The sequence below is a fragment of the Zalophus californianus genome, chromosome 14 (assembly GCF_009762305.2).
Source record: "Zalophus californianus isolate mZalCal1 chromosome 14, mZalCal1.pri.v2, whole genome shotgun sequence".
NCBI classification, from domain to species: domain Eukaryota; kingdom Metazoa; phylum Chordata; class Mammalia; order Carnivora; family Otariidae; genus Zalophus; species Zalophus californianus.
Genome location: NC_045608.1, coordinates 1,742,940 through 2,308,532, shown reverse-complemented (window position 1 = coordinate 2,308,532; position 565,593 = coordinate 1,742,940). Strand labels below are relative to the sequence as shown.

At 52.2% G+C, this 565,593-nt stretch overlaps 5 protein-coding genes and 1 long non-coding RNA gene across 30 annotated transcripts; 3 read left to right on the top strand and 3 right to left on the bottom strand.

Annotated features, from left to right (window-relative positions):
• Positions 1-98,474: 98,474 nt before the first annotated feature.
• On the top strand, positions 98,475-100,220 carry FZD10 (frizzled class receptor 10). Its single transcript, XM_027577112.1, has one exon. It carries the CDS (start codon positions 98,475-98,477, stop codon positions 100,218-100,220), a length of 1,746 nt encoding a protein of 581 aa, XP_027432913.1.
• Positions 100,221-212,075: 111,855 nt separating this feature from the next.
• Positions 212,076-246,543, top strand: PIWIL1 (piwi like RNA-mediated gene silencing 1). 3 transcript variants are annotated; one of them, XM_027577541.2, is made up of 21 exons: positions 212,076-212,185; positions 215,104-215,189; positions 215,678-215,789; positions 219,642-219,767; positions 220,273-220,487; positions 220,838-220,959; positions 221,099-221,179; positions 221,816-222,013; positions 222,443-222,554; positions 228,449-228,575; positions 228,756-228,873; positions 229,382-229,496; positions 230,580-230,767; positions 231,138-231,210; positions 232,614-232,814; positions 232,930-233,033; positions 233,930-234,000; positions 234,158-234,311; positions 242,791-242,916; positions 245,051-245,198; positions 245,334-246,534. In XM_027577541.2, the coding sequence occupies exons 2-21, from the start codon at positions 215,112-215,114 to the stop codon at positions 245,448-245,450; spliced, it is 2,586 nt and encodes an 861-aa protein (XP_027433342.1). In that variant the 5' UTR covers positions 212,076-212,185; positions 215,104-215,111; the 3' UTR covers positions 245,451-246,534. The 3 variants fall into 3 exon arrangements, with proteins under 3 accessions (XP_027433342.1, XP_027433343.1, XP_027433344.1); XM_027577542.2 differs by lacking the exon at positions 242,791-242,916 and having other exon boundaries at positions 245,334-246,543; XM_027577543.2 differs by lacking the exon at positions 215,678-215,789 and having other exon boundaries at positions 212,131-212,185; positions 220,335-220,487; positions 245,334-246,540.
• Positions 246,544-257,430: 10,887 nt separating this feature from the next.
• Positions 257,431-336,892, bottom strand: RIMBP2 (RIMS binding protein 2). 12 transcript variants are annotated; one of them, XM_027575833.2, is made up of 20 exons: positions 336,774-336,892; positions 324,541-324,645; positions 316,494-316,544; positions 305,928-306,129; positions 302,011-302,156; positions 301,380-301,456; positions 297,654-297,763; positions 295,061-295,873; positions 286,295-286,446; positions 283,949-284,407; positions 282,133-282,276; positions 279,346-279,504; positions 276,096-276,767; positions 274,408-274,525; positions 271,078-271,262; positions 270,387-270,555; positions 266,054-266,154; positions 264,676-264,747; positions 260,909-261,043; positions 257,431-258,585 (listed from the first exon to the last, which is right to left on the bottom strand). In XM_027575833.2, exons 2-20 carry the CDS (start codon positions 324,640-324,642, stop codon positions 258,574-258,576), a joined length of 3,879 nt encoding a protein of 1,292 aa, XP_027431634.2. In that variant the 5' UTR covers positions 324,643-324,645; positions 336,774-336,892; the 3' UTR covers positions 257,431-258,573. The 12 variants fall into 12 exon arrangements, with proteins under 12 accessions (XP_027431634.2, XP_027431626.2, XP_027431628.2 ...); XM_027575825.2 differs by having other exon boundaries at positions 257,431-258,530; XM_027575827.2 differs by having other exon boundaries at positions 257,431-258,530; positions 271,078-271,229.
• STX2 (syntaxin 2) lies at positions 336,855-532,912 on the bottom strand. 10 transcript variants are annotated; one of them, XR_003516868.1, is made up of 12 exons: positions 532,740-532,910; positions 523,418-523,492; positions 520,524-520,623; positions 513,807-513,881; positions 512,486-512,559; positions 511,834-511,942; positions 510,148-510,221; positions 509,900-510,037; positions 507,780-507,890; positions 415,176-415,310; positions 345,195-345,284; positions 336,855-336,896 (listed from the first exon to the last, which is right to left on the bottom strand). XR_003516868.1 is itself a non-coding variant. In XM_027575838.1 (10 exons), the coding sequence occupies exons 1-10, from the start codon at positions 532,767-532,769 to the stop codon at positions 468,549-468,551; spliced, it is 1,056 nt and encodes a 351-aa protein (XP_027431639.1). In that variant the 5' UTR covers positions 532,770-532,911; the 3' UTR covers positions 468,544-468,548. The 10 variants fall into 10 exon arrangements, 5 of the variants coding, with proteins under 5 accessions (XP_027431639.1, XP_027431640.1, XP_027431643.1 ...); XR_003516871.1 differs by lacking the exons at positions 336,855-336,896; positions 345,195-345,284 and adding an exon at positions 440,865-440,980 and having other exon boundaries at positions 415,210-415,310; positions 532,740-532,909; XR_003516870.1 differs by lacking the exons at positions 336,855-336,896; positions 345,195-345,284 and adding an exon at positions 502,511-502,835 and having other exon boundaries at positions 415,238-415,310; positions 532,740-532,908.
• Positions 489,765-492,276, bottom strand: LOC113912545. The gene is made up of 3 exons (XR_003516872.2): positions 492,171-492,276; positions 491,705-491,917; positions 489,765-489,957 (listed from the first exon to the last, which is right to left on the bottom strand). It is a non-coding gene; the product is annotated as an uncharacterized LOC113912545 (long non-coding RNA).
• An 11,060-nt stretch (positions 532,913-543,972) lies between the features above and the next one.
• Positions 543,973-549,212, top strand: RAN (RAN, member RAS oncogene family). 3 transcript variants are annotated; one of them, XM_027576997.2, is made up of 7 exons: positions 544,931-545,043; positions 545,607-545,652; positions 545,735-545,819; positions 545,896-546,021; positions 546,804-546,991; positions 547,181-547,351; positions 547,448-549,212. In XM_027576997.2, the coding sequence occupies exons 2-7, from the start codon at positions 545,617-545,619 to the stop codon at positions 547,490-547,492; spliced, it is 651 nt and encodes a 216-aa protein (XP_027432798.1). In that variant the 5' UTR covers positions 544,931-545,043; positions 545,607-545,616; the 3' UTR covers positions 547,493-549,212. The 3 variants fall into 3 exon arrangements, with proteins under 3 accessions (XP_027432797.1, XP_027432798.1, XP_027432796.1); XM_027576996.1 differs by lacking the exons at positions 544,931-545,043; positions 547,448-549,212 and adding an exon at positions 543,973-543,992 and having other exon boundaries at positions 547,181-547,447; XM_027576995.1 differs by lacking the exon at positions 547,448-549,212 and having other exon boundaries at positions 547,181-547,447.
• Positions 549,213-565,593: the final 16,381 nt, after the last annotated feature.

Genomic DNA, 565,593 nt, shown 5'->3' with positions numbered 1-565,593 from the left:
CAAATGAAAGCCATTGGGAATGCTGAGTGAGGCAGGGGAGGCACAGGCTGACTTAGGACTGCATAATAAAAGCACTTGCCTGGTCTCTGGGTTCTAGGAGGTTCTCTCTGGAAAATCTGATCTGAAAATGAGATGAGAACATAGTAAGGAGAAAAAATTAGGTACAGGTGGAATAGGAGGCAGGGTGTTCACCCATTTGGTCTCAGCCCCATTCCCTCCCTTCTGTGCTCTGAGAGCCACCATCGGGGCTCAGGAATCCAAGCACTATGTTTCCAGGCTTCCATACCAGCCGCTCCCGTTAGGGTCTGTCCAGGAGGCAGACTGCCTGGGAGGAGGAGGAGCACAATGATTCTCCTCCTGCTTCTTTCCCGGCTGCATCCGGAGACGGTACAGTAGCACCAATCGTGTTGGTAGCAGCTACAGCCAGGTCCAGAGAACATCTCTTGGATGGGACCTTGAGAGGGGACTGATGGGCATTGCCCACATGCTCCCTTTAAATGCCACTTTAATAAATAGCTGAAACCACGCTCAAGGCAGAAAGGGACATATTCAGACCAATGATTGGAGAAAATCCAGTCCCCTGCCACCTGCCCTCTCCTACGCCTGGTCCAGTCTGTATGGTAAACAAGAGACATTTCCTGAAAGATATCTCAGAATGAAGAAAAACTGGGATGCATATGGACTGGAAGTAACAGATTTTCAAGGCTGAGCTGTTTGGATGGAGAAAAATTTGGAGACCGAAGACATAGAAGGACTCGACTTCTCTGAGCTCCATTCCCTCACGGACTGAGAGGGAAAATTAAACAACACACAATTAATGCTTGGATTCAACGTGATCATCCATGCGCAGAGCCAGGCACACAGCAGGTGTTCAATATGTAAGTTGAATTATAAATCTCTTTTTTAAAAAATGGAACCATTGCTAGAATTCCTGCAGTTACAATGACAAAAACAGCTCAAACTTCTTTAGAGGTCAATTGATTGAGAACTCAGTGGATACATGGGCATCAGGAGCCACTTGATCCAGGGGCTCCCACTGGGCTCCATCTTCCCACATCCTATAGTGCTCCTGTCCCCTGTGGGCACTATCCTAAGACCGCACGTGGCAGTGAGAGCACAGGCAGCAGCTCAAAGCCAAAGCCATACAGGGCGAGCCTGGAGGGAGCTGTGTGCGGCATGCTGAGGAGGGTGAGTGTACTTCTTTTGCAACAGTACCAGAAAAACCCCAAAATGAAAACAAAATAATTTCATTCGATGCCCTCGGTTCTAGATGATTACATGCTTGTCCCCAACCGAACACTACCCTTAGGGGAATGTGATGTTCTGATTGATGGGCCTGAGTCACGTGACCACCCCTGGACCAGGGCGTGGGGGCCCCTCTCCCTGAGGCACATGAACTGAGGGGAGGTGTTGGGGCAAGAGGTGGGTTCTAATCCCTGCCGCCTGGAGATGAGGAAGTGGATGCCGGGAAACCAGACAACTATTAATCAGTGCTCCACAAACACTCCACCTACAGAAGGGGCTGCATGGATATATTTCTGTCAACTTAACAATCCCCTTTGCCTAAGAACAGGGACCCCTTTTGGAAGGTAAACCCCTTTCTGGAAGCTTCCTGTGCCCTCCCTGCCGTTGAGTTTGGCTTCCATGGGAGCTGACGTGTTCGTACATGAACATGCATGGGCACCTGGGCATAGCTGTGCCAAATCATCTCCCACAAACTTTTATACTCAAAGGGAAGAAAATCCAGTATATTTGTCTTAGCATGACTAAAGTTTTAAGCTATTAGTCATCGACACAGTTGAAAACCATGTGGAGAAATTGGGAATGCAGAAAGGGTGACTAATAAAGCTGACACATAGCTCACAAAGCAAAGAGGGGGAAAAGCAACCGAAAAATAAATCTGCCCTATGGGATACAAGTCCTTGGTTTCTGTTTCTCTGAGACCCCGCTGCCTCCACTTCTGCACTGGGGGGTAGCCAGTTCCTGTAAACAATAACCCCCGTCCGCTGGCTGGCTGTCTTTCCAATCAAGACATTCCACAGGTAGCAATAAGGGATGGGGAGGATGGTGAGCACCAGCATTTCGTAGACTAAACACCTCTCCATTGTTGCTGGCTGACAGCGCGAGTGTGACTGGCCTCCGCCCTCCCATCAGTGTCCACAAAACAGCCGGTAGATGCAGATCACTGCAGGTCCTCGGTGCTGGCTCGATCCGTGTCTCGGCCTCGTGCTGATGACATGGCTCAAACGTGGACACCTTTCACTTAGTCTGTGGGAAAGCGTATTTAGCACATGGTGGAGCAGACAGAGATACATTCCCTAAATTTCTCTTTGTAACAATGTTCTCAATTCAGAAAATGGAAATATTTTTAATATATATTTTACATTGTATTCATTTTAAAATTTATAGATAGGAGAAATCGTACTTATGGTACATTTCTAAGAATGTGGCAAATGCGTATGTGCTCGCGTGGGGATCGGGGGGAGCCATACCTGGAGAGAGCACCCCCACCAGCCATGCTCCAGGGCTGGGCCATCGGAGGGAGGGGCGTAGGCTGCACCATTCAGACCAAGTGATGCCCCCGGGGCTGCTCAGCCCGCCACATTCAAATGCACGGGGACAAACAAGAACGCAGCAGAGTGAATCTGCTCTGTGAAAATCCCAGGCTGACACCGCACAGCCAGACCAGGGGACTGTTTTCAAAGACAATTAGGAACTGGAAACCAAGTCACTCGCCACACTGGGGCATCGTGTTTAGAGTCATCCTGGGACCGAAACTGCTCCCAGGCATGTAAGAATCCCGGAGAATTTGCTATTAGCCTCCTAATCTGTACTGGGGGCCGTCACGCGTGACCAGGCCTCCCTGGTGCCCACACCCCCACCTCGCCGGGCTCAGAAACCCAGAGCTCCTGCTCACACTGCTTTCAGAGCATTTTTGAGCACCTTCTGCATCCCATGCAATTTGCTAAACCCTCTCCGCAGACCATTACCTCAACCTTGGCAGCAATCTTGTGAATTCGGTGCAGTTGCTACATGCATTCCTCCTATTTGCCTGGATGACCCCCCTTTATCCTGTCGGCTCAGTGTCCTTATTGAGAGTGCCCCCTTTGCCTGTCAGAAGTGTTCCAGTTGGGATGATAAATTGTATGTTGTCCTAATCATCCCATTTTTCATATGAGAATAGAGCACCCCAGGTTCCCTGCAGGAAGCAATGCCCAAGCTCCTGGTATGAGCGGGCAAGAAGGTCCGGGCAGCAAGTATGGGAACCAGGCTTGCCCCTGGGCGTGTCCATCCTCCTGGCCACAGGGGTGGCCTCGGGACAGCGTGGCCCTGGACTGAAGCCGACAGAGGAACATGGAGCCCAGAGACTTCTGAACGCTCTGCACAGCCCAGCCTCGCCTCCAGCCCTGGACCTTTCCAGGTAGGTGTGCCCGGTACTGCCTCCCGCCTCCACCAGTTTGGGCTTCTGCCTTTGAATGATAGGAGGCAGGACACAGAGAGAACCAAGGGTGCACCCCCAGGGGGGCAGTGAGCAGGCTCTACCGCCGAGGCGGGGTCCTGGGCGCTGCCCCAAAGGGCCCGGGTCCCTTCTGGTGTCCGTTCAGCCCACCCCCATCCATGCAGCCACGGACGGTAGTGTTCATTTCCAGGGCAGGAGGGAGCCAGCGATGCCCCCTGGCAGAAAGCTGCCATCTGAAGAGCTCATCCTCACTCCCGGCTCCCGCGCACCGGGCTCTAGATAACTTGGCAGCAGCGAGCCCAATCAGATGCCTTTCTTGAGGTAATAATGCTTCATTTTCTCCCTTTTTGTGGAATGGAGATCATCTCCTACACGCTCCTTCCCAGCTAAGCACATCATCAAAATTTAACTTCCTGCATCTGTGTAAGATAAATAGGGCTTTGCAGAAATGGGCTGCAGACCAACATTCACCCTCCTCCCCCCCAAGCCCAGGACGCCAGCCCATCGCCGTTTCTGCTGGGAGAGGGGGAGAGATGCTGCGGGGGTGCCCGGGACCCTCAGGGTTGGCCCGCCCTGCTCCGGGTCACGGAACTGGGAGGAAGAGGAAGGACGGTGGGAGCGCAAAGGACCGAGTGCGGAGGGACATCTTGAGCATCGTTAAAAAAGAAGCGAGACGTCTCTGTAAAGTTCATACGGTTGCTCAGTAAGCTCCCGCGGCCACGGAGAGCCCCTTTGGCCACAGTTCCGTAAATAGACAACACCCCTGATTTGATCTTACTGCTTCTTGTTTAAGACAACTTATTTGGCAGGATTTAAAACATATCCACAAAGCATTGGTCCAAGATATGGAAGATGCTTCTCCCGAGTATTCAGAATTGGTTGCTCTTTCATTACTAGACAAACACCGGCAAAATTTTCCAACAATACAGAAACATAGAAAGAAAACGTTAGGGCCCCCCTCACCCTTCCGATGCCTTGGCCCACCTCCCGCACACACATTTTAGGGAACGGCTGGATTTTGAAGGGCTGTTCTGTTTGGAAGGCCGGCTCCCGCGGCAGGAAACACAGTGATGAGAGCCCCGTCCCAGGGCAGAGCTTCTGTGGTCAAGGGCAAAGAGGAAATGAGTAATGAAGAGAAATATGAAAGTCCTGGGAGATGCGGAGGCATAACCAGCCGGACGGCGCCCCGGCTCTCCTCCCAGACCAGCCCAGCCCCCTGCGGGGTCGGGTTCTTCCCCTGAAATAGGCGGTGGCATCCAGGGACCATCCTTACTTTTCCACCTTCTCTCGAGGGCCTGCTGTCCATGCACCTGCTGCTTCTGCTGATGTGAGCTGCACAGCGGGCTCTTCCAGGAGAAGCCCCAGAAACGCAGGGCCTGCTTGTTACAGCCGCCGCTTTGTCCACGACCAGTCCAGGCGCACCTCTCACTCATGCCGCACAGGAACGGCCCCTGCGCGAGAGACGTCCCCATCAGTCTCTAACCGCCCATGCACCATGTATATTAAAAAAAAAAAAAATCCCGAACTTCTGCAAAAATCTCGTACATGCAGGTTTTAAAGTGTATATCGTGTTTCAAAACTACAAGGGCATTCTGCCATCAGGAAACAAAGTGGCAAAGGGTGCCCGTTACAGTGTCCTCCAGCCTCAGGGTTCCTCGTGGGGGGCTGACAATATGCCAGCAGCAGTCAGGCTTCTCCAGAGAAACAGAGAATAGGATACATATATACTATATACATGTGTATCCATGGTATATGTAGGATACGTATGTGTGCTCCAGGTACATCAGATATAATGCACATATTATATATCAGATACAAAGAAATATATATATATAGAGAGAGAGAGAGAGGGAGGGAGAAAGGAATTGGTTCCTAGGATTACAGGGCTGACAGGTCCGTAATCTATAGGGCAGGCCAGCGGGCTGGAACGTCAGGGGGGATCTCTATGTTGCAGTCTTGAGTCAGGATTCTCTCTTCTTCGGAAAACCTCAGTTTTTGCTTGCAAGGCCTTCAAAGAACTTAGGTGAAGCCCACACACAGGATGGAGGGTGGCCTTCTTTACTTAAGAGTTAACTGATGATTGTAAATATTCCCCACATCTGCGAAATACATTCATGTCCAGGCTAGCATTCGACCAAACGTCTGGGCAGCAAAGCCCAGCGAGGTGGACACATCCAAGTCACCACTGCTGTAGGCCCCACAGCGAGGTCGGCCCTGTAGGAGGGGGCGTGGTGCGAACCACGGGAAAATTCATGAGCAGAGCAATCTGACAGCCTCGCCGTGTGGATCAGGGCTGAGGAGCGCCAGGCTGGGGTGTGATTACAGCCTCAGTAGCCCCCAACAGACGCATCCGTCTTCAGTCGCGTGGGATCAGGGGCTGCGTGGGTTCGGGCCCTAAGAAAATATCATCAGAGTGTTCTAGATTGACAAAGTGTCCTTGCGTCTTCTTCTTCAGGCCCTGCGATAAAGGGCTCTGGGCCAGCGCTTGGGCGCGGCAGGGTCGCAGAGAGATGAGGAGCGCAGGGGGAGGGCAGGGTCTAGGAGAGCTGGGGCCTGCTGGTGAGGCGTGGTGGGCGAGCAGGGGAAGGAGGCGAGGGGGCACCTGCGCAGGGCTGGGGTTCCCCCGCGCTTGGCGGCAGGGCGGCGGTACAATGCTGCCACCCGGTGTCCCTCCCGCGTACTGCCGGGGGACGCTTTCCTGAGGTTCCCGGTCCGCGCCGACCTTGCACGGGAATTGCTCTCGGGGTCGTAGGAAGACACATCACGGACTAAAACTGCGAGCACTCAGTAAGAGCCCGGGGCGGCGCGGGGCGCTGGCGTTCCGTCCTCTGCGTCGGGAAGTCGGCTAGCCTCGCTGAGGGCAGAGCCCCCCGGTTCCCGGCGCTCAGAAGGGGCGTCGCCCATCGGCACGGCCCCTGCGAGGCGCGCACGACCAGGGCCTTGCCCGGACCACAGGAGGAAAGCTCAGAGACTGCACAACGCGCCCCAGACCACGCGCTCACGCCACCGTGGGCGCAGGGCCTGGGTCCAGCCTTCTCTGTGCCGGCTCTCGGGTCTGCATCAGCCTCGACCAACACAAGTGTGACAGGACACACGTGCAGCTCAACGCTTCCCGGCGGCCTCCTCGAAGAAGATCAAGGGGCACAGGGGCAGGCCGTCATCAGTGTGGCTGTTTGCGTTCACATCCTCCGTCCCACGCGCGCCTCCGCGGCTTGGTCAGCACCTGCGCGGAGCCGCGAGGTCACCGCGTGTGGAGGCGGGTCAGCGGGAGGAGTCAGGAGGGGGTTTGCATCCCGTTGCAGAGCGACATTATAACCCCCCCCCCCCCGGCCTTGCACATCTCCGTTCCCCTTCCGCACGCGGGCCCTCTCCACACCCCGTTTGTTCTTTCAAAGTTACCTGCCGGCGTAAATGTGTTGCTCTGAGCCCCGTGCCCCACGCACTGGTGGCGCTTGGTAACTATTTGTGGGGCTAGTTAATTTCGTGGCCTGTGCCTGGAGCCTGAACTCGCCCTACAGGGAGGCAGGGTTGTACCGCAGCACCTCCAGACCTTTGATAATTTGTTCCGACCGGCTTGGCCTCTAGGTGTCATTGTGTCATTGGACCGCCAGAGAGCTGGAAATACAGCCCACATTAAATAAGCCATCTGAGAGAAAAATGAATAGGGAGTAATTTCGGGAGATTAAATGGGCAGGGCTGTGGACACTTATCATCGTTCCTGCAGTGCTTCATCTCTCGGACCAGGGGGAATGTCTAAGTTCAGAAATGTCAGGACAATTCATCAGCCCCCAACGTTGACGTGAAGTGAAATCAGGTCCTTAGCTTGTAAAATATAGGATTTTCTTTTCCCTATATCTGTCAATCTGTTTTATGGTTGGTTCAGCCCTGCAATAAAATGGGAAAGACTTAGAGTAACTATTGGCTTCACCGCTCCTTGAACACACTTTCCAAAATAATAGAGCCAGGGGTACGAATGTCCAGAACCAGGCAGGAACTTTTTATGCCGCTTGCACACTCCATGGCTTCCCGGTCCACGAGCCCGGCCAAGGGCTGCCTGGTCTGCCTTGCAGCACGTCTGCAATGAAAATTAACATGCAGCCTGCGAAGTCATACCCTCAGGCGACCCCACGGAAACGAGGCAGGTTACGACAAAGTTGGCTGCCTCGGTGGGGGGCCCTGGCTGGTGGTTCATGGAGTCCTTCTCAGTTGGGTGAGGGGTCCAAAGGTACAAACTTCCAGATATAAAATAAGTAAGCAATGGGGACGTAAGGTCCGGCAGGGTGACTATAGCTAGTAATATGGTATTGTGGGTTTGCAAGTTGCTAAGAGAATAAACCTTCAAAGTCTTCATCATAAGAAAAAACTTTTTGTAGTTATACGCGGTAATGGATGGTCACCAGGCTTATTGTGGGGATCATTCTGCAATATATACAAATATTGAATCATGATGTCACACACCCGAAGGTCGTATAATGTCTTAAGTCAATTATATCTCAAAAAACGGGGTATTTTTGGTGGAAAAAGCTTTGGATAGGCAGCCCTTAATTTTCCCAAAAATCAAGAATTGTAATACATTCCAAAAGTAAACAAACATGATATTTAATAATTACATGTAAAAATTTCAGATGCCTTTTATTACACAGCTTCTTTATAAGAGTAATGTTTCCTGGCCCATATCTTCAAAAATGATACCATTCCTTACATTTATTCCAGCAATGACAGCGGTGATTCTTCCCTGATTGTGACTCCATCATCAGCTGGAAATGGCCATTTATATGTATGATATAATGAAAAGTAAAATTTCAATATGCATACAGGAAGAAAAAGCATTGCTTCTCCTCTTCTCTTAACATCCCTGTAACCTGCGGTCTTGAAGGTCAGAAACCGACAGTCTGGCTTTTGCTGTGATGTCTTCCAGCAGCAAGGAAAGCACATCGCCTGACTGGAAGGAATCGGGAGGAACGGGAGAAAGTATGGGCAGCGCACCTGCTCAGGGCCATCGAGTACCCCCCTGCCCCCGCCTCCCTTAGAAGGCAGCTCTCAGTCAACGCTCACGCTGAGGGCCGGGGGCCAAGCCTTGGCACCGCAACTCACAAACCCACCACCCTGAGTAGGAGGGAAAACAAATACAACAACGCGGATGGGGTCCCGACGGGAATACCAAAATCTCCAAAGCCAACTCCTAATCCCGGCAGGAAACACGCCCGCGACCCTGTGTGTGGACCGGTAGGTAAGCGCTCCTTTGGTTCTTGGCTAAGGGCGTAAAGTGGCAGAGAGGAAAGATGGTCAGGAAGATGCCGACGAGGATGGCGTCTGCTCTGCAGCCCCAGGGGACGGGTGAGGTGGGGTGTGGTGTGTGCGGTTTTCGAGAGCCTTGGGGACCCTCGGGCGCTTGTCCCCCCATGTCCACTGCTGCCATCTTGCAGCCTTCCGTTCAATAGCAGAGTGATTGTTTCCGAGTTCATGCGATGTCATCACTTTCCCGCCTAAGATTCTTTGCTGGCTTCCCTTAGCACCTGGGACCAAGCCAGAACCCTTGTCTGCAGACCGTGACCCGGCCACGCCTCTCTCCCCTCTGTCCGCGGTGCTCGCTCCTCTCCAGACACCCTGGCTCCGTGACTCCTCCTGGAACAAGCCAGACCTTTTGCACCTCAGGGCCTTGGGACCTGCTGTCCTGATGGCCTGGAACGTTCTTCCGCCCAGTTCTTTGCAGGAGTACCCGCCGACTGTTCCCACGGTCTTCTCGGCAGAGCCAGCTCTCCAGAGACGCTTTCCCTGACCACCCCCCCGAAACAGTGCCGGCCCGCTACATGGTCACCGAGCGGCTCCGTTGTTCCTTGTAGCCCTACCCCTACCTGAAATGACACATGGATGCGTCTTCTGGGTACGGTCTGTCTCCCCGCCAAGAACATGAGCCCCATGGGGCAGAGACCTTGTCAGTTTGGGTGGCTTCTCTGTCTCTGGTGTCAGGGACGGGCCTCGCATGTGGTCGGCTGTCCACCAATATTTGTGGGTAAATGAATGAGTAAGTGAATAATGAAGAAAGGATATAGGGATGCTCTGAGGTCACTCAGAGCTTCCTGTGAAGTTGGGAAGCGGTTCTTTGTTCCATTTCTGAGCCCTGGAACTGGTCATGCACCCTCCTTGGAACCCTGAGCAGGGAGAAAGACCACAGGATCCTACCCGACACTGTTGCCCATCTCAGGACCCCTCCCAAGCCCCCTCCCGTCCGCCCACCTTGTAGCACGCCACCCGGCCTGGTGCCCTGGCCAGAGCCATCACGATGCCGCCATGCCTCCTGTGGGCGTCGGCACCCAGGGAGCGAGGGGCTGGATGGGCTTCCAAGGATGAGGAGTCCACAGCCCCATGTTGCACACACCACAAAGCCCCAGGCCTGATCGTCACGGAGCCCACAGCCCCCGGGTCTCCCCACTGGGCCAACCCCAGGGGGTTCCTGGGACACACTAAGACCTGAATGCCTGGAAATGGGACTCGGCTGCGGAAAGTCTGGAGAAGGGGATGCTAGCCTCAGAAGCTGGAGGAGGTACCACTGCTGGGTTGGGGGGGTGGGGATGCTGTGCGTGTCAATCACATCCAGAGGGATCAGAATGGGGGAACCAGAGCTGGCACTGGGTCCACTCTCCCTTTACCTCCTTGAATTTAGCATCGCATCAAAAGCTGAGGATGGAAAGAGACAGACTTCCTGGGCCACCTCAAATGAGCATTTGGGAGCTGGGGTAAGTTCCACTTGGACAGGTCCATCTGGAAAAGTCTGTCCAAGGGCTTAGGATGCAGAATGATTCAAGTATTCAGCATCTACCCATTGGAGTCTCCTATGTGCCATGCACTATTTTGATTGCTTGGGGTTTATAAATAAACCACTAAACATTTTTGACTTCGCTCACTGACCCCAAGAATGTGCAGACTTGCCATGACCTACAGCCATCCTGACCGATTAATCTGAGAGATGCTACCGCGTGGCTCATAAGGCACTTTACAAAACCTGCCTGGATCACATGAATACATGAATGAGTAAATAAATGACGATGGAGTCTATGGGAGGTTATTTGTTTGTAGCTTCTAAATTTCCTAATGTAGGATCCCTTGGAAGGAGAAGCAGAAACTGTCTGTTCTCTTCCTCAAAGAGGGGAATATTAGCACTTTGACCTTAGGATGTAGGCACCCAGGATTCTATGTAGTGGGTGAGGAACGATGGCACACAGACCAGCTGCGGGTTTCTGTAAATAAAGTTTTATGGGAACACGACCACAGCTGTTGAGCGAGCAGGTAGTCCGAGGTTACTTCCGTGCTGCAATGGCAGAGTTGGGTCATTGCAACAGAGATTTTAAGTCCCAGAGGCCTGAAATACGTATTATCTTGCTTTTTTTTTTAAGATTTTATTTATGTATTCGACAGAGAGAGACACAGCAAGAGAGGGAACACAAGCAGGGGGAGGGGCAGAGGGAGAAGCAGACTCCCCGCGGAGCAGGGAGCCCGATGCGGGGCTCGATCCCAGGACCCCGGGATCATGACCTGAGCCGAAGGCAGACGCTTAACGACTGAGCCACCCAGGCGCCCCGTATTATCTTGCTTTGTACAGAAAAAGTTTGCCGAGCTCCAATCTGTGCCTGTTTCAGGCAGGACTCGGTTGCTAGAAACAGAAACTGCCCTAGCTGTTCAGGCAGAAAGGATTTAATACAAGGAAGTGGATGCTTCTGAAAGCATGGCAAGGACAGACAGCAGCCAAGACTTCCAGAAATAGCTCCCCAAACAGCCCCACAGACCTGGCGCCCGAGGGGGCTCCCTCCCTCTGCCCTGTTCGCTAGAGCAGGGAGCCACAGCAGACTATAGTCAGGGGTCAGGAAGCCAGTCCTGCTGCCCCACGACTGCCTCGGGGCACCCAGGACGTCCGCGAGTGTGCACTGGCCGCCGAGGGGGGAAACATCCTTTCCTCTTCCCAACCATGTAGAAACAGCAGAAGCCTCAAGAGGATAACCTTTTCTCTCAAAAGCAGAATCCAGTGCTCGCCCAGACTCCTGCAGCAGGGAGCCCTGCAGTGTGGTTATGATGGGTACTGACGGTCCATCCCAAATACCTACCGTGATGCCAAAGGTAAAAATGAAAACTAACACTGGGACCTGCTACAAGGCGTTTCCGCCCGTCCCCCGTCTCCCCCCGCTCCCAAGAAGGTTTCCAACACTTTCTCTGTGCCCACGTTGCAATAGAAGGCTCAGAGCCCAAAAGGAAAAATAGCAGGTCCTATGTCTACCAAAGGTAGACAAAGGTCGTCAGCCACACAAAATATTCCAGCAAAGGTGCCGGCTTCCACATTTATCTTAACAAAGTTGACAAGCTATAGACCACACAACTCATCAGAGCCGGAGAGTAGGTGACACCCTAACATTTTCTATTGCAATTTACGACTGCCATAATGCATAGCTCACAAGCAACAGTGAGGGCCATTATGGCAAATGTGATGGTAGACTTTGAAAGAACAAGGTGATAGAATTATATTAAAGTCTGCTGCCAATCTGGACAATGAGGGACTTTTTCCCATCAGTGTCCCTGAGTCCAAAGCATCTTATCCTAGATGAAGGGTCAGGCACCTAGTTGGAGAACAGATGTTGCTGCCCCCACGGGGGTCCTCGGGACGTGAACTCTGAGAGTAAAGCAGAGTTTCTTATCAGTAGCATAAAAATAGATTATCCCATGCCGCAAATATCTTTGGTTTGGCCTCCATCGAGGTTAAGATTAAAATCAGTGGCCACACGTTTTACGTTTTTTAATCACTTGAGAGTATAAAAAGCAGTTCGCACAAGCACTTTGAAAATGCAAAGCCCCTTGTTTTAAAATAAAGAAGGAAGTTTAGTGAATTAGTTGCATACCAGTTAACCTAAAATTTAACTTGAGATGTGTCATCCAAAGTTGAGTTACTTAAGAGACAGAGAATTTTCTCTTTCTATCAAAGTGTTTGTTTTAACTGTTCCGTGAAGCATTGACAAGTGTCCTTGAGACTCAATGCCATGATTTTGCATGAGGCTAAAGGAAAAATGTATGTCCCATGTGCATGATTTTAGGTGTTTGTTAATGGCTATTTTCTTCCCCCAGACTATTAAAGTAGTTTTAAAATGGAAAACTGAGAGCAGGTACATTAAAACTTACTGCATTATTTTAAGCATACATATTTTATTTATACCCAAATAGAAGTCATTGTACTTTTGCTTCAGCTTAGTTTAATTAAAAACTATTTAAGATCATCACCTGATGGAGAGAAATGGTCAAGCATGGCCATTCCCTAGACTGAAAATGGGAAAAGGAAGAAGCTTTTGAAAATACTGTCTTAAGATTCTGCTTCCACATTTTCCTTCTGCATTAGGCTCCAATATGGCTCAGCACAGCATTGGTCTTGATGCACATTTTGGTGTTTTGTTCATTGTGGGTTTTTTTTTTTTTTTTGCATTTATTTAAAATTTTGTCCCCGAGGCAAGTGTCTCCTTCTCCTCACCATAGACCCCAAAGGAGGTAAGACTATTCTAGGAGACACTGCCCAGGAGTGTTGTAGGAAACAGCACTTGATCTTTAAACCTTCTAGGGTTGACACGTTTTTCATAAGAGATTGGTTTTCCTCGCCAGCCTTGTGATCATTAGCCTGAGAGTTATGAGCTCATTGATCTAACACTATTAAAATCAACCGACATCAAAACTGTGCTGTTACAGTTATAATTAGGAACATAGCTAAGGCATTCTTCCTGGAAAATAAACAGTTGCTTTTCAAGGAGAATTAAGAGGAGACCCTAACAGAATGCTTTGAAGCACAACAAACCATGGAGATTTTCCATGACAAGAGCTTTGTTGCTAAATAAACAACACTAATCAAACAAACAAAACGGGGCACGCAGCGGATCAAAGATGGACCCTGGATTATTTTATTAACGCCTTTGACTTAATCTTCCCATAATTTGGCCCTTGCAGAATTCACCGAAGCCAACATGTTTCTTTTTAGCTACGTGGTTGTGTCATCATTTCTTGGTGAGTTGACTGACTAGCAGATTACAGCAATATGCAACATTTCCTACTAAGTTATATGCTATGGAGGATGTCAACTTACAAAAATGTTTGCCGCTTGATCCACTTCAAAGTGACCCTCAATTATGTACAGTAAAGATGACTTGTATTTTTTCCCCTAAAAATGTTTCCTGTAACTTGGGACCCATCAGAAAAGGCCGGGTTTCTTATCGAATACACCAGATGGCCTCATGCCGCCCAAGGGCGTCTTGGATTGGTCCAGCGGCTGTGTTACGCTCACGGGGAGTGTGCCTCACGCAGACACGCAGCCTGTCTGCGGTGAACCACTCTCCGTTCACCTCCCTCCCTCACGGTTGGCTTTCTGAATCTGGGGAAGCTTTCTGTTATTTTTATTACATTTTTATCTCGCTAGCTCTGACCTCATGATTCAGGCCTCCAGGAGCTGCTGTATTGTAAGTATATTATCCAAATATCTGATTTTTCCGGGTCATCCCTAAATCTGATCAGCATGCCCCAAGTCTTTGATAAAATGGTTGAGCAGAATATGATTAAGACTGGATCTTGGTGGCCCTGCAGCAAAGACTGCTCTCCAGGTGAGTCTTAATCTAGTATTAGAGCAGAGAAGAATCCTCCTCCAGCTCTCCTGACTCAGTACATTTCCCTTGCTTGTCCTAAATGCACTCGCTTGTGCTAAATGCACTCTCTCATTTGCTAAAATTCAGATATATAGAGCCGAGGTATTCTCTAATCAAGAAATTCATCTCAGAAAGGAAGTAAAATTGGCTTCAATGCTGGGCTTGCTCTCAAGTAAATGTAAAAAATTTTCTCATTTTCCTTTCGAGGGCTTGCAAACCAGGTAATTAGTAAAGGGTATGTCAGTTACAAGGGACAGAAACCATATAAAATGGGTTTAAGGGAAAAAAAGGAAGTTATAGGATCACATCATTGAAAAGTCCAAGGGTAGTGCTAGCTAGCTTCAGGCATGGCTGGATCAAGGAGCTCAGAAATAGTCACCAGGATCCAGTCTCTCAAGCTTTCCTTTCTGCTTTCACACATATGTTGACTTCCTTCCTAGGCAGTATCAAACTACCTGGAAGAAAGATGGCACCTAGCATCTCCAGGCTTCATTATTTTAGCTGTAATTCCAGTGAGGAAAGATTTCTAAAAAAGGTAAGGTATAGACACCCCTTAGCCAGACCACCCAGCTTCCACCAAGAATCTACTCCGGGATCAATCACTGTTGCTACCCATTGCAATACTGCGATTGGCTAGGCCTGGGTCCCAAGCCAGAGCCACAGCTGCAGAGAAGGGGCTCAAAGCCTCTTAAATGGAATGAGAGGGGGTTTCCCGAAGAAAATCAGGGTTGCTGCTCACAGAGAGACTAGATTCTGGCAAATGCTCCCTCCCTCATCTGTTCAGATGCCGAGGCTGAGGGCGTGGGGTCAGGTTTAAAGGTTTCTGAGCTTCATGTGAGCTGGGGCAACGTGCGCTCACGGACCGTCCTACGGGACCCCTACTGTCCTTGGCCGTCGATCGCATACATGGTGTCCCACTTCCCTGTGGCCCAACCTCCAGCACCGTCTTCAGTTTCTGCTAAGTCATGTCCCGTCTACATTTTCCACTGGGAAGGCAGTCTGCCACCATGCTTGTGTATTATTTGCATGAACGTTTATATATTATAGTTCACATTCCTGTAATGCTCCTTTGTGAAAGAGTTCCTTTAGAAAAAACACAGAAAATGTTTAGCAACAGAACTCTTTAAAAATAACTTTTCTTTCCTACTTTAACCCCTTTCAATTGCATTGTAAAAGAAGGTCTGGGAGGACCGGTTACTTCTCAGTCCCTCCGGGGAAATAATTGCAAAATACTTGGTTTGTCCTCCCCAGGCACCCTCCTCACCTTCCTCCTGCCAGAATCACTCACCTGTGGGACGTCCGTTGGGTCCCAGCCCTGTGGGCCCTGAACCTCTCAACCAGAGCAGAGCCAAAAGCCGATCCAGGTAGGGTAGGGGTGGGCGGACCCGGGCTGATGGGACACATCCATGTGCTGCCTGGTTTGGTAAATCACGTTCTGTCTGATTTTACCCATTCGGGTCCCTGCGTTTGCAGCGGCTTCCCTGCCTAGCAGCAAAACGGAGCGTCTGCCACGGAGCCACGTGGCCCTGGGAGCCTGGAGTACACACTGTCACCGACAGGAGGTATTTGCGGACGCCCGGCCTGGAGCCTGACCCTTTCAGGGCCGCACCGTTGGGGAGGGATCCCGCCGTCTGGGGGCGTTTGTGCTCCCGGGGACCCACTGCCCCTTCCTGCCACATACGTGTGTGTTTTCAGTGTTCTGTTTCTATGATAGCACTTTTGCTTTTCTTATAGAAGACACATTTCCCTTGGCTCTTTATTTCTCAAAATGGTTAACAAAAGAGAAACCTTTTTACCAAAACAAATGGAATAAGCATCTAAACCTATTTCTTGGCAGAACCGAACAATGATCCTAAATGTTAACATGCAAAACGTGTCTGTGTACCAAGAATTCATCTTGAGAATATTTTGGGACGGCTCCACTTACCTGCAGTAGCGTTCTGTAGGAACTGAGGCTACTTCTCTCTCCCGATCCCCAGTCCTTGAACCTCCCTAAATTGATCTCCATTTATAAAATTATCCGGTGTTCTCTGAATTAGCCTCTCTGAACGACTTAAAGGACAGTCTCAGTCTATTGCTCAGAGGATACGCGGCCAAATGTTGATATTATCCGGAGAAATTCCTGGCCATGAGAGGGGCAGTGTCCGTGGCACTTCTCCCTTGAGACCCGTGTGGAGATCAGACGGGCCTCGCAGCCCTGAGGTTGGGGCTCGTCCCCCGTGAAGTGGCTGACACACGAGCAGAACCGCAGACGCAGGATGGCCTGGCTTCAATGTGAGCACAAGCGGTTCCTGAAGGACGGGCCGTTAGAGAGGAGAAAGCAGCCACATCGTGCACAAGCCTCGTCTCTGCTTCTTAGAGCCTCTCGAGAAGCGGGTGGAGGGTGTGTGCCATGAGTGAGGAGCTCTGGCCCCGGCCCCGGCCCTGGCCCCGGCAAGGGCCACCCCAATTGCCTGCCACACCAGCCAGTTAAGGGCCGTTTCCCTCCACATTCTGTGGCTGGCATCAATGCCCGCATCTCGGGGCAGCTTGGCTCAAAGGGCAATTGCTAAGGAAGGAGGGCTCTTGGGGTGCAGGATCCCCCACGCCGCCCCCTCCCGGACCCCTGGTCACAGAGCCAGGCCACTGGACACGCCTCGGGGCGACATACCATCAGCTCCGGTCCCACCTTCAAGGCCACATGAGAAAGCCAGCTTTGGGTACAACAGGGCTCAGGGCTTCTTGGGGGTGGGGGTGTTACTTTGTCTTTTTACTTTGCAAGACGCAACAATCTCCCCGGGCCCCGTTTCTCCGGCAGGACACCCAGATACGTGCCTTATCCAGTAGGCAACCTGGCAGAGTCTCCTTCAGGGACTCTCTCTGGAAAATGAAACATAGCTTCGCCCTTTCCTCTGGGCTTCGGTAAGAAATCCGGAGGGAAATCATTTGGGAGAGAGAAATGTGTTGGGGCACGTGGGGGCAAGGACAGGTGAGGGGCGGGAAGAGCAAAGTGGATCGTGAGCGCTTGTCCCGTTCCATCATCTTCACGTAACGGTATGTGAATTTTTAATAAATGTGTTCCACAGAAACACATTGGAATTTCAGGTCCAATTTCCTATGAACAAAGGAGGAAGAAGATAGAGTAACGACGTATAAAAGGGTCAGACTTCACACCCAGGAGAACAGTTGTGACAACAGCAAAGCCCCAGGGACTGGGGGTGCTTGCCGGGGCACAGACGCGGGGTAAGGTACAGAGGTGCAGCCACGGTGGAGAACGGGGTGGGGTGTCCTGGAAAATTAAACCCAAGTCACCATATGATCCAGCAATCCCCCTCTGAGTGGACATGCACAAAGCAGGGGACTTGAACCCCCAGCAGCGTTACTCACGCAGCCAAAATGCAGAAGCAGTGCAGGCGAACAGATAAACAGAATGAGGTCCATCCGCGCACTGGGATGTGATCAGCCCCGAAGAGAAGACGCTGACACCTGTACAACGTGGGGGGGCCTGGAGGACGTGAGCCTGCGTGACCGAAGCCAGGCCCAGAAGGACGGCTGCCCTGTGATTCCACTTCTGGGACGTTTCCAGGGGACTCACATTCATACAGACAGGAAGTAGAATGGTGGGCGCCAGGGGCCGGGGGGCTAGAGTTTCATGGGACAGAGTTCCAGTTTGGGAAGACAGAAAGTTCTGGAGACAGATCCCAACACTTCTAAACCAGACACTTAAAAATGGTTAAAGTAAAATTTGTGTTAGGTCTATTTTACCACAATAAAAATTCCTATTTGCAAAAATGTTTTAAGTGTCAGGGTCTGACGCCGATTTTGGAGTATTTACCATCCACTGGAATTTTTTTTTTTTTTTTTTTGGCCAATTCTATCTCAAGTGTGTAAGGAGAGAATCTTCTTTGTACACTCTCGCACACCCATCCACACACTCACGCTTGCACACAGCAGGTGCCTAATACACTTTTTCTTGTGTAGGGCCAACAGACGAGGGGGCAGAGACACAGGCACAGCACATGGTGCTGAGGAATGTGTGAGGTCAGCTCAGCAAGTGTGTCCGAAGCCACAACACCCAGCAGCACAGCCTCTTGGGAGGAACAGGATTCGGGTCTGAGGTATGACGACCTCCTCTGGTAGATCAGATCACCTCCCTCTCTTTGGGTGGAGTAGCTTCATACTGCTGGCCCTGTTCTTCTGGTCTAGGTCATGTGACTTGCTCCAGCCGATGGAAGCAAGCAGATGTGATGCATGCAGGGATTTCCACGAGCTTGCACACTTGCCTTGTGCTCTTGCATTCCAGCCGTGCACGGTAGGAAGAAAATGTCCAGGCTCATCCCAGATGGAGGCACAGGGATCGCCCGAACCCACAGCCTGCAGCCAGGCACTAAGCCCTGCCCAGCACAGTTGAGACCAGTCGACCCCCAATATCCTGCAGACTCAGGAGCAAGAAAAATAAGGTGTGTTGATGTAAAGCACAGAGACTTGGTGCTTGCTTGTTACGCAGCAAAAACGGACTGATACACCTCCAGTAGCCCTTATGGCAAAACTGTAACACCGCACCGACCTGAATGACGTCGCTGTTGCCCGACCGTCCACCTCCCTGTCCTGTGACCGCTTTGGCTTCTGCCTGTTACTCCAATCCCCTGAACTCATCCAGCCCCAGGATCTGCGCACCTGCTGTTCCATCTTCCTGGGAACACTTTTCTCCACAGACCCCCGTGTCCGGCTCCTTCTTATCATCCAGGTCTCGTCTCAAATGTCTTCTCTTCCACGGCTACTCTGCTGACGGTGCAGCCCTAAGCCCTCTCCCACTCCTGTGTCGAGTCCTGCACGGCACTCCTCATGCCCACTCCTGTGTTCATGGGCTTCTTTACCGTCTGCCTCCCGTCAGACTACACACATCATGAGAGCAGAACGCTCACCTGTCCTCCCACGCCCACTGTCTCCCGGGCTTGGCTCATGGCAGATGCTCCATGTTGTTTGCTGACATGCACCCAAGCGAATTTCCGTCTCAAACACAGAAGGAGAGGCAATGGCTGGTTATCACACCCACATATACATCCACAGATCAACCAAGAGCCTGGCATGCATGGTTTTTTAAGTCCACAGAGAGAAGACTGTAGGAATGAAAACAAGGAGAACGCTGGTGAGGAGTGCCACGGAGTCTCCCAGAGGCACTGGCCCCGTGAGGTGGGCTGGCGTGGAGCCCTGAGCTCCAGAGAGGAGCCTGCGCTCCTGGCCGCTGAAGGCCTCTAGTCTGTCTTCATGCAAACTGGTGAGTGACCTGCAGTGGGCTTCTCAGGTCTCACCAATCCTGTAGGGAGCATCAATGGTTTGGATCAGACAAGAAAAAAACCTTTCTGGGTGGGAACCAAAGAGACAAGGCAGCCTTGAGATTGGGCATGTCGCCGCACCTGCCCCATCAGAGAGAGGCATGAGAAAGTGTCCTGTCTCGAGAATTAATGATCCAGATAATGACATGCTTGCCTGACACCGCTCCTTTCATCTGAGCACCTCGGAGCACCTAGAAATAGTAACGATTTAACGAGAGCCGCTGGGACGTGAAGGCGTTCCGAAGCAGCCCGTATCTCGGATTCCCTGTCTGGGAATTGGGCTTAACACAGCCCATTATGATGAGAGCCTTGCCGGAAGGGTATCATTAGACAGTTTCACAATTTGGGGGAGGGAGAGACGCAGACGAGGTTAGTAACACCACCGCCGCTCTCTGCCCCCAGGAATGTCTGCAGACCAGCAGGGTCATGGGCTTCCCCAGATGGGACTCGGGCATCCGGGGCAAGCGGAAGGGACCGGGCACGTGAACACCCCAGGCTGGAGTCCTTCAGGGGCGCCCCGGACGGAGGCTGGTGCAGACGTGCAGCACGGAGGTAGCCCACTCACTTGGCGGGAGTGCCCTGGGCAGAAAGACGGACAACTCAAGCTACAAATGGGCAAATGACTTGAGCAGACATTTCTCCTGCAAGATGAACAGGCGCCCACAGGCACATGAGAAGATGCTGCACACCATGAAGCCATTAGGGAAATGATCAAGCCCCCCGTGAGACAGCACTCCACACCCACCAGCGTGAGCGTGACAGGGGAACGGCTCATGTTGGGGGGGGCGGTGTGGGGACAGGGAACCCGCCTGCATTCCTGGCGGGCCTGGGAAACGGTGCAGATGTGGTGGAGAACAGCTCGGTGCTTCCTTGAGAAGCTGAACACAGCATCATCATGCAACCCAGTAATTCCAGTCCTGGGTGTGATCCCCCCAACCTGGAAGCACGCACTCAAATAGTGTAGACACGCATTCATAGCAACACCGCTCACAGCAGCCGCGGGCCAGGAATCAGATGAGGAGTGGAAGGCGACAGTCGTGGTCAGCCCCACGGTGCATGCTATTCAGCCATGAAGGGGAAGGAGGGGCCGATGACGGGCCTCGTGGTGGGACACCGAGCAAACATGAGCTCGGTGAAAGGAGCCAGGCACCGAGGCCCCAGTGTGCGGTCTCGTCTCTTGGAGCGCTGCAGGGTGATGATGCACAGAGACAGCGCAGGCTGGTGGTTGCCGGGAGGGAACGGGGAGAGGCGGCTCGCGGGTCTGGGGGCACCTTTGGGGGTGACGATAGCGCTCTGGAGCCAGAAGGAGGTGGTGCTGAGACAACTGTGAATGTATTAGATGCTACTCGACCATTCACTGTAGAACCGTTCATTCTGTGTCACGTAGTCCAGTTCCGCTGATTTCTGAGAATGCATGGAGCGGCTTCACAATAAAAACAAGGAGTTGGCTGAGCACTGACCCCGCGCCTGCTCCTCTCTGAGCCTTCCCCCGGACTGGCTCACTTAGTGGGCACAGGCGCCCTGTGGGGAAGCCCCGCGTGCTCGTACAGAGGAGCGCCCTGCACACGGGACGTTCGCTGGCGGCAGACATTTCCAGAGTTAGTAGGGGGCAGAGGCAACCAGAACGGGCACCTAAACCCGCGGGGGTCCTGCCCTGAAGCCCTGTGAGGGTGGGGCTAGTGCGGAGACAGAGGGCACGGCAGGCACAAAGGTCCTGGGGTTGAAAGGAGCTTGGTATATCTGAGGAACGGAAGAGAAGAAAGAGAGTGGGACACGGGCCTGCCAGCCTGCAGGGGGCACGGAGGGAGCTGGGGAAGCTGGCATTGCTGGGCCTCTGACCCAGGCGAGCCAACAGTGGGATGGCAGAGCTCTCACTGGGGGCAGAGAGGGGGTCAGCTCCCTTCAGAGAATGTTTCTCAGCTGCCTTCCCGCCTGGGGGCTGAGTCTGTTCAGGCAGAAAGGGCATCTGCGGTCCCTCTGGTGCACCCAGGTCTCTTAACTGCATCCGTACCTCCAGACTGTGAGCAGGGGGCAGCTCCCCAAATTAGTCCCCAGCTCATTAACAGCATGGGAGGAGTGGGCAGGGTCTCCTTGGAAGGCGGGGAGGAGCAGAGAGGGTGGAAGGAGCCCGTGGGGTGGGCAGGGTAGGGGAGCCAAGCGGATACCTGGCGGCCAACCGGGGAGCGCCAGCATGGCACGGGTCCCCGACCCCCAGCCGGTGAGACCCCAGGAGCCTGGGGAGCACAAGGTGCCCTCCCCGCCCAGACCCGGTGTCCCACCCAGCCTGCAGCCCAGGAAGCATCCCCCTGGTCTACACCCCTCTCACTCACCAACATGCGTGCAAACACCGGTCACGGTTCATGTGGCAACCGCCACCAGAGACTGGCTAATATTTGAGGGTTTGGTGAAAATGAACGGAATTCTATGAGAATGTACTTTCTCTGGTGGAATTTGTGATAAATAGGATTGTAGGTCATATATTCTTTGTGCATCATGAGCTACACACCCTGGTATCAGCAGAGCTTATCACGTCCCGTGCCCGTGTGGACGTGTACGCGTGTGTATGATTGTGTGCGTGCGTGTGACCCAGCTACACTCACCCCCAGAGAGCCCGCTACTCCATGCTTGCCAGCAAATCTCCGGACCAGACCCCGCACCCTCCTGGAGTTTTCATTCTGGGGTCAAACCCCAGGGGCACAGCCCACGGACCAGGGAAGAAGTGCCTCTAAAGGAAAACATCTGGATGTGAGCCTGACGGGGTCAGAGAAATGCGTGGTGTGAGAGCTGGCGGCTTGTCCGACTCCGCCCGGTGACCTAACGCCGTGGGCTTGGGCCGTTCCCTTGAGCTCACTGAGACTCGGTTTCCCCATCTGTAAAACGGAGCCTGGGAGTAGCTGCTGAGCCTCACGAAGGCCACAGCTGCTGACTGCGCGGTCACTGCGGGCCCGAGCCCGAGCTAAGCACGGACCCCACCACCACTCTCCAAGCCGCCCAACCGGTTTGAAAGGGGAAACTGAGGCACGGAGGAGCGGACAGTCTGTCTCCAGGGCGCGCAGCCGCTCCAGCATGGGTCCAGGCCCCGGGCGGTGCCGAGCCAGCGCCCACGCGTACATGTGTGTGCACCTGCCGTGAGCTCCCCAGCCGCGGCTGCCCCAAGTTCACACCCATGCGTGTTCTTCTGAGCAGGCGCTCACTGCCTCCGGACTCTGCCGCCTGCCCCCAGCGTGCACGTCGGTGTGGCTCCTCAGCGTGCGGGAAGGTGCCTGGCCGGCCCGCCAAGTGGGAAAGGAGGGGGCAGGGAGAGGGCTTTCCCCCGGGACACGCCGGGCAGCGAGCGGCCTCGGCCTGCTGCAGTGTCCCCGCCGGCCAGCAGGTGGCGGCATCTGCACAGTACAGCAGGTGGCCACTGGACCTGAAGTTTTCTGCTAGGCTCCCTTTGTTCCTGCACTTGGGGAGACCCTGGCGCTCCGGGCCCACTCCGCCACCCCTCCAGCTCCTCTGGGCCTCTCGGGATCCCTTTGTGTCTACCCTCGGAGGTCTCTGCAGAGCTCACTCCGCCAGTGACCACCTCCACTGAAGCCCAGGCCGGCCATCCAGGGGAAGAACCCTGGACAGAAGCATCTGCCAGGGGCCAAATGAGGCCCCGAAAACAAGACGTGTAGGGGCAGCTGTAGGGCATAGATGAGATCATGCACACACGCATGCACACACACACGCAAATTCCCCATAAACAGTGGCCATCACCTAGTAGGGCTGAACAAATGTTTGTTGAATGAATGAAAATATGCGTGGGGATCGCGGAGGAAGCCCTCCCCTCCTCTGAACCTGCCGGTCCCTCTGCCTGTTGACTGCTCTCTCCCCTGGCCGGATTCTGCTTCGACCAGCTGTCCCAACGTGGGGCTTCAGGCCGCCCCTGGCCCACACATGTGTTTCGCTCGGTCCACTGGGCGTTAAAAAAAATTACTTGAGTTGGCAGCATTGAAAAACTGGGTGTTTTCAGACACACTCACGAAATCCCTGCACCCTGGGGCGATCGGGAGCCTGGTCAGATGCACGCACGCTCCACGCCACCACGGCGGGCCACGACTGAGTAGGGGCTGCCTGTCTCTGGCCCCCAGACCAGTATCTTGCACGTGGCACTCACCTAATAAAAGCATGGCTATTCGGGGTCTCCTGGGAGCATCCACTGTGAGCCCATGTGCCTCAGACCTCGCTCAGGAGCTCCGAGAGTGTTGTAGCAGGAAGGGACCCACAAAAATTATCTAATCCTGTAATTAAAAGAAAAAAATCTGCAAAAGTCCACGGGCACCACTGGATCTGCTGGAGAAAGTGACTTAGGCCCAGAGAGACCCCCACCACCCCCAGGCCATTCGGCTGTGATCAGCTTCCTGTGCTAGGGCTCTGGGCACACACGTGCATGCTTTTGCACACTCGGACCTACTCACGGCTCTGACTTGTCCAACAGCTGGGAAAATGTAAGTTTAGAGCTAGTCTGGAGCCCAGATTCTCATTTTCCCCATGAACATGGTCCCTGCTGCCCCCCAGCCCTGTCTCCCCTGCACCCCCGGACCGCCGGGTCCCTGAGTGCTGATGCTGCCCCATCCTCGCCTGAACTTCAGTGGCCTCCAGAGAGCACAGTTAATGGGAAATGCGTGGAAGTGAGGGGCGGTTTCCACTCACCTCCGCGGTGGGTGGTGTGCACAGTAGCGCATCTGGCGCTGCTGTGGACATAAGTGGCAGCAGAGGGGGTGGCGGGGGGCTGGGGAAGAGGAAGTGTTCACTGGAGGGGGCCAGTAAGACGCCCACGTCCGCTTTTCCAAGGAGCAGGGCTGTCCACAGAAGCGGGTGTCCAGGGCTGCGTCTTGCCCTGAAGTGGCCTGAGGCAGGCAAAGCAGGAAGGCGGACATTCCCGAGGCCCGATCCCAGGTCTGACCTGGAGCCGGGACGAGGCCGATTCAGGGGCAGGAGAGAAGCGCAGCCCACCGGCCACGTGTCGGGAGGGACTGAAGGCTGAGCTGTGCACTCAGGGTGGCCGTGAGGGGAGCAGGCCTGCTCCGGGAAGACTCCGTGGCTCCGTGGCTCTGGGTCCCCGCCATCCCCCTGCTCCCTGGAGGCTGAGCTAGAGGCTTCCAAGGGCTTCCTGAAAAGGCAGGAAGTTGGAGATCCTTTTAAGGAGTTTACTCAGCCTTTGGAATATCAAGTATTTGTTTTCCTAAGACTGGAAGGAAAGGGTCAACAGCCGGCCCCCTCCTGGGCAGCCCAGCTGGTTTGTCCTCAATTTGCTTGGGCCTCTAAAGAGCTCACGGTGTTCAAAGGCCTTTCGCACCTGAGGCCCCCCAGTTCCGAGTCTGCAACACGGGGCTTTGTAATCCCTCAAATCCCTAGGCCAAACACTGGCACCAAACAGCCCTTCCCAGCGTCGCTTTGAACTTCGGTCCCGGGGGGCATTTTGGTTTAAGCAGGATGGGCTTTGAAGAGGAAGTCGCTCTGTCCTCAGTGGGGACAGGGCAGAGGCCCCGGGCAGGCAGGGCTGAGGTGCATGGGGAGGTCGGTGACCAGCCCACCCTCTGCCTCGCACCCACGGGGGCCACAGGGCCTCGGCTTCCCTGGGGCTTGCAGACCCCGTGCAGGAGCCCACCCAGACTGCTTGCCGGGGGCAAAAGGAACCAGACCCGCCTATTCAGGATTTCTGCCATGTGTAATTCTGGCAAACTTTCAGACTTGTGGGAAAATACTGAGGCTAGTTCAGGAATTCCTGGGTAGACCCAACCTCAGGCACCCCCAGTGGTCACGTCCTAGCAACGTACTACGTTGCTGTCTCTCTCTCTATATATATACATGTTCACACATAGTCGTGTCTCTCTGTAACTTTCCCGTAAGCTTTTAAAAAGTTAATCTCTAATGACATAATTGAACCCCTTCTCCTTGTAAGCAGTGAACACGTTCCGGGCATGGACAGCACCTCTGACCGTCCCCTGTGCCCCTGGGGCCCCCTGCTCCTCCCTGCAGGACGCACCCTGGCCACCTCGCGGTGCGGGGAGGTGCCCCGAGCTGAGTCACCCCTCGTGACTCAGTCCCGCAACCCACTTCCATCCGTCGGTGGCATGCTCTTCTGTTCCCTGCAACTTGTCTCCTTCTCTCAACAATCATCTCCGAGACCTTGCCAAACTGGTACGTAAAGTCTACAGCTTTCTTTCTTAACTGGCGCCATATTTTCTTCTCATCAGATGGGCCCCAAATCAAAGTTTGATGTTATCACGCGTGAAGGAAGTGTTGGGGAAATTTCTCGTCGGCAGGAGTGTTGACGAGCAGAGGCCCGGGGGGCAGTTTGGCATTCCCATTAAAATTCAAAGTGTGTCTGCTGTCCGGCCCCCAAGTGCAGTCTCTGGATCCAGAGGAGAGACCCCCGACGTGGGTTTGGGCGTGCAGGGGCACATCACCGACGCGCACACCGCGCTTGCACACGGTTGGAAGCCGAGTAGCACTTCTGTGGGAATCGCTGTGACTGGGGCTCTCCACCCTGGCCACACACGAGAGCCCAGCCCACTGCACACCCCCAGGGAGTCAGTTTCCCTTGGTTTTCGGTGGGATGCAGGCATCAATCATCAAATCCCAGCGCCCTCACACGTGGCCTCCCTGCTGGCCGGCAGGGTCCCAGGGGCAGCCCAAATCCCGTGATCTCTCCAGGACCTGGGGCTGCAGCTGTACCGGGTGCTGTTCGGGTTCAGGGAACTTTGCAGAGCTCCTTGGTTTAGTGCAAATCCCCACTGACCACAGACCAATGCAGAGCCTCCTTGCAAGTCACCCTGTCCCCTTGAGCAGGTTGTGCACTGCACAAAGGCCCGTGATGGTGACGACGTGATCGTGGAGCACACGCTAGGGGCCAGGCCGCTGCTGACATCTTTAAATGTGTGATTTCACTTGTTCTACCTCAGAATCCTATGAGATGGGGACTCATATCCACCCCCTGTAGAGAGGACGGTGGAGTGTCAAGTGGTTAATCTGACTTCCTCCAGAACACAGGGCTAGTGAGTGCAGAGCCCGGACTGGAGGATCCTAGAGCCCTGGTTCCCAAAGTGTGTTTGCAAGGTACCCTGGGGACCCCCAGCGAGCTCAAAACAGCACCATGCAAATGTTCTGTGTTTTTTGGAGCCTTTTGGAATCACTTAATAAATATGAAGCTGTTAGGTCTTCCTCTGGGCCTGGGGTGGGCTGGAAATATTACTAAGACACGAAGGCCCTGGTGGGCTGAGAAAATCTGACTTGTGCACAGACAGCTGGTCCTACAGCCGGTGTCACCCCTGGTGGAGCACCTTCCGTGGCTACCTACTGCCACACAATTAAGCCCCAACTCCATATCTGGCCCTCCGGTGATGAAGGTTGGCTCGTCCAGACCTCCTGCCCCGAGGCCGGTGAACGGGGGACCCCGCCACACTCCCGGTGAGACGGTAGCTCCCCACAGCCCCCCGGCCCTCCTCTGCGGCAGCTGAGGAAGAAGCAGCCAGGGAAACATTCTGCTCTGTCTCCTTGATGAGGCCTTGGGCTGGCCCAGGATGAGTTTCCCCCTGAATTAGAAGCCGCCCCCCCCCTCCCGGAGCTCCTCTGTTCCATCGCCTGCTTCTGTGCGGCTCACCGGCAGCCTCCTCCCTGGCCCGAGAGCCCCACACCCGCGGCCAGGGGCTAACAACGCAGCAGCCCAGGGGAGGGTGGCCGTCGGGCTCGCGGCTGGGGTGCCGCCCTGAGTCGCTGGGCCCGGGGGCGCTCTCGGGATGGGGCGCCTTCTCAGGCCTGCTCCTGCTTACTGAGCATCTCCTGGGCCACAAAATAGGCTCCTGACGCCCTCCGACCTCTCCCGACCAACTAGCGCTCTTGGGGGAACGACGGGCTGATGAGCAAGAGCATCCCGTCCTCACACCACTCTGCGTCCACGGGGCTCCCCTGTATGTAGGGCTGTGTTCTGCCACAGAGTTGCCAGATAAAACACAGGACGTCTGGTTCCATTTGAATTTCAGATAAATGATGGAAAAAATCTTAGCATAAGTGTGTCCCAAATATTGCATAGGACATCCTTTACACTAAAACAGTATTCATTGTTAATCTGAAATTTGCATTTAACTGGGCATCCTATTTTTTTTTTTTATTTGCTATCTATGACAAGCCTACATAACCATGAGAGCCCCATGCTTGGGCGAGAGGCCTGGAAGCAGCTGCCTGGGTCTCAATCTCAGCTCAGCCTCTTACAAACTGTATGACCTTGAGCAAGTTACCTGACATCTCTGTGCCTGGATTTCTACACCTGTCTGTTGAGGGTAAGAGTGGTGCTTCCTCTGGAGCGTTGGAGGAGAAAGTGACCCTTGAGGTTTGTATGAGGGCGCCCGGTGCAGGCCAGCTCCTGATCGACGCTAGTCATCGCAACAGACACACCGAACATGCCAAGGCCCTCCCTGTTCTCCACCCTCATCCTCAGCGTTCGGCCTTCCCTGCTCCAGCCGCCGGGAGCGCCCTCAGGTCCCGGCCTGAGCTGCCTGCTTTCCCAGCACCTCCACCACTGCTTCTCTCCCCTTCACCCGGCGAACCCCTCCTATGGCTCACATCCTAGACCTAAAGTCACCTCATCCATCCGTTCACTCCTTCAGCTGATATTAATTGAGCACCTACTCTGGGTCACTCACTGATTCGGATCGGGGGTCAACAAACTAGACCCGTGGGCCATATCCAGTGCCCATCTGTTCCCACAGGGTCCACCGGCTAAGAATTATTTTTACATTTTTTAATAGTCAGAAAAAAAAGAATAATATTTCGTGACACGTGGAAATTATATGAAATTCAAAGGTCAGTGTCCCCAGATGAAGTTTTACTGACACACAGCCACCCTCCCTCATCAACAGACCATCAGTGGGTGCTTCTGAGCTACAGTTACAGCAGAATGGAATCGTAACAGCAGAGACCGTGTGGCCTGCAAAGCCTAAAATATTTATTATCTCACCATTGCACAGAATGCTTGCCAAGGCCTGACCTCAATGCTGGGGATCCAGCAGTCAGGGCAAACAATAAAATGCAGACCCAAATCTCTGGTCTTAGGGACGCGCCGTTCGGTGGGGGAACAGCCAGACAGCAAGGTGTCTCACTGAAGGGCATCACAGTGTGGTGGGAAGCGTTATGGGGAAATGAGCCTGGGAGCCAGTGGGGAATGCCCCACAGGCTTGCCATTTTAAATGCGTGGTCAGGGAAGTGAGATGTCAGTACAGATGTCCTGGGGGCGAGGGGTCCCCAAGAAGGCACTCAGAGGGGGAGTTCCAGCAAATGAAAGAGAAAGTTGGAGTCCAGAGGAGGGAGCACCCTGGTCTGAGGAGCCCTGAGGCCCCTGTGGCAGACGGGGCGTTGCTGGGCCAGGGACAGACCCTTGCAGAGGGAGGCGCAGCAGGACCTGGGTCAGAGCCTGTGAGCATGATGGGGCTTGAGTTTTTCTCTGAGATCAATGGGGAGCCATTGAGCGTTTGTACTGAGATGAGACTCAACGTGAACGATTCACTGGTAGTTAGCACATTCACGATGTTGTGCGGACACCACTTTATCTGGTTCCAAACACTTCCAGCATCCTAAAGGGAACCCCAGCATGCATGGAACGCTCTCTCCCGCCCCGTCCCCGGACTCGGAGCACCACCACCTGTGGCCTGTCGGATGGACTCGTCTGTCCCGGACGTGTCATACAAATGGAACCATGTAGCATGTGGCATGTGTCTGGCTGTGTTCATTAGCATAACAGGGAAGCCTGGACCCCAGTCAGGCCTGGGGGGCGCTGGGGAGGGACGCGGGTGGCGGCAGGAGCGGGAAGGTGGTGCGTGCTGGACAGAGCTGGAGGAGGTGACTTTGAGAATCAGGACTAGGTTGCATTGGTCCAAGACGGGGACAAGCCTGGACGAGCAGGTTCTGGGGAAGACGTTGCATTTGTTTGGGGACAGGTAAAGTCTGTGAGGCCTATTAGGATCTCAGGGAGGATATGAAAGAGGCAGCTGGGAATCCGAGTCTGAGAAATAGATCTGGAAAGGTCTGTGTGTAGATGGAATGGACCTTGGGCACCGGTACAGACAAAGAAAATCCTTTCCTGACCGCACAGGTCAAGTCAAGATGCCCTGGCATACAACTGGGGTGCACTCTGTGCTTCTTCGGGGTGCAGACCCCAGTTTTCAAGTAAATGCGTCAGAGCATGGGCTGTGTGCTCAACTGCCAGGGTATAACTCCAGCTTGACCCTCAAAAGCTGTGTGGCCTCGGACAAGTGACTCACCCTCTCTGTGCCTCCGTGTCCTCACCTGCAAAGTGAGAACAATGACGGCACCTGCCTCATGGGATGGTTTTGAGGGTTCAGGAAGCAGGTGTATGTGATGTGTCATGAGAGATACCTGAATACGTTCAGGTATCGAAGGTTCACTGCCAACGTAACGTGTCACGAGAGATACACGCTCACTAGGAAGTAAGCACCGTGTAAACGTGTTATCAACCGAGAACACTCTTTAGTGTGGCTCTGAGCTCCCTCATCACTGCGCCCTCCCCGTGCCCAGCACAGAGTCTGGGACTCAGGGCCCCTGGGTGCTCACTTTAATGGAGGCTTCAGGCAGAGGCTGTCCCTGAGCGTGAAAGGGGGGGAGTGCGGAGCCAGGAGGGGCCAGGGCTGAGCCGCAGTGTGGTCGGGAGACAGAAAGGAGAGGGGGCAGGCACAGAGGATCCTATGCAGCAAAACCCTGAGACTGCATGTTCTCCTGGGGAAGCAGGGAGCTACAGAAGATATGTAGGGAAGGGCAGGGCATCTTGGAGATTGAGAGAGGCTGGGACCAATTTAATTTGGAGAATTCCTAGTATTTTTTATTTTTAAGCATACAGATGCTAACAGGGGATTTGAAAACCTGAGGTACATTTAAACATTCGCGTTGCCTGGGTGTGACTCGGTTCCACACCCCCAAGAGGCAGGGGGGTAGCCACAAAGGGTGACCCATTTACACTTGCGAAATCACTTTAGACGCCAAACGCGGTTTCTTACCTGAACCCGGGAGCATGGAGAGGGATCTGAGTGGGTGCTTCTGGGTTCTCTCAAGTGTGGAGCAGAGTGAGTACCCATCCTGGTGCCTGTCCAAGTTCATCATTCCTGCACTGCGGTCAGGGCTTAATCCTCTGACTGCCCGGGTTGATGGGGGCAGAGCGGAAGGGATGAGAACAGGGTGGAATGAAGTTGGAAGGGGATAGAAAGTATCACCATCCACAACAGGTGTTCATAGAATAGATTGTGTCGAATGTGCTGGGAGGGGGTTGCACAGAGAACAGCACGGACAAACAGGAGGGAGAGGGTGGGTGGGGTGCGTGGGACAGAGCATGATACGGGGTCAGTGAAGACACGTCTGCGCGTTGCATGCGTGCGGGCTGAGCCGTAGAGCGAATCCCCTTCTCTGCTGGGATGGAGCCCGGTGGACGCGGAGTGGTGTGAGGACGGGATGCTCTTGCTCATCAGCCCGTCGTTCCCCCAAGAGCGCTAGCGGCGGGGAGAGGTCGGAGGGCGTCAGGAGCCTATTTCGTGGCCCAGGAGATGCTCAGTAAGCAGGAGCAGGCCTGAGAAGGCGCCCCATCCCGAGAGCGCCCCCGGGCCCAGCGACTCAGGGCGGCACCCCAGCCGCGAGCCCGACGGCCGCCCTCCCCTGGGCTGCTGCGTTGTTAGCCCCTGGCCGCGGGTGTGGGGCTCTCGGGCCAGGGAGGAGGCTGCCGGTGAGCCGCACAGAAGCAGGCGACGGAACAGAGGAGCTCCGGGAGGGGGGGGCGGCTTCTAATTCAGGGGGAAACTCATCCTGGGCCAGCCCAGGGCCTCATCAAGGAGACAGAGCAGAATGTTTCCCTGGCTGCTTCTTCCTCGGCTGCCGCAGAGGAGGGCCGGGGGGCTGTGGGGAGCTACCGTCTCACCGGGAGTGTGGTGGGGTCCCCCGTTCACCGGCCTCGGGGCCAGAGGTCTGGACCGAGCCGACCCTCATTGCTGGCCCTTCGAGGCCGACAGCCATCTCCTCCTGGAGCAGAGTACTTGCTAATGTTTATCACTACGGTCCCCAAACCTACCCTATTCCACCCCGTCATCCTTACTGATCATAAGAACAAGCTTTGCCCAAACTGAGAGTGATGACTACTCTGGGCGAAGAGTGTCAGGTGCTGCCTGGGGCGGCTCTGAGCTACCACCGTGGGTGCAGGTGTCCTCACCCAGTAAGGACCCCGGTGACAGATGCGGCCACTGCGTCCCTGCTGGGACCAAGACAACATTTATGCAGAGCAAAGTGGCTCAAACCTTGAAAAAGCTGGAAACCATTGTGTGTGTGTATTGGAGGCAGGCAGGGCCATGGTTCAGGTGGGCCTGGGGTGTGACAATGGGGAGCTGTGGGGACGGGAGCCAACTAGGGCTTGCTTGGCGCACCTGGAAGGGCAGCCCCACTTGGCTCCGGCCGACTGCTGCCATTGGCGGAAGTATGCCAGATCTGCCAATGTTTCAACTGAGGCTGGAAATCTAGATTTTTTTTAAAAAAAGTATTTGAGTATAGTAGACACACATGTTACATTAGTTTCAGGTGTGCCACATGGTGATTCACCCTCACTGGGGGTTACGCTGCGCTCCCAAGTGTAGCGACCACCTGTCACCTACAACATTATTACCATATTGTTGCCGAACCTCCCTCCCGCTGTGCCTTTTAGTCCTGGAAGCTCGTGCCTCCCTCTCCTTCCCCTTCTCTAGGTCTTTTTTTAAAATCTGAATTCTGAATTCTAAATGTTGTCAACCAAAGGTAAAAAGGAAGTGTGATATTATATGGGCAAAGAGGACACACCTGTGGGCCATGCTCGGCCCCGGGGCTGCTGGCTTGTGATTTCGGTTCTAATTGCACACGGCAGTCTGCGCGCGCAGCTAGAGCCAGACCTACACCTCGCGGGACGCAGGGAGCTGTGAGATGGAGCTGACGTGCACACACACAGACGCGCATCCTGAGAAAGTTCAGGTGGGCAAACTTTAAATTTCAGAATACGACAGCAGGCTAACTTATCACGAGCCCTTACGATGTGCCTGGACCTTGGAGGCTTGGCGCGTGTTGACCCATCTCCTCACGGTGATCCCGAGAGGCCAGCGCTATTACTCGGCCTCCTTTTGCAGATGGGGACACTGGTTTAGATTCCCCTTGGCCCGGGCATCTCCATCTCCCTCTTGGAAGTGGGAGGGAGGAGGCGGGGAGACTCGCACGGGGGACGGAAGAATGCTGCTCTCCGCCGAGAGAGGTCCGGACCCTGGCCCCTGGCGGCCGGATGCCGGGGCGCCCCACCCACGGCTCTCCTCCCACCGGAGCCCCAGAGATGCCTGTATACGTTCCTGAACCTGTTTATGCTAGTTGTATCTGCTGCTGTCAGCGTATGATTTAATGAAATATAATCCCGACCGGTGAAATATGAGGAGTCTAAAAATCGTTTCTGTGAGAAATACTTGGGATGCCTCAGAGGGGTTTAATAAAAGCCGGTTGCCAAAAAAACTGCCTTCAGAGTAAATGTGGGCAGACAACTGAAATATTTGAGCAATAAATCACAAAACGCATAAAAGCATCCTCAGCTTGGACTGTTTCACAGATGCCTTTATGTTCTCACCACACTTTAAAAAAACAGACTCGACGTCGCACAGTTGCGCTTTAGAGGGGGTTTTGCCACAAAGACAATGAAGCAGCTATCCGAAGGCACGCACTCGAAGAGCTTGTTCCTACATCCAACTGTCGGCAGATAAATGCACATCTCTACAGTTTTAACTTAGAAGAGGCCAGTCTCTGTGCATAACTCATCACGGCATCAGATGATTGGGCTTCTGGGTTCCTTGTGTCAACAGTTGCTCTCTGGAATTTCCACGGCTGGGATGACGCGATCTCACATGGCGGACGTCAGTTATGTTTGCAATCTACAGAATCTACACCTTAGCACAAAGGAGGCTCCCTGGGTTCCCGTGGACAGCGCTCCAGGAGAATTTACTGCATAAAGGGGTTTCCCTTGCCCTACTGCCTGGTGGCCCCTGGCTCGCCCCCCAGCTGGCCAGCTCACATGGGGAGCCACGGGGGACACGGGAGCAGCTGGGCTTGTAGTCAGGATATGGGGCATGTCTAGTGAATACGTACTGATTCGAAGAGCAGTCAGCCTGCAGGGAGATACCCTATGACCCCAGGTGAATCGCCTCCTTAAAATCACAGACGGGGGGCACGTGGGAAACGTTCTTCTCAGCTACCCTTTGGGGTGCACTGCCTCAAAGACCATTAACAAAACCCACAACTTTCTTTGGATAGTAGCCTGGGAATAGCTCACACGCAGGTCTCCTGGGGCAACCTGTCGACATCCATCCCCCAAACGTCAATCCAGTGGTGGCCTCCAATGGCACTTTGGACAATAGCGTTCAGACGCTCCGAGAAAACAATAATATTTTCTAGGAAAAGCTGGGAGAGGTCCCTTTCCGTCTGTTCTGCTGACCAAAGTTTCGGTGACCTTTTTCATCTGAACAAACTCCAAATGAATGTAGCTTAGGTGCCTCACATAATAATTTAAAGACTATCTTTAAAGAAACCAACGGATGAAAAGTTCATTACCCTCCACCCCGGACTTCGCAGAGATGAGATTTGAGACCATCCAAAGCAAAGGGGTACCAAAAATCAAGCAGAGGAGAGAAAAAGGCCCGTGATTTGGTTGGATATTTGCAGAAAGGCAGACTTTGATCTTTGCCACGGGCCTGTAGAATCATTACTTCCATGCCGGGCTGAAGAGTAGTCCTCAAATTCACGTCCACCCAGAGCCTGCCTGCGTGACCTTTCTTGGGAGTGGCGTCTCTGCAGACGTGATTAGTTATGGGTTTCTAGGTGAAATCACCCGGCTTTAGGGTGGGCACGAAATCCAAAGCCTGGTGTCTTCACGAGACCAAGGGGCGGGGTTTGGAGGCAGAGAGGCAGGGAGAGAGGGTCACGTGGGGTCGGAGGCAGAGACTGGAAGGACGCGCCACAGCCCGCGGGACGCGCCACAGCCCGTGGGACGCCTGGGCGAGGCAGGAGGCGCACACCCCACAGCCGCAGAGCGGCCCTGCCCACACCCTGGTTCCAGGCTTCTGGACGCAGAGCTGTGAGCGAACGCACTTCTGTTTTCTTAACCGCCCCCCCCCCCCCGTTTGTTGTAGCTTGTTCCCAGGGCCCCGGGGAAGATATACCGGACCCCCCCCCCCCCCATGGTAAGCATCACCACCGCCAAAATGTTTGATAACCCCGCCACCTCTTGTTTATCTTTCCCTCCCCTCTCTCCTCATACTTCTGTCTGTCTGTGCCTGCGGATACACTCTAGAATCCTCTCTTCCGTGGGCAGGAGCTCTGGGGTCAGACTGGGTCAAGTCCCGATCTCACCGCCCACCGGAGAGCTGCTCGGTCTTGCTCGGAACCTGATTTCTCACCTAGAAAGTGGGCATAAAAACGGTCCCAACTCAGGAGACAGTGGGTGCTGAGCGGAGGAAAAGCTCCGAGGATGATGAGCTGGTATTTATGGAGACGTCTGCCCGGGCCCCTCCCGTCTGTGCACGCAACCCCAGGTCACACAGTCCTGTTCCACGCCTCTTCTCTTCTGAGTAAGGAGGACAGCACCAGGCCCAGTCCCACGCAGGGATGGCTCTGAGCGGAGCAGGGAGGGGGCTCCTGGCTCGGCGCCCCCGCCCCCGGGCCCGGTGGGGAGGCTGGCCCCTGTGCGGGGAGGCCCGCTCGCTCGAGGTCTCCGACCCGGCAGGCCCGCCTTTCCCCCTCCGAGCTTCGGGGCTGCTATCAGCTGGGTGTGGAGTTCCACCTGGCCGTCGGGACCTGCCCAGATTTTCCAGCAGAGCCAGCACCAGCGCCAGACACAGATAAGCATCTGTGTTTGCAGACAAACCAGCCGAGGAGGTTAGCTCAGCCTGGCCGCCTCCCGGGTGTTACTGTGGCCCCAGAGGTGCTCAGAAGTGCTGCCAAGGCCTCCAGGAAACCGAGGGCCGAATGCCCTGGGCCACCTGCCGCAGCTGGGGCCTGGCCCACCGCTCGCCCCAGACAGCCCCGGTGGTCTCACGCAGTGGGCGGACAGCAGAGGTGGCTGGCAGGGAGGCAGGGAGCTCCAAGCTTGACCGGAAGGGAAGTCAGCAGGCCCAGCCCAAATGCAGGGTGATCCGGAACCTGACTACACCGGCAAAGACCTGTTCCCAAATAAAGTCACATTCCCGGGGCCCGAGGGTTAGAACGTGGGCCGATGTGGGGGACACTGTTCACCCTACTACGACCCCTATGAACAAGCTCCCGTGTTATTCACTGGGCCGGTCGTCAGCTGCTGGGTGATAAGCCGCCCCAAGTCCAGCACCATGAAACAGCAAGCGGCTTCTGGGGTCAGGGATTCTGTGGGTCGGCAACTCAGTGAGACAGGACGCGATGGCTTCTCTCTGTTCCATGATGTCCGGGGGGCCAGCCAGCAAGGCTCAAAGACTGGGGACACCTAAACAGCCAGGAGCGGAAACTTCTGGAGGCTTTTTGTCTCAGGACGTCCAGTCCTGGCTACAGTGACTCAGGCTGGCTCCGCCGGGCCTGTCGCCAGCACCACCATGCACCTCCTCTTGGGGCGTGGGCTTCCCACAACCTGGTGGCCATGTTCTAAGCAGGAGGCCCCTGGAAGAGAGCGTCCGGAGAGCTGAGGCCCTCAGACGGCCGGGTGGAATCCCCGTGGCCTCGGAATCAGGCAGAGACCCCACCGCGTTCCGTCAGTTATGAGCAAATCACTGTGGCCAGCCTAGATTCGAGGGGCGAGGAGTGGGGCCTGTCCCTTATTGGGAGGGGATCAAAGCACACCGCAGTAAAGCCTGTGGGATGGGAGATACTGTGTGTTTGTCTTCGGAAGAGATGATGAGACACAGAAAGCCCACGGCTGCCGAGTGGTGGGGTCAGGAGTCTACCTTCAGAGCCTGTGTTCTTCATGAATGTGATATATCCCGTGCCCCCTGTCCTTGCCTGGCCCGCCGTGTGAGTTCTGAGACAGACCTTAGGGCCCGAGACCCCCCTCCTGAAAGGCAGGGGTGGTTGGCCACCTGGGCTCATCCGTGAGGATGGGGACCACCGACACATCGGGGAGTCACAGATGGAGGGAGCCCCTGGTACCTAGGGGAGCTCGGAGAAGCAGACAGGGTCTTAATTCTTCAGGCAAAAGCAAAGTCGGGTACCCCAAACCTGTGCATCTCTGCCATCCTCCTCAGATGGTGCCATGGCACCATGACCCCTGCCAGAAAGGGTTAGCTCTATTTAGGCAAGAATGCATTCCCCATATGCCCAGCTTGATTCACCCGCCAGGTCCCCCCTCAAAGTGAGAAAGGAGAAGCGCTGTGGGTTATTTCTGTGGGGCGTTTGTCAAACTGGTAAAACACACCCCCTCTGTGCTGACTCAACCACTCTGAAACAAGGTTTGGCCAGCAAACGGTGGTTGTGTGTGGATTAGAAAGAAGCGCTCCTTCCTCCAGCCTCCTTGCCTGGTGCCTTGATGCAGTGTACAACCTGCTCAACAGTACATAGCAACGGGGAGTAATAAGAGTCGCAGCTTCCTCTCCCAGTTTCACAGGGTTTTGTGAAACCAGGGTCAGCTGAAAGTCCCTTCTTCCCTGGCTATTCCACACCCTCCCAGGCCCCTTAGAGGGATGGGAAGCCCAGCCCCGCCTGATCTGGTCAGGTTTCACATGAGAGCCAAGAGAAAAGAATTACAAACTGTCCTTTGCTCTGAATTCTCTTGTCTTTTATTTTCATTCTTCCTGGTTAAAATGTTCATAAGGAATCGGGTACAGGTTCAATTCACAATTTTATTTCGATCACCAAATTATTGATCAGAACAAAAAAGTCCGGCATAAAATAAAATAGGGTTCCGGTTTCACGTATGCCTTTCATTAATTCCGGGCAGCCCCATTCTTTAAATAGGAATAGAAATAATTGAGTCCGCCTGCAACACAGAATTACTGTCAGGAGCAAGTCAGAAGAGGTATTTAATTGAAGTCGTCTCTCTACCCAGCGTGGGGCTCGAACTCACAACCCTGAGATCAAGAGTTCACGCTCCACTGACTGAGCTGGCCAGGGGCTCCTGGAGGTTTTTCTTTTTAACCTAAAAGGTGTATAAAGAGGGCAGAGGATGTGTTTTAAAGAGGAGTCCCAGGAGGTCTGAGAGTGAGTCCCTGGGATCTGGAACAGCACACTCCTCAAAAAAATCTGATTTCTGTGGCGCAGACACAGCCTTGGTCCACCCGGTCCTGGAGGTCAGGGCGCTCCCCGTGAGCTGCTTGGGCACCTGAGCCTCCAGCCCTGTGGTGGGTGTCAGGGAGTGAGCGGGAAGACAGCAGGTGAGCAAAGCAAAGGCGTCTCCAGCGTCGGAAGCAGGGTCCAGAGGTGTCGGGAGCCCGGAGGGCCCAGGAGGGAGCATGGCCTCGGGGGCTCCTCAAACATGGGGTTCTGGGCACGGCTCAGCCTCCCGACCTGTTTCCTTAATCTTTCATCTTCAAAATGGGGAAAGATAGCAGTGTCAAGCTTGCTTGTCATCAAGAGTGGGTAGGAAGGGAGTGTGCACACGCCTGTCACAGCACGGGGCGTTGGGAGGGCTGCTCACACCCCAAAGCTTACGGCAACTGGGAGGGAGGTGCGGGGGGTCCCCATCATGGGATTCTGGGCTGCACCCCTACTCTGAGGATTACTGAACTCTGCGAAATCAGGTGGAGCGCGTGCACCTGTGCAGCCGGCGGCGCAGGGACAAAGGCGGCTGCCCCTGCCGAAGCTGAAGATAAGCTCTGTTTGAGGACATAGGACGTCCGCAGGGGTTTCCACCGCCACCCGAGTCACTGGCCACGGCACCGGTCAGACGCCTGTCTCCACGTTTCCCCTTTGGTTCCCGAGTCCCATGTTTTCGCTCAGGCCATGGAGACAGGTGGCTGAAGTCACAGGAAGCAGGACACTCACGAGTGGGGACCCCCCGGTTTCTCCTCTTTGCAGGAAGGGGAGGGGCGGCGGTTTGTGGATTGTCGCAGCCAATCGAGGGGCCGATGGGTGACCTCCCATTACTCCACCCTTGTTGGCGGGAAAGCCTAGAGCAAGTGCCATGAAAACCCCAGCCGCCAGCCACAGGAGGGATGTTCCGGAACGGTGAGAGTGTAATCGTGGAGGAAAGGAGATCTTTCTGGAAAGGCCGTTGGTGTGTGGCCGGCCCCACGGCGCTACCAGTGGGTGGAGGCTATGGTTTGGAAGGCGATGGGAGGCGCCGGTGCACGTGGACGGGACAACCGGGGCTGCTTGCTTCATTTCAGTTTTTATTACGAAGCTAAATTATGTTGAACATAAAACGGCATGTGGCTTCCCTACAAGGAGGAGAAGAGGCCCTTGCGGTCCGGGCCGTGCTGCCGGCAGATTCAAACCGCAGGCAACCATCCGTATCTACCCACACTGGTGACGAGCACAAAACCGAAAAACACAACCGGTTGTGTCCAGGCTTTACCGGCATGCTGCGAACGGTGCCGGGCACACCCGGCATGACCATAAAACACCAAAGGTCACGCCGAACCAAGTGCTTCTGCCGTCCCAAGCACCGGTAGCAATGGGTGCGAACTCACTCGCCGAATCCTCACGCCAGGACCCCCACCCGGCGCTGCTGTCCCGAGAAGTTCACAGATGGGGACACTGAGGCAACGTGGGCACGGGAAGCCAGCCACGCAGTCGGCTTAGTCCCCAGTGGAGCCAGGGTTCGAACGCCGCGGGCCTGGCTCGGGGCCATCCTTCCAACGCGGCGTCCAGACGTGCTGCCTGGGTTAACCATGTCCCCGTTTCATTAAACAGCCCTGTTTTCAATCAGAGTCACCACGCCGCGGAGCTAACGACCTGCAGGCATCCATCTGACACCTGGTTTCTGTGAGAAGTGACGGTTCCTCAGCAGGATCGGCCCGGTTGGCACAACACGTGCCACGTGTGAATCAGACACTCTGGGTTCAAACCCAGTTCTGCAACTCACAGGCCCAGTGACGTGGAAAAGCCACGTATGCTCTCCACCCCGTACCTTATTTTTCTCGTCTCTGGGATGAGCATAAACCCGGGGCGTGCCCCCCGACCCCAGAGTGCGGCCATGAGGATCCAGCGTGACGCTGTCCACAATCACACGGTGAGCTCAGGCCGGCTTTCCGGGGCCGGCCACGACAGTGACGAACGCTGGCCCACCTTCCAGGCAGGAGCAGACTCTGCCCCGGATGCGCGCTTGTTAGCGGAGCCGCCACGGAGAGAGCAGAGAGCCGGCGGGAGCGCGGCTCGGCGCTGGGCAGGGCGTGGACGCCAGGCAGCCTCCGCGCACTCCGTTCAGGAAGAGAATCCTAGTTTACTGAGTGTCCTTTTCCAACGCGATGGCAAATGTGCCGGGGAGGGAAAGGGAGGCTTGGGTTTTTCAAAATTAACTGAAGAAGAGTATCGGCTGGATATTCTGCTCAGCTGTGGACCTTCCTCCCAGAGCTCTTCCGGTCTTCCCAGCGCACACCTGTCCCCCGCGGGCACCGGGGCACGGCCAGCACTCAGATGTGTCTCGCACGCCTAGGAGAACCTCGGAGGGGAGGGAGGTGGCGTGACGTCCTTCTCAGAGTGGCCACGGGGACCGGTGTCTGGCCCTGGAGAGGCCGCTGTGGGTCGAAGCTGCAGGACATGCGGGGCCCAGGAGACACAGGGGGCCCTGGAGAGACGGCCCGGCCCACGGCTGCGTGGCAGAGCATGGCGCCTTTGCGGATTCGGGCGTGCGGCTCCGGCTTGGCCTGGTAGGGTGGCGGCCCCAGGGGTCTCTGTCATCGGCAGGGTCAGCGAGGTGACCAGCTCCATGGATGCCTGGCCTGGAATCGCAGGCTGCCGGTGCTTTTGCTCTGCGCCGGGTGTGGCGGATGCGTCATGTAATAGCTGTTCTTCACAACCCCCAAGCGGGTAACCGGACCCTCAAAGGGCAGAGACAGGGGGTGAGTGGGCACAAAGGACCGTCCAGGGGTGTCGAGCACTCGCTAGGTGGGGCAGGGGTGTCCTAGGAACGCAGACCCACTGCCGTGTAACAAACTCCCGCAACACGCGCGTGCTCCTCGAAGGTGCTCGGGGGCCACGTGCGCACCCCCTGTCCCACAGGGAGTCTGAGGACAAGCAGACTTCCAGAGTCTCCAGGAGCTAGGTCAACGGCAGTCATGTGTTCACCCCTGAAGCCGCCTGTGCCCCTCGGCTGAGGATAAGGAGGAAGGCTCTCACAGGAGGCGATGGTGCACGAAGCAAGGAGAAGCCAGGGCCGCGAGGATGTGCCATATCCTGTCGCAGCGAGAGAGAGAGGGGGGTGCTGGCCTGGGCGGGATGGCTGGGAGGCCCCACCGTGGAGGTTACAGGAGGTGACGTTTGCACAAAGGCCCCGCGCGCACAGAGCCTGAGGTGTAGAGACCGGGGGGAGGCGGCAGCAGGAGCAGACCCGGCCCTGGGTGCGACCGTAAGCGCAGTGGGAAAGGATGGGGGCAGGACAGACAGCGGGGAGGGCGGAGGATTGGGCCCTAGTTAGAGGGATAGTTTCTGGGATTTCCCAGAGCCGCGGATGAGGCGGGAAACTTCTGGAAGGCAGGCTGTTTCAGGGTGTTAACTCACGGGACATGAGCTGAAGTGTTGGGTGTCTCGGTCATGTCTCCGGGGGCCCTGTTACTGTCTCGGCTGTTGTACCCATGTCCCCGCGGAGGACACGGAGCCGTGGAGCTGGTGTAGGATTGCTATCCACGCGCGGGTCTCTTAGGGAACAGCACACAGGATTTTCAAGAAGCGTAAAGGATACACCATCGTTCTCTGTATTAACAAACTGCCCTTACAATCAGCAGTGTTCCTCCCCCGCCTGGTACAGCGAGAGTGTGGCCGGTTTGGAACAGCCCCCAGGGTCCGGCCAGCAAAGGGTCGAGGACCCGTCTGGACGCTCTGCCCCACTTTTCTGAGAATGACCTTGTTTCCCTCGAAATGCTTCACCCCGTGAAGCTGGCCTGCTAGACAAGCCCTCACGCGCTCTTTGTTTCTGGCCGTGAAAACGAACACGCAGAAGTGATCACAAGCAGCAGTTTGGGGTACCCGCCTCTCGTCTCTGCCCCGCACGCGTGCGTGTGCACCTGACGTTTGAGAGGCGCCCCACGCGGAAGTGGGGCACTGCCCCGGGAAATGGGAGGAGAAAGGCGGGTCAGGCCCCCCCGGGGGGAGGTCCAGCTGCTGGCCCCTCAGGTCTTCCCGGGGCATGGTGACAATTTCCTCTGCCTTTGACCAGGATGATGACATCACCCACCGTCCACTCGACTGTCTTTGTTTTTGTTTTGTTTTGTTTCAGACTCTGAAAGTCTCCCGACTTCCCGAGGCCTTGCTTGCTTTCCAAACTCTTGTTACCCCCTTGTCCTTCCCCTCGGTTACGTGGATGCCGGCCCGGCTCACCCTCGGCGGACCCCCTGCCTCCGGGGCTGTTCCGTGGGGAGCTGGGTCCATGCAAGGCAGCACGCAGACACGCGGGCCACTGTGTGGGTGACGGTGGGGACAGGCAGGGACCCTGTCACACACGAGCGCACGCCCGGAGCCGCGTCGCAGGGCTCGCGTGCACTCAGCCCTCCTGCGATGCCCATGTTTCAGACTGACCCCCCGGGGCCCGAATCCCTTGTCTGAGGCCACACAGTGGTGAGATCAGGCACTCGCCTCTTAAAACCCGTGTCCGTGATCGCTTACAAATATTGCCTCAGGAGGGGTCAAGGGAAAGGAGATAAAAGAAGACATAGGGACACAGAACCATCCAGACTCAAGACGGTGGCTCTCGGGGCAGGCGACCATAAAGCCAGGAGATTTCTTCTGGGCTCAAACGCTGACGGTATCGAAGGTCAGGGCATCCAGGCGTACAAACCCGCAAAATCGGGCAGAGTGGTGACGAGTGCCAAATGAATGTGTTGCCAAAGTTACCGGGAGGACAGAGGAGCAAGACGGCGGGCGGGGAGAAGAGGCTTCCTGGAAGAGATGGCTGGACTCAAGCTCGGGGGACGGAGTGGCTCAGAAGACTCAGCTTCCCCACCGAGAGGTGGGGTCACGGCCCCTCGCCTTGAACCTGCGCTGGCCTGGGACCGCGTCACCCACGCAGGACAACAGAAATGCTGCGCTGTGGTGCCCGAGGCCGGGTCCCAAAAGGCCGCGAGGCTCCTACGTCTCTGGAACGTTCGCCGTCAGAGCCCTGGCTCAGCCCTGGGACCACCCTATAGTGGAGAAGCCACACGTGGACGCTCGTGGACAGCCCCAGCCACGCCCAGCTCTGCGGAAGGTTTTGGAGGAGGAATGATTTGGAAGTCAGCAGCATGTTAACCCCAGCAAATCACGATGCGAAGAACAAGACGGCCATTTACAAAACAGCATTTCTGGCTTCCTTGTTCTTACAATCAGAGGTGGGTTATCTGAACTTATAAAAGGGACTGGAGTATTAGAAGTAATTATTACGAGCTAACTTACTAAGGAGTTTATGTTTCTAGTGTTAGGAGAATTCTGGAAGCAGGAATACCTGAGCTGCCCAGGGAACCAGGCTCCCTCTCTCCTTACTCCTCTGTATTTATTAGTGACTTTTGTCCTCGTGGTAGCAAGGTGACCGAGCAGGGCAACCATGAGCCAGAAGGTGAGGGTCAACCGGCACAGCAGATAGGGCCCCCCAGCCCTAGACGAGCACTCCCCTCACTAACACCTGCGTCCAACTCATTGGTCAGGACTGGTCAGCTGCAAGGGAGTCTGGGAAATTGAGTGCTTTGGGCACGTCGCTCCCAAACCAGTTGTGTCCCGGCTAGGGAGGAAGACTTCGAGACCCACCACTGTTAATGTGTCCCCTGCAATTAATCCACTAGATTATCCCCGTCTCCCCACGCAGGCGGGGGTCTCGTGCTCTCAGCTCTGCTGCCCAGTGAGTAGAAAGGTGCCTGGCACATAGCTCCACAGATATTTGCTGCCTTGTGTCAGGTGGATCCTCAGGAAGCTCTCGGTGGTCAGACCCAACGGCCAGGAGCTTGGGGAGAGCGGCACGAGGCCAGGAGGGGAGGCTGACCGTTGGTTCAAGCTCCCAGCTCTGAACACAAGCCCAGAAAGGACAAATGAGGGCCCAGCAGATGTTCTCAAGATGGTGAGACAGGAACGAGCTCAGGTGGAACATGCTGCAACGGATCTAGAGAAAGAAACATGTTTTGCTTCGAAAATTCATTTAAAGAAATTAGGAGGATGGGCTGGGGAGGCTCCAGGAGCCCCCCCAGCCCATCCTGGACTGGGGGCTTGCCTGTTCCTGCTTTCGGGCATCCCTCGCAGTTGGCTTTGAAGGGTATCGCTGCTGAGAAGCGAGTCTTCAGAGGCTAATTGATTTCGCTCTTGGGAAAATTATCCTGACAATCAGCCTAAAGTTTCCTTCCCTTTCATCCCCTGCCTTTAATAGCTCCTCCTTGGATCCGCATGAAAAACCAGCATCCCCCCCCTTGATGTTTATCCTGGTTGGGCTTATCAGCCCCGTCTTTGTCATCACTGCTTCCTGTGTAGGGCACCGACCTGCCCCAGAGGCTGTGGAACTGCATGGGTGGGTGGGAGATGGGAGGGGGCTGGGAAGCTTCCAAAAGCCATTAAAAATAATTTGGTTCCAGGTAACAATTATGCCCCAGCTGTGTGGCTCTCTTCCCAGCCACCCAGATGCTGTGGGTACTCCATCTGCGGCTCCAGGAGTGGGGTCTGGGGGGAGAGGCTGGTGCGATGGAGAGTGATAGCAGAAACCTAAAATGGGGCTGAAACACTGAACATGAGGTTTATGACTGTCTGGAGCACAGCAAGGAGACCAAGGTGTGAAGGGACACAGCCCCACAAAGGCAAGGGTTGCAGAGGTAAACACCTTGAGGGGCTGACCCGGTAACGTTAAAGAACGCGCAGGCTGGGCTGGGCGCCAAGGGTTGCCCTGTCTAAAGAGGGCGCTGTGACCCCACCCCTGCCGGGAGTCACCCACCACGACGTGATGAAGGTGAAAAGTGGCAGACTCTCAGGTTTTATAAGAAAAGCAAGAAATCGAAATGTTTACTTGAAATTTCCTGTTCTTTTAAAATCAGGGCTATTTAAAAAATTCAAACACCTTGCAAGTCAAGCAAATAGCTGGGGACAAATTTACTCCACGTGCCACTGGCAGATAGCCCCCACCCAAATCCATCCTGATTTAGGAGATATGTGCCCTGAGGCTGCTTTCTACCTTGAGGTGCGAATTTTCTTGGTTTGGGTTTAGTTTTGTTTTACTCTTTCAGATTCTGATTGACCCTCGTATTTGCTCCCTACTGGTTTTACTTTAGAGCAAAAACATCTTACATTTGTGCAAACTTGTGTTTGTGGGGTTTTTTTTAAGATTTTTATTCATTTATTTGAGAGGAAGTGATGGAGAGAGAGCACAAGCAGGGGGAGTGGGAGAGGGAGAAGCAGACTACCCGTTGAGCAGGGCGTCTGACGAGGGCTCCATCCCGGGACCCTGAGATCACGACCTGAGCTGAAGGCAGATGCTCAACCGACTGAGCCACCCAGGTGCCCACATTTGTGCTTTTTTGAAATGCCTTAATATCTTCTACCACATTTGGTCTCCACAAAATTGGAGGTGGACTGGTCATCTTACTGTTAAATAAAACATGATCAACTTAAGGGTTTGCACACACCTTGATAACTGCAAGATCTGCGTCGAATCCCAAGGATTCTGTATTCCTGAGAGCAGAATGCAATGACTTCCAGATACCTCGTCTCACGCTGGGTCCTTTCTACTCAACTACACCAAGTCCCCATTTCTACAATTTATTCTCTGACATAGAAGACTAGAGGCTCCTTGAGAATGACACACAGATATGGCGGGACTTCCCCAGGATGCTTTCTGCTCGCATGGCATGTTATCAAGTTGGGTTAACCCAAATTCCTCAGAGCTCAGCCCCCTCAATCAGTGGGCATTCTTTGCTTGTTGCCGGTAGCAACAGCTTTGTCTAATTAACAGAAAGGACTCTTTGATGGAACTCCAGGAGATGCTCCCAGAACCAGTGGGAAGGCAGGAGGACCAGTCTTGGGAAAAGAAACAGGAAGAGTTTGAAGGTCTCATCAACTGTCACAGGGATTAACCTGCTTAATTTCATTAAAAAAAAAAAAATCTGTCCCAGCAAATATCACTGAGGTTTAAAAGTCATGGGAAAAATAGTCCAGTTGGCCAAGTTTGGATCAGCTGCCCATGCCTTTGATGGGAAGGGGCAGGGCAACCTGATTTATAGACCCACCGAGTGTGCATACTGTGTGTGTGTGGGGGGGGGTTCCTTGAGAGATGGTGCTCCAAAATCCATCTTCCCCTCCTTCTTTCTGGGAGATGCCTATTCCTTGCTTCCCAGCCTCCTCTGAAGGTAGATGTGGCCACGTTCCTCAGGCCCAGCCACTGGAACATGGCAAAGTGAGGGGACCCACCCACAAGACCTCTCTCCACTTGAATGGTGGGTGCTGCCGGCTAGAGAAGGTTGGGGGGGTCTCACTCAGCCTGAGTCTCCAGATGACCACGTGGAGGAGAGTGCCCGCCTACCCCCCACTGCTTGTACTATGACATAAATAAGGCATGAACTTTACCAAGTTTGTGAGGTACGGACTCTGCGGCCTATTATTCAGAGCTTGGTCTACCTTAACCAAAAATGCTATTACCCAAACAGGGGTAAGGGGCCGTCCTGTGTCCAGGAAGCAACAGACATCCGTGATAGTCACAGAGACAGAACTAAAGTAAACCTTTAAACATGAAACTGCCTTCCTTTTCGTGATTCAACATGTTAGGACGAATATGGGGAATGAGAACATCCAGCTTCTTGAGGGCCATCCGCACCAGGTCCCGTGTGACCTGGACATTCCTCGCAGACCCCAAAAGGAGCCCCAGTGCAGATTTCCCTGGGTCGTCCCCCCTGCCCCAAGCTGACCTGTGCATTCTAATAAATCCTGATTAGCAGAGCTGTTACCACTGCTAAGGGTTCATTCTCCTCTTCCCCTCCGGCACGTTCTTTGCCCAACTCTGGGATATAGCAGAAGCTAAAGGATTTACACACCTTCCCTCTCATCCTGGAGGTTACTGGGAAAAACATAAGTCAGGAACCTGGCCCCACCAGGGAGCTGACTGACGCTCTGGCACGGAGACACAAGGTCTTTTGGAACACTTGTGGGAAAATCAGAAAGGGAAACGGCTGGCCCGTGCAAGCATTCCAACCCTAAATACAATAATGAATTTTGCACACATCAGTGGGTTCTGACTCTGTTGCCAATTAAACCCTCCGTGGGGGGTATGCAGTCCACTTAATCTTCGCTGCTGAAGACACAATCCCCCCAAATACCACAGGGATGGGGCGTGTGTGGAAACTATGTTATGAAGAGGACCCCAAATCCTACCCTACTTTTCTGGAGTTTTAAATAAGTATTTTTTCAGTCTTCTCATTTTTGACCTTGTCCATCTGTAAGGATTGACTAGAAGAATCTAGGGGAGCAAGCCCCCCACTGGCCCCTGTTGTCAGAAGTAGGAGTCTGTGTTTTTAAAATGCCTGAAAACGAGTAGTCCAGCACCCAACGGGCGTTTGGTGTGATATGCAGTCAAAAGGAGCTTCTGAATTTTAATGAAGGGGTTTGGAGAAAGCGTGGTATGAAATTTTGCCAATAATGTCATTCGGAATCAAAAGGTGGTTGAGTTTCCTTCTTTTTTATTTAAAATAAGGACAGCCAAAAAAAAAAAAAAAGAAAAGAAAAGAAAAAAGAAAAAGAAAGAAAGAACAGCCAAGAGATTATAAAGTCAAAATTATATTCAAAGTTGTCTTTAAAAACTCAGCTTGAAAAGAAGTCGGCCCCAAGTTTAGTTACTGAGTGGGAGGCAAGCTGATCAAAGGACGAAGCCCACACGTTGGAAACAGGGCCTCCCGGGTTCGAGCTCAATGCCACCCTGCACGCCGCTCCTTCTCCTGAGAACCGCCCCGGCCGCCCAGGAGCCTCAGGTGTGCAGTCCGTGGAATAAAGCCAATAATTGAAAGGTGCTGTAGAGTTTCTGGGGTGTCGTGGAGCTTATTAACTATTAGCCATTATTAAGAGCAAGGGTGTTTTCCTATAAGGACTTCATGAGATTCTTGGCCTTCAAAGACATTTTTCTGTTGGCCTGAAGTCTGGTAGGAAAGAAAGAAACGTGACTCAGCATCGGTAGAATATTGGTGTATATACACACTACATACTGTTCTTTTTTTTTTTTTAAAGGTTTTATTTATTTATTTGAGAGAGAGAGAGAGAGAGAAACAGCATGAGAGGGGAGAAGGTCAGAGGGAGAAGCAGGCTCCCTGCTGAGCCGGGAGCCCGATGCGGGACTCGATTCCGGGACTCTGGGATCACGACCTGAGCCGAAGGCAGTCGCTTAACCACCTGAGCCACCCAGGCGCCCCCACAGTACATACTGTTCTGTTTCTCGTTACAACCGCACCAGCCTCTGTTTGCTCTTCATCTTGCGGAGGAGAACTGGATACATATGATATATTTTGTATCTACGATGATGTGTTCTATGTGATACATGACTGGGTTCCTCCTCTGTAAAATAGAGTGTTGTGTGTACGTGTGAACCTGTGTGTGTTTATGTGCGAAGCGGCACGTGTGCCCATGCACCCGCATGTGTGCACACCTGCGCACCAAGCCCGCAGGGACGGGGCAGTTGGTGGGGACCATGTGTCCGTTCAGCAAGCGGAGTTTGAGCTGCCGTGTGACGCGTGAGCTAAGTTGGCCTACAGGAACGTGTTCATGCAGAAACAGAACACAGAATATGGAAAACGTGGTGCGACCAAATGTAAATTTCTGTGCAGCTCCAGGGACCACACTCGAAAGGGAAATGCAGACGGGAAGGAAGGGTCTGCAGGGGACCTGGCAGCCGAGGATTTGCATCCAGAGCCCCCCGGGGACTCCCGTGAGCCCAGGAGGAAGGAAAGCAGCCTCACACCAAAGGGGGCAAAGGATACGGAAAGGCAGAAGGAAGCGGAACCATGAACGTGCATCACCATGTGGAACGATGAGGAGCCCCTCACCCTCAGATGAGACGACCTGAGAGCCCGTTTCCCACCGTCCAGGCTGTTGACGGTTTCCTCGTCCGATGACAACAGGGGAATGTTGCTGTCCGGGAGCAATTGCCCCTCCCCCCCCACCACCCCGGACAGCTCTACAGACAACCCTCAAAGTGTCCGTGGGTCTGACTTGGAAACAGTCCCTTCCTTGTCTCCTGCGGAGGTGCACTCCACGAACAAGGCTTGGGCTTGGGTGCTGTGGACCTGCACCCACCAGAGAGCCCTGGAGGTGGGGTCTTGAAGACCAGATGGGAACTCTCGTGGCGACTGCTGCAGGTGATGTGGACACGTGAGGAACTGGGGGGGGGGTAGTTTCTGTCTCGTAGTAAAGGAACATACGGCACAGACCCCTGCAGTCGGGGACATGGAGACCCGACCCTCCCCGCTCTCCTGCGGTGGGAGCCACGTCCCAGGGCAATCACGCCGTGCACGCGGGTCTTCCACCTCCCTGTGCCGTGCAGACCCCATGCTGTGTAGACGCCGCTCCGCGGAGCCGATTAGGGCACTCCAGCCCCCTTGCTGGGTGCGTGAAGGACAGAAGCGAGGCTGGACACACTCAAATGTGTGGTTGGAGAAACCACGGTGGGAAAGATGGATGTGAGCAGTACTGGGCGTTTAAGAAGACAAGCATGCGGAGGGGGTGGTTTGGAGGCTCCTGGGGGCGAGATGGGGCCCGAGAGACCCAGGAGCGTGCTTTAGGGTGACAACCAGTTCGTGGTCAGTGGGGCGTCCCGGCTGCCAGGGGGGCGCTGGCCGATGAAGCGGCGGCTGTTTGTTGGAATGATGCTGAGCAGCTCGCGGAGTCCGAAGGCCTGTTGCAGAGCCGAGCTACTGAGGACCCCCACTCCGTGCCCCACCCCGCAGCGCCAGTGGACTCCTGCAGGCCCACTGAGGCTGGGATCTGTGCCCCCGGAAGCTCGCTGCCCCTGCTGCCATCTGACTGGCACACAGACTCAGCCAGGCCTCCGTCCTCTGACTGCCCACTTCCAAGTCATAGTCCCGTCCACACCCGGGGCTCCTGGGCCCGAAGATCGGGTGCCACCACCCAGAGGCCGCAGGGACAATGCTGCTGACCCGCTTCGCTAAATGCCCCAAAGAGCACGGACTCCTCTGGCACGGGAGGACAGGCCGGGAGCCCCGGGGCTCATCAGGCCCGAGCAGAGATTGGTGAGGGTTTCGTGGCTGCCAAAGTCAGATGTTCTTCCCAGTCCTCAGCTCTCCCAGGCGAGGGGGCAAAGCAGGGAAGGTCTCCGCCCCACCCAGCCCGGCCCCGACCTTCCCATTGTTCTCACGGCTCCCGCCCCCCCCTCCCCCCCCCCCCCCCCCCCGGCCCAGGACCAGAGTGGCCCCTTCCTCCCGTGAAGGGGCTGGGCGTGGGCCGCCACCCCATCGAGAGCCAAGGGTTTGCACATCTCTGTCTGAGGAAGGACAAAAAGGGAAAATCCTTGAGGCAGCTTGCTGGCCGCACGAGGCAGCCCGTTGCGGGAGCGCCGGCGTTCAAAGGCCGTGCGCTGGGTTTCCCTGGGTTTCCTGCGCCCTCCCATCCTCCTCCCTTTTGTCTTTCATGTCCGAACGGCAGAGATTCTCGGGGACGGATGATAACTTTCTTCCGAGGTGAGATCAAAGGGTCTGTGCGAGCCTGCTGGTCTGTTCCTGACAAAGCGAACTTCCCCACATCTGTTCTGGCCGCTCGCCTGCCAGCGAGGCCGGCAGGATACCACGGAAGTTGCTTGGACGACGTTCTGGACCAGCCCAGCTCTGCCCTGGGTGGGGCGGCTCAGCTCGAGAGCGGCCCGGCCCGCAGGTCTGGACGCTGTAGGCGAACCGAACGGGAGAGGCAGGGCCTTGCACTTAGCACACCTGTTAGCTTGAGGGAGGGAGGGAGAGCTCAGAATCCCACCAGGGGCCAGCCAGGGGAGGGAGGGCGTTTTTTGAGACTTTTGTTAACTTTTCACTCTGCCAGTAGGTTCTGATCCTACCTGTACCTCTTGGAGAATTTTCACAAGGGAACACACCCGTGTAACGGCGTTCAGATGATCTCTTTCCCCGGAAGCTGTTCTCGTGCCCGGCCTGTCTGCTGAGTTTAAGGGAAAGAGTCACTGGTTTATGACTTCAGGGCCGTGGGGCAGTAACAAAAACCACTGTGTTTTGTTATTTTAGAGATTGTTGAGTTCATCTCCAAGATTAGTTGTAGAGGCCCTAGGAAGGAGCGTGTGTGTCTGTGTGTGTGTGAGTGTGAGCATGTTTGTGTGTGCATGCATGTTTGCACACACGTGTTCGCGTGCACGTGTGTTTGCCCATGTGCATGAATGTGTGTCTGTGTGCATGGTGTGAGCGCGTGTTTGTGTGCATGTGTGTGCACATGTGTGCATGTGTGTCTCTGTGTGCGTGCGCATATTTGCATGTGGGTCCGTGCGTGCGTGTGCGTGTCCAAGAAAAAGGAAGAGTGCTTTCCCTCGCTCTGTTTTAGAGCTTGGGACACTCAGACACCAGAGAAGGCCGCTTGCTTTCTCATCACAAACCAAGCCCTTGGTGTCCAAACCAGCAGTAAATGCTCCTGCTCTGACTCTGTCCGCCCACCAGGCTGATCCCCACAGGAAAGGGGGAAAGAGGGAGCCTCCCCAGGCTCTAGTTAGCACCTCTTTCAACGACTTTGTCTGAGCCATTAGCTCGCTTGCATCCATCTGCAGCACCTTTGATCCGGGCCGTGGCTTCTCTTAGGGCCAGGAAAACAGCAGTGCCCCTGAGCTGAGCGGTGGAGGGCTCAGGGCCCCCGGGTGGGGCTTGCCTCCTCCCCTGCCGGTGGCCCAGTGACCCAGATCACAACCACTGCATCAAACCATGTCCACACAGGAGAAACCCTGCAGAGATCTTCCAGTGTTCCAGTGAGAGAATTCTGAGCTGGGCTGGGAATCCACAGCCAGCTGGCATCCACGAGCACCGTTCTGTATGCACAGCCCCGTTTGCCCTCCCTGCAACCTGCGGGGCAGGGGTGGTGATCCCGCGGTAAAGACGAGGAGAATCTTGAGGCTTAGTGAGGCAGCAGGGGGGGGGGCGGCAGGCCAAGGGGCACGCAAAGTGCACAGTGAGCATTTGGCTGGGGCCCGCGGGTCACCAGAGAACGGCCAGTGGACACCATGCTCAGGCAGTGCTCGCCAGTCCGCTGGCGGATGTGTGCAGGTGAGCCTGATGCGTCCACCCGCACATCGGCACATTATCCGGCCACGTCATGTGGATGAGCCTCGAGAACATGATGCCGAGGGAGAGGAGCCAGACGTGGAGAGCCACTCACGTGATTCCATGCACGGGAAGTGTCCGCAGAGGCACATCCAGAGACAGGGAGCCGGTGCTCAGCGGCTGGGGCTGGGGAGGGGCGCGGGGCCCCACTGCTTCACGAGGCCAGGTTTCCTTCAGGATGGCCCAAGTGTTTGGGCGTTAGATGGTCCCCACAGTGCAAAGGTGCTGAACGCCGCCCAGTTGTACACATTTGAGTGTTTAATTCTATTATGTTTATTTGATTCTATCACCCCAACCAAAGGCAATTGCGGATGAACCAACAGGTGATACCCCGAGCCGGCCCTGCGCACAGTAGGAGGGTTATGACGGGAGGCCCAAGAACCGCGGGCCGGTGAGGAGAGGGGCGGGGCCTCGTGCGTCCTCGATAAGACGGTGCGATGCGTGGCTACCGGATCAGGTTGCCGGGTCAGGTGTGACCCAGTGACCGATGGGGAGGGGCGGGCTTCAACCACAGACCCCAGTGTCTGCTGCGGTGGAGGCCAGAAGTGCGAGCTTGGCACTGGGTCCCTCGGAGGCCGGGCGGGAGGGATCTGTTCAGGCCTCTCTCCTTGGCCTTCATCCTGGGTCCTCACACGTCTTTCCTCCGCATCTGTCTGACTAGATTCCTTCTCGTTAAGGGACACGAGTCATACCAGGTCGGAGCCAGTGACCTCATTTCACCTTATTATCTTTGTTAAACGCTATCACCCAACAGTCACATTCCGAGGTCCTGGAGGATCGGATATCAGACGTCTGGGGGGCCCACTGCAGCCCCTGACAACTACTCTGAGGCAGTTTTGGTACGTTCTTAAAGAGTTCAACCCATACTTACGGTTCACTCTGCCAGGACGACGCTGCCCGCATCGCATTTCCGTTGAAACGCAACCTCCTCCATGCAGCCCTCCCGTCTCTGGGGCACAAGGGCAGCCCAGGGGCATTTCTGGCTCACAGATATGTCTCTCAGGCTCACATATGATTTTATTTTGAATCCAAACTGCTGGCCAACATTTTAAAAAGCAGGGGATTTCACATAAAAAAAACTCCAGATTTCCAGCTTCTGTTTAAAAATATGGACGATTTGGCAAGAGCAGGTCACATTTTATTGAACAAAGTCGTACATGGGTCTCACCGTGCACAAGGCACTGTTTTGAGAGCCTGAGCTTATAGCTCTCCTGACAACCCTATAACCAGGGGCGGCTACCCGCCCCCCACCCAGCCCGTTCCGTGGCTGAGGCCACGCAGAGAGGTTAAATGCCTCGCACACCCTCACAGCTCAGGCAGGAGTAGCAAGCAGACGTCTGAAGCCAGGCGGCCCCCAGGGCCCGTGCTCGGCAGGTAACCTGGACGCTCTGCCGCTGCTCCCCACTCCGCCGGCCACGGCTCCGTCCCCAGTGGGGCAGCGGTAAGACAGTGAGGCCGCAGTGGGAAACGGTACGGCGGCTCCTAAAAACATAAGCAGAATTACCGTGGAGTCCGGCAAGCCCGCCCCTGGGCAGATGCCCCACAGAACCGAACGCAGAGTCTCAAAGCGATGCTTGCACCCCTGTGTTCACGGCAGCATGATCCACAAGAGCAGCGAGAGAGAGCCGACCACGTGTCCATGGACGGATGATGGATACAGAAGGTGTGGTCCATCCACATGGTGGGACGTGATTCGGGCTGTAACAGGAAGGACATTCTGTGACCGCTACACTGAGGAGTGAACGAGTTACGCTGAGTGAACCGAGCCAGTCACAAAAGGACAGATGCTGTTCGAGCGGGCTTTAGGAGCGCCAAGAACGGACGGGCCCTCCGAGGCGTCTTGCTCACAATCCCTCTGCCGGCGCCTAATGCCTGAAGCACAGCAGATGCTCAAATTGGAACAAACGCCAGAGAAACGGGGCACGGCTGTGTCTTCCGGGCAGACGGGCAGAATGCTGTTTGTCATTCCTTTGACCCTTAGAACTGATTCAAGGGGTAGGAATTTCTGGTGCTTCCGAGGTCTAGAGATTTGAATTGAACGTTCACATTCGTGGTTCTCATGAGGACCTGGTGCGTTGTGCTGACCAAGGCCAGCCTTCCCGTACGGAGGCGGTGTGGTGGCACCAGGCAGGGGCTGCCCCTTGGTCAGAGCACGTGCCCTGCGGGTGCACCCGTCCTCGGCACCCCCGGCCGCCTGCCGTGAGCCCGCGTGGCATCCTCCGTGCTGCCTGGCGGAACCTGGGAGCATTTGAGCTCGCAACCGCCGACCTAAAAGGTGAGTTAGCGGTCCTAAAGAATGGACAGCAATGCCCCCAAAGACTACCTCATTTGAGTTGTGATGCAGCTTCACCTGGGGGCACGGCTGGGTTCTGCCTGGGGACAAGGGAGGCCGGGCCCTGGAAGCACAGCCATGGCAGGAGGCAAAGAGAAGAGGAGTCGGAGAGCCAAGTCTGCGACCTGCCCTCTGCTCTAAAGATGTCATGGTGGCAGGGGCCTCCGTGGGCTGTCTCCTGGCCCCTGTCCTACTGCGGGGCTCTTGTGACATGGAGGGGACAGGGCAGGGGGGAGGTCATACAGATAAGCGCACACTAGACAGGGTTTGATGGTAGCAGCTGAACCGGGGCAGAGAAGTCGGGCATGGTGGCACACATACAAAAGCTCCCAGACAAGCCTAGGCCATCAGACTCGAAGGCTTGGGTACTTCGTGATTTACAAGGTAATGAAAGACTCCTGCAAGAAACTGTCAGATTGCATAAAAGTCTGCAATTGGCTCTAATTGGCCCAGAACCTTGGCAGTGCCCAGCCTGGATTTTATTTGGGGGCTCTAACTCCCCCTGCCCTCCACCTCCACCCCATAAAACACCCACGTGCTTCCTGCATAAGAGTTGCCAAGCAGACCGAATCCAAGAAGGTGGGGATTTTTCAGGCCCCAGGTGGAAGCATCTCATGCACGCCTGGATGGAAACCCTCCTCTTCCCGGCTCGAGGGCCTCAGACAGTGAAGAGAGACTTTGCTGAGCATGTCCCGCCGTGTGTGGAAGGCGGGGGATCACACCTCACGAGGGTGTTACAACGCATCCCGGGAAATGTCAGGCAGGACAGGGACCGGCAGTGACTGGCCCCAGGAGGTGCTAGTGGGGTGCTCAAGTCAGGGAGCGGGAGACCGCGGGGCCCAGTCTCGGAAGTCTGCAGCTCCAGCCCCACCTCCAGCCTCCCCAAGGCGGGGGCAGGGGGGCTTTGTCTTCCAGTCCATGAAATGTAATAGCTGCACGCACTTCCCCACAGGCGGTGGGCATTAAGTGGGGTGCGAGGCTCATGATCATCCCGTCAGTGAGAACCACGGACAGAATGAGAATTCCTAATTCCTGAGCACCTCCTGCGTGCCCCGCCCCACGCAGCCTTCCTCACGACCCTCTGGAATGTAGGTGATCTTACACCGTGCGTGGATGCTGAGCCACGGAGAGGCCAAGTGGCCTGTGGAAGGCCGTCTGGATAGTTGGTGGCACCAGAATTCAAACCAGCCACGTCCACCACTGTACAGGTTACAGTGAGGTCTGAGGTGAAGGGAGACAGCAGTGTGGGCCGGAACTTCCAGAAAAGGTTTTGCAGGAATTCAGAAGCCCAGATCGTGTGGTTTGGGGTTATTAATTGTACCGTACTTCCCGGGAATCTTGTCTCTGCGGCCTGAAAACAAAAGGGTCGTTTGCCCCAAACCCATTTGTGTCTGGGCACCACTGTTGCAATAGACAAGGAAAGAAAACTCACCCTCAAAAGGAAATATTTAACACCAGAATAATTCCGCGTAGCTGCTCTGGGCACCATCACCCACCTCTCTAGGATTTTGCCCAGCCAGGATGGAGATCTTTCCCACTTCACCTCTAGGCAAATAATTCAGGTCGAAGGGACTTTTGGATGCACCGTCCCCACCTCCAACCTGCCCCTGCCATATGCACACCTCCCTGAAGACCCCTTCTCAGATCACCTTGCCCCCCATGATACAGCCCCACCGGCCTTTATGACTCTTAGACACGCCACCAAACACCGTGCCCATAGCAACACCCACGAGAGCAAGCTTTTAATTACGCCACATCCAAATGGAGAGCTCTTTGAGTCAGATCTGGTGCTTTCTTTTAGTGCAAATATGACTCCAGGTTCCATGCGCGGTCTTGAATTTTAGAAACTCCAGATGCTCAAAGGAAGATGATCATCACGTTTTATTTCTAACTGCCTTAATGGAAGTTTGCAGCGAGCATGTTTCAAAGTCCCCCAAAGAGAACCTTTCATATTCAAGAGCAAAGTAACTCAATTCAAAACTTTTATTAATAATGTAAAAGGCTTGTGTGACACACAGAAGGCAGAAAAATATGGGGAAATCAGAGGAGGCTTTGCTTTATCAAAGAGCAGCCAAAATAAAAGTTGGTCTTAATTGGGGGTGGCGGGCGGGGGGGGGGGGCATCTGCATGGAGGAGGAGGTCACTGCCTGTTTCGACACCAGAATGCGGGCTCTCCTCTGGCTTTGAGACTGAGGTTCACTGATGGAGTTCTGGGGATTTTACCAAAACCCTTGTGGGTACCGGTTTGCGGTCCAGCTCTGCTGTTACCCCTCTGGGGGCAGAGCGGCCATCTGAATGCCCTCCGTCCCTGCCCAAGCTCGATCCTGGACTTGTACCTCAGGGAAGCGCCATCATTTGCTTCCTGTTGTTAAAGCCGCGCTTGCCCACCTCGACTCCGGGCGCTCAGGGATCGCGCCCTCCGGGGGCCCACAGCGCCTTTCTCCAGGTCCTTAGTTTGGTTTTAGAGGATGTGGCACGCTTGACTTCACCTTGGATTTTCCCAAATAAAAGGTCAGTTTACTGACCTTGATTAAGGGTGACAAGTTATTGAGATTCAGGCAACAACTCTATTAACTTGCACCACTGTTCTCTTTTTCCCAGAGTAGCCTCCAAGTCCTGAAACTTTAAAGCTTTTTTCTTAAGTCTTTGCGAAACGGGGAAGAAAAGAGAATCATACTTAGTAGGTTGTTTATTTGGTTAGCTCACTTGTAGAAATTAAGATAAAGGCATGATTTGGTCTGACTTTTTATTTTTTTTGATTCTTTTTTTTTTAAAGATTTTATTTATTTATTTGAGAGAGAGAGAATGAGAGAGAGAGAGCGCGAGAGGGAAGAGGGTCAGAGGGAGGAGCAGACTCCCCGCCGAGCCGGGAGCCCGATGCGGGACTCGATCCCGGGACTCCAGGATCATGACCTGAGCCGAAGGCAGTCGCCCAACCGACTGAGCCACCCAGGTGCCCTGGTCTGACTTTTTAAATCTAGGAAGTACAGTATAATGACGAGGAATTCTCAGATTTGGAGCGGATTTTTCTGAAGCTCCTGTCTATGATGGGTGCCCTGGTACCATGCCTCCAGGGAGAGGCCCCCACCCCTGGGAGCTCCCCACCCCGCGTCCATCCTGAGCGTTTCCTGTGAAGGATGGGTATATGGAGTCTGCTCAAATCAAGGCACCTTTTCCCCTCAACTTTTCATTAAACCGGAACATGTAGAAAAGTGCAGAGATCATGGATGTGGTCCTCAAAGAATTTTCTCAAAGTGAACACGCCTGTGTCACCAACAGCACATTCCAGAGACTTGTAGTGGCTTCCCGGAAGTTCTTGGAGGGTCCCCGAGTCACTGCCCGCCCTGCTGGCCCCGAGCTGGCACTCGCCGAAGTCGCACCGCCCTCACACACCTTCGCCGGCGCGGGCTACAGACAAGCGTGTCCAGGGGACCCAAAGCGATATGCCAACATCATCTGCGTTTCGACTTCTAAATTATGAGTAAAGCGAAGCCTTTTCTTTCTTGTGTTTGCTGACTTTTTCTGTGACACGCCGGCGGTGTTGTTACAATAGTCAAAAACAAAGCCTGCTGGAGCACCTGCTGGGAGAGCGCCACGAATAAATTTTGGGAAGCTGCGGAGAGATGACCTGCAGACAGTTAAAAACAGGGAGGTGCAGGGCGCCTGGGTGGCTCAGTTGGTTAAGCGACTGCCTTCGGCTCAGGTCATGATCCTGGAGTCCCGGGATCGAGTCCCGCATCGGGCTCCCTGCTCGATGGGAGTCTGCTTCTGCCTCTGACCCTCTTTCCTCTCGTGCTATCTGTCTCATTCTCTCTCTCTCTCTCAAATAAATAAACAAAATCTTAAAAAACAAAACAAACAAACAAAAAAACAGGGAGGTACAGCCCTGCTGCTCCACAAGAACACCTCCCAGATACGGATTAAGCGAAAAAGGCAAGAAACCAAAAGCCTGTACTGTAGGATCCAAACTTGGTTTAAAAGAAGAAGAAGAAGAAAAATAAGACCTGTTTAGGTGCCACAGAATTCTGGAAGAATATTCTAGAAAGTGGTGACCACGCTTATCGCGGTGCACTGAGACCAGAGGGAGGATGCTGGAGGACTTTCACCTTTAATTTCATTCCAACCGAACATTTGGAAACATTTTGGTTTGCAGCCAATGTGAAAACATAGTCCAGGACAACGTAGTGCAGTCTGAACCTAAAACTGCTCCGGAAACCAAAGTGTGTTCATCGTTTAAAAAGATGTTGCGGGGCGTTCCTGTACTTCCCTCCGCCATTTCAGCTTCCCCGCGCTGTCACCCCAGGTCCCCGGGGGACATTTGTCACAGCCAAGACAGCAGCTCCTGTCTCCAGATGCCCCTAGCCTTCCGCGGATGTCCCTTCTGCCCCCACGTCCCATCTGGACCCTGCCACGTCTCCTGAGGCTCCTGGCACCTGTGGGCTTCTCCACCACCCCCCGTCTGCCACGACCTTAGCTGATGGTCAGCAGGAGGGACCGTGCTGGTCGGTGGTGTTACCCAGTGTCCCTCAGCCTGGGTTGGTCGGATGGCTTTTCTCAGGACTCCGGCCTGTGGGGGGAGGGGGACACAACAGAGGTGACATGACCTTCCCTTTGCATCCTGTAAGGGGTCACTTGAGCACTGGGCTGAGGCGGCACCTCCAGATGCCCCCAGTTCTAGGTACTGTCCGTCTCCGTCCTCCTGTGCCCTTACGAGCGACCGAGTACAGGCCCCCCTCGAGTGTGGGGAGGGGGCAGGGAAGCCCCTCCTGAGGGGGAAGGGCTGCATGCAGTATTGGGCATTTTTTTTTTTTTTTACCTTTAAGCTCTTGCGTGGTGTTTGCCTCTTCAACCTGTGCACGTATTTCTTCGGAAATTTAAAAATACAGTTCTCGAAACCGATGGGAGCTGCTGAGCAAAACTCAGGGGCAGGTTGCGTGATATTTTGTCCCCAGCAAGGCTTTCTGTTCTCCAGAGAAGAGCATACGTGCAGCCCACTTCCAGACCCAGGGCAGGGGAGGTGACGATGACTCCACCAGTCTATTTTGATGAGCGGCCGGTGTGTCCCGAGGAGGGCCGCTCAGCTGAGCCCCGAGGCCAGGCCGGGAGGGGAGCTGGCCGGATGGGCGGGGCCCCCGCAGCGACCCGGGAGGGGACCGGGGACAGGGGCCTTCTCAGGGGCACAGAAGAAACCAGAAACTCATTAGCTGCAACCCCCGCAGTGACCTTTGCCCCCCACGTGAGCTTGAAAAAGCCTCTAAGCTTCCAGGGCCACTTCCGTGGGGGTCAAGTGAGCATTCCGAGTCCTGCCTGCCTGCGTGGAAAATATCTTTTGATGATTGATTAGCTAATGCTTGGAAACAGCTCCGGTGCTGAAGCCAGCTCCCCAGAAAGTGCTAAGCAGTGTTATTAAGGGATCAAACAGGAGGGCTTTTGTGTGTGATGCCAAGATGGTTTTGTTAAATTATGAAACTCGCTTTGATAACCCTGCCTGGAGGTGCCATCTGTGACATGCTTAATGTTTTTTTTCCCCCCACTTCCCTGAGCTTATTGAATTATTTGTACACAATTTATTTTACTTTCATAGGGCATTAAATTACTCAGAGACCTTGAAATATCTTATAGCCAATTCAGGGGATCTGGGTGCTGTCAGGAGTGTGTGTGATGGATTTAGTCTTTAGGAGATGAAATGGGGGAGGGGTCCACCACGTGGTGGGGGGGGAACAGCACCTCTAAAAGTAGCTTTCGGTTCTGTTTAACACGGTCCCTTAAAATTGCCAACTGCTACTATTGTGGTTTTGAAATAGACAAAGAATTGAGGTACTTTCACTCATCTCCGTGTCTTAAGCAGAAGCAGTATTGCAACCTTTAATTAAGGGACATTTGAAAAATCTTGGTCGTGGAGAGAAGCCTGGGTGGCATCCGTGCACCCGGCGTCCAGCCTCAGCGCCCCGCCGACCGGGCCGGCCTTGTGCTACCCGCCTCCTCACACCATCAACCCCTTGGGTCTCTTTGAAGCCAATTCCAGACACAGAACATTTCATCTGCAAATAAGAAATGCATTTGTTAGCAGGATAAAAGAGTTGCAGCCACTTCCCCTGGACGTGTCCGCTGTGACATTGGAAAAGCTCCCGTCTGTCCCCGCTCGGCGGCCAAAGCTGCTATAAACCACAGATCTTGCTCCGGGGGCTCCGAAGGTGGCTCCGTGGCTGGGCCAGGCACTGAAGGTCCACCCTCCCGGGACTTCGAGTCCTGGACGCTCACCTTCGCGGGAGGATGTCCTGACTGGCAGTGATTCCCCGGGCACCCAGGTCGCTCCCACTCGCTGGGGGAAGCCAGCAGCCACGTTCCTCTTGGTGGATCGCACGTGACACCGTGGAGCCAGTCCTCCCAGCTCCCTGCAGAAGCTGCCCCCTCCAGGAGCCTGCCGTCCACTGGGGCGTTCAGACGCCCACAGCCGCACCCTGCTCCTGGTCGCGGCTCCCGGGCTTGGCTGCGTTGGAGTCTCCCGGCTGCTACTCAGAGCCTCGACCTCCCTCATGCACTACTGATGCAAACGTGCTTGGGTGCCAACTCTAGGCCGTGCAATTGGGCAGAAACTATCACAATTTTATTTTATTATTATTTTTTAGATTTTTATTTATTTGAGAGAGAGAGAGTATGCATGAGCATGGGGGATGGGCAGAGGCAGAGGGAGAAGCAGGCTCCCCGCTGAGCAGGGAGCCCAATGTGGGGCTCGATCCCAAGACCCCGGGATCATGACCTGAGCCGAAGGCAGACGCTTAACCAACTGAGCCCCCCAGGCGCCTGAAACTCCCACAATTTTAAAGTGCACATAGCATTCAGCCCTGAAATAACACTCTGTTAGACAGACTTGCCCGTGTGCGAATGATGTCCATGTGGCATTATTTATCATGGCCGAAGACCGGCCAGGGATAGAATAGCATAAATGGGGGCCCACCCATGCAATGTGGCATGTTGCGGGCACCAAAAGGGCAAGGAACCTTCGCCAAAATGTGTGGGCACATGGAAGCAGCAGCAAGGTGCACAACAGCGGAAACAGGAGCTGGCAGAGGGAGAGGTGGTGTGTGTGCATGTGTACGTCCGTGTACGTAGAGATGAGGACACGGAAACACCTATGTCCCCCGCTTTCATACGGAGTTTGAACGCATCTCCACGCACGGACATCTAGGCTCACCTGCACGTGTGTGTGTGCTTACACATGCACACATCCACCTGTATTTAAACTTGTGCGGGTGTGTGCCGAACCACGTTTGCAAAAATACCTGAGAAGTGCAAAGCAGCATCCAGTTCCTTCTGAGGAGGGGGCTCAGCGGCTGGGGTCAGAGGTGGGAAAGAGGAAATCCTACTATATATTCTTTGGTCCTGATGAATTTTGCCCCTTCTGAATATTCCCTTTCAAAAAGAAAAATAATTTGTTCAGTTTAGCTACCTGAACCCCTCTCCAGATCTACTGAAGGAAAATCTTCAACGGTGGGGGCCCGGGAATCCATGTTATTAACAAACCTGCTCTGGTTATCCGGGTGCACACCGGAGCTGAGAATCTCTGCCCCGGGCTCTGCCCTTTTGATCTGGATTAATCTGCACTTACAGTGTGTGCAACAAAAGATCTTTTCAAGGGGCTTTGCTTTGTCTCCCCAACTACCTAAACTTCTGAGGCCAAGCACTGATTTTTACATCTATGCTTGGAAGGTAGGAAGGTTTTGAAATGCACTGATTTGAATAAGTACCCAAAATAGAGCAAGGCTGTGGCCTATCGCTCAAATCATTTCCTAGACTATAGGTGGCAGAGAAGAACCGACTGCAGATCCTTTTCTGCTCCTCCCATCGAGAGGGGGAGTGACACTTGGTTTGCCTTGACCATCTGCTTGATCAATAGAACAAGGTAGAGGCAATGTTCTGAGACCCTGGGATTAGGAGCCTTGCAGCATTTACACTCGCTCTGAAAGAAGCCAGCTACCTTGTCCCGGTCAATCCCCCATGAGACCGCCGTGCTCTGAGGAAGCCCAAGGAGCTCTGCAGAGACGTCCCGGGGCAAGGAGCGGAGCCCCCACTGAGCTCCCAATCCATGGCCAAGACCAGCCAGCCTCCCACCCCCACTGAGCTGCCCCCACCCACGCTGCGTGGAGCCCGGGGAGCCAGCCCCCTGCACCTGCCCCCCAAACTGCCGATTCGTGAGCCGAGCAAATGACAGCTACCGTAAGCCCCCAAGCTCAGGGGCACTTGTCACGCAGCCGTGGCAACCGGAATACCCTGCGGGAGGGGGCTCTGTCGTGCTGTCTGGGCACACGTTCTCTCTGTCCTCACTGATGTGTAATGCTGCCACTTCCGAACATTTACCTTATGCCTGTCTCTGCCAAGGGCTCTCGTGAAAGACCGTAATTATTCTATTTTACAGATCTTTACAGATGGTATAAATGCAGTGGGTACGACTGGCGTGGACGTCTATCCAGCTGCCCCCTTTTCTTGAACCGGCTGCAGCAGTGCGCTACCAATACCCGGGTCTCGTCTGCAGGACCGCCGTCTGGACAGCAGTGGACCCAGAAGGGACGTTTTACCCAAGCCGAGCCCCTGGCTCCCTTCCTTGGAAGTCAGGAAGGGACCCTCAGGTGGTCAGCTCCATCGGCTTGAGCAGAGGACTGAAGACAGGAGGGATGCGGGCGGCATTGCTGAACTGCATCCTGGGGGTGCTGCGGGGCAGGTGTGCAGGCCCGGAGCGCGGCTCAGACAGCGCATACATCACCACCGCGGTCCCGGACACAGCTTTCCTCTTGGGGCCCCAAAGTCCGGTTTCCGTTCCCTGCGTGTGCGGCTCTCGCCGGTTCCTCCCGATTCTGATGAAAGCGAGCATGCTCAGATGCAGATGGCCACTGTCCGAGGTCCCCCAGCCAGCGAGGGCAGGGGCAGCGTGGAGCCCCGTCTGCACTCCCAGCCCCTCAGTCGCTGTGGGGCTGGCAGACCTCTCTCTGCTCCCCCCACCACGTAATGAAGTATTGGCAAGACCACAGCGCCCACAACCTTTGGCGCTGGACCTGGAGCCCTCCTGCCGCCCTGCCGGCTGATTTCGGGATACATTTTAGGGTAAGCTGCAGACATCAGCATCCTCCACCCCTCAGTGCTGCCCTTCACAGACCTCCTCTGATCTTCTGTCCAAGCGTACACTGCGAATCCTTATTACTTGGAGTTTACAAAGGGCGCTGATCTTTCCAGCCGTGTGAGTGGGAGGGTTTTGTGACCAGAAGAAAGAGAACCAGCCGTTACTGCACCTGACCCTCCTTACTCAGCATCTTGTTATAAAAATGTTATAACATCTGCAGACGTTGAAAGAATTACTCAGCAAATGCCCGTGGACCCACGAGCTACTTTTGACCATTACCATGCTCCTCCTCTGATTTTATCAGATTTCTCTGTCTATCCAGTTGCCAGCACATCTTCTCTTAAAATACGTTATCAAGCGACCCCAGGCTGCTCAGTCAGTGAGCACGCAACACTCAATCTCACGGTCGTGAGTTCAAGCCCCACGTTGGGCGTGGAGCCTACTTAAAAAAAAATTTTTTTTAAATACTTTAAAATACACGCAGACATTTCTCCAGCTGTGTTCTGTAGCCAAGGTGTTTCATGCACGTTTCCACCATCCCCTCGGCCACCAGTAATTAAAAAGGAGGAGTTAAAACCAACTTTGGGGTTAGAAATTTAGAGCCAACTGGGATGTTTATCCTCGGGGCAGGTAGGCTCACAGACTGGATCTATTTCTCAGCTAGATTTCCTCGAACCAAGTCTCCCTGTGCACGTGGACAATGACAGTAAAGGAAACAGTGGCTAGGCATGCCTCTCTGCCATGGAATTAAGGAGCAAATTTGAGTTTTTAAAATTTACTTGTATTTTATTTTTAAAGATTTTTACTTATTTATTTGAGAGAGAGAGCGAGAGAGCGAGAGCGCGAGTGAGCAGTGGGAGGTACAAGAGAGCAGGACAAGCAGACTCCGCCCCGAGCCCGACACATCCATCCCAAGACCCCGAGATCACGACCTGGGCTGAAATCAAGAGTCGGACACTCAACCAACTAAGCCACCCGGGCGCCCCTAGAATTTACTTGTATTTTAGAAGCTCCATATTATACAGGCAACCTACAAACGATCCTCCGCTCTTACCCTTTCCCCTCCAGGGAACACTTTTATGAGTTACCAGACCCTTAATAAGAAGCATGTGCGTAAGAGAAAACTGTCTCATGATTCCTGATGTCTGAAGTCTGCCTCTACAGACTGACAGAGATTAATGGGCAGTGGATCACGTGTGCTTTTGTCTCTGCGTCGTGCCCTGGACGTTTTATTTTTCCAAGCAAACCTTCAGAGATCAGATACGCCGGCGGATCCCAGCAGTACGGAGCCAGGAGAAGGTGGACGCCGGAGGAGGTGGCGCTCTTTAGGGGGCGAGGCTGCCCAAGCAAGCTGAGATGAACGTGAACACAGAACACGTTTCTGTTGGGTGCACAAACATCAAGTTCAGGGCGCTCTTAATAAAAATAAGCTCTCAGTGGTAGACCTAGCTTTGGAAAGAATAGTAATAGAATATTCCTTGCGCACTTGCTGCATCTGGGCCCCAGGCTGAGCGCAGAGCCTCGTGTGGTCTCGGCTAACCTTGCGCTGCTCTGGGGTAGGTCTGATGCCTGGGTATTTCTAGAGAGCAGATGCTTTAGGAGCGGGCTCTCTGCAGGTCAGCTTGATGCCGTGGCTAGGTCTGAAGAGGCCGGGAGGCACCGCGTGGCCGGGTAATCCCACACCCAGGTGTCTACCCAAGAGGAATGAGCGCGCATCCATGAGGTAGCTCGTACCTGGACGTTCACCGCAGCACTACCCACAACAGCCGAAACATGCAGAGAACCCACGGGTCCCTCGCCTGATGACCAGACACACAAAACGAGGCCTATCCCCCCAAGGGGACAATATTCAGCCATAAGAAGGGATCCCACACTCACAGAGTTGTCCAACCCTCAGGTTAGAATGTTCCCATCGTCCCAGAAAGAAGCCCCACAGCCATTAGCACTCAGTCTCCGCTCAGCCCTCCCATCACCGGCCCCTGGTGGCCACTGACTTTTTTCTGTGTCTATGGATTTGCCTATTCTTAGCGTTGCATATAAATGGACTACAGTAATGGCCTGTTGTCATGTGTGTGGTGGTTGTTGGACAATTCTGTGGACACAGTAAAAATCACCGAATTTTACATATCACAATGGTGATGGTATATGGCTCCTCTACGTAGATATAATAGTTTATACTTCCATGTATTCCGTGTTTTTGTGTGTTTATGTTAGTTGTGTATTTTACATTTGCATGTAGGTATGTGTTCTGTGTGTTCACAGAGAGAGCATACATATGGTACGTCTGTGAATTAAAGTCTCTAAAGGCCCCATGCAGGGACTAAAACCCTGACCGCCCCTCCCGTGCTATGTGGCTGGAAGATTCTCCGCCTCACTGGGCCTCCATTTGCTCATCTGCAAGGTGGGGGCAATACTGGGGCCAAGCACAGGGAGCGTGCCCATGCAGTGGCCGGGAGCGGGCAGTGCAGGGTGTGGTGGGCACGGGGCCTGGGGCCCGCACATGCTCGCTGTGCTCGCCGCTCAGCCCCGTCGTTGGTGCCCGGCCCCCTGCACGCACCTGCGGAGCACATCTTCCTGCTCCCATTCCAGCCTGGATGCTCTGTGCTCTGGGTGCCTGTCCACGTGGTCCTGCATGGCAACTTGGTGAGCTGGGGCGGAGGGGGGTGGGGAGGAGCACCAGCCCTGGCATCCGGGTCCCAGCTCTGCCACCTACCTACCCGCTGTGTGACCGAGAGCAAAGCCACCTTCTTCCCTGAGCCTGAATTTGCTCAGCCGTGCAATGGGAATAGTCACAAGGAAGACCCCATAAGGTCATCATCAACCTAATAAGCCAGCGCGTATGCAATAAACACGTAGCACGAGCGTGACATAAAGTAAGCATCGACCGTATTTCCATGGTTACTGCCGACCGTCTCCTCGCTTTTTCCTCTTCCTGGATGGGCTTGCTATCCACTTGGAAATGCAGCAGGCCTCACGGAGGATGTGGAGGTGCCCGGGACAACCTCTTCCCACTTTACCCTCCTGTAAGGCCGTGTCCGAGATAGGAGGGTGAGGCCCAGACAGGTTCGCTCACTGCTTCAGGGTCGTGCCAGGTGCGTCCGGCTCCGACGAGTGCTATTCTGCTGCATCACTGTTGTCTCGGAGCTGGATGGGGGCCACGTTGGTGCGCAAAGCGAATGCAGATGGAAAGACCACTCTACTTATTTATAATGTTAATGAGGAAAATACTTACCTTTACCACCAAGTGGTTACTTCACAGATATTCTTGCTCTCGCCCTGAGGCCAAGATAGGAAGGAAGTCTAATTTCAGTATTAATATCAGGTAAGTGATACTGTAGGGAGTAAGTGTGCCCCCCACAATTCTGAGGGCGTTTCTGTCCCTTTTTGCGTAAGCTGAGATCACAAAGCGGGTCTGAAGTCTCTGTCTGGGAGGGTTTCCTGCTCACAGCAGATGTCACACACGTGGCACGCTCCTCCGTGCAAAAGCATCGAGCCATCATGCAAACGATCGGAAGGAAATCCATCCGGGGAAAGAGAGAAGCCTGGCCTCCCCTCCAGAGCAAATGTGACATCGTGCATCAGCCGATGTTTGTAAAACTCAAACACAGAACCGGCTCGGAAAGACTCAGCCTTCTGTGAGTCACCTGGGAGAGCAGGAAGCAGCTCCCTGTTCTCCACCATTGCACAAGCTTCTCCAGCCCCCGCTTCCAGAATGTTCTGGCTCGCTCCCTGCTGTCCTTCCTCCAGGCCACCTTCCCAGCCCCTCCCATCACACCTGTGTGCGAGCGGGAGGAGACGTCACCCCAACAGTGTGTCCCCAGAACCCTGCCCCCGGCAAGCACAGGACGACTGCCCTGCAGGCCTCGCTTTCCCCCGACGCCCTCTGTGTTGGGGGAAGAGGCCTTGGAGCTCCCTGCGGCAGAGTGTGTTGAAGCCTTCCTGTTCCGTAAGCACCCTTGAAACACTGTCCTCTACGGAGCGGGCAGCTCCTGGGGGTGGCAACCGTGGGTGCAGTCACGTGCCCGGCACGAGGTAAGCGTTTTCCCACCTGCTCTCCCATCCCAGAAGCTAGGATGGAGGGAGGTCCCCACTGGGGGCTCGGCGGGGGGGGGGGGGGGAGGAGGAGCCCTGGAGGGCTCCCTGGATGCTCCAAGAGTGAGCCAGTGACCCGCACGACTCCTGGCCGTTAGTAAATGGGGAGCCAGAGACAGGGAGGGGGTGGTACCGTGCTCTCAGGGCCTGGCTCAGGTCCCTATGTGGCCGGCCACGGGCCCAGCGGCCGCAGGGGTGCAGCTGCTGTTTTACTCGCAGGGACCACCACCCAGCACAGCCCCTGTGGCCCCCGACCTGCCCCTCCCGGAGGGTGCCCGCCCCTTCTGCTTTGGGCTGAGGGGTGGCCAGCCCCGTACTGTTCACACCATCCCGCGGGTGCCTTTCTTGTGAGCAGCGGGGGTGAGCCAGTGATGAGAAGCTTGTGCCTTCAAAGAGCAGGCAGGCAGACGGGCTGCCCTTTCAGCGGCCCCCCAAGCCCCCCGCTCCCTGCGGGGCTGTCGTCATCTTGCTGGGGCAGACCCTCTAGCCCTGCGCCCCAGCCTGTGAGGGGAGCAGCCCTGGGGTCTGGGCCGGGGCCGTGCTTCTGCAAGATCTCAGGGTCGTGGGAGGAGGGGGAGGGGTGGGCTGGGGTCTGTCCCCTCCCCTGCCCCCCTGCAGGGGTCAGGTGCTTTTCTTTGTCTGAAGTTCACCGTAGTCTATTAAGCAATGAAGTTTGGGCCAAGCAGGGCCTCTAAACCCTGGTGTCTTTTGTTTCTCTGAACTCAAAGAGTGTGACCATTGAAGTAATCTCATCCAATCGAGAACATTAGGATTTTTTTCAGAAGAATAATGGCATTTTCTCAAGAAAATGTGCTGTTGGGCCTAATGCTAGCTATTTGCTGCTTACAATGCGGAGACTCCGTTCTGTGTCCATGCCACCTACCCCAGTCACATGCCGCAGCCCGATGCGACCGTGCTGTCGGGGGGGAAGCATCCGGTGCATCTGGGAGCGCCGACTCCCAAGAGGCACGGTGGTGGGGTGTGTGGGTGGTACAGCCCTGTGGGGAGACCCCGGCCTCTCTGGCCCCCGAGGCCTCGTCTGGACCCGAGGCCATCGGGGGAAACAGGAAGACACTGAAGAGGAGGATGAGGGGGTGGGGGGCTCCGCAACCCCACCCGCCAGGCCACCCACCATCTCCATGACTACAGAGAATGTTCTAGAAGGGTGAGGGGGATGTTCCCCTCTGGACGGAAGGCCTGGCAAATAGCCTCTCATATTTTCAGTTCAACCTGAGCAAGACTGGAAATGCTCAGGAGCCCTTCTGGGCCCTGAGACCCCCCAACACCACGGGAGGGCCAGGGCTGGGAAGTCCAGCGGAGGTGGCCCCGCCTGCCCGCCCCCTTGGCTACTGGGGTTTCTGTGCTTGTATTTTTTTTATCCTCAAGAAAACTGCTGTTTGCCAGGCAGCCTCAGTTAAAGCTGGGGCCCCTCACCTCCAGTAGTCACACCGCTTACATTTCAAAGGCCTGATCCTGACGTTGCTTCTTGTGGGACCCTTGATGAAAAGCATTTGTTCGGGATTATTCCCTAACAGCAGATGAGATTCCCCCAAGACGGTTAGACTCTGCAAGGACGGGCTCATGGCTCCAGTGGTGGCCGGGGGCAGCTGTGCGCAGAGGGCCAGGCCCGACCCACTCCCATCTGCTGCCCCAGGGCCTGGGTGCCCGGGGCTGGCCCACAGCCCGCCGGCCGCATCACGGTGGGCAGGAAAGCAGCACGTTAAGAGATGCAGGGAAATTCTCCCTTTCAACGGGGGGATTGGCTCTGGTTTTCAGTCTGAGGTCCATGTCCTAATGCCCAGAACCTGTGGGTCAGGGAAAGGGGATGCTGCTGGCGTGGTCAGGGAAGGGACTTGAGGTGGCTCGGATCGTGTGACCCCAGGGGCCTTAGGAGAGCAAGAAGCTCCCCGGAAGTAGATGTGACAAGGGACGCAGGAGGGAGGGGTGGGGAGCCAGGGGAGGCGGGTGGCCACAGGAGCCTGGAAAAGCTGTCGGCCTCCTCACAGCCTTCCAAGGGAACGCTGCCGGCTGCAGTTTGGTTTTGGCCCTGCCAACCGCACGCCAGATTTGGGGCCTCCAGAGCTGTGAGGGAATCGGGCTGCACTGCTGGAAGCCACCGAGTCTGTGGTGCGTGTTCACACAGCACCAGCGCTGCTGGGACAGAGCCCCTCCACCCAACTAGGACCCGGCGGGGACGTGGTGGCCTGCAGGCCCGGTCCCCTTCGCTAAGAGTCCCAGTCTGCAGACGCTGCCCCCGGCAGGCTGCACACACACAGGAGGTCTTTGTCCACCCCCGTGCCACCCCACACAGGTCTGGACCCCAAGGAAAACTCCAGGGTCGATGTGGCCTTCCGCGGGACCCCAAGCTCATCTCCGCCACCCCCCGGCACCCCCAGCTCCCGCTCACCACTGCCCCCGCCCCGCTCCAGTGGGCGCCGCGTTGACCTGCTGCCCTCCAGCAGAACTAATCAAGAAGATTATAGGGCGGGTGGTGGTGAGGAGTCGCGGCTCAGGGGAGAAACCCGAGGAAAATCCCCTGGCCCCGTTTCCCCAAACTTCCCTTTGATTTTTGATTTTTTTTTCCCGCAAAATTCCTTCATCGTGGATTTCCGGATGCGTCATCCCTGGCGGCTCACACAAGTTTTGGCAGAAGCCCTCGTCTTACTTCTGGTTTGGCGGGAGGAAGCAGTCCCCGCTGATGCGCAAGGAGCACGCTCCCCCAGCCCAGCTAAGGAGCCCGACGGGAAGGAAAGAATTTGAGCCGGCCCACAAACCGTAGTTCTCATTTTCATGCAGAAGTCACCAGACGGGACTGGCCGTCCAGCGGGCTTGCGGATCTGGGGCCGGGGTGGGCACATGGGTGGAGTCTCCCCTGGAGGCTGGAGGTCAGTGTCTGCCATCACCCCACGACCCCTGTCCGGGGCTCCCTGCCCTTCCCCACCTCAGCACCCCTGCAGGGCCCGGAGCAGGTGAAGGGGGCATGTCTGTCCGCGGAGCCTGTGCAGAAGCTGCCCCAAAAAGCAGCTATGTTGGGGCTACTTCCTCCCTGACACCCCCCCCACGGCGGAGTCCCCACCAGGAAAACCAGCCCGGCCGCACCCTCCTTGCTGGCGCACGGTCAGTGCTGGGGAGGGGCTGCTTGCTCCTGGCTTTGGCACAGCCTGTCCACTAAGGTTGCTTTGCCGTGGTGCTGGTTTCTGTGGCCTCTGATGGAGGGAGTGAGGGCCTGTTACATCCCACCTGCCGTGGAGGGCTGTGGGTCTGAGGCCGTGCCCCTCACACACACTCACTCACACGTACACACACTCACACACATACACACTCACACACACCCCCCAACTTCCCTGGAGCAGCGGCACTTGGGCCCTGGCCCGGGCGGGGTGGCCGGCCGTGCCCAGCTGGCTGCAGAGCGTGCCTCAGGGCAGAGGCCCCGGAGGGACAGGCTCCCTTTGCAGCTCTGTCGCTGGCTGCCTGACTCGGTGGGACACACCTTCGCAGACAGGGGGCTGCAAACACACTCGCTGTGCAGAGCTGGCCCCTGGACGCTGGATGCCTGGGTCTGGAAAGCCAGGAGCTGCCCACGGGCCTTCCACACCCAGCACCATCGGGTCTCCTGTGCCCCCTAAGGACCACGGGGTGGGCAGGAGGTCAAGTGCCGGCCTGGAGCCCACACCTCCCTACAGCCCTTCTCGTGGACACTGTTGAAAACCGCCCTCACGTGCTCGCGGGTGCCGCTGAGCGGGGTCCCCCGCCTTCCTGTCCACCCCAACTGCCCGTGGCTCCGGGGTGGTCTTGAGGCCGAGCCGGGAGGGGGCGCGCTCGGGCTCTGCCCTCGCTGCCGCCGCTGAGCCTGGGCGCCCAGGCCGGCAGCCACTGGAGGCTGACCTGGAGCGAACCCTGGAGCCTCGGGATGAGCTGCTTCCTCGAGGGCGGGGCCGCATTCTGCAGCTGCTGCTGAGGCCAGAAGCTGTCCCGAGGGTGGGGGCGGCCTGCCAGGCTCCATGCGCCGCAGATGCCCTCCCTGGAACCTCGCCCGAGGCCAGGGTCAGTTCCAGGAGGGTGGGGACCGGTTCCCTCTTCAGCCCCTATGGGACAAAACTTAGCAGCTTACAAAAACCATTTTATTTTATCATGCACACAGCTATGGGAAGGGCTGTGCCTGAGGCCCACGTGCCTTCACTCACACCTGGGCAGGGACAGCTTGGAGGCCGGCCCCGTAGGAGCCGTGAGCACCACACGTGGCCTTGGGTAGAAGGACTTCCGCCACAGTGGCTAGAAGCTCGGAAAGCTTGTGTTCCAAGACACCAAGGCAGAGCTGCAAGGCCTCCGGTGGGCTAGCCTCTGGAGACACGCGGAATCACTCCCAGGCTGCGTGTGGCCAGGACTCCACAAGGTCACTGATGTCAGGAGGCAGGGTTGGGAGGCACGTGGAGGCTGGCTTCTAATCCAGAGTGACTGTGGCCTCCTTCAGGATTCGTCCCGGCTTCAGGACATGGACACTTCCTGCCTCTGTCAGGCACTGTCCTCAGCCACAAATAAACAGATGCACAGTCCTGCCCTCTCGGCAGTTACACCCAGGGGGAAGGGGCGAAGGGGGCAGGCAAACAGCAAGTGAACGTCAACAGGATCGTTGCAGTAGGGATCATCGGTGTAAAGAAGCACCTGGGTAGAGGCTGGAAATGCTAAGAAAGGATGGTCTCGGAGGCCTCTCTGAGCTGCTCTGGGAAATCGGTCTGAATGATGAACAGGAACAGATTCTCCGGGAGAAGAGCACTTGGGGTGAAGGGCAGAGCATGTGCAAGGGCTGTGGGGTGGATTGGGGGACAGAGGACAGCCCCGTGAGGGCAGCGTGGAGGAGTTTAAGAGGGGGCCAGACCAGCAGGCGTTGGGGACTGTGGTAAATGGCATGGGTTTCACCGCAAGGACACTGAGAGTGACCCAAGGGTTTGCCCCGGGGCAGGGGTCATGGGGTAGGTGAGGTGTGTGTGGCTTGTGACCAGCTGGGTGGCTCTGAGGAGAGGTGGTTCAGCAGGACCAGCTTGCCCTCCGCACAACCACAGCGCAGGGGAGGCGTCTGCTGCACCCACTCGCCTCCTGGGCGAGCCGGCTGCTCAGGGGACTCCCTCCTGGGGCGTCTCCCTCTCACCCACACGTGGGTCACACCCACACCCGGAAACCACAAGCCTTTGCAGGGCGGGCAGAGGGGAGACCCAGGGGCTCGGCCAGCAGGTCAGCGACGACGGGGCTGGGGTGCTGCCTGAAATCAGCTACGAGAAAGCATCCCCCAAGGGACCCCCCCCAAAACTCAACTTGGAGAGGGCCCATCAGTCTGTCTGTGCTGTTTCCAAGGTGTCTTTCAAAAAACGAGCCCCAGGGGCGCCTGTCAGTACGAGGGAAGCAGTCAGTTACCCTCAGAATTCCGGAAACATCAAACCTTCAGTGGTGGGACCCTCTGAACCTGCCGTCCTTCCAATCTTTCTTGACTTTATTTTTCACTCGTTCACAGCTCCTTTAGCCTCCCCCGAAAGAGTGCAGTATATAATAGGTGCCTAATAAATGCTCGCTGCTTGTGGGACCGTGGTAGACAGAAGGACGCCCTCCCCTGCAACGTGCAGTCTGTGACTCTGTTACCTGCCTCGGCAAGAGGGTCTTCGCAGGTGTGGCTGAAGATAAGGACCCTGAGATGGAGAAGGTGCAGGTGGGCCCAGGCTGACCACGGAGAGCTTTTCCCGATGACATGACCACAAGGGTCAGGGAGGGGCTGCCTCAAAGACGGAGGGAGGGGCCCTGAGCCCGGGGAGCTGGGAAGCCAGCGAGCGGATTCTCCCGAGGGCCTGCAGAAGGAGCGTGGCCCTGCGGACACCCTGGCGTCAGTCCAACGAGACCCACTTTGGACTCTGAGCTCTGGGGGTTAAGAGGATCGATGCTGCAGCAGCCGCAGACTCTGGGGAGGTAACGCTAACCTACGCCTCTCCCTTCCGTCCCGGGGCGAGGGGCACATTCTCTTGGAAGAATACGCACTATTATTTTTGAGATGGGGTGGTTTCAGCCAGGACTTTCTCACTCGTGTCCCTAAGACCCAGCTCAACGTGGCTTAAGACACCAACACACAAATGGAGCGTGCAGATTCACGGGCATGGAGGTGGTTTGATTCGTGCGCTGTCGTGGACATCAGCTCCCAGGCCTGCTCCCTTCCACGTGCCCCCATTCCCACAGGTGCCCTCCCCCACCCGGCGGCCCCTGCAAGGCCCCAGCTCACATCCCCTCTGCTCAGGCCCAGGGGACACAGAACCTTCTCTTCTCTGGCACCTGTGTGAGCGGGGGCTCTCCGCCTGAGGCTTACTGGCCAGAACTGGCTCACGCGCCTCTCGCCGAACCAGTCCCGCGGCCAGAGAGACCTGGTGCTCCAGAGGACCAGCTCTGACCCGCGGCCAGCGACGCAGAGTGTGAGGGAGGGAAGGATGGGGCCTCAGAAAGCTTAGGATACTGCCACTCGAAGATGGACGGACGCTGAGCCCCAAAACAGACGTCTGCTCCGGGAATACCGGGAATTCGTTGGTTGACTAGAGGGCCAGCCTGAGACCCTCTGCCAGGAGAGGGCGGTGTCTCTGGGCACTGAAGCAGCAGACCCCCGAATGGCATTCCCAGGGAGCCCTGAGGTCACCCCAGCACGAGAAGTGGATGTGGTCGCCACCCCTTTATTCCCACGTGAAAGTCTCCCTCTGCCCATGCCCACGCCCAGGGCCCCCGGGGTCCTCCCCAGTCCTGGTGTCTCTGCAAGCAGCCCTCCGTCCTGCAGCTGTCCTCTTGGAGCACCTCCAGACTGTTTTCGGTCATGCTGGGACTGGGAGCATTCACTCCTGGGTTTGTTTTCACAGAGTGTGCAAGCTGAAGTCTTGGCCTTAAACCAGGGAAATGATCGACTTTTTCCATCTGCCCACTGCCATCCCCAACTGGCCTGCAGAGGAGCCCTGGGAACACTGGGCAGGACTCCCGATGAGCCGGAGAGGTGCTCTGGCCGAGCTCAGCTTGCCCGCCACCCCTTAGCTCCCACCCACCACCGCTGGGCTCCACAACGACTATCTAGGCTGGTCCCTTCCTTCCCATGAGTGGGAATTTAGCCTCTCCCAGCTCCCCAGGGACCTCGTTCAGATGCTCAGCAATGCTTCCAAAGGTGGAGGCACCGTTGGGACTCAGAGCCCCGGACCCAAGCCCGACATCTCTCTCGTAGGTCTCTGTGGTACCACCACCCTCAAGGTCAGCTACTACCAGACCGAAGGCCCGAACGGGTTCATCCCGGGATGTCAGCCCTTCGTGCTGCAAGACATCATGAGTCACCACGAATTCTGCTCAGGCTACACTCAGTTGGCACAGCCTGGCTAAAATACTTTGGGCTAATTCATTTGGCAAGAGCATCAAAGCCCAAAGAGGACCGAGTCCAAATTTTCTCCTCTTTTAAAAATAAAATAGAATAGAAACAAAAGCAAATCCTGGCATGAAGAGAAGCAAAATTGGGATTGGCTTTCATCATCTGCGTTTGCTAGGATGGACGTGATCCGTGTCTGGTTTCCTCACCATGACCTCCCCACACCTAACACAGTGCCGGGCACATATTAGGTGCTCAAGAAAGACTTGCTGGATGGTGCTCGTTTCTCCAGATGAGAAACTACCCTGGGCTTATTGACGTGAAACATTATCTTGGGATACTCATGGGTTCTGTGGGTTGAGGGTGGGGATAGGGCGTGAGCAGTGGCCTTGCTCTGCTCTGCAGCAGCAGAGAGCGGGGGAGGGGGCGACTGGGCAGCTGGAAGCTGGCATCACCTGGAGGTACCTTCACTCACCTGTCTGGGGTTGGATGCTGGCTGGCTGTCAGCGGGGACCTCGGCTGGCTTGTGGGCCACAAGAGCTACGTGGGACTGGTCCGGGTGCTCCCCCTGTAGCACGGTCTGGTACCAAGGTCACGGGACAGGCATCTTCCAAAGACCCAGGAGGAAGTTGCATCATCACTGGTGACTTACTCTCAGAAGTTATGTAACATCGCCTCCAAAGTCCGCAGCCCGCTGAAATTCAAGGGAAGGGCCCCTCCTCCTGATGGGAGGGCTGGGGTCCAAGGCATATTTCAAGTCAGGGACATGCAATCTGCCTCAGATGGTGAATGGTTCCAATCCAGATAGGATGGTAAGCTGAGGCATCTTTGCAGTGATTTGTTCAACCCCATTCAAGGTCTTCCCAAGTAGCCTGAAACAAAATAAAGTAGCCTTAAACACCACTAAAAAGTGGACAGATTGGCCTCAAATTCAGAATAGGATTGAAAGCATCTTCCTTGAGAAAGCTGCATATCAGCTGGGGTGGGAACACTGTGCTTGAGGAACGGTGAAGCCAGATCCGTGTCTGCATCTCGGCCAGGATATTGTGCTGCAGTTTTGCAAGACGCCAAAATGAGTAAAGATCAACAGGCTCCCTCTGTATTATTTTTATGACCCTCTAATTATTTCAATGAAAATTTCAGTTAGAAGAACGTGAAGCCAGTTGGGGTGCCTGGGTGGCTCAGTCAGTAAAGCATCCAACTCTTGATACTCAGCTCAGGTCTTGATCTTGCGGTTGCGAGTACAAGCCCTGAGTTGGGCTCCACGTAAAAAAGAAGAAGAAGGTGCAGCCAGGCTCCTGGGGTTCAAATCTGGATTTAAACAAAGCCAATGCCTGTGAAGGATTAGGAGTAACAACTCGTTCTCAAACAGCATCTCAGAATTTTGTGGCCCTCCTCAAGACAGGACAAAATGCCTTTCCTTGGGCCCACGGGCATGTGCCGGGACTCACATTCTGGACAACCAGAGGAGAAAGCTGGAGACCACCCTGGGAAGACCCCCAGGCTGGAGGCCTGTCTGCCCCAGAGACCCACCGGAAAGGTGTCCGTCGGCCAGAACATGCTGGCTGCAGAAGAGTCCTGTGACATCGGTGTGAGGAGCCAAGGTGGAAAGAGATAGCAAATGTTTGAAATACCTGGTCTGTGGCTGGGGGTGCAAACACAGGGGACCCACACGTCCGCCTGGCTGACAGCCTGTGAGCTGGCCCCTTTTCCAGCCGCTGAGAAGTCTGTGCGTGAAAAATGGAAGATACAAGTCTGTGATTTGGAGGAAGACACCATGTGCCAAGCTCTCCGGCTTGGTTCTCGTATTTAATACTCACAGCCACTTATAAGACTATCACGATTTTCCTCACTTGACAGATTAGTCCACAGAGGCTCAGAGAAGCTGCCTTTTGCCTAAGGCCACACAGCTCGCCTGCGCGGAGAAACGCAGTTTGCAGCCAACTGGCTGGGGTGGAAGTCCGTTTTCTTCTCCTGCTCCTCCCCCCCCACCTGCTCCTCCTCCACCTGCTCGTCCCCCACCTGCTCCTCCTCCACCTGCTCCTCCCCCACCTGCTCCTCCCCCACCTGCTCCTCCTCCACCTGCTCCTCCCCCACCTGCTCCTCCTCCCCCACCTGCTCCTCCCCCACCTGCTCCTCCTCCCCCACCTGCTCCTCCTCCCCCACATGCCCCTCCCCCACCTGCCGCTCCCCCCACCTGCCCCTCCCCCACCTGCTGCTCCCCCCACCTGCTCCTCCTCCACCTGCTCCTCCCCCACCTGCTCCTCCCCCACCTGCTCCTCCTCCACCTGCTCCTCCCCCACCTGCTCCTCCTCCCCCACCTGCTCCTCCCCCACCTGCTCCTCCTCCCCCACCTGCTCCTCCCCCACCTGCTCCTCCTCCCCCACCTGCCCCTCCTCCACCTGCTCCTCCCCCACCTGCCCCTCCCCCACCTGCTGCTCCCCCCAACCTGCTCCTCCCTGCTGCCAGTTCCTGTGTGGTTGGACCCCTCGCGTTTGCCTCGCTCCCCTGAGGAGCCTTGGGGCTAACCCTGGCAGGCGCTGACGGCTAGAGCTGTGGGGCCTGACCTCTGGTGTTGAGGGTGTTGTGACTGAGAGCCCTGCGGCCCCTCCCGCCCACACTTCGGAGCTCCGCTGGGGTCAGCTGTGCCTGCTGGCTGTCTCACACACACACACACACACACACACGCTGGTGAGGACAAGCCCGGAGAGGCACAAAGCGGGGCTCTTCAGCTAGGCCATGTGCATTTAAATCTCGGCGGGATGAGCTTGACGTCAGTTGCTTCATCTGTAAATTGGGCACCATCAGAATGCCGACATCATGGGGGCTCTTCTGAGGATTAAATGACGTGGTAGAAGAGCGTTGGGGTCCCCGGAGAGAAATCTAGATAATGTCAGGGGAGGTGATGCCTGGTGACCAGGAGTCATAAAGGCCAATAGCTCTTCCTTCCTACACCTGAGATGTGTGACGCCTCCTCCAGGAAGCCCCACTGTCCACTCACGACTGCCGCTTGTGTCCACCCTACAACCCTGTCCGTCTCATTCTAAAGCCTTTGCAAGAGCCCCCCAGACAAACCGGGAGCCGTGTGTTTACTCGCCCTCTCCGCCCTGCCTGGCATCCAAGGGAACTTCACTCCCGGGGCTCCCTTGCCTTCTGGTTCTAACAGAGGGGTCCCTGGCAGGCAGAAACCTGGAGGGTGGGGCAGGGGGAGCCAGCATCCTTCTCTCTCTCCCTGCTCCAGCAGAGGCAACCTTTCCTCCGTGGCTCCAGCCCCCACCTGGTGGGTCCTGCTCCCGTCCGGGAAGCCCCAACTCCGGTGTAACTCCAGCTGATGTCCCAGGTCAGGAAGCACCACCCCCTGTAGCCCAGGCCTCAGGTCTTGGACCAGAGCATCCCTGACCCATGGAGCCCCGTCCACACAAACCCGGATACTCTTTGTAGTGGGTCACTGTTTTGCCACGTGTCACGGCTGCCCTGGGAGACTCATGTGTTCTTCCTCTAGGGTCTGGTGTCACCGTCCTCCGGGGCCAGGACAGCGCCCAGGGAAGGGACACAGTTGCCCTTTATGATCCAGTGAAGGGTAGAAAATAAACCTGATGAACAAGGTAAGAATTCAAGTGGGTCTTGACCGACGGGGAGCAACAAGCTGAGACCCGGCCCAGGCACTCCCTACAACTCCACTCCATCTGCCCAGGGCTGAAAACACAGGAAGACAGACTGCTGCCCGGCGCTGCCTGGGGACTGCTCCTGCAGGGAGAGACCCCAGTGCCCCTCACGCTCCGCCCTGGACCAGCCGTCACTGACCCTTGTCAGCAAATTCGTGCTTCATCAAATGTGTGTCATGGAGACCAGTCGCCAGTGGAGGGTCTCTTGCACTCACCTGTCCTCGTGGGGCAGAAACCCAAGCTGAAGGGACAAGGCTGGGGTTTCCTTCGGCTAGAGCCCGAGGCACGCGGGCTGGGACCCTCTGTGGAGTGTTGGTCTTTCCCGCCCTCTGCCTCCATGCTCTTTGTCTGCCTGTGTTTCGTGGAATTAAGCACAGCTTGGCGCTGTAGGTTGAACCGTGTCCCCCAAACAGACGATGCTGAAGCCCTAATTTGGAAATATTGGGGATGTGGTTAGTGACAAAGAGGTCAGAGCGGGGTAGGCAGAGCCCCAAGCCCTTCGGGCAGGAGAGGGCCACAGCAGAATGAGGACGGGGCAGAGCCTGCGGTGACACAGCGTGAGGCCAAGGGCGCCGGGATGGCCAGCGCCCAACAGGGCAGGGAGAAGTAGGGAGGGGTTCGCCCTGGAGCCCGCTGGGGGAGCACGCCGGGTGGTGGGGGAGGGGCAGACACCTGGATTGCTGACTCCTGGCCTCCGAATTGCACAAGAATAAGTGTCTGTTGCTCCAAGCCACCCTGGTGGTGGCACCTTGTTTGGGCAGCCCTGAGGAACTAACACGTTTGGTAACTACAATTAGAGAAGTTTCTGCACTTGAGTGGACATGGCAGGTTGCTCTGAAGGGTGAGAGCAAACAGCATCCAAGGTGCAGGAAATACTGTCTTTTATTTCAGCTGAAGCCCGAGGGGCGGCTTTCCTAAGTTGCATGCACTAAATCTCTCTCACGTGCTGCCGGAGCCCGGCGCCGGCCCAGGCCGCGAGCTGTAGGCCGCGGTGTGCCAGGGAGGGCCTGCACACAGCCTCCTGGGTTGCCAGGGCCAGGTTCGGCCTCCTGGACCTGGCTCCTCACCGAGTGATGACAAGTGAGCGGAACAGGCAGGCCTGGCCTCCCAGATGTGCGTTTCAGCTTCAAAGCAAGACAGCCGTTTGCTTTCTGGGCCTGGCCTGCCATGGGCGCTCAGGGAGCCACTCTAGAGGCTTGCTGGCGCTCTCGCTGGGACAAACGGCGTAGGCCCGCCGTCGCCAGTCCCAGTGCAGAAAAGTGGGGGTAGGAGGTGCTTCTGCGGGGGACACTCCAGGTGCCCCCTCAGTGAGCTGTGTGGGGTGGAGGCAGGCAGCTTGCCGAGCACGAGTCGCTGGCAGGAACCCGCGGGCCCCCGAGCGGGGATGGACCCAGGTGGGAGAGGTCACCTGGCCTCGGGGTCTTCACGGAGCAGACGAGAATACGGCAGAGCGTTTGTCTGAAACTTTGTGCAGGCCTGGCTTGGGGGTGGGGCAGGAAGCTACCGCACGTGAAGAACACACAGGTGGCTCGGTCGCGCGTCCTGCCCCGGGGGTCACGCGGCCGGACCGTGAGCAGAACGCACCCTCGCACGCGCTCATGCGGTGTCTTCTGAAATCTTCCCACTCCCAGCCATGATTTCAGGATCCAATGGGATCATCAGAGGAAAAGACCCAGGCTTCCTATTCTACGTAAATGTCACCGCGGCAGACAGGAACCTCGCTCGACGGATTCCTGACCCAAGCACCCCCGTCTTCTGACGCCCGTACACTCCTAGGGAATGATTTTGTTAATCGTTTTCCAAGGTTCGTGTCACATTCATTCTCTATCGCTGTGTCTTAAATGGCCAGACGTTGTAGCCTTTTCCTACCTGGAAGGTGCGGCTTTAAGGCACGGCGAGTTGCAGGGGGTTCTGCCAGGGGCGGGGTCGAGCCAGGACAGAGCCGGGGCCATCATGGAAGTTGGTGTCCACACCCGCTTCAAGGGGGTGCTGGATCAAGCCCCAGGTGTGCCTGAGGCCCCGTACCTGGGGAATGAACTTGGCCCGGTGCTGTTTATCACTGTCATTTACCAAAGTCCCGTTGTGTCTGGTCACAGTGCCGAATGCTCACTGAATCCTAACCGCTAGCTCTGTGCATCCGCCAGGGTTCTCCAGAGAAACAGATCCAGTAGGAAGCGGACGGACGGACAGACGGACAGACAGGTAGGTAGGTAGGTAGATAGAGGAGTGATAAATAAAGAGATTTAAGGGACTGGCTCACAGCACTGGGGAGATGGCAAGTCTGAAACCACAGGCTGGAGACTCAGGCGGGATGTCTATGTCACAGTCTCTGGGCAGAATTTCTTCAGGAAACCTCAGCATTTGCTCTTAAGGCCTTCAGCTGATTGGTTAAGGACCACCCACATTATCGAGGATAATTTCTTTCACTTAAAGTCAACCAATAGCAGATGCTAAAAACATCCACAAAATGCCTTCATAGCAGCACCGGGTTAGGGTTTGATGAAATCACTGGAGAGCATCACCAAATCAACATGTAGAATGAACCACCATGCTCTGTGTTTCCTAGATGAGAGGTTCATTAGAGGCTCAAGAGAGATCACCCACCTCACCCAAGTGCACAGAGCTGGGCACGCGTGGGGCAGACTGCAACACAGGGGTCTCTGTCATGCCCTCAGCTGCCACTGACCTGAGTCCTGGCGCTGGGCACAAGTGTGACCCCAACACTGAGTGGGACTCAGGAAGGCAGAGCATCCCCCATCAAGCACACCCTGTTGCTCAGAGCTCTGTCGTCCCTCCTGAGAAGTTTCTCCATGTGAGGGGGTGGATGGGATGGAGCCCCTAGCACAGCCGAATGGCCCCTGAGCTGGGCCTCACTTTGCAGACCTCCCAGAAGATGCCCCACGCCTGCCCGAGTCCTTCACCACACCCGACCCCGCCGGCTGGCGGCTATACGCGGGAAGAGGGGTTTCCAGCAAAAAACTGTCACATTATCCTTCCTAGAGGGTCCCTGGAAAAGCAGGCATGCAGGAGGGCTTGGAAGGCCAGCACTGGTGTCCACGCTTCTCCGTGGACCCCCTACAGGTCCCAAAAGGCCATCAGATTGTTTTCAGTTGTGTTTAAGGTAAACTTGAGACCAAAAAACCCTTTTTCCTTCACAAAAGATAGAAGGCGTCTTAGGAGACAAATTTTCATCCCAGATCTTTTAGATGCATTTTTCAGGTGGTAGACTTATTTTTTTTTTTAAGATTTTATTTATTTATTTGTCAGAGAGAGAGAGAGCATGCGAGACAGCACAAGCAGGGGGAACAGCAGAGGGAGAAGCACACTCCCCACTGAACTGGGAGCCGGATGTGGGACTCAATCCCAGGACCCCAGGATCATGACCTGAACTGAAGCAGATGCTTAAGCCCCGGAGCCACCCAGGCGGTCCTCCGGGTGGTAGATTTACATGAAAAGCCTGAGGGGCTGAGTACAGAACTGTTTTTCCCTCTGAGCCAAAGGGTAAAAAGTAAAAAGCATCAGGTTAGGATGGAAAGGGAAGGAGGTATTTTGCAAATGCACAGCTCGTGGGGAATGGTTGGTCTTTAGTCCACAGGATGCTGAGAGTCTCCAAATGCTCCCTGCAGGACAGAGGGGCTGACACGTAGGTCACAGGCTGCAGAGAACAGGACGCAGACGTGGCTTCGAACTGTCCAGGTTGGTGGGGGGTCTGTCCAGGTTGGTGGGGGGTTTGTCCAGGTTGGTGGGGGGTCTGTCCCAGGCGAAGCCTCGTGGGTGTAGGCCCCGGCCCGGGGTGGCCGGCCTTGTGGTTCTGCTTCCTTTCTGGGCACTACATCGATGTGTGTCCTTGGGTCACTGTCGGCACCACTCTCCTTCTACCCCGTTTCACCTCTGCAAACCTGTCCATCCAGATGGGGGTGGGGGTGGCGTGTGGCTCTCCCCCACCCCACATTCTCAGCCCAACTGAGAACTGTATGAACAGCCAGCTGAAGCCAGGACTGAGCTTGCTCTGGGTACGCCACAAACCACAGCCAAAGACAACCTCTGGCTGCACAGCGGGGAGCCCAGACACCAAGCGTTTTAGGGAGAAAAACACCTAAGCCGGGGCAATCTTCTAAAATGTGATAAATATGATGCTGAAGATAAAAAGTTACATCCATGGGGCACCTGGGTGGCTCAGTCAGTAAAAGCATCTGCCTTCAGCTCAGGTCATGATCTCAGGGTCCTGGGATCGAGTCCCATGTCGGGCTCCCTGCTCAGCGGGGAGTCGGCTTCTCCCTCTCCCTCTGCCTCTCCCCCTGCTTGTGCTCACTCGCTCTCAAATAAATAAATAAAATCTTTAAAAAAAATTACATCCAGAATAAACTATTGGAAATTATCTAAATGTCCCATTATGGGGGGATTCATTCAAAACTATGACGCAGTGGGATACGGACCGACCATCACAATGATCTTTTTAAGGAAGGTTTCGTGATGGGGAAAGATTCTCATGATGTCTTACTAAGTGAAAAATAAAGCAGGTTATGGAAAGTATCTACAGTAAGGTTCTGCTTACAGAATCATGCATAACTATGGGAGACAGGCTTCCAGAAAAACCGAAGACAGGGAGGTTAGGCATCAGGGAACAAGAGCATGGGGCTCTGTGGGTGGGGCATTCCAGACGATCTGCACTTGGATCTCTTGGCCTGTATGTCATGCTTTCTACATTTTATGTATGAACCTGTATTAATTCTGTGATCATAAAATGTCAGTTGTGTTTTATTTTTAAGGCAACATTGTGGAAGGAATTTCTGGGAAGGTCCACTTCTCTTGGATGCCCCAGAACATCAGGGGACTGCCCACGGTCAGGGCCAGTTTCGCGAAAGCTCCTTCAGAACGTCTGGCCCCCTCCTGGGTGCACAGACACTGGGTACCCTCCGCCTGGATGACCACCAACATCCTCGGAGCCTCAGCTCCCCGAGGCTTGGTGCCCCTGGCACCTCCTTCCTGGTGGGTGAGCCGGCACCCACCAAGCAAGGTTTGAGTGACAGGGGAATGGACACATTTTTGTCAGGTCAGTACCAGTGGACCCCGCCCACAGCCCATCTGTCCACTAGTTCAGTACCTAACACTGGTCTGGGCAACACAGAGAAATGCAAAAAACAAAAACAAAAACACCCACAAAAAACCTAAGCAAACAAAAAAACAAAAACTCAAGGGAGAGAGTTCTTGTCTGCAAAGAGTTAACATCTTCAGAGTCCAAGTCACACAGAACACATCTCAGGCCACACTCAATGGCATGACCCTGATGACAGGGACAACAGAAGTTGGGAGGAAAGACGAGGAGGGCACAGTGAGCCCAGGATGGTTCCTGAGGGAGGGCGGGACTGGGCACTCAGGTATGAGTCCCCCTGAAGTCACAGCAGGGTCTCCTCCACGCGGGGGTCCCAGGACGGACTTGTACATCAAATGCAGTGGCTTTGATGACAGCATCCCTGCGCCCTGACAGGTGGTTTAATGAGTGACCTATTTTACAAGCTGCTCTGACAGTGCCGGTCTTTGGCCCGGGGACCAGCAGGGTGCTGCCCATGGGTCCCTAGGGCCAGCGGTGAGGCAGGAGGACCACCACGGCTTCCCATCCGTGGCACCTCCACTCCCCTCCCCACCGGGCCTCTCCCTGCTCAGCCCCCTGCAGCCCAGCCGCCCCGCCCCCGCCGCCAACAGTCGACTTTGCAGAAAGCAGGCAGTGCCCGCAGGAGAGCCCGCGTTCTGCCCAAGTGGCGCTCAGAAGAGAGAGTCCACGTCACCCTTCAAATGGAGTAGGATCCGGGGGCAGGACAGCAAATCCCACCTGCCCTCCTCTCCTTCACCTGGAGGCTCAATCTGGTTAGGGTGCCATTCCCTTCCGGAAGATGCCAGATGACCCTGGGGCTTGGTAGTGACCCTGTCTGGTCCCGAGGCCTCAGGACAGCAGCACTTGGAGTCAGGGTGTTAATTATGCCACTTTGGGTGAAATGCCCTGTGGCCGAGCATGCTGGAGGCGTCCAGGGGTAGAGACTACCTATGCGGCCGCACAGAGCCCTCCGTATGCACCGGCTGATGTCTGCTCGCAGGAGCCTGGTGACTCACCTTCCCTTCGCTTGGAGCGAGAAGCAAAGGCGAAATCCCGATGAGAGCCCTCCCTGCAGGTTTTAGACCAGCCACGCCATGGGGCTTCACGAACAGACAGACAGTAATTACACTTCCCAACCCCTGCTTTGCACATGTAATTAGGCTCACATCACACGCAGGGAAACTGAGGCAGGGACCTTCACGGTCCCAACCATGTAATGGGCTGTTTCCCAAGTGACCTTGGCCCACTGTCTAACCCAGAAGCAGGGGCATCGCACAAGAAGTGGGAAGTCTCCCCCAAGCCTGGGATCTGGGTCAGACACGGCCCAGAGGCCAGGCCCCACTAGAGGGACACGGCAGGGGAGGGGGGCATGTCCACGGAGAGCGGGGCTCCAGGGGGCGGGGCCCGTCGCCCCAGCCTGGTCTGCAGTGCATCCCAAGTTTTCTTGAGAAGTTGAAAGCTCCGTTTTTATGCGACAATATTCCAATGGCTTAAAGTTCCCTAATCAATTCAAATATCTTGAAAACACAGCACAGGCCTGACCGTGCACATGGATTCAGCCTTTAACAAACAAACGTGGCCTGTTTATCTAGATCAGCACAGTCCTGCAGAAACCTAATGCGAGCCATGTGTGGGTTTGAAGGACCCTACTAGCCACGTGTAAAAAGTAAAGGGAAACTGGTATAGTTGATCGTGATAACATACTTTACTTAACCCACAATCCAAAATAGCACCTTCATTTCAGGGGGTGATCAACACAGAGGTCATTAATGGGAGGGGGGCCTTTGGGACCCTGGGTGATGTTTCACGCAGAGATGCGTCCACGCGGGCGGGCTTCACTTCAGGCCAGGATAGGAGGACGAGCCCAGCGTGGGGCTTGGGGCCGCCCTTTGGGACAGCAGAGACCCCGTGGGACCGCAGTGTCTAGCCCCATCCCTGACGCACTCACCAACCCCCCTCGCGTACCAGCTGGACAGCGTTTAGGGCCCCTGGAACGTGTCTGTCTTCCTTCCTTCTTCACCCTCTTTGACCTAAACCTACTGGATGTCCCCACTTCTGTCTCTACCATCCACCCCCGTCCCTTCCCATGGTTGCCAGGGGCTCTTGGGAAGATGGCATCTGACCTCACGTCACACACTCCTCCCTAGGGACCCCGCTCCCTGCCCACACTGCCGTGACGCTTGCAGACCAGACACTGGCCTTGGCAATCGCTGCTTTCTCCCCTCCTTCCCTTCCTCCTTGCTCCGGCTGGAGAACTCCTATCCACCTTCCCAAGACGGCTTGAATGGTGCCTCTTCTGGGAATTCCTCCCGACACCCCTCTTCTACCCCACAAAGCAGAACAAGTCAGCCCTGTCTGTATACATCCAGTCCTCCGTTGGAACACTTGCCACGTGGTCCTGACTCTCGCGTGTCTTCTCTCCGCTGTGACTCATCAGGGCTGCTGGAGACCATGCTGGGCGGTGTTGCCATGTGCCCGCTGTGAGCGCTAAGAGGTGCACAAGCCGCGTACCGGGTGGGGTGCTCTTTGTATCAGGCGCTGCCTTTAGCCTTCACATCTTGCCACTGCCCGCTGAGCCCTACTATGATCATCCCCATTTTGCTGTTAAGAAAACCAGACTCAGAGAGGTTAAGCAACTTGCCCAGTGTCACACAGCACTTAAGTGGTGGAGCAGGATCCAAACCTAGAAATCTGGTCCAACTATGACATTAGGCCACTTGTGAACTCCTGAATGGTGACTGGGGTCATGATTTAGCAATATTCTGGCTCATGACTGGCAGCCGGAATGGGTCACGTGCTTATTGAGTAAGCACATCAACAAAGAACAATTGAGTGAAGGTGCACTCTGAGCCTCAGCTCCCAGGCCTCTGCCTGGTTCTCGGTGCACATCATGGGCACCTTCTCGAGGTAGGAAGGGACCCTCCCGTCTCTCCCCAACCCATTTCCCTCGTTTGCCATCTTCATGGCACGCAGAAGCTGCTGAGCTTATCTTAATGCCTTCTCTGTCTACCATGTGTCCCCTGCTTCAGTATGTGCCCCAGGGGGAGCAGGGGCCTTTTCTCCCTTGTCTGCGGCTGAGTCCACATGCCTACACTGTGCCCGGCACAGAGGAGCTGCCCATGTGGACCCGCTGAACCATCCAGTGAGTGGGGACTGAGTCTACGGCTCCCGCCCAGACGCTGCCTTCTTGCCAGGTTCCTGGCCGCTGCCAATCAGCCTGGACAGAGGCAGGTCAGACGGATGCGGTGTGGCATCCAGAGGGCACCAGAATGTTCTCAATGTTATGACAGCAAGTGACACGAGACTGGGAGTCTGCCCCAAAGGTGCAGACAAGTGGAATCATCTTCCGCTGTGATGCTCCACGAGTCCGCAAAGGTTTCCCGCGGAGATCCCGATCACAAATACGGGACACATTGCAGGCAGACGGTCTCTGTTGCAAACACTCAAACCTGCCAGAGTCCTCGGAAACCGGCCCTCTGCAAAATGCAAACGAACGGGGGTGGCTGAGTGCCAATAAAACTTTATTTACAAACACAGGCATGTGGCAGATCACAGGCCACGGCTGCCGACTGCCACCTTGTCTAATGAGACCGTTCTCGTGTGTATGGAGGAACTGAGCAACAGCTAACACGGTGTTTAAACATCCCCCCAAAGTAGAGGGCAGGGGCATTTTATGCAAAGGATTTGTTCCCAAAGATCCTACCCGTTTCAAATCCGCTGCATAATTCAAGCAGAGCTATGTGTCAAGAAGGAGTTGTTCGGCATTTCTAGCTCGAGCAGCCCTGGCCCGAGATGACAGAGTGTTTATGATTAACTTTGCCAGGTTTAAAATGATCTATTGCTTCGTTTTGTTTTGTTTTTCTAAGTTCTAAAACTGGGGAGTGGGTGGTCATTGTTTCCAATTTGACTATACTGAGACTCCGCTAATATCTGATAAGTGCCCACCCTCGTCCGAGACCGCACAGCGTGGACGTGAAGACGGCCACAGGGCTCCTGCCTCCCCACCGGCCGTCCGCTCCCCCAAAACCTCCTCTTCCTGAGCCCTCGGGGGCGGGGGGCATGCTGGGTGTGCGGGAGCCGCTCAGCACACGGGCGCCGAACTGATGTGAACTGAACTTGTTTTACTCCTGAGAGCAGGACAGGGGAGGACGCGGCGCCAAGGGCAGCCGTGGTGATTTCTGTGGGAGGTCAGCCCTTTCCAATGACGGAGAAGGTAGAACTCTGCCCAGCCCGTGGCCCCACAGTCTTTTTCTCTGGCAACCGTTCGTGCGTTCGTGTATTTCATGTCGGACGGCACACACCTGGTCCCACTGGAGGCAGGAGGAGGGAGCAAAAAATATTCCCCACATCCTTCCAAATGCAGGATCCAGGATCTGAGGTGCCCTGGTCTACAGAGTATGGCTCGTGGCTTTGTTCCCATGCATCGTGCCAAGCACCTACACTCCGCAAGACGTCGTGGCCGCGTAGCTTCAGAAACCACATCAAAAGCAGTTTGCTGTGATGCGTTTTGCTCTATGAAAACTGAAGCCGTAAATGAGCCTGCTGTGAGGCTAGTAATGAAGCCACTCTCTGGGCCCAGTGGGTGTGCATCAAGCTGCCAAAATATGGTGACGGGAGCGTCTTCCTTGGTGGGATCCCTGTGGCCAGACACACGTGCTCCCCCAGATACCTGTCCCAGCAGCTGTGTGCAAGCTGGGGATGGGCCGCCTGCGTGCCCTCGTGGGGGCACTGGCATGTGAAAAGCAGACCCCCTGCCCCGGTTTCAACCACAGATCTGCAAGCAGCCACTGGACCCCAGCGAGGAGCTCACCAAATAGCCGTGCGGTGACCAAAAGATGGCGTCTGGGTGCTGTCCCCGAGGAAAATGCATCCGCGGATTGCTGCCACCCTGAGTTGCCTTGAGAGCCTCTGGGGGACAGAAGCCCTCTGAGGAGCCAAAGTGGACCCTACGGACCCCCTTCCCTTCCTCTCTCACTGGCTGACACCCAGTTTCCCCAGATATCTGACCCCCTTCTGGGGCTCCAGGGGCACATCCTAGCTGATTGGCACCAGTCACCGTGCCTTATTCCCCAGCCTCAGTCTGAAGCTTCACCCTTTCTATCCCAGACGGAGGAACCTTTTTCGGTTTAAGCCCTTTGCAGCTGGGTTTTGTCACTTACTAACACGACTCCGAACGAACGAACGCAGTGAATAGCAAACACATCTACTAAGAGATACCACCATGTGCATGGGCCCTGCGCTGGAGGCTGTGATAACCTTTTTTTCATGAATCTTATCACTTAATTCCTTTCAATGACCTTTTGAGGACCCAACTCTCCTCTTACGGGTAAGGAGCAGGTGCTCAGAAAGGTTTAGTAAGACATCTAAAGCCATCCACAAGGTAGCCTCCCAGGGGCACACAATTCAGGGGGACCGGGTTTGGGGATCTGTGTGCAAATTGGAAGAGGGAGCCCTCACTCCAGAGAGGCCGGTGCCAGGACGCATTGTTTCAGGATGGGGGCATGGGCCGTCCTCTGCAGGTCGAATTTGCACATCCAGAGGGGGCCCCTGATTACCCCACTAATGCATCGTGCCACCAAGCCTGGAATCCCGTCCTTCTGGGCCGAGGGCCTTATGGCCACTGTATCAGTTAGGGGCCAGCAAGAAACGAGAACCTACGGGGGTCATATGTGGGAGTATATAAAGAGATGTACTGCAAGAAATGGGCTTACACGCCGGCTGCGGATGGGGGGAGGGGGGCTGTGCAAGTCTGAAATCCACTGGGCAGGCTGGGAACCTCGGGTGGGAGCCAAATGCCCTTCTCCTCCGGAAGCTTAGCTCTTAGGATCTCCCACTCTCCCACCCCGCCCTGGACGAAACCGACCCCATTGCTGAGGCTGGTGACCTCCGGACTGTGGCTGTCACCTGTGCAGGCACCTTCCCAGCGACATGCTGCCCACAGCACCACCACGGGGACTGCGTCCCACCCGGGGTGCGGGGCTCGAGGAGTCCCCAGTCAGCCCATCTGTTTCACCCCCGGCCCCAGCAGCTCCTGAGTTCACCCCCCATGTAGGACGGTGATCACTCCAAGCCCTGCTAGCTCTCTCCCTGAAGAACCTACACAGCCTGCCCTTCCCTTCCTGTGGCACCTCCAGTCTGTGGCATCCCCAGCTGCTTCTGTCAGATGCTGGAGGACAGGAGCGGGGAGCAGTGGGGAGCAGTGGGGAGCAGTGGGGAGGTGTGGGGAGCAATGGGGAGAATGAGCAGCAGGGAGGGGCGGGGAGCGGTGGGGAACGGCGGGGAGGGGCGGGGAGCGGTGAGGAACGGCGGGGAGGGGCGGGGAGCGGTGGGGAACGGCGGGGGGCGGTGGGGAGCGGTGGGGAGGGGCGGGGGGCGGTGGGGAGCGGTGGGGAGGGGCGGGGGGCGGTGGGGAGCGGTGGGGAGGGGCGGGGGGCGGTGGGGAGCGGTGGGGAGGGGCGGGGGGCGGTGGGGAGCGGTGGGGAGGGGCGGGGGGCGGTGGGGAGCGGTGGGGAGCGGTGGGGAGGCGCGGGGGCCGTGGGGAGGTGTGGGGAGCGGCGGGGAGCGGTGGGGAGCGGCGGGGAGGGGTGGGGAGCGGCGAGGGGCGGCGAGGAGGGGCGGGGAGCGGCGAAGAGGGGCGGGGGCAGCGGCGGGGAGGGGTTGGGAAGGGCGGGGGCGGGGGGGGGGGAGCGGTGAGGAGCGGTGGGAGGGGCGGGGAGCGGTCGGGGGGCAGTGGGGAGCAGAGGGGAGGCGCGGGGGCCGTGGGGAGCGGCGGGGAGCGGTGGGGAGCGGCGGGGAGGGGTGGGGAGCGGGGCCTGCTGTCCTCAGGCTGTGTGGTTTGCTGGGAACCCCACCGGGTTGCGGAAGGATGGAAAAACTGAACAGTTTCCTGGAGGGCTGAGGAGCGTGCCTGGCCGGTGGTCCGTGCTCCTCAAGCAGGAGGCGGCGTCAGGCTCCGGGTGCTGGTTCCGCTTCTCCCGCGTCCTCCTGGCCTCTGCCGCCACCGCACAGCGGGCTCTGTCCCCGCCCGGCCCACAGCTCCCGGGGCAAGGGAGATACTTCCACAGCCTGAAAGTATTTTTGACTTGTAATGACTACGTGGTCTCTCAAGGTAGTAGGGAAAATAAAAACTATCCAATACTCATCGATAGGGGGGCAAAAGGCTAAGGCTCCTCCTCGGGCTGGGACCTTGGGGCCAGTCCAGGGGCACCTGTCCCTCCCCTGCGTGTAAGTAGGTCGCCAGCACAGCCCGTGTCTCCGGCCATGGAGACAGCATGGCCTTTCCTGCAGGATGGCAGCGTAGAAAAAAGTCATTCGTTGAATTGTTGAGGAGACATGCATATTGGGCACTGTTCTCGATTCTGGGAAGGCACAGAGGATCCAGCTTGGAAATTCAGCTTCAAAACTGGAGTTCTTATAGGACTGGATTTTATATATAATATGTATCTATGGGGGAGGGAAGGAAAAAGAGAGGAGAGACTGACCGTTGTCGGAAGGAGGGCGAGCGTCCCTCCCCAAAGTCACGGATCTCAGCTCCAAGAGCAGGAGCAGAGACTCCAGTCTAACTGTAGGACGTGAAATGCAGGCGGGGCAGAAAGACTCTGCCCTCCCTCTTCTGGACCCGGAGAGGAATATGCTTTCTCACGTGAACTGCCATTTACAAGGAGGGGCACAGAGGGACAACAACTTGAATGTGACTTTCTTTCCTCGCAGTGAACTAGGAGGCCCAAACTTGAACTGTCTGCAAGGCCGCAGGTCTGTGTTTCCGGGCTTCGCTGGAGGGAGAAGGGAAAGGCCCAGGGAGGACCCAGGAGCACCTGCTGGAGCTCAGTGACCGTGGCCGCCTGGGCAGACCTGCAGGAGAGGCAGAGGGTGGGCGCCTGGAACGCAGTGTTTGCTCCAGGAGGCCCCCAACTCCACCAAGAGCCCCCCCACAGGCCCGCTGCCCCTCCAGCTCACGCTCGGGGAAGATGGGGCAGGGGTTCCACCAGAAAGGAGAAGACTTGCAGATGATGCTGTCAGTGTGCCTTCTAGCCGGCGAAGTTGCACTCAAGATCTGAACGAGGACAGCGCACTGGCCCCAGCGTCGAAAACCGACGAGCCCCACGTGGCTAGCGCTTAGCTGCCAGACACACGTCCCAGTGCTTTGTCTCACTCCATCCCAGCCCAGACCTCATGGAGGAGGTACTGGCATTACCCTCATTCTACAGCAGAGCTCAGGGAGGGTAAGTAACTTGCCTGAAGCCACACAGCCGAGGACAGGAATAACCTGACCCATGCCAGTACCTCCCCCCTCCTGTTTCTTCCACTTTTCCTCGCTGTTTGTGACCCTCAAGAATCCCTCTGAACCCGGGAAAGCGGAACATCGAGATGGTAAGACAGTGGCAGGCACGTCCCAGGCCAGGACGAAAGGGGAAAGGCCCGGCTGCCGGCAAGACTCCAGCACAGGGTCCCTGTTTGAACAGAAGGCTGTGGTTCACCTGCGGAGCCCACCGTGGACAGAGCTGGGAGCCTGCCGCCTGCGGCCACATCCTGACCCTGCCACTCGGCAGCCACGTGGCCTTGTTCATTTCCTTAGGCTCCAAAGGCTGACATTCCTCATCCCAAAAAGGGGCACCTCCCCAGGACTGGCTTTGCGGGGTGCCTGTAAACGAGTCGCCCCATAGGAGAGGCTCAGCTGGTGCCGGGCACTTGCAGATGCCCAGTCCGTCTCCCCCTTGCTGGCCTTTCCATTATTCACTTGGACGAAGGTCACCTTGTATCATTTTGGTCCGAACACTGTTCTCTCCCCAGACCTTCGCTCACAAGTGTTACACCCTGGTTGTCTCTTAATGTTGCTCTGACCTTCCACGGAAACGGGAGCGTGGCACCGAGACCCAGACACTTGCTGCACAGTGGCATTGTTACAAATGCTCCCCACGTGTAGTGACAGAATCGTCCCGTGCCCCGGGGAGCTGGAGCCTCACTGGTGCCCGCTTTTCAGCTGAGAAGACTGAGGCCCGACACCAGAGGACTGCTCCCTGGGGCCCGTGGTGGAAGGCGACGGAGGGGATGCCGCCCCAGAGCCCACACGCTTCCCCACCTCCGCTGAGGGCAGCCCCTGTGTTTGGCCACATGGTTCCAGACTCGGCCAACCAAAGTCCGACGTGGGAGCGTGGTCCCCTCTTGCTGCTTTTTGAGGCGGGACCGGGCTTGAGGGTGTCGCCACTCTGTCCCTCAAGGGATGGCTGTTGAATCTCCTTCTGTCACCTGTGTGGGGGCAGCCGGCCCGCGGGGGGCTGACCCCTTCCTTGGTCTCCATGTGGTGGCCCCGCTCCCTGGGACAGGCCATGAAAGCCTGCAGGGCTGGGGGGGTGAGGCAGGAAGGAAACAGATGGGAACGTGAGTAATTAAATCAATATATCCCAAACACAAGGCGGGGAGGGGGTGAGGGGCCAAACAACTGGGGCAAAAAATGAAGTTTCAGCTCATCATTGGGCCTTCATGTCCAATAGACTGTCCCTTAGATTGATGCATGCAACCTAAGTGCAACAGAAAATAAAAACACACGCATGCACTAGAATCTCTTTTGTTTCATTTTCCTGGAATTCTGTGATTTCTTTTTTCATATAATTCTGCTTCCAAAAAAAAAAAATGCAGTCCCATAGGAGAATAATAGGTTTAAGTACTTTTTCTGGGGGCCGGGTCAATTTGTTTGTGTTTTAGAGCAGGCATGTGCTAAGCCTTTCCTATATTTTAAACAGATAATGTCCTTGTAATTTGGGAGCACTTACATGAAGGCCGGCTTTGTCCCCTTTTCTCAGTATGTTTGCTGTTGTTGCCCGTTGTGTTGAAAAAGAAATACTGTACCTTTAAATTAGGAGGCTCCGAATAATCACCGTTGGGCAGTGAAAAGGCTAATGTGCTGTGGAGAACAAGGAGTTTAATCTAATTTAGTTGGAGGGTGTCTGTCTGCGGTGTTGTTTTTTGGAGTGTGGGAATAGCGGAGAGAGGCTGCCCCCTTGAATGGTCCCTCCTGAGCCAGAAACAGTGGGGAGCCCCGTAGACGCCAGTGATCCAAAGCCGGCCCTTGAAAGGGGGATTAGAAGCAGGCTCTGATTTGCAATTCACACTAATGCACCCCGTGGAACCTCTGGTAATATTTCAAGCCACATTTCAGGGGATGTGGCCTTAATATAGTTGCCGGCATCGTGTTGGAGCAAACGCACCCCACGCCAGTTACCCATTTTAGGACCTGCCTGCTTTTTTGGCCACACCCTCCTCCCACTCAAGCCGGCAATCTTTGCACAAAGGAGTGTTTCTGGGTGTCCTTCCACTTCGGCGCCTGTTGCATTTGCTGCATGGGTCCTCTGGTGGCACAGACCATGTGTTTTCCTAAGTGAGGATCACTTCAGAGGACCGGAGGTGTTTTCCTCGGAGAAAAACGGGGGCCAGGCTAACCGTGCCCCCGCTTGGTTAGAAATAGAATTTTCCCTGCCTTTTTTTTTTTTTTTTTTAATCTGATAATAAGTTTCTGCAAAAATGTACCGCAATATGAGGTCAGGGCAATGGTGCCTCTTGGTATCAGAGACCCCTCGGCGTGTCAGGCAATTATCAGCAAATAGATGGCATTTTCGTCTTACTTGAAAGCAGAACTGGAAAAGTTCCCGATGAAACACACATATTAACAACGTTGGAAGATAAAAGAGCACAACGCCCCCCCCCCCCACCCGCCCGGTTCACCGGATCACCAAACCTGAATGTGCCTGGAGAGATCATCCGAGCCAGAGCCCACCCCCCGCCCCGCGAGCAACTGGGATAGCCTGAGCCACGTTTTATGTGAAACTTTCCCCCAAATACGACCCTATTTCTTTCCACGAGCTTTGCTGATACTCTACAACTTTACTCTTGCAATTAGCCTGTAACGTGCAAAGTCTACACTTTAATTTCTTTCTAGCTGAAAGTGTCAGTACTTTTATCTTAAAGAGATTATGTGGGTTTTCTCTAATCTCATTTCAGAGAGCCGAACACCGTGCTTTATAATTTCCACTGACTATAACATAATAAGGAGAGAGAGAGACACAACTTTGATTTTTAGCAATACCCATGTCAAAGTATTTTATGCTTTGGCCTTTGCTAGAATGGGATGACATACACACTCCTCAAATTCCCTTCCATCCAAAAATATTTAGGTATCGTTCAAAATACTGCCTGACTTCAGAAATAGTTCCTCTCAAAAACCTTCTACTTTTCTGGGTGAACATTTGCAAGAATTTTAAGGTAGCTCGTGTTTAAGAGTAGCTCTCCCATATATATATATATATATATTTTTTTTTTAGGTGGTTGGGGTAAAAAAATATATATATATATATATAGTATTCCTTATCCCTGCATGTTATTTGAAATCATGTTTAATTATAAAGTTTCATTAAAAACCTTTGCTCAAAATTTTAGAGGCCTAATAAGATTTCCATTAATTTAAACATATCACTATTCCCACGACAGCCCCAAATGCTTTCTTTTGCCTCTTTCATCCATGGTTAAATATGTAAATAAAATGTCTAAAGTCATTCTTCAAAGAAGACAAAGGAAAAAAGAGCTGAGGGGAAAGACAGCCATAAAATTCCTCCCAATTCTCCATAACATTTGCCAGAGGGGGGCCGGTTGCCAGCCAGGGCCGAGCAGCAGGGGACCCCGCTGCTCCTTACAATCACACATCTCAAATCCCACACACAGGAAAAAAATAAAATAAAATATCTTTTCAGCTGGAGCCATCAAAAGGCCCTTTTCATTTATTAGTTACAGAGTTATCTTGCAGTTGCTCATTTCTCAGAGCCCTCGTTTTTCTATAATAATGTCTATTTGTTGGTTTCCGCCTCAGCTGGGCAGCGTGGAGCACTTCTGCAGACATTTTTATAAAAACGAGGGAAGAAAGCAATCTGAAGTGGTTATAGCTAAAATAATGGGTCTGAACATGGCTGAATTAAAACAGCACATAAAAGATCAATTAGGACGCACTTTCTCAAAAAGCTCACGCCCACTCCTGGCGTTTGGCGCTCTCCCTTGCGTCCACAGTTTCTGAGGGACAGAAACAAAAAGAAAAGAGACAAAATGGTGCCAATGGAGGACCTTAGCAAGGAAAATTCTGGAGAAGCCAAGTGATTTCCACTGAACCTTTTTTTAACTTGAAGGTTTTGAAAATAAGCCACTAAACAAAGCAAAACAAAATCATAAGTAAAATGGCAGTCTTTAAAAACATGATTTTTTTTTAACTTGGGAAATAATAACACGGTTGAAGGTCGTTGTTCTGATGGCATATTAGTGTCTACCTTCTTTCCCACTCTCTGCCTCCACTCCCACCTCCTCCAACAACCCACAGTGAGAGTCAGGGACAATGATTCAGGACAAAGCCGCCTATTAGTTCTGGGATCCTGGGCAAGCCCCAGCTTCAGTCTTCTGGGTGTTTACTGGATGGATGGGTGGGTGGTGGGTGGGCTGATGGTGATAGGCATGTATGGGTGGGTGGATGGATGGGTGGGTGGATGGATGGGTGGGTGGGTGGTTGGACAGGGGGATGGGTGGATGGATGGACAGGTGGGTGGTTGGACAGGGGGATGGGTGGATGGATGGACGGGTGGGTGGTTGGACAGGGGGATGGGTGGATGGATGGATGGGTGGGTGGATGGATGGGTGGGTGGATGGACAGGTGGGTGGTTGGACAGGGGGATGGGTGGATGGATGGATGGGTGGGTGGATGGATGGGTGGGTGGATGGATGGGTGGGTGGGTGGATGGACGGGTGGGTGGTTGGACAGGGGGATGGGTGGATGGATGGATGGTGGATAGGCAGTGGATGGTGGATAGGCGGTGGATGGGTGGACGGCAAATGAACAGATGAACGGTGGGTGGATGGCTAAGTGGATATGTACGATCCCCCAAGTTTCTTACAGATGTAAAATAGCACCACTTGTTTTAAATAAAAGCCAACCTTCCAAAAAGCCTGCTCAGAGGAAGTGCCCCACTTCTGCCACTGCTTACAAAAAGCTTCCCAGGGGAGGAGGAGTGCCTGGCAGGAGCCTCTCCTTTCTGAGCGCTCCTAGAGGTAGCTGGCGAAACCGACAGCTCTCCCCTTGCGGGATTCACCCAGCTCTGCCAAAGCGGGGTGCAGGGCAGCAAGACGGAGGGGGCTGCACCGATCCCCAGGGGTGTCTGTCCACATCGCACACCTCTCCACTGCTGACCTCAGAAAGGAAGGGGTAAAAAGAAGGCCGGCTCCTCCGACCTCTCCTCCCGGCCGGCAGTCCTCCTACTGCCCCCTCTATACGTGATCCTGGGAGTCTTAGGGGAACTTAAAAGGATCCTGACCTCGAGGGCGTCTAAGAGGAGAGAGACCCCGCCACCTCCTAGGGGAGCTGTTTATTTAAGGGTTACTATGGGATGCTAGGTGAAGCACTTTGCATGTTCTGTTGGAGGCAAGGAGTGGTGTGGGTGCCCACCCCTTAAGCCCAGTGCCACAGACCGGCGGGGGCGTTGTGTCCCAAGTGACTGTCACAAACTGGCTCCAGTATAAGGGGGTGGGGGTGGGATAGGAGCGTCCGGCCAGGACGCTCCCTCACTTCCCATCGAAACCGAGTGGTGTGCGCGCCCCCACCCCCAGGTCCCGAGGAGTTGGGGACCCTCCGCGCGACCTGACGCCGCGACCTCCCACGCCCAGCTCCGCATCGTCTTAATGGGTCTTCAGCCCAGGAGGGCGCAGGCCAGGCAGATCACTCGCCAAATAATATAAATACCCGACGAGCGAATGACTTCCCATAATAAATAAACTCAGCCGCCTAGAAGAAATCACCAGCCCTGCCTGGCTCGAGGCCCCTACACTCCGCGGCTTTGTCGGGGGCGGGGGTCATTACACAAGCCAAGCCCCCACTTCCCGAGACGCGGGGGGGGAAACCCAGGCGCCCCAGGAGGCTGCCCTCCCCTCCCCCTCCCCGCCTTCCCCGCGGAGACCTCGGAGGAGCGGCCCTAAAATCTGGCTTCCCCGAGCCCCTCCCCCTGCCCTGAGCTCTTCTCTTTGAAATTTCAAAGAGAACCCCTCCCTGAAGCCGGAGCCGGAGCGTAGGCCTGGTGACTCCGGGCCTCGGGAAGATGCGGGCAGGTCTACAAGCCGAGGGGCCACTTTATGGCCAGGGCTGTAAAACGCCAATCCCACCCCGCTTTGACAGCCCCCCCGCCCGGGGCCCACCGTCAGGGCGAGGGAAGATGCGCCCCCGGCCCCCCGCCGCGGACCCCCCGCCCGCTCCCCCGGCCCGTCTCCGAACTTCGGCAGTGCGGGTCCCTGGGCGCCGGGGACACCCGGGGCTTCCCCGCGCGGGGGCGGCGGCGGCGGGGCGCGCGGGGGTGGCGGGCCCGGCCGGCGGGGGGTCCGGCCCGCGGGGCGGCGGCGGCGGGAGCGGGCGCCCGGCCGGCTTTCTCATGCAAAGCGGCGGCGGGGGCGGGGCGCGCGCCCGGGGGCGGGGCCTGTCGCCGCCCGGCTGCGCTCCCCCTCGCCTTCTGCGCGTCTTCTCTGCCCGGGACGCGCGGCGCCGAGCAGCTGCGGCCGGGCCCGGCGAGGCCGGCGCGGGAGGGAGGAGCCGCCGCCAGCCGGCCCGCCACCGTGCGCCCGCGCCGCCGGCCTCCCGGACGCGCCACCTGGGCGTTCGCGGAAGAGCCCAAAGTTTGCTGCGGCCGGGAGTCGGCGCCCGCCGCCGGGAGCTCGGGGCCCGTCGCGCTTCCCGGTATTGTTGGCCAACTTTGCTCCCGCTCCCACGCGGCCCCCACCTCGGCGGAGGCCGGGGGCGCGGAGCGCAGCGCTCGGGCCGGCCGAGCGGGCATGGGCGGGGGCCGGAGCGGGGACGGGGAGCCGGGGCCCGCAGCCCGAGCTGGGCAGCGGCGGCGCTGAGGGGAGCGGACCTCCCCGCCGGGGCACCTCCGACGCCAGCATGCCGCGTCCGGGCCCCCGCCTGTGGCTGGTCCTGCAGGTGATGGGTTCGTGCGCCGCCATCAGCTCCATGGACATGGAGCGTCCGGGCGACGGCAAGTGCCAACCCATCGAGATCCCGATGTGCAAGGACATTGGCTACAACATGACCCGCATGCCCAACCTGATGGGCCACGAGAACCAGCGCGAGGCCGCCATCCAGCTACACGAGTTCGCGCCGCTGGTGGAGTACGGCTGCCACGGCCACCTCCGCTTCTTCCTGTGCTCGCTGTACGCGCCCATGTGCACCGAGCAAGTCTCCACCCCCATCCCCGCCTGCCGGGTCATGTGTGAGCAGGCCCGGCTCAAGTGCTCCCCGATCATGGAGCAGTTCAACTTCAAGTGGCCCGACTCGCTGGACTGCAGCAAGCTCCCCAACAAGAACGACCCCAACTACCTGTGCATGGAGGCGCCCAACAACGGCTCGGACGAGCCCTCCCGGGGCTCGGGCCTGTTCCCGCCGCTCTTCCGGCCGCAGCGGCCGCACGGCGCGCAGGAGCACTCGCTCAGGGACGCGGGCCCGGGGCGCGCCAGCTGCGACAACCCGGGCAAGTTCCACCACGTGGAGAAGAGTGCGGCGTGCGCGCCGCTGTGCACGCCCGGCGTGGACGTGTACTGGAGCCGCGGCGACAAGCGCTTCGCCGTGGTCTGGCTGGCCGTGTGGGCTGTGCTGTGCTTCTTCTCCAGCGCCTTCACCGTGCTCACCTTCCTCATCGACCCCGCGCGCTTCAGGTACCCCGAGCGCCCCATCATCTTCCTCTCCATGTGCTACTGTGTCTACTCAGTGGGCTTCATCATCCGCCTCTTTGCCGGCGCCGAGAGCATCGCGTGCGACCGGGACAGCGGGCAGCTCTATGTCATCCAGGAGGGGCTGGAGAGCACGGGCTGCACCCTCGTCTTCCTCGTCCTCTACTACTTCGGGATGGCCAGCTCGCTCTGGTGGGTGATTCTCACGCTCACCTGGTTCCTGGCTGCCGGCAAGAAGTGGGGCCACGAGGCCATCGAGGCCAACAGCAGCTACTTCCACCTGGCAGCCTGGGCCATCCCGGCCGTGAAGACCATCCTGATCCTGGTGATGCGCAGGGTGGCGGGCGACGAGCTCACGGGCGTGTGCTATGTGGGCAGCATGGACGTGAACGCCCTCACCGGCTTCGTGCTCATCCCGCTGACCTGCTACCTCGTCATCGGCACGTCCTTCATCCTCTCCGGCTTCGTGGCGCTCTTCCACATCCGGAGGGTGATGAAGACGGGCGGGGAGAACACCGACAAACTGGAGAAGCTCATGGTGAGGATCGGAGTCTTCTCTGTGCTCTACACCGTGCCGGCCACCTGTGTGATCGCCTGCTACTTTTACGAGCGCCTCAACATGGAGTACTGGAAAATCCTGGCCACTCAGCACAAGTGCAAAATGAACAACCAGACCAAAACTCTGGACTGCCTGATGGCCGCGTCCATCCCGGCCGTGGAGATCTTCATGGTGAAGATCTTCATGCTGCTGGTGGTGGGGATCACGGGTGGGATGTGGATCTGGACGTCCAAAACCCTGCAGTCCTGGCAGAACGTCTGCAGCCGCAGGTTCAAGAGGAAGAGCAGGAGGAAACCCGCCAGTGTGATCACCAACAGTGGGATTTACAAAAAAGCCCAGCATCCCCAAAAAACCCATCTTGGAAAATATGAAATCCCTGCCCAGTCTCCCACCTGTGTGTGAGCTGCCTTGGGGGGTGGGGGTGGGGGGGTGGGCAGGGAGGGAAGGCCAGAGTGGAAAACTTAAGACAGGATACCGTGGCAGTCAGAGCCAAAACATGGTGCTTTTCCTGCTTGGTTGGTTGGTTTTTGTTTGTTTGTTTGTTTGTTTTTTTAAATAAAAGTAAAAGAAAAAAGTTTTTACCCTGAAATTCAGGATGCTGTGATACACTGAAAGTAAAAATGTGCTTCCAGGTTACTTGTTTTGTTTTGTTTCCAGAAGGAGAGCTCCTCCCCTTAAGTAGCCTCTCATGTAACTAATTTGTGGTCAAGTAGTTGATTCAGCCCCCAGAAGAAAACTTCTGTTTAGAAGCTTCCATAAATACATAGCCGTGTGTTTGAGTTGGCTTTGCTACCCATTTACGAGTCAGAGGAGAGGTAACTTCTTTGGACATTAAAGAACTTCTGCTGGGAGCATGGGGGGGGGGGCGGGGAGAGGCCAAGTGGGTCTCCAGCGAGGATTCATCCTTGTGGCCCACCCCCAGGAAGGCTGTGTGTGGGACAGCAGCTTCTGTGTAGACAGGGAGAAAGGGGAGCCCTGACGATTTAACACACTCCAGTGGATTTGGAGTCACTTAAAATAGACTCCAGCCTCTAGCCTTCACAAATAGGTCTTTCTCCAAGACAGAAACTTCCAAACCTAACATTTGCAAATGCAAACAATGTGCAATACATTTCTTCCCTCTTTCCGTGGAAATGAAAAGAGAAACAAGTATTTTGCTGTACATAAAGACAACAAAAGAAATCTCAACAAAAGCACAGAGAGGCCCAGCCCTCAGAAACTCTCTAGTGTTAGATTTTGTGGCTTTTTAATGGAAACCAAGCCCATGTTATACACGTTTGGACTGATTTGTGGAAAGGAGGGGGGGAAAGGGGAAGAAGATCATTCAAAAGTATCCAAAGGGCTTATTGACTCTTTCTATTGTTAAACAAATGGTTTCCATGAATAGCTCAAGAAGCACTAGACAAGTCTAGTTCATTCTCCCCACCCCCCCAGGGGAGAGGGGTTCTGCTTATGTATATTTGTAATATATGATATTTTTCATGCTCCACTATTTTATTAAAAATAAAATATGTTCTTTAGTTTGGTGCTGGTCCCTTGTGCATTGTGAGGCTTCCCTTCCCTGAGTGTGGAGAGAGCAGAGCAAACTTTCTCCCTCTACTAGCTTTTCAAGCAAATCCTGAGTGTGCATCTCTATCTAGAGATTACTGGTTATCCGTGTGAAACGGCAGATGGGCGGATGGCAAGGTTGGCAGAATAATTGAATTTCGAGTTTCAGTGGAATGACATGCAGGAAATGGGGAGGGCTGGAGATCGTTGCTATGACTCTCGGTGGCTGGATGTGAGGGCCTGGTTGTAGACACACTTTCTCGGGGAGTGCCTGGGCTTCTAAGTGTGGCTGAATCTCGGGGAGCCTGGACCAGCCTCCGGTGGTATCTCCGGGGAGTGGGGCCAGCCCAGTCGGAGTATTAAATCCGAGTAGGCTTCGGTGGGCCTGCTGGGATCAAATTGTACCTAGACAGAGTTCTATGTGCGTCAGTCCAAAATGTGCTGGTTCTGTGGCAAGTCTAGGACATGTTTACAGAACAGATTATAGACCTGGGCAGGATAAAATACCTGCTCAGGGTGGCAGGTCGTTAAGGAGAAGTCTTATCAGCTTTGTACGTCTGTGAACTTGGTTCTTCTCCCGTGTTTGCTGCTGGAGCGGTAGAGACCTAAAGTGGGCCCAGGTTCAGCGGTCAGAGGCACAGCTGAACTCCAGTCCTAACGCGAAGGATCCAAGGGCATGGTCCAGACATCCTGCCGTGGGAAATCAGCAGAATAAACCAAGCTCTCCATGGGGTCGTGCTGATGTCAAGTTCCCAGTTGAACAAAGAGCCCTTAAGAATTTCGAACATGTATTAAGCACTTCCTAAGATGGACAGAAGCCTGGAGTCAGGGCAGCCTGTTTCCCAGAGAGGGGGTTTAGGAGTTAAGCCTGATGATCGTAGGACCACCTTCACATCAATATCAGCTGGGCAAAGGTGCGGGTCGGTTTGTGGGGGCCACCTCACCTAGACGTGTATGGCCATGGCCTGCCCGAGCAGGGCCCCTGGGTGGTTTGGGATCAAGTTCAAGAAACACCAACTAGGTAGGCAAAGTAATTTAAAATAAAATCCAGAATAGCCTAAAGTGCATTAAAAAAAAAAGGTTTAAAAAATGCCCACAAAGAAAAACCTGTTTGTTGATTGATCCCACCCAGTCCCCCCAAAGACGACCTAGGGATATTGATGTATGGGTGTATGTATGTACATGATGCTTCCTTTGGGTGACTTAGGAAAAATAAAAATGATGTGTTTGGAACCGAGTTTTGCAGAGTCTAGAAAGGTAACAGTATCAGCTGCTGTGAGCGTCAAAGCTGAATATGATTCCCCCAGATCCTCAGTTGTAAACTTACTGGACTTGTCAGCCACCCAGCATGTGCACGTGTGTGGGCTGCAAACCTCAGTCCCGGGGGGAACAGTGGGCTGGCCTACGTGAGCACCTCTGCTGTTTGTTGTCTGGAAGTGTTTCAGCGTGGACCCTCCCCCCAAACTACAGGGACCCTGTTCGTAAACGTCAAAGGATTTTGCACACGGTCGGGCAGGTGCACCGGGGCACCGACTCTGCCAGTGATACTCGCCCCTACTCGCCCTGGTTTCCAGTAGCTCCAGGAGGGATTGCTGAGCAAACTGCTCCTTGGGAGCCACAAACTGACCCAGGGTTACATGCAGATAATTTGTGAATTTTAGGAGAAGCATCAAGGCTCCAGAAGGGAGAAATCTGCGAACACCCCTGCTAGGCCTTGGGTCCTCTGTAGCTGGACTGGGGACTTGCAAAGGAATTGTTGATTGCCTTAATGTGGAGACTCCTCAGGCCCCGGCTTCAGCTCCAGGGAAACAGAAACCTGCTTCAGGTGACAGATCCCCGGGGGTGAGGTCAGAGAAGGTGACTGCCCCAAATCACACTGCAGGCCATCCCGGGCATTCCTTCCTTTGGAACCCAGCCACTCACCACCTCGTCCGTGCCAGGGCCCGGGAAACGGGGCAAGCGCACCTGGCCCTCGGCTCCGAGATCACCGCCTGGTGTGAGAGACTCGCACAGCGGGAAAGGGGCTTGTGCCAGGCGCACCTCCCGCACGTCTACTCTGAGTGGGGGAGGCCTCCCAAAGGGGGCTCAAAATGCACAGAAGGCAGAAGGTCCAACATGAACAATTTCATGGCGGGGTGACGTTGCCGGGACAGGCTAACGGCTAGAGCTGGAGTTAGGAACAGGGAATCAAGGCTTCCACGCGGACCCAGCCTGTGCGGGGACCTAGCCACAGGCCTCGGGGTGTGATGGCAGCTACAACAAGAGCAATGACAATTGGTCCAGCAGGCCCTTGGGAGCACTGCCTGCCTGCTGAGAGCATGACAGGCTTGTCAGCCCCACTTTACCCAGAGGGGTTCACTAAATTCCCAGGGTCACACAGCAAGTACGAGTTAGAGCCAGGACGGGAACCAGGCCGCCCGATCACAGATCCCAGACCACTGACTCCATAGGTAATTGCTGGATGAGGGAATGATAGCTAAGCACTTGGTGCCGGTTTCCAGGCTCGCTCAGTCTGCTGACACGCTTCGGCAGGACAATTCTCAGCCCCGTCTTACAGATGAGGACGATGGACCACAGAGAAGTCAAGACAGGAGCCCCAGGCCACGCGGGTAGTGAGCAGGGGCCGGGAACGTGAGTCCGGCTATGTGGCTCCAAACCCGCACTGCCGACTACTAGCCCACCCCCCACCCCAACCTGTGCGTTAAGTAAATGGGGCCTGACGGCGGCCGTCCCTGCCTGTGCTGCGAGCAGGGGGCACGGGGCGCACTGGCACAGAGTGCACAGGCCCTTGCGGGCTCCGGAGAGGAGAGGAGAGGGGGTGTGGCCAGCCGCCTTCTGCTGTGGTTGCAGGGGGAGCTGGAGAGGAGTGGGTACTCAGAAGCAGGGGCAGCAGGGCTGGGTTCATGCCCACACAGGCCAGAGGGGACGCGGGGTCAGGGATGGGGCCACGGTTCCTACTTGGGGGGTCAGGTGGCACTCACCGAGACAGGAGGAAGGAAACAGAGGTGGTGGTGGAGAATGGAAGATGGCTGCAGGGTGGACAGTGAGGGGCCTCCGATAGCTCCTGGTGGAGGTCCGTCTGCAGGCTGCGGAGGGGGAGGCACAGGTGGAGAGGTCAGCTGGGGGCAGAGGAAGGAGGTGGGGGAGGAGGGTAGAGGGAGGAGGGGCGGGGAGGAGGGAGGGAGGGAGGGAGGGAGGGAGAGCGAAGCGGGAGGAGGGAGGGGAGCACGGGTGAAGGGAGAGGAGGCTCGGGGGAGCTTGAGGAGAGCAGCCCCCTAGCTGGGGGCTGGGTTTCTCACCGTCAGTGGAGGACTGTCAGAGATTATGTAATGGTCTCATCTTGAGTCGGAATATGTGATCCAGATAGAGGTTAGGGGAGCCCGGAGGCGGGAGGCCCAAGCGTCCCTCCCCTCTACGCGGAGCCTGGGGCACGCACCTCTCTCTTTCATTTAACCCTTGGGCCACCCAAGCAAGATTAAAATGGTCTCCACAGGCTGATAGTCTGTAAGTCTCTACCAGAGCCTGCGGGGATGCTGCTTTGAGACCGAAATCAGACAACAAGTCAAGAAGTATTCCCCAAGGGCGCCCGGGTGGCTCCATCGGTTGGGCGACTGCCTTCGGCTCAGGTCATGGTCCCGGAGTCCCGGGATCGAGTCCCACGTCGGGCTCCCTGCTCGGCGAGGAGCCCGCTTCTCCCTCGGACCCTCCCCCCTCTCATGTGCTCTCTCTCTCTCTCTCATTCTCACTCTCTCAAATAAATAAATAAATCTTAAAAAAAAAAAAAAGTATTCCCCAAGTCGTAGATATTCTCCTATTTCCCACATTATTTCCTTGAAAGGAAGAGAGGACAGAGAGGAGCAGCAGATGGGGCACCCGTGCCCTTACAGGGCTGGGGATGTAGTATGGCTTGGGACTGAGCCCCATCTCGCCCCTACTCGCCCCGGTTTCGTCTGATTCGGCCCTTGGACGAGCTGCTGGACTTGGCTGCCTCCATTTCTCCATCTGTGAAATGGGGCTGTTGCTGGTGCCTCCCTCACTGGGCTGTCCCCCACTAGGTGCTCCGTGTCCTAAGCGACCTAATTCATTAGCCTGTGTTCCACACAACTGTCCAGAGATGGAATAAACTCCCATGGGCACAGCACTCAGTAGGCCAGTTGGCAGAGGGCAAGCAGTCCATGAACGCTGCTGGTATGATGCTTCTTGCCCCTCCCTCCCCCAGAAAGTTAAACCCAGCATGCTAATGAGTAATGATCTTTAAAAAGAACGAGGGATTTTTTTTTTTTTTTTTGAGAAACACTTTCCCAATGCCATGTTCGTGTTACACAGAATACCCACTGATCTTTCAAGTTGAAAAGGCAGGCGCGGTGTCTCTACAGTGGTGGAGAATATGCTCTGTCTTCCTCTTTGAACACAATAACATCACACTCACTTCGCAGGGAACCAGACCTCATGCGCGGACACCTCTGTACGCAAATGCTCGAAGATGGCTGTAATGTGCCGATGGAGGGAACACGGCCAGACTTCAGGGAAGCTCGTGGAACATGCTCCGGCAACATAGTGCGGAGTGTTTTTTAATGTTTTATTAAGAGTGTGAAGGCCAAGCTGGAGGGAGGAGGGGAGGAGGCGTTTGAAATCCGTACAGATTAAGCTTCCACTGCTGAGGTGAGCCGTGGTAACTGGGGACTCCAACAGTCCCGCCCCTGGGAAGGTGATGCTCCTAAGACCTCGCACGAGATCCACAGCCGAGGTGGACTTCTCCAAAGTCCTGGAGTTCAGATTTGTTATTAGAAGACATTTTATGCAGGGCGGAGGGCAGATACCAAGCTCGGATCCAGAGGGTTTGGAGTCGAAACACTCCCTTCCGTCTCCCACGAAGGGACTTCTGCCATCGGTGGCTTCAGGAGCACGGGATGATGGATGAAATGCTCTCAGGCACTCTCTGACGAGCGGGGTCTCTCCCAGCAGATGTCCTCCAAGGGAGGGGGCGCTTTATGGCGCGTGGGGGAATATTTGCACTAAAAAAAAAGAAGGAAAGAAAGAAACAAACCGGCTTAAAAACCTATCCTAACAATGTTTTAGTATTTTAGGCAGAACTACAAAGTTATCACCCCTGACAGATGATCAATCAGTGTGTGCTTTGAAAGGTGGGTGCCGGTGATTACGAGGTGCAGGTGCCGACTTTGATCAGAAGAGACAAGCGCCAGGTTGCTGCCGCTCTCCTCCCTGGCTCACCCCCAGGGCAGAGCAGCACCTGTTTACCTCCCAGGCCCGCCCTCTCATAAAACACTTGGATTTTGCTGGCTTTGAGCAAGATTTTTCATTTGCAAATGGCTTTTCTTCCTACCGCTCATCTGGAGCAATATTACCAACCTTGTGTCAATATCATCTAGGTGTCCTTGGATGTCAGGCCGTAGCAGAAGGCTTAGATTGAAAAACAGCTTAGGCCAGCTGAAACTTTTTTTCTTCTTAAAGGGACTTTCTCAAGTATTGGGAAAATAAATGCAACTTGTTCTTCCATGCATGGCCTAGGACACAGAGGACATGAGAGATTTACAAAGAATTCGTGATTCTCATTTGCTAGAAGTATAACACAGGTCTACACAGACAAAAAACAAACACAACAAGAATGAAAGGAAGAGGTCCATTATAAAACATACCATTCTAAGGGTGTCATGATTGTAGTCATTTTTTTTTTTCAATTAATAAAGCCCAATGCTGCAGCAATGTTCAGGGGAGTGAATCACATCTCTTGAGTAATAGAAGCATTAGGGAGAAAAACATAAGAGAGGAAGGGGCATCAGGCAAGGTTGGAAGTGTATTTTAATTTCCAGCCCAGCTCTGCCTTCTAAAGGTTTTATTCTTGTAAGTAAGATCACCCCATTGGGTTAGGGGTGTGCATTTTCGCTCAGTCTGGTCAGTGAGATGGGATAGAAGAACAGGTGTGTGTGGATGGAAGTCATGGAAGGTTCTAGGGAAGATTTTGCTTCATGATGAAAAGACAGATGGTGAGGAAGCCTGTCGTTTTCCTGCACATAAGTAGTGTGTGAAGTTGTACACGGAACTGTTGCAACTATTTTGTAACCATGAGGTTACATAAACTCAATATTCAAGCTAGCACTCTGAGCATGGAAAGAGCCAACTTCATTAAGCTCCTACACCTCCAGGTTTCTTGTTACTTGAGGTAATTAACTACCTGTATTCTCTAAGAGTCCACACGTTGGGTGTCCTATGACTGGTAGGAAAATTATTTGAGTCCAGGGCTTCTGAACTCTTAATGTGCATACAAATCACCTGGGGCTCTTGAGAAAACACAGATCCTAATTCTGTAGGTCTGAGTGGGACCCAAGAGTCTGCATTTGTAATAAACTTGCAGGTGGTGCTGATGTGCTGGTTCTCCTGACCTAGTTTGAGTGGCAACCCACCACCATCTGAAGTTTAAAGCTCCTGTGCATTATTCCTGGCTGTAATTATATGGATTTCTCTTGGGTACCACCACTTGTGTGTCCTATCTTGGATTAGCTCTCAGTCTTTTAAAAATGTCTTATTTTGAATTAAAATCTTCTTCCTTATGACTACTTCCTCCTGGCTCTACTTCAGCCACATGGTCTGCTCTACTTCCTTTAATACATTTTCCACTTGAAAGCCCCGGTATCCTTAAAGTTGAGTATTACGTGCTCCCTGCGTCTATTTTGATTCTTAAAACTGTTGCCCAAACAACTTGGTTTCACCTTGCTGACTGTCCTCATGGTATACTTACCTTGGTCTAGAGTCTTGTTCAGGATGGGTGCACACAAGTGGATACAACTCCCCAGGAGCCATCTAATAAGGACGCAATACAGTGGGATCACTGGACATCTACAGCAAACATTACACATAATAATGGGACACTAGAGGCACTTTTATGAAAGTCGGAATAGAACAAGGCTCTTGACAATTATCCAACATTACCCTGGACACAGTTGACCATGGAGTAAGGCAAGAGGAGAAGACAGAATTTAAGACCATTGGAAACTGTCATTATTTTCAGATGATGTGACTGAAAAGATAATTAGTTTAAAATAGAATCTGTGAGAATGGAATAGAATTGATAAGGAGACTAAGAGAAAACAAGTCTACAGAATCAGCAGCTTCCTTATAAACCAGTTGAAAATATAAAGGAAATAAAGACCACCTTTGCAGAACCTACAAAACGCCTGGGTAAACTATCAAGAAGCAAACTTAAGAAGTGCAAGCCCTTTTGAAGAAAATGCCACTATGTTTCTGAAGAGTATAAATAATTGGCTGGAATATTTGCAGAATTAAGTACCCGGTCAACATGTCCATCATCCCCAAATTAATTCCTAAATATAATGCAACTCCTATGTAAAAATCTATATTTTGGGGGGGGCTCTCCAAAATGATATAAAGCCATCAAATTTGAGCAAATACCCGAGGCAGGGAAAAAAAAAAACTGAAACCATGGTAAGAAAGATCTTAATTCTATCACTAGTCAATGTCGTTTAAAGCTGTAGTAATGAAAACAGTATTGGAAAATAGCATTAAAATATGCAGATTGATGGGGCAAAATATAAGGTCCAGAAAGAGTCCTAAATACATTTGGAACTTTATTTCAAACCAAAATAAGAAAGAATGGCTTATTCAACCAATAATGTTGAGGCTTGTTTTGGATTTGGGGACATTTTTATATCAAATCTCTACCTCATCCCTTTTACCAAAATCCATTTGGGGCTGACAAAAAAAATGAAAAGTAAAATTAATACTACCATCAGAGGGAAAAGGTTATTTAAAATTTTAACTCCATGGAAAGAAAATGCTGGTGAATACCGTATATCACTTATCAGGAGACTTCTTAGCATGACACCAAAGCCAAGCTATTTTTTTAAAAATCATGATTTGAAAAAAAAAATAAAAATAAAAAATAAAAAATAAATAAATAAAAATCATGATTTGACTACATTGAAATTTAAAATTCGTTATGGCAAAAAAAAAATTAATCAAAAATAAAAATTCTCCATAAACAAAATTAAAAAGCAAAAACTATAGTTTCCTGCCTGGGCCTATAAATAGGCAGTTCAGATGAGAAGAAAAACCTGCAGAAAGATCGTTAAACTCACTGGTGGTAATCAAAGGTACATGTGTGAAAAAAGCCATTATTTGTGCCTAAGAGATGGGCCCTTTCTTTTTAAGGCTGATAATACCTAGATTTGGCTTGGGTGTAGAGAAATGGGCTCCCCATGCCACCCGGGTGGGACTATAAAGTAGATCGCCCTCACTAGAGCAAATGCAATGTGTATCCGAGACCGTTTAAAATACGCATATCCTGTGAGCCAGCAATTCTACTCACATTAAATGTATTGAAAATTGGGAACAACCTATGTGTATACCAGCAGGCTGACTGTTCGATTCAACTGTGGCAAATCCTTAGAATATCATGTAGTCATTGGAGTAATTATGTAGAAACATGTTATTAACATGGGCGCGTGGCCAACCATATTACTAAGCCGGCAGCCGGCCGCCGGCAGCCAGGGTGGACCAGCAGGGCCCACTGGCTGTTTATGATCAACCCGTGTTCTGATTGGTCTGTACCTATGCCACATCAGTTGTTAGACATCTTGAATATTAATCCACTGTTAATTGAACAAGGCAGGTTATAGAATACATTCTGTGTCATACCACTTCCTTTTTTGTAAAATGGGCATGTGTACCTGGGAAGACATGATGTTTACAGTGGTTATCTATGCTTGGCAGGATTCATGGATAATCTTCACCTTCTTTATACTTTCTCAATTTCAGTTTTTGGTGATAAATATGTATTATGTAGGTAGGTAGATAGATAGATAGATAGATAGATAGATAGATAGATAGATGAAAGATGGATGGGTGGATGGATGGCTGAGAGAGAGTTTGCAAACTGTAAAAACAATAGGATAATTGTCTACTTCCTTGTAGATCAGAGGTTGCAAATCCAAATGCCTTAGTGGCTCGGAAAACAAGGAGTGAAGTAGTTAGTGTGAGAAAATCAACAAGAAGTGTTACAGGGTCTGTAGGATCTGTGTGTCCTGTCTGAAAGAGTACCTATAGCTAAGTTCCAAACCCTTTTGCTGCATTGCAGATTTGGGAGCTTGGTGTTAACAGAAATTCTGATTTTTCAAGATCAACCAGAAAGCTTGATTTTTTTTTTTTTTTTGAAGGCGGGGTCAAGTCTCTTTCTTTTAAGTGTGGACAATGAATCAAAACTTGTAAAAACACTGTGCAGGACAAACAAGCCATGTCTGCTGGCCTAGCATGTGCATCCCCTGTTGTGGACCCCCAGACTTTTGTTAATGTAAATGAGAATTACACCAACTTTCCAATGGGCACCTGGTACAAATGATTTAAATTGGGCTCTTTCTCTGCTGTCTTCCACAAGTATGGAGCGTCTCAACCCCACTCTGTTCCAGAAGAGTGCACATCCCCCGACCCAAATACAAGGATTACGTTTACCTTGCGCTTGGTTTCGAGGTCTTTCTGACCTCGTCAGAGGTCTGTCATTCAACCTGTGTTGTTCTTTCCAAGTCTCTGTCGTCCAAAATTTGACCCGTTTTTTTTTTCTGGGGCCTTCTGGCTTCACAAAATCATGTGTCCCCTCATTGTGGGGGGTGAGTGGGTCTTCCAGTTCCTCAAGTTTGCCTTTTGGAAATGATCGGGTACCGGCTGGTCAACGGCAGGTGGTTCTTTGTAAGCCTCGCTTTATTTCCACCTGACAGCACAGGCTTTGGCTGCAGTGACCCTGGAAGATTTTCTGCAGCGGCCTGTTCCTCAGCGCTGACGTTCTTGGGGGAATGATGCAGAAGCGCAGGAGCTGGTTTGCGAGCACCAGTTTGAGCCCCTTCCCAGCTCCACGTGCTGTCGGCAGCTTGAACTCTGACGGCGGGACATTTACACCACAGAAATCGGCGAGTGCCCCAGAGAAGGCTGTGCGTCCCTTTGGGGAGCTGCCTGCTAAGCTTCTCCAGCACGTGCCCTGGCCCACCTTTGTCTTTATTCTCAGATAGAAACCGAGGCAGCCTAGTCCTAAATGCATGAACAGAAGTGTGTGTTAAAGACAAATTTCTCACACCCCCCAGATTCTCATAGTTGCTATGTATGTCCTATTCTTGTAGTAATTACAACAAAGAGCAGATGATCGCCTATCGCAGGGAAAGTGTCCCCGGGGTGGGCAGGTGCTGGTTGCCCCCACAAACCCACCAAGATTCATTTGCCCCTTTTTATTCTGTGTGGGGCTCCGTGTGGTTAGGGGGTGCTGGTCCCACTTGGCCCCCTTGGCTCACTCCACCCAGCTCCCCGTGGAGGGGGCACGTCTCCGTCACCCGGTGGGCACAAGCCCTCCTTCTCTGGGCGGGGGGAGTGGGGCGGTCAGGTAACATGGCTACACAGGGCCGGAAAGTTTTTTGCTGGAATTAAGACTCCAGCCTGAAGACAGGGCCACTGCTCGGAGGGGAAGGTATTTTCAGAGAATCCGAACCAAACTGTGCTCACATCATGAACCTCTGAGGCAATCTGTGCCTGAATGCAGTCTACCTCAGGCTTTTCAGTCCAGAAATTGCTTTTTAGACAGTACCATAGGGTTTCCTCCTCCTTGCAACCCACTGATGATGCAGGAGCCCAAATTGGCACAGAAGCAGCTCGTCATACTGTCGGAGAGCTGAAGGAGGTGAGCGGATTCCCCGGGGTGCTGGTAGCACGCACCTCAAAACGGGTATTCTCAGCCACCTTGGCTTGCTCGTGATCTGCCAAGTCAGGATTCCGGAAGGGCTGGGCTGGCTTGTTGGGCTCTGATCGCCTTGATGATGGCTGGGTCTGGGGGATCGCCTTCCGCTCTCACTTCCCTGGCGTATCGGGCACCCTTCTTGGCGCCCTTCTACCACACGGTGTCCCAAGCTCCAGGGTCCCCTCGAGGGACGCCAGCCTCAGCAGGGTCAGGCTCCACGGAGGGCGGCCGCCTCCACCCAGGACACGTGTGCTAGGGCCGGATTCTCAGAGACTGGGCGCACCTTCCCCCGGGGCCTGACGAGGGAGTCTCGGAGCTCACCTAGATTCGAGGAGAGAAATCGGTCCTCAGCTCCTGGTCCCCGCCCAGGAATGGGGTGTGCTGAGCTCACCTGGAGCAGCCTCCCTCCACCTCCCGCCATGGGCTCCCCGTCTTGGTGGCTCTTGGTGGGATCATTTGTCTTTGTTAGACTCGTGCAGTCCCTGACGTTGGTGGCACACTGACGTTTAGCCAGAGGACCTCAGCCCCCCAAGAGCCTGCGCGGGGCGCTTTTGCCCAACATGCTGACGGGTCTGGAGCCACTGGGGAACCCCAGGTCTGGTCTCCGGGCCGACGACGGACACTTTTTGTGGGCCGCGTCTGTTTACTTCTGGAAAAACCTGGCTTCCTGTTCCTAAGGGGGAACAGGTTTAAAAGGCCTCATAAAAAAGTGCTCAAAGCCGCTTAACATCAAATGGTTCTTACAGGGCAGCATCTGATGAGTTAAGTGTAAAGGAATCAGAAACATAAGGGTTGAATTTCCTCGCAGATACACAGAGGTTATAAATTAAGGGGGAAGAATCATGTCAAAACATGTTCTGGCATCGAGCCAGCCCTGAAAATGTTTGAAAATTGGTTTTGAGACGGTGGATGTACCCGTGCCCTATCTCCGTGCATCCCCTCCTGGTTTATTTATTTTTAAATACACGGCAGCAGAATTGCAGACAGGGGAGAGGTTCTAATTGGAGTTTTACCAAATTTTTAAAAAATTTTCTTCCTGCAGGATGGTCCCACACAGAGACGCCAAACACACTTGTTTTGTGTTGGTTTTAATTGAGATTTCAAAGAAAGGGCCGTAGCTTTTATAGCTGTTGGTATGGTTCTTATTTAGATTAAGGCTCCAGGAAGGATAAAGCTCATTAAATTCAGTGCATGACCAGGGAATGGCTACGTGGCCTTTCTTTCACCTGTTTTTGGGAGATTTATGCACCTATAGCCTTTGCATCTGGCCACGGGCAGAGCTTGTGGCGGACGGAGACGTGGGAGCAGTGTCTTTAGGAGGCACACCAACAACAGGAAACGGAGGCCCTCTTCCCAGAGAAATGCTCGTGATCTCGGAGGGCGAAGACAGAGATGCACTAGTTTTGTTTTTTGTTTTTGTTTTTTTTCTTTTAAGCTTTGCATTTTCAGAACTTTAAAAAATGTCATAGTTCTTGAAAGGGGACACTCCAATGCCAGCCCAAAAAACAGAATTTATAAGCCCATACGGGTCCAGCTTGCTTATGTCATTCCTTGAGTAGCCGGAAAAGGATGGTGAGCCCTGAGCAGGTTGAGGACAGAGCCAGAACGCTAGGGGTTCCTCGGCGGGGACATCCCCCCCCATCCTTAAAAATCAGATTGGCGGCAGGAATGTGTTCCTAAGCAGCTGCACCACCAGCTCTGTCACGGCTCCCCCACGACACGGCAGACATGGGAAGGACCTGAGGAACAGCAAGACCTGACCTGTCCTCCCCAGCCACCGTAGGCCAAGGTGCAGGCCAGCCAGGTGCTCACTGTTCCTGGAGACACCTTGAAGCCCCTGCTCCAGGGCCGTGTGGCCGGGGTGAGAGGAGGACACAGGGGTCAGCGCGAGGACAGCCTGGCCATTCAAGTGGCAGGCCATTCTTTAGCGTCAGCTGGATGTCTGTGTCAGCTCTGTGCCGTGGGAACACCCACCCCTGTCTCTATGTCGGGTACCTGCAGGTCCGATCCCTCCAGGAACCCACGCGGGGCTGCTCCTTCTCCAGGTGCCCCTGCAGGTCTGTTGTCCTCCCTGCTCCGCCCCTGGGAGGCTGAGCCCTACTCACTCACCGTGAGCCTCCTTGCTCTGCGGCGCTCCAGGCCCGCCTGACCTGGCAGCGAGGCTTTCCCTCTCCCCACAGCCCTGCTCCTATCTGCCTGTGGCTTCTGTCCCTGGGGGTCAGCCCTCTGCAGCCCCCCTTGCTTACCTCTCCCCTGCCCTGCTGGCCGAGGCATCATGGTGCCCACTTGTCTGCTGAGCCCTGCCATCCGCCGCTGGTTCCTCAGCTGCACCGCACCTGGATCGGGAGTCCGTGCTTTAGATGCTCTCCAGGTAAAGCCTGTCTTAGTGAGTCCGGGACTTCTTCGGGCTCCGGGGGCTGGGTGTCCCGGATCCGGGTGCTGGCCAGTTCTGTCCCCGGCGAGGGTGGCGTCCTGGCTCACCGACGGCCACTGACTTGCTGTGTCCTCCCGCTTCCCCCGTGTGGACAGAGACCCCGCTGCCTTCCGCCTCCTCTAAAGGCACTGACCCTGTCCGCAGGCCCCACCCTTAGGACCTCACCGAAACCTCGTCACCCCCAGCAGCCCCGTCTCCTCACACCGTCCCACTGGGGGTTAAGACTTCAACAGATGCACTTTCGGGGGTTGGCGGGGGCACGGACACAAACATTCGGCCCAGAACACCCGTTCGGTGCCGTCCACGTCCTGCAGGAGCCCTGGTTGCTACACGTCCCCTTGCAATAAACTCTTGACTCCATTTCCACATTATTGTACACATAGAGCTACGCAAGACAAAAATAGACGAACCTTACAACTGCACATGAATTAGAGCTCGCGGAGCATTTGCTAATCGCGGTCTTCATTCCCACGGCTGCACGGTGCTGTCCCCACTTTACGGAGAGATAATGAGGATGGAGAGAGAAGGGGAGGGCGCTTACATAACAGAGCAGTTACTGTTCCCCCACGCTTCCGAGCAGGAGCCTAAATGGCCGGGGTGCTCAGCGAATCTGCGGATTTCTTTTTAATTAGACAACGAGACACGGAATAAGACAGCGAGCCACAAGGTCTGCGGCGCTCTCCCCCAAAGTCAGCAGAGAACAAGCAGCACACACGGGCGGGTAAAGGCGTTGGCAATGTCATCTCCTAAATATAGCGCTGAAAACCAGCTGCGAGCGGCCGTTCACTTCCTGCAAACTGATTGTTTCAAGGCTTTGCCCTGGAGCTGGAGATGGTGCTCCTACCGGGGGAGCCTTTGTTTCTCCTGACTTCCCACCTGTGCGAGGTGACTGCAGCCATCCCTACCTGCCCAGGAGAGCGCTGGGCACCCACCTGCAGGCCAGGCTTTCCCCAGCTCCGCGGCTCAGGGACACGGGTCATTCTAGAACAATGGCTGTGTTGCTCACCCTGAGAGCCATGCTCCCAGACACACCCTGTCGGCCACAGTTATTCACCTCGTGGAATTCCTGATGTTTTCTGATTCGGCCCACTGCCCACTTGCTTCCCTCCCCACCGACCTTCAGGTTGGTTTTTCTTTAAATAATTTACTGAGATGAAATTCACATAACATAAAATCAATTATTGCAAGTGAACAATTGAGGGCCTTTCAGTTCCTTCACAATGTTGTACAAACCACACCACCTCTGCGGATTTCCAAAACCTTTCCATCGCCTCCTCAGGAGGACCAGCCACACACTTCCCAGAGAAGCCATCTGACAGGCCCCTTCCACCGTTCAGGGCTCAAGACGAGGGCCCCCCTCCACCGCTCAGGACTCAGGATGCAGGACGCAGGCCCCCCTCCACTGTTCATGGCTCAGGATGCAGGACACAGGCCCCCCTCCACCGCTCAGGGCTCAGGACGCGGGCCCCCCTCCACCGCTCAGGGCTCAGGACGCATGCCCCCCTCCACTGCTCAGGGCTCAGGACACAGGACGCAGGCCCCCCTCCACCGTTCAGGGCTCAGGATGCAGAACACAGCCCCCCCTCCACTGTTCAGGGCTCAGGATGCAGGACGCAGGCCCCCCTCTACCACTCAGGGCTCAGGACACATGCCCCCCTCCACTGCTCAGGGCTCAGGACGCGGGCCCCCCTCCACCACTCAGGGCTCAGGACGCAGGCCCCCCTCCACCGCTCAGGGCTCAGGATGCAGAACACAGCCCCCCCTCCACTGCTCAGGGCTCAGGACGCGGGCCCCCCTCCACCACTCAGGGCTCAGGACGCGGGCCCCCCTCCACCACTCAGGGCTCAGGACGAGGGCCCCACTCCACCACTCAGGACTCAGGACGCGGGCCCCCCTCCACCACTCAGGACTCAGGACGCGGGCCCCCCTCCACCACTGAGGGCTCAGGACGCAGGCCCCCTCTCCACCGCTCAGGACGCAGGAAGCAGGCCTCCTCCATTGCTCAGGGCTCAGGATGCAGGACGCAGACCCTCCTCCACTGCTCAGGGCTCAGGACGCGGGCCCCCTCCACCGCTCCGGGCTCAGGACACACGATTATTCTCATCATCTTACTGTCACTCCTGCCTTGAACCCAAATCTATGCCCTCCTCTGAGATGGAGGCCTCACTTCATTCTCTCTCTCCCAGTCCCTCCTGAATTTCCCACGGCTCATTTTTCCATTTCCCCCAAAACTTAACGACTAACCCCCCTGCAGGGGACTGGACTGTGTCCCTCAAAACACATGTCCACCTCCGGACATCTGCTTCTGTGGATGTGACCTTCTTTGGAAACAGGGTCTTCTCAGATGTCAAATCAGGGGGCTTGGGATGCGATTCCTCTGTGTTTAGGGTGTTTTCATAAGAGCAGGAAGAAGGAGATGGAGACACAGAGACCCAGGGGAGAGGGTGAGGGAAAGACAGAGGTCGCGACCAGAGTGATGCAGCCACCTGTGAGGGACACCTGGGGACCCTGGGAGCCCAAGAGGCAGGAGGGATGCTCCTCGAGCCCCGGAGGGAGTGCGGCCATGCCCACACCTTGCTTTCAGACTTCAGGCCTCCAGAGCTCTGAGAGAATACATTTGTGTTGTTTGAGGCCACCCAGCTTGTGATAATTTGTTACAGTAGCCCCAGGAAGCTAATACACCCCTGCAAACGTGTTTACGGAGTGGTTGTTGCGAACATAGGTGTGTGAGCCACACGGCTCAGTCCAAGCCTGCCTCCTGGCACCCACCACCTGTGGGACCGTAGGGTTTGAGTCCGCGTGGCTTACTGGTAACTGAGCACGTGAAGAAACGCTCCTGGGGCAGTGAAGACCACAGGAGTCCCTCCATGTGCCTGTTCAGAACACCGCCAGGGACTCAAGGCTGGGTAGCTATTTGCCACACTGGTTCCACCCCTGTTTTCTCAGCCCATCAACGGTGCATGTGTGATCCACGCTCACGCCCGTGGAGGGTGCACGCGTGATCCACACTCAGGCCCTCGGCCCATCTCCAAGCCCTCCTTCCCTGTGCCCCTCTATCTGGGGAATGTTGGTTCAGTGTTTGTCTCTAACAGCACTCTGCAGCTCTCCTCTGCATCCGTGTGGGGCCAGGGGCCGGGTTTGCAGCCTCTTGTCTGGAGCTGTACGGAGGCAGGTCCTTGGTCGGCTCACCAGAAGTGTCTTCCACCCCCGAGTGTGCAGCAGGGTTTCCATAAAGTCCATGGGTGTGACCTTCTCTGGAATCCTGCTCCCCCTGGGGGGACGACCACATTTTCATTGGCTTGGGGGGTGTGAAATCTGTGGGTGCCACTATGGAGGGAATGCGGGAGTAGCTGACCTCGGAGATACGCAGGCACAGCCCCGGGGCTAACTGAGGCCGAGGCTCAGAGAGACACCCAAAGGTGGCCACACAGCACGCCCTTCATCCTGCATGGGGTGCCCCGTGCACCCAGAGGTGGTACCGGGGACACCTTTCCCGTGGTCCCCGGCCCCCAAGCAGCAGTCCTTCTGGGGCTGGGGGCTTTCTGTGTCTGACAGGGGCAGTCCCCGAGGCCCAGTTGCTGTCTACATGCAGAACAAGTACAAACGGACAGAGTCGGGAGCTCGTTGGGCAAAGAGTACGTGCTCCCAGGGCTGCCACCCCAAATCCTCAGGTCCTGGGCGCTCAGCACGCAGTCTTGTCACATGATGCGAAACAAAACAGTCAGCAGAGTCCTGGGCCTCAGGCTCTAGGCTCTCAGAAATGCAGGGCGTGCTGGGCCATGTGCTGTCCAAATTTGTCTGGGGTTACTGACATGTCCGCATCCCCCAGGGCTCTCCACGGGGGCCCTGCTCCACGGCCCGCCTGGCTTGTCTGTGCTGTGCAGGGAGGAGGGTGGGAGGTGGCCTGCAACCTGCTGGGTCCCTTGATCTGCCTGGCCAGGCCCCCTCTCTCCAGCATCGGCACCAGCCCCAGGGACCGGAGAGATGGAACACGCCTGCCTGGGGAAACGGGTCGCGTGGGACACAGAGCCACGTCTCGGGTGCAGTCGTGTTTGAAGTATAGCACATCAGGGATCCCAGGAGCCACACAGACAAGGCTGGGCCCTCCCCACCTCCCCACCCCTCCACTGCTCACGCTGACTCAGGCTTTCGGGCAAACAGACAGAAACAACTGCTCCTCGTTTGTAATGAAATACGGACTTCAAAAGGCTGAGCAGCTGTTTCCTGGGACCGGGTGCCCGGCTGCAAAGCCCCTGTGCTCCTGGCCCATGCCGGACGGTGCCGGCCACCGAGCAAAGTCGAGGAGGACATTTGAGCATCTGAGTCCCGGAAGCCAGGCCAGTGGCCTTAGGTCCTTTGTCTCGATTTGCTAAAACCCCTTTCTCCTGGGATGATCAGCACGTGAATTTCTCAGCCTGCTCATCCGCTCAGGTTTTCCCTCCGAGCCCACTTTCTGACTCTGTGCATCCGGCAGGTATCTGGGTAGCAAGCAGCAGAACTAACCCGACAGCCGTCTTCAACGAAAGGGGAATTTGGGGGCGGAGGGAGACAAGTCCATGGGAGGCCGGAAGTCCAGAACCAGGAAACAGGAACCAAGGGGCAGGGGTGCTCCTGTCCCCAGGCTCTGTGAGGCCACAGTGAACAGAACAATGTCCAGCTGTCCCCACTTGTTTGCATCCCTTGCTCAAGAGTCGCAGCTGAGCTGGTCCCATTGACCAAGCCTACACAGGATGCCGCCCCCAGCCAGGTCCGAGAGAGAGGAAGCTCTTGGGCTTCTGCAGTGGGAAGATGAGTTTCTAAGAAGGCTGGCCCTGACCGATAGACTTCCTCAGAATAGGTAGGTGCCTAGCCCACTCCCCACCAGGTACAAGCATACGCAGGGCAATAGGAACACCACAGGTGCTGGGGATGCCAGGTAGGTAATAAGTCAGTGCGGACTGGCACTAACCATGGCCCAAGGTACCATTTTCCTGCCCATTGGGCTGGGACTCCAGGTCCCCTCCAAGAAGCCTTGGTATGCTCCATGCATCTCGTGGGTGCCCCCCACCCCTGCGTGCCTCCCGCCTGGCCGGCATCCAGGTGCCTATACAGGGAGCAGTCCCAGGTCAAGCTGCTGGAATAGGCTGGGGCTCAAGGTGGGAGGCTGGCCTTGTTGCCCAAATCTGGTGAGAGAGTCTCCACAGGACACCAGCCCGTGCTGGTCTCACGCCCTCAGAAAGCAGGCAAGCCCATCCCCAGGGGAGGGATGGCAGGCCCCTCCTGAACCAGCTTGGACCTCGACCCAGCAAAGGATTAAGCCAAGAGCTTTGACCTTGAGGCAGCCATCCCAAGTGCGGGAAGCTGGAGAAACCAGACCCAGCTAGAGGCGGGGCAAACAATGACATGTCCCCTGCACGAACTCTGTCCGCTCTGTTGGGGCTGCTTTGGCTCCACAGAGACCCCTCTCCCACGGGTGCCGCGCTACCCAATAGCCCTGCACGGAGTGCGCCTCAGATGCCGGAAAAGTCTGGGCACCAAAACTGTATCTTAAAGGGTTTAATATTTCAAAGGGTTTAATATCTCTGTTGGAGAGCATTAAAGAGAAGCCAGCACGGGAAATGCTGGACATTCACTCACGCAGATTTTATACTTAGAATTGCTTTTGTTTTGAACTATTTGCAGGGACGGGAGGCTGCTACAATATTGTGCGGTGTCACCCATGTGTGCACGCCTGCGGCCGGCCTGCCCCAACCAGAAGGCCAGTGAGAGACCCCAGTCCTATGACACTCAATGCCAATAGCTCTCTCCTTGGTGCCGCAGAATTTAAAATTACCTTTTTTTTCCTTTGCCTTCCACTGGTGAAAATGCCTTTGGATGATCTTCTAGTGAGGTTTTGTTTTCCTGAAGCTGATACCTGCCTCTGATTTAGACCTCAGTTTCTCAAAGTGGGGGCTGGGGGCCGGCACACCAGCATCAACTGGGAACCGGGTAGAAACAGAGCGGAGCCAGCCTCCTGCCCCCAGACCTGCTGAATCAGAGTCCCTGGGATCCTCGGTAGCCAAACCCGCCAGGTGATGCTGTGCGTGGCGAATTTCGAGAACCACTGACTTACCAGAGCAAAGCGGGAAGCCTGACGGAGGTGCATCACCAGGACAACATTCCTCCATTGCAGGCACGCCTCCCTTGTTCCCCGGGACCCTCCCAGCGAGCCCCGTCATCACGTCATGGGAATTGTATATTAAAATGTGTTATGTTTATTAATTAGTTCGGATAGTACCAAGAGCTGGTAAATCTACTCAGGTCCTTTTTGTATGAGCCTCGGAAAAATGGTTTTCTTCCTGGTTCTAATACATCACCTCAGGAAGACAAAACAATGCATCGCTGGTGTGTATGAGTTCTGTATTTGTTAAATATATTTATATGGGTTTTTTTGCTTTCTTTTATCATTGATTTCTTTTACTTCAGTTTCTTTCACCTTTTTACTTGAATGATTTTTATATTTGCATTTATTCCTCATTTTATATTATATTCCTTGGAGAGGTGTGTGTGTGTATCATTCTGATGTATTATTTGTTGCATTTACTAGATTCTTGATTTAAATGTATGTCTCTCTTCCACCCTTTTCCTGTTCTCTCTCAAACGTTCTTTAAAAAAAAAAAAAACCACACACAGGGCCCTCACTAAAGGTGGTAAAATGCCTCATGGGAGCAGCTCTGGATGCCTCCTGTTCGTCCTATTATTTCATGTGTTTGTAATCGCTTTTCTCAGTCTACGGCGGAAATGTCTATTTCCTCTCTTCCTCGACAGACGCTCGGAAGGCCGGTCCGAACTGTTGGAGAGCCCGTTTCCCGGGTCAACCTTCACAATCACTCTCCAATGGCGACGCGTTCTCAACGGGCCGAGCTCTGTCGGCGCGCCAGCCGCTGTCTCCGTCCCTAGCGTGGAGGTGCCTTCGTGAAGGACCCGCTTTCCGCCGGGCACAGGGAGGCGGTGGCCGTGGTCAGTCTTAGCTGTGCGGTGGGGCGTCTCCGCGGCTCCTCCGTTCCACCAGGAAGCGGGGGTCCGTGGGGGCTGCTGCCGGGGGCCGTTCTGTACCAGGAGGTCAGCAGAAGGGTTTGCAGCTGGGAGCCCAACCCCGCCGTCAGAAGGTTGGGCGAGGGGGCAAAACGAGCTGCAGAAGTACCAGCGTGTGTCTGCGCAGCGTCCGGCCCAGGGCGGCTGTGGTCCGTGTGATCCCTGCAACCGTGCGGCGCCGAGTCTGCCCGGGTGACCGGTGTGGGGAGGCTGGCAGGGGCTGCTTTTATTTACGGGGTCATTTTGTGGGGCCCTCGGGGCAAGGAGATATCCGCTCCCTGTGGAAGAGAGTCAGGAACAGCTGCTCTCGTGCGTGCGCCTGGGGCGTGCGTGTGCGTGTACCCGGGGCGTGCGTGTGCGTGTACCTGGGGCGTGTGTGTGCATGTGTGTGCGTGTGCATGGACCCGGGGCGTGCATGTGCCTGGGGCATGCGTGTGCATGTGCCTGGGGTGTGCGTGTGCATGTACCTGGGGCGTGTGTGTGCGTGTGCGTATGCGAGGAGGGGGAGGTATAGCGAGCCAGAGAAAGGACTAGCAGAGGGGGTGCTCTGGAGACCTTGACTTGCAGCAGCTCCTCCCAAATGCTGAGTCTCACGGCCCTTTTACACCCTTCCGACCCACCGAGGACCCCAAAGAGCTTTTGTGCAGGTAGGTTATATCATACACCTTGTTGGAAATTGAAAACTGATGATATAAAAAATATTTACTTATTTATTTTAAAAATAACAATAATAAGAGTATTGCACGGTAACAAAGATAACATATTTTTGATGGGAAAATGACTGTTTTCCAAAACAAAAACAAAAAAATAGGAGAAGAGTGGTTGTTTTCAGATTTTTGCAAATCTGTTTGCTCTCAGCCCTAATGAAACACGACTGGGCCATCATCTGTGCCTCTGTTCCACCTGTTGCCACGGAGCCTCTAGAACATTCTGCTGTACTTTTGTGAAATAGAGTTCAAACATGCCTAAGGCCCCCCAGAGTGTTCTCGGGGATGCCCAGGGGTCCCCAGGTCTCTGTTGGAGAGCCTTTAATTAGTTATACTGGAAGTATTTTAAGGATGAGCCGGTGCGGCTTGGAGGGAGTGGATGGCCCAGGGGTCTGAACGGCTTCTGGAGGTTTGCCAGTTGCACTCGCCCTGCATGCGCTTGTGCATGTCGCACGGTTTTAGAGACAGGGCGAGTCGTGGGCAGAGCCCCCCGTCATACGTGCCCACCGACACAGGTCTGCTCACTGTCTCCAGCCCCCAGAAGTGAGCTGAGTTCTTTAGGGCGGTTCCCACTTGTCTCTAGTGTAGCTGAGATGCAGGCAACCAGAGTGTCCAGACTGTCTGCCCTTGTTTCTCTGACTTCAACAGCATGGAGGGGAGGGGCCCGCGGGGCAGGTGCCTCTGCTCCACGATGTCGTCCAGTCACACAGGTTCCTTCCGTCTTGTTGCTCTTCCAGCCCCCAGAGCCTTGCCCTCTCGTCTCCCTGTCACAGCTGTTTTAGCAGCGGCCCATGGGTGTTCAGCCAGCAGGAGGGGGAGAGCAGCGAGGGAGGTGGGCAGAGCAGCTCCTCAGCTCGGGATGGCTCCAGAGACCGCTCCGTGTCTACATCCGGCTGAGGGAGCCTGCACCTGCGGCCTCTAGCTATGAGTTCACCTCCAACCCAGGAGCCTCTATTTCTATAAAGAAGGGAAGAACTCATCCTGAGAAGACTCCGACACATCCTGAGGCTCTTTGTGGCCTTGGTCCTTCTGCTTTGGCCTTTTGTCCTGGGTCCATGGGAACTAGCCCTGGTGGAGGGCAAGGACTCATCGACACGGGCGTTTACGTGGGAGAGCGACAACTCACTTTCTTGCTGCCTTCGTCAGCTCAGGCTGCTGTAATAAATGACCCAAGACTGAGCGGTTTAAACCACACGCCTTCATTGCTCAGAGTTCTGGAGACTGGAAGCCCGAGATCAGGGTGCCGGCACCATCTGGATCTTTGGTGAGACCTTCTTCCTGCTTCACAGAGGGCCGTCCCCTCCCTGTGGCTTCACACCGCAGAAGAAGGGCAAGCTGGCTCTTCTTAGGAGGGCAGGATCCCATTCCTGGGGACTCCACCCTCATGACTAATCACCTCCCGGAGGCCCCACCTCCTAATACCAACATTGCAATTAGGCTTGCAACACATGGATTTGGGGAGGACACAAACCTACAGCCCATTGTACTTGGCAATATTCCTCTTAAGGTGACGTTCTTTAGCGAGAGAAGCCAAAAGGAAGGCAGCTCTTCTGGTGGAACGAGAATCTTCTACAAGTTTTTTCAATGGACAAGACAATTCCCATTTGGTTTGGCTTGACTTCTTTTGGTTTCCTTATTCGGTCTTTGAGCCCTTTGGCCTGAAATCTCAGTTACGGCGCAGTCCCCTTCTTGCAAACCGACACAACAGGCCATCTCACAACAAGGCAAAGCAAAAAACAAAGCAATACAGTTAAAAACAAACAAACAAGCCCAACCACAACCCTGCAGAGTCACATCCGAGAACTTGAGAGCGCTCTCAGTTGACTCACAATCTGATGTTGCGTGGGGACCAGCAGCATCTCATTTCCAGGCGCTTCCTTGGAGTTGTGGCTCGCCGTGTCTGAATGAACAGGCAGGTGCGAGCGTGAAAGCAGGCTCCTCGGAGCTATTTTTGCCACAATGACTCCACGGGAGGTAGCAGTGCCTTCCTCCTGACCCACTTCCTCAGCCCCTTTGCAAGTGCCCTCGCGGCCCCGGGGGATTTTCTATTAGTGTCTGGCTTGCTTTCGCCTCTTCACCCCACCATCCATCGGGGAGGGAGAGGCTGCCTGGCTTGCATCTGACTCTCCGGTTATTAGGCAGCCTTCCTAAAGGTGAGGACCAGGAAACACGGCGAGTGTGCAGGCACTTGCCCCGTGAAGGTAGTATTCACACTGCTGCCGCAGACACGAATCTCCCTGATTTCCTGACCACCGGATCTTCGGGCGCCACACCTTCAATGAAAGATTAATGTTAGGAAGCAAGGTCGGAATGATTCGGGGGTGGTGAGTGAATGTCTTAGGAAAGAGGCAAGGGGAGAGAATATTAACAGAAAGAAGGTATTCTCAAGAAGAGCACGGTGCTGTTTTCCAGAAACAGAGGCGATCTTGGAGGGCTGAGAGCATGAAACCCAAGCGTGCCACACCGAACCTAATATTCTGAAGGAGAATTCTGTATTTAGGAAGTCAGATTAAGTATCAAGACTCAGGAGACCAAAGACGCCTTCGCAGGTTGCTCAGCTTGTGCCGCTGCCTTTGAACAGGACCAAGTGCCCCCTCGACACACAGTGACTTTCACCAAAAACTCAAAAGGCGGGACTCTGTGACCTTTCTTGGTAACATGCTTGCTTCTTGAGACCGTTGTTGATGACTTCTTCCAAACGTGGCTTTGCCCCATTCCAGCGATCGTTCTCGGGGGGTGACCAAGCAGCTGTCCTAGGTCATTGGTTCACCACCTTCCAGGCCTCCAGACCCTGTGCTTCTCAAGCTTTCCCCAGCAATAGGCTGGCTGTCCCCGCCTCCTGGTGCTATAAAAAATAATTCCTAATGGGAAAGACTGGTGCTGTTGATCCAGAAGCACTTTATGAAAGCTCATAAGTAAACTGTGACTTCATGCCAGTACCGGAGATGTAGAAATTACTGAAAACATTATTTGGTCAGAGGCCCTACACAGTAAAGACGATGAGTGGGGCTGATTCATGGTCCACCTGAAGGGCAGTCCCGCTGCTGTATGGCCTGCACCCTCGGTGGGCAGGTGCAAATTTTATTTCTGCACGCTCAGCAGTGATCCCCAGAACGCGAGCCTCCAGAAACACTTGCATCTGTGCATGAAGATGTTCCTGCCATTATTTTGGGGAGTAGCACAGAATTAAAGAGAACCAGACAAGTAGGAGAGGTTAGCTAGCGTGCCCATGCACTCTCGGGTGGCGCGGGGCCGAGGGGCAGGGCGGCCGTGCTCCTCACGCTCCCGTGGAAAAGTCCCCAGGACGGACGCACGGACTGGGAGAAAGTGAGGAGCCCAATGGCAAGCAGAGCCCGGTAGGGGTTCGTACGGAACGATAAGCGTATGTTCATGTGCCTGTATGAATATTCAGAGCTGGAAAACTGGACACAGGGAAATCTTAATGACGTTTGTGGGACAGGCAGTGAAAGCGAGTCTGGGGTGGGTGGGAGGCCTCAGGGGCCGAAATGTCTCAATCTCTGTGTTTCCTGTTACTCTCTTTTATGGGTCATTTTGGTAAGACCAAAATATGATGTATAAATGGTGGGAGAACCTATAATAGTTTACAGAAGTTGTACTTGAACAAACTGACCACAGACCGGGTCAGTTATTTTATATTAATGAATTACTGATAATGGTTTTGGCTTCCCCGGTCTTACTGTGGTGCATTTCAAGGGAAGTGCTCCTCTGTGAGGAATGTGTACTGAGGTGTGTGCAAAACACCTCAGGAGAGGGCACAAGGTTTCCAAAGCCTACCAGAAATGAGGGGTGTTGGGTGTGAGATCCAAGGGCACACCGTGGCCCATGCTCCATCTCCGAGGGCCATTTCTGCCTCGGATCCAGCCTTGGGGTTCATTGGGAATGCTGGCCCTGTGTGGTCACAGTGTCTGAATTCTTGAAAGAAACTGAATGTGCAAACAGGGGGTCTGTCTGGGGCTGGCAAGCAAGGTGACTGGGCTGCCAGATTTGGGGAGCACGCACTCTGAGGGCCAACCGTGCCCTTGCAGACCCTCAGACCAGATGCCGCCGGTGGTGCTGTGCCCCAGGCTTCTGCTCACTTCCCCTAGTCGGGCCCTGGCTCCTAATATTCAAATATCGACCACTAATGTAATTGTGTGTGAGTGTGTGAGCATGTGTGAGCGTGTGGGAGTGTGTGTGAACGTGTGTGAGCGTGTGAGAGTGTGTGCATGCAGTGAAGGAAAAGGTATCTGAGGACCGCTGGCCCCCCCGGGGCGACCGGAATGATTTCTAAGCTAAAACTGTCGCTGTGAAGGGGTCCTTCCCTGCTCGCAGGCTAACGGGATCCCACCAGCAAGCCCCAGAGAGCTCAGAACCGCGGGGGGTGCACACAGAGCCTGTCGATCCCATAACCAGTGGCCGGAGGGAAGGTCACTTTAGAGGCATCAAGCTTGGTTTTTGCACGTATGTCAAAGTCTCTCTAAGTGTGCGCTTCCTCTGTAAATATTCTGTTCAATAGAAAGGGATTCTTACTGGCTCGGAGACACCGGTCCAGCCAAGTCACTCGTGTTGGAACCCCTTCGTGGGGTTAAGGACGTTTAAAAGACACCTTGTAAATATAAGCAGGGGGCACGGTCCCAAGAGTTGACTCACGGCCTGTCTCTCATCTCGGACCTGAAGCATCTAGGATTTGTCGCAATAAACCTCAGCACAGAAGGCTCTGGAAGGAGGGAGGCGGAGAAGTGATGTGTGAGCCCACGCAGCGGGAGATCGCCCCCCCGGGCTGTGGGCACAATGGGCTGAAGAGGGACCAAGGCCACAACACCGGACGTTGCATCAGGCCCTGGCGGAGTGGCTGTGTGGATGCCGCCCACCGTCCCGCTCCTGAGCGTGTGTTGTTCTGGGTACAAGACAGGCCCCTTTGAACACAGAGATTATAACCCACTGGGGCTGCAGAAAGTGACCAAGTCAACAAAGACATGAGCAGGATCTTTCCAGGAGGGGAGAGAAGGGTCTGAGGAAACAGAAAGGGGGCCCCCAGGGGATGGTTAAGCTGGAGGGGCAGCTGGAGACCGAGCGGCCAGAGCGAGGCCCTGATCCGAGGACCAGGCAGGACACACGGCCAGGGCTGCCCTGTGAGCATTTCCGGGCCAGGCCCCGCTCCCTGCCACGCGTGTCGCCAGCAGGAGAGGTTCTCCCGCGCGTGGGGCGCGGGCAACCCGCAAACCCTCTCTCGCGCACATCCCCAGGTCCCGGCTCGTGCTCGCCGCTCGTTTCCAGTCTTGTGTCCCCGCTCCTTCCCTTTCCCAGCTAACCCGCTTTAGCTTTTCTCTGGCACTGAAACGATTAGGGCTTCCGTAGCTTGCGGTGTCTGGGCAACAAAATCGGGGCTCGATGCCCCTGTGAGATGAGCCGGAGACAGTGTGAAACCATGTGGCAGCGGAAAAAACGGAGGGGCCTTTGGAGGCTCCACCAGGCGGCCTCCCTCCTCCTTCCCCGTCTTTAACTTCAGGCCAGGATAATGCGGTGGGAGGAGCCACTTTGGAAAGGTGGGGAAGCCTTCCACCCCCAGGCTGCCGAGGAAGAGGTTCCTGCTGGGACACTTGAAAGCCCCGTAGACGCGTCTGAATTTATAATACCCTCTTGAAGTGCTCATTCGTAGTCCTGAAGGCGTTGTCAAAGCCGCGGAGACAGGCATGACGTGGGACCCGCTTAGGTGCTGGGAAGGGTGTCTATGGGGCGGTGAGGGCAAGGGCCCTAACGGGACTGTTGGAAAAGGGCCCTGGTGGCAAAAACGCTGGCACTTACCTCAGTTCGGCAAATACTTGCTGTCCGTGGAGCACAGATCTCGAAAGCGCAGGAGGAACTCCAAGGTGCGGGCGACAGCCCGGGGTCCAGGTGGGGAGGAGCATGGGTGTCCGTCCCGCTCACTCCGGGCACGTGCAGGGGTCCCCGCTGTGTGCAGGGCTCTCCGCCGAGCGCCTGTGCCTGGGAGCTGCCCGTCCTGGGGCGGAGAGGCAGGCGCATGAGGCCAGAGAGGGCTGCCACCCAGGCTGTGTCAGCAGCCTGTACTGTGTTAGGTCACAGGGGCAGACGACTGGGGAAGAACACGGGCGTGTGAGTGGTGGGAACCAGGGCAGCGCTGTGGCAAGTGCTATTGCAGGGGGCTGGGGTCCAGGAGGCTGTTTCGAGGAAACTGTGCACGAGCCAGGAGGGGACAGAAGAGGAAGCAAATTCATTCTATAAACTTACCCCAGGAAGTTACTGATCGCCCACCGTGAGCCAGGCACGGGGAGAGGAGCCCACAGCCCTGCTACCACGGAGCTCACGTTCTCGGAAGGGCAGGGCATGTAGGGTGTTATCGGTGGGTGCTGAGTGACAAGGAGAGGGAGCAGGGAAATGGGGCCAGGTGTTACCTTTCCACAGAAGTTTGCAAAGAGAAGCCAGGAGAAGGTGGGATCGGAGTAAATCCGAAAGGAAGTGGCGATGTGAGTCCTGACCGTGTCAGAAGAGTGCTCCAGACAGACAGATCAGACAGTGCAAGGGTCCTGGGGCAGGGGCGGCCTGGCGGCTCCAACAAAGCCACCAAGCACGGCTGGAGCAGGATGAATGTGAGGGTGAAGGACAGGAGATAGAGCCACGGTGGGGACGGGGTCGCACAGACTGAGCCTCAGTGACCACTGAGTAGGACGGGGGTGTTTGAGGGTTCAGGAGCGGAAGGTGCAAGACGCTTGACGGATGTTTGGACAGCTCACACGGGGCACGAGCCGTGGGGCTGGGGACACGGGCTTGGGTGTTGACCGTATTTTGACGGATTGGTGGGGCATCTGGATGTGGGATTTGATGTCAAGAATGAGTCCGGGTGTTTGGGGTGAGCCAGCAGAGGCTGGGGTTGCCGTGCCCCCCAAGGGAGTGACAGGTGTGTGGGTCAGAACAGGAGCGGAGGAAGTGAGAGTTCACTCCTCACGGACCAAACGAGGGGAAGAAGCAAAGCCGCCAGGGGTTGTGTAGAGCGTGCACAGGACTGCCGGCTCCCCGGAAATCACACGGAGGGGCGAGCGGCCGGGTGAGGTCGCAGAGGGACGCCACCCACAGCATCCACGCACCCAGGATGACGGTGGCCGTTCGACTCTGTGGGGCACTCCAAGGGAATCGGTGTCTCCTCCCCTCTGGGGCATCGGCAGTCACTTGTAAGACCTGCCATTATTTTGTCTTCCTTTAAGAAAGAAATTAGGCTGACGCTTACGTTATGGTTTGGTGCTGTTTTATCACTCGGAATTTGCATCGTATGCATATTGCCTGCATATGGAAGGCGCTCTTGCCAACTGATGTAGACGCCAACATTCATACCGCATAGCTCTCTGCACTGCAAGAGGCAAGGCATACGCAGAATAAATCCGTTAAGGTGTTTGCAAACTTCTGCATTCAGACTCCAACTCCTCATTCTGAGGCCAGAATCATCACTGTTCAGGTTTTCCCACACCTGGGGACAGCAGGTGGTCACAAGCCATGGGTGAGGCTGCCTGCCCCCCCTTTTTAATAATCTCACCTCCTTTATGCAGAGAATGAACCAGACTGAAGCAATGCAGTTTAATATCCAGGCCACCCTGACATGTTCCGTGAACGGAAGAATAGAGTCTTCTCCTCAGTACACTTTCCGTCCATATCGAAATGTTTTCTCTTTAATTCTTAGTATTTTCCTCTTAAGATGTTCCTTCCGGAAGTGCCTCTGGCATCCAACATCCTATCAGTTCTGGCGGACCACAGCGAGGCGGTAATGGCGCTGCTTTCTGGAAAGAGCTCTCCACCGTTGGCTCTATGGTTCTCTCGAGCTGCCGGTTGCGGTTCTGCAAGTGTCCCCGCTAGGGCTCTGTCTCACCAGGCCGCGTCAGGAAGGGCAGATGCATCGCCGTTGCTCTTGGACACAGAACACATCAAAACACTGAAAAACGCATCCTGATAGCAACAATGTTGATTCAAAAAACACACCTCATAGAACCAATGGCATGTGGTTGGACCATTGGCCCAGCGATGGGGTGCAGGCCAACAAGGGGACAAGGAATTCAGAAGAAATGCTTGTATTCAAACAGGCAAGGCTAGAAGCTGTGTTCTGGACAAATGTCTCCGTCAGCCATTCCCGTGAGGTGCCGAGCGCAAGCCTGCAGACCTCGGTGACCTGGCCCAGTGCTGGCGGCTCCCTGGCGGGGTGGTTGAGGGTTAAGTGGCCTTGTTTGGGGACCTGGCTGGACCTGGCTCAGCCCCAGCAGGTGTGTGTTCTCATGCTGACGGCGCCCGGGGACCAAGTGCAGACACACAGGCCTGTCACGCGTTGGAAGGAACACGCTGTCCCGTGTACCCATCCTGCTGTCCACAGCAAGTCCCTCCAGCCTGGACTCCAGAGGTCCAGAAGAAGACGTCACTCGAGTGACAAAGGGAGTGGACGTGTGGGTGGAGAAGCATGGGGGCCCCATTCCTATGCGCCCCGTTCCTGCATGTTCCTACAAGCCTGCCTAGCACTCGCCCCCAGAAACACGGTGCGAGGCGGTGAGGGGAGGGGGTGTGGTCGGACTTGCGAGTTTCTGAGCTGAGCTGATTGCAGGGGTGTCAGACTCAGGGCGTGTCCCCTGGTGAGGGTGACCAAGCGAGAGGGGGTGCAGAGTCTCCGGCTGGGACTGTTGGTGGGGCCGTCCACAGGCTGGTGAAGCCCCCCGAGGCCGCGGGGGACCCGGCAGGTGGAGGGTGCAGCTCCCCCAGCTATCGTAAGAATCACCCACACCCTGGGTGGCTGAAAAAAAGAGAAACTTGTGTTCGCACAGTTCCGGGGGCCAGAAGTCAGAAAGCTCGTGTCGGAAGTGCCCGGCTTTCTCTGAAGGCGCAAGAAGGGATCTGTTGCAGGCCTGAGGCCCAGCCTCCGGCGGTGCTGGGCACCCCTGGCTTCCACCAGCCCACAGACGCATCGCTGGGCACAGCGAGCAACAGAGATCTCTGGCACCCTCTGCGAGGGGTCCCTCGCCTCTCCCCTTCTGATGAGGACACCACGCACGTTGATGTAGGCCCTTCCCTCAGGCAGTAGGAGCTCATGGTCACTCCTTACGTCTGCAGAAGCACCATTTCCCACTGAGGTTGCATTCTGAGGCTCCGGGTAGACATGAATGCTGGGGGCCAGTGTTCACCCCAGTGCAGAGAGGAAGGTCGGGGAGTGGGGGCGACTGAAGGGAGCTTGAGAGATGGCGGAGGTGTGACCACATACTGCGGGCACTGGGCTTGGTGGCCTCAACATCTGCCCTCTGCACTGGTTTGACCTGAACTACAAAACGCTCCCACCCGTCATGCCGTCACCTCGGTGAGCTCAAGGAGCTCCAGGACCTCGGGGCTGGCTGGTCCCCTGTGCCCACCCCGCCTCCGCTCTCCGCCCACTCTGCAGGATCCGTGCTCCTGACCCGTCCTTGATCCTGGGTCATCCTGGCCGGGTACAGGCTGCAGCTAGAATCCGCTGGCAGCCTCCGGCCACGCTGACTGCCCAGGGGACGGCATTACACATCAGAGGAGTATGAAATTTCACACGGGAGCGGAAGAGCAATGGTTGGAACGGGTGATGGGGACCCAGGGAAAAGCTAATACCCCTCTGTCCCCGGGCCTCACCTCCCAAGGACACAGTTCCCTCAGGCCGCCGTCCCACGCTGCCAGAAACCGGCGTGCAGAAGGGAGGCCTGGCTCGGGTCCCTCCGGTTGCGCCTTCTCCTTACAGAGAGTGCTTTCCCCACTGCGACTTTCCCGGTTCGCCGTATCTGGTGAAGTAGTCCTCGAATCTACGAAGTCTGCAAACAGAGCTTGGCTGGATGGCGTCCAGCAGAAGGAGAAAGCAACCGGTGTGTCCTAGAAATTTTTCATTCCTTGTTTGCTCACAAAGCAGTGTGGGCCATCCCCCACCACATGCTTGTCGAGGGCGGAATAATTAATTACGACTCCGCCCAGAGACGGCCCCGCCCCACCCCCTGGAGCCCGCGGGTCCCTGAGGTCACACAGGGCATTGGGGCCAGCGGCGGGAGTCACCTGACCCCAAGTAGGGAGAGTCCTGGATCTCCCAGGTGGGCCCCGCGCCATCTCGCGGCCGGCTGCCCCCACCTGCGCCTCGGTCCCTCCCCTTCCCTGGATTATTCTGAAGCAGATCCCAGACCTCCTTTTCCTGAACCCATCAATACAGCAGGGTATCCGTAAAAAACAGGGACCGTGATCCCATGATGTGAATAGAGTGGGATGTCCTTGACAGCGTCAGACTCCCGTCCCTGTTCAGATTTCCAGCCGTCTCATGTACATCTGTGGAGTCCAACCGTATCTGCATGGTTCTGTTTTTTTAATTTTTGACGTGATGATTTGAATCAGGAGCCAAAACAGCGCCACACTCTTGCCCCGGGGGTGATCTCCTTAAATCTCCTTTCATCTCCAAAGACTCCCCGTGTTTCTCATCCGCACACGTGGGAAAATCCGGTTTCTGCGCCTCGCAATCCTTGCTGGTGCGGGCTCGTCAATCCCGCCATCAGGGCGGAGTTAAAGCTCTTCCCCGTCCTGTGTGCATCCTGTAGGTCGGAAACTGAGTCGCCAGGCTTGATCAGGTGTGATTTGGATTTTCGGCGAGAGCTGTGGGGAGGGGTGCTCTTCCACCAGGAGGCACACGGCATTGACCCCAGGGGCTGCCGTGCACGGAGCCTGGACCCGTGACCCCAGCAGCAGGGGCCGCGCGAATGTCAAGATTCCCTTGTGTCCTTTATCCTTCATTGGTTTGGCGGAGTGACTCTACCAAGAGGAGTCTCCCCCCAATTATACTTGGTTATTAGTTGTCAACGTTCTCAGAACTGTGTTTTGATGAGCACGCATCAGCCGGCACATAAGGTTCGCTGCGTGGTGGGGGCTGAGGCCCCACAGGGCTCCCGGCACATCACTCACCGGCCTGGCCCCGCGCTCGGACACAGTCCGTCTCCGGCTGAGGCGAAGGAGCGCTGCCCTCTTGAGGGGCTCTCTGCGTCCAGAGTTCTTCTGGCTGGGGGCTCCTCAATGTCTCCACACTGGATTGTGTGGAAGCGTGTCCCTTCCCCCCCAAATTCCACTGAGTGCCACCCCCCAATACCAGAGTCCGCTAAGATGAGGTCACGAGGGTGGGCCGCCATCCGGTCTCTCCGCCGTCCTTACGAGAAGAGACCGCTTGGACACGGACATGCACACGACAGGCCGCAGGAACATGAGGGCAGAGATGCGGGAGGCGTCCAGCCACCGAGATCGCCGAAGGCGGCCGGTGCCCACCCGAAGCCGGAGAGCGGCCTGCAAGAGCCCCGCTCAGAGCCGTTGGTTGCGGCGGAGCCCAGCACACGGCCAAACGTCTGCTGTTCGTCAGGTCCCCCTCTGCCTCTGTTTGCGCACTCACTGCGGCTCTTGCTTGGCTGGCACTCTGCTTCTGCAAGTCATTCAACAGGTAACCCGGCAAATATGTCAGGTGCTGCTACGGATAACGGGTTGAAAGGGGAAATAAATCGTGTCCTCAGCCCCCATGTTGCTCTCAGGCCGGTTGGGACATAAGCAGGTAGATATATCACGTGGTCACTCACACTGATAAACGTCCACGTTTGCACCAAGCAAGGCCATGGACCCCGTGTGGGATGGAGGGTTTGGTGAATTGAATGGGAGGGGGGAGGATGGAGAAGAGGGAGGTCGAGTGTCCAGGGTCTGCTGTCAGCCTGCGCGGATGGAGGTGCCAGCCCCAAAGGGAAGGCACGGGAGGACCCGCCTTCAGATGCAGATTCTCAGAGCCTGGTGCCTGAGGGACATCCGGGTGGGGGGCTCTGGCACCACCGTGGTCCCTGAGCTCATGCCGAATGGGGACAGCCTGGGGGTGCAGCTTTGGAATGAGCCCACGACCAAGGACGGAGCCCCGGGGACAACACTTCTTAGGATCATTCTTTCAATTGACAATATATCAAATTGGGGGAAATGTTGTTTGGAGGACTCAGAGGTTTTCCTGTGGTTTCCTGTGTTGGCGCGTGATCGGTTAAGGGGGGGTGGGAAGTGAAACCCCGTGGTCTCAGCACAGCTCCTGAAACTGGAAGAGGAGCCAGCACCGATTACCCCGAATTGCCTGGTTTTGCGTTGTTTCCCTCGTATTCCCTTCCAGTGCCGGGATAGGAATCCTGCATTAACGCACTTCCCCCCCACCCCCACCATCTCCAGCATCCGGCTCACGGAAGCAATGGCCGTGCTGTGTAATCGCAAACTCAAGACAGACCCTGCGTCCTGGTCCCTCAGACGGGCTGCTGGAAGGACCTCCTCCCGGTAAACTCGGTCACGCCAAGCCAACGCCGAGGGCAGGGGAGCTCAGAGGAAGGAGGGACACGAGCTTTGGAAGTAGACCGGGCTGAGCTATGATTCCAGCCCAGTTGCCACATTTGCAAACTGGAAGTGGTCACACTTCTATGGTCCTGCAATTAGATTAGATTAGATCCCGCCCAGGCCCAGCACCACCTTCTTGCCCTCTTCCTACACTCACTGTCATCACCACCTTACGGTTTTTAATTTACCCAAAGCAGCAACAAGAGCAGAAAGCATGGCACCAAAGAAGGGTCTGTGAACTCGAGAATCGGTCTGAGATATTTGCTGACATCCGGAACACCAGGCTCCCAAAGGAAAGACCAAACATGACCCCCTGAGTCTCGTGTTTGTCGGCAGAAACGCACAGGTCTCCATTAGAGAGCGACACCGTGCTCTGTGGACGTGGAGGTCCCCGTTGTGCAGATGGTGTTTGCGTCCGTGTCACAGCGTCTGACGCTTAGAAATCCGTCAGATAAAATTCTCGGGACGCGAGGAAAGCGGAGACGTGTCTTCTCTTGTCGCCGATCCACGACACACAGCCATTTAACATGTGGGAGCTCAATGCGAGCCGCCCCACTTAGCGACTTAGCGTCTTTACGGAAATCCACGCACGCTCGCAAGCCGCGTGGGGCAGGAGACACCACGCTCCTGGTGCTGAGGTGGCGGAGCGCGGGAGCACCGTGAGGACCGCGGCGAGGGCAGCTCAGTCTGGGTGCAGAGGGGGCCGCGCGGCCGTCAGAGCCCATTCACCTGGGAAGAGCTGATGGCGCCGTGTGATACGGGGCATCATGCTCCGTCAGTACCTGGAAGGCATAGAAGGAAAGGCCAGGTTTTCTTTGGAGCATGTTATGGAAGCGGAGCCCTGTTCCAGGACTGGGACGCATGTGTAGGATTTTGCTTTGTCGGAATCGAAGGTGATGGATTTGTTCATGCGGCGACCACACCACCCAAGACCGTGACTGCGTCCCCCCCGTGCCGTCCCAGCCGCTCAGAGAGACAAGAAGCAGGTGTCGTGGGTGAGAGGTCTCTGCGCCCCGGGCGCGTTGGGCGTGGGCGGGCAGCGTGAGCCGAGGCTCTCCTTGGCATCCAGGGGGAAGGTGGCACACGGGCCAGTGAGGGCCAGTGAGCGGCACATCGGGATGGAGACCCAGCGGGGGCTGGCCCAGTGAGCGCGTGGCTGCCGGGGACACGTGGGGAGGATTGCAGGGCACAGTTTGCGCACCGGCTGCCCCGGCCCGGCTCCGAGCGTGCTGCCGGCTGAGCGCGGCTCTGGGACGGCTCCTCCCGAGGCCGGAACCACAGGCGGGTATCGTGAACGGTACCTGCGGTCCAGGGGCCTCCTGGTTGAAGTAAAATACAGCCCTTACCAGGGCCTTCGCGTTCCTCCCTGAGCTGGCCCCCACGCGGTTATGGTGACCACAGTCTTGTTTGCCCGGAACACAGGAACCTTGGAACCCAAACCAGGAAATTCCCATGAGCACCTCCCCTCACACTCCCTGTGCTCACACCCTGGGCTTTCTGGAACATCCAGGCCTCAGACCGTGGCCCTTGCTCCTTCGTGTGTCTGCAGCGCTCTTGGCCCGGACTTTCCAGTGCTGACCCGATTCTCGTCGTCCTGGGGTCGGTTGCACTGCCACCTCCTCTGTGAAGCCTTCCTGGCTGTCCCCTCTGCTTCCGGCCACCTTTTCCTTTATCACAGGGGTCACCTCTGTTGGGAAGGACTTGATTTGGGTGTTTCTCTAGGAGGGAAGCTCTCTGAATCCCATCCAGGGGTGCAAACAGGAAGCGGGGAGACAGGGAGAAAGAACCCTGCACACCCGAGCCCACAAACCAGGCGCCGCCAGCCCGGGTGCCGTCACGTGAACACACCTACTGAGGCGCATCGGCGGGGCGTCCGGCTGTGACCTCCCCGGGGCGTCCCTGCCCCCCCCCCCGTGCCACCTTCTTTCTTCCTAGCTGTTGTTGATTTCGGAAGTGGGCTTTCTGAGATTTCCACCCAGGCCTGATTTTCCGCCAGTGCCTGCCTCCCCTCCGCCGTGCGAGGCCCTCTGCGCGCTGGCCTGTGAGGCCGATCCACCGTTCCCGTCTTTCGCCGGTGGTCACTCCCCCCCCCCACCCGAGAGCAGCTACCACATGGGCCTCAGGCCACAGACTCTTAGTGTTGGACATTCGGCGGCTGTGGGCAAATGCCCGTCACGCGTCCGCCTGCACATTAGCGCACAGAGTCCTCCCTCTGCCCTAAAGCCCGGTGGTCCACCTCTTCGTCCCTCCCCACGAGACCCTGCCAGCCACCCAACTCTTTGACTGTCTCTGTGCCTTCTCCAGAATGTCACAGACCTGGAACCACACAGCCATGTCCTCTGCGGCTTTTTGTGCATCGGCCCTTGCTCCCGGCTCCTGGCTCACGTCCCGCCTTCTGTCTGTCCTCCCCACCGCGTCTAGAAGCCTCCGCAGCCAAGACAGGACGCACGCAGCCTGCCGCGTCTAGCGGGCAGTCACGGAGGGAACGAAGAAACGCGGGACGTGAATCTGACCCAAAGCCTGCTCTGGGGAACCTCCATGCTCCCCCCGGTCCTCGTGGGAGGGGCCTCCCTCCCCAGACCCCCCACCCCGTCCCCCTCCCCCGCCCCATCAAGTCTCATAAAAATATCAAACGAGAAAGTAAAATCTCCCCCTATTTTTCAGAAGCAAAACTTGAAGGAATGGTCTTTGATCCACAAATGTAATTAGCATTAGAATCGGAGATAGAATGGATGTTTGTCTAAAAGCAGTAATTTAATTCCTGGCCCAGATTTTTTCTCTTATCAGAGCTCTCATTCCTACAGTGCCCGTGGCAGAATCAGAAATCAGAGGGAAGGAACAAGTGGGTCTCTTTGCAGCAAGAGTACAAATAAAAATCCCGTTGAAAATATTTTCAGAATCAAGGTGCGTGGAGTGGCCCCGAGAAGCGGGTCCTCCCTGCACGCGGGTCGTAAACCCACACGTCTGTCTGCACGTCTTTGTGCCCACACTCGACAGAGGCTCTCACGCAGAGAACGGGGCTCCGGCCTCGGGGCGGCCTTGTGCCCGAAAATTTCTCCCCCTGAAATTCAGGAGCTGCTGATGTCATATTGAGTTTACAGGCCATTGCTTTGCAGCCTCGGAGGTAAAGTTCCTCAGAGGTTTGGGGGATGAGAGATGCTTTCTTTTATTCAAAGGGCAAGAGATGTGGATTTAAATTCTTCCAGTCCCCTGCCGTATGTGTGTGCCCAGGCCGCCCTCCTGGGCTGCCACAGGCTGGGTGGCTCAAACGGCAGACGTTTATTCTCACGGCTCTGGAGGCTGAAGCCCGAGACCCAGGCATCAGCCAGGGTGGTGACCTCTGAGGCCTCTCTTCCCGCCTTGCAGATGGCCACCTTCTCCCCGTGTCCTCACGTGGTCGTCCCTCCGTGCAAGCCTGTGTTCTAATCTCTTCTTACAAAGACCCAGTCCTTTTGGATGAGGGCCTACCCTAACAGCCTCCACTAACCTCAGTCGCCTCTTGAGAGACCTCATCTCCAAACAGGGCTACCCTGTCAGGTGTCGGGGGTTGGGAGCCCCCAAATGCATGTCGGGGCCCATTCAGCCCACAGCACCCAACTTAGGAAAGCGTCCAACAAGACCCAGCTGCTTGTCTCACCAGCTGGAGAACCCCGCTACGCCCCTGGTTCTCAAGCCCTGACTTCATGAACTGCAAGGGAAAGGCAGGATCTGTACCACCCCCCGAAAAGCCAGAAGCCACCCAGGCTACCCTCAGCCCGTCTCAGATACCTGAACCCTCCCTGCAGGTTGGATCATGTGGATTAATCCCATGCATTTACATCCCTGCTCTCCTTGGCTCCTGGGAACCCACGCCAAGCCTGGAGTCTGCCCTGCCATGCTGACATCGCTCTCCTCGGGCCGGAGGATTGGCCGTGTTTTAAAGGTGGATAACGTGTAGGTGTTTCCCTGGTCCCTTCATGGTATTGTCATCTGCCATCTTTTTTCATTTCCTAATGAGGAAGATAACTCCAGCAGAACAAAGGCTGTGCCCTCAGAACCGTATCAAAGCCACCCCGAGTGGGAATAATTACTCTCGCTCGGCTGGGGGTACCAGTGACACCATCTGAGCACCAGGACCACTCCTTCCTTTCAACAAGGAAAATTAAGAAGAAAATTCTGTGAGAGGCCAGCGCCCAGGAGACGGGCAGGTCGGGGCTTCCCTCCTCCGGAGCTCACATGCCGGCTCTTTCTGAGACGAGGAATCGGCTTTGGTGCTCAGCAGTGTTTTTAAAAAAGCCGAAGAGGAGGCAGGAAAGCAAAACCTTGCTTTATCTCCCATCCAGAAATCAAAATAAATAAATAAACAAAAAGGTGGATGAGGAAATCGTGGGCTAGTTGAAGGACTTTCTTTTATTTAGTAATTGATTAGACTGCTCTTCAGAAAAGTCGGCTCTTAACTCAGTTTTTTTATTTCAAAAAACATATATAAATTCATATAAGACCACATCTAGAAGCTGAGGTCGTGTAGTTCATCCTCCAGGCTCCGGGCACAAGCACGTTTAATTTGCTTGCAATCTGACCAGAGCATCTGTTGTGGGGTCCCCAAGTCAAGTCGTGAACAGAAGCAGACAATGTGCCTGTCACCTCCTTCCATCCTCTCCAAGTGGGTGCGCTCCACAGAGGAACAGGAGGTGTGAGCAAGGACGCTTAAGTAGAGACAGGGAGCATCGTACGGGGGGAGGGGAGGGGACCGAGAGTGGGTGTGGGTGTGGGTGTATATGTCTGACAGTACGTGCATGCCGGTGTGCACGTGTGCGCGTGCGTGCGTGTGAGCGTGTGTGCATGCGTGTGTGCGTGAGAGAGTGTGCCGTGTGTTTGCTGAGGTGGAAGTAGAGGAGTCCCTCCCTCCCCGCCCCCACAATCTCTGTGGTCATTTCTGCCACGGCTCCCCACGGATGGGTTCCATGCCGTTGGATCTGATGCCCTTGACGCCACGAACCTCGTCCATCCCAAGCTTGTGATGAGCAGCTAGAGCGACGGCGGGGTCTCCCTTCCTTTCCCTTTGCTCATCTGGATAATGACTTTATACAGCTCATGGAAATGAGCCCATCCGCCTATCGGATTCCCACTCTTTCGGAGATCAAAAAATATGCTTAGTGGGCTGGCGACATGGCAGGGTAAGTGAGATGAAAGTCCCAGGAAGACCTGAGCAAAGAGCAGACGCGATCCCCACGCATGTGTGCTGGTGCCCGCCGGCGGTCACACTGGTGCTGCACCTGCTTGGGGGAAGTTCACGCACTTGCTGGAGATGCATGTGGCCACTGCTCTTTAGAGAGAGTCTAACAACAGGCTGCCAGCATGACGAGAGACGGCTGGCAAGCCTAAAGTGGGGACGGTCTTGCCTCCGTGCGTCCCCTCTCAGGAGAAGGGCCTCATCCTTCCGCACGAACGGCCTCCCCTGGGGCTGTGCTCATCCTACAAGGCCTTCCGTGGTGGCCACCCTGTCCAACTTCTCCATTCAAAGCTAAGCCCTCCTGAACCGCGTTAACAAAATAGATATTTGGATATTTAATTATGCATAAGACATAACACAAGTACAGTCCTTGGTCAGGTCATAAGGGGAACAAAGGATCCTTCTGATGCTCACACTTGGCACACACACAGACGAGCCCCAGGCACAGTGCAGACACGGCTGGGCCAGGAGCGCGGGAGCGCACGCACGGGAATTCCTCCAACACGTGCTCTGGCCTCTGCCTCCTTTGCGGAGGGAGCCAGGTCAGCCTCTGGTCCACTCTGAGTTGTGCTTTCTGCCGTCAAAGACACACAACGGCAAACATCCCCACACCCGGGCAAAGCCAGGTGGTATCTCACAAGCGGGGCTCCTATCGAGGTTGTGCTGAAGAACAAAGCAGGCGAACCACAAGCTGGAGCCTGTGTGAGAAGGAGACCTCCCTCCTGCAATAAACAAGTTGATGCCTCCCCCCCACCTCCACCACACACGCACCCACTCCCCTCTGCCGGGCGTCTGCTTAGATGTTCTGTAATAAAATGGTCCGTGCATGCTATGTATTCTATAAGACTGGTAGAACCGTATTCAAAATGAGTTGAGTACCAGGGGAAAAGTGCTCCCCATTGTCAAAAAGAAATGGTTGGTAGGGCTTTCATTTTTTTTTTTCCTTTAAAAAAAAAAGCAGTAGCTACTTTCAAAGTCAGGAAAGGCAATTTTTTTTTTTTTTTAACACAAAGAAAGAAATAGCAACAGCAGGGTGTTGCCTTACTCTGTCTGTGCCCTTTAAAATTCCAGCTTCAGGATACGCTATTAATTTTCCCCTTTCTCTTCTGGCATGAGGTTTTGAAAAACACCCATCACGCTGCAAATCTCCAGGCAAATTATCTTAAGATTGCTTGCCACGTGGGGTACGGGATGGGTAGGAATGCCTTCTGTGACTGACCCCGTCCCATGCGCTCCGCACTGCATCCCTCCCCAGGAGCAACTGGTGAGCGCGTGGACAGTCCTGCGACCCCCCCCCCCCCCGCCCCGCCCGAGCAAATGAAAACTGATAAGGTCTGTCTCTCTGCACTGCCACAGAATGCTGGGACGTGCTGCGGCAGTGACCCCGGGCCCCCGGTTATTGTTAGCAGGTCAAAGCGCTGAATATCAATAGACTCACTCCTGCGCTCTGCAACCCACCCTCTGCCAGGAATGTAAACTTCTGTAACACTCAGTTCACCTCTGCCCCCTGCCATCTTCATGGCTCCTGGCTTCAAAGGATGCTCCTCACGTGGAAAATGCTTCATGGAGGAAAAATGGCCATCGCTACACAATTATTTCAGAAACTCTGCATTGTATTTTAACAGAGGGCAGACGCCCTGGCTGAAGTCTGGAGTGCTTTCAAGATTAAGATCTAAATCCCGAGGTTTAGAAATAGGCACGTCAGAAGTACAATCGTGCCACAGTGCATGGAGCCTGTTCTTTGCTCCTTGAAATATATTAAATTAAAGAATGAGTCGCGGCTTGACAACTCACCACACTGTTTTCAAATAAAGGTAACAAAATCCCAGTGCTAATAAAGCCACTTTCTTTTTTTTTTTTTGAAAGTTGGATGATGCTGATGATTATTTTATAGCTCTTTGAGCCTTCAAACAACACTTACCTCCAAACGTTGGCTGTGCCAGGGGAGAAGTCCGCTCCCCTCTCTGAAGGGGATCTCTCTTCTGATTCCACAGCACAACCCCTTCCTTGGCGAAGTTCAATGTGAAGATGGTCCATGGCGGCCTTGCGAGGAGGGACACAGAAGCTGGAGCCCCGAGCGCGAGCAGTGCAGCATGAAGGGGGTGGGCGGGCGAGATCCCACAGTCCTTTCGGCTCAAACGCTTCCCTTGGGAAAATGTTAATACATCAGGCGGGTTACAATCAACGCCGCAGCATGTCACGCAAAATGGGATCCCGCATCTCGGACAGCCCACTTGTCACCTCCCAGAAAACATCCGAGGGCAGCATCTGAGAAGACGTGCTCTTGTTTCCTGCGGCACAATACCCGTTTCTGCAAAAAGAACATGAAACAAGGTTTCAGATGGAGAGAAGGGGCTCTTGGAGACATGCTTCTGGTTGGCACTAACCATTTCATGTCCCAGGGTAAATACTTGTTGGTTAATCAGATGGTTTATAGGCAGGTGCTTCACTTTCCCATCTTTAGATTTCCATATATGGGATTGTAGGACTGTACAAGGTGAGCTCCGTCCCCTTAATAGAATTGTTTCATCTTTTGGAGAAGGGTCCTCATAGGTATATCCCCGAAGAAAAATGGCACAAAACATCACTGTGGCTATTACATTGGTCATCCCTCGTGATTTTTGTTATGATAACTCACTCTCATTTGGTCAGAGGAGAAAAAGCCGAGCTCTTTTTGCTGAGTTTGTGGTAAGAATGCAGATGGCTCAGGACATACCAGCTGCCTGGGACTCCATCACCTCTGCCACCGAACGCGTCTGCAAACAGATGGATTGTCCTGCATGCTTCACAGCCTGACTCCCTGAAAGAGGGAAACTGCCCTGTTCGCTGAATTCTCCCCGGTGTAGAAAATCCCGTTGCATGAGGCTCTTTCCCCACGCTGGCTGCTGGCCAGTCCTCGCTGGGATGCTGATTCTTAATCTAAGCAGCGGTGAGCAGGATGTGCGGAGAAGTGATGTCTGACATTATTAGAAAGCTGTCTTGACCCCACGTGCCCTCCTGGGTCCCACCTGGAGCTCCCAGTGCTTGTGTGTGAACAGGAGATGGTGTGTAGGGTGCCCAAGGAGAGATGTGCCATGGGAGGGCTACCCTCCGACCCTCCCAGGCAAGTGCCCTGAAAGCCAGAGCCCCACACCCTGAGCTTATTCTTTCCTCCTACTTCCACCTCTACCCACTCCGATCCATCCAGCTGCTGCCCCACCAAAATGGTCATTGCTTAATAAGATCAGTACATCTCATGGTTCCAAAACCAGGGGACACTTTCCGACTCCTTCCAGGTGAGTTGGGCAAATAGTGTATTGGAACTGATCTTCCGCCTCCTTGTCCAGACTCAGCCCTCCGGCTGCCACACGAGACCCAGAATGAGCCTTAGTTATTGTTGTTAAAACCACACATGCTCCTAGTTCAAGATAAATTCAAATTATTGCACATCCATTAGGGTGGCTACTATTTAAACAACCCAGCAAACAAACAAAACAACATGTGTTGGTGAGAAAATGGGCAGAATCAGGGACCCCCTGGACAGTGAAACACCAAGAAGACATACCCACAGGCCAGAAGAAAACATGGCTCTTTTAAAGTAAAATGATACAAGATTAAATATATAAAAGGAACACTGTAACTCGAAACCAGAAACCTTGGAAGCAAGGTGATAGAATGCAGGAAAGAATTATAAACAAAAAGCACAAGGATCATGGCATCAGAAATGGTCTGTGAAAGTGTGCAGGGATGCATCTGAGGTGCCTTTGTAGATGGGCAGTGGGAAAGGACATTTTTGAAAACTAAAAAGAAACGAAAAAATACATGAAAAAATAGATTTTAGAGAAAGTGACAAGCTTAGAAAACAAGTAAGACAGATGCAATAAACACAAAATTTAAGTCCTCAGAAAATAAAATCTAAACAAGGGAAGACAATAAACACTGAGATGATAATTCAGTAAAAATTTTCCTGAGATTAAAAAAAAAACAAACTGGAGCTCTATATTGAAAGGGCACCCCCCATATTTGAGAACTTTGGCCCAGAACAACTAACCATAAGAAACATCCTATTAAGAGTACTGAATTTTTAAAAAAGGATCAAATATTTTGGAAACACAACCAAATATATGAAGTTATATATGAAAGGAAAAATATCAAATTGTCATCAAATATGTAAATGCCAACATTTATTATTCAAGAACAGAAAATGTAACCCAAGGATTTTATACCCAGCCCTACTGATTACAGAACCTGTAAAGACTCAGCCAGGATGACCCCCGTGGGTCTTTCTGGAGAATCTGTAAGGTTCCAGCCTCAGACAACCAACGCAAGTGGAGAGACACCAACGTAACTGGTGTGAGCTATGAACATGTGTTCATTTGTTGAAAAGATGGGCTGAATGGTACAAGAAGGAGAGGTGGTATGGAACTGCTCTCCGTTCTGACCACGTAAGTAGAGGACAACAGTCATAAGCAGAAAGCAAGGGGAGAGCAAATGCAACCGTTTGTGCTCTCTTCGGGGAGGTGGCACTGGTTTTGTTATTCTGAGACTGCTATGTGAGTGACGTGGGATAAGGCAAACGTGGCACCTGTTTTAACCAGGATCCTATCATATGGACGTCCTTGAGAACCAGCTCACTGTGGTGGGAGCCAAGGGACACATGTGACATGGGAAACGTGGCATTAAGAACCCCGTAGCCCTGAATTTGAGCTGGAAGGATCAGTATGAACCCTTGAGATATTTTTCTTTACAGATGTACATATGGAAACCTGTATTTCCCAACTCTGTCCACTGAAAGGCCTAGAATGAAGGAGCAAACCAACAGGAATGATCACCCCCAGCACAGACTGTGGTCTTGAAAGGCCATTTCCAAGGAAAACAAAGGAATAAAACAGGACTTCCTTTTCTGGAGAAATGACTGATGGCCTTTCCCGCATCTGGGGCAGGGGAAGTGCAGATGAGCCTGGCATGTCTTATTGTGACGGACAGCAGCGACATTACCAAAGACTACTTGAGTCCAGTAAAAAATCTCAAAAGCGAACTTGAAAAGGCCAGCACTAACCAGAGGTGAGAGAACACAAGCATTGCAAGGGAAATAACTATGGTGAATTAAGACATGCTAAACATGTTTAAATCCATGAGTTCTTGACGATTCTATAGAAATTGAATTGGTTGCTGTTGAATGTTGGAATAACTCATAATTTGCAAAATTGGTGGTAAAACAGAGAACTATCCCATATCAACTGTCCTATAGGAACTGCATCACTGGGTAATCAAATAATAGATGTGGAAAACTGCCTTTTTTATGACATTATTTCAGCTAAGAAAGAAAGAAAATTATAGAATTATAATATCATCATTGTGCTACTTCTGGTGAGTTCATGGTTCTAGGTGTTGAGGATCATGTTTGCTAACATCACAAATAAGGCAGGCAACCAGCCACCCTGTGTTTCTGATGGGTAACCACCCAATGAGGCAGTCTCCCTGAAAAAAAAGAATTGAACTTGAACCTGATCAAATCTATATATCCAACTATTAGTTTATAGGAAAGAAAGAACAGAGCACTATGGAAGACTACACTACAGGATTGCCTTCAGGCAAACCCCAACCATGGGAACACGCCATGTCACATAACCTGGCTTCTTCACCAAATAAATTACATAGGGAAGAAAAAAGGGATTAAGGAGGAATCTATGTATTAAAAAAGACTAAGAGGCATATTAAAATGGACAAAACCCAACTGCAGGGTTGAGAGATCACACTTGAGTGATAAAACTATGGGAAAAGGCCAGGAAGTGACTACCTCCAGATCAGGTGGTGGTGGTTTCTGGAGAGAGGTTTGGCACACCGGGGCCCACGGTCTGGGAAGGGGCCGATGGAGTTCCAATGCTTGACCTGCTTGGTAGCTACAAGTGTTTTGGTCATGATATTTTAGGCTATAAATTTTCTTTATGTAATTTTCTGTATCTGTCCCATACTGCATATTATATATGCACAATAAAAGTTAAAAGCTTATATTACAAAGAAAAAAATCCACATCACATGCAAACACATTCAAATGTATTCCACAAACTTTAAAGCTGCATTTAAAAAAAATCCTGTGATTCTCTATTGTGTATCATTAGACGGTGCCCTTGGAATGTGTTTTAAAATAGACAATTTTGTAAGTGAAGATGAGGAAAAAAGGAAATCTGAGTTATGTGGAATGAATAAAGCTGTAAGTTTTGAAGTGGTGAAAGGTTGGGAGTGTGTGTGTGTGTGTGTGTGTGTTTGGTGTGTGTGTGTGCACACAAGCACGCATGCACATGAGTATCCTGGTGAAAACCCCAGTAGGAGAGAACAATTAACCACTGTGATGCATGTATTTCTAGTCTCAAGATGATTTATTTATTGAAGGTGGTTTGTCTCGATCAGAAGTATTATCACACGAGCATGTTTGATGAGCCTGGCTTCCTGATGTACAGGGCAGAAGCTGTTAGCATCAAGAACAAATGTAAAATTTAAGCAGCTTCATTTACTAAAGGAAGAACTTTTATTTAAATCAATGTATAAACAGCTTTGGGAATAGAAGTATAAATAGGCACACAATCTGTGAATGTACATGAATAAGAACGAACAAATGCTGTGCATATTAATTGGGGCATTTCCAGTCCCAGCTATGGGACCTTCGGCAGGTGATTTTCCTCCTTCTGCCTATAAAATGGGAACGTACAAGAGTGCCGACCTTGAAAGTTTAGTTAGGACATAAATGAGAGAACACATTTGCAAATGCTTGGTGGATATTCTTTGAGAAAACTCCCCAATGATTCTGATGCCTGTTCCTGGAACAAAAGATGAGCTGGAAGGAAAATAAATTAATTTCTACCTGGGAGACAGATTAAGGGCTATTAGACTAGTCCAGACAAGAGAATGATCCAGATCCAAGGGGTGAAAGAGATAAGACATGGCATCCAGTTGGAGAAGGGTGGGAAGTCATTGGCATAGGGGGTAAGCCCAGAGGAGCTAGGCTTGGGCCATGGGGTAGTGAATTTGACCACAGACTTGTTGACACTGGAGTCTACGGTCATTCATGAAGAATGTTCAGGATAGTCATGAAGTGCCTGGGAAATGAGCTATCAGCTCAGGGAAAGGCTCAGGGTGGAACGACAGAGTCGGCATTCAGTGTATAGCCGAGAACTAGGGGAGTCGGCGTGACCCTCGGGAATGCCCTGCAGAGGAGGTTGGGCTGCCCAGCGATGGGACTCAGGGCAACAGAGTCCCGGGACGGTAGAAATGGAAAAGGAGGAGCCAGATGAGCGGAAGGGTCATCTAGAAATCAAAGAAAGGATGCATTTCAAGAGCTGGATGGTCCACAGTGTCAAAAGCTCCTTGGTGACCTTAAATGTAGCATGTGGTCTCTGGAAGGCCATCGGGGGCTTCAAGCCTGGGTTTTGTTAGCGAACACTGGGGGCGGAGACCAGGCTCGTCCCAGCGGCGGGTGGGCTGGTGGAGAGGCACAGGGGCTGCCCCAGCAGGAGGGAAGCAGCTGGGAGGAGAGCAGCGTGGAGGGAGGGGTGTTGAGCTCAGGGGCAGGTGGAGGTGTGTTTGGTCCCTGAAGGAACACACGTGCTCCGTGAGCAGGGAGAAGGATGGGCACACGCAGGAAGAGCACCAGGGGAGGGTATGACACGGAGAAGGAAGAATCGTGTTTTTCCCCAAAGAAGAGACGGGTACCATTGTAGGTGTGTTTATAACCAGGGGAGGGGAGATCAGGGGGCATTGCAGTGCGGTGATCCCTGGTTTCCTTGTGCAGGAGAGAGCAGAAACAATGATCTCGTGGACGGGGAATTTGTACAGCTCGGGAGCAGACACCCGGAAACATATGGAGACACATTGCCTTACGAATCTGTCGGCAGGATGAGCTATGTGGGCTCTTGCCTCGAGTTGGCGATGGATAGCCTGACTGCTTGGGTCTGTTTTCACCCCGAGATTTGGGGAACTGACTTTTATGAACTCTTTGGAGAAAACAGGATTAAAGACAACCAGCGGATGCTCGGGTTGGGGGGGATGGTAAGAGCCCTGGGGGGTCGGGCGCTTTACAGATGGAACTGAAACTCCATTCGTGAAAACATGCCAGCACCAAGCTCAGGACAAAGAAAAAGCATTTGTTGACAGAATTGATCATTAGACACTTTAATTTGGAAAATATTTTGAAGTGGGGATTTCCTTTCGGGCCCCCTAAGAGGTAATGGAGGCGGATCTGAGACACAGTCCCCCGTGTTCTGGAACGAGGTGGAAATGCTTTCATCATTAAGTGGCTTGTCATTGGGTTAACAAAGGATGCCCTGCAGTCTCTCTCCCCCTCTGTCTGGAGAAGGCATTTGGCAGGGTGCCTCAGTGGCTCGGTTGAACCTCGGACTCTTGATTTTGGTTCAGGTCATGATCTCAGGGTCATGAGATCGATCCCTGCGTGGGCTCCGCGCTCAGTGCAGAGTCTGCTCGAGATTCTCTCTCCCTCTCCCTCTGCCCCCTCCCCCCCGGCTCACCCTGTCTCTTTCTCCCTAAATAAATAAAATCTTAAAAAAAACGAAAGCAGGGGCGCCTGGGTGGCTCAATTGGTTAAGCGACTGCCTTCGACTCAGGTCATGATCCTGGAGTCCCGGGATCGAGTCCCGCGTCGGGCTCCCTGCTCGGCGGGGAGTCTGCTTCTCCCTCGGACCCTCTTCCCTCTCGTGTGCTCTCTCTCTCATTCTCTGTCTCAAATAAATAAATAAAATCTTTAAAAAAATGAAAGCAAAGGCATTTTGCTCAACTTTATAGTGCATTAGACATTATGCTTCATCCATCCATCCGTTTGCTTTGCTCATAAAATGTCCTAAGATGCTAAAATGAGAGGGACACATACATTTTCTACATTTGGCCCCTCTTTATTCTTTTAGTTCTGGGATCACAGGTCCCCTTCAGTTCTGTCCCGTTTGATGTCTTCCTTCTTTTAACACCGAGCATCTTCGTCTTTGCAGCCACCGTTGGGGGAAAGCGGTAAAGCGTTCCAGGCTGAGTGCAACCAAACAGAAACACGCCATTCATACCGGTAACAGTCACCTGTTAAGGTTTCTCACTAACCACGATCTTAATTTTTGCAAAACTCAGAGGTGAAGAAAACGGCATCCCATTGTTTTGAACTTCCTGTATTTTAAAAACAGGTAACTGTGTCCCATTTCCCTGCATATGGTTTCAGAAGGACTCATGTCACACTCTGCGCAGAAGCGCTGGTTAGAGGCAATCAGGCCTTGAATGCATACTCACTCAGTATGTTGCTAAATACAGAGTCTAGGAGAAGAAGAAAGTAGTTAATTGTTTTAAACTATAAGATTGTACCGTGTGGGTGCCATACGCTCTGCCTCCCCCATCGCTGAGCTTGCACAACCCACTCCCCCACTCACACCCTGGCTGCTGGTTCCTCCCTCCTCCCCGTGATCCCCAGTCCTTCCCACCAGCCTGCAGGCGTGCTCGGATCCAATCCTAAATGAACAAACCTCCGTGGACCCCTTCCCCCTTCCAGCCACGGCCCTCTCTCTCTCTGCCCCTTTCGGCAAAGCTCCTGGGAATTCCTGTCCTCACCGGCCGTCTCCGGCTCACTACTTTTGTCCACTCTTGAACCCTGACTCTCCATGCCCATTGGGCATCCGAGCGGGGATGTCGAGGAGCCAGCTGGGGTTTAAGCCAGAGGCTGATGATAGTGACTCGGGAGTCCTGATAATCGAGACCGGGGTTAGAGCCTTGGGACCAGAGGACCGTCCAGGAGGCAGTGGGGATGAGATGCAAAGCCACACCTGGGCTCTGGGCACCACAGTGTTTGCTGGTCCAGGGGAGAGTGGCTGGCCAAGTGCCCTGGAGCTCCCCAAGGGGTGTGGGAGAGCAGAGTGTGGTCTCCTGGAAGCCGAGCGAAAACGGGGTTTACAGAGAAGTAAGCTCCGGCCTGCATCACACTGAGGGATCAAGGAGAGGGAAGACCAGGCATCGGCCGTTAGTGGAGCATGGGGAGGTCCTCGGGGGGAGCAGCAACCTTGGGGGGCAGCGGTGAGGGTAACAGGCTGCACAGAGCCCAGTGGACCCTGTTTCAGACCTCGGGCCTCTAGAACTGGGAGAGGGTCCTTTTACTACCACTAAGCTAGCGCCGTGGGCAACTAACCCAGCGACCAATTCGTCCGCCAAGAATGAAGAGCATGGCTAAGTGAGCTCTCTGCAGCCAGGAAAGAATTATATGGGGCTATACACACAGTTATTGCTGTCAGTGTAGACATAGAGATATGAGAATAAAAATAACTTTTTACCAGCTGCAGAGGACCCAGCCGTACTCTCACTATGTCCACACAGACAGGGGTGTCTGGATATTAAAGATGGAGACACAGAGGTGTGACCCATGAGTGTATCTGTCTATCCACCGCCCCCTCCACCTGCCCACACGACAGAGTCCGACACCTGCCCCCACTGCCGCCCGCATGCCCTTGCCTCTCACCTGAGCTATTCCTGTTGCTCTCACTACCTCCGCTCTTCCTGATGACCTCGGCGTTTGTTGCCCCCATGGCAGCCGGAGCCACCGGTCACTGCCCATCACTCCTCTCCTCTGACACTCCTTGTAATTGCCCGCCCCAATCAGAGAAGAGCTGATGGCCTGAGCGCGTCGCCAGGCCCTTGTGGTCTTGCTCCTCCTACTTCCCCTCCTCGGCCGCTTTCCTCTTGGCTTCTTCTGCTCCGGCTCCACAGTTCCGTAACAGCCCACATTTGCCCTACCTCAGGGCCTTTGTACTTGCTGTTGCCTCAGCCTTGCAAGACTCTTCCCTCTGATCTCCACCTGGCTTTTTCCCTTTCCTCCTTAAACTCTGCCTACCTGCCACCACCCCAGTGAAGCCCCTTCTGGGACACTGTCTACAATTACAGCCTGTAACCCCAGCCCTGGCTGTCTTCCTTCACTGCTTTATGCTTTCCCCAGCCCACACCACCACCGAACGCACTCTCTGGGTATTAACTCTTGATCTTGTATTACACCCGTGTCTGCACGCTAGCTTACGAAGGTGGCAATTTCTGCTGTGTCTTGTTCACTGCTGTGTCCTCAGTGTCTGGGATAGTGCCTGGCACATAGTAGGTGCTCAGTAAATATTTATTGAATAAGTGAATGAGTGAAATTATAATTTATAAATTGGGTTTATAAACAGTGTGGTCATGCTGTTAGATCAGAAGGTTCCTTTTTTTAAGATGAGAGAAGAAAGGACTGATGCATTCAGTGGACTTTTGCGAGCTAGCACCGCAGTGTACTGAAAAACCAAATAAAGAAGTGCCCTGTTCCTATACGCACCATCATCTTTGAAAGTATCATCAAGAATAGTGTTATTTGGGGAAGCTGGAAAAGTCAGACACTTTGATCATGATCCATTCATTGATTTCTCAAGAAGAACTTTAGGTGGGATTTTGTCTGTGTTTGATGTACCTGATTAGAAAGCAAAGCCTCTCCCCACCCCCAACTAAATTTCTGTTTTAAAAGCCCAAATCTCTATGTGGATGCTCAGAGAGGTGTATCCTGCAGACTTCAATGGCTTCATCCAAGGAGCAGGTTTTGTTCATCTGGAAGGAAACAGCACTGCAGGATTTTGAGAGCACGGAAGTTCAACTCTACAGGGTTCAGTACAAGCAAGTGCATACACCCACTCCTTTACATCTCAAAGGGGGACACGCCTTACGCTGTCTTCAGCTCTGACTTCACTGGTTGTCTAAATTAACTTTACAATCAGGCCTTTCCAATCTTGAGGGTCTGAGATGTTCTCTTCCATCCTAACTCAGATGTGTGCTTCACAGGGAATAGTGTGACCCGTCGGGACCAATCACACATTTTCACGATGCAGAGCTGTGGTCATGGAGCAGATCTCCAGCTCTGTCTTCCTTCCCTTTGTGCTACTTATGCTTCCTGGGTGAAGTCGCCTGGTCGTCCACACAATTTCCCGGGATCACACACACAGTAGGGTTCCTCAGAAGTGCACATTAAGTATTGTAAGGCGATCCCAATAATTGCCCCAAACTCCAACTACAGGGGGAAAGCCAAATATAGGGGATTCTTTTCATAAATAATAATATCGGTGTCAGCAGCATTATTATTTGTCAGGTGCTTTGTGCCAGGTGCTTTCTGCACGGTCTCCCATTGCATACTCCTGACAACACTAGAAAGAAGGTAGAGGTTGTCCCTGTTTTACAGATAAGGAATCCAAGACTCAGAAGAAGTAAGGAACTTACCCAAAGTCCCTCAGGTGCTGAGCGGTGGACAGACGCTGCCTCTGAGTTCGTGGTTGTAACCATCACCCCATATACACGCCACCACCAGCCCCTGCACCTGTGAAGGTGGTTTTGCACGTGGTACTCAAACCAATGCTCAGGAAGGCACCATGTGATGGGGACTTATTACTGTATTCATCTCCCGGGGCTGGTGTGACAAAGCACCACAAACTGGTGGTGGTGGCGGGGGGTGCTTAAAACAACAGAAATCTGTTTTCTACAGTTCCGGAGGCCAGATGTCCAAAATCAAGGTGACGACAAGGTCATGCTCTCTCTGGGGTTCAAGAGAAGAATCTGTTCCATTACACTATCCTAGCTTCTGGTGTTTCTGGCCAACCCTGGCGTTCCTTGTTTGTAGAGCGACCGTTCCTATCGGTCCCTGTCTTCACATGGCATTCTGTTCTGGACACCAGTCCCCCGGGTTAGGCCCACCTCAATCCACCATGACCTCATCTTGATTATGTACGCTAGGACCGTCCTTCCAAATCAAGTGTCAGGTAGATAGGAATTTGGGCGGGAACAGTATAATTATTCTCATATTATATGTTAGGGGAGTTAGGAAAAGCTGATTGTTCATGAGGTCGTGTTGCCTTCTGACACGGAATTAAAATCAAGATATGACACCTCATGGTCTTCTTCCTTCTCTTCTAGATAGTGACACTCCGAAGGGCCAGTGGTCCACAGTGCACCCCAGGGAAAGATGATTTTATTTGGACTATGCAGTAGTGATACTTTTGCAGCAGTAAGCCAAGGAGAAGCCTTCTTGCCGAGCCACTGAGAATCTCCTACCTCTGTCTTACCCACAGTTACACACTTGAGCTGATGCTGCTCCGTGACGATCACACACATAATACCCTGTCCAGTAATACACTCACATTCGGGCACAGACAAGGTATTCCCACATGCTGGCATTCCTCGGGAGACTCTCATTTCACAAGAGGATCTGTCACATGGTCGAAGCCCTCATTCCACAGAATACTTCCATAGCAGTGATTTCCAGCATAGCTCTTGTCTTTAGGGAAGAAACAAATGCTTGCTTCGAGGAGCTGGGAGAAATGTTAGCTGGAGCCCCTCAGTGCTCCCAGTGGTACTTAATCCTTCCTGGAGTATCTTTCCACTGCCAGGCATGGATTTGCATTCTCCGCCTGTGTGAACGATTCTACTGCTCATTTCAAGACAGTATCACAGAATCTTCTTTCTTCCTGCATAGGATCTGCCGAAATTGAATTTTTTTGTAAAGAGTCCATGAGTGTTGAACAATACTGGTAAATATGATATAATAATAATAATGATATAATATATGTAATAATAATAGCTAACCTTGATGGAGTATTTACTGTTTATCACACACTGTTCTAAGAGTTTGACACATATTCCTTACTTTAATTTTCAAACAATCCCTGTGGGTCAATTACTATTATTAATGCCCAGCCTAGAGATAAAATAAAGTTCAGAGAGTTTAAGTGACATCCACAAGGTCATACAGCTAACAAGTGCTGGAGCCACCAAGGTGGAGTTTTGTTTTAATGCATCATTATATTTAAAAGAAACTGGCAAAATCACCATTGGGCAAATAGTATCATACTAATCATTTCACACAGGAATCATCAATGGATGCTAAAATCAGTGGTGAAAGTTTGATGAGAAACAGGGTATTTCCATAGTCTCAAAGCATCTCCTCAGAAGATACTATTACTTACAAAGAGGAAGACAGTAGCTTTACAGTAGAGAGATCTGGTCAACCCCACCTGGGCGTTCCATTATTCATTCAATCAGCATTTATCACCAGCCTCAGAGGTCACAAAGCTTCGTAAAGCACCACCCTTGACTTGAAATAATTGAGAGCAACAATCAATCATCTCTGCATTTCTTCTGGTGTAGAGGATGTTTGAGGTCAGGCCAACTTTAATTACTTGTTGAAAAGATGAAAAGGGTAGTAGGTGTGAAGAGTGGGGGCTGGTGTGTAGAATGAGGTTGCATAAGGAATGTGTTGTGATCTCACACCCACGGGCACAAGTCGGAACCTGGAGAGAAAATCTGGCAAAGTAATGTTGATGCCAAGCCTTTTCCTATGAAGAGTTGAGCAAACAGCTTCTCCATCAAGCCAAGAACCGTCCCTCCAAGGACTTACACATTCATAAAGGATTCCACATCTTCCCCCTTACTCACACGATGTAAAGATTAGTAACCGGGACTCTCTCATTTATCTCTGTCTTGAAAACACTTGGCGTTTGGTACACTGCAGACTCAATGAATATTTTTGAATGAGCTAATTCATAAAGTTGTTGGAGCTACCTTATTTTGAATCTCAGCAGCAATCAGGCATCATTTAGGACAAGAAAATGGTGCAGAGAAGTCCAGCCAATAGATTTTTATTTTTAAAAATGCACAGAAAGAGGCTTTGTTATACTGTGTAGTTAAAACAGAGCAAGGGGTTTTTAAACTGTGTTCTGTGAAACCAAAAGATGCTTTTGGAGAATACTAAATCACCCCTTCAAGGTAGTTCCTATTTTAGGCTCACAGGAAAGTCCAGTTTCTGACCCAGTGTGTGTTTCGCACCTTCCAGCTTCAAGTCTCTTTCTCATTTTGTACCATAGTGTACTCTGCGGGGGTCATTTGTGGGCATTTATGCAGTGCTCGTTTATGTACATAATAAATATTTACTGAGCGCCCAGTGTGCCCCGGGCATTCACAGGACACGGTGGGAAACACTGATGAACAAGACAAACCTGCTCTCAGGAAGCTTCAAGTCACGATGTGGAAACAGACATGGAGCAGGGATTTACAAATGTGGGCATCAGGCTGGGCGGTAGGCACTGGGTTGTGAAAGGGAGAGAACCGGCCACTCTCTCCAAGGGACTCAGACATTCCTTAGGGGTAAAGAAACCAATAATTATCACAAAGAGCGCAAGAAGGGGGGTGGGGTGAGGAAAAGAAGCCACCGCCTCTTGTCAGAGCAGAAAGAACACGAGGTTTAGTATCAGACAAACCTGGTTTCCAGTTACAATTTTTCTTCTAACCAAGAGGGTTACCTTTACACAAATTAGTTAATGTCTCTGGGACCATAATTTCCTCATCTTTCAAATAAGGATTACAATACCTATTTTTCACGAGTATGGATAAGAAACAAGCAGATGGATTAATTATTTAGATCTTTAGAAACTAGAAACTTGCAGTCAGAAAGGATGTTTGATCACAATATGTGTTAACACCTGCTTTCTCTTCCTGCTCCAAATTTCCAGAAATCATAGAAAAAATATAATTATATACAAGAAAGGTGCCAACAAGAAGGGAAAATTCCAGAAATACCTGAAAATGGGAACCCAGATTGGGTGGGTCGGGTGGATGATGGGTCAGTGTCCCACAGGCCACCAGGAGACACGGGCTGTGGAGGGCGGTAGCCGTCAGATGACAATCCCGAGCCCCCGGGGTTGGGGTGGAGGCGGACAGCAGCGGGAGACACGGAAATGAATGTGCGGGAGCTCCTATTTTGTTTGGTGGGTGAAGCTATTGATTAGTATTGGATATTAATCAAAATATAAAATTGAATATCGTGATTACAATTTCAAATTACCTCTGCAAATATAACCAGTTTGTATACCTGCCATGACAGTTGCTAAAAAAATGTGGTTAATGGAATAAATAAAACTTGCTTCACTTGAGTTGCAAAGGAAGACAGCACAGGAAAGAAACAACATAAATGGAAACAAGCCGTGTGTGTCATGAAATCATGAGATAGCAAGTACTATTCAGTCAATTCTTGCTAAAAAAAAAAAAGTTTTTATCAACGGGTAAATATAGAAACTCAGCAATAAGCTGTTCACAACAGATGCATTCATGATATAAAAAGTTCGAAAAGGAAAGCAAAGTTTGAGAAAGAACGCAATTATCAGTATTTGACAAATTCAAAGTGAGAGGCTGGAGAAGAATATGTCGAAAGGATGATTATTAGGGGAATATAACAACCACAAAGTGTTATGCCACTGAAATCATGGGCCAATCTTGCACATGAACAGAAATACAAATTTCTTAGGTACCGACTTTGTTCACGGTTGTGGACAAGCCCGAGCTGAGGATGCAGTGTGCGCTAGCCCCACAACGGCGTTTTCCAGTGAGTGACTGGCTCCAGGGGCTCCCAGATCGAGCGCTGGCCTCACGAGGCTCCGTGTAAGTTCAGGCATCCGCTCCCTCAGCCACACACCTTCCCACTGCCAGGGACATCCTGGCGAATGGTTAACAAAACAACAGAAATAAATAAGTAAAATATAAACTTGATTTGGAACGTTTGCCAACTTCCGTGGTGTAAATACTCCTACTATGGTCGATTTCACGTTACCCAAACGATGTGGCCACGCGGTCAGGGGGAGAGGCGCTAAGCCTTCCATGTGTACTGTTTCTTCTGTGCAGATAAACCAGATGTAGTTAGCCTCAAGACCCTCGATCCTAGGAAAATGTAGCAAAATAATGAGAAAGTGACAAACTGCAGATTTATCACCTTTGTTTTGTATTTTGTATAACTGCAAATACATATCGTTTAATGTTTACTAATGGCTGTGTTTGACATTGTGCTGAATGCCGAGAAGAACCAGGGATGCTAGCGGGTTGAACAAAAGCGGGTAGTTAACCCGCCTAGGGCCTAACATAAAACCACGAAGGCCAAACACACGTTTGAGCACAGAGGAGGATTCGGCGGTTCTCAGCGGCCCACCGCCCTTCACGAGCCAGGTTCTCCCAATCTAAGAGGAGTGAGCTCAGCTCTCCAGAACCTCGGCGAATTCAGCTATAGGACGGCAAACATTGATCTAAACTGAGGCCCAGAGAACGGTCTCTTACATCTCCCTCGCCCCCGGGGGATAAATGAGAATAGATTACTCGTGGATTATAATTGCTTAAAATAGGTTGGGATGTAAAAATCTAATCCTCTCTCCTCTTCAATAGTAAAGTTCTACAGACAGAGAAATTATGCTTAATGCCAGTGTCTTGAAGGTAAAAAGAAAATTCCGTTCTCCCTTTGGGGGGAAAAGAAAGGAGATCTTTTTAGAGCTGTCAGAATTCACAAGCCATAATAAATTATTCTTTTTCATTACTGATTTATTAAGCAGGCTGCTTGGTGTAATGGCAGAAAATTTCTGTTTAATTTTCATAGTATTAGACGACTCTGATTCCTGATCTGAAATCAAGTTGTTATTAAAAGAAGGGAATGTATTTAACGTCATGAATCAGGTCTGCTTTTACTAAATTCTTCTAAGTGTGGAGTTTAAGTATTTATGGAATGCGGTCATTGTTTGGTTGGAACCGAGACATCAACCTGTTCTTGGGACGGTCTCTGTCAGGTGTGCACAATCCGAGGCTCTCGTCCTAAACTAACCAGCAGGTAGGTCAGCCATAAAACACTAGAAGTGGTTCTGCAAATCCCAAGCCAACGAGTCATAGGATCCAAAGGATTCTCATTTTCCCTGGAATTAGAATTTTTAAAATGACAAGCAGTTGACAAAAATGTTAGAATCATTGATGTAGCTAGAATTGGGGTAAATGTAGGACATTTGAAGAAACCTTCAGTTATGTGCGTGAAATTGTAATTATATGAGTGATATTTGTACCCATGGAGGAATAAAAGGTACTCGGTTACCTTTGCGTGTGGTCTCACCTGAGCGACCGGTTTTCTTTCTCCCGTTCACACATCTCGTGTTAAACAGGCATCCACCACACTCTTACTATGGGACGATTCAGCCCTGGAGGAATAGGTTTCGAAATATTCTGGGAAGACAGCTAGCTAGAGAAGGTCCAGAAGAAATGTTCGAGACAGGTGTGGGGAGTGTGAGGGCAGTACCAGTGGCTCATCCCGCCTGGACGGGTCCGGGTTGGGCCTCACCTAACAGGTGCATGTAGCCGAGCCTTTATAGGTTGTACAGAATTTACCCGAGACAGAAAGTGCCCATGAATACGGTGGCTTTCTGCCTTTAGTAATGAGATAGAACTATATTTTACCGCACGCGCGGAGCCGCTGAGTCAATAGGTACTACCCCACTCCAGGTAATATAATTTCTAGAGGGTTCTCCTGGGGCTCATTTTGTAATCAACCTCTAAACTTGCAGAAACTGGTCAGGTATAAATTAAATGTATGATTACATCCAACCGAGTGACCCTGGGACTTTTGCTCACATGCTGAATTTCTTCTTTGGGGATTCACATGGAAATCCATCATTCCCTGATTTAGGCAACGGAGGACTTGAGAGCGTTTCTGACACCCTTTCTGGGCTCTGACATGGAAACGCACTTCACACGCGGTGCCTTTCTTACAAGGTGTGTGTACGCAGGTGTCTTGAGGCCTGAATGACCGGTCGGGGAGGGTGGGGGGACAGGGGTGAAGCAGCAACACCGTGGTCCCCGGGGAGGCACAGGCGGTGGGTGGAGCGTGACCCAGGACACCGCCAGGTCAGACAGAGCTTCGCAGCCCCCCTGCCCCCCCCGGGAGGGAGTTTGCCTTCTCTTTTAAGAGAATTAAGGAGGGTTTTAGGCAAGACAGTAGCATGACCCTGATTTTAGAAAGAGCCTGCTGGCTACAGAGCAAGGAAGGGCCGGGGGACAGGAAGGGCAGCAGGGGATCCTGAGACTCCACCCGATGAGAGATGCTGGCTGGAGTGAGGCAGGAGCAGACCTGAAGGGTGGTTGTCCGTGTTCGTACTTGGGGGTGGAAACCACAGTCCTGCTGACAGGCTGGGAAGGGGCGAGTTTGTGTTTAGGCTTTTCCATCTCAGACCAGACCAGCGTGATTCACGGGCCCATGATGTGCGACCCCGTCCCGATTGCCCTATGCCCGGCCCCCCAAGATGGTGCCAGAAAACACAAGAAAAAACCCAATTCATTGCCCAGGTATTCCAGCCCAGATGCAAGGAGGTGAGGTCGGTGTGAACGAAACCCGCGTCTCTGTGCGGCCGCCATGGCGCCCCTCACCCGCGGACACCTGGACGCTTCTGATTGGCGCCGGCGGTCCACCCCATGGATGGAGGCCGAACCCAGCGATCCAGAAAACCATCCTAGGGCAGGATTTTCTATTTCGGGGTGGGGGTGGGGGTTGGAATTAAAGGGGAGAAAAAAGGAGCAGAAACAAAAATAACAAGGCCATTAATCTTTCATTAAGTTAAAGGGATGAAAAGGAATCACTTAGAGTATCATTCTTTACTTGCGCCACAAGTATGTTGCCCCCCGCTGACTTCAAAGGCGCCGAGGAGAAGTTGGTTAATGTTGTTGGCACAGTATCAGGCTGTGGTTTACTTTTGCTTAAGTATGATCCTTTTTTCCTTCTCAACAAAGAAAGCATAAGGGTCGAACGCTCGTTGACGGGAGGAGGCACGTAGCCTAAAAGATGCCTTTGTGTTGGGGGAGGCCTCCGGAGTGGGGCTCTGCCCACGTGTGCGGTTCGCAGACTGTCACAGACTCGAGCCACCAGCACGCACGCACGCACACACAAATACACACACACACACAGCTGTGCCGTAAAGGGTGTAGACAATAGGGTCTCTGTTCTTCTCCACCCTCTGCTTCCTGCCTCCAAGGAGTCGGGTCTGGTCATCTGGGCTCCGGTGGCCTTATAAAGAGGCAGTTGCAAAAACGTGAGCAAAACGTCCCACCACATTTCAGGCAGATGGAAGAAGCCAAGCATCTCTCACCTGCTTGGGGACCAAGGGGAGGGACTGGGGCCTTGCTCCTTGGGAGGCTGTACTTTCCGTCAAGGTGGCGTTGTTTACACTGAAAACAGAGCTGCCTGGTGGTGAGTGGCAGGGTTTTGTGGTTAGGCCCTGGCTGTGTGCTGGCAGCTATCCCACCTGGCAAGTACAAATGGCCTGGGGCAGAGGGACAGGAAAGGGGGGTGTTTGGGAAAATCTGGTGTCATGCTTGAGGAGGCCTCCAGGGAAAGCTCACCAGAGGGCTCCTACCATATTGGAAGATTGTTCCAATGCCCTTTTTTGTTTGTTTTCATGACAAAGGCAGGGGGTGGGGGACAAGTTGTTGCCTTTCAAGAAACACTACAGACGCAATTCCTTCCATGTAACACAGGCCTTGCTGGTGGGCACCGTAACAGGTAGGGTTGAGTGGGTCTTTCGGGCGTGGAGATCAGTGACCTGTGGTTCCAGCTTCCCCGGGACCATCCTGGGGTACATCAAGTGAGCGGTCTCTGCAATCCTTGACTTCTGCTTTTCTGAGCACCATCACCCCAGCCATCGATATTTTGGAGTCAGATTGAAACCGGCTTGATTCCTGGCTGGGCCATGATGCTGAGCGGTCATTCATGAAGCCTGAGCGTCTGTTTTCCACTTGGTAAAAGGGATGCTAACCACCTCCCAGGGTGAGTGTGAGGGCTCACGGAGACAGAATCCACGGAACCAGTGGCCCCGAGACAGGATTCAGTAAATGCTGGCTGGTCAGCTGCCATGATCACAAACGTGTAAGGCATCTGTTGCGTGCAGGCAACATTGACTTTTCTGAAAAAAACATTTACTTTAGAGAAAGGGAGGTGATGTTATGGCTTCTTTTTTAAGAACGCTGTGCACGGAGGCTTAAATAAGTATTCATAGCAGCTTACTTGCATAGAGGACCAAATGAGGCCCCTCCCAGGAGTTACGTACGTCCACATCCGGACGTGAGTCAGGACAGGCCAGGTTCTGTGAGCTAATAAATGATTCCAGAACCAAAGTGACTTGGAAAAGCAAGGTTCCTCTTGCTCAGACTCCATGTCCAACATGGATCTCTGGGGGTTCTGCCCTGTCTTGTCCCTGTCGGGCTGTAGGTTTTCAAAACAGCACAGGAAAAGGTGACATGGTGGGTCTCAAAGGCCAGCATGGTCCCGGGAGTGACCTGCACCATTTCTGCCCAACACTCGAAGGTCTGAACGAGACACGGCCCCACCCGGAGGCGAGGGTCGGGATGTGTGAATGTGCCAGGTGTCTAGCGCATGGCAAGTCTCCCCACAACCCCTCCCGTGAGGTTCAGAATACCGCCAACATGCTAACCACTCCCAAATTTGTCCAAACTCATTTTTCCACCTGAACCTCTCCCCTGACCTCCAGACTTGCATATTCAACTGCCCCCTTAACTCCACTGTTTGAATATCTGGTAAACATCTCAAATCGAAGATGCCAAACCCAAACCCCTGGATTTTCTCCCCAGATATACTCCTCCCACGATGTTCCCAGTTGGGTTGCTGCCAGTCCTATCCTTCTGGTTTGTTGCTCAGACTAAAACCCCTAGAGTCCTTCTTGGCCATCCCTTTCTCTAAAACCTACATCTAAATGGTCGGCAAATCCTATAAGCTCTCTCTTCAAAACACCCAGAATCTGATGATCCCCTGCTCCTGCCCTGGTCCAGGACACCACACCTCTCGCCCAGACTATCGCAATAGCCCTTAACTGAGCTGTCTATTTCCATCCTGGCGACTTCTGTCTAAGTTTCAGCCTGGCAACGAGATGATCCTTTTAAAAAAGTTGAGTCAAATCAAGTCACTGCTATGCTCAACCCCCCAAAGCTTCTCATGAATATCAGAGGGAAGCGTTTAGAGTCTGTGGCGGCCTTTGAGCTCTCCATGCTCTGGCCTTCCGTTACCTTCCCATGGTCGTCTCTGGCCCTGCCGCCCCTCACTCGCCCCTCTGCAGCCAGGCTGCTCCCCGAGCCCCCAGGCACGGGCCCCTCAGAGGCTCTGATATCTCCCTCTGCCTGCTGTGTTCCCCCTCACTCTCTGTGTGTTGCGTTCCCACTGAGTTCGGGCGCTCAGACATCTGATGAATGAATGAAGGAGCCCGTGACCACACGTCTGGAGACCACCGTGTAGCTCTCCCTGCAGCTCCGTGGGGCCAAAGGCTAAATGCAGGTCAGTGAATGTGAGCAGAAGTGGTGCAGGCAATTTCCAGGTCTTTGCCTTCCCAAGAAAGCTGGTAAACAAGGAGGTAGTGAAGCCAGCCTGGCCCAGGGAGAGAAGGCGTGTGTCCCAGATGGCAGAGCCCCTGTCCGCCACAGACCACCTCTCTGGCCTGCATGGAGGGAGAAATAAGCTATATTCTCCCGCCTTGCTTGAGCCTGTCTATCTATGGCCCCTTGTTCTTACCTGTACCCTAATTGCATGAATACAGAGCTAGGGATGGGGGCACCGGCAGCCTTTTGATGATGGTGGTTGATAGGGAATGGGAGTCACCAAACGGGAAAATAGGAACTTGTCACCAAAGTGTGCCAAGAGATGTTTTACCAAGCACACACAGTTTTGGAGCAATTGAGAGATTCTGGTCTTTATGTCAGCGCAGGATAAGAAGAGACGATAAATGGAAGTTTTTCAATTTGTTTTTCCAATTTCTCCAGTTTTTCCAACTGAAGATGGGCTTTTAAGAGTTTCAGCACAAGAGTTTCAGCACAAGCTTTCCTTGGCCTAATTTTGTTGATTGGCCTCGGGTTTTGCATGAGAAAAGCTTTTGGAGCACGGAACAAAGGAAACATATGCCTTTATCCCACGGATTTCTGTATTTGTGAATCTCCCCCGTCACCCCCGAGCTCATGTTACTAGCTTCAGATGTCTGTCCTCTTCACCAATTTTTAGGTCAGAGAAGTGATTGAAAATGCTGTGTATGTGTATTTCCCGGTCTGGTCCTTGTATTCGGGAATATCATCGTCCCCGTTACGGAGGAAGCGGTGCTTTGAAACTGTCTCCTTGGAGAGCCAACTCCAGGGAAGAAGAGCACTTGCCCTGCCTGGCTGCAAAAGGCAAGGGGCCAGAGGAGCGGTGTTGCATCCAAGTGCACGGGAGGGTGAGGGCGCCTTGCGAACCACGCAATCAAAGGAAAGTGATCCCGTATTTCAAACGGAATCATGTCTCACATGTTTCTGCTCCATTACAATAGGGTAAGTTAGATCTAGTCTTACCGGGGCTGCTATCTCAGATGTGGGACTCTCTAAGTGCTTAAAATGTCTTCTATTTTATCACACACACAAAGGAGCTCTTTAGTATAGCTGCTGTCTGTGACATGGAAGTCATATCTCAATTTTCTGTTTCACTCTCACCCGGAAAGCTACCCCGCCACGGAAGAATTTCTCCAACTAGCGTTCCCCACAGGTGAACGGGCAACGTGCTTTGTCCTTTTTCAAAAGGACACTCACTGTTCGTGGACCAAATTACCAGCATAGTTTACCTGTCTCACGTGAGTTGTGCAGGTTTACGATTTTTTAACGTCTGCAAAATATTTTTTTGGTCAAAACTTAAAGCTATGAAGTAAGTGTTTTCTCTAAGAGTGAAGAGTAAGTCCTTGGCGATTATACATTTTAGCCCCTCTTTGTTAAGTTTTGAATAAATTCGACTGATGAATTGTTTTAGGAAGTAAACTTTCTGGGATGTAATTCTTTTTTAACAGTTTAGCAATGAACACACCAACACAAAGTCTCATCTGCTGCATAAAAACAAATCTGAAAGGCAAAGGTAATGAACCAAGACAATTTTTGCAAATCTAAGACCAAGTTTGTTAGATACATGGCGAATTTATCCTTACAAGTGTCTAGTTTTATGCCGGGGCTCTGAAGAGTGTGGCTTCTGTGGTCCTCACCTCTATCGATGCCCGAAGCACAGCTGACCAGTCATACAAACAGGGCCTGTATCTTCCATGTTTTCATACTCATTCAACAAATGCTTATTGACGATCTAGCATGTACTACCAATAAAACTGTCTCTGTTCTCATGAACGTCATCAGATGGGACACACAAATGAACAAACAGGCATATGACGGTCCTGCATTAAATTCTTTCTATCGGAGAAAGCATAGGGTATCACGGGAGTGTATAAAAGGGCACCTTGGTTAGGATGTTGGGAAGATTTGCCACAGAACTGACATCTAACCTGATTCCTGAATTACACAAACCAAAGGTAGAATATTTTTTGGCTCTAGGTGGAGGACACAGCTGAAGCACAAGAGAGAAGAGCAAGTTCCAGGGCCTGGGATGTTCAGTGTGGCTGGAGTGCAGAGCATGAGCACATGGGAGCCAGAGGGGGTGTTAGAGGGACAGCAAGGGGGCAGACGATAAAGAGCTGAGGGCAGCCCGAAGGAGAGCGATGGCCATGGAGGTCGGGAAAGTAGGCCGGACGAGGGGTAGCTGGGTCAAAGCATAGACAGCACTGGATATGTAGGTGGGGAGAGACGTCAAGGGTAGAATGGAGGGGGACTCAGAGGTTTCTGGATAGACCAAGACAGGGGACGAGGCTGCCAGGGCTCCATCTTGGTCTTGTTGACCAAGAGGTGCCCGAGAGAAGGTCCTCCACTGGACACATGGCTCTGCAGCTCAGACAGAGAGGAGTCGGGGAGCTCCTCCTTGGCCAACAGATGGTGTCTAACATCACAGGAGGAGACAAGGTGGCTCCCTTTGCTGACGTGGGCACAGACGAGGTCGCTCCGGCACCCCATCTTTCAAAGGCTGGCAGAGGACGAAGAGCGCTGGGAGACTCGGAGAGTGGAACGTGAGACGAGAGGAATGTGAGGGACCCACGATGCTGGGGAGGATGTCAGCCAGAGAAACCGGGAAGGAGTGACCGCGGGGGGGCAGAGCGGGCAGGAGCGGCGGGAGGGAGAGGGGGGTCGCAGGAGGAGAGGAGAGGGTCCCTGGCTTTGCTTCCTCTTGTCTTAAGAGGGGAGGGGGGCTCTTTCAACTTAGGTCTGCAGGGTTCCTCAGGACAAAGCTATGTCGCGCGTGCGTGGACTCTTCCCTGGATTTTAGGGGTGTATTCCCTCTGCTGAGCCCCGCTTCCTGGACTCACAGCCCCCCACCTGGAAACCCGTCTTTGCTCGTTCAGAGCAGGTTACTGGAACCCCATCCAGGAATATCCGGCAGTGAAGACATTAATATGCTCACCCCAGTCCCTGTGCGTACTGGTGCCACTGCTGGGTTTTAATAGCATTTTGTTAGAAATACTTTGTCCACTCCCTAGTCAAACCATAGAAAGCAGGTTTTGCAAGAAACCTTCAAAGCAGATCTTCTCGGACCCGTTCTTGTGTAACCCTTATGCATCCCCTTCAAGGGGTCACCCAGTCTCTGCATGAGAAGCTCCAGTGTGCAGGTATTCACAGTCCCCAGAAGCAGCCTGATCTGGCTCGGAGCACTCCTGACTTCCAGAAAGTTCTCCATTACAGGGACTCCAAATTGGTCTCCCTGTCACTTTCTGCTGCTTGGGAATGACGAGTGGAAATTCCGAAGTCAGGCTCCATGGGTTCAAATCGCTGTGCTGCCAACAGCAAGTCATGGGACTTGGGCAAGCCCCTTGATGGAAGCTGGCTGAGTTTCTTCATCTGTAGAGTGGGGATGATTATGGCTGGCTCTGCCAGCATCATGGGGGATCCAGGTAATACACACAACAGGTCTAGGGTTGAGCTCCCTAAATGTTAACCATACCCCACGCATCCTGTTTTACTCCGTGGATGCATGCCGCAAAACCAAAAGGGGAAAGCTAAGTCTTGACATATTCTAGCATTTGAACTCTTGCAGAGGCTGACACCGACCCTGCGTGTTTCTCACCTGGATACCACGAGTTTCTCCACAGCCTCTCAGCTGACACTGCTGTGCACTCCTTCCCTGTCTTGCTTACTTTCCCTTGGACATGGGTTTATTTATATCCCCTCAACCTGGGGATGTTTATTCCCCTGTGTCAGAGTATGGTGCCTGGAACAGGATCGAATACCCCAGCACGGTGTGTCCCGAGCAGAATGGACAGGGCTGACCCCTTCTTGCTTTGTTCCTGTTGAAGCTCTGAGAACGCCATTGGAGATGCCTTGGCTTTATTGTCGTTACGGTCACAGTATGTGCGGATGCTCACCTGGTGCTCCGTCAAGTCCAAGAAAGCCCGGAACCTTGCGCACATGCTTCTTCTATCCACAGTGGGCGGCAGATTTGGGACAAACCCCCCGAGGTCAGACCCCAGCTCTGTCCTACCAGCTGTGGGATAGTGAGCGTGCTCTCTGAGCCTCGGTCTCATCATCTGTAAAATAGGCGGTATTAACTACGCCGGCCTCTCAGCAGCCGCTAAGATTGGAAAGGGAGATACCCAGAAACAACGGGGAGCTCACCCAAGGTGAACACCCGCTGTCGTCCCTTGTCCTTATTACATTTTCTATCCCAGGTGCAGGATGCAGCACAGTTCCGCTGTAATTTGTGCTTCAAAGATACAAATTTATTCCAACGTGATTGATGTATCAGGGCATGATTTGAACATAATATAAAATTTTCCTATTTGCTCAGGGGTGATTTCATCTGTGAGAAATGCTAAGTGAATACAGAATATGGCACCCAGTGAACCCAGCGCAAAGGACACACAGCATGCTGCCCCCTCAAACACCAAGCAGCTCTCGAAGTTTCGCGAGGCACCCAGATACACCTGCTGATGCACTTTCCTCCTGACTTCAGTAACACTTGACGCAAGGCGCCTGGATACACCTGCTCCCAAGGCTTTGCGAGGCGCCCTGGATACACCTGCTCCCAAGCCTTCACGAGGCGCCCCGGATACACCTGCTCCCAAGGCGTCGTGAGGCGCCCCGGATACACCTGCTCCCAAGGCTTGGCGAGGCGCCCCGGATACACCTGCTCCCAAGGCTTCGCGAGGCGCCCCAGATACACCTGCTCCCAAGAGTTCGCGAGGTGCCCCGGATACACCTGCTCCCAAGGCTTCACAAGACGCCCAGATACACCTGCTCCCGAGGTTTCGCGAGGTGCCCCGGATACACCTAGTCCCAAGGCTTCGCGAGGCGCCCCGGATACACCTGCTGACACACTGTGCTTTTGACTTCACTAACACTTCACGACACTCCACAGTAACCCACCGCCTACAATCCTTCCCATGCCACTACCTCAAAAAAACTTTGACCTTTTTCTAGGGAAACTGCCTATTCATTGCAGGACCGACTTATTTCTTAACCACCTAACGTGTAAAACCATGCTGGTATTTTTACTAGGTTCCTACCTTTTTTTTTTTATTTTTAAAGCATCACTGATGAAGTTTCCAAGTGTGAAGCCCCAACCCCTTCTGTCTAATAAGCGGTGTGAATTTTATTTCGGGATTTTCACAGCACGGTGATTTTTAGACCCACATATGTCACATTACAGCAGAAGCAATTATAATGATCTCTGCTAAGTGTTCTAGACTCTCAAAATATTTTGATCATGATTCTGTTACTCACAATAGTTGTTATCTCTAACCTTCATGTTATGCAGGAATTGCATGACAATATAACACTAAATATCCATAAATCATCAAGGGGCCAGGCTATATTCTAGAGCACAGTCTGCAGAATAAAGCCTGTTCAGGGTAATAATGAGGTTTAAATAATGTTATCAATCTAATAAGGTATTTTCTGCATTCGCTTCAGGAGGAAAAGCCTTTTTACCCCACTTGTTGAAACCCTTAAGAACCATGGGGCTGTGGGCATTGGACGGCACGTCGGGAATTGCTTGTTTTGACCTCCTCACTCAAGAGACAAGCCAGCGTGGCCCTGGGGATGCTGGTGGCAGAGTCAAGTTTCCCGGCTCCTGGGTCACGGCTATTCTTACGACGCTGGGCTGAGTCCCAGGTTACAAGTCGTAGAACTTTATGTCTGTTAATAGTAACACTACAGCTCACCCCAAACCAGATGTCCCTTACCGCAGGATGGTCTTGTGCAACAGGCAGCTCTTCAGGAGAAGCTCTCCAAAGTGCCAGATGCTGCGAGGCAGCTGACCGGGCAGCCAGGACCTGCCACCCCATCACCCGGGGGCTACTGCCCCAAAGAGGCTTCGTGTTAGATGGTGGGCGAAGGCAGCCTCACCAGCTCACACCTATGAAAGGAAGATGATGGGCGCCCAGGTGGCTCAGTCGGTGAAGCATCCGACCCCTGGTTTCAGCTCAGGTCTTGATCTCAGGGTCATGGGATCGAGCCCTGTGTCGGGCTCTATGCTCATCGGGGTGTCTGCTTGGAATTCTGTCCCCTCTGCCTCTGCCCTCCCCCTAATTCACACTCGTTCTAAAATAACAAATAAATAAATCTTAAAAAAAAAAAAGGAAGACAAACCCAGCTCCTTCCAAGTAAACCTCTTCCCTGTAAAATGGCGGGGGCGGGGGATGACTTTAGGACTTTTGAAGCCCAAAAGACCCTTCATTTGCCAGTGGGATAAAAAGTACACATGCTCTCCTGCTATTGTTTATATTGACGAAATAAAACCAGAAACACCTGCCTCAGTCACTCTATATGAGCACAGTCTTTTGGTTTTACTAGAACAATTCTTGTTAGTCCCGTGTTTACGCCATCAGAGCGAATTAATCAATTATTCAGTTTATAAACGTCGAACTTGTAAGGAGCCTCCACATAATGTTTTCACGCGTCCATTAGTGTATGTGTTTGTCAATTAATTAATTTACCTCTCCACTTATTTATCTCCGTGGAAGCTCCTGGCTTGGATCATTCATTCACCTGTTGATTTGTTTGATGGTTTAGAAGAGCTACTACATGCAAGGGCACACATTTAAAAGGTATTAAAGGGTACACCGCGAAAATAGGGCACCTTCTCTCCCTCGCTCCTGCCTCACTTGGGAAAGGAGTCCACTTTGTGCCAAATGAGAATGTGTGTCCCTTTCCTGGGTGGCCTAAGCACCCACAACTGAGTGTGGGGCACGGACTTAACTGTTTTCCCGCGCTTCTTCCCTGGGGTGGGTCTTCCTCCCGGTGGCAGTGGGTAGGGGCTAGGGACATTTTTGGTTATCACAGCCGGAGGTGGGCTGCTTCTGGCTGCATAACACGAAATCTGAAATTTCCCACTCTTCTGCAGCACACATCAGCATTCGACCCAAGAGCGCCAGAGAAGGCACAGCACTAGAATTCTTCAGACCCACGGAAAACACCGTGGTTGGAAGGAAATTTCCTAGTCTGGAGACAGGCGTTGGAGAAGTCAGCTGCCTAGAAGAGGTCCCAGGTCCTTCACCTGTCCTCATTTACAAAGACAAGTTATTAAAATAAACAGAAAGCTTGCCTGGTTTTTTTCAACGATGAGGCCAGCCACCCTCCATAAAAGAGAAACCCACATCAGTGAGAGGGGTAGAAGGTGTTTCAAGTTCATCAAAAGGCATGAAAAAGAGGACTTTCTTTACATCTGTGCTTTCAGGAAGTTTTCAGGATTGATATTTATTTGACATCAGAACCACTCGCAAAACAAACCCCCTTTACGAAACAGTGCGTATAGCAATCCTAGTGATGACCTCTACCATCTGAGGCTGGACCGAGATATTATTTTTGTAGGAAAAGTGGATCCCTTTAATCAGCTTTAAAAAAACATTGTGAGCAGTCACTTCTCTTATTTAAAAGTTTGACTTTACTTTCATCAATTTATAATCAGAGTTCCTCTGGTATGTTTGATTCCTGACAAACAAGGATAAAAGTCTTGTGCCCCCATTGCTAATGAGATGATAAAACAGCAGGGATCAAGTTTTTAATTACTACAGGCGAGGCACTGGAGAGGTACGGATGATATTTTCCATTGCATGTCTAAGTTGTAACTTCAGGCTTATGACAGTCCTGCTGAGCTCCACTGTCTTTGATGATCACTCATTTTTCTCTCCTGAGAACACACAAAAATTTCTGAGCTGGGATCCTGGGGGGCTGGCAATTATTGGTGTAACCTGGTACAGGTTCCCTCTCTAACCATTATGCTCAGTAAGGATCCCGTTTCTTAATGCCTGCCATTATCCCAAAAGGGAAATTGGACACTGGAAATGTCTGTGAACTTTCCTACTCAAACGACACCCATTCTCCCTTTACCAGCATGGGCTTTCCATTAATAATAAAATGCTTAATTGAATTGGGAGATTTCTAATATAGACTTTTTCATTCCTTTTCAAAGTCAGGCTTGAAATTTTTTCAAAAACCTTATTTTTATACACTTTTGTAGACACGTATTATACTTTGCACGCCACTCTATTTAAACATTTCTAACAATATTCTTTTTGTTACCGCAGACAGTTTGATAATTGGGATTTTTTTTAAAGGTGCCATTTTGGGTCAGGTGTGTGAAATGTAAAGGTTGCACACTCCTTGCCCTGATTGCAGTGGAAGCGGGGAGCAGATTCCATTAATTCTTGTTTTCACAAGCCACACACACACACACGTGCGCGCGCACGCCCCTCGCTGAATGGCCAGAGTATCAGCAAACATAGCTTGATCCAAAATCTGTTTTTAGCCATAAAAACCAGAGCACAGAATTAATCCAACATATGGATAATCACCAACCCAACATAAGTACAACCAACCAGCTTATCAACCACCTACCCAGCTCATCAAACAACTAATCTTTGATCATTCAGGTAATTTCCAAATTATGAAGTAGTGACGAGTGTCAGAACCACAAGCATTGACTGAGTCTACCGAGTAGTTTAAATTTCTAAGGTTTTGGATCATAAGCATAAAAAGCCATCCTCACCTACTACACTGGGAAAAGCTCACTAACGAAAAGAGATTTACAAATAATAAAGGTAAATGGATCTGTTTTTGTCCACCCATCTCTCAGAACCTAAATGTGCAATACCCACTAGGAATTTCTAGTGTTATCAGAACAACTTTAAGAGCCTTTAAAAAATACCATATCTGTGAAACTTGAGGGCTGGATACTTGCAACTTCTTTTCTTCTTGGCGAAGGGAAGTTAAAAATGTTCTTTTTTAAGAGAGAGAGCGCATGGAGGGGCAGAGGGAGAGGAAGAGAGAATCTTAAGCAGGCTCCATGCCCAGCACAGAGCCCAACGTGGGGCTCGATCTCACGGCCCCGACATCATGACCTGAGCCGAAATCAAGAATTGGATGCTCAACCAACCGAGCCACCCAGGCACCCCTAAAAATGTTTTAATTGCAGAATTTATATATAACACAGAATTCATACTGCTTATTCGTATTGTGTTAGTCGGAATAAACCAATTGCTGTAAACAACCGTGCAGAACCGCGGTGACTGAACATAGCTGATGTTTGTTCTCATTCAGGGAAGTCCACTTGGGCCTGGTTGGGCACAGTGCCCACAGGAAACACCAGCTCCTTGCATCCAGCAGCACCCCCCCAGTTTTCTTTATAGCTATTATAAATAATGCTTTATAGTTGTTGAGAGCTTCATTGATATCAGTTCATTTCATCCTCAGAGTCTTGGGAATTAGACAGACATTATTATTATTTACAGGTGAGAAAACGAAGGTTCAAAAATATCCGTTGCCTTATGAGAGGTCACACAGCTACGAAGAGCTAGAACCAAATGGTGGTATATTCTTACCTGTCCTCTCCTTGGGTGTCTGCTAGGCACCATGCTTGCCTTGATTTATGAAGTCCATTGTCCTTCAGAAGAAGTTATTATAAGGCCTTCTAGGCTGCAGATAAACAGTAGCATAAGACATGTAGTCTTCTGCATGCCATAACTTGAAGTTGACCATAAAATACTACTAACCCAAGCAACAGAAATCTTCTCATTTTTAATGATCTACTCACATAATTTCAAGTCTACAAACTTTAGTAAAATGCATACACAGACAGAATAAGTAGCCCAACTATCAAAGTGATATACCTTGAAGTTTGTTTGCAGATCTTATCCTATGGAGGGTGGCAATAATTTATTTATAGTGTGGATAACATTTTCATAATTCTAGTGACGGTGGTAGAGTTAAATCCTATATTCTTCTCATGGCAAACCAGAGAACAAGGGATAGATATTTAAAGTCAACTAATGGTTCAACATAATTATTGGAATATATACATATGGATGGGGAAAATGGTAAAAATATGAGTGAAAGACTCTTAAAAAATGTTGCCTTCAGAAACACATAGATCTGAGCCCTGTAATTGGTCAAACTGCTCAACTATGAGAAATTTTTTGGCAAAACCATTGATCAGGCAGGTTAGATTTGGGGCAGGCAAGTAAGTAAGAGCAGATCATCAGGGTTAGCTGATTGGTTGAAGGATTGCAGCCATGAATGGACCAGAGCGTAAGGGTTTCTCCCCAGTGACCCCAGTAATCGTGGAGATGGATGGATTTCTGCAGAATGCCAGCCACTGTGCTCAGAATCCCACGTACGTTATCTTAAATCCATACAACAAAAATGCAAGGTTAAGAGTATTATTCCCCTCCCTTTTCTGTTAATCAAAGACACCTGGAGGAAAAGTGGCAGGTGGAGTCTCATTTACAGTCAGATCCAGCTGATTCTAAAGTCTGTGTTAAAATTATTGCAACACAGCTCTCAACAGGAGAGACAAGCTGCCAGGTCTCTACTACAGAGTGGCCGTGTGACCCAGCCGGTGTGGACAGTGCTGCCGGGCCTCTGGGTTCTCCTACCACTTACCCACTGTGTCTGTTTGCCTGTTTGTAAAGTGGGCTTGATGATGGCACCTGGCTTGCTGTGTGGATTATGTGGGGAAGATGCGCATACCCGCCACACACTGATGTGCTTAGGTGTTACTATTATCCCTTTTTGCTCCCCAAGTTCATTGGTCGATCAGGAGTCAAAGCACCAATGCCAACTACCACATTGGTCATCAGAAATCTGAGGACATGTGCATCATTGACGTCACCTACTGACCCTCATTTCAGCGGAAGGGAGCGTTCTCAGCCTCCCTCTAAATAAAAACCAACGCCAGTACTTAATAAGCATTCCATTCCTTTAGAGAGTCAGTGATTACCCAAGCCAACCCATGACTTCAGAAAGAAAACAAGAGACAAACTCTTCCTCTGGAGGAAGTTAACGTTCACTTAACTGACCAAGTCCTCCAGAGAACTGTGCACCAGACCTGGGACCAGAGGTCAAGGTGATTCCACATTTCCTGACCTACACCCAGGAGAGCTGAGGGAAGGAGTCATAAACAAGCTCGCTTTTTCAGTGAGACTAAAACAGAAGTCAATGGGGGGCCTGGGTGGCTCAGTCATTAAGCGTCTGCCTTCGGCTCAGGTCATGGTCCCAGGGTCCTGGGATCGAGCCCCGCATCGGGCTCCCTGCTCCGCGGGAAGCCTGCTTCTCCCTCTCCCACTCCCCCTGCTTGTGTGTCTCTCTCTGTCAAATAAATAAAATCTTAAAAAACAAAACAAAACCAGAAGTCGAGAAGTCAATGTCCACCTCACATATGTGGATTTGAGTAGAGGCTCTCCTCGTACACACTTAGTGCTGAGACACCCACCAGGGGCGCCTTCTACCCTTTCTGCATTTGATCCACACAGGAGTGGTTCGACAGGAGTGAATTGGGGGCAATGTTCCTGAACTTGGTGAGTTTGAGGTGCAGGTGAGAATCTTGTCCTTGGCGTTGTTTCCTCTCTCCAGCCCCAACCTTACAAATGTTGCTGACTAGCCCTGGCATGCAAAGTCACCTCCTCCATGCATCCAGGTGGATGAGACTATGACCAAAGACTCATGCATGAAACCGTCTCTGAGCCAGTATGCCATCAGGTTAAAAATGTTAAAAATGGATAGATCTTCATGAAATATGAGTTATGAAATTGAATGTATCCATGAGCCTCTTAGTATATAAAAATGACTATACCTATGTTGAATAGATGTGGTGATAGTGGACATCCCTGCCGTGTTCCTGACCTTAGGGGCAAAGCTCTCAGTTTTTCCCTATTGAGAATGATATTCACTGTGGGTTTTTCATAGATGGCTTTTATGATAATGAGGTATGTACCCTCTATCCCTATACTCTGAAGAGTTTTAATCAAGAACGGATGCTGTACTAGAAGTCCTAGCCACAGCAATCAGACAACAAAAAGAAATAAAAGGCATCTGAATTGGCAAAGAAGAAGTCAAACTCTCACTCTTTGCAGATGATATGATACTTTATGTGGAAAACCCCAAAACTACTAGAACTCATACAGGAATTCAGTAAAGCGGCAGGATATAAAATCAGTGCACAGAAATCAGTGGCATTTCTATACACCAACAACAAGACAGAAGAAAAATTAAGGAGTCGATCCCATATATAACTGCACCCAAAACCATAAGATACCTAGGAATAAATCTAACCAAAGAAGTAAAGAATCTGCACTCAGAAAACTATAAAATACTCATGAAAGAAATTGAGGAAGGCACAAGGAAATGGAAAAACGTTCCATGCTCATGGATTGGAGGAACAAATATTATGAAGATGTCAATGCCACCTAGAGCAGTCTACACATTTAATGCAATCTCTATCAAAATACCATCCACTTTTTTCAAAGAAATGGAACAAATAATCCTAAAATTTGTATGGAACCAGAAAAGACCCTGAAGAGCCAGAGGAATGTTGAAAAAGAAAAGCAAAGCTGGCAGCATCACAAATCTGGACTTCCAGCTCTATTACAAAGCTGTCATCATCAAGACAGTATGGTACTGGCACAAAAACAGACACATAGATCAATGGAACAGAATAGAGAGCCCAGAAATGGACCCTCAACTCTATGGCCAACTAATCTTCGACAAAGCAGGAAAGAATGTCCAATGGAAAAAAGACAGTCTCTTCAACAAATGGTGTTGGGAAAATTGGACAGCCACATGCAGAAGAATGAAACTGGACCATTTCCTTACACCACACACAAAAATAGACTCAAAATGGATGAAATACCTAAATGTGAGATAGGAGTCCATCAAAATCCTAGAGGAGAACACAGGCAGCAACCTCTTCAATCTCAGCCACCAGCAACTTCTTCCTAGAAACACCGCCAAAGGCAAGGGAAGCAAGGGCAAAAATAAACTATTGGGACTTCATCAAGATAAAAAGCTTTTGCACAGCAAAGGAAACAGTCAACAAAACCAAAAGACAACTGACAGAATGGGAGAAGATATTTGCAAATGACATATCAGATAAAGGGCTAGTATCCAAATCTATGGAGAATTTATCAAACTCAACACCCAAAAAACAAATAATCCAATCAAGAAATGGGCAGAAGACATGAACAGACATTTTTCCAAAGAAGACATCCAAATGGCCAACAGACACATGAAAAAGTGCTCAACATCGCTCGGCATCAGGGAAATCCAAATTAAAACCTCCATGAGATACCACCTCACACCAGCCAGAATGGCTAAAATTAACAAGTCAGGAAACGACAGATGTTGCCGAGGATGCAGAGAAAGGGGAACCCTCCTACACTGTTGGTGGGAATGCAAGCTGGCGCAGCCACTCTGGAAAACAGTATGGAGGTTCCTCAAAAAGTTGAAAATAGAGCTACCCTATGATCCAGCAATTGCACTACTGGGTATCTAACCCAAAGATACAAATGTAGGGATCCGAAGGGGTACGTGCACCCCGATGTTTATAGCAGCAATGTCCACAATAGCCAAACTGTGGAAAGAGCCAAGATGTCCATAAACAGATGAACGGATAAAGAAGATGTGGTATATATACACAATGGAATATTATGCAGCCATCAAAAAAAAAACCCACACAAAATCTTGCCATTTGCAATGACGTAGATGGAACTAGAGGGTATTATGCTAAGTGAAATAAGTCAATCAGAGAAAGACATGTATCATATGACCTCACTGATATGAGGAATTCTTAGTCTCAGGAAACAAACTGAGTGTTGCTGAGTGGTGGGGGGTGGGAGGGACGGGGTGGCTGGGTGATAGACATTGGGGGAGGGTGTGTGCTATGGTGAGCGCTGTGAATTGTGTCAGACTGATGAATCACACACCTGTCCCTCTGAAACAATACAGTATATGTTAAAAAAAAAAGAAGAAGATAGTAGGAAGGGAAAAATGAAGCAGGGGAAATCAGAAGGGGAGACGAACCATAAGAGACTATGGACTCTGAGAAACAAACTGAGGATTCTAGAACAGAGGGGGTGGGGGGATGGGTTAGCCTGATGGTGGGTATTAAAGAGGGCATGTATTGAATGGAGCACTGGGTGTTATACGCAAACAATGAATCATGGAACACTACATCAAAAACTAATGATGTAATGTATGGTGATTAACATAACATAATAAAATAAAATGACTATACCTGACTACTTTTTAAATTCCTTCTACAATCTCTAAGGCAGTAAGGATAACAGGAAAACATTTATTTATTTGATTTCTTTTTGTAATACAAAGTTGATTAAATGGGATCTTCCAACAGTCAAATTTGTCCTTAGCACTATACATTCAAGAGAAAAGTGTTTAAACCTTTTGAATTATCATCTATGGTGTGATGGCTAATGTTAGGAGTCAGTTTTGACCGGGCTAAGGGATGCCCACATGGCTAGGTGTGTCTATTGGGTGGTTCCAGGAGAGATTTGCAGTCAACGAGTAGATGAGTAAAGAGAGTGGCCCTCACCAATGTGGGTGGACACCATCCAATCCTTTGGGGGCCTGAATAGAACAAAAGAAAAACAGAAGGCAGCGGGAGTTTTGCTCTCTCTTCCTGACCCAGGATGTCCATCTTCAGCCCTAAGACACCAGAGCTCCTGATTCTTGGGTCTTTGAACTCCAGGACTACCCCAGTGTCCTCTGGTCCCCCAACCCAGGTTCAAGGCCTTCAGCCTCAGACTGGGAGACACACCATTGGCTTTTTTGGTTCCCGGGCCTTGGCGTCAGACTGAATTATACTCCTGGCCTTCCTGGTTCTCCAGCTTCAGATGGTAGATCATGGGACTTCTCAACCTCCATAACCACATGAGCCAATTCCTAAAATAAACCTATCATAAATAAATAAATAAATAAATAAATAAATAAATAAATAAATATTCTAATTTCTCTGGAAGATCCTGACTGATACATATGGTTTACGAACCACCCAGGCCCAATACCCTATATTTGGACAGAGCTACATTATGACTACTGTCATGTGTGCTAGGCACTTTTGCCTTTCTGGGCCCTTTCTTCTATTAAAAGAAAACAGTAACATTCATATTTATGATTGCACTGATATAAAGACTAATGTAATACAGATTACAGATTATATCCTTTTTTTTCCTTCTGATTTTAAAGGAAATTAAAGCAATTCTGGGTGGTTCCTAACAGTATCAGGGATCTTCTGCCTACTGTGCATAATGGCTCAGTCCACTACGTACCCGGCCCTTAAATATTACATGAAAATTGACATTGAAAGTGATGGACCTCCAGAATTAAAATATTTAGCCATCAAAGATCTAAGCCATTCATTACCCACATGTAATAAAATAATGTTTTCTAAAGCTTACTAGGTGTCAGGCATTGTTCCAACTGCCTTTATATTTGCAAACTCTTTTAATACTTGGAGCCACTTTATTATGTGGTTACCATCATCATCATGATGATCATCACTGCCACCGCCACCATCACCACCATCACCATCATCACCACCATCACCACCATCACCATCATCACCATCATCGTCACCAAAATCACCATCATCATCACCACCACCATCATCATTATCATCGTCACCACCGTCACCATCATCATCAGCATCCCCATCATCACCATCATCATCACCACCATCATCACCATCACCACCATCATCACCATCACCACCACCATCACCATCATCACCATCATCACCAACACCACCACCATCATCACCATCTTAACCACCATCACCACCATTACCACCATCACCACCATCATAACCACCATTACCATCACCACCATCATCACCATCACCACCATCACCATCATCATCATCACCATCATCACCATCATCATCATCACCACCACCATCACCACCACCATCACCACCATCACCATCACCATCATCACCATCCTCATCCTCATCATCACCATCACCATCCTCATCATCATCATCACCATCACCATCATCACCATCATCACCACCACCATCACCACCATCACCATCACCATCATCACCATCACCACCATCATCACCATCAACACCATTATCACCATCATCACCATCATCATCATCACCATCATCATCACCATCATCGTCATTGTCACCATCAACACCATCAGCACCATGAGGCTGGGAGAATTTTCGGGTGATTGGATGTGGGTTGTGCAGGAGAGACATTGAGTATGATTGCAGGATGGACCTAGATCTACCCGTGCCCCCAAGGGAAGATCCTTAGGATGGATGAAGAAACGAAAGTGGCAGACATTATCTCTATATGGATGTATATACCCTTATCTAGGTAAATTGATAGAAAAAGGCATAGAGACAGATTACAGAGCATTGACAGCGTCATCATTGGGAAGAAAACATGGGCCATGGGCGGGAGAGGCTGGAGATGAGGATGGACTTCTAGGCTTGACACCTTGTGTTTGGTTCCCACCTTTTACTCTGAGCAGTAACTCCTCTACTACCTATCTGATGTTTTTAAGTCTTTGAAAAAGTTCCAAAAATTAAAACTTCGGGGTATAACAATATACCCAAAATACAGGGAAATATTGGGATGAAGATATGCTTTATAGTGTGGTGTTATTGGAGTAATATTTAAAAGAATACATATGGAGAGAGAGAGCGAGGTCTTCTTACACGGACAAAGACGTCTCTGGAAGGACGCATAAAAAAGTGGCAAGAAGGGAAGGCTGTGAGCAGAGGACGCAGGAAGTAAGTGGCCGGAGTGGGAGCGTTACAACTTCCTTTCCACTTGGTAACTTTAACTTGTTTGCTAACTTGTACACATATCACCGACTGAAATTAGTTACTTAAGTGTTAAAGGATAGAAAGAAAAACTGTAGATGCCCAAGTAATAAATTAATACACATAAAACAGGGGCGCCTGGGTGGCTCAGTCAGTTAAGTGGCTGCCTTCAGCTCAGGTCATGTTCCTGGGGTCCTGGGATCGAGCTCCACGTCCGGCTCCCTGCTCCGCGGAGAACCTGCTTCTCCCTCTCCCTCTGCCTGCCGCTCTGCCTATTTGTGCTCTCTATCTGTCGAATAAATAAATGAAATCTTTAAAAAAAAATACACATAAAACAATAATGAAGCATCCCAGGCATTAAAGTCCCTTGGGCTATTACCATTTCTTTAGACTGGTTCTAGGTGAAGTCTGGGTGAGAGGTGAACAGGATAGGTGCCTTGGAGAAAGTTCCCAGGACCTTAAGAGATTCTATAATTTCTCAAGATCAGGCATGGGATGAATGGATCTGGGTCACTCAGTGTCTAAATTAAACGGGGAAACTGAGTAATTCTAAAAGCATCCAATTATCCAAAAGCAGTAGATATCGGTTGAACCACGCCATGGAGCTAGGTATTTGCTTGCTTGCTAAGGACAAGATATAACACTACGTTATTTTTGTGGAAAATAGAAACTCTTGAAGTAACAGTAATACCACCAAAAAATCTACAATGACCTCCCTAACTGGAGAAACCACTGGGGAGTTTTTCAGGGCAGAACATGAGGATAGAGATCATGATAACAGAGCATGACGATCACCATTGCTAGCGGACTTGTCGTTTCTAAGTTCCTAAATACATTTAAACATTTGTCTCTCTTACTAGTTAACAGCATTATTGTTGGTCTTGTTGCCTTCGGTTTCTCCTCTTACAAAGTCAGAGAGAAATCACTTCTTCTTCCTCCTTGTATTTTTACGCGCCACCACGGAGGGAACGAGATGAAATAAATGGGGGGCTTGGTCACAGAATTGACGCAAACCCAACCACCACTCTGGCGAATGAGTGAATGAAGGCCCAAGCCGAGCGATCCGCATTTCAACAGTCTGAAAGTAAAAACAAGCACCCTTTAAAAGTGAACGTGTTTCGTGTCCGCTGTTGAAACAGGAATGTGAAAAAGTCCATCTTGCGATAGGCAGAGGAAAAGGGGTGAAGTTGTTGACAAAATCTTGGCTTTCCTTCCAGATAGGGTCAGTGGTTTGCATGACATCAACACATTCTGAACGGCAGATTATTTAACAATTTCAAAAAAAAATTAAATTATCTAGTTAGCAAAAAGTCTGGTGCACAGATGCAGGTCATCCAGCACAGGGCCGCCGCCGTTCACACACAGGGGCCCTCGGGAGACAAACGCACAGCCATGGGATTGTCCCCCTGCTGTGTTAACAATGCATTTCTATTTTTTCAAGCATGCTTCGATTAAAGAGGGCACATCTGTTTTAAGTCCTCTTTTATGAAAATTACTGAGCTTCCTCAGTGTGCTTATCTTTTAATTTCAAAATTCTTTGTAGCAATAACTTGAGATAATAACCAACCATATTTCTGGCCCCTTTAAAAAATAAAGGGGGAGAGGAGAAAAGAAAGCATATGAATGAGCCATTTTAGAGCTTTGAACTCGGTCTCTAATCCCCCCCTTTGCCCCCCCCCCCGTGGAAAGAGCCCCCTCATTTGCGTTTAGAACGGCTGAGCCCCGCCTTGATCCCAGGGCTGGGTCTGGCCACCGCAGAGAGCCGGCCCAGCTCGAGGTCCCCGGCAGGGGGGAGCCGCCTCCCACTTCGATGGAGACCCTGGCCTGGCCCCAAGCGTTCCTCTTGCCTTTCTAAGCCTCTGTAGGCCACCTCAGGCCCTTTCACAAAGTTTCTCCCTCATCCGCCCTGCGGAGGGGTTGCCTCCAGTGTCCAGGACACTAGATGGCTTTTTAATCCCTAAATCTCCCACCCCCAGCTTTTTTGTTTTGAATAGCATATTAATAGGCAAGGTTTTATTTGCCGTATGTCTTTCCGCTTTTAAACTGCTGTCTGAGGCTCAGGCCCTTCCCAGATGCCATCGGGGATGGAGCTGACCTGAGTCAGAACAGCCCAGACGCGCCCTCTGGACTTGGACCCATCCCTTCGGTGCTTCCTCTAAGTGCTGAGTGCCAGGTTCGAGGGTGAGGTGGGGAACGCAGTAGCTCTGTTTGTCGGGGATGAAGGAAGAGGTGGGGGTTCCTGAGGCTTGTGACTGTGGATGACCCACTGCTTGACTGCGGGTTGATGACATTCAGCAAGAGGCACCGCTGAATTCTTGCTCTCCTTCCCTGTCAATGAGGCTAATGACATTTCCCACCATCTTCATCAACATCCGAAGGAAGGGATCCCTGACCTGCCAAGATGTTTTACTGCGTGCTATGCCAACAGGCTAAAGGTGAAACAGGAGGGAGCGCACGGTAACTCTCTCCTTCTTGTCCACCCCTTAGGAAGCCCAAATGCCTCCATCCCCGAAACAACCCGCTGCAACACTCACGTCTTCAATAGTGACCTGGAGATTTCCTGAATAAAAAAGCACGTAAGGCAGGAGATGATCATTTAATTTAGAGAAACTCTATGTGTCTGCCTTCCCCTCCCCCTGTGCAACGCAGGGTCTCTCTGTCTTGGTGGAGAGGGTCAGAAATAGAAGCAGAATCTGGAATCACCAGTCCCGTTGGGGTGAGCAGCTCTGAGCATCAGTGTTTCTGCGGGATTGGCAGTGACCTGAGCCATTCGGTCAGAACACATTCTCTGCCTTTCTGTGGGACATCGGACGTTGAAGTTACATATGACTTAAAAATGAACTGAATCCTAACCTCGCTCACCATCAACAGGTACTTACTGTGCACCTGCTATGCACAGACAGCCCTAGACTAGGTATTCAGGAGAAATGCAGGTCAACAGAGGGATGGGTTTTCGAGATCCCAGCTCTAGTTAGAGACAGGAGGTCTATAAAAAGAGAAAGGGCACACCTAATTCAGGATATTATTTGATAAATGTCCAAAAGAGTTGCAGGAGCATTTATTCAGAAATTAATGAACAACGTTATTCTTGGTTCTGGGAGCGTAATCATAAGGAGACATGGAAAGAGTCTGCTGTTGTGGGGGCTACATATGAGCTTACAAAGAGAGTGAGGACAGAAAACAGACATGCAAACAAATACAAAATTGAATTTCAGATAGGGATACAAGTGAGGAGGGAAACAGAGCAGGGTGATGAGCTGGGGTGTGGGTGATGCTGGTAACATTGAAGCTAGGGCCACTAGGGTGAGGACTTGGGGCCACCCAGGTGAGGAGGTGAGGCCGGCCGAGTGAAGAGGTAGGGCTGGCTGGCCAGGTGAGGGGGTGAGGCTGGCCAGGTGAAGGGGTGGGGCTGGCCAGGTGAGGGGGTGAGGCTGGCCAGGTGAAGGGGTGGGGCTGGCCAGGTGAAGGGGTGGGGCTGGCCAGGTGAAGAAGGCCAAGGCAGGGACAGGGAGGGCAGAAGAATGGAGAGCTGAGGCTGGAGAGAAACAGAGGCTGCATCATCTAGGGCGAAGTATCGTGGGCTTTGATGTACATAGGAATCCCTCCAAGTTCTTGACAAAATGTGGATCCTGGTTCAGCAGCCCGCTTGGGGAGAAAGTGAGACTTGCATTTCTAATGAGGGGATGTGATGCTCCTCCTCTGGCCATGCTCAGGCTGGCAAGGACCAGAGCCGTGGTTGTCACCATGGCTAGAACCACCACCCACAGATGCTGGGCCCCATTCCAAGTGCACCCCGTGCTGAGAGTCTCGGCGCCACCAGAAGCCGGCTGGTGGAAGACACCCACTGGCCTCCGGAGAACAGAGGTGCGACTCTCCGTGTGGGATGTGTGTGCTGACTAGGACGGAGCCCTCTGGGTGCTGAAGTGTCTGCCCCCCTGGATGCACAGGGATGTGACAGCGAGGTTTCTGCATCTGATGTACTTTACACATACATAGCAGATGAGCTACTTCCCAGTCTGACCCGGGGAATGCCTGGCTTCTTTCTGTCTGGATGATAAGATCTCTGTCATACTATTGTTAGCTGGGTGCAGAGCTTGTTGGAGGAGGTTTGGGATGGAGAGTCAAGTGTCAGGACAGGGAACGGCGGCCAGCCCCGGATACACTCTTCCAGCTGCTGGGGTGTCTGGCCCCTTCATGCTGTCTAAATAGGCCCAAAGGAGAGGTATTGTCAAACCCCCTCCCTGAGCTCAGGCCCCCAGCATCAAAACCTGAAGATGGGCTGATGGGTGGGCAAATGGACAGACAGAGAGATGGACGGTAAAGCATTTCCAGCAGAGCATCAGGGGCAGTGTCGAGGGGTGGGCGCTCTGTGTTCTCCCTACAATTCTTCCTACTTTTCCATACATTTGAAGCATTTCATAACAAAAGCTTAGGGTGAAAGTTGGGCCCCTTGTCTTTCTGCTTCTGCCGAGCTAAGACACCATGAGAGCTTATATGTAACGGAGCAAATTTCATGTGAAAGCTCTGTATTATTCTTAGCCATTGTCACCCATTGTAGCCTCATAAGCAACGAGGTCATCATTTAGGGGTGTAATCTGCAACAAAATCTCCAAATGATTACCTGGAAGTAAATTTATTTTTTAATGTTGAGATGATTTCTCAAGAAAAGACTCTATCCACTTTGGGGCAATGTATAGAAGACTTTTAAACTTGGCTGTCTGGAAACACCGCCCACCATCCCATTTCTAGAGAGCGCCCAACTGGGGATGACATGAAACTCCACCTTCCTTCCTGGCACCGCTCTGCTGTGAGGAGCTGAGATGGGATGGGGACCCTGCGCCGAAGCCGCTGGGGGCCCACGAGGCCATGGCGACAGTGAGCAATGTGGTGTCAGGGACTCCGCCCCCTGGAGGGGGATCTCACTAAGTAATACGTTTCCAAGGAGACACCAGGTTTTCACCCTCCTTCTGAAGTGCTTTCAAATACACTCCCAGCTAAAAGCTCTTAGACGTAAGCACAGAGGCACGTCCCAGTCAACCCCTAAAGCAGCGGACAGTCCAGAGTAAAGCATGGGGTAGGACTGGAGGGGCCTGAATCCGCAGCAGGGCTCACCATGGAGGGCGGGCCTCACTTTTGCCCCACCCACTGGGCCTCAACTCTGAAATGCTCCCTACAAAAGATCTGGACCAATGCCCTGCAAGCGAGCGCACCTTCTCTCTTAAAGTGTGACACGCCTTACCCCAGATCAGTGTGCAGCACCTTCCTTACCAAACCGCGTCGTGTCTGCCTACATTCACACACTTCTGGGAGGTAACGCTGCAGGTAAACAGAAAGCTCTATCAGGTCGGTTTGTGTTGTTTGGGTGGGTGAGCGGGTGCTAAATTCGTAAAGCAGGGCACACATCACTATTAAAAGAAATCAAATCAAGCATTGTGTAAGGTGAAAGTGAAATGTGCCCCCAGTCTTCTCTCGCTTCTGTCCCTCTCCTTGCGGATGATAGTTTGGTGTTTTTTTTTTAAATTGTGTTTTAAATTGCCCTTTAGGATGGGTAATGAGAGATAGTAGTTAAATTGGATTTTGCACATGTGAATATGACTATTTCATTTTTTAAAAAAGATTTTATTCATTTATTTGACAGAGAGAGACACAGCGAGAGAGGGAACACAAGCAGGGGGAGCGGGAGAGGGAGAAGCAGGCCTCCTGCGGAGCAGGGAGCCCAATGCGGGGCTCGATCCCAGGACCCTGGGACCATGACCTGAGCGGAAGGCAGATGCTTAATAACTGAGCCACCCAGGCGCCCTGTGAACATGACTATTTTAAAAGAAACGTTCATAGGGTTCGTGTAAGGGAAAGCATTTAGTTAGGTTTTGGAATGAAAATACCTCTTGTCCACGACGGGTCATCAGAGTCTCAAGTCTGACCAAGAGGCAGAGATGCTGATGTGTTGTCAGTGTTTTTATTTGGTCCTCCTTTGCTTATACTTCTGTTAACCAGTCCATTTTTTTCCCATAAAAGTTAAATGTGCTTAAAATTTGCTTTTGAATTTTGAATTTATAGTTACTTTTAAATTATATGTATAATTTATGTAGCCCACAAAATATAGATTATAGGTTATATTAACCTATATTCTATACAGAAAGAAAGGAAGGAAGGAAGGAAGGAAGGAAGGAAGGAAGGAAGGAAGGAAAGAAGGAAGGAAGGAAGGAAGGAAAGAAGGAAGGAAGGAAGGAAGGAAGGAAGAAAAAAGAAAGAAAGAAAGAAAGGAAGGAAGGAAGGAAGAAAGAAAGAAAAAGAAATATGCTCTGGCTAAAATTTGACTACATTCTTTAAGAATCGCAAAGTAACATTAAAGATGTTATTTATTATTTTACCTGTATTACCAAGCTGAAAAATGAACTAAAATAGTCAGAATTTCTGATTACGAACGTGTATAGCTGCCAATGTAAGGCAAACTTTTTTTGCAGCAAGATGCTCTAAAATACTTATTTTGAGAAAAATAAAGTAATATTCCTCCAGCGATAAGTTTTTGTATAAACGGAACATCGACCTACAGGGCCTGTGGAATCAGTGATGAGCGTTTCTCAAGCGCCACGGCCACGTGGCGGCTGATTCCCTAGAACAATTGAAGCAGAGGCTTATGAGTTCCGGGATCTTAAACTTCCACTGGGAGCAGCGGACCCCCCCGGGCGGGTCAGTCGCCTGCGCTGAGACACCGTTCCTGTTGGAGAACGCAGGTGGCCACGTGACGTGGAACAGAATGCCATTTTCACCTGTTGTCTCTTCCGTGCACCAGGGGCAATGGAGACGGGATAGTTTTGGTTCTTGAAGAATGTTTGGGTGAGACAGAACACAAGGCTGTGGGGGGCAAGCCAGAGAGGGCGCACGTACACCGGTGTGCTTTAAAAAATATCAGGGCGCCTGGCGGCTCAGTCGGTTGAACCTCCCACTCTTGATTTCGGCTCAGGTCGTGATCTCAGGGTCCTGGGACAGAGCCCCGCGCCGGGCTCCCTGTTCAGCAGGGACTCTGTTTCTCCCTCTGCCTCTGTTCCCGCTCGTTCTCTCTAAATAAATAAATAAATAAAACCTTTTTAGGAAATCCGTCTAGTTCTATATGCTTTTTATATTTCTATGTTGTCCCACCCGCCGTCTGTAGCCAGCACTGACATAGCATGCACTGCACGTGGTGGGTAGTGCTCCCTGACACCTTACCCAAACTCCTCGGGTGTGTTTTGAAACTGGGTAGCGTCTATAATAGCAATAATATTTCTACAGTGAAGTGATGCGTGTTTGCACTGTGTAATGTCAATAAAATTATAGATAACCTCATTGCTTCTTGTTAAATGTAGGGTCCCTGGGCTATTCGGATTGCACTGAGAGAGGACTGTGTACTTAAGTTACTTCATTAACTCCTAGAACCACTGTATGAAATCGGGGGTGGTTATTCTTACTCCCACTCTCTGGTTGAGGACATTGAGGCATCACCAAGGCAAGTGATTTGCCCCGGGTCGCGTGGCTGATGTGCGGGAGAGCAGGGTTTGAACCTCAGGCCTGGTTCCAGGATTCAAGGCCGTGACCCCTGCACCATGCCACCTCTCCTTATTTTTTTAGATTTTATTTGTGTATTTATTTGAGAGAGTTTGAGTGGGGGGAGAAGCAGAGGGAAACTCCTCCGGCTACAGTGATGTGCCCGGCTTCACGGGATTCTGTCTTCATCCACCTGAAAGCAGGACGGTGGGAAGTGACAGGGAGCTTTCCTGTCCAGGTGCACGCTGCCTGCACCCCCAGGCCAACAGCTGGGAACATCGGTGAGGAGCGTGATGATCACGGCCGTCCCCTCTTCTGCAGTCTGAGGAACCCCCTAGTCTGGGCCCCGTTGCTCACCTCGTGGTACAGAGGCTGACGAGGGCAGAGACGCATGTCCTCAGACTCTGCTGAAGCTACTTGCAAGCAGATGGCCCGGGCCCCGACAACCGGAGGCATCCACAGGAGGTATGCAGTCTGCAGCTTGTGCTGCACGGAAGGGGGGACGGGTGGAGTCCACCCTGACAGGCGGGGACGGGACTCGGCGTCGGAGCCTCGTGAGGGCACCAGCCCCACAGCAGAGCCTGCCTTACCCTCCTGCACACATGCCCCCAAGCCCGAGGCTCCGGCTGTCCTAGAAATTCTCTTTCCTGTCCCATATACTTTTCAAAATAGTGTGGTAAAATACACATAGCATGTAATCTACCATCCTAACCACTCAGGGGCATTAAGTGCATTCACGTTGCTGGGCAGCTGTCCACCCACCTCCCGCAGAACTCTGTGCCCGTCAAGCAGGAACCCACGCTCCACGCCTCCAACCGCTGGCGGCCGCCGTCCTACTTCTGTCTCTGTGGGCTTGCTAGTGTCCTTCTGGTAAATCCTTCTTCTGCTTCAATCAGCCGGAGTGTCTTTCTGCTGCTCCCAGTGCAGAACGTGGCTGACTGGAAGGGCCCAGAGGGCAGTGTCTGTGTCCCTGAACCTCGGGGATCCTGGCCCGTGGACGGTCGGCCGAAGGCACCACACGCTCGCATTCCCAACGAGGCTGCTCACGTAGATGCTGAGTTCTCCACTCCAGTACTCAACACGCATCTTGACATTCTGCCGATAGCGTTAAAAAGAAAAATCCTCTTACATCAAGAAAAGCGAAGAGAACAATTAATAAGGATTCTGTTTTCTGAGGAGGTGATACATGGGAACTAGAGAATTTATGTCCTTGTGATGTATTGATGCTTTTAAGGGACTTCAAAATCTACTCTGCACAGTGATCGGGAATGTGGGTGGGGACAGCTGGTGCCTCGCCTCGCGCTGTCAGACTCCACACTAGCTCATAACTAATTGAATCTGCAGGGAAATGTCATTTGATCTGAGATGCATTCTTTCTGGAAGAGGTTAAAGCACCCAATAGAATCAATCCAACAACTAAAGAAAAAAATGTGAAGGAAAATTGAATGTACCATTCAACAGAATCACTAAAGAGAGAGAGAGAGAATCTGCTATGGGTTGATATATATCCCCTCCCCACATTTATATGTTGAAGCCCTAACCCCCAACATGATGATATTTATTGATGGGGACTTTGGGAGGTAATTAGGTTTAGATGAGGTCATGAGGATGGGGTCCTCATGGTGGGATTAGTGCCCTTTGAAGAAGGGACACTCCAGAAAGTGCAGAGTACTCGCCTGATCGCTTCCGCTCGTGCTCTCTCGCTCTCTCTCTCTCTCTCTCTCCACCGTGTGAAAACATCGCCAGAAGCCAGCCGTGGGCCAGCCAGGAAGGGAGCTCTCCCCGGAATCCGCAGGCACCCCAGTCTCGACCTTCCCGCGTCCAGAACCGTGAGAAGTAGCTGTCTGTCGTCTGTGCCACCAGTTGATGGCATTTCGTTATGGCAGCCGAGCTGACTGAGAACATTTATCATTATTTTTTCTGATCACGAATAAGAAGCACATCAATGGGGCCATGCACAAAACTGAAGGGAGTCCATGCCTTGGTTGGCACTGTGGGTGGCCGCGGGCGAGTCAGCTCAGGGTGCAGACGGGCTCTTGTCCAGGAGTGTGTGCAGAGCACTCTGGCTGTCGGAGGCGCCCGTTCCCTCCCGGGCACTGAGCAGGTGGCCTCATTCAGGGTGCATTTATAGACTCCCACGATGTGCCAAGGGCTACGGACGGAGCTGCCAACGAATGAAAGAAGACCCCCGTCGGTGCTTGCCCAGAAGCACGGGGGAGTGAGGGGGGTGTGGTGGAAAGTACGGCCGAGGGGGGAGCGCCTCCGACCGTGTTACTCCCGAAGGGGCCGGTGCGGAGGCCTCTCTGTGCAGGTGTCCGCGGCCACGGCGGGCGTTTCAACGGGTGGGGTTCAACCTGGGAAATGGTGGAGGGCTGACAAGAGCCGAAGGGAGCAGCGCGTGCCCCAGCGATGGTAACGGCACAAACCGCCGCCACCCTAGGACGGGGGGAGCAGGGGACCACATCGGGGTTGCCAGGACCCAGAATCTCAGGAGAGCGGGTGCTGGTCCATTGGTGCAGGCACCTCAGGTGCTCGCAGGGGGGACCCTGCTGCTGGTACACCAGGACTGCTTCCGGGGGTGCTCAAGGACGTCGGGGGCTGGAAGCACCTGCTGCAGTTGGGGGTGAGGAGCCCCCCGGGGGATTCCGACAGCGACAGCCAGCGAGCAGGGAGGAGCAACCTCTTCTTTCTCCCTGCAGCCTCTCCTGCACTCAGCCCTCCCCTCCGCTGTCTGAAGCAGCCGGCCGAGGAGAGACACCCTTGGCAGAGTCCTGGCCCGGCATTGAGGCAGAGCGTGGAAGGGCAGGTTTGCAGCTGACTGGGGATGGCCCAATAACAGGCGCAAGCGGAGATCTGCCTGAAGTGAGAGAATGAGCCGCCGTACTGCATCCGGGGGCAGAAAACGTCAGGCAGCGTGGGAACCTGAGAGGGGAGTCTGCTCGTGCAGTCCAGGACCACGGCCGCCGCCGCGGAAAGACCAGAGGCTATTTCTCTACGTGTTGGCTCGTGTCTGCCTGCTCTCAGTACAAACAGCCAGACTTCCTTCTCCGTTCCCCAACGAAACAGAGTCCTTCTGTTGCCTGATGACCTAAACAGTTCCTTGCAACCTGGCATTAAGCACCTACTAGTCATCTACCTAAAGATGCTAAGCACCCTTTTTAAAAAAAAAATGTTTTTCAGAAGATCATAGAGACCGATGCTGCCCTGAATGCTCAGTTTTAACTCTAGCTCCTGTCTGGGATCGTCTTTCCTCTTCCTGCCTGGGACAGATGCAAGTCTGGGGCAGCGGCAGCTGTCTCAACCATGAGGTGTCCGTAGAGATCAAAGTCACTCCCTACGGATGGTCGAGCAGGAAGATGGAAGGAAGCTCGGGTGCCAGTAAATTCATGAAGTTGCTGCATCCGTCTAGCTACCCTCTCTCTTGACTTCTTGTTATAATGCAGAGTAAATGGCTGATATATTCACCCAGTGACATTTGAAGCTGGTTTGTTAGGTAGCAGCTAAGAAAGGGAAGTCCCTGCCAGATAAAGTATGACAGAATATCTTAACGATAATCTCATGGGGCACATGAAATAGTTGTACCCTGCCTCTTGGCTGTGAAATGTCTCTCATTTCCTCAGAGAGACTTGGCAGTACCCCCTGCCATTAGCTGTCCCTCTTGGCGTGTGGTGGCTAATCCCGCTCATATCTCAGCTTCATCTGTTTGTGGGTGTCTTCTTTTTCTGGATCCCCTGAAGCACTTGGATGTCACCTTGGAAGAAAAATGTGGAACTGGAGTCATTTCTCTTAAGACAAATATTTGCCTTTGTGTCGGCCCACTTTCCAGAACCAAATCGCCGTGTGGTTTTTGGATAACATTTCTACCACCGCCAAACCCCACACATGCGGTGCTGACAATGTACAGACGTCAGTGACATAGAGAAGGATGAACAGCTGGCACGGAGCCTGAGCCCGGGCAGGCAGCCGTGACAGCTTTGTCGCACCTGCTGCCCGGCCCCGGAGAGTCTATACGCCATCGAGGGCAAAGCGGACGCCGAACGCAGAGATGAGAAATGGGTGTCACCATCCATGGGGCACTGAGTACTTCCCAAAGGTTGTCCCTGTCATTACAATTGTTACTTTACCACCACTAAGGACAGTTGTGTGACTACTGCACGATTGAATTTGAGATGTACTTGAAAACATACATCAGAGTGCTGAATAAAATCTGAAGTCGAGGCTTTAGAAACATATGACATTTTTTAGCCTAAAACCACCCACAGATATTTTCACATTTAAATACCCTTGTAAACGAAACTCCATTACAAAATGCAGCTTTAAATATTCTAGCCTTGAAGAAAAAAAATCCTATGATGGAGATTTCTTTCCACTCATAAATGAGTCATGCATTTATGGAGCATGGAGAGTTTTTATTTTTAATTTATATTCCTTTGATAAATAGCTATCTATGGTGACAAATATTCTATCCCTTTCTACAGAGCCCCAGAGATCAAATCCTTATTATGTGATACGGTGTTATAGATCATATTACACTGCTTGATTAATTCTAAACCAGAGGTATTAAAAAAGATTTATAGTATGTGAGGAGCATAAAATGTTTTAAAAAGAGCCTTTGATGTTTACAAACAAAAAGTACTTTATTTCATTGCTGAGAAATGATTTTTTTAAAAAAGTTGAGATACTAGAACATACTTAAATGAGGACAGAAAACACTGGTGTGACAGTATCCTTCACTTTGAAAGAATTGGGTATGTTTCTACAAATGTAACGTGAAGAAATTTGAGCATAAGGCCACAAAGGAGACCCCTTCTCTCCTGATGAGGACACCCCACCAGCAAGCAAACACAAGTGACCCAACCTAGAAGAACATAAATTGTAGGGTAAAGTGACAGCAATATGGGTTGATTCTCATGGGAAATTTCAAGACTTCCAAATGACTTTATTAAAATATACATTCTTCACAAAGATCTTGGCAAGACCACAAGAAAATACATCTTTTTAAGGGTGTGGAGTTTTTTAAAGTTATTGAGCTAGCATGCATGTGCAATCAAGTTGACCCTTTCCGAGCCTGCGATTCAGTGGGGTTTCCAATACGCACATAGTTGAGCAGCCTCACTGCTAATTTTAGGACCTTTTCATCAGCGTGGAAAGAATCCGCATGCCCGTTGGCCGCCGTTGGCCCTGCCATCTGCCCCAAGCTGAGATGCATCAGCCTGCTTCCTGTCTCTGCAGACTTGCCCGTCAAGACATTTCACGCACCGGGTATCGTCCAGTTTGTCGTGGGCTTCGTCGTGGGCTTCGGCGGCTGGCTGCTTTCATCCGGTGCAGTGTTTTCAACTTCATCCAATTGTAGCGGATGTCAGTACCGCGAGTCCGGCCGCTTTCCCGCTGAATAACAATCCATTTCATAGATGTACCACATTTTGCTTTCTTGTTGGTTTGTAAATGAACATTTGGGTTGTTTCCATTTTTTTGGCTCTTTGGTACAAGCTTTTAAGTGGATATATGTTTTCAGTTTTCTTTTGCGTCTCAGGAAGCCAGACGTCTGAAATCAAGGTGTGGGCAGGGCCACATGACCTCTGAAGGCTTGAGGAGAGCTGCTGGTGGCCCTCCTTAGTCCCTGCTGTCCCTTGGCTCGCGGCCTTTCTACTCCAGTCTCTGCCTCTGCCTTCCATGGCCCTTTCCTCTGGGTGTCGCTCGCTCTGTGTCCTCCCTTCCTCTAAGGACACCAGTCATTGGATTTAAGGGCCCCCTAAATCCCTGATGATTTTATCTCGAGATCTTTAACTAATTACATCTGCAAAGACTCTTCCAAATAAGGTCACATTCTGAGATTGTGTGTGAACATGAATTTGGGGGTAGGAAGGGACATCAGGTGATCGGCTAGGCAGCATCACCCAGTCCCACTTGCTGGCTGCAGTCAGTGGGGGCACAGGCAGAAACCAGAGGGCAGGAGGAGAGACAGGTGGAGCATTTCCTCCTGCCCCTCTCGTGGAGCAGCGCCGGGTTCAGCAGTGGCTGCGTCCCTGCCCACCTGCAGTTCCTGCCGACCAAGCCCTGACCAGCACTCGGGCCCCAGGTGGGACACCCCTTACTGTGGCTTGCCCCGTGGCCCCACCCCTGGCACTGCTTCCCTTAGCCCTGCCCACCTTCCCAAGGAGTCCCGTCCTTAAAATATCTTGCAGTGAACCATCTGAATGAATTATTTCTCCTGCTGGAATCTTGACTGTTACAAAGATGATCATTTACTTATTTTTCTCAGTACAAACTGTAGACAATCCTTCCTGGGATGGGTGACTTTTTTCACTTTACCTACAAAATAGCAACACATGGATGTGCTGGGTGGCTCGGCTCAGCGCTCTACAAACACTTCCTGACTGACACCAGCCCTAAAACACAGGAGTCCTGGGGGACAGGTATTTGGTTACATCAGCGCACATTCTACTCTATTCCCACGGTCTCTGAACTCCTTCCAACCTGTGTGCTAACTTCCCAGCACCACACACCGGCCGTGGCCCATTGGATAACGTCCCTCCGCGAGACCAGTCCTACAGACAGTCCCTTCTGCTGCTACTTTCAGCCACAGTCTTGGGGGCCAGAAAAGGGAAGGTGTCCTATGATCTGGGGGCAAGGCCTGGCTACCAGAGAGAAGAGCACACCCAATGGGGAGTCTAGACTCACTTCTAAAGGGAGAGGTCTTCTATTTATAAGCCCCCCCCCCATGGAAGTAAGTCCAGAGGATTAGCGGCTGCGTCGGCAGGCCGAGGGACACCCCCTCCCCATTCCCCCTGAAGGGTTATTTCAATAAGACACAGACAAGAACAAGGACTTTCAGAAAGGAGCCCCCTTTTTTCTGTGCTGACAGTTTGATGCTGGCCATATAGCTCCCTAGAATAATTGGATAAACAATGATCATGTGTATGCAGGTTCCTCTTATGTGCCTTTTTTTTTCACTTAAAATATACTGTGAACATTTTCACATGCCATTAAAGATCCTTTTGTGATTTTACCAATAATTATCGCGTAGATTTTCGTTCAATGTCTTTTATCTTGTTTGGCCAGTCACCTATCTTTGGGCATTTAATTTGTTTGCAGGTTTTTAATATTATAAGTAGTACTGTAATACATATCTTTGCCTATTAGGTCTTGGAGCTTATCTTTGATGATTTCCTTAAGCCAAACTTCTCATAGTAGGATACATATGTCAAAGGTTTGCATATTTTAAAGTTTGGTATATAGGGCAAAAATATCCTCCGGAAAGATTGTGCTCATGTAGGTTCACACCAACGGGCTATCATGTGATAAGCATAAAATGAAATCCTTTGTGTTTGCATTTCTGTGATTGCTAGTGAGGTTTATTGTGACTTTTTAATATTGTTAAACATTTGTGTAAATATCTGTTCTTCATCCATTTTTCCGTTGGGCACATCAGCTCTACTTTATTGATTAATAAGAAGCCTTAATATATTCAAAATTTTTAAACCTTAATAAAATACATTTTCCATTGTTTGTTGTTTGCATTTTATGTTTGCTTTTGAACTTCTTTAATTTTGTGGAAAGGTTTAAATCTTGATATGGTCTTGTATATCAATTTTTTCCTTAAGATCATGTAAGGGGTCCACCTTTTTTATCTGTGGAAAAGGATTCTTTACCGTGGAAACAAATACATCCATGTAAAATTGGGTTCTGGTGTTTCTTTGTTTCCTCGTTTTACATTTAAATATTTAAGCCACCTAAAATGTCTTTAAGGAAAGTTGTAAATTATGGGTTTAAATTATTTAATTTTGTTCTAAATGGTTATGTAATTGACCCCAGACAAATTATTAAGTAATCCACCTGTACCTCTGATTTGAAATGCTATCTTTCTTCTTCTCTGGTCCGGTCCTTCGGTTTGTATCCTGTCTGATCCTTTCCCTGCCAGCCCCCCTCTGACTTAATTACTGTAAAAATATATTTAATTTGCTGCATGAGCCCTTCCTTATCATTCCTTCTCAAAATACACCTTTGTGTCAGTCTCAGTCCAACCTGGAGACAGAAACTGCACAGTGATTTAAACAAGGAAAGTTTAATATGAAGAATCCTTTGATGATGATGATAAAAGATTAAGTGTAAAATCGAAGGTACCCTAGCTGGGAGATGAAGGGCAAGGAAGCCCCGCCAGGGAGGGCTCTCCCCAGCCTGGGCTCAGACGTCGTGGGGGGAGGTGCAGGTCTACCTTCCGCGTGGCAGAGAAGTTGCTGGCGTGCCCGAGCCAGAGCGGTGCCCACTCACTGCAATGGCGGGAAGGCACAGGGGAGCCCCAGCCGGCGGCCAGGTGCCTGGCGTGCAGACATGGGGGCGCCAGCACAGGCAGGAGCCTGCAGACCACGGTGTCCACGCCCAGAGCCTGCGGGAGGCGATTGCCGGGCTGGGCCAGGGCTCGGGGCTGCTGATGCACCACCGTGTGCTCTGGGTGCACACCTAAAGCAGGGCATCAACTGCTACCCGGCACGCTTCGACCGCGTGTTTACCCTTCTCTGTGTGGGTGAGAATCATTTTTATCTTGTCACCAAATTCATACCACTGGAATCGAGTTAGAGAAAATGAAGCCTTTGCAACATTCAGTATTCTTGTCCAGGAGTATAGTTTCCTCCCCATCAATCAAGGCAGCCAGCCACAAAGTTTTAGGGTTTCTTCTTATACGTGCTTTATCTTAGTACCTTCCCTTTGCTGTTTATGCCTCCTATTTCTATTTCTTCCCTTCTTGCATCAGCTAAAATGGGATCAAATATAAGTAGTGAGTTTTTAAGTCTTTGATTCTGATCTTCATGCGAATGTCCGTTTTTCACTGTCAGGGAAGGAGCTGACCAGATGATGCTCATCACCGTGTCCGGCAGTGTCTTTCTCCTCCCAGTTTCTTTGTGTTCAGATGCCTCCCTAGCATTTGTCAGGCTGATCCAGTAGTTTTCCTTCTTTATCCATTTCATGTGAATTGTATCATTAAGTTTCTGAGTAATGAGCTATCCTTGCATTATCAAAATAAGCCTTAGTTGGCCATGGTGCATTATCTTTCAGCATAGTACTGAATTTGATTTTCTAGTATTTTGCTTAGGATTTAGAGATCTTTAATTTTAAAGGAAATAATCTCTATTTTCTTTCTTGAACTGTTAGGTTTGGGGAACCAGGATTAGACTGGTTTGTAAAACAAATTGGGAAGGATTTCATCTTTTCCTATGTGTATAAACTAAGGAATTGTCAACTTTTGGAAAGTTGAACTCCTCTCTCCCACCTATGCTTCCCAATCCCTCTGGCCCTTGTTATTATAGATTCCCAACCAATGTCTCAGCCTCCAGTCTCTGCCCCTGGAAAATTCATGGTAAGTGTTGCTATTCAAACCTTGGCCCCAGACCCCATGCTCTGAGCCACCATCCCACACTAGTGTCCTTAGGGCTCAATAGTGAATTCCAACTGCCTGAACACAAATTCAGTCTCCACCAGTTGCTGTGTGACCAAAAGCAAGTCACACAACCTCTCTGTGCCTGTTTCCTGATTTGTACAAGAGAATAATAATAATTCCTTCATGTGAGTTTCCTGGGGCTGCGTAACAAAGCACCACCCAAAGTTCGCTGGAGAGAAATGAGCACAGAAATTAGGAGTAGACATCATTGCAATCTGACAGTGCTGTTTGTCAAAGCTAATTTTTTAAAACTGAGCTTGTATTTTGTTTGTCTTTGTTTTTTTCTCATTTTTCACTTTTCTGGGCGTTTGTTTCTGTCCTATTTTACAAAAGCAGCAGTCTGTTTCGCGTTGGGTGTAAACCGTCACTGGCTGATGGTGTGGGAGTTCTCCCCTAAAGAGGCTTTGCACTTCATCTCTGCAGAAATTCACAAGTCCTGCAGATCCTGCTTGAGACACGCAGGACCAGCAGGGCTGTGCTCACACCAGGCACACGTCCTGTGTCAAGCACTTCACAGAAAGATTGTTTTAGGTTTCCCAGATTCCTAACAACAAGCTGAGGCTTCGAATGTGGAGCAAACCACACGAGGGCTCAGATCTGGGAAGCAGCAAAGACAGAGTTCAAATGGTGCTCCCAGCGTCCTGAAACCCACGTTCCTCTGATGTGAGTGGTGAACTTGGAGGCTGGGGTGGGGAAAGAGCTGCCTTGATTACTGACAAACAGACCTGCTCTCTCCATCCCCAACCTTCCCACCCAGGCATGATTAGATAGGCTCCTAGTCTGGTCACAGTGAACTCACAGGTGCCTTTAAAAAAAAAAAGAAAGAAAAAACAGGGCACTGTCTCAAATATTAAGTAAGAAGCATGAAGCATTGAGCCATTCCAACAGCTCGTAAGCAAAGCACCGGAATTACGGTAGCCAGAAAAAGCAACCTTTCAAACCTTACCCTAGGATTCCAGTCATCTTTTTATTTTTTGAAAAATGACAAAATGTAGCTCCGAGATCCAGCGTTTCAGATGCTCAGTTTGATCCTGAGCAGCAAGATGATATTTTCTCAAAAGCAAGCCTGTCTGTGGATTAAAGGCAAGCATTTGAAAAATTACTCTGTAGCTTAAGAAAACATACTTCAACAATTACTGTTTCCTTTTCCATGTAACCAAATTCACTGTACATTACAACTTTAAAGCTGAGATCTAAGGTTTAGATCAGCCCTTTAATCCTGCCTGTGGTTTCGGGTCCTTCCTGCTCTTTATGAGAAGGGCTCCAGGCCAGTAGCTGCCTCTGAACAAAAAAAAAGGGGGGGGTAGAAAGAGGAGAACGTAGGTGACTGGAACAAAGTTCTGCAGCATTAACAAGGTTAAGTCACTGACAATCTGACACTTGACGAATACATAACTTAATGACACAGCTCGCCTTCGCGCTGTAGGTCAGGTAAAATCACTTAGGACCGAAGTGCCATTGAATCTCCTTCTTGTCAACAATTTAACTTGAAAACTCTATTCCATACCAGGAGTGCCTAACATTGGTTTTCACAATCAAATTCACTTTTTTTTTAATTTGGCGCACTGCGTGCCAGAGTTACCCATTATTTTTTTATTCATTGGTCTTTTTCAGCATCAGCTTAGTTTTCTTTTTTTTAAAAATTTTTATTGTTATGTTAATCACCGTACATTACATCATTAGTTTTGGATGTAGTGTTCCATGATTCATTGTCTGTGCATAACACCCAGTGCTCCACGCAGAACGTGCCCTCTTTAATACCCATCACCAGGCTAACCCATCCCCGCCCATCATCAGCTTAGTTTTTACTGGATCTTAAGATGATGTTGTCAAGGAGGGAAGCCCAGGAAAGCCTGCGGATCCCAAAACTGCACTTTGTGATTCAGTGCAGACTGTGCATAAAACGTGGGTCTGCACGTGTGTGTTTGAATCATGGCTCATAACTTCCTGCCCCGTGGCCTTGAGCAAGCCGGGTCCCAGTTTGGGCTCTCCACGTTCCCATCCGTGATGTAGGTACAGGAACCTCCACGTCGAGGGATGATTCTGGGAATGAATGAGACGGGAAGGTCAGGCGTCTAGCAACACGCCCCGCGGGGATGTTGCTTCTTACATCTTGTTGTGTAGACATTGCTCCCTACTTCATATGTTGCTGCTATAACAGTATTGTCACTGTAGAGTAAACGGTCCCCAAGAGGATCCACGGAGGAGAGAAAGACGAACAGTCGCAGCCTCTCAGAACGCAGAAAATGCCCTTTGGCGCTGCGTCCCCAAGCAAATTAAAGCCCGTGTTCGGGAGAGCGAAGACGGCCAGCCCAGCCGTGTCTCCTGAGCGAAGCAGAAGTTCAGGTCCAAGAGGTCACCAGAAGTCTCTCCTGTCTTTTTCCTTATTCCCCTCCCATTTCATTCTGTTGGATTGCACCAGAAATGTTTGTTTCTTGCTCAGTTTTTTCTAGAACATTTTTGACACAACAGCTGAGAGCCTGCGGTCTCCCCATAAAAATCAAAGGAGTAACAGGATTACGGTTTTTATCCATAACTACTGACAGTCGACGCAAGTCTAATGTGTATGTTCTAGGTTTTGTTAAATGGGACCAGCCTGTGTCAGATGAGGCTTGACGGGGCAGCATATGAGGACACCGGCAACCCCGAATTACCAGCAACCTGACCCTGGGCAGTGTGGGGACCGCCCAGGCCTCCGTCTGGCCTCAGTGCGGTACAGAGCAGAGGTGCTGGGACTCTTTCAGGAGTCCAGCCCTGCATCTCTGGGCCAACTCCCACGGTAACGCTGAATAAACCAGACACGTGCTTGATTCTGCTAGTGTGAATGCAACTTAAAATAGCACAAGACAAGGTGGAGTCTTCCTCGAACCCTCTCCTTTCCTGTAGTTTCTTCCTTTACAAATTCTCCGACGACATGCATTAACAGCTGTCTACTGAGCAGTTCCGGTCCCCCCAGGCATCTCTTTCCTGTTTATACTTGTACATCAAATGTGCCCTTGGAAAATTCCCTGATTTCTTTTGTCCTGTTTTCTTTGTTCGGTTTCCATTTAGAGATGACATGTAAGGGAAGTGACTTATTGCAGCAACTGGGGGTGGTGGGAAAGGATGCGAGCTATGCAAAAGAAAACACACATGTGCACAGCGCATGCTCACACACACGCACACACACCCCCACACACGCACAGTGCGCACACGCACACACACCCCATGCGCACACATGCACACACAGACTGTGAGAAGGCAAATCTCAAAGCCATACCTCCCGAATAAGCCCCCTGGCCACTGTTCTTCATGTAGGATGGAGCATGTTGCAATGTGGGCTTCTTTGGGGGAAGTTTTATATGAAATGGCATCTCATGAGCTTTTCTGGAACTTTCAGCTTCAAAGCTACTTTGTCTCTGATCATCAGCAGGTGTGCCTAAATTCCAAGCTGCTGAGTTCCTCCTAACATCCCCCTCGACACACTGACTCTGGTCTCTTTAGAACCAGCCAGGTCTCGCAAAATGTGTTCACATCATGCAGATGGCGGTGGTGCTACATGGTGGATGGCCTGGTGGCCGCGGTGGGGGCTAGTCTTCCTCCACATCACCCCACATGAGCATAACACCCAAGTGAAAGCGCCTTGCTGGCTATGCGCGGGGGCAGCCCCGCTCCCCGCAAAGGCAGGGCCGCCCCCTCCCCCCAAGGAAAACTTGGAGCTGTAACTGTTTGCTCCAGCGCTATGAGAAATGAAAGACCTACGAAGAACAACAGTCACAGACATTTAGTTTAATTTACAGCACATAATGGACTGGGGAGGGACCAGGAGAAGACAACCTTGAACAATTCCAAGTAAAAATGATTCATATCTGTAAATGTAACTTCGGGAAGTGGGCAGTGAGTGACATTCAAAATCCTCACCATTTCGTGAAAGTGATAGTGCTGCTCACAGGCTTGGTTTTGGTTAGACTAGGTAGTCCTCCCTTCTCCCCCCACCCCCAGGGCAGGGCATTTAACTAATATCGTGACAAGGCTTTGATAATCCTTCTGTTTATCTTTCCGACAAAGCTGAGCTCAAATGATTCTCAAATCACGTTTCTGTAGCTTTAACCCCTGACCCACAGGACAGCTCAGCTGGCTACTCCATAATCAAACTCCCCACTGCGGGGAAAGTGCCCAGAGCAAGTTCAGTGCTAATCAGGAGAGAGCATGCCTTGCATAACTGTGCTCTGTTTTGATGAAATATTCATCTATATTGATATTGAAGCAATAAAAATTATGGTTGAAAAGTTCCATAACCTCTTCATGAGCTCAGTCCCAACATGTTAAATGTCATCCTGTCAAAGGTCACCGACATTTTGATTTGGTGATATCGGTTCCTGGCCTTTGCAATGAAAACCAAAACACAATGGAAACCTTTCATCCGCTAGGGCTATGGTCAACTGCATACATTGCCTGATTTTTTTTAAGTATTGTTTTTATCCATTAAAAGGAATGTGTGTCCACAAAACTCCAATGATTGGGAAAAGATGCATAAAGTAGAAATAAAAATGGTGAATACTGCCTCTCTCCATCTATCTATCCTTCTGGATCCGTAGACTCACATGCAGTGCGTGCACACTCGCGCACGCACGCACACACATACGCACACTCCTACGCACCAGCACACAGAGGATATAGTCCAGAATACGTGGAGAGAAAGAGACAGAGATACAGGCAGGGAAAGGGGAGGGGCAGGGAGGAAGCAGGACGGGGAGGGGGGAGGGGGACACCGGAGAGGGGTTGTGTGCCATGGGCTAGCTTGGAACCAGCTTTAACCAGTAACAGTGAATGCTGTGCCTTTTGTCAATAAACACAGAGCAGCACACAATTTTTCAACAAACCTATAGATGACTACTATCCATCCCATAATTTATTCAGACACTCTCCCGCTACTGGACATCTAACGCCACCTGTTCTTTATGATGTTTAGCTAGAGGCTGACCCACACTCAGTTATCCATAGGGTGAATGAATACAAGTCAAATTTGAACAGAATGATCAGCTAGTTCTCAACTTTTACCAACTTAGTGTTTATGAATTCACTTCCCTAATTTAATATATCAAGTCTCCTCGAGGAACAAGAAGGGGATTGGCTTAGGGAAGAAGTGAACCTGGTGAACAAGAGAAACACAACAAGGAGGGTGGATGAAAGCCAGATTTGGGAAATGCTGTAAGATCCTGATAGGGACAGGGTATGTAAGTTTGATAAAAACCAGATATATATCTACAAAACTACTGTATTTTGTATATGTTAATAGCTTCCATTTCCAACCAGTGACGCATCTTCTGCATTATGGTATCATACACATCAATAGTGTGTTTTTAAACTGTACCAAATCCAAGGGGTTCCCCGGGTGGCTCAGTCACCAGCCTCCGACTCTTGATTTCTGCTCAGGCTGTGATCTCAGGATCGAGCCCCAAGTCGGGCTCTGCACTCAGTGTGGAGGCTGCTTAAGATTCTCCCTCTCCCTCTGCCCCTACCCCCTAAAAAATAAAAATAACTGTACCAAACCCCAAATCTAGCCATTTGTGTTGGGAGGGCAAGGAGCATATGAGCACATCACTTTAAATAAATCTAACAGTATCATTTCCTTGTATTAATAAACTCATGGAGAATATGTCCACCAGCTATACATCGAGAACTGGATCGACATGGTTGTAAGGTCTTCCTTTGCTGAGCACTGAAATATATGTGTATTTATATAACTGGATACATACGAACATCCATGCAGGCTCTTTGCACTTAAGAGGATGAACCGCTGAGCACTTAAGAGCATGCACTTCAGCCTCAGAGAGACCTGGACCCACAGTCTCCAATGGCTAAAACATGTCCTCCAACCAATTCCTGACCGCTCCCGCCTGTTTCTCCATCGGTAAAGCAGGGATAACAGCAGGGCTTGCTTCAGGAGTGCTGTGAGGGCTGAATGAATGATTGTGTCCGACGCACCGCAAACGTTCCACAGAAGCTGTGTATGATGATCACGGCGATGTTGGACGTGGAGACGTGGTTTATGGCTGACCAAGCTGCAGGAAGTGCAGGTGAGCGGTGGTGTGTCCCAAACGTGTATGACGCACATGAGCTAAAGTAATAGTCCAGTTGGAGTGGCCTGCCTTTCTTTCGGATACAAGAATGAATCTTTATAAAGATGGCAATTTGTCCCAAGTTAACATGGAAGTTCCTCACATGGCCAATCACATTGGGACTTTCCCTGGAGCTTACTGGGGGCGGGGTGGTATCATTGACGGTCGGGGCTGTCCTTCAGTGAGAGTTTAACACAGCCTCTGTGCTAAGCATTTCTTTATATCGTCTCCTTTTATCTCCATAAGGACTTTATTGAGATCTCATTTTGCATCCCTTTGAAGTGTGCCGTTCAGTGAGTTTTAGTACATTCGCAGGGTTGCACAATCCTCATCGTGATTTTAGAACATTTTCCTCAACCCCCCCCACCACAGAAGGAACGCTGTACACACCAGTAGTCACTCCCCATTGCACCTCAACCATGCCAATCTAGTTTCTGTCTCTGTAGATTTGCCTGTTCAGGACATTTCGTGTGAACGGAGTCATAGCGTATGAGGTCCTCAGGGTCTGGCTTCTTTCATTCGGCATCATGTTTTCAGTGCATCCACGAAGGAGCACGACGCAGTATGTAGCTTTCCATGTTGGTATTAAATGGTCTGGTGTTGGGGCGCCTGGGTGGCTCAGTCGGTTAAGCGACTGCCTTCGGCTCAGGTCATGATCCTGGAGTCCCGGGATCGAGTCCCACGTCCGGCTCCCTGCTCAGCGGGGAGTCTGCTTCCCCCTCTGACCCTCTTCCCTCTCATGCTCTCTATCTCTCAAATAAATAAATAAAATCTTTAAAAAAAAATGGTCTGGTGTTATTCTGGTTAGCAGTCTTTGACTTGCAGCCTCTTTCTGCTCCATGGTATCTTTGTTTTTTAATCCCTGATATTACGGTCTCTTGCATTTTACTACTTGAGAGACTTAGCATCTTGTGGCCATTTTGTAATGCTCCTTTCTGAAATACCTATTCATATTCTACTGGATTATAGGAGCTATTCATATATTATGGATATGAACCCCTTATCTGTCATTGGTATTGCAGGTAATTGCTCCAAAATATTCTTTGTCCGTGTGCTTTATTTATGGTACCCTTTGCCATACAAAATTTTTAGATTCTTAAATCTTTTCATCTTTCTCTTATAGTTTCTGGGTTTTCTAAAGTTATAAAGATCTCTTCAATTCCAGGCTGGAAGTTACTGTCTCCCAACTGTTCTTGAATGTTTGTACTGTCTACTTTGTGCATGTACATCTGTATCCCATTAAGAATTTTATTTTGTGTTGTGTCTAGTTTAGGTTGGAAATGCTGCGTGATTTTCCTCTAGATACTACATTGGTTGTGCCACCCACTTATTTCAAATCTATCTTTTCTCCCCACTGAATTGAAAAAAAAATCGCCTTTGCTATACCAAATTCCCATTTATACTGGGGTCTCTCTCTTATCTCCCTATTATTCTTCACTGGTCTATTTATCTATTCTGATGTCAATACCATATTGTTTTGAATCAAGTCTTCATGCTTGGTTAAAAAAAAAAAGGCTACTGGCTTGCATTTTCCTTTTTTGTGGTAACTATTCCATTCTCCCTTATAAATATTAGGACAATTTTTAAACTCTCCCCGAGACAAGATTTTATTGGAATAGCTTTTAATTTATACATTAATTTAGAAGAAATGACATTTTAAATTGTTGTCTTCCCATTCCAAGGACTGGGTATGGCCTTCCATTTGTTCAGATCTGATTCTATGCCCATCCATGTGATTTTATAGTTTCTGAATGTAGAGCCTAGACTTTTGCTAAATGATAATACCCAACACTGGAGAGGGCGGCAGTAACACTTACATCTATGTAGCTCATGGCAATGGGAAGTAGCCCAATCGAGGCTTTTTGAAAAGCAATTTTATAATATACAAAGGGCCATAAAAATGAACATTTCCCTGGGAGATAATATCATGCTTTAGGGAATTCATCCTAAAGATATTTCCAAAGGAGAGAAAAAGCTACATGTGGGGTAGAGCACTGTTTATAATGTTTAGAATTAAGAATCAATAAAAAAATCCAATCAAAAAGAGACAATTTTCAACTTACGATAAATCCACTTAATAGCCTAAGTCATTAAAATGGTCATTTGAAATTTATGTAACATAATTATCACATAATAAGAGGAAAGGTAATGTTTAAATTGGATGCCTAGGCTACGACTGGAAATATATAAAAATGTAGGGGAAAGCCTGCAGGAGAAGACTTGAAACTGTTAAAGGCATTATTGGTTTCCTGAGATGATAGTTGAGCTTTTCCCTCTATTTCCAAAACTTTCAATAATTTTATTATTTGTGTTGACTATTTAAGAAAATGTAACATGTTACTAATCAGAATTAACCAGAAAAGCAACTGGTTTGATTGGGGGGGGGGTGTGTGAAGAATTTTGGAATGCTTTTTTAAAAAAGCAATTTGATTAATTTTAAATGCCCATGGCAACAAGGTAATGGTGAGTTTGCAAATAGAAATAAGGGTTATGTACTATTAGCAGGTCGTATGCAATGCAACAGGCCATTTGTTTGAGAATGGTTTTCTCTCGTAAATAGGTTAGACCTGTCTCTGCAGTTGTGTTGGCACAACTGATCAGTAGCTAAAGCCCTCCTTGCAGTACAAAGATAAATTTCAACCCAATTAAGGTTGCATTAGCCCTGATTCTCAACTCAACATAGCAAAATTTCCCCATGCATCACCACTTACTAAATGAATAAGGTTTTCTGTTCATTAAAGTACATAAAACCAAAGTCGCTGTAACTTACTCTTCCCATAACTCAGGTTTGCAGCTCGCCCGTCTTGGCACGACACTAAGATTTATTGTGCACCTACTATATGGTGGGAATAGTTTAGGCATTTTATGGGTATTATCTTGTCTGATGCTCACAACGCTCCTGTGAGGTCGGGATTACTGATTCCATTGTAACTGTGAGACACTGGGTGTCGGGAGCTGTGGCTTGCTCAGGATCACCCACCCATACTTGTGTGTTCCCTCATTTACTCATTCAATAGACAGTCACTGAGCCACTATTTTTGTGAGGCACAGTGGCAACAAGTGGTGGTGGCTTCAGGGACTCTAACCATAAATATCTGTAAGCCATCAGCCCCCTTAAGCCAGTCTAAATAAGTATGCAGTGTGCTTGCCTTGCAGATGAGCTTCCAGCAAGTGCCCCAGGCTCCGGCCACTCTGTGCCTCCCCACCCTCTCCTGGAAATAGAAATGCTAACTGTGTCGCAGGTTTAGGCTGGGTGCTTAGGCTACCAAAATACCCAGTGTGGCCAGTCTAGTCCACAGCCAGGGTCTAGCACCAGGAAGTCACTAGGTTCCAGAACATTCTAACAATGTACGGAAAGTTGCACGCACAGTCATGTGTGTTTCTAAATCCAGGCCCACAGCTTCCACATTTCCAAAAGTTGAGAACTACTGATCTCGTACATTCAATCCGAGATCTGTCTACTGCTAAAGTCCAAGCTCTGCTCACCGTATGACACGTATTGTCTCAAAGTTATCTTTTCAGTATGATTTGCTATCATCTTTCTGATCAACGGAGAAAAAAATTCCTTATCGTGTGCTTTTCCATGTCACAGAGCCCCACATGTTATTATAATTTTGAAGCAAACAACATTGCAAGCGTTTCATTTTTGCTCTTTGAATGTAAAGAATTGAGGTAACACTGGAGGAAATTTTAAAGATGTGAACAATTAATAATACAGATTGGGTTGCTCCATAATGGCCCACCCAAAGCATTTCTACCTCTGCTGATGGTCAGTTGATAAGCTCAACGGTTTCTGAAAGAGATGGATCTTACACTATTTAGAAATCCAGACTATGTCATTAAATACAAGGAGAAATTGAAATTTCTAACAATAAATTTAATTATACGTGATTGCATTATTGTCATTGCAAACTATGAACCTATTTCCGAAAGATATTTTTCAAAGTCCTGTCTCCTGTATCTCCTCCATGTGCTAAAGATGCTGAAACTTTGTGACAATTTTTACCAACCTAAAAAATAACTTTGTTCTGAAGAGATATTAATGAATCCTGGAAGAATACAACAAGATCACTTAGGATACTTGTTTACCTCAAAAGAGTTACCCAAGATCGGCTGCATATTTGTTAAAACTCGTGCCCTCGACTAAATTCTAAATTTAATTTCTGCTTCAAGACTGACTTTGAAACATAACTTATCAGTGTTTCTCAGAGTTTGATCTTGATCTATTGATGCAGAATCAGCCAGAGAGACTTCTAAAACTCAAGATTCTTGCCGTGTACAGTCTGAGTTCAATTCTGTGGGCTCATTGCTCAGCCTTGGAGCCAGGAATTCTCATTTCCCGAGTTCCTGTGGAGGTGCTGCCCCCCACACAGGGGTGGGAAGAGCTACTTCTTTGCTTAGGGTGTCATGAGCTGCAATTACAGGCAGCCCGGATTCAACTGGGTTAATCCGTGAAGACAATATTGAGTGGTTCTGCTCATAGTCACAGGACGGCGACAGCAGCTCTGGACCTCATCTACTTCAAAGTCCAGAGGCAGGAAGCACCACCTCTTTGTTAAGCCCTCTTTTTTCTTTTTACTTTTTCTTTTTTTTTTTTTCGCTGACCCCGGCCAACATCCTCTCTTGTGTCTTCGGCCAGAATTATCTCACATGCCAGGGTCTGAAATAAAGCACTCTCCAGCAAAGGTTTGGGGGCCATCGCTAAGAGTTTAGACTAATTTACAATGAACCCTGAGTCATTTGGGGGAGGGGGTCAACATCCACCAAAATGCTGAATTATGACAGCAGGGAAGGTTGGAAATGGCTGTGGGTACTCAGGCACCAGGAAATCATGTGCCACTTAATTTGGGAGAAACACAGCTGGTCACTATTGCAACTGCAAAACGAAACAACACAGGAAAACCCAAAAACACCTGCAGCTATTAGCAAAAGAAAAAAAAAGTTCGGAGCACAGGATGCAGGACTTGAAGGGGAAGGAGACACCAGCAGGTCCACAGCAGGAACCCTCACCCTCGTCTGACAGTGGGGAGGCACGTGCTAGTAGAAAGGGCCGTGGGCTCACAACACGCCGGCTTTACGTAAAGCTGAACACGGGCAGCTCTACTCATTTATTCAGCAGCGTTTCCCGAGTCGCACGCCCAGCTGCGGGAGACGGGGTCCCGTCCTCAGGGAGCTTCCTGAACACCAAGGAACCGGTGGGGAAGGGCTCACTTCCAAAGAGCGTGCACGGGCGCTCCTAGGACACACACAGGACATGAGGCACAGGCCCAGAGAGGAGGGCCCGCCAAGAGAGGAAAACCTCGGAAGGAAAACTTCCTGGAGGGGCGCCGTCTGAGCCAAGCTGTGGGAGTGCCCTGGACACAGGGCTGGACCGGCCGCAGAGGGCAGGCTGGGCTTGTGGCCGAAGGCGGACTGCAGCCAAGGTCCAGCATGTGCCGTCACAGTAAGTGTTTGGAGCATGTGCACCCAAGACATTTATGCTTATTTATAATATACCGTGATATATATTTATAAGATACTGTGCCCCGTTATGCACATGATAAAGAGGCTCCAAAATAAAGATCTCAAGTAAAAATTTCATATTCGAAATGAAATTTTATAAAATTTATTATAAAATTATTTTTATTTTATTTAATAAAATTATTTTATTTTATAAAATTATTTCATATATTTTATTATTTATAGATTTTTAAAAATATTTATTTATTTATTTGACAGAGAGAGACACAGCGAGAGAGGGAACACCAGCAGGGCGAGTGGGAGAGGGAGAAGCAGGCTTCCCGCGGAGCAGGGAGCCCGACGCGGGGCTCGATCCCAGGACCCTGGGACCATGACCTGAGCTGAAGGCAGACGCTTAACAACTGAGCCACCCAGGCGCCCCTATAGATTCTTTTATTTTTTAATTCCTTATATATTTTTATGATCCATGTTAATTATATTTATATATCATTATATATTCCTATATTTATTATAAATTAAAAGTTATTTTATCAAATTTCATCTTTAAAATGAAAACTTGAAAGACAAAATTCTTATTTGAGAAAGGATCTTCCTTACTGCGGAAGGGATTCAGCATGTAGGACCGCACAAAGCTTATACCATAAGCGTAAGTATCCGTTTTAACACTGTCTTGCTGTTCGGTTCTGTTTGCATCTTTCGTTGTTTTTCCACCATGGTTCCGCTGCAGGAATCTGTTCCAGAAGCTTCTCCATTTTGAAACGGTTGCTTCAGAGGGAGTTGGATTCCATAATCCGAGCCACTGCCTGCAGACCATGCGCAAACCTCAAGAGGTCCCAGTGCTCTGACGACAGGCAGGACACGGGACGGCGGTTGAGCCCTGCCCTCGGACACCTCACTGACAGACCCAGGAGCCACGGGAGGGCACCAGTGACACCTAAACCTCAAATATCACTGAAGCTTAATTTCTTCTCTTCCTTTTAGAAAAAGCTCGCTACAAGTAGAAGCTCTTCCCAAACTTCCCACCGCTGTCTTGTACCTTCTGCTTACGAGACTACTGGCAAAGCAACTGAGGACAGGGGAAGCCCTACTAGAACACACCGGAATGGGGCTCAGGAGCTACGCACAGACGTCAGGGCTGTTGCGCTAAAGAGGCCATCTCAGGTCGTGGCAAGAAGTGGGCCACCCCAAGACTGAGTGGGTGCTAAGCTCAGCCCCTTGCTCAGTGGGTAAACTCCAGGGATCTCACACTACCTGGTGAATCAGAACCAACCAGCAGGCTGCTTAGACACAGGTTTCTGGCCTTCCCTCCGAGGTCCCGAGTCAACAACAGTCCTGGGGTGGGACCCAAGAATTGCCTGTCGATTCTAGGCGACATGGATGCTGCTGGACCGGGGACCACACTTTGAAACTGCTGTCATGGACATTTAGGATATGGGCAGAAAAAGGCACACCTATGAATCGTACGCAGGAGGACAAGCCAGAGCCAGAGGACAAACACCCTGGTCATGGAAGGCAGGATGCGCTCTTGTTGGGGTAAAAGGAGCAAGCATCATTCTCAATGGTACAGAGAAGACAGGTGGGTCAAAAGGTGTCCACTGGATTTGGACATGAGGACGTGATGTGGCCACAAATGCAGTGGCCACGGGCTGACCATGAGTCCACAGGTGTCCAGGATCCCTGCCTCCCTTTAAAGACATTAGACCCATCCTTCAACAGGTAAATGGATAAACAGATGCAGTCTATCCACACAGGGGCATATTATTCAGCCATAAAAAGGAATGAAGGACTGATCCATGCTGCAGCGTTCAAGGACCAACCTTGAAAACATGATACTCAGTGAAAGAAGCCAGAAAGCCACAAAGGACCACATATTGTATGAGTGTGTTCATGTGGCATGAATAAAGTAGATAAATCCATAGAGACGGGAAGAAGATTTGCAGTGTCCTGGGGCTGGCAGGGAGGAGGGAGCCGGGAATGACAGCTTAATAGGAGTGGGGGTTGGGCTGATGGAAATGTTCTGGAACTAGAGAGAAGTGGTGTTTGCACAACACTGTGGATGTACTAAGTACCACTCAACTGTTCACTGTAAAATGGTTCATTTTATGTTACATGAACTCCCCTCAAGGAATCAAAGCAAACAGCAATGATAAAATAACATGAGAGCCAGCAAATCTGAGCCCTCATTCCCTCTTGGTAAGGTCTGGCTAGGACCCGGAAGTCTCTGACCAGTTCAGGTATGGTGTTTACGGGCCTGTTGCCACAGGCCCTGCCTCTCCCCTAGTTCCGTGACTGGCCTCGCTGTGACACACATTCCCCCTGGGGGCCCCGGGGCTTGGCATCGTCAGGAGGACAGAGAGTGTGTCTTATTCACAGCACCTAGCAGGGTGTATTCAACAGCTTGGATATTCAGCGTTTATTGTCATTCAACTTCTAGAACCTGGTCTGCCCCTCCAATGTCGTCACCTGACGCTCCTCTGTGTACCAAACCTGTGCTCCACCTGTACCAGCCCCAGGACACTGCAAATCTCTGATGAATAACTGTCGTCCTATTTTACGATGTTTACAATAGTTTTAATTGTGTCAGGTTTGCCCAACGACGAAACAAATTCCTATTGAAGGCATCTAGCTCCCTCGTATCAAGGTGGACCCGGGAGCAGCTTTACGTAAAGCCGGCGTACCAAACCGCCGGCCGTTTCCTGAACACCCCCGCCTGCTTGGACCACAGGGTTCCCTGCAAATCCCGTTCACCCTTTCAGACTGCAGCAGCATTCTGCCAAGTGACCTCCCTCCCAGCACCCAGGTCCCCTATCGTGCTCTGCTCCCTCTCGGTGGTGGATGCCCACCTCCGCCCCCCCCCACCACTCTTGACCAAGCTCCTGGAAGGAGAATCGACATCCATGCACTTTTCAGTTTCCAGCACTAGGCGCATAGTTGTACCCAGTAACTGGCACCACTATGTCATGCTGTCGATATAGAAACTTTAAAACAAAAGTTTCCCCAATTTGTCTCTGCAGCTTTTCTTTTGAAATTTTTGGTGAGCTTTATGAGGTGTACTATTTGCACCATCAGAAGAACGAGGGGTTTGCCTCCGTCTTGCTGTATCACAACTTCCTATGTCTTTAGAAACCACCCATTTCAGACAATGCACCCACCCAGATGCTCCAGGGATGGTGTGCCTTTAGCGGTTCCAAGGAGTTTAGGCACACGGAGAAGAGAAACAGGCAAACGGGTTACCTCTTCCCTGTAAGGTGCATTCCTGGTATTTCTCTCCCCTGCACCCAGTTGAAGCTGAAGACTTATTTCTTGTTTTGTTGCTCCATCTGCTGGCAAGATCACAGAACATCTTTCTCACCAACATCTTAAATCCGTCCTAGAAAAGCAAAGGTTTGTATTGTTATCGTTCCAAATGGTGCATTTTTTTAAAAAGTGAAGCCATCCCCACTCCCCAAAAAACCTAATTGGGTGTCTCCCCTTTCACATAAATCCTTTCTTTAAGTGTGTCTGATGTCAAGATCACAGATCTTGTCAAATTTCTCAAAATTCTCTAGGCATAAAAAGCACCTGGTGACTCTTCTTAAAATTCTTTGCTCTTATCCCAAACCTCTTGAATCAGGATTACCTGGGAATGTGTTTTTCAGAAGATCCCCCTTCTGGGATTTTACAATCAAGTGAGTGCGGTAAACCCTGAAACCCAGCCTGTTCCCTTCGACCCCCAGAGGAGACCACAGACTTGGGGAGATGGCTTGGGAAACCTTGCGCCCCGTCCAACCCCAAGCCCCCTGAATACACGCTTCAGTATTAATAAAATATGATGTCTCGTTTTAAATGCGGCTTTAAGACAACCCCCTCTATATAACTGTATCGCCACTAACCCCCTACACTCCGTCCTTAAGAAACTATTGAATTATCACTGGACGTAACTAGCTACATAAGGAGCCCCATTTCCCAGCCTGATGAATAACTGTCGTCCTATTTTACGATGTTTACAATAGTTTTAATTGTGTCGGGTTTGCCCAACGACGAAACAAATTCCTATTGAAGGCATCTAGTTCCCTCGTATCAAGGTGGACCCGGGAGCAGCTGGGGCAGCATCACCAGCAAATTGTCAAGAGACGGTGATTAGCCGACCGGCCAACTGAACCTGCCGAATCAGAATCCCTAGGGGAGGGGGCGGAGCCGTCCCTGCTTTAACCAGCCCCCCAGGTGATGATGCAGGTAAGGCTGACGGCCGCTGCCCTGCACGTCCACGCGCATGCACTCCGCACGCCAGAGGGCACGTGCACACTTAAACGGGCAAGTGCACAGCCCCCCGCCACTCCGGCTCTGGAATGCACTTTATTTACTTGGGGGCAAAATTCCAATCTCATTTCTCTGTTTGATGAGCTAAATAGCTTTTAATTCGAAGGGGCCACCCAAGGTTCAGTCCGCTGTTCTGCACCTGGTCCCACTCTCACGACTGACGCAGGCCCTACACCTTGCACGGCGCGGCTCCCGAGCTGGGAACCAGGCCAGCGCCTGCCTCACGACACTGCGCGAGGCCTGGGCGGGGCGTGGGCGGGGCTCACCTGGCCCCGCCCCGCCCCCCGCCCCGCCCCCAAACCGCCATGTGCCTGCCAGCCAATCAGGGCGCAGCGCGCGCACGTCCTCGCCGCGCCGTTAGCCGGGGCCACGTGCGCACGCGTTCTCCGCCAGGCGCAGGTGTCCTTCCGCCTAGGAAAGGAACGCCATGCTCCTTCCGCCGGCGCCCGCGACCGCCCACGAGCGGGAGGGAGCCGCGGCCGACGGTGAGTGACGGCGAGCGGCGCGAAGTCCCGGCGCGGAGGGATCCTGCGTGCGTAACGGCGGGCGGCGCGGCGGCCGTTAGGTGGCGGCGGCGGCGGGGTGCTCGGGGCTTCGGGGTTGCGGCGGCCGGGTGCGTGGGCTTCCCTGCGGCTGCCGCTGTGGGCCTGGTGAGGCGGGGCGCCTGGGGGACCGGCGTGCGCAGGCTTGGGGGCCGCGTGCCGTTGGAGGGGCGTCGCGGGCTGTGAGGGAGCAGCCCTGCGGTGGGGGGCGCCGCCGGGGTCGGGGGGGCCCCTCCAAGGTCGGGGGGCCCCTCCAAGGTCGGGGGGCCCCTCCAAGGTCGGGGGGCGCTCTGGGACGTTGCTGGGGTTACTGTCAGTCGGGGGGCAGTCCTGGATGCTGCTCGGGGTTGGGGGCCTTAGTTCGAGGGGCACTGTCTTGGTCGAAGGGGTCACTCCTGGGCAGAACAAGGGTTGGGGGCCTTACCCGGTTTGGGGAGCACTGGGTTGGGGTGAGGCCATTCCTGGACCCTGCGAAGGGTCGGGGCACTCGTGGGCACTGCCTGGGTTGGGGTGGCACGGCATGGGTCAGAGGGCATTCCCCGACACTGCCCAGGGTCAGGAGAGGGGCACTGTCCAGGTGGGGGGGCTGTGAGCCTGCCTGGTTGCCCTGTGGCCTCCGGGCTGCGGGGGCAGGTGCTGGGGCGGCATGGCTCCCTGGGTGGACAGCAGTGTGATCGGGTGTCGTCTGTAGCTAGGATGATGGTGAGCACCACCGCTGAGTCTCACTTAAGGTGACCGTGTAATTTGTCGTCCATCTGGGGACATCCCGAGGTTGGAAGGACGCAGCTGGGAACCACAGCCATACTGGACAGCCCTCCACTCAGGGCCTGCATACCCCTCCTGTGTGTGGTTACCTGGGTGTCTTGGGTGATGGGAGAATCACCTGGAGGCCTGCTGAGATGAACTGTGGACTCTCTAGGTCGGGAGTGGGGCCCCCCTCTGTCTGATTGGTGTTTCCAACAAGTTCCAGGTGTTACTAGAGAGAAGTCATGTTTTGAGAACTGCACTGTAAAGATACTGGAGGTGGCAGTTCGGCTTATTCCTGCTTTAGAAAACAGCCCAAGCTTACCATTCCTGCGAAGCTGCCCAGTGCCGGGCTGGGTGACAGGACCAAACTCCGACTAGCAGCCTAGTGTGCAGGTGTGCAGGAGGAGGAAGGGGATCGCCGTGCAGTGGGGGAGCTGCTGTAATGCAGGTGAAAGAGAGGGGGCCCGTTAGCAAAGGCAGTCCCATGGTGCGAGGTGAGTCTTGAACTTCTGTGGCCCATGTGCGGAAGAAAAGTCTCACTCTGCGCACCATCGGTAAGAGACCCGAGCATGTACGCCAGCAGGTCCCGTGTGCAGGCTAGGTGTGTGTGGCTGTCGTCCTAATACGGCGGTATAAATGCACACAACTTTAAAATGGCATTAAAAATTAGTTCTAATATGCTGGCACTTTAGCAGATCGTATTCTGTAACCCACTCTGGAAATTGCTGAGTCAGAGTCAGATTGTGAAGGGTTTTATGATTTGGTGAGTCCACACGTTTCCTTCTAATGCTGTAGAACATAACAGGAAGTGAACGAGGTCTTTCACTATTGGAGAATGTCATTAGATTTGTCTCTAGGAAGGTCCTCATTGAACAAAGAATTTTAGAAGCTGTGAAAACTGAAAAAAGATGAAAACCTGACTTAAAGTGGGGTGATCTTAAATGTAAATGATGTCGCAGGCTGCCTCAGTATTTAGAACCTTCAGTGGTCTCTCATCGCATTGAAGGTGGAATCCGAGCTCCCTCCTGTTGGCTGCAAGGCCCTGAGCATTCCGATGCACCAGCTCTCCTTCCTTAGTACGCTGCAGCCACGCAGGGCATCTTTCAGCTCCACAGGCGAGCCACACTCTCCACCCTTCACTCTTTTCTGGAAGCCTGGTACCATGCGCCTGCCGCTTCCTGATCTCTTGCATCTCTGTTTAAGTGGTGGCTTCACAGGAGGCCGACTTCAGTAGGTAGATTAGTTCCTGCTTGCTTTTCTGTAAGAACATTCTGCTTATTTCCATCATTAAACTTTTAAAAACTTGTAGTTACAATTCTATCGCCTTTCCCACTAGGGCTAAGATGTGTTGAATGCTCACTGTGCACCAAGCACTTTATAAGCCCTTCATGTGTGTTCTTACTTGAACCACATGCTGGACCTGTGTGGTAGGTTATTAAAACTCCGTTTCACAAAGACGTGAATCTCCAGTTATGTCCCTGCTGTGAAGGAGTCAGGTTCGGGCAGACTAGCTCTGAGGTCTCCACCCTGCGTGACCTGATGATAAGGCTTTCTGCTCTGTGGTGGGCATGGCGGGGTGCATCCACTTTATGCATGGTGATATCTCTGATCCTAACGTGGGCCCTGGCTTCCAGCCACTTACACTGTGGGGTTGAGATGGAGAGCGCTGTTGGGTCCGGAGGAGTATGAGCAACAGAGGAGGCTTTGGGAGAGCAAGGACTCTGTCCTTTTTCTTTAGAGGCACAGCGGATGGTCGTGCTGCTCACCAAGAATGAAATTGTGGGACATAAATGATGTGCTGTAGAAGATAGAGGTTTGGGTGTGTGTAAGCTGCACGTGGCGCTGTGGGAGCACTCAGGAAGATGCGGTGGGCACGTGGAAGAGTTAGGGAAATGGGCCTGACCTCAGACTAGCAACACGGGCCCAGTTTCATAGGTACATACCCACATGTGAAAGAGCTAGTCACCGGCCCTCCGACGTCTCTTAACAGTTTCCCCAAAGTCTGGTTGAGATAGTAATTCGACAAAAAATGAAAGTCTGTATTAAAACAAGTCTTGCACTTTAGCCCTGCCACCCAGCACACTGCCCAGTCCACAGTGAGGACTTGTGTTTGTTGAAGGTAGGGACATTGCCTTCAACTCTTGGCAGAGGTTAGAAAAATAGGTGCTGATTCAGGAGCTTACTGTGGAATCTTCAGTACATCTTAAGGGAACATTGTAGAAACCATCAAACGTAGTTGTGTATGTTGAGTGTTGTCTTTACAATTGTTTCCCCTCGAGGAAAAAAAATGACTGGGCGAGCCAGAGCAAGAGCCAGAGGACGGGCCCGTGGGCAGGAGACGGTGCAGCATGTGGGGGCCAGTGCGGTAAGTGCTCTACCTTTCACCTACACAACGTGCACTCGAAAAACAAAAACCTGCTACATTTTTATCAGCTTAGGCTGTTGAAGATAAGTTTAAAAAAACTGTCCTGTGAAGGACATAGGAGCTGAACAAGGATGATCATGTTTTATTTCCTGAGCATCCGAAGAGCTGGTTCTTTAGTTAGTGACTCTTCTTTTTTTTTTTTAATTTTACATTCAATTAACATATAGCGTAGAATTAGTTTCAGAGGTAGAGTTCAGTGATTGATCAGTTGTGTGTCACACCCAGTGCTCATCACATCACATGCCCTCCTTCATGCCCATCCCCCAGTTAGTGACCCTTCTTGAAGAAACTTCTTTATGGGAATACGATCCTCGGTTACCAACATAGGTCAGTTCTGTTTGAACGTCTTAGACTTGTTGAAGACTGTTTCCTCTGACCTGTGACCTTTTGACATGAAAAGCATGCTGTTTGTTTGCATGTCGCCGTAGAGTCAGCAGCCTGGCTATGTCCAGCCCAGGCCTCAGCAGCCGGCAGCAGAAGGGGAATTAGTTGGCCGTGGACGACAGAGAGGAGCAGTAGGAGCAACAGCCAAGTCCCAAGGTGAAGGGGGAGTAAAAAGACGTCATGTGCGAGTGCAGTAGTAGATGGGAGACGGTAGCCAGTGTCGAGAGTCGTCATAAGGGGTCCTGGCAGTCCTTCAGGAAGAACAGGCCCCCTCTCGGGTGCGCCGCCTGTACTTAAGGAAAGTGCCACAGGATTTCATTTCTCCTTGGAAATGAAAAAGCACATCCTTGCCAGGGCCCTGTATTCGCTCTTACAGAGCGATTAAGTTCTAAACTAAGCATACATGTGCTTATTCATTAGTCATCTGAGAACATTGTTTTGGTATCTTTAGTGATTTCATCAGAAGCTGGACTGTCTTTAACATTTGTAACTTTGGTTTCCTGTGTGTTGTACTCATTTGCCCTGTTTCTTGGGTGCAAAAACCGAGGCCAAAATTAGGACCGCTGGTGAGGTCAGAACACTAGTTCTGATTCCAAAACTTGTGTTTTTTCCGTACTTTGCTTTAAACACGAAATATCTGGATGCTTGATGTAAGATTTTTCTACAGTTACGTTTGGTTTTGATACAGGAAACACCCCTATGCAAGCAGGGAATTAATGTAGGGACGTGGCTTTCCAGCTGGGATGGGCGTGGGAAACTAGTGTGGAGGCGACCAGATAGCGAGGAGACAGAGCTGCTTTACCTCTTGCGCTACATTCCCACCTCCTCAAGTATTTCCTCACAGCCGGTGACGTCCGTGAACAGTAGAGGATGAATCTAAGATCTTAGGGCGCAGTAAGCTGTGCTGTGACCACTGCTGGGCACCCTGGGCACTTCCTGAAATGACAGCGGGCCAGTCTGCACACAGAGTGCTCTTGGGAAACCCACTCACCATGTCCAGCAGCCGCGGGGAGAATGGACAAGGGAGATGAAGGCTGTTGCTGTTTGTTCTGACCATTTTATTTTTTGCCATTTTACAAACGCTGACGGTTGGAAAACTGATGCTGCTCCCTGTGGGCTTGTAGAGGTGTACCAGCTTTTGGATGGCATCTTGTCCCATGTAGCAGCCGCGATGGTGCCATTCACTAGCAGGTCCCCTCGTGGGAATGCAGCTGTCAGACTGTGGGAGGGTGCTGTTCTGCTCTGTGCCCCACCCTGCAAACACCTGAGCAGTAAGAATCACAACTGCTGTCCTGTATCCGTAGAGCACCCCGCACCACCTGCACCCCATCATACCGAACCAAGTGGTAAAACAGCATTATCTTTGTACCTTTAATGAATGCACGTGATTGTATATGTTTTTGTATAGACAATTTTGTGGAAAAACAGTTACTAGTGCTGCTTTGAAGAGTCAATTAGAGGACTAGAGGGTCTTTCGTTTATGTATCCAATTATTTGTTACTTTTTTTTTTTGAAACAAGATGTGTTATTTTTCAAGATGTCTGATGAGAATTCAATCATGGGCATTCGTCTCTTTAAATGTATAGGATTTTAGGCAGTTTCTCTTAACACCTGGGTTTCTGTGAAACTCAACTCCCATCTTTAAAAAGCTAGCATCTAACTTTATACGTAACAGTCACTATAAGGAATAAATAATGCTTGGAATAACAAATGCAAGGCCTTATTTCACAACTTTTCACTGCTGTTGTAAGGATTATATCTTGAGAAGTATTTGTCATAAATGTTCAAGTATCTATTAAGTTTTAGAAATTGACAAGTTTGATTTATTGTAAATGAGACCTTGCTTAGGACCGTGATTTTCATTCTTTAAGTGGGGCATGGATACGTGGAGGGCTTGTAAACAGCAGTAGCAACATCTGATTCGTGTTTTTAATCACTTCAGCAGCTACATGGGAAGGGAAATTCTAGGCACACCTGGGAGATACTGCAGGTTGGTTCCAAACCACTGCAATAAAGCAAATATCAGAAAGCGAGTCAAATGAATTGTTTAGTTTCCCAGGGTATATAAAGGTTGACACCATACCATAGTCTATTAAGTGTGCAGTAACGTTATGTCTAAACGATGTACGTACTGCTAAGAAATGCTAACCGTTACTTGAGTTTTCAGCAAGTTGTAATTACTGATCACAGATAACTATAACAAATATAATAATGAGAAAGTTTGAAATGGTGTGAGAATTACCAAAATGTGACACAAATGAAATAAGCAAATGTTGGAAAAATGGCACTAGTAGACTTGTTTACCACAGGGTTGCCACAGATCTTCAGTTGTAAAAACTGCAGTGTCTGTGAAGCACAGTAAAGTGAAGTATCCTTATAATTAGCAAGTTTTCCAATTTTATTCATTCTGAAACCTGTCCTCTTTACAGATTGACATGCAGACTTTGGCTAAACATGAAAGTTGTGCTGTATGTAGAGAGGGAAACAGACTTCATCAGTGTTTATATTCAGAAACTTAGGTTTTTATATCCAGAACTGAATTTTAAGATAAATCCAAATTTTTCAGGAAAAAAGCCTCTTTGACCTGTTATTGTTACCAGCTTGGATTCAGTATGCCTGACTTGTGTTGTTAGTATAGTTAATCACCCAAGGCCAAGGCTACTTTAAATTGAAAGTCTCTGGGATAAAAAATTCAAGGGAAACAGAACAGTTCTATATTTAAAGGACTTTTAAGTAGAGCCTCTGAATATCCAGAGGTACGAGAACCAACGTAGTTAGCAACACCTTTAAAGGGCTTTATAAATTAGATTTTCATGTAAAACTTGCATGCCCGTGAAGTTCAGTTTTTCAGGTAAGGAAGGTGAAGCTCATGTTAGAATAACTTGCTTCCAGAATATATCAGGAACCAATATTTTGTTCAAGCCACTGTTTCTCTCTAACGAAGAAGTCCAGAAGTTGGCAATTCGGGGCCAGTCCTGGCATTTGTGGTTAGAAGAAAACTGGGCTTTTCAGTCGTTTTGTTTTTTTGTCCCGACTTCTGTCATTAAGACTTAGGTTTGGTGATCACATCCAGATTCCAGGCAAGATTGAGGGGGCAAGGGGTCCAGAGGTTATAAACACTGGCTACTGACTCCCTCTCAAGGCACTTTCCCAGAGGGTGATCCAGTAACTTCTGGTAAATCTCTCAGGCCGTCCTTACCTGCAGGGAAGGTGGAATTCTAGTCCATTGGGTACATGACTCTAAAAACTAATTTTTAAAAAGAAGACTGAGAGATTGGGAAGTCCACTAAAGTCTCTGGTACTTGAGGTGTGGTCCCTGTTAACTGAAAGCTACAATTGTAACACAGACGACAAAGCCCACATTCATTCTTTGGCCACATCGTACTGTTGATAGGAGAGACTTCATATGTTGTACAAATTGAAGGATTTAATAATTTTGGAAATTATAACCAGCTTTTGAAACCACATGAACTGCTAGCTAACCTATCCCACTAGGCCATGGTGGCCATACACATGGGGTACGCACAGGACGATCCCATCTGTTCTTAAGGGAATTAGTGGGGAAATGACACTCTAGACATTTACACATTAAAACCTATGAACCACCAATTGCTACAGCTATAAGTGCATCATAAAACCCTGAAAAATACTGCTATTTAGGGTCTTAGGTTGTTATCAGAACTTACAGTACAGAATAATGATTTCCCAGTCAACAAGCGTGCTCCTGGGTTTTTGAATCACAGGCCCAATTGTCTTAGTTTTTTACAAGGATCTATGTCTTACAGGGGAGCAGCTGAGTTTGGCTGGGGCAATGGCAAGGAGGCTTTATAGAAGTCATAGCTAAGGTACTCTGTTTGGCTAGCAGATACATAAAACGTTCTGATGGAACTCCTGTCTTATCTGTAGCACCTCTGTAGCCTTCAGGTTTCATGTAGTACTTTGGGAATTAATTTCATTATTCTTTATTTCATGTTTCATGTGACATAGGATATCATTTTTTTTTTTAAGAGCGCCAGATATCTGCTGGATTTCAGGAGTTATCGTTAGCAGAGAGAGGAGGTCGTCGTAGAGACTTTCATGATCTTGGTGTCAATACAAGACAGAACCTGGACCATGTTAAAGAATCAAAAACAGGTGGGTTAATTATCAAGAATGCAGTTTCCTGGGATTACTATTCCAGTACACAGGACACTGAATTGAAGCCCTTTATTTTACATACTTACTGGTATGATGCAGCAGTAGGAAGAAAAGGCACGTTTGGTCAGGATCCTACATGGCTTTTCCATTTCCCTCTCTCTCTCGGCTCTGATGAAATAGGTCATCAGTGTCTTCAGCTGCACTGAAGTGTTTTACTAAGTGTTACGTAACTTATTTCTTTTAAAACTTTTTGCCATAGAGAGATTTGGTTGGTTCTAGTTGTAAATTACTTGGTCTAAGGAGGCTTTATTCCTAAACGTGTGCTTATAGCAACTTACCTGGAGAGGATAGTCATCCTCAAAGTCATATCCGAGAACTTCAGTGTCGTATACTATTCTTAGCCTTTTGCTTACAGAACTGTGTCTGCCTTGTCATGGTAGGAAAGATTTCAGGGAAGAATAAACTCGTTATTGTGTTAATGAAACATGACTCGCTTTTACAGGTTCTTCAGGTATTATAGTAAGGCTGAGCACTAACCATTTTCGATTGACGTCCCGTCCCCAGTGGGCCTTGTATCAGTATCACATTGACTATAACCCGCTGATGGAAGCCAGAAGACTCCGCTCAGCTCTTCTTTTTCAACATGAAGATTTAATTGGAAGGTGTCATGCTTTTGATGGAACAATACTATTTTTACCTAAGAGACTACAGCACAAGGTTATTCTAAAATGTTGGGTTGGGGAGAGGGTGATGAAGGATTTCCACTTCAAAGCAGAACTGCCACAATGTAGCAAAGCTTTTAGAGGAACTCCAGGGGTCTTCTGTCTTACAGTGTGTATAATGAACCCAGAGGGGACTTTGGTATTGTTGTTTCATTTCAAACCTACCTGAATAACTTGATGACGATTATAACATGGGCCCGTAAACACTCTTCTCATAGTCATTCTTTTTTTAATTTAAAACTTTTCCATACTTTTCATTGTTGCCTTACTAGCAGGAGTTATGTAATTGGGATTATTAGTTTCTTTTAACAATTGAAAGTTTGGTTTTCCACTGCTCTGGCTCAGGTTACTGAAGTGTTTAGTCAGACCCGAAATGGAGAGCATGTGAGGATAACAATCACCTTAACAAATGAACTCCCACCTACATCACCAACTTGTTTGCAGTTCTATAATATTATCTTCAGGAGGTATGTTAGTGTTTTCTTAACATTTTACTAAGAAAAATTGAAAACCTAGAGAAGAGTTGAAAGACTGGTGTGGTGAGTCCCTGTGCATTAGAGATACTTACCAGTATTTACTCCTCTCTTCTGACCTTTCAATTTCTAGGCTCTTGAAGATCATGAATTTACAGCAAATTGGACGGAATTACTATAACCCAAGTGACCCAATCGATATTCCAAATCATAGGTTTGTATGAAATGGAAGCTTTCTGTTCCTTCAGCATTAATCACAGACTTTGAGCGATGCTCTAATTTGAAATAATCAGATTTATTACTGTGGCTATTAATGGTACCCATCATGTTAAGTAAACATTTAACTTAAAGGAGACATCCTAGAATACTTGGATTTAAAAAAAAAAAAATCACATGCTATTCATCTGTCACTAGGGAAGCGTGAAGAGTTGTCCAACACTGTTTGTATTTGCTCTTGGGGAACAAAATTTATGAGCTAATGAGGATTGTTTCAGAAGTTCCCAAGTGCAGCACACACAGTTTAGGTTTATTATACTAACTACAGATGCTTTCAGTTAGACTGGCAACTTTTTCATGTCTTACCAACATAAAAAATCGTTTAATAAAGTTAGTGTATTCAAAGTGGAACTTAAATTATTATACTATAAAATGATGTTCATTGTTGAGGATGTTAAAAAGAGGGGTCTTTATCTGGACCCATGTAAAACCTAGAAATAACTAAATTTACTCAACCCGAAAACTTCTGTACTTTAGACCTAGTTAATAAAGGAGAATAACACAACTTGATATACACAGCACCTGTTAGCGTCCTTCATAGGGGTCACTTTATAGCGCTCATTCTGTTTGACAGGTTGGTGATCTGGCCTGGCTTCACCACCTCTATTCTTCAATACGAGAACAACATCATGCTTTGCACTGACGTCAGTCATAAAGTCCTTCGCAGTGAAACCGTGTTAGATTTCATGTTCAACTTATATCATCAAACTGAAGAACATAAATTTCAAGAGCAAGTTTCTAAAGAACTAATAGGTTTAATTGTTCTTACCAAGTAAGACTGCTTTTTAAAATACGGAATAATCATTTTGCAAGTCTTAAGATCCTGTAGCTTTCTATTCCATCCTGTTAGAAAGTAGGGTTTACGGTGGTGGAGTGGGAACAGCATGAAAACGGGGAAGGGGTGTTTGTGACCTTTCTCAAGACGCAGGTCGTCGGGGAGAACGCTCCTTTGAAAAGGACAAAGATCTAATGACTTCTGTCCTTTTTTTTGTTTTATTTTCTAGTAGTTCTTTGTTCCCCCCCCCCACCCATCGAGCATGGTCTTTAAGAAGTCTTCCCTTTCTTTTCCCGTGACGTCATGCGTTACTAAGGGATCTGGAAGTTTATTTTGTAGAGACTACGTACTATCTCCCTCTGGTCTCTCCTCAGTACCCTTTCTACCATTCTAATCAAATCCTAAGAAGTCTCAACCGTTCCACAGATATAACAATAAGACCTACAGAGTAGATGACATTGACTGGGACCAGAATCCAAAGAGTACCTTTAAGAAAGCCGATGGTTCTGAAGTCAGTTTCTTAGAGTACTACAGGAAGGTAAGAATGTCATGTTGACTTTATCTTTTTCGTGTGAAGTACTTAGGCCTTAGGAAGAATGTGAACTATTTTCAGTAGGGTTTTCTTGTACACAAGGAACAGCTTGCTTTGAAAACTGTATATAAATGCGTTTATTAAGGCAATCGTAGCATAGTTTAGCTCATTATCACACGAGAAGGGCTTGGTCCTGTTTCCTTTTTCCCAGTACAGTGAAAGCTTGTATTTGATTTTAAGCTTGTGGAGGACAAACACGGTAATTGGTAATGAACAATACAAATTTACTGTACTGAGCCATATTCTGCAATGAACACTTCTTCTTTAACTTCACCCAGGGATGGGGGTTAAAGATGACTACATCCTCAGCATCAGATCTGCTAAATTTGCATATGGGTCAACTCTGTTTTTTTAATTTAAATTCAATTTAGTTAACATATACTGTATTACTAGTTTCGAGGGTAGAATTTAGTGATTCATCAGTTGCGTATAGCACCCAGTGCTCATTACATCACATGCCCTCCTTAATGCCCCTCACCTAATTACCCATCTCCCCACCTGCCTCCCTTCTAACAACCTTCAGTTTGTTTCCTGTAGTTAAGAGAGCCTCTTATGGTTTGTCTTTCTCTCTGATTTCATCTTATTTTAAAATTTTCCTTCCTGTCCTCTATGTTCATCTGTTTTGTTTCTTAAGTTTCACATGAGTGAAACCATATGGTATTTGTCTTTCTCTGACTGACTTATTTCACTTAGCATAATACCCTCTAGTTCTGTTCACGTCATCACAAATGGCAAGATTTCATTTTTTGATGGCTGAGTAATATTCCATTGTATATATGAACCACGTCTTTATCCACTCATCTGTCGATGGACATCTGGGCTCTTTCCACAGTTTGGCTATCGTGGACATTGCTGCTATAAACATCGGGGTGCACGTACCCCTTCGGATCCCTACATTTGTATCTTTGGGGTAAATACCCCAGTAGTGCAATTGCTGGATCATAGGGTAGCTCTATTTTCAACTGTTTGAGGAAGCTCCGTACTGTTTTCCAGAGTGGTTGCACCAGCTTGCATTCCCACGAACAGTGTAGAAGGGTTCCCCTTTCTCCACATCCCCGCCAACATCTGTTGTTTCCTGACTTGTTAATTTTAGCCATTCTGACTGGTGTGAGGTGGTATCTCATGGAGGTTTTGATCTGGATTTCCCTGAAGCCGAGCGATGTTGAGCGCTTTTTCATGTGCCTGTTGGCCATTTGGATGTCTTCTTTGGAAAAAAAAAAGTCTGTTCATGTCTTCTGCCCATTTCTTGATTGGATTATTTGTGTTTTGGGTGTTGAGTTTAGGAAGTTCTTTATAGATTTTGGATACTAGCCCTTTACCTGATAAGACATTTGCCAATATCTTCTCCCATTCTGTCGGCTGTCTTCTAGTTTTGTGGACTGTTTCCTTTGCTGTGCAAAAGCTTTTTATCTTGATGAAATCCCAATAGTTCATTTTTGCCTTTGTTGTTTCCCTTGTCTTTGGAGACGTGTCTAGCCAGAAGTTCCTGTCTCTGTTCTCAAGGATTTGGATGGACTCCTGTCTCACGTTTAGGTCTTTCAACCATTTGGAGTCTATTTTTGTGTGTGGTGTAAGGAAATGGTCCAGTTTCATTCTTCTGCATGTGGCTGTCCAATTTTCCCAACACCATTTGTTGAAGAGACTGTCTTTTTGCCATTGGACATTCTTTCCTGCTTTGTCAAAGATAAGTTGACCATAGAGTTGAGGGTCCATTTCTGGGCTCTCTATTCTGTTCCATTGATCTGTGTGTCTGTTTTTGTGCCAGTACCATACTGTTGATGATCAGAGCTTTGTAATAGAGCTTGAGGTCCAGCATTGTGATGCCACTAGTTTTGGTTTTCTTTTTCAACATCCCCCTGGCTCTTCATGGTCTTTTCTGGTTCCATACAAATTTTAGGATTATTTGTTCCAGCTCTGTTTAAAATATTAATGGTATTTTGATAGGAATGTATAGAATGTATAGATTGCTCTGGGTAATATGGACATTTTAACAATATTTGTTCTTCCACTCCATGAGCATGGAACAATTTTCCATTTCTTTGTGTCTTCCTCAGTTTCTTTCATGAGTTTCTATACTTTTCAGAGTATAGATCTTTTACCCCTTTGGTTAGGTTTATTCCTAGGCATCTTACGGGTTTTGGTGCAATAGTAAATGGGATGGAGTCCTTGATTTCTCTTTCTGCTGCTTCATTGTTAGTGTGTGGGTTAATTCAACTTTTGTTTTACATATGGACAAATTCACCTTGTTTCATATAGGCTAGATCAGTTTATTGTGTGATTTTCTAATCCTAGTTTCATACAGATGATTCTAGCTGTTGGTGTGGTAATCCTTGAAAAAACAGCAGAGGTAAATAGCGAGAAAGACCTACTGCCAACTAGAAGAAAGTACAGTGTTTACATCAGAACACACACTAACGTTGTTGTTCAGGGATAAGCAGATCTGGCCCCGTGTCCTTAGGAAGTTGCATTCCATTTGATATTCTCGGTTACAAGTGCAGAAGGAGTATTTCTAAAACATGAATCAGTTAAAATCTTAATGCTTGTCTTTTAAGTGCTAAGATTTATCTCATTTTTTCCCCACTTTAAGTACGTTTCCTATTTTTAAAAAGCTGGATAAAGAAGCTGTTATAGATTTGTGTCTTATGTGAGAATTACACATCAGACTGGTGGCCTTGAAATGTGTTTGTACTGTGTACTATTGCCTGAGCTTCAGCTGCTCTGCTATGAACGGAAAGGTCAGATGGCACTCTGGAGGGAAATGACTCTCTGAGAAGCCACATTAAGAGCTGCTCTTCTTTTGGGCAAAATGAAAACAGGCCAGGGGCCATCTCAGTCTGATTTCCCTACCACTATTTTCACCCTCTTAACTCCTTGAGGACCCCAGCCATGTTTAACCTAGATTCCTTCTGGGTGTGTGAGTTACTGTGAGAAATGAGCATTTTTCTGTAGTTTCCTAATCACTGTCGGGACAGGAAGAATCAGTATATATCAACAGCAATTGCAAAGGAGACACCCATGGAAAGTTTGGCTTCCACCTGAAGCCAGGCCAGGGGAGGTTCTCCTTCTCTGACTAGCAGTGAGTCTTACATGGCAGCTTACTCCTAAGTGGCCTTCTGCTGGTTGACATACCTCAAGGTTCTGCCTGGAACACCCCCAGTTACTCCATACTAACTTGTTAGGTGATCTCCAGGCTCGTCTGTGCTATGTTCACGGTTCTCAGGTTTCTAGCTCTAGCCCAGACATGTCTGAGCTTGCTTGTTCTCAGTAATTGCACATCTCAAAGACCCCTTCCATGTGACCAACGCTTTATGAGTTCTGGCCGCTGACCTGGCCCGTGTGCAGTGTTCTTGATCAGCGCAGAGACTGTAACTTCCACAAGGTCAGGGGTTTTGTGGTTTCTGTCCCCCTAGTGCCTTGGAAGGCACTCAGGTGTCTGAGTGCGTGAACACGTGCATAACAGGTAGTGAAAGCCTCAGACCTGCATGCCTCTTCTCACCTGCAGCGATGCCGGTGGCCCTGCCGTCTGAAATGCCTCCATCCCCCTCCTCCTCTGAGTGGCCACCCTCTGCTGTGCGGACCCCGTGCCCATTCAGCTGGTCTCAGTTTGCATTTCTCCTGCTTTCTGATCCACTTTCAAACTCCTACAGTTCTGATGTTTTTCTTCTACGCACAATACAGACGTGCACTGGTGTGTGTCCAGTGAGACCCTGAGTGACGTAGCCCCTGTCTGCCTGCCAGTGCTCGCCTGCCTCCTTGCTCGCCCTGGCCATCTCCTCTGACCCCAGGCTCCTGCTGCCTGGGACACTGTGCACACCTGACTCGTGTTCTTAGGCTTAGTCTCAGCCCAGATGATTGTTGCTGGAAGACTTCTCTCACAGCCAGGGCTGACTGGGCATCTTTAGTAGATAGAGTCAGTCAGGATGGGGTGAGGTTGAAATGTTTCAAAGAATCACAGCTTTCTTGGGACTTCCTAGTAGAGATGCAGTTTTCCTGGTAAGTGATGGCTTGGATGTTCGACGTTAAAAATCATATTTAAGAAGCACTCAGAGTGGGAGAGAGAAGGGCCTTTGAAAGGGAGGATCATGGTCAGTTTTGAAAAGAAAAGGTTTGACAGTATTGTTAAGTGCAAGTGAAAGTACTAGGTTTTTAGATGTAGGGGAAGATGTTAAAAGAACTGACAGGCTTTTGTTTGGGCCCTAAGAATGTAGGAAGGGGGTCCCTGAGTTGTATAACAAGGAGCCACGCACTGAAGGCCCATTGGTGAGATAGGGCGGACGTAGGGATGCATCTGACTCCGCTCCCACACTCCTGCTCGCGTGTGCACCCAGTAAGTGACGTGCAAGGGAGGGGGCATTCAGTGGGTGGACCCCGATAAAGAAGATGGTGTGATGAAAAAGTAGTGTGGGCACACAGAGCAGCTTTCAGATAAGAGGGTTCTTGAAATTTCCTTACCCAAAATAGGAAAATGAGCTTTTTCCCCTGAATGGTTGGTAAAGAGTTCAGTATAGGACAAAGTCAGAACAGACTAGAATTCACAGTCTCTTAGTTCCTGAGGGTAGGTGGCCTGGACCTGGGCCTAGGGTGGGAATAAGGACAGGAAGTACTTCTTCCTCTGCTGGTGAACGGCCGTCACGGTGCTCAGCCCCCGTGTGCTGAGTGCAGATGTGCCCTCTCTCCTCTGAAAGTGAAAAGAGAGCGTACAGGAGATGCTGGGAAAGAGGGTCTCGAGAACATGGGGCCAGAAACTGGCGGAGATGACACAAGGAAGCCTGTCCTGGTTCCAGGGCTGGAGGCCTGCGGCCCACAAGCCATCTTACGCATATGTGAACTCACCAAAGTCAGCAGTTGTTGTTTTTTGGTTTTTTACCAGTTGTGAAAACTTATCTTAGTGACTGAGTGTGGGGAATCTGAAGACTATTGAATTGAGGGGCGCCTGGATGGCTCAGTCGTTAAGCGTCTGCCTTTGGCTCAGGTCATGATCCCAGGGTCCTGGGGTCGAGCCCCGCGTCGGGCTCCCTGCTCAGCGGGGAGTCTGCGTCTCCCTCTGACCGTCCTCCCTCTCACGCTCACTCGCTCTCAAATAAATAAAATCTCTTTGTTGTTGGCTTTTGGGTTGTTTTTTTTTTTTATCCTGTATCATATATGCATATAGTACATCATTAGTTTAGTTTTTGATGTGGTGTTCAGTGATTGATTAGTTGCACATAACACCCAGTGCTCACCACGTCATCTTTAACGCCCGTCACCCAGCTGCCCCCATCCCCCACTCCTCCCTTCTGTAACCCTCAGTTTGTTTCCCGGAGTCCAGAGTCCCTTGTGGTTTGTCAAATCTCTTAAATAAAAAGACTACTGAATTGAAATTCACCTTCTGCCTTCTGTAAAAACTTTTCCTAATTTAAAATGTTCTCTGGCATTGCAAACCTCTTCCTTCACCTCATGTATTGTTACATCAGGGCTTGTTTCCTACACCACTTCTCACTGTAATAACTAGTAGTTTTGGAGGAATTCTGTCGTTAAGGACCCAGAGATACACAGGCTTCTGTTTCTAAACCAAAAAAATCACTAAGTGAACTGTGACTTAAACTCAGAATTTAGATGGTCAAGGACAGTGAGACTCTTTTAAGTTTTGGGGAAGAAAGATGAGGTGCTCAGTAACACCTGTAAATCAAGCTATTCTAGTAGGATTGAAGATGCACTTTTGAAGCTTTACTTGGATACTTATACCAGCTTTGCTGTTGGCATCAATTCTCAATTAAAAAAAAAAAAATCCCTTTTTCTTGGTCCACTGATCTATTACTAAGACATTTACACGAACAGCGATACCTTCTTTTCTTAACTAGCAATACAACCAAGAAATCACCGACTTGAAGCAGCCTGTTCTGGTGAGCCAACCAAAGAGAAGGCGAGGCCCTGGTGGCAGCATGCCGGGACCTGCGATGCTCATTCCAGAACTGTGCTATCTTACAGGTACCGCTGTGGTGGGGCTGCCTTCCCCGTCTCTCCTAGGAGCCCCCCCCCCCCCGCAAAAGCCCTTCCTGCTGCTTCCTCTCCTTGCACTTTCCCTCCCTCTTCACCAGTTTGCACTCCAGATATTGAGATGTGATCCTTGTTTGTCTAGTGACACAGCTTTCAACGTTTTGTTTGAAGGTCTAACTGATAAGATGCGTAATGATTTTAACGTGATGAAAGACTTAGCTGTTCATACAAGACTGACTCCAGAACAAAGGCAGCGTGAAGTGGGAAGACTCATTGATTATATTCATAAGTAAGTCCTCTGCACCCCGCTGGGGCATGGATCCGGTTTTGTATTATTTTCCGTGGGTTGGGGGAGTGAGAGAAAGTTACTTTGTTTTCTTTTTGTATTTGCAGTATTTGGGGTGGATTCTTTTTGTTTCTAGGTGAGCCTGCTCTTTGTCAGGGAATATTAAGTTAAACTCTGTAGCCCATGGCCTTTTCTAGTTCTATTAGCAAAAGGCAATAAAGCAGAAGGTGAAATATTTTGGACAAATTTATTTTCTCTAATATCGAGGGGTTTACTTTGAAGGGGAGGTAGTTTGGGCATCAGAATTGTAAGTTAAAGTCTATCCTGAAGAGACACAGGGACACGAGGGAGAAATGGAGAGCCCGTCTCTCTTCCTGGCGTTTTCTCTGGGATTTCAGTCCTGAGAGAAACAGGGAAACGTATCATAGGGTGGCGTGGATCTCTGTTTGCATGTTGTCTTTTTGCTGTGTTTGCTTACATTGAGTGGTACGTAAATATGTTAAATTTACAGAGATGATAATGTTCAGAGGGAGCTTCGAGACTGGGGTTTGACCTTTGACTCCAACTTACTGTCCTTCTCAGGAAGAATTTTGCAAGCAGAAAAGATTCACCAAGGTGGAAAAACAGTAAGGCAGTTCTTCAGTTGTCAATCCCATCAGATTTGGGTCTGGTTCACAGTAAATTTAGCAGGAAAACCCCATTACGTGGCAGTCTGCGTTCCTAACCACCTCTCCTCTCCTCCCACCGCCACTCTGTCAACTCCTGGGAGCAAGGAGGCGGGCATGGGGGGAGCCTGTAGCTTGGTCCTCACAGTCAACGGGGAGACTTCACTGAAGGCTGGCTTAATTTGTTTCTCATAGCAGAATTACTTAAGGTATAGAAGAATTGTAAGTGATCGGGTCGGTATTTCATCTGCCACTGAAGTGATCTTTTATCAGAAAACTTCCAATTTATTTGGCTTCATTTTTGCTTGGACTATTTGTAGGGTTATATAGTAAATATTGTGATGCTTTTTATGTGTTCTCCTCAGAAAAGGGAGGCGAGTATTGTAAAAACATTTTTGTGTAACGGCAGCACTGCAAGTGCCCGAACTTTAAAAATCCGTTTATAGAAAACTGCCCTTTTGCCTTCTAAGTGTTGCAGGAACAACAGCCTAACCACAACCACGTAGCTTAATGTCTTAACAGCAGTTGTGTTTATTATTCTGTAGAAATGGTCAGCGTACACACCCCTGTGCAGCGGGTGTGGGGGAGGTGGGCAGGACACGGAAGAAGCACTGGGGGTTTAGGACTCGCACCACATCACAGTGCTTGGAGCTGGTTAGCTTTCTGCCTTGCTTGCTTTCAGTACCCAACACCTCCATCAAGTTGCCTAACTTTCCAAGCCGTAAGTTTGTTTTGTGTCTTTATCACAAGGGACGTATAACGCCTGTCCTTGTCACGTCTTAGAGGATGAAGGAGGGCGCAGGAAGCACCGAGGGGAGGGCTCGGGTGAGGAGCACTTGTGTACCAGCTGTGACAGGGTCCCATCATCCTCGGACACACTCTGTACCTTTGTCCCCCGCTGCAGCATTTTGTCTGTCCCTGGAGTCGAGATGGAAGAGTAGTGCCCTAAGGGTCGGAATGCCATGGTATATTTGTTACACACTGTTTGGCTTCGCCACTGAGAACATACAGCGGAATTCACGGTGTCTCTGAACTTTCTTCTAGTTTGAGTACAATCCACAATATGCAGATTGGTCAAAAGAAACAAGAGGTGCACCATTAATTAGTGTTAAGCCGCTAGACAACTGGCTGTTGATCTATACTCGAAGAAATTACGAAGCAGCCAATTCACTGATACAGAATCTGTTTAAAGTTACACCAGCCATGGGCATACAAATGAAAAAGGCAATAATGTAAGTGTATCAAGTCATTTCTACTCTGAAAATTGATTAGTAGTCATTGGGAGGGTGTGGGAATGCCAAAGTGATAAAAATGTTAACCACATTAACTAGATTGTTTAAAGATCTGATACCCTTCCCTGTCATCGATGTAGAAACGTGTTTCAGTAACTGAGAATGGGGGGAAAACAAGCAGCACTGTTTCTCGGACTATTTATTTTGCTGTTTGCGTTAGAAGCAACCTTTTGCCTACATGGCCACTCTTGTTTTTATTTTCTATTTTATACAGAGGTGTTTCATGTGTGATAATCTATGGGAAATTGTTTATGCATGGTACATTTTTCATTACTTTTTCTGAATGTTGGATAATGAGTTTCCATTCTAGGATTGAAGTGGATGATCGAACTGAAGCCTATTTGAGAGTCTTACAGCAGAAGGTTACATCAGATACCCAGATAGTAAGTAGCTGATACATAGGCAGTTGTCCTGGAATGACTTGTTTTACAAAGTGCATTTGTCAATCTTAGAATTGGAGTTTGAAAAGTTGTAATTCGGTTCACAAGCCGGTCACAGAAAATACAGACCTCACCTCTGGCAGATGGCGCTGTTAATGCTGGCTCCAGTCGTGTGGCTGCGGTTGGTGAAGGAGGGCTGGGGGCACAGAGCCATCTGAGAGGTACTTGGATTCCAAGGCTCTAGTTCCATGAAATTCCATGGGGAACAGGCGCACGAGCAGAAGTTAGTATGTAGTTGTTCGGCACACGTACCACCGAATAAGTAAGGAGGCGGCCAAGGCAGATGAACTGATAAACAACACATGTATGTTGCTTTAAAGCTAGGAAGTAAATTGGCTTCAACTAATCTGTTCGCTTTCTAGCCCTTCATCTCCTGCGTCAGTGCCACAGGCAGAGCAGTATTACGTTGTCTGCAGCAGTGAAGACACCTGGGACGGCAAAGTGACCTTTGTTGGGGGGCGCGAGAAAAGAGGGAAGACTCTGGGAGTGTAAGAATCTGGGAGAACTCAGCAATGAGTCCGCTCTAAACACACACTTGGATGGGCAGGAACTGGTTGGTCGATTTCCAGTGTGGAGACGTAATGGACAAACGACACTGGGAGTGGACGGTGGACGGTGGGACCCTTTGGTGCCTGTGTCTGTGGCACAGCGATTATCACAGCTAGCTCCCTCCTCCGTCAGCTCACTAAATTACAGGTTGACTTGTTTAGTTCCCAGAACATTTCAGATCTAGCTTGAGCCCCTCTCAGGTGCATGGCTCAGCATTGTTGACGGTGCTCACCAAGCTGTACAGTAGATCCCCAGAGCTCACTCGGTTCAGACCTGGAAGTTTGTGCTCTGACATCTTCCCATGTCCGGCAGGAGTGTGTTTAGATGAGGCACTCTCTTTGGTCCCCAGAACTGTCCCATGGACTGGGAAGTTTCACAGTGTGATCAGGGCCTCAAGCCAGAGCTTTAAAAGTGAAAAAGCCATGATCCTAGATCAGTAGATGAGAACTGTGAGTATGGTAGAAGATCTTCTGTTTGTCCACCTGTAGGTTATCACTAGTTTTGTCCTGTTCCCTATCTCTAAGTTATTCCAAGCTGGTACTAGAGCATATTTAACTAAATTCTCATGGTGGTCAGTTTTGAGTCATCGGCTTCACATGGTTTCCTTCCTTTTATTAGCATCTGTCGCTGGGTGAGTGGAGTGGGCAGTACCTAGCAGTGAGCATGCTGCTTGTCAGCTCTGTGGCAGAGACCGTGTCTGACATTTATGCCCAGTGGGCAGGCTTGCCTCCCGTTCTCTTCCTTGAGCTTCCTCAGCTTCCTGATTCTTTGTAATGAGAACATTCTTTTGGTTTCAGGTGGTTTGTCTGTTGTCAAGTAATCGGAAAGACAAATACGATGCTATTAAAAAATACTTGTGTACAGATTGCCCTACTCCGAGTCAGTGTGTGGTGGCCCGGACTCTTGGCAAGCAGCAGACAGTCATGGCCATTGCTACCAAGATCGCCCTGCAGATGAATTGCAAGATGGGAGGGGAGCTTTGGAGGGTTGATATGCCTGTAAGTTTGATTTAACTGGTACATAAAAGTTTTCATTGTTTGAGAAAAATGGATTTACTTTCTAAATACTGTTGGTATTCTGTTGTATCTAAAACTACAGTATTTTTTGTTAAAGCTGAAGCTGGCGATGATAGTTGGCATTGACTGTTACCATGATACCACAGCTGGACGGAGGTCAATTGCAGGATTTGTTGCAAGTATCAATGAAGGGATGACCCGGTGAGTGCAGGGGTGTGTGGCAGTGCATTAACTGCTAGACATGGCAGGAGCAGGTGGGCGTGCAGGGCCGATGTTCTGGGGCTCTGCAAGGCTTGAGGTTTGGGGTTGTGTTCCTTCTTTCTTTACAACCCGTTGACTTCTCTTACATTAGGTAAGTAAGAAAGTTAGGGAAGTAAAAGAAGTTAGCTACCCTGCTGTTTTCGACTTTGTTCATTGGCCCTTAATCTAGAGTAGTCAGATTGAGTTTCAGGCTATTTTATGATTATTTCTGTTTGGGGGAGGGTGTATCTCATTAAATGCAACCATCCCTGAAACTTCTTTAATAATTTTTTTTTGACTGCTGACATGTACATTATAAAGTTTTTGTGTTGACTTTATTTTGGAAAACCCACTTCAGTTTACCCAGTCACTTGTGTTTCAACATATAGCATTACTTTTCAGTGCTCTTCTTAGAACTAAGAGAATTTTCAAGAATAGGAAGGGATGGAAATTAGAGGTATATTGGTGTGTGCATATTGCTAGTGGGTGTGTTTCTCTAGGTCTTACATCTTCCACAAGCGTGAAATCTGTAATAGAGGTCTTCTACAGAGCAGAGCAGGAAGTGGGCTCCTTGTGTGTACTAAGGTGTAAGCCTACAATCTGTCTTTAGATATTACGGTTTAAATTTTATTTTTTCCTCAGCAAGGGAATTATGGTATTGATTTATAATAAAGCTTCGTTTGTGCTGTTATGAGTGTCTTGTTCTGTTTAGATTTCAAAAAGTTTTGGAAATGTTAGCAGGTATCTTGAGAAGGGTTAAACATTACAAGCTGCTGAGGAAATAAATGCAAAGTGCTTCAGAAGGAGCAACTTGTAGACAGTACCGTTCTCACCCTCGTCCTGGTCTCTCTGAACAGCTGGTTCTCTCGCTGTGTATTTCAAGATCGAGGACAAGAGCTTGTAGATGGGCTCAAAGTCTGCTTGCAAGGTTAGTCTCCTATAGTGTTTCCATCCTGGTCTCTGAACTGGGGTCTTCAAGAAATTATCCTCAAGTTATGTTGTTGAAATTCTGGGCAGAATTTGATAGCAACACACTGTTTTTATTCTGTGTTGATTGATTTAAAACTTTTCTGGCTTGCTTTCAGCTGCTCTGAGGGCTTGGAATAGCTGCAATGAATACATGCCTAGTCGAATTATCGTGTATCGGGATGGTGTAGGAGATGGTCAGCTGAAAACACTGGTTAACTACGAAGTACCACAGTTTTTGGATTGCCTAAAATCCATTGGTAGAGGTTACAAGTAAGCATGCAAACTGTAAAGCATTTTCTCTTTATAAAAGTATGCCTTTTTATCTTTGAAATTAGTGTTCCCAAATGCAAAGGTAAGTGAGAGCCTAATAACCTCAGGGGTGTAGCGAGGCTTGAGGGTGTGGAAGGGGGAGGGGCTGGACATGCAGAATGGTCACGTAGAGGGTCCCTCCCTTCAAGGAGAGGAAAGACCCATGAAGACACTTTTGCCAACTCTCTGCCTGCCATCTTTCACACCTAAAGCCCTGACGTGTGGGCGTCTGAGAATTCCAGTACGTATATAGGCATCCACAGAATTGGTTATTAGAATAAATTCCAAGCCATCTTAATTGACTCTTTCTTGATTTCTTGGTACAATGAATACCTGTTTGATTTCTTTGTGAACTTGACGGGACTGGTACTTGATCTAGGTAAGATGGTTGGCATGTGTTTAGTCTCCTAGGAGACGTTGTTACTTCTTCTCTTGGATGGTGTGCACGTGCGAGGGTGGCGTGCTTGGCGCCCCTAAACCCCTACTGGGCTCTCCTCCGCTTTCCTACAGACTGCCTCGTCCGTGCCATGGGGCAGTGACAGCGCACACCGACTCCAGACTGCCGTTCCAGTAGGTTACATTTTGCTGCTCTGTCAGATTGTGAGCAAGCTGAGATCAGGGACTGTGGTATTAAGAGCTTACTAATGCATCATAAAGATGTGTGAATCTGATTTTTAAGGATACTCGGGAAATCCGAGAGGCCTGTTTGTGTGCTAGCGCATGCATATTTTGCAACACTGGTTATTATTGTCAGACCTTTTTAGCCAGCATTTGGTATTGTTACAGAAATGAGCGATTTTGGAACCTGTTGACTGACTATATTTGGGCTCAGGGTGATTTTATTGACCTGTGGGGCAGGCATTAAGATCTTGCTTCTTATTTCTAGCTGAATTGGAGGGCACTTCCAAGTCTTCTGTGGCCAGATTCTAGGTGTTGATTCTACACATTCTTTTTATTTTTAATTGATACATCAATTAAAACTTAATGTTTACTTAAAATTTATTTAAATTCACTTAACATGTAGCGTATTTATTCGTTTCAGAGGTAGGATTTAGTGATTCGTCACTTGCATACAACACCCAGTGCCCTCCTTAATGCCCATCTCAGCCAGTTACCCACCCCCCCCCCCAGCAACCCTCAGTTCCTTAGACTTGAGAGTCTCTTGTGGTTTGTTTCCCTTTTTATTTTCATCTTATTTTTCCCTCCCTCCCCCCATGATCCTCTGCTTTGCTTCTCAAATGCCCATGAGTGAAATCATATAATTGTTTTTCTCTTATTGACTTATTTTGCTTAGCGTAATACCTTCTAGTTCCATTCACATCTCTGCAAATGGCAAGATTTCATTTTTTGATGGCTGAGTGATATTCCATTGTGTGTGTGTGTGTGTGTGTGTGTGTGTAATATATAGACACACCACATTATCTTTATCCACTCATCTGTCGATGGACATCTTGGCTCTTTCCACAGTTTGGCTATTGTGGACATTGCTGCTATAAACATTGGGGTGCACGTACCCCTTCGGATCCCTACATTTGTATATTTGGGTTAGATACCCAGTAGTGCAATTGCTGGATCGTATGGCAGCTCTATTTTCAAATGTTTGAGGAACCTCCATACTGTTTTCCAGAGGGGTTGCACCAGCTTGCATTCCCACCAACAGTGTAGGAGGGTTCCCCTTTCTCCACATCCCCGCCAACATCTGTCGTTCCCTGACTTGTTAATTTTAGCCATTCTGACGGGTGTGAGGTGGTATCTCATTGAGGTTTTGATTTGGATTTCCCTGATGCCGAGCGATGGTGAGCACTTTTTCATGTGCCTGTTGGCCATTTGGATGTCTTTGTTGGAAAACTGTCTGTTCATGTCTTCTGCCCATTTCTTGACTGGAATATTTGTTCTTTGGGTGTTGAGTTTGATAAGTTCTTTATAGATTTTGGATACTAGCCTTTTACCTGATAAAAGACATTTGCAAATATTTTCTCCCATTCTGTCAATTGCCTTTTGGTTTTGTGGACTGTTTCTTTTGCTGTGCAAAAGCTTTTTATCTTGATGAAATCCCAATAGTTCATTTTTGCCTTTGTTGTTTCCCTTGCCTTTGGAGACGTGTCTAGCCAGAAGCTGCTGCAGCTGAGGTCTCAGAGGTTGCTGCCTGTGTTCTTCTCTAGGATTTGGATGGATTCCTGTCTCACACTGAGGTCTTCCATCCATTTGGAGTCTATTTTTGTGTGTGGTGTAAGGAAATGGTCCAGTGTCATTCTTCTGCAGGTGGCTGTCCAATTTTCCCAACACCATTTGTTGAAGAGACTGTCTTTTTTCCACTGGACATTCTTTCCTGCTTTGTCGAAGATGAGTTGACCATAGTAGTTGAGGGTCCATTTCTGGGCTCTCTATTCTGTTCCATTGATCTATGTGTCTGTTTTTGTGCCAGTACCATGCTGTCTTGATGATGACAGCTTTGTAATAGAGCTGGAAGTCCGGAATTGTGATGCCGCCAGCTTTGCTTTTCTTTGTCAACATTCCTCTGGCTATTTGAGGTCTTTTCTGGTTCCATACAAATTTTAGGATTATTCCATTTCTTTGAAAAAAAGTTGATGGTATTTTGATAGAGGTTGCATTAAACGTGTAGATTGCTCTAGTAGCGTAGACATCTCACAATATTTGTTCTTCCACTCCATGAGCATGGAACAATTTTCCATTTCTTTGGGTCTTCCTCAATTTATTTCATGAGTGTTCTATAGTTTTCTGAATACAGATCCTTTGCCTCTTTGGTTTATTCCCAGGTATCTTCATGGTTTCTGGTGCAGTTATAAACAGGATCAATTCCTTAATTTCTCTTCTGTCTCGTTGTTAGTGGATAGAAATGCAACTGATTTCTGTGCATTGATTTTTATATCCTGTTGCTGAATTCCTGTATGAGTTACAGCAATTTTGGGATGGGGTCTTTTGGGTTTTCCACATAGAGTATCATGTCATCTCTGAAGACTGAGAGTTTGAGGACTTCTTTGCCCATTCAGATGCCTTTTATTTCTTTTTATTGTCTTGATTGCTGAGGCTAGGACTTCTAGTACTATGTTGAACAATAGTGGTGAGAGTAGGCATCTTTATGGTGTTCCTGATTTTAAGGGAAAGGCTCTCCGCTTTTCCCCATTGAGAATGATACTCGCTGTGCGCTTTTTTGTAGATGGCTTTTACGATATCGAGGTATGTTCCTTCTATCCCTACACTGTGCAGTTTTAATCAAGAAAGAATATTGTACTTTGCCAGATGCTTTTTCTGCATCTATTGAGAGGATCATATGGTTCTTGTCCTTTCTTTTATTTATGTAGTGTATTTGATTGATTTGTGGATGTTGAACCATCCTTGCAGCCCAGGAATAGATCCCACTTGGTCGTGGTGAATAATTCTTTTAATGTCCTGTTGGATCCTATTGTCTGATATCTTAATGAGAATTTTTGCATCCATGTTCATCAGAGATATTGGTCTGGAATTCTCCTTTTTGGTGGGATCTTTATCTGGTTTTGGGCTCAAGGTAGTCCTAGCCTCATAGAAAGAGTTTGCAAGTTTTCCTTCCATTTCTATTTTTTTGAAACTGCTTTGGAAGAACAGGTATTAATTAATTCTTTAAATGTTTGGTAGAATTCCCCTGGGAAGCCATCTGGCCCTGGGCTCTTGTTTTTTGGGGGATTTTTGATTACTGATTCAATTTCCTTGCTGGTTATAGGTCTGTTCAGGTTTTCTGTTTTTTCCTGGTTCAGTTTTGATAGTTTATATGTTGCTAGGAATGCATCTATTTCTTCTAGGTTGCCTAATTGGTTGGCATATAGTTGCTCATAATATGTTCTTATAATTTTATTTCTTTGGGTGTTGGTTGTGGTCTCTTTCATTCATGATTTTATTTGGGTCCTTTCTCTTTTATTTTTGATAAGTCTGGCTAGGGGTTAATCAGTCTTATTAATTCTTTCAAAGAACCAACCCCCCGTTTTGTTGATCTGTTCTACTGTTCTTCTGGTTTCTATTTCATGAATTTCTGCTCTAATCTTTATTATTTCTCATCTCCTGCTTGGTTTAGGATTTATTTGCTATTCTTTCTCCAGCTCCTTTAGGAGTAAGGTTAGGTTGTATATTTGAGACTTTTTTTATTTTCTTGAGAAACACTTGTATTGCTATACTTCCCTCTTAGGACCACCTTTGCTGCATCCCAGAGGTTTTGGACAGTTGTGTTTTCATTCTCATTTGTTTCCATGAATCTTTTTAATTCTTCTTTAATTTCCTGGTTCACCCAATCATCTTTAGTAGGATGCTCTTTAACAAACTTCAACTATTTGAGTTCCTTCCAAATTTCCTCTTGTGATTGAGTTCCAGTTTCAAAGCATTGTGATCTGAAAATATGCAGGGAATAACCCCAGTGTTTTGGTGCCAGTTGAGACCCGATTTGTGACCAAGTACGTGATCTACTCTGGAGAATGTTTCATGTGCATTCGAGAAGAATGTGTAGTCTGTTGCTTTAGGATGAGATGCTCTGAATATATCTGTGAAGTCCATCTGGTCCAGTGTGTCATTCAAAGCCCTTGTTTCCTTATTGGTCTTCTGCTTAGATGATCTGTCCATTGCTGTGAGTGGGGTGTTAAAGTCCCCTCCTATTATTGTATTATTGTCGATGTGTTTCTTTCATTTGGTTATGAATTGATTTATATAATTGGCTGCTCCCATGTTGGGGGCATATGTATTTATAATTGGTAGATCTTCTTATTGGATGGACCCTTTAAGTATGATATAGTGTTCCTCTTCATCCTTTACTACAATCTTTGGTTTAAAATCTAATTTGTCTGATATGAGAATTGCTACCCAAGATTTGTTTTGATGTCCATTAATGTGGTAATTGGTTCTCCACCCCATCACTTTCAATCTGGAGGTGCCTTTGGGTCTAAAATGAGTCTCTTGCAGACAGCATATTGATGGGTCTTTCTTTTTTATCCAGTCTGAAACCCTGTGTCTTTTGGTTGGGGCATTGATTTAGCCCATTTATATTCAGAGTAACTATTGAAAGACATGAATTTAGTGCCATTGCTATTACTTGTAAAGTCCCTGGTTTTGTGTATGGTCTCTGTTCCTTTCTGGTCTTCGTTATTTTTGGGCTCTCTCTTTGCTTAAAGGATCGTCTTTAATATTTCTCGCAGGGCTGTTTAGTGATCACAAATTCTTTAGTTTCTGTTTGCCCTGGAAGCTCTTTATCTCTCTTTCTATTCTGAATGACAGCCTTGCTGGATAAAGTATTCTTGGCTGCGTATTTTTCTCATTTAAGGCCCTGTATATATCATTCCAGTCCTTTCTGGCCTGCCAGGTCTCTGTGGATAGGTCTGCTGCCAGTGTAATGTTTCTACCCTGGGAGGTTACCGACTTCCTGCCCTGAGCTGCTTTCAGCATTTTCTCTTTGTCTCTGAGATTTGCAAGCTTCACCATTATATGTGAAGGTGTTTGACCTCTTTTTATTGGTTTTGAGATTCTGCACATTTCTTAAAATGAGTTTATTATGCCAGTAAGTCCTCAAAGAAGTCAGGGATTTTTTTTTTTTATCTCTTTTGAAGTAATTGTGTTTCAGATTAAAATACTAATAAGCATTTTCTAGTGTCTTGGAAATGGAAGTTAATGTTCTTTACTATCTTTAAAAATTTTTGTTTATTTGACAGACACAGCGCGAGAGGGAACACAAGCAGAGGGAGTGGGAGAGGGAGAAGCAGGCTTCCCTTCCCGCAGAGCAGGGAGCCCGATGCGGGGCTCGATCCCAGGACCCTGAGATCATGACCTGAGCCGAAGGCAGACGCTTAACGACTGAGCCACCCAGGGGCCTCTTTATCTTTAAAAATCCTAGTGCTTGTATTTTCTCACTAAAATAATGGTATTAATTTTCTTTTGGTGTCTAAAATTTTGTACACCTTATTGGGTGTGTTTCTCGGAGTTGGAAGTGCCGTCCCTGTAGGCGGTGGCCTGGCAGTAGGGGCAGGGAGCGTCCAATGCGGCGGCTGCCTGCTTGTCTCCTCTTCTTTTACCACTTTCACCCTCAGCATCGTCCAGCCTCAGTGGCCTTTTCCTCACACCTGGAGGAGAGGAAATTTTCGAGAAGAGTAGGGGCGCCTGGGTGGCTCAGATAGTTCAGCGTCTCCCTTCAGCTCAGGTCATGATCCCAGGGTCCTGGGATGGAGCCCCATGTCGGGCTCCCTGCTCAGCGGGGAGTCTGCTTCTCCCTCTCCCTCTGCTGCTCCCTCCCTCTGCTCCCCCCCACTACTTGTGTGCACTGTCTTTCAAATAAATAAAAATCTTTAAATAAAAATTTTTTAAAAAGTAAAGAGTAGAGGTCATAGTGTCCGTTCATCTTCCAGTGTTGAGCTGAATATTTAGGATATGGGGAAAGCACCCTGTGGCCATGGTGGAGCCTGCATCTCTTCTACTTTGTTGAGTTCTTCGGGTTTGGTTCCCAGAAGCCTGGGCAGAAACTGCTCTCGCAGAGGAGATGGTAGCCCTGGTGAGTATCTGAACAGGACCCCTGTTCACACTCAGTGTGCGGCCCTGAGCCTAGGGTGCCTGCTGGGGCTACCTGCCCAGTTCCCATTGAGGGAACGGGGTAAATTGGTGCAGGGAAGGGCTTTCAAGTGGAGGCTTGGATGGAGGCATACCCAGCTGTCCCAGGAAGTGGATTTCACATTGTGAATTGTGCTGTACTTGGTAACTGCCAAGATTAGTGATCGAGTGCAGGGCATCCCGGGAGCAGAGCTAGGTTCATCCCAGCGTTGCCTTCATCTGTGAGATGAGGAAGGAACTAACCAAGGTTGTCGAAAGGAATACGCAAGAACAACTCATTACTTCATACAGTACCCAGTAAGCACTCAATAAATGGTAGATAACTCGTCTAGAAAAAACTTAAAGTTGTGTAGCAAGTAAAATAATATCCAAGAATGATTTCTCACTTTGAAGAAATGCAGTTTGGATGTAAATATTTGTAATTACTCTTAGAACCGCAGTATTTGTTTTTTAATTGAAATGTTGATGTTAACTTTTTATTAAAATGCATAATGGATTAGCTGATTTAGGATATTTGATAGAAGAACAAATCGAAACGTCACTTCATACTTGTGACCTTTCTGTCCTGAGATTTGGTAAGTTGTTTCTTGTGATGTCAGAAGACTCAAATCCACTTTGTCTTTTGGTTCTTGAGACTGGCTTTATTACATCCAGAGCCACAGTAACTGGGCAGCACTAGACTTCCATGGGTAGATGGTGATATTTCTACAAATACCCTCTGTTTACGTAAAATCACCCCCCTTATCCCTTCTGGATTTGCTTATTTGACTATCCTGAAGGAGCAAAATGAGATTGATTGTTAGATGGAAGTTCCCACTTCAAGTTCTTTTTGACCATTTGTCCACATAGCATTACTGTGAACGACCTTCCCAAGCCAGACTTTCCAGATCCCATTGCGTGTAAAGCTCTCTGTGTCCCACAGTTTGGAATCAAGTGTATTTTTGCTCTGTGAGAACTAATGTTCTGGTTGGGAAAAGGGCACGGGAGGAATGGAGGGATTGGTGCCAATTGGCACAGGAATTGGTAACGGTCCTCTCTCAAACGTCCAGTACGTTACACCAGCACAGTTCCCGAGTGCCTTCCGTGTGCCAGTCCCTGTACTCTGGAGTGGCTGTGTGTTCAAGAACAGGATTTGAAATGAACCTTTCAGAGATGGTAGAAAAGGTGTGAAACGTATTCCAGCCCACATGTGCTGCCCCCTGAAGGGCTGCCCTCCAGAGTGCCAGAAGGCACGTTAGGGGCCAGCAGATGGCTTCTGGTGGAGTGCTGGACGCTCGGGGGAGGGGAGCTCCATCTGGGCATAGGGAAACCAGCCCGAGAGTGGCACTGGGCAGTGAGGTGCAGAGGGGATGTAAAGGGTGCGTCCCTTGCCAGCATGTTGGTGAGCTGAGGGGTGACTAGGCCCCGGGAGGGAGACAGGGAGCCCCGATACCTCGTGAACCAGTAGTGCTGGGTTAGACTTGGACACTGCTGAAATGAGCTTCCCTACCAGCAATTTTAGACTCCAGATCTTATTTTTCACCTAGTAGAAAATGCCCCCTGAGGAGTGTTCCAAATTGTGTGCTTCGAAGCATGCTGAATGTACAATTTCCGTGTGCTGGGCCAGCAGTGTGCTTGTCTGTTGACGGAACATTTGCGTGACCCCGCGTCACATGCCGTCCTTTACTGCATCCCCGGTGACTCCTGGTCCTTGTCTAGGTCCTCACAAGCTGTGGTGTGCCCTTTCACAACTTGGACAGATACTCTGCCTCGAGAGGGAGAGGGGTTTCTGTTTAAATGGAGGATGGGAATGTGAATGTCTGAATGATTGGGTGCCTGGAAGCATGACAGACTCAGTGTCATTACATTCATCATCATCACCTTTAAGCCCAAGACTAACGGTAATTGTGGTGAAGAAACGAGTGAACGCCAGATTTTTTGCTCAGTCTGGAGGAAGACTTCAGAACCCACTTCCAGGGACGGTTATTGACGTAGAAGTCACCAGACCAGAATGGTAAGTTCTGTGCGGTTACATGAAGATTGTTTTCTGCTTTATCAACTTCAACACATTTATTCTTTCTTCTCTTTCTGATAAATACTAAAGTCTTCAATTAGTTTGATCCCATAATACTACTAAAGCCTATGATTTGTTCGTGTCTGAAATGGTAAACCGGTTTCTGTGCAGTGTTCTTTGGGGGGAGAGGGTTATTGTCTGTGGCACTCATTATACATACAGAGGGTGAGAATTGCTGCTGTAGATTGCTTTTGTATGTTTTTAACATGTAACCTTATCCTCAGATTCTTGTTCCCTAGTAAAATTTTTAGATCTGAAATGCTTTGTTGTTGTCCAGAGGTCAGAAAGTTGCATTTGAAACACAATTGCAGATAAGAAAAGTGGCTTCTGAGTAAACAAAACTTTTTATGTAACTTGGAGCTACACTTTGCCATAGGAAAGCCAGCTAGCTAGGACATCCACGGGCACAGGGGGGCCACAGGGCGATGCTGTTAGCACCCAGGGGTGCAGCTGTCAGGTGCTGAAGCTTGCTGGCTCCTCGCAGACTCTTTTATGGTGTGAGGCCTAAGGTGCTGTAAATCGTGCAGGTGGCAGCTCCTCGGTCAGTCCGGGTTAACGCCATCCTCAGGAGAGGGCACTGTTAGGACCATTCCTCTTTTTCAGTGTGACGGAGCTTTTAAAAAGGCAGCTTTAATCAGGGTGAAGTGTGGGCCTCGGTGCAAAGCTGCTAATGTGGAACGCCCTTCCTGCACAGACCTTGGGTAAATGAGGCTTCACTACACTAACTTTATGTACATAAACGATAGTACAGATTTTTAGTTCTCTTGAATCAGTTGTGTCAGCGACAGGGAATGGAAATTTCCATGTTGAGATGCGTTATCTGGGATTTCTGTCTTTTTCTCAGGCAGGTGTTAGTTATGGCAGGGCTTTGGAAGGATTGTACTCATGGGGGAAATCAGCTGAGGGAGAACAGAGAGGCTAAGATACTAACGTAGTGAGTTCCTTTCCTGCAGGACCTTCTAACCAGTCCGAGGGACCCCACCGCGCTCCCTACTAACACTCCTCCTGCTCTGTTAACCACAGCTCGGGGCTAGCATTGACCTGGAGACAGCTGATGGAAACGGACTGGGTAAAACCCAAGTTGAATTATGAAGTGTGGGAACATTTCGTTACTTCTTACCAGATGCTATTTAGAACTTAGCTGCCGAGGCTCTACCCGCGTCCAGAGAAGCCCCCCTCTAGGGCTGCAGTCCCGTTAGCTGCCGGCACTCTGGACGCCATGTGCCTGAGCCAGGAACTGAGACTCAGACTCCCAACTCTGTTGTGAGTTCTCTGCGGTTTTAGGGCAAGTGGTTTCGTGTGTCTGAAACCCTTCTGCTTCTAAAACACTAATAATCTGTTGTAGGTCAACTGTGGTGTTCTGATTTGTCTAGTTTCAGTGAACCTAGCAAGTTGCACGGGTAATTTCCTTATAGCTTTACTAGGTCAGGTGACTGTCTGCTACCCAGACAGTGGGAAAAATGGATGTCCTGTTCCTCTGTTTGCAGTTCTGGTGTCTGCTTTACCCTTTGGGTCCTGCACTAGTTCTGCTTCTGTCCCTGGAGGTTCTCAAGTCCTCCAAGAACCTACTTTGCATCCTTAATGATTAAAGTGAAGTAGGTTTTTGTTAAGTAACAGTGGGAACAGCAAGAGGGGGAAGGTTCTGTGGTAAAAGCATATCTTGGGAACGACAGTGCCTGAAACAAGAGCTGCTCTGATTTTCCCCGCTGCTGCTGCCCTCCAGGACCTCTGTGCACCCCAGCGTGCCCCGCGGGATGCAGGCTGCCAGCCGTGCGTGGCTCGAGGACACCACTGTGATTGGCAGCCCGAGCACAGATTGAATGCCCTGGGGCATCAGTGACATGCATTTAAAATCTCAGGAGTAGTGGTTTCTGAAACCTTGGTCACACAAGCATTCCAGAATTGTCCATGAGCAACAAGTGTTCTGGACTTGAAGGAAGCACATTTCATTCTGAAGAGGTTAGCTTCCATGAGAATACAGGATCTTTTCACTGTAAGAAACGGGACCCGTGTGAACTTCCGCTTTCAGACAGGTAAGCCTCCCTTCCATGTGGCTTTTCTCTTGGAATTCCAGGTATGATTTTTTTATCGTGAGCCAGGCAGTGAGAAGTGGCAGTGTTTCCCCCACGCACTATAACGTCATCTACGACAGCAGCGGCCTGAAGCCGGACCACATACAGAGGCTCACGTACAAACTGTGTCACGTCTACTATAACTGGCCAGTAAGTGTGTCTCCCTGGGGGCGTGGGCTCACACGGGTGAGCTTCATTTTTCAAAACAGGAGCTGCTCTGTTTTCAGAGGCTTTTCTAGTGAGTACCGTGAGGAGAGTAACAGCTCTGTGTTTCTTCCACTCAAGGGCGTCATTCGCGTCCCTGCTCCTTGCCAGTACGCCCACAAGCTGGCTTTCCTCGTGGGCCAGAGCATTCACAGGGAGCCCAACCTGTCCCTGTCCAACCGCCTCTACTACCTCTGACCCGCGGGACAAGACGACGTGCAGCCGCTCCTTCTGTTTGACCTTGCAGCTTCGGGGGTTTTTAAGCTTTTATTTTTTTTTTTTAGCTGTTTATCTTTCTAGAAATGAAACTTGGGAAGGGAATTAGGAGATTTGGAGTCTTGTTTGTAGCATTGCTGCTGTGACTGGCTTGTAGGTAAAAATTAAAATTTTATATTTCATCTTGTTGGCTTTTCAAATACATTGTGAGAATTGTTTGTTTTGAAAAAAATGGATAAGGTACTTTGTATTATAAACTATTTGAAAAGTGAGAACGTACTTGAAAGTAACGTTCAGGAGTGAGCAAATCCTACTTTGTAAACCTATATTAATTCATCTTCTTTTTGAAATATTTTTAATTTGAAGGAGAGAAAGGCATAAAGTGGGAAGCTCACTACAGCTGGAAGGTAGGGTTTTATTTGGGTATCTGATCTATTTTAAAGATAAAAAGCTGCCATTGAATAACCTGTACAAGGTATGGGAATGGTAGGAGACTATGGAGAGGTAGGCTAACTTTTATTTCATTTTGGGGCTAGGTGGTATGGGGGTTAAAAGAAGATGGTTGAAAAGTTTTAAATTTCTGTCCAAAGAAACATTTTAAGACTCTTTGACAAAAGAGGCCAATAATCTATATTAACATTACTATTTATTTTGTTTGCAATGGGGACATCCTTCTACTTGTGATAAAATAAAATTGGATTCTCACCTTATTCACTAACAGTGTAGTTTGTTTTTACTGAAAACGTAATTTATGCATTTAATGCACTTTTTTAAATGCTGGAAGGCGTACTCTGTCAGAAGGGTACAGTTCCATTTAGAAAAACTAAATTGGCGTTACTTTTGAACTTCAGCGTCGGAGCTGCCTGCTGCAGCATTCATAGGGCAAGAATGGAGAGCCGTAGTTTGTGAGTTTGTAAGTTGTCGGGATGTTGATGATTGCAATTATTCATGTGGACATAGTTGTAGGAATTTTCAGGAAATTTTGCAAAGAGCTGGCTGGCAGTTAATGAGTAAAACTACTTTGAGAACCCCTTTAAGCATTGCTTGTAAACGTGATGCGTGTGCACATTAGTGCTCCAACATAAACCCCTCTCATCTTAGCATCATTATACTGGGTCTTATCAAATAAAGGCTTTTTGGACTTAGACTCATTAACATGAATGAAAACCATTTTATTTTCCTTTTAGTTCTTCAAGCTAATAACTGTTAACATTGCCGTTGGCTATTAGCCCAGGTTCCTTAACCTACTTGGGCTGTAAACTCGAGAAGAAAAGGAACAGGAAATGGGAGGTTTCAGAAGAGTGCCAGAGACCAGATGCCGTGACGGAAGTCGCTCGAGGCTGTCCTGCTGAGAAGGGGTATGAGGAAGTCTACCACAGCCGTGAATGGTGGGCTTGGGCCATTTTGTTGGTATAGATTTGTAGAGCTAGTCAGGAGCTTTTAAGTCCTTGAAGTGCCATTCCTAGCAGGTTTTAACTATCTCTTAAAGTGTAAAGGTTTTAATGTCTTCAAAACCATGAAGAATTGGTAAATGCAATCTGGAAAAGTTGCAGTAGTCAAGAGACCCTCACTCAAGTCAAAGACTTGGCTGTGAGGAACAGAAAACCTGCTCAAATTAGTTTCAGCCAAAAGGGTTATGGATTGACTTGCTCCTTCCCTCTGAGGCGGGGTTCCCGGATTGAATCTGTTCAACATCACCCCGTTTGCTTTGTAATAACCGTGAGCTCTGGGCCTGTGCCAGACGGAGAAGCAGAACGTCTCGGGAAGATACCAGCCGAACTGTCCCTTAGACACGTCCCATATGGTTTTTCTGGGAATTTGGGCAAATGCCAGCTGAGAAGACATCTAGAGTCTGGTTGACGAGAGGATATGGGGGCTCTCTCTTGGTTCTGCCTTCTTCGTTGTTTTTGACCGATGGGCGCAGAGTCTAGGTTTAGGTGTCCACCTCACCCCCTGGAAGGAACACCCTGGCGGTCTACACCTCCTGGAACCGGATGTGATACCCAGATGGGCCGGGTCTGGCTCTTGTGCAGGTGGTAGGGTGCCCATGGGGGCGTGGGTGAAGGAACAGCTCCCTGCAGGAACGTCCGGGTGGGGGGGGCACACCCAGAAGACGGAGGGCACAGGGCGGTCAGCTCTTGGATGCCCGTGGTGGCTGCATCCGGCCGCAGAGAGAGCAGAGCGCCTGTGCGGGAGTCTGCTGCAGAGCTTTCAAGCCACGGAGCAGAAACGGACTGAAATAGAAATCTGCACTAGTTGTACCCCGGAAGGCTCTTCCTTCCCAGTCTGACTCCTCGGCCTCAGAAGTCCCTGAGGTAACCCTGTGGTTTGGTGGGGGCTCTGCGGATGTTCAGCACAGTGGGGCTGGGGCTGGGCTGGGGGGTGGACACAGGCTCTCCCCTCACCCCTCCGAGAGCGTGTTCTAGTTCATAGATTGTGGCGTTTCCTGGAGCACACAGCTACTTGCTCCGAGCATTCTCCTGGAGTTTCTGTTCTCCGTGTCACATAGTCTGTTTTCCAGCAGCAAAGGCAACCTGATGCTGTGGCACAAATCTTCAGATTACGTTTCTATATCTTAAGGTTTGATTCAAGGTCACAGAATTGGTGGTATCCTCCTCCAGACACAAGATTTCAAGGGCTAGTTAGAGCCCTGGTTGTGTACTCTCCAGCCCAGTTCCTGAAAAGTCCAGGGTGACAACTAGAGGTTGTAAAATTTTCGAGGGATTGTGTCCACGAAGAGCCCCTTTGTGGCTTTGTGGTGAGAGGGAACCCCCCCTGCACCGGGGTTACCCAGAGCCTGCAGCGCCCCCCAACCTGCCCCTGGACACAGCCGGGACCACCGGCAGGCAGCTTAGGGCCCCTGGCCCCCTCCTCTTTCAGACTTGGATAGGACCTCTGGAGATTGCTTTCTCTGACTCCATCCCTCTCATCCACGGTGAGAGGGAGCCTCTGGAATTCACGGTCATGTTCCAGCCCCTTGTTTGACAAGTTTCTGTGCCTCCTGAACATGCCTTAGCTTTCTCCCAGGACACTTCCTGTCGGGGAGCGGGGCAGGTGTCCCCCACATTGTCCGCACCCCCTCCTCTTGTAGGCATTTCGTACTCCTGGGCTCAGACCCGGTGGGGACTTCAGCTCCCGGCTTGTTCACATCATGCGGTGTGGTTGGTTTCAGCACAGGGCAAAAACACCAGTGCAGGGCAGCATTTTCCTACTGGTCTGTGCCCTGCGCCCCACAGCCCTGCTTCCCGGTTGCTGTAACCGTGATCACGGGCCCTGAACGCTGCTCCGCAGACTGCACATCCCGATTTTGCACCCCGCCGCTCCTAGAGGTCTCCCCGGCTCCCCTCCGGACCCTGCAGTGCCCCAGCCACGCTCCCTGTCCCCTCCGGACGCTGCGCTCAGCTGCGTGACTTCTCAAGCACCCAAGAGAACATCAGCCTAGCGGCCGAAGGAGGCCACATCCATTCCTCTATGGATTAGTGATTCTGGAACTCTGTGCTGCTAAGGCTCCCCCAGCCACTGTGCACAAGATGGCGCGTTTTTCAGGGATGTTACTCAATTTTCTTTTCCTTATTCCCAGCAGCCTACAGACCTGGCTGTGTCTTTCCCATCCTAAAAAACAGGACTTTGGGTCCCCTCTTGTCCCCCACAGCTGCTTTCTCACTTTCCCCTGGTAGAAGGCAGAGGGGGGTCCGTAAGGCATCCTCCGGACTGAGAAGACACCTCAGTACCCACGGACAAGCTGCTCCAAGCCGTCGAGCCAGAGTTCTGCAGGGTGACTCGTGGCGGGGCTGTGCAGGGCTCCATACAGCGCTCACCAGTCTGGACCACTGCCCCCAGCAGTGACCGTGACGGGCGGGGAGATCCCAGGCCGGAGGGAGACAAGTCGGGGCGGAGTGTCGCCCGCGCTCCAGCCCTGGGGCATCGGCCTCCTCCTGGCCGTTCTCGCGGGGAGCCGGCAGCCCCAGCAGCCTTACAACCCCCAGCAGCGAGGCCGGCAGGAGTCCCATGCCTCACAGCCCCGTGGAGGCCTGTGCGTCTGCTTTGCTGAAACTTCTAAGGACTTTCGCAGTGAGCCCTTAATAGCCTTTAAAGGCTAGGAGCCCAGCCAAATGCTATCACACTCTCCTGTGGGTTACTTCCTTTCTTGAGGTCCCCCAAATGTCCTGAGGTTCGTGTACCTGCCACGCAGTGACCTTCCTCACTCACCCGGTCAGGCCCCCTGGGAACCCGAGAAGCCAGGTACCAGGCCGGTTTTTTCCAAGGGGTGTCATTGGGTCCATAAAGTCCACCCGTCGTCTTTAACGTCGTCTGGTCGCCTCCGCCTACACATGGCTCTCAGACACAGCCTCCCACTCGGAGCCTCAGCCACATAACCAGTGTTCCCCGAACAGTCTTACTGAACCGATGAAACCGGAGTGGGTCTCCCGCCGTGTCACCGCCGCCAGCCCCGGCCACGCCCTCCTGCACAGGAGCCTCGCGGAGCGCCCCGCCCTCGTCTGGCGCTAGCACCCCAGGGCCTGCACTTGTCTAACTACCACGTTCACCCGTAAGAAAGCCTCTTGGGGATGAGTACCCTGACCCCACTGGCTTCCCTTCTCAACCAAGGCATCGACAGGCCCTAATCTTGGCGCTAGCTGGGGAATAAAAGGTCTCCGGTCAACCAGCAAAAGCCTGTAACGCCTGTACCATGTTAGGGGTTGGGAAGGGTTTTTTGTGTTGTTTTTTTTTAAAGATTGTATTTATTTGACAGAGACATAGCGAGAGAGGGAACACAAGCAGGGGGAGCAGGAGAGGGAGAAGCAGGCTTCCCGCGGAGCAGGGAGCCCAGTGCGGGGCTCAATCCCAGGACCCTGGGACCATGACCCGAGCCGAAGGCAGACGCTTAACGCCTGAGCCACCCAGGCGGCCCTGGGGTTGGGAAGGTTTGTATTGTACTCAGCACGAGCTAATGCTCAGAAATGTTCCAGATTCACCCTGCCCTAGGCTCTTGCCGCTATGACCTCCAACCTCCTGACTTCACACCTGTAACGATGTGGCTGCTTGCGAAGGAGAACTCCCAAGTCCTGCAACCCGAATTCACCTGTCCTGGTGAGATCCAGATCCCGAAGAACATCCACGCCCACAGTGTGCTCAGTAACGGGCGACATACACACGAGAAAAGAGGCGGGACGAAGCCTGCCCACCCGTAGAGACTAATTTGTCTAACCTTGATTTGTCACCCACAACCGTCAATAGTCCATTTCTCCCCCACATTTCAAGAGGTTTCCGTGGATGAGTGTGTGTTCAGCTTCACTATCAGGGCCAGTCCGGTCTGTCTGTCGGTGCGAGACCAATGATTGCTTCATTCTGCACGGGCCCCCCAGCCGCCCCCGGTGCACAGGCTGGAGGGCCACCGTGCCCCCAGGGGCAGGTGTACACCCCTGCTGTTCCCCCATTAGTGGAGGGGGCACTCAGCGATGCATCAGGCTTGCTTTGAGCCTTCAAGGGAATAAAGTGCTTCCCCTTAGGCAATAGCTCCCATAGGCTTAGCAAAACCAAACCGGGTTGTTCACGTTTTCTCTCGGGGCCCCCAATTTAGATCTGTCCACAGCCGTGTACCAGAGACCTCGAGGGGCCCCCTTTCTGCCATTTTATGGTCAGTAGGAGCCTGTGTTACTCCGTATTTTTCAACCCGTCTATTTCCCTCATGGCACAGGCTTTCCATTTGTTAGGCCAGCCTCCCCCGGGCATGTTAGCCCTCGGGGCAAGGACAGCCGCCAGGGTCCCACGCCACCGCCAGGGTCCCATGCCACTGCCTGGCCCGGGGCTGACGAAGATGGGTCTTTCCTGCCACAGGGGAGCCTGTGCTCGTCCCAACCTCCCAGCACCTGGCTGGAGTGCCACCTTGCCAATCGGTGCCACTAGCTGCAGCCGGGGGTGCTCAGCCACCCCTGCAGCACAAGATGAGCAGTGACTCGGGCCATATTTGACATCTCAGACCTTTGTAATATAATATGCTTGCCCCGGTACCCCACGTCCTGATGCCCAAGCTGCCACGTGCCTTGGCCCTTAGAGTGGCTCCTTAGCTGCCCCAGTTCATGGACAGCGGGCTCCCCCATAGTAGGCTCCATCAGTTCTGTGGACAACAGGCTTCCCCACAGACAAGCTCCCTCATGGAAAACTGTCTCCTCCCCATTGGACGACAGGCTTCCCCCCATGGACAAAGGGCTCCTCCCCACGGACAGTACGTTCCACCAGTTCCACAGACAGCAGGCTCCCCCCGCCCCACGGACAGTATGCTCCACCAATTCCACGGACAGCGGGCTACCCCCACGGACAGTACGCTCCACCAGTTCCACAGACAACGGGCTCCCCCCGCCACAATGGGCTCCCCCATGGACGGTACACTCCACCAATTCCATGGACAACAGACTCCTCCCCACGGACAGTACACTCCACCAATTCCACGGACAATGAGCTCCCCCCACGGACAACGGGCTCCCCCCCATGGACAGTATGCTCCACCAATTCCACAGACAGCTCCCCTGCCAGACAGTACGCTCCACCAATTCCACGGAAAACAGGCTCCCCCCACGGACAACAGGCTCCCCCACGGACAGTACGCTCCACCAATTCCACAATGGGCTCCCACCCCCACGGACAGTGGGCTGCCCCCACGGACAGTGCGCTCCACTAATTCCACAGACAACAGGCTCCCCCCCACAGACAATGGGTTCCCCCATGGACAGTAAGCTCCACCAATTCCACGGACAGCGGGCTCCCCCCCGCACGGACAGTACGCTCCACCAATTCCACAGACAATGGGCTTCCCTCCACAGACAGTACGCTCCACCAGTTCCACGGACAACGGGCTCCCCCCACGGACAGTACGCTCCACCAATTCCACAGACAATGGGCACCCCCCCACGGACAATGAGCTCCCCCTACGGAAAATGGGCTCCTCCCCCACGGATAGTACGCTCCACCAATTCCACGGAACAGTGGGCTCCCCCCACAGACAGTATGCTCCACCAATTCCACAGACAACAGGCTCCCCCCCCACAGACAATGGGCTCCCCCATGGATGATACACTCCACCAATTCCATGGACAACAGACTCCTCCCCACGGACAGCGGGCTCCCCCACAGACAGTACACTCCACCAATTCCACGGACAATGAGCTCCCCCCACGGACAACGGGCTCCCCCCCACGGACAGTATGCTCCACCAATTCCACAGACAGCTCCCCCGCCAGACAGTACGCTCCACCAATTCCACGGAAAACAGGCTCCCCCCCCACAGACAACAGGCTCCCCCATGGACAGTACGCTCCACCAGTTCCACTGACAGTGGGCTCCCCCCATGGACAGTACGCTCCACCAGTTCCACGGACAGCGGGCTCCCCCACGGACAGTACGCTCCACCAGTTCCACGGACAGCGGGCTCCCCCACGGACAGTACTCTCCACCAGTTCCACAGGCAACAGGCTCCCCCCCCAACAGACAATGGGCTCCCCCCACGGACAGCGGGCTCCCCCCATGGACAGGGGACTCCCCCGCAGGAACAGTGGGCTCTCCCCCCGTGGCCCCCTTGCCCATCCAGGCTTCTTTGGTTTCGGCCTCCTGCCGACTTGGCCAACTGTGACAAGGTGGATGGAGGTCAGTAACGTACCCTCCAGAGCAGGAGGACACTGTCGTCCCCAAACACAAGCCAGCCAGCCTGCGGCTCAGTCCCTTCCGGGGTAACTTACAGGCAGCCGGCCACCCAGGACGCTCCAGGCGCTCTCTGCGCAGGGCAGAGCGTGCGGCCTGGCGGTGAGGCCACAGGCTGGTTATCTGCTAGTTACCGCCGAGGGCAACACCTGTGCCCCGGAGGGAGCCCAAGGTGGAGACCGCGGATGGCGTCAGTGTTACGCCCCCTTAAAGCAAAAGACCTGTATTGCCCCCAACGGCTTTCCTCCCACAATCCGCGCTCTTACGGAGCTCCTCCCTGACCCCCGTGGTGCTAACCAGTCAGCTCCTAGCCCTCATCAGCGACCCTATGGGCACCATCTCCTGGAAAGGCGCCCTGTGCCTGGATGCTAGGACGCTGTCCCCCGGTGCCCCTTCCGCCCCGCTGTGCCTTCTCTGTGTCGCCCGATTCCACGCTGGAGCGCCTCTAGGGTCTCCCTGCTTTTTGCTCGACCCCCTTGGTGATTCCGTTCGGTCCCACGGCTCTTTCCTATGGACGTGTTTCCCGGCCTGGCCTATTTTTATCCTCCTTCTCCACCCAGGAGCCCCAACGTAAATAAATTTCATTGGGTTATAATTTACATATCAGCAAATCCAATTGCATGAGTTTTGACAAATGCATACACTCCTGTGTCTCCACCTCCATCAGATTTAGAAAAATACCTATTCCCTCCCTCCCACAAGTTCCTTCTTGCTCCTCTGCAAACAGTCCTTCTTCCCACCTTGTCCCCAAGCAACCAATGATCTGCCTTCCACCTCCTCTGGAATTTCATGAAAACGAGATCCCATAGTGTGTCCTCCTTTGGGTCTGGTGTCTTCTGCTCGGGACAGACCGTGTTTCGAAGACTCATGCGTGTGACTGTGTAAGTGTGTATTTGCTAAGCTGTGTTCCTCTGGTTGCATTTCATGTTTAGTCGTCAAGAGATGGGTATTTGGGGTGTTTCGCCTTTGGGCCTATCATAACAAACTGTAAGAAATTTTGTTGGAGCCTTGACGTGGACACGTATTGTTATTTCTCTTGGGTACGTGCGTAGACACGGAGCTGCTCGATCCGTAGGCGGAGTGTCTCTGACGTATGGTAAGCTGATGGCGGTTTCCGCCGTGCGCGTTCCCCTGCCTCTGCCCTGCAAGGCCTGAGTCCCAGCTGCTCGTGGTTTCCCCAACATCTGATGGTGTCGCTCTTTCTCATTTTAATAGAATTTTATGTTCGTTTTGTTAAGATTTTATTTATTTGACAGAGAGAGAGAGAGAGAGCGCGTGCGCACACACACAAGCAGGGGGAGGGCAGAGGGAGAAGCAGAGTCCCCGCCGAGCCGGGAGCCCCATGCGGGACTCGATTCCAGGACCCTAAGATCATGACCTGAGCCGAAGGCAGACTGAGCCACCCAGGTGCCCCTTAAATAGAATTTTAGAATTCTAGCTAAAATTAACCCAAATAAGATGACCTCATACAGCCATTGCTGTGGGTTATAACAACATTATGTTATTCGGGTTATTATTTGCATGGCCCTGCTGACTAATGATACTTACTGAGCATCTTTTTGTGTGCATCCTGGCCATTTTTACATCTCTTATAAAATACCTGTCCAAATCTTTTGCATATTTTTTTTAAAAATTGGTCTTATTGAATTGTAAAATGTCTTTATATATTCTAGATCCAGATCTTTTGTCAGATATATGTACTATGAACGTTGCCTCCCAGTTTCTGGCTTGCTGTTTTGTTCTCTTAAGTATCATTCAAAGAGAAAACATTCTTAAATTCTTTTAAAAGATTTTTTTTTTTTAATTCATTTGAGAGGGAGAGAAGGAGCGAGAGCACAAGAGCAGGCAGAGGGAGAAGCAGGTTCCCACCGAGCAGGGAGCCCGACGCGGGGCTCGACCCCAGGACCCGGGATCATGACCTGAGCCGAAGGCAGACGCTCAACGACTGAGCCACCCGGGCGCCCCAAGACGTTTTTAAATTTGATGAAATCCAATTATTAGTTCTTACAGCTTCTGCTTTTTGTGTCCTATGTAAAACATCTCTCTGTCCAAAATTTTCCATTTTCTTCTAGAAGCTTTAGGGTTTCAACTTTTTCATTTAGAACTGTGATCTGTTTGAATTTTTGTGTGCCATGTGAGATAAGCGTCAGTTTTCTCCCATAAATAATTAGCTCTTTCCGCAACATTTCCAGAAAACACCACATTTCTTTCCCCTACTGAACTACCTTGGTCCCTTGGCTTTAAATGAACATGCCATGTATGTATGCCTCTACTTCTGGATTCTCTAGTTTGTTCCAGTGACTTAAATGTCCACATTTTACACTAAAACAACACTGTCTTGATGACTGTGGCCTTACAAGTCTCAAAATCAGGCAATTGGGAGTCTTTTGACTTTGTTTATCTTTTTCAAAACCGTCTTGGTGATCGTAGATCATTTGCATTTCCGCATCATTTTTTAAATCAGCTCATCAATTTCTAGCAAAAGTCTGTTGGGATTTTTACTGGCATCTCACTGAATCAATAGATCTACTTGGGGGAAAATCGGAAATTTAACAATATTACATCTTCTAAACCATGAACATATCCTGTATCTCTATTTAAGAGCCCTTTTATTTCTATGCAATGTTTTATAAATTTCAGCATACAGGTTTTGCTCATATTTTGTTAAACTTATCCCTAAGTATGTTGTGGTTTTGATGCTAATATAACTAATTACCTATATTTTTACTTATTATACCATTTATATTTGTATTTTAATTTCTGTTCTAATTGTTCCCTGCTAGTTTGTAGAAATACCAATGATTTGTGTATGTTGACCTTGTAGCCTGTCACCTTGCCAAATCCACTTCTTAGTCCCAACAGCATTTTGTTGCTGTCTTAGCATTTTCCAAATACAAAATCATGTCATCTGCAAAGACTATTTTACTTCTTCCTTTCCAAAGTGTATGACTTCTCTTTCCTCATTGGGCTGGTGTTTTAGGAGTGGTGTGTGCGATGTTGAACACAACTGGTCAAGTTGGTGTCCTTGGCTCGGTTTGGATGAAAAGAGGGATGCGGTCAGTCTTTCACCATTACGTATGGTGCCGGCTGCTAATCCTATCAAGTTGAGATAAATTCCTTTCTTTTCCTAGTTTCCTGAATAGGGATCGAATTTTGTCCAATGCTTTTGCTGCATCAAAAGATAGCTTTTGTCTTCTGTTCTATTGGTAAAGTGTGTTGATTTTTTCTCAGAAAGTTCAGGCAGCCTTCATTCCTGGGATGAGCTACAGCTGGGCATAGTGGATCAGTCATCCATTTTATATATTGCTGGATTTAATCTGCTAATATTTCATTAAGGATTTTTTTTAAATTCATGGTGCTCTTGGTCTGTGGATTTCTTGTAATGTCTTTGTCTAGTTTTGCTGCGGACTCTGCTGGCCTCGGGAGTTGGGGCAGTTTTCTTCTCTCTGGAAGTGTGTACAGCTGGCATCATGTACTGTGCAAGTGTTCAGTAGTATTCACCAAAGCTAAGCCCCTCATTATTCCTGCAGGTTTGCCTGCGTTTGGGTCTGCCTCCATATTTTGGCAAATTTGTAAATATTTTCAAAAGAGAGAAACATTAGTCCTGGCTACCTTCGCTATCTTTGTTTTGTTTTGTTTTACTGTGGTAAAGTTTACGTAAGAAAATGTACCATTTCAACCATCTTTAAACATGCGGTGGCATAAAGGGCATTCACACTGTCGTGTGCACCATAATTTCTTGCGTCAGTATTTCTTCAGCTGGAATTTATTTTTTCGTAAGACTTTCCGTTTGACCTAGCATTTTTTTTTTTTACATTAGTGCATCAGTTTATTCATCTTGCCTAACTGAAACTCTGTGCCCCCTGACCTTCTGCCCCGGCCGCGTGGGTTTGGCCGGTTCAGATCGCACACAGGCACGAGGTCACATGCGGCACCTGAATTGTAAAGGGACCAGCGCAAAATAGGACAAATACGGTTCGATTCGCCCCCCCGGGCCCCGGCTGTCTGTCTGTGAGTGCTCCTCAGGCCCAGGGAACATTGGCTCCGTCTGCCAGAGCGGGCTGCCACCAGCTGTCGCCAGCAGCACGAGGTGACGGCAGTTGGTGACCGACTCCTGAGTGCTGGTCACAACCATTGCGGAGAAATAGGGAGTGCCGGCAAAGGCAGGGCCATCGAGTTTCCTGGTGCGCACGGGAGAAAGGAATCCCGAGAGGCCGCTCTGGTCAAAAGTGTTTCAAACGAAGATACAGAAGAAACGGCATTGTATAAAATAACAAATTTTATTTCTATAAAATATCTTACACTGACCGTACACATGCACGCACACACAGTACTGAACCACACACGGACGAATTTCCTTTTAATAAATGTACCACACACTAATATATTACAATTTACAAGAGAGTTTTTGAAGACACAATGGGAAAAGCTTGGTCATTCATTTATAAACCTTCCGTAAATTACAAAAGAAAGGCAGTCTGAAAAGTATGTATAAAGAGTAAAAACAATTTACAAGTGGACAAGAATTACAAAATAGTAAGCAATCCGATACACCAGCCGGCAGCTCTGTGAGTCTCTTGTTCGAGGGCCCATGGGGGAGCCTGGTGTGGAGCCGTGTGCACGGGCTGAGCTTAGGAGGGTGTGGGTGTGGCGTGTGCCTCGGGGGGGCCGCTTCCTGCGCGCTGCGCGCCGCGGGCCGGCTGTGGGTGGCGGGGGACAAATAATGGAAGTGGCGGACATCCATACGCCACCGAAGGGGACGCTGGAAGCCATGAGCGGTTCTCAGCTTTCTGGCAGGTTGGAGGAGCAGTAACTTCTCCAAACAAAGTGACTTTCTCACTCTTTTTTTTTTTTTTTTTTTTGAATGATCTGAGTAAGTAAACATTTTCTGTGTGTTGCCCGGCTCGCTGCAGAAAGGCGAAAAGCCAGGGCGTCAAAATGCACGGCCTGCACGAGTGACTTCAGAGCGCTGTGTGAGGGTGAGGAGCACTGAATGCACGACACGTACAAAGTTACACGGTAGTTTTTATTAGACAGTACAGACCATTGTGCGTTTATAAGGCAGAACATCAAGGCGGTTAAACTAGGAACTTTAAGACCAGAGTTAAAGAGAGTGATGCATCATGAGGCAAGCATTTTGAGAAGGGGTTGAGGTGGAAACCATTGCTTTAAGGGCGGATGACAAATGCACAGAGGCTGGGACCCCGGGTGGGGAGCGAGCCCCTGGCCCCTGGGTGCTTGGGAGAGCCCGCCTCCCGTCAGGCCGCGGGCCAGAGCGGTTGGCACGGAGGCTGGGAGGGGGCACCAGCCGCTCTTTGTCCTCGCCGTTGGCTTAAAGTGGACGGCAGTGCAAAGAGCACTTCTCTCCTGGTGTCAGGGGAGAAGAGTGTGTTTTTAGGAAGTACTTGAGTCATTGAAAGCCCTAGTTTGGAATCAAAGAGAATGACATGGATTGGGGAGTCGTCCAGAAGCACATGGTCATTTCACTGCACCCAGCTTTTTCAGCAGTTTCTTGCCTTTGGAAAGCAGCCCCTTTTTCTTTTTCGAGGACATTTCCCTGCCTCTCCCAGGACTACCAGTACCCATAGATGACGGAGGTGACCCCGAATGGAGATGGGCTGTGGGGGATGGCGCTCTCCTTGCTGTACCTGAACCCTCAGGAGGAACCTAGTAGGTACAGTGTGACAGTTTATTGAGTGCGTGAGCGCCAACAACATCCATCCGCTGGTAACACCGCACGGCCCCGTCCCCCGCCAGCAAAGGTAAGGGGTGGCTCGTGTCTTCCTTCGGGGTTAAAGGATGCCACGAGCGCGCGCGCCCCCCCACCCCCACCCACAGCGGCCCTACGGGGGGGGGGGGGTCTAGCCATCCACGTTTGGTCTGCGGTTTCTTTGTCTTCAGGGGAGGGGGAGGCCATTGCTTTGGCCAGACAAGGCTAGGTAATAATTTGCTTTGTAAATTAAGAGCCCTAGCGGAGGGGTGGGGGCAGGGTGGGGAGCAGAAGTCACTTTAAATTAGGTTACATGAAATTGGCTGAGTGCCCGTCAGTAATCTTAAAAGCAAAGGTTCTTAAAGGGGACTTGTTGGGTCTGAAAGCGGCTGGGGTAGAGGAAGTGCTGATCTTGCCGTGTGCATTCCTGGGGAAGTTAGTAGGCTAGAGCGATGGCACACACCAGTTGAAAGAAAAAAAAACTAAAATGAACCTCAATCGCAATCAAAGGAAGCTTAAAGGCCCTTACTGCATGCTTTCATTACTCCCCAGGGGCCGGACGTGAATTTCTGCCCGCAGAGTGCGCACATAGTGCCTCGGTCTACGGGGCTCGCCCGGCGGCTCGGATGCGCGCCTGAGGGCCCGGCGCCCTGTCCTGCGCCCCCCCAACTCTCCACGCAAAGCCCTGCCTCCCTCGAGTGTTCGGTAGCCAGCAGGTACAGGAGAGGAGCCAAGGGCTTCAAGCTTGCTTGGATTTAGAATCAAGGTCTAGTTCCAATGGAAGACACCTAGTAAAGCATCCCAAGCACAGCTGAAGATACCGTCTACTCCGTCCAACGCCATCACTGTAGCCGCGTGGCTCGTCATGCCTAGGACTGCACTGGTGCCCCACGGTTGGCCCGGCCGCAAAGGCCGGCGCTCGGGACACAGGCTTGTGCTTTGAGGAGGGAGCCTGCGCTCTCTCGAGACAGAGGCACAGACCTGATCCTGACAGACTGGTTGGGGTCAAGCCCACAGGGGGCCTGTCAGAGCCAACTCTGCATCTGCCCCCTGTTCACTACTCATCTGCTCAACCTCCTGTGTTTTTAGAGGAAAATTTCCTAGAGTAAACATAGTGGTTTAGGTTGTGCTTTTTTCCAAGAGTGGCTAACAATGCAATATGCAGCTTTAGTTACGAGGAGACACTGCAACACTCTCTACGTAAACAAACAATTAGCCTCTTAAGAAATATGTTCCCAATGTTGGCCTTCGAAATATTCTTAATGTAGATAGTAGGAAATGAGGAGTAAAGATGATGATTTGACTACAAATTCAGTTGCTTTACAACTGAGACCGAGTAATAGCCTACTATTTCAGGCCCAGTGGTTTTTTGAGACATATTTCTTTTTGTTTTTGTTTTTGTTTTTAACACCCACAGTGAAGCCTTGCGTCTCCCGCACTAGTCCGCCTAGCGCCGCGGACGGGGCTAAATCTGTACGGGTATCTTCAGTTGCTCACTTACGTGAAGGCTACAGTGCCTGATTAAGGTGTGAAATGAACACTCTTCTTCTGTTTCCAAGCAGATGAGCAAAGAAATAAAAATATATATATATAAAAATATAATATATAAAAACTGGCAGTGATGAAATAAAATAAAAATGAGACACTAAACATGAATGTCATCTACTAGTTAATTATGCTGGAGGAGGTCTCTGGTCTTTGCTAAGAGAACTGAAATCCTAGCAGGGCAAAGGAACGGAAGGACTAGCCACCCCCTTCACTCTCACCCCAGCTGGAATGTGCGTCTACAGGGCAGGGCGGGGACTCCCTTTGTCAGGAAAGGCAGATGGGTTAGAACCGAGAGGGGGCAGGTTTTGTGAAATAAATAAGCAAAAGTGAGAATGCTTAGGCACAACCCCCAGGGAAGGGCAGAGAGAAAAATTCAGGGCATGGGCTTTTCGGCCCAAGACGCAAACGTATCCACGGGAGGGCTGTGTGAGAGCGAGCGTGGCCGAGGGGGCAGGAGTCGGAGGTGCTGGGGGGGGGGTCTGCTTACCCGTTTTGCCTTGGAGCGCACTGGCGCGTCTCGGGGGTAGTGGCACGGTGCGTCAGAGAGATAGACTTCCACGTCGTCAGGCACTTCTTCCAGGAAGTTTGAAGGCACAAGGCCTTTCTGCCCATTAAGTTCCCCCTAAAAACACAGCAGAACAAATTACTCGATTTTCCCAAAACCTCCTTCTTGCTTTCACCACAGGAGCAGAGCTCTGGGGAGGGTTGCCTGCGGGGTCTGTTCTGGTTCGAAGGTGGGAGAACTCAGAGGGACTCCAGTGTCTCCAAACTATACCCTGATCAGGACAGTGACCTCGGGATGCACTCGAGGGGCAGGGTCCCATCCCCAAGGTCTGCATCTGGCCTGTCTGGGGTGGAGCTGAGGAAGGTGTGTTCTGGCCAGTGGGCTCAGGCAGCTCCCAGGAACCAGTCCTCGGGACCACCCCATGTAGTGGCCATTGACCCCCCGGCTGACCGCAGCATCCCTGGGGAGCTTTTAAAGGCACCACTTGAGCAGATGCCCCGATCCAGACACACTGACCCCCTCCCGAGGCCAGCAGGCGGTCCAGCGTGCAGGCCAGGTGCAGAGCTACGCATCCGTCTCGTGCACAACCACATTCTCACCATAAAAATGCAAACAGTATGGGGGACATGAAAGTGTCCGTTGACACCTCCCGAGAGAGGATACTGCTTCAGGTCCGTCTGTTCCCTTCCAGAATTTTCTCTCACATCTCTACGCAGGTACATAGTTAAGGTCACCATCCACAGGACATCTGGACTGAGCGGGTCACGGCCACCATGTCACTTCCTCCCCACTGCCCCCAATGCCCACCTGCCCCACCAGTGTCCAAAACCAAGTCCCAGACTGGCTGGCCCCAGACTACATGGGAGTCTGTTGCTCTGTTTTCCAGTCTAAGAAACGACGGCATGAGATGCGCAGCCTACTCCCTGATTAGACACTGCAGCCAAAGACACCACCACCAGGGTGAAGAGCGAACCTACGGGATGGATGGGAGAATGTTCGCAAACTACCTAAGAAGGGGTCGTGTCCAGAACACATCGAGAGCTCAACACAAGAACCCGATTAAACAACGGGCAGAGGATCTGCATCGCTATCTCCAGCCCCTCCCCCCCCCCAAAAGACACACGGACGGCCAACAAGTACACAGAAAGACGCTCAACATGAATTAACACGAGCATCTTAGGGAAATGTAAACCAGAACCACCAGATACCACCTCACATCTGTTAGGAAAGCTACTACAGAACACAGACAAACAAAAATTAAAAAAGAACACAGACAAAATGTTGCTGAAAACAGGGAGGAATTGGAGCCCTCATGCACCTGCTGGGGGCGGTGAGAAGGGGGCGCTGCTGAGGGCAAAACGATCCAGCGGCTCCTCAAAAAGTGAAACCCAGAGATACCATTTGACCCAGCAATTCCACTCCTGGGTCAAAACCCGAAAGATTTGGAAGCAGGGTCCGAGGGACGTGTTTGCACACCGTGTTCATCACTGTATTACTCACAGGGGCCGGGTGTCCACTGACGGGCGGACAGGTGACTAAACCACGTGCACCCAGCGTGGAGTCATTTTTGGCCTTAAAAGGAAGGAGAGGGTGAGCTGTGCTACGACGCTCTGCGCAGCGAGGTAAGGCAGGCGTGAGAAAAGTCCCCGTGTGTGAGGCCCGGAGGGCAGGTGGATTCACGGGGACGGAGAGGAGGCGGGGGGCCGGGGACGCGCGGGGTAAGGGGCGACTGGTGTTTGCTGGGGATGGAGTTTCAGGGCGGCAAGCGGGGAGGAGTCCTGAGGGCGGACGGCGGCGACTCACGACAACGCGGATGTATCACCACCGCACTGTGCACGTAGAGATGATGAAGAATGTGTATTTTATCACAATTAAAAATAAAAATTGATATAAAAAAAGAGGTGGTCCCAGGTACCTCCCGTGTCTTCCCAGCAAGAATCCCCTCTGAGCCCGAGACGCACGCGCCGGATCTGGCCACCCGCCCTCTCTTCGGCCCCCGAGCCCCCGTCCCTGCCTCCTTCCTCGGCCTCCTCCAGGAGCTAAGGTCTCTCTCGGTGTCCCTTAGAGACTTTCCCAAGGACACCTTTGCTGCTTACTGTACACATTTCCCCGGGGGTTTCTCCCACATTGAGGGTCACAAATCCCGTCTACACCAGCCACTCCGCAGCCTACGAGCCCAGTCGTCAGCCAGATCCTCCTCCAGCACCAGCCACGCCTGCTCCTTCCAGGGAGCGCCACGTGGAGTCGTGGCTCGGTGTGGGGACCGGGTCCTGTGGAAACGCACGGCCTCAACCTCACATGCCCGTGGGCACGCACACCCGGACAGTCCCGCGCCCGCGGACGTGCAGACGGGCCCCCAGTCCGGGCTCACCGAGGAGCTCGGGGGACAGACCTGCCTCTTCCCCTCAATCTGCCGGGCTTCTCGCGCGGTCCTGCGAACGCCACGTCAGAAGCGCACGGGACCGCCTCACGTTGCCCCCTCCACCGCACGCGGCTGCATCAGACGTGGCCACTAGCATCTTCCAGGATCAGCGGCACGGATCCCTCTGCTTCACGGAGAGGCTCAGATGTCCTGTTCACACCCTCAAGCTCAGCACTTTCCAAAGCACATCTTTCTCTCAACTGTGTTCTCATGCCCCTGTTCCCAAGGGCACCCACCACCTGAGGCAGAATGTGGGCGTCTTCCTGGACGACACTCTCACCCCAACGAACGACCCGCGCTCTGGGAGCTACTGACGCCGGCTTCCGTCCGCCCCCTCTGCCACCTGCACCGGCCTGCAGCCCGCGCCCTGGCCTCGGGGGCTCCCACCTCCCTCACCCGCCCCCTCTCCAACCCTCGACAGGACAGAAAGCCTGGCATCTGCCCACTCACAGACCCTTTACAGTCTTTTCTGGAAAGAGACGGGGGGCAGAGTGTGAGCAGCCTCACTGACACCGATCGGCAGTGATCACGAACCTGGGTCCCCACGTGCCTGAGGCCGTGAACTCGTCTGACTCAGAGAAACCTGCCTTAGCAGGACCTGACGGATTCCCGGCTGTTCTGATTAAAGAAAGGGGGGGTGATGGGGGAGGTAGGATCCCTGCGCGAGATGGCAGCCCTGTCCCCCAGCCCCCCCGGGGCGTGCACCCCGCAGGCCTGCCAGCTGTGTCCTTCACAGCCCTGTGGGCTCGGGCCCGGGGGGGCGGCACTCGTGGGAGGGCCACCAGGGCAGGAGCACGACGCGAAGCCCACCGGCATTCTCTCTTTGCCTCAGGAAATGTCGGGAGGGTAAAGGACGGAGGCTGCCCCCGGGGCCACTGAGCCGGGAGCCCTTGCCCAGAGCCTGGTCCCCGCTGCCAATGGCCATCAGCTCCAAGGAAGGTCAGGGAGGAGTTCTACACCCTGTTGGGGTGGATTAACTAGTAACTTTGCCTATTTGTATTCCTTCCTTCTCCCGTATAAAAACCTATACCTTGCAAATAACCAGAGAGTTAAACTGGTACCTGTTTGGATGGAAGACAATTTTAGATCGAAGAATGGGAATACATGTCCTTTGTTTGCAGCTTACAGACACGGAAGTGCCCCCCTCAGAGCAGGAGGGATGGAGACGCTCACAGCCCCTCTCTCTGTATCAGACGAGCCTCAGTGACAGGGACCTTTCCGAAAGTCATAGGAAGCTTACACATAATTGTCGGGGCAAGAACACGCAAGCGGAAATAGACGTGCAAAATCAATGAAATGGTGCTTTTTTGATCTTTCAAAAACTTACATAATAAAATCCATCTTCATCGATCTCACCGAAAACAGTAATGATGTCTCCGGTGCAGAACGTCAGCTCTGCCTGTGGAGACAGAACGTCAAGTTAGTAATACCTTCGACACGGAGTAGTCGGTTTTCCTTAGAAAGTTCTTCCTGGTTGCTCTAATGATTTCTTTCTTCTCATCATTCTGGCGTTGACCTGCTCTCTCAAACAGGGAGGGAGGGGTAGGAGCCGACGAGTGCCTCCGTGCATGGCGCCTCAGGGACTCAGGGAGGACGAACAGCTCAGGCTGCAGCCCGCCTCCCCGCAAAGCGCCCCACGCGCTGTTCCCGCCGGAGCTCAGTGTGAAGCGTCTGCCTTCGGCTCAGGTCATGATCCCGGGGTCCTGGGATCGAGCCCCACGTCGGGCTCCCTGCTCCGCGGGGAGCCTGCTTCTCCCTCTCCCTCTGCAGCTCCCCCTGCTTGTGGGCTCGATCTCACTCTCAAATAAATAAATAAATAAAATCTTTTAAAAAAATAAAATAGAACCGGTCAAAGAGTTAACTTGAAAAACCCAGAACTTCAGGGAAAAATCCTCTGTAGTGTAAGGACCGTTAGATAACTACCTTTTCACTGAGTGCAAAAAACCTTTACTCAATTATTCATTCTCTACCAAGTGTCTGTGCCGTGCCAGGCACCAGCCTTGAGACGGGCACATGGACTCTAGTGGAGGGTGCAAACCCAAGACAAAATAACATGTGGGTTAATCTCTGAATGTGAAGATGAGGGAAGGAAGCTGACCTCTCAGGCCGCCAGGCGTCCCCTATGAATCGGGTCCATGCAGAAATGCTTGCAGAGTGCGCACTCTGAATCTGAACCATGAGCTGGGAGCACGTGGGGCACAAGGAAAACCGTGGGTGACAGATTTGGACACAGCTGTCATCTGAGAAAGCAGGTCCATGGGCTGAAAACCGAGCCTCTCAGCTCTGGAGGTGACTCCCTTCCTGCCTCCCAGGGCGTCAAGGGCCACGCCGGCCCAGGCCACGTGTGTGGAAGACACGGGGCCTCCTCCTCAGCTTCTGCATGTGGCGGGGGGGGCGGGGGGGACCTTACAGTTCTGCTTTCGCTTGGGGCTGTTATTTCCGTCTTCCAGGCGACCCTATGGGGCTGTCACCTGAGGCAGAAGATCGCAGACTGCTCCCCCCGTAGCGTCCCGTACGGGGACCCCAAGCCACGGCGACGGGGCTTGTCAGCGGCTGCGCGCCTTCCCTGTCTCCTCCCGCCCAGCGCCCTCACACCATTTACTGCATGTACCGACCCTTCCAGATCCCATGGCCCCCAGGCGTCCGTGCAGGGAGAGGCCCAGGCACCGGCCGTGAGCCGCAGCGGAACGACGCCGGGCGCATACCTCCACGTCGATGTTAGGTGAGCTTTCTCGCGGGTCATAATCGTACAGGGCCACCACCCTCCGCGTCGCCCCCGGATGCCTGCTGCTTCTTCTGCTTCTCTCTGTTTACATCACAAGGAGGAAAAGAAAGCCATCATGTGGTTATTCCGAAAGGAGTGGCGCCCCCTCTCCCTCGTCCCCAGGGCAGCAGGGCACACGTGGCCAGCAGGACCCGACGACCGCTGTCTCCAGGGCCTCGTGCTCGGGGTGCAAGCACCAGCGAAGCCTCCAGCTGTGGGGCCGGTCGCCCTGAGCTGCATGTTCTCGTATGTTTGCTCTGGCCCAGTACCCCCCTTACAGCAGCGAGGACGCTTCCCTTCCCCGATGTGTCCGTCCAACTGGGAGGCTCAGATGAAGCAGGGGATCCTCCGGAATCATAGCTCCAAAGGGCTCTGGGCAGCACAGGACGGCGCGTTTCTCCCAGAGGACCTGGCGTTGGTGCTTTTCTTCCAAACACAGCTGCTCGGTGCCTAGAACTGGTTTTTGGGATTCATACAAAGGAAAACCATTGAAGGCATGTGTTTAGAAAGCAACTGACGTCGGTCCTGTGCCCTTCCGGGGCGTCCCGCAGGTGCAGGGCTGGCTGTGTGCGAAGTTCCAGACATCGGCCACGCTTGGGTCCTGCTCCAGCGTCGCTGCTGTAATTTAGAAAGCGCGAGGGCACCTTTGCAGGGCCTGTGCATGTGTGTTTCCTTGAAACAGAGCACAGACTTCCTGCAGGGGTACATCCAGTCCTTCTGAGTGTTGTTAATTTTCCAGGGGAGGTGCAAGAATGAATCCCTGCAGGTGTTAAGAAGAGCCCAGAGATGCACTCTGTCCAGCGTCCGCTTCCCACCATGTTGGCAAGCTCACGTGGTCACGTCAGCCCCGCAGTCATCAAAATAGAGGACAGTTCCCTCAGCCCCCAAACTCCCGCCCATGTCTTTGTGGTCACCTCCAGCCCAGGTAACCCCTGGTCTGTTTTCTGTCCCCATACTTTCACCTTTTCTGGAATATCCTATAAATGGAGTCATGCAGGGTTTAGAAACTGGCTTCATTCACCGGGACAATGCCCCTGAGCTCCCTCCATGTGACTGCGTGTGTCCACGGTGCTACTTTTATTGGTGAGGAGCATCCCCCTGTCTGAAGCATCAGTGACTTGGTCCACTGTCCAGGGGATCAGTGACGTGCAGTGCAGCCGCCGTGAGCGCCCGAGCAGCTGTGTGAGCGCACAGAAGCTCCATTCCCCCAGGCGAGGACCCCAGGAAGGGGTGGCCGGCCGTCACCATGTGTCCAACTGGAGACGGACCCGCCGCCTGTTGGGCACAGCAGTCGTGCCACACGGGTTCGCCTCCAGCGGACGCAGCTCCGGTCCCACGTCCGACCCGGCAGGGGCATCCTGGCTTCTCATCGCGCTCTAATCGGCACTCCACGGGTCCCGTTATGCATCCCTCCACCTGCTCGTTTGCCATCCACGAATCCTCTGTGGCAAAGGATCTCTTGGGTCTTTTGCCCACGGTGGTGCTGGTGGTTTGCTTTCCTGTTATTGAGTTGTTGAGCGCAGTGTGTTCTCAGTACGGTTCCCTGTTTGGCCGGGTCACTTGCAGATACTTGCTGCAGCCTGGGGCCTCGCTCTTCTTTCTTTTCATGCTGTGTTTCTCAATTTTAGTGAAGTCTGACATCAGTTCCTTCCTTTTCTGTGTCATGGTTTTAGTGTGATGTCAAAGAAATCGTGGCTTCCTCACCATGAAGTTCTCCTAGAAGTTTCACGGTCTGTTTTTATACTTAAGACCATGTTCAATTTTTAAGTTCATTTTTTGAGTTTGGCAGGAGTGTGGCCCGAGCTACATTTTTCTTTGCCCAATTCCAGCACCCATTACGGAAAGACCATCCTTTCCCCATTGAACTGCCCCCCTCCCTGGGTTGAAACTCTGTGGACGCTGCAAGCGTTTGTCCATTCCTGGATTCGCCCTGTTGCACGGATCCCGGTGCCTCTGCAGCCTCCCACACCACCTGGTCTCCATCGCTCCCCTGTGTGCCAGCCGTAAAACCCGCTTGCACGAGTCTTCCACTGCGCTTTTAAAAAATCATTCAAGCAACTGTAATCCCTTTGCCTTTTCGTACATGTTTGATTTAGCACATCGAATCTACACAGATCCCTGCAGAGACTTGGATCAGGCGGGTGCGTCCCATGTGCACAGATGTGGGCGGGGGGGGGTGCGTCCCACGCGCACGGACGTGGACCAGGGGTGCGTCCCATGCACACATATGTGGACAGGGGGAGGGGTGAGTCCCATGCACACTGACGTGGACTGGGGGTGCGTCCCATGCACACATATGTGGACAGGGGGAGGGGTGAGTCCCATGCACACTGACGTGGACCAGGGGTGCGTCCCATGCACACAGATGTGGACTGGGGGAGGGGTGAGTCCCATGCGCACGGACGTGGGCCAGGGGGTGCATCCATCTGCAGGTCAGTTTGGGGATGTTGGATGTCTTCATTGCCTGAAGTCCGGGAACACGACGTCTATTTACTTGGGGATCCTTGGATTTCCTTCCTCGCCATTGGTGGTCTCCCCCACACACAGCGTGCGTGCATTCAACCCCTCCTTTCTCATGTCTTTGTCACATCATTGTAAGTATTACTTTTTAAATGTCAAGTTCAAATTTTTCACGGTTAACATTGGAAAAACAATTGCTTTTGCTAAGCTCACTCGTTAGTTCTAGGAACTTCTGTTCTAGATCCTTTGAGATCTTCTAAGTAGATTTTCATGTCATCTGTGACTAGAAAAAAGTTAGTCTTCTGTTCCGGTCTGCATCCCGTTTCCTCCTGTCTCACCGCACGTGGTGTCAGAAAAGGGCCGCGAGGTGGACACCTGGTCCTGCCCCGGCGCAGGAGGCACGTGCTCAGCCTGCAGTGACAGTCCTACTTTGTAGCACTAGAAGGGCCTGTGGTAGCTCAGTCTGGTTCCTTCAAAAGTCACGTTTAGAAAAAAAGAATAAAGCAAACAGACATGTAATCTAATTGGTAACATGAATCAAGCCACTGTTTTCTAGCGGAGCGCTTGCAGGTTTGCTGGGTGTGTGGTGCGTAGAGCCCGCTCCCGCCCTGACCCCATCACGGTGGCCTTGGGAAAGGAGTTGGGGGTATACGGGGCTCAGGGAGCTTCGGCTCGCGGACTTGACTTGGGCGGTGTATTCACAGAAGCTTCAACTAACAGATGTGGGTTTCAACTTGACTGTAAGTTCATTCATACCAAAGAGGTTGAAACAGTGTATTTGATTTTGTGATTATCCTTAAAATTATGCATGTTCTTTGAGCCACTGAATTTTGTCTCTGAAATCTGATTTAGAATTAAGTTAACTTAATGTTTTGAACTATTAAAACCTAAAACACAAATGACATAAAACGGATCTTTCTCTCTGCAGCCATTTAGAGAAAGCAAAGGCCTTTGTAATGAGTAGATTTTCCCTGCATGTGGGCACAATTAGAGATCATAAATGTAATGTTTAAATTCACTGAAAGTAGTTTTGCCGTGTACTCACTGGTGCTTGCAAATTGGGTCAAGAGAAATGGAGGAGTCTGTCATCCGTCCACATTAAAGCGTGAAAATCTTTTCTGCCTTTTGGATGAGCAACACCCACCTGGATGGAAAGCATGGCACGACCTCATCACCTCTGACCCGTACTGGGCACGGGCGGAGGCTCACAGCCCACCCCCGGCGTCCCCGGTCCGTGCGCACCGGCTCCTCACGGCTCTGGGGGCCGGAAGTCTGAGACCGAGGTGCCGCAGGGTCGGATCGCAGGGAGGACCTGCGTCCTGGTCCACAGACGGGTCTTCTCCCGTGTCCTCGTGGGGTAGAGGAGGCGAGGGACGCCTGTGGGGCCTCCTGGGTGAGGGTACTGACGCCCCTCTGAGAGTTCTGCAGTCATGACGTCAGCCCCTCCCAGAGGCGTGGCTTCCTGACACCAGCACCGTGGGGGTCACATGATAAACTTACACATTTTAGGGGGACACAACATGCAAAAACAACCAGAAAGCAACTAGTCTATTTTCTAGATGGGACAGACTTTTAGTAAGCAAGGCTGCACTTCATCTTCCATTAGAAAATCATCTATGTTTTTGTAAATATTTAGGTACACAAATGTCCCCAAAGCACACAGGACCATTGTAGAGTGGGTTCATTTTCCATCCGGAATGGCCCAGACCGGACCCTGTCCACACCACCTCCTGCTCCTGGCTGGCGCGGGGCGCCAGGGGAAGCAGAAGCGGCCCCACCAGCAGGTGCAGGGGTAAGCCGGGGGAGGCTCTTACCTATTTTCTCCACGGGCGTGTTCAGAGGAAGGAAGCCTTGTCTCAAAAGCTGGTCCATCATTTCCTCATCGTCCGCCTGGATTTCTGAGACCATGTTACAAGGAATCAGGCCGAGCCGGGCACAGGTCTCCCCACGGTAGAAGCCGTCTGCGTCTTTGTCGCCATAGACCTGCAGCCGGTGCGAAGGGCCAGTATGATTGCCGGGTCGCAAGCGCATCAGCTCTGCCGGCGCGGAGCCGCGTGTCATCACAATGTGTGGGAAGAGCCCCATGGTCACCAACACGCGCCCTGCAGACGTGCACATCTGCCCCTCCACCCACGCAGCCACACCTGAGAACCAGCTTCTGCCCCGGGGTCTGGACAACCCGCTGGTCTCCCCATCAGGGCTCTGGCTTCACTTTGCTGGGTGTGTGTGACGAGATCCCACCCAACAGAGGGGACTTTGAGACTCCTCCTAGCGGTGTCGCCGTCCATAGCAAAGGGCTTCCTCCGAGAGACGGAGGGCCAGGCTCTCTCTCAGGTTCCTACTTCAGACTCACAAGGTCCCTCTTCTCTGCTGGTCCGAAGGCTGAATATATAAAGCAACAGAACGAGCCTGCCCTTGGGACAAGCTAAGGACCTACAGTACGGTGACAGCAGCCCCCTACCCTGGGTGCCCCACCTGCCCGGCAGCCCCCAGCCCGGCCCCCACCTTGATGATCTGTCCTTCCTTAAAAGGAAGCTCTTCTTCGGCAGCATCTGGATTCGGGGACATGGTGAGGGGGTCATAGTCAAAAAGCGCCACAAAGATCCGGGCTGGGAGCTCTTCGGCACCTGGGTCGGTCTCTGACTCTTCGTAGAAGTCTGGAGAAAGGCGGTCGCGCTCACTGTACTCGTCTGGGAGCATGTGGGGACAAAGGCAGAGGGCTGGGTGATTCCCGGACTTAGAGACGTGTGCTATTGTAGGAAGTGTGGTTTAGAAGATGGGATGGTGGAGGCACGGTAACTTCTGTCTTTAAAATAAATTTGTGGTCAATATGCAGATCGACACAGATGGGTTTGAAAAGCCAGCAGCTGTCATGGAACTCGAGTGTGGGACAGGCCATCCGCTGCGGAGCAGAGCCGGTGGGACGGGCCCCACCCCCACCCGGTCACCGAAAAGCATTTGCATGTGAGTCAAAGTTTGGGGTACTTCACCGAGCTGCTCACTTAGCTCTAAATACTTAAGTGGTGACAAATGAATTCTTCACGTATTTATTTGTCAGACTGAGAGAGAGAGAGAGAGCGAGCGAGCACAAGCAGGGGGAGGGGCAGAGGGAGAGACAGGCTCCCCGCTGAGCAGGGAGCCCGATCCTGGACTCCATATCAGAACCCTGAGATCATGACCTGAGTCAAAGGGACCTCCGGGGAGGTCACAGTCCCCTGGTCAGAATGGGATCTCCTCGAGTGGGGCACCTCACGTGGAGCAAAGACCAGCCATGATCCAGCGAGAAACCGCACCCAACTCCATCCTCCTGCGAGTCATGGATCAGTGTCAGGAGGCCTGCCTCACTGATTGTAAGGTCGAGAATTTACTACATCCAGACCAACATACTTTTCCTCTTTTTAAATCTTTTTAAGTCACTGTTTTCTTAGTTTAGGACACCTAGAGAATATGAAAAGGTACAGTATTTTTATTCAATTGTGAATGCATTGCTTCTTAAAAATCTATTCGGGGGGGTGCCTGAATGGTTCAGTCGGTTAATATCTGACTCTTGATTTTGGCTCCGGTCGTGATCTCAGGGTCGTGAGATCAAGCCCCACGTTGGGCTCTGCACCGGGCATGGAGCCTGCTTCAGATTCTCTCTCCCTCTGTCCCTCCCCTGCTCATGCTCTCTCTCTCTCAAATAATAATAATAATAATTAAAAATATATTTAGGGAGTATACGGTCTACAGAGTTAAGTTCCTCTGGAAAAGAAAATGAATGCTTTTGTTGTGGAGCAGATTCCTAAAACAATCACTGATATTTGCACAAGAAAAATGGAAGTAAATTGGGACGAGGGGAAGAGTCTGTTTGCACGTCACTGACCGTTCCCAGGGGTCACTGGCTGCTGCTGAGCACATTCCACTTTTGTCCTTTGAAACGCTAATAGGTGCTTCTGTGTGTGTGTAGGAATCAAAGCATTTGATATTAATCATGCTTTTTTGTGCTTTCTTGCACTGCTACATAAGAAGTCAGGTACAATTAAACCAAATCCATTATGGATTATTTAGCACTTTTTTGAGTTGCATTAAGAGGCTTTTTTTTTGTTGTTGTTAAAACATTAGCATTACTCTCTTTTTGCTAATTTAACTAGTGTTTTACTAAGATGAAAACACACGTGCAGCCTTTTGATTTCTTTATGGTAAGACACACCCAATCAAAGGCCTGTCAGAGGCTCCCCGAGGTTGGGGTCAGCTGGCGAGACCTGGAGGTGCCCGTGTTTCCCCTTTGCCTCTGCGCCCACCAGGCCATTTGCAGCCCCTCCCATAGCTGGTCCCTCTGAGTCCCAGGAGACCGGGGATGGAGCCTCTGCAGAGCCCCAGTGCCCTCGCGGCTAACGCTTCAACCACGTGCACTGCAGTTCACGCCATGAGCCAGGCTGTGGGCTTCACGCATGACAGCAACAGTCCAAAGGAGATTCAGAAACCCGCTTCCACAACAGAGAAGACCTGAGTCTGGGCCGCACACCAGCCCCGCCCCACCTCGTTTCTAAAGACAGCCAGTCCCCCCAAGCCCTGCACCTTCTATGCCAGGAGCACCCCTCAGGCTCGGGAGTGACACACGGATCATGTGAATGTGGCACCAGGTTTAGAGCCCCCGAAACTACCCGGGCTCTGCATGATGTAACCTGCCAGGGGATCCGTAACGGGAGACCAGCGTTCACCAGTGGGACTCTGTGTACTTTGTCATTTTTCAGTGAACTGAAGACTCTTTTTTTAAGGATCTTGAGTATTCTATGACATTTTTACTGATCAATAAAAACATCCTAAAACTGTAAAGGTAGAAGAGGAAATTTTTTTCTCCATTGTCTGGACTCTAAAGAGAAGAAAAGTCTGGAAGAAGGACAGTAGTTTAGAGGGTCTGTTTTGCGTCATCCCGTCTGTCTGTCCTGTTAGTTGACGTGAACGGAGGCGACTGTCTCCTAAACCTAGGCTGTGTGGCTGTGACGAGTGCAGCAGGTGTCCGGAGGCCCTAAGCTGCCTCCCCGGAGCCCCGGGTCAGTCTGTTGTACACCTGCCCCCTTCCCAGCTCTGCCTGCCTTGTTTTCACGCGTGCGTGCCTTTTCACAAAAGGCCCGTTTGTTTGGGCTGATTACCAAGTTCCATTATCTTGTGTGAATACCTTTTGGAATTGTTTTTGCCACGATTCATTCCAGTGGAATGAGCAAACCTTCAACCACCACCCCCTTCCCCACCAGGTCAGTCACAGGGACTGAAATGATAGCTTTCAGCAAGACTGGCTCAATCCCAAAAAGGAATGAAGGGAATGGGCACAGAATGCCAGAGGAGGGCTCATGAGCAAGGAGGTGAGCCCAGGGAGGAGGGCAGCCCACGCTCCAGAGGCCACATCAGGCCTCGTGGGGTTTCCCGTCACACTGAGCCCCGCTGCCAAAGCACTTGATGCATGCAGAGAACTCTCCGTTACTCAGGCTTACGTAGGTGTTTGCAGTTTGGCTGCCATTCCTGCTTCTTTGACCACGAGCATCTCATGAGAGCACAAGCCGGGATGTGGAGAAGCAGCACCCTGCACTCTCTCCAGGCCTCTCCAGGAAAGAAAAAAATCGGTAGGGAGAAGATTGACATAAAAAGCCAATATGATATTTGAGAATACTTACAAATAGAGTTCATTTCTCTTATGCCTCTTTCTGCCTTCTTTTTGCCATAAGTAATGGAGAGTTTTCTGTACGTGGTTGAAAATGCTACTCCTAATAAGTTTGTAAACACATTCAGATCAAGGATTGAGCAGCCATGTGCTTTGGGGTCGGAAGAGAGAGAAAGGTGTCAGCCAGGCCCACTAACCGATGGACGGGACCATCATTGGCCGGGACCGCTGAGGACCAGCACTGCCATGGGAGAACCTTCGGCCCACGTGATCCACCCTGTCAGCCCGTCCTGCAGACACCGGGTTTCCTAAAATCTGAAGACACAACAACACAGTCATAAGTCTCGCCAGCCTTGGGAAACAAGAGAATTAAGTTAGCCAAATCAATTCAACTTAGAAGCAGAAGCTCTAAAGGCAACTAAACTTAGCTTTTAACTGAAAGGTTAGCTGAATAACCTGGAAGAGAAAAAGGCTGCTCACCCCAGCCACCCTGCCTTCCACACCAGAGTTGTTTTTCGACACACAGAGGGGAGTGGGGGCAAGAAGGGTCTCCTTGGGAGGCACTGTTCTCTGCAGCTCCTGCTGCCAAAGCCAAATTCTTGGAACCAGAGTGAATGGCTCAAACCCAGCTCGTCACAGCTCCAGCACCTCTGAGCACAGAGGACCCTCAGCTAGTCTCAGGACAGCCTGCCCTCCTGCAGCCCTCACAGACGTGGCGGGGGGTGGTCTGCACTTCCAAAATCCCGCCTGGGCACAGTTGTGTGTGCGGTTACCAGAAACTCAAAGACAGAAGTTTCTGTGCATTACCAGCTTTGAAACTCACGGCAACATCTTGGCCCTAATCCGAAGACACCAATTTTCAGGGCTGACTCGGAAGGATTTCCTTTATGGACGGGTTTGCTTCTAATTTGCACTAACAGTCAGAATCATACAAGAGAATCACAGCAACACCTCCAGCTCACTGGTAAGTAGTTGGAGTCGGAAAGTTCTCAGGGGCACAGGGAATGAACGGTGGTCAGAGAGTCCCGGTGATTAGATGGCTTGTTACAGGTGGGGGACAGGGTGTGGGCCGCAGGTGGCAGGTGACTCAGTGGGGGCCAGGTCGGTGCCCTCGTGTGGACAGACCACAACTGCGCGGGCTCAGAACCAAGGCCTGGTGCCCCCAGCGGCTCACCTATGCTTTCATGGAAAAGTTCAGCATGGTGGGAGCAAATGTTCTGGAAAGGGGACACAATATAGAGATGAATGAAGCCGAATGAAACCCTACTCTGGACAAACTACTAACAAGCCTGGAACACAAGGCAGGGGGATGCATCTAGAGCTGATGGTGGAAAATTCATTCTGAAAACTGCCCCCTGGAAAGAAAGGGGAAGGAAAAGAAAAAACTACTTTGGAAACAATATATAAAAATGGATGTCTTCAATAATTGCTCCTCCTTGTTTTTTTCCAGTTACGAATGAAGACCAAACACACCAGCAAAACCCAAACCCATAGCCATAGTCAGGAAACACCCTTGACGGTGCGGGTGGTGGTCGTAACAGGTCCCCGGGGGTTTGTTTTGAAAAGATACGTGTTGCCAAACTTTTGGATCATCATAGTTCAGCTAACCCTTAATTAAAATTTAGATTCAGTTGTCCTTTAATTAAAGCAGCCATAATCGTCGCTGATTCTGTGGGGTGGGGGTCAGTATTCTAAAGCAAAGTAAAGGGGTCGTCAGCATGGTCAAAGGTCGGGAAGCAATGGGACTTAAACCAAAATGCATGGAAGTGAAAGACAGCCAGCAGAGAGGCTCCCCAGGGATGGACACCAACAGAAAAAAAAATCAGGGCAAAGAATGAAAATGGATTGGTTTGGCAAGCAGATGTGAGAAGTTGACTGCACACACCACAGGGCCTTCTGCCACCCGGGGAGGTGCCTCTAGGGCAGTGGCCCTACTGTTGGGCATGTTTATGCTTTTCTTCCAGACATCCCGCGGGCCTTGGTGCCCCGGGGGCTCCTCCCAGTCATACTTCCCGGGGGCGGATCTCTCTGGGCTCGGGTGGGCGTCATGGCTCCTGAGGACGTCGCTGGGGTCCACTTGCTCCCCAAAGTCCTCCTCGATGCTGCTCTGCCGGGTCAGCGTCCGCCGCCGGGCCAGCAGCGGCCTCAGGCTTCTCCTACAGGGACAGTGCCCAGGGCCCAGGCTGCACCTGGCCGTGCTCCTGAAGCTGAAACACAGCTCCTCCTCACTCCCACAGTCCAGGCCACTGTCCGGGCTCCTGCTGGCCGCACGGCTGGACCGACAGCCTCTGTCCTGCAGAGCGAAGTCTTCCGCACCGGGGCCGACAGCCGGGCCCCGGGGCTCGGCTGGGAGCCAGGAGGCCTGCAAGGCCTGGTCCCCATCGTGGGCCCGGACCCTGGCCGAGTACCCTAAGCCCTGTTTGTGCAAGAGCTCGAGGTGCTCTCCCTCCTCGGCTACTTCGGGGATACTGAACAGCCTCGAACTATGCGGGGTCTGGTGGGGGTGCTCAGGCCGCTCCAGGAAGGCCCCCTCGGTGCTGCTACTCTGAGAGCACTCCTTAAGGGGGTGGTGTGTTAACAGGGGGTGTGACCAAAGTGACATGGGGGGAGGAAAGAAAATAGACAGAATTAGTCTCAGAGGCCATGAGGGGCAGCAAGCATGCGTGTACTCGTGGGGGCGAAAGGCATGCTCTGGCCGGGCTCTGAAATGAGAACACAAGGTTAACGGATGGTGCGTGGTGCGGGGCAGGGGGGGAGGCGCGCCGGGCCAGGGTCCTAGCCTGGAGCAGGCGGCACACCCAGCGCAGGGGAGGCGGGCCGCGGGGCGTGGCTGGGGACAGCGGGCAGCCAGGGGGCGTGGCCCTGGGAGGCCTGCCACGGAGCTCAGAGAGCAGCGGGAGGGGAGGGGCGGGGGTCTGTGCGGCGGAGGCGGACCCCACGGAGGCCCCGCCCACCACTGCCGGCCACCCTCCCCACCTCCAGCAGCGCTTTGCTCTGGACTGAACTCGCGTGCCTGAGACAGCCCGGCCTTGGCGCTTGGGCGCCTTCCGGCTCCGGGCTGTGCGCTGTGCACAGCCGAGCTCCGTCCGTATCTGCAGAGGACCTGGTCGGCCTGGCTCTCTGGATCCCAGCCCGGAGTGCGTGGGGAGCTGCGTCCCGCCATCCTGGGCCCGCCTGGCACAGCGCCCTCCCGGGGCTGCCCCAGGCTGGAGGTGCCTAGCCACTGTGTCCCCACCCGAAGTCGCTGCGCACAGGTTCTCTCTGCTGGGGCATCCTCCACGCCAGCTGAGCGGCGAGCGCCCCCGGACTGCCTCTCCAGACAAGGCCCTTCCTCCCTGGGCCCCGCATGGGGCTCTGCAAGCTGGGGACCCTGGTGCGTTTACTCCAGAGGGCCCAGGAGCTCAGTGTGGGTGGTGAGGGCCTGGGCCAGTGCCCTGGCCTCTGACCCAACCCCTCCCCTTTGCTAACCTGACACCTGCGTGTTTGTGAGCGTGAAGAAGGGGTCTAATCTGGTGGCTCCTGGGGCAGGGCTGGTCTGGGGGAAGCTGGCTCAGTTGTAGGGAACTGTCGTGATGCCAGATCCCCAAACTGTCGGACTTTCTAAAGAACTCAGAAGTCTAGGCCAGCCTATAAAATCTCCTGATTTAAAAAAACAGATGGGACAGCACTGTGGGCAAAGCAAAGTAAGCCTCTCCGCCCACTGTCAGCTCCCAGGGGCTCTCCCAGGGGCTCCCCCAAGAGGCCCCCCTGGCTGGCGGGGGCAGCACCAGGCTGTGGGCTTTTATACCCAACTTGCTGCTCTCCAGACCTCCTCCCAGGGAGAGAAGGCAAACTTCTGCTTCTTTGCTAAACTATCTGCAGGAAGTGCCACCCTAGGAGCTTTCTCCATCAGAAAGAGAAGCGTCACGGAAAAACAGATCCAGGCTTTGCCCAGCCCACCCGTGAGCACCTGCAGGCAAACACGGGGAGTCGGGGGGCATCAGATGGGACCGGGCAAGGCCTGGGCTCTGCCTCCCTCAAGGAAGGTTACTGGGAGTCCCGCAGACCAGTGAGGCCTTGGGAGCTGGCAGCAGGCTCGGGAGGAGCCCCCAGGAGCGGCAGGCGCTGACACTATGCAGAACCTGCCCAGGACCCCAGCGTGTGCCCTGGTGACAGAGTATCTCCGAGGCCCTACCAGGGCCCCCTGCTGGGAGAACATCGGAGTCTTGTCTGTGCAAGGCGGCAGTGAGCTGGCAGCCGGGGCTGGATGTTGCCTTCTATCTACCATCACAATGCATGCCCATGTCCCAGAGAGATTCCACGGTGGGGTGCTTTATCCCCCCGTAGAATTTTCCTCTTTGTGGCCTTTTTCATTGGCAAAGCCCACAAGGGTCCTAGCAGCCATCCAGCGCTTTGTGTGTCTCCCCCGTGGGGGCTGGGAACGGCTGGAGGATGGCGGCCACACTGCTCAGGCTCAGGGCCCACTGTGGGAGCGAAGGCCCGAGGAGGCAGGGAGCGTGCGGGCACGCACATGAGGGAGAGCCTCCTACTTGGCTCTTCGGAGGCCTCAGGCTCAGGTTCCCCATGAAGCCCCTCACCGGCGGCCACACCAGAGGTGGGGGCAGAGGATGTGGGGCTCTGGGGGAGGTGTCTGCGAAGGGGCCTGTGTGTGGACCCCATGTTGCCCCTGACACCCCACCCCCCTCTGGCTTCCATGTCCCCTGGAGCACTGATCGCCCCAGCTTCTTCCTTGCATGTAAATGCAGAATCCCTACCAGCCCGCTCCTCCCCAGCCCCTAGTGCAGCTCGAGGCCGACTCTCCAGCTGCCGGCTCCGCGATCAGCACTTATGGCCCGTCGGGGGGGGCTTCCCTGTTCTGGGTCTTCACTCAATTCCTGGCACTGAGCTGGGCAGCCCGAGGGTGCCAAACAGGCTCTCCCGAACCCCGCCTCCTGGACTTTTGGGCCAAGTGCAGGACAGGAGGTGGGAGGAGTTTCCGAACACACAAACTCAACAGTGAGGAAGAAGCCGAGCCAAACCCACGGGCTCCCCCCAGCAGGGCGAGGCCGTCCGGAGCCGCCAGCAGCCCCGGCAGAGGGACAGGGAAGGGGAGCTCCAGGCCACGTGGCAGGAGCCGGTGACCCTGGGCCACTGACCTTGAGGGCGTTGTGGGATGTGCCGCTGGGTCTCCTCCTGCCCCCGTCCTCCAGCTGCATCTCAGAGTAGAGCTCCTCCTCGTCCTCCTCCATGATGTCCGAGAGGTCAGAGCCCCGGCTGCTCTCCGTATGGTACTCGTCGCCGTGGCAGGAGTGTGGCTGGGGGCCAAGAGAAGGGACACTGTGGGGGCCCGTGGTCTGGGGGCCACCCAGGCCCTCCTTGCCTCCCTTCCCCTGCTCTGCATGCTTGCGAGCCCCAGGCTCGTGCATGTGCCCCTCTGTGCATGTGTGCGTGAGAGTGCACATGTGTGCATGTGAGTGCATGTGTCTGCGTGCATGTGTGCATGTGAGAGCGCATATGTGTGCATGTGTGCATGTGTCTGCGTGCATGTGTGCGTGTGAGAGCGCTTATGTGTGCATGTGAGTGCATGTGTCTGCGTGCATGTGTGCATGAGTGCACGTGTGCGTGTGTGGTGCACACGTCTGTGCGTGCATGTGTGCGAGAGCGCATATGTGTGCATGTGTGCGTGTGAGTGCGCATCTGTGTGCGTGTCTGCGTGCATGTGTACGTGTGAGTGCGCATGTGTGTGTGTGTGCATGTGTGTGCATGCAAGTTGCCCCCATCCGTGGTGAGGAAGGCCTGGACGTCCCCATCCCGTCAAGCTCAGGGAGCCAGAAGAGCACAGAGGGCCAGCCCAGGTCTGCTAGCTCTGAGCTGGCAGGAACTGGGGGAGACCCTCACAGGCTCAGGCACACCACACGTGTGCAACAGAGAGCAGGAGGGTGGGAAAGTGCGTGTATGTGCGCCACATAAAAGCATTTAAGATTCTTACAAATACGGTGTCGTCTAACACACACGCACACCCTGTGTTGTCTGGAGAATAGCTGGTCCGGGCAGGAGGTGAGCCCCGCACACAGGTGGGCCTCACGCTGGGCCCAGCTCGCTCATGGACACCTGACAGAGCCTGTGTGTGGGCTCCGTCCAAACATCCTGTAGGATGAAGGGTGCGCATGATATTGTGCTTGCACACACAGACATGGACAGCCCTGGCCGGGCACCACGATGCCCGGCCGCTGCAGCTTGGCACCACACTCACTCACAGTGTCTGCATTCAGTATCTCGAGTATTTAAAACAAAAATACGGAAGGTTGCCACAACCCAAACCTCACACCCTGGCGAGCTCATATTTATGACCACGTTCTGTTTTGCTAGATGGTGTTGATTGAACAGTTTATTTTCCTGGTGGGCAATAAGACAAATGAATTTAATAGCAGCCCATGACACATTTATTAAAAATACTCCAGTTTTCGATTACTAGCCCAGATAAAGACGTGTAAGCACTTCTGGCCACATGAAGTTCGAGGCCAGCTGGAGGCAGGAGGCTCTGCATGCCTTGTGGGGAGAAGGGGCCAGGAAGGTTCTCAGCCTGAGCCTCTGTGGCCTTGGGGTGGGCCTGGCTCCAGCTGTAATTCTTTCACTCAGTGGCCAAGTAGAAGACATACAATACACAAAGGAGTTAAACAAGGGAGTTTAAATACACAAAGACTAGGCTGCTTTTAAGGTGGTCTTCCCCAGGCGTCCAGGAAACTCCCTTGCACGAGGATACAGTCTCATCTGATTCCAACCCACTGATGTCAGAATAAACTCATGGAATGGAAGCAGGGGTCTGTCACTGGCCAAATACATCACTGATAAGCCATTGATAGGAATCCTATTCCTCTCTTGGTACTGGGCACGTGGCCCCAGTCTGCCCAGTGAGAGGTAGCAGCAAGTCTGATGGAGCTTCTGGAAAAGACTTTTCTCCCCGTTAAGAGAAAAGTGCCTGAAAAGCAAGCCCCCTCTTTTTTTCATCCATCTCTTCCTTCCTCCTTGGGGTGCTGTCACATGATGCTGTGATTATTGGAGCTATGGCAGCCACTTTGCAACCAAGAGGAAGGCCAAAAGCATGGAAGATTCAGAAGCCAGAGCCCAGACACACTGGACAGCAGAATCAGTCTGGCAACGTCCTCCTGAGGCTCCCTGTATCGTGGGTGGTGAAATGTCTTCACCATCTTTGTCATTATTAGGTGGGTATTCCGTGTCTTATGTTAAAATGAGTACAAGTAGAACTATTCTAATCTTGCAGACAAAGAGTCTGATGGCTGGAGGAGCTGGGCAACCTGCCTGCAGAGCTACGGCTGAGCAGCGGCAGGGCCAGGATGTGACCGAGTGTGTGAGTCTGACGCCCCCGAGGCCATGACGCTGCCCTGTCTCTCGGGCGTGGCAGGTGTCCTGTGACCCGCTGTCTGCCGTGTCTTTGTGCCCTGACACCCCCGGATTGCCCGACTCTCCAGCCCTTCCTGTCTCTTGTCCAGACAGTCAGGGCTGCTTCCGTTAGAGTGCACGTGATCAGAACCTGGAGCCACAAGCCAGGCGGAGCGCATCTGTGGCGCAGGGGCCTGGGCTGGGAGGGGAGCACTGACGGCTTGTGCTCTGGGTGTAGGATGTGGATCCTGTGTTTTGGGCTTTCCCGTGATGCCTGGCACGTACCAGGTGCCCAACAAACATTAGTCTGATTAAGGAAAGTGGATGAACAAACGGTGGGCTCTGCCTAAATTAACCAGGTGGTCACCTGTAGGTTTACCTGACCCACCCAATCATCCCCGTGACCAGGTGCCGGCACAGCACGGTCGGGGAGGGTGGGAGCCTCCCATCTGGACTTCTGGAACTGTCCCCAGAGGAGGTCACACTCGGTAGCTCTGGCTGAGGCCAGGCGAGGCCCACAGGGACCTCACGGCCACACTCACCTGCTTGCCGAGCTCTGCGCCTTTCAGAAAGTCGTCCACCGAGGCGCCTCTCCTCTTGACGTCCGGGGGGTCATAGCTGTCTTCCTCATCCGAGTTTGTATACTGCCCGCCGCCCCTCTCCAGGAAGATGCTCCTTTTCTCTAACTTGGAAGGAGAAGGAAAGGAGCGGTCAGGAGGGGCTGGTGAGGGGCAGGGGGCTTCCAGGCCCCCATGTCTTCTGGGCTTGGCCTCTGCTTCGCTCAGCCCCCCAGTCCCCCTGGGAGCCACCACGGTACGGACCCGTGTCCGGTGGCCCAGCGCTGGCCTCTGATGTGCTGCCCCCGTCCCTGACCAGAACCACTTCCTGCCTTTGCTGGAAGAAACCTAGGGACACCACTTTCTTGAAAAATAACATTCAAAGGTTTGCTTTCTCTCCATGCCCTCCAAAAGGTAAGCTGGCTGGGGAGTGAGCAGCAGCCCCAGGCTCTGGTTCCAGCCAGCTCTCGGGACCCCGCCTGGGGGCCTTAGGGGTGCCATCCCAAAGAGCAGAGGGGTGCCCACTCCCCTGCCAGGCCCTTCCTGCCCACAGAGCTTCACCAAAAGCACCACAACGTTCTGGGCCCGGGCTTCTGCTTCGTGAGAAACAACACAGCGGGGGTGGGCCCACTTCTCGTCAGAAGTCACAGATTAGTGTTTATTCGTTTAAGTATTTGAGGCCAGTACTGAACCAGTTGGGAGAGCTCACGCAACGGCCGAGGTTTCCGGTGTTTAGGGAGGACCAATGGCTGTCACTGCACCGTGCATCCCTCCCCAGTGTCCTATACGTGGCCTGTGTGACCCAGCTCTGACCATTAAGGTCTACACCCTTCCTCAGACTCCCTGACCTGGTCCCCACCCCAGGGCCAGGCTGACGCAGCCCTCGGGACCTCCAGGCGTCCGCACAGATATCTCCACCTGCAGCTCAGAGAGGACGCTGTCGGCGTCCGACAGCGTCCTCTCTGTCCTGGAGGGACCCTACAGCTGGACGGGCGGAGCCGAAACGGATGCTGACCGCCACTGTCGCCTCGGCCAGAGCCCCGACCACAGGCCACAGCACACATGCCGGACACCCTGGTGGACCAACACACCCGAGGAAGAGACGGGGGCTTTGTCCCAGACAGGCAGGTGGGGGTGGGGGGCACACGGTCTAGCCCAGCTCCAGATCCCACTCTCCCGGGCCTGGACGGGGCAGCACCTCATAGGTGTTTCTTACTACGTCATGTCTCATTGCACATCTCGTCTGGAATATAGCACCACCGTATCCCCGTGGCCCGCACAGTCCTGGGTAACAGGTATGCAAGTGTGTTTATATGTGTGCACTTCTGCACGTAGGGACGTGCGTATATGCCCACGGCTGTCTATGCGTGCACGTAGGTATGTCTGTGTGCACGTGTGCATGGAAACAGGTCTGCACGCATGTCAAGTATGCACACGCACACAGCTGCGGCTCTGAAGCACGCAGAACCAGGCCGTGAGCCTCGTTCAGGAAGAAGATCCCCAGGCCGACTTCTAGAAAGCACCTCTCAGACCCTCAACACAGACAGAGCCTGGGGAGTGGGCCGCTCACAGCCTGTTGTTGGAGCTGAGCCAGGCTGGTCGAGAGGCAGTTTCTCTGGGTACGTGGGTCCATTTTCACATACCGAGAATACATTTTGATCCCATCAGGATCTGGCCAAGAAAGCAGTCCACGGGCACAGGGAGGCCGCGCAGCATCCCTCCCTCCCAGGCCAGGCAGCCCCTGGGCCCAGCGCCTGGAGCAGCCCCCTCCGCAGACCAGTGAGGAGAAGCCCGGTCTTACCCTGCTGCTCTCGGCCACTCTCTGCGCAGCTTCCCGGGCCATGGCCTTGGCGACGGACGTGGAAACCGGGGTGCCCTGTGGCTGTGGGAGGATCCGGCTGGGCGAGGGGGACCGCCTCCCCGGGCCCGAGCCCTGCAGGCTGGGCGGCTCCAGCATGTGCCCGTGGGCTGGGGCCGGGGCCCCAGTCTGCTCCCAGGCCCCGTCCATGGCGACGTGGGGACCCAGGTGTTCATCTTTGGTATCGGGGGCTCCGGCACTTGCTAAGGGCTTCGGTGTGGGAGTTCTCAGGTGGGGGGTTGGAGGCACCAGGAGGTCGGGAGGGATGGCAGCAGGGGCAGAGTCCGTGGACTCGCCCTGCACAGAGAGGGTCCGCACGGTCACAGCCTTGGCTTCCAGGCTCCGCAGCCGCACCAGCTCCACGGCTATGCTGTCCGCCACGGGGGAGGTGACCTCAGCCACCTGCACACAGAGAATGTCTGTCACAGGGGCCCGCCTGCCTGCAGCTTCTCCCCATGCACCCTGCTGGACAGGGGCCAGCCCCCAGACGGCCTCCCAGGCCCGGGACCCTATCCATGCCCAGCTCAACTGCGTGCCCAGCCTGGAGAGCCTCAGAGGGGGGCAAAGGCCGGGGACTTCCACAGACCCCACCCGTGCAGCTCTTGGAGGTTCCTGGGCACCAGTGAGGACCACGCCTTTCCTTCCCTGTCCAGAATCAATTCAGATATAGATGCAGGGGCTTCAGAGGCATCAGAAACCAGGTATGAACTGCCAAAGTTGGGTGGGGGGAGAAAGGGCCGGGCAGGGGCCAAAATGGACTTCCTGTCATAGAGCAAGGACACACTTTTTCTGCATGGGCATACCCTGCCTGCAGGCTTCCCTACGGAGGGGGAGCACAGGGGAGTCCCGGGGAGGAAGGAGAGCACGGGGGAGTCTCGGGGGAGGAGGAGGAGCATGGGGGAGTCCGGGGGAGGAGGAGGAGCACGGGGGAGTCCTGGGGGAGGTGGGGGAGCACGGGGGAGTCTGGGGAGGAGGGAGAGCACAGAGGAGTCCGGGGGAGGAGGAGGAGCGCAGGAGAGTCCCAGTCCCGGGGGAGGAGGGGAGCACAGGGGAGTCCCGGGGAGGAAGGAGAGCACGGGGGAGTCTCGGGGGAGGAGGAGGAGCATGGGGGAGTCCGGGGGAGGAGGAGGAGCACGGGGGAGTCCCAGGGAGGAGGGAGAGCACGGGGGAGTCCGGGGGAGGAGGAGGAGCACGGGGGAGTCCCAGGGAGGAGGAGGAGCACGGGGGAGTCCCGGGGGAGGAGGGGGAGCACGGGGGAGTCTCGGGGGAGGAGGGAGAGCATGGGGGAGTCCTGGGGGAGGTGGGGGAGCACAGGGGAGTCCCAGGGAGGAGGGGGAGCACGGGGGAGTCTCGGGGGAGGAGGGGGAGCACGGGGGAGTCCCGAGGAGGGAGAGCATGGGGGAGTCCGGGGGAGGAGGAGGAGCACGGGGGAGTCCCAGGGAGGAGGGGGAGCACGGGGGAGTCCTGGGGGAGGAGGGAGAGCATGGGGGAGTCCGGGGGAGGAGGAGGAGCACGGGGGAGTCCCGGGGAGGAGGGGGAGCAGGAGGGAGTCCTGAGGGAGGAGAGGGGAAGAGGGGAGTCCTGGGGAGGAGGAAGAGGGCAAGGGGAGTCCCGGGGGAGGAGGGGGAGCCAAGGAAGCATGCCCCTGCAGGTGGCAACTCCCGGGGACCAGGCAGGAGGAGCTCAGATAGGCACTTACATCTGATGTATCAGCCCTGGCTCCTCTGGGGGAACAGGAGGGGGTGGGAGGATGGACAGCAGCTCCTCCAAGCGTCCCCCCGTCTGTGTGTCATGTGCCAGGGCGGGGCTGGGGCTGGTACGGGGTCCCTACGGTGGGCATTAAGGACACAGGGTCTCTGGGAGCCAGGCCTGCTGTGTGTTGATGTGCAGATGGCCCCCCTCCCCTTTGGCTGGTGGTACCATCTTCTCAACAACAGCCGGTTGAGTTTATGAGCCCGTCATCCACTGGGGGGCTAACTTTGTGGGGTCAAGAGGCGAGTTTTCAGTACTGAGGGGAGAACAGGAACCACCCGGGGCAGGGCAGCAGTGGCGTGGGAGGTGGGTAGAGAGAATTCTGGAAAGGAGAAGCCACAGGAGAGAAGGGGGCTGTGTTCTGCCGGGGTGGGGGCCCTGGGCGCCGCTGAAGGTGCTGTTCAGGACGTGCCGGTGTATCTTGGGGGTGGAGAGAGGGAAGAGAGGAATGCCCCCCACCCCCTGCCTCACCCTTCCAGGAGCAGGTGCAGGCCAGTCCCTGGCCAGTCCCCGCGCGATCCCCCACCCAGAACTCACCCTCTGCCCTTTTGCATACACGCCGTAGCCAGACACGTTGGCCCCATTGGACAGCCCGGCGGTTGTCAGGGCGGGCGGCTTCCAGGAGACCTGGACAGTGGCTGGGGTGGCCCCGGCGTGGACAGTGACATCTTGGGGGGGCGCCGGAGGGCCTGGAGGCACAGAAAGCGCTTTCAGGGCACGGCCCTCTGGCAGGTGAGCGGCCGGGGAAGCTCACTGCTCTCACCTGGAAGGCGTGCTCTGGGCCGGGTGGCCAGGGCAGCGGGCGAGAACGCGCACCACATGGGAAGGCAGGGCTGCTGGAGGGCGGCAGCTCCCGGCGTGAACCGCGGCCCGCAGCTCACCTGGGCGTTGTTCTGCCGCCTGCGACCACCTGCGCCCCGTTCCCAGTCCGCGAGCGCGGACGTCATTACTGGGCGGTGGGATTGGCTCAGGACGCACGCAGGCGAGCCCAGCGACTGGCAGAGAGAGATTCCTCCCTCCCTTCTCCCCTCCTTGCTGCTGCTCTCTTTCCTCCCTCCGTCTGTTCATGGACTTGAGAGAAGGTAGGGGTGGACCGCGTGTGGGAGGGGACAGAGCTGAGCGCCAAGAGAGACGGGTCTGAGGACAGCATCTGGCCCTGAAAATCTAGCTCCACACACAGGCTTCCCAGCTGCACCAGCAAACACTTCTCTTGCGCCGTGGCCAGTCTGCATGTGCCGTGGGTCGTGAGCAGCCAGTTCGCGTGGCACGGAGGCCGTGGCTGTGGCCCTGGTCATCTGGAGGCTCCCAGGGACAGCAGGATGGCCTGTGCTGCCCACCACCCTTTCCTCGAGGTCTGTGCACACTTCCACATCCTTCTGTTTGAACGTGGCATTTCATTTGGAAAAGAACATATTTATAACTTCCAGGAGGAAGGCTCGGAGCCCCACATTTGCTCCCCCAAGGTATTCATTTCTGGGGGGGGTGGGCAGCTGTCTACGGAGGATTCTCTGCGGGCCACATGCTTCTCCTTGCTGTGTACTTTCCACCACGGGATCCTCACACAGGCCTGTGATCGCAGCACACCCCCACTTTGCATGTGAGGAGATTGAGGTTCAAGGGAAGTCACTCAGCTATTCAGTGCCGGAAGCAGGATTCACACCCACACTTCCCTGTAGCCCATTTGCAAAGGCACGTAATGACTCCACTCTTAATAACATGCCATGATAAAAGTCTTCAAAACATCTTCACAACCTGGCTCAGAAGTGAAATTCTACCTGTATAGTTAATTTAAAGGTGATGTATTGCCAAAGAAAGGTGTGTTTAGAGTCGGACTCAGAGAGCAGATGTCCTTTCCTTCATGATTCCCCCATCCACTCACCTGCTCAGCACTGACTTGGCTACTGCTGGATACCAGGCCTTTGCCTTATAACCAAGACAACCAGTTCTATCATCCTAGAAATGCAAACAAATCAGAGGCAGGATAGGACGTGATAAGAAAGTGGACACTGGAGCCTGCCTGCCCAGGTTCAAGCCCCAGATCTGCCAGTTACTGACATGGGACCTTGGACAACTGTCTTTTATTTAGTTACCTTATCTATAAAATAGACACGATACAGAGCCTGTTGGCAACAACGGCTATGTACTCACTAAAACATCATCACTGTATTATTATTTTACTCCTGCTCAGACAGCCGTGCTCAGTTTCTAAACTTCCCTCTCAGTAAGATGTGGCCCCTGTGGCTGACTCCTGACAGAACAGGGCAGAAGTGATGGGTGCCATGTCCAGGCTAGCCCACCAAAAGCTCCACAGGTGAACCTATAAGGTCCTTCCCCCTCTGGTTGGGAAGGAGATGACCCCTGGAGGCAACCTCAGAAGCCACAGAGTAGAAATGGCGAAACTACAAGATGGACATGCCTGGGTCCCCAAATCATCACTGGAAGAGAGCTGCCCATCAGGAATATCTGCATCAGATCCAATCATGAGCAAGCTTCTGAGAAATCATGGCTTCTAACATACAATAAATCATCAGTACAGCCAACTTCATCAAGCATGAGATTAAATGAACTAAAATGTAGATAAGGTGCTTGTAACAGTACATGGGCTCAGAGTAAGTGCCATTTATATGCTAATTATTGTTATTATTTGTTTCAACTTGATTCCAAAGGCACTGGACTCCTCACACTCCCATAAAAGATCCTGAAATCTCCACCCTCTATATCAGAAGTGGAAGACCTTTCTGGAGAGCATAATCCTTTTAGTGGGGACCACTTGTTTTGGTGGCTGTTGTGTTTGACCAGACTCTGGGGATTTAGTGATGATGATTCTGTTTCCTGTCTCTGAGTAGGGCTGTTCCTTCCTAAGCACTGCTAGCTGCATCGACCTTGAGTGCCGTCTGCCTCCCTTCCCTGTGATTGGTCACCCTGGTGGACTTGCCCCTCAGAGTATGGGACAGATCATATAGGCCCTCATCCACTCAGAGCTAAACTGCTGCCAGGACTCTTGGAGACCTGTGGGGTACCACGTCCCCCTATCTCCTCAACACTGTCCTCATGGCCTGGTAGCATTCATAAGATGAAAGCAATCAGTGGTTCTTGTCAGAGCCAGGTCACTCTCCTTTGCTGATGAAGAACACCCAGCAATGAGAAAAGCAGCCATGCCTCGTGGTGGAAAGAAGCACCTTGAGCCATTTCCAAAAGCCTCCCGTGAACATGCCCCGTGTGATTCATCCCACACTATGAGGTAGAGGGAAAGGGGACGGCATGTGATCTGTGCCTTGAAAGGAGGCAAACAAATTAGCAAATCTGACACTTAACCAAATTCCTTTTTATTCTCCCTTAGGACACTGCCCAGCTTACTTGTACGAGAGATAGAGTCCAAGCAGGAAGTGGTGGTCTTGCTGGATTGTGGAGTTAGAAGTCGGCGTTCAATGATGGCAGACGTGATAGAAATTGAGAGAGGCCCCAGAGAGTGAAGACCCAGTGCAAGAGGATCCCTAACCTCTGTGTGCCCATTCCCCTCAAACTATTCGGTGACCCCTAAATTGTGCCTGTGCAGGGCAGGCAGGAATGCAAACAACATAAAGGAAAGTAAACAGCTAGACAGCTATAGAGTTCAGCACTGATTCTGGTAGCTGCCTAGTGCTAACAGGAAGAATTTGGAGTTCAAATCCTTTTAAGTTAGAGGAGCTTGAGTTTTCCATTGGAGACACAGAAGGCCCATCTCACAGAAGTTGGGATCATAGATCAGGACTAAGGGCCACATTCTAAGGCAAAAATGAAATATATTTACTCAAATAAAGCTAAAACAAGCATCTACAGGATCTAGATATGTCACAAATATAACTGTCTGCTAGACTAAACCTCAATACTCTGCAGAGGTGTTGTTACAGCTGTTACTGATGAAGATAACAGAATCCAGAGTCTTTCTAGGGCATAATCTACAATGTCCAATACACAAAGAAAGTCACCAGATGTGGAAAGAAATGAGAAAATATGATTCATAATCAAGAGGAAAAACAGTCAGTAGAAGTGGGCCCACAGATGACCCAGATGTTGGAAGTAGCAAAGACTAAAATAATTATTACAAGTAGGTTAAAGAATGTATAGGTAAAGATAAATGTGGTAGGTGAAGAGATGGGAATTCCAAGAGTGATAAGAAAATTTTAAAAAGGACCAAATGAAAATCCTAGAATTGAAAACTGCAATGGCCAAAATAAAAATTTCATTTAATAGTCTTCACAGCAGATTGGACACTGCAAAAGAAAGAATGAATACACTTGAAGACAGTGTAATAGAAATTATCCCAACTGAAACACAATGAGGAAAATGATCTAAAAAATAAACAGGAGTTCATAAATCTGTACAACAACAGCAAGCAATCTGACTTATGTATAATTAGATTCTCCAAAGTGAAAGTTAAAGTAGAAAAGGTCTGTGGGGATACAAAGTTTGAAATTTGAAGAAAAACCACTATCACTACCACCCTTAGATCCAGGAATATCAGTAAATTTCAAAAAAGATAAGTAGAAGTAAAAGTAAGCCTAGGCACATTACAGTCAAATTACTGACCATCAAAGTCAAAGAGATAAATCTTGAAAGAGAATGAAGGGGACAACAGGAGAACTGACTCCTTATACAAATAGGGGAGGTCAAGAGAAAGGGAATGACATTTGCACAGTACTGCAATAAAAAAAGTCTAGAATTCTATATCCAGAGAAAAAATATTTTTTAAGTTTTATTTATTTATGTAATCTCTACACCCAACATGGGGCTCAAACTCCTGACCCCAAGATCAAGAGTTGCACACTCCTCCAACTGAGCCAGCTGGGTGCGCCCAGAGAAAAAATATTTTTAAATAAAGGTGAAATAATGAGTTTTTTTTTTTTAAGATAACCAAAAGAATACTGAAACAGATGCTAAAGGAAAGTCTTCAGAGCTGGAAGGAAATCATACCAGGTGGAAATATGAACCTACAAAAAGGGATAAAAACTGGTGGAAATTGCAGATATATTGGGAAACATAAAAGACTATTTTTGTCGAATTCTTCAAAAGCAATTAATTAAAGCAAGATAATGTATCAAGGGGTTCACAATATATGTAAAAGTAAAATATATAAAAACAATAGTAAAAATGAAGGAGCATAAATGGAATTATACCTTGGTACTATTCTTCCCTTGTAAATACATTATCTTATTAATGTAAGCTAATTTTTTAAAGCTTTATTTATTTGAGAAAGAGACAGAGATAGTGACAGAGATAGGGAGAGTGACCATGAGTGGGGAGGAGAGAGAATCAATCCCCCTGCTGAGCAGGGAGGGCTCGATCCCAGGATCCTGGGATCATGATCTGAGCCAAGGGCAGACACTTAACCCACTGAGCCACCCAGGCACCCCTGTAAGCTCAGTTTTGATAAGTTAAATATGCATGTGTTACTCCCTGCAGCAATCTCTAAAGCAAGAATACAAAGAGTTATAGCCAAAAAAAGTCAATAGAGGAGGAAATGGAATAGAAAAATACACTTAGTTGACTCCTTCCTTCCCTTTCTCCCCAAAAAGGTAGGGAAAGATCAACAAAGAAAAAAACAGGATAAATGAAAAACAAAGAGCATATGGCAGACTTAAACCAAGTCATATCAGTAATTTTACTAAAAGAAAAGGAACTAAAGATTCCAATTAAAAGGCAGAAATTGTCAGATTTCTATAACACCAAGATCCGACTATTGACTATTCATAAGAGACATCCTGAAAATAAAGATACAAAGAATTTGAAAGGTTAGAAAAAGACATAACATGTAAACACTCAGCATGAAAAAGCTGGTGATCATATGAATGTCAGACAATACAGACTTCAAGACAAGAAGTAATACCAGAGACAAAGAGGGGCATTTCATTATGAGAAAGGGGTCAATTCATCAAGAACTAACCACTTAAATGTGTATGCACCTAGGGCGCCGGGGTGGCTCTGTCGTTAAGCTTAAGTGTCTGCCTTCGGCTCAGGTCATGATCCCAGAGTCCTGGGATCGATCCCTGCATCAGGCTCCCTGCTCAGTGGGAAGGCTGCTTCTCCCTCTCCCGCTCCCCCTGCTTGTGTTCCCTCTCTCACTGTCTCGGTCTCTGTCAAATAAATAAATAAAATCTTTAAAAAAAATAAATAAATGTGTATGCGCCTAATAATGGAGCTTCACAATATACAAAGCAAAAAGGAGAAAACTGAAGAGGAAAATATAGACAATATTTAGAAATATATATTTCTATGTATATATTATATATATTATATAATATATAATATTATATGTATTATAAAATATATAATAAATTATATATTTAGAAATATATAGACAATAATTCTCAATAACTGGAGAGACTGAGCAGACAAAACCCAGTAAGGGTATGAAGATTTGAAGAATTCTACTAATAGGTCTCTCGTGTCCCATCTGGGAAGTGGCTTGCCCTTCCTGCAGCCGCTGGGCACTCTGCATACAGGCTTCTGGTCGTGATCTGCCTTGAGTCTCGGGGCCTGCAATTGCCAAGCCAGCCCCAGCAGGCAGGGGGACAGTAGAGCTCAGGAGAAATTCCAGCCCGTCTCTCTTCATTCAAGTATCCGGTTCACCTGGCACTGGGAGGGTGCGGGATGCACACGGCAATGCTTAGCCCAGGCTGGAGGGAGGAAGTCTGGCCACCGCCAGTGGGCAGGCCTGGCCTCTGCAGGGACCACAGGATCCTGGAGCTGCCAGGTGGGAATGATGTGCCTTGCTTGTCTAGGCCCTTTGGAGAAGTCCTTTTCACAAGATGCTGTATGCAGTGTTGCAAACCCTAAAGATCATCTTAAATTCTGATTTGAAATCTACTTCTGAATGCCAGCTTTAAATTCCACCCCCAGAATTTAGGTACCACAATGGCTACCATTGAAAACACCACGTTTCCTGCCCCCAACAATTCACATGGCTGATGTCACCCTAAAGCACACACATTGCCCATCCCTCTGCTGACAGCTGCCCCTGGGACGTGCAGCTCTGTGACCTTGTGATCACACCTGTGGCATCCTGTTTCTAGTATTGGCTTGCTGAGGACCCGCCTGATCCTTCTCCTTGGGGGTGAGTGGCTTCTCGTAAAGGCAGGGGACTCTGGAATTCATGATTCCGGCCTTTCTGTTGAGTGACCAGACCAGACCAGAGTTTGCTGAGGGCTAGCGTTGCAACCTGAGCTAATTGTAAGTGTTCAGAAACCCCATTAAGTCTTTCAGGGTCACTAGTGTTTTCTTGATCACCTGGCTCTGGCACTTTGATCAGTCTCAACAAGGAATGCTGATTAAGCTATCAGGCCTCGTTGTTCTGAAGAGCAATGGTCCAGAGCTGAAACCAGTCTGGGATCTTCCTCAGTTCTCGCTTTTACATAAAGTGAAATCACAGTTGAGGGACAGGGGTTTGTGGGTGAAGGGAGACTTGGAACTGCTCTTCTGTCAGCTCCAGCCCAGCAGGGGGTGGCTCTCATGTCCGCCGTGCGGGCGTGCTCAGTACAAGTCATACCTGAGATGAGTTCAGAACGCACTGGTCTGGGAGCACCCCTTTCCTCCCACGCAGGGCAGGATCTCCCAGACCTTCCCCTCACTGCACTCACCACCATCAGAACATGGTCTGCATCCCCCACCCCAGAATTCATGCTGAAATCCGAACGCCCACGGTGCTGGTGTCAGGAGGTGAAACCTCTGGGAGGGGCTGACGTCATGACTGCAGAACTCTCAGAGGGGCGTCAGTACCCTCACCCAGGAGGCCCCACAGGCGTCCCTCGCCTCCTCTACCCCGCGAGGACACGGGAGAAGACCCGTCTGTGGACCAGGACGCAGGTCCTCCCCAGACCCCAACTCTGCGGCGCCTCGGCCTCGGACTTCCAGCCCCCAGAGCCGTGAGGAGCGACCGCACTGTGTTCGGGCGGTGCGCACGGCCTGGGACGCCGGGGGTGGGGGGCTACCCTGTGGGACGTGCCCTAGGCTCATACCTGGACCCCCCATCCTGTCCATCTCATGGTGAGCTTCTCCAGAAGCCCAACCTGGTGGTCCCAATGCGGGTTCCTCGTCCCTCCCGAGCCCCGCCCCCAGCCCGGTGCCTTGTGTTTCTCATTTCTTGACCCCCCCAGCACTGACCACGTGACTGTATGGTAGGCATCAGGGCCAAGCGTCTTCATTGTCCCGGTATTCACAGTTGACGCCGTGGCCGGTCAGGAAATCAAGTCATCACGCAAGGCAAGTGTGCTGACCCCTTAGAAGGCCATTGCTCCTGAGACATCGCTCCCTCCCCAAGGCAGCATCCGCCCCACCTGCCCATGACATTGCTGCTTTGTAGGTCAGACGCGAGTTGGTTATGGGTTTGGCAAATGCTGGAGAACACAATGAAATAGAAGTGAATCCATCACAAATTGAGCGGCCCATCTTGTGTTAGAGGGAAGACTTCAGGCAGCTGTAAAAGTGCTCCTGGAGAAGAAACGAATTGCTTGTAAAAACTACCGACAAACGAGGTGGGGTGGGGCCGGATGAACTAAGCACAGAGAGAAGTCCAACAAAGAGGCTGCAAAGACGGGCATTTCAGGGGATCTCGTGAGTAACGCAGGACGAAGAGAGGCTCTAGAGGAAACAAATTATGCCCTCAAATATTCTTGCAAAAATGACCTTCTTTGCTCCAAGAAGGCTACTCTTCCCCCAGGTGTCCGGGCTCCCACCTGGGCACAGCTGGCCTGCTCGGAAGGTGCACCACAGCCAAGACCAGCACCACGGAAGTTTCTGGAGGTGGGGGGAGTTGCCCCACGGCAGCACCGGGCGTCTGGTGACTCGGACATGAGCAGACCCGGCGGGCTACGATTTCCTACGATTTTACGTAGCAGTTGCGCCCAGAACCCAGAAAAGCGTCTACAACAGAATTTCACACCCTCTACACAAATTCACCCGCGTGTGTGATTTACGATGAGAGAGAAAGAACGGTTTTGAAGGCGTGCGGACACTTGGTTTGCTGTTCCACTCAACGAGCGCGCGCTCGCGGGAGGGACGCTGTGGGGGAGACGTCCCCTTACGCCCCCGAGGGCGGCCTCACTGTGTCCTGTCTTTTCCAGGGCGGGCCTCTTGCAGACGCCAGTGTGAGAAGAAGTAGCTTCATAAACATGGTCCCTACACAAAATCCACGTATTCTCCCTCCCCTCTCCCTCTCCCTCCCTCGTGGGGCTTTCCAGAACAGTGCCATCTGGGTACCGTCTTCCCTGCCTGAGCCCTCTCGCCCCAGCCCTGCCCCTCGGGGCCCCACGGGAGGACGGGGCTCACCTGCGGGCAATGTGGAGAATTCCACGAAGGCCTCTTTCTTCTCCCGTTGCTCCAGGGGCAGCTGCCACGGCATCTGGTGAGGCTTGGCCAGGACCTTCACCTTGTAGGCCATGTTGGGCCTGAGGTTGAAGAACTGGTACTTGTACCTGGCAGCCCTGACGACGTCGAGCTCCTCCTCGTTGAGGAAGATGACGTGGCTGTAGTTGCTGTTGGTGGGCAGCCAGGAGAGCTGGGCGGAGATCTGGGTGATGTTGTCCACCCTCAGGTGGGAGGGGGCCACCACCACGTCCTTGCCCACCAGCAGCGTGCACTGCAGCTCGTCCGAGCTGCCCCTGCTGGTGATGCACTGCACAGAGATCCGGTAGGTGCAGGCCGCTGTGTTGAGCTTCTCGATGAGGGCCTTGGTTCTGCTCCCTAGCATGAGGCTCACGCGTGTCTCCTGGTCCACCAGCACGTTGTAGCTGCTCACGGTCCCCCAGCCCGGCGGCACGGCCGGGGGCTCCCAGGCCACAATGACACTTCGGGCGAGTTGCTTGATGAGGGTGATTTTTCTAGGGTAAGGCACGATGTCTTCTCCAGTCTCGTCAATGCTCACGCCCAGGGTCCCCGCACCATTGTCCGTGACGCCGGCGTGTGTGTGAGCGGGGGTGCGGAGGTCCACAAGGCTCCCCCCCTCCGAGCCGATGCCGGCCTGCTTGATGAGATTCTGGTCCTGTTCTTTGCCCAGCGTACTTGCTAGTCGTGACTCGCTGTCCTGCACAAAGTCCACAAAGTTGGAGGGCACCAGACCCCTCTGCCCGTCCAGGAGCTCACCTGTTGGCACAAGGACAGTGAGAGCACCCAACCCTCGCGTCGGGGGTCCCCAAGGTCCCGCCCCATCGTCTGCGAGAGCAACGGGACCACAGAGGATCCCACAGGTCTCCACGGAAGCCTGCCCAGATGTCCCTTCCTCAGTACCCCGCTCTCATGACTTGCCACCTGCCACCCCTGAATCCATCAGTCAGGGCGGCCTCCTCTTTAATGCTTATCATGAGCCAACACCACCGCGTTCAGTTACCTGCATACAGGCATTGACGACCCTCCCAACGGGGCTAATGCCCCATGAGAGCAGGGACCCCTTTCTGTTCATCACATGAACTGTCCTGGGACATCTAGCACACAGTAGGTGCCCAGTAAGTGTCTCAGACCAACACACACGCATGACACGAGGGGTTTGGAGGTAAAAAAAAATAATAATAACCATCTTCCTATCATCTTTGCTGGGGCGAGCATATGCATAGGAACTAAAAGGTGACCCTCCCCCCTTGCAAGGCACCGTGTACGTCCTAACGAGGTCGCCAGCGCGCCATCTACTCTGATGCAGAGATTATCCATGCGGTGCCAGACCACACTGTCGAGTGTCAGAGAATGTCATCGAGCTAGCTCTCGCAGTGACGGGCGGCTGCGGGGAGAGCCCCTTCCTGTTGTGTGAAATGTTCTTTTTAGTTGGGCTCAAAGCCTATTAGCTGCAGGGGCCTGAAAAACCAAGAGGTGTCTTGAGGAACCTCCAAGACGACACGGTCCGGACAACCTTCCAGCACCAGTGGGACAGGGAACCCCCACCCAGTACCTGGCAGGAGGCTGGGGAAGCCTGGGGGCGCCGACACTGGGGGCCCCCGCCTCGGGGGACATGTGATGGACCCAAGGAGGGCACGAGACCATTAGCCCTGGATTCTCCCAGAATAAATGGGGACCCTGACTCTGCTCCTGGTCCTATGGAGGGTGTGGGTCTCAAGATGGTCCACCCTCGCTCGCCTCCAGGGCACTCCCACAAGGGGCGGTGATGGCAAGGATGCTGACGGGGATATAAGCAAGGCCCGCCGTGCAACCACCCCACACTGCGTGGCCCCTAGGCCGGCCCGGAGGTGGGGACGCGCTCTCCACATTCTACCCAAAGGGAAGCTTCCCCCCCGCCTCATGGACAGTGGACCCCCGAGCTTTGCAGCCCGCTGTGAATCAGGCTCCATGGGGCCATGACAGAGAACCCTGCTGGCTTCGAAAGAACCAGTCCTTCTGCCCAAGGGCAATCACGGGCAGAGACCAAGACCCTTCCGTCCAGAGCAACTCAGCTCGTGACACTGCAGGTGCTGTCCCCAACTCGTCCTCAGGCTAACGAGGGGACAGGGGTGAGGCGTCCCAGACGGGGGCGATTACATTTCCCGATTTTAAGCTGGGGGAGGGATCTAGCAGGACGTGGGCCAGACAACAGCCGAAGCCAGAGGTCGGTGGGATCGCCCTGAGCCAGGGGAGGCCACCACCTGTCCTGCTGGGAGGAGGTCAGCTGGGGGAGCCCGGGGTGCTGTGCAGTGAGGTAGGAGAGGCAGGACAGCCCCTCTGGGACAGGAGGGTCCTCAGCCCAGGGTGTGTGCTTCAGCTGCCCGGGGAGCTCTGCGGGGACGTCCGAGGTCTGCCGGGTCTAGGACGCCCCTCCGTCATCAGAAGGGCGGAGGGTCAGGAGTAAGCAGGAGCCTGGCCCGTCTGTCAGGGCCCTGGGCAAACAGGTCAGGCAGGTGGCCCGCCCCGGCGCGCCCACCGCCCCGCACCCCCAACCGACCTTCGTAGAAGCCGTCTTCGTCCATGTCCCCGTAGATGTAGAGGTACTTCCCCGCCGTGAGCGGCAGCTCGGCCTCGGGGTTCTCATTGGGCCCATCAAAAGGGTTGTAGCTGGAGGAAGGAAGGACTCTCTTGAGTAGATGCTCCACGTGGAGGCCAATGCGGCGCCTGCCCCCGCCCCCCTGCGCCTGCACGCCCGCTCGCCCACGCGGGTCCAGACCAAGATGGTGTACGTGTGGGTCTGTGAGCCGGATGACACATTGACAGTTCCGTCTTTCTGCTCCTACCTGTCGCGTCTACCACAACGACACGTGCTCAGATTAGGAAGCAAAAAAGAAGATCATGCACCCTATAATCTTCCTGTGTATGTTATTTAGCAGAAGTGGAATCATATTACATAGGCTTTTTACTAATCTGCTTATTTTTCACACTTTCCCATAGAGCGGGACCCTCCCTCCGCCTCATGAAATATTCTATCGCGTCCTTGTTAATGGATGTGGAGTATTTCACTGAACAGACTGACTCACGCCACTTAACCAATGTCCCAACAACGTTGGGTGTTGATGTTGCTTCTAACCTTTGGTTAATCTGAACAGCGTTGTATCAAATATCCTTCTAAACATATCTTTGCACACTTCCACAATTTCTTCCTAAAGGTAAATCTCTAGGAAGCATATTTGTTTGCTCAAAGGCATGGATATTTTTAACGTTCAGGGTGCCTACTGCCAAAATGTCCTGCAAAAACACGGAGGCACTGTTTTGCCCTCCCCACCTCCTCAGGGTATGAGAGTGCCCACCCTCTCAAGTCCTCAAAATATTGGGATGAATATTTTTTTTTACAATCATGCTCAATTTGCAAAGAAAATATATGGTAGGTGAATTTTGGATTATCAAATTAATTTTAAATAACAGAAAAGGCTCCACTAAGTAAAATGGCATTCCTGGTAGTGAAAGGTAACAGCCGTGTCCTGAAAACGTGTAGTAGAGACGCTGTGATGGGTCACACGCCGACAGCATTGGAGGCTCACCAATACATCAGGGACAGGTTTTATGTGCTTAGCAAGGAAAGCAGAGAAAGTGTTACTTCTCCCAATTTTAAGCACAGAGCGAGGTATGAGGTGCCGGCCCAAAGTCACAAGCTCCCTAAGTCGTGGGGGTGGGAGCAGAGTAAGGACCCCTGATCCCCGTCCTGTGCAGATTTCACGGCACCAAGTCGCTCTGGGGCTCCCTAACCAGGTCCCAGGGTCTAGGAATGCTGTGCAATGGGCTGATGGTTTTCGGAAGTCATTAATGGCCAGGGGCCACCTGCACCAGGAGCAGACAGACGGGTGTTTACTGTGAAAGCCTGGGGGGGGGGGTGGTGGAGGAAGTGGGGAAACAGTCTGGCAAGGGGGTGGCATATGCAAAGGCCCTGGGGCAGGGAGCAGGGTCCCTCCCGGGAGCTGAGAGCCAGCCTGGCTGGAGGTGAATGCAGGAGCATTGAGGGATGACGACTGGCAGGGTCCCTGTCGGTGTGGATTTGATCTCTGGAGCTGGGAGGTATCAGGAGTTTTAAGGTGGGGTGTGACTTGAGCATGCCTGCATTTTATGGAGACCCTCGGGGCACCCTGTGCATGGGGCTGGCAGAGGAGATGGGGTGAAGACGTTGGATCAGGGAGCGGCTCAGGAGGTGACGAAACTGGGCTTTGCCTGGACACAAAGAGTGAGGGGCCATGGGGCTGAAGGCTTCATGGGTCAGGATGAGCGGAGGGGGACACGGGCACTGAGTCAGGTCCGCGGGCGGGGGCTGATGCTGGGAGAAGGGAGGGCAAGGGTCAGTTCGGGGTGTCTCACTGAATTTGCAAGCTCAGGGAGGGCGAGGGGGGCAGCCGTCGTGTGCAAATGGAGAGCCCACCTCAGGCAGGACCCTGGACTCGGAGGGAGTGCATGGGGGCCGGACAGATAAAGCACCCCGTGCGCCCTGATCTGCAGACAGAAAGGAGGGAAGGCCCCAACGCTGCCATGCACCCACGTGCGGGGGTCGGGGGGGGGGGGCAATGACTGCAACAGGAAACCTGTAGACACAGAGAGCATGGTGGCTTTCAGGGCAGGGCTGGGGCAGGGTCGGGGGAGCAGGCAGAGCCGCAGGGCGAGGCACAGGTGAGGGTGGCGGGCATCCGGACATGGCGGCGCACTTCCCGCCGTGACTTGTGTCCCACGTGAGCGAGTGACGCCTCCGCAAAGCTGTTTGGACAGAGGGTGGGGGTTCTGGGCCGGTGGCTGGGGAGCAGGCAGGAGATGTGGGGACAAGCGGGCGGCCATCGGCGGGAGGTGAGTATACCAGCCGCCACGGGAAGCGACATCCAGGGCAGGGCTTCTCCTGTTCTAAGTTTGGAGAAACTTCTGTCCAGAGGCTGGTTGAATAATGTCGATGTTTGGCCGCCAGGAAACCCCCCAAACTCCTGCCTCTCCTTCAGAAGCGCCCCGTTGGGGACACTCTAAGGACATTTAGAGAACTTGGATCTGCCACGTTCTCTCTGGGCCCAGCTTCTGTGCTGTTCACAGTTTGCTGCGGTTTGGGCTTTTCTGGCCTAAAACACACAGACATCAAAGCACCACCAGGAAACCGTCAACAGCGCCATCGAGGAACAGGACTAGGGGGACGCGGTGCACTCCGGCTGTGGTTGGCAGCTGCCACGTCCTGCAGAAACCAGCCAGTCACTCTTGCCTTCTCTGTGCCTGGTTTCACACTGCTATGGACTGCGTCCTTGGGGTGCACCGGCTCTCGGGGCCCCTGTCCCCGGAATGAGCCCCGGCCTGTCCCGGGGAGTGGAGGGAAGGCAAGCCCAGGGCACAGGGCGGGGGGAGGCAGGGGTATGTGGTTCGGGACCCTGGAAGCCAGCTCGGAGAGCGCCCCTCAGCATCCGGATGGCCCCACCTCCTCTGTGACACAGGCAGGTCGAGCCCCCCCCCCCCCCCCCCCCCCCGCACCCTGTGGCCCGGCAGCTCCTCCCAGGGCTGGGGCAGCGAGCGTCCCCACGGACAGTGCAGGTCATGTGGGGTGCAGCCAGCATTCAGAGCGGGGTGTGCCCGCCCCCGGGGCTGGCTGGCTTCCTAATCGAGAAGCCTGTGGCCCCGGGGGAGCGACTCCAAACCCTTCTGTTATCTGAGCAGCAGAAGTGGGTTTTCATTGGCAAAGTGAATGGATCGCTAATCAGAAAATAATCTGCTAATCAGCATAACAGCTGTTACAAATGGCTCCCCTTGGAGAAAACAAAGGGTGTGGAAGGTACAGGGCTGGGCTAAACCTCCGGTCACTCCCGCCTGCCTGAAGCTTGCGGCTCTGCTGGGGGTGGTGTCAGCGTGCCGCAGACAGACTCGGGGCACCTGGGACCAGAGGCCGGGTCGTGGTTGAGCGTGAAGGAGGGACAAAGTGTTTCCTGTCTGCTTGTTTCTGTCTAACTCCTGAGCGGCTGTGTCTGTCCTAGCAGGATCTGGCGTCAGGATGCTTTCCTTCGAAGCAGGTCGAGAATTGGGGGGGACACAGTGGCTCTGCGCTCGTCTCTGAGTCATGCGGAGCCCATGGCCTGTGCGTTCTCACCGAGTGTGGACACCACAGGACCCCCCCACCCAAGCCTGGTGGAGCTGGTGCCTGCAGGCCAGGGCCCAGGGGGAGCGCTCCCAGACCCATGGCCTCCTCGGGGGGGCCCCCCACGCCCAGGGGGGCAGAGCGGAGCTTCGTGCTTACCTATAGCGGGCGACACACAAGTGGACCTTCCCCGAGTATCTCTGCTTGGAGGTATTGGAATTCCGTTCATTATCCATCTGTTAAAGACACAGACAATGTTCGAGTTACGCTTCGTGCCAGGAGCACACGGGAAACCCTTCGGGCCCCGCTGAGCTTCCTGCCCCAGATGGTGGCGCTCCCGTGAGACACCAGCCCCGAGATGGAGCGGCTCCCGCAGCGTGGGCCCCCAGTCACTCGGGAGGACATTTATACGGAACGCATCTCCCACGCCAGGAGCGGACCCGAGGCGGGGTCTTCCCCGATGCAGGGAATGGGACCTGCTGGGTGGACCGGGCGTGTGTGCCAGGCCCTGCCAGGCTTCTGTGAAGACATGGAGATGGAGAGTGACCGTGTCCTCTGCTCACAGGAGCTCAGCCCCAGGACACGGACACCACTCCCCGCGCTCGCCTGTCCGACAGTGCCCGGGGCTCCAAGGCTGAGACATCCGGGAAGACTGCATGGAGACGGCGACATGAGGATCAGTGAAGGCTGGATATGGGGATTGGTGGGAGGGAGAAGCAGGAGGAGGGAGGAGGTAGGAAGGGGGGAGGACTCTGGCGTCGCCACCAGCCGCACACACACCAGGACTCACGTCTGATTCAAACCCGCATCTTGGGCTAGCGGATCTCGACAGAAAGGCGGGCTTGACAGATGGAGGCTCCGGCCTGTCACCAGCAAGTGGGAGGGGCCGGATGTAGTCCCCGATCACGGCGCGGCTTCGGACGGTGCTCTCCTGAGCTGACCACGACACGAGACAGTTTAACAAGGACACAGATGAAATAACAGCACACACGGGTCCTTCGACCCCCCAGCATGCCTGTCCCCTCACTGCATCAGCCTCGGGGCTCCGTGTTGGGATCCGCCCACCCCCCACCCCTGTCCTGGGTCCCCATGGCGAGCCTGACCCCACTCCTGGCCATGAGAATGGCTTGGGGGCAACGGTGGTGTCGCGTGGGGAGGGAAGTTCCCGCCACAGGGAATTAAAGGGAGTCGTGGAGAGAGAGGCTCTCCCTTTCCCTGGCTGCCATGCAGGAGGCTGGGAGGCTCGGTGACGCTGCAGCCACACTGCCACCAGGAGAAAAGTTGGTCCCCTCAGAGCGCTCATAGCAGGGGAGCCGCCAGGTGGGGAGGAACCGCCTCCTGGGGATGTGGTTCGAGCCCCTGAGTCCAGCTGTGCCTGGAGCTGGACCTCCTGTCTCCTCATCCTGACGACAAGTAAGTTCCTTCCGGCTCGCACCAGTTTAGGTCGGCTTTGCTGTCATTTATGACCGAAAGAGTCCTAACTAACACAAGAAGTGGCCAAAGGGCCAGGCATTTTTAGGGTTCCAACGTGAAACACAGGAGCGCAATCTCCCCCCGTCGCGTCCGGCCTCTGCCTGTAGCCGTCACACCACGGGATCGCCTCCCTGAAGATGTGACCTGCTGTGTCCCAGCTGGGAAATACCACGTGATTCAGTGTAAGGCGGGAAGTGTCCCACCCGCCAGGGGCCCCGCGGCTCAGCCTGATTAAGGGAACTGTGAGAGAGAGCCCCCAAATTGGACTTGGTGCCACAACAAACACGGGGCTTTGCTGGGGGGGGTCAGATCCCGGAGGGCAGGGGCATTGCCGGGTCGCCGCCATCTGTCCCCTCTGCCAAGGGCAGGTGCTCGGCGTACAGCAGGTGCGAAGCGACCCAAAAGCCTCAGAATGGCAGGTGCGAAGCATTACTGCTTCTCCCTGCCCCGGGCCGTGGGGGGTGCGAACCCTGACCCACGGTGGTCCGGCCAGCACCCTGTGAGTGGAGGTGAGCAGGTGTGTGATCCACTGCCTCCTTTTCCTTTCCATGGAACATTCTAGAGAGAGGCTGTGCCTTCCAGTGCTCCTGAGTGAGGAGAGTGCAGCCCGTCCCCCAAGCGCTGCGGGGCAGATCTGGCCCCTGAGGTCGGGGTGCGCCACAGCAGCACCTGGCCATCCTGACCGATGACCGCCGGGGTCAGCAGCGTGGATGCGCGGACCATGCAAGATGAACACAGTGGGGTCTCCTCGTGTTCACGTTTGGCTGACGCGGCCCAGTCCTTGGTCCAGGTCCAGGTCCCACTCAGAGCCGGCGTGAGGCGGAGGCAAAACCGTCAGAACCGCCAGCGCCCTCGACCTCACTGGCTCCCAGGCAATCCTCCTGCAGTGGGCGCTGCTCTCCTGAGATTCGACCTGGACTTGACTGCGGGGCCTGCACTCACGTCAGACGTGGTCCACTGCGCAGCCTGCGGTCCCTTAGCGGCTCCCAATCAACCCCCAACTGTCTCCTCAGCCTCCGGGTCAGGCTGGCCTTGGGCAGGAGGACGCAGAGCGGGTGGGCCACGCATCTGCCCACAGTCCTTCTCTGCCTCAGGCTGGCCCTTCCATGCTCCCCTCACACCCAGGGGAAGAAAGCGGGGCCCAGCTGCCGAGGCCCCCGGGGCGCCCACCCGTTGGAGAATGCCCTCGGGAGGACCGCCCTCGGGAGGACCGCGGGGCTTCGGGGGACCCTGCGGGCTCTCCTCCACGCATCCATCAGCGATGCCGGTGCGGCAAGGGTAAAGCCAAGCGTGCATGGGCCCTGCCAATGGGGGCCCCTCGCGGGGTGAGGTCGCGCGCATCGTTACGTGAGCTCGGCCCATCGGGATGGCGGCTCTTCCCGATGGCTGCCCGGAAACCGTGGTACAAACCCATTTATTGGTCCACCAGGGTCCGAGCAGCAGTCTTGGTGCCTCGAGCACCTGCTGGCTTTGCTTTCACTGAGGGCCCGCTCCCGCCATCAGGAATCATATCCCGTTTCCTGGAGCCGTCCCTCTGGACACTCAACGCGTCTACACTCTGCACATAGGAGCTCATGCAGCAGGACCAGGATGCCATGGGGAGAAGGGCCTGCCTGCCACGTGCAGCTTGGCCGAGGGCCCGAACGCAGTGGCATGGGTCGGGAGCGTGACCAGGCCCCATGGGGTCTGTGCCGAGCACCTGTCTTCCCCGGTGGTCTGGGGCTCCAGTGCGCGCCAGGCAGAGGCACCATGTGACCACCCTGGGCGCCGCATCCCCCACAGCTTCCCTGGGCAGGAACTCTGCCTGCACGGGGCGCTCCCGTGGCCTGCGTGGATCCTGCAGGCATCCTGTCTCTGCCCTTAGGATCTGACCGTGTCACCGTCCCGTGTCGCCATCAGAGCTCTAAGCACGGTTCTGAGTCCTGGGAGTCACCAAACGTGTTGGGGTCTTGAAAAATGCGTACCGGCCAAACATATGGCCACCCACCCTGAGAACGTTCGTCTCACGGAGTAAGAGCTGAAACCATCCTGCCTCTCCTTAGCCTTCGGGCAACATGGCCCCAACGTCACTTCCTGGAGGCGGGCGTCTGAGGCCGCCTGATCTAACGTAGCCCTGGGTCACCTTCTACCTCGTCACCCTGTCCCCACACCTCTGTCCGAGCCATTCCTCTGTCCCCTTGCTTCTGCTTCTCATGTCTGCACCCACTGAGAGGAGATTCCGCGTGGGGCCCAGCCTCCGGCTGACATCGCAGCCGCAGGCCCCAGAGCCGGCCTGGGCGCACCATGTGCTCGGGACGCTGCGGAGGGACTTGCCAACCTCCCGCCCCCCACCCTGCTGTTCACAGCCACGTGACATGCCAGCTAATGGCTGAGAGGGACACAGGAAGGACGGCACCAACGGGAGCCACGCAGGGAAAGGTGATTTATCAAGACACAGGCAGCGTCGCTTCGTTGTAATATCATGAACCACTGAAGAAACCTCATCCTCTGTTTTGATGATAAGGGGAAGAAATCTGGAAATTCTCTCCTTTATGGAATTCCAAAGGGGGAGTCTGACACTCATCTCCCCTTAATTAAAACAAGTTTTGAACAGGCGGGTATTCTGGCAACCAGGGTGACTCCTGTGGCTTGCCCTTGGGCGAGGAAAGTGCTCCTTGACGGCCCAGGCAGCCCTCTGCGTCTAGGCAGGAGCTCCTCAGTGAGGCCGTGTGCAGACCCCGGTGGTCTTTCAGCCAGATACAAAGACAAAATCCCTCCCCCAGCATGCAAGGTCGAACCGTGCTGCCCCCCACCCCCCACCTCCTGAGCGTGAGTGGGCGTTCACCACTGTGACCCTCCCGGCTTTCGCGCGGCAGGACCTCGTCCCCACGCGGAGGCTGCTTGGCATGAAGGCGGAGAGGGTCACAGCCCAGCAGTGTGTCTCACGGCCCCGGGCGGGAGCTCCCCAGCTCACTGCCAGGAGCTGTGTGACCCAGGCAAGGGCCTCAGTCTTGCTCTCTGCCTGCCACACGCGGCCGTGCCAAGAGCACGTGGACTGACACCCGCGAGTGCTCGGAGCAGGGGCTGGTGCTACGGGCATGCCCAGTGGCTGCTGGGGGCCTGCCGTCACCCAGAGCCCCGCGATGCCGGGTGTCCAGCGCAGGCAGTCAGACACATGCACTGGGCTCGCCCCGCTGTGGGGTCGCTGGCCATCCCTGCTCCACAACGCGACGCAGGGGCGGGGCAGGCACTCACCTTTGCCGATGGAGGGGGCGAGTCCGTTCATGAACTGCGGGAAAGGCTTGCCGGACGCGGGGACGTCCAAGGAGGCCCCAGCACTGCCACCCAGCAGGTCGATCTTCCCCGCGTGCTCCCGGAGCCTCTCCAGGTCCTGCGACAGCAGGCGGAACTGCTCACTCTGCGTCCGGCATTTCTCCTCCAGCTCCCGCACCTTGCTCTGCACGGCAGAGGCACGGACACGCGGTCAGGGGTGGGGGAGGCGTGTGTGCATGGGTGTGCACACGGGTGTGTGCGTGTGCACACCCATGCACACGCGTGTGTGGCGGCGAGCCACCTCCCACCTCCGTGGGAGAACAGCGTCTGATAAAACCAGGCATCCTGTGCAGCCTGGCTGTTGGCCAAGTCCCCTCCCCGGCCGGACGTGGGAAACCACACAGGCCGCGAAGCCCTACAAACACTCAGATCCCAGCCAACCGTGGATTGTTCTGGGCTCTGTGTTCAGCTTGGACCCTTGTGGTTGGCACGTCTTGCCACAGCCGTTTGAAATTTGGAGTGTGAGGTGGTGACACATACCAGACTTGGGGGGCAGCTCAGTTGCCAATCCACTGATGCATTTTTCTCATGGGGGCGCCCACCCCTAGACTGCAGAGTCCCAAGGAACACTGCTCTAGCAATAAAAAGGAATTTCTTTCTGCTGGATTTGGTTAGCACACAGCAACATTTGCAGACATGCAGGGATGTCTCCGGAGCCCTGGGGAGAGGGGTGGGCTCCCTCGGACACATGGCAGGGAAGGGGCAGCCCGGGGCAGCTCCCTTCTGACCCCGCTCCTGTCCTGTTGCTGTCCCGCGGGCTCTCAGGTTGGCTGGCTTGATATGTACACTCTTCCCCAGACGCTCATGGACCACACTTCCTATCCTGGTGCAGACGCAGGGCTCTGTCTCAGCGACCAGAGTGCCTGCACTGTCTATAGCTGGGTGCACGCACCGTGGAGGGACAGGTGGAGGGTCGGCTCTGCCCCCTCCCCCCGAGGCACTCTCTGCGTGGTGCTCACCGCCCCCGTGGTACGCGAGCCCCTGGTTACTTCTCGTCTGTCTCCAGACTGGATGGGAAGCTCCAAGCCTTCTCTCTCTCTGCTTCCCTCCCCGATACAACCTCAGGGCTTTTCACAGAATCGGGCACATAGTAGGTGCTCAGTAAGTGTTTGCCAAATCCGTGAAAAGAGGGGACTGCGGATCTGCGGTGCGGTGGCTCATTTCGTCTGCATGGATGGAGTCCTGCCTGTCTCTGCTCCTTACTCCATGATAAATGGAGAATCCCATCTGCTGCATTATTAACTCCGTGTGTTGCCTGGTCCCCGGCTAACATGTCAGCTCCACGAGGGCAGGATCGTCTGCTGCTTCCCCGATGCGTCCCCAGCACTTGGAACGGAGCTTGGTACCGAGTCAGCATCCAGTAGATCTTTGGTTTAATATGGGTGTGTGTGCGGGAATGAGGGACGGCCAGGAACAGCCCTCGACCCGCGGAGGACAGCGGTAGACATGCTTCTCCCCCTTCTCCGCTTCCTCGCCCCTCCTCCTCTCCCCCCCATACCCTCCTTCCCCCCTCCTCCCCATCTCCCCACCCTCCTCTCCCCTCCTCTGGCATTAAGCTTGCCAGCTCCTTAGTATAGAATGAAGTGCTATTTATGTCTGAGAACAGGGATTTCCAAAAATAAACCTAACAAATCCCAAGCCTATAATTAATTTCTTCGATTCATTAAAAAAAAAAAAAATCAGCAGGATTCTTCTTCTAAAAAGCTGAATGAGCTTATCAGCGATTGCTGCCTCTGCCAAGGCAGAGAAGTGAGCTCCGCACTCCCGGGCCCCGGGCGGGGGACAGGGAACCGCGTCAGACCCGCCTCCAGCTGGGCCGACCCCAGAACTGAGTAACCTGTCAGATGCCCCGAGGCCGAGGGCCCTAACTCCCAACTCGTTCGCTCCAGGGCAGAGCCGTGAACCCTGAGGGACGGGCAGCGTCCTCAGAGGAGGAGAGCAAGCGGGCACGGGGGGCCCTGAGCTCACTGGGGTTGTCCAGGTGTGCGAGAATGTTTGGTGGCTGGTGGGAGAACACGAGCACTATTTAAGTGGCCGTGAACGCATTTTCACCTGCGTTAGGAGAAAGGCCGGCAGATCAAATCCTCGGTACCACCTACTAAAAACAGCACATGGATTCTTCACTTCCACGCCATCCTAGAAACAACAAAGCCAGAGTGATGGAGGACAGATCGGCGGTCGTCCGGGCTGGGGCCGCGGACGGCACGACGCACAGAGTCCGAGTAGGGGGTGACGGGTATCCGCATTCCCACTGTGGCAACGGGAATCTCCGTGTGCACCCAGCTCCCGGAACTCTACGCTAAAGGAACGTAAAAACAGGAGAAATCCAGATGTGAACAGATTTAACAATATGAGATGATGCTGTAGGTCCCCGGCCTGGGCAGTCAAAGTCCGGTGGTGCCCGTGGAGCATGGCCGAGGTCCTCACGGGCCTCCCTGGAACCTGGCATCCGAGACACGCCTGTCACCAGCGGCCAGCTGCTGGGGCTGTGTGGCGTGGCGCTCTGGGAGGGGTGGGGCCCTGAGGCGGAGGGGGCGACGTGCGCTCCCAGCCAGACCCTGCAGGACGCAGACATGCCCGGGGACGGGGCCGCGTGCAGGTGCCTGACGGCAGCACCTGTCATGGGCCACCATGCACGGGCATCCTTGGCACCCACTGCTAGCAAGTGTAGCCTCCGAGCTCCCTGGGAACTGCCCTCAGTGACCCCCTCCTGCCAGGTTGTGTCTCTTTGTTCAGGGGTCCTCTTCACCGATGGCGACTGGGCTGTGCGTTTCCCGGCGGCTGGCCCGGACAGGGCGCTCTGAGGAGTGGCTGGTGACGTGCTGACCATGCAGTCCGAGGAGTGGGTGGGCATGTCGGTGTACCCAGACAACCATGGAGGCTGGTGGGAGTGCCGGAGGGAGCACGGGCGAGCAGGGCGATGCTGGGGAACACAGTGAACGGGAGCATGCATGTTCTGGCCGGAGGGGGCACCTGCTCGGCATTGGTCCAGACCCACGGGGGCTAAACTTCCAGTCTTCCAAAAGGAGAAGAGAGTCTCTGTTTTAATGTAAAGATCTCTCCATGTTTAAATGTTGGCAAGGCCAGACAAGGCCGGTCTGGAGACGGTACGGCCACTCGGTGACCCTGGGCACGAAAACCCGGGCAGCGTTCCCAGCCGGCACCTGGTCAGGCTGGCTGGATGGCCTTGTGGCCCAGGCGATGGCCTCCAACTGTGCCCGTGTGAGCCCTGGACACGCAGGAGGATCCCCCACAGGGTCTGGGGCTCTGGGGGCCCAGTCTTCTGGATGAAGAGCATGTGTCCCGGGGAGCTGGCATTCCACTCCGGAACAATCTTTGTTGCCCCTGAGACTCCCATCCCAGGGGTGGGCAGGGCGGACGTTAGGAACGCAGCTGCCCCGAAGACGTCAGCCACCCCGTCTCCATCGGTGCCCAAGCCACGCTCATTTGTGGGGACGATATCAGGGGAAAAAAACCCCTGATGAAATATCAGCTTTTCCCTAAGCATGACGAATGGGAGAAACGGGCATTTGTTGGTGACATTAAAGGTATTCAAGATACGTCAATTGGCTCAAACTTCGTGGTGTCATCCTGCCTTCGAGTGGACAGGATCCAAGACTGGAACAGAAGCCACAAGCCTCTGAATGGTCCTGTGTCCAGATGCGGATTCGGAGGATTTCTGGTTCCCCAAGGCCTCCTGGACCAGGCCCGTCAGCTTGACCTGCTTCCCTCGAGTGAGCCTTCCAGGCACACTGGTGGTGGGAGGTCCCCAGGATGCAGGCAGACGTCGCGGAGCTGTGGACACACACAGATGTGCCTGCTCATCAGAGTGTTTGCTTAACCCGTGTCTGTACGTGTGGGAGCCTTGCCTTCAGCACAACCTGGAGCAAAGTTGCAGGGGGGCGGCCAGGCCTCTCCCACCTCCTCCTGCTGCTTCCAGAGAGACTCGAGGAGCCATGCGGGCCACACCTAACCACAGCTCTCCTCGGCTGTTACCTGCCTCACCGCCCCCCCCCAGGCGCCCGAGAAAATGGCCGGGGGGCCACAGGAGCCCAGGAGCTTCCGGTGCCTGATCTCAGTGGTCTGGGGAGCCCGGGACCCGTTACGCCCAAAGTGCGTCTCGTACAGGAGGGCGCTCCCTCTGGAAGCCGGCTTCCTGCCTTCCGGAAGAGAGGCAGCTTTTCCTGAAGGAGCCCCCAGCAGCTGGGTGTCCTGGCCTGGCTGCAGCACCCCCCCCCCCCCCGGTCCCTGAGTCACCAGCAGGAGGACCGCCTTCCCAGGGAGCAGGAAGGCGGCCGCGACCCCACCGACCGGCCCGGCTGGCTTCTTCGCACATCGGTATGTATTTCAGCATCCAGAGCCCTGTCGCCTCCTGGACGGGTGGCCCCCGGGGAGCTGGCCACCTGCAGGGGACGGGGACCGCGCAGACCGCGATGCTAACAGATGGCAGAGACATCAGGCAAGTAAATTATCCCTGGAAGAAACACAGAGACTTGCAAATGTGGTCGTGGGTATTTATGAAGATGAAGGGAAACACATCCCAGCGTGATTGTAGCCATCTGTGCCCCTACCCCCCTCCGCATTCCACATCAGACCTCTGGGCTTCGTAGAGGACAGCCACGTGGGGGGCTGGGCCCTGGGTCCAGCCAGGCCAGGTGGAGAGTGCGGAGTGGCCGTGACTCATTCGAGGAGCAGGGAGAACGAGGGGCGTCCTGGGCAGGCTGGGCCCCCGGTGTGGGAGCGCACAGAAGTCAGGTTCCGTGTGGCATCCTGATTGCCGAGCTGCTTACTCGGGGGCGTCCACCCGCTCTGTGCCGGGTGCTGTCGGCCTCGCTGATGGCCAGGGAGACCACGGGCTCAGGTGGTATGAGCCCACGGCACGGGGAGTAAAACAAGGCCAAGACGCACAAAAGCCAGGGGTCGCACACCCAGGCAGGGGCCGGACAAACCCAGGCCTCTCCGACTGCGGGTCCCCCCCCCACTCATGGGGACCCAGAGGCATGTCCTGCGGCCTCTGTGGGCCTGTCTCCACCTAGAACATGGGGTGAAGCGTGTCTTCCAGAACCCAATGGGGAATTGCAAAGTCAGACCCCGGGGCGTTGTGGGAGGGGCTCCATTAGCAGAAGCGGCAGTCTCCCCCTCTCTGGGGGCAAAGCCGCAGTGCAGACACCGAGGGGAGGGGGTTGCAGCTAGCCTAGCAACTCAGACACCCGAGCTCCCCCCCACTGGTTGCCTGGACGTCGATTTTCAGCAAGGTGTGAGAGCACGCCTGAGCCCATGCGAGGCTACCAGAATTCCCTACGTTTCATCATCAACAGGGATACTCTGTGTCATTTTCACAGTGATGCCCAACTCAGGAGTACCTTCCACTGCCAGTTTAATACTCCATCTCCGCGGGCTCTTGCCGGCAGCTCTACAGCACATGGGAAATCCCCCGTCCGTTCACCTCCACAGGCTGAGTTCCGGGATCTTCCCAACTGATTGCTCCAAACTCCAGAATCTTTGCAGGACGATGCAGTCTCGAGACTGAATGGAACGATGCCGTCACCAAGGGTAGACTCTGGTGAGTGCAGACTTCTCTTGGGCTGATGGTTAGCATTCTACACCATGCCTGTCTCTAGCACAAGTGTCTTCAACGTTTGCTTTGGTTCATGTGATTCAACATCTGTCCAATTCTCCAACGGAAATGGCAGTGAATTCTAAGCTGGTGGGTCTGGATCGCCGGAGTTTCCCTGTTTCCGGACAGATGTGCATTTGTCACGTAGTATTATGTGTGCAGATAAGCACCTGTCATTGGTGGGACCTCAGAATACCTGTATCACCTGCGGGGTGCCAACAGCGGGGAGGGGGCAGGCGGTGGCCCCTGGGACACAGAGCCGGAGTGGGGGTTAGTCCCAGGGCAGCCAAGCTCCCAAGCATCGGGGCACGCACGGCTTCCCTGTCCCGAGCCACCTCATCTCACAGCGAAGCCTCAGGGTGTGGGGCTGCTAAGGCTATTCTGGGGGCACAGAGCCCCGGGGGGGGGCAGGGGCTTCCGAAGACGTGTCAGATATAAAACATTAATTACAAATCGTTATGTGTCCACCTCTCAGATTCTCAACTTGGCTACTATTCTGCACACTTCGTATCAAAATCGCATTGTCCCATAAGGATTCTAGAATTCAGACAGGGCGGGGATGATGCCACGGGTCAACCACGTTTGGTTTCATTCCCTGAGCCCAGGGAGATGGCACTTCCGGCTTCTCCTGCAGTGAAGTGTCACCGGCTCTGGCCGGGGCAGGGGTGACACAGCAGAGCAGGTAGGAGCTGTCCCTGCCGTGGTCACCAAGGAGCCCCATGCGCCAGAAGGCATGGTCACAAGATGCAGGGAGCCTGCATTCCCAGGTCGTCCCCGCGCCCCCCCTGCATCGTCCCCAAGTCATTGCCCCGCGCCCTCCCCGCAGCGTCCCCCTGCGGCATCCCCACGGCATCACTTGGGGGGGAGTTCTCCGGGGCCTTCCCCGATTGGCAGCGGACGGTGCCGACAGAGAACGACCTTCATATGTTCGATGTGAGGCTGTGGCCTGAGCCTCACTCTACAAATGCATCTGAGAACCGGGATCTTTCTGACGGGACCAAGCCCGTGTCCTCCCCCCATGCGCTCACTCACCCACACGCACACTCACTTGCCACGTGGTTATTCAGTGTCCTAACACCAGCCCAGCAGGGTGACCCCCCCTTAGGCCCAGCGGCATGGGGCCGGTACATTTAGGGACCCACGCAAATGTTTTCATTTCAGTTTCCTTTAAAATCGGAAACGAACAAATAATAATGAATCCAGTGTGGACTATAACCTCTTTACCCCCAGGCAGGTCCGTGTAAAATGTAAGTTTTAGTACTTTTATGGAGGAAGGGGTAGGACTCGTGAGGCAAAGGGGCCCAGGCCCAGGAAGGTCCCAGCGCTGCTGGATGCTGGGCCTGCCCCGAGAAGACCCCATGCCGGCCTGGGCTAGGGGGCGCACTGTCTGCTCATCAAAGTCTCCCCAAATGAGACCCAGGATGAAAGGAGCCTGCGCAGGTTCCTTCCCAGCTGGGACAAAGCATCTGGCGTCACAGGCAGTTTGAAGCCTCATCCCGGAGCTGACGGCCAGCAAGCAGGCGACCACAGGGGAGGTGCTGGGAAGGCGCCCCGAAGAATAAGGCAAAAAGCATACAGAACACACACACAAAGCACACAGCACAGACAGTGGTGAGAGTAAGCTCATCCCGGGGCTTTCCCCTGTGACGGGCCCGGAGCCCGCCGCCCCCGAACCCCGCACACAGGCACTGCTCCCCTGCACCCCTTCTCAGCAGCCTCAGACAGCGCCGCCCACTGGCCCTCCTTCCCTCACAGCCTGGCTCTGCTCTTGCAAGCTGTGCGTCCCGGGGCAAGGGACTCAGTCTCTGTGCCTGATTTCCAATCCGGGAAGAGGATGATGATGGTAGCGACCTCACTGGGGGGGGGGGGGGGTCTACGGATTAAATCCGATACGTGTGTCTAGTGCCTGGTGGACAGTGTCCACGTGGCCTGCGCCCCTGCCAGGGAAGGCAGCGCTTCTGGGTCTCGCCACCGTGTGAACTCATTCACAGTTCAATGCCTGCTGCAGTTTTGCCGGCAGGAGAGTTGACCCCACTTCCCAGGGAGGATGGGACGCAGCTGCAAAGCAGCACCAAACTCCTGGGGTTTGAGTCCAGACTCGCTTCTTACCAGCTTGCCTTGGGCCAGTCACCTGTGCCTCGGTTCCCCCTGGGCTGTCGTGAAGATTAAGTGACACGACATGCGCACCGTGTCCTAGATGTACCCAGATGCGCCCTTAGAACAGCACCTGGCACAAAGTGAGTGTTCAGGAAACCACAGGTCACTGTCATTGGATTGTCATTATTATTAATTTTAAAACGTTCTCTTGCTTGTCTTGAAATAACTCCCCAGTGAAGTGCGGCGGACACTGTTTCCCTAATGGTGCCTTCTCTGCAGTTCACAGAGTGCTCAGTCTTGATTCTGGAAAAGCTCTATTTTCAGCTAATGCCTGACGCCCACCTTGGCGAGGCCGCACAGTAAGCCCGGATGATTCCGCGGGTGCTGGGACTCTGCACGCGTCCTAATGGGGATGGAGACTGCCCCCCTCCTCCCATCCCCAGACACCCTGGCCATTCGCTCATCAGAACACAGGGCTCAGGAACACCCACAGACTGGCTGTGCATGGACGGCCACTGGGGGGGAGTTTGCTGCCACATGTTTGCTGAGACAACACTTGGAGTCCCGTGTGAGCGTCTCGCTGGGCAAGGGGGCGGCTGTTCTGCTGAGGAGAGCACCTGACTCAGGGGAGTCCCCAGCGTGCCACTCAGGATGCACGCACGTGGGAGGGGTGGAGGTTCAGGTCACTAAGACGCTGAGCTATGGATCGGCCGAGACTCCAGTGCAGTGCACTGGCTCGTCCCCTAGGCCCTCCGTCCCCAGACTAGCCTCACGGACGCGAAGCAATGCTTCCCAGACAGCGGCTGCGTCAGAACTGCCCCCGGGAGTGGGGGGAGGGGAGGGTGGCTGTGTCCCTCCCAGGTTTCTGGGTCCCCCCCCACACTTTCTGACTCCACGGGTTGGGTGGGACCTGAGAATCTGCATCTCTAGCAAGCCCCCAGCTGATGCCGACTCTGCTGGTCTGGGAACCCCACTTTGAGAACCACTCCTCCTCAAAGCGGGACAACCATCCCTTCCGTGAATACGCGATCAAACTCAGAGTTTTGGGAAACACTCAGAACTCTGTTCAGAGGGACGACGCTGTTCCTCCTGCTCGGCGGAGGTAGTGAGAAGGGCAGCGGCCTCGCCTGCAGGAGGGCCCCGGCCACACGCACGGCAGACACAAACAGAGCGGTGGAACTTTCCGGGGCCAGGTGGAATCCCGAGGACCGACAGATGGGCCGCGTGCTGGGCATGGCTGGCCCGAGGGCAGGATCAGCGTCCCCACCTCCCACCCCACCCCTTGCGGTCGTCGGGGCTCCGGGCTGTCCTCCCAGCCTGACCCTTACGGCCGCGGTGGGAAACGGGAGACCCGGTTTGCTGGGCCTGCTCAACACTTGCGGGAACAGAGCTTGTGTCCCGGGGCCTGGCTGGCAGTTGGCAGTGCCCCCCGCCAGGGAGGGTCTGCCCGCGGATCCTCACACCCCCGGCCCCCAGGAGCCCCCCGCCCTGCATCTGGAGGAAGCTCGGGGCTGCCGGCTTCGGGAGAAGAGGCGGGTTGAGCGGGCCCAGACACCCGTGGCTGCCCCACGCACGAGGGAAAGCACTGCCAAGCACACTGGCACGGGGGGGGGCGCGAGCCCTCGAGTACCTGCATGCCATCCAGCGTGTCCTGTGGGAAGCGCAAAGCAAGACACAACCACGGGAAGACCTCGTAAAGAAGACACGGGATTCTCAGCACGTCTGCACTTGTTCCCCCCGAAGCGTGTTCCAGTGCGACCCCCATGCCAAAGCCTTCAGCACCCCCGGCCCAGCTCCAGCCAGGAGACCCCAGAGGGCAGGGGCACACACACGCGTCCAGTCAGTGGGCCTCGAGCGACCGAGGCGAGGAAGTGCGCTTGCAGCCAGGAGGCGATCCGAATGGGCGTGGGGGGGGGGGGCGGCGCGCAGGGGTGGGTATTTTTCAGGGAGAAGCGTGGCCATTTGGGGGTCTGCTGCCATTCCCTCAGGTGATAGATTTCCCCCTACCAGTCATCACACTCACCCCTCCAGATACTCATTAGCTAATGGACGCTCTCACAAAATCACTTCCAATATATATCATGGTAATAGTGGAACGTTCCCCTGCGGGAGGAATGGATGTCATGAGGCGACGCAAGAGAACTGGGAGAGGCACACACGGTGCTCTGTGCCGCCATGGCCCTGGGGGCAAAGGACGGGGCCATCCTCCCCCCGTATCTGGGGACAGAGGCCCACGCAGGGCCACCCCTGCCTATGTATCTGTAGGGAAGGGGTTGGGGCTGCCTGGCCTCTGTCTGCGGCCATGGGAAGTCCCCCACACGGGGCTCACTGCGGGTGGTACTGTGGCCCTGCCTCGGTTGGCATCCACCACACGGATTCCCCAGGTTGTCCCCTCCCTAATTCTGCAAACGCCTCCCCAGATTGCACCTGCCAAGCGCTTCCCTAACATCAGCGCTGTCCCTGAAAGAGCACCGTCCACGGTTCCACCCACAGCCACACCTTCTCCTCATCCCGAGCGAGAGCATGGCCTCCTCCTCCTTGCATGCCCCCCAGAGGAGCCCGCGGGGGAGAGAGGGTTTCGTGAGGCCCCCAGCTCCACGGTGGGCTGTGTGACGGTGGGGACATGGCTTCGCCTCTCTGTGTGGTCCCTGTGCTGACCGCACGGGGGGTGGGCGAGCAGCACTAGTGGCTGGTGCCCAGTGGACGCTCATGAGTGCCCCCCACTTCCGATCTCACCCGCCCCCGAGGCCGGTGGTCAGGGTTCCGGCACTTACCTCTAGCAGCCGTACGGCACCTTCATGTTCTTTCTTAGCTTCAACCTGAGCCTTTTTTTATGATAAAAAAAGAAAAGAGTCAATGTTTAAAGCAGGGGGAAGACAGAGAATCAGAGGAATGTCTGAATTATCGGGGTGTGGGTCAAACTCCACTCTAAGGACCTAGACCAGTTCTCATTCCTCTCCCCTTCGGGCAAACACGGGATGAGTGCCGGCTGGCTGGGATGCTCTTTGTCGGAACGGGGAAGCGTGCCCTGATGGTGACCGGCCGGGCCGGTGGGAGGCCCTGCTCCTCCGGAGAGAGGCGGTCACACGCAGAAGGGGGCTGGGCCCAGGAGAGCCGGACAATCCTTCCTGAAGCCTCGGGGACGGGGCGGGGGCATCACCGTCTCCCAGGTGCCCAAAGCTGCTTGGGAAACAGGACGCCACCAAGCAGACATGACCTCCAAGTAGCTGAAGGTCAGCTGCCATCTCCCCGGGCCCCAAGGAGAGCCTGAGATGGGGGTCCCCGAGCATCTGCAGGCTCTCGGCCGCTCAGCCTGTGGCGGGGGGGCGGCCCTCCTCCAGCTACTTGAAGCAAAGCCATGTGTTCCACAAAATAAGAAACGTTACCCATTTCACCAAACCAGTGTCTCAGGACGGCGGCAGCCTAAACCCCGCGGTGGGTTCACACAGAACCGAAACGCAACGTCCTCAGCCCTCGGCCCCCAGACCATGCCCAGCAAGTACCACGGCCTGCCTGCCTGGCGTCTGTGGCCACCTCTCCCGGGAAGCACTCCGACTGTGCTGGGGACCCGGCCCTGTCCCGAGGGCAATAGAACAGCTCCAGATGCTCGGCAGTTGGCCTCCGGGCGTGCAGCCTGGCACATTTCTGCCCGGGGATGCTGGGGGAGACGGGGCAGACACTCCTTGCCTACTGGACCCAGGCCCCAGCGGAGGTCAGTTTGGAGTACCACAGCCATGCTGCCCCCATGAGGGATGAGGCTGGAGCAGCCAGCGGCCTTCCCCCCGTAAACCAAAAATGAAGCCAATGCAGAGGAGCGCCAAGGCAGGAGAGCGCGGGATCCAGCCATGTCTGAAGCCCGCTTCAGTTGTGTGCACAACTCAAATTCCCTTTTGCTGTTTTCTGCCCCTTGAAACCAAGCACCCTGATGAATGCAATCACCAGTGGTTGGAGAACATGCTGCTTCCCGTTTTAAAGCTGGAGGTGCTGAAGTTCCGTGAGAGCCTGAGTCTGACTCCCAAGCCGGGAAGGAAAGCCGGCCTGTGTGGCCACACGAACGCCCCCTCGCACGGGTTTCAGTGGCCTCGCAGACAGACGTTCCTGAAGATGCCGAGAAGCGGGTTCGTGGGGAGGTTTATCTCTGACACTGCAGGGCACCTGCCTCTGAGAATTTTAAGCCCTCATGAAGGATCCATATGTTCCACTGAGGTTTACCTGTAGGATTCTCGGTTCTAGAAGAACATGGTCTCTAGGCGCCAGGAGAGTAAGCAGGGATGGGCTACCCAACATCGCAAAGAAGCCAGTGGGCATTATCTTCACAGGCTCTCAGGAGGAGGTGGGGCCCGGCGTCCCCAGTGCGGCCAACGCTGGGGGGCAGCCTGAGATCCCGGCATGGTTTACCCCCACACGTGCCGCGGGCACGTGTCTCCACGGAGGGCTTTGAGAGCCGGGGAGGCAATGGAATGCCAGATTCATCGCACCATTCTTGAATTCAGCGCAACCTTCAAGGGCTTAAAATCGTTCCTTTCAAAGCTGAAACGAGAGCGACGATAAATAACAAAACGGGGCGAAAAAAGACAGCCATCCGGAGGACGCACAGGGATTATATAAATAACCTCACCACTGAGACACTTGAGTCAAAGTTAGTTTCCAACCGGCAGGATAAAAAACAACAAAAAACCCCAAAGCGAGCCGTGAAAACGGCGCCAAGTTAGCAGTAATGAGTTGGTTTCTGGCTTCCAGAGAGGATCGGGAGCTGGTTTTCACAGGCTACTTGCAAGCTGGGCCATTTGGGTAATCAGAATAGATTGTTAAAATTAACAGTTCGAGCTGGCAGTGCTGAATTCTTGCAACATCGAAGCAACAGCTTACGCGAAGCTCATTGGGGGGCCACGGCCAACTTGTGGGGGAGCTGTGACCTTCACACGGGCACAATGTCCTGCAGAGCACAGTGACACGTGGAAGGACTGTAGCTGTGTCAGGGGTGTGGGGGCCTGCTGTCAGAGGAAGGGGGCTGTTGTCGGAGGCATTGAGCGTCCGGGGCATTGAGGGCCCGGGGCAGTGGGCTACCATGTGTGGTGGGTTCCGGGAGGCACAGAGGTGCAGACATGCTGGACTCAGCGTCAAGGTCTGGACACTTGGCTGGGATGGACTGTGTACCCAATGCCCAGTCTCTTTGGCGACTGGGGAGGGCGTGGATGCTGGTGAGCATGAGCAGGGTGAGGGCATCGTGGGCACTCTGTGGAAATGGGGCAGGCAGTCCCAGAAGTGGGGCTGCAGGGAGCCTCCCGTCAGCGTGGACGAAGCCGCTGACCCAGACACCAGTCCCGCAGGTGTGCACGGCAGGAGCACATGGGACTGGGGCAGATGCTCCTACTGAATGATCGCAGGGGTCAGTCCGCGACCCCCTGCCACCCACGCACAACAGCGAGATCGCGACTAGTGTGGTGGGCTCGGCTCCTCTTACCACCCACGTCCGCGACAGCCCCAACCCTGAGAGCCATCACTTCTCACGTGGGAGCAGTTCTGAGCCACAGTAAAATCGGTCAGGTCTGCAGATGAATTTTAAATTTGGAAAAACCCTTAGATGATCACCACAGCGACTGTAACTAGGCAAGGATGCAGCTTCCTCGGGAAACAAAGTCTGAAGCTGGGGAGCAGCTGGGCTCTGGCCACTGGTGGCCCGGAGGGCGCTGGGGTCTGGGCGCCCACAGATCATGGGGAGGGCAGAGCCATGGCTCAGGGACTCCTTCGACGGGCATCAGAATTCAGCATCGGGCACTGAGACCAGCCCCGCGTCCATGGGTGGCCGCTCACCCGCACCTCTCCTTCCGCGTCCAGGGATCTTGGCACCTCAGCGTTTGCCGGGCACCTGCCACGTGTTGGCCTGCGCCCTCCGAGTGCGGACACTGCTCTCTGGAGACAGGCCACAGGCAAACGAACGAGCAAGGCCCTGCCCGCAGGGTGGCGTGCCAGAGGGTGCGGGAGCAAGGAGTGGGGCCCATTCAAGGCCATGTGGCAGGGCAAGGATCTCAGTCACAAACACCAGCCCTGCCGTTACTGGGGGACCAGGCCTCCTGGGCAAAGATGCGAGAGGGGGCAGATTTGGTGTGGTCGGGGAGCAGAGGCTGGGGCGGCAGGAGAGGAGGAATCCCAGGCCCTGGGCCCCGGGCTTTCCACACTTAGAATCAACGTTCACAGTGTGCGGGGCCTCCTCCCACGCTGCGTCCCTCACTGCTGCTCCACGAGCCCTGGGAGTCACCGACACCGGGGCTCCGTAATTGTTGACTGGAGCGTCGAGCGAACGAAAGCAAGGATTCTGGACTGAGCGATTGGCCCCCCCGATTTCCGTGGAGCAGGTGTCCCAGGGGACAGCCGGTGGCTGGTGGCCCGTAGATGGGACAGCGCCCTGCTCGGCTGCCTCTTGTACTGTCAGACTCTGCCGCTACGGGCTACCAGAGCTACCGGCCGCTGGGTGGCCTCAACTTACCACGATTTCCGTTAGAACAGCCTTGGGCATTTTGCTCTTTCTTTCTTTCCTTAATTCAATGAATGTTTCCACTTGCTTCTCCCAAGCACCATCTTGGGCAGAGGGATGAGCTTCCAGGGAGAGAGAGGCGCCCCAGAGAAAGTTCGGGTCCCGGGTCCCCGACGGCAGATGCGTAAGGCCCACGCGTCCTCGGGGCAGCCAGAGGTGAGGCTGGAGCATGCAGGAACCGCCAGGCACTGCCTGTATTTCGAGGGAAAGTAACCCCGGCCTTACCTAACACCCGTGGTGCATCAAGAAAAAGGGACATTGCAGGCTCCAGGACGCAGACGATCCAGCAAAGCACAGACAGGGGTAAAGGGAGTTCCCAAAATGCGGGTGAAGGGGATGCCAGGCCCAGCTCCGCATCCTCTGGAGAAACCACTGTGGGCGGAGAAGGCCGGGGCTCCGGGCAGGAGTCTCCACGGAAAGTGGAGGTAAAGCCTCCCCCATCTTGAGAGGAATTCTGCTCTGGCAGAGGTTGGGAATAAGGAAGTGACGGAGACACAGAGACGAAGCAGACAAGCATTAAGAGGCATTAACTCTGCGGAACAGGTGACGAGCAGGTGTGGCTGAGGACGCAGTTTGACTTGGGACCCCGTGCCGAGGTGTCGCGTGGAAGGCTGGATGAAAGAAGAGGGTTCACAATCCAATGTGGAGAGCTCAGTGTGGCGGGGGGTGCACCCAGATGGTATTGAGACCCACGGGACCAGACAAGGTCGCCACGGGAGCCAGGGTAGATGGAGAGATGTGGCTTGCGGACTGAGTCTTGGGGAATACCTGTGATGTTTACGGGATGATCTGCGTGGAAGGAAATTACTGGAGAGGGTGGTGTCCTGGAAGCCTAGAGCACAGAGGGGCTGACCACCCGAAACTGTGCTCTGGGTCAAAGAGGATGAGGAGAGAGGACCAGCCCTTGGCATGATGTCCATGCATGGGTGATGGCAAGATGAGGGCAGGGGTCCCCCTGGAGTGGATTCGAGAAAGCCTGGGAGCTGTTGCCGGAGAGAATGGGCAGCTCTCAGAGACAACCATGCTGCTGTCCCATGGGACCCAGCTCTGGACCTCAGAGAGCTCTGGTACTTTTATTGTGGTAGGGGGACAAGGGCCCGACTCCGGTCAACCCTGAGCCTTACAGGGAGCATCCTGGCCCGGTGGGTTCAGTGCAAATCCAGTTCGTGCTGCTCACTAGCCGAGTGGCATTTGGCAAGTGACTTAATCACTCTGGGGTTTAGCTTCCCCAATTCGGAAATGGGACGATGACAGGACCCACTTCATAGGGTCATAATGGGCTTGAAGCGAGAGAGTTCCCGTTAAAAATAGTCCCTGGCGCCCAGTAAGTACCTGGCTTCTTTTTAGAGTAAGATGCCGTTTGTTCTTCCTTCGCCTTTCCTAACTCCTGTGGCGTGTTACCCCAAGACCTCCCAGCCCTAATGCCCCTCTCCCACACTGTCCCAGCCTGTGCATGGGTCTGCACAGCCCTGAAATGTTTATGTACAAGGAAAACGCCCCCATCTGCTGACTTTTTTGCAGAAAATAGAAACACGGGACAATGAGTCACCTGAGAGAATTTCACAGTCCACCGGTGTCCCTCCATCTAGGACTCGGAGACTTTCCTCCCGTCCCATGCACCTGCCACTGGGTGTCTGCCCATCCAGGACCACGCCAGCTCGGCGATGTTTCTGTCCAGCCCAGATCGACACCCACAATGTGTGAGGACTGGGAGGCCCAGAATCAGCCTGGACTTGCCCCTCCCCACACACCCCCACCCCTGCCCGCCCACCACAGCCCCTGAGCAGATGGCTCCGTCTCCTGGTCTGTCCTGGGATGTGTCCATGTCTCCCCCTTGCAGCCGCTGCCCCAGGCTGAGACGGCAGGCTTCCCGGCAGCGGGTAAGGGGCCTCCCTGCCCCTCCACAGATCAATCCCCAGTGCGGTGCTCAAAGGATGTGCATCAGACCCTGTTAAACCCCTGCTTCAGTCCCCCAGTGGCTTCCCTTTCCCTTGGAACGAGATTGAGCTCCTTCCCATGTCCGGCAGAGCGCCCGGGGCTCGGCGCCACCCTCCTTGGGACGCATCTCCTGCCCACTGGGCGCGGCCTGTGTCCCTCCAAGGGCCTCCTTCCCTGGGCACCAGGGACCTGAGCACTTGCATGACCTGCCACACACCTAAGCTTCGCCCTGTCTGGAATCCTCCCTGACCCCGCCATGTCATTCTGCCCCTTCTTCCCCGCATGGCATCTGCATAACCTGAACTCAGTTCATCCTCCCTCTGCGGGGGGCTCACTCTCCCTCCGTGGGGGCACAGGCCATCTCCCCCACCACTGGGCTCCCCTTCCGGAACAACCCAGAGCCGCTGACACACAGCAGACAGCCAGCATTTGTTGAATGCATGAATGAATGAATGAATGAATGATCTCATCAGCAAGTGTAGCATGCTGGCCCTCCGTGCTGGAAATCAAATGGAAATAGGAGCTCTGAAGAAATCACCAATCTCGTTCCACTCAAGGTTCAACCTTCCTCTTTGAATGCTTTGTTCAGAAATCAGAGCTCTAAGACATTGTCACATTGGCACCCTGATTTTGCACCGGTTTCTCTTCCTCGGCTCCCGCCATTGATGAAGCATCAGTGTGTCCAAAATAGAGACCACGATGAATGCAAGGAAGGGAGAAAGGAAATTGGACGAGGCACAGAAAAGGCTGAATATCAGAATTGGCTCTGGCGCACTTTCCTGGCATCGGATGTTTCCTAAATGAAACTCCAGGCCCCCAGAGAAGGTGCTGCTGAGAATCACCGACCTGTAGCCCCCTCGGCAGGAAATCTGTTTTTCCACAGGCTTCCTATCTCTCTGGGAGACGCCGGGCCAGGGACAGGGCTTCCAGGGCTGCAGGGAGCGGGCTCAGGTGCCGGGTGGCCATGTCCGGGCTCCGTACAGCAGGCAAAGAGAAGAGCCGTATCTCTGCCTGGCCCCCAGCAAGCAATATCCTTTCTGGATAACATCTAATGAAACGTTGTTTCCCACTGTGCCAGCCAACGTATTATGGCAGGTAATAAGGCCGGACAGTCCCCATCAGTGGGGGCTTAGTGACAGCTACCCTTGATACATGGTCCCAATAAACAGAGAAGCAGTCTGAGAAATTCTCCACCTGCTGCAAAGTCTGCTCCCAAACCCAGGAGGAGAGGGGCCATCCCAGCAGACTCTCATCGCCAGCCAAGTGGGCACGCGGCCCTGAGTCCTTTATTACAAGATCAGAGGCCTGGAAAGGCGGTGGGGTGGGTGGAGGGCCACCCAGATGGGGGGGTTGCTGCTCGCTGCCCATCGGCGGCCAGTCTCAGGAGCGCCCTCCACAGGCTGCCACGCACCTGCAGCCCAGACCAGAAAGGCTCTGGCCGGTGGGGCCCACTGCCCTCCCAGGAAGAGTGGCTCCAGGTAGGATTGGGGCTTCCGGAAGGAAATGAGAACCACACCCAGGACCCCAAGCCCCCCATAGAGGGATACAGGAGAGGACCACAGCTGATGAGGAGGATGGGCCTGGGGGGCAATGTTCTTAGCCCCCCAGCACCACCATGGACGATGCAGGGATGGACCCCCTGAGCTGCTCAGTCCTACCCTCTGTTTTCCCTCCTTCTTCCTTGTTTCTTAGTCTCTGCTTCTCTTTCTTGTGTTCATTCCCTCTCTCTCATGCTGAAAATATTGCCCTGAGACTTGATCTGCTCACTTAACAGCACATGATGGAAATCTCCCCAGTTCAGCAGATATAAACCAAAATTATTCCTTTTAATGACGCCGTCCTGGTCTGCAGTGGGGACGCACCTCAGTTTATACCCCTGCCTCGGATGGGCATCCAATTTAACCCCGTTCCCCACCCACATCCCACCAGTACTGAAAAAAAAAAAAAAAAAAAAAAACACACACACACATACACATACACACAAAAACCCCAAAGAACAAAGAAAACAAAACCCAAGTCGTGTCGAACTGGTTCCTGTGGTTCTTATAGGGCATTTTTTCTGGAATGGAAGGTTGCAGATGGAGACACAGGTGTGTGTTTAGTTGTAATCGATGCCGGCAGGGCCGAAGCCACCCGCCCCCGGCGGCCACCGGAGCGAGGTTTCCCCGCGAGCCCGCCGGCACCGCGCGCTGGAAGGTCCCCGTGTTTGCAGTCCAGCTCAGGACATGGGTGACTCGGGGGAGCTGGGCAGCACGGGGAGGCACAGACGCCGGGAAGGAGGGGAGACGCGGGTGCGCAGCCCCACCCCCGTCCCTCCGCACCCCTGCCCCGGGCGCGCCCGTGCTCACCTTCTGCAGCAGGTCGATCTCCTGCTGTTTGGCGTGGAGGACAGCCAGGGCCTGCTCATGCTCCAGTTCCAGGTGCTGCCGCCGTTCTGCGGCCTCTCGCATGTGCTGCGGGGGACAGGCAGAGTCAGCGCCGGAGCCGGGGTCCCGTGCAGGGCGGCCGCGGGCCGCTCTGGCTCTCCCCGCCCCCTCGCCCCTTCCCCCGGGGGACCCAGATGCCGACAAGCCTTCCACCTCAAATTGCCTTGTTTTTCAATGCCCTGAGCACTGAGCAGAACCAGAGGTCCTCGTGCGAAGGCGAGCTCTCCTGTCGGTTCCCAGCCCCGCGCAAGCAACAGGTTATGGATCCTTGCCTACCTAGCGGCTAGTACTCCAACGCTTTTGGGCGATTTACATCCTGCAACCCTCTCATTCATCTAGGAGGCAGACACTATAACGGTGGAAACAGAGGCACAGGGAGGTTCTCCCGGCTCATCACACCCTGGCAAGTGGCCGGCCCAGATTCGGGTCAGGCTCCAGGCGGCCTCCGAATCGCAGGCTTCGGCGCTGTCTGCTGGCGCTCTGCTCCAGCCACACTGGCCTCCTTCGCAAGCATTCCCGGCAGGCGCTGACGGGGACGGCACCGTACCGCACGGATCGTGGAGACGCGCCTCTGGCACTTCGGGGCAGTACGGGGCAAAGTGCAGCATTTAAGAGCCCGGGTTCAAATCCCAGCGCTGAGCTTGGGCCGGTGCCTTAACCTCTCTGTGCTTCGCCTTCTCCACCCGGATTATTCATTAGCATCGTTAGCCATTTGTAAATGGTTAATTAACAACACGCTAAGTAACTGTTGTTGATGGCTAATTATGAATCAGCGCCTGCTCCGTGCAGGTGTTGTGAATGTCTTACGAGGCGGCGGGGGGGGGGGGGGGGTACCTGGCATCTATGAAGTCCTGGGTCTCCTTTCACTCTGAGCCTAAGGAACCCTGTGCACGTCACGCGGCGCGGCGCCCTGAGGCCGCTCCAGCGCGTGCGCAAGAGGGAAGACCTTGCAGGGAGGGGAGGAGCCTGCGGGGGAGGAGGAGCCTATGGGAGGGGAGGAACCTGAGGAGGCAGAGCCTGTGGGGAGGAGGAGCTTCTGGGGAAGGGGAGGAGCCTGCAGGGGGAGGAGGAGCCTGCGGGAAGGGGAGGAGTCTGCAGGGAGGGGAGGGGCCTGTGAGGGGGAGGAGCCTCCACGTGGGAGGAGGAGCCTGCAGGGAGGGGAGGAGTATGCAGGGGGAGGAGGGGCCTGCAGGGAGGGGAGGAGCCTGTGGGGAGGGGAGGAGCACGGAGAGGGGAGGAGCCTGTGGGGGGAGGAACCTGCAGAAGGAGCGGAGAGTCTTCCCGCAGGACCGTGAGCTGCTGGGACCGCGGCACCCGTGAGATGGTGGCGAAGAGGCTGCGCTCCCATCAATGGGCACTCGCTGTGCGCTGCGCACCTGCCCATGTGCGCACCGCCTCGTCCGACGCTGGCAGCTGGACGCTGCGGTCACCGCCGGCCGTGGGCGCCGGAGCCGGAGACGGAGCAGCTGAACGACTTGCTTGCTCGAGACCACACAGGCGGAAGCCTCTCGGGGCGGCAAGCCTCCCAGTCGGGGTCCGCCTGCTCGCCGACCTCTCCTGGCCCGAGGCCTCCTACCACGCGCCTTCTCCACCCTGAAAGTCCGCTGCTGGGGCAGATGGGCGGCTTCGGGCTCCAAGCGCGGAGCTGGTTTGCCTGAACAATGACGCAGCTGTCTAATTACACTATTGTTCCGGCTAATTTCTGAGCCTCTGTTTATTTTGGAAGCGCGCACTGCCGAATGCAGCCCGGGTACTCTTTATTTAGCTTCGGGAAGGAAGCTATTAGTGGAAGGAGGAAACCATCTTCCTTACAAGGATTCATTAGGAACGCGGACAGAACTCGGAGATGGTCCGAGCGCGCCGGGGCAGGCTTCACGGCCGCAGGGGCATCGCCGGGCGGCAGACCCTCTGTGGGCTCCTTGCCTGGACTCACGGGTCAGAAGGACGAAAACCACTGGCTTCGAAATTGCTGGGGCTGATGAGCCGGTCACTGTGGAGTGGCTGTCAGGAACGCACACGTGTGTACAAATACGTGCCCCTCGTGCGGTATGATGTTCGAGGCCGTGAAGCCCCAGCAGGGAGGACCGATTCGTGGGAGCTCCGACCACACCCGTCCCTTCAACATCCTCTCCCCCCCCCCCCCGCCCCGCTCCCCTCCCGCTGCTGCCCCTGCACCTGCTGCCCTTCCCAGCCACACGGCTCCGGAGGCGTCTCCACTGGCCACGTCCACACCCTCACTTCCCGCTCTGCGGTCTGGCCTCCCCCACCACTCGGCTGACACCCCCTGCCTGACACCCACGCCGTCCAGCGGGCGGCCACCCCTCAACAGCACGCTCTGTGCCCCACCGGCTCCCCTCCTTCCCTGCCGCTCCCTTCCTCCTGCACGGTCTCTCCACCCGGGGATGGTTGCTTATACTTTTTCCGGGGCGGATAGCCCGCCTCCTGGCTGTAGCTGCCATTCATAAACTCTCGCTCCCAAATGAAATCCTTATCTCTTTGACGGTGGCCAACTGCCCACTCACCCTCTCCACCTGGAGGGATAGGAGGAATCTCAAATTTAGCCTGTCCAAAACTGAGTTCTGGACTTTCTCTCCCAAACCACTTGCTCCCCAGTCTGCCCATCTCAACAATGACACCACCATCGACGCAGTTCCTCCTCGGTTCCCCACGCCCCCCCCCCATTCCTTCCCACTCAACATCCAGAGTTTGCAAAGTGCTTCTGTGTGCTCTGCCATCTTCCTGCCCCCGCCAGGCCAGCCACCAACCCCTCTGCCCTGGCCATAACCACACACACAGGTGGTCTTCCTGACCCCAAAAGGTCCCCCAGCATGGCCAGTACTCTCCGCAAGACAGAAGTCACCCCCACATCTTTATGTGTCTGCCCGACTGGGCAGAGGTGCCCAGGGAGCTGGGGAAGCGTTATTTCTGGGCGTGTCTGAGAGGGGTTTCCAGAAGCCAATGGCATCTGAATGGGTGAGAGAGGAAAGGAGTCGCCCTCCCCTACATGGGGGGGCCTCATCTACTCCCCTGAGGACCCAGAGGACAAAAAGGTGGCAAAAGGGCCAGTTTTCTCTCATCCCCTCTCCTGCCCTCAAACACCTGAGCTCCTGGTTCTCAGGCTTTCAGACTCAGGTCAGGACTTACAATCAGCCTCCAAATCTCAGGCCTCCAGACTCGGACAGAACTGTGGACGGCAGATCAAAACCTGAGCTGAGATCAAGAGTCGGACACTTAGGGGCGCCTGGGTGGCTCAGTTGTTAAGCGTCTGCCTTCAGCTCAGGTCATGGTCCCGGGGTCCTGGGATCGAGCCCCGCATCGGGCTCCCTGCTCGGCAGGAAGCCTGCTTCTCCCTTCTCCCACTTCCCTGGCTTGTGTTCCCTCCCTCGCTGTGTCTCTCTCTGTGAAATAAATGAATAAAACCTTAAAAAAAAAAAAGTCGGACACTTAATCGACTGAGCCACCCTAAAGAGAGACTATCCTTGATGACATCATCTGAGCACCCTGATTCAGCCATGCCTGAAGCCTAACATATCTCTCATATACCCCACTTTATCAACCAATGACTTTCCTCTTTTTTTTTCTTCAAACTATTTGACATAGGTTTCTATGAACTTTATCATAAATTGCCCGAACTAAAATATTTTTCAGCAGCATTTACAGCTGCCACAAAATGTAATTCCATCATGTCTCACATTATGCACTGAAATTTCATGACTTTTTATTCTTGCTTCTCAAAATAAAGAGACAGCTGGTGGATCATGACAGCTTTGGGGTTGTTTCAATTCCCTGTTTGGGGTAAGAAACAGCCAGAGAGCCAAAGGAGCTTTCCAGAAGTAAGTGACACCTTCTCAGCAGCAGAAAGAATATAAACTGGAGGTCAGGGAGGCAGGGGTGGGGTGGGTGGGGTCAGGGTGCTTGGTTTGCCACGACAGTCATCCTGTCAGGGGGCCTGGGCAGGCCTGGTAGATACCAGCTGCCATGTCTCTTCACCACTGGTCAAGCAAAGAAGTCCTAAGCTCAAAGTTGCTGGCAGGAGATTACCTTAGCTACAGGATACTCGTGGTGTGTGGATCTGGAGACCCAGGAGTCCAGCAACAGAACCAACCGAGGGGGTGTCCCTGGAACTCCGGGAGGATGGCCAGTCCAGAGGACACACGCAGAGGCCACGCTTCAACCCTTCAACACTGGGACCTTCCACCCCAGGAAGGAGACAGGGCAGGAGCTCAGGGATCAGGTGGAAGGAAGGGTAGTGATGTGGGAAATCACAAACCTGCACGGGAGCTCTTGATCCCGTGTGTGGGGCCTCAGCAACTAGCCCTCCTTGGTGCTTATCGTGGATTGTACACCAATGTCCTTCTTGTCCCTGTAAGCAGGTTGCTGGCGTGGTCTTCCCAGCCCCACACATCAGCATCCTCAGCCTAACCTAAACACAAGTTCTGGAAGTTCTGTTGTGCTAGGTACTTCATACACACGACCCACTGAATCTTTGCAACAACTTCGGGGGCAGGCAATATTTTTACTCCTGTTTATAGAGAAGGAAACTGAGGCCCAGAGAGTTTAAGTGATCTGCTCAAGGTTGCCCAGCCAAGAAATGATGAAGCAAGGACTTGAACCCCGGGAGCCCAGCTCCCTGACCTTCACTCTGTCACCCCCCTGCTGGGCGGGAGGCTTCCCATGAGATCCTTCCCGTGCGTGTGGGATGTGCTGATAGGCAGCAGGCTTCCCGCAAGAGAATCAGTGTGAGACCGTTTCATGCAACGTCTCTGAAGCTCTCAGGCTGGGAGACACACTCTGTGCTCGGCCACAAGGCGAGGTGTGTGCCGTGTGGCCAGGGCAATAAAGAGCAGCCTCATTTCTCCTGGGAGGCAATTCACGTTGTCATTCTTATTTCCTTGAGTCGTCCTGGTTCCGCTGCCCCTGGCCATGCTAGGACCCACGGGTTCTCACAGAGAGCCTGAAAAACCCTGGCTTTCACCCAAACCCAAACCCCACCAAATTCCTAGTACTCGGCTTCGCTTCCCTTTACACATAGCTTCCCAATTCTGGGGGCACGTGCCCAGTTCTACAGGAACGTTTCACATCCGAGAAGTACTAAGGATTGGGCACCACAGCCAGGAAGGCCCGTCTGAAACGCACGCCCTGCGGCGGGATTTCTTTTTTAAAGCAGCGACGTTTATAGCTGGCTGTGGACGTCAGCACCAGCATTTCAGTGGCCTGCAACACTCAGACATTAGAGGGCACGCGGGGAGCACCCCGCATTATCTCCTCGATGTTAGATCAAAGGGGACTGTGTCTTCTGCTTTGGATCCTGCCCTGCGTGAGCGAAGAAATTAAGGAGAAAATAATCTCGCTTCATAGGAGTTACCGGTGACACGTCTGAAGCCGCCTTCGTGGGCTCCGGTATGCACCGCGGCAATGGCGAGCCCTCTCTGTACACGAGCTCCCTCCACACGACATCTGGTGGAAGGAACCCCAGCACTGGCCAAGCTCACGCCTTCAGACATGAGGAAGACGGGGCATTTCCAGCTGTTGGTTTGTCTTCCGTGTCCTGTGACTTCCTGTCCCGCCTCTGCAAGCCAGATTCATTCATAACAGGGATTAGCACGCAAACAGAGCCGTGTGCATTCTGGAAGTGGAAACGGCTTTGCCAGAGTGTCTTCGTTTCTCACACCGCAAAAAATTAGGAAGCGGGGAGCCCCTTTGACAACACCTGGGAGCTTCCCTGACTCCCGATTTGTCCTTAGTCCCGTGGACTGGCCCTTGCTCCCCACCGGCCCCCAGTGGAGGTGGAGATGCAGGGACAGGGGCACTCAGCCTGTGCAGTGGGTCAGACCCACCCGCCCTGGGCCCCAGCATGCTCCTCCGTCAAACGGAGGAAGAAGCCCGGCTTCCCAAGGTTGCTGGAAGGACCAGATGAAATATTAGATTCACGGGGACCTGCCCAGAGTTACACTGAGTGCAAATATTGGTGCGTTCCACGTGTGCCATCTGATTACCTGTTTTCCGTGTTCTCTGCCCTCTTCATTGTTCTAGCTCCCCTTCCCTGCCTTCTTTGGATTGTCTTTTTCGTGTATCTACTGAGTGTTGGGCTATAAATTTTACCTGATTTTTAGTGGTTGCCCCAGGAACCTCAATATACGTGTTTAAATTTAAATAATCTGCTCAGAATTGTAATTTGCCTCTCCAAGTGGAATGTAGAAACACAAGCACAGCTCGGTGTCTTCACTTTCCCTCTTTATGTCGTGGTTGTCGTGGGTATGATTACATCTATATACACCCAAAAACCACGGAGATTCGCTCAGTGGTGAGAGTCTTGACCCGCGAACAGATGAGCCCTAGGGAGGTGACCTGCGAGAGTAGGAGTCCGTTAGAAGTGGGATGGGCCGGGGATTCTATGCAGAGGGGATTGTACGTGCAAAGGTCCTGGGGTAGTAAGGATCATGGTGGGTGCCAGGGTGAAGGAAGGCTGGTGTGACCGGGGCCATGGATGGGATGGCCGGGACGAGACAGAAAGAAAGGATTGCATGCCTCTGGATGCAGCCGCTGAGTGGGTGGGGAAACGGGGAAGAAATGAGACTCGATTTCTCATTTCAGGGACTGTGGGCTTTGGCTGAAGCACAGTTTACTTCCTGGACACGTGCTTTCACGTATCCTAACATCATTATGGAACACTTATTCCGTGCCAGATGCTTGGATGCTTGTAATAAAATAATGAACAAGTGAAAGATTATTTTTGTTCTTGTGAAGCTTATATTCTAGGAGGGGGTGGGGGGAATGCAGGAAATAAACGGGTTATCAGGCAAGGGAGTGGGAGTTTCAGGGACCGATAAAGGATGATGGTGAGGCAGGGGACTGTGCAAGGGGGAAGGACGTAGTAGAGACTCTACTCAAGCTGGTGAGGGAGGTGACATTTGGCCGAGACCCCCATGATGACGAGGAGCCCATCGAGGAAGGTTTCAGGGAGAGCTCAGTGAGGCAGGACCCAGCTTGGTGTGCGTGTCTGCGGTGCAGGGGTGAGCAGGAGGGGGTGGTAAGAGGTGCAGGAAAGGGGCAGGTCTGGAGCAGTGGACGCAACCCCCCTCCACGGTCCTGTGCGCCCCCAGGATGACAGGTGGAAGCCCTCACTTGGGTACACATTTCGGCCACTAGATGTGGCCCTGACTCATTTGTCCGTGAGTGCGGGTTGATATGCAGTATACCTTGTGGTTGTGTCTGCCAGGGAGGAGAAGGCCGTGTGTGTGCAATGTGCAGGGCACGTCCTGGGGGCTTCAGAGTCTGCATGGACTCCTGGACATGAGGCCCCAGGGCAGGGTGCGCATGCACCACATGGAAATGTGCAGGGCTGGAACCCAGAAAGGCTGTCTCGGTGCAGCATGCACGGGCACCTGCTCCCCACTCCACGCCAGCCCGCCCAAAGATTTCTTAACCTGATGGAGGGGCCCCTTGTCCCACCGCTGTTTCAGTTTTCATTTTCCTGACGACCGTGAAGTTGAACACCTAGCCTGCTCAGCAGCTCGGGTGTCTGATGGGCTGGCTCGGCACCAGGGGTGAGGGTCTGAGTCTCAGAAGGGGACCAGGTCCCACCTTCTGCCGGATGCAGAACAGGACGTGTGTGTGTTCTGCAGCGCCCGCCAGGGGCCAGCGGGCACGCGGCCTCTCGCAAAGTCTCTCCCCACAGTGCTGGAGGCAGCCAGGGAAGCTTTCAGAGCAGCAAATTTCCTGTTTCTGGCCGGTATCTGAACATCGAGATCACACTATCGATGCCTGGGTCAGGCCCATGGAAGGTTTTGCTGGAGACGGAGCCCTCCGCATTATTCTCATGTTGCAGAAACCCACGGAGGGTGTTATCGGAGCCTGAGTATTAGAACATAGGAAACGAGCCACAGAACATTAATAACGGTGGAGAACGGCCGCAGGCGGTCCGCGCAGGGCTGTATCTCCGGGCGGGTACCAGGAAAGGGAGGGGCGCAGGGAAGGAGCTGCAGATAAAGGAAGATTATAATTGTTACTGGGAGAGTCACTTATTAATCCCAGATAAGCAGTTGTTCATTAACACAAAATAAGCCTTAGATTACCTACATTTAAATGGACTAATCTGTTGATTATGAGAACAGAACCCAGTCCCGAGTGTTTTTTTCCCTTTTCCTTTGAATCACAAAATACAATGCGCTGTTTAATTAGTGGATCATGTTTCTATGCACCTGGGTCAGACTTCCAGACCTGGCACGGGGTGCTGTGCATTCTGGTCCCGTTGCTGGAAGGGAGACTGACACAGGATCCCTTGTAACCTGCTGCTGGCCTCACACGCGTCGGACCAAGAGCGCTCAGGACTCTCAAGTAACAGGAAGGTCCCAACCAGGCCTGTAACCCCCAGCCCCACTCGGCAGTCTTGCTGGAGAGGCCTGCGATCAGGTGCGGGCCTCACTCCATCCCATCTGCAGGGCCCTCTTTCCAAGCACGGTCACACTCACAGGCTCTGAGCAGACGCGAACGTGGGGGACACTGCTCACCCCATCCCGGCTGTCCAGCAGCTTCCCTCCGTGGCCGCAGCCCCGTCCCCAGGAACTGCCCCCAGGCTGCCAGGGGACAGCGGCCGCCTCTGCTGGGCCCTGTGTGCTTCGCGGCCTCCATCAGCCCTGTCCAGGCTGAGCTCTTTGGGGCCGGCCATTCTCCCCTGCCAGGGCTCTCGTCCCGTCTTCAACTACAGATGGACGTCTGTTCCATTTGACAGACAGCACTGCCTCCCGGGCCCTGAGCAAGAAGACAGAGGAGAGGGAGGCAGCTGTGCTTGGCAGGACGCGGCGACAGAGACGTCGCAAGGGACTCTTCTCTCCACGGGAGCTGGTCTGACGCTCAGGACCTAGGACGCCCTGAGCCCCGGGCAACAGGAGGTCTGTGTGGAAAGCACTCAGCCTTCTTGCAGAATCCTTGAGTCCGAGACGCTGGAGGAGAAGACTTTGGTCTTCCTCTGGGTTCCACTGGGTCTCTCACCGGGCTGATGGCAACAGTCTGCAAGGTCTCTGAGGTGCTGGGAAACCTGTGTCCTCTCCCAATCAGCATTTGGGTCACACTCTTCAGGCTGCTGAAGCGCCAAGTTACCTGGCAGCCCCTGATAGGGCGGAAAGGCCTCCGGAGGAACCGTGTGCTGGTGGACTCGTGATTTACAGAACGCATTACAGACCATCAGAGAAGAGCCGCACGGCGTCTTGAGCTAGACTGAATTCCCAGTGATATTTGGAAACAAAAAAGCCAACATATGACCATGACCACTAGACTGATTATCAGTTGGGACAAACACGGAATGCACCCTGGCACAGCGTGGGGCTGTAGTCACACCTCATTAGCATAAAATGGGCGTGCTGCATTCGCGGAGCATCGTGTGTCCCCCCTGCCCCCCTTCACTTGGGGGCTTGGAAGATGGCATCAGCTACAAGGTGACAAAACTTAGTCAGCCGGGACCGCCAGACCGCCAAGTGATGAGACGCTGTGATTGCCATCTGAGCGTCACACTTGAATCCAAATGAATCGCGTCCACCTCACGCATCATCTGGTAACTGAAAGGAGCCTCCTTCTTGATGATTAGTGGGACGTCCCTGAGTCGCTGTGGCTCATTTGCTCAGTAAAGCTGAACGCAGAGGAATTTTGTGTGGCAGGTACCAAGCGGCAGGCTGTGCTCAGACCTGGCACTGGAGCCGTGGGAGTGTGGGGGCAGGGGGCAGAGGGCGGGAGCCCAGAGAGGCCCGTGCAGGGGTGAGGCTTTGGGTGGCGAGTGACCGGTCCAGTGGAGGTTTGGGGCGGCGTTGGGACCCGATCTCGGTTTGAACGGTGCTGTTCTGGCTGCCACGGTCAATGCAACAGGCAGGTTAGGACAGCAGGGCGGGGCCTGGAGACCGAGAGAGGCAAGTGCCAGAACCCTGGGCCCTCACGGCTGCCCCATGACCCCATGGGGCCCTCACGGGCACTGACTTGTGCTGACGGAGACGGCGGTGACCCTGACGGCTACCCACCCAGCTGCCCACCCAGTGCCACCCTTAGAAGATGGGCCCCTGTGCTGTGGCCTCACAGGACATGCCCATCCGGACCCTGCACGCCACCCCCAGACCACAGCTTAGCTTCTCCACCCTGGAATTCCCTGCCCGAAAGTCCCTAAGCTCATGCCCTGCACAGGCATCCTCCCCGATCTGCCCTCTGAGGACAGATGACACCTCTGGGGTGTTCGGCCCTAGACAGGAGGGCCGCCAGAGAGGGTGCTGTTGGCAGGTGCGAGGGACAGAACCTGGGCTTGAACCCGGGATGTCTACCTGAGTGCAAGGCCTGAGTGCTGAGGTTCAGCCCCGGGGCCCGACGGGCAGGGCAGTGGGCTCCACGCTGCTGGTCAACGTACATGGCCCCCACCCGCTCCAGGTAGGAGGAGAGACCGGCCCCAAGCACACAGGTCAGGGGGACACACAGAGGTTGGTGCTGGTGGGAATTCACACCCTGAACCTGTGCATGAGGCCTCCTGCGCCCTCAGATAGATCGGTGCTATTGCTCACCTCCTTCAAATCGTCTCGGGTGGGGCAGGCTGAATTCCGCCCCCCAAAGATGCCCACTTCCCGATCCCTGCGGCCTGTCATCATGTCCCCTCACCCTGCAGGTGCGGTTAAGTGAGGGCGTTGAGGGGAGACCGCCTGGTGGGCCCAGCAGCGTCCTTGTACGCAGGAGGCAGAGACGAGCGAAGGTGGAGGCAGGGGCTGTGCGCAGCCATTAGAAAGTGGAAAAAACTCGGAACAGAGTGTGTGCACAGCCTTCGGACAGGAACACCCTGCCCACGCCCTGCTCTCAGACGCCTGGCCCCCTGCACGGCGGGGGGACACATTCCTGCTTCTTCAGCAGCGGGAAGCCAGTCCACGCGGTGTCCAGGTCTTGGAGGCTGCCCTGCAGGGGGTCCCTGCCCTCCAGACCCCACTAAGCCCCCTCCCCGGTCGTGCCAACACAAAGGTCTCCAGGCTGCCCGACGCCTCCTGGGCGGCCACGATGCTCTGTACTATCCCTCCCAATGACGTGAATCCATCCAGCATGGGCAGAGCCCCGGGGACACAGCCACGGATTCCCAGCCCAGCCACCACCGATTCACCCACCACCCCCACGTCGTCCCGAGGATGGAAGGCAGGGTGGGACAGACATGCTCTGTGCCTTCAGGGAGCTCAGGCCCTGTCTGTGCGCTGCGGAAATGCATGATTACGTGGTAGGACCTCCTTTCCATCGGGTGCTGTCCTAAATCTAGAGCAAACGGTGGACAGCAGACTGGTCAGAGCCAGCCTGGGCCCTGCCTTCGGGGAGGTCGAGGCAGGCGTGTACAGAGCAGGGGTTTCGGTAAATTCACAAGGGTGTGTTATCATCACACAAATTCCAGAATGTTCCATCACCCCAAAGAAAAGCCATCGCTCCCCATTCCCACCTCACCCAGACCCCGCCAGCCAGGAATCTGCTTCCCTCTGAGAGCCAGCAGTTTCCCCGGGGGGAGGACGGTCCCTTCTTGATGACAGAGGGTGGGGACTGCTGTGCTCGTACCCTCTCGGTACCGCACCCCAGGACCAGAGGTGATGATTAACTTGGTCTCCCATGTTCAAAAAAAGTTTCCTTAACGAGAATTCATTCAGCTTAACTCTGTGCCATCAGCAGCAGATCAACCCCTCCCCATGAAATACTGACAGGGATCCCAGCTCCTCAGGAATGCATGAGGGGCCCCCAGCTCCCTGCACCCTGACGAAGCAGCCTTCTGACTTAGCTATTCTCTTTATAACAAAGGTTTCTCTTTATAACAAAGGTGAGGAACAGCTTAAATTCATAAGGTTTGAGAAGCCCACGTAGACACCCCGGGGCCTCAACCTGAGGACGCTGGGTTCCCACTCCGAGCCCCGCCCACCATCTCTCGCTCAGCTGAGTTCAGCATCCTAAGAAATGGGAATGTATAACTGGTTTCACGGGACCGCTTCCAGAAACATTTGGATTTTATTATTTATCACTTTTGATATCATCCACAGGGTGAAAACAGCCCTGAGGGCCCCGAATGTGGGCGATGGCGTCAAACAGTCTCAACCCCTGTCCGCTTTGCGGTCCCGCAGTCCCTCATCCCACTGGCCCTAAGGGATGCAGAGGGGTCCCTGTCCTACCTTTAGGACCTGTTCTAGATTCTCCAGCTTGGCTTGGAGCTGATGCTTCTCCTTCACGGCCAAATCGCGTTCTCTGGTCACTACGGCAAGCGCGTGGTGGAGCCAAGCATGCTCCGCTCTCACCTACGGGGAGGAAGGGCAGAGAGAAGGGGCTGTTGGCGGCACGCGCAGCGGCTGGCATCGACCACCTCCTCCTCGGGGTTGTGGGGAGGCTTCCCCTCCCTCCCTCGTCCTGGATCGTGGACTCCGCGGTGGGTCCAGTCCTGCCGGGGCGAATGCGTGTGCACAACCAGCACCCAGCATCCCCTCCCCCCCTGCCTCCCCCAATCACAGCGGCAGGGATGGGCTTGGGAACGGGACTGTGTGGCCCGGGCCGGCCAATCAGCGCAACCCCATCCCCTGCATATAGTGATTGCTGGGGAGGGACCCAAGACCCAGCTGCACCCATGGAGAATGAGACATTGGACTGGTAGAGAAGCGTGGGAAGCCTCTCTGTCTTTTGTTCACTGGACTTGGAAAGTTGAGGACACAAGGCTGGAGCTGGAGCCATTGTGGGGGAGAATCCAACTGAGAATGGAGCCAACGAGATGGACGTAGAAACAGGATCCTGAGGACATAATCTGAGCACCTAGATCAAGCTGCGCCTGAAGCTAATATTTCCTTTCCACTCACACAGGCCAATAAATTCCCTTTGTTTGCTTACACCAATCTGAATCATTTCCTGTCCCTTTGAATGGAGAACCCTAACACATGCAAGTGTTATCCAAATTGTGCAGGATACTAATGCTTTTGCCTAAAAATTTCACTTTTGTCTTAAAAGTGCATAAAAATGGTGACAAGCCTCCATGTGTTTTAGGATGATGGAAGTCCTAATAACCTCAGGAGCCGTGTGCACTCTCAGACCACAGCTCCCAGGACCGTGTTCTGACCTTAGGTGGGAGGCACCGTCAACTCTCCGTCTCTCTCCTACGGCTTCTCTGAGAGCAGTGAGGACATGCAACTGATGAGGGAAGATACCTCGGTTCCTTCCCCATTGTTTTCACTGTGCAGCATGTTTGGACCCAGCCACAGGCTTTTGATTTCTTTCCCTCCTCCCGGATCTTACGACATGAATCATGGCTTCAATAACACACTGCCACGAGTCATGTTTGTCAGCTCCAAAAGATGCCCTTTCTGTTCCAAGCACCCTGTGTACAGACTACGAGTTCAACCTGACAGTTTTTGTGGCGCCCGAAGAAAGGACAGCCCCACGTGGCGCTCCTGAATGGCACGGGGTTGTGGGGAGACTGTTATTAAGGGGTCAGGGAGAGGTCTGAGTCACAGGAGTATTTAAATGCCGTTCTGCTCCAGTGTGAAGCATCAGGCAGCAAGCTTGGAAAAAAAAATTGAAATGCTGCAGGTGAAAAAGTCATGAGCGATTTGAACTCACACTTGAACTCAGACTCGAACCCCAACACTCGGGCACAGGTTCGCCGGAAGCCACCATTTCCCATGTTCTAACTCGTCAAGAGCAACGTCCGGGGCTCCATGGCCAGCCTCCCATAGCAGCCAGCATGCACCCCGATGTAAATCAGGGCTTGCCTCCCTCTGATTGAAACCTTCTGTGGCTGCCATGGAAATTAGAACTGGGTCCAGACTTCTGCACACTTCTGCAGCGTCTGGCCCTCCAGCTGTCCCATCTGACCTGCTGCCCCATACCACCACTCACTCGGGCTGCCCTGGTCCTCCTTTTTATCCCAGAAACAAGCCATACTCATTCCTACCCCAGGGCCTTTGCACGTGCTGTCTGCCCACGGCAAGTACCTATCCCCCCCTTCCCCTGACCCTGGCGGGTCTGGCTCCTTCTCATCATTTATGCCACCTTCTCAAACAGGCCCTCCCACCACGCTCCAGGTGACGAAACCCTTCCCACTCGTCTGCCCCCAGCGCCCTTGCTGCTTGGCCGTGCTTTATTTCCCACAGGCATTTCTCACTATCTGTGCAGCTGTTTATGTTTCCCTGCGGTTGCTCCTCATTAGAGTCGAAGTCCCGGTTGGACACGACTTGTCCTTGTGACCCAATTCTCTGTCACTGGAGCCTGGAAGGGAGCCTGGTGCAGTCAGTGCTCCAGGAATGGGAAGGCACCGGGCGAGCACGGGCACATGCAAGGCAGCTGTGTTCCCGGCCGGATGGATTTTGCTGGTCCCTCCTGGTCTACGGTCCACCCACACTCACGGGCTCCAGGCCTCAGGAGGTCAGTCTCCCAGACCATACAGTTCCTGAGGAGCTCTGGCCAGCAGGAGGCACCAGCAGGAAGGCAGGGGCTGAGGAGAGGCAGGTCGGTGTTCCTGCCAGCAACCTGCAGGGGTGGTTTGTGCACGGAAGCGCTCTCTCGGCAGGCCCGAAGCTGCTGTCCCTGGAACGGCCTGCTGGCAGGGCTGGCTGGTGGCTGGCGACTGGGAGTTTGGATCGCAGTCCACTCCCTATTCCCGATTCCCTAACTGATGGGAGGGCCTGCCTGTGTCCAGACTCTTTGTGCACAGCATGTGGCTGCTGCTGAGCACCTGCTCTCCTTCGGGGAGGCGGGGATTTGGGATGTGCCGGGGGAGTACGACAGCCCCCTCGACACTCCGGGCACCGGGGCTCTGCTGGGCTCCCTGGGACAGCCCTTCACGCGTGCGGTGACGCCTGGTGCTGCCGGAACTGAGCTCGTTCCGGCTGACTCCTACGGGAGGCTCTGGAGGCTGGAGGCCGGCCACCCCTGGATCTTCCTTTCCCTGCACTGACTGTACTTTGTATCTCACTGGTGATGGATCGTAGCCATGAGCATGCTTGTGTGCTGAGCCCTGCAAGCCTTCCCAGTGAATCACGGTGCCGGGGTGGTCTTGGGGACCCTGACACAGCGTCTTCCCCCCACAGCCACAGGTCCACTAGGAGAGCCTCTCCCTCGCGCCCTCTCCCCACGGCCCTGCTGCCCCTGCCCAACCTGCACGCGTGTGTCTGGAGCCTCCAGAAGGCGCCGGACCCGCTCTCCCATGGGGACACTACACGTGATGGTCAGCGAAGATGCGGGAGCATCAGGCCTGTCCGGAAACCCTGCACACCCCGCATGGAGCCAAAACGCTGTGCTCTGGTACCTGGAAATGCTGCAGGTCACTGCAGTAACGTAAGAGAAGGGGATACTATGGGGGAGACCCGAGTGCCTTGGTCTTGCAGTCCGTGTTCTGAAGGGAAGTGGACGAGGAAGAGGGAGGAAATGCAGGGGCATCGGGGCGAGGATGCTCTAGGAGCTGTTGGCATTAACAGACCTCATCTCACACCAGGACCTCAGTATTTCTCTGCCCTACAAGACCCCATAGTGTCCCCCACGTGTTTAGCAGAATGAGTAAGGTCATTCGTCTGGTCTTTCCAAGGACGGAAAGAAGATCTGCTGGTGGGGCGGGGAGGTGGGTGAGGCGGTGACTGGGGATTGACTGAGGCGGGCTGAATAACGACCCCGCGGAGGCGTCCGCACCCGCGTCCCCAGAACTGGGGACTGCGCTCCCTTACACGGCAAAACGACTCTGCAGAGCTGAGTCTGGGCCCTCGTCCTGGACGGTCCTGGTAGGACCAGTGGGCTCACAGGGGTCCTCACAGGAGGGAGATAGGGGAGCATCAGGGTCAGAAAAGGCAGATTTTTGAAGATGTGGTTCTGCTGGCTTTGGGTGGAGGAAGGGCCCACGAGCCAAGGCCTGTGGGTGTTTCCAGGAGCTGTGTTTCACAGCCACCTGTGAGCAGATGGCTTCTCTCCTAAAGGGGTGCAGCTTGCCCACACCTTGGTTTGGGAACTTCTGATGCCAGGCAGCCTGGTGACCCAGGTGGAGACTCCGGGTGACGCTGAGCCGAAATCTCTGGGGCACAACACAATCTCGTGAACACAGGACTTCCTGAGAAAAGCTTTGTCTCCTCTTCTTGCAGTAACAGTGAGGATGCTCAGGGACGGAACAGCCACCCTGTCGTGGAGATCGCAACAGTCGTGGCCTGGGGCTCCTGGGTGGCTCAGTCGGTGAAGCGTCTGACTTCGGCTCAGGTCAGGCTCTCTTGGGTCCTGGGTTCGAGTCCTGTGTCGGGCTTCCTGCTCAGTGGGGCGCCTGCTTCTCCCCCTGCTCCTCCCATGCTCATGTTCTCTCTCTCTCTCTCTAATAAATAAAATAAAATCTTTAAAAAGCCCACAACAGTCATGGCCCCAGCAGGATGGCACTGGGGGTTGGGGGCAGGAGCTGTGTCCTTGTCTCGGGCTCTGGACGTCCTGCTGCATGAGAACAATAATGCTCCCGGGTGTTCAGGCCACCGCCCTCGGGTCCCTGCTGCACGCAGCTGGACAGAATCCCAGATGACCAACCCAGCAGAGAAGATGTTCTTTCTGGTTTGGAAACAGCTGATCCCGCCTGGAAATACATGCCTCCAAATAAAAAGCACTGAGGGGCTGCTGGCCCGGCTGGCGCCTCAGCCTCACTCGCTGCCCAGTGGCTTTTCCAGCCCTGCCGGTGCCAGGAGCCTCCATGGAGGGGCCCACGGGCTTATGGGTTACCCGGCCCTTCTGCCCGCCGCCAGAGCTCGAAGCTAGTCACGTCCACCAGAGAGAGCGCTCCCGGGGGGCAGCGCCCGCCCCGCCACACCGGCACTGGGACCAGAACATCCTCCTGGGAACCGAACCGGGGCTGGAGAAAGAAGTCTCAGAAGAGCAAAAAGGACAGAAAAAGGTTTTCTCTAAGACACAGAACTGTGACCCCACAAAAAACAAAGATAGGAAATAGGAAAAGTTCCTAGATGTTCAAAGTCAGGGGCCCAGACGATTCGTCCTTTGCTCCCGTCTGATGGGAAGCTGTGCGCGCTCATAGAAGATTTTGTTTTGAGGAAAGACAGATGGTACTGAGGCACGAGCCATGGGCCAGGGGCCTCTCCCTGCAGCCAGGGTCCCCAGCCCCACAGACCCCAGACGTCTGTACCGGTGTCGCCCTTCTGAACGCCCATCATCTCCTATTAGAGGAAGAGGGAGAACACCTGGTGAGTTGAATGATCCCCATTCACACCAGGGACTGAGGACTGGACCCATTGAACACCTTCTCCACACGGTGTCCTGGGTCCCCAGCTCAACCTTTCCTTGCACAGGGGAGTCTGCCCCGCAGAGATCGGCTGGATATTCCAGAGAAGCCCACATCAGACTTTGCACCAAAGTGACAGTCATTTCTGGGCAGGCTTCAGGGAGGACATGAACTACGCATCTCTCTGCTTCCATAATTAAAGCCCAGGTCATTAATGCTTCTTTATTAATCAGGGCTCCCAAGAAGCAGATTGCAACCCCAAGCCAGACACAGATGGGGGCACTGGGAATTTCCAGACCTCATCCCGAGAACCAGGAGGGTTCCTTGTGTTTCTGTAGGGATGGCTCCCCCACCCCATGAATCTGGTGCTGTGCTTCAATACTCATTTCAATTACACTAACCAGCCCGACCCCTTCACCTCCCCTGGTTACCCTGGTACACACACCCCAGCCCCTAGGACAGTCTTCTGGGAACTGCTGTTTCCCCATGCCTTCCCTCTCCCTTGTCCTTCTCTATCCCTATCTCCATCCCTGTCCCCAACCTGATCACATCCCCATCCCCATCCTCACCGCATCACATCCCTTCCCTGTACCCATTCCCATCTCCATCCCCACCTGACCCCAGCCCCACCCCATCCCATCCCTGTACCCATCTCTCTCTCAGTAGCCAGGCCAGGCACGCAGAAGAAACACTGAGCCTGCAGAGCATGCAGAGGGGCAGGGCTGAGCTGCAGGGCTCTGCCAGTCTCCCTGCCTTCTCTCACAAAACTCTGCTATTCCCATCTGTGCTGGTGAGTCACAGGGCGCCCTCACCCTCTGCAAAGCTGAAAGGAATACAAGCTCATGTGTGTGCCTCACAGCCTTGTTTAAAAGGCCAAAGCAGAGAGGCAGCATAGGGAGAAGTTTCAAACCTTCAGTGAAAACACGTTGGGTTTTGTTAGGATCCTACAGGGGCAGTGTTGCCCACGGGCACAGCCATGCAGCAGGTCCGGGAGAGGAGACCGCGCCTGCACGGCGATGCCCAAGAGCTCCAACTCGACCCCTTTGCTGACCAGCACCAGCCAGGCTAGATGCCCCCGGGCAGGACCATCGCCCCTGCTTCTGCTCCGTCTCTGTGCCCTCACAAATCTGCCATCACCACGCCAGGCACAGAAGCCCCGCTTGGGAGCAGACAGAAGGCACATGGGGTGAGACGGAGAGAGAAAACCGTCCCAGGTTCAACGGGCCCTACAGCCAGCTCCCCAGCCCTATTCTCAGCCTGCATCTGCTGTCTGAAACACCACCATGACTTTACATTTCTGCTCCTGTTTAAGTAAAAATAGTCCCGGGCAGAGAGAGTCCCTAAGCCTCATGATGCATTCCTGCCTCAGTGACACCAACTTTATCAGAGCCTTTCCCAAGAGCAGATCTGGAAAGAAAGAACACGAGAGAGTGGGGGCTGCTGGGCTGGCGGGAGGCCAGGCCTCCATGGAGGGCTGAGACGCACTGATCACAGCAGCTCTTCAGAAAACGGTGTAAATACACGTCGCATAAAATTGAACCCTCTAAGCCGTTTTAAAACGTACAGCTCGGCGGCACGAGCAACACTGTGTTGTGCAGCCATCGCCTCCGTCCGTCTCCGAATTCTTTTCGTCCTCCCCAGGCTGAGACTCTGTCCCCATTAAACCCTAACCCTCCCTTCCCAGCCCCCGGTCCCGCCATTCTCCTCTCTGTCTCTGAGGCTCTAGTCCCTGAATCTCTAGGGACCTGAGTAGAATCACACAGTATCTGTCTTTTGGGACTGGCTTATGGCACTGAGCATAGTGTCCTCAAGGTTCAGCCACGTGGTAGCCGGTGTCAGAAGGTCCTTCTTTTTAAGGCTGGATAGTATTTCATTGTAAATATAGACCACAGTTTTTTCTCCATTTAGCCGCTGACGGACGCTTGGGCTACGTCCACCTTTTGGCCAGTGCGAAGGTGCGGCTCAGAACACCAGTATACAAATATCTCTTCAAGACCCTGCTTTCCATTCTTTTGGAAATATACCCAGAAGCAGAAGTACTAGATCATACGGTCGCTCTATTTTTAATTGTTTAAGGAGCCGCCATCCTGTTTTGCACGGCAGCTGTACAATTTCCATATTCCCATCAACAGTGCAGGAGGGTTCCAATTTCTCCACAGCCTTGCTAACACTTGTTATTTTCTGAAAAGCACATCTTTTTAAAGAAATTGGCCAACTGGAAGGCAGAAAAATAAGTGTCAAATCAAGAAAGTTCCATTGTTTTTGTGAATTGTTAGAACCCAGTTATTCTTTGAAATGTGCATTAGTGTGGCTATGAAATTAGCAACCGCAAACTACCAGTCAGTCATCAACCAATACTCTCTGAGCACCTACTACGCAGGCTCTTATGGGCGCTGGAGAGACACTGATGAGTATGACAGCAAAGGCTTCTGCTCCCTGGGAGCTGGCATTCTCCCAGCGGGGAGACAGACAGACACATAAATGAAGATGCATGATGGACTACGTGATAAGAGATACAAGAAAACAAAACCAGTGAGGTCGCAAAGACCAAAGGAGGAGCAAGGGACGGGCACAGAATGTGCAGCAATGGACCGTCTTGCTGACAAGGTAACTCTCCGGAATGCGTGCCAAGAAGCTGGCAGGTCTTTGAAGATGACAGGGTAGAGAAAATTACTGAGTGCTGAGACAGGCTTGGTGGGCTGAGGAACAAAAGGGTCAGGGTGGCCAGAGCTTCGTGAGTGGAAGGCTGAGGGGCACATCAGGTTGACCAAGATGGCGCCATGAGGAGGTGCATCATTTCCATTTACGGGAGGCATTGGAAGGCTGCTCTGAGGAGCATCGTCAGCCGGCTGTGTAGCTAGAGCACTCCAGGGAGTCAGGCCAATTAGGGGATGTTTTCAGCCTCGGGGTGGTAGCCTGGAGGCTATGACAGAGATGGAGGCAGTGGGGAGGGAAGGTCTGACACTGCTTGTTGGTTGACGAGTCAGATGCAGGTGTGAGGTCAGAGAAGAATCCAGATGGCTCCTAGCACCTCGCCCTGGGCAGCTGGGTGGATATAGCAGTGCCATGGACCGGGCTGATGAGAGCTGAGGGAGGACTGGTACGGGGGGTTTGGGGGACACCAAAGGGTTTGCTCTGGCCTTGTTGTTAAGGACACGATCCCAACAGACTTCTAGGTGGAGATCTCCAGTGGACACTGAACGAGACGGCACTGAGTGCTTTGTGCGGGCGTCGTGTGAGGAACAGAAGAGCTGTGGCCCGGGAACTGGCCACCCACACATTGGGTGGCATTGTGTGGTGCCCTCTGCCCCTGCCCCCCTTCCCCAAGGCCCCTCCCTGCCACCCATCCTCCCGTTACCTTGTCAGGCTGCCAGGCCCTTGCGGGAAGGCCGGCATCATGCGGTCTCAGGCGGTGCTCCCCCTGGGCGGCATCCTTCAGTTCATTTTCCTAGGACAGAAGGAAAGAGCTTCGTGAGGTGACCCCCCAACTTCAGGGACACTGCAGGGCATGGTGGCTAAGGGTTCTGATTTTGGAGGCAGGCCCCAGATTGGGGGTGATTCTGCAATCCATACTCCATGTGATGTGGGACCAGCTTCTTTCTTCTTTCTGAGCCATGAGTGTCCTCCTCTATAAAATGGGAGTAACAGTGCTCCACATTGATGTTATAAGAATATAATAAAATAATATGTATTAAGTACCTGGTGAGGTTCCCAGCAGATAATTCACCCCCAATGTGTGGCACGCTTACCTGCACTACATGTCTGTATCCTAACAAGGCAATCTTGTTAAGTCAAGCTTTGACCTGACCCTTTCCTCACAAACACTGCTCCAAACACATTGCCATAATAAGTGCTAGAGAAAATTTTAAAGGGTTGTCCTGCTCAAAAATGAGGTAAAAATCTCTGAGGACTATGAGTGGCTGGAGCACCAGGGGTGAGCAGAACTCTGGGACCTGCCAGATTCTCCGCCCAGACAGGCACAGAATTGGGAGTCCAGGTTTGATTTGGTTTGGTTTGGATTTTCAGAATATGTGGGATTCAAAGTTCCTGCATGAGGCAAGAGACCTGAGCAGAGCTCAGCGCCTGACCCGAGGCTGGTCCAGCCCCCAGCCACCAAAGAAAGCTGAAAGTAATGGATGTCCGCCCAGAATTCTAGCTTATGTGAGGTAATGCACCCGGGGAAGCGAAGGAGCTGCCCACTGGCTCAGTGTCTGCGCCGTGTTAGGCCCTAGTATCACCGAGTATGGGAACTGTGAGCTACCAGTAACAAAACCTAATTCAAGACAGGGGGCATTCAGGGTGTGGTGTAGTAACTACAGAGAGGTCAGACAGGGGTGGGGCTGAGCACAGAAAGAGAGAGAAATTGGGGGTAAAATTCCCCGTTAAAGAAAAGTCTGAAAATAGAAATTCTGAAACACAGTAAGAAAAAACAAAACCTCACAGTACTAGACAGATTCAACAAAATCAATAATCAGGATGCATTTACTCCAGAGGAAATAAAAATAATAAAGCATTCTGAAGATGACTTCAGCAAGTGCGCTGAGGGCTCTCACAAAGGGGAAAGGGGGGAGGACAAGAAAGAGGCGACGGAGACGATGAACGGCCACAGTGGGAGGCAACTGGCGACTCAGCCTCCAGCCGGCAGGTCTGCGATTTCCCGGCCTGCCCGGTCCTTCATCTTTGTCCTCCGGTCACTCCCTCGGTGAGCTGATATCCACCCACGTCTTGAACTGATCTGGCAACTCCTCCAGCACAGCTTGAGTGCTCTAGGTTTATGCTCCATTCACCCTCCCAACAGGAAAGGGGCCGAGAGACACTCCCCCAGGAAAGAGGCTCCTCCTCACTATCCCCAGGTCCCATATTTCAGTCAACGTCCCTTCCTCTCCACCACCATAATCAGGAGCTCCTCCCCTCTTTGGATCAAACACAAGGAAGCACCCTCCACACGCCTTACCCACACACCATACTAGTGGGGATTCCTCGACCTATGGGAATCACATTGCCTCCTCAGGAGGTATTCCCCCATAGTGCTGGAGATCTACAGGGGATGGGTGTACTCATCCAAACACCAGAGTCCTGACCTTGGAGACCTCTGATGCCCAGCAGTCGACGAAGACAGCCATACCTCAGAGGTTTATGGGAGACACTTGGGTGTTATAGGGGTTGGAGTATGGATTCTGAGGTCAAACTGCCTAACTACAACTTCTGGCCCTTCTCCCTGCAAGCTGCATGGTCTCGAGTAGGCTGTCTGACACCTCCACACTCTCTGAGGTCTAAGGATGTAAAAGTGCCTACTACCCGATTAGATGGCATAGAGATGCACCACGGTAATTCTCACACAACACCAAGCACACGGTCATGGCTCAAACAGGTGGCTCCTCCCCATTGCAGGCACCACCACATCTGCCTACATCTTCCCATCTTCCACATTCCACCACCAAATGACATCGCCTCTCTTTGCACCTCGCCTAGAAGAGTGGACTGCAGGAAAGGAACATCAGGAAGGGGAACAGTGCTGCCTCTTTCACCCAGTTTTCTGGGGGCTATAGAAATGTTACATCCCCTTGTTCTGTTTATGTTCCTTCTTAGTGACTCAAGGTCAGCTTGCTTAACCTGATGAAATCAATCTTCCCAAGAAAAAGGCTCAGGACCTAAATCCTGTCCAGGAAGCACTGAGCCATGGTGTCACCGTGCAAAGGGAAAGAATCGCCACCCTCTCTTGCGGATGCCATTTCTCCAAATCGGTCCAAGCATGAATTGGCACTTCAGGTACCACTTACTATACTGGACGCCCCCACTACCCCACCACCCCGCAAGAAGCCAACCACAGAAGGAGCTGCTGAAAACAAAATCATCCCCAAACAATCCTCCACCCTACGCTGAAATCATCACAAAATACCTGAGCAGGGTGCCACAGCACTTCACGCAATGATGCCGAAAGAAGCCCATTCACTGACAAAGGCACCCAGCAAAGGCCCAAAGAAGACAGAGAAGATACCAGTTTGAGCCTGCAGAGACGGGGATTTATTCTCCACATTATGGGTACCTCACTTTATCCATACTTGCTGTTTACCCCCAAGAAAGCCTAGAGGTGGCTGGGGGCAGGGAGCTATGGGGCTGGTTGCCGGGGGTGAGGGTGGGGGGTCTTGTCCTGCATACTACAGTTCCTGCAGACTGTGCCCCTTGTCGTAACAGGGGCACGGTGTTGCTCTGACATGCATGTATTTGCAGTACTTGGGGAAAGATTCAGAAAATGTCTGCTGTTCATGCTTCTGATCCTATTAAGATGCTGAAAAGTGGGAAGACTTACCCTGGAAGCTCTCATCATTGACACTGTGCAGGACCAGAGCTGCCCACCCAGGGATGCTGTGCCCGCTCCAATTAAAGGGCTCCTTTCTGAATTAATCAGCACCACCAAAGAAATGCCACCAAGCAAAATACAGATCACCTTGTGTATTGGTCGCATGCTTGAGACCAGCAGGCCCCCAAAAGATGTGGGCTTGTGGTCGCAACACGACAAAATGAGTCTCCCAACAGGCGCGGGTGGCACCAGCTATGACAATTCTCGGGAGAGGGAGGAGGAGAACAGAGTAGATTTAATATAATCTGACACTCATGTCTGAGTAGCAGGGCTTCCCACTGCCCGCGGTAAGCGAGTAGCCACGCCAGCGCCACGGATGCCAGGTGCACACGCACCATTCTATGCCACGGCGTAAGCCGTGCCCCCGTTGTCATCCCCCATTGTGCAGGTGCAACACTGGTGACCCTGGACCGCATCGGAGAGCCAGAAGCTGAGTTTGACGACACACACCCACGGCCTGAAGTCGAGGATCTGGTGACTCACGCATCACCAGGACTGAGATAATGAAGAACTTTCCAAACACCGCTGCATGAAATCACCCTCCTAGCTCAGCGCTCCTGACCTGAAATAGCGGCAGGAAGAGAGCACAACCAGCCTCGCTTCTGCAGGAATTTCAGATTTGCTTTCCTTGGGAGGGCTTGAGCATCGCCATAGGAACAGTTTGAGTCTTAAATCCTTTAAGTGCAAAGCCAAACAGAGTCAGAGGGTTTCAGATTTACCAAACGGTGGATGCGTGGTGAGACAGGGCCTGCCCTGTAAGAATCAAGATGCACAATAGTTTGTTGACTCTGACTGTCTTCAAGCACACAAGGGAAGGAGCTCAGGCCTTATCTCCGCTTCCTAGAGGAACACACAGAAGTTAGGACCAGCTCCAGCGGGCCGACCAGAGTTGTGGGATCTGATCTGAGGACTCTGTACCCCTAGAACCTCCTTCAAAGGGCGATTGCAGAAAGCACTAGTTATGGAGTTTTTTGATCCATTAATATTCACTAATGCATTAACCTGGAATAGCCTTACTTGGCTTTTTATCTCCTCTTTAGCCAAAATATGGGGGGAAAGAATTCTGATAAGGATAAGGGAAAAAGAGAAGGACGCAGGCAAGAGTTACAAATTCAAACACCCCAGGGAGTGAGCAGGCAGTATAAAGGGGTAGACGGGACCAAAAAGAAGAACATTCTAGAGTGATAAGAAATACAGTGATTGGGAATGCTCATGCCCCAACTAAAGAGGTCAGCTGCACCTTGGCTTCAACGTGTTGAGGCAATAGTAGGACAGGGAACCCGGTTGTTCCAGGTTTTTAGGAGCTGGAGGTCTGGGTTTCTATCTGAAATATCCCTGTTTTTAAATGTTGGCTCTTAATTCAGATAAAAACATACACTGTGTACTCCCTCCCATAATAGATATGTCTACAGGTTGAGTTAGCTTAAAAATTGGGCACTTTGTAAAAGAAGTCAGACCTGATTAGAATAAAGGATTGGTACGGTGAAGTGGCAGGGGGTGCTGGGTGCAGGCAGGATGGGGTGGGGGTGCATTCCCTGTGTGCAAGGAGAGAAAGGAGAAGATGTGGGTCACCAAAGGTAAGTTTGCCAACTTGTGCCTACCCACTATGTTGCCTTGGCTACCTGTTATGGACTGAACTGTGTCCCCCCAGATTCATATGTTAAAGCCCTAATCTCCCATTATGACTATATTTGGAGATGGAGCCTTTAGGGAAGTAATTAAATGAGGTCACAGGGTGGGGCTTTAATCCAGTAGAACCCGTGTCCTTATGAGAAGAAGAGGCAGGAGAGAGCTCTCTGTACGTGCACCGAGGAAAGGCCACGTGAGGACACAGCTCGAAGGGGGCCACCCACAAACCAGGAGCAGAGCCCTCACCAGACAGCAGCACCTTGAATTCCAGCCCCCGGAATGTGAGAAAATAAAGCTTCTGCTGCCCAGTCTGTGGAATTTTGTTACAGCTTCCCAAGCTAAGACGCAGCCCCTGCCTAAAACGTAGAGATACAGCCGGAGTTTTCCCCAAAGTTCCCGAGAGCAGCTCCAGGGCTAGGCGAGGGGGAACCTGGGTCTTCAGAAACCCCACCTCACCTCACCATGAACTGTAATAAAATCCACATTTCGATGGTAAGATGGCCACTTTCCCCGGAGGGAAACAGTGACATGAGAAACAGAAAGCACTCCTTCATGACTTGTCAGTTCTCTTCATTTCAGTAACATCCTCCAGTGTGTGTGTGTCAGGCACGGGGCTCCCTGGACGCCCCGGAAACAGCAAGTGAGAGACAGCCCCTCCTCACGGGTGTGGCCATTGGGGACCCTGGTGCAGGATCATGTGTGCTATGATAGCAGAAACACAGCCTGTCAGGGTGGGAGACAAAATTGCCGACCTGATCACCCTGAGATAAAGAAAAGTCAGTGAAGGTCACGTAGATGGAGGCAAATGACTTCGTATGTGCTTAAGAATCAGAGACTTTAGGGGCACCTGGGTGGCTCAGTGGTTAAGCATCTGCCTTTGGCTCAGAGCATGATCTCAGGGTTGTGGTACTGAGCCCCATGTCATGCTTTGTGTTCAGTAGGGAGTCTGCTTCTTTCTCTCCCTCTGCCTGCTGCTTCCCCTGCTTGCTCTCTCTCTCTCTCTCTCTCTCAAATAAATCTTTGGGGGGAAAAAAGAATCAAAGGCTTTGCAGGAAGTTGAAAGGTCAGTGGGAGAAATGGTGAATCAACGTTCAGCCAACTGTCAAATGGAGCTATCTTTGCTATAAAGGAAAATTTAAGCAAAATAATATCTGACATTAAATTACAGCAAGTTTGAATTTGGACTTTATTGGCCTCACATATTTGTTTCTCTCAAATATGTTCATTCATTTTGGTTTTATGGTTTAGGAAAGCTGTAAAAATTTTATAAACCAGTTTTATCACTGGGCACATGTAATTATGTTATGAATTATAAATACATAATCATAATAAGTTCGAATATAATATAGACTATGTAGTTATAATATGCAAGTCTAGTAAAATCAGGTTGTAACGATGATCAATTATAATAACATATAATAAAAATAATTTAAGTCAACACTGGGATGTGCTTGATAATGTTTTTCTTTCTGAAAAGGCTTCATGAGTGGTTCTCGCCTAGAGCCCCAGCCAGGAGGATGGAGGTTTGAAAGGAGAAGGGATTGTGTGTGTGTTTCGTGTGTGTGTGTGTGTGTGTGTGTGTGTGTGTACGTGCACGCGCGTGTGCGTGTGTAAGGGGGGTGGTTGGGGTGACAGCGTTTGAAACAAAGGAAGAAGAATGGAAGGAATCCTTTGCCCTGGTCTGGGGTGCTGTCCATGGTGCTGTCCGGGGTGCTGTCCATGGGACTCTCCAGGACGCTGTCCGGGGTCCTGACCCAACTCGTGCCCCTTAAGCTCAAGGCTAGGACTATTGGCTAAATCATCACGTGATATGGAGAAATCCTTGGGACCGGGAGGACCTGGGTTTGAGGCCTAATTCTAACATTTACTGAGTGTCAATTTAAATGAAAGAATGCATAGACATGCACTTTTCAAACTGGGAAGGGCCATTTGAATGTGAGAGATTGTTATGCCAATAAACAGACTGTTACTGAAACAACTATATCTGGTTTCCTGTCATGCTCAGGTCCCGGGAGGGTAGAGACAAGCCTTTAAGTTCCTCCCTATACTCAGGAAAATCTATAAACGTGCACTTGCTTCAACTATGACAGACACACGCTCTTCCGGACCTGTGTGACATTCAGGCATACTACATATGCCAATACTGTAATTGCAGAGAAGCACTGTGCTATTTAAAACCTATTTTTCTAACACAGATTAGAGACAAGCTCAAGTGGAAAAATATAACATGTTAAGCAGGTTCTAATGCAAGCTCATGAACCAGAGAAACGTTTGAATTTTAAATAAAGCTCCTCTCCATAAAGGTATTTCATTAACTTACATGTACTTGGAACCTATGCTCTGTCCTACTAATGGAAAACAAGCACAGTCGAAAATTTGCTTGGTTCCCAATGGTCACCCTCATCAGAACACAGGCGGCCCCAAAAAGAGGTCTTCTCTACCAAAAACAATGGAGTTGAACCTATGGGAATTCTTTCACATAGGATTCTCAAGGTTGGGGAGTAAGGGTAGAGGAAGGGTGAACAGTTAACATGCCACGTTTCCCAGGATGCAGAAAAGCTGGGACTCTCCTACACGGCTGGTGTGGATGTGAAATAGTACACTTGTTGTGGAAAACGGTTTGATGATGCCTCAGAAAAGTGGAACAGAATTACCACAGTAATCCCACTCCTGGTATACACCTCAAAGAACTGAAAATGGGTATTCAAACAAATACTCATGTATGAATGTTCAGAGCAGCACTATTCTCAATAGACGAAAGGTGGAACCTACCCAGATGTCCATCGTCTGATGAACAGATAAACAAAATGCGGTCTTGACACTCAATGGTATACTATTCAGCCATAAAAAAGAATGAAGCAGAGACACCTGCTACAACATGAATGAACCTCAAAAACATGCTGAGTGAAAGAAGCCAGTCATAAAATGTCCCATATTGTATACATTTGATATGAAATGTCAAAAACAGGTAAATCAGACAGAAAAAGCACCCTGATGGTGGCCAGGGGCTGGGCGAGGAGAGGGTAAACAGTGGCTGTTAATGGGCACGGGGTCTGCTTTGGGCTGATGAGAGGGTTTTGGAACAAGATAGAAGTAGTGATTGCACCGCATCATAAATGTGCTAAACACCACTGAATTTTTCACTGCAAAATGGTGAGTTTTATGTTACAAAGAGTGCCACCCATGTCTCTGGGGGCAGAGCCTGAAGTGAGGCAAATATGACCCCATCCATGTGTCCATGAGTTTCTTCCCTGAGTGTTCCTTGGGACCACTGGTCCCCAAAGGCAAACCACCACCACGTCTGGTCCTCAACCAATAAACAGCAGTCTTCTCCAATGCTAGTGGGAAAGGCTGGCACTTGCTAGGTCCATCTCCAGTAGGGCTCCTGCCAAGGGGACTCTCAGGGCCATTTTTCCTATATGTGATTTCAGCATAACCTGTTGACCTCAGAACTGAATCCCTGCATAAAATGTGTCTCCACCCTATACTTGTTCAGCATATGCAATGCATATTAATTTATAAACTGCATTCCACCTACTCTCAAAAAAAAAAAAAAAAGGATTCAAGGATGCCTGTAATAAAAATAAGTATGCAGGAGCGCCTGAGTGGCTCATCGGTTAAGCATTTGCCTTCAGCTCAGGTCATGATCCTGGAGTCCTGGGATTGAGCCGCAGATCAGGCTCCTTGCTCAGCAGGGAGCCTGCTTCTCCCTCTCCCTGCTGCTCCCCCTGCTTGTGCTCTCCCTCTCACTCTCACTCTATCTCAAATAAATAAAATCTTTAAAAAATATTTATGCAATAAGGCAGTTAAGAATAATGATTAAAAGAAAAAGAGAACACTATGTAGAAAAATGTGTGCCAAGGAAATCACATAAAGAAGATTTTTACCCATGGACTGAATATCACATTTAAGTACTGAGTTTGCCGGCTGCTAATGTGAGAAAGAAAACGTATCGATTATAACTTAGTTAGTGTAAAGGATGGGCCTCCTAGGACCCTCCTACAAATAACACAGCAACGTGAAATATTTAAGTGCCTTTTTAAAAAAGTGTTTTGCTTTTGCAAGAGATGATTTGTTAGTATTGTCACAACATGGCGCTACCTCTTGAGAGCTTCTGTGCTCCATGCTCTCCCTCCAGCCAGGGGCCTTTCTCCACCAAATCTCAGATTCTTGATTACAGCAACCTTGAGCTATGTGAGCAAATGAAAATGGTGCTTCTACAATCTGTCCCAATGAGGCAGGGTTAGGCTGCAAATTCAGACGAGTTAAGGAGCTCTCCATATTTCCCAGACGTTGACTCAGTAAGACAGACTTTTCTCTCCCCAAAGACAGATCACTTCCATTAGTATCAACAGAATTTTCCTTATGACTCAGGGCCCTGTGGGTGTTAGAAAATATGTCCTTAGTTTTAGATCCACACCTGTCTGCCATGTGGTAGGTACATCTGACGCCTTTCAGATACCTTTAAGCTAACTTTTTAGATTAAAACAGAGCATACATACACAAAAGTGCACAAATCATAGGCATACAACTCTGCTAATTTTTACAAAGTGCTCACATCAGCATAATCATAACCCAGATGGAGAAACAGACCATTTCCAGCAGCCCTGAATTTCTCTCCTGTCTCCTCCCAGTCAAGACCCTCCCAAAAGGTAAACCATCTTGTGACTTCTAGCTCCACAAATTCATTATGCCTTTTCATTAACTCTATGCAAATGGAATGGAGACATCTTTTTGGTGTCTGGATATTTTTGTCAATATTTTGTCCACGATCCATCCACGAGAGTGTGAAATAGCAGCTTGCTCTACTTCACTTCATCTCACGTATAAATATTTGTTTATTCGTCTTCAGCTATTGTTGAACACTGAGGTTGACTCCATTCTGAAGCCTTTAAAAATAGTGCTGCAAAAAACATCCTTGAACATGTCTTTTGGTGGATGTGTGTATCTCTTGGCCAGTATTTGTCTAGGGATGGAGCTGCTGGACCATGGCCTATACATGCATTTAGGTTTTGTAGAAACTGCCAAGCAGTTTGGGGCAGCAAGGGTGTTGGGAGTCCTGCATCCCCACATCCTCACTGACTTGTGGCACCCACAGTTCACCCTCATGTTGGCCATGCCAGTGGGGCACAGTGGCACCCCTCAAAGGTACAAAGACAGCAAAGCTCACCAGTGTCATAGCTTCCTTCTTCTAGAAGTCAAGAGGCAGTGGGTTTCAGAGGTTCTGGCACAGATGACCTTACAGGGCAGACTTCAAACCAGCTGGCTCCCAAAGCGTAGGAACTACCCAGGCACGTGAGGCAGCCCGGCGCTGATGGTCAGTGGTGGTGGCTGGGACTGGGGCAGAGAAGGGTGTCTGCTCTCTGAGGAAAGGCCCTGTTAACCAGGCCCAGCCAACAGTAAACATGGGCAAGCATCGCCCACATCTTCTATTTTTGAAGAAAAACCAGAAACCACTAGTTTGAGGTGAGACTTCCCCAATTTAAAATGCTGGCAACTAAAGAAAGCCTGTCTGAGACCTGTTTGGGGGTCATGGGCCACACCTTGCCAGCTCCGTTGAACAGTTTGTGCACCAATGCATGCTCACCTCGCCGTCGAGCGGACCTCAGGCGGGCTCCCTTCCGCAGGGGACTCTGAGCTTCCCAGTCCCCTCCGTCATGACGGAAATGCCCCGCTCTGAAATGGGGCTGTCCCACCTGCAGGCAGAGTGGGCTCTGGATCAAAGAGTAGATGCTACTTGTCTTGATTCTCCAAACTTCGCATCCCCGAGTTCCTCTAACTCAAAGTTTATTTTTAAAAGAGTAAGGTGACGCCCTGCTTCTCATCCTCACTGAACGACATCCTGCTCCAGCAAGAATCTGCCTGAATCGTCTGCTGCCGGCAAGCACGCCCACTGTGGATATGGAGAGACAGCTGTCTCTCAACACAATCTAGGGGCTCGGGAGCATGGAAGCAGAGCTTGGGGTCCAGACGGCGGCTCCGATGGTCTTTGCTCTGTTAGTGTCCAAGCCTGGCCGCGTCTGCAGGGCCGGTGCCTCCAGTGGGCTCTGACTCAGGTAAAGGCTGGGAGCGAGTTGGCAAAACCACCCACAGAGTCACTTAGCAAAGCTTTTCCCAAACCAAGCGTGTTTCTCTGGTAATTTTAGGCGGTGCCTGGACCTGGCATTTGAAACAACTGACTCATATCCTGACAAAGTTACCCCTGTCCTCAACCCCTTGGAGTCCTCCTGCAGAGCATCTCAGCAGGTGCTGAGCTCCTGGCTCATCTCATCTACACATAGAAAGTGGGCCGTGGGCTCTGAGCCATGGGCAGGCCACCGCACACAGAACTTCAAAGATTGCCTCCTTTCTATTTTATCTCTCTCCAGTTGGACTAAATATACAATAAGCAATATGGGTTTTCATTTGATAATAGTGATATAAAGATCCTTTTAAAAATTACATTTAGTGTACGAGTGAAATGCCTTGAACGTATTAATCAGTAGCATGTCTTGGCGAGGCTGGCGGCCGTGGTCACAATAGGGCAGCAGAGTGACTCTGGGACAACAGTAATTGTGACTAACGTGGCACCAGGCACTGAACCAGCCACCGTCACATAGACAAACTCATTGATTCCTTGCAGCAAGCCCTTCAATGGGTCACTATTTTTGTCCCCATTTTGCAGATGGGGAAACTGAGGCACAGGGCAATTATGTGACAGAACCAGGGGTGTGTAGGAGAATGGGACAGACAGACAGACACACAAAGACAGACTGGCTTGTGGAGGTGAGGGGACATTGTCACCCACTTTCATATTATTTGGGGTCAAAACAACATCATCCTGTGGTTACTGCCTTCTGAAATGAAGAGGAGTCCAGAATAGGCTGACACTTTTAATCCCTATATGTGACAATGATTGGCTCAGTTTTCCCAAAATAGAAGCTCAAGAAGGAAGACCAAGCTCTTGTGTGGTTTTATGAATCCTCTGGGAAGAGTTTCCAGAGGGCTTCGGAGTCTTAGTTCAGCATCAAAAAAAAAAAAAAAAAAAAAAAATTAACTATCACACCCCAATTACATGACAGTATCTGGACTTTCTTTGGGGCACTTATGGATTGACTGACTTATGCCATAGGGACCCCCGGGCAAGCCCCAGTACCGAAGCCCTAACTTACAAGATGCTTTAGGTCTGCCCTGTACAATAGGGTAGCCATCAGATTGGCTGTTGCATTTTCAATTCAAGTTAATTTAAATCAAATAGAATTTTGGTACATAGAGCTTAATTCCCCTCCTCTTACATCCAGGCTGGACTCTGTGACCTGCTTTTAAAGACCAGAATATGGGAAGAGAAGGACAAGTACTTGTTGTGGAGAAACCTGGCTGACAGCACCTCGACCAAGTGAGCAAGGCCAACCTCACCAAGGAGACATGGTACACTTTTTTCTGTGGTATTTTTTCCCCAGAATCTATAACCCCAGTCTCATCATGAGAAAACATCAGACAACCCCAAAGCGGGGGGATAGGCCACCAGAGGTTTATCCAACACTGTTCAGAAGTGTCAAGGTTACAATAAACAAGGGGACACTGAGAAAGTCTGGCAAAGTCAGGTGGACCACGCAGGCAGGAGGACTAAGTGCAGGGCGGTGTCCCCGGGATGGGATCCTGAGATGGGACACCGGTGCCACCAGGCATTCTGGTCCCAGCTGTAGCTACATGCAGTGTGAACAAGGCTGTGGGTCTGCAAGTGCTGGGGTCAGTCCAGTGGAAAACTCTCTGGGCAGATACGAGGCCATGATTTACCTTATGAGCTTTGCCCCAGAAGTTTTCCTTCCTGCCTCTGTCACTGACATTCTGAGCGGAACTTATGTTGCATGAGCCCCACTCTGCCCCTGGCAGTGCCCGACATGGGGCATGGAGCTGGAAAGAAGACAGTTGGATCAGGTCCAAAGTATGAGGTCAGCAAAGCTCTAGAAAAGGCAAGTTGAGACTCAGCTTTGGGGGTCCCCAGCTCTCCAGCTGGCTAGCTGTGTGCTGTCAGCAACTTATTTAATCTCACCTGGAGAAATGAGCACTGTGACCCATAGCCTTGCAGGGTGGTTGGGAAGATTGAAATAACCAGCCCACGTGAAAGATCCTGGTGCATATTAGAGAGAAAATAAATGTAAGTTTCTGATCTCCCCGTGCAGAATTCTCCACCCAGGCTGGACACCTGCTGCATCTCAAATTGCAAAAGAAAATCTTTCTCTCTCATAAATTCATCAGCCCCGGGGACTGGAGCAAGCATCCTGATTTCTTCTGATGGGAGGAAACGAGACTGCCTCTCTGTCTAGCAAGCTGAAGTCATTAGGGGCTGCATCAGTGCTTAGAACTAAGCCAGGGTCATTTTTAAAAGTTACTCCTTTTGCTCAGGCTGGACTCAAGGTGAAAGCTTTGCTAGTTAAAAGCGTGCTCGCTTTTGCTCTCTCTCCGTATGGAATTGTCAACAAATTTGCTGTTTTTGTTTTCATTCATGTAGGATCTTTCCACCCCAAAAGCTGACAAAAGCAAAGTGAATGTCTGTAGCATCCCTCAATGTGAAAGAAAGTCTAGACTTTTTATATTCTCATGGTGTTTTATGAGGGAGATAACTCAGAATGGGGGCCTGTGAGTGGATTTGACCCACAACGTTTTATGTGGCCCCAAGATATCTAAGTAGTTATCAACATTTAAAAATAGGAAACTCTACATTTTTTAATTAAAAAAAAATGTTTTTAAGTAGGCTCCACACCCAGCATGGAGCCCAACATGGGGCTTGAACTCACAAACCTGAGATCAAGACCTGGGCTGAGACCAACAGTCAGACACTTAACCAACTGAGCCACCCAGACGCCCCTAAAAATAGGAAATTTTATATAAAAACAATTTATACTTTCTGGTGAAAAAGTCAGAAAACTTGGCAGCCCCCCGTCTGCATTTCCATATGGTCACAATTAGCCGTAAACGCGCATGGTTTTGTGTTTGATCCTGTGGTCCCCATTTCTAGGTAAGTAAACACACATAGTTGGCCCTTTTCAGAGCCCAGAACTTCACCCATGCACTCAGTGCTCTCGCTCCTATACCCTGCACGCCCCCCAGCCCCAGGCAGAAGGCTGCACCTGGCCCTGCATCGGTGCGCTGACAGACGCTGTGTCCCTTCGAGCCGCCCTGCACACCAGTCTCCACGCTGTAGCTCTTGAATGTCTGAGCTATAATAAGCAAGCATGCTTTCTGAAATGGCAAAATAGATGTTGCAGGATTCGCATTGATACAGTGAGTCATGAGCATTGCAGGTCCGCTGCAGGGCTGCGCAGCTGAGCACCCGGCAAGGTGTATTTCCCACTGGCTCCACCTGCTGCCCTGGCTAGGCTCTCCGACTAGGTTTCTCCCTCCCACTCTTCTTAGATCTGTTGATGGGGGATGGGGGGTGGCCACCGCTGTGTGGATGCAGCACCACAGGAGGCGGGAGGTGGGAGGTGGGAGGAAGCAGGCAGCAGGGAGCTGAGCAGGCTGAGACCCAGGGTGATAAACCCAGGACGTGCCTGAGGATCTGCAGACCCTTTGGGGATGGGCATCAGTGATCTTCTGTGGCTTTCTACAGCAGGTGCCAGCACACTATGGCCCACATGCCAAATCTAGCCTGCCTCCTGTTTTTGTGAATAAAGTTTTATTGGAACACAGCCATGCTAAGTCATGTATGAACATCCCTATCATTACAGATCTTTTGGGAGAACATATATATTCTACTATACTCTGGATATATATTACTTGTATATTGACTGTTTCTTTGTTTTTCTACATAGCATGGTATACGTAGAGAAGAAAAGCAGGAAACGACAATTTCTAGAAAACGAGGTCAGAGAAGGTGTCAGGTAACATCTAAGCAGAGCCCTAATGAGAAGAAGTAGCAAGCCGTGTGGGTATCTCATGGAAGGCATGCCAGGTGGAGGGGCAGCATGGCAAAGGCTGAAAACGGAGTACAGGAGGACAGAAAAGGTGAAGAACACGCACTAGGAGAGGTGGCCAGGTGCGGGCTCTGGCGGGAGTTTGGGTTTTATTCAAAGGTTGATGGAAAGCAGTGAAGGGTTAAGAGCAGGGACTGGTAGAACCTAGCAAAGGACCCCGAGATGAGGAGGAGTGGGGGGAAGGGTGTGGGAGACCAAGGAGGGTGTGGGCAGCCCCACTGGACTCTGCGGGGTCAGGGGATGGCAAGGGAGGAGGAGACTGGGACCTGGGGCAGAGGCCCCCAGGGTGCGCCCGTGCCCCCCAGAGCAGGTCCCCCTCCTAAGACACCCTGCTAAACTCCCAGCTGACTCCCTCAATTCTCAGATGCTCTTCCAGCCCGACGTGAATCTTTATCACAGAGTATCTGCTTAATCCCTTGCTTTTGAAAACACACATAATCCTGTTGCAGAAAAAGAAACTGGCAAATTGAATCTGACTAAAGAAGGTGGTGGATGAGGAGTCCCTGAACTACACAGTTTCAAAGAATTACAAAAGGAATGATCCCATTCTTATCAAAAAGGATTTCCTCTGCAGGACAAGAATACCCTAATACCCACAGCCAGAGGTGAGCACCACGAGGCCACAGACTACAGGAGATGCATGCCTTCACCAGCTTCCCGGGGGCTCCAGAACATGATCGGGCTTGAATGCCCTTTAATGTCAGAGATGATAAATTTCATCCGATGAGACTCCGAGTTTCCAAGTGGATTTTTTAAATTGCAAGAGGGGAAAACAGCCTTTCTGTTTTAAGTAGGAGCAAAACTGATTTACAAGGATGCTTCACACACACACACACACACACACACACACACACACACACACACACACACGGAAAATCATGCACTGCATTGTTATTATTCTCCATTAATCCACCGAAACAACATCCCCTTGAAGCCAGCAATTTGGTCTTCGGACCTTGATCCATGACAAGTCTGCAGAGAGGGCTCAGCTGACAGGTGCACAGGTTCTTCGGACACAGGATGGAGCCAATGCGTTCAGCTTTCCATCCCTCAGGGTTTGGATGATGTGAGAAAACATGTGCGGCTTGTCTACCTCCAGTCTCTGCACCCCATGCTTATCCTTCGATGCTCTGCCCCATGTAGGGCTGCAGGGCTCAGGCTGGAAGACCAGGAACTACATTTTCCAGACCCCCGGCTGCAGGGACGGGGAGGGTTGGCAGGAGGCGGCAGGTGGGGCTTCCACTCTCCAGGTTCCTTCCTGCCAGGGCAGCTCCAGCTCAGGCAGCCCCGAGCCTCCCCGGCAGTGCAACACTCCCCACAAAGTCTGTGCAGGGGCTCCATGTTACCAGCCTGGAGGTCCCCGTAGATCAGCCCCATTTTCTAGGGGGCCAGATGCCGAGACAGCCCATCCTCCATGCTCCTTGATTCTAGTGATGCCCCGCTTTTCTTTGTCCTCTGGTCCCTGGGTAGCGGCTGCTTCCTGCCGTCCCTAATGTACAGGGTCCCTCAACTCTCCCTTTTGGTCCTTCTAGTTTTGCAACACTGTGTCATCAGTATCCTTGTTAAGTCTCCTGTGCTCGACCCCTAGAGGCACCAGATGGCCTGGCGACACCAGCACAGGGAACACAGCACAGCCCCCGGCCAGGCCCAGGACACAGCCCAGGACGCGCTGCGTCTCCAAAGCATTAGCACAACAGCTGAAACAAAGGAGGCCAGAAATCCAAGTCAAGGTGTGTCAGGGTCCTGCTCCCTCCGAAGGTTCTGTGCAAGGAGCCCTCCTTGCCTCTTCCCGGTGACTCTCGGCAATCCTTGGCTCACAGTTGATTGCTCGGACCTCTATCTGCGCCCTCACTTGGCATCATGCCCTGGGTGTCTCTGTATCTCTTCTTATAAGGACGTCAGGGACTCAGGTGTCAGGTGGATTCAGGGCCCACCCCCACTCCAGTACGACTTCACCTTAACCAACTACATCTGCAGAGACCGTATTTCCCAATAAGTTCCCATTCACAGGTTCTGCTGGACCTGTGAGTGAATTTTTGGAGGACACCATTCAACCCAGCACACCTGGCCAAGAGATGCCAGGCAGCCCGGTGGGGGAAGGTCCTTCCACCCAGCAAGTGTACCAACAGCACAGCCCAAGGGCCATCAGATACACCACGCAGACCACGGGAGCATGGCAAAGGTCCTGACGAACCAAACTGTCCTTGGAACCAGCCCCTAGAAGTAGGCCAGGACCTACCCGCTAACCCCACAGAGTGACCACCTGCCAAATCCATTTCCTGTGTTTGAAAACCTTTCGTGGTCTTGGGCCCAGAATGATACACGGTACATGAAGCCATTCTGAAAATAAGAAAATTTGACATATACACTAAGGGATGTCACTGTTCGATTTAGAGAAAGTTCCACATGCTTGTAAATGAAGAACTTACTTGTTTTTCTTTGAAGACCTGTAGATAGTAAGCCGGAGAAAGGGCACTAAAGTATATATAACACTTTTCCTTTTGAAAATGGTAAATTTCATTATAAACAAAAATGAAGTCTAGAAAAATAATAGAAAAGAAACATCAGCCGTATTTCCCCCACTTGGTGATGTCATTCTTAACATTAAGCTGTATTTCCTGCCACTTCTTTTTCTCTCCAGATACCTACATATTAATACTCAATTTTTGTACAAAATTAAGATCATATTGTAATTTACTGCTCTAAAACTTAAAGCACTGGAAGCATTTCCCTCAGTCACAAACTATTGTCCTAAAAAAAATCTGTCTGATCTATGGTCTGTGCCAGGGTTGCTCCACCGCTGTGCCCTCAGTTTACCTGGTGGCAGCAGAGAGGGAGCGACCGTCTGGCCCCCAAAGTTCCCCGGACCTCAGAGCCGTGACGCGGGGCAGTGACCACACAACCGCCCACTGGGAACCCGGCATGTGCTCCATCCCCTGGAGGCACAACTGGGAGAAGTGCGTTTGGCAGGAAGGGGTTCTTGGGACTGAGTTGTATCTACTTAGCATTGTTTCCAATTGTTTCATTTGTAGTTAAAACAAAACAAAACAAAAAAACCCACAAGACTACAAGGTCCTTAATAGCAAAACCTTCTCTTACAGACTCCCTAGGACCTGGCACAATGTCGAGCTTGGTCCAGCACACCTTTGAGTCCCATGCAAATCTCTGCCCTCCGTATGGTGGCCAACAGGGACTTGTCCCTACTGAGCACTAGCACTGTCCCTACTGAGCACTAGCACTGTGGCTACTGAGCACTAGCACTGTGGATACTGAGCACTAGCACTGTCCCTACTGAGCACTAGCACTGTCCCTACTGAGCAATAGCACTGTGGATACTGAGCACTAGCACTGTCCCTACTGAGCAATAGCACTGTCCCTACTGAGCACTAGCACTGTGGCTACTGAGTACTAGCACTGTCCCTACTGAGCACTAGCACTGTCCCTACTGAACACTAGCACTGTGGCTACTGAGTACTAGCACTGTCCCTACTGAGCACTAGCACTGTGGATACTGAGCACTAGCACTGTCCCTACTGAGCACTAGCACTGTGGATACTGAGCACTAGCACTGTCCCTACTAAGCACTAGCACTATCCCTACTGAGCACTAGCACTGTGGCTAGCCCTGACTAGGATGTGCTTTAGGTGTAAAGGGCACACCAGATTTTCAAGACTTACTGCAGAAAAAAAAGGAGTGAAATAAAGTATTAACTATTTTATGTTGATGTCATTAGTGAAGTGATAATATGCAGGTTAGGTTCAGTTAAACAAAAATATGTTATTCAAATTAATTTCACCTGTTTGTCCTTACGTTCTGCCATGTGGCTACTAGAAAGTTTAAAATTATATTTGCGGCTGTATTGCCATCAGACAGTGCTCCTCCAGACCCGGAGGGCTGGGAAAATGTGAGAGCAGAGCAAGCCTGATTCAGAACAGCCGTAAAATACCACACCAATGGGAGAAAAGGAAAGCATCACTTTGCAGCCCCTGTGAATGAGCTTGCTTCTAAGATAAGTGCCCCCCCATCTTGTATCAGCAGTCGATGTCACCTTATCACCAGCGCAGGTGGGTGAGGACGTGATGTCTTCATTTTTTTACACAGGTGTTAAGAACACACCATGCCATCATCCGTCTTCTCTAGTTTATGATATTGTGAAAAAACAAAAAGCTGCGGGATTCAGGGTTCATAAAAAAGGATTTAGTTCCATTCTTTAGCACAGCATCTTGGTAGGGGAAAAAATGAACAAATCTTGTGTAAAGAAATAAATAAGAAGCACCTAAGCAATAGGCTTTGGCAGGACACAGTCTCCTCCTGGAACAGCCTTGTCCCCTTTTCGGGACCGCACTGAGCACTCAGACCAATCGCTCCTTGTTTCCTCCTGTCAACTTTCTTCCTTCAGCTAAAGATTAAGAAAACATGATTTTTTGTTGTTGTTGTTCTGCACTGAGGCAACCTCCTTTTTGGGCAAAACTAAGTTGCCAAGCCTGGCAACCCGCTGGCTGAACATGGCCAGTGGATATCTTAGTCCACACCGTTTTTTGTAATTGGTTGTTTTTAGTTGGAGTTATCTGCCAGTATTTCAAAATCAAAACAATTCACATTTTTAAAAAAATCTGAGTTTTTGACTTCTCCTAAAAAACTGGAAGTGGTGGCTATGGTGCTCAGACCCCCTGTAATCACATGTGCTGGGCCAGGCCTGCAGTGTGGGCCCCCCACCCCGGGATCTGCCACAGTGCCTCCTGTCCCCCAACACTGAGGTACCACTATTCTCCACACCGTGCCGCCCTGTTTCTCATGTCATGAGCACATTTCCCCATAACCATCCTTCCTCAGAGCTTGGGAGCAGGAAGTGCAGACCAGGAAAAAAATATTTTTAAGCCTGTGTACATTCACATGTAAAGGATTCTCTAAGCCTGGAGCTTCTTTAATATTACTTAGTATAGTTGGTTTTCTGGCCAAATTATGGGGGGGGGGGAATCTCTTGACTCCAGTTGTGTGGATTGTTTAGAAACACCCATGCTTAAGCTATTGGTACAAATGTCAGTTGTAACGCAGAGACCAAAGGCAGGCTGTTTCCTCGCCATCCCAGTTTATAACTCTGTTAGCAGACTTAGTATCATGTTAATTGAAGGTCTACATTTCACGCTAAGGCTGGCTTCAGAAATTGCTTTCCAGCAGCCTCCATCTGGAGGTTTTGGGACCTAATAAAACCCAACAGAAGCAATCCTGAGCTGGCAACAAGATGTGGGGGATTGCATCGTTCCCCGCTGCAACAGGGAACTGAACTCCCTGCTTTACTCTCTCACGTCACCCCCGAAATGAGGAGGATTCCAGACGTGCCTGCATCATTAGCTGTTCCCAAATGGCTCTCGGTAACTCTATCCTGATGCCAGGGGGATCTTTGAGAAAAGCATGATGGCAGAAAATAGCCCAAGCTGCTTGCCAGCCCCCAGCATTTGCTTTGTTCTTCTCAATGAAGAGAGATGAGGGACATTCGTTATTTTTAAGAAATAACTATTTCGGTTGCTAAGCAGGAGCTGTCTACTGAGAAAGACCGAGTCCCTCCTTTATATCTCCGTCATCCTGCTGAATGACTTTATTCTCAATTAGTGTGAGAACATGGACTTATTACCGACCTACAGCTACAGTGATGAGATAACACAGCACACAATGACAGCAAAGCCATTCAAGTACTTCTTAAAACAAAGTGTGCCTATAACTTATGTTTGGACAAAAGTAAGAGAAAGAAGATAAGTATGCATATTTATCCCAAGTGGGATGGAATGTCTGTGTCAACACACTTGTATGCTCTGCTTCTCTGGCTCCAACCCCTATGGACCTCCAACTCACTCCCCTGGCAAGTGTCAGTGCGAAAGGCATGCAGAGAGCAAAGTAAAGGTGGTCAAGAGGCTTTCCTCCTCAAAACAAAAAACAAAAACCCAGGAACATTTGTGTTTGGATAACAGTAAAAATGATCCCACAGAAAAGATGAGGATAGGCTAAAAATGTAAAACTCAGATTAAAATAATTCTGAATAACATCTGTGCTCTAGTCGCTAATATCAACCTCCTGGCTTTGAGAAGTGTACTGTGGTTACGAATGGGGTAGTCACTGGGGTAAATTTGGCAAAGGGGACACAGGAACTCTCTACTATTTTTGTAATGTCTATGTGAGTCTAAGCTTATTCCAAAGTATGTCTTTAAAAACCAAACATAAAATGCTAGACAGAACATGGGCTGTTCTCTGCCAATTAGTCCATGACTTAACAAATAAACATGGTTCTCTTATTGCTCCTAAGGTAAGATATTAAGTTCTGTGGGAGATTCTAAAAGATATGAGGGGTAGCCTGTGTCCTCAAGGAGCTTATGGTCTAGTTGGAAGAACAGAGTCCTCAAATATGGATAATATTTAAAATGATATGTATGGGATGTAAGTGACACCATTAGGTTGCACATGAGTAATTACTGAGATGAAAAGTGGGTGCAGCACATTCAATGGAAAGAAAGCAGTTGTGCACACACTAAAAAGGATGTCTCACTGAAGTGACCTCCCAGAGGTGGTATACACATGCTGTTCATTTCTGATCCTCACCTTGCCTGACACACAAAAATCACTGAGCCCATTTTTATTGAGTGACTGGATATGAATGAATGAAGACGCAACCTGATCTAAGTCTTCAAGGTTTACATGGAATTGTGGAGCAGGAATTACAAAAAGGGGTGACCTGAGTGGTGGCTCCAGGTGTGGACGCTCAAGCCACACTCAGGAAATAAGAGTCTCTGCCAATGTGCCTGCCAAGTCACGTTTGCAGAGGTGAGTGGGAGTAGGCTGGAATCAGAGCAGAGAGGGGCTTGAATGCTAGGAAGAAAATTGTATAATTGTGCCTTCTCCCCAGAGCCCCACAAGATGTTTCCCAGGGTTTGATTCATATGAAATATTTCTCACTTCTCTCCTGTGTTCACGTGTCCATGTCCAGAGGCACTCAGCTGTTGCAAGGATAAGAAATGTGAATTTAAAACATAAACAATTTTTTGCTTAGCTTGTTATTTAAAAAAAATAATAGAAAGCAAATAGTGATAATTCTCTTTCTTACCAATTTTTATATTTCTTAATTGGTTTTCTTCTTTTATTGCTTTGGCAAGGGTTGCTAGTGCAATAGTGAGTTGTAAGGGTGATAGGCTAGTGATGAGTTATCACTGCCCAATTCATAGAAGTATGTATTCTTGACAGAAGGAAATTCATACATATAGTAAGGGGAGATGGGAACCAGAGAAAACAGAGCAGGGACTCAATATGTAAACGTTCCAATGGGTCTCTTCAGGGTTGCAAAGATGCAGAGCATGCTTCAAGTGAGATTTCCAAGTAAAGTCAATTCTTTTCCACAAAGGGTTATTCCAGTTAACCTACAGCATTTAATTCAAACATTAACCCCCACCCCCTGCAAAATACCAGTCTGGCAGTTTCACTTAATGTTAGAATTAAGTATGAATCACAAGCTTAAAAGAAAAGGTTCCAACTGACAGAAGTGCATCCAGTAATTTCAGATCTCACATTAATTACATGAATCATTAAACTGCTGTTAAAGTAGGTTCCAAAGCATGGGTTAAACTGGGCAATGAGCTGCTTGTGCTATTAATTGCTTCAACACTTATAAGATATGTTCACTGCCATGATGCTAAGGCATGCAGTAAAGTAAAAATCAATAAGAGAGCTTCTGGTAAATGAATGAATAACAACTGGTTCATGTGTTTAGTGGAGAACTCATATGTTCACATTCTCTGGAATAATTTTGGTTAGTTGGGGATGGGGGGTGGGTAGTCTATACAGTCTCAGTTTAAAAAAAAGAAAATAACTTTTTCTTTGATGCAGCAATTACACAGAGCTACCTTTGACACAAATTATCTCTTCTTTCCAAAAGTAACTTGATAAGTAAATAAATTCATGAATTAAAATTACCATATTAATATATTTTCCAAGACAACTACACAACTGCAGTAAGTTAGGACAAGACTTGTGTCTAAAATGTAATGGGGAATAATAATGTCAATGAAGATAATGACTAGAACAATAATGAGCGTGTTCTTTTCCAAAACAGTACTCTGCTAAAATATGACATCTTGAAGGCTTTTGGGGAGCTGATAAAGAAGTGGGCATCATTAATTCTGACACTAGGAATTAATAGAGCAAAGTCATATTTTCATAATAGATCAACTTGTTGACTCTGCCAGTTTAATATAAAAATCAGTGGGCAAATCAGTGATTAAAAAGTATCATGTTAGTTTTGCCTGAATGTGAGATTGTGCACCCCAAGCATGACGGAGCCTTGTTCACTGTCTGAGGTGCTGATCAGACAATCACCAAAGCCATTGCTTTCCACAACAAGAGTTATCTCAGAGTAAATGGTAGAGATCATCTTGGATTCATACAAAACACAGATATAAATACGGGACAACATATATTTAGCTATCTCCACACCAAAGAGGCTTTTGATAAAATCCAACTAACACTAATTTTATAATAATTAATGCTTACTCTTTGTACCAGCTGCCGTGTCGAATGCTTCACCTACATTTTTTCTTTAACATTTACAACAATCTTGTAATACGGGTAATATCATTATCCCAACTTGAGCACTAGGGGTTAAATAACTTGATCCAGGTCATGGAGCTACCAAGTGGTAGTTCTGGGACCCCAGCTAAAATCTCTCTCTCCCCAAACACCAGGATGGAGAAGCTATGAGAAAACTATACTTAAATTCACTTGGTTGGTGGTAGATCTAAGAATATTGACAATATATGGGTATATGGACTCCAGATTTATGAGGTCACAGTAAAAGTTTCAAGAAGAAAGCGGGGATCAATAATCATTCATACATCCAGCCGTTATTGTGGGCCAGCTTCATGAGAGGCATTTTTTTTTTTTAATTTTGTTTACTTTTGAGAGAGAGAGAATGAGAGGGGGGAGGGGCAGAGGGAGAAGCAGACTCCCCACTGAGCAGGGAGCCCGATGCGGAACTCGATCCCGGAACTCCAGGATCATGACCTGAGCCGAAGGCAGTCGCTTAACCAACTGAGCCACCCAGGCATCCCCATGAGAGGCATTCTTATGACGTTTTTATGACTTTGACCTTGGAACGTTTTCTATATAAAACAGCAAAGACATGAAGCTGCTCATGCAAAAGCCAGTTCCAAGTATGAACAGGTGATGGTTAATCCATTGATTTGGGACAGCAGAGAGTTGACCCCAAAACAGAAAAATATATGTAATAATAAAGAACAGGGACTCTGGCCGCAGATACAGCAATCTCGATTTCACACCCCCGTGTACCACTTACTAGCTGGGCAAGCCTAGATCAGTCACATTCCCTGTGAACCTGGTTTCCCTCAGTTCTTACCCACCTCATAGGCCTTTTCAGGAGCCCCGTTGGCCTCATTCAGATCAAACAGTTGCTACAATGCCTCGCACATGCCAAGTGCTCAGGAAAATGCTACAAGTTATTGCCATTCTATCCCATCATTTAGGTATATTTCGTGACTCTCCTGAGATCAAAAAAAAAAAAAAAAAAGTAGAGAAAGGTTATAAACTAGATGTGAAATCTCATGTTTGTGGATGAGTTTTGTTGAAAATGGGTGGAATATACAGTCCTCCTCACGTGACCCTATTAACGTCACTCTCGTGGTTCAATGACAGTTACTTAAGCTCAAGAATAAGGCATTTGATAGCCACTGGCTTATTCAAGGTTCATATGACAGTGAAGTAGGTGCCATCATTACCTCCATTTTATGGAGAGAAAAATGAGACAGGACAGGTTGGATAGCTTGCCAGAGTCCACTTGAACCGAGACTTGAACGTAGGCACCTGGCTGCAGAGCGTGGACACGTCACCACTGCCCTGTGTTGAGCTGCCCTCTACTAACCCTGTCTCTGTGGAGATAAATCAGGAAACAGCTTCTGTCGAGCACAGATTCAGCATAAAGGGTTAGCAGGAAAATATATATATATTTCCAAAAAGCCCGTGGCAGCTTCTGGTTATGGAGCTGTTCGCTGAACTAAGGGACAGTATGGGTTTCACATGATGCCCCACTGGTCGTCTTGGACACGAATGACCCTCAATATATCTATTCGAGCCTCTGAAGTTTACTCTGCTTAATGAACTCCGGGATCATAAATGCAGCTCGGAGCACATTGCATTTCATTTGAGGGCAGAGGGATGATTATATTACTGAAAAATACATGAAGTGGCAATTAATGAAACTGTAAATATATCTATTTCCCAGGGGGGGGAAACGTTTAAATGTCTTAAAATTTAACAAGGGAACTATCTAAGGGGGCAGGGAGTGAGCTACTCAACCAGCAGGCTCACCTCGGATTCACGAGAGGCATTCTTATGTTTTTATGACTTTGACCTTGGAAGGATTTCTATATAAAACAGCAAAGACATGAAGCTGCTCATGCAAAATCCAGTCACATAAACCTGAGGACGGAGGTTGTTTGAGACCTTGAAAATAATGTTCCATGTCTGGCAAAACTTAATAATCATCTGGTTCCATTCTGAGCGATAATCATAAAAGGTAACTGTGCAGGGCAGCTCACAGAAATACATTTCAAGGAGCCAGGCTCACTGCCACACACAAAGAGGAAGCAGCACCAACAGGAACATCGGGGGTTGTCATGGCAACCGCATGGCACCGCAGGTGAGTTTCTCTGCCCCCTTGTACTTTGGAAAAGAGGAAAAAAATGAACGGAATCAACAGCATTGTGTTTGATTCTGACAAGGGTTCAAGGCCTGCTGTACTTTGGTGCCTGGCCCCCAGAGATTCTATTTTTAAAAAGTAAGGAGTTTTGGTGTGTGTGTTTTAATCACACCATAGCATTACTGCCCTGGTGCCAAAGATACGCGCTCTGTCCCTGGATCATCATGAACAGGCTAAGGGTTAAGAAGCAGCAGAATGAAGACCTTTACTTTGCTCATACAGGATGAATTCATTGCCGATGATTCAAGGTGGCTTCTAGGAAGCCACCAGAGACCCGAATCCATTCCAGCTCTCCACATCGTTTTCCTTACCCTTTGTCTAAGACAAACGACCGGAGCCTAGGGAGCAGCATCAATCAGGGTGCTGTCTGGGAGCAGATGGCTCCTCCAGCTTGGAGTCTGAACAGTTAGGGAGGGAAGTGTTTGGAAGAGGGTGGGCTGGGTGCAGCTCGGGCACTGGGGGGAGCCCACCTGGTGAGATGAGGGGACATGGTGGAGCCCTGGGGACACGGGTGGGGGTGCAGCCCTGCCAGGAACACCCACCCCTAGGAAGGAAAGGGAGCGGGAAGAACCCAGCCTCTGGGGTCAGCCCCACACCGGGGAAACGGGCTGGAGGGAGAAGGGTGCAGAGTGTGAGCCAGCTCTCACTCGAGGACTCAAGGGACAGACGCCGAAGTTGTATCTGCTCTTGGAGGCTCAGTGCCCCGGTCCACATGAAATGGCCCAAGCCTACTGTGGGGGGAATCGTGTCCTCAGAATCCGTACGCTCAAGTCCTGATCCCCAGAAACTCAGAAGGTGACTCTTTTTAAATGGGGTCCTTGAAGATGTGATGAGTTAAGATGAGGTCATACTGGAGGAGAGTAGAAATTGTGAGACAGCGAACGTCTGTTGTTTAAGCCCCCGACCTGGGACTTTGTTTCGGCAGCCCTAGCGCCCTAACGCATGTCCCATCAGCCTGTCGGGACAAGCCCGTCTCCGTGGATCAGGGTACGAGGCACCGGAGGAAAGCCCCAGGGAACGCAAAGTGTATTTGTGCGCCCTGCGGGCGAAGCCACATCAACTAGAGGAACGCCCGGATTAGAGAGCACAACATGGAATGTACTTAGATCTCCTCAAAGCACTAAAATGCCTCCTTCCGAGACATAAAATCCTGCCCATCCCCCAAATGACACAGAGAATATTTTCAGCAGTCCCTCTCTCTCTAACGGCGGAAGACATGGCGAGCCCACATACACCCCCTTCTGTCTGCCCTCTGTCCCCCTAGAGAAATGGAATAATAGCTGGCAGGCACTGAGTCCGTAAGTAGAACTGTCCTCAGCTTTCACTCATACCTGTCTTAATCTACAAAGCACGACAAGGAGGGTACTATCATTATCCGAATCCCAGCAACAGAGAAACCCAGGCACGGAGAGAACACTTACCCAACACCACACACTAGCGGGTGCTGGGGGAGATGTAAACCCCACAGCCTGAGCTTCTTAGGGGCCACCGCGCAGCTGCCTCCCCCGCAGAGACTCAAGATTTCTGGAAGCACCCACAGCCAGGGGAGTGAGCTGGGGGTGATCTCCCGACCCACACCCACAGCCAGGGCAGTGAGCTGGGGATGACCTCCCGACCCACACCCATAGCCAGGGGAGTGAGTTGGGGGCAACCTCCTGACCTTCCCACAGCCAGGGCAGTGAGCTGAGGGTGACCTCCCGACCCTCCCACAGCCAGGGGAGTGAGCTAGGGGCGACCTCCTGACCCTCCCACAGGCAGGGGAGCGAGCTGGGAAGCAGATGGCCCCCTGTAGATGCTGCAGCCCCAGCAGACCCCGTGACGCCCAACTCACAGTAGACTCTGAGCTACACTGTGCCTGGATGCCTGATCCTAAGAAACTATGAGACAGTAAATGTGTGCTGTTTTATGCCATTGTTTTAGGCAACAGGTGACTAATAGAGCTACCTCGAGAGGTTGATAAAAAATACATTTCAGTCATGTTTTGACCCTGGAGCTATGGGTCAACACCCACCTTCATGTGGGAACAAAAAGCCACAGACACTGGTGTCAAACTGCATCCCCCATTCCTGCCTCTGCCCCCTCAGCAGCTGGCTTCCAGCCACTTGGCGCCCGTGACTCAGTCTCCTCGTCTGAAAAGTGGGGGTGACAACAGCATCTGTCTCATCGGGTTGCTGTGGCAAATAAGGAAGCAAACAGGTGTCCATGGGTGCTGGAGACAGGGCTCAGAATAGGGCCTGGCCTGGAGAAGGGGCCTGCTGTGAGCAGGTCAGGAGGCCACCCCATGCTCACTCACCTGCCCAGTGGTCACCCCTGTTAGCACTGCCATGGTGATGAGCAGTTGACTCTGTTGACCAACCAGGATGAAACAAACCCAACTTCTCAAGGACAGTCCAGTGTTCCAGGCGCTCCCAGCGGCTCTCAGTGGCCCCGCCCATCCGGACGCTCTGTCACTGTCTTGGGAGAACAGATCCCTAATGACAGGGGCGCCATGAGCACCAGAGATAAATCTGAAAATAAATGTTTCTGCAGCTATGATCAGTTTGGACATATGGGATCATAATATTTTGTGATCACTAGCAAACACACCTCTCCCTGCAAACAAACACAGCTGCCGGGGTGGGGTTGCGCTTTCCCACTTCCTGAGATTAGAGGCGCGCACTCTCCTCCCAGAGTCCGTGGCAGAGACATCAGCCACTGGCCCCTTCATCTAAGGTGGGCCCCGCTCATGAGCGCATGGGCGGTGACCCAGCTCAGAGCCAGCCCCGGACGGGCGCGGGTGCCACGCCGTGCCAGGGGGCAGCCGAGGGGGCCAGGGAGGTCCAGAGAGGTTCAGCCCTCAAAGGTCAGGTGGCCTCTTTCGGAAGAGCTTGACCAGAGCTCTTCAGAATTCAATGGGCCCCTAAATCGCTTTGTGTAAAGAAAGCTTCTCAACCGGGTCCTGCAAGGAGCCTGTGATTCTGCATCTCCAGCAGGCTTCCAGGTGAATATCCGTCCTTGCTGAAATGATGTGAAATTCCATTTTACTGTTAACACGCTGTTTTTTTCAAATAATGCATTTACCTGGTCACAAAATTGAAATCGTCTGGTAAGCCAGAACCGGGGGTTCCCTTAAGCTCAACTCCCGTTGGTGGAGGACAGACTACGTGCGGGGCCGGCAGTGAGTGCCCGTGTCCCGGGACCTCCCAGGCCTCATGGCTGCCAGTCTGCAGGTCATGGCAACCCCGGATTCTGGCTTAGAAGTCAGCAAGGATTTAAATGCCAACTCTGCTGTCTTCCCCTGCATCTCCCTTGAGATACAGTTAACACGAAACACTATGTCAGCTTAGGGTGTACAGTGTGATCATGAGATACATGTAGATATTGCAATATGATTACCACGGTGAGGGGAGCGAACCCCTCCGTACTGTCACATAGTTACCATGTTTTTGGTGATGAGAACATTTAAGATCTACTCTCTAAGCAACTTGCAAGGACACACTACAGTATTGTTAACTGTGGTCACCAGGCTGAGCATTAGATTCCCAGAACTTCTTCACTTATAGCTGATGTTTGTGCCCTTGGACCAACAGCTCCCATTACCCCCATCCCCCAGACCCTGGCCACCCCCATTTTTCTCTCTGTTTCTATGAATTCTGCTTTTTTAGATCCCACACATGTATGAGTGAGATCCTGGGTGTTTGTCTTTCTCTCTCTGACTTATCTCACTCAGTGTAGTGTCCTCGAGGCCCACCCGTGTTGTTGCAAACCGCAGGATGCCCTTCCTTCTCACGGCTGGATAATACACCATCATGTACGTACACCGCATCTTCTTTACCCATTCATCTGTGGATGCACGCTCACCAGCTCCATGGCTTTCTAACTAGATGACCTTGAGTGAGTTACCTGACAGCTCTGTGCCGTCAGATTTTCCAACTGTAAAGTGAGGGAAGATCATACTTACCTGAGGGGGTTGTCTACAGACCATCCATGTACGGCTCGTCTATGCAGAGCACTTAGAACGCAGTGAGTATGCATGAAATGCTGGCTTATTACTATCATCGCACCCACGTTATGGAGCGGGATGTTGACACGGAGAGGGAATAATTTGCCTGAGAGCAAATAGCTGCACAGAAGAGGTGAGTTCAAATACGACCTAATGCCAAAGCCTGGGGTCTTGTTTAATACAAGAGGTGGGATTTACATCTCTTATAGACAGAGCAGGAAAGGTGCCAAGCACTGTTGCGGGTAGAATTTCCACTTTCCCCACTATGCTCAGTTCACATGCAAAACCTCGTATGGTCCAGATTCCAGGCTGTATTATCTTTAGCAAACCATCCCCCCCCCGACTTAAACTTCATCTCCCTCTCTAATTTCATTGCAGATTTAATTTTTCTGAGGGGAGCATCTAATCCTGGTTTTCCTGACCTCAGTGTTATTGGCATTTGGGCTGGATGAGTTTTTGCTGGGAGCGATGTGGGGTGCAGTGCAGGACCTTCCATGCCATCCCTGGCCTTCATCCACTAGGTGCACAGTACCCCACCCCTCCCCACGCCAGCAGTGGTGACCAAAACTGTCCGTAGACACCACCACATGTCCCTGGGGTCAGAATTGGCCCCTGCCCCTTCCTTGAGAGCCACGGGACTCATCTCCAGCCAAGGTCACTCCTTTCATCACCAGACTTCACTTTTCTGTGATCCTTTTTAACGAGTTATGAGAGCAACCCACAAATCACATTGGTCTAAACCAAGTGCCAACCTCTGTCCGCCAGAAGTGGGTCCTTTAGACAGCCCAGAAATGTCATCACTTTCCCACCCTGTGTTTAAGAGCACATACTGAAATTTCCTTGGAACCAAGTGTTCTGGGTTGAATGGTGTCCCCACCAAAATGCCTACATTGAGATCCTTATTAACTGGCAGAGCCTCGGAATGGACCTCACTTGGAAATGGTGCGATGGCAGATGTGATTGTTACAGTGAGGTCATACTCGTGTTGGTGAGCCCTAATCCAGTGTGACTGGTGTCTTATAAAAGGGGAAATGCAGATGCAGACACATGCAGGGAGGGTGCCGGGGGGAAACAAGGCCGATTTCAGGGTGCTGCTTCTACAAGACACGGAACATTAAGGGCAGGCAGCAGAGAGAATCGAGGGATGGCTTCTCCTCCATGGCCTCAGAGGGAACCCAACCAAACCTTCTGGCCTCCAGAACGGTGACAAGATCTGCTGTTCCTGAACACACATGGCTTACAGAGAGTGGCAAACCGGCACACTGAAACACTTCTTCCCCCGGAGCCTGTGATATCTCAGGCCTTTGATGTCTCTCCTGCCTCAAACCAGGGCTTGCCTGAGCATAATTAGGGAGGCCAGCCAGGCCTACGTCAGGGTGGTCAAGGACAGTTCTTTGCAACCTGTGCATTTTAAGCCTTTGCTCTTGGTGCCCAGAGCCCAGAGCTGGGCCTTGCCAGCTGTGATTTTTCTACCAAACTGAATGCAGAAAACAGCTTTTTACAATTCCCACCTGACCATTAAATATACGTGGAAAGTGGGTAGCTCCGAAACACATCCCAAACCTCATTTTTCAGTTAAAGGGTGAACATTCACCAAATATAATAAAAAGCACTTTTACAAAGCAGCTGAAGCAATACTAGTAAGGTTTTGATCCCATTTTAATTTTGTATCTAAAATGTACCCACACAATCCCTTCACCTACTTGTCTGTTAAACAGACTTTCGAACACAAACTTCCATTCTCCCCAGTTTCGAAAGCGTCTTCAATGTGTCTGAATTTATCCTTCAGTACTAACATTTTCTGACTGGTATAGTGATATATATTCAATATAGAAAAGTTTTTAAACAGAGAAAAGTGCAAACGATGACTGAAAACAGCCCGGGTCTGCCGACGGGGTAGTCCCTGTGATCCACAAAACAAAGCATGAAAGAAAGCAAGGCACACACGTCCTCAGCACTAAACCTCGTTCAAGGTCACATACCTGCCCTTGGAGCCCAGACCCTCCCTCACGCTCCACAAATGGAGTATTCAGGTCTGACCTAACATCGGATTTTATTAAATTACTTCAAAGCCACCCTCCAGGAAGCATGGAGTGCTTTATGCACAAGGAACAAATAATTCTCCAAGATCCTTGAGAGAGTGTGGTCATGTCCGCAAGAAAGAGAACACCCATTTAAACCAGCTTCATCAAACGGGAAACTCATGAGCTCACCTAATAGGCAGTCTGAGATGGAGCAGGCTTCAGGGCAGACTTGATCCAGGGCCACACCCCATGAAGGCTTTGCTCTGTCTCTGCTCTCCTGCATCCCTCATCCGCGCTGAGCTGGAATCAAGAGGGGCTCCGTCTAGTCGACTTTGCATGACAGCATCCAAGGGAAGCCGGAGAGGCGGGACCTCTTGAAGCTCTCTCAGGAGAAAGGAAAATCTTTTCTAGACATCCCCTGCAAGTGTCTCCTCACTCCTAACCAGCAAACAGAGTGGATGTCAGTTAGAGTGACTGACATCCCATCCGCTGTCTAGGACCAACTGCTCCAAGGGCCGAGGGCACCTCTAAGGTGGAGCTGCACCCTGGCTACGGGGTGGGTCCGTGGACCTGGAGGCATGTGGGCCTCTGGGGAAAACAGTGGGCACTTGAAAAAACACTGGGCTCGTGTTTGGCAGGACTAAGGGAAGATGGATGTTAATAGGCAGCCAAGTGTCCTCTCAATTCTGTAGGACTTGTCTGTGTCTGACAGCTTGTCAGAATTCCACTGGGCGCCTTTGAGAGTGATGGGGCTGTGAGAGGCAGAGGAGAATCACTGAGCAGGAGTAACTCACTGTGCATTTAATAAAATCTAAACAGAAATCTCTGACAGCGTCCCTCGGTGTGACTGATGTTTGCTGGAGATGGTTTTTGACTTGATGGAGCTCATCTTTCTCTCCAGCTGAGGACCAGAGCAGACACTGGAAGCCCATGTGCGCTGCAGAGAGCGCATGTATCTGCTGAGAAATTGTTATCCTGCATCCGGTTCGAAATCAAAGGGGGCTTCTCAAAAACAATTTAAAAGTCTTCAGTGCAAATGACACTGAAGGCCTCACCCCATCAATTTCCTATTTCCCTCGTCCTTTAAACCCGTCTACATTTTTCTTCCACAAATAAATGAATCGCCAGACACTTGAAACACTTTCCTGTGTCCTGCTGGGCCTTTTTCCTTCACAAGATGTTTGGGTGGCGTCTCAGGCTCCAAGTCCTGTAATTAGCTTGAACATGAAGAAGCTAAATTGATTCAAATACAAAATGGAAGACAAGACCAAATGCGTGTCTGAATATCAGTGAGGGGGATTTCCAGATCAAAAGTTAATGGGGGAAACGTTTGGGCTTGGTCTCTAATTATTGATGAAGTTGTTCAAAGGAACGAGCCATCCAACAACAGGGAATAAGACACGAAATGATGACTCGTAATTGAGAGCCCACTGGAGCTTGCATGTTTGATGTTAGCATCCTTGGGAAGGATAAACAAATACACCTTATTCAACAAGGGCTTTATTGATGTGCAATTATTTTTTCTCCGTGATGGTTTCTTAAACCAGCTCAGCTGTGTCAGACCCATGGTTAAGTCGTCCCATATGTGAGCTGACCGGCTGCCCAGCCTATGCCCCACCTGCTTTCCCTCCACAGCTCAGTCACCAGAAGCATCTTGTAAGACAGAAATCAGCTTACGTCCTTCTTCCATTTATAACCCTGCGATGCTTTTTCATTCAATTATACAAAAAAAAAAAAAAAAAAAAGCCAAAGTCCTTCCTCAGCCTCTATGGCGCTCTGTGATCTGACTTCTCGCTCTCTGCTACTCCTCTCCTTGCTCACTGGCATCGGCTGCACAGGCTTCCCACTGTTCTCCAAATGGGCGGGTGGTCCCTATCTCAGGACCTTTGCACTTGCTGTCCACTCCGCCTGGGAAGCTCTTCTCCCAGACATCTACTGGTGCACTTGCCTGCCCTTCAAGACTGTTGGCATTTCATTCTTCACTGAAGGCAACCTGACCACCTTTTACAAAATTTTAACCTTCTCCCAGCCACACCCTTCCCATCTCATAACCCTGGTCTTCTTAACACTATATATATTTTTCCCCAAAACATTTCCCATGAAAATACGCAACATTTTGCTTTTTAAACATTTTTCAAAAATTGAGATGGGGGGCACCTGGCTGGTTCAGTCAGTAGAGCATGTGACTATTGATCTTGGGGTTGTGAGTTTGAACCCCACGTTGGGCATGGAACCTACTTTAAAGAGAATATTTTTTAAAATAACATAAAAATAAAAATTGAGATGAGATGCACATAAAATAAAAGTAATCACTCCCAAGTGAACGATTCAGGGGCATTCAGCAAACAAATGGCCAACAAGCATATGAGAAGATGCTCAATGTCCTTAGTCATCAGTGAAATGCAACTTGAAACCACGAGACAGTGCATCATGTGCACGGGGATAAGGTTATTATGACAATGACAAAAGGACAAGGCCAAGTGCAGTAGGGACGTGGAGAAACCAGAACCCTCACCACACTGTGGGCGTGGGACACGGTGCCGCCGCCTGGAAACTGTGGGGTTCAGGTTCAGAAACAGAATCATCATAAGACCCAGGAACTGATGCGTTTGCTTCTTCATCACATGTTATTATCTGTCTGCCCACCGGAGCGTGAGTTCTGCGAGGGGCGTGCGTGGTTCTGTCCGGCTTTCTGCAGGGTCCCACACCCCAGCAGTGCCCAGAAGAGAGCTCTGTGCATATGTGTGAATTATGAAGGGAAGTGTGTGGAGAGTGTGTCACTCTTGTCTTAGAAAAGGGTCACACTGTCCCCCTTGGTCCTGAAAGCAGCATGATAATCAGGAGTTCCCTTAACGCAGTGATTTCTGCTAATGTCCCAACTCCCAGGCACACTCACTTTCTTCTCTCTCTGAATTTTTTTGACTCTGAAACATGTATGCAGCCTTACTTTGTGGATCTTTTGACGTATTGGAAACATGTTTGTTCACACAACAGCACAAAAGCTAATGTGCAAATTACAGTCAATAAATCAAAACCATTTATTTCCAGGTTGTAGCCACACAACGTTCCGATTTTGCTGGAAAAGTGCGGATATTCAATCATCTTTTAGACGATATTGCGTTTACTCTGAACAAGAAGGGATAAAAATCTGAAAATCCATGTTGGAGATCATGACGTTTCTATCCCGCAGGCTCGTGAGGTCTCGGCTCTCAGTGAGAGCCGTGCAATGGAATTTGTCATCCATAAAAGGGTTAAATCTGTGCCCGCTGACCTGCAGCCACACCTACGATGGGGCAACTGGAGAGGGTTAAGAGTATAGGATACAGAGAACAGAAGGAAGAGAGGGGCGTGTAGAGACACCGGAGGAGGTGAGAAAGCTGGTGTTCACGACCGAGGCCAGATCGAAGTTGCTTGTGTGAGCAGGGGTTCTCTCTGGGGAAGTCCGAAACACAGAGTTCAGGAAAACTGAAATTCTCTATAATAAATGGAACTTTTGAAATATCTAAGCTATTGAAAATTTCATAAGAACGTATTTGAATAGGGGTGCCTGGGTGACTCTTGATTTCGGCTCAGGTCATGATCTCAGGGTCAAGAGATCGAGCCCCGTGTTGGGCTCCGTGCTGGGCGTGGAGTCTGCTTGGGATTCTCTTCCTTTCCCTCGGCCTCCCACTCTGCTCTTCCCCGAACTCACTCTCTCTCTCTCTCTAATAAATAAATGATCTTTAAAAAAAAAGATTATATTTGTATAATTATTCCCTGCAGATTCATAAAAAAAAAACAGTAGTGATTTAAAAAACACAAAAACAGGTTTAAGTTGTGAGGTGTTCAGACGTGGGCTCTGAATCACGAGTGTGCCGTGACGAGAAGGGTCACCATCCCCACAGCTCCGTTACTACTGATTAAGTGGGCTAACGTTTATTAAATTGTTTCTTATAAATTGGGTTCTATAGCGTCAGTACATCATGACTGCCCCTCATTTGCCTTCTGATGTCCCCTGTGAGGGGAATGTCGCCTCTTGCTCAAGTCCCCAGTCTGTGCTCAGCCCCCCGTCCGCCTCTGCCGGTGGGCGCTGGGGGCCCAGGAAGGATGGAGGGAGGGGCCGTGCCCGAGGTTTCCTGTCACCCGGGTCCCTGCAGGGCAGACTGTCCGGTAGCAACAGCTCACTCACTCCTACCTGCGCCCGCCCCCCCGTTATGCCAACGGCAGCTGGCCACACCCTGCCTGGCGCCCCATCCACCCTGGCTCTGGGCGTCACTACCCCAGCCCTCGGGGTGCTGTGTGATTAGCATTTCAGCACAGACATGTGAAATTCTCTGCCAAAGGACCGGTGTGGTCTCCGTCTCCTGACCCGACCCCAGGGATGCACCTGTGTCTCTCAAGCCTCTGTCTCCTCCCTGTGTCTCAGAGCCGTCTTGTCAACATGGTCTGCCACACATCAAGGAGGAAACACGGGGACTTCTGTCACAGAGCCCTCATGTGTCATGTTCCCTCCAGATTTCCTGATTGGCCTGAAATCGAACACCAGGCTCTCCCTCCCTTGAGCGTTAGGCAAGGTTCTGGGGTTGTAAGCAACAGACAGAGCGCTGGGCTCTGGGCAGGCTGCTGGGGGCTCCCCTAACACTCGAAACAGAGCTCCCCAGCCACAGCCTGGCAAGAGGGGAAACCCGGGATGTCTCAGGGGACTCGGTGAAGGGTTTGAGAAGTTTCCAGAAGGCTGCCATTCTTGTACTTCTGCTCCTGAACACCTTCAGTCCCCAACAGTAAATTCGCAGGAGCCCAAATCGGATGGCCAGGCTTGGATCTGGGCCTCTTTGCTCAGGCCACCCCTGCAAGCAGGCAGGGGTGCGCGGTAACCGCATGGACCCTGGAGCCCACGCCAGAGAACAGAAACTGTTTCAAGCCAGATACTCGGCCGTTTGGTCCTGATTTCTCACGACGACACACCCCTGTATGGAGAGACCACCGTGCAGCTCCCAAGACTCCAGTGGCCCCTAGGCTACCTATCCCGCTAACAGACCCTCTCGCGAACTTGGTATGCACGCTTCTCCCTACGTGCTTATGGCGAAACCCTTTGCCTTGAAACGTCTGTGGGAAGCACTTCCTATTCACCAGCCCCAGACTCAAATCTCATAGAAACAATTTGATACAAACCATTTTGCAAGCTCTTTCTTCCAGACCCTACGAGGTGGGCAGAATTTCCTGAATATCAGACAGGCGTTGACAGAGGTATAACAACTACTTTGGGACAAGAGGGTGTTCTCCAATGAGAAAAAACATAGAAATTCCAAGAGTAGATTTTTAAAGTGCGTATATGCTCCTTGCACAACCAGCCCGAACATCTGAGCCATTTATTAATGATGAGAACATCTGTCTGCTCTCTACTCATCGGCAACCCCACTGAGCAGCTCGTGCAGATGTGCCTGGGAGCCTCCAGGTCCTGAGTTTTGCCATATAAATCCGCTTTACACACAACTGTACAGGAAAAGAATAGCACGTTTGCCTCAAAATGACGTCTCCCAATAGCTTCCGCAATACAGATGTTGTGGGAGGGGACGCCTGGGTGTGCCCCACGGAAGGACACCCTCTCGTCTGTCCCCCACATGCAACTCACTAACCCCCCATCGGATGGACACTGAAGGGAAGGAAGGGTTGGTGTGTCCATCCCTGGAGGAGAGTAGCATGAGCCAGGAAGCAGCACCACATCGTGAGTGAGGGGCAGGACCCCGGAATATTTGAGAACCTCCAGCTCAGAGCCTCGTCCAGGGGTGGCCTCAGAATGCTGTCCTCATCTCTGCCCGACACGGGACCCCACGAGCTGAGGGATGGCGCTTGGAGGGGCAGCTAGCCCCAGGAATGCCCGGTGCATCCTCACGGGGACAGCAATGGCCATGGCCGGTCTGTGGCCGCCACATGAGAACGGCCACAGCAGTTACATGGATGCTGTCATGCTTGAGTGTAGCCAAGGGTTTAAGGCAGTAGAACAACTGATCCTGAATTCAGCAAACACTACGGAGTGCCTACTGCGTGTTGGGCACTGTCCTACCGGCTGGGAACCCAAATATGGGGGGAAACAGGCAAAAACCCTGCCTTCATGGAGCTCAGGGTTGAAATATAGCAGAGACTGAGAAAAAAACTGCCATTTGAAGTAAAAATCCACGGTGCTCCTTTCCACAGGCGGGGGAAGCGGCCCTCGTCTGTCCACCGGGGGGCCACCGGGAGGGAGGCAGTATCGGGCAGGGCACGGAGGAGGGTGCGGAAGCCAGACGCTTCCAGACGCCGCTGCACAGCGCAGCCCGGCCAGCCTCCCAGACAGCCCACGTGGACACAGCGGTCAGCACCTGACCTTGGCGGGGTGGCGGGGGTGGCGGGGGGCAGGGAGGGGGTGTTCAGGGCCCCGGCTTTGTCAGGAAAAGAGAAATTTTAAAAAATAGATATAGATAGGTATAGATATGTAAATATATTATTTCTTTTAGGATTTATAACATATACATTTATAAATATAATACATAATATATAAATATGCAAAATGAAAAACACTCACAGCAGTCAGAGAAGACAACAAAGCAGGACTGGTTGTTGATTGGGGTAGGGTCACAGGCAACTGTTCCTTTAGTTAAAAATGTTCTTTTTGGGGCATCTGGGTGGCTCGGTCGGTTAAGTATCCAACTCTTGATTTTGGCTCAGGTCATGATCTTGGGGTCCTGGGATCGAGGCCCACGTCAGGCTCCCCACTCAGCACAGAGTCTGCTTCTCCCTCTCCCTCTGTTGCTCCCCTTGCTCGCTCATACCTTCTCTGTCTCAAATAAATAAATAACATCTTTAAAAATGTTTTTTTTTTTTTTTTTTTTTAACTAGGCTCCATGCCCAGCGTGGAGCCCAATGCCAGGCTTGAACTCACACCCCTGAGATCAAGACCTGAGCCGAGATCATCGGTACAATCGTTCCAGAGGTCGGTGTATGCATGTGCGATGTCTATAGGAGACCCTGGTGGGCACAGAGAACGAGCCCCTGCCCAGGGCATGACCCGCAGGACCCGGGGCTCGGCACAGAGGCCCTCCCTGCTCCCGGAGACCCTGGCCACGGCAGGGGCAGGGAGCAGGATGGGCCCACGTGACAGGGAGAACGGGCAGCACGGTCCAGGCGGCCCTGGGAGCCTGCCAAATGCTGAGATGTGGGTAGTTTTGAAAGCTCCTGGGGACGTTCCAGGACTCAGAGCCAACTGCTTGCTCCATGCAGAGACCCCCCTTTCTTCTCAAGTCGCCCCCTCGCACGCCTCCCTCTTGGCTCTCTTTCCAGCCATGCCCACGCTTCTGCAGGGACGGGACAGGGTGCAGAAATCACAGAGAAAAAAGACTTGCTGTTTCTGAAGTGAATTAAAATGGCAAGCAGAGATCCACGCAGCCGGGGCTGCCGCCTCCTTGTGAATTTTCTTCTACATGGATTATCCCCGCCCTGAGGTGATGCCCTCGTAATACGGTCAAGCTTTCATTTCCCTCCCTTCAAAGGATTTCTAGTTAAACATAAGTAGCAAACAAGGAAATCACCAAAATGAGGTAAAAAAAAAAATCCATCAAAAGACTTAAGATAAAAATCCCGTCATACACGCCACATTGTTTTAGGTCAGAGATAAATTAAGTGCAAGGTGCAGCAAGAACGGGCTCCCCTGGGGGGCCAATCACACACCCCTCTGACCCTCATCACCCAAGGGAACATGCTCAGTGGGCGAGCCACCAAAGCCCCAAAACATAGACCGGGAGGGAGGACTCCTCGTCCTTAGTCGATGTCAGAAAATCCTCACACAACAGAGTCCAATGCTCACCCTGTTCTGCTCCCAGAGAAAAGGGAATTCTGGGGCAAATTATTTCCTTTTAAAGAATTTCTGCTCTAGCTCTCACTGTATTTTTGATGTGGACACGACCCTGAGTGTGTGTGCGGGAGGCACGTCTGTGCCGCTCCACTAGGATGAACCTGGCAGGTGCGTCCCTCGAAGGCCAGACTGAGGGTCTGGGAGCTGCGCCCACGGGCGGCTCTGCATTTCCGGCTTTCTGGTGGGAAAGGTGCTCGGGCTGCACCATCTACAGTGCACGGGTATTGAAACGCCCGGGCCCGAGGAAGGTGTGGACAAGCGGTCTGTGGCTTCCCTACCAGACACTAGGGTGGACACCTGGAAGGCGTGGGCAGCCGCACCCAACACCCCCGGCCTCCTGCATTGTTCTGATGCCACGTCCTGTCACACGCACACTCTCCTCTCTCAGCCACACCACCCACAGGGGCTGGCTCTCTCCCCGCTGCTTGTGCTCACAGGGAAGACCCAGCTCCCTGGGACCTGCCCTCCGGGTGGGATCATGTGACCAGCTCTGGCCAATGAGCCGTGAGCAGAGGCAGGAGGTACTATCTTCTGGGCCTGAGGACTTAATGCCTGACGACAAATGTTCCTAACACCTACAACCCCCGCAGGGCGGCCAGCGATGCCTCAGATGGTGGGTGCTGCACCTGTGTGGGTCCCTGAGGTTCAACAGCGAACAGAGAGCCCTGTGAGAACCCAGCACAGGCATGCAGCTCGAGCAGGAAATAGGTGGCTGAGATTGGGGAATGTTTGTTCCTGCAGCATGATCTAAACTTTCCAGACAGGAATAGATTTCAACTCCCCAAAACTCAAAACAACATACGTGTGAAATTTCAATCAAGGTATAGCCAAATCCTCTATCAATAAAAACGCAAAATGTTTCCAGGTTTCTTTGCTGTTTTTTTTTTTTACTGTTACAAACAATGCTACATTGTACATATTTATATTTAATAGTTATTTATCTTTCCTTGAATGCCTTCAATTGGATGTCTGCAACAGTCAGGAGGTAAACAAAGAAAAGAAAAGAAAGGCAAGGAAATAGGAGAAAACACATAACTTTGTGTCCAGGGACACGAGCGTTTTCCCTGGCTCCATACTATCTGAGAGGTGGGGATCTGCGGCTCCCACCCCCATGTGTAGAGGGCTCAGCAGGTTGGCCCCCAACCCCCAGCGCCTCTAGCAGCCCACCCCCAAGGGCGGCTCAGCTGGCGGGGGTCTCAGTCCTGAACTGTGCACTGGGGACATGCGTCCTCCGGGGAGCTGCAGATGGGTCCCTGTGTGTGCACATGCGTGTGTGCTTGCTCATACCCAGGACCAAAGCAATCACCCAAAAAAGAGAATCAAACCAAACTGTTCTTGCTCCCTTGCCAAGTGGTGGGCAAACACTCATCTCGCTGGGCCTGGAAACCAGCGCGCTCTGGGGATTAAGACGATGTTGGCAGGGCGGGCATGATGCTTTGGAGCTCTTCAGCACAAGCTGCCGGAGCAGCTCAGAGGGGCCCTGCCCGGGAGCCAAGAGGCATATGCACGCACCACATGCCATAACTGGAAGCCCCGAGTCCTAAATGAGTCACACCGGGAAAGAGATTGCAAAATGGCGTGTTTCCATTGCAATCAGGGAAGGTGCCGTGCCTGGAAGCAAAGAGCCTCATGTCAAAAAAAAAAAAAAAAAAGCCTGAAAACATGGCTACGGCTGGCTGGGCAAAGTAGGAGCTTCTGGATAAGGAAGAGCGCAGAAGGAAGTGAAGGCTGGCCCAGACCCTTGCTGCATCTTTGCATGGAAAGCTGAGGGCATGTGTCAGCTGGCTCCAGCTCTGCGTTTGGCCTCTCTGGGTCCACCTGGTCGGGACACACCAGGTCCCATTTTGCTTCTCTGACCTGGGAGAACTGCCCGTCCTGTAGCTGCCGCCCTGAGCTTGGGCCCCAGGCTTGGGTTCAAAGAGATACAGCAACACAAAGCCGACCGAGTCCTGCAGGGAAGGGGCCTTTGGCAGCTGCTGTCCCCACCACCCGCCTCGGGTCCCCTGAGCCGCTCTCTGCCGCCTGGCTGATTCCGTCATTATGACCCAGGCCCCCCAGGCCTGTGAGTTTGCAGGCTCCAAGATAAGGGGGGAAAAAGTGTCAATAAGAAAAGACTAAAAGGAAATGGACCAAAGTAAAAAGTGTTAGCACGGCTAATTGTTTTTCTATTATCGATTTCCTCAATCTCTCTGAAATGCATTTCAGTAGCTTAAAAGTATTTTAAAAGTAGTTATTAAAATGACCACAAGCACTTTCAGTGATCAACCAGGGAATATGCAATTAGACTGTCTCTTACAAAATCATTATATTTCATAGCTCTGTCTGGCCCTGTGGGGAATTTGTAAATTAAGATGAGGAAGACTCAGGGGGGAGGGATGCCCTGTGCTGTGTCTCACCCCCCCCCAGTTGGGGGGCAGCTGCTGAGGGCACACACTCAGCACCCAGAGGCATGTGTGATCTCGCACACCCCGCAAGGGCGTCCTGTTCAGAAGGGCCGGCTCCTCAGCCCTACTCCCCATCCTTTGCACCTGCTCCGCCCCCAGCCTGTCTGACCTGTCTCTCCTCCATTCTTGCTCACCATTCCAACTCCCCTCCAATCTTCAAACCCCAGCATAAGCCCCACCTCCTCCAGGAAGCCTGCCTTCACACAAGAGCAGAAGGGAGAGGGACCCTGGTGCCCAGAAGGTACAGACGCATCAGCACCCACCTGAGATGCTCCCATTTCCAGAATCAGAAAGATTGTGGGACATGAGAGGGACAACTGTCCAAACCCCAGGTGACCGAATGCTACCTAGGGCATCTGGGGACACATCACTCCATAGCTTACTTTCTCACCTGATATACAGTTTTGTTCTGTCACCTGCTTACCATACCAATCTCTTGTTTCATTCCCGAATGACACGGCAACAGCAGGAAAAACGGCCTCCCCTCGGGGTCCACCAAGGCTGCTGCCCAGATGTGCACTCAGACGGTACTCACCACAGTGCGCACGTTCATGACACTGGTGTCCCAAACATGATTAACATTCTTCCTGGCACCTGCAAGGCCCGGGGGTGGGGGGCGAATTTGCAACAATAGAATCAGGGATTCCTTCTGAAATGAATCTTATCTAACGTTTGTGCAGTGCATCCTGGATTAGACACTTTGGAGACTGGTCTTGAGTCTGAGTGCCCCCCGCAAAGAACGTCGGTGACTGTACGTAGCTCAGACTTGCTAACCACTAATGCAACAAGCCTTGCTCTCCCCTCCAACGCCTGCACCTTCACGTCCAGTTGCAGTCAGTGACAGAAGCCGTGAAACACAAGGTCCCTCTCAGGAAGACCCTGGCAGGGGCTGCCAACCCCATCAGGACTGGCAACCTCATGCGTCCTCCTTAATGGAAGGATTCACACACACATCCGCAAGCACCCATACACTTCTCTGTCCTGTTCCATGTTGCTTTCTGCTGAAATGAGTAGAAACAGACTCATTGTTTAAAAAGCTCTCAGTGAAAAGCACTCATTATGCACCCAAGAAATCAGTTCTCTTTCTGCAAACAAAGATCCTCACTTCCCCACCTAGGGTCCTGGGGAATCAGCTGTTGGGAAGGGTCGGCCCCAAGACCAGGGGGAGCCTGGGCCTTTCTGCTCCTTGAACACAGGCCAGCAATTCCCAATGGCCCAGGACCCGACTGAGTATGCATTGCCCGCCCAGCTCCTCCATGACCACCTTGCACTCCAGCCGCTCCTGCCCAGGAACCAGGGGGACCACCCGTCCTGGTTTGCTTGGGACTGAGGTGTTCCCCGATGGGAAACTTCTGGTGCTAAAGCTAGCAAAGCCCCGGGCAAACTGGGCTGAGAGAGGCAAACACCCCTGGCGTTCCTGCCTTCACAGGGGCTGCTTCCCCCTGAAATACCTTCTGCATTTACCGGAACCTCACCAACCCTCTTTAAGATGCCCAGGCCACGAACTGGCCCTCGTACGGACTCCTCAGCAGGTACCCCTGCTCTGCTCTGCCCTGCAGCCTATTCTCTGGTGGCTCTACAATCCACCTCCCAGGGGCTTTGCGAAGTCAGACCTGTGGGTTCCCAGTTCTGCCTGCAGACGGCAGAGGGTCCACAAATGGCGCTGAACACCCCCCACCCCGCATCTTTCCTCCTGTTACAAAACATGTCAGCAGCACCCACTCTCCTCTCTGAAAAAAGCCCCTGTAAATTCATCTAGCATTTTTATCGGTTTAGGGATGTATTTTGTACCATCAGACCTTTAGTCCATCTGGAGCTTGTGTTGGTGCGAGGTCTGGAGAAGGAATCTGACAGCATGTGTTATTCAGATCAGTGAGACAGGTGCTCAAGCCCAGCTCCGCGTGGGGAACAGTCCTGCCTTCCCACTGGTTTGAACTGAAAACCGTTTCAGATACCAAGTTCTTCTCCACAGTAACAATAATAATAATAAACCTTTACCGAACACGTACGGTCTGCCAGGCACCGTGCAGGGCACTTTGGACAAGGCCAATACTATCGTTCCCCCGTCTTATCGGCAGGACACCGAAGCGAAGAGAGCATAAAGCAGCAGTTCTCAAACTGGGGTCCTGAACTTGTCAGAAATGCAAATTCTCGGCCCCACCCCAGACCTGCAGAGACAGAGCCTGGGGACCCCAGTGGTCTGCAGCAGACCCAGCCTCCGGGTGATCCTGAACCCCCTGCCCAGTCCTGAGAGCCACTGGGGTAGGGATTTGCCAAGTCCCACCCAGCCGGTAGGTAGAGGAGGGGAACCTGACCCAAGCAGGCTTATTCCAGGATCCACGTGGGTAGCTGCCATGAGCATCGTGCCTCAGAAAGGCATGCTTGTCCCCTGGAGGGCTGTGTTTTCTCTAACAGGAGAAACTTCGTGTTCACTGATGCTTTAAAATCTCCAAAAATCCCGTAGCCCAGCCCTTTACCTCATGACAAAGATTTCCAAATGCCATTATTTCCTGCACCTAACAACACGCAAAGCTGAGAGGCTGATAATAGTGATAATAAGAACTAATAATTATAAAATAATAGCAATAAAAACAGCTAATGCTGGCTGAGAGCCCACCATGCATGCAGAGCCCTCCCAGGTGGGTCCAGTGCTCGCTCCTCAGTTCAGAGGAGAAAATGCACATGGGGTGTTCACACGGGCTGCCCACCTGGCCTGTGCACCCCCAGGACCTGGCTCTCTGGGAAGGATGGGAAAGTTCTCGGGGAGAGGAAGCTAGGGTGGGGGCTGACTGGTGCTCCAAAGGGAGGGTGAGGCCAGTCTGAGCCCCACGAGGCTCCACTGTCCCCAGGAAGAAAGGTACCCCCATGAAAATCCCAGACTTATCTGAACGTTGAAGTCACAGGGGACGCGGGCCACACCCCAGACCAGCTCAGCCGGGCTTCAGGGGAGGGGCGGACATGCTCAGGAACATTGTTCCCAAATCAGTTTCTGGGAAGGACTGGACACCCTGATACATGCCACTGAGCGTTCCTTAGATCTTCTCAGGAAACTCATGGAAAGATCTTCCAGGTAGAAGCACCGGTGCCAGGAGGGTAATCCCCACACCCGAAAACAGGGCATTCATCATCGAGGAGCCCAGTGAAAACCTGTGTCTGTGATGAGCCTTCTCAGCATGACCCTGAGCACCCAGGAGACGGAAACCCACCCTGCAGAGCATCATCCCGGCAACCTCGGCTGAAGCTACGTCCACCGCTGATGGACAACAGACATAATTGCTCATTAGCAGCTGCTGTCCTCCCCTGGAGCAGACAGCCTCAGAACAACAAGTGCACACTCGGGCCTCATTCTCTCTGCTTCACCGTCAGGACCCCTGCCGGAAAAATCACCCCCCGTGAAGCACCATCAAGACGTCCAATCTACTTCAGGGCTTCCTGCAGCCCGTGCTCATCAAGGGAAAACACGCAGCTTTGGGCCAGAGACGAAGCCAAACATCCTGCAGGTAAGGATTTCAGGTGACGTTAGAAAAATAAAAAATAAAAGGTTCTTATCTGCACAAATTTTATGCACGGAGGTGCTCACGTTTCTCCGGAACACAAAACAGGTCTGTGATTCTCTTGCTGGGAACAACCACTAAGTTTCACCTTCCAGTTTGTCTCTGATACTTTGTAAGCAAAGCAGTTTTAACACATCATCCAGAAAAACTGCGTGTGCAAAGGTTCCACCTTCCATTTTACAAGCAACCCATTCCCCACCCCACTCAGGGGTAGCGCTGGGCACGAGCTGTGTGAGACCCCCCACGCGAGGAGCAGATTCTCACCCCAAGCAATCGTGGGCTGGCGGGATGTGGACCACTCTTCTGCAAGTGTTGAAAAGCAGAGCGAAGAGAACATCAGAGTTCCCCCAACCACAGTATTTTTGAGGATGTGGTGGGGGTTGTCCCGGCGTGGCTGACGTGGACGTCCCCAGGTCCACACGCTGTCCTCACGGCACTGGAGTTGTAACGATTTGGAACCCCTGAAGCCCGTGTCTGCAATCCATAAAGCCCCTGAAGCAACAGTTCCCGTTTATCCCTGTCACATTTTGGCGGGTCAGCAGAGAAAGTATCAGGTGTCCGCGTAGACCCTCAGCTACGTGTGGTCTGTGTTTCCCTCCTCACCACACCACGGTGGACTGAGCGCCAGTGCAGGGAGGGGCCCTGCAGCCCTCCGGCTGTGGCTAAGGGGCCTGACCCTCCAGCCTAATTTCTCACCATGCGAGCCATATCACTGGTGGGCTCTTTCCACGAGAAGTGTCCTGCAAAATATGGCTCACAGCTCATTGGGTCACATCAGTTGAGGGGGCCATGACCAGTATTTTGCAAACCGACGAGAAGAGAATAAACACAGAACAGAATGGAATAGGGCCGCACCGAAAAAGGCAGATATGGAACCTGTCTTCCAAGGTGAGTGTGCGTCCCTGTGAATACCGTATCTCCTTGCATGTTTCCTCCATGGTTCAGGGTTAAAAATGTCCAAAAAAAATCACTGTTCTAAAGTTACAGCTTCCCAGCGATACTTTGGGGATTCACTTTTAACTAGAAACATCTTCCCTCTCGTTTGGGTGGGAACAGAATGTCCCAGGAAAGCTACTAATCCCCAGGAGGAACCCGACTCGGTTATGCAGCCGCAGTGATCGCGGGAATCAGGGCAGCCCGCCGCTGGTCACGTCCACATGCTGCCGTGCCTCACAGGTCTTACTAGGGTTCTCGCGCCTGTAACTAGCTCATAAGGTAGGTGCTAGCAGGTATCACCCGTGAGCCACTGCAAACATAGCCCAGTTCAAAAACGCATCCACAGCCTGCGGCTAGCTGGGGTCAGAGCCTGGGCTTGACCCCAGGAAGTCCAACGCCAGAGCCTGATCCCACGACTGCACTAGCTCCAGAACTGGCAGAGACTCTGTGTTAGAGACAGGTGTACGCGTTCACACACCAAACGAAGGAAACGAAAATGCCACCTTCAAGATTTTGACTCCAGCACAGCACTGGCTGGTACCGAAGAGGGCGGACACCCCTGCGGCCAGCTAAGGCACGAGAGGCTCAAGTTCTAGAAATAAAGTGCACGAGAGGCTTTGGAACAGAAGGACTGACACGCAAGTGTGGACGTTGGTGGCATTTACCAACCCAGACGGAAACCTGACACTCGCACCGTGACACCTCCTGTTTCTGAAAACCTGCCTCAGAGCGCCATTACCTATGCTGAACGTGGCGCTTTGGCCAAGGAGGCTGGAAAGGCCTCTGAGTCACCAAAGCAGGTGTGTCCCGACTTTGTGCGGCTGGCTTTCCAGAAGACTGTTTCAGACCCTCGCTCGGGACCCACTCACTCCTAATTTGCACACGGTTCTCACTAGTCCGCTGATTTTGTTTCCAATTCATAGCTGACTGCAGGCAGGCAGGGAGGAGGCAAGAGTAAACAGATAGGCGGAAATCTGTTCATGAAGAAGTCAGGGACGTTAATGCCAACAACCACATTTACTGAGCACTTACTGTGTGCTGGTCGTCATGCCACCTGGTGCATTGCCTCAACTATTACTCACCAAACCCAGTAGGGGCCCTATTCAGCCCCCATCTCGTAGGTGAGGGTACCAGGCTCAGGGAACCTTGCCCAACGCCACACACTGCAGGACTGGGACGCAAACCCAGGCTTCAGGCTCCCCGACTGATGTTCACGGTTCTGTGGCAGCCGCTCCCGCAGTAGGGGACCTCCAAAGAGGGGACCCACAGGGACACAGGCTTGTTTCCTCACCCCGCACACATCCGACTGGGTCCAGCCTCACAGGCTCCAGCAGATCAGAGGCTGGACGGGGACAGGGCCCAGCATGCATTCCCTGAGCCTGCTTTGCTTTGGCACAGTCCTGACGATGGCTTCTCGCATGTGCGGCCACGGCTCTGTCTCGTGGCTGCCCTCTCCTTGGCACCAGGGTCCACCAAGCCACCACATCAGCCCTGCTTCCCCTTCAGCCTCCAGCTGCCAGACCCCGGTGGCACCCCACCCCCCACCGGTTCTCCTAACCCAGCCCACACATCTGTTAACAGTCCCTTTGTCCTTTGGGACATCCCGGCTGAGAGTGCTCACCGTCTCCTGCCAGGACCCTGACCCACACATCGCTGCCATTGCCAAACTCGACTCGTGGGAGGGGCTCGATGCGCTGGCTGACGGGGCAGGCAAGTCTGGGGCTCTGGCTTGGTCAGCCCTCCTTGTCGAGGCTAATTTACTATGGATTTAACCAACTAGAAGAAGAGCCACCAGCAACATTAGGGTCACTAGCTAAACAGAGTTAGTCCAGGTCGCCAGGACTCTTGACCTCCGGTAAAACCAGACAAACTGCATCAACGTGGGGAGGGGTGGGTGAGGGGAAGGAAGCAAGCTCACTGGCAGATGTGATTCTCTCTTTTATTTATTATTGGATTGGCAGCCACTGGGTTGTGGCACATCCATCAAGCTGAAAAGCAAGCTATGTCCATGGGTTAAAAATTAATTTACTGTCCAGCCTAGCTTCCAGCTTGATGCCTTAATTGAATTTTTTATGACAGTGGAGCTGAGCTTCAAGGCACAGCTTTAGTCCAGTCTAGAGGCCCCAGCATCGGGGGAGAGGTTGATGAGCTCCGTAATGCAATTATCTTCCAGCATGCACAGAATGCTTATCTCCAAAGTCACTCTGAATTCGCCCTGAGTTCTCATGCACGTGTAACTAGAATACGGTTACTGATCTACTTCTTCAAAGACATGCTCAATCGATGCGAGCCTCCAAAGGGAGAGACAGAACTCAGTCCTATTATGGGAAAGCCAGTCTTTGGAGAAACACTGTAACTGAGTTAAACATTTAACTGAGCAGCTACTATATGTTCAGTTGCAAATGAGCGCGGCATCATCCCTGCAGAGCTAGCTGTGATCCTTCAAGCTAAGGGGCACGTCGATGAGACAGGTTCAAGAGGCCCCTCCTTATTACGCCCCAGTAGCCTCTGGCCAAGAAAGGTCTCCAGAGATTTCTTTCTTTATTTACAGCATGTTTTGTATAGTGCTAACAGCCACATGGCAAAGAGTAACCCCTGCTACCATCACAGCAATCCTAAAATGGGTGTCCCATCGTTCCCATTTTGCACATGACGAAATAGGGATCATCTTCTCCATCTCCCTCCACAGCTCAACCTACCTTAATCACTTTAGCCCCAATGTTGCAAGGTGCATTCTGCACTGTGAGTTGGGTCGGTCGTGTCTTGGGCACACCTCTGGAGTCGTGAGGAGCGTCCCTCATGCCCTCCCTCCATCCTGAGTCTCCTTGCACTTCCTAGGGCTGGTGTGGATGGCGTGCACGTGTCGGAGGCCAGTCGCCCCTGTGCTTCCTCAGGGCCCCCTCCAGGGGCGGTGTGCCCCCGTCTCATAGAGCACTGGCAGGACAGCCCCTGACTCCCCTTTCCTTTTTGGGTGGATCTGGTGTTCTTTTAGCACAAATGGGGAAGTATCATTTTGGCAGCTCAAAAAATGGAATTATTGTAATTATATATATTTTTTATCCATGAGAATATGAGAATCCATCCTAAAAGTGGTTTGTCAGGGGCAACTTACCTCCCTAAAAAGAAGGACATGGTTCTCATTTACACCACTGAGGCTTCAATTGTGGCATTATTCAGCAAATTGATACAATATCCAATTGTCTATCTTGTCATTATTCTATTCAGTTTTTGAGACTACCCTTTTTTTAAGTTCTTTTTTTTTTTTTAGTAATCTTTACACCTAACGTGGGGCTCGAACTCACAACCCCGAGATCAAGAGTCACATGCTCTTCCAACTGAGCCAGCCAGCCATCCTCATCTTGTCATTATTTTAAAGCCAAAATTGACACCATGATTCATATTCAGAATATGTTAAAGAATCTTACATATAGAAAAGGAAATAAATAGACACAAGTCAAATTCAAATTGCTAATAAATGCATGAGAACATTCAACCTCGCTTGTAATCAAGGATATGCAAATTCCGTTTCCATCAGATGTGCAAAAATATACCAATCTGACTCTATCGAGTCCCGACAAGGTGGGGAGCTCGTCCGCTCACATGGTGTTGGCAGGAGTGTAGACGGGTCTACCTGCTAGAGGGCCGGCAGACAGAATCTGCTAAAGTAAATGTGTGTATGCCCTACGACGATCCCCAGTGGTTTCAGCTGGACTCGCGCGCATGTGTGCTCAGGGAGGCGAGTGTAAGCATGTCGATCACAGAGAAATGGGAAAACCCCAGTACAGCAGTGGATGAGGACCCGCTCGTCAGCCCAGATACATCTCAAAGACCTAATGAGAGTGAGGATAGCAAGCTATGGAATCCTGTGCCCAGAATGTTATAGTTACAAACAATCTACATAAAAATACCACGTATTTCCTAAGGAGATAGACAGAGGCACTCAGGCTTCTAGGTTTATAGGTAGATGTGAACACATATTTAAAAAACTTGGAAGGATACACAAATCCTAATAATACAATGGATGTTTCTGGGGTATGAGGTGGGTATTGGAGTAAGAATTTAGCTTTTATATATATATATATATATATATATATATATATATATATATATATATATATATAATGCTTGATTTATTTTTAAAGAGCGACATGTACCATTGACCTGGTCTCCAGTAAATCAATGATGTGGAGAAAAAGGTGTTTTCAAGTAAAAGACTAAAACAACATGGAAGCTGATATAACCCATGAAACTTGACTGGATCCTGATCCAATAAAAATAAAGGACACAAAATGTCCTGGGGACAACTGGAAAGTGTTGACTATGGGCTGGATAGTAGAGGATATTGGGAAATTAATGAGGATTCTTTGGTATGATAATGATACTATGGTTTCTGTAGGAAATAACCTTATTTTTATTTTTTAATTTTTTTTTAATCAGAGAGAGAGAGAGAGCATGAGCGCAAGCAGGGGGATCAGCCGGCAGAGGAAGAAGCAGAGTCCCTGCTAAGGAGGGAGCCCGATGCGGGACTCGATCCCAGGACCTTAGAATCATGACCTGAGCCGAAGGCAGACATTTAACTGGCTGAGCCACCAGGTGTCCCAAGAAATAACCTTATTTCTAAATGATGCCTGATGAAGTCATCAGGTAGCACAATGCCTGTATCTGTGAAATCGTTCAGAAAAAGACGGGTGATTGACAGATAAACTAGCAAATAGGACAGATTTTTAAATGAGTCTGAGAGGAGTGTATGTGAAGGTTTGTTGTACTATTGTTTTAATTTCTCTATATGTTTGGCATTTTTCATAAGAAAAAGTTAAAAGGTAAAGGGCAATGTGTAACTTTGAAAATATAAACAATCAAAATAACTGGAAGCAAATACAGTAAAAGAGTGGCCCTGTGATTCTGCATGGTGAGAAATACACGTGTGTTATTTTCTTCCCTATACTTTTCTTTAAAAAAAAAAAAAAATCTCCCAAATTAAAATTAGCACTGAGAACATTGCACTCCTGTGATGACCACCACCTCACTATTTTCCCACCACTAACTGCCCAGAATAGTGTGCAGAAGGGAAGCCCTGGGTTCCCAGAGATGCAGAAGCATGGGGCGTGGGATGGACACCTGTTTCGTTTCCCTACCGCGCGGAGGATTGGCTGCAGTGACCCCAGGGTTGGGGGCCGTGAGGAGGGACAGGCGGAACCATGACGAAGCACGGATGTTCCCGAACGTAATCAGCTTGTCCTGATTCAGGAGCCTAAGACGGTGGAAGTTTAATTTCTGTGTGTAGGTGCAGGGTAAATCCTGTGGTTAGCACGTGCACAGCCCTCAGCCGTGAACTTGAGCGTCCAAAACCCCGATGGAGTGTCTGATGCGGCCCCTCCGGCGGAAAGGGGCCCTGGATGACTGCTGGAGCTCAGAGCACAATGCAGCAGGCGAAGCAGGGTCGCCCCTCATGGACTGTGCAGGGAGCAAGCAGCACGAGAGACCGTGGCTGACCCCACCACCGCGGGAGCGCGCAGCAGGTAAGTGGCGGTGTGCTGAAGCCGGCTCAAGGGGAGGGAGGAAGGGGCTAGGAAGTCTGTCCCCCGGCACGGGGACTTGCTGCTGGAAATGCACACTCCAACTCTCGACTTTCTCCTTGCTTCACTCCACCAAGACAGAATTCTAGAGCACGCCCAGCTCCAGCTCCCGGGCCCACCCTCCCCTCACCTCAGGGCAGGAATGGGGAGAGAGCTATGGCAGAAAGAACCTGTGGAAACTCCTTGGTTTCACCAGTGAGTGGACGAGGTACCTGGACTAATATTGACTAAAACTACATACCGCAGGCCAGAGGCCACAGTGAGAACCGAGGCACACATGGGGGGAGAGGCCGGGGGGCGGGCAGGGCCACCAGCTGTGGACCCCATTTACAGCACCCTACATCAGCCTGCTCCACCTGGACCCATGCAGTCCAAGCTTGCCCGGCCACGTATAAGCAGCCTCCTGGCTACACCGGCGTCTCTGGGCATTTGGGGGAAGTTTCAATAACCCTGCAGGGTCAGAGAGACTTTCCAGAAAGCCCCTTGGTGAGGCTGGGTCCCCTTGGGGTGGGGGAGGGCAGTCCCAGCTCCACAGGGATGAAGAGGCTCCTCTGAGCCTAGGTGCTGGTTGGGTGGGGACCCCCGCTAGGGGAGGGGAGGGGAGTCAGGCCCTGCGGGATGGAGAGCTGGCCCCCAGCCACTCACTGCTGCAGGACTTCTCCAGGCCCCTGGCTTGTGGTGTGGGGCTCGGCTGGTACCGTTGGAGGGACCCCATCCCATCCAGACGGAGAGGGGGCCTGCCCTGGCTGCCTTCTGCTGCTAGCAGGAGGAGAGACAGAAACACCCGATCTGGGTCCCCTTCTTCCATTGGGTGGGGGGGGGGCATGAAATGCCCTGTTGCTATTTTGTCCCTCCGGTCCTGGGGCCCCAACCAGCCCCCCTTCCTCCTCCACCTCTCATGCGTGTCGATACTAATAGATTTTTTTAAATCAGTGACCACCTGCCTCTTCGATAGGCAAAGACAGAAGGGCCGAAACAAAGTACTACCTCCTGGCAATCTTCCGTAGATCAACAATGGACACTGTGTCTATCTCCTGGCAATCTTCCGTAGATCAACGGTGGACACTGTGTCTGCCTCCTGGCAATCTTCCGTAGATCAACGGTGGACACTGTGTCTACCTCCTGGCAATCTTCCGTAGATCAACGGTGGACACTGTGTCTACCTCCTGGCAATCTTCCGTAGATCAATGACGGACACTCTGTCTACCTCCTGGCAATCTTCCGTAGATCAGTGATGGACACTGTGTCTACCTCCTGGCAATCTTCCGTAGATCAACGATGGACACTCTATCTCCTGGCAATCTTCTGTAGATCAACGACGGACACTCTGTCTATCTCCTGGCAATCTTCCGTAGATCAGCGACGGACACTGTGTCTACCTCCTGGCAATCTTCCGTAGATCAACGACGGACACTCTGTCTACCTCCTGGCAATCTTCCGTAGATCAACGACGGACACTCTGTCTATCTCCTGGCAATCTTCCGTAGATCAACGATGGACACTCTATCTCCTGGCAATCTTCCGTAGATCAACGACGGACACTCTGTCTATCTCCTGGCAATCTTCCGTAGATCAACGACGGACACTGTGTCTATCTCCTGGCAATCTTCCATAGATCAGTGATGTACACTGTGTCTACCTCCTGGCAATCTTCCGTAGATCAACGACGGACACTCTGTCTATCTCCTGGCAATCTTCCGTAGATCAACGATGGACACAATCTTCCGTAGATCAATGATGGACACTTTGTGACCATAAGCAATATCATGATTCACTATAGTTAGTAACATTGTACCATGTGTTCAAAAGTCGCTGAGAAAGTAGATCTTCACTGTCCTCATCACAAGGAAGAATTCTGTAACTGTGATGACAGATGTCGACCAGGCTTACTGCGGGGGATCGTTTCGCAATATAGACAAATATCAAATCATGATGTTGCACCCTGACACTAACATAATGTTATACGTCAATTATACCACAATAGAAAATTATTTTTTTTTTAGGTTTGTAGGAAATAAAGTAAAATGCTCCCCCTCTAAATTGCGTCAACAGCCCACCTCCGGCAGAAAGCCCGTGATGCTGCGGGACCGCGCACTGGGTAGAAATCTCGGCCAACTGATGAGTGTTTTGGAGCTTGCTCACTTCTCAAGGCTCTCTCATTTCATTTGCTCTCTCCAGACCAGAGGGAGGAGGGAGTCGGGGAGACCGATGGGCTGCCGTCTGATACCCACAACAAGGCCACGTGTCCTGAGAAGCCTTCCCCTGCAGAGTTCAGGGAGGTCCCTGTGGGATCCACAGCAATCCAGTTGACTAGGGGGTCTTCCAGACACAGCTCAGCAGGCCAGGGGGCTGGGGCGGGTCACACCGCACCGCTGGGCGCAGCGCACTCCCATCTCTGCACCAGAGAAGACGGGCGGGTAGAGCACCTGCCTGGGATCACCTGTGGCTCTGTCCCAACTTGGGGACAGGCCGTCACCTGGTGGGGCCGTCGGCCTCACCTTCGGGTCATCCAATGTCGGAATGTGGCCCCAGGAGTATTTCGGTCGGCCGGGGGAGGCTTTTTTTTTCATCTGCACTTAAATAACTTTTTTTTTTTTAAGATTTTATTTATTTGACAGAAGAGACACAGTAAGAGAGAGAGCACGAGCAGGGGGAGTGGGAGAGGGAGAAGCAGCCTTCCCGCCGAGCAGGGAGCCCGATACGGGGCTCCATCCCAGGACCCTGGGATCATGACCTGAGCCGAAGGCAGACGCTTAACGACTGAGCCACCCAGAAGCCCCTGCACTTAAATAACTTTAAAAAAAATTATTTTGGATCTTTAATAAGGTGCCACCTTTTACTCCCGTTTCTTTATCTGCTGGGTGTTGGCAAGTAAGCCCCCAATCCAGAAATAATGTGAGCCGGCTCCTCCACAAATGAAAAGCAGCCGTGTGTTGGGGTCCCTTGGACCACCCTGGGGTCCAGGGGACCCCAGCAGGACTCCTGGAACTCAGCATACAGCTGGGCTCATGGCTGTGACTTATCACAGCAAAGGGACACAGAGCAAACTCAGCAAAAGGCGAAGGTGCACGGGGCCCAGCCTGAGGGAAACCGGAGCAAGTTACAGAGTCTCCTCCTGATGGCGTCACATTAGACTGTGATAACACGTGTGAGGAGCTGTCACCAGGAGGCCCATCGGAGACCCTGCCCCAGGGCGTTCACTGAGACACCCCCGCCAGGCCCCTGCCGATGTCCAGACCACCCGAAGGGGAGCGGGTGGTCCGCGTGAGCCCCATGGTTTGTAGTCTGGACACCGCGAGCCCCTCTTCTCACCTAGGGAATGGTGGGCACCCTCCCAAAGTCCGAGGGCCCAGTTGCCAGAGGGCCCAGTCGCCAGCAGGCCTGTGGGAATGGCAGCCTCCGCCTGGGAGAGAGAGCCCACCCACCCCACCCCACCCCCAGGCAGCCCGGGCTCCCAGACGGGAGACGCACTTCCCTGCCCGCCGAGCCCGCCTGTGAGCCAGCCAGGAAGCCTCGCAGCTTGCGCCCTGCTCCCCGACAGCATCATGGGCTCGGCCGCGCAAGGACCCTTCCTGTGTCCCTCTCTGCTTTGCAGTTTTTAATAAACAACACATGATTATTTTACACTCTGACTGTCACCTTGTTTTCTACAATAATGAGGCACCAAACGCCTCCAGGGAGAATAACGTGCCCAGCAGTTTGCTTCAGACCCCACCTCTGCCGGCTCATTCCCAGAGGCTTGTTCAGCCTCTGGCCCCCCGCCCCAGGGCAACAGCACAGGTGACATGCAGGTCTTCCCTGTCCCTTCCTCCCCAGAACGTAAGCTCGTTGTTTAGGAAGCAGGGGCGGCGGCAGCTACCCCGGGTGCACCTAAGTCCCCGTGTTGACAGGACAGTTTGGACGGTGAGGGAAAGACGGAGGAAGGAGTGTGGGGGGACGGTAGGGGAGGGCGGGAGGGCCACCCGAGTGGGCCGGGGTTAATGTGGGATGGGCCCCTTCTCCGCCACCCCAAGTCCAGAACCTAGCGCTAACCCCCACCCCGAGGATTACAAAAGCCTCTCGCTCCGGTCCTGCCTTGGTGGACCCCGAAGGGGCTCACAGCAGGCCCCCCGCCCGCCTCTGGCAGGAAGGCCCAGCTCCCTGCGGGCAAGCAGGGCCCCCAGTTTCTGACAGGGGCGGGTAAAGTCCTTCTGAAGGCTCCGTCAGCACCCAGGGGCAAACAGGCTGCACCTCAGGGGTGACCGAGGAGAACGGGTGGGGGGAAGTCACAGCGGCGTGGGGCGGGGGCTCGGGGACCCACAAGGAGGGACGCAGCCCCCGGGACGGGAGACCACAGGCTCGAGGGCCGGTGGGGCAGCCGTAAACCCCACCCCACTACGGGTTCCATATTCCGTGAGGAAACATAGCAAGCTCCTCCTTGTAATACACAGCGCAACAACCGTGGAAGGGCCTGAAGGTGAGCCACAGGGGCTTGAGTGTGATCGCACGACGGGGAGGAAGTGGGGAGGGAGACGCGTGGGTTGCCGGAGCGCGTGGAGTCCGGCATAGGAATCCTGGATGGGGCACTGAGCAAACACGCCTAACCAATACAAGGAGCACACTTTTCATGGACAGCAACGGGCCTCTCCCCACGGTGAGGGGCAGAGGTTTCCAACCTCTGCCCACCTGCCGGCAAGACCCCAGGGCTCCGTCCAGACCGGCGAGGCGGGGAAGCCCCTCAGGGGAGCATCCCGGCCCCCCTGCTGCCCTGACCTTCTGCTCTGGACAAAGGCATCAGCTGTCTCCCCTTCGGTAGGTGTGACTCTTACCGCCTGGCGGGTGAGGGAAGCACTCCCATGCACACACACAAGCGTGAGCAGAGGATGTCTCCTGTTAGAGGCCAGATGCTCTGCACGTGTCCCACAGGACGGGTGGGGAGCCATGCAGGGAGGTCTGTTCTATACCAGCCGCCTGAAGAGGACCAGACACGTGCACACACGCACACACTCGGTCTCCCTCGCTGGCTGCCCCTTCTCCCTCGTCCATCCCCCCCCCTCCCCTCTCCATCGGCCCCATCTCTGGTTCTGCCATCCTCAGTGGGGCTCACGGCAGAATCACCAGAATAACCACCGCAACAGCATCTACTGAGCCTCACTCTTGTTCTCGAGCCTTCTAAGATGAGCACTCTCCTTAAATCCATTAAACCTCAGCTGTTAACATCCGAGGAAACAAGTACAGCAAATCCATTCACCAGTCGGTCAAGGCCTGGGAAGCACCTACTATGTGCCATGCACGCAGGCAGCAGCAAGTAAGACAGGCGGAGAGGCCCAGGACCCGCCCCGCCCGGTTCATACAGGGCAGGGCCTGCGCCGGGGGAAGACAAGGTCGCTCTCTCTACGGGTCTCCAGGAAGCAGCAAGCAAAGAGCTGGGCAGGAAACAGGACCAGAAGATGCAAAGCAAGGAAGGGGCAGCTTTTTTCGCCAGCGTGGAAGCCACAGACAGCCTGACGTCCAGTAGGGAAGGACTGTGGCACCAGCTCGTAGGGACACTGGTCCCCCAGACCTGGTGTCAGCTGCCTGCCCGAAGCTGGGGTGCTAGGACCCCACCGCTCCTCACAGAGTCGGGGCCCAAGGCTGGCCCGAGGCCTTTCTTGGCTCTGCCGCATTTAGTTCCTCCGAGAGAAGCACGAAACTGTCCTTAAACATGCAGTGATGTGAGGTTCGGGGACACCGAAGCATAAGCCCACGTCCTGTAGCTGGTAAGAGATGTGGCCAGGATTTGAACCCAGGTCTGTCCACGCCCAGATGGCATGTCTCCCTTCAGCAGACTACACTGTGTTTTCCTAGCAAACACTGCCCTGGAGGGTAAGCTGGGAGTTCAGTAAGAGCTCTCGTCTAAAGACATGCCGGTTCTGGGGGCGCCTGCGTGGCTCAGTTGTTAAGCGACTGCCTTCGGCTCAGGTCATGATCCTGGAGTCCTGGGATCGAGTCCCACATCGGGCTCCCTGCTCAGCGGGGAGTCTGCTTCTCCCTCTGACCCTCTTCCCTCTCATGCTCTCTATCTCTCATTCTCTCTCTCTCAAATAAATAAATAAAATCTTTAAAAAAAAATAGTGTCCTATACACTTTAATAAATAAATAAATAAATAAATAAATAAAGACCTGCCGGTTCCACCTGTGGGCAGAAGTGACGGGTCTCATCCTGCGTCAGCTTCACTTAATGCTAGAGGCTGCCTAGAGCACGGCATTAAGGATTCAGAGGCGGAGACCAGGGTTGGCAGGAAAGAGCACCTGGAGATTCTGTGAAGGGCGAGAGGTCAGGTAGTGTCGTGTGTGTTGGTTAGGACATCTTAGGTTGCTAAGAGCAATGAAAAGGGCTTCAGGTAGGGCTAGATCAAGTGGTCAGATAACAATGCTCAGTGTCTTTCCATGGGTCTGGGCTGCCTTCCTCAGAGTTGGCTTCAACACCTCACTGTGCACATGATTCCAGGCTAGCTGCTGATAGATCCGGGCATTTTCAGCTTCTTACGCACACCCAGCAGGAGTGGAGAATACCTCTATGGCAGAGTGGCAACAATCCCAAAAGCTGCTCTGATTGGACTGACTCAGGCCACAGGTATGGTTCTGACAGCATCTAGAGGGGCAGAAAGCACCTGACAGTCGGCCCAGGTCACATGCTCCATCCCCAGAGTCAGGGTAGAGTCCACCTCCTGCGAGCCTCATGAATCAAGAAACTACAGCGAGTCCTGGACTGGCCCTTGCAGACCTCCAGCACACCCTGCCTGTGATACCACTCCCCTGGAGGCTCATTCATCCATCCCAGAAGAATGTGGGCATGAGCCACCGTGTGGCTCTCCCCCTTTGCGTGAGATGCTGCTGGTGGAGGCAGAATCGAGGAGACTCTCCCTCTCCGGTCCGATGCTCCCTTACTCCACGTCTCCACCCCTGCAGACAGAGGGGGCCAATGCCAGGAAGGACCTCCTAATGTCCCTACGATAGTTGGTCTCCACATTACTCACTGGCGCAGGGCCCAGCCCATGGCGGGAGATGAAACACCCTATGATATACCCGTTCTTTTCTAAGGGGTAATTAACAGGCTAACATTTAACCCGATTTTCTCTGAGAAGGACTTTTTGTGTTGACCTGATTAAAGAAGCAGGAGATGTAATTAAGGGGAAGGACGGGGTGCTGACTACAAAAGAGGCGTGAATGATTATGTGGACAATAGATTAAGCCCCATCACCGATACAGCAGTGGGCAAACAAACGGCTAACTCAGGGCCCCGAGAACATCATTAATTCTTCATTTGCAAAATTGCTTTAGGGATCTGTGAGCTTCTTAGATTTCTAAAATGACCCAGAGATCTGCAAATCAGTTGATAAGTCCATATTTTTCTAACCACTGGACAACATCTCCAAGATGCACAGACAACTGAGCTGTGCCCACTCTGCCAAAATAACGGTATTTGTGTACTTCCTATTAATTCAGGACTTGGGTCTGTGTGTAAACCTGTGAGGACTCAAGGCACCTGCTGTGAACATCAGAGCGTACACATCTAGCCTAAATGCTTGATATGGCCAAGAGCCCTCGCTGTCTACTTTACCAAACCTCCAGCTGAGACAAGAGCCGTCCCACCTTCGCTGAAGGGAAGGCGTATGGCGGGCACGGAATAAGTCCTTCATGGCACCCACGGTATTTTCAGGTACACACCCGGCAAACACTTGAATAATCATTGATTTACGGATCATATGATCATCATCAACTTAATATTCTCTCTCCTATTTATTTTTTTCAACGAGGAGGGCTGTTTTGGTGCCAAAATGTGTTTGACTCTCTGTAACATTTGGGTGGAAGCCTGGCTGGTACCCAGAAACCAACTGGATCTGAGTACAAGTGTTGCTTTCCTTATGTTGACTTTAACCACTATTTTTTTTACCTTGTATTTCTAGCAGGATGTCCCACTTAATCTGGTGATATACAGTTTCTTTTTCATAGATTCAAACAATACACTAATGGTAAAGAAGATAGAATAGTATCGGAAGTGGTAGTGAAGTTGCCTAGAGGGCAAAGGTCAAGGAGGTGGTGATTCTCACAGATAAATATTTGTGAAACAAATGAGCTCGTTCTCTATCTTCCAAACCCATAGGTTTTCAGCCCCCTGCTCTAAAGGTCCATAACGATCATGCTGGCTTCCCACCTTCTTCCTGAGCTGGCTGCACGGTTACCACTTTTCTGAACCCACATGGCCAACTTGCGATATCAGATTCATTCAGCTGCTAGTCGTGCCTTGGTCGTTCCTAAATCTTCCACACTACACAGAGCAGGAGCGCTGGATAAAGTCTGATAATTGAACTGTTCCCTCCACCTTTATGAATTCAACCTCTTCTCCAGAGCCTCTGGTCCTCCTCCTCCAGGAAGCCCTCCTTGGTCGCCCTGACCCAGAGCGTCTTTATCTCTATGAAGAATCTGTCTTGGCTTGCTCTGCATGCATTCCCCATCCTTCTGGTTCTAATACCCCAAAATTGCTGCTCAGTGGGCATATGACCCCAGCCTGGCCAAAGTGCCACCTGTCCTCAGCCAAATCATTGTTCAAGGAACAGACCATGTCTCGGGTTGATTGCCCCGCTTGTCCCTTCAGAGACGATCTGGGGACTTCTGTCGAACCATCGGTAAGAAGCAGCTTCTTTTCTTCTTCCCACTTAAGTTTGCTATAGGAGAAGAGGTCAGCCTAGAGCTGCTGGTGGCCACCACGTGGAAAGAGCCTGCTGAGAGGAAGCTGATACAGAAGAAAGGTGGGGCAGGAAATGGAAAAAGACTATAAACCCTGATGATGTCACTTCAGCCCCTGGATGCAACCATGCCTGAAATCCTTCCTTCAATAAACACCCTGTTTTGCTTAAGCCAGACTGAGTTGACCGTTCCTTCCTTGGAAACCAAAACGGTTGTGGCTAACCATCATTTGAACCCCAAAAGTCCATCTTATCTGTATTTACCCGTTTGAACAGAGAAAGATACTGTGTCTCTGTGACTTCACCCCACCTTTTTATAAGGATACCAGCCGTGGGATTTGGGAACCACCCTCCTCTTAACTTACATCTTCATTATGTCGGCAAGGACTCTATTTCCGAATAAGGTTATATTCACGGGTGCCAGGGGTTAAGATTTGGCTCTAACTTTATTTGGGGGGCGTGGGGTACAGAAGACAACCCGTCACAGCTACCGTCTTGCCGTTCCTGGGAACGTAGATGTCACGACAGAGGCAGCAGCTCTGGAGGCAGGAAGCAGAGAGACAAAGAAGCTGCACATGACGTAACGGAGCTCACCTGAGGCCCACGCCACACCTGGACTTCCCACCTTTTGCCCTCCGCCGCTGAGTATTCTTTCTTGTTTAAGCCAAATGGAATGGGTTTTCTACTGTTTTTAGCAAGACTCACTCTAACTAAAATGGGCCGTTTCCCAAGTTACAGATCTCATGAGGGTGGGATGGTCTCCCCGAAGCAGGACGGTTCCTGGGCACGGTAACCAGGGACTCAGGGTCCATCTGCCCTCTCCGCTCTGTGAAGACACACAGATGGGCTCCTCTCCACGCTTAGCTTTTCTGTCCTAGACAGGCTTCGTGTGGGGTCTGTTCAGGCTCCCGTCCCTCACCCCAGGGGGCGTGAGCCGACCCCCTTCTGCCCCCAGCTCCCTGCCCACCCCCGGGGGGCTTCGCAGCTTTTCACATTGCTCGGCCACATCTGAACACACATCCTGAAGGTGATGGGATGTCACGGAGCAGCGCAGGTTAAAAGCCTTCTTCAAGAGTGTGGAGGCAGAAATATTTTTTACAGGTTCATAACGTAAATAACCCTGAAGTCAGAATCCCAGCCACACGAGGCACGTGGAAGGCTGTACATGAAACGGGCAGAGGAGATCCTTCACTCACACCCACTGTCAGGGCGACACAGCCCATCTGGAGGTGGGGGAGGCAGGGAGTATGAACTTCTACCCCAGACTTTCATCAGAGAGGAGTCTGTCTAAAAGCCACAAGTTCACAGGCTTCTTGCTGATGCTGCTGCTATTTAAAAAAAAAAAAAAATTTACCTTGTAGGAAGCTACCTGCAAACTATAGCATCAAATTGGCAAAACTGGAAAAAGAAGTATGTCCTCCAATGGGTTATTTTGCATCCAATCAATCATCCAAGTACTCAGCAAGCTTCTGTGCTCATGATGTGTCAGAGAAACATTCCAGTTGCCGGAAATACCGAGGAACAAGGCAGAACCCCTGCCCTCATGAGGTGTACATCCCACAGGTCCCACAAACCACAGGCAGACAGATGGACAGACATGGTTTCAGGTAGCACAGAAAACCATGGAATGAGCTACCTGCCCCACAAAACCAGTCACTGCAGCTCATGATCGGGGGCCTGTGTTCGTCTGTCTCTTCTAGGACTGAGATAATGATGCCCTTCACTGACCACGTCCCCCCTGGTTCCTTAGTTCCTTCGGAAACACACCCTCCACGCCCTGAGAAACCTACACCTCCCCGGTTTGCAGAGTGGAGCTTTTGCTGGAGTTAACCCGCACCGACCCAGTGGGGGACAAAATCAAGGAGAGATTTTAGAAAGCCATCGTTCTGGATTAAGGGGCCCGGGATGTTTTCATGGGAAGCAGGAAATGCATGGGCACTTCTTTCTAGAGTGACTGATTAAGGAAGGATCCTTAATCTAACAAAGCCATGTCGTCATGGGAACCAGACGTAGTCACGGCCACGGGTTAAACATTAAGCTGCACCTGTGGTAATGCTCCCTCATCGGTCTCCTCTTGGAATCCAACGTCCCAGGCTGCTGGCTGGGCCCCGCTGAGAACGTCTGCAGTGAAATGCCCAGTTGCCTGGTTACTAATTGGTGACAGGGACAAGCCCGGGCTGGACAGCAGATCCAAAACGCCCGAAGACTAGACACAGCAACCAGACGGGGTCTCTAAGGAGGTGGCCTGAGGGTGGCGCACTGTCCTTGTTCCCGGGAGCAAACAAAGGGCCACGTGGGATAGAACTCTCACGGCCACCAGGCTCTTGGAGGCCTCCTGGGCCGCTCGCGGCAACACACGGCCTGGCAGCATTTCTCTGGGATCTGCCCCCCCACCCCGGCGATTCACTGCAGGAGAACAGGAGGCTCCCCGGTCCCTGTGACAACAGGGCGTAGAGGACCGTGGGCCTCGCTCACCTTCCTTCCGGCCATGCACGGCGGCCATGCCTTGAAGAGTCTGCTGAGAATGGCAAGCGAGGTGCCCTGCCCTTATTTCTCCAGCCCAGCCCGGCCACCCGAACATCAGCCCCTTGAACTTAGGCCTTGAGCAGAGGGACCCAAAGACCAACAGACTCCCCCTAGCAGGATCACGCAGAGGGACCATCCCTTGACGCCTACCCCCTAGATTCCTAGAGCCTTCACCTTCCTGTTGTTCCTGCTAGAAATTTCCTTCTCTCAAGCTAGAATTAGATCATGCTGCTAGCACCCAGAGACCCTGCATTGGGGTACAAGGGCTGCTATAACAGAGTTCCACAAACAGAAATCTATTGTGTCCCAGCTCTGGAGGCCCGAAGTCTGGGATCCAGTCCCGGCCTCTCTCCCAGCCTCTAGTGGTGGTCAGTGGTCCATGGCCACTCCTTGGCTTGCAGAAGCATCACCATGAAGTCTCTGCCTTCCCGTTTCCATGGCGTTCTCCCTGCACACGTCTGTCTGTGTGGCCAAGTTTCGCCTTTTATAAGGATACCAGTCCCACTGGATCAGGTTCCATGCAAATGATCTCCTTTTAACTTGATTACCTCTGAAAAGATCTGAAGTCTTGGGCGTTAGGACGCCAACATCTTTGTGAGAAAACAGTTCAACCCACCGCAGAGTGACCACCCCAGACAGCCCGCTGAGCACACAGGAACCTAAGGACGCTGGCTGGCTGGCTGGAGAGGCGTGCAAGGACAGAGACACCTCTACAGGAGGAAGAGGTAGCCTGGCAGTAAAGACGGAGCGTGGTCATTCTTCTAGAGGGAGTGATTACCCTGGAGGAACTTGGAAACTCTTGAGCTTGATCACAGGGCTTCAGGAAATGGGTCTTCTGAAAGATGAGTGTTAAGGTGATAGACTTTGGGTAGATCCCCTCCATGACCACACAGCAGAGAGCCCAAGCCGTGATGATGGTACAAAATTCCGCCTGCCTTTCTGAGCCTAACTATAGTTACTGTCAAGACAGTGGGGAAATAGCACCAGGCCTGTGAACTCTAAATCCGTGATTGGGAGGCTCTGATTAAAACTGAAACCAACACAGAGGAAACTGACATTCCCAAAACATTGAGCTCCTGGATCAAGCCATTCCTGAAGTTAACCCTACTCTCTCTTCAATTGTACCAGTCCATTAACTCTTCCTGACAAATACGATAGCATAGAGCATAGCGCCCTGAAGACCTTTCTTAGCTACATCCATTATAGCCTCCTTTCCCTACTCTGTAAGAAAAAGACAAAAGGAGCCAAGTAAACTTCACTGCAGGGTCTGGGTTTGCCAAGAGCCCAGAGTGAAACAGCTGCTATCAAGACCCAAATGCCAGAGCTGGAAGTGCGAGCTTCACAGCAGCTCCCGAAACCCCTGCCAAGCACATTTGCACTCCCTTTTGCTCTCTCTTGCCCTTGCGGGCGAGCCAAGGGCTGTTACCGCACGGACCGCATGTGCAGATGGCCCTCCAGCATCACCTGCTTGCCCTGACAGGCCCGGGGCAGCACCGGTGATTGTTCGACTGTAATTGGCACCAAGATTTCGATATCAACAGAGCCTGTTCCATTTTGTGTTGTCTATTTAAAAAAGAAAGAACGAAGGAAAATGGAATTTAAAATACATAATTGCCTTAGTCATGAAGAGTAATGACATTAAGAGCCGTTTTAACTAGACATTTCCACACAAACAACATTACGCCGAGACAGTCTGTCCCGAAACCCTGACCGTAGGCGAGGCCCTGGAACCTGAGGGGGTGGTGATGTCTGGGGGCTGTCTCGGCCGCGGTCCTGGGCACAGGGGCCGCTCGCAGCTCACAAGGCTGTGGCCGCCTCAGTTTCCCCAAACATCACGCGTCTTGCCATTTCTGTGTCCCAACTATTAACTTACTCTCTTTCCGTAAACAAGAACCTGTATTTTATGGACAGAAAGATACCGAAAAAGGAAACTTTAAATTGCCACCACGAAACCACTGGTTATGTGATAAATTTTTTCTAATAAGTAATTCTATTTTTTTCCCTGTAAATATATGACTGTATCTGGGTCTCATCGGCTGCTTTTGTCTATTCTGTAACCTGTAGAACATTCTAGAAATACCGCTGGATTTTGGTATTGCCATCACCAACCCAACAATCATGGCCCGGCAGTCCGTCCCAAGCCCGTCCAGACACAATTCTCCACACTCTCCAACCCCACTGGCTGTTCCAAGAGCTCCCAGCTCTGAGCAAACAGTTCTTGCCTACCAACCCCAGGAGGAAGGAGCAACACAACTTATCTGAGACGCAGTGAAAGAACAGATGGTTTGGGCCAAACTTCCAAGATACGGGTAGGTCATTTCCTTCCCGCGTCAGTGACTCCTGGCCTCTACAAATATTGACTGAACGCCTACAATGTGCAAAGTCAGGAGGTTAGACCACTTGCACACACACGAATATGGAGCAGTCCCTGCAACTGAGCGGATTCATGATGCACGACTGAATTTAAAAAGCAGATTATGGGGCGCCTCCATGGCGCCATCAGTGAAGTGACTGACACTTGATTTGAGCTGAGGTTGTGATCTCGGGGTCATGAGATCAAGCCCCGAATGGGGCTCTGCATACAGCAGGGCATCTGCTGGAGATTCTCTCTCCCCACGCCCCTCCACGGGCTGGCCCTCTCTCTCTCTCTCTCTCAAATAAATAAATAAATCTTAAAAAAAAATAAAATAAAAAATAAAAAGCAGATTATAATGAAAACACACACACATATTCCCCCTTTTCAAATTTTAACTTTTCTATGTATTTCCATGTGTGTACAAATATATGCACATTTGCAGAAGTTCTAGAGTCATGTGTATATAGGTAAGCACAGATGAAGATGCCGTGGCAGCAATGTTGGTGATAGTTAAACGTGGTTAGGTTCATGGCTGGTTAGCTGGCCATAAGTAGTTAGTTAAACATAGGCATGTTAATAAAGGCTAGCTAGCACGGTAAGGCACTCAGCAGCAGGGCAGACCACCCAGAGCCCCTTGCTGCTCGACTGCACACACAGTAAAACTGTTTACCACTGACACCTGTGGGCAAGCAAGACCTGAGAGTGGGCACGCACCTGGAAGACCGCCCCAGCCAAGAGCATCAGGGTGTTGGCGGGGGCTAAACACCCCAGACCCGCCCCCCTCAAGTGGGGTGAGTCCATGGTGTGTCCTGTCTCCAGGATTCCCCCCAAAACAGAGGAGCCCCACTGCCCACAGTGGACACAGCCGGATGGCATGCCCTGCACTGACTTCATACCCTCCCTGTCTGGCTTCCCCATCACCCTCCCAAAGTCTCCCAGCATGGCCTTGCAACTAAGCCAGCTCGACGTGAATCCCTGTGTCAGGTTTGCTCTGGAAGGACCAAGCCAAGACATTATGGTATAGGGATACCACTGGGTAATATGCAGAAATCTTTAAAGAATGAGGTAGTGTACTAATAATATACTAACATGGAAAGATCTCTGAGAAATATTTTTTAAAGATTTTATTTATTTATTCATGAAAGACAGAGAGAGAGAGAGAGAGAGAGGCAGAGGGAGAAGCAGGCTCCCCGCTGAGCAGGGAGCCCGACGCGGGACTCGATCCCAGGACCCTGGGATCATGACCTGAGCCGAAGGCAGACACCTAACCATCTGAGCCACCCAGGCGCCCTGAGAAATATTCTAAAACCAGAAAAATACTAATCTGGGGCGCCTGGGTGGCTCAGTCATTAAGCGTCCGCCTTTCGGCTCAGGTCATGGTCTCAGGGTCCTGGGATTGAGCCCCACATCAAGCTCCCTGCTCGGCAGGAAGCCTGCTTCTCCCTCTCCCACTCCCCCTGCTTGTGTTCCCTTTCTCGCTGTCTCTCTCTCTCTCTGTCAAAAAATAAATAAAATCTTAAAAAAAAAGAAAAATACTAATCTGCAGAAAAATCCATATGGTTTTCTTTGAAGCTCATATAAAATTATGATAGACTTTATGTGGCTGCACGCACGCACGTGCACACACACACACACACACACACACACACACACACACACACATTAATATCTAGAACAGGGTCCAGAAGGACCAAATTGTTGACAGTGGTTAGCTCAGTGAAAGGGAGAGAGTCAAAAGACACTTGGGTTTTAAAAATCAAATGTATCAATTTACTGCTTGAGCAATGAAAAATCCATTGTAAGAGTCTCAGGGCAGAGAGTATGCATGTACTTGGACACACACACGCATAAACACATGTACACACATCCATACAGATGCCCACACTGTGTGCGCAGATGCGTCCACATACTTAGACATTGTGTCTGTGCGTGTACGTGTGTACACATGGGGGATGGGAGGAGGTCTGAAAATTCGGGAAGTGCACAGTGATTGCCCATGGGTCTGCATGGGTTTGAGCTTCTCACCTTGACACACCTCTGTGACACGTGACTCCAATGAGTATCTACGGCCCTTAAAATCTGACAAAGGAACATGATTTTCAAGATGCTGTCACAGACCCAAGCTTCGGTGAAAGCATTGTTGGTGACATAACTTCCCCAATTCAGGGCATAAATAAACACTTTAACGATTTATTTACACCAAGGGGCCCTGACCCCCGTTTGGAGGGATGGATGTAGTGGTGTTGAGAATAAAGATCACCACAGATTTATAGGTAAAATGCTGCCCTCAGAGAGTCTCAACCCTGGCAATCGTTAAGGCATGTTTGAGGTCGTTTTAACTACCTTCAGACCGAGGGACCTCTCAGCGAACCTCCTCCTCTGAGTCAAACATGCAGCCCCCACTGAGACTCACTGGCTAGACCTCCTGTTTCAAAAAGTCATGAGGACTCTATTTTCTAATTGCTCTCCCTTCATGGTGAAATAATTCAAACATTCCATTCCCTTCCAAAGTGAGAACAAGAGCTAAATTTAAATGCAATAACTTAATGATGCATCTGCAATCCCGAGCAGCCAACAATCTATCAGAAAAAAATAAAAAAGATCAGCCCATTCCAAATATAGGAAAGATTCACACACATGCATATCACTCCTCTCTGTAGCTTTCAACCCCTGAACGACCAAAATAAAAAACATCCAAAAAAGTATTAAGCTCTTGAAATAACCTGCCTGTTACCCCTAAGAGAAAAGAGTAACTTCTGGGCACTATAGGCCATATAGAATAAATGAACTTGAAAGAATTATACACCAGTAATAATCCACATCACTCAGCTCAGATACATCCTCTTTGAAAGTATTCCTAATGACACAAATTGTATGTGGAGGGCATGCTGATAAATGACATCCACTGAAGAAAAGACACTGTTATATTGATAATGATGAAAGAGAAAAAAGGTTTGGGAATATTTTCTAGGCATATTCCCATCTCCAAGAGCCCTGCATTTACTAACTGAATGACAAAATGTTTTTGGCTCTGTAGTAATGAGAACAAATGGTTACCAAGTACATATCCTATATCTGAAAGAGCTGAGTTTCACACACAGACTCTTTCTGCCTCCTGCCAGAAAAATGAACACATAAAATCAGGGGATTGGGTGTGAACTTAAGTCTACTGAACACATACTGGCTGAGTCCATTCCTACCACCATCATCACAAACCCAACCATGATCACTATGATTTCCACCACCATCACCATCATCACCATCATCATCATCATCACCATCAACACCATCACCACCACCATCACCACCATCATCATCACCATCATCACCATCACCATCAACACTATCATCATCACCATCATCACCACCATCATCACCACCATCATCACCATCATCATCACCACCATCATCATCATCACTATCACCATCATCATCGTCATCATCATCACCATCACCATCACCATCACCACCATCATCATCACCATCATCACCATCACCACCACCATCACCCCATCTTCACCATGTCCACCATCACCACCACCCCTACCATCCTGTTGATTGGAATATGAGACTCGGACCTGTTATTTTATCAGGATCAACCCCAAAAGCAAGCCGAGGCAGAGGCACTAAAGGTTCAGCTTGTTCCCCTTCTGCTTCATGCTCAAAATGCTTGACTAACAACCATGGCAACCACTGCCTGGGCAGCCACTTACCACATGAAAGGCTTTTGCAGAAAGAAGCAAGCAGCTACTATTCCTACCCGTAAAGTCATCTCATGATCACACGATGTGATCACTGCTCTGTGTTTAGAGCATGCCTCCACCCAAGAACCCTCAAACCAAATGATGAATAAAAGAATGAGCAAGCCAGCCCAGATTTCTCTCCTGAACACTGGCCTTGGCCATCTGCTAATTTTCCCCTGTGTTTAGGTGTAACTCAACCTCCAAACTGAGCTTCAGTGCAAAACTGAATCTGAATCTTACCCATAAACCTGATTCTTTTCCAATCTTTCTCATCTGAGGAAATGCTGCTTCCACCTTCACTATGTTTTCTCTGCCCACGATCTGAAAGCCATGCTTGTCATCCCTTCTGACCCCTCTTCCTGTCCAGCTCATCACAACGACTGGCAGATCCTCCTGCCCCAATGCATCTAGAAGCTTTCCGGTGTCCCTCACCTCCACCGCTAACACCGTGGTCCAAGGCACTACTACCACTCATCCAGGCTACACGGCGGCCTCCGAGCACTCCTCGCTACCATACTGCCCACATCCCCACACAGAATTTGGTGCAATCAATTTAGAAGGCAAATCTGATCATGTCACTCTCTTACCTAAAATCTGCTCTGCTCATAAGATTTAAAATTCTTATCCATAGCCTCTAAGGTTGTGAAGGACCTCCTCTCCCCCACCGGCATCCAGACAACCCCTTCTCATGCATTCAGCTCTTTCTTGCCCCTGGACCTTTGCACTGCCATTCCCTCAGGACGCTGCTGTCTCCACAAGAGTACACACAGCTGTTTTATTCACCATTCAGCCCTCCCCCGCTAACTGACACATAGCTGGCAATGATAAACATGTCTTGGAGAGACCATTAAACAAAGAAGGGATGGATAGAAACCCCAGCTGGCACAGGGGGTAGAACCTCAGAAGGAAGGAAGGACAACTCACCACAGAGTTCTACCGCTGGGTTCCTAGTCTCAGGACACAACGTGGGAAATTGCTGAGTGGGTCTTCCAAAGGTTGGGTCTTATCAGATGGGTCTTCTGAACTCACAGGCTTCAGGTATGATGAGTCATTTCTAAACTGTAAAAAAAAAAAAAAAAAAGTGTATGCTCTTATATCATAAAAGAATGGCTCATAAGTTGGCTTTTCTGCCTCTTTCAGCTTCCTCTACGCCTCAGATGCAGAGAAAGTCAGGGAACATGCTATCACTTTCCAGTTCGTAGCACTGAGAGAGCTAAGTAAATGACAGAGCTGAGACCTAATACATGGCCTTCCCAGCCTGACACTTTTCTTTCCCTTCAACCAAATTTCCTGGTGTAGAGCAAGGCAAAAATATATACACACCACAAAGCTTTCATGATGCTTTGAGTAAAATTCCAAGCTCCCGAATGTGCCAAGAGAAATTGTGTGTAAGGTTAATTATCCCTCCTTGTGTAAGTGTGACATGCCATTGCTGATGGCAACAAGGGACACAAAGGAGACCACAAATCATCCAGGCATACTCTAAACATATCCTTAATTAGATAAATATGACTGATGCTCCATGGATTACAAGAAGTGTTACCGTAAGTCAAATTAATGAATAAAAAGCAAGATAAAAACTAATGAGCTGCTTGTAGCAAACTCTCAGGGGATTCCCATCTTACCACCAAATATTTAAGAACTAGAAATTTCTATATTTCAGTAGACCTTCAATTGACATAAACAATCAAAGTATCAGAAGTTCTTTTACTTCTCTCTTATTTTCTTAATAAGATGTTTTTAAACTTTGTAGAATCACAGAATAAGATAAGTTGAATTTTCTTAGGTCTTATCCAAAAATTTGCAAGTGTCCCGTGTCCAGAGTAACTACGTGGGTGGGGGAAGAACACTTTGAAGCAATTTGGGCTTCAACCTGAAATTTGGAACTGGAAAACAGTCTGTATGAGCAAAATTCAATTTATTGCAATATAGCAAGCATTTTCTGAGTACCTACCAAGTTCCTGGCAGTTGTTAGAACCAAACATAAATAAGAGTGAGTCTTTCCAGGACCCAGAGTCTGACAGGGGAAGCCAGAACATGCGAGTATAACTTTATTCAAGCTAGACCTTAATAAGATTTAGAATGATGTGCAGACAAGATACGAGGGGAGGATGTCCAGACAGGAGATTGAAGTCTTATTTCCTGAGGCAGTTAATGAGAGAGTCAGGACCCAGAGCAGCAGGTGGAGCTCAGAGCAGTGAAGCACCATAATGAGTACCTGCCTGTGTAGACGCCTCCCCAGACCACATGCATAATGTAGGTAGTTGGGCATTTCCCCCCATGACTCTCAAATGAGGCAAGAGACTGGAAATTTCATTTTGGTAGAAAATAATAATCACAAACAAAGACATTCATATAATGACATTAGGAACTTAAACCCCAAAATGTTCAGTTCCCTGCAATTACCCTGGAGTGAACCCACCATGAACAAACTCCACTGGCATCCACCAAGCCGTCTAGACCTCCCTTCAAAACCAAATACCAACCGAAGATTACTCACTACAGGTCCAATTTTTACTAATAAGATTTCCAGAAAGAGAAAATGTACAGAAATTGTAGGAAATATATAAGAAAAATGTCTCTATTAAAGGATTTCATGAGTGGGCTACGAAATGGATGAAAAGAAACCACACCAAAGAGCATCATGAAATTTGAGGAGATAAATGATAAAGAGACGATCTTAAACACTTCTAGTTAAAAAAAAATGGAATTTTTAAAAGGAACAAGAGTAGGTTAGGGCATCAAATTTCTCAGCAGCAATCTGGGAAGCCAGCAGAACGCCTTTAAAAATCTGTTTGAATATTATTTCCAATTTAAGATTCTATACCCAAAAAGCAGTTGATCAAGTGGGAGGACAAAGGAGAGATATTACCATACATGTAAAGGATCATAAAATTTGCTTCCAGTGTATTCTTTCTTAGGAAATTACTGTAGGATATGCTGCAGTAAGACAAGTGGGGGAAACCTAAAAGAAAAGCCATAGACTCTCAGAAACAGTAGATCCTACTACACAGTGACAAAGAGAAACTCCAGGGTGACAGCTGAGCCTCAGATCTTGAGTATCAGTTTGGAGCAAGAAGACAGAGGGTTTTACAAGTAAAGTATCATGTGAAAAGGAGACTTGAGAAAAGTTTTTGATATGTCAAAGAACTGGGAAAAAATTTTCAGTATGGTGTGGATTGTAAATGGCACAATTAAAAATGAGGCAATTAATAACTCCAGGAAAAGTAAAAAGCCATGCAAGGAAAGAAATGTAATTATGGTCACTAATTAGTTCTAATTAACAATATATACATAATAACAGTGCAAACACTCATTACTATCTTAACTAAAGTAGCAATTTAACTGTATGTGTTAGGTTGGGGGTGGGGTCGAAAAGAATCAAATCTCCATCTACCACAGGACTTCTGAACCTCAGCCTATAGATATTTGGGGCTAGATATTTCTTTTTTTTTAATTTAAAGATTTCATTTATTTTTTGACAGAGAGAGGAGACAGTGAGAGAGGGAACACAAGCAGGGGGAGTGGGAGAGGGAGAAGCAGGCTTCCCACAGAGCAGGGAGCCCGATGCGGGGCTCGATCCCAGGACCCTGGGATCATGACCTGAGCCGAAGGCAGATGCTTAATGACTGAGCCACACAGGCGCCCCAGGGCTAGATAATTCTTTAGTGTGGGAGCTGTCCTATGCATTATAGGTTGTTTAGCAGCATCCCTGATAGTAGCAACCAAAAGCCAGTAGCATAAACCCCATCCCCAAGTTCTGACAAATCAAAATATCTCAGACATGACCACTGGGAGCAAAATTACCCCTGCTTGAGAACCACTTATCTACCATAAGAGAAAGTTCTATTTCTGACTTACAAAAATTGACAAGTCAAAAACAACAGTGTAGGCATATTATTTAGGGTTGTTGAGGTAATTTAAAGAAGAAATTAATAGAAGCATTAAAAGTAGAGTGAAGGAACTGGGCAGTGAAAAGTTGACAAGGTAGGAAATGGCTGGTGTCATATACCTGTAGCCATTAATCACTTTTTAAATTGCGTGCATACACTTCAAATTTTAACATGCAGTGGGAGCTCAAAAAAAAAAAAAAAAAAAGGCATACTCACATCTACTCTGGGAACTCACTCAAGTCTTCATGTATGAATTTTGTTTCAAAGGAAATCTTACACTATTATATTAACTCACTTGATATGCTTATGTCTTTTCTCAAAGTTACATGAAACAAATAGTTATTGAGTAACGTCTTTTTATAAAATATCTATATGCTTCCCAAAATCATCTGGTGCAACATTTTTGGTCCACCTACTACATTGTGGGAATGACTGCAATAAGCGACGAGAGGCATGGGGAGGTCTTGCCGCACAATCAAGTGGGCCAAATGGAAAGTGAGTCCAAGTACAGAGATGTCCAGTGAGAGCCCTGCCCAGCAGAAGAACTACCTCCTTTTGATACAAATCACCAGAGGCCTTACAGTCACCAACCTACACCCTGTTTTGTCCCTCTAAGGAATTGTGTTCTCTCAGAGAAATAGTCGAGGATGACATAAAAAAATAATAATAATAAGGATATGGAACAGTGTGATAACTTGCGAGTTATGAAAATATTTCCTAATTCTATTAAAAAAGAAAAAAAATTTCAGGTAGGACCATAATCCCTAGCCTCTCTGCATTTAGTAAATTTTGGTTCTCTCAGAAGGGAATAAATAAATGCACCTCTTTTTCTCCGTTTGTGTTCCTGGGCTCTGGGACCCCACTTCTTCAACCACGCTCCACCCTTTGCTCTCTGGCCCTTCTCCTGCCCTCTCCTCAAAGGGACTAAGTGGTCCCACTGTGTCTCCATCTCAGCAGGCTGGCTGGAGGATGTGTTCCTGGTTATACAGCATGAAGAACTGCCCTGTCTGGTTACATGTGAAGTATGATTATTATTAATTCAGAAGTGGTCCAGCAAGATAATGCCTTTGAGGGATTGCGTATAACCAACTGTAACAACTCTGAAGTGAAATGGAATGAGGAGCTCCACTATCACTTCATACCAAGTTTTAATTGAGGGCTGTTTGGGCGGATAGAGACGGAGAAGTAAGGGTTTATGCATGCGCATTTTACTGCTGGCTCCTCAAATGCCAAACAACATAAAACACTGCCCACCAGCCTCTACCCAAGGAGCATCTTCATCATGGATCCAGAATAAATCCTTCCACCACGAGGCAAGACCCAGTTCTTGCTATTTAATGTTAGGAATAAACTCAGTTCACTTCAACCAACTATTCACTACAAGGCTCTCCCTAACATAGAAAAGATGAAAAGAAATCCACTGGTCTTACAACCAGCATGAGCTTGTGACATTTTCACATTTATTATTTCAATGAATATTTGACGTCTATAGACTGAAAATGCCACAATTATGTTTATTATCTAATTACATTCATTATCTAAAGGCTTCACGATGCTAAACCTGGTCTCATTAGCCGGGCTGAGGGAACTGGAAAATGCTTCCCAAAAACCAAATACAAATCAAGAGTGAAAATTTCCACTGGAGACATCATAACTTTGAAAATGTACTGTTTTTGATGCGAGTTATGGGATGGCTAACCCAGCGGAAGCAGACTCAGTTTCAAGGGGAACACATTTCCCACGGGAGTGAGGTTGCGTGGACGCGCCGTGAGGCGCCCAGCCCCGCAGCGGGTGAGACTCCTCTGCCTTCCGTGCTGAGAGGCATCGTGTTGGGAGCATCCTACTCAGTTCACCCAGTGAACTGACCCCTGGGCCAGAGGATCCTTCCTAACCTGAAACTGGCCTGGGGACAGGTTCCGAATGAAATGCCACAGTCATCTAAGTCACAGTTAAGACCCAGCAGCTTTAGGATCAGGACTTACGACCAACTTCGAGGTTGCCAAATACCCTGCCCCCCTCCATCTCTCAATCCATGAGGGCACTTCGTCCCCAGCCCGGTGCCTCCAGGAGGCTGGCTTTCTGCTTCAGGGTCTAAGCCGTACCTCGTGAACCCATGAGACTCTTCCTCACACCCAGCGGTGGTACTTACACGATGCCGGGGGTCGACGCCCTAGCGGGGCAGATGCAGGAGCTGGGGCCACCTGGACGGCACCAGCTTCCTCTCCCCTGCATGCCAGGCTCTCTGCCGCCTCCCAGCCTTGCGCTCGGCATCAAGCTGGAAGACTATTTACTTATTCATGGGCTGCCCGAGCCGGCCAGGAACTGCTTTGTGTCAGCTGAATAGGATGGCAATTCAATCTCCAAATGGGAACTGTTCGGCACAGGGCATATCTGTCATAATGAGTCACGCAGATGAAAAGAATACGGCTTTCAGAGCCACTGGTAAAAGTTGTGTTTTGACAATGGGTAGTGTTATAGGACACAGCCTTCTTTGCCTCGATGTCTGAGTCTCCCCCCACCAAACAGTCCCCGTGAGATGCATGACAGAGAGGGAGTTACCAGTGGGGTCGTATGCTTGGGAGAAAAAGCGGAGATTGCAGAATAGGCTCCCCACTCCCTTGACAGAAGTATGTACATTTGGAGAGACAGAAGGTAGAAACGCTCGGGAATCAGCAAGAAAAATGAAGGGACAGTGAAGGCAGAGGAAAGCGTCCAGCTGTCCCCAGGGTTGACTGTGGTTTGGGGCTTTATATGCATGATCACAATAACAGCGAGGTCTCTAGAAACCCTGGCATTAAGAACTCAGGGAGTCCAAAGAACAGCCCCACACGCACAGCTAAGAAGAGCCAAGTCGGGAGGGGGCCCAGCCGCCCAGGCTCCCAGAGCGCCTCCCCCAGGTCTCCTTGCTGCGCGCGAGCTCCTGCCTCCTGCAACAGTTTCTCAAGATTGTAAGAACTGCGTTTCATCTGCCGTCCTTGTTTCAGCCACAGGAAGTCTCTCTACTAAGCATCCACACCTTCTCCTCCCCATCCCCAGGCCCCTGCGACAAGCCCCTTCCTCTCTCCACTCCCTCACCCACGCGGCTTGGACTCCGTCCTTATTCTCAGGCCTTAGCAGCCCAGAGAAACCCCACCCCTCAGTTGGCCAACAGTCCACTTCCCCTCCACCCCCCGCACGGCTGCTCCGGAACCACAGTTCAGGCAGGCCAGTGCCTCGACTTACCACGGTCCCCCCCAGCAGACCGCCAGCTCTGAGAGGGCAGGGACCACGCCCCTTACATTCTGTGTTGCGTTCTAAGCCCCCTGCGTGGTGTCAAGCCAAAGCAGCTACTCAGACGTTTGCAGAAATACAAATGAATGAAGCCTTTGCTGCCAATGGGCCTTGGAATATGCACCAGTCAGGATGGGCGAGGCTACTCTGTAGTAACAAACAACCCTCAAATACCCACAGCCTGAAACGATGGAGGTTTATTTCCCACACATACTCGGTGTCCGTGGGGCACCAGCTGGTGCTCTGATCACACTGTCCTCCCTCTGGGACCCAGACTGGTGGAGCCAGAAATAGAAAATAGGACAATGTTTGTAGTGGTGAAATAAGACATCCACACTACACGGCCCCTGGAGCTCTGCACGGACACGTTCTGCTGAATGAATCTTTGCATTTTGCCCACGCTGCTCCCCCTTCCTGTCATCAGGTCTGACACAGACACCACCCCAAGGAGGAGGCTGTGCCCAACCGTCCAGGTGATGCACACGGCGTCCGCCCCCACCCTCCCCACTCTGCAATGCTTACCGTCAGTGCCCCATTAGAAAGTGAGTTCTCTGAGAGCAGGGCTCCCATGATCTCATTTTGCGGCCCAGCACACCCCCAGACACAGAGTAAAATGCTCCATAAACATTTGTTGAATCAAAGAATGAATGGATAAAATAGCATATTACGCTGGAGAAACCACAATATTTTGGTGTGATTAATTGTAAAATTAGTGAATTCAAGAAGCAGTCCCACTAAAGTGAAGGTAGTGTAATATAAACCCGACTCTGGGATCATGTAATACGAGTAACATAACAACAGAAGTTTCAGGGCACATATATGGAATCCTGAAATTAATGAAGGTGGAAGATTCGTCAAAGTATTCTTGGCACTATTTGCTGGGAGAAATTATTTCTAACACTTGATCAGAACCATTCCTAAGAAATAACAGAATGAGCTGGGGCTTTGGCAGCTTGGAGTAAATCTTCTGCAGTGATCTGTGTCTGTTCTCCTAGTCACTGTTTATCCAGCAAACTCCTCACTTCTAGACGAGGATCTGTCCACACACAGTTCATGAGAATGGGGAGAAAGAAAGTGCACGTTACCAGTGCCCTGTATCACATGAGCTCTTCTGACATTGCCCATTCATATTTTCTTAAGGTGTTCTGATTATTTGGTGAACTTGGTGAATGTGTTAGCACTGGATAGATGGGTTGAGGAAGTCGGGTTTTGCAGTAAGCAAAATGACCACAGATTATAACGACCCCTGGAATTTACCCCCCGTCCCCCGCTTTCCTTAGTATAATGACATAACCAGTATCTATTCACTACAAGATGGCATCTGGTGAATAACTTGGAATAACTTGTGAGCTATTCACTTCATGTCCAAAAGCACAGACATCTCAATGTCTCACCCTCCTGATTTCTCCAGGGTCTCCCTGGATCAATACATGTTAAAGCTGCCCATTTTGGAATATCCCACCGGTTGGGATCTCCTGGAAAGAATCTTCACAAGCAACCAAGGTGTCTTCCAGCAGGTGGACAGATGAACAACCTGCGGTCTGGCAGACAGTGGAATGTTACTCAGCACCAAGGTGAGAGGACCCGTCGAGCCCTGAAACCCTAAATACACGTCACTAAGCGAAAGAAGCCAATCTGAAGAGGCTAAATACTAAATATGATTCCAACTCTAGGACGTTCTGGAAAAGGCACAACTATGGACAGAGTAAAGACAGTGAAGGATAATTATTTGCTGGGGGGAGAGGAGCGAGGGTTGAACACCAAGGATTTGGGGGCAGTGAAGCTATGCTGTTGATCCTATAATGGAGGATCTGTGTCATCATACATTTGTCTGAACCTGCAGAATGGACAACGTGGAGTGAGCCCTAAGGTAAACCATGGCCTCTGGTTAGTAACAGTGTATCAATATTGGCTCATCAATTGTAGCAAATGCACCCCACCCACACCCGCTGTGAGCCATGGGAAGATTCTGGGCTGGAGGGTCGGGGGTCCATGGGGACCTCACTTTCTGATCAACCTTTCCATAAACTGAAAACTCATCTTTTTGAAAACATTTATTAATTTTTTTTCAAAACTGACCCAAAAAGCACCCCACCGCCTTAACTGCTGTTCTTCTGTAGACAACAAGCGTCTACACCAGCCAGGGTCCGTGGATTTCTTCCTCTTTACCGCGTTGGGCTCATCCGGACATGCCGAGTGGGACGCCTGCTGTCTGGGGGCAAGAGTTCGGGACGGCTGTGCCCACCGCTACACCTGCGGCCCTTGGAGTGGCGCCTGGCTCTCAGACAGGGCTTCGTAACTAGTGGTGCAATAAAAGATTTCATTTTCTTGTGTTTCCGCTTGGCCCTGAATGACAGTCAGAACATTATCAAGTGAAAATTGAAAGCCTAGATAAAAAAACTCCCCCAGGAAAAGTAGTCAGGCTGCTACATTCTCCAGAGACGCAAGTCAATAAAATCATTGTAGAGAGCCAAAGACACTTGGATGGCTCCATAAATCAGCCGGGTACAAGGGGGCCTCCGCGTCCGGCGTCTCCGCCCAGGGTGTGCGTGCCCCCCTGCTATGGCCTCTGTCCTTGTTGGTCTGAATGATGAACCTTGAGCCGCGTGCCATTTGTCCGGATGGCACGAGGCACCCGCGGGCTGTCCACAGTCCTGCGGGTTTTCTCCTGGTTTCTCACTGATCCTAATCAACTCGGCCATGTGGGATGAGGGGGAAGGAACCAGCTGTTGGGAAAACCTCACCGTCACCCAGAGGAAAAGATGCTGAGAGCAAGAGGGCAGGGCCACCCCCAGGGACACTGTGTACCTGTGCTCGGGGCCCAGGAGCAACGCCTTGCATTTAATTAAACACGTTTACTGCTCACAAGCAATTTCATCGGCATAATCATCTCCCATGAAAATTGATTTTGCTCTCACTGGAGGCCCTTGGACAGCCACACGTGGAAGCCTCCATCACGATGAAGCCTTCCCTCAGCCTAATGTCGTCTTCATTTCCAAACTCAAGTTAAAGTATGGTGTTACTTTCTAAAATAAAATAATTTCAGGAAATCGATTTTCTCTTTTAATGTTAGCTGTTCATTATTAGTGTTAAAACCAGCCGCTCACATTCGGGCACCCGTTTTGGACCGAGACCTGTTCCCAGCATGTTACACAGAGCGTCTGCTTGATTCCGCAGGAACTCGTGCGGCAGGTGCCTGCGCACAGGGCACAGGAGGACACAGAGCGTGGAGGAGTCATTCACCTGGGAGGCGAGGGGTCTGGGCTCGGGCCTCACCACCACCCAGTAATGAGCGGCCCCAGACGCCGGCGGGTCAGCAGAGACCGAGGAAAAGGGTATTACTCCCCACTGCCGGTGTTTCCAAAGGAAAAAAAATTTTCTTTTCTGATATACAAGAAATATCTAACATGGGCCTTTGGAAACATTACCTTGAAAACTTCAATACTAGCCAACGACCAGGAACGACATGAAGCAGAGACGGGGAGACGCCTACGTGAGGCCAAATGAAGTCACCATGGCAGCCTTCCCCGGGTCTCAGACCCATTTCTGCGAACGGGGAAAGACCCACGGTTTTATCCAACTGCAGCGTGTCCCTAATGGTTTGTTCCGAGCCACTAAAGATGCCACGTCATCGTTACAAGACCACGGGAGCGTCCAACAGTCCTCATCCCCATTCTGTTGTTTGCCGTCTCCAAGAGAGAAAGCTAAATAATCAGCCAGATCACGCCACCCGACCGGCGCCTTGGAGACAGGCCTCCCAGTGCTGGAGAAGGCTCCCTCCCGACGGATGACTGGCTCGACGTGAAGCCTGACCTCCCGCCACCTTGTGTTTGGACTCCGGCTCCAGCTGCGCCCCTTCCTCCCGCATCATAATTGTCGCAGCCGGCCCTTTCCCTTAATCAGCTTCGTGGGCTGGGAGGGGCTCATTAGGGCCTGGGAATTAACTGGAGCAGAAAGCAGAAAAGCACACTGGGGCTCTGTTGGTCCTGGAGTCATGGGGAACAAAGCGGGTGACCCCACTGGGGGGGCACTGGAAGACGAGTCACGCGTGAGAACACGCACTCCCCGTGATGGCTCCAGGGTCCACACGGCGAAGGTTGCTCAGTGCGGCTGCCCCTGCCTCGGGCCCTCCGGCCGCGGCCGACCGTGTGCCGGCAGCCAGCATTACGTGGGGACACTGCCCTCAGGCCATGCCTTGGCCGGCCCCCACTCCCTCCTTTGTTCCTGCCCTCACAACAAGGCTCTTGAACAGAGCAGAGCCCACAGTCAACGCCATGTCTAACCACCCCACCCCACAGCCCCGGCCTCGGGGCCCAGACCATCGTGGCTTTGGTACAAGGGCTTGGGGCACCGAGACAGGGCAGTAGAGGCTGATGGCCATCACTTCCCTGTCTTCTCCAGCTCACGGCCTTACATTGAAGTCTTCCGTCCATTGTAAGTTGGTCTTGGTGCCTGCTGTAAGTCTAGGATCCAGCCGCATTCTTGTGCATGTGGGATGCGGTTTTCCCCACATCTGTGGCAGGGCTGCCCTTCCCCCATCGCGTGGCCCTGGCCTCCTGGTCGAAGACCAGCCGGCCGTATGTGCGTGGCTTTATTCTGGACTCTATTCCATGTCAGCCGTGCAGGATGATTGAGTCAGGGGTCTGCTGTACCACACCGTGCCCCTGGTGAGCAAGCCTGTACCGTGAGCTTGAAATTTTCTTAAGACAGTAGAGCCCATGTTCAGTGTTCTTTTGTTTGTTTCTTTGTTTTAAAGATTTCATTTATTTATTTGACAGAGAGAGAAAACACACAAACAGGGGGAACGGTTGGCGTGCTGAGACAGGAAGAAAGAGAGAGCAACAGAGCAACAGAGAGTCTCAGCAGAGGGCACAGCACATGCAAAGGTCCTGAGGCAGGATCTCTCACTAAAGAGTCTGCCTCTCACTGCCAGAGAAGCTAGACTGCTGCCTCCTCCTTTGACACAAAGGGAAGGAAGTAGAGAGGTAGAGAGGTCTCTGATTTGCTCAAGCAAATCCTTGGAGAGCCCAAGAAAGTGGTAAGAAGATGCCTTGTCCCCCCAGTGCAGCAGAGATAAATCAGCTTTCCCAGTTGTCAGCCTTTAATCCATCTGGGCAGACGTGAAAGCTTGACTAAGAGAGCAGCAAAACCCAGCCCTGAGACGCAGGCTGCATTTAAAACACAACGGCATGGAGACCCAGACTCCACCAGGGCCTTATTTATTAACCCGTCCAGGAAGATGAGCCCATAAAAAGAATCTTAGGTACCTGGGGTGGGAAGGTGAAGAGTATCGTTATTCCCAGGAGCCCAAACACCAAGCACAGGTCAATCTGTGCAAGGCGCCACACCTTCATCCACACGCAGCCACGGCATGTGGTGCACAGGACTCACGGAAGGGACTCCAGGGCCCGCGTGGCCGGCACATGGACAGCCCCAGACAGTGGAGTGTGTGCGACCTCGATCCCTGCCCTGCTTCCGCTCATCCTGGAATAACCCTCTCGCAAGGAAAGCTCCCACCGCAGCTGGGGGACGCTCCCTTCACGTCTGGACTGACGGCTGGGAGCTGGGACTCAGTGGGATTGCAGGTTAGTGAGCTACCACCAGTCCGTGCCATGAAGATGCTCCTCGGAGTGTGCTGGAGCCAGCCTGCACAACCTCGGTTGTGAAACACGCAGGAATGCAGAGAGCCCGTCGCTGGACCCGAGGGGGCCTGAAATCTGCCCTGATGGGAGTATTTACCCCATGGAATTAGGCAAAGACTGCATGCTAGCTAGTTCACCAGCAAGCACCCCACCCTCGCAACCCCACTTCTGTTACGTGGACAAGAAAATACGCAAGCATTAGAGATCCTACAGCACGCACATCCCAGTCACTGGCTCCATGCCGCCGAGCTCACTGTTCCCTCCCCTCCAGCACCGCTTGGTGAGGTGTTGTGGATCCAATGTCGCATCCCTCCAAAATCCATGTGTTGAAGTCTTAACCCCCAACGTGGTGGTGTCAGGAGCCGAGGCCTTTGGGAGGTGACGGACATGAGGGTGGGGCCTCCATGAATGGGATTGTGCTTTTATAAAAGACGCCCCCCCAAAAAAGATGTCCCAGACAGCTCCCTGGTCCTCCCACCACGTGAAGACCCAGAGGGAGATCAGCCGGCTGCAACACAGGAAAGGGTCTCAGCAGAACCTGCCCATACCCGCAACCCCCCGTGGCTTCCAGACCCCGGCCCGCGCTACACGAATGTCTGTTGTCCCGTAAGTCTCGGTCCGTGCGATTCCATTACAACAGTCTGGATGGGCTTAGAAACCAGTCAACGCACTCCATCCCCTGGACCAGAGCAACGACAGGGGTGAGCCTGAAACCTACACTAGTCCAGAGCGGTCTGTAAGACTGCAGAAAGTCACGGTCTTTCCTACAGGAATGAAGGGAACAGGTGCATGGCCTGGTGCTGTCAGAAGCCACTTGATCACGACAAGGGAAGCCAGCTTCAACTCCAAAACAGCACAGGTGAGGCTGAAAAGAAACCAAGTCCTGGTTTGTGACATTGAGTCTCTGGGTCAAACCATGCCCGACGCTTTCCTGAGCTGGGCCAGCAAGTTATCTGAGCCCATCCACTCCCTCTTAATGTTTAACCCACGTTGCAATGCGTTTTTCTCTTAAAGGAAAGATTCCCAACCAACAGAAATCTAAAACCAAGCCTTTCCATTTTGGTCCTCCCTCGCCTAACTGAACGGATTCATTAAAGCCCTTTCTAATGACTCAATCACTTAAGAGCTTTGCTTGTTCTCCCAAGTTTTTAAAGAAAAACAAACCCCCAGTGAACGACGCTTCGTGCTCCTTCCAGGCATCGGGATCTGTGAACGCCGAAGCCCGTCCACATGGCAGAGGCGATTAATTTGTATTCGGGCTGCTCTTAATGACTTTGTTCCCACCCCGTCCTTGAGGCTCCTTCCAGCGTGAGTCAGAGCTCACAGACACACTTCGTGCCCTGTACTCTGGACAGAAGGGCACACCCACGTCCCAACACGGCTGATCACGGGGTGCACACAACACTGGTTAGTGTCTCCTTAATCCCAACGCATCTTTCTCTGCTGACTTTTTTATAATAAATAAAAAATGAAACAAGCGTCCTCGGGGCTCTTGAGAGAAGGGAGAAAGCACCATCTATGCCCTCTGCTAACGGGAGAGAGAATGGTGTGGCTCTGTGCGGGGCGACCTGGCCCCATTTGTCACCAGCGCCTCAACAATGATGTTCGACGCAGAAATCCACTTCTAGAAGTCGATCCTGAAGGATAATAAGGGATCCGATGGCATCGGCATTATCTTTTAGAATGGCAAAATAACAGTCATCGTTTACAAGAAAACAGACGCGCCATGGTATCCCTTCAAAACACACTTGACCCTCAGATGGTATTTCCCAAATATCTTAGCAAAATCAGATTCAAGCTGTAAACATCGAATGGTACCCGCCATGATTTCGGTGGGATGTCTCTACAGGTGATTCAAATTTCTTCCGAATTATTTTCTACAATTTGAAGAAAATTTCTACAATGAATTTATGTTACTCTACTAATCAAGTAAAAACAACCTGAAATTACTGTAATTATAAAAAGACACAGAACATGCAGGTAATTTTTGCTGCAAAAACGGTGGAATGGCAAGGACCCTACGCACCAGCTTTAATGCTGATGCACAGCCGTGTGGGTCCCGTGGCTCTCAATGCACGTGCGCTTGGAGGCCCCACTCCCGGGCCTCCTGGTTTCCCGCCTACACAACAGCGGTAAGGTGGAGGAGTTGGGGGGTGGGAGCGGATGGACAAGGAAGTACAAGAAGACAGAATAGTGCTAAGTGTGTTAGTCAGCAACCCACCCGCTTCTGTGTCATGTCAGGCACTGAGTGTGCGGTTTGATACAATGTACGTTCATTTCTTACAAAATCCATGGATGCAGGTGGTCCCCGTTGGTGGCCGATTCCCCCCAACCCAGACGCCCAGGCCCCTGCCGTCTGCGGCTCCCCATCCCCCAGGACCCCACAGGCCCCAGCATCCCCATCTCCTGGGCACCGAGGTGCACCCATCCCCTCCTCCTCCTGCAGCCAGCCCGGATCTGGGCTGCCGGGAAATGTGCTCCTAGCTCAGAAGCAGCTTCCCACCGTACTTCATGCTGCCAGAGAAAACACCTCGGGTGAACAGCGGGCTCTTCCATCCCCAGGGAGATAGTGTGGGTGCCAAGGGGGCCCCCAGTCGTGGACACCCTCCTGCCTTGTCCTGGGCTCGCCCAGTTTAGCGCAGGGAGTCCCTCCCATCCGGGGACCCTCAGGAGAGTGGATGGTCCTCCCGTCCGGAGCCGCATGACCGAGACAACCACCTTGACAGGGAGGGTCTGAGGCCCAGCTGCCTCCCCAGAAGGGGAACAGGGTCGTGGGAGCAGGTGCACAAGCCCACCACCCACTGCTTCTGCCCACGGGCTCGGGAAAACCCACAGTCGAGTGAGACATTCCAAAGCTGTGTGGGGAGACGGGCTGCACAGAGTGTGGAATCATAGCTGAAGAAACGTGAAGACACGCCGGCACATGTGGGCAAACCCTAGACGGTGTGATCGCGGCTTGGGGAGACCCGCTGGGGGCTGGCGGGGGGCGGGGAGGGGAGGCAGAAAACTGCATCTGCTCCTTCGGCACCAAAGCGAGGGGCATTTCCTGGCAAGCTGTCCTGGGGTGTGCTCGGCGGGCACTGTGCTCTGGGGGCTGTCTGGCACCCGCTGCCCCGACAGGTGCGATTCCCTTCTTAGTCCCCCCGCCCCCAGCCCCGGGGAACACGGGAGCCTCCTGCAGCAGTGTGCAACCCAGAGCTGCCTGGAACGCCGCGTCTGGGCCTCGCCTCCCGGACGCAGGCTTCCAATAAGTGTGAGCATCCGAGCGCCTCATCTCCTTTATCTGTGGGCTCGCCTCCCACAGAGACCCACCCGGGTGGGGGCCTCGAACCTGCACACACAGGCCCGTGTGCCCACAGCCTGCCGCCCATTCCTGGCGTGTGAAGTCCAAAGGGGAGCATCACTCTCTCAAACACAAGTGCTGGTGGCCACCTTTGCCCAGGAGAGCACAGAGTTCGCCCCATTGCGTGAGGACCCCTTTTCTCCAGCCCAGGGGCTGAGGAAGCAATGGCTCTCCTAACCCATCATGGCTTTCTGGGGGCAGAGGGGTGGCAAGGAGAGTCCCCTCCCAAAGAAACAACTCCTCCTGTAATTTATCATTTAGGCCTGTGCCCTGAAAGGAAAATGCCATGAATCAATGAGCCTCCTGACCTTGTGGGAAAATATCAAAGGGATTGCAAGCAGTGTTTTCTTGAACAAAAATTTATACAGTCTTGTTTGAAAAACAAAACAAAACAAAACAAAAAAAGAAACCGCCCGCTTCGTAAATGTCACAGGAAGGATGCTAAGCGCAGGTCGGGAAGGCTCAGGGGGACCCGGGCTGTGTCTGAGAGCAGAGACGAGCCTCCCCCCAGGCCGGGCCTGCGGCTCCAGCTCCGGGTTTCCCCAAGAGGGTCTCGGCCTCCGGAGGAAGGTGGTTCAGTGGGCTTTTTGGAGGGGATCATTGTGCGTCCACAAAGATGGGTGCTTTTCCATGTCACTCTGCGTGGGTGGGAAGGGGTGCACCAGGCCGGCGGCCCGAGGGGATCCCGGGCGCTCAGAAAGGCAGGACTAAATGAAGGCATTGCTCGAACAAAGCACAGGACAGGCCACCGGTGTGATGGTGGCCACAGGGCGCGGGCCACACGGCCGTCCTCTGGGAATGGCCCTGAGCTGAGTCTCTCCCTGTTAAAGACCATCTGGGGCCGGGGTGTGTGACAAGCCCTGCAGGCGCCCCACCCAAACCAGGCCCCAGGCCTCAGAAAAATCCCCCACATCGACCTGTGACCACTCCCAGGGACAGAGAAGAAGGAGCCCACAGGAGAGGGCATGGGTGCACCGGGCCGGTGCGGGCCTCTCTCACTGTCTTCGACAAAGTCTGTGATCTCCAATCTCTGATGCTCCTTTGAAGGAGCTACCAATGTGTTTCTTTTTATATTTCCCTTTAAGTGTATATTTTAACTTGCTTTAAAATATGCCCATGCTGAGAATATTCAAAATCAGAGAATGAATAGCTGGACAGGAGCCAGACCACATTTCAATGTGGACATATTTAGGAGCAGAGAGCTTTGCCATGTGAGGCTGAAATGCAAGGTGCTTGATTTATTTCCCTGTCCTCGCCTCCCACCCCACGGAGCACTTGAAAAGACCACACTAACTAACAGCTAGCTCAAGGGATGGGCTTGCAACAGGGCGAGGCCAGCCTGGGCCCAGGGAGACCCAGCTCGGCACAGGCTTGTGTACCCCCCTGCCGCGCCCAACCCCACTTCCACCAATTCCACAACCACCTTCTGTGGCCGCACCAGGTGCTAGCCAGATTCCTCTGATTCTGAAATGCCACACCCACCGTCCCCAAGCCTGGCTTCTGCCGCAGGAAAGGGAATTTTCTTGTTTGCATTTATATATTTATGAGACACACAAAAACTCTTGCATCTTCTCTATTCTGCATTTGGAGAAAATGCGGCCATTTCAACTATGAAAAAGAGAGTCGACAACATTTTGGAAAAAACAGACCAGGAGGATTATACTTCACTGAGTAAATTGACAAAAGGTCAAAAAGCTTGATCTTTACCACGGATGTGCTTTGTCTGAAAGCTGAACCGCCATTTAAATATTTATAGGAGAGAGGTGTAACTGCAGCGTAGGGTCGGCCGGAGTACGGCGAGAGACAGGCTGGGACAGCTGTGCAAGAGAGAAATAAGCCAGTTCCGTTCCCAGGGAGGCTTGGCGCAGGGAGAGGCCGGCTTTCCTCCTTGGGGCATTCCATCCCTGCCACGGGCTAGCGGCCACTGGGCTTGGAAGCAGCCGGGCACCAGACGGGAGCACCGCGGCCCCGGATGCACACTCTCGGCCCAGCTCTGTCTGCTGGGATGCCGGAAGCAGGGTGGCCCCAGCTGCCATGCTCACACCCAGCACCCAGATCTTGGTTGCTAAATACCATTCTCCGCCAAAAGAGACCAGGGTCCTTGGAAAAGTGGGCTAGTTCTGGGACTGGAGCGGGGCAAGTGCCCGATGAGCTGATGAGCCGGGAGCATGTATTACACCAGAACTCAGAAATGAGGGCCACACAGAGCGCAGGGGCCTGGAGGGAGCTCCCCTGGCCCCTTCCTCTGCACATTAACATACATGATGATAATAAGTCTAACCAGTGAACAAAACAATGATCCATTAGTCCGTAAATAAATAAATATATAAACAAAAAACATAAATAAATAAAAATATATAAATGGGGAGAAAGAGGAAAGCTTTTCCTTATTTATTTTTTTTTTAAGATTTTATTTATTTATTTGTCAGAGAAAGAGAGAGAGCAGAAGCAGGGGAAGCAACAGAGGGAGAGGGAGAAGCAAACTCCCCACTCAGCAGGGAGCCCAACACGGGCCCGGGATCATGACCTGAGCCGAAGGCGGACACTTCACCGACTGAGCCACCCAGGCAACCCAAGGAAAGCTTTTCCTTACAGAGGAAGGCCAACAAATAACTATGGAAGGAATCACACAAAACCGCCATATTGGAAGTGTCCTAAGTAAGAGTCATCGATCTGGGTAACAGCCATGGATGCTAATGTGGGGCACGTTTGGTGAAAAACGGATTTCGCGTTACCTGGTGTCACTGTACCTCCGCACAAACTACCTGCCGACCACAAAGGGGACCGTGGTAATTTTACAGCAAAGGATCTTGGTGGCTGGCCCCTCAGCCCAGCAACCCAAGAGCTCATCCTCCAAAATGGCCCAAAGCCATGGCAGGGGTTAGCACCCACGCACGCCAGAAGGAGGGAGCATCTCCTGAACGGTGCTCCTGCCAAAACACAAAACCTGAGTGCAATGACAGGGGGCCCCAAACTCCACGTGGGGAAGCGCTCTGTGACATCGCTGGCCCGTGTCCCTCAAAGATGGTCTAGTGAGCAAAGAGACAGAAAGGCTGAGACACTGCTCCCGGGAGATTCGGGGAGATTTGGGAGCATCCCAAGTCAGTGCCACTCCATGACCCTGGGTTGGGTCCTGGTGGGAGAGCAAAGAAAAAGCAGCAGCTCTAAAGGATCTTACAGGACAAGGGAAACAAGGTGAATGTTGGCCTAGATTGATTAAATCATAGTATTGTATCAGTGCTAGATTTTCGGCCTTGCGGTCCCCGTGGTTTTGAAAGAGGGCTATCCGCAGCAACCTCCCCAGCGTCCCAGAGACGGGGACACGGGTACAGCATCGGGATGGCGTGCAAGCGGCGGCCGCCCCCACCAGGATCCATGGAATCTGTTCTTGCTGCTTTTCTGCAGGTTTCACCTAAATGCCCCCTTCCTTCTAAAGTCCACACTAAAGGTTTTTAAACAAACACAGAAGCGGGAACGTGAGGGCAGAGCCATCTGGACAAGAGGCTGTGAAATGGGGCTCGCCCGTGCCCACGTCCCCAGCAGCTCTCACTCGGGCCCTCCCCCACCCACCACACAGCGCGCCTGGGCACCAAGCAGGGTGCTCTTTCTTTACCCTAATGTTTCCAAAGTTACTTTCAAAGACAGCACCATTCGATCTTAGGGTCGTGAGTTCCAGCACCACGTTGGCCTCCACGCCCAGCATGGAGCCTACTTATGAATAGATAGAAAGGCAGGACCATTTTTGTAAGAACAGTTTTGGTCTAAGCTCCCAGAATATTGATCACATCCCATCAACCCACACCCCTATTTCACGGCTGCCCACTCGGGTTCAGCCTGAGCTCTGCAAGAAAGAAGCAACCTGGTACAGAGCCTGGCACACATAATGTTTATCAAACGAAGGGCGGGAGGGAGGCGAGGGCAGGAGGTAGGAAGAGAGGGGGAGGGAGGCGAGGCCCCGTCTTTTAGGGACAAAAGGGACGTGACAGACTGTATCCAATCCTGGCCGGAAGCAGATGGCTCACTTAAACTGGGTAATTTGAAAAGAGCTGGGTGGAGAAATTGTTTACAGAGTTGTGGGCAGGACACAGGAATCCAAAGGTGGGGGGGGTCTCCCTGGGCCAGCAGCATCGGGAAGCCCACCCCGACGCGGAAGAGGGAAGACATAGAGGAATCACCATGACCCAAAGAAGGCAGGGCAGCAGCGGGAGAGGGAGACCAATGTGGGGGGAGGGGGAGGGACAGAGGGGAGGGGGGAGGGGGGAGGGGGGAGGGGCGGCCCTCCCAGCCCCGGCACCCGGCTGTGTGAGTCCAGGCGGCCAGCCCCCTGGGGCCAGCATGGGGCAGGACCACTCTGTGGGGGTAGCAGGTGGGAAGCCACGGGTGGCTTACCACAAAGCAACAGGCTGGCGGTGGCCCCCCGTTCTGGAAGGGAGCCCCTGGATGCTCGGGATCTCCCGAGCAATAGGAGCGTCCTGGCCGCCCACGGTGGCTAGCGAGCAGCTCACTAGGGCCCTGGTCCTGCTGGAAGAACCGCGTGCTCAGCGGGCTGAGGTCTCATCCACGAGACACCCGCCGAACCCCGAGGAGGCGAGGGCCCTGGGGGCTGTGTGACCTGTGACCTAACGCCCAGTCCTCCACAGGAGGGGCCCTGCAGCTATCCAGCCATGCCCTGAGTGCGAGGGGGCGGTGACCACCGCAGCGACCATGCGAAGCTTCCGGCACAGCGGGTGCCATGGGAGGCCTGCCTCCATAGTCACCCTCCCACAAACAGCCTGCGGCTACGTGGGCCCCGGCACCTGACCTCCCAGGTAAGGAACTGTGTCTCAGAGGGACACAGGGCACGTGAACCCACACAGCGCCGCCCAAGAGCGCACACACCCGAGACCGGCTCTGTGGCCCTTCTGCATGGTGGCCAGTCTGAGAGCATGGCACCACGTGAGTCGACCACAAGAACACGGAACAGCATTCCACGTGGGGAACAGCCCAGACCAAGGCACAGAGCTGAGAAGCTGCACAGCAAGTGGGAAGCACAGGGTTTGGGCTGGTGCGGCGTGTTCACTACAGAACTCACACACAGCAAGTGCTCCGGAGACAGGTTATAAGTTAGTTTCAAAACCAGAGCACATGGCTGGACATAAAAGGATGAGATCCAAGGGAAGACATACCGCGAATACTAGCAGAGTGTCCCCACCACCGTGTGGTCAGAGTAACCTCCCAAAGGGTCACAAGATGCCTCGCTGTGAGCAGAGCACACGTGGACCATATCAGCCGTCCAGCCGTCCGAGAAATAGCAAGCATCCCTTCAAATACCTGCTCTCGGGGTCCGTCGGCGGTCAGAGCTGGCCCTCAAAAAGACGTATCCACACCCTAATCCGTGGAATAACTGTGAACATCATGTTATTTGGGAAAAGGGTCTTGGAGGACACTCAGCGAAGGTCCTTGAGATGAGATCACCTCCAAGCACGCAGGTGTGCCCTATGTCTAATGACGTGGGTCCCTATAAGAGACACACGGGGAGGGGGGGACAGACACACAGACAGGGGAGGGGAGGAGGTGGTTGCAGGGACATGGACGCAAGTCCAGGAGCGGAAGCGGCAGGAACAGCCTCCCAAGAGCCTTGGGATCGGACCTCGGTCTCGGGCCGCGGACGGCTGACCACCCGGGCTGTGGACACTGGTAAAAGAAGCCACGGGGAAGCTAGGACGCCCCCTGCCATGCTCGCAGAAGCAGACCCTCCCGGCCGCGTGAGCGCCGTCTGCCAGGACCCAGCGCTCGCCCCTCTTCCGGACGAGTCGCCAGGCCTCTGCAAGCACGGTCCCCTCCACCCCATATACCGTCCCCGGGGTTTCAGATGGCCAGTGCTTTCTCGTCATTACCGGCTCAGCTCAATGTCACAGGTGGCCAGCCCCCGAAAGCCAGCTGGCCTGACCCCCTGGGGGCCTTTCTTCCACACCTGCCCCCCCCCCCCCAGAGAGGCTAGGAAGGATAAATACGAGCCTATCCAACCTCCCTTGCAGCTGTGCCTGCCAGGCAACATGGATGTGCCCACTGGCTCATGAGGGAGCTTTTATGACGGCCCCTACTGTCCTGATAGGAGAGCTAGATGGGGCTGGTGCCATTTTTCCCCACCATGAGCACAGATGTGGTGGCTGGAGCTACCACAGCCATTTTGTGACCTCGAGGGAAAAAACCTAAGAGAATTACAGGAGACCCTGGCCCTGAGTCTCCATCAGTAGTTCCCTACTTTCAGGCTTCGTGGTGAAAAGGAAACCCCCCATTTGTAGGTCGATGATGTAATCCCCAACGGATACATTTCCTCACCAAAGAAGACTTCCAAAGCTACTCCAACGGACACGGTGCTCCCCGGACATCTCTACCGCATTACCCTGACTCATTCCCACTGGCGCACGAACTCAAGCTACCTTGTTAACTTAGCGACCACCTGTCGTCCTCTCCCAATCCCCTAGAATGTAGGTTCCATGAGGACAAGGACATCCTCCATCCTATGCACCACCTTGTCCCCGATGCCCAAATGATGCCCGCGACAAAGAACACACTCCGGGAGGATATGGTTAGTCTTCCACCTTAGCACTACCGAAATTTGAGGCTGGATCGTCACCTGTTGCTCAGCCTTCACCTGAGCGTGGCAGGACGCTTGTCAGCCTCCCTGGCCTCTGTCAACCAGATCCCAGGAGCACGCCCTTCCCTGCGACAACCGATGTCCCCTGTATGAACCACCTGCTCAAGACCCGCCGGCTCACTGAATGAGTGAGTGAGAGAATGGATGAAGGAATGGCCCTCCCTAAGTGCACACTGACATGGCACCATGCTGAGAGATGCGGACCCACGATCTCTGGGGGAAGTGCCACTTTGGAGACACAGCCATTTATCATCAGATCCAGTGGAAAATGGACATCACGCCAGCATCTTTGCTCACTTGCTCTTGGGCATAATTTGAGATGTGACGTGATGTGGCCTCAGGCTGGAAAAGGGCCTCATTCTCAGGGCCCCCATCTCTGATGGGGTCGCCACGGCTGCTCGGCTCAGAACATGTCTCTGACTCTCCGTCTCTCCTCCCAGGGCAGAGACAACTCCGGTTAAAGCCCGAAACCCTGCACTAACACGGCACTGCTCCAATCCCCAGGAAATTTCCACAGATGGAACGGGGAAGAAACACGCACCCTTGGCCAGGCCTGATTCCCGCAGCACGACTCATTAAATCAATTAAGTCACTTGCTTGGCAGGATTATTTATGGAAATGGGATGTCATGTTCCATCAGCTAAACAGCGTCTTCAAACCGGCGGGTGAGCTGAGCTCACAGTCCCACAGTCTGGGTGGACCAGGTCTTGAATTCCGCGAAGCGTCTCTCACTTTGGCCGGCGCTCTCAGATCCATCCGGTGTCTCACTCATGGTCTTGCCGTACCTCCTTTTCAGGTCCGGAAGGGAAGCATAAAGGGGCTCCATGCCGTGGCTATGTTGCCAACTGAGCAAAAACAAAAACTTGAGAGTTTAACAGCAAATCCTATGCTGGGTCAAACACACAGAGGCCCGCATGGTGGGCCAGGAACAAGGAAGAACAAAGCAGGCAGGGGAGGCTGGGTAAAACTGAACGGCTACCCGTCCCTGCAAGGTGATTGTAGCCACACAGACGCAGAGACAGTGGTGCCAGAGCCTCTGGTTTCTTTCAAGAAAACTGTCAGACATCTGGAATATTATGGGAAATTTGTGTACATTTGGTTTTAAACATTGGCAATGAACTTGGAACTGAAAATGCAACATGTTTGCAGACCTTATCAGGGCATTGAGACCAACACTGATGACCTTCACCCTGTTTCTCCTCGCGCTCCTTATTCCTCAAGAGCAGCTTCGAGTGACTGCCTGCTTCTCATTTAGGGATTTGTTCTGCCCTCGGGAAAAAGAAGGAAGTCCCCAAGGAAAGGACAGACTGTATCAGAAAAGGAACACGAGAGTCCTCCAAGGAACAGGCCCCAGTTGGGACACTCTAAGAATCAGAGCGGCTGCTCCTGATCTTGATAGGGGAACACAGTTTGGGCTAAATTGTTAGATCATCCACAAAACTACGCCCTGTTCAGATTCCCAGTACGTGCAGGGACTGTTCCTAGCGGAGGAGGTGGGTATCGACCCAGCAGACCCATCTGGGCGCCATCTGCCTCCCCAGCCCTGTGTCGGGGCTGGCCGTCCAACCCTCTGGAAGGCACCGCCCCATTGACCTGGAGCAGGCACCCCTCCTCCTGTTGTAGGCACAAACTGGCCAAAAGCCCACTTGGGGAAAACCCTAAACAGGTGGTCAGCGCCTCAGAACCAAACGTCAGGCTGGAGTCGAGGATATGCTGGGGCCGTGAGGACGTGCGCCACGGCATGAGTGGTGCTACATTCCCGGACGGTTCGCCCACCTGCTGACCAGCCACTCAGCGCAACTGGGGGGCGGGGGCCGAGAACCGCAGAGGCCTCTGTGCAGGACAAGGATACTGCCGTGCAAAGCGTGGCGGCCACACGGGACAGAGCGGGAGGGCAGGGCGACCCCCTGCAGGCCTGAGCACCGCGGTCTGACCTGCGAGGCCAGTAGGCAGATGAGGGTGGCACGTCTGGTGGTATCAGTCCAGGGGCTACTTTTATATGAGGATAAAATATGCCCAGCATCAAAGTGACCATTTTAACGTGCGCGATGTGGCGAGGTTAGGTGCGCTCGTCACTGCTGGGCAGAGATCAGCGTGCTCCGGTCCCGTTTCCATCAGCCCGACAGACCCCGCAGCCATCACCCCCGTCCCCGCCCAGCCCCCCAGCCACTAACCCACCTCCTGCCTCCAAGGATCTGCATCTCTGGACAGTTCACGCAGCAGATTTTTTGTTCCCGTTCAATCAGTTCAGTGGGTTGAGATTCTTACAGTCATTTTCCAGACGTTACAGATACGGAGCGAAGTTCCAAGAAGATAGGACGTTGGTCTGAAGACACAGACTGTGGGGGGCAGAGCCAGGGTTGGAGCGCAGGCCTCCCAAACTCCACCCAGGCATCGCTGGGACAGCGGTCCCGCCCTGTCCTCAGCTGGACGGCTGCCTGATCACCTGCGGTAGCCTTGGTCAGGCCAGCCTCTGGGGACAGAGGCCGAGCTGACCTCTCCCAGCCTGCCTGTCCCCAGCTCAGACCACATCAGCGGCTCCTTCCCCAGCGCCATGCTGCCCACCAAGCCCCTGGTGCCCGGCCCTGACCAGGACGCCCCTGTGCTCACCGGGCGTGGGCCGACTCAGTGCCCTCCTGCCCCTGCTCCTCTGTCCCTCACTGAGCTCGGGACGCCTACATCAGACCCTCACAATCCTGCCCCCGAAGCCCCCTTTGAGGGTGGGACCCGTTGGACGGATGTCGGCTGCAGACCACAGACAGCCGGGCCTCCCCGATGCTAACGGAGCTGCTAGGCCCGCTGATGGGTCAGAGCAGACCGCCGCTCGGCCGCGCAGGGGGCCTGCTCGCTCCACCCTTACTGGCCGGCAGACAGCCCCGCCTGGGAAGAGCCGGCTGCCAACAAACCTGGTTTCCTATCTGACCCTCCAGCCCACGTCCCCATACCTGGCTCCTTTCCCTCCCTAGAAAAGAGAAACCCACTCTGCCCACCTCTGGGACACCTGCCCACCGGCTCAGCGCCCTCCCTGCTGCCGAGGCCCCGCTGCTGCGCCGGCCAGAGTCCGGTCCAGTGAACGCCCTCCTTTCAGGACCAGCTTTGTTTCCTATTTGACACTCATCGCAAATTCGTCGTGTCACCCGCATCAAGAGAGTTCTTAGGAAACGTCTCTGCCTCTCATGGTCCTCGTCTGAGTGGACGGCACACACCCTACCCCTCTCTCATGGTCACTCAGCGCCCACAGAACCCGAGCGACCACCATCACCTTCCCCCCACGCGGGAAGAAAATGCAAACCGAGGCTCGGGTCATGGGAGCTACACCGCTCTGCCAGACCCGCGGTGGCAGGCAGGGCTGCCGACGATGAGACATTTAAATCACGGCTGAGATTAAATGTGATGACCGTGCCAAGAGAGGGGCTCTGTCTGCCAAGATGAGGATTTGATGATGAAGCAGATCGCTGGCACGGCCGCGCTGGGCACGGGCCCACGGGCGCCCGCGGCCAGGCATTTAACCAGCGGGCTGGCTCAGCAGTGGGGGCGGCCTGGCGCCGTGGGAGCCGGGCCACGGCTTCCGACACCACCCGCCCGCCGGAGCACCACCTGCCGCTGGCCCGACGCCACCCGGGGGCCGGGGACCAGATGGCGGCACGGGCTCCAGGCACAGAGGGCGGGGGGCGGGCGGGACCCTGACAGGGAGAGGGGCGCAAGGAGCCCCCACCAGCCCACTGGCAGGTGAATAATGTGGGCTTTGTAACCTGGACGTTGTCACGACTGGAGACCAGCTTCCAGATGAGATCCTCCTCGTGGAGAAAGAGAGGACACACTCACCCCTCGGTGGATCCCTGAATGCTCTTGAAGCGAAAATGTCCTTAGGGTCTTTCTCAGGTTATAAAATAACACGTGCATCGTCTCTGCACATTTCAGTTCGCAATGCTTCTCATAAACTAAGGGAAAATTAAGGGAACAGAGAATGTGTGTGAAAGGTGATTATCATGTCCTTGTTCCACACTGTTCTATTCTGTTCATTTACTTGATGTCTGCTTTGCTTACTAACACTCCCAGGTGACTGGACATTGGGCTGAGGAGTCACCAGGAAGGAAGGGAAAGCTCCGGAAACATGGGACAGTTCAGGCATGCAGAGGGAAACATCTGAAAGCTAAGGAAGTCCCATCATCCAGAGCATAGGGTTCTGGCCGTTCTCTGCCCACATTCACTCATGCACACCCTGTGCACCTTCCCTCTGGGGTGTGTGAACCACCGGACTGCGATTCACCGATCCGAGCCTTCCACGAACATCCAGTAAGCATCAGGTCTGTGGGGCTCAGGCCCCAGGCACGCATCCGTGGATGAATTAAAACAGCACCCCAAAGAAATTGTGATGCTAGAACATCATCGTGAGATGCAGCAGACTGAGTCCAAAGACCCAAACAACCACAGCCCCCGGGCTCGGTCAGCTGTCTGACATAATTCATGCTGAGGGAAGGATGCACGCGCTGCAGAAGGAATTAGACATTAGAAGAAGCCAAGCTCGTTTCCATGAGGCTTTCCTTCTGTTCCAGACACCGTTCCCAGCTCCCAACCCCGGGCCGCGATGTTACTCCCGCCAGGTCTCCAACGGCAGGCCCCTGCCCCCGCCTGGCGAGTCCTCCCGCAATGGCACATGGTCCTTCCAGATCACACCGCAGCCTTCGTTCTGAGCTGTGGCGATCCACAAGGCCGGCCTCCACCTGCCTCCTCCCACACGCCTCTCTCCACCGCACCTCCCAGCCCTCTTTCTAGCACACCACTCGCTCCTGAGAGCAGGGAGCAGACGGAACATTCCAGAACACCCAGGAGCTCTCCCAGCCGCTCCCTCCCACTGTCCAGATGCCATTCCCCAGACCTCCTGTGTACGGGGCCCCGCCAAGCCGCTGCGGTCCCCCCCCCCAACATGCCTGTGTTCACAGCACCTGTCACTATCTGGAGTGAGCCAGCCTGGTTCCCCGTCCGCACGCTCCTTGCGCTGGAAGCTCGTCTGTCCCGTTCACCGCGGCCCCCCGCACGGACCCTCGGAACAGACCCAGTGAACGCACGAATGCACGTGTCCCCGAGAGCAGCCATGTGACTTGGGGAGCGCGCATCCAAAGGACAGTTGTGCTCCCCTCCCGTCGACCACCCCTCGGGGACCCTGAGCTGGACACTGTAACAGGAGGCTGTGAACGCCCAGGAAACGCAGCCACAGGCAGGTGTCCCACAAAGGCGGGTCACTGAGCGCCCCACATTCTGAAGAAAGATCCCGTAACAGGGTGAAGGCCTCCCTCGGGGCGCTAGGACGAGCACAGAACCACACCGCGGCCTGCAGACATCAGTCCTCCCCCCAAACCCCAATTCCAGTGCTCAGTGGAACCATCTCAACTTCTTGGACCTAGTGGAAGCTCAGCCCACTCCGTACGCAGCCGCGGAACCCAGCAAAGGTTTCGTGGACCAGAGCGTGCACAGGGCACGCCGACACGGACACGCTCCCCTCTCCCACCGTATGAAGCCTGCGGGTTATGACCGTGAAACTGAGTTCATGGCTCCGTAATGGGCTGTGACCTGCGGTGTGAAGAGCCTTCACAACCGCTGCTCCTGATTTGGCGGCCAAACCCCTCCGCCCACATCCCTGCATCCCGTGCCCACAGGTGGGTCGTGTGAGTTTTCCATGCTTCGGGACGAGGGACCACAGACACACGCGCAGCCCGTGTGCATTTCTGGAGGCCAGACGTGTGGGCAGCTCAGCCGGGCTCTCTGCTCAGCTCAGCCGGGCTCACTGGCCCGGCAGGCTCTTCCCGGGAGGCCATGCGGGACAATCTGCGTCCAGTCCCATCCAGGCTGTTGGCAGAATTCGGCTCCTGAGGACGGCCAGGCCGGGACCCCGTTTCCTGGCTGGCTGCCGGCGGGGCTCCCTGAGCAGCCCGAGGGGCCTTCCTGTCCTCACACGCCGTTCCTCGCCTCCACCATCCGCGGCCGCATGTGCAACCCTCTGGCACCTGACTCTCGCCCACCCGGCCTCCTCCGCCCGCTGGTCCGACCCTATCAGACCAGACCAGACTTTCCTGCCGGACGCTCTGCCCCCAGGTCCTCGGGGACACCACCTCGGACGCCATGTCATCCATGTCCACGTTCTGCGGAGCAGGGGGGGGTCTCGTCAGGACACGTTTAGAACTCTGCCGACCAGGACCCTGAGAGGCCATGGCTCCAGGGTTTGTGGCCGTTCTGCCCGCAGGGGCGGGGGGCCCATTTCAGAATGCGGGAAGAAGAGGGTGGACAGGCAGACTCTTCCTTTTGGTGATGCCTTGGGTGAGTGGAGCCAAGCCTGATGTCCTCTCCGCCCCAAACTCGCTGCAGCCCCCCATCCCCCTTACTGCTCACTCCAGTCTGGGAAGGGCTCTCATCCTTTGCCGCCAGGCCACCTGCCCCCAGAATGAGATAACTGGACCAGTACCGTGTCCCAGGCTGGGGCTGGGGGCCCCACCATCGGTGGGTGCTCCAGTGCCGAGGAAGCCTCCAGGGCTGAGCGCTTGCTTCGGGCAGGTTGTGGCTTACACGTCGGGCACACAGGCCGGACGTCCCCACCAGGACTCCCAGAGCAGGTCTGCAATGCGGGGAGAACCCCACGGCCCACAGGAAGCGGCCCCAGGGAGGTCTCTGACCCCAGATGGGATGCTCTATGAGTCACACGTGGCCCCCAGTGTCCCCAGTGAAAGGGAAGAGGCCTATGGGCGTGTGTCTGTTGTCATCCATTGGGCCTGTCCCCCTCCTCAGAGGTCAGCTCTTCCCTCGGGCTGCCGGCCCCTCTCCACAGGTCAGATTTGGTGTAGGAGAGAGACCTCCAGGCCTCCAGCATTGGGGTTAACGTGTCCTCCGTAGACTTGTTTTCCTGCAGTAATTCCACAGGACCAGCAGGAGCCTGTGACCTCTCCCACCCGCCGGTGTGCGGACCGGAGCAGGCTTTCCAGGGAGATGGCGACGGTGTCAAGGGAACTGGGCTGGAGCCTTCACGGTGCCGGCTGCGTGCCAACAAGTGGGGCATCGGCACCCTTCCTAAGAGGCCAGGAGAGGGGAATGGCCAGCAGGCCTGCTTTGCCCGAGAAGCTGCTCCTCAGTCAGGCCCACCCAGCTCTCAGGGGAGAAAAGCAACTCAGCAAGCATACAGTGTGCCGCACACCCTGTTCAGACGTGGCCGGAAATTATTTTTAGGTAAACATGAGCTGGAAAATAAAGGCTCCCTAACGGCGCGAACGGTGCGTTATCCTCCGTGCCCCGCCCCCCTGCAGGTGGGGACAGCCATGTCAGGAGCCCTGCAGGGGCCCGTGAAGCCCCCCGCACACGTGGAAGCTCTGAACTATCCGGAAGATGTGGTCGGGGGCTTGGAGAGGCCTGGGCGGGTGGGACACCGCCAAGTGAGGATAGGAATGCACTGCTGCTGACGGTGCCGAAAGGAGGAAGCCTGCCACGTCGCCCCGCAGACAGCCAGCAGTGAGAAGACCCTACGCGCGTGGGGAGAGGAGACCAGGAGCGTCCACGGCAGGAAGCCCTAAGTTGATGGCCTCGTGCGGCAGGTGGGAAGGCGGACAGTCAGGTGCAGGTGTCCCCCCAAGCCCGGCTCGCAGGTGCCGCCCAGCCCCCTCCTCATGGTGCCGTCTCCGAGCCCCCCGCCCCTGCTTCCCTCCCCTCCCGCTGCATGTTGGTAACCCAGCCTCTCAACCGCCTGGTGTTGAACAACAACGAATGAAGGGTGATTTGATGAGTAGTTTGTCCTCCCTTTTATTTATTAAACTGTAATTAAAAACCGTTAAATGCACCTGGCCCTGATGCCCAGAAATAAATCTCACCAAGACCCTAGGGGTCTCCTTCCAGGTGAGGGTTCTCCCGCTTCCCCACTCCTCAGCCGGGCGGCCTCCCCTCCCCTCGGTGACGCCCACCCAGGCTCTCCCCACCTCGCCCCCAGTGCCGCTACGTGGGGGGTTCCAGCCAAGACTTGTCCAAACTCCACAGCCGGGTCGGTGCGATTCAGTTAGGTCTCCATGCCCGTGTCTAAATAAAACAGAGCGGGTTAGGATGGAACGGACCGGGCGTCATGGAACGACGTAGAATAAACGAGGGGCTATTCTCGTCTCCATTTGATAGACAAGGACACAGAGAGCAAAGGTCACTCCATGGGCAGGTGCCTAAGACATGATTGAACCCAGAGCCGTCTTCCCATGACCCTCAAGCTGGCCCCGATATTTTTTAGAGATGTATTTTTTTATTTGAGAGAGAGGGGGAGAGTGTGCAAGTGGGGATTGGGGTAAAGAGAGAAGACATCTCTCGCAGACTCCCCACTGAGTGTGGAGCCCGATGCGGGGCTCAATCCCATGACCCTGAGATCACGACCTGAGCCCCAACCGAGAGTCGGCCGCTAAACTGACTGAGCCACCCAGACGCCCAAACTCACCCACCCCCATATTTTTATCACAGCACTTCTCAGAACACACTTCTCTGCCTCCCCTTCCGGCCCAGACACTCCATGTGACAGGACATCATACTCTGGCAACAGTGGTCACGTAGCCATTTGACTGAATGACTGACAGAAGGAACGAATGAATAAAATGTGAAGAAAAGTGCAAAGTTATCTCAAAATTCCATTTCCGCTTTTTCTTGCAGCTTCAATCCTGAAACAATCAGCAATCACAGAAGCTCAGGTCCTGAGGGGACTCACATAATAATGCCTTTTTATCCGCCCCCCCAAGAGGGCAGCTTACAGATGAAGTCACATGGGAATCACAGCTTTTTTTAATGCATTTCCTGGAACTTTCTTTTTAAAGATAATTTAGACAACTGGGAAAAGTCTGAGTGAGCATGTGTGCGCACATACATACACATGAGCACATACACGTGCACTCACACACACACACACATTGGCACACACAGGCACACACATACATGGGCACACGTGTGTGCACACGCTCACGGGCGCACACATGGGCACACATGTGCGCACATGCACAGGCACACATGCATGGGCGCACGTATGTTCACACGTGCGTGGGCACACATGCATGGCACACAGATATGCACAGGCATGCACATGCACACATGTGCCCACACATGCACTAATCCTGGCAGAGTCACCCAGGGAAATTAGGTCAGCCACAAGCTGGGTGGCTGTTTATCACATAGGTGCTGTTCTTTAAAAGCAACGACCCTCAGTGCCCTAAAACCCAAGGAGGGGACAGCAGGGGGAGGGCAGCATGAGGTTCTGCATTATAGCATTTGGAGGCCAAGTCCAGCCCCTTAAAGCAACAGGATCCAAATCAGTTCTACTTGGGCAGCTGCAGAATCCATTTGTTTTTTCAAGACCTTTGGGCCAAATAATAGCACATCTTTCAATAATGGATCCTTGAGCTCAGTGGGCAGGACAGGTTCCAACTGAGTGTGTGACCTTATAATCAAAGAAGGGGAACAGAGCTGTCACCGCATGCCCCCTGTCCTGCCACATCTCCTTTCCCAGCCAGAGGCATTTCCTGCCACGCACACCCCTCAGCCCTGCTAGATGCACCTTCGACCCTCACACGCATACTTGAAGGGGGTCGGAAACTCCCAGATATGGTATTGCAGGCCAAAGGCCCCCACAAAAAATCATGCAGCCTACAAGAGGTCCAGAGACAGAGCTCGGGTACCAGCTGATTTCAGCCAACAATCCAGTACAACGAAGGTCCATGATCCCAGGTCCCAAAACAGCTGCTCTTCATAACCAGAGAATAGGATGGGTGACAATTTGTATGATAGCGTGCAGCCAAGCAGAATCTATAGCAAGTGGAGCTCTTTGAATGCTTTTGGGTAAATTCCAAAATTATCGCCACCAGCACAACCAATAATGAAATAAGTAGGTATAGGATCAAAGAGCTGGAGCAAAAAAATGTGTAGGAATGGTGTGTGTGTGTGTGTGTGTGTGTGTGTGTGTGTGTGTCAGAGAGAGACAGAGAACGCGTGTATTCCCTTCCTTCTACTGGAATGCACAGAATTTCTCTTCAGCTATTACTCTCCTCCTGTAAGGACCACTGGTTAACAGGAAAGGCTCTGGAATCAGGTGGTCTAGATTAGAACTTGGACTCCCCTCACCCCCCAGTTACAAGCTCGGACAAGTTACTTGATTTCTTGGCACCTCCATTTCCCCCACCCATACAATCAGAATTAACAACAGGGTTTGTTGTCAAATAAATTCAATAAAGTAAAGAATTTAAAGAGCTTAGGACAGGAACGGGCTCCTTCCTGGTGGAGAGCATCATGATCACCTGCTTCCCCTTTTCCCTGGGCCGGGACAATGAGACTGGGTTTCCTGCAATGCACTCATGTCGGTAAAAAGCTGTTGCATTTCCGATGCCCAGAGGAGTCCACTCTAATAGGATCTTCCGTAATGCTTGTAGGTCACTGGGTCACCATGGTGGGCGCAGGCTGCATCATCCGCTCAGAAGCCTAAAACTGTGGTCACAGATACCAGAGTGTCCGACTCCGAGCCACCAACAAGGAGTACGACGCTCGCCTGTCACGCCCCCTCCACCTGCTGTCTGCAATGACCATCATCATCACACAGGTGCTCGCTGTGGGCTCGCTGCCCCAGACGTGTTCGGGTCACTATTCACTTACTACACAGCCCACTCAAGAACCCTTAATTCACTAATGAGAAAATTATTATAACATTGGGGCTCGAAAATTGCCTTTAGAATTCAGGAAGGAGAGGCATTTCTAAAGGATCGTTGTTTTTAAAGCATGGAGTGGACGGTCCCGTTGCCATGTGGCATCCCCTTCTGGAGCCACTCCCTGCCCCGTGGTCCCTGTGGCGTAGGGAGGGTGGACTCCGAGCCGCTGAGCCGGCCTGGGGTCTGCAGCCTCGCTCCGCCCAGGGCTGGAGCAGATCCCCGTGTGATCGGGATCTGAGGAGGATTAGCCCCCACGTGACCCGCTCCCTCCCGTGGCGTCCACAAACAAGCCACCTCCTGCTGTCTGCTCAGGGCTCACTGTGTTTGCTCACATCCTGAATAAGGCTCAGCCACTTCAATGTGTGTTTTTAAGTGGATTCCCAGGGGAGGAGAAAGAAAAATAAAAGAGCACCCCGTGACGGGCAGCCTGGGACCTGCAGGGAGGGGGGCGGGTAGGGAGAGAGATCTGGGTGAAGGAGGGAAATCAGCCCAAATCCCACAGGGACTCCTCACCCAGGGCAGAGGCCTGGGCCCCCCTCGACCTCCCACCCTCTGGAGGAGGGAGGTGACCCTGTGTCACACACTGGGGAGGTCACCAGCTCCGAGTCCTCAGTAATGTCTCCCTTTCCCCACCCAAAATTCCCCGGGGCCGGAGCTCCTGCATCTGCATTGAGCTGCAAGTCAGGGGGACGCAGCCTGTGGCCACATGGACACTCCCCCACAGCAGGACCACCCGAGGGGACCCGGGGGGACCGGGAGGCAGAGGTGAGGGGCACCGGCCCCTCCAGGCTCCTGATCACACCAGCCCCTTCCCACGGGCTTTCAGAAAGGCTGAGCCCCAGCCTCCTGCTTGAAAAAACAAACAAATGCACCCACAAATGGCAGTTTTTAAACCCAGAAGAAATCTGCCCTGTGGTGCTTTCCATTTTCCAATGTTCCTTCAGAAAGAATTCCCAGGGGAAGCCTCAGGCATCCGCCCACCTGCCCCCACCCACACAGCTCCCTAGCTCGGTTTCCCAGAGTGGGGGCTGCCCGCCAGATGGGTCTGAGGGTGCAGTCCAGGGGAGCACAAAGCTTCCCGGGCCCTTGACCCCAGCGTGGCCACTTTCTGGCTGCGTGCCCTCAGGCTGGTCCCTTCTCTCCATGCCCCAGGCCTCGGTCTGCAGGGCAGCGATCACAGAAACACCTACTGTGTGAGCTTCCCGGGGCCTCCATCAACTACAGCAACTCAGGGGCTTAAACCCACAGAAATGCATCCTCTCCTGGTCTGGAACCAAGGTGTCTGGAGGCATGAGGAGGGGATCCTCCCTGCTTCTGGCACAGTCAGGTCCCCCAGGCGCTCCTTGGCTCACGGGCTCGTCACTGCAATCTGTCCTTGGGGTCACGCGGCCTCCCCCACTGTGCCTCTGTGCATCTCAAAGCTCTGTCTGCCCCTCTCTTGTGGCAGCAGTTCGGAGGCCCCCCCCAGACGACCCGGGATCATGATCCCCTTCCCAAGATACTTACCTCTACCACCCGCCCTGCTGCACAGGGGACACTCACTGTTGGGTCAGATAAGGTAACAGTCCCAGCGCCAGGGCTTGGACGGGACGCACCTCGGGGGCCTCCTGCAGCCTGCCTCCGCCCACCCTATGGGGCTGCTATAGGGATGCAGCCTGCCAGTCCCCACAAAGCGCGTGCAGCGTGAGAGCGAGGGCTGCCAGCCGCGGGTACTGCGTGGGCTGCCACTGTCATCTCGACTGGCGGCTTTATCAGTGTTCAGGGCTGGGTTAAAGAGCATTAATGCAGAGACTGGGAAAATGACTCTCATTTCCATTCTCCTCCAAAAGCTTCTCCAGGAGGAAGCTCAGGCAGGCGGGCGCCAGGGTGTCCCCACGCCTTCCTGGCGCTCCCTCGCCAGCCTCCCTTCTCATCAGAAGAAGATGGGCCCCAGGACAAGACTGGAGTCAGAGCGGGGCAGGTACGAGCAGGAGGCAGGGAGGCTGGAAACAGGGAGGTTCCCTGGCCTTCACTCTGTTCCTTCACCTAAGATGGTAAGATGTCATTTATGGTCATCTTATAAACTTTTATGTTTAGCCTCCATAAATGTCTTCTAAAAGGAAAATGGGCCCATTGAGGAAAGATATTAAGTCAGTAGTCACCTCGGCCAGACGACCAGGGCAGAAAGGCCTCCTGACCCTGCTGTTACCCACGGAAAGGGAGGGTGTGCGTCCACCCAACCTGGGATCGGAGCGGGGAGCGGAGCGGGGAGCGGAGCGGGGTGTGCCACAAACCGTGCGGCCCCTCCCACTCGGCGCCCACAAGTCCGGGAAATGCTGACGTGACCCTAAATGTCTGCACTTGAGAAGTGTGAAGTGACCTGCCCAGAGCCCACACTTAATTCCAAACAAAGACTAGAACCCTGCGGCTGATCTGCACTTCCCAGGGCGTCTTCTGGGGAGAAAGGGGTTATGTTCTCCCACTGGTGTTTCCGGGATGGGGAGCCACAGAGCCATCGTGGGGGTGGCAGGGCGGGGACACCGCAGACCCTGACCCCACATCAACCGGCCGGCTTCCCCAAAGTCACCGTGCTGACTGCTCCTCGCTGATGAAGATCAACACAGGCATCTGGGGCACGTTCCCGTGCCTGCGCTCTTAGCACCTGTCTGCTGCCTCCCCCTCCCTGTCCTCCAGGAATGCCTCTAGCTCTCGGCAGGCAGGCGGTAGGTAGGTAGGTAGGTAGGTAGGTAGGTAGGTAGGTAGCGTGGAAGGGTGGAAGCTAAGAGCTGCAGAGCTCCAGCTCCCTCATCCTGCAGAAATGTCCCGTCTTCCCGGGCGGATCTGCTAGGGCCACACGGCCCACACAAAGGGAAGCCTAAGCCAGCCTCCCCGGGGCTTATCACCCAGCACTAGGTCACTCCGGGCAGAGGTCCCCCTCCTTCCCGCTGCCGGCCGGCACTCTTCCTACACATTTTAGGCTGTGCTGCCCAGGAGACACACAGAAAACAAACTTCAAAGGGCCTGTGCAGTTGGCAGCCGCGCTCAGGGCTGTTGAGACAGATTGGAAGCGGGGCCTCCGCAATATAAAGCCTGATTTTGACCCAAGCTGAGCCAGGGAGTCCTAGGCCTTTAAAGGAGCCGCTGCTCAGGTCAACGCGAAGGTGGGCATTTAATAAAGAAGCCACGCGTGAGCCGGCCACGGCTCCCCCAGCTCCCTCTGCAGATGCCCTGTCACAAGGATACAACGTGGCCGCTCGGACCTGCAGGGCGTGGAGATCGGGGACGGGGAGACATTCTAACGTGGCCTGGACTAGGGCCCTGGGAGCAGGCTGGGGAGCGTGCAGCGGGTCAGCAGGGCTGGCTGCCAGCCGAGCAGGACCAGAGCGCATAGAAAACACCCTGCCAGGCAGGGAGGGAGCAGAGGGGTCTCTCTCCGTCCGCGTGAGGGCGGCAGCCCGGCCTATTTGGGACTGTTGGTATTATCCTCCTAACTCCATTATCATCTCAACAGCTCGTCTGTTTGGAGTCCGATAACAAGAGCAGTAAAGAGAGTGAACATTTATTGACCCTCACGATGTGCCAGGCCCGGTGCCGAAGGCTCCCCATCAGTTCGTTCATCCCCCGACGAGATGCCCTCTGCAGCCTCCCCACCTGACCGAGAACAGTGGTAGAGCCGCTGTGTGCCGAGCGCCCTTCCTGCATCAGCTCATTCAGAACAGTCCTCGGAGCAGCAGACAGATAACCATTGTTTTCCCATTTCATCGGTAAGAAAATGGAGGCACTGAGAGGTTGAGAAATGCACCCCTGGTCACACAGCCAGGAAATTGCCAAGCCAAGATCAGAACAGCCAGTCTGGCTCTCAACACTGCCCCCACGCTGGCCAGTACTGCGTCCCAAAGGCCAGGGAGCGAGGCCGGCTCCCGGAGCCGAGTCCTCCTGCAGATAGACGCTGCAGGGAGAGAAGAAGCATGCCCACATCCTCGGTGGCGGGGTGGCCCCGTCGTTAGGGGCGTGGGCTCTGCACACAGCGTCGTAGCCCACCTCAGCTGTGACACTCGGCGGCTGCCTGATCGTGGGCCTTCACCTCCCCGGGTCTCAGTCCCCACCTGCAAGACGTGGAGAAGGACAGCACCTGCCCTGTGGTGTCATTCTGCAGTCAAAGGAGTTGACCCCCGTGACACACTCAGATTGGGGGGGCTTCCATCAACGTTAGCCATCATTGGTACCACTGTTATTACTGGACTCCAAACAGACTAATCATTAATGGAATTATTAATCAATGATAGGTTATTACTAATCCACAATGGATTTATTCAAAAAATCCCAATGGTCCCCAGGGTGGCAGGACCATCTTCGGACGTGTGAACAGAGGAAGAGGGAATGTTCTGGATCAGCTTGCTTATGCTCCGCTTTGCCTCCGACGGCCAAGCTGATCCCAGCCACCGGGGCCCCGCTGCACACCCCACCCTCCTGCTCCCCCCACGGAGTAGAAATTAACTGTGTGAAATCCTGAAATGACCAAGAAAACACCAAGTAACTGAACTAGTCCTCAAGCGACAAGATAAAATTTTCTGCTCTTGAGAAAAAGCCTAGAGCTAGAAGAGCTGAGTTGCAGACAATGAAGCAGCCAGAAACCTGGCAGGGATCACATATAGCCCCCATCAGTGCCCTGGCCTCGCTCACGTCTCCCAGCCCTGCACCTGCCTTCCGCACACCTGTCAGGGGATGCCGGCCTGAGCATCCTGAAGGATTCACACACCCCCTGAAAAAGGACTACCTTGAGAACAATGGGTGCCCAGCCCTACCCAGCGGGAGAGAGGAAGAAACAGACCTCCTGCAGGTGGAGATACGCCGCCACAACCCCTGGGAGCCATTGAAAAGTTCCTGAGTTCGGGGCCCACTCCAGCCTCTTAGAGTAGGTGCTCTGGGATGGGGAGTGGGGAGCAGTATTCTTTAAATGACTTTATTGAGATGGAATCCACATATCAGCAAATTCATCCATTGGAAGTGGACAATTGGACGGTTTTTAGCATATTCCCAGGTACAGACCGCCATCACCACCGTCAAGGTCAGAAGGTTTCCAGCACCTCAGACGGACACCTGCACCCTTTAGCTACATGCCCGTGCTCCTGGGTCCACTTCCGCCCTACCAGGGGGCCCCGGCTTCACCCTGCAGGCCTGCCTCTCCCTGGGAACCTCCTGATGGCTCTTACTCTTACTTAGACCTGGTCCTGCTTCGCCTCCACCTCACTGCAACCCCACCGCTGTCACCACCGTCTGGACACACAGGCCTGTGTGCTCTTCCTCGTCTGCCACAAGCCTCCTCCCATGGGTACACGCGGACTTCCAGGCTAGGCCCAGCCAGGTTGGAAACTCGGCCCATCCTAGCTGTGTGACCTGGGAGGAGCCATTTCCTCTCTTTTACACCATTGTCTCATCTGTGAAATGGGTCTGCACTAGGAGCAATGCCCACGTCTCAAAGCCTCAGTGTCATGCATGCAAAAAGCAAGGTCCTACAGAAATGCCCAGCCAACAGCAGACTCTACCACTGCACTCAGGGCTTGAAGATTAGTTTACGGATGTTCTCTTAGTTAATTCTTGCCTGAGGAATGGTCCAGAACAGGAGAGGAGGGACCGTGCCCCGGGCTGGGGGGCGGGGGGATTGTCCCAAGTCTGCCAAGTGACCCAGCCCATCCTGGAGCGTGTTGGGTATGCCTATCCACTCCATGCATCACTGTGGAGTGTCCACTATGTGCCAGCCACTTGCCGGCCACTCAACACATTCAAGCAGGTTCGGTTCATTTGGCAAAGGGACTCCCAGTTCTCAAGCCGGGGTGTCTGCGGGGAGGGCAGCACTTTGCACTCAGTGTCCAGAGAATTCAGGAGGGACGGGAGGGGTCAGAAGGGAAATGAGGCTGGTTGACAGCACATCATAATTTCGCTCGAGCCTCTCCCCTGTGGCAGCTCTGCACCATAGGAAACCTTGCAGCAAAATGCAGCCTAAGACCCTCCCCAAGGCCAGCCCCGTGTCTGACACAGAAGAACAGCAGATTGGCTATGGTGAGCGTGCATTATTTGAAACAATGGAGGAAAAATGAAACAGCCCACCTAAACGGTCGTGAAGGGCAAGTCCACTGTGGGACAGCCTCCCTGAAGCAGGTGTCGGCAGTTTCCACGCAAGCCTCAGGAAATAGCAATGTTATCGTGTTAAAAGTTAAATTTGTAACACAATTCCGACTAGTTAAGAACATAAGAAGAATCTGGAATAAAATGCTGGTATCCAATGATGGTGCCCGTGGGGGACAGGATTATGAGCATATTGTTTGGTTATTCATGCTTTTCTCATCCTTCCTAGCTTGCCCACAGCGAAGGCTCACTACCTTCCACAGCAAAGAGGCAATGCCAGCGTTCAGGAACAGAACAAAACAGAGCAGAGCAACAGACTCGAGACAGGGAACCAGCGCTATGAGCTGGAGGCACCAATGCAGGGCTGGGGGCCCAGTTCCCACCCGGAGCAGGTGCCTGCTGACTAGGCAGGCATCCAGAACAGACAGACCCTGAGCCCCAGAAAGCAGCCCAAAGACAGCTTCTGAGGACTGGGTTTTGCCGGGAAAGGTCAGAAACAAGCAAATAAACCTGTTGCCATATTTTCTCTACTGAGGCAACAATGTAGCAATGTGATGGGGAGTGTTTCTCCCCCTCAGAGGCAGGAAGTCAACAGTAACCAGGAATAACAGCACAATGCAAACCAACTCTGTTGAACCAACTGCAGCCGCCAAATCTAAATATTGTCATCACAGAGAACATGCCGGGTTTTGGCACCAAGAGCATCTAATGAGAGGGAATCTCACCAAAGTCTCACCGCCAGATCTGCTAGATTAGCAACATCTACCAGATCCCCTCGAAAGGCCTTTAGTCCAAAAGCAGCATCACCAGGTTTTCCTTGTGGAAGCACCGGGCTGGATGCGGGCTGAAGCAGGGCAGGGTGGGTAGCTGGGGGGAGGGGACCTTTGCACCTCAGACCAGGGGACCCCCACAGCCAATTCCCTGAAGACAGAGCTGACAAAGTGCAGCTGCTCACTGGTTCCCAGCCACTGATGCTGCAGGTCCACGGGTGACGGTTGGGCACCAGTCCCTTGTCATCCCACCTGCCCCCAAATCATCCCATCGGCAACTGTCAGTACACCGTTTGACAAGAACCAAAGCCCCCTGCAACCTCCTTCTTTCAAATATTCAGGACGTTTGCCCTGGAGTCTGCACAGCTGGATCCTTCTCATCATTCATGGCTCAGCCTAAATGTCACCTCCTCCATGAGGCCTTCCAGGATCAGCCGGTCACACTCTCTCAACAGGCTATTGTAATCCTCTGCCTGACTCTACTGCTTCAGTTTGGCCATGTCTTCATTATGTTATTTATTCACCTACTTGTGGTCCTCTCACCCCCCCAACACACACACACAAATGTCATCTCCATGACAGCAAGGACCTCATCTACCTCATTCCCTGCTCTGTGCCTCAGCCCTAAAATGCTACTTAGTATTTAATAGTTACTTAAATGTTTGTTGACTGAGTAAGTCAATGCGCTGCCTTGGTCACTGGGCACACAGATGAATAAGTTACAACCGCAGCCTTCTGGGAGCTTAATTCTAGTGGGAGGACAGTCATGGTAACAGACAACCACACACGTTTGCTGAAGGGGGAGGAGACAGAGCACAGGCAAGGGATCCGAACCAGCAGGCGGGGAGCCCAGCCCAGCCTGGATGGTGTGCAGGCCAGACTGCTGTGTTTCCTGCATTTGTTCTTTCAAAACAATATTTACTGACCACCTACTATGTGCAAAGTGTTCATCTATGTGGAAGGACAGACAGCAGCAGTGTCAGCAAACAAGACAACTTCAGATGAACGTCTGGACCTCCCTGTTCTGTCCATTTCTCCACAGGCCACACCCCTCCCAGCTGCCCAGACTCTGCGTAGACCGTGAGGCCCTGGGGTCCTGACCCACCCCTTGCCCGTGCGGCTGAACAAGAACAGATGATCTGGCCCCTCGGAAGTCCAGAGCGGTCCTGGTTTCTTCCATGTCATGGGGCTCCCAGTCCAGTAAAAAATTAGGAAATGCCGAAAGGCAGCGTTGAAACGGGTTACTCTTCAGGTTTCTGTTTCATGCAGGAATACTTGTAAGCCAGCAGCCCCGAGGGCAATGTGAGTGGCCTATTCAGAGGTAAACACAGATTTTTGTAAAGGAAAGATGACCCCACGGAGGCAGGGGGTCTAGTTACGGGGCGCAGATACAAAGTTGCAGAGAATTGACTTCTTCAATCTTCTCAGGGGTGAATGTGGCCTCCAAAGGCGAGGGTTAATTTGAGTCTTGTCGCTGTGAGGCTGGCCAGGCGGCCCCCAGACCGTGAGGCCTTGTAACACCTGAGAAGAGCCCGTCACCTGGAGACTCACTGGTCCTCACGCTGCCTCCCACACAGCCGGGGGTTTGGAGTGGTCACATCTCCTAAACCCTGTCCTCAACCATCTTCAGGGACGCGGACGAAGACGGGTGTCCGCGGCCTGGGGCACACTGCAGAGCGCCGGGCGATCCCGGCCGTTGGCAGAACGGGGGGAAGAGGACCGCTCCGCACAGTTGGCGGGCCGGGAAGGACGCGCCCAGATGAAGCAGACGTGCCCCTCGACCCCGCCATCTGCTTCTGAGCCGCATCCCAGGACGGTTCCCACACAGGGCGGCCGGGGACACAGAGGCAAGGACGTGCGTGGCAGCGTGGGTTGTGACGCACGGCTTCCCAGCCAACCCGGTGCCCTCACGGGGACACGGCAGGAGCACGGTGGCCCGTGCACACTACGGGATTCGCGCAGGACCTAGCAGTCAGCAACCAGAGACACACGCAGCGACGCGGACGGAGGAAGACGGGGATCGGAGCAAGGGCTCGGGCAGGCACTTGGGATTCATGCCCATCAGAGAGCCTCCAAATACAACAGCGCAACGTAGTTCACATACATGCAAATCCACGGTTCTGTACCAAGCATGATGAAGGGTCTGGCCTGTGACGGAGAAGGAGTAGGGGTGCGACGGAGGGAGACGAGAGGGAGGGAGGGAGGAAGGTGGGCGGGCCAGAGGGAGGGACAGGAAGACCTGGGGAAGGAAGAGTGAGGAGCCAACAGTGACAGCATGTTGGGGACCCAGGAGCATGGTCAGGCCAACCACCTGTACCCCAGGGGCCACCAACCCCAACAAGCCCGGCAGTTGCTTCCCCAGCACCTGCAGCAGGTGCCAGAACAAGACCAGATAGCTTTCCAAATGGGCAGAAGCACAGAGGGAAGTCGGGCACGGGTCACAGGGTAGGACTATCTGCTTCAAAAGAAGGCAGAGAAATGAAGAATTTTCTAGGAGCTGGTGTGAGCCACTGGCTTCAGCCATCACAGACCAGGACAGCCAGTGCAGCCCTGCTCAGGGCCCCAGAGCCACACGGTTTCCACCTTCCCGCAGACAGACCCGGGAAAGGCCGGGGAAACTCAGTGGTCAAGTCCTTGTTCACCATCGCTCCACAAAGAAGCCTCCGTGGCCCAAGAGAAGTTTGAACACTTTGGAGTCTAGAACCCCGTGGGAGGCAGGGGCTCTGTTAGGGTCACGCCTTACTCCTAACCCTCAAGCCAAGCCTGAGAAAACAGAGCTCGCCTCCCAGAGAGGCTTGGAGCACCCGCGGCCGTGCTCGAACCCACTGGTAGGTGCCTGGACCACAGCCCTGGCACCCAGGCAAGTGAGAAATGCAAACTGGATGCTCCCCAGGCCTGCTCAGCCAGAGACTCCGTGTTTTCACCCGGCGACTCTGATGCTCACAACGTCTGAGGACGACGGCTCTCATTTGATTTCAACCTTCATTCCAAAAACGCCAAGGAGGGGCTCTGACATGAAAGCCAAGGAGGCTCGGGGAGAGCCTCCTGCTCCGTCCCTCCCGGCCCGGTAAGCACATGCTGTCCATGCTGTGTCCCCTCCCACACGCCAGCCACGCGCAGAGCAGGATGGAGGAACCTGGAAGTCACGGTGCAGCTGCTCAGCTGAGCGGCTTCCTGACTTCCTCCCTCGTTGCTGGGACCTCACGGCACAGCCTGCACTTGGCCTCACCTGGGGAAGCTTTGGAAACTGCCCACACGCGCACACATGTCACTCGGATGTGGCTGGGTCCCCGTCTCTGCAGACAAGCTCCACGGGAAACCGGACCCAGGCGCCAGGGGCGGGGGACGGCAGCAGCCCCTGCCATCCGAACGCCTGCCCCAGGCACATGGCCGATGTCAACCTCCCCCTGACCCGGTTTGTCGCCTTCTCAGAAGGGACGGTGATACCAGCAGCTGCCTGCAGTCGGCTGGAAATGCCGGCTCCGTGCGGGGTCCGGTGCCCAGGCCGTGGGGCGCAGCCCTGTCACCCCACCCCGTGGACGCGGCCATCGCCTCCCGCCTCCCACACCACCGTTCACGCTGGATCTCACGCAACCGTCCTGCCTGGAGGCCCCAAACTCACCGGCGCCCACACAACACTCTGAGCTAGGAAGCCGGCGGACAGAAGCCCATGCTGGGCGGGTCCCGCAGGGGCTGGAGAAAGCAGAGGGGCCAGGCATCAGGGCCGGAGGGGTATTTTCTGTGAGGAGAGGTGCTCCCGCCCCGCCAGCCTCCTCTCCAGTTCTCAGAGCCCGGCCCCTCTCACTGGGCCTCTCCCGACTGTGTCATCCACCCTCCCTTCATGAGGCGGGGTCTCTCCCGGGAAGGGACAGACTCAGGAGAATGGGAGCTCTCCCCCAGGCCCTCCCTCCTTACTCACCCCACTGCCCGAAGAACCTGCAGGGATGAGACCCAGCCCAGGGGTCTGGGGAGCCCCTGTCCCCCCCCCAGTCCCTGTAGGAACCCCCAGTGGCCCCCCTCCCCATGGCCCCATAACTGGGTGGCGAGCCCCACACACTGGGAACAGCCAGCATGGGCTCTCGCTGGGGACAGGAGCAAACCTGCTTCTACCAAAGGCCTGAGCCGCCGGAGAGCAAGCTTCACCCCTGCCCCCAACCCCCGGCTCTCCCAAACCCAACTTCCCTGCTGGCAGGTCTTCCTGCCATGTAAACACTGCATTTCCAGGTGAAAATACAGCTTTCTAGGGAGAGCCTACCCCAGCCAGCAGCCTGCTGCGTGCACACAGGCACACACGCACACACAGGCACACACGCACCATGCACATTCTGCTGGGAACATCTGTTTTGACAAACAAATTATTCAAGTCAATCTATGGGACGTGAATTGACAAATCCTTAACCTGCAGGTTCCTCACTCGAAGCATTTCAAATCTGAGCCGAGCTGTGAATGATACAACCAACTCTCATTTTCCATAGCCCACACCCCCCTTCCCCACTCCAACCCCAGCCCCCAAGAAGACGGCTTCCAGAGCCCCTGGAGGCTTCATCCGAAAGCACCCCTCATCACACCCCCTCTAGCCGGGCTGGAAAGGCACTGCCAGGTGACGTCCAACTTCCCCCAGAGGGGCTTTCCGATGACGCGGGGGGCGGGGGGGGCGCAGAGGGGGTGAGGGAGCTGCACACTGAGAGAGAACGCGGCCAGCCTTGCCCTTGGGAAACAGATCAGTGGGGATCAAGCGGCAAAATCATCCATCGGCAGACAGAATCGTCTGGAAACCTCTCTCCCTTCCCCGCAGCTCCCCTGCGCCAGGCATCTCGCCGGCAGCCGGCTCCCTGGACCCCATTCTGAAGGGCATCCTCTAACCGCTGGAAAATAAACTTTGTCAGGGCAAAGAGTTTCCGGCTTCCGCCCTACCATCACTGCGCCGCAGCTCGAGGTGTGGGAAGGTGAAGGGGAAAGGGAAGCTATTTTTAGGAGAAAAAATAAATCTCAGCCTACCTTAGAAACAAGCTGTGCCAAGACTCGGGGAGGTTCGCAGCGCGCAGACAACTGCAGTCTACTGTGTCAGATTACAGACAGGGGGTGAGCGGGAGGGAGGCGGAGAGGGGAGGCCAGGGGGAGGGAGGGGAGAGGTGGGGAGAGCGGGAGGGGGAGGCGGGGAGAGGGAGGAGGGCTCGGGGTGTCAGCACTGCTTGGATCCAGCTAGAAATGATTCACGAGTTTCTGCAGGCCAGCAGGCAGGTCGAGAGGAGACGGAGAGAGAGAACCAGCCGCCATGCAGCAGAACCCAGAGCCTATGAAACGTCCGTGTTTCAGCACGCGCACACACACGCACACACGCGCACACCCCCCAAGATGTCTCTCCCTCCCCGCCAGTTTCTTTCTCATGGAGCTGCGGTCAAGAACCAGGACAGAAGAGCCAGGTGGGGCTGGGGGCCAGTAGTGTTCCCTGGATGGATCCACAGTGAGACCTCTCCCCTGCTGGCGACCCGGGGTCTCCCCAGCCAGGGCCCAGGGCTGCCGTGAAGCAAGGTAACAGCCGCCCTCCGCGCGGCCGCACGTAGCTGAGACACCCAGACGCCGCCCAGAATGAAGGGACTGTGAGAACCGCCGGAGATGTGGGGTGTTTACCCTCTGGTTCGGCTCCTGGCCCCCGAGCCTCCAGTGTAGAAAGAGAATAAAACACTGCGTCCCTCCTCCCAGAACTGGGGGCTGCAGCACAGATGTACCAGCTCCCTAGCAACGTGGGCATGCGGGAGAGTACGAGGCGAGGGGCGTGTTGGACTTCACGTGCGCACACACACGCGCTCCCCCAGGAGAAAAGCCCCCCGTTTGCTATTTAGAGATGCTAAGTCGTTTCTCACAGTAACAGGAAAGCCCCGGTGTTGGGCCCCACGGACCCTAATTGCAGCTCAGAGGGATGCTGCCAATGCCCGCCCATCCAGGGTCGCTTGGTGACCGGCAGGTCCCCTGTACAAACAGGAAGACTTCTCCGGAGGGACCCCCTGCTGCTCCTCAGATCCACAGACTCACTTCATGGGTCTCAAAATAACAGAACAGGCTCATCCGTGAAACCCAGCAGGCCCCTCCCCCAACGTGGTTTTGTTTGTTTTAAATGAACCACAATGATCTAAAGGCTACGTGGCCACAGGGAAACTCCTTCCCAGATACCTTCTCCGGCACCACGGTCAATGGGCTGAGCAGAAGTTTTCCTTGTCAGAACTCCTCTCTGCTTCCCGAATATGGAGGGCATCTGAATTCACCTGCAGATTCAGGAGTAGGCCCTTCTGTCTCCCCCGCCCCCCTGCCAGCAAGTCGTCAGGACCCCATAACTGTGACAGGGAGAGGGAGGGGCCGCATCAGGCCGCAGAAGAGCGTCGCTCAGATGACCCCACGCACCTGTGCTCACAGCACAAGTCACCACGGCCAGAAGGTGGACACAGCCCAAGGGCCACAGTGGACGGACAGATCCACAAAACGTGGTCCACGCAGTGGAATACTACTCAGCCCTCAAAAGGAGTGAAGCCTGGACACCTGCTACCACGTGGATGAGCCTTGAAAACATGATGCCATGGGAAAGAAGCCGGACACAAAAGGCTACGTAGCATATGGTTCCATCAGCAGGAAACATCCAGAACAGGAGGAACTGTGGTGACGGAAAGCAGGTGGTGGTGTGGCTGGCAGGGCACGGGAGGAAGCAGAAATGAGGGTGACAGCTGATGGGCACAGGGTGTCCTCTCGGGGACAAAACCTTGTAGGAGCTAGACAGAGGTGGTGTTAGCACAACGCTACAAACATACTAAATGCCATGGAATTATTCACTTTAAAATGGTCTATGATTCGTTATGCAAACCTCATCTCAGTACAAACAGAAGAAAAAGAAGACCAGGGAAGAAGCACATGCCTGGGGCTCATGGTGGCGGAGGCCGCAGTCCGGCCTCAGGCTGCGAGCAGGCGCACCCGGGCATCCCCTCCAGTAGCATCATACCTGCTTCTAATAGAGCAGCCGCTGCTCGGGGATGTTTCAGGGAAGCAAATAAGGTAGTTGACAGGAGAAAATAAAGCTGCCCCCCTTAGAAAGGCCCATTCTGTGAAATGACACGATGACACAGAAATGGCCGTGATTTCTCAGCAGGGGCACCAATGTTGAAAGCAATCCCATGGATCAGGACGGCTTCCTTTTCAAGACACTGAATCCTCCCCGCGCCAGGCTACCGCTGTCACACCGGCTCTGTTAAGACCACAGAATTTTTCTCTGAGGATTTCATGTCCGTGGCCCCGGCTCCTGCAGGGGTCTCCGTGTGAGCCCCTTTAGTGGGCTGGGCAAGCTGAGGCCAGGGGAGGAAACCCCCTCTGCCCCAAGTCACACTGTCAGATCAGAAAGGGAAGGCCGGGATTCCATCTCTGGGTGCCACGTTCCAATTTCACAAATATCAGACAAATTTTGTGCGTGAGATGCTGGGAAATGTAACAAACCAGGGAGTTTTGCAGGGATGGCCTTAGGGAGCCATTGATACAAAGGAAGCCCCCGCCCCCATGAAGAACGAGGAGCTGCCCAGTCTGAGAGGTGGGCCCCTGGCTCTGGGACCGGCTCCCTGGACCACGTCGGAGAAGCCCACCCCTTGCATGACTGTCACGGGCAGGCAGCCCCTAGCCTCAGGCTGGAAAACAGACCGGCTGTTAACGGGCCCGTGAGGCTATTGGAGGCTGCTATAAATAATGCACGTTTGCTGATCTGATCATGATTGCAACGAGTGTTGCCAGATGTCAGAGCCGCCCCAGATGCAAAGCGGTGTTGCTGAGGCCTCTCCAGCTGTGCGTACGGAGAGAGCACAACCAGGAAGTTTCCACTTGGAACGGCTGTCAGAGCAAATGTCAGTCATTTGGTTTCTGCCTGGTTCTGAGGGCTCAGCACTAAAGCAGCAGAACCCACTGCCGTCCTCCGGCTAATAATAGGTCTGTGCGGACGCTGAGCATCAGTGCCCCGAGCTTCCACCAAGCACAGTGAGTTTTCCATGAGGTCAGCTCCAAGGCCAGGACGGAGTGTGTCCACCGAGGTCTTTGCAAGCTGTATTTGGAAGGCTGGTGTGCACTGTGAGCTCAGCGCTGGGCTAGGAGCACGCTCTGGGACAGACCGCGCATCACCCTGTCCACAAGCGGAAGGAGCGTCAAAAGGCTAGAGGCAGGAGTACTTGGAGACGATATCATGGTCCACGGGGAAAGCCCCTTGACCCAGGAAACTGCTGGAAATGGACAGGACAGCACAGCATAGCATAGAATGGAATAAACTAGAACAGAATTCATGTATATTCTTTTTTTTTAAGATTTTATTTCTTTAGACAGTGTGTCAGCGGGGAGGAGCAGGGGGAGGGAGAGAGAATCTTAAGCAGATGCCGTGCTGAGTCTGCAGCCTGATGTGGGGCTCAATCCCAGGACCCTGAGAGCAAGACCTGAGCCGAAATCAAGAGTCAGACACTCAACCGACTGAGCCACCCAGGCGCCCCCCGTGTACATTCTGTAATAGAAGACTATTTCTATTTTTGTTATCAGCAAAATAATTTATATATTACTGCATATACTAATATGTAAAAACCAATAGCTTTCCTATATAAAAAGAACAGCCAGTCAGGAAATATAATGGAAAGGAGAAAAATCCCATTAAAAATGGCATACAAAAAGAAAAACATCCCTACACATGATTTGAACCAGAAATGTATAATATATATTTGAATAAATAGAGAAAAGAAAATTGCATAAGGAGAAAAGCACACATTAGACTTGGAGGGAATACTTACATTTCATAAATTCTCCCTAAATCAGCCATAAAATTTAATGTGATTACAATAAAGAGCAGGATTTTTTTGGACCTCTCGGAGCTGATTCTAAACTTTGTATGAAAATACAAGCAAAGAAGTACAGCCTGAACATTTTTTTAGGATAAAAAAGAGTAATGAAGGGTTACCAGCCACACCAGCCCTTAAAATACATTATCAGGAGATAAATAAATGTGTTTGGTCTTGCTGCGTGAACAGATGCATTGGAACAGACTTGGATAAACACACCCAATTACGTAGGAGAGCTTAATATGCGATAAAGGAGCACTCCTAATCAATAAGAAAAGGTTGATTATCCCATAAATGATACTCAGAAAACTGGATAGTTTTTTTTAAAGATTTTATTATTTGACAGAGAGAGACACAGCGAGAGAGGGAACACAAGCAGGGGGAGTAGGTGAAGGAGAAGCAGGGGGGAGGGGCAGAGGGAGAAGCAGGGGGGAGGGGCAGAGGGAGAAGCAAGGGGGAGTGGGAGAGGGAGAAGCAGGCTCCCCGCCAAGCAGGGAGCCCGATGCGGGGCTCGATCTGAGGACCCCGGGATCATGACCTGAGCCGAAGGCAGATGCTCAACGACTGAGCCACCCAGGTGCCCCTGGATAATTTTTAAAAATATTCGTACAGGGGCACCTGAGTGGCTCACTCAGGTATGCGTCCGACTCTTGATTTCGGCTCAGGTTATGATCTCGGGGTCCTGGGATCGAGTCCTGCGTTGGGCTCCCTGCTCCGCAGGGAAACTGTTTCTCCCTCTGTGCCTCCCCCCCATACTTGTGCTCTCTCTCTCGCTCTCTCTCAAATAAAATCTTAAGAAAATAAAATAAAATAATTAAAAATTTTAAAAAATATCCTTACACAAAAATCAACTTCAGATGAATCAAGCATTTAAACATAAAAAGAAAAAGAAAAAAAAAAAAAAGAAGACCTTCCAGAAGAAATCACGAAGAAGGACTTTTTAAGCAAAGCAGAAAACCAGAGAGGGTGAAAAGGAACACCCAGCACATCTGACTGTGTGAAAATCTGAAACTCGTGCACAGTGAAAACCTTCCATAAACACATCGAAAGATAAGTTACAAACCAGGACAAAATATCCATGACACAAGTCTTAGACTCGGGTATGGGTCCAGGTTTTGTGGGGCCTGGAGATCACTCCATATGGGGAGCCCTGTTTAAGAAAAACAAAAACAAAAACCCAGCAGTACAAACTGGTACAAATATGATTACTTATAAAGAATGAGAAAATAAATCGCAACAAATCCCACACTTTAAAAAGCTGACAAATCCCGCAGACATCACAAAATCCACAAAAAATGGCATTTTGTGTTTTTTTTAATTAACCATCTAACACATCTCCATAATACTTTTAAAAAATTTTAGCTGCATAATCTTTGATTACCTCTGTACAATGAGATTGTAGTGTTTTTCTCTCTTGAGAGAATAGACAGAAAAACTCTTTCACCGAGCCTAATTGATCAAATTTTGTTCTTTTAAAGTTTTACTGGTAGAATAAAAGTTTTCTTTAATACATTTCTTTCACATAAAATTATAATAAATGTACTTGGGTGTTTGAACACAAGTTCCGGGGAGTACAACTGAATTCTGAGAAATTCTATTTGATTTGATTACTGACAAAATAGTCGATTGGATCTCTGATGGATTATGTTTGTGTTTGCTGGATTTCAGGGATATCTCAGGCAGGAGCACTTACTGGTTGGTCGTGTGTTGGTAAGAATGGCATCATCCAAAACTTTTACTTTCGAGGGCTGGAAGGGGTTTCCATGGACTGGCTTCTGCCTCCAACCATGTCAGACCTCTTTCCTCACCACCACGTGCTTCTAGCGCTGAACTCCATGGTCCATATCATGACACGGTCTTTGGCCGCACAGGACCATGAAGGTTAATTTGGTACAAAGAGCAGAACTCTCCCCTTTCACAAAGAAGGAAGCTCCCATCCCTCCCAAATCCAAAGCAAAGGCTTTGAATCCCAAGAAAGGGGTACTGAAAGGCGTCCACCGTCAAAAAAAAAGATCCTCATGTCACCTACATCCCAAGATACTGCATCTCCAAAAGCAGCCCAAATATCCTCAAAAGAGAGCCCCCAGGAGAAACAAGCTTGACCACAATGCCATCATCAAGCTCCCCTGACATGACAAACAAAGAAGACAACAACACACTTGTGTTAGCCATGGATGCCAAGGCCAATGAGCACCAGATCAAACAGGCTGTGAAGACGTTCTGCGACATTGACGAGGCCAAGGTCAACACCCTGACCAGGCCCGATGGAGAGAAGAAGCCATATATCCGACTGGCTCCTGACTATGATGCTTTGGATGTTGCCAACAAAATTGGGGTCATCTAAACTAAGTCCAACTGGCTAAATCTAAATATAAATTCTTTCACCATAAAAAAAGAGGCAGTCTTACAGGAAGCTTTCCCATACCATGATGGCTAGTGATGATTTATACCCATAAGTGACAGAAAACTCCCTATATGTATCCTATTTAATCCAAATTAAATGCAACCTGAACAGAACTGCCTCTTAGCCAGATCTCAAAAATGCCCACAGCCTGTCTGAGAACACCAGCATGAGGGAAAGTCTCAACTGAAAGATACAATCCTTATTGCAGTGAAAATAACTTAGTTGGGTGGATTTTATGAACACATTGCTAGGTCATTTCCAGTGTCCTGTGAGGGTTCATACAAGTGAAAGTCTCTGAAAATTAAACATCATCGGCTTCACAATAAATCTGCCTCTTGACAAGCTAAGGACTAAATTGCTTCATATGCAAAGAGCTCTTGCAAATCAATAAGATGAATAATCCAATAGAAAAATTGACAAAGGATGTAGATGCACAGTTCAGCACCCCCCAATAAAATGAGGTGTGGCTGCAACACAATGTCCAACAAATATTAAGTGAAAAAAAGAAAAACACTGTGTGTCTCTATCCCTTTGTTTGCATATAAAACAGGAATGCTTGATATTTCAGGAAGCTTATGCACAAGGAACGAGAGACTAAGAGTTTGAGTGCTCAAGATCCCATCTTCTTCGGCACAGTGTGAATTTTTTCCAAGTGCAGGTATTACTATATATATATATATTTTTTTTTTTTTTACTCAAAGCACTATTATTTACCAGAAGCCAGTGAACTATAAACCTAAAAGGGGTAAATTTTACTGTAATTAAAATAAAAAATCATAGATATTTTAAGCAATTATTGAGTATTATATAATATATGATATCTAATATATATACACATATTAAATACATAATATATGTTAAATTAATATCGTGTGTGTGTGTGTGTGTGTGTGTGTGCGCGCACACAGAGGACATACTGAAACATGCCCGTTATTTAACATTTGTTTTACTCTGGCTGTGGGACTGAGTGGGGATGGGTGATGCAGAGTAGTAGAAAAGTCGGAAACATTTGTACCAGATCTGATGTGCGTCACTGTTACTATCTGCATCGAGTCTACCCCATAATCCTGTATAAACTTGGTTTGAACACATCCAACTAGATGCAATAGAAAAATACACAGAAAACCAGCCTAAGACAAAAATGACCCTTGAAAATCCACCAAGATAATATGTCACATTTGATAATGGCAGGCTGATACCCATGTTCAGTTTGAAACCCGCCGCGGGGGGTCTGGGACCACAGATGGCCCCCTCCCAGCTTGCAGCGGTGTAGGGAGGGTGGGCAGGTGGGCGGCCTGTTGTCTCGGCAACGAGAGACAGACAACGGGCCCATCTCAGCAGCCGCTCCTGCGTTAGGGAAACCACGGCCCCCCCGGGCCACAGTGGGGGCCAGTGACCACAGGGTGGACCCCACGGCACTGAAACTCCCCCAGGTCCCAGGTGCCAGCACACCTGCTCCGAGCCATGGACAGAACGGCCAGCCAGAAAGGGTATCTCGGAGCCCTCGGCACCTGCCTTCGGACCACGCTGGTCTCTCCACTTCTGGGTTCGCCGGAGGAATCGCACAATCAAGAAGCCGTTTCCAGCGCTCACCACACCGCCTGCCCTGGGTGTCGAGGCCACCGTGGCAAACAGACCCCTGCTTTCCCGGCACTGTGCCACGGGCAGGGAGGCAGTCGGGGGTGCAGAGAATGGGCCCCCGCGGCTCTGAGGCCGGCCCTGAGGATCCGACGGGGAGCAGGATGCGGCCCAGGCAGGCTGAGCTCACTCTGAGCGAGCGGAACCAGCTCGTTGCCGAGGGGCGTGACCTCGTGCCTTCTGCTGTTGCGGGGTCACGGCCATAGTCTGGGGGAGGCGGGGGTCGCAGGGGGAGCGCTGGTGGAGGGGACGCTGGGATGTCCCTGGGGCGGGGGCAGGGGCAGGTGTCTGGAGCAGAACCGCTCTGGGACCCCCGCCCGCACCCACTGAGACGTGCAGCTCTGACCCGAGGGTCCCAGAAAAGCGCTTTCTCTCGCTTTATCTCCCCTCAGCTCAGAGTGTGTGTTTTTCTTGAGTCCCTTCAGGAGCAAGCTGAGAGTTGCTTACCACATTTGGAATTTCTCCAGAAGTTTGTAGGAAGAGTGGCTTGATGCCCAACAAAATGAAGCACTATGACCCCTGCGCGGGAGGGGACTGGGGGTGTTCCTGGCTGTCTTGGGCAGCGATGAATCATTTCAGCTCCTCGTTGGCTCCCATGAATAAAAAAACACATTGACACTGTTTCCCCCAGCAGCTCATGGGCAGGAGGAGACACTTTGTGACAGGAGCTTTCCGTTGGTTGGGAAACTCCTATCCGGAATTTCAAAACTGTGCGTGTTTTGCCAAGTGCAGACAAGGTCCCAGTGGAGAGACCAACATCCACGTACCCAGCAACCCAGGAAACCCAGCAATCAAAGACAAAATGGGCTCATTTCTCTCAGACATGGCTTTGGTAGGACAGCTTAAAATTTAAATCGGGGTTTGCAAAGTCAGCTGCCTACGGGGACCCACCGGGTTAATAAATGAGCGGAATGGACTGAGGGTGAAAATCCTATGTCCCTCCGGGGATCTCTTACCTTCTGACTTTTAATAGGGACGTGGGTGCTAAAAACATCCCATTTCCACTTGATTCTACTACAATAGAGATGGAAGAGGTACTAGGTATGGTGTTGCTAGATCCCAAGCACAGGTGTGTGCAGCCTATGCTGGGGCCGCCGGAACAAAGGACCCCAGGCTGGGGGCTTCACCGATGGAGATTCATCTCCTCCCAGTTCTGGAGGCTGGCAGTCGGCGAGCAGGGTGTCGGCAGGGCTGCCCGTCCTGAGACCCCTCTCCTTGGTGTGCAGATGCCCCTCTCCCCGCGACATCATGTGGTTTTCCCCTGGTGCGTGTCTGTGCCCAGATCTCTTCTTAGGATCACACCAGCAGATTGGGTCAGGGTCCTGAGAAACGGGGGGTCGGGACTTCAGCATGAGGCTTCTGGGGGGCACACTGTTCAGCCCGTCACAGTAGGCACACCAACACTCAGCCAGAGCAGGAGGGCACTGCTGCACCTCGATGGGGGGAGTGGGCAGTGGGGGCTCACCCTGCCGAGGACACAGCTGCTCCCCAGCGGCAGGGACCACACGGCAAGATGGGTTCCGGGGGGGCTGAGCCACAGCGACACTGGGGAGTGGGAGAAACACACATTCCTCTCTCTCTCCTGCTCCCCAGGCTCTGACAGATGCCTCCCCAGCCAAGCCTCCCTGGAGCCACTTAGCAAGGACCCCGGGCCTGTAACTCCAGCGGCCAGACCTGCTGCTAACAGAACAGGAAAGGAGGGGCCCAGGCCCGACGGGAGGCCGGCAAAGGACCTGCTCAGGGGGCCCCCCACATGGGGCCTCCCACCCCGGTCACCCCGTGGGGGATGTGGTCTTCTGGTTCTTCCAAACAAACTGGGACTTGTGTTTTTATCTGACCTCTTCCGATTAACTCCATGCAGGTCTCCAAGGTGCAACACTTGGTATAAAGTGACAAAGGTGCTCGGGGCGCTTGGGGTCTCATTGGTGGAGAGTCTGACTCCTGGTTACGGCTCAGGTCGCGATCCCAGGGTCTTGGGCTCGAGTCCGGCGTCAGGCTCTGCCCTGAGTGCAGAGTCTGCTTGGGGAGTCTCCTTCTCCCTCTGCCTCTCCCCCTGCTTGTGCTTGCTCACTCTCTCTCTCAAATAAATAAATAAATCCTTAAGGTGACAAAGATGTTTGACAGGAGTTTGTCCAGACAAATGCCTAAAATGCCCAGGACCTCAGTCACGGTGCTACACTCCAGGCCTGGCGGCACTGACCCGGGCAAGCCACGGCGCTCCCAGCCCGCCTGGGGTCCTGGATGAAGCAGGAGGGGGAGGGCCCACGGGCGACACCAGGGGCGAGTCAGTGTCCTGCCTGGAGGGAATTCCAAAACTCCTAAAGTAGAGGATCCAGCAGACAGGACCCCACAGAGCCGCCTCCCAGCCCCATGACCCAACAGGACGTGACAAACACAGTGGAAGGACCTAGGATGCAGACACGCGAGCCGCGTTTGCTGTCCAGCCCACGGCGAGGCCCCTGGCCAAGCTCTTATGGGAGAAATGACAGCAGAATCCCCCCCACAGATACCTGCACCTGGACACAGGTCTAAGTTATCTGTGTTTGGTCTACACAATTTTTAAGTTGAATTTGCTGACAAGATTTTAAAACCTCACGATGGCATGTGCACACGTAGACTTCTGACTTGAGTAAAAACCAGGTGTGCCGACACTGGGCCCCACGGCCTCGGGTTGCCAGTGGCCAGTGGAGCCGTGGACGCCACGTCCTACCGCTGCTCCCTCAATCCCACCTGGCGGGCTTAACTCAGGTGCACCACCTGCCTGGTCCCTGGGACCGTGTGAGTTTGTGAGCTCTGAGTCACATGACGCCGGCCAAATGCAGGGGCAGACAGTGGATACGGCAGAGGGAGAGCAACAAGAGGTGTGTCCACACGGCGAGGACAAGCTCCGGGGCCCCGCTGCTCAGAGAAGACACCCCGGCGGAAAGCCCAGGAAAGGACTCTTGGTGAAACTTGGCCCCACCTGCCACCAGCCCGCCCTCACCTGGGTTCCGGTGTGACCCTTCTTCCTAAGAGGGCGCCCTTCACTTCCTGGATGTGCCCAGAAAGGCACATTCCCTTGAGAGGAGAGTCTTCTGCGGTGGGGTTTTTAATGGAATCAACTCAACCTTTCCTGGATGATTCCAATAACTCAAACTTCAAAGCCGCAGAATGTGAAGGTGAAGCATCCGTTTCAATGGTTAACAATGAGTTTCAACAAGAGGTGGTTACAGATGTGAGTCTCCGCTTTCCCTCCATAGAAGCTCCCTGTTAGGTGGATCCAAGGGAGTCCTAATGCAGCTCCCAGGACGTGGTACTGAATCCCTTCACTCACTGGCCCAGGGCGGCACCCGCTTCTTCCCCTGGAGACCCGGGAGTAGAACACCACTCTTAGCAGAACCTGTCTGGCGGACATCACCACAGATGGAGGGTAACCTCAGGCCAGTTCCATGGTGCCAAAGTGCCCCCCAAACCTGCCTCCCTGGGAAATAAACCAACAGAAGGTTGATCACACTCCTTCCCGTCAGCTGCCTTCTTTCTGGTGCCCGTCCCCAAACAAGCTAGAATTGGAAGGCTGGGCTCTTGAACCCCCCAGACCCGCTACCAGCACAGCACTGGGATCCAGAGCCGGCCTGCGCTGCAGGTCATACCACCCACTTTGCAGAACCAAACAGAGCTAAACAGATTAAGTTCATAACTACATCCTTCCCAAGCCAGCAGATTCCCCAGAGAGTGACAAAGGTTCTTTTCTTGGAATGTGGCTAATTGGGGCACCAAATATAAACATCCTGGTTGGGTTAATTTTCCATCTGGGATTTAGCATTCTATGACTACAAGAGATGGGAGGAATTCTAGAAAGTGACCCCCTACTCGTCAAGATCTCACAAAAGGGTGGAAAATACACATGCTTTCAGGGTCAGGCAGAACTCGTCAACGAGGGAAGGAGGGCAGTGTAAAGGGGAAGGAAGAGAGTGGCCTGTAGCAACCGGCAGAGTTCAAGCCCCAGCCCAAATAACTCAGATTAATCCCAGACTGTGCAACCCAAACAAAATCCATGTTTGGTCCCTTTTTGGGGTCCTTCTTGACAGTCTCTAGGGGAAACCTCTAGACAGAGCTCAATGGGAGTGGGCCATTCTGGCCTCAGTTGCTGTCACATCACCTTCAAAATTATACAACAACCTGCGGCATAATTTGATTCATCCTTTGAAAAAAATCTACGCGTGGAGAATTAAGACCCTAAAACTTCTAAGTCAGACCCTATAAGAGTCTGAAAATCACCCACAAGGGGAAATTCCTGGCTTTTAGAGGTAGACCAGCTGACAGTGGTATAAGGGGCAGGTCGACAAACCATGGCCCATGGGCTAAATCTGGCCCACCACTTGTTTTTGTCAATAAAGTTTTATTGGAACGTTACCACACCCATTTGTTTACATATGTCCGCGGTTGCTTCCATGCTCTAATGGCAAAGCTTTAGAGTCTCAACAGAGACTATATAGCCAACACAGACTAAAATATTTGCTCTTTGACCCTTTACAGAAAAAGTTTGGGGCACCTGGGTGGCTCAGTAGGTAGAGTGCATGACTCTTGATCTCAGGGTGGTGAGTTCAAGCCCCATCTTGGGCATGGAGCCTACTCAAGAAAAGAAAAAAGAAAAAAAAGAAAAAGGAAAAGTTTGCCATTCCCTGGTCAAAAGTTTCCAAATGTTTTGATCAGCTATCCCTACCCATGTGCTCCTGAGAGATGGATGAGACACAAGATATTTACATAGCTTCAAAGTTTTCTCCCCACAAGTCACTTCCTACTCACCAAGGGCAAAATAGTAACCTGAGAGTGGAAAACCTCTGGCAGGCACTACCTTCACCAGGAAGCCAAACATCCCCAGAAGCAGGATTGACCAAAACCACGTGCCTCCTGGCGTGATGCCCTGAAGAGAATTCACATCACCACTGCAGTAACCACACCAAAAATGCATAACCCAATCCACTCTGAGGAGATATCGGGCAAAACCCAAACCAAGGGACAGCCTGCAAAATGACTGACGTGTGTACTCCTCGCACACGTCAAGGTCCCACAAGACAAGGAGGGGCTGGGGTCCGTTCAGGATGGAAGAGTGAAGAGATACGGAAACCGGGGTCGGCGCTGGACCAGGAGAAAAGTAGCTAAGCAGGACGTTGTTGGGCCATCAGTAAATTTGGGATGGGGCCTGCAGATTAGGTAAGATTCTTTTCATCAGTGTTAAATTTTCAGATTTTGATCACTGTACTGGGATTCTGTAAGAAGATGTCTTTGTTCTAAAAAAAAGAAATATTTAGGGATAAAAGGGCAACCTAGCTGCAATTTACTTCCCAATAGATGGTTGCTAGGGGCAAGTGTGTCCCTCCTCCCCTCTCCCTGGGCGTGGACAGATCCACGATAGACTCGGTGGGTCGGTAAAATGATAAAGAAATCGGGGCAATTTAGAACACTAGATGAACCTGGTTAAAGACCACAAAGGAGTTCTTTATGCTGTTCTTGCTGCGCGTGTTAAGTCATATGATAATAAAAGTTTTTTAAAGATTTTTTTTTTATTGAGAGAGAGAGAGAGAGCGTGAGTGGCACGAGGGGCAGAGGGAGAGAGAGCATTTCAAGCAGACTCTGTGCTCAGCATGGAGCCCGACCCAGGGCTCGATCTCCAGAGTCGGACGCTCAACTCACTGAGCCACCCAGATGCCCCCAAAATAAAACTTTTTTTAAATGCCAAAGTAGAAGAGTAGAAAATTTTAGAAAAAAGTAGAAAAATCCCCAAATCACCCCCAAGGAGGACAATCATGCAAAAGAGGACTCACCCCGAGACACACGAGTGTGCCCTTGGGCTCTCACTCCATCCCCAGTGCTGATTCCTGGGTGCCCATCCAGCCCAGCATCCCTGGGCACCTGCTGCAGGGCTGGGCTTCTCGGTGGGACATGGGACCTTGGGTTTGGCGGGAAGTAGCCTTGAGGAGTGTGCTGTTCAGGGATCGCAGGGTAAGTAGCTCTCTTAAAATAAACAAAGGGAGATGCTGAGTGGTGTGCAAAATTTGGCTAGTGTGGCATATGCTGCTAATCCTTTCTGATGTGCATTCATCCCTTTTTTCTACATAAGCAGGTTACTGATTGAGGGTGGCAATGTATCAAGACTCTGTTGGAGCTAGAGGAAGCTGAGTTCTACTCTCCTGGCCAATGAGCTGTAAGCAGACACCTGATGGGTGTCGGGAAGGAGGAGTTCTGGGAAGTCTTTTTGCTTTCCTGATGAGGGGAGCAGATGAAGTTGGCATTATCCCTCTTTCCCCTATTTCCTGTCCCGCTCTCCCTCTCACAAGGAGGTAACTTTCAGTTAAACTATGGAGTAATTCTTAAGTCTTCATTCAGGCAGAACTCCCATTGGGTGGGTTCTCTGCATAAAGCTGATGATTCCTACTTTCTGTCCCCAACCCAAACATTTCCCACTTCTGTTTAATTATTAATATGCTGCAGATATATTTAAGATGCAACCCTAGCATAACGTATATTTAAAACTCTGGCAAGGATTCCCATTACGTTGATAAATAAAGGAGGAGCTGCTCCAGCCCACCTTCCCTTGACTGCTCAGCTGCTCACCCACACCCTTCTCACTTTGCTGGCGGCTCACCGCCTGGTCTGTTTGTCCAGCCAGCTGATAGGTTGTAACAAGGATCACACTCAGGAAAGCCATGAGCCCAGGGCTCTGTGGGGAATAGTCAACATTACTATCAACCAAGAAGCTGTGCATGAGGTTCACCTGTCAACACGCGTCCAAAAAAGGAAGACGACTTCCAGAAGCAGAGTCTCTCCAGCCTAACTCAATATGGGGCACTGAAAAGGGTCAAAGCAGTGCTTGCTGCTCATGCTAGAGCCTTGTGCGTGATCTGGGAACAAGAGTGACCAAAACACACGAGACTGGGGCAGAAGCCCACGGTCTCCTTGGAGCAGAAACAGCCAAGTGCAGTGGGGCACTGGGGAAAGCCCCACAATGAAACGTTGGTGCAGATGTGTCTCATTCAACAACTGATTTCTTGCAGGTCAAAAATTCTACCGCTGAAGGGTATTCATCTGGGTCAAGTTATTATGATCCCCCAAATCCAAATAATTGGAAATTTCTCTAGATATAGGAGAAAGATCTCAGGAACTATCCAGTGCTTTTATCAAATAAGGCACAGAGCTGACCATGGAGGAATGGTACACAGAACGGCTAAATTTTGGTAAAAGTAGAAAAACGACTGGTGTTATCAGGTGGAGGAGGGATCATTGCACAGAGGCTCCTATAACATCAGAGGGACAGGCATCGCCAGCAGAGGGCTGGAGGCTGGGTGGGGCTATGGGCACAGACCTCGCCGAGAGATCCTGGGGACCCCGGGGCAGCGGGCTTCCCTGATGGTCATCCTTGCAGCTTCAGGGGTAAACTGGATCAGATGCGTGAAAGGTGTTCACACAGCTGAGCTTCCTCTTCTGCATCCTCTGTGCCATCATCACAGAACCATGCCCTTGATAGCAGCCTTGCCTTCAGCCCATACTCCAGAGTGAGACAGGGGACTGACACCCTCCCTGGGCCCCGAGCGTGAGGCAGAGCCAACCCTGGGCAGCCCGCCTGCACCTCTGACCTTCGGCCGACCTCCACACCCCTGATCTGAAAGCTGATCCAATCTGTGACTGTTGGCCATGCGGCAGCCCCGAACTGGCCCCTTCCCCTCCCGAAGATGCACTGCCCGTTCAGGGAAGGGGGCGAAGAAGCTCTCAATCTGTGCTCGAACAGCTGCCCTACTCGGTGCTTCCTGCTTCCTTCTGCCTGTGAGAAGCAGAAGGTCATTATATGGTAATGCTAGAGATTGTGAGCTCCACATAGTGATTTCCCCAAGGCCTGACCATTATACTTTCATAAGCTAAATATCGGTGTGTATCACCGACATGTGTCCACACATGGGAGCTGACATGGCAACGTGCTGTTCGCCGATTTGCCGCACACGCACGTCACGGGTCCGCAGTGACGCCTCAGCCTCACGGGTGGTCTGGTCCTTCCCTAAACTTGGATGGACCACCTCCAAAACACTCACGGCCCTCTTGTCTCGTGTCCTTTATTTGGGGTCAGGGACTCACGAATTTGTGAAGTTTTTCAACTCGATCATATGGGCCACTTCTCTGCACAGGTGGGTTTCACTCAGTGTCTCAACAATCCCTTCCTGGAAGTCGGAAGCTCTGTGTGAAATTGCCCCCCGCCAAGACCTCGTTCCCATTATTCTACATGGGAAAAGCCAGGATATGCTCCATGCCAACCCAGATGCCCCAACCAAGTTCCCACAACATAACTAAGAATCAACAGAACTCCCACATACGTGCAACAGACTGTCATGTTCGTAGCTAGAAAGTCATAAAACGTCCCTCCTGACGATCAGATGCTTCCCGTCATCATTGTAACTGTTGGTTTGGAAGCAGTATCTCTGGGGTATCTGAGGTGCTCAGCCCTTTTGCTGACACAAGGCGGCCTTTCCAAAACACCAACACACAATTTTGAGGTTCTGCCAATGGCATTGTGAGTGTATTTTGAGACTATGTACGCTTATTTTGCTTAACATGTTATTTGGGGATCCAAAATTTACATTTTCTTATTAAATACATGTCTGAGAAATGGGCGCCTGGGTGGCTTAGTTGGTTGGGCCGACTGCCTTCGGCTCAGGTCATGATCCTGGAGTCCCGGGATCGAGTCGCATATCGGACTCCCTGCTCAGTGGGGAGTCTGCTTCTCCCTCTGACCCTACCCCCTACCCCCTCTCATGCACTTTCTCTCTCTCTCTCAAATAAATGAATAAAATCTTAAAAAAAAAAAAAAAAAGCTGTCCACTGTTTATCTCCACCCACCACTTCTCCGTCTCATCTGGATTTCCCTCTTCACTGGGTCACACGGGTCTGAGATTATCCCATTTTTAAGGGCAGGGGTTTACAAAGCCTTAGGTGCACCCAGTTGCGCTTGACGGTAGCACTTTGTCCTTGCCTAGCTCGGCATTTCCCTGTGCGGGCCCCACCACCGAGTCTCCTGCATCCCGGGGACCTGGGACTGCTCCCTTCTGTGGCTCTCGCATACCCGCCCACCCACCCAGCCGCCCCCACGAGGCCCACAGCTTGAGAGGATCACTACCCTCTGGTGCCACCTGCTGATTCCCTCCCCCCCGCAAAGCCTCCTTGCACTCAGAAATAAGAAAAAAAGTTTAGACTGATCTGTTTGCATTCCCTTTTACCTCAATTATGGGAGCGGAGGGACAGTGTCTGATTCCTAAGCTGGTCCATTAACACACACCCACTGTGGGAAATACCAACAAGCCCAAAGAGAAACAGCAACTATAACCTCCTCCCCCCAGAGAGCCCCACTTGGAAATAATTACTGTTCATATTCTTGGTACATACCTTTCCAGTTTATTCTATTATGTACATGATTATTTTGTGTAGTCTACGCATACTCAATTCATTATACGCATTTTCTATACACATATAACATTAGAGGAAGACTATCGTTACTTTGTTTCTCCTGGAGTCTGGTTTGTAACCAGATCTGTGCTACTCAACACTTCCCCAGGATACAAGCTTTTCTTTTCTTTTTTTTTTTTTTTAAGATTTTATTTATTCATTTGCGAGAGAGACAGAGAGCACAAGCAGGGGGAGCGGCAGAGGGAGAGGGAGAAGCAGACTCCCCGCTGAGCAAGGAGCCCGATGCGGGACTCAATCCCAGGACCCTGGGATCATGACCTGAGCCGAAGGCAGACGCTCAACCATCTGAGCCACCCAGGCGCCCACAAGTTTTCTTTTGAATCCCAGTGTTTGAACACGGTCCTTACAGAAACATTCCGGAACATCACTAAGTCCACAGTGAACATCCTTGGATGTGAAGTTGGCCACACTGAGCCAACTGACACCGGCATTTCTGTGGCTCTTGTGGCCAAACTGCCTTTCAGGGCGCATCGACTTGCATCCCGAGAGCGGAGCCTCCGCCTCACATCCACACCGACATTTGGCATCGCCAGCTTTAAAACTCGTAGCTGTTTGCTTCCATCTGTGCAGGTGCCTTGTGCAAACCAGCCACTGACCAGGCATGCAGCCTCGGGCAAGCCACCGGAACAATCCGTGCCTCAGTCTCCTCATCTGTAAAACGGGAGAATGGGTGCCTCACGGCTGTGCGTGAGCCTGAGAGGGGTCTGTGCGTGCAAAGCCCTGAGGTCAGGGCCTCACGGAGTGCTGGGAGAACGTTCGCCCTCCCAGTGTCCCCCAGGAGTGAGCGAGGGCCGTGCGCTCTCGACAGCCGGCTCAGCGGGGCTGGTTTTGTCTGCCTGCCCCACGCTGGCAATGCGGAAACCATGTCGTTTATTTGCGAGCAACTTCGGGTCACAGGACATTTCCCTGTGCCGGCCCCACCACCGGGTCTCCTGCATCACGGGGACCTGGGACTGCTCCCTTCTGCGGCTCTCGCACACCCGCCCACCCACGCGAGGAAAATGGGATCCAAACTTGACCCAGTGGAGCGGAAAGATTTTAGGATGCTAACACGAGCCAGCAGCTTTCAACTGTGGGGCATTTTAGAGTCTGAGAAGCTGCTTTTGACTAAAAATAATAGTAATAAGATGAAGAATTCAGACAGTGGGATGGCCAGGTGGGTAAATCTATGCGAAAACAAATATAGCAAATATACTCACTGCAACACCTAAAGGGCGGCGTATCTGTGCCTTATGATTCTTTCAGGTGTTTCTTATGTTTCAAAATTGCCATCAAGACGGTTGAGGGGGAAGCCGCTTTGATGCCCTGTATTTCATTTCTTTGCTGATTCCGAACGTCAGGGGGCCTGGCCCTTTATAAATTGGCTTCTTCCAGCAGGACAGCCTGTCAGGGTGATCCAGCCACGCCGCTCCCCTGACAGCTGCATCCTGCCGCCCTGACAAGGGCCACACCACGGCCCGCCACGGTCTGCAGGGATCCACTAGGACCCTGCGCTGTGCCGTTCACGCTGCCGCAGCCCCGGGGGCCCGCAAGGAGACGAGCCCATCTTCCTTCCACACAGCCGGCACCAGCCCCATCCCGCCGGCACCTCGGAAGAAGCAAGTTCATGCTCTTCACCATGTGGCGGGCCGCTTATGGAGCGAGGATTATTAACCGGGCGGCTGTCGGGGGCGTCGAGTAAATTTATGTGGCACAGGTGGTTTGTTTTTGTGTTTTTAATCTCGGGAATTCCAGAGTGGCTCAGACTCCCACTGGGCTTCTATATCATCTGCTCCTGCTGCGGTCACCTATATACGCCTCTCCTCCAGGCCCCGCCCTCCCCATCTCCAGCGGGATTACTGGACTCCACTAAGCATTGTGGGAAACTCCCCAAAGCCACCTTCTCAGGAGGCCTTGCTTAGTAGAGCCCAGACCCAGCCTTTTATCCCACCTATTGACCCGAGTCCCCGCTGTTGGGGATCCTTTTCAGGGCCTGAATGGTCTCCGGTTGACAAAAGCGTTCCCAGTAGGGATGCTTCACGCAGGGCCGCCCTACAGGTAACCATTGTTTGTGAATTATTCATGTACTGCTGGCTCAGACTCCGAAAGTTCCGAGGGGCCCCGCCTTCAGAAACAGTGATAAACAGCTCTTAAAGGGTCACACAGGTCAGCGAGAAAATGGGATTTGATTGACACAGATTCTATTGACCCCCATGTTTTTTAAGAAAACAGTTGCCAAGGACAAAAACGCCAAGGACATTCCACTGCTGGGCGTTAAGCCTGGACCCAGGGGCTGTGGCGCAGCGCCCTCTGCTGCCCATCTGGTGCTCTGCAGGCCACAAGGAAATGCCGAGAAAAGTCTGGAAGGTGGCCTCAGGACCATGCATACTCCGAAGTCCTGCATGAAGGGACGACCGTGGCTGCTTGAACACAATTCCATGGAGGTGTGATCTACACACCATGCAATTCACCTGCTGTAAAGGTAGAGCCCAGCTCCGCAGCCCCTGCCTCAGCCCTGAAAGCCCCATCCCACCTGCAGCCAGTCCCCACCCCCAGCCTCAGGCAACCACTGATCTGCGTGGGGCCTCGGTCGCTTTGCCTGTCTTAGAAACCTGGTGTGAACAAAATCCTGCGGTCAGCAGCTCCCTTCACTTGCTGAGCGTGGCCCGGGGGTCCATTCCCCCCGCCGCTGGTGGGTGGTGTCTCATTGTGTGGAGGGACCCCGTCTCCTGTAGCCCCTTCCCCTTCCATGGGCATGTGGGTTGTCTCCGGTCTGGGGCTCCTATGGAAAATGCTGCCACAAAGATTCGTATCCAGGTCTTTCTGTGGATGTACATTTTCACTCCCCTTGGGTAAATATCTAGGAGTAAATTCTGATTTACTACAGATAAGACCATGTTTACCTTTTTAAGAAATGGGCCAAACTGTCCTCCAAAGTGGCCACCCCATTTCACATTCCCACCAGCAGCCCTGCCTCCTGACTCCCATGGACAGATGCTCCTGTCTGGACTCTCCCTGTCCTGGGCACCATTCAGAGGTTACCCCCCAGTCTGCCCCACCTGTGACCCACAGTTTTCTGAAAACTTAAATCGGTTGCAACAAGGAAAGCTCACGTTGAGATCCAGATGTCCAGCTTCTGAAGACTCAGAGGTGCTGGGATCTGACCCCACGTTGCTGGTTGGCAGTGCGAGCTGGAGCTGGGGTTGGGAAGCAGCTGCATCTTCAGATGGGGCTTGCATTTGCCCCCCCTCGAATCTACACCGCTCCCTGCTGCCTCCCGATCACTGAGGTTGGGCACTAACCATTGCCTGCCTGTTTTATTTATCATCAGGTTGGAATAAAATGAAACGTTTCCCATACTCACATGTCTATCAAAATTGGGAGGCAGAACAACCCTAGAGCACCATATATTTGAAGAAAAAAAAAGAGAAAACACAACATCCCTTTAGTTCTTCTAACAGATATATATTGAGTTTAAAAAAGTCCAATATACGGCGCAAGAAATCCACCAACAGTGGCTTGTTACATGTAGCCAGATCTCAGCCTCCGAAGGCTCCTGCCCACTCGGACGTGAGCCTTGCCCGGCTTCCTTCCAGCGCCTGCTCTAGGCTCTGCTCCCCCCACTTAACGCTCCACCTCATCCTTCAAGGAAACTGGTTTTAAAAGTTGGCTTCAGCCAAAGGTTATTTAAATACCATATACAGTGACTCTGAAAGCTTTTTGTTTAATTATTCCTGCCTCATTCTCCAGTAACAGCACTCATTTCCGTGGACAAAAGTAGGTCCCACGCTACTGACGTGTACAGTAACCCAGCCCCAAATCAGGTAGGACCGTGGCCTCAGCACCTTTGGCCAAGTCTCCAGGGACGTGTCCGTGGGGCGTGGTCACGTGGTCACGGCCGGGCCAGGACACGGCGGAGTGACAGCAGGGCTCGGAAGGACCAGCGTGGGCCCCTCCGAGGTGGGGCCTTGCTCGGGAAGCTGCCCCCTGCCGGGCTCCGAGCTCCTGCTACTGGACCCCTCTCGACATCCCCTCCAGAGCACACATGCCCCCCACCCCGTAACAGCTCGTCTTCCGGGGAGCCTCCCCCCAACTCACAGTGTGCACTTTCTGGGTGGGTGGTTACCCCATCTCATTTCTTAGTAGACACAGGGACACAAAGGTGAGCAACCTGGGCCATGTGTGCCCGTCTGCGAGTTTTGCTTGATCTGGGGACAGTGAACTCAGTGACGGCCTGGCCAAGACAGAGCTGACACAGACCAGGAGCTCTTGAACTCCGACCCACGTCAGAATCACCTGCATTCTGGACGGGACACGTGTTGCTGACCTGTCCCCTCTCTGGGTCAGTGGGTCCGGAGTGGGACCAGGGATCTGCATTTCTTTTTTTTTTTTTTTAAGATTTATTTATTTATTTTGAGAAAGAGAGAACGCATGGAGGGAGGAGTACCAGGGAAAACAGAATCTCAAGCAGACTCCACGCCCAGCACGGAGCCCAACACAGGGCTCGATCCTGCAACCCCGTATCACGACCTGAGCCAAAATCAAGAGTCAGACGCTCAATCGACTGAGCCGCCAGGCGCCCCGGGATCTGCATTTCTGATGCACTCCCAGGGTGACGCTGATGCCGTTGGTCCAGGAACCACACGTTGAGAACCATCAACATAAAAGGAAACTGTACCTGGGTTTTCCCAGCAGAGCCGGGAGGGGCCAGGGCCCGGCTTTGCCCACTCGGAAGGGGACGCTCCGGCAAAGGTGTCCTCACGGAGGCCGGCCGTGAGGCTGCTGCCGGCTGGAGGGCACAGACAAACACACGCGTTCATTGTGCACAGGAGACATGTCTGAGAACAGCTCGGCATGGCGGGGGTGTGCTGTGCTCGAGAACGCAGGTGTGCACGCCAAGGGCTTGGGCTTGGGGTCCCAGCTCTGCCACCTCCAAACCCAGAAACACGAGGCGAGGAGCTAGGCCTCACTGTCCCCAAGTTGCCGCCTGTAGGATGGGAAGGAGGAAGACAGCACCTGCCTCCCGTGGCTCTCAGGGGGACGAAGCCATTAGGGTGTGTCCAGCATACAGAATTCCTAAGTTCTTAGAGCTGTGCTTAGCCCATCATTTCAGGTGCTGGGATCAAACAGAGGAGTTGAGAACAGAGATCCTTAACATACAAGGAGTCCCTAACAACAACAAAAACACCCAACAGAAACAAAGGACATACATCAACAATTAAGAAAGGCAAAAAAAGAAAGAAAGACATACAAACAGGCATCAACGGGGCCAGAGCCTCGAGGAGGGGATACAGGATTTTACAAGTTTCTTAACAGCACCTGGCAGCACGCCAAACATCTTCACGATGTCCTGAAGAAAAAATGGTGGGTTTTTTTTTCTTTGTTTGTTTTTGCAGTACTATTTCCAAGAAGGGAAGGAGGGAGGGAGGGAGGGAGGGAGGGAGGGAGGAAGGAGCAGCCTGAGGACACTCCGCGAACCCATGCCCTGCGATACTGTAACCTCCTGTTTTGTAGATTTTGTAGATCGGTTTCACAGTAGATGCGCGTTGAAGTTACACGTACTGCATACAACGTGATCCAATTACTTTTCTAAAAGGTCTGCGAAGATAGTCAACAATCCCTGACTCAGGGCAGAAGGGTTTTAGACCTACGGCTGCTTACGTACAGGGACTTCTCCACAATGAATACGTATTAGTTGGTCTTCTCGATGTTGGAAAAAACAGGACCAGTGCATCTCAGGGAGACATAACCACAATGCTGAGTGCTGACGGGACGACGGGATTCGCGCACGGTGCGAGCACCAAGGGCCCCCCAGGCGGCGGGATCTGAAGTCAGGAGACGGGGGGCTGGACAGCTGCAGGGCCCCCGTGTGTGCGGGGACAGCAACGGTGTCAGGGAGTGGGACGTGGCCCGGCGTCCTTGGGGGGGCCCCGACACCCCACGAGGGATTCAGAGCCCTGGGAGCAAGGAGGCGCTATGGAAAGCTCTTCAGAGGACTGCAGCGTCCGGAAAAGCGTAGGCGCTGCCCTTGTTCGCCGGGCTAACTGACGAAGCACCACGGAGCAGGCGGCTCAAGACGGAGCGTGTTCTCCCAAGGTTCAGGAGGCTGGAAGTCCAAAACCCGGGAGGGAGGGGGAGGGAACCCTCCCCTGCTCCCGCCACCCCTGGGGGCCCCTGGGCTCCGTGGCCCGTGCAGAACCACTGTCCTTTCTGCCTCCCCCCCTCACAGAGCCTTCGTCCCAATGTGACGATCTCGGCAAAGCCCCTTCCTAGGAGGCCACCAGCCACTGGTTAGCACCTCATCTTGACGTGATCATGTCTGCAAAGACTCTACCCCCAAAGAAGGTCACACTCACGGGTCCAGCGGCTTAGTACTTGGACATAAGTTTTCGCGGCCGGGGCACCATTTACCCCCACGGGCATTTCCCAGCAAGGGTCATGGATGCTGCTGGAGAGAGCTGGCCACGTGGGGTCCTGGGCACCACCAGCACCCAGCACTCCAGACAGATCCTGTCTACACCACTGGCTGCGCCCCCTGGGGTCTCCTTACAAGGACGTCCCCACGGCTGCCATCCGAGGTGGGTCTCTGCTCCGGGCACTCGAACGCGGGCAGGCTGATGACCACGCAGAAGTGACACTGTCCTGGTCAGCGAGGAGAACAGCTCCTGCCCGGTCCTCCCGAGACACTCACGTTGGGGTCCACCCCCCCCCTCACTCCGTGGAAGCCAGGCCACACAGAGAGGCCACGCACATGTAGTCCAGCCAGGTCCCAGCGACGGCCACCAGGAACCTCCCAACAGGGGGGGACGAGGCCTCCAGGTGGCCCCTGCCCCAGCCGTCCCTGAGCGAGGTCGGCCCCCGAGTCACAAGGGGTGAGCATAGCGTTGCTGTGGTTGCATGCTCACTGGGTCCTGGCGTGGCCCTGGGGCAGGGAACTCTCTGGGGTCTGTTTTAGGAGGGCACTAATCCCCCACCTTCATGACCTCATCCCTTCCTCCAGCCCCCACCTCCCAACACCATCACACGTGGGGTTGGGGTTCAGCACATGAACCTGGGTGCACAGACTTGCACCCAGTATCCATCCAACTGTCTTCAGGATACACTGTCCCTCTTTCCTTTGGGAAGCAGCTTCTGCCCCGCTCCATCCGTGAACCAGGGTGTGCTGACCCCACTCCCCAGCTCCAGACCAAGCACAGGACCCCGTGTGCCCCCAAAGTCTCCCCGTGAGAGTCGGCCCCAGAATTTGCTCGTGCTGTCTGGGAAAGGAGGGGTCTCTGTGAGCGTCTACACAGATGGCGACACAAGCCCCAAGCGGCAGGGCCCCAGAGAAGCTGCTGAGCAGGAGGAGACCCAGGAGAACATGGAGGGCTCAGGGTGGGCACTGGGGGCCTGGACCCCGCACGGAGCTGGGCCTTATGGTCCAGCCAGGCCGAAGCCGGGGCTAACCTTTTGACCTCTCAGTCATGCTAGCCAAAAACTCCCTCCTTCGGCTCATGCCCTTTGACCCCAGAGTTTAGCCTACAGAACCCCGAGCCCTGAGTGACATGGAGCAAATGAGGGAGGCCCTGGGGGGCAGGCCCCGGGGTAGCTTGATCCCCAGACAACAGAGGGGACTGCAGCTGCCCGTTGGCATCCCCAGGCGCCTCCGGTCCACGGAGCCGCAGTGCAAACTGGAGAGTGAACACAGCGGAGAAGCGTCCCCCACGGCCCCGTGTCAGGGGTAGGCCGGCCTGTTCCTCCAGAGGCTCCGACATGGGGCCCACCCCCGGCTCCTCTCCAGCTGCTGGTGCCCGTGGACCCAGGGCGTATGGACGCATCATTCCTGTCTCTGCGTCGGCCTCAGGGGCCGCTCCCCATGTGTGTCCTCTGCATGGACAGGTCTGAGTCCTTTCTCGCATGAAGACACGAGTCACTGGATCGGGACCCGCTCACCCCAGTGACCTAGCCTTAACTTCCCCTGCAAAGGCGCCACCCCCAAACTAGGTCTCAAGTGCAGCTACAGGGGCTAGACCTTGAACTTCACATTTTAGGGGACAGGTGAGCCCACAACACCGACTGGCTGCAAAATACCGGCCCGTTCGCTTCTCCTACCCCACCTGCCCTTCCAGAAATGACCTGCTGCCCCGACCTCTCCCTCCTCATCCTCTCAGAGAGGAAGCGTCGGTTCGGACGGTGCCTGGTCGTATGAACTGGGATTGAAACCAGCAGGCTCACCACTCTCCCCTTGTGAAATGGGCCCCGTGCTCAGCGCCAGGCGTGGGGACTCACCAAGGCCCTGGGGCCCCGTCTCCCGGCCCCACCATCCCCAGCACGTGGCCCCATTTCTGTGGCTCCAAGAAAGCTGCCTCGCTTCCTGCAGGCCGGAAACTGGGAGCTCAGCCCGCCCGGCATCTCCTGCTCGCCTCTCGCCGGCTGGGAACGTCACCTGCCTGACCCTGGCAGGAAGGAGGGCAGGACACCGCCCGTCCCCGCCAACCATGCCAGGCCCACTCGCCTCCAAGAAGACGACCGTCATCGGTGGCTCTGAGCTCACTGTCCTCACCCGTCCTGCCACCAGCAGCTGCCCTTGCCCGCACAGAGCGCCGCCTTGATTTAAAGGGCTGGTCCCGCCCCAGAAAGTGGACTGGGCAAACCCTGACTCTGCCTGCCGGCCCAGAAACCCCCGGCTCTGACCCCCAGGAGAACAGTGTGCTTCCCGGGTCTGTGCAGAGAGCAGCCCGTCAAGGGGCCAGTGGGGCCAGGGGCACATCCCCAGCTGGGTCCGGTCATTATCTGGTGAATGAACGAGTGAGCGGATGGTCTGCGGGCTCTGGAGCGGTCAGTGCACCTCCCTGCCCGCCTCCCCTGCAAGACAGAGACACCCCTGGACCGTCCAGAGTCCGTCTGCAAGCAAGTGCGTCTGAGCAAGAATGTCCTGCCCCGCCCATCCACGCGGCGCCTGGGCGGTGGCCGCTGAACACCCTCCGCCTGCCGGGTGGCCGGACAGAACGGACGCTCCGCGCCGACTGCAGACACAAGTAGGGTCCACCAGGTGGCGCTGTCTCCCAGGCGCGGGGGCGGCGGGGGACCTGCCTCAGCAACCCCGCCTTTGCGCAGTCTCGGCGCCTCGTTGCGCCCCAGGACCCGCCACGGCGAACCTGCCGCGCGGGGCAGCGGGGTGGCCTGAGGACAGGAAGGTGAACAGAGGCCGCGTCCGTCCTGTCTTGGGGGTCCCCGTGCTGCCCCCGCACCTGCCGTGGTGGGGGTCGAGTTCCGCGGCCGGTGGGCAGCCACAGAAGCCGGGCTTTTTACTTCATTTTAATTTGTTTTACTTGACTAGCCACACGTGGCACGATGCTTCCCACTGGCCAAGCGCAGGTCTAGAGGACGCAGCGTCCCCGGACGCGGACAGGAAAACTAGGAAAGGCAAAGAGAAGCCTTGGTACTATTTCTGCCCATCCGCCGCAGACCTTCGGGAGCACAGCCCTGGACAGGTCCCGGCAAGTCCCTCACTCGGGCCTGGGGGCAGCCCGGCAAACCGGGCAGAAGCAGCGCCTACCTCGCTCGTGGACTTCCGTTCCGGAGGGGAGGCCACGGACTTCCGACAGGGACGCGGGCGCTGGTGATCGGCAGGAGGGAAGAGGGTGGTCGGAGGGCGCGACATTTAAGCAAGCCCCGAAGGCTGAGGAAGAACCAGCCGCGACCGCTCCAGACCCCCAGGCTCGGAGGGCAGCAGGTGTGGAGTCCGGGGAGGCCCTGATCGAACGGCCGGAGGAGTGGCCGCGGGCGTGGTTGGGGCGGGGAGCCAGCCAACGCTCGGTCACGGCTCTCCCTCAAGGGCAGCCCAAGCCCACGCGGTGCCCCCGGCGGGTGGGCAGAAAGCTGCCAGCAGGCCCAGAGGACGTCAGGTGGAGGGCCGAAGGCTGTGGCGGGTACTGAGGCTCCTACCCCAGCAAGCGACCGTGCAACCAACTCCACGGAAAGAGTTTTCACTCCCGGCTGGAATGAGGCACCCCTGGGGAGGTTGGGGATCCCTCCGTGCTGGTCCATCCCTACGACGGGAATATTCGGCCACAGAGGGGGTGGAGCACCAACACACACTCCCCATGGATGGGCCGTGAAGGAAGCCGGTGCAGAAAGACACACGGCAGCAGGCAAGCCCGCGGAGACAGTAGGTTAGTGGCAGCCGGGGGCACGATGACGGCTGAGGGGCGCGGGGTTCCCCCGGGGGCAACTGGAGAGCCCGGCCGTGGTCCCCGCACAGCTCCGTCACCCCAGAGTGCCAATGACTAACTCACTTGTAAACGGTGAATAAAATGTCTAATTTATGTGAGTCTCCCCTCAACAAACACAAATATAGAATAATAATAAGTCTGTGGAACTCAGATAGAATCCCAAAGTAGAGTGGAAAACAGTCCTTGCCGGGTGCTTACTGTTTCTATGACTACAGCAGGACTCTCCCAAACGCTTACCACGAGCGCATTCAACCGCACTCCGCGAGGCGCGTGCCGCCGTCACGATCAGCTCCGACCCACGGATAAGGAAACTGAGGCACAGGGCTGCACTCGGGCAGCGAGGATGCGAACCAGATGGTCCTGCGCAGACCAGCAGATGCGCCCCAGGACAGGGGACGGCCGCGGGGCGGTCGGGCCACAGGTCATCACACCGCTGCTAGAAAGTTCCAATGATTTCCTCACCGCTTCCTATTCTCTGCCATTGGTCTTCACGGATTTGACACCACGCTGAACCGTTTTTATTACTACGTCACAAAGCATTTCAATGTTATTTATGGGAGGTCTTTCCTTATTAGCCTTTTTTCGTCAGAAACCTCCTTTTCATTCTACCTAGATGAATTTGAGAACCAATGGCTGACATTTTCAAAAACTGGGAGGAAAAAAATTGCTCCTAAGATATTTGTCTTTCTACCAGAATGATGGTGTTTATCTCCATCCACTCAAAAGTCCTCTTAACCCCCTGTTGGATCTGGGTTTTCTCCAAACAAGCAAACCAAACCCCTCCTGCGTATGTGGAAGGACCCCTCTTACTGACCCTTGTGTTAGCCGGACATCAAAACTGAAAATACTATCTAGAAATGAGCAAGGGTGAGCATCCAGGTGACAGAAGACAATCCTCTCTACACATCTGAGACCCAAACATGTAGATTCTTAGCTTAAAAGAATAAAGGCATGAATCCTTGCTGGTTTTCTTAGATAAATGTGTCGCTTCCTACAGGTTTTTGATATTCCGCGAAGGGGTCCCAGGCAAGGCCCCCACCTGCCTCAGAACACGTGCATGCGCCGAGACCCAGAGTGGGGCTCTCCCCCCGCTGGCTCCTCACGCACACTAGCCAACCCCCGGAGAGCCGCCGCCCCCGCCCCGGGCACCGCGGGAATGAAGCCTGAGGCCCCCAGCCCCTCAGGGACACCGCTGGGCATTTGGCGGGTGCGCCACATGGGCCGCAGGGGTGTGGTGCGGAGGGAGAACGTGGCTCCCCTTCACGCGCTCACACTCCAGCCAGGGGAGTCGAGCTGTGGACGCGAGCCTCTCCCTTAAAACAGCGGGCCGTGTCTGTCCCACTGGACGGCCGTCTCGGGGGCTCCCAGAAACCTCGTTTTGCGGTATAGCTGGATATGAAAGGGTCTGTGGCGGGGAGTCAGAGAACACACAATGCCCACGATGGGTCTGTTTTCTTAAATCACAAGTAAACAGGAGTTAATGTGAGATGAATATTTTAAAAACTGTGCCACTGCGCAAAGCAAGGAAGTCTACGATTTCTTCCTGATGAATCTGCCAGAACCTAAGTATGAGTTTTTCCCGGGGCCCCTGTGTCTGGAGTCAACGGAGGGTCCCCCAGGCCTACGCGGTCCCTGCCGGACAGCACCTCCTCACCGTGGGGGCTGCGGGGCCTGTGTCGGGGTCCCGCCTGGAGGTGCGGGGCCTGGGGGCCGCTCGGGGGGGACAGACTCAGCTTGGGCTGCTGCGAAATCCCAAAGACAATGGGGGAACGGAATGTGCTCAATGCCCCTGAACCATGCACTGAAAAATGATCAAAATGGTGAGTTTTATCTTGTGTTCATCTTACCACAATTATTATTTTTATTATTTTTTAGAGATTTTATTTATTTGAGAGGGAACACAAGCAGGGGGAGGGGCAGAGGGAGAAGCAGGCTTCCCATGGAGCAGGGAGCCTGATGTCGGGCTCGATCTCAGGACCCTGGGATCATGACCTGAGCCGAAGGCAGACACTTAACAACTGAGCCACCCAGGCCCCCCTTTTACCACTTTTTTTTTTTTAAACGTTTGGCTGCCAAAACCCTTCTGCTCCCTTCAGATGATGGTCCCCTTCCTTTCTCTACTTTTCAGGAGGTAAAAGTTGATTCCTAACCTCCGGCCTTGACTCTGGCGACCCAGCCTCTTCCTCCACGCTCCCGAATTCCCAGACGATGCCTCCTTCTTTCTCAGCCCTTCCTGCCTCCCTGGTCTAGGATGCCTTCCCCCCAAACCTAACGAGGATCCCCCACAACCCCCCAGTACCCTCACCAGGGCCCACCTGCACACCTGTCCCCCGCCACGCTCTGACCTTCACCCCTCCCCTCCCCAACTCAGCCACCACCCATCCCACGAGCCCCTGCTGGCCTCCTTCACCCCAAACACAAATGCACCACTGGGGGTGTCACTCGGACCAATGCTGAGAGTCTCCCCCTCCTTCTGACGCCAACAAGACGAAATACTCCCTTGCTAGTTGTTCTGCTTCGGGCTCTTTGAAAACGTGATGGAGACAATATTCAGGATGCTTTTTTGAAAACGGACACAGACTTTTATGAACATGAGAGCATGCAATTCCTTACTATCAGCCAATAATACCCAGTCCGCATTCAAGTTCGTCTGGTTATCTCAGAAATACTCCAGTGGGTTTGGTTCAAACCAGGATCCCAACACCATCCACACATTGCATCTGGCTCGGATTTCTCTTAGGTCTGTGTCTCTTTCTCTTTCTCCTACAGATGCATTTACCTTAATTAATCAGGAAAATATGAAAAGAGCAAGTGAACAGGATGTTAAACAAAGGAGCATATTGGGCAGGGACCTGGGGGCACCGCACGTCATCCCCTTGCTGTTGGCAGACGTGCATCCTGCCCCCGGGAAGGTCACAAGGCCCTCGGTGCACCCTGTTCAGGTGAACGGCCGTAGTCCATCACTCTGCCCGGACGCCGGACCAGGGGTCCAGACCACTCTCGGGCCTCGCGGGCATTGCATGGGGTAGAGATGAGTCCATGCGCCCCAGCGAGGTGGCAGAGGCCAGGGACCCTGGTGTGTCACTGGTGGTTTGGGTCGTGCTCATTTGGTAGGAGCTGCTCAAACTTTCCTCTGAAAGGAAATTCTACAGAACAGAACGTGGAAAATCCTCAAGAAGAAACACATTAATCGGCCCCTTGGGGCCGGCCACCCAGGGGTGCACTTGGCCACCACCTCCAGGCTGGCTTCTTACAAAAGCTTTGGGGCATCTGACTCATTATCTCCTTTTTATTTTGGAGAAACTGTAGATCTACGGAGAAGTCGTGGCAACCACTTTCTGGGTCTTTCCTAACACCCCAGGTCCCGGGCCCTTGGAAACCTCACTAGGGCCCACCCAGCCCGCGGCCCCAACGACATGCCCCCCCGCCCCCTGGAGTCCCCCTTCCCTGGCTCTTGATCTCCTGAGCCTCAGTCCCCGTGTTTTCCTCCACGGGCGGGGACCTCCCTCCCTCCAATCCCTTCCGCAGGTGCAGTATGGGAACCAGGCTCTCTCTAACCCAGGCGTGGGGCAGTGCACAGGGCCAAGGGCCGTCGGCCTGTCCGTGGAGAGGGCCCAGCTGCTAACCCCGGGGACCGGGGACTGTCCGATTCTGTGCTGTCATGTGTGTTCCCGGGAGCCAGACCACGGAGCTCCGAGGCGCAGTCGGTCCCACGGGTCACTGCCCCCAGCAGGGGGGGACGTCCACACAGCTTCTGTACCCAGCTGGGATCCTGCTTCCCAGTGAGACGGGCAGCAGGTGGGAGGGCGCGGGCCACACGTCCTGCTCCAGCCAGCCACTGTGACTGCCAGGAGCTGCCCAGCGGGGGCCCCGGCCTTAGCAAGTGCCCTGGACCAGAGCCCCTGAACCCCGGGCCCGTGGCCAGCACTGCGCATCTGAGGATCTCCCCACATGGCATCGAGATCTCGCAGACCTTCTGTCATCTGTAAGGGGCACTGCCGTAACCTCCTCAACACCGGAGTCGGCACCATGCCTTCAGCACATGAAAGCCGGACCAACCATTTACACACGATCCTCCACGCTCCCATTTCTGTCGGAGTGAGAGCCAGAGTCCCTGCGAAGGCCCACAAGGTGCTGAGTGATGGGCTCCCCACCCCCACCCCCAGTGCACACACTATTGTCTCTGATTCACCTCCTGCCACAGGGCCTTTGCATGTGCTGCCTCCGCAGCCTGGAAACTCCTCCCCCAGCATCCAAATGGATCCCACACTCCCCTATTCCATGCCACCACCTGGGTATCACCTTTCAGTCCGATCTCCCAGACCACCCTACATGCCAGCACACGGTGCCCACACTCAGGCCCCTTGTCCGCTTCTGAGGCATCCGCCACACCCAGCACCCTACATCGTCTACCTCTCCACTCCTCAAGAGGGTGACCCTGTGGGCGCAGACCCGTTCCCCGGATGGCTCACCACTCTGCGCCCAGCACACAGAACGCGGCCCACACGCAGGGGTCCTCTACATACCTGTGGAGCCAATGAGCTGCTTGTTTCGTGAAAACAAGGAAGGGGGAGCATGCCTACGTCTTTGTTGGTGGGGAGGAGGCAGAATATCCCTGTTTCCCGCCAGAAGAACACAAGCTAAGAAGCAGGGGAAGCGAACCACACGAGCGTTCAGACGGAGGATCGGGGGCTGTGCTTCCTCACCCGAAGCTCACATGGAAGGACCCAGAACTCCGTCTGCAAAGCACCAGGAGTGAGCTGGGGCGGGGGAGCGGGGAGAGCAGGGGCCCTGCCCACCCCTCCCCTGCAGCCTGCTTGCAGCCCGCCCTCCCTTCCCCCCATAGATCGCTGTCCGGACACCCCCTGCACAGCTCAGAAGCACAGATGTCCCCGACTCTTCTCCAGAGAAGCGTCTCCCAAGAACCCATGAAGCAAGGGCTGCAGAGGAGGATGCCCCCATCTGCCCACGTGCACGGATCCCGCTGCACACCCCCAGCCCCCAGCTCTGCGCCCCCCGGCATGTCTCGGCGTCACATGGCACACGCCTGGGGTCCCGGTCCAGTGGACACACGCGTCCACGGCCCTGTGACAACCCCTCTCGGCCAAGATACGGGAAGAGTCTGTTGCCACGTCCTCCCGCTGACCAGCTGTGATGTCACAGACGGGGCGGGGTGGGGGCAGGCAAGCAAACCCTCACTCTTATCTACAAATGGAAACCAAGCCCAAAAGTCTCCTCCAGCAGGGACCACCCCAGGAGGAGCCACACGTGTCCACCGACCCACGGGGACGGGCTGCGGCCCCTCTGCCCCCGGCTCTGCTCCCGGCTCGCACCTGTAGGCTCGCCATCCCAGGGCAGAGGCTGCGCTCAGCAGCACCTCCCCTCTGCCTTCAGGGCCCCGTCCCTGTCCTGGATGCGGTGCCCGGACAGCAGAGGGCTCGCCCCTGAGGACAGGACAGCCCCCCGCAGAAGGAGGGAGGGCGCCTGATCCTGCCCTGGCTGCAGCACGTCTGCCACCTGCTGGGTCCCCGCCCAGCGGCCCCGACTGCTGCCGGTGGGGGGGTCGTGGTCCCTTGCTGCCGACGTGACAGGATACCTGCTCCTGGGTACGTGGTCACCAGAACCAGGGATTAACTGTTATGTTTGCACACTTACACACTCGGTCATCTTTTCTAGTTACGGACAGTCCTGTTTAGGAATTCATCGTTGGAGGGAAGGGTTTATTTTTCCCCCATCTGGGGGAAATGACTTTAATAGGCCTTTTGTTTAAATACAAAGGTAAAGCCAAATTCCTGTTCCACAATGAGAAAGTTCAACTAACCAGAGCAAAACCACATAATAATATTCAGCACACATGCTCACTACGTGTCACGTACAAATCCAAGCATGGCACCCTTATGACTCATTAAACCTCCTAGCGATCCCATTTAAGAGACGGGAAAGCAGAGGCACAGAGTGGGGGAGTAACTTGCTCAAGATCACATAGCAAGTGAGCGGCAGAGTCTGGATTCAAACTCAGAGAGTCTGGCTCCAAAGTCTGAGACATTGATGACGACGCCGCATCATCCTTTAGCTCACAAGGAGAGAAGCAGGAATCTGGCCACGTGAAAATCTACCAATTTGCAAGCGTTAGAGATCATCTTTTTAAAAAATCTAAACACGGACTCTGACAAAACTCATCAAGAATATCTCAACAAGGGCGCCTGGGTGGCTCAGTTGGTTAAGCAACTGCCTTCGGCTCAGGTCATGATCCTGGAGTCCCGGGATCGAGTCCCGCATTGGGCTCCCTGCTCAGCGGGGAGTCTGCTTCTCCCTCGGACCCTCCCCCCTCTCATGCTCTCTCTCTCTATCTCATTCTCTCTCTCAAATCAATAAATAAAAAAAATCTTTAAAAAAAAAAAGAATATCTCAACAAATTAAAGAAATTGGATTTTAACCGGGAAAACAAGTCACTAAGGAGGCTGCGCTGTTGGGGCCTATTCCTTGCTCGCGTGTGGCTGCGACGCAGAGGGTCCTGCTTCATGTCCTTCCTATAGTCTCACTTCCGCAATCCCCGTGGGACAGAGGCCCCCGCTGGCTCCCCTGCCATCTCACCCGTCAGAACACGACCTGGTACAGGGAGCCAGCAGCCGACCCCCAGCTCAGTCGTGCTTGACCAACGCGGACTGTTTCTCCTGTTAGCCCACGTAGGAGCGGGCCTGTGTCCAATTCTGCCACTGAGACATTAGGGAAAGTCTCCAGGGGCAGGGCTGGGGAGGCACGGACATTTAGTAAAATGGGACATCGAGGAAAATCCTCCCCATTCTTCTCTGTTCGGTGGACACTGTGTAACAGTCTGTGCCTGGATCCCTGGCAGCCATCTTGTGACCATGAGGAGAACCAGCCTGAGATATGGACTCAGAGAATTAACCACGTCTGGAACAGTCCTGTCTCCAAATTTCTTATTCTATGGAATCCTAAATGTTCCTTCTTCAAGCCATTTCAACTGGGTTTTCTATTCCTGCCGCCACGAGCATTCTGAACAATATACTGGTTCTGCCTCCTTCCACAAGGAGCCTTCCAGGGCCTTCCTGAGCCTCACCTGCTGGCGCCTCCATGAACTAAGAGAGTGGGGGGTTGGAGGTCAACTCTTCCAATCCCCACATTTTCAGAGGAGGAAGCTGGACCTACGGGTTTGAACGTACCCATAATCACCTAGCGGGTAAGTGGCAAGGGCCTGGTGTGGAGCCCCCACCGGACATCCCAGTTTTGGATGTGCAAAGTGTCGGGCTACCAACAAGGTCACTGGCGTGCGTGACAAAAGTGAAGGCCAGTGGAAACAGTGAGTGAGCCCTAAAGTCCTGCCTCCCAACACCTGTTGGGCTGGAAGTGGCGGGTGACAGATTGCAGGCACGGGGTTTGCAGAACAGACCGCAGAAGCCATAAACAGACCCCTCCCGTCCCCTCGGCCTGAGTACCCTCTGTGTGTTGATGGCTTCCCGATTTAGGCCACCCGCGCTCTCCCGAGCTCCGGTCTCTGGGCCAGCTTAGTTTCTTGACTTTGGGTCTAACAGGGACCTCAGACTCACTGCTGACAAAGCATGGCTCTCGGTTACTGGCCACCGAGCATCCCTTCCCCGCTCCCCCTCAGAGCAGAAGGCTCCCGCACTCAGCCGTCTGCTTGGGCCAAGCACCTGGCAGGCACCACTCTCTGTCCCAGCCAGGGCCCCCGCAAGAAACAGAACTTATAACAGTTCACACGAGGAGATGTTTCAGAAAGGGCCCCTCTCAGAGGTAAGGGCAGGACGCACACAGACGCTGTGGGCCGAGGGGCACAGAGACCGGCGGGGAATCACGGAGTTCTTGGAGGCCGGGGAAGCTGGGGTCCCTGCGTGGTGGGAACTGCGATGAGGATGTGACGACCCCGCCGCTGCGGTTTGAACGTGTGTGTTCCCCAAACTCTCATCTTGAAATCCTAACGCCTGGTGTGACCATGTTAGGAGGTGAGCCTTTGGGAGGTGACGGGGTCATGAGCGTGGAGCCCCCATGAATGGGATTCGTGCCCTCACGTGAGACCCACAGAGCTCCCGGTCCTGCTGCCACATGAGGACACGGGGAAGTCTGCCCCCGGGAGGAGGGCCCTCACCCTCCGGTGCCGGCAGCCTGATCCCGGCCGTCCAACCTCCAGGGCTGGGACAACACGTCGGCCGTGTATGTCTGTGGTCCTCTGTTACTAACAAGCTCCGCTAACAGAGACGTGGTCCTGAAGAAGCGTCGGGAGGGCGAACACACCCCACCTGTCTCCTCCTCCTCACGCTCCCCATCGGTCAACCAGGCCAGAATCAGAGGGCGAGCACCTGGGTGATGTGGTCCAAGGGGTCAGCCTCCGGGGCATGGGGCAAGAGGGCAGAGTAGGGGAGGGGCGGCACGGGGACCACACGCATGCATGCAGACCCTGCCTAACGCGGCACCTCACCCGCCACGGAACCTACCACGGGGGGCCCAGGGGGGCCTGAGAACAGCCTAAGCTCTGAAAACATCCCCACTCCGTTCAGATTCATCAGCGGACAAGGGACGCTCTCCTGGCTGGGGGTGGTCCGGCCGCCTCCGTGAAATCACTGGCTGAGCGCTCACCCACGCGGACAAAGGGACGACCCGTAGGAAGGCAGGCTTGAAACGCAAACAGGAAGTAAAGAAACAGAACCGACCAGCAATACCAGGACGGGCACAGCACACCTGGAGTTTGCCCAGGTCTAGATGCAAGTCAGGCCGCAAAGAGACAAAGCAAGGAAGGAACCGACCGAGCAGAATCAGCCTCGGGGAGGGCCGGCACGCAGAGCTAAGTACTGCCACTATACCTGTGATTCACGGATAACACGTTATCTAAAACCTCTGGTCTTGAACAACACACTGTAAGGGGTGTGAAGCAACCTTAAGGTGCATTCTGATAAAGGAAATTTTCCTTTTTTTTTTAAAGATTTTTTTTTAATATTGAGATTTTTTTTAAGATTTTATTTATTCATTTGAGACACAGTGATACAGAGAGAGAAAGCATGAGCAGGGAGAGAGGCAGAGGGAGAAACAGGCTCCTCGCTGAGCCAGGAGCCCGATGTGGGGCTTGATCCCGTGACCCTGGGATCATGACCTGAGCCAAAGGCAGACGCTTAACCATCTGAGCCACCCAGGTGCCCCTAAAGATTTTATTTTTAAGTCATCTCTACACCCAACATGAGGCTCGAACTCACAACCCCGAGATCAAGAGTCGCACGCTCCTCGGACTGAGCCAGCTGGGCGTCCCCAAAGGAAATTTTCAACTTTAGGTTTGTGGGCCCTCCTCCTGGGTCCCGGGGAAGTGGTACGTTAACGTCTACTGAAGTCAGAAGGACTGCACCACACTTCAAAGCAGGGGCTCTAGTTCTGCCCTGAGCACACACTGAACATCTGCTTCATTAGCAAATAACCTTAAAAAAAAAAAAAAAAAACTCAAACATAAAAGAGAAGTGTAAAGCCACCATAAGTTTCCAAAAGATGGAGCCATGCGGCCTCACATACTAAACACACAAGACGGTCTGTAACTCTCTGGAATGTCCTTCACCATGATGATTTGTAACTTTATGTTAAAAACAAAACATACATAACCCTGCTCCAAATGCTCCTTCCCCAGAGCACTTTCTCCTTTATGAAGATTGTATATCCTGGGCAGCTATCCTAACTGGGGCTTGAATACAACTCCTTTCCTTTCTCTTTAAAAATTTTTTAAAGGTTCATTCATTTTATGTCAACAGGTCCCTACTCAGGAAAAAAGCAGTGGATAGAGACTCTGTGTTCAGACGTTCAGTGTGCAAAGACTCGAGGCAGCTGTTATGTATGTAACCAAAGAACTAAAGGAAACCATCCTTAGTAATGAATCAAGAGATTCTCAAGTAGATGGAAATACATATTTTTTAAAAAAGATCAAATGAAAATTCCAGAGTTGAAAAGTGCAGCTACAGCGATGAACAGATTTGCTCCATGGTGGATTTCAGGGAGTAAAGAATCCAAGCACCGAAGTGAGATCAGTAGACATTATCCAATACAAAGAACAGGAAGAAAAAATACGGAAGAGAATGAACAGAACCTCAGAGACGGGGGGGAGACCAAGAAGCTTATCAAGATACCTGTAAGGGGAGTCCCAGAAGGAGAGAAGGGCAGGGGCTGGAGGAGATATTTGAAGACCTAATGGATAGCCAAAAACTTCCCAAATTTGATGAAAAACAAAATATATAGAGGTCTATCTATACCTAGGCACATGCTGGTCGAGCTCTCAAAAGACAAGGAGAATCGTGACAGTAGCAAGAAAGAAGGGATGTACCGTAGGGACCGTTAGGGGCCACAGGATAACAGCTGCGGGGCATGGTGGGGGCAGGAGGCCATGGAGGGGTGACCTCAAAGGGCGCAAGACTGTGAACCAGGAGCTCACAGTCCACACAGTACCCTCCAAAACTGAGGATGAAATGGAGACATTCCCGCTTAAAGACCGAGAACATGCTGCTACCAGACCTGTCTTCCCAGAAACACCAAAGGAGGTCCTGTGAGCTGAAAGCAAGAGACTCGGTAGTGATGAGGGCCTGTAGGAAGAATCAGAGCACCAGAAACGGTCGAGCCAAGCGCTAATATCAAAGGCACGGTAAGTATATCTTCCTCTTTTCTTAATGCCTCTGAAAGACACAAGTTGCGTACAAAGAGTAATTTTGTCCAGATTATACAAAGAGCTCTTATGATTCAAAAATAAGAAGCCATCCGCTTTTTTTAAATGTGCCAAAGGTTTGAGCGGCTATTTCACGAAGAGAGGCCTATGAATGACGAGTAAGCCCATGAAAAGGTGCCCCTCTCCATGAGCCAGTGGGGAAAATGCAGAGTAAAACCGCGGGGAGACAGCACATGGCACTGTCGAGCGTATAGCTACAAGAAAAAGACAGACGGCGCCGAGTGTTGTCGAGGACGCAGAGTCTGGGGTCCCTGCACGTTGGTTGCTTGGGGGACCAGGAAATGGTGTTACAGTGAGACAAACAGCTTGGCAGTTTCGTAAAGTTACGGGTTCATGCGACCCAGGAGCGTCCCCAAGAGAAATGACACCATGTGTCTGCAGACGTGGACGCCCACAAAGCTCGGGCAGCACCGCTCACGATGGCTGGGCCTGCGGTCAGCTCCAATGTCCACGAAGCGGTGAGCGGATACACGAGGCATGGTTTACACTAAAAACAATAGAAAGGAACAAAGTAGGGATTCTTGGTACAGAACGGACAGACCTCGCTAGTGGGACATTGAGGGGAAGCAGCTGGACTCGGTGTGCACAGAATGTCCAGAGAACCCCGATCACAGAGAGAAGGCATTCTGCAGGGTTCCCAGCCCTGCGTGCGTGCGTGTGCGTGTGAAATGTCCGGGAACTGGATGCCGCATGGTTACACAAGCCTATAAATTTACTAAAAACCACAGAACTCTACCGCTGCGACAGGTGAACTCACGCAGATTAGACCTCAGGAAGCACCTGCAGAAAACACGACGGTGGGCGGGCACTCTGCTGCCCCGCCCCCGCCTGCCCTACAAGCCGCTGCGGCCGGGGCGCCCATGTCCAGGTCTGGGCCCTCGCGGCCCATGAAGCCCAGAGGACGTGGGCGGGCGCTGGAGCTGCCTGGGCTGGGTCCCGGTCCCACCAGACCAAACCAGCCCGGCTCGGAGCCCCGAGACAGCGAGCCTCAGCACCCAGGGGCAGGCAGCGCGGAGGCCACCCCATGCCACCCCCCACTTCTGCCCGGAGCCCCACTCTGCCCCGGGAGCCCCACTCTGCCCTCGGGCAGGCCTTGCAGCGCCAGGCGTCCAGCAGGAAGCGAGGGACACACAGAGGCTGTGCGTGTGCGTCTCTGGCCACAGCTTCTGTGCCCACCCTGGCCTGAGGTCCTGGGAGGTTCTCAGCGCCCCACCCCCCTCCTCTGTCTTGAGGGGCCCGAGGTCACACCTGGGTCAGACCTCTCCAGCACTCCAGGCAGCCTTTTCTGGAACTTACCCTGTGGGGAAGTCAAGGCCTGAGCCGCCTTCTGTGGTTTAGGAGCGCACCTCCTCGCCTGCAGTGGCCCCAATCCGAGGGGGAAGACGGAGGCCGCCAGGCTGTCCACAGCCCTGAGGTCAAGGTGGAGGGTGGCTGGGCCTGCTGACTCCAGATGCACGGGCTGCCACGGCGGGCACCCCGGTAGGCTCTGCCACGGACGGTCAGCCCTGCTTCGTCCCCTCTGCACCATGCACACGGCCGAGGCTAACAAAGGGAGCAGCGGGACCAGCCAAGCGCAGGGTGGCCTGGGGGCCGCCATTTCCCCTCTGTACTGGCCAGGAGCCCGGCCCGCACCGCCCCCCCCCGCCCGCCCGCCTCCCCCGCCCGCCACGGCCCGCACCGCCCCCCCCCCCCCGCCCGCCCCGGCCCGCACCGCCCCCCCCACCCGCCTCCAGCTGCTGGGCAGCCTGGCGGGTGTGAATCCCGTCCCAGGTGAATCCTGTTGTAAGCTCGTGGGAGGGCATGACTTGAGGTGCACGTAAGTGAACAGACTCTACTGGCAGAGGTCACAGAGAGGACACCACCCCGGCTGACCCGCGGCTGGCTCTGGGCTGTGGGAAGGCCCCTCACACTCCCGTCCTTGGGGTGGGGCTGCCGTTTCCCACGGTGGGAGCGCGTTTCCAGGCTGCACCTTGAGGGGCATGTGGTGCTGAGACCCTGTGGACGGTGCAGGGACCCCACTGAGGCCTCCCTGTGAACCCCAAGGTGCTGGTGGGCGGGGCCAAAGCCTGCTCGTCTGCTGCCCCAGACGAGCCTGGATGGGAGCTCCCCCGATGTCACACCTGCCTGCCGCCCGCCCGTCTGGGGCCTCCTGCCTGCTTCTCGGCCTCTCCCTGCCCTTGGAGCAGGTGGGTTCCAGACGTCACCCGGGGAGCTCGTGAAGGTTCAAACTAACAAAATTCATGACTTTATCATCTAAACTACATATAAAAAGTACAAACGAAGGAGCTAACTTACTGCACGTGTGTATCAAGATTGCAGTTTGAAGGGAGACTCGCTGTGGAAGGGGCATCGGGAGAGGGATGAATGTATGGGAGCCGAGCTCCACAACCTGCTCGCCCCAGGACCGAGTTCTCTTCCTTTTTTAGAATTCTGGCTTTTGAACATCACTTTCCAATATGGTTAGAATTTAAGGGTTGTGAATTTAGGAAATCCCACTTAAGAAAAATTCTGAAAAAGGATTAAGCAATGAAAGAGGGTAAACAGCTCAGCGCGCTGGGGGCGGGACGACTCCCCCAACCCCATTAATAAAGGAGAATCTGTCGAGTGGACATACGCAGTGGAAGCCGGTGACTCTGGAACGTAACCCACGTCCCCTGGATTAGCATTTGTTGTGAGCCGCCGGAACTCAGATGGGCTCTGAGACACGGGCCACAGAGGCTTGTAATAACAACACAAATAACCTATCAACACCCCGCATCATTAACTCACATTAGGACACAAAAAAAAACGGCCACAGGTTAAGAGTAATTTTCCTAGAACAATTTATTAATGGATATGCAGTAAAGTATGTCCCCAAAAATCTTTCCAGAAATGACAAGACAGAAAGTAAATTGGTTTTCAGTTCTCTGGCAGTTTTTTTTTTTAATGTAAACATAAAATATTTGAAGAAATGACAAAAAGTAACAAGTGAACCTGTAAATATATTTTTAAAAAATCTGATCTCAAACAGGTGCTTAAGGCTTACACATACAGACGTGCTATGTGATGACTGACCTAAATATTTACCTAAACAGAAATCAAAAGGCATTTCCGTAACTTCAGTGACAAAAGCACACATTCAGTGAGGCCTTCAGACGAAGGGAGAGTGACCTGGACGAGCACACAGCCGGGACCGTGATGGGAGACGGAGCTGGAGGAGAACGGGGGCCGGACGGACACACAGACATAATGACACAGACAGGTGCACAGAAGCTACACAAATACAAGCATGATCACTAAGTATTTAAACATCCCTCCCGGCATGTCTCCGACGTAGGCACACGTCAGTGAGCACACCCCAATGACAGGCCATTTCAAGATTTTTAAGAACACGTGACAGCCAGAAGGCTCCTCTCGTAATTCTGAGGACGCAGAGGTGACCAGCCAGCAAACGAAATGCATCCGTTCACATCTGAGTCTAAGCTAGGCCGCTGGATGCATAAATTAGGAACGAGTGGAATTCATAATTGGATTACATACAGAACACAGTTTCCAAACTGCTCAATATCATTCACACCTACTGTGCGGAATCAAACGTCCCCATCCGTTTCCAAACCAACGTCAGAACACAGGCGTGTGCTTACACAATCATGGACAGTGGAAACCAGTTTGTGACATTTTGAACATCCTTCACATTCATTTACAATTTGACTAGCTGCTTTCTTCAAGACGTCCACACACTAGTGAGATCCCATACATTTTACAAGTCAAAAAATAAACCATATTATACTAAAAAACATGAATGAGCAATAAAATGTTTACCTATAGATTCCTATAAACTTTGGGAATTCACTTTTGAAGTTCAGCAGAATAGTAAGTACTTAACAAGAGCATTTCAGGACTCTGTACAACAGTTTACATTTAGAAGAATTAACGTCTGGAAATAATTTCCATGAGTTTAGAAAGTACTAAATCTTGGTCTTCTCACCATCCTAAGCTCAGGCCTCATTAATGTAAACAGGGACACACAGACCTTATTTCTAATGAACAAGCAAGAGGCCGTGGCCTTTCACAGCGCAGGAACTGATGTCTGAGTTCGGGCCGTGGAGATGAGCAGAGGAACGGGGACTGTCCTGGAGGGGTCAGGTGCACTGGAACCTCACAAATCAGTATCAACAAGGCACTTGAAAGGCTTTCCGGGGGCTTTGCAGCCGACGTGTGCTCTGCCAGAGGCAAATGGTAAACAACTATGCAAAGCTCCAATATTACAAGCACTCTTTCAAAAGGCAATATTCAATATATAAAAATGGAGTAAATTAAGATGTTAATATATTAAATAATTTATAAACATTTAAAATTATAGATATCTTACAAAATAGCTCTGATGATAAACATTTTCGTTGCAAATACCAAACGAACACGATTTAAACACAGTACAAAACCGTCTCTTAATTAGCATGTTAGCTGAGGGGGTGGGGAAGGAAAGCTCAGACCTGAAATCTAGTACCTTCCTAACATAAAGTATTCCTAATTAAACTTCACATGTGTTTTTAACACTGAAATATAAAAAAAAAAAATTGAAATTTTCAATAATTCCTTATTTTAAGGCCATGGAAATAAGTTTCACCTCGTTACATTTTGGTGATGTGCTGTTCGGAGTCCAGGGACGTTGGGGGTAACGGGCACGCCCATCCGGCTCACAGACCTTCCCTGCACGATGCGTCCTGTCAAGTTTTCCCCTCGCCTTCACTAAGACAAGATCAGCACCCAGCGCCATACGTCACGGCGCCTGGGGCTCAGGCGTGGAACTGGAGGCACGGACCTGCTGCAGCTGTGGTCTGGCTGCGAGGAGAGTGGCCCTCAGGATATCGTCGCTATGACAGCGTTGTTGCGAGGACAATTCCAAGGATCACAAGCACAACAATCACACAAATAACAATGAACATCATTTTCTGCAAGTTAAAAAAAACACACTAATTAATTTGCAAGGTATCAAAAGAAAGAAATCACTAATGTCATTTCTTTAAAAAATCTGAGAGTTTAAAATACGAATCTTACAGGCTGCAGAAAAGGGAGGGGTGGGGAAGGAAAGCTCCACGGTCAAAGCTCTGCGTTATGCACACGTGTCTATTAAATTAAGGGGATGGAGTTAAAACAGGTGTTGTTACGACCACGACTTGCTCCTGGAGAGAAAGGCAACATCCACTTGGCACCGTGTGGGTCCTTCACGAACGCTCTCTACTGATCACACTGAAATGAGAAGCTGCTATTCCTCGGATGTACTACACATCTTCTCAAAGCTTTAAATGACTCTCTCGTTTGCTGACATCCTACTTACCCGTGTGTTTACACTGAGGTGTGTGCACGTGTGTGAGAAACCATAAGCCGCTGGCCCGTCTTCCGCCGCATCCACAGCCCAGAGGCCGGGCAATGAGCACAGCGGGGTTTGTTTTTCAGCTGACAAGCATCCCTGCCCAGCTGGAAGCTAAACCACCTTCGGCTTAAGGCATCTGGTCGGGTCCTGGGGACTTGCCCGTGCGAGAAGGACTAGATGAAAGGCACCCGCGTGACCCTGAGTTCTCTTTGCGGACAGCAGACTCCTCACCGGCACCGCCGCAGAGTGCACACAGGCCACACGGCCGCCAGAGAAACCCTCCTGCAGAGCCGGCACCAGCCTGCAGCAGCTCCATCACCACCGTGGGCCCTGACGCTCAGCGGGCCAGGCCCTCAGGAAACTGTGTCATGCAGAGGGTAGGGAGCGCTGCCTTCGGGGCCCCTCCCCATCAGACTCGAGCACGCTCGTGGCGTGAGGACTGTGGCCCTGAGAACTCCACTCAGCACCTTGATCTGAGGACAGCCTTTCCCTTAGGCGTACGGTACCTTCGTCCTTCCCGTCGGCCACCACCCTTCAGCTCCAGCGCCACCACCTGGGGTCCCTGGGAGAAGCAGCCACCCTGCATGTGAGCTCTTTCCGCACCCCCGGGGCTGGCTCTGCGGTGTCGGGCACTGCGCACATGTGTCCTTCCTTCCCCACTGGCTTGCAGGGGTGCTCCCCTGAATTCCATGACAGCTGGCCCCTTGCGCCCCAGATGCCACAACCGTTCTCGTCTAACACCCTGCTAACAGCTCAAACCAAACGTGTGCCCTCCTCTCAGTGGGCAGAGCACACCCCGGGGCACCAATCCTGTTCTGAGTTATGTCAGAACATCCTGTTCTGAGTTATAAAGAACCACGGGCAAAGCACACTCTGCCTGTCTCCTCAGACAGGAAATTAAGCAGCCCACCCAGGCTGCAGAGCTGTGGGGACTCGGATTCCTCCGCAAGGTGCCTACAGTCCAGTGCCTGGCCTACCGGAGGGCTCTGCTGAAAACAGAAATTACAGCAACCAGGTCCACTGACACAGCTACAATTATCAACCACTGCATTTGTATAAAAGGAACAATTGTCGGTGTGCACTTTGGTGTGTTTTTATCAATGAGGATTATTCTGGGTTCTTCTTTAAAGACATCAGGGTAAACCGGGCACCTGGGCCCACAGCCCACGGTAAGCCCACTGCTCCCCCAAAAATCACACTGAGAAACCTGCTTTGACTCAATGGCGTTACCAAACAGCACCCCTGGGTCCAATCTAAAAATTAATTTTAAAATCTTTAGTGTAACCACATTCAACCAACCATATTATGACCACCAGGAAAAATTAAGAAAATGCGTGTATTTAAAGCAATTATAAAAATATTTTTAAATGCAATTACATTAACGAAGAAAAATCACAGACACCATGTTTTCCAGCAGAGCTAACAGAACAGCATCGTGAAGATCACATCAACATCCAAATAAAAAGAGTGCTAAGCCTCCTTCCTTCCAAAGAACGAACTTGCACCAACGCAGCGGCCAGAGCCTATTCTGAAACAACCTCCCGAGTGATCGAGTGTTGCAGGGACCGCGTCCGCTTCTCCCCACCGACGGCCAGACTGCCACGCCGCGCGGGCTCAGGGCCACCGGCTCCCGCTGAGACGGAGCGCAGGCCCACAGCACACAGGCCTCCTTACTCGTGTCTGTCACGTGTCTGAGCTTGCTCTCACGGCCACAGAGGGGGCTCCCCCGGAACCACCCGGCAGCACCCGCCTGGCGGCCCTCGGAAGGACCAGGCTGACTCGCCCGGGAGGAGGGGTGCAGCACACCAGCCGGCCTTCTAGCCGGAGCGCTCAGCGGGGAGGAGGCTCCCCAACGCACAAGAGACCAGAGGGAAAGCACAGAATGTACTGAAGGTTGGAGAAAGGTCAACAAAGTAAACAAAAATAAAGATACTTCAATCACTGTCTGCTCTCCTCAGCCGGGGGTGTGGGAAAACCACCTGCAGCCAGCACAGGGCCGCCAGGGAGAGGATGGGCTTTCCCGGAGAACTCTGCTCCGACCCCAGGCCCCCAGGGAGGAGATCTCACAAAGCAAACTTCAGTTGTTGCAGTTACTCCCAAAGCTAAAACTTGAAAGGTACATGAAAGCATTAAGTGCCTCGGGGCTGTGCCACCCGCCACCCAGAGTGCGGGCGCCTCAGGGCGGCGTGGGCCCCTCCACACCTGCGCGCAGAGGTTTTAACGGCCACGTGAAAAGGAGGCCTCCCTTTAAAGATGCCCCACCTGCAGCCCCACCGGCAGCCTGCGAAGGCCCAGTGCACGTGGCAGCCGGGCACGGGCACCACGGACGACAGGCCGGGCCCCCGCTCCCCGCCGCGGGCGGGCTGCTGGGACGGTTAAGTACGCTAAAACGGCGCGCGTTACCACTATAGCTAATTGGGAAGTCAGTACGCGGATGAGCTGTTACTGCCGTGCTGGCAGGGGCACGCACACTGACGTGATCCACATCCTCACTTGCCAACTGATAAACCAATAATTAGAGCAATTACAGCAACCAGGGCCACTGACACAGCTACAATTATCCACTTTTTCTGTCAAAGGAAAGTAAGCCGTTTACATTACGGTAATTTCCTATCACCACATTAGAAGATATCATTCATTGAAAATAAAACAATCCACAGGAAGCTGCTTCAAAATCTAAGTTACAGGACGTCTCATTGCTTGACAGCTTTTAGTTCTTAAAAAGGGTGATTTTTAGTTTAACGAAGTGAGACTGTTTGGAGATAAACAGTCCTAGAACTCAGGCTATCAGGTCCCATCAGTGAGATGGTGAGTCTGGAGGGAGCGAGGCGGCCCATGACTGATGTTCCCGCAGGCAGACCTACGGATGAGCCCCCCCCCCAACTTTGTTCCGTGTTTCTCTGCTATTGGCGGTGAGACCCTCCACTGCTCCTGCCCCACCCCAGAAAGCACAGCACCCCAAGGCCGGCTGCCCCCCCAGGGCCCAGGCAGCTGCGCCGGGAGGGACAGCCGAGGTCTGAGCAGATGTGGCAGCGGGGCGTCTGGGAGCAGAGTGAGCAGCGTGGACAAGCCCTATGATGTCAGGGCTCGGCTGTGTCACTGGACAGATGGTGACAGTGCCGGACACGGGCACCACCCCTCTCAGCAGCTGACACCGTAGGGTGAGGCCTCCTCAGCAGTGGAGTCCACGCTTAACAGGAGGCCTGTTGTCTTTGTAAAACCAACTTTTCAGGAAAATTCTCGCTGCATTGACACGCTGGTTAAGGAAACAAAGGGACCGGCCCTTTGCTAATGACCCTGTCAGGCAAGTCCTCGGTGTGCCTGGAGTAGGCTGAGAACTCATGCGTGGACCTTATCACCTCGCTTCGGGTAGGAGTATTTTTTTTTTTAAGATTTTATTTATTTACTTGACACACAGAGAGAGACAGCGAGAGAGAGAGAGGGAGAGAGCACAAGGGGGAGCGGCAGGCAGAGGGAGAAGCAGACTCCCCGCTGAGCAGGGAGCCCGATGTGGGGCTCGATCCCGGGACCCTGGGATCATGACCTGAGCCGAAGGCAGCGGTTTAACCAACTGAGCCACCCAGGCGCCCCAGGGTAGGAGTATTTTAAAGAGTGATGCCACAGAATACTGTCGTGTCTCAAAGACCACGAACCCACTCAGATGCACCCAGGAGAAAGCAGGGCGCCGTGCTCTGCAGGCTGACAGTGGAGCCCAGACGCACCTGTTATGGGAGGCCCGCGAACGGCCAGCACGGGGACTCCGCGCGCAGGCCCCGACCCTCCCTCCCTTCCCAGCACCCTGGAGCCCCCTCTTTACGAGGCCTCTGTGGGCAGCGCGTGGAAACACCCGGCCAAAAAGGCACTGCGAGCCCGCGCAGCCTCCTCCCGGGACGGGAAGCCGCGGCGGGCACTTTGTGCGGGACTTCTCCACCCCGGGGAGAAAGAAACCCAAACAGCCGGACAAGGACACCCGTGAAACGTGGAGAGCGCTTTCTTGTCCCTGAGTCAGAACTGAATGCCGTCACGTCGCTGTGTTCTGAGAAGAGCTTCGCTCACACGCACACGGGGTTCGGGTAAGGACATTACAGCTCCTTCGCAAAGCTTCAACGCGGCGGCCGCACAGCAGCCGCCGTCCGCTCTCGGTGATGCGCTTCTCCCTCCAAACCAGAGAACTGGCAAGCAACCCCAGCGAAGAACCAAAGGTTCAGTGCACGAAATGTGTGACCAACGGCTTCTAGAATTCCAGTCCCATTAGCTTTACACCCCCTCCAGATAATGGCCCAAGACGCAGCAGCCTCTGGAGAAACGTGGGGTCACAGAACACAAAGGGTCACAATCACCACACTTACCTACACAACCTTTAACTGCTCAGCAAAAATAATCACTTCAGTTTCAAAGTGAAATAAGAAGTTAAGGAATTACTTATTTCTTGGACTCCTCATAAGGAGGGTTACATCAGCATACTACACTCAAAGCCAAACAAAGAGAAGAATGCACTCTAATTCTTAAAAACCAAACTCACCCTTCTAGCTTTGCTGTGATATTTAATAGCTTTCTTCGTTTCTTCCTTAGCGTGCTCTACGTAGTCTGCGGCATTCATCACGTTTTTTTCTATGTTGTTGATCATTTCGCCCTTAAAACAGAAAAGTTCCAGGCTCAGAGGACATTTTCGAAAGACCTGAGTGCGTATCTTATGACAGCCGTGGAGAACCGATAAAGTCTTCACGCGGACGTCATGTGCACACAACAGACACCAAATGTTTTTCACGTTTACACACAGAGGAGAACGTTCTAAACATGCCAATGCAAAGTATCAAAGTTTACGTTTTATGAAGAATGAACAGGGATGAGAGGGGTGGGTGACAAGCTGCTGCTGAGAGGCGTGTCAAGTACCTTCCGAGCCGTGCTCTCGTATGTGCGCTCCCGGGGGAGGTGAGGGCAGCCCAACGCCTTCCTGGCGCGCACATACACACGATGTACAATGACATCGATTCTAATGGGCGGAAACGGTCGTGATTTCTCTCGAACACCAGAAAACCAAGACCAGCATATGTTTGACGCTGAGCTGACGAGACTCGGGAAGAGCGTGGCGTGAGGCGAGTGCAGGGAGGTGTGAGGGGAGAGGACACGGTCCCTGGCTCTCCGTCCGCGGCATACACACCCTGCAGCAGTGACAGAAGCAGTGGAAAACGACTCACCGTTACCTCACGCCCCCACAAACTCAAGCTCACTAGCGGCTCTGACTACGCACGCGGTCTGAGTTAGAGGAGTCGACAGAACGCATTAGACACAAAGCTAAGAATACAGCCCTTTCTCTAATGGAGCTTAACGCGATACATCTGGTGTAGAACTGTTACGATTAAAGTCTAAGGTACTCGAAAATCTTTCATAATTACAGAAACAACGTAGAGTCCCTACTGCCAAACGGCTCCCTTCGGAACACTCCCTGAAAATACAAAGCTGGCAGACTCCTGGTGCGGGAAGGCAAGGGCCCTGCCCAGGCCAACAAGAGTGAGCCCCCGCCCCCTGCCCCGGGGCCGTTGGGTTCTCCCACCAATCACACAGTACCTGAGCTTTCCAGTTTATGATAAACGTCCTCAAAATAAACAGTGTTCTTCAAAAGGTCAGTGATACACATGGAGAACGACCCCGTACAAGGACGGACTTCCTGTCATCCCTCACATAACCCAGAAACTTCTCACCAGACTGCTCCTGCCAGAGCAGGTCCTGAAACCAGCCTTCAGGGCTGTGAGGCCGCAATCTACCGAAGATGTGTGACACCGACCCTCCCACGGCACGGGCGTCACCAGAATCCTAACCCCTGAAGCAATGAGCAGCCGCGTGCAGGCCTCGCTCCGTACTGGAAACATCACGGACGGCCTGATTCAGGTCCCAGGAGTCAGAACACACAAGCCTGTATTTGACACTGGATTTTATATTTTGTGAGGAATTGTCTACATTCCTTCCATCCTCTCCCAGGGGAACCTCCACACCCTCCCCGCCTGCGTCATTGGACAAACCAAGAAACACCACCACGCAGTGACCACAGGCTTCTAGCTGTGTCACGCACAGCACCCTAAATTTAGAGCTTATTCTTTTAAATGTTTCTCCCAATTACCATTCTAACACATGCTCCTCGTAGAACACTTGAAAATACATATGCATTTTAGAGAAGAATATTAAAATCCCCCACAGTCCCACTGTTATTTTACTTGGTAGATTTCTTTCCTTCTGTGAACACTGTTCTACAGAGCCGAGTTCGTGCCATATACATACACACGTGTGCGTGATACAGAGGGGGATGTACGCACATAAGACTCTGTATCTCCCTGTTCGCTTACAGTTCCAGCACAATATTTGTACGTCTCACTAAAAATCTCCCTGAACAACAGTCTGCCTATGGTTGCCTAGTCGGCTGTCCTGTGGACACACAGAATTTAAGGAAGCCGATCCCTCATGGCTGAAAGTTGAAGCTGTTGCCAGCACCCCTGTCTCACAGTACACTGCAATCAACTTCTGGATTTTGAGACTGGATCCAAAATGCTGGCTTCCTCGCCTACGCGGGAATCCAATGTGAAATCTCCTAGGAGATTTCACAAATGCCTGCTGTCCATTTGGAGATGGGGAGATGTGTGCAGTTACCTGGGTCTCCACGAACATGGCCATGTCCGTGAACATTTCATGCAGCTCCCGGATGCTGGTCTCCAGCTTCATGATGTCCTTGTGACGAGACTCAATTTCATTGAGCGCTTGTCTAGTAATTTGTGAATCTGATATAATCTTTGAAAAACAAACACAAAAAAGAAACACTGATAAACTCAGGGCCGCTTTGGGAGTAAAGCGCAGGCAGGGACGTGTGGGCGCGCGGCCGCGGCCTCCCGGGCGCTCACGTCTGCCGTGAAGACAGAAGGGCCCCCGGTCTCCAGCATTTCCTCCAGCTCATCATCCGTCGTGGTTCTTCCAGCTGCAAGACGAACACAAACTCCACTCAGAACGTGCCAACATTTACAAACAACTCTTTCAACCATAAGTGAGCAACTAAAACCTGAGTTTACATTTTTAAACATCTTTCTAACCTTTCAAATGTATTTTCTTAGAAGAGCGTTAATGTTGACAGAAACTGACATGAGACTAAGAAACAGGAGAAATCAGGAAACTCTCATGTAGAACGTCATAATTGGAATGAATCATAAAATCTAACTTGAGTATGAATGAGAAACAACTACAAGGAGGACATCATAGGTAATTTTGTGCCACATGTTTTCCTAAAAGCTTAACTCTGGCTTACGGATAAAGGCTATGTTACCAGCATAGACTAGGAAGTCATAAAGACTGAATAATTAGAATCAGAGGCTTTACTACTCGTTATGTGTTGATTGTTGGTATTTTTCCTTGAGTTTAAATATATTAATGCTCTCTATGAAATACATTCACAGGTTTTTTGAAAAATTCAATTGATAATTCTTATTTTTTACAATTTGTGCCACAAAAGACAAAATAAAATGACTGTCATAATAATTAAAGTATCATTTAAAGTGAATGTTGACAGCAGCATTATTCATATCGTCATAAAGTGGAAATGACCAAACATCCATCGGCTGAGGCCCAGATAAACACAGCGCGGCCCGTCCGCACGATGGCGCCTCAGTCAGCAGGCCGCGGGATGGCTGCACCTCGAAACGTCTGTGTTAAGTCAAAGAGGCCAGTCACAAAAGACCACAAATTGCATGATTCCATGTATGTGAAGTGTCCAAAACGGGCGAATTGGTAGAGGCCGGTGGCTGCCACGGGCTCCAGCGAAGAGGCGCGGGGAGCGACTGATGGTAGGTGTGCATTTTTGGGGCGACAAATGATCTACAATCGGCTGTGTGACCCACTAAAGCTGCTGACCTGTGCACTTCACACGTCACTGGTGTGGTATATAACTGTGTCTCTGTCAATATGTTGAAATACCATTTGATGAGGTTCACACTCGCAGCTATTCTGGGCTCCCCAGGTCCCTGGGGAGGTGCGCACCGTGCCTGTCGTGAGCTCGTGCCACAGCTGAGGAGCCCTGGTCTTCTCTGACGGGGAGCGGACACACCTGACTGACCTTTATGCGGTCAGCAAAGTGCCTTCTGCCCAGAGGGAGGCCCGAGCCCCACCGTCCCAGGCTGACGGCTACACATGGGTCCTTGCAAGGCAGACTGGAGCAAAGGGCCGTCTGCGCTTGCTCGCCAGACACACAGCACCGTGAGCCCTCAGAGACCGTCTCCCCAGATGGGGCACGGAGGTTTGGGGGCAACAGAAGAGTACTTGAGGAGATAATGGCTGAACGTTTTCCAAATCTGATTAACCCTCCAAAAGTAATGCTGATTAGAAAGTAATTTAAAGTCCACTCACCAAGGATTTTCCAAAAGATGTAAATAAAGAAAAATTTCTGGTGATTCAACGAACAGGAAGTCATGAAAACGTTTTAGGTTTTACAATATTGGCAAAAAATAAAGATGGAATAACTCTTCTGAAGTTACAGTACTTTGATGTCAGGCCTTAAGAAAAATATGTTTTTTACAAAAATAGCATTTTCCTTTACTCACTTATTTCTAGTTGACGCTGTATCCGTCCTTTGCTCCGCTCCCGGAACAGAGTCTGTGCCTCGTTATATTCTGTCATAACTTCCACAAATTTCCGAGATAGTACAGAATGCTATTAACACAGAAGCAATTAACACATAATGATCATTTCTGCTGAAAGTGACATACAAAAACATGACATCAGGAAAACTGCACCTGTTATGGGAGTCTCTCACACAGAAAGTGAGATGAGCAGCGGCCGACTCTACGACAGAACCCAGGCTGAGAGCTTCACGTGCGCCACCAGCACGCCCACTTTACAGACGCAGACACTGTGACTCGAGCTCGCCCGTGGTTCCCGGCTAACTGGACGAGGCCTGGCCTGCACATGGGGGCCCCCCTTTGTCAGGCAGAAGTGAGCAGCCTGGACCACAAACCTTTAGAAGGTGTGGACCTCACCTCCCCACCCTCCAGGGATTCAGATAATTCAGATAATATTGCTCTTCAGAGCAGAACTCTGTTGATGGACTGAATACACTTTTTCTTCATAATAAGGAGGTCATCTATAGAGATGTAAGGATTAATGTGACATAAAGATGAACTATGTTGAATTTGAAAGAAGTAAAAAGACCTATTCTTCACATCGCTGCAGTCTGGATGAGGCAGACAACCAAACCTGGGTTCTCCGGATGCGAAGATCCACTGAAGTCCGGTTCCCACTCTCATCCTGGTCAAAACTTTGCTCAATAGCTGGAAACAGACAGGAAAAGAGTCACCTTTTAAACTAAAAAACAGAAGGTTCTCAAGCCAAACCTCGAAATGCTTTTCTTTCTTATCGATTCCTCATCAATTTATGGATCTCGATAATGATATCCATCGTTGGCAATACCACAAAATAAAACCAGATGTTCAATCTTAACATTTAAAAGAAAAACAAACAAAAGAAATCACCTGACTCTGATGGAGTTTGGAGAACTTAACTATCCATCTACAGGAGATACAGAGCTTTCAAACCCTGAAGCACGGAAAATTCTGATGGACAAATGTCCTGGTTTTTCCAACCAAAATAAAAAAGTGGGGGAAGAGGGAAGGAGAGTCTGAGTTTTAAAAACTTTAAGTGACATGCCACCAATCACAGAGTATGGTAATTATCTGGAACCCAGTTCAAGCACGCTGTAAAAAGAAATTCAAAGAACACTGGGGAAGCATAAATTCTGATGGGCTATTTCCTAATAAATAACTGGATATAATCATGGCACTGTGGTTTTATTTTTGGGTGAAAATCCTTCTGTTCTGCAATACACTGACATATGTGCTGATGAAGCCACCTGGGCAGGTGGGAGCCCTGGGGGTAAAAAGCTGAAAGGGGTGGCCACAGGCTTCGGGCGGTCATCTCCCTGCCCCCACCTGTCTGAAATGCTCCCTGACAAAAGTTCTTTCTGATCTGCAGAGATTTCCTGGATTTGAATGCTCTTTTGAAACAATCAGATAAAGCGTGTCTTCTCAGCATCTCCCTCTATGCCCAAACCTCCCAGAAGCTACCTCTTGGAGCTGAACCTCTAGCACTGGAAGCTAAACTCCTGCATATTTAAGAAACTAAGAAGAACTGGAGATTCGTACGAAAAGCTATTCACCTTCTCAAGTATCTGCAATTTAGCAAAAAATGTCATAAAAATAGGCTTCTATGAGAAATTAACAATTTATTATAAGCAAATGCTTAATTAACCTTGATGAATATGAACTTGTGTTTCTGTCCTAAATTTGCGGATTAACAACCGTTAGCTTTAGCTCCCTGTGTGCAGAGTCCTTAGAGCCAGTAGTTTAAGAATTCTAGAACAATGAATAATGTAAAGGCCACTACTCCAAGTTCATACAAATAATTCATAGTGCTCACAGTTCTGATTTGTAAAAATGTCAAGAATAAGAGATTAGAAGGGAAACAAGATCACCCATATGCCACCATCACCCATTACACACAGCCAAAGCTGTAAACTCACACTTCAACTTGGCTCGGATTTTGTTAGCAGTTTTCTTGATCTCTTTGTTCAGATCTTCAAGCTCTTCTTTTATTTCTTTAAAATTAAAAAAAAAAAAAAGGCATCTAAGCTGTAATACCCAATAAACTTAAATGGAACAATATTCTTGGTAAATATTCAAGTGTTTGGGTCTCAAGGTGAGGCTCCCAGACCAAGGAGCCGCAGCACCAGGTGGGGTCCTGGGAGAAATGCACATTCCCGGGCCCCACGCAGACCTACTCAGTGTGGGACCTGCGGCCAGCAATCCGACCTAACAAGCCTCCAGGTGACTGTGATGTGCATCTGTATTTGAGAAGAGCTGGTTTATAGCAATTAACTGATAAAATAGTTCACTGAAGCTGTTGCTAACACCTAGACCTAAGAAAGGAAGCAGAAATTTAATCGTATTCTGGAAAGAAATTCTCCCATGTGTTTGATTTCCTTTGTACTCATCTCGACCTATTCGAAGCAGGCTCCTCACAGGAGTGCTGGTACCCACACTGGGAAGGCTGAGGCTAACCCCCAGACCTAGTCACTGCATCTGGAGAGGGAGAGCCAGTGCAGGAGTCTACAGGAAAATGCACACACAGCAGGAGAAGGTGTGCGGCCGAGCTGAGGACATGGCACGGCAGACTTGGGGAACAGCTATGAGCCATGGGGTGGGCACAGAACCCTCTGTAACTGAGGACTGAGCCTGAGGTGGATCAGAGCCCCGTCCCCCAGTTGGCACTCCCCAGGAGCACTCCCCGCTCTGGATATGAAAGCCCTGGGCTGTTCCAGGACGAGGAGATCCCGGACTCCCTGCTCACACAGGCAGGCAGGGGCTCAGGTGTTCGTGAGGGAAATGAAAGAGGTGTTACCATATCTGATCCCTTCAAGTGACGGAACAGAGCCATAAGGTTATCCTTGGCAAAGGGAGCATTTCGAACCACTGAGAAAAGGATGTGGTGTGATCAACACTCCTGCTGAGAACCAGGAAAGCTGGACAAAATTTGTTTTTAATCTGCTTAGAGGCATTTAAAGCTAAAATGTCAGGTAAGGGGGCGCCTGGGTGGCTCAGTCGTTAAGCGTCTGCCTTCGGCTCAGGTCATGATCCCGGGGTCCTGGGATCGAGCCCCACATCGGGCTCCCTGCTCAGCGGGAAGCCTGCTTCTCCCTCTCCCACTCCCCCTGCTTGTGTTCCCTCTCTCGCTGTGTCTCTCTCTGTCAAATAAATAAATAGAATCTTTAAAAATAAAAAATTAAAATGTCAGGTAAGGAGAAGGACACCCAGAGGGGAGCCAGCGACTGGAGCGGCTTGAAGCTGGAGGCAGGGGAGAGGAGAGAACAGCTGCAGACACTGAAGGCCCTGCCCCGGAGGAGGGGACTGTGGCGGGGTCCATCTAACCCTCCTAAACTAGACCCAGAACTGCTGCTGCCCCTGGCCATCTGTCAGAAATGTTTAAAAATCATCTTCTAGAAAAGAAGATACTATCATAGGACTCAAATTACTGCCACAAGCTTTTATGCACAAAGCCCAGGGCCCGATCAAAAATAGGCAGGCAAACAAAGAACAAGTCGAGGTGCACAGACCCCCAGCGGCACCAGTTAGTGGATGACCAGATACAGACAGTGAGATCGTTATGTTCAAAGGGGTGAAATACAAGATGAACAATTTTGTCAGAAAATCAAGACAGTACAGAAAGGAACCAAGTGAAATTCTAGGACTGAAAATATCTCACCCAGAAATAACTCAATGGGTGAAGAGAGGTCTGCGGATGAACCACAAATGGACCGCCCATCAGAACGGCGAGACGGGGGCGAGAACAGAACAGAAAAGGCCTGAACACACAGATTTCAGGTCCCCCAAAGAGGGAGGGCAGGAAACAGAGCAGGGACGGCTCGTGAGGAGAAAGGGCCCAGGCAGCCAGAGGCGCACACCTGGGATCCAGGAGGCGAACTTAGGAAAAGCAGCACAAACAGAAAGAAAACTGCACCCAGAAATAGCAGGGCAAAATCACTAAACCAAAGACCAAACACCAAGTACCTTAAAAGCTACAATTCAACAGCTGACTTAAAAAAGGGGGGGGGGGGCCACTGGAAAGATTACTTCAAAATTTTTAAGATGATCAAAGAAATTTACTTCCTGATAGACTCCTACATGAAGACATCCTTCAAGAACAAGATTACGGGGGCGCCTGGGTGGCTCAGATGGTTAAGCGTCTGCCTTCGGCTCAGGTCATGATCCCGGGGTCCTGGGATTGAGTCTCAAATTGGGCTCCCTGCTCGGCGGGGAGCCTGCTTCTGCCTCTGCCTCTCTCTCTCTCTCTCTCTCTGACTCTCATGAATAAATAATAAAACATTAAAAAAAGATTATGGATGGAAAATTTCAGACAACTGCATATTCCCTACTAAAAGCAGTAACAAAGTGTGTTTTTTAGAAAGAAATGACCTCAGATGGAAGTTGTGAGACTCAAGGAAAAATAAGGAGCCCTGGTATGGGTATGCATGTGGGGAGATCCAAATGGACGTTCATTGTACAAACATTTATGTTGCTTTTACCCATTATATACGTACGACAACACGCACATACAAGAATAGGTGGGGTTAAAGTTTCCTAACGTCCTTGTGTTACCTGGATGTAGTAGAAACACAGACTTCTACTGGACCTTAATCAAGAATGCACACTACACTCTAGAGGATGATGACTGTAACAAAAGAAAGTAGTACATATAAATAAGCTAGTGGTGGAGGGCATAAAATCCTTAAAACCCAATCCAAAAGAAAGCCTGAAAAGAGAGAAGTAACAGAGAACAAGCAAGAAAAATGAAAATAAATATGATTATGAATGTCCACCTCACTGTATCAATAATTCTAGCCAACAGCCTAAAATCAATTAGTGACCAAAAAAATGATCAGACTGGAAAAAAGACAAAACCAAAAAATTATTTATAAAAGATGAGACAAACACATAAGGCACACGGCTATGGGAAGATCAACAGGAAGCAGTGGGGAAACCTATCCCACACCCACTAATCGAGGCAAATCTGGGAGCTCTGTTCACGCAGGCAAAGTGGCCTCGAGGGCACAAAGCGACCGTCATTGGGGGCGGGAGGGATGCTCCCCCCACGACGAAAGGCCCAACGCAGCACAAGGCTCTACAGCTGTGAAGGCACTGGCCCCCCAGCTTTCCACGCACATGCGTCTGGCCCGGACCCTGGAAGGAGGGCAACAGACGGCTATACGGAGGCCTCCACGGGACCGGGCTTCAGACGAGAACAGGGCTGCACATCAGGCAACAGCACTTCATCAGTGCTATCTTCCCCAATCAGAGGAACAGTGCCAGCGTGCAAGAGTGTCCTTCTTTGGAGATAAATCTCAAAGCAGTCTCTCGCAAAGGGGTCAGCAAAAATAAGAGCCCACAGGGAACACACGTATCCCACACGAGAGCCCGCACAGTGCGTGTCCATTCGGGCGCATGCGCACACACAGACCAGCATGGCGAACGTGGACCGCTGGTGAGTCCCACTGTACCATCACGGCAACCTTCCCAGCGATCCAAAAATGTTACACTAAAACTCTGAAGACAAAGTCTAATGCCACCAGTACCTTGATCCAGCAGGAACCGGCCCGGGAGCAGGGCACCACCTGGTGGCCACTGTGCTCAGGCACCGCGCGGCCCTGAGGCTGGCAGGGCTGGGCAGCCCCCGTCCACCCATCGTGGACCCAGGAGCAGGGCAGGGAGAGAGCTGAGGCACCCCTGGCCCTCCCAAGGGCCAGCAACCCGCTGCCTTCTGCATCGCCCCAACCCCCCCCCCCCCCAGGGCCCTGTTCTGCAGGAGAGAAACTGTACTTCTCTTTTCAAAGGTCAATTAAGTGAGCACTTGGACACTGCCTCCCATGTTTTGGTTCACACTCTGTCATGAAACAGACAGAAGACCAGAGCAATCATTTTATTTACAGCCCAGAAGGGACTACTGTGAAGATTTAAGAGTTCTGCATGTATTCAAACAGGAGTGTTAGCTGCATAATTCTTTGGAGGTAAATTATTCAAAAGAAAAAAACATGCTAATATTTATTCAAATTTAATTTTCCCAAGAATTAAGATGTTAATAGGTGTTACATAAAAAGTTCTGTGGGCAAATAAACGTGTGAAACACTACACTAAGTTAAACAGGTTTCTTTATTTAAGCAGGACTGCTCAGGGCCTTTATTACTGAGGACACTGTAACTTCCCAAGAGGGGATATGGTATAAGAAGGCTCCCAAACGTACTAGGTGACACACCTCCTGTTTCATAAGCTAGCTGACGGCATTCATGCTCCAGAACACATTCTGGGAAACGTTTTTCTAAACCATAAGATAAGGCATCTACTGAGAGTCAAAGCATTATTTTACAAGACATTCAAAATCTTAAAATTAAGAACATGTTCTTTTCCAATGCAGTACCTTTATTTCTTCAATGTAAGGCTATACCAAATAATCCTCTAACAAAAAGTTGCTTTCCCATTTCCTTACACCACACACAAAAATAGACTCCAAATGGTTGAAATATGAGACAGGAGTCCATCAAAATCCTAAAGGAGAACACAGGTAGCAACCTCTTCGACCTCAGCTGCAGCAACTTCTTCCTAGAAACATCACCAAAGGCAAGGGAAGCCAGGGCAAAAATGAACTATTGGGATTTCATCAAGATAAAAAGCTTTTGCACAGCAAAAGAAACAGTCCACAAAACCAAAAGACAACCGACAGAATGGGAGAAAATATTTGCAAATGACATATCAGATAAAGGGCTAGTATGCAAAATCTATAAAGAACTTATCAAACTCAACACCCAAAGAACAAATAATCCAATCAAGAAATGGGCAAAAGACATAAACAGACATTTTTCCAAAGAAGACATCCAAATGGCCAACAGACACATGAAAAAGTGCTCACCATCGCTCGGCATCAGGGAAATCCAAATCAAAACCTCCATGAGATACCACCTCACACCGGTCAGAATGGCTAAAATTAACAAGTCAGGAAATGACAGATGTTGGCGGGGATGCGGAGAAAGGGGAACCCTCCTACACTGTTGGTGGGAATGCAAGCTGGTGCAACCCCTCTGGAAAACAGTATGGAGGCTCCTCAAACAGTTGAAAATAGAGCTACCATACGATCCAGCAATTGCACTACTGGGTATTTACCACAAAGATACAAATGTAGGGATCCGAAGGGGTACGTGCACCCCAATGTTTATAGCAGCAATGTCCACCATAGCCAAACTGTGGAAAGAGCCAAGATGTCCATCGACAGATGAATGGATAAAGAAGAGGTGGTATATATACACAATGGAATATTATGCAGCCATCAAAAGGAATGAGATCTTGCCATTTGCAACGACGTGGATGGAGCTGGAGGGTGTTATGCTGAGTGAAATAAGTCAATCAGAGAAAGACACGTATCATATGACCTCACTGATATGAGGAATTCTTAATTTCAGGAAACAAACTGAGGGTTGCTGGAGTGGTGGGGGGGGTGGGAGGGATGGGGTGGCTGGGTGATAGACATTGGGGAGGGTATGTGCTACGGTGAGCACTGTGAATTGTGCAAGACTGTTGAATCACAGATCTGTACTTCTGAAACAAATAATGCAATATATGTTAAGAAAAAAAAAAGAAGGTAGCAGAGGGGAAGAATGAAGGGGAGTAAATCGGAGGGGGAGATGAACCATGAGAGACGATGGACTCTGAAAAACAAACTGAGGGTTCTAGAGGGGAGGGGGGTGGGGGGATGGGTTAACCTGGTGATGGGTATTAAAGAGGGCACGTTCTGCGTGGAGCACTGGGTGTTATGCACAAACAATCATGGAACACTACATCAAAAACTAATGATGTAATGTATGGTGATTAACATAACAATAAAAAAGATGGAAAAAAAAAGTTGCTCTCAACTTTCCTCCAAAGTTGAGAATAAGTGTCCCCATCACCACTTCCACTTAACCCCATATCAGAGGTCACTGAAATAAGTCCACTAAAAATAGAAAGCACGGAGCAAAGGGAAAAGTGTCATTCACAGATGACATTCCTGGGTGCAGAGACAATCCAACAGAATCTACACAGAAATTAACAGCATTAATAAAGTAATTAGGCAAGATAACAGGGATACAAGGTCAACGTGTAAAAGCCCACTGTACTTCTAGACATAGAAACAAACAGAAAATAAAGCTTATAGCAGATACTATTTACATTAATATCAATCCTCCAGCACCTTTTAAGAAACACAGTGCAGGATGTGTGAGGTCCCTACAGCAAACCCTGCAGAGCATGACTGAGAGAGATTAAAGAAAATGAAAATTGTAGAGGGACAGACCCTTTCCATGGATTAAAAGATGCAATATTTTAAAGACACCAATTCTTCCCCAAAATGACGTATAGATTCCAATTCACAATCTCTGGTTTATCCAGATTCATCTTACCTGCCTAAAAATGCTGTTTCCAACTCAGTCTCTTATTAACTTTCATTTATTTTGTTTAAAGATTTACTCTATTTTGGAGAGGGAGAGCGTGAGCAGGGAGAGGGGCATAGGGAGAGAAAGTGCATCCGAACAGAGGGGCGGCCTGCCTGCCTCCGGGGTTCAGATAAGCTCCCCGCGCGACTGTGCACAGTCAGGGCTGAGGCCTGTTTCCTAGGCAGCGAGAGAAAGAGGGTGGCACAATTTTTAAAGCCAGTGACTTACTTCCCTCTGGGTTTGGTGCAGAAAGAATGATGCTGTGGTTTTTCTTTACTTCTTCAACATACTGAGCTGTTTTAACTGTGCTGCTTCTGATCTCCTCAACCTAGGACAGACACAAACAGCCATCACTGTTGTGGCAAATTCAAATCTGCTACCACTTCCCATTACCTAAAAAGGGAAGGATAAATGAACAATTACCACATGAAAAAAGAACAGCCTTTTTCCATTCTCACATTGATAATTATTTAATTGAAAGATAAAAAAATGTACCATGTTAAGATCCATACCTCCATGACTAAGGTGGTATCAACTGACATTCACCAACAAAACCTATCAGGTTGTAAAAACCTTTACAAGTGGGGCGCCTGGATGGCTCAGTCGTTAAGCGTCTGCCTTCGGCTCAGGTCATGATCTCAGGGTCCTGGGATCAAGCCCCGCATCGGGCTCCCTGCTCCGCGGGAAGCCTGCTTCTCCCTCTCCCGCTCCCCCTGCTTGTGCTTGCTCTCTCCCCCACCCCCTCTCTGTGTCAAATAAATAAATAAAATCTTTAGGGGCGCCTGGGTGGCTCAGTCATTGGGCGTCTGCCTTCGGCTCAGGTCATGATCCCGGGGTCCTGGGATCAAGCCGCATCGGGCTCCCTACTCAGCGGGAAGCCTGCTTCTCCCTCTCCCACTTCCCCTGCTTGTGTTCCCTCTCTCGCTGTGTCTCTCTCTGTCAAATAAATAAATAAAATCTTTAAAAAAAAAAAAGAAAAAAACCTTTACAATCAAGACCCAAGTGTTAGCACAGATGACATTCACTGGAAGCACAAGGCCACGCACCCAGTGCTCCGTGCGGTCGAGGTAGACAAGGCTACCCTGGCAGTAACACTCCACGTGGGGAGGCGTCTGCAGCCGATGGGGCCAAGCCTCCAGAGTCATGGTTTTTACCTCTCGTGATCTAAACTATTCAACACCTGTTTCAAAATGTAAGGTACTCACCAGCGTGATTTATCCAAATGGATCCACGTATCCATAATTACCACACTGGAAAAATAGTTTAAATGTTTACTGATTCATTTTAAAATAGTAATTATAAGATCATTCCACGTTGTGGTAGAAGTCCACATCCGAAACCTGCAAGTGTTCCCTTATAGGGCGAAAGGGACCTTGCAGATGGGGCTAAGAGTCTTAAGATGGGAAATTATCCTGGATTGTCTGAGTTGCCCCAAAGCAACCACAAGAGTCCTTACAAAAAGGAGCCGAGAGGATTAAATCTAGAAGAAGGGGGTGTGGTAACATCGGCAGAGGCTGGAGTGATGCACTTTCAGAGCCAACACTCTGGAGTCTTCTTCCCTGGAGCCTCCAAAAGGAGCCAGCCCCGCCAGCAGGCCCATTTCAGGTCTGGCTGGAACTGCACGATGGTGAATGCCTGTCGGGGGAAGCCACTCGGGTCGTGCTTCTTTGTGACAGCAGCGAAGAGAGTAAGTCCACACACTTATTCATGAGAGAAGGGGGAAAAGACAACTTCGTATCACTATGAAAATGGTCCTGACCACATGGACTCCTTGAAGGGGTCTTGGCCGCCCAGAGGCCCCAGTCCCAGCTCCAAAGCACATTTGGAAAACCAAGTGTTTAGAGGAGAGTGTAACACAGAATTCTGGCTTCCTAGAAGGGCGAACGGCCGTGTTGCTAGGCCTGGAGGCGATTTCCATCCACACGCAATTTCTGTAGGACTTTATAAACTTTACATACTTGTAATATTATTACTAATTCATGTAAAAACAATGCATAAAATAAAAGCTGACTCTTTTAAACGTTTGCTAGTTCATCATGAAGGCGTAAACACACGCGGGATACTCTGGGTTCTGTGCACAGGCCGGCAGCTCCACCAGCCGTCCGGAAAGTGCCGTTTCTGCAGTAAACTCCGTGGTACACAACGGTCAGCAAGTAGAAAAGACACCATCTGGCCCCCCGCAGAGTTCTGCAGTCTCTCTGGCAGCAGCCCCAGTGGCCCAGAAAGGAAAGGGGGCTGTCGCGCTCCCAACACGGTGCCAGGGGGCAGCCGGCGATCAGCATGGTGCCCACCCCCACCGACGGCGAGGAGGGACATGGCACAGGATCTCTTTCTGTCCCTTACAAATCATCTTCACAAAGGGGACACTTCCTGGCCACCCGGTAGGGCACCGGCCAGGTGCAAAATCCTGTCTTTTACGATGTTCTAAGTGATATTTAAGATCTGAATGCCATACTCTAAAAACAAGTTTGTATTAACATCGTTGTCTATTTGTCTAAGAAGTCATTCCACAAAGCTTAACTGTAAAATGAAACAACTATTTAACGAGTGAAAACCTGAACTTCAGTTGGACTCTGCTGCTCCCGAGCACCCCCCCTCCAAGCACGGGCACCATTCCCGTGCCTCCACGGCACCACAGCCAACGTGGGTCGGCTCGTGGCTCCCAGAAACCAAGAACCAGATCTGTGCCACTCTCTAAAGGAGCAGGCGGCCCTCAGTCTGGAGACCACCACCAGCCCTGGGGCGAGGGCCTGTGAGACACAGACCTACCCTGGGGCGTGGCCAGGCTCCTGGAGGCAGCCCTCCCCCTCCCCCTCGGAGCTCGCGTCCAGCCCCGGCTCCCCGTTAGGCCGGGATACGCCGGGAGCGGAAGGCCCCTCCCTGGGGAGGGCAGGGGCTGGGGCTCTAAGCCACACTCCCACCAACCCCTCCCCAGGCCTATCACCAGGAAGAATGGCTCAATACTACCAGATATGTTCAGAGCACGAGAAATTCTAGAGAACTTATGTCATCAAAAACAACTTTTTAAAATATTACTTTTGGTATTTTCCAAATATAACACACACACAGTTACACTGTGTTTAAAGAAGAAAGTCTACTGGGCTTCATCGAACGGCTCTTACCTGATGGAAGAAATCATCCATGAAATGGTCCTTCTCAACAACAACACTTGTGTCCCCATCGTCATTTTTTCTACACTAAAATGGAAAATATAAAAAGGAAAATTCGGATTTTAGAAATGTTCCCACAGGTACAAACGCTGGGAGAGAAAGGCAAGTGGCTAGAGTGCGGGGCTGTGACAAGCCAGCGCTGTCTGTGGGGCCGGCCCACGGAGGACCCCGGGCGCACAGCTGGGGCAGGACGGGGACAGCAGACAGCCCTGCGGGCAGCACGGCCGCTTCCTGGAAACAATGGAGGGACTTCCAAGAACTTAGTGACCACCAAGGTCAACATGACACAGCAAGTTTTATCCTCAAGAACTGAACCCCTCGTACTGCATATTTTCTATAAAGATTAAAAAACACACCACTGACTAACTTTGCTAAAGCACACAATTTTCAAGGAACTTGCACATGTAGTAGCTGGTGTTCTTCATTTTTCCCTAAGTGAGTAACTCCCAGGGGCACCCACAAATAATCAATAAGCACTTTAATAAGGAAACAGTCAGTAGGAAGAAGGAAAGCGACTGTCCCGAACTGGAAAGAGCCACAGTGATGCTACACCGGCAGTCAGGCTCTGTACATTTAAATCCCATCAAAGAATATTCTAGGGCAGTTCTCAAACTTGAGTTGCATGAGAATCATGGGAAGGCTGGGTCTCTGACTCAGCAGGTCAGGGTGGGGCATTCTGAACACTCTAGAACATTCTAACACAGTCTAGTGCGGCTGCTGGTGCCTGGACCCCGCGTAAAGAACCACATTCCAGGGAGGCAAACTCTGTACCGGTGGAAGCCAGCCCTGGGAAGACGGCATCGGCTGTGTTCAGCACAGAGCACCGACCGCCCAGCCCAGGGGTCTCCTCCCTGAGCTCACCGTGGGCATCAAAGGCGTGTATACAGCATCCCCTACTGGGGAGAGCGGGACTAAGACAAAAGGAAAGAAAACCTGCCAGAAAGACGCGGAGGGAACGGCTTTTGAACCATCTCCGTGAGGACACACCGGATGAGCCCGCTCACTGCCAAGCCCACTCACTGCCAACCTGTGGAAGCTCAGGTGGCCGTGGGTTCCAGGAATTCTCAGAACCTTAGCAAAATGGAAGTCTTTACCCATTCCAAGTCTGGACTGTAGCTTTACTGATCTACAGCCTACAAAAAACTTGGAAACAAAATTCTACTAAAATTTAGCTAAGAAAAGTGTGCAGTTAGTAAATGTTTAGGAAAGCACAGGAAGGCTTCCCTCTGCACCATCCAGGGCCCTCGTGAAAGCAAGATTCGGCCTAAGAGTCAACAACAATCTCTCACCACCCTGAGGAGATCTCTAGATGTCACCTCTCTCAGCCTGGGGCCTCTTCTGGGCCAAGAAAAGCCACGTCAGTTAGCGGAGGCAAAGGGAAAAGAGAGGTTTCTCTGAGATAGACAGGAAGAGCTCACTCAGAGGAGTGGCTTGTACGAGGGTGTGAGGAAGCCCTAATCGCAGGGTCGCAGGGTGACACGGTGCATGCCGCGCAGACGAGACGAGCGGGGCAGACCAGCAGCACAGTCCACAAGGGGGAGGCAGGAGCACCCCACGGCATGAGCCTGCACTGTCCCTCTTGCTGGCGTGCGCGCTCGCTGGGCTGGGGAGGGACCCCCTGGTTCCCCTCAGGCGTGGCCGCACACTCCGTTAACCCTATTTATTCCCTTTGCCCTGACTCCCCAGGGTGGGGGCTTCCCGGTAATGTCCTGAGTTACACTGAGCCACCACCTTGCTCTCACATGACACCAGTTGTTGAGAAAGGCGCCTGGAATGCGTGCTACTGACAATGCTTGGTTTGTCTGTGTTAACAGGACAGGTATTATGAGTTGAACTGTGTCCCTAGAAAAGCAGACGTGAAAGGCCTAATCCCAGGCCTCAGCATGTGAACCACGGTGGGAACAAGGGTTTGTGCGGGTGACGATGAGGTCATCCTGGAGCAGGGTGGGTCCTTCACCCAACATGACCCCTGTCCTCGTAAGAGAAGACAGCCACCCAGGGGAAGAGGGCCACCAGGATGCCCCCAAGGACGGCCAGCCCCACTGGAAGCTGCAAGGGCAAGGAAGGAGCCCCCCACCGGTGCCGAGGGCGCATGGGCCTGCCATGCCTCCCTCTCAGACCTCTGGCCTCCAGAGCTGGGAGAACCCCTCCTGCCGTGTATCAGCCCCCGGTCTGTGGTACTTTGTTCTGACAGCCCAAGGACACTGACCCGGCCCGTCAGGGCTGCCTTCCATGCACTGGCCTCCCCCACTGATCAAGACGGTTTTCCCATTACTGTCAGCAGGAAAACAGTGTCGTCCAGATGTGGGTTCCAGTCTCCTTCCCGGCAGCGCCTGAACCTCCAAGTTTCTGTCTCCGGGTCTGTGAAACATGGGCTCCCTCGGCCCCACCTCCTTCAGAGACGGGCTGTAAGCACTTCCATCTACCTGTGTGACCGAAGGGGTCTCTCTGTCACAGGGCTGTGTCAACTGACAAAGGCTTTCATCAAATCATCCTAGTCTCAGTTGGGAGCAAAGCCACACTTAAACTGGCCATCGGCAAGCAAGCTGCAGAAACAGACATCAAGGTAAGCAATACTCGAGGACACAGAGTGCTGCTGCCGGCTACGGAGAGCCAGGACTGCAGGAAGCACCCTTGCCAACCACCACCCACGGCCCGTGTCCGCATGGCCACGTCACGCACTGGAACACAAACCACACGGTGAAGGGACGTGCTCAAGTGTTCAGGGCAAAGCAGTGCTGGGCCAGGATGCGAATCCAGGTCTGTTGGACTTTACAAAGCTCACCATCAACAACTCCCCCACGATGACTCTGACCACAAAGAGCTGCCCTTCACCTCCAGCTCCAACACTCAGCCAACGGTCCCATTAACTACCCCCATGTTGCCAGGAAGAGGCCGAGGCACCAAGGACAGAGGGGCTGCCCTTGTCAATTTGACTCCAAACGCCCTTGCTCTTAAATATTCACCATCCACGCCTCAGAGGAAGAGCTTCCCCACAGGTCCTCCACTGCAGACAGAGCCCAGCTACCAGGCCCTCGTCCCGACTCCCGGCGGCAGCCTCACCCTTCGCCTTCCAGAGAGCGTACACCTTACCCCACTCATCCTAACTGGGCCCTGTATCACTCTACTTCCCGGTGGGTATTCGTCTTCCCTTCTCCGCTGTGGGGTCTCAGAAGGAAACGGTTATGTCATGTCCAGCTCGAATCAGAACAACAGAATGAAGGAGCATCACCTAAGTAATGGCTTCCCGTGGACAGACGTGAACTCGATTTAGGAGCTAGTGCAGCGGTTCTCCCTGTGGCCCGGAGCACCGAGAGATGAGAAAGGCACCTGCCCCACTGGACTCTCACAGGGCTGCTCACGTCACACTGGTCTGAAAGTAACTGCAGGCTCACACATGGCCGTTCTGGTCTGCTTTCTGTGGAACACTGCAAAGCCACACAAGGAGAAGGTATACTACAGTGAGCCTCGGATGCGTCCATCACGCGGTTCAACCGCCATCTCCCCGCAGCTTCACCTGTGCCCCCCACCCCCACCGCACTAGGTCACCCCAGGCAAATCCCACACAGGAGATGCCCGCTCGAGGCCCCACACAGCAGACAACTCCAGCTGCCACTGCAGGAGAGACCACATGGCCCACCGCGGTTCTCAGGGCGACGGTCCCCGACCTCGCGCCCCCAGGGGGGCACGTCATGTCACTGCCACACTTTCACTGACCATACCCCACATGCGGTGGCCACCAGCAAACCAGACCAAGGAAGCCCAATGCGGCCTCCGCCCTCTGACCCGCGCGGCACCCCTGATCTCCAGCCAGCCCTGCAGGCAAGGGAGTGCCCTCTGCCTGCAGCCAGCAAAGAGCCAGAGGACTTGGAATGCATTTTCTCTTCTGTCTCCTGTCTTCATCCTTATTTTACAACCTCTACCTCTACTTCTTATTTCTAACAGGAATTCTCAAAACTATCAGGTAACTGGAGATAGGTTCCATCACTGTCTTAGGTTTGCCATTCCTCAGAAAGGGAAACCGAGAGATGGCAGACAGAACACTGCTACTCACAGGAGCACCTCCTTCAGTCCCTCCTGCTGGGACAGTGGAGTCCGAGCCCTGATCGAGGCCTGACCGTGGCTTTACTGTGAATAACAAAACGACTCTTGGCAAAGCAGTTTCTAAAAGCAGTGGGAACACTCTCCAACGTGATGTGTTTGATTTCCAAAGTGTCAAAGTGCAAGATAAACATTCAAACATCAACATTCCGTTTCTGTTAAATTTTAAAAGAGGCCCCCTTCAAAGTAGCGTATAAAAAATGAAATCCTCCGTGTGTGACCACTATTGTCAGGAGCAGACACTGAGCAGCGTCCATGCTTGGGGACTGTTTCACAGACGCGAAAAATTTGTCCCTGGAATGCTCACTGTTTAGATTTCAATAGAAGCTGAATTATCACAAGTTAGTAGAATCCAAACCTGGATAAAACACTGGCTTCTTTCTCCACATGCAGAGACACGAGGGCCTTGCACAGATAGTAACTGTGGGCACATAAACTACGCTTTTTTGAAATATATACAGCTGCTGTATCTTTGCTGCTAGAAAACATTAACTTAAATCGCTTAAGTAAAAGAAAAGAGTGCCTGTAACTGAATATAGGTTGTCTCCTATACATAGCTGTCTCCTGGCATTTATATGTCACATGCCTTCTTCATATTTTTATATTATTATGCTTTACGTCCCAATGTTGTTTCACATTTTCGTACTTTGACTGAACGCTTGTCTCCACTGTTAATATCACACAAATACCTCTTACAGGTACTTAGACTTGACATCAACCGAATGGCACTGCATAGATGCTTCTGCCATTTGACTTTCTCCCCGTGACGTGTTTAAAGGTTTCTCCTTACCTCTCCCTTTCGCTCACGGACGCACTAGTCCTCCCTCCGTCCTTCATATACAGCTCGTCCCCACCTTGGAGCCTTGGAGCTTCCGCTGGGGCACAGCTGCCCCGACCTGCCCCCGGCGGGCTTCTCCGTCTCCTTCAGGCCGCAACCAGCCCACCCACAGCCACGCACCCTGCTCTATTTCCCTCAGAGCAAGAATGTACTTGGCTCGTTCCTGCCCCCCCCCCAAGTGTCCCGGCAGCAAGCACACCACCTGCCTTCCCACAGCTCGTGCATCGGGGCTGTGACGGAGCCAGGCCCCACTCAGAGGGCTCAGGGGAGCAAACGAAGAGAAGGGGGAGGAGACCGAGGTGAGGGTGGGGAGGGCAGAGGACAAGAAGCAGAGATGCACACGGGGCTGAGACAAAGCCGGTGTGAGCCGCGCGGAGCCATCACTCGCTGGTCCCTGGCTCCACTCCGCAGCAGGAGACCGGGCAGCACGTTTCTGCCCTCCAATTGAGGCATCGGTCTAACTTTGGATAAATCTCCTCCCTTCTCTGGTGCAGCTAAGGGGTTTCTGTCCCTCGTGACCCAAAGAACCTCGAGGACAACACATTCCACTGTCATCTCCATCTTCCTCACCATGGGATCTTGAAACAGAAACACACAAATTCAATCAACACCTGGCACGTTCTGAGCACAACTGGCCGCACAAGTCGGCCCTGGAAAGGGTGAAGAGTCTGGAAGAAAACAGGGTGGCGTCGGTGCTCAGACACAGGAAGATGGCCATCTCTGGGGACCTAAGAGGAAAGCAGGGCAGGAAGATCTCCCAGGGGCGACGCCTGCATGCGCTGAGACCACAAAGGCACGGAGGAGGGACGCCGCCTCAGAAACAGCAGGCAGCACCCGATGATACAACCAAGACGGCCCCGGGAAGTGTGCACCAAAGAGGAAACCCTTTTATGAACTGGCTTTTCGTGAACTGGTTCTCATAGGTTCTCTATTCCTTAAATTCACAACAGCCTTGAGGTTAAAAACAAGAAGAATTAATCTGTGGAAATGTCAAAGTTTTGTTGTCTTAAAAAGAGACACACCATGGATACATATGAACATATTTGTGATAGTTAAGAATAGAGAACCCATAGAGTCCAACTGGGGGAACTGTTTCTATGATGACAAACAAAATATAAAAAGTTGGTGGGACTAAATAAACCATAAAGTTTTAAGTTATAAACATACGCATTTAGGAAATCATAAATATACTTTAAAATTCTTACATTTTAAGTTTCAGCGAAGTATTTAGGAAAAAAATGTTTTATTTTATAAATGGGAATCTGAATCTTTACACTAAGATGCGCAGGCTGAGCTGTCAAAAAAATAACTTTTAAAATATCTGGGCAATTTTTCTACCCTTTAAAAAACTGCATTTGCAATTCATCACCTTGAATCCAGGGATTAAAACTACTAATTTTCTCATTTCCCTTAGGTCTGCTAATGAAGACATGGAAAGACCGTGTATTTGTTTATGATCCTGTAAACAATACCCACAGTTGAAATGGTAGTTTCTCTACTCTTAACTATAATAAATACATCCATTTACATACACAAACTTTTTTTAAAAAGGCAATCATAACACAGCTGGAGTCCCTGTCTCTCATAGAACAGGTATCCATCTTGTATTTACTTATTCATCCTAAGATGTTTTCCACCTTCCCTCCCTCCTTCCCGCCCTGGCCATTTGCCTCCACACGTGCACCCACGTCAGATCTGTGTTTCTCTGCATCCTGCACACCACCTCCTAGAGACCAGGCACTCATGTGTCTGTTGGACAGGTGGTTCTTCTACTTCCTATAAATCAGAAACAACATCTTTCTGGGTTCAGAGTCTAGGAGATCTTGAACAAGTCACTTAAACTTTCTGCACCCAATAAACTGGCTGCTCAAAAAGAGAATCATTGGTGGGGCTCCTGGGTGGCTCAGTCGTTAAGCGTCTGCCTTCAGATCAGGTCATGGTCCCAGAGTCCTGGGATCGAGTCCCACATTGGGCTCCTTGCTCCGCGGGAAGCCTGCTTCTCCCTCTCCCGCTCCCCCTGCTTGTGTTCCCTCTCTCGCTGTCTCTCTCTCTCTCTCAAATAAACAAAATTTTTTAAAAAAAGAGAGAGAGAGAATCATTGGTTAGAAGCAGCTAAATCTGAATTTGACAAATTGTACACACTAATATTTAGGTCTTTTCCAAGGGGAACCCTATCAGTGATAATCTTCTTCTCAGGAGAAAGCACTAACAGCTAATAAAGGAAACCTTTTGGAGGTTTCCAAAAGCAACTGTTTTGCCAGGCTGGACGTTGTTGATGAGGCATGTTAACTACCAAATTAGAATTCACCTAGGAAAAAAAAACACCAGCTTAGAAACAAGGTCATAAATAGATATTCAACTACTCCAAGAACTATCCGGAAAGGATACATTTCCTTAAGGAAAAATAAAAGTTTGACTTTTATATTGGATAATTTTCAGATGAGCTTTTAAATATTAAAACTTACTAAGCTTTAAATATGTCAAATTCAATTTTAAATTAATATTTTACACTAGATAGAAGATTGCTTTTTATGACTTCCCGCAAGCATTAAAAAACTAATAAATATTAATAGCACTTATAATTACATGGCATTTCCTCCCACCTCCTCCCAGAGTGTCACACACAGGAGATAATTTCATGTTTCACAATTTCTTCTATGAGTAAGCAGGAGAGATATTATTATCCCCAAGTTATGTACAGGAAAATTAAGGTTTTGAGAGTTTTAAAAAAAATTTGCCCAAGATTAGACAGCTCCACCAGGAGAAACTTTCAGCAGTCTGCTCCACAATTGCTCAGTGTCTTTATCTAGAGCAGGATGGTACTGGACTAGAGAAGGCCACTTCTAGCTCTGAAATTCTAGATCAAGACAGGTCACATGTCCTTCACGCTGCAGCAGAGACAGCTGGAGTATACATAAGCTTCAACAGTAGTAAATAACTACCTGATTTATTTTTTGCTAATCAAGCCAAGAAAAGCTGTTTATATAGTCCACTGACAGATCTTTCTTACTATCCCCCAATATTACATCTATTCGGAGGTCTTTTGTTTGCTAAGTTACAGTCCTCCTGTTCAGATGCATTCAGCATTTCTTCCCCTCAACAAATATTTGAGCTCCTCGTGGCACAGAAAGACATTCTATGGGGTGAGATTTGCTACGTTGAACATGATGTTCAACTGCAGAGATCAGAATATTGGCCATTAACGAAAAGGGAAGAAAAAAATCGCTATGGAGAAAGGCTGTGGAATGAGTGTAAAGCCTAATTTCTATGATCCCAAGGGAGAGTCATCCTTTGCCTTTCTGAAGCAGGCTGCCTCATCAGATGCACAGAACGTCAGTAATGATTAAAGGGACTATTCCCTCTACTTTCCTAAAAATGGCCTATAACCAGGTGCACTCCAGAGGCAAAGGAGAGAGGCAGTTAAGTCACCACATGCAACGGATGCCTTGGGCAGCGGGCCCAGCGCCCGGCTCTGAGCCGGCCTGGCTGCACAGGGCGGAGGCTTTCCCGGCGCGGTGGGATACAGGGCATAAGCACTCAGCATTAATTACTTGCCTTTTTAAAGAAAAACGTCGTAATTAACTGTGGGCCTAAAATGTCTCAACTCTCCCTCACTCTATAAACCCCCAGCCCCGAGCTGTCGTCCTGAACACACGCGCAGTGCATCAAAGCTCGCCCCGTTCCTGAGGGAGCTCCCCTCTCGCTCAGTAAAGGGTCCCTGGCCGAGGTCACTGGCCGCGGGCCCCACACTCCCCGGGCAGGGAGCGCTGGCCGCTAGGTAAGGGCACGCACGCGGTCCTGGTTCTCGCCGGGGAAACGCGCGCACGGCTCCGCACCCGGCCCTGCCCTCGGCCCCAGCGTCCCGGGCCACCAGGCGCCCCCAGGCCGGCGGCCTCGTGAGCCCTCCTCCTCCCACGGGCGGGGGCAGACAGTGGGCACGGGCACGAGCCCCTGCTCTCGGGCGTCCACACCCCCGGGGACCGACCACAGCTCAGTGAGCTCTGGCTGCCCGCAGTGCTGCGCAGAGGATCGAACAGGGCGACGCCGTGGAGCGCCTTCAGCCTGGGCCAGCAGCGAGCGGCTCCGAAAGGGGCTTCGAGGCCCCCGGCAAACTGCGCTCTCCAAGACTCAGTTTCCCCATCTGTCAGCGAGGGAATAAGCGCTCCTGCCTCTGAGCGGCGGATGCGTCCAGGACGCAGCGGACCCAGCGACCCCCGCCGCCCCTCCCGACCAGGCCCGCCCTCCCCGGCGCCCCCCGCCCCGGAGGCCCCCGCGCCCGGCCCCGCCCGGCGCCGCCCGGCCCGAACCGCTATCCGCCGCCCGCTCGCCGCTCACCGCCCTCAGGTCCGGCAGCCGGTCCCGCATCCCCACGGGCCCGGGCGCCGCGCCCCACCGCTCGGGCCTGCCCGACGCCGCCTCCGGCCGCCGCGGACTCCCGGTGGCCGCGCCGCCTCAGCCCGCCGGTCGCCGGCTCCGCGCCGCGCCCTCCCCACCCGCCGGCGCTGCCACGGCAACCGCGCCTGCACGCTCTGCGCATGCCCGGCCGCGCCGCGCCCCGGCCCACGCAGCCTGCGGGAGCTTTCGCGGTCGGGCCGTGGCCGGGGGGGGCGGGGCCGGGCTGCGAGGGGCGGGGCCTTGGGGGAAGGCGGGGCCTGCGGGACGGGAAGCTGACCGAGCCGGGCCACGAGGGGCGGGGCCTGGAGGAAAGGCGGGGCCTGCGGGGTGGGGAACAGACTGGGCTCGGCGGAGAGGGGGTGGGGCCTGAGGGGAAGCCCGGGCCTGAGTGAGGAAGGGCTGGGGCCTGCGGGCGCCGGGCGGGGCAGGGGGGCCCCGGGCGGGAGCCTGCGGGGCAGGGCGGGCCTGAGGGCCGGGCGGGACGGGGGCCTGGGGGCCGGCGGAGTTGTACAGCGGCCGCCTCTTCAACAGGTCAACCAGATGTGTCTCTTGTCCCTTCTTGATTTGCTTTTTTGTTTTTGTTCTTTCACACTCATTTGTTTTTAAAGATCGTGAACATTTTGGTAAGCATTTCCGCCAGGCTGTGGAAAGGGCTCGGTGCAGCTTTGGACACACGCACCCCGAAGGGGCTCTCCTCCAGGACGAGCACCCGGGACGCACGTGGCGCTGGAGGAACCCCACTTCGGGCTGCGTGGGGCGGTGATGCGCACAGACCCAGGGCACCGAATGGCCCTGACGGAAAGCTGCTGATGTCAGCCACGGGTGCCCCTGGAGCCTGGGTATGGTATCCGAGCGTGCAGCGTGCGCGGCGCCTCAGACACAGGCAGGTCCGCGGTCAATCCCGATTAAGGCATCCCAAAGAACATTAAAAGATGACACAGCATCCCTTTTAAAATCCTTTTTGTGTAGTTTCCCATGCTCCATGTCTCACGCCCTGCAGGTCCCAGAACCCCGTGGTCTCTGCACACCTCTGGGTCCCCCTCCTCCTGGGTGCTGCAGCTGGGCCAGCTCTGCTCTCTCAGGCACGCGAGACGGGGTGGCTAACCGCTCTCTCCAGTGCGTGCCGGCCCTGGATGGCGTCTCCTCCTCCCTGGCCTCTATTATTCCCAAACATATAACACGGGCAGCAACTGGATGATGTTGAATTGTCACCGGAGCTTTCTTCCCCAGCCGGGGAGAGAATGACGTGTGGATACTAATACACACTTTGTCACTGTTGTCTCTGTCACATACCTACCTACGCAGTGTGGCCATTGCACCTCATGATGACAGGTTATGGACTTTCCCGGATTATGGGGGTGGGCCTAGTCTAACCACCTGACCCCTCACAAGCAGAGGGCTTTTCTCCAGCAGGAGGAGGAGATGTAGCAGAGGGGACGACAGAGAGGCCCCAACCGTGGGAAGGAGTCAATGCCCCATCACTGGCTCTGAAATGTCGGGTCTGAAATGTACAAGGACTGAAGACAGACTTCTAGGAGCTAAGCGGGTGGACGCCAACTGCCCCTGACAGCCAGCAAGCAAATGGGGACTTCAGTCTTGAGCTACAAGGACCTGTGCTCTGCCAACCCCCTGCTTGAGCTTGGGAGCAGATTCTTCCCGGTGCCTTCCAGTGACAGCCGACCACTGACACTTTGATTTCAGCCTTCTGAACCCCAAAGCAGAGAACCCAACCCAGACCTCTGACCCCCAGAACTGCGAGCCAATAAATACCTATTGTTTAAAGCTGCTAAATTTTTTATAATTTGCCCTGGCAACAGTAGAAAACTAATACAGTCGTTTATTAAAATCAGGAATTTAGCCCCTGTTGGATATAGGATATCTATGCTGTATCATGTGGCCCTTTTCAAGGAATGTTACAAGTAATGAGTGAAACAATGAGTAGCACAACTTTGCTGACTGCTGACCCTGGTACCCTTCCTCCCCACCCTCACGTCTCTGGTTGACTGGATCCGAATGGATCAAGCATCCACTTAGTCCCCAGGGAGTGAGAAGTGCCTTCCTAGAGCTAGAACAGAACTCAGAGCCTCCCGAAATCAAGGTAGGAACCCTTGAGGCCACAGACGCTCAGTAAGGGCAATATAATACAGCCTAGCACATCGTCTCCCCACTTTCTTCTGTGTGGCCTAGAAATTTCCCCTAGACCCCGCTGGTTTCATTTTCTGTGACTCACTCCTCCATTAGAAACAGTTGCTTGCAGCACGTTTGATTCTTCAGTACCCCAAGTTTAAGCCAACAGTCTTACATACAATACAATCGATAACAGGCTGTGCAAATTCATGGAACAGTTTATAATTGTTACATGTAAATTATTGACTCACTTGGAGTAAAAGCCAGAGTCTTCACAGTGGCCTGGGAGGCCCTGCACCATCTGACCATCCCCAATACCTCCAGGGTCTCATTTTCCAGTGCCCTTCCCTCCACTTACTCCCAGCCAGCCCCATTCTACCTCAGGGCCTTTGCACTGGCTGTTCCTGTCTGAATGCTCTCTCCCCAGAGATCTGTGGAGCTTGGTCCCTCACTTCCTTCAAGACTTTGATCCAATGATGCCTTTTCAATGACCCTGTTAAAAATTGTACACCTGCCTCATACTCCAAACCCCTGACCCCCTTTCCCCCCCGTAACACCTACAGCCCTCTGATGAGCTGATGAGCTACATCGTGTATGTATGTATTTTGTTTGCTGTTTATTGTCTATTTTCTCTGGAATGTCCGCTCCAATGTAGTCAGGGATTTTTGTCCACTACTCCCTAATTATCACCAACACTGAGAATGGGGTCCAGCACATAAGAGATGTTAAATAAATATTTGTTAAGTGAATAAAAAAAAATTATGCCACAAAATTTGCTCAGTACATGTACACATTGTAAACTTCATTACTGCAGTGGGCCAGTTATGGCAAAGTTCAGGATACTGAACTTCAGGCCGAAGAGTCTGGATTTGAACCCAGCAGGGTTCCTGCCTATTTTAAAATTCTGTGATTCTAAATTAATGTATCTTTATTGGACTTAATGAAATACGAGGGGAAATTTTAAAAATCCATTCCAAGTCAGATTCCTGAAGAAGGATTGTCAGTTGGCCATAGAGTGTGTGTTCTGGTTATACCTCAAAGAATTCACTGTCTCCTCCAGATCCTGCATACACAACGTAAATGGAAACGAAGATGAGCTTTTCAGGTATTTGGAAATGCAGTTGCCTTGTTTCATTGATCATTATGCTAAACTTAGAATAGACTATCCTCGGTCGCCTGGGTGGCTCAGTCGGTGAAGCGTCTGCCTTTGGTTCAGGTCTTGATCCCGAGATCCTGGGATTGAGTCTCCAGTCTCTCATCAGGCTCCGTGCTCAGCGGGGAGTCTGCTTCTCCCTCTGCCCCTCACCCCACTCTTTCACTCAATCTCTCTCTCTCTCTCTCTCTCTCAATAAGTAAATAAAATCTTTTTAAAAAGAATAGGTTACCCTCTTAAAGATGCGGCTGAATATATTCTCTGGAAAGAGCTTTATGATACCACATATTGTGCTTATCCCGAGGCTGTAACAAATGACCTCTAGCTTAGTGGCTCCAAACAAAACATATTTATTACCTTATGTTCGTGGGGCCGGATGTCTTGCTGGGCTTGATTCGGCCTTTCCTGGAGGCTCTGGGAGAGGGTCCGTTCTGTCCCCTTGCTGGGCTCCTGGGGGTGCCACTTGCCTCGGCTGGTGGCCCTTCCTCCTTCCACAGGGCACTCGCCCCTCTCCTGCTGGCCCACCTTCTGCCTGCGCACCGCCAGTTCTGTGGTTAGACGGGGCTTCCTCGGACAGTGTCCCCTCTAGGCGTCTGTGGTGTCGATCGCCTCTGCGAAGTCCCTTCTGGGGACTTTGAGTCACAGGTGCTGGGGCTGGAGCATGGACATCCCTGGAGGGATTCTGCCCACGACACTTACACTCGGCTTGTTTTCCAGAGAACTATTTGATGTCTTCCTTTGTGCAAATGGGAAGGACCCAGGATGAAATACCTCATGGATCATGACGCATGACTTTTGTTTGGTACCGATGTCATCAGGAGAGAAAGAAATACGTGAAGGGTTACTATCATCAGACCAGTCCCTTTTGACCTGCGGGCTGAAATGTCAGCCCATGGGGAGGAAAAGATACACATATCCCTGATCATCAGGAAACGCTGATTCAAACTGCAGTGTGACAGGGGCGCCTGGTGGGCTGAGTCAGGAGCGAACAACTCTTGATCTTGGAGTTCGAGCGCCACACTGCCAGGAGAGATGACTGAGAAGTAAATTCTTTAAAAAAAAAAAAAAAAAACCAAACCAAACAAAAACTACAGTGTGACACTGTTTTCCCAATGTCTAGGGAAAACAGAAATAGAGATACACGTCCCTTTGACCTACCAATTCGTCTCGAGGAATCTAAAGTATCTGTAGGAGCCCCAGGATGCACACACATATATAGGTTGAAGGATATTAGCTGCCACGTCATTTTAGTGGGAAAAAAGCTCAAACACACCTCAATGTCTATCAGTGGTGGAAGGTTACTTATTATGTGAGTCAGCCAGTAATGTGGGAAGACACTCAGTCCCGCCACGCCCCCAGCCTCCTTGTGAGCGACGTGATACACCCAGGCAGCCCTGAGACACGCTGTCAGGCTCCAGCAGAGAAAACATCACACAACCCGAGGCTTGTGCCCCAGTTCTGAGCAGTCTACCAAAGCGTACTACGATTTTACAAAATGTTTATAAGCCCTGCATTAGGGTTGAATTGTGTCCCCCAGAAAAATACGCCGAAGTCCTCACCCCCCATACCTGGGACCTTATTTGGAAACCGGCCTTAATAGACATAAACAAGTGAAGGGACGTGGTCCTTAGCAGGAGCCCTGATCCAAAACAGATGGTACCCTCATCAGAAGAGATTAGGACATGGGGCGCCTGGGTAGCTCAGTCCATTAGGCGACTGCCTTTGGCTGGGGTCAGGATCCCAGAGTCCTGGGATCGAGCAAGCCCCTCGTCGGGCTCCCTGCTCAGCAGAGTCGGCTTCTCCCTCTGCCACTCCCCCTGCTCATGCTCTCTCTCTGTCAAATAAGTAAATAAATGATCTAAGAAAAAATTTAAAAAAGAAGAGATTAGGATGCAGACACATGGAGGGAAGACCGTAGGAAGCTATATAATAGCCCAGCAGACCGCAGGCTGGTGCATAGACAAGCCAAGGATGGCCAGGGATCGCCGGCAATATCAGAAGCGAGGGGAAAAGCCTAAAACAAACTCTCCCCCAGAGCCTTCAGAGAGAGCATGGCCCCGCCAGCACCTGGATTTCAGGCTTCCAGAAGTGTGAGAGAATCCGTTTCTGTGATTTCAAGGCACCCAGTTTGTGGTATTTTGTTACGGCAGCCCCCAGAACACAGTACGTCCTGTAATTATCTTATAAATAGCACCGTTATGTTGCATTGGCGATTTCCATGTCTTAGAAGAGCCAGTTTGTTCAAAGTCAGCATTTAACACATGCCACAATTTTTGAAACCCTGAAAAACACATATACCAAAAATTTAAATATACATACATTTAAAAGATATACTGGGAAAATATATATACTGGAATTTTTCATATATATACTTTAAAAGTTGCATACCACATGGTCCATAGATGTTAGATCTAGATCTCTCCATCTGAAGGTAGATATAAACATCTGGACTTTAGATGGGTGATATCTACGTGGAGACGCAGATATGTAGGTATCTATAGTGGTCTGAAGGGCCCCAGACCTATGTCAGCCTCTAAGAACTGTTTTCTTCCGTTATATACCTATGTTTTCTTAAGGCCTTTTTTATCCTCTCTCTTAGACCAGACTCCCCTAAAGTGATACTCTTTCACAAAGAGCATTCTCTCCTACTGTGGACTGCCAAAGGTCTGTTTTGAAGGTTCCTCTAGCTATAAAGAAGCAATTGTTGTTCTTAAGACAAGAGGCTCCTTGCGCTGGTTCTGAGACCCCGAGTTCACACAGAAACATGGTCAGTACGGGGGCCCCGTCACCTCCGAGCCTCGGCGCCAGCCACGTGCCTCCGTGCTGTCCCAGACAGCTCCAGGCAGCCTTCTACCTCAGGGCTTTTGCACTGGCCATTCCCTGGCCCTAGAATTATCTCTCCTCCAATATCTGTGTGGCTTCTTCCCTCACCTTCTACAGGCCTTTGCTCAAATGTCACTATCTTAGGGAAGCCCTGCTGGTCACTCTCCCCTTCCTCTGACATTCCATATATTTTTTTAAGATTTTATTTATTTATTTGAAAGAGAGAGAATGAGAGAGAGAGAGAGCACATGAGAGGGAGAAGTGGGAGAGGGAGAAGCAGACTCCCCGTGAGCAGAGAGCCCGATGCAAGACTCGATCCTGGGACTCCAGCATCATGACCTGAGCCAAAGGCAGTCGCTTAACCAACTGAGCCACCCAGGCGCCCTTCCATATCTTCTTTACCTGCTTTATTTTTCACTTAGCAATCATCAATAACCTATATACGTTACTTCCTTACCAAGTCTACTTCCTGTTTCTTCTTTCTAGGATGAAAGCTCTAGGAGGCCAAGACCTTTGGGGTCTGTTTCATTCACTACCCCAGTCCTGAGGGAATGGCTGGTCCATAGGTGCTCACTAAGTATTCACTGAATGAATGAATGAATGAATGAATGGAATTGGTGTAGTTTTTCAGCTCTGTGTCTTAGACTCACGAAACCAGAGGTCATGAGCTCAGGTCCTGCAGGGCTCAGGCAGGTGAGTGAGTAGAGTGGGCTGAGCACCAGGTGACAAGGGCCAGCAACAGGCTTCAGGTCTGCGACATAATAGGGATTGGCAGAGCCTGAGGCCAAACGCAGTGTTCGCCCATCCCTGGGAGGCAGGTGCTCGAGGCCACACAGGAAAGAGGCTCACGGCCTCTCGTCTTAAGAATAGGCCCAGTGACTGCCTATCTTGATGCTCAACAGAAACCAGATGTCTGGATTTTTATGTGAACTATTCTTGTTTTTTGTGTTGTAGACCCATTACCCATCACAGTGCAGATTACGTCAAAAGTTAGTGTTTGAAATAACAATAAACAATAAATCTCATACGGTTTCCGGGAGTCAGGATTCAGGAGTGGCTTCACCGGGAGGCTGTGACTCCATCCCCAGAAACTGCAGGTAAGATGCATGTGGGGAGCCGCAGCCGGTGAGGCGGGGACTGGGGCTGGAAGATGACTCTCCAGACAGCTCCCTCACAGGCCGGCTCATCTCCTCGTCCCTGGAACCTGTCCACAGTCACTAAGTTACTAAGCCCCACCCACACTCGAGAAGTAGGCTCAACCTTTTTCAAGAGAGAAGTTTCAAGGAATTTGTGGACTCACTTTAAAAAACAGCACATTTTGGGGCCCTGGGTGGCTCAGTCGGTTAAGTGTCTGCCTTCGGCTCAGGTCATGGTCCCGGGGTCCTGGGATCGAGCCCCACATCGGGCTCTCGGCTCGGCGGGAAGCCTGCTTCTCCCTCTCCCACTCGCCCTGCTTGTGTTCCCTCTCTCGCTGTGTCTCTCTCTGTCAAATAAATAAATAAAATCTTTTAAAAATAAATAAATAAATAAATAAAAACCAGCACATTTTAAAATACAGGCAACTAGTTTAGATACAAATCATGTTGTGATCCACCCCAGGATAGGACAAAGACCAATGATGGTTGGACTGAGCTCATGGGCCACCAAAGTGTACTGTCTGCACTGTCTGGTTGTTGGATGGAAGAGACTGGATGGATATCTGCCATGACTATATGACAAGGCTCTTGATTTCACAGTCAGGGAAAGTAATTTCTGTGCTAATGCTAAGAAGTTGCATGTAATCTGGGCATCAGTGTGCTCCCTAGGTAGAAAACTGAGTATCCAGTAAAGGAAATATTTCATTTGACAAATTATTGATATCCAGCTGGATTGAATGAAGTAGATAATGGAATCTTTAAGAATTCTTTCCTTATTGGTTTGCAAAGTGCACAAATGGGAAAGGTTGGCCCTGTATTTGCTAATGTTTGTTATTTGTTTAATGATTAGTCTTTGACATGAAATAGCATATTAAAATTCTAATAAGCTTGTGTATGTAAGTCACCATTATTTTATTAGCATATAATGATGCTGTTACGGATTATTCTTTCTGTATTCAGATGGGGTGAAGAGTAAGTCACTCAATGATTCAACATATATTTACTGAGCACCCAATATGAGCCAAGCACTGTGCTAGACACCTTGAGTATCATGCCAAGCAACGTGCTTTCTTTATTCTAGTGAGAGAAAGAAAGACCAAAAGGTAAACATGTAAATTATTAAACAAGCTAGCTTCAGTTAGAGCTAAGTGCTTTGGAGAAAATCAAATGGGGGCTGAGATGGAAAATGGGCTGGTGTGGTGACACCACTTGAGAGAGTGCAGTCAGGGTGGGCTTTCTTGAGGAGGTGACATTTGAGCTGTGACCTGAGGGGTGAGAAGGAGGTAGTCAGGCAAGAATGTGGAGGAAGAGCGTTTTAGGCAGAGGGACCAGTCAGTGCAAAAGGCCTCAGGCAGGGACAAATTTGGCAGAGGTAAGATTCAGAAAGGCTCGCGCGGCTACAGCGGAGTTACAGGGAAAGAAGCTGGAGATGGGGTGGAAAAGGAGGCACAACTTCGCTCACACAGGGCCTGGCCAGCCACCGATTTCATGTATGTAAGTGAGCCGGCCAACTCCTGCAACGTTAGCAGGCCCAAGGAGGGTCTGAAATATTCTACGAAGGTCACTTTGTGCTCCTGAAAAGACGCACCGAGGACATCACCGTTTCTAAGGTATCCCAACCCAAACTGTGTAACCTGAATCCCATCCAGAGGAAATATCAGACAAATCCACAGAAGACCTGGCCTACAAAATCTGCTGCAGAAGTGTCAAGGTCATGAAAATTGAAGTTACTGCTCTGGTTTAAGGGAGACTTCACAGACTGAACAGCTGAAGGTAACGTGTAATCCTGAATGGATCCTGCACCAGCTATAGGATGGCGGTGGGACGCGTGGCACTCCCGTCTGTAGATGAGACCATCGGATTGCTGGCAGGATCGTTTCCTGATTTGGGTAACTGAGCAGTGGTTACGTAACAGAATGTCCTTGGTTTCAAGAAATACGCACCGAGGGGCATCCCGCTTGCTGCTTACTCTCAAACATCCCAGAGGACAAAATCCTATATATATATATTAAAAATCATATATACGGTGAGATACATACTCAGAGAAGGAGAGGAGGACCAAGGAAATGAGGAAATGCTGGTGTTTGAGGAAATTAGAGGCAATAGCTGAAATCCCTTGTACTATTGCTGCAACATTTTTGTAATTCTGCTGCCTCTCCGAGCACGTGGCTGCAATGTTTGAAACTACAGGGTAAGCACGGGTTTGCAATCCATGCTGGGTGGCGGAGACAAGGAAGTACCCCTCTACATGGCAAAGCCACTGGCAACTGGAAGAGCTCGGGCAGTCTTACCGGGGAAACGCGTTATCTCTGCCAGCCAGAGTACGTTTTCCCATTTTTTCTCTGTGCTCTTTGAGATGATCATCTTCAGAAGTTCTGGGACAGGGCCAGCGAATGACATCTGCAACTAACGAACAAACCAAACCACCAGGAGCTCTGCTTAGAATGCTAAGTGTGAGAACAACGAATACCCTTGGTTTGACATATTTCCCTTTGGCGTTTCTTGTGGGAAGAAATATTTTCAAAAATGCCAAAAGGTAGAAACATTAGTGTTCTCACCACGTAGAGTTATACGGTGGTTAATATGTTGTCCTATTTGCTTCAATTACCTTCTTTTAACAGAAGAAAGGGAACCTTGCAGAAAGCCTTCCCTGACTGTTCTGCCCATCCCCATCACACCCCTTCCTACTGTCTCTCAAAACAACAGCATCCGGATTCAGTCTGTATCATTGTAGTCAATTAAAAGAAAAAACTTGTCTGCATACATTCAAGAACCAATACGGCTTTGTGTTTATAAACACGTCCGTAAATGGTATTATCCTATACCATTCCTATATAAAATTATACACACTGTGGACCGTATAAAGCTATTATCGTATCTTTCTTGAACTTCCTTCTTTTTTCAACATTCTCCTTTGAGATCTAACCCTGTTGATACAGATGAACTTGCTTCCTTTTAGAAGCCATACTGGAATCCAGGTAACTATTTGTGTACATTTCCCTGTCAATGGCTATTTCTGGAAGTTCCATTTTTTGTTACTCTCCTGTTGTAGTGAGCGCTTGCGATACTGTCTCTCTCCCTGTGTGTATGTGGGAGCTTAACTCTGGGGAATCTCTCTAGAAGTGGAAGGACAGGGTCACCAGCTCTCAGCATTTATGTTTTATCAGTTCCTGCTCTGCTGGGAGGCCAAAGCAATGTACACTCCCACCAGCAGCTGCTTGGTGTTTTCCTGAGAGTCCTCTGGGGCGCCCGGACCTGAGTTCCCAGCAGGCAGGTTCGCAGAAGCATTGTACCCAATTTGCGTCACTTGCGTTCCCAACAGGCTTGCTTGCGAAGTGCACTCAGGACGAAGTGGCTAACTCCTTGGTCATATGGGTTTTCTTTGTTCTGGAAAGACTTCCCATGGTGGAATCCTTTCTGAGCAACCTGACTATTCTGATGGGGCCATTAGCTATCTGCTCTTGCCGTGAGTGTGGACGCTTGCTCGTGGAGGGGACCGAGAAGGCCTGGGTTAAAAGGAAAATCTGTGGCTGTCCCCACAAATGCCGAAAACTGGCCTTAGGCTTAGGGTAAGAGGTTGGAGGACTCCATTTGGCCCACATCCTTGCTAAAGCAAATGGATGATAATAAACATTTATTAAGCTTGTGGCTCATCTTATTTTCTACTTATATGACCCTCTGAGGAGGATAGCCCCAGGAGCCTGTGACTTCTGAGGGCACGGATCTGTCTGGACTCGACAGCTTTACCCCCTCCAGAGTCTGGAACCTAAACACTCATCGACTGCATCCAAGTTTGTAACTGGGGTGAGAAGAGCTGCCCCGTCTGGAAAGCAGGATTTCATCATCCTGTTTGCAGGATACGGTCACAAAGGCTGCTGACCAATCAGATGCTTTAAGAAAAGGGTGGCTGGCTTCCCAGGGTGGGAAAAAGCATCTGTCCTTGTCGTTTACCAAGTAGGTTCTGGTTGAGGCCAGGGACCCGGGGGGTGGGGGTGGGGGGCTACAACTACAGCGAAGGTGCCGGGAGTCGAGGTCAGAGAAGGGGGCACTGAGTGAAAGCGGCCTGGGGCTGGGGGCGCAGGGAAGGGGACCTACAGTGAGCTCGGGAACGGGGGTGGGGGGGGCCCGGGGCCGGGGGCCTAGGGCGGCCTCCGAGGAATGGGCTTTGGAAGGAATCGGGGATGAGGCGAGGGCGGAGGCGGCCCCGGGCTGGAGACGCAGGGAAGGGGCCTAGGGTGGGCTCTGAAGAACGGGATTTGGAAGGAATGGGGGTGCGGTGACGGCGGAAGGGGCCAGGCCGGGGGGGGGGGGGCGCAGGGAGAGGGCCCAGAGGGTGACGGGGCCTCGGGGAGGTGGGCAGCGGGCGGAAGGTGGTCTCAGCGGGGAGGGTGTAGGAGGAAGGGCCTAGGGTTGCGGCCAAAGAAAAGGAGCTAGGGGCGCAGGGCAGGGGCGCGGGTGGCGCGGAGAGGGGGATGTGGAAGCGGCCTGGGGCGCAGGCGTGGCCCGCACCCAACAGGGGGCCCGCCCGGGGACCGCTGTACCGCGTTCGCACGGCGAGCTCCCGGCCTGGGAGGCCCAGAGGCTTTGTGTGGGCCGCTCCCCGCGAGTTTCCCGCCCAAGGGGCCTGCCCTCTCCCAGGTCTGCGGCGCGGCCGCAGTAGGGCGCGCCGCGTCGCCGTCGGCGCATGCGCGCGCGGGAACCCGCCCTCCGGGCCGGTGCACGTGGCCCCGCGGGCCGGCGTGCGTGCGCGCGCCCGCTCTGCGTCCTGCGCCCGCCCGCGCCCGCCGCCCCGCGAGCCTTTCCCTCCGCGCCAGGCCGACGGGTGTGGCCGCCCGAGCCCGCGGCGTGCGTGCGCGCGCGCGTCGGGCCACGTGGGAGCGGCGCGGCGCCGTTGCCCCGCCCTCCCTCGGCGCGCGCCGGCGTCGGCTGCGTCTCCGGGCATTTGAATTGCGCTTCCGCCATCTTTCCAGCCCTCAGTCAGACGGGCCGGAGACGCTTCTGGAAGGTAGTGCGGCGGGGCCGGGCCGGGGGCCGCGGGGGCCGCGGGGGCTCGGAGGCCGGGGGCTCCGGGGGCACCGGGCGACTGGGGTCCGGGGCGGGCGGCGGCGGGGGCCGGGGCGGCGGCGGTTGCGCGGGCCCCGGCGGCGGCGGCGGCGGCGGCGGCAGCGGCAGCGGCGGGCTCTCCCCTTCCCCCCGCGGTGGAGGCCGCAGGCCGGCGCCGGGACTCGGGCCGCGGTGGGCCCGGGGCCGGCGGCGGGGGGCGGCCCCGGGGCGGAGGCCGGGGCGCGCGATCGGGCGCTGGGCGGCCCCGGCCTCCGCCCCGCGCCCCGGCCTCCGCCCGGCCTCCCGGCCTCCCTCCCTCGCGGGCGCGGCGCCAGGCCCCGCGGACGGGCCAGCGCCGCCCGCCGCCCGCCGCGAGCGCGCCGCGGCCCCCGCCCCGGCCGGGGTGTGCGCGCGTGGGGCCCGGCCGCCCGGCGCCCCTTTGTGGGCCCGGGCACGTGGGGCGGGCCCGGCCATGTGGCTCCCCGGCCGCGCCGCCGGCCCCACGTCTTTCTCTGCGCTCCGCAGCACCAGCGCCATGGCTGCCCAGGGAGAGCCCCAAGTCCAGTTCAAAGTACGTGGCCGGGGGGCGGGCGCGGGCGGGGGCCGCGGGGGGCGCGGGCGGGGGCCCCTCGCCGACGTGTGCTGTCCCGCAGCTGGTGCTGGTCGGCGACGGCGGCACCGGGAAGACGACGTTCGTGAAGCGTCACCTGACGGGTGAATTCGAGAAGAAGTATGTAGGTACGTGGGGGGCCGGCCGCCGGGGCCGCGCGGGTCGGGGGCGCCGCCCGCGGCTCACGGCCTGCTTCTGTTGCAGCCACCTTGGGCGTGGAGGTCCACCCGCTCGTGTTCCACACGAACAGGGGCCCCATCAAGTTCAACGTGTGGGACACGGCCGGCCAGGAGAAGTTCGGCGGGCTGCGGGACGGGTACTACATCCAAGGTAGGCGCGGGGCCGGGACCGCGCGGGGGGCGGAGCGCGGGGCCCGGGGCCTCGGGGGAGCCGGGGCGGAGCGCGGGGCCCGGGGCCTCGGGGGAGCCGGGGCGGAGCGCGGGGCCCGGGGCCTCGGGGGAGCCGGGGCTTTTTCTTTCCCCCCCCCCATGACTTCAGCATCGCAAGGAAAGATGCGTAAGGAAGATGCCTGCAGGAGTCTCGCTCCTGCGCTGAGAGTGATCGGGAGTTCCTCCATGACTCTTGCCGTCTTTGTGCACAAATAACACAGATTTTTTTCCCCCTCAAAAACGTTGAGCTAGAAAACTGTTAGGTTGTACGTACTTTGTGGTTTGCCGTCTTAATTGTAATTCGGTTTCCTTACAGGCCAGCGTGTAGACCTGAGTGGTGTTACACAAAAGAACAAGGTTTTCTGAGGTAGCTAGTCGTTTTAGGGTCTTTTAAGGAATAGGTCCCTAGATACTCGGAAGAGAGGAGACAGGTTGTTCAGAAGGCTGATGTATCATTAATCTACTTTGGGATGGGGCAGAACTAATGAAGTATCACAGGAGAGAGATTTGGTATGGCAAGCTGGTCATTCGCACTTCGGTAGAAAATGGAATTTTCAATCCTGCTGTGTATTCCGGTGACTTTAAGGTTTTTAGACTTGGAAGAGACCTAGAGAACGAGTGCAGACAGAGAGATGGCCTGACGTCTAGTCCGTGCTCCTTAGCGTTTCTCGTCTGGGCGGGAAATGCTAGGTGTGTAACTCTTACCCTAAATCTTTCTTTTAGCCCAGTGTGCCATTATAATGTTTGATGTCACGTCAAGGGTTACTTACAAGAATGTGCCTAACTGGCATAGAGATCTGGTACGAGTGTGTGAGAACATCCCTATTGTGCTGTGTGGCAACAAAGTGGACATTAAGGATAGGAAAGTTAAGGCAAAATCAATTGTCTTCCACCGAAAGAAGAATCTTCAGGTAAGTTTTTTAAAATTTGTCATTTACTGCATTATTGCTCTATTAAAAATGAAATTACAGTAACAGGTCCGTTAAAGGGGTTCTTAAACATCTGTGATACGGATCAGAAGAATTTCTTTAGTTTGGAACATCCAAGCGACTAGCAAGAAGTAGATTTTTAACAACTAATTTTCCTTTTTTTGAAAACAGTACTATGACATTTCTGCCAAAAGTAACTACAACTTTGAAAAGCCCTTCCTGTGGCTTGCTAGAAAACTAATTGGAGACCCTAACTTGGAGTTTGTCGCCATGCCCGCTCTTGCCCCACCAGAGGTTGTCATGGACCCAGCTTTGGCAGCACAGTACGAGCATGATCTAGAGGTAGGATGTTCACGTGTCCGGCAATGTGGTCCATTTCGGCATCTTTTGTTCCTGATGGCTCTAATCCAGGGTATTGCACGTTGTGTCTTTGTCTAGGTTGCTCAGACAACTGCTCTCCCGGATGAAGATGATGACCTGTGAGAACGTGCAGCTGGAGCCCAGCGTCAGAAGTCTAGTTTTATAGGCAACTGTCCTGTGATGTCAGTGGTGCAGCGTGTTTGCCACTTTATTATATAGCTGAGCAGAACATGTGCTTAATCTTTGGGATGCTGAAGGAGATGAATGGGCTTCGGAGTGAATGTGGCAGTTTAAAAAGTACTTTCATTTTTTGGACCTGCATATTTAGCTGTTTTGGAACGCAGTTGTTTCCTTCCTGAGTTTCAGATACGAGACTGCTATAGTCCCATCACAATATCAAGTGGTGAAATCTCGTTTGTCACTGTCATTCCCATTCCTTTTCGTTTAGAATCAGAATAAAGTTGTATTTCAAATATCTAAGCAAGTGAACTCCTCCCTTGTTTGGTAAGCATTTTAAGACCACTAACAGGGAAAGTTGTGCCATGTTAACTGTTTAAATTGCCTTTGCTATTCTCACTTAATTTGAAGCCTTGCAAGTTAAATTCTTATGTCTGTTTCTTGTACGTTTGAATCCTCTCACAAAAGCGATAGGGCAGGTGTCAGCAGTATTGTTTGGTAAGTTGACGAGGTGTGAACGCCATCGGTGTGGTTAAGCTCAAATAATGTCTATCCCACCTGCCTGTTGACTAGGTGGAGTCACCTGGGGAAGAGCTTGAGACTTCGGTGACCTGTCAGAACAAAACTGCATGTTTTAGACTGTCCGGATATAGGCATTTTAAGAATTAAACAGTTGCTGTTATTTCGTGGCAGAAGTAACCGGGCTCTGATGTAGGCATTTTCAGAGTCCGGTCAACCCATACAAATGATGAGAGGAACTTTGACAGAAGTCTCAAATATTTGTTAAAAATGAGTGTAAGTTATGCATTTATTTGCTTTTTGTTTTAATGTTACACGTTTAATGTAAAATTGGTATTCTAGAAAGATGTTCCACGTTTACCCGCTGCTCTCAAGTATTCCCAAGCTTTAAAGATGCCGAACATTAAGGATTTAAGTTGGACACCTCACAGCTTTGATGCTTTTTTTCTGAAGGATTTTTGTGGCCAGTTTCAAGGACACACATACTAAACAGAAGAGTAGACCTTAGAATGGCTCCTCAGTAAACGTGAAACATTGCAAAAGTTTCATTGGATGAGACCATTTATGTTTGTGTGATTTCCACATTTAAAAATGAGTTGGGTCTAGTTTGCTTGAGTTTGACCCTGTCGGCACAATACTGTAGCAGTTAGAGGAGCCTGAAGCGATTTTGCTCATATGAGCACTGCTATAGTTCAGTTTACCAAAGCTCTTTAGATGTTCATTTCTCCTTAAATGATTACTTCCTACCTAAAAAGAAGGTAGGGATTGCTTAAATATATGAAGAAAGTGAAATACAAAGGATAGAATTGAATAAATTTCAATATTGAGTAAATGTATCTATAGATTTACTTACAGATTTGAATTGCTGTATACATTATGCTATATTCGGTTCAAAACCAGATTAAGTCTGGGACTTGAAAAGATTCTTCCCCAATTGGGATGAAACCTTTTTCAGATACATAATAGAAGGCATATGTGTTTGTGACCTGTGTGGAATGCAAGCGTGACGTGACTACTCAGAATCTGAAATGTAACCGTTAAATTTGGAAGCTGCTTCACTTACCTGTTTAATATGGGGTGGGAGAGAATTTACAAGTCTTACTGAAAGAAAAATTTGCTGCAAAATATAGTTTCTTTTTTGTCTGGATTTTCTGGATCATCTCTAGTATTCCCTGGGAAATACTGAATCGTTAGCATGCATTACCTCCCTGTGAGGGGTACGTTTCTATGCAGGTTATGCACGTGGGGGACATTTTCCCCTCAGTTTGAAATCTGCTGTGTAACGGAAGCCTTGCATTGGAAGCCCATGCCCTTGCTGAGTTAGTGCAGACGCGTAAGGGGTCTGTTAGAGCATGGGCTGTAGGAATGAGGATGGTTTGGCTCACACGTTGCATGTGGAGCGTTCGTTCCTTTGGATGGTGTTCATCCTATTTGGTGACCTGTCACAATTCAGCAAAATCGGTGTGGAGCACTGGTAAGATGCAGGAAGGGCAGAGTGTCTGCAGAGCAGTTTGATGGGGTCCTGTGGCCACTTTAACGTACAGTGGCTTCTCTGCTATCCACATATCTGGGAAAGGGTAGAGGTTTGCAAAAATACATTAAACTTACAAAGAACTGATTTCTTGGCTCGGAAGTGTATGTGTACAAAGCAATTCAAGTGAGAATTTCTCATTTCTTTTGTGAAAACATCACTTTATCTTAGAAAATGAGGTGAGCACGTGGCTGAAGTTTTCATTTGATTCGCTAGTTGTAAATGTGGGACCCACTCGAGGTGTTCCGGTGACACCGTTCACCATGTTAGGCTGCAGGTTTCCTGCCTGTTTCCAGTCACACGAGGCAGGTGCTGAGCCCGCGTTGAAGTTCATCACCCTTCCCGCACCTTCTGACTTTCAGACCTGGAGCCCTGTTGCGGTAAAAGGTGGGCCTGAGCGCTGCAGAGCGCCCTTGGGGTCCCTTGCCCACGGCCGCCCCACCGCGGCTCTGTGCAGGCCCCAGAATGCCCCTCTGGTCTTCGTGGTGGTTTGCGCACAGCTGCACCTCAGCCCTGGGTGCAGGCGTCGATTTGCCCCCCTCACTGGTCCGATCTGTGAGGGCACCGGTCTCCGCCCCGTCCTGCCCTCCTGAGGGAGCCGGAGGGGAGGAACGTGTTTGGAGAGGGTGGGTTTCGGGGGGAGCGTCCCCTCCTGGAGTTTGTAGTTGGCAGCTGCCTCTATCCACTTACTCCAGCTCGGTTTCCTAGAGGAGGGAAAGCTCGCACAATGAACGTTGCCTGGTGGGATCCACGGAATTCCATAGTAGGGGTCTGGTGCTGTGTGTTCAGCCACACAAGTGGAGGGGCGACCTTGGATTTAGTGGGTTTTCAGTTGCCTTCCTCTGAGAAGCAGAGTGGAAAACCTTTGCAGGTGAGTAGTCCTTTTACGAGGTGGGTAGGGATTGCTTACCTCCTGAGCTGCGTGCTCGGAGATGCTTGGCCCCAGTGGGAGACGGGTGGTCCAGGAGCTGCAGGAAGTGCTAGGACCGTAGTGAGCTGCTGTGCAGAACTAGACCGCTCTGAAAGCAGGGATCGCATCCACTTGGGGGGGGTGGGGGGTGGAGGAGAGAAGGCTCCGAGTCAAGGGAGCAGAGCCCCGCGGTGCGGTGGGGAGCCCCTGAGGGTCAGGAGTGTTTGAAAGCTTACTCTGGTGGCAGGCATGGGTGCCCAGGGACCGGTGGCCATCCTGCCCTGGCCCACCGAGGTCCCCTCCATGCTGCAGTATTGCAGGGAGGGGAGGTTGACCTTCCTTTACGTTACGACCAAACCGTGACTTGTCCAACAAACGTTCAGCAGAAACTTTGAGGAGACACAACACCAGGTACTATCATTTTACGGGACGACTCCTTCCTCCATCTTTTTGGAAGTGTGATGGGCAACTAAAGTTTACGTTCACGGCGTGCAACATGATACTTGACACACGTGAACTGGTTACGAAACCAAGCTGTTCACCATGTCCGCCTCTGTAGTTAATATTGAAGATCCATTCTCAAGCACGTTCCAAGCATACGTGGTGGTAGCAACTGTAGTCACCACGCTCTGTGTTAGGTTTCCAGAACCCGCTTGTTGTGCGCAGCTGAGGCTTTGTGCCCTGCGACCAGTTCCTCCCCGTTCCCCTGGCCCCTCTGGCACCCCCGCCCCTCCCCCACAGCACCCTACTCTGTTTCTCGGAGTTCGGCTTGCTTAGGACCCACGTAGAATTATCACCATGCGCTACTGTCCGTCTGGCTTATTTCACCGAGCACAGTGTCCTCCAGTTTCATCCACATCAACGGTAGGATTTCCCTTTTGGAGGCTAAATAATACTCCCTGTCCACATCTCATTTTCCTTGTCTTTTCACCAGCCAATGCACACTGAGGCTGACTGCACATCTTGGTTACTGTACGGAAGTTTGCCCCTTAGAAGAAGGGTAAAGAGCCAAGCGTCCTAGGACGTTTGCTGCAGTGCCCGTATAAAGTTACACGCAGATTTAGCGCCAGTTCGTTGGGAAACCACGCTGTTGGGAAGAACATCCTCGAGTCCCGGCACCGAAGCCAGCCCGGCAGGGGAACTGCTGGGCAGTTCGGGGGTTAGGGACCTTGGTTTTCTGCTTTTCGTTTCCTGACGTGTCGGACCATTTTTCCCCCCAAAGTGAAAAAAGCTACATCATATATTAAAAGTTTGGGGATTTGGACAGTTAAAACATTACACTCACCACATTTCCCTCCCATTGAGAGGTAACTGTTGAGGACGTTGGGTCACATATTCTTGGAGATGGTTCCCCAAAAAGGAGGATTATGCTAAAATACTGTCTTGTGATCATTTTTCCCTTTTTATTCAGGGCGTTTCTATGCCAGACTTTTTTTTTTTTTAAGATTTTATTTATTTATTTATTTGAGAGAGAGAAAGAGCATGAGAGGGGGGAGGGTCAGAGGAAGAAGCAGACTCCCCACTGAGCAGGGAGCCCGATGTGGGACTCGATCCCGGGACTCCAGGATCATGACCTGAGCCGAAGGCAGTCGCTTAACCAACGGAGCCACCCAGGTGCCCCTCTATGCCAGACTGTTTTACACCACTTCTGACAACTGCTAGGAAGCCCCGTAGTGTGGGCGGGCTGCAGTGTCCGCTGACAAACCTGGTCAGGTCGAGTTTCCGTGATCTCCTCATGGTGCATCTTTCAGAGTGGATTTAGCGAGAAAAGGGGAATTTATTCCCAAGTGATTAGAACTGCTGTGCTCTTTCACCTCCATGTGCTACTGAAATAGCCATGGACTTTTGTGGGGTTTTTTTTTTAAGATTTATTTATTTTAGAGAGAGAACGCGGAGGGGGAGGGGCAGAGGTAGAGAGAATCCCAAGCAGACTCCCCGCTGAGTGCGGAGCCTAACATGGGGTTCGATCTCACGACCCTGAGATCACGATCTGAGCTGAAACCAAGTTGAGTGCTCAACCGACTGAGCCACCAGGTGCCCCCAAACAGCCATGCTTTTAATTTTAACTTTTGAAGATGTGCTCTGCTTTACCAAATCCTAATAGATGGAAAATCAAAATCATTTTTTAAGAAGTTCTGTGTGTCCCCAGTGTGTGACGTGGTGCAAGATGCACACAGCCGTAGGCACCTCTTACTAAAAAGCGGCCTTGGGGCCACTTATCTATGAATTCAGTTTTTGTTTTCAGAGCCATACAATGGCGGGGTATACGCTACGCCCTTTGCAGGTGTTTGTATTGTGTTATGCCCCCATTTGGAGCTTGGAAAATATCGACTGGAGATGTTGGGTTTGGATTTAAAGGGAGACAATCTTGGGGGGAAAGTAGGGCTAACCAGAAAACCTGCGGTGATACAATGGAAATTCAGAGCTTAAATTAAAAACAAAAACCAAAATACCACATAACAGCCCAGATCCCTGAAAACACTGTGTTAATATGAAGGAGCTGACTGTTCCTTTGTTCAGCGGGGTTTCCACGTACAGCGTGTCCTTTTTTCTTTTTTTAAGATTGATTTATTTTGGAGAGAGTGCAAGTGGAGGGTTGGGTGCACAGGGAGAGGGAGAGAGAGAATCTCAAGGAGACACCCCGCTGAGTGCAGAGCCTGACACAGGGCTTGACCTCATGACCCTGAGATCATGACCTGAGCTGGAACCAAGAGTCGGTTGCTCAGCGGACCGAGCCCCCAGCGCCCCACGTAGGTTCTTACTTTGTGCTGTGACCGTAGCGGCCGGCCCCCGCGTGAGCGGCCAAGCCTGCCCGTCCCCCCGTGGGACAGGGCTCGCCCCGGCCGCTGCCGTCCCAACCAGAACGGACAGGGGGGTGGGCAGGGCAGGTAAGCAGGCCGGGGTCTTGTCACCCGAGTGTCCATGATTGGAGTCCCGCAGTTACAGGGCTGTGTACGAGGTAAACTCCCGTAACTCAGAACCGTGAACACACCGATGACTTAACACTCTCGCTCCCAGCCCGGCCATCACTTCCTCCACTGGGAGGCTCACGTTGGGCCAGACCCTCACCGCAGGTGTGTCCCTTCCAGAGCCCGCGTCCTGCCCCCACGCGTGCCGGCACCCGGGACACCGTCCCTCCGTGATGGCTCCCGACCCGCGGCCTGGGATGGGTGAGGCTGGGAGGCAGGGTCTCAGACCCTCGGCTGTGGCGGTCAGAAGGGGAGCTGCCCCCCTCAGTTCCGTGGTGCTTCCCCTCCTGGCCCACGGCTGCCCCACAGAGGGGCAGGGGGGGCTCCACCGCAGGGCCGCAGAGGGGAGGTGGTGAGCACCGAGCCTGCACACGTTGTTTACAAATGATTATGTATTTTTCGGATAATTGTTAATAACCCACTTAACCGTTAACATTTTTTACATAAATGAGCATTTTCGTGTTTACGGCACGAACAATGTTTTCTTTCTGAGAAATTGGGATGGGATATTATTTGGTCAGAGTTTATGAAAGTCATTGTGTTTCAAAAGGCATCCTCAAACTACTCTTTGGGGACCTGATTTATTTTTTTAATATTGGATTATTTTAATAATGTCTCTTAGCCTATTTTGAAATAAGCCGCTTACCGTTGTGATCTTTTAAAGAGACGCGTCTGGTTGGCCTCAGTTCGTTGTCTGTGTTCTCTGTCACTTACGTCCCTGCCCTCTCCCCTCGAAGTGCTCTCTGAACCCCACCCTAACCCCTTTCTCTGCTTGTTTCTGGGGACTGCCCTTCCTTTTGCTTTTCTGCTGTATTCATGACATTTGAGAAGCATCTCCGTATGTGGAAATTCCCCGGTTCTCACCCGTACCTCCTTTTTTCTGGGCTCAGGGTTTCTGTTGCTTCTTTCTTCCCTGTCCCATCTACTTGGGAATCTCTTGCTAGAAGCTTCTCCTCCATGTGGGGCTCACCCCAGGAGGAACTTCTGGGCTGTGTCGGCTGGGCTGCCTACCAGGGCCCAGACAGGGTGGCTCAGATGAGCAACATTTGTTTCCTCCCAGTTCTGAAGGTCAGGAGTCCAAGGTCAAAGTTCTGCAGGGTTTGGTTTCTGCTGAGGATTCTCGCTGGTTCGCAGCCAGGCCTGTGCCCTCGCGTGGCCTTCCCCCTGAGCGCGCTGGACTGTCTCAGGCCAGCCCCACCCGCTAGAGCTCCATCCTCCGGGCCTCCCCGCAGGACATCCCAGCGCTGTCCTCAGATTGGCCAGCCCTCCGCGCCCCGGGGAAGAGCTTGTTGTCGCCATTCTGCGTTTAGACCCTTCAGTTAGGTGCCATGCGGCTTCTTGCCTCCTTCCCGTCAGAGATGCCGGTACCGTGAGGGACTTCGGGCGTCATTGTTTGTCCCAGGGTTTGGTTTGGTTGGCTTTGTTAGATGATGAGATTTTCTGTTTTTCCTACTCCGGTTGGGTGTCCTGGCAGAGTGAAAATATGCCGCCACCACCACGCTGTGAAACATGACCGCCAAAATGCTGACCCTGAATTGAATGCCGCTCTTAAACTTAACCACCAATTTATGGAAGTTTGGGATCAGAGGAATACGTTAGATTCTCACTGTCCAGATATGACCAGCAAAGTCCAGAATATGGGAAACTCAGCAGAGCAACTAATGTCCTCCTGGGGGGGAGAAAATGGACAGAGGGGAGATTCTGGCTTCGAAAGAGGCCTGAGAGGAACATGGATTGGAAGGAATCTGCCTACCTTGTTAGATGCTGATTTTGGCAAAGTCTGAACACAACTGCAGAACGGTTACACTCGAGCAAGGATCCCACATGCGGCAACACTGAGGAGATGCTGACGGTCTGTCTCGGTGTGACGCGGTTTCTACAAGTCGGCTTTGTCTGCAAATGCACGTTTCTGTCCTGAAAGACGAAGACTCCCCGTTGGCCCTTGCCCCGCCAGGCTCAGCGCTGGCCCGTGAGTACTGCCGGCTCCACCATCCCGGTAGGGACTGCAAGGTGGCAATTTCCCAACCTGTCACCCCTCCTATGTCGGTTAGCTGTGACTCTTTCCGGAAGAATGAATGCTCTTTGTCACCCATTTGTTTGACCTAAAAAGTGGTGTCTAGGGACAGGCAGAAAAAATACTTGATTCTTGTCCTTGATCAGTTTTCTGGGCAGTGACTCTATGCCCTCCAGAACCGACCAGCGAGATCATCTTTGTTTGTAGTATTGTTATGCACGCATCTCTGTCTTTGGTGGGCTTCCCTACGGAGTCATCGTTTTCTTCTTTGATGGTCACATTGTGCCCTCTTTGGCCATTGGGGATCCCACCAGGGGAGTTTCATGTCATTTGATTAAGACCCTTTTCTCTCTCTCTCTCTTTTAAAAGATTTTATTTATTTATTTACTTGACAGAGAGAGACAGAGGGAACGCAAGCAGGGGGAGCGGGAGAGGGAGAAGCAGACTCCCCGCTGAGCAGGGAGCCTGATGTGGGGCTCGATCCCAGGACCCTGAGATCATGACCTGAGCCGAAGGCAGACGCTTAACGACTGAGCCACCCAGGCGTCCCCTGTTCTCCGTTTCTTACACAGTTTTCATACTGTGTGTGTGCTTCTGAATTGTAAGTGACACGTATCCTGGACACACTCCATTATAACTACATAGGTGTAGGTTTTGCTATGTCGTGCTCCGGGATATATTCACACAGACCCTCTTGACGGACGGTCTTCGGAAAGAACATCTTGCACACATATAATTTCATAGTGTTGCACCAGAGCATCTTTGTAGAAGTCGGACTGGGGGTCGAAGAGTTAAGATGCAAGGGTCAATTTTGCTGGATATTGCCAAATTCCTTTCCAAAGGGTCGTAAATCTTCATTCCCACCAGCAATGTATTCTGTGTGGGCCACAATAATTTTTTTTTTAAAAAAGTGACACCTCTTAAGAAAATGTTGCATAAAATTTAGATTTCCATTTTCTCTGGAGACATGGAGAGACCTGGGGACACCCCAGTCCTACAGGGGATGGGACGGGTTCTCCGGGTTGTCACAACTCTGGCGTCTGAGAACCTTAGGCCTGTTTGCTTACATGCGGCCCAGGTGTTGGTCTGTAGGCATTTGAGTTTGTGAATTCTTGTTACCAGCTGAACTTGATGGTTTAAATTTTCATTGGCCATGGATGAGACAGAACCTGTAAGTCCATTTGGGAGTGTGCGTGTGCATGTGCGTGTGTGTGCAGACAGGCCCAGCACAGTTGTAGAAATCAACCTATTATCAAATCTGTACATTTGTCTCTGGGGTTTTTCTTTCACTTTTCACTGTACAGAAATCGAGTAGGGTTTGAAATAGTGAGACGGTCACCTTTGTTTTAGGACTTTTACATTGCTTTTCCTAAGAAGCCAGCACAGAGGTAAACGTATTTGTGTGGGTTAAAGCAGGTGTGTGTGGGGCCTGGGCCTGACCTCGAAATCCAATTAAGAATCTGGATTTTATATCAAACAACTGAGAATTGCCCCAGGAGTCTGGAGGACAGGCTTGGAGTGGTGGTGTTTTTGGTCACTGTGACACGGTGAGATGCTGACAAAGATGGGGATTTTGCTGGTTGGTGATCCTCTTAAAATTAAATCACCAAATATTTAGGAATATTAAATCCTTAATAATAGTCTCGTTTAATAAAGCTCTTTAATGTATCTCCTTGTTGTCTGAGCATAAGTAGTATTAAAAGTAGTCACTTGAAATTAACTATTTAAAATAAGCATCAAAATTTCCGAGTGAAGAGTGAAAAATGATTAGGACTGTGTTTTGAAAAATGAAACTAAAAATCATGACAAGTTTTGTATTTAGTGCCATTGAGCTTGTAATTGAAATTATATGCTGATTCTTGGAACAAACCAAAAATGAGTTGTGTGAATTTGGGAAGAACACAATTTGTTTGGTAGAATTATAGTATATCCTTCCAACGCACAGTTGATTTTCACAGCATGATCTTATTTTTTTATATAAACACGTCTGAGGCCTTTGTTCGTGTTTTAGCATTCAGATTGTTCCCTCCGGAATGCTGACAGTCCTTGTGATTGCTATTCTTCAGTTTCAGCTAGTCTCAATCGGCCCGATATACAGTTCATCAAGTCTTGCATCTCTTGTCGCACTTGGGCTTCCTTACCTGATTTTTGCTGCAGCTTTGGGCCGGAGGCATGAGCACCACGGATGCCGGCCTCACCGACTTGGCCAGTGACGCTCACAGGCACGTGGCTGGGGGACGTGCGAGCCAGTCATTTTACAAATGGTCTTTAGGGAACAATCCTGTGTTTGGGCGACTTTTGCCTCTGATCACAAGCTCAGTTGGGAGGATTGGATGCTGAGGGCCTCCCGTGCTGCCTGTGGTTCTCAGGGCAGTCCTGAGAGCGGCTGAGGCCTAGCTGCACGGATGGGGCACCACGGACCTCTGTCCCGCCCCCGGCCCCGCCTTGAGACATCAGAAAGACCAAGATGTTTGCTCTACCACCAGTGCTAACAAACGCATACCTTTAAAAAGTCTTCAGTGTGAATTTTATTTCAAGGATTTAAATGGCTTGTATCCCATACTGACTATTTTCTTTCAACAAACATAAGCAAATAGAGAAACCTTCCGAGAGGGCCCCGAGTGTGCCACGCACTGGAACAATACCAATTAAGAACTTGACGCTGCAGTTTGTACAGGCGGGTGGGATTCCGACAGCCTTCTAGAAGAATGATAACTGTGATAAACTGGTTTTGAGTTAAAATTTAACTCCATTTCTTCATGGAAGGCATACCCTATTGGTACCTATTACTGGTGGTACTAATACTCTGTGTGGTAGACCTATGTATATTTAGAGTAAAACACTATATAATCAAAACAGCTAGCTTAGGGGCGCCTGGGTGGCTCATTTGTTAAGTGTCTGCCTTCGGCTCACGTCATGATCCCAGGGTCCTGGGATGGAGTCCCGCATCGGGCTCCCTGCTCAGCAGGGAGCCTGCTTCTCCCTCTGCCTCTGCCCCTCCCCCACTCGTGCTCGCTCTCTCTCTCTCTCTCTCAAATACATAAAATCTTAAAAAAAAAAAAAGAACTAGCTTTTATGCATATATGTACCAGACACAATACTGGGTATATTTAATGCTTTTAAAAATTCCAATTGACCCACACTATTACTATCCCCATTTTAAAGATGAAAAACTGGATGTTAGCTATTCAGCAGCTTGGCCAAGCTACACGGTATTGAGTCAGGATTTCTCCTCCGGTACCAGCTGGGTTTTCAGTTACAATACATGACGAGCATTCTCCACTGGGCGACCGGTCCCAGCCAATGACGATTTATGTCATTTACTGATTCCACAGACATTTCCCGTAAATCATTTTATGTATAAGGTAATTTGGGGAAGGAGGAGAGAGAAGGTAATTCAGATGCCGAAAGACACGGGTTTGAGACCGCGTGAAATCCATGAGACCAAACTCTTCCCTCTGTAAGTAGTGGTTTCTTCCTTCAGTGTCCGCCAGCTGTGCAGGTGGTCACAGTCCCATGAGGGTGAGCGCCACCATCCCCCATCCCCTACCCCTCGGCGGGTCTCCAGAAACACTGCATGATGCCAATCTAGTTACCACAGTGACCAGGACTGACACGTTTATTCATCTCCCATTTTAAAATTTTATTATGGAAGGTAACACAAGAATTATATGTCTTTTCGGATCCAGAAAAACCATCAGAAATCACTTTTCAGAGAACTGGTAATAAGACAACAATGAATTTGTCCCCTTGATCCCATGTGACTTGGAGCTTTAATGGTCTTAAGGAAACACTCAGCAAACTTTCCTTTGGATCATTCACAGCCATTTTAGATGATAAAATTTAAAACTTTCTGTTATGGAGACTAGTGAAGTTAGTACAAGATACGTTCATACAGTTTAGTATAAAGAACCCTGTCTAGCGCCATCTAGTGTCGACAAGTAATAAATACGTTTATAAGCCACTGATGCTCCCAGATGACATTATTTCACGACCATACAATTATGCGAATAATGTTTCATCAGCCCTGAAACTGTATCTCAGGCCTGATGGCCCTGCACATTTCCTTATCTCTCTAAAATAGGAGGGTTCTATTTTTCTCCCCTAGAGTGTCAAGAAGTTTTTAAGAGTAAAAAAGTACAGGGTGAGTAAAAAATACAACTGAATTGAAACTTGTTATTTCCACCTAAAAACATATTAAGCTGTTTTCAATAAGAAAAAAAATCCCTTTTAAAAAGAGGATACTCATGATTCTGATTTTCTGATACATTTTTTTCCTAACGAAGCCTGGTTTCTTTTTAAGATATAAAATCCGTTTGGTTTTCTCTTTGAGAAATAAACGGTATTTTTGACTTGCTGAGAATTTTCTTAAAAATGAAAATAACCATGTTTTGGTTATACAGCGCAGTAGGTGTTAGTTTTAAAAAATATCTGGACAATATATACAAATACGAAGGCCATCTACAATCAATCATACGCTATGAGAAAAGCACCGTGCATGACCTCGTGGTTCCCATCCTTACCTGTGCGCTTTTCAATTTTATTGTTTTATTTTCCTTCCATCCCCTTCCGACCCAGGTAACCAATGGCAACAAACTGGTCGGTTGTCGCTCCTTAGCGTTCTCCATTTTATCATATCGTGTGCATGTATACAAATTTAATGAGTTTTTAATACCTTTAATTATTTGAACAGAGCATGCATAATACATTCATCTGGCCCCAAAATGAAGGAGCACTCCAAGGCAGACTGGTGAAAAGTCACCCCCTCCGTGCAGCTCCGGCCTCTCCCCAGTAGGTAATGGCCTTTATTAGTTTCTTACGTATCCTGCCATGCTTGTTTATAGACTATTTTACTACCATTTAAGAAATATGAAAGTTAGCTGATTTAGACATTATGCATTTTGCTTTTTGCAGCGTAGCCTGCAGATCTTTTCATTTCGTATATTGAGATTTCTCTCTCTTTAAATAATTGCATAGCATCACAGCCACGTGGGGATAGTTGGGTTGTTTGCTATTTTACTATAACAGACATTGCTTGGACATGTGTCATTTTGTGTGTGTGCAGATCTACCTGCAGGACATTGCTAGCCTGGGTCATTGGGTCCCAGATGAATTGATAGTTGTTCCTTGCTGGTCTTCTGTACCCCATAGCTGATGCACAGTTGACGGATCCCCTGGCCAGGTGGGAGAGCTCCCGTTTTCCCATGGCTCCGATAACAACGTGTGTTATTCAACTTTTGTAATTTTGCCATTAAGATCAGTGGAAAGTGGTAATTCAGTGTGGTTTTAATTTGCGTTTCTCTTACGAACGAACCACTCCTCACTTACCGTTGGGATCATACGTGGGCAGCCTCTTCAGACTGGCTTTTGTCACTTAGCACTTGGCATCTCTCCTGTTCCTCGTGTCTTTTCATGGTTTGACAGCTTTTTTTCGTTTTTTTCTTTTTTAGTGCTGAATGCTATTCCACTGTCTGGATGGACCACAGTTTGCGTATCCATGCGCCACTGAAAGGCAACTTAGTTGCTTCCAAGTTTTGGCAATTACTAATAAATCTGCTATAAACATCCATGTGCCGGTTTTCTGTGGACCAAAGTTGCAACTCCTTTGTTGTAAATAACAGGGAGCACAATTGCTGGATCCTGTACTAAGGTATGTGATTTTGTTGTTGTTGTTGTTTGTTTTCTTGAGATTTTATTTATTTATTGGACAGAGAGAGACACAGCGAGAGAGGGAACACAAGCAGGGGCAGAGGGAGAGGGAGAAGCAGGCTTCCCGCGGAGCAGGGAGCCCGATGTGGGGCTCGATCCCAGGACCCTGGGACCCTGACCTGAGCTGAAGGCAGATGCTTAACGACTGAGCCACTCAGGCGCCCCTGAGGTTTGTTAGTTTTGTCAGCAACCACCCAACTGTCTTGCAAAGAGGCTGCTCAAATTTGCATTTGCCCCTGCCATGGAGAAGAATTCCGTCGCCTTGGATCATGCTGGAAAGTCCTAGTCGCCTGAGCCTTGGATCATGCTGGAAAGTCCTAGTCGCCTGAGCCGTAGTCACTGCTCAGCAAAGCCATTTTGTTGAATTACATTTCCTTTGGAAAATAAATACTTCACTGAGATCTGCTTTATTTCCATACATTTAAGCAAATTGTTCTCTCCAATTTAATTTTCTTTCTGCAATTAATTCTCCTTTATCATTTATTTTACATTTGAACATTCTTTTACTGTTCTTAGGTTGAAAAATAGAGGTTCTTGGATTTTAAAGACTGCGCTCACATTTTTTTATGTCTCTTAATACCCCCCCCGCCCCTCTTTATTAGTTCCTTTCTTCTTTACTTGGAACTGTTGGGACCCTTTTCTAATTTCCTTAATTTCAGCCTTAAACATTTAAACACATTAATTCTTATTTGTTAATAAGTTATGTTAGACCACATACTTTTATCTGACTAATGCTTTGCTTATTTGCACTACTTCTGTGTCAAAGTGTCACTTTCTATGTAATGTGAAATTTTATTTTATGTGCTCTTTCAATATTCAGGATAGATTTTTAAATAGCTCCCAAATGGTGTGTTTTGCTTCACCCCCCCAGCTTTACTGGGCTATAACTGATACGCCACACTGCCTAAGTTTGAGGTGTCCAGCACAACGACTGGACGGGTGGGTATGTTGTGAAACGGGGCGTAGTCACCCCACGTGATTACCATTTGTTGTTGTTTCTATGGTGACAACATCCAGGATCTACCCTCTCAGCAACTTTCAAGGACACAGTGCATTGTTGACTGCGGTCACATGCCCAGGACTTACTCTTCCTACCCCGGGGCGTGGGGAGTGCGTGCCCTTTGACCTCCCCCGCCGCCCCCCGCCCGCACTGGTCACTCTCCTCTTCATTCCTCGCTACATTCTTCCGTTTGCAAAAAAGCTGTCCTTTTTCCTCATCCTCCAATGAGACACACTTTAAAATTCATCTACTTTTAACTTTCTTCATGCGTATCCCTTTAGACAAATGGAATGTTTTTCTCCATTTTACGTTTTAGTTGGTTATGGGTAACATACAGAAAAAACAATTTTTTTCCCCACTGCTTTAACACACTCATTTGACACATCTTTTGCTATTTCTGTGTACTCAACCACATTTAGCAAAAAGAGACTGTATTATGTTTCTAATATTTATATTGATTTTTTTTTATTTTCTATTTTTGGATCTGCTGGAAACACTAATAAATTTGGACAACAGTGGCAATTATGGGTATCAATGTCTTGATTTCAGTGGAAAAAGCATTAGTGTTTACTGTTTTAAGTTTATTTTATTCTTATTCCTTCTTTGGCAAGTAATTTTGAACATATTTAAGATTTTTATGTATAGAGCTTTTACTAGAAATGGTTAGTAATTTTGACAGTGCCTTTTCAGCCTCTACTCATAATAATTTGGTTTCTCTTCCATTGTTTGATGTGACTTTTTAATGTTGATAGATTTCCTAATGTCAATCATTGCTGAATTTCTGGAATGAACCCTGCTTGGTCATAGCATTTCTACGTCCTCTGTTAATTTTTGTGTCTTCCGTGCTCAGAGGGGAGATTGAGCAATGGGTTTCTGGTTTTGCATTACCATTACCAGGTGGTGGTGCTGGGCTTTGGGAGCAGACTGCTAGGCTTGAACTGTAACCACCGCTCCCCCGCCCCCGCCAGATGGGCGCCCCGGACCACTTGCTCTCTTCCTGTTACCTGCCCCACCCGTTAGATGAGACCTCGTGCAATACTGAGCTCCCGGGTCTGCTTTGAGGATTGCAGGAGCAGAGGTACGGGAAGCACGCAGACGGGCTGACATATGGTACAGTTTTAAATGTCAGAAAAGGTTGTGCTGTCTTCTTAAAATGAAATGCACATCTTTCTATATTTTCTATAGTCAAGAATTATATAAGGAATTGGTCTACTGACTTCAGCCTTATACTGGAGGCATAAAAGATTTTTGTCAGGGTCTTGAGTGATGAGGACACCTGGGGTGGGAAGGAAAGATCTGAACTGGAAGTGTTTTTAGAGAAGAAAAGGCATTGGTGGTTGGTCTTTCCAAAGCAGAGAGAGAAATCCCCATGATACTGGTTTAGGAGGGCAGCACAGGAATGCTGTTCCCCTCCCAGAAAGGGCAGAAAGAAGGAAATTGAGGGGTTATCTCCTCGGTGGTATAGCTCATGCTCTTCTCTGCAGCTCTCAGACTCTCTGCAAAAACCTTTGACACACTCCCTCTCATCTTTTAAGTGAGCTCCACGTGCAGTGTGGAGTCCAACGTGGGGTTTGAACTCAAGACCTAAGCTGAGACCAAGAGTCAGATGCTCAACCGACTCAGCCACCCAGGCGCCCCTCTCTCATCTTTTTTTTTTTTTTTAAAGATTTTTTATTTATTTATTCATGAGAGACAGAGAGAGAGAGAGAGAGAGAGAGAGAGAAGCAGAGGGAGAAGCAGGCTCCCAAGGAGCAGGGAGCCCGATGTGGGACTCGATCCCAGGACCCTGGGATCATGACCTGAGCTGAAGGCAGACGCTTAACCATCTGAGCCACCCAGGCGCCCTCCCTCTCTCATCTTTTAAAAACCTGTGGTCAAGCTAGACCTCTTTTTTGATGGGTCATTAAATAGCAATATATTCCAGTAAAGTTGGGGTTTCTCTTTTTTTCTCTGTATTTAAGCTAAGAGAATTATTCTTCAACTTAGGAACAGACTTGTGTTTCTAAAATGAAGTCTCATGTTGACAACTTCATGTGCAAAGTTATGTGGAAATAGGGAAGTAGAAAGTAGGAGACTGAGTTCCTGGTTAGTCCACAGATGTCTTATTTGACCACGTTCTAGAGTCATTTATTTTAAGATTTTATTTATTTGTTTGGCAGAGAGAGCACAAGCAGGGGGAGCAGCAGGCAGAGGGAGAAGCAGGCTCCCCGCGGAGCAGGGAGCCCGACGCGGGACTCGATCCCAGGACCTCGAGATCATGACCCGAGCCAAAGGCAGACGCTTCACCAACTGAGCCACGCAGGCGCCCCGAGAGTCATCTTTGAAAAGAGGAGGGCAAACCGTAGGACTCCATCACTCTCGATGACGTCTGATGTCGTTTGGAGTAAGATAAACTTCTTACCTTGGCTCTTCCGTGCGCTGCTACCCAGAATGATCTTGCTCCGGGCACAATATTACTCTACGCATTTGGTGAATACACAGGCTTGTCTCCCTCTTGGGAGCTTTCCATCTTCCATTCCACTTGCTTGGACGGTTTTTGAGTGGCTGGCTCACTGTGTCGGCCACGCTTCTGTGGTGTTGCCGCAGGCTCCGTGGGAGTTCTTCTGCTTCTTGATGGAGTCAGGGCTGTGGGTGAGGTGGCTAACCTGTTCCACGCAGCATTCTTCATCCTGGCAGCGAGGTTTGGAGGTGGGCCAATCAGCTCACTGAAAAATGTGGGGGGAAAAGTATTTTGTGGAACTGTATGAAATTAGATATTTTACACTTTGACCTACAAAGTGACCATTTTTATATGATTGCTCCTAATGCTTTGGCATCTTCCTGGCTTTTTGAGTATTTCTCACTAATATTCTCACCTGGGACATAGCTCTTGCCTCTTCCCATCCAGGTGTATTATTCTACCAAACCGCACTCTGTTTCCTCTCCAGATTTCTAACTTTTTCTGTCCTTCCCCCAACTAAAATTTCCATTTTTAGTCCGGCTAATCTCAGCTACTGGGTGAAAAGCCGTCAGAAAAAATTTGTATTAACTTGAGACAAGTTGGTAGCTCTTTGCTCCTACTAGAGTTATTGGCATTTAAAGAAGATTCTGGGTAGCCCATACACAGTTTCACTTGACAAAACTTAAGACACTTTGAGAAAGTGAAATGAAACAATGCATTGTGGACGGTTGTATTTGTCAATGTATATTTTTCTATTACACACATGACAGAATATCTACGTCAAAATGGCTTAAGTAAAGAGTATTTATTTATACATGATGAGAAGAGTGGACTTCTCCCACCCTCGACACACACACCGGAAACAAGTAAAAAAGACTGGACAGAATAGATAAAACAGTGGTTTTTAAGACATTGAACTTCAGGCAATAACAAACAGGATCTCTGACGTGGACAA

What these genes read in the sequence shown, in the direction of transcription:
- RIMBP2 (XM_027575825.2), bottom strand. Translation starts at nt 324,642, where the DNA reads ATGCGAGAGGCCGCAGAACGGCGGCAGCACCTGGAACTGGAGCATGAG. An exon ending in GTGCCGTACGGCTGCTAGAG is followed by an intron (nt 306,130 to 316,493) that starts GTAAGTGCCGGA and finishes TCTGCCGTGCAG; the next exon opens with AGCAAGGTGCGGGAGCTGGA. An exon ending in AGGAAGGACAGATCATCAAG is followed by an intron (nt 270,556 to 271,077) that starts GTGGGGGCCGGG and finishes CACCGGCTGCAG; the next exon opens with GTCTATGGCGACAAAGACGC.
- PIWIL1 (XM_027577541.2), top strand. Translation starts at nt 215,112, where the DNA reads ATGACTGGGCGAGCCAGAGCAAGAGCCAGAGGACGGGCCCGTGGGCAG. An exon ending in CTCATTGATTATATTCATAA is followed by an intron (nt 228,874 to 229,381) that starts GTAAGTCCTCTG and finishes TTAAATTTACAG; the next exon opens with AGATGATAATGTTCAGAGGG. An exon ending in TTTGGAGGGTTGATATGCCT is followed by an intron (nt 232,815 to 232,929) that starts GTAAGTTTGATT and finishes TTTTTGTTAAAG; the next exon opens with CTGAAGCTGGCGATGATAGT.
- STX2 (XM_027575838.1), bottom strand. Translation starts at nt 532,769, where the DNA reads ATGCGGGACCGGCTGCCGGACCTGAGGGCG. An exon ending in AATCCGAGCCAAGTTGAAGT is followed by an intron (nt 512,560 to 513,806) that starts GTGAGTTTACAG and finishes GTCTGTTTCCAG; the next exon opens with CTATTGAGCAAAGTTTTGAC. An exon ending in CTTCTGTCTTCACGGCAGAC is followed by an intron (nt 510,038 to 510,147) that starts GTGAGCGCCCGG and finishes TGTTTTTCAAAG; the next exon opens with ATTATATCAGATTCACAAAT.
- RAN (XM_027576996.1), top strand. Translation starts at nt 545,617, where the DNA reads ATGGCTGCCCAGGGAGAGCCCCAAGTCCAGTTCAAA. An exon ending in GGACGGGTACTACATCCAAG is followed by an intron (nt 546,022 to 546,803) that starts GTAGGCGCGGGG and finishes TCTTTCTTTTAG; the next exon opens with CCCAGTGTGCCATTATAATG. An exon ending in ACCGAAAGAAGAATCTTCAG is followed by an intron (nt 546,992 to 547,180) that starts GTAAGTTTTTTA and finishes TTTTGAAAACAG; the next exon opens with TACTATGACATTTCTGCCAA.
- FZD10 (XM_027577112.1), top strand. Translation starts at nt 98,475, where the DNA reads ATGCCGCGTCCGGGCCCCCGCCTGTGGCTGGTCCTGCAGGTGATGGGT.